Source organism: Tenebrio molitor, chromosome 1, assembly GCF_963966145.1.
Source record: "Tenebrio molitor chromosome 1, icTenMoli1.1, whole genome shotgun sequence".
Classification (NCBI taxonomy): Eukaryota; Metazoa; Arthropoda; class Insecta; order Coleoptera; family Tenebrionidae; genus Tenebrio; species Tenebrio molitor.
The window spans coordinates 412,380-867,611 of NC_091046.1; the positions used below are offsets into that span (position 1 = coordinate 412,380).

The window sequence follows — 455,232 nt, forward strand, 5'->3', positions numbered from 1 at the left end:
CATATTTTTTGTTCGACACTGTCAGAATTTTGAGAATTTTTTCCTCTGTGAACTTGTTAAAACGAAACGTCAAGCCAATTTTAAAAATTTTAAGGGATTTAGCCTTTAAGGGGCTCGTCGAATAAAAAAACCTTGTACTCAAGTCGTTCGTGTGTAAATTGGGATTTTTTTGGCATGAGTGGGTCAGTTTAAAACGCGAGTGAAACGAGAAGTTAAGTTATCGGGCCGTTCCAGAAACCGGGCATTAGTTAACTCTCGGATAAATACAAAAATCATGTAATGTGATTGGTTACTTTCTAGCGTTTCTATCACAACCAAGATCACAACGCTTGATTTAACCGGCCAGTTACTTATTGTGCCGTGTAGTAAGCAACCAACCTTACGCATTCAAAATTACTTTTGAAAATTCCAGTTACACACAACATGAAAAACGCGTTACTTTATTTCCCTAAAAATTCGAATTCTAGGAAGTAATTTATTTTTGACACGATTATAGTAACGAATATCCCCAAATCCTAGGGAGTAATGTATTTTTGACACGAATATAATAATTATACAGGATTATTCTAAATGATTGTAGTCGAAGTAGGCGTGAAAACTCAATGTAAAATTTATGGTTGCCGTTCCACATAAAAAAACATCAAAATGATGTGAATAAGTGAGTACACGCGGGAGTTAAATTGGGTGCAAAACAACTCAATATTTCTGGATTCAATCGTTAATTTAACAAAAATAAATAAAAACCTCATCACCGCACTTTTCAGCTAAAAAATGACAGTGACAGCGACAAAACTGACAGTTCACATGAAAGCGGCAAAAATGTAATAACATGGGCATGGCCTACTTCGACTACAATCATTTAGAATAACCCTGTATAAGTACAAATACAATTTTTCTAAGGTTAAAGAAATTCTTAATTATCCAAAATACGACTTTTGTGGTTTTTGAAACTCATATCTGTGTTAAAGTACAATACTTTTTTACTGTTTACTGATATTCAACGTTTTGTCTAGTCAATTGGAACAGCGGCTATCAAACTTTTGACGACCCACGATAACAAGAATTATTATATAATTCACAATGCCATTTAAAATAATTCAGTCGACGTGATAACTTAAAAACATAACACAATTAACGTTAGCCATGTAATTGTTGTGGAAAAATAAATAAATAGATAATAATAAAACGTAAATCGCTGTTTGTTTGACAATGACTGGAACAGAAAGTGATGCCTGAACGAATAAAAAGAAATAGACTCATCGCCTTGGAGTTTTTACGCAACCTTGTGTACTGCGCCTGGCGCCTGCGTGACAGTTCATTTAAATGTTAGATTTGTCCGTTACGCACCTTTTAAATTTTTGACCAGAGTTTTGACCAAGTTTAGTGAAATGGAAGGTAATAACGTGATGGACAGGAACATTTCCTATTTGAGAGCTCGCGATCCAAGTATATTAACGTTTAACCGACCTCATCTTTCGGAAGTTAGAACTAATTTAATTGAAGAGTTTTGCAATGACAACCACCAACAAGAACAAGTAAGAAAGTTACAATTCCTCAATTTACCTCCTCGTTTTAGATAAATACTCCAATTGTTCCTTGATTTTTTACACTGTAAGCGTTTGTGGTTGATTAAAATTGACATTTTAAACTAACGTAATTTGGTCTATAGTTGTCCCAGAACTGCAGCGATTTTATGGCAGAGTAATAGTTCTTATTACGTCTATTAAGAAGACCCCTGACAATCATCACTTTCGTTCTGTACCTGTCAGTTTACAGGCTAGTACCTACTTGAATGAATTTACGATTGGGGGTTGTAGCTGTGGTTTAAACCTATTGTCGGTGTCGTTAACGTTTATACAATGGTACCCTGCCATAACATCGCTGCAGCTTTGGGACAATTATATCAGTTGTCAAGAATAAAGCAAGCATCGCAAGAAGCATTTAACGATTCATTTCACATTTCTAATTGAATCCCTGGTTCTTCCATTGCTCTTGTTTGTCGTTCCGTTATTCTGTATTATGCAATCAATGGAAAATTATTAAAAAATTGGTTTTCGGGGGGAGTCTTTGTATCCTGTTTTGGATCCTAGACTTTGTGAAAATTCGGTCTATTTTAATTTCAAAATGTATGACAAGAAATCAGTCAAATATTATGAACTAAAGCAATTGTCGATCACATGTTTTTTTCGAATTTTTAGGACCACAACATTCGTGTCTTTCTTCGCATCAAAAACGGTTATGATTTTAATGATTTATACGAAGTTGAAGGCGACAAGCTTACTTCTAAAGTTCCTCCCGGTTCGAATTTCCTTCGTAACGTAAAAGAGGGCGATTCGATGCTTAAAACCTATACATTCACTAAAATATTTGGACCTGGAACCACACAAAAGGGCATTTTCGATGACGTAGTGAAACCAAAAATTTTGGACTTTATCAACGGACAGACCTCTACACTGTTAACGTACGGCGCTTCAGGATCTGGTAAGAATCAATAATTGCCGATCGTGATTTCTTAATAATTCAACAAAACTCAGGTAAAACATTCACGGTGATCGGTACCGACCAAGAACCCGGCGTGGTTCCAAGATCTCTCGAGTATCTTTTCCGCACACTCCCGCAAATCTCAAAAGATCCATTTGCCAAACCGCTGCCTACTGGAGAGGTGACGATACTGAGCGACTCGGACTGCAGGAAAGAGAAACTACTGTGCGAAAGTCTTCTCAATGCCTCTTCTTCCTCGGTGGATAAAATACAACACGTCAAAACATACTCGTAATATTAGTCAAAGATAATTTCTACGCCCCTGCTAAATGACTGTTTACAGAGCTATGCAACAAAGATTGAGTAACGAACCCGTGGCCCAACTGGAAGATCACTCGAATATTTCCATAGCAGTGTGGGTCTCGTTTGCAGAAATATACAATGAACAAATCTTCGATCTGCTACAATTCGATCCGCCTAGAGGCAAACAGCGGCCCAGATTGCGTTTAGGCATGTCAAATGGGCAAGCCTATATCAAGAATTTATGCAACGTAAGCGTATCGTCCGGACAAGAAGCCTACCAAATCCTTCAACATGGTATTCACAATCTGAACTACGCCCCTACTCGGCTCAACTCCCATTCCAGCCGTTCTCATTCTATCTTCACCATAAAACTGGTGCAAGTGTCGAACCTGGACGGTGGTAGTTTCGTTAGTACTTTTAATTTTTGCGATTTGGCGGGCTCTGAACGCTCCAAGAAGACGTTGAACGCAGGTGATCGACTCAAAGAATCCAACAGCATCAACAGTTCCCTCCTAGTGTTGGGTCGCTGCATTTCCGCCGTTCGCAACTTGCAAAAACAAGACGATAACAAAATGGTACCGTTCAGAGAGTCTAAATTAACGCAACTCTTTCAAAGAGCACTGGGTGGATATGAAGACATTGCGATGATAGTTAACATAAGCCCTTCAAGGGAAATGTTCGACGAGTCGCAGCACGTTTTGAACTTTTCAGCTGTCGCCAAAGAAATATCCATCGAACGTAAACTGGAACCGCGAAAAAAGAAAAACCGATTCTCTCAATTAGTGGAGAAAGGAAACGATGCACCATCAGAAGAAGATGATGGTAACGTCGAGCAGCTACGGAACGCCGTTTTGTTCCTGCAGAACGAATTAGAACAACAACGGAATGAGTTTGAAGTAACCGAAAAAATAAACAGAGATTATGTGATACAAGGGTATGAAAAGTTGATGGAAGAAGTGGAAGTGCACACGAAAAAGAGAATCGAAGACGCAAAGGACTATGTGCGGGTGCGATATGAGCAGAAATTGCGAAATATGAGCAGGAAGTATGAACAGTTGTTGAAGGAGTCGGAACAAAAGAGCAACGTAATAGAAATTTCGAGTTCAGATGAAGAGTCAGATGACAGTGCTTCTAATAAGAAAAAACTCCAAGTTTTGAACGACACATTGAACGAAGGGGTTCGAGACTTTAGAGAACTAAAAGAAAAGTATCAGTTATTGGAAAACGAATATATGCTTTTGAAGGAAAAGTGTTGTGAGCTGGAGACTGAACTGATGTCGTACAGGCAAGAGAGAACGGACTACGTAAATGAAAGTGATGACGCTTGTTAAAATATTTATATGTATTACCATTAAATTACAATTTTACTTTTATTTCGGATCAGACAATACACTCTCACAGTTCAACTCATCTTGATCTGAAATAAAAAAATTGTAATTTTATGGTACATAATGTTTCAATATTTCTCTATATTTTAAACTGTATTGTGTTGTTTTTTCAATATATTAGATTGTATTTTTATTTGAGATTGTACCTGACGTTAAGTAAAGAACATTTTGCAAGTTAATGTGGTTAATTATTGCTATTAATATAACGAGAATATTATGCGATTTGTAATATCGAGGACGTTGTGAGGTGACGAGGCGCTAACCGAGTCATCCTCATAGCAATGTCCGAGATGGTTTAAATCGCTAACATTCGAGTCATATTCAAAGCTTTATCGTATCATTGTATCTAACATATTACGAGCAACGAGCGCGTAACTAATGTAATGTATTATTATGAGTGACTAATGTATTATAAGTAACTAAGGAAGCTTGAGTTATTCGAATATTATGGTCTTCAAAATTATCAATAAATGTGCAACATAAAGTGATCATAATCGTTAATGATACGATAAAGTGAATAAGTTCACGCTAAATCTATACGAATTTTCACAATAACCGTTTATTGCCAATAACCTGTATAACTGGTTGCCTACATTACATTTCGTAATCTTTACGCTTTATAACATTCGTTTTGTTGATTAAAAAAAAATACAGATAAGAATAGATTTTTGAAGGGAAATAATTAGAGGTAATTGCTAATTGATTCTATTTCTTTTTGCGTTAACTGAACACATGAACGTATAATAGATATTTTATGTATATACTTTTTTTTTGAGTTAAAACTTGATTAAAATTTTTCAAAAAGTCTTGAAATAGGTATGTTGTTATTTAATATTTATTTATATTGTATCATGCCACACCTAAACATTTTTAATTGTAGCTAGAGTTCAGATACCCATTTTTATTCAAGCACAACCAGAAACGAACTCAATTAAAATTTAAAAACAAATAGACTGTTCTGCAAATATGTTTTTATTTCGTATATTTTTATGAGGGAGTACGATCGGTCCCTGCGACTCGTACTGATCTCTTCATCGGTACAACCCTCTCGCGACATGCTATTCTAGCATCGCAACATGCACCACTCATCATCCCTCATTACGCTTAGTTATGTCATTCATAAAATCCGACATCTAGACAGCCGGAGTTCGTCAAGCGGCTGAAAAAAAAATCGTATATCCTCTGTGAACGCATCACAACACGAGCAAAACACCCCACGAATGAAGCGAAGCTCCGACATGCGCACAGCACCGGCAAAGGCAGGCACCGGCACAAATATCGAATAGCAACTCGTCGAACAACCCCTAAAATGCAGCCCCGTTGAGGCTCGCCGCGATCCGGTTCACCTTGGCAGTAGAGCGCGCGAGTGACGATGGCATCAGGGTGAGAATGCAGTGTGAGCAGCCCCCTGGTCAGCCATGGAGCCCTCCAGCTCGACACCGAGCTCGCCGGGAAATGCAGATTCCACCTTCACCAGGTACGGCTTGATCGATTCGTGTGTTTGTGCTATGCGTGTGTGAGGGTGCAGTGTCTCCGACGATGCTTCGGGGGAGGGGCGGACTCGTACCCCCGTGACCCATTTTTCTACCTGGTGCAGTTATTAGACGCTCCTCAATTATTCATGGACACATTTTTTAACGGCAAGGCCTCCGACAATTTTCTCCCTATTGCTTATGAAATATGCAGGAAATTGGTTTATCCTTGCGCATTAACACTAAGCACAAGGACGGACCGTTTTGACTACAGTTTTTTTGATCTCACATGAGAAGTATAATGATATGTACTTTAATTTTTCAACAATAAATTTTTTCCAATCATTGTGTACCATATTGATTATAATCGAATATATATCTTTTTTGAAACTACAAAATTTCGATCTTATTGATTTGACAGGAAAAGCAAAGCAGAGCAAAATCCAAAACATTTTGCATAGAGAACATCCAAAGTGTTGCATTATAATAGATCTAATCGTAAATAATTTTAAATACTCTTCATGGTGTACCTGAATGGCTCTTTAGTTTATACGGACTTGTTCCAGTGAGCTTTTACACTATTTTACAGCGTGCTTAAAATGTTTAGTGCCGTAGATTTATTACCTTGTACAAGAAATACGTTTTCATTAGTCCCGTCTTAGTCCAACGCAACAAATGTTATGAAATAATATCTAATGACGTGATAATATCATATTTTCGATTAGACATTTGAATTTAAATTGACTTTACATTCCTCTATAGTTCATCAGAAGATACTTAAACCGTATAATTTTTACAAGTACATATTTGTTTTATTTAAAAAATTTCATGTGCCATAATAAAATATTTTCAATTTTCTTTAAGACTGTATTGTAAATTTAAGCGTAGCTGGTCTTGAGGGTTTGAAATTAGTTTTAAGATAATTTTTAAATCTTAAACTTCATGGGGACATCAAACTGATGTGCAAATGTATGGAACAGAAAACAAACCCATTAAAATTAAAAGTGTCTTATTTGTAATCGTGTGAACCTGACTAGCCACAATGTAGCTTTTCGCACATTAGCTGTGCTAATTAAGTCTTCACATGCAACGTTTTCTTTCTGAATAAACAATTAAAATAAATGCTGGAAAGAGTACTACTGGCATCGTTTTCAATTATAGAATTCCTGATTTCCTTTGAATTATTGATTGATAATTAAAACCAATCAAAAAGAGCGGCGCACTACCAAGCTTTTGGGCGCTTCAAAAATCCGTAATTTTATTACCACATATTCTCGCTGCATTAATATTTTTATGTTAATGTTAATGGATTATAAAAATTAATTTTGTTAATCAATAATGGTACCGCAGACAGCTGTACATCTAATTAACATTCATTGTGGTTAATTTTCTTATTTAAACTTGTCGAATAACAAGCGACGTAACTAACGAGTCGAGAATACATACGAGTACATCCATTCTGACGTAGGAGAAATAAGTTTCGGCGATGTAGTGCGGCCCTAATGAAAATCACTTCACGACAGTAAAAGGGAGTAGGTAATGTTTAGGATCTGGCCACATTCTTTACACTAAGCACAAACTGAAAAACGTTTTCGTCAGTTGTAAAATTAAATTATCGTGTCTAATTGAAGCCATGCTCCTTTTGATCACGTAGAACGACTCAAACGTTTATGAGGATGTCGCATTCATTCGTTGAGGTGTCAGAAACAACGATTTTAATTTTCCGAATTCTCAAAGAATAGTCGAAAGGATGATCACGAAAAAGAGAGATCCAATCGCTAACTTTTTTACTCCTCCAACGTTTTGCTCGACTTCATTCGCATCATACATTATTTTTCTCGCTGTGAAAAAAATATAAATAACACTCAGGTGCTCTAAATTTTGGAGAAGAAAAAAACGATATATCGAACGTTCCATTTTGATTTTCATGAAGTAGTTATTGGGTTGAAAATATGTATTTAATTGACAATATCAAATGTGTGCATTACAGTTGCGTTGTTTATTGCTCTGACGAGGTGAAACCGGTAGCTTTTTGTTCCTCTTAACCGGTATAAGAGGATTCCATTTAAAAACATACTATTAGCATATTGTTGAGAATTCCTCTTGCTTAGACACTCACACTTCAACAAATTCAATTTCAAAGACGCTAAAACAACCACCCTTTACGACGTCTATTATAAATTTCGAATCGCCATTCGCCCTGACACGTTTAGAGATGTTGGAATTTAGTAACGGTATAATTTGGATAATTACAGATGCCCAGGAGCGCTAATAAAAATAACTTGTCCGAGAGGAAATTAATTGTAATTTTTGCAGCAGCAATTTATCAAATTCGTGATGTTTTCTAAACAGATCATTTTCTCGTTTACAGTGTCAAACAAGAACCGACTTCGAATCCTGCCAGTCCCCTGGAGGCGTCCAGTCCGAGTTCTATAGCACTCAGGAACAGAGGTGGGTCTCCTCCATTGGTTTTTGTTTGTTTGATTCGCAACGACGCAAATAATTTTGGAAAACGTGAGATGTTAAACGATTAGCTTTCTTCGATTACCACTAATTAGAATGGTATGAATCGGTTTTAATTTTACGTAATTAACGGTCCAAGTGGACAGGAAATAGTCCGCATCAAAACTGTATAGTCCTGTCATTAGCGTGGAATTTGAAACATTCTTTCGAAGACATACAGGACGTTCGTAAATTAAGCTCTGCATCAAAAATTGAGATCTTGGAATTCCGCTCGATCCGTCTTGAAAAATGTTTAAAATTTTTCATTCACGAATTACTCAGATAATTCAGGAATTTACTGTCGTCAGTTGTAAATTTCCCGAACGACTTTACCTCTGACATATTTTATTTCCTTACATAGTCGTCTCTAGTAATTTCATCCATTATTAATTCAAGTGTTAATGTATCAAGCATACACGTTATTGCTCTATTCTATTGCATAACAAATTTCTACAATTTATATCTAAATTACAAATTACAGTTTTAAACCTTCAGTACAGTGTGGCGAGCGATAGTGTTTTGTTTAATTAAAACAACTTCTAATAAAACACTCTTTTTGAAGATTTTCTTCACAGTTAAGCGCTATTAAATCCTCGAATTCTTGCTGAAGCCGCTATAATTACATCCGCCTATAAATTAATAAATCTGAGAAGACAAGTTTTTTTGTATTGTCGCGCCCATGTTTGTTTAATTCGGGAACAAGTCTTCTTGCGAAAGGACATAATTTATTTAAAACAATTTAATACATTTTTATTGGAAGAGAGACATCATGAATACATAAGTCGACCGGTCCCATTCGACAAGAAATATTAAACGACGTAAAAAACAGATCCACCAAGACAAAAATTAAAAGTGGTGTTTAACTAAAAAGCTCCAATTATCGAATCAGTGAACAAAAAAAATAATTTCGGCAGTGCTACTGTTAACGGCAAGAACTATCGCGTTTAGAAACTACTGATCAAAATTAGATTTAAGAACGAGAAGCTATTCTTGCGTTTGGATTTTTTAACTAATTAAATCTGTACACATCAACTACCCTGAAATTTTACCATTATTCACTGTCACTAAGCAAAAAAAACCTGAAACGGAAAGCATAAAGCTTTTTTTTCAACGTACACACTCAACCTCTAATAAAATATTAAATTACAACGATAACATAACTGAAAACAAAGATAACAACCAGACATACGATAATATCATGGAACAATAATTATTTGTACAATTAATATTTGTCATGTAAGGCAACATTTCCACCAATAAATAATAAATTCGTTAGAACCATTTGCTCTCTTCGGTTTTTACTGGACAATCAGGCAATTGCAAAAATTAATTTCTCATTATACGTAAAACTTTCTATTAATTTAAATTCGAATTGTCCACACTTTTGTGCACAAGACTTCCTGTTGCTTTATTAGATTACGCATTGGCGACCCCAATAAAATAACAAACAAATAAATCAATAAGCGTAATTTCTTATTCTTGTATAAGACTTGACTTAACTCGTAACGTTTGCTTATTATTTATTAAAATCTGGTTGAAAGGAGGGATAGACTGAAATTTCTTTGCACCTAAACCAATTGAAATGTTAATAGCGACAATAATAAAATATCGAAATTTTGTTATGTTTAGTTAATTCATGTTGTTTGATTTTTTAATTGCATTGTTGAATTGAGCCAATCCCGAATCTGTTTCAAAGTCTAAGATTTATTGTAATTGATTTGTTTACAGTTACGTCAGACAACGAACATGAAAAATAACGTTTGCGGTTATGTTTTGTTGATGGATATTGTTTTTTGTGTTACTAACAATAACTAATTGTCTGCAACCACTATGATTAAGAGAATTCCAAGGGAATCTAATGATCTGAATACATCTAAGAAAAACAATAAATACTAAGGTCTTAAATCTTGCAAAAAATTTAATGAGCATAATAAGTAACAACAATCGATCGAACAGTTTCTTAAAATTTAGTAAATTTGAAGGAACACGGAGCCGCTGCTTGATTCATAAATTCTTTTTGAAGTGAAAACTTCTTTAGGCGCGCCACATACATTTTATTCCCAGGCAGTGAATTAGTTTCATGCGACACGGTAAAATCGTTCGCAGCACAAGCGAAAATCGTTCGCAGATCAGCGACACGGCAAGCTAAAATCAAGGGAGTCGAGTTTTTTAGCAGAGCGAGCGAAAATCAACTGTGTGTCACGTGTCAATTTTAAATTTTCATTGTACGTTGTGTTGTGACCTGACTGACCTCAGTGCAGAGCTGCAGGAGGAACTGTACTGGGTGGGGCATCGTATACGCGCACGCGAGAAATCGCGACTTCTAATTAAATAAAATTGCCGAAATTTTCCAGACTTACCTGGCTATTGGTAAGGTACATTTCATAATTTTTTGATAATTTTTCACTTACAAACAAAGCCAAAAAAATTAAAATGTAAATTTCAACCAAAAAGTCAAATTCTGATTTTTATACTAACCTATCCAGATTCACTTCCTATAATTATTTACGAAATCTACGGAAAAAATACCAATTAGATTTTGAATTAAACGCAGTTTTACATTTCAACTTTCAAAATCATTTTTATTTATGACCTGCTACTTGTGCTGTCGTAAATTTAGGTGACAATGGAAATTGTCAATTTTATGGCAAAAAGGTTTAAAACGGTCGGCTATACCTTTGTTGGGAAATTATACCATTGTGCCGTAAATCACCCGTCTGGCTTACGTTTAAATAAAAAAGCGAATTATTTAGCTAACCAAGTCAAAATTTGTAATTGTGCCACCAGGGTTTGATGGGCTAACAAATACAGATTCATTTAGTGTAAAAACTTTTTAGGTAAATTAACAGTTAATTTCAGAAAACTAATAAAACTGTTACGGCCTTATTTATTAAACAAACAATTTTTTAAAAATTCTCAAATATACCTTATCAATAATTAGTCAGGTATATAAAATTTCGCCAATATTATTTAATTAGAAGTCGAGATTTCTCGCGTGCGCGTATACGATGCCCCACCCGGTATATGCAGAATATTTGACGAGTGATAATGAGCCTAACGTAATTTAAAATGCAACCCACACTATATTTCCGAAAAAAACTGGCTACTGAAATTAAAATGTCCGGCTTTTTTTGAAAATGTATTGTGGGTTGAATTTATTATTCCGTCACGCTCATTATCACTCGTGAAACACCCTGTATAGTTTTATAAACGATAAAGACACGACAAATATTGTAAGTTTACAGATGAATGTAGGATTTAATACGTAATTCTCAACTACACTCACCGGCACAAAAAGCGACTCATTATGATTTCTTTAATAAATAATCTTGAAATTATATTTGTGCTTTTTTTTTTTTAATAATATTTAAATTGTGATAATTTTCAAAAATCGGGAGTGCTATGGTCACCATGGCAACTGAATTGTTTTGTTTAAATAAATTATTGAAAAGTTTGCGCTACTTCCATGTTGTTTTTGTCGGTTGTTTTACGTGTTAAAATTTTTAATTTGACAATACGAGATACTAATTCAAAATACTGTTCAAATTTTGACAATTTTTTATAACATAACATTTTTTTCTAAAAAAATAACTTTTATCATTTTTCATTAAAATCTTATTTCCTGTGTTTAATGTTTTGTTTGTCGGATATTCTTTGGCAAAGAATAACTTAAATAGCACCTACCAATACAACATCATACCAAAAAAAAATTCTAAGACAATGAATTACTTAAAATTCAAAGTGAGTCGCGAAGTGAGTCGTTTTTTGTGCCGGTCAGTGTATTTGGCTTCAACAATTCATCTATTGGAAAAATTTGTGCAGCAAAATGTGAAGAGGAAAATGGACAAATTATCGTAATACAGGGTATTGGTATTACTATGAAAACTTGTGTTGTGTTCAATATATCATCCTCAATAAAATAAAACTTAAACATCCAAACCTAACCTCACAAATTTTGCCAGAGTGTACCTCTAAAAGCGGACTCTAAAAGCAGTTTCTATTGAAAAATACAGATTTTTGATGTTTATTTAAAAACAGCATTGGATTTAAATAATATTAATTATTTATGCCTTGCTCCTTATTCCTCCAAGTCACCCATAATGATATATTTTTTATAGAATAGGTAGGTACATATAGGTAGGTATATATATATATATATACTTTAAATCAGTAAGGAGCATCATAGAAGTTTTCACTCACACACTTTTGGTAATGAGAGACGTTTACCAACGGACCGAGGTTTACCACAAAATTGACCAGAATTCGTCCGTTGGTGATAACGACTACGAATACCTAGTTCAAACAAATTCATATTTCTGAATATCGCCTGACTTCAATCAATATTTTGTGAGAATTGTTCACAGGTGGGTTCTTCGTTTGTGTCAACACAAGCGGAACTCCGTTGTGTAATTTCTCAACAACATTAATTTTTAAGTACACTGACCGACGAGTGTTTTCACACCGATACAAAAAAAAATTGTCATCATTTATTCGAATTTGAATATGATTGTATTTAGAGGTGTCAGTAGTTCTTATCGACTTGAAGCTCTTTTGATAGTAATTATTGTAAAAAAGGCGATGATGAAAAAAGTATCTATAGCTGAGATAAGACGTTGTTGAGGTTTTGTGTCTTTGGCAAAATGACACGATATTGTGCAGCATCCTATTTATAAGTGGCCAACGTCAAGGGAGAAGCCCCAACTCCGCCGCAAGAACAAAAAGGCGTGAATCGGTTTTTCTCACGATTTATAATTACTCTGTGCGCGCTAATAATGCGCTTCCTAGTGATGTTGCTGATTCGATAGCACATGAACGATTCTCTTTTTGTGAATGCTCTGGCACTCGTCGGAGGTGAACGTCCGCGGTTATTCCTCTTTCTTCGGAGCCTCTGGCAGCGCTGCCAGCTATTACCGGTCGAGGCACTAGGTGCCTTCCTTACCTACACACCAACCAGAATATCTCCGGTGCGTTTTCCACCGATGATCGAAATCTCGACCATGAATATTCAGCGTTACGTCACGGAGCCATTGGCCTTTTTCGCCGACGGTGATGGCGGCCATCAACCGACACCTGCCGTCGATGATTTTTTTGCAACATCCTAACGCTACCGACGAAGTTTGGTCGCTGGATGCTAAAATACGAATCGTAAGATAATTACCGTGTGTTGTGTTTACGAAGCTGAGGTGAGTTGGAGTCTGATCGCATCCGAGTGTGAATGAACTTTGACTAGAACCGGTTCGCAGGAGCTTTACACACGTGTACATGCTGCCTCATCTCTTCAATTGGTGGATTCGGCGAAGGTTCAGCTGAAAAAGTACGCATCCCTCGTTCGTGGGGTGTGCTCCACGCGGAAGGCCTCAATTTTAGACGAATCGGAATCTGTTCCGGACCAGCGGAGTAGACCTTTTTGTTCGGGTTTAATTGCTCCACGAACAAGTTGAAAAAGTTTGCAATTTATTTCGGAGAAAGTAAAGAGTTTTTCCCGGATTGAACTTTATCGAGACAATGAACGTTGCAAATTGTTACTTCTTTCAGTTCACTTGTTTCGAGTCTATTATTAAATATCCTTGTAACATATGCGAATGCTGCTGATTTCCTGATTCCAATTTAGAAGTCATCACCTTCTGTACCTCATGTTCTCTTCGTTGCACCGAATTCTCTTACAAATTTGTCAAACAAGATGTCGATGGTCGTTCTGTTTGTTCTTCGAGAAGTAACCCAACTTAGAAAGAAGATTTTGGGCCTGATACTCCTACACTTTTGAAATGATATTCTCCGTTTGTGATTCGTAAATTGCAACTTTTTTTTGTTCAGTCTTTTCGAGTCTTCTCATGAACTATCCTTGCGAAGACGGTTGCCGATTTCCTGATTCCAATTTGGAAGTGCTCATCATCTGCAGCTTTCGTGTTCTTTGTTGCCACAGAAGTTGTCGTCGAGTGCGATTCCGCGCGTCGCTCTGTTGCTGTTGTGTTGTTCGTCGAGTGCACCAGGTTGGACCGAGATCCGGACGTCCTGAGTACGCTCGTTTCGGACCTGGTGCTCGCTCCTCCTCTTGCGCTGCCGCCTCGTCTCTCGGCCGAAGATAACAAGATTTGCATTCTTATCGTGATTTGGGCTCACTCGCTCCCATCCCGCCTCCTCGTCCCGTGCGTGGGTCAATGAACCAGTGCCGGTAGCATGGCCACCGCTTCCCTCCTCTCTCTCCGTGGCACTTACCTGCCGAGGAACCCAGCAGCGAGCATTAGTAGTACGGGATTATACAACCTCGAGTGCGATGCCGACGATGCTGCTATGGACCTGGTGCTAGATCACGTGGCGATGCGTCGCGACGCGTGCGCGCCCCCAACCACCTGTCGGGGATGTGAGTGACGTAATGGATGTGTTTAAGATTGAACAGTCGATCGGGGGCGGCGTGCCCTCCCCGGACAAGATCACCCCGGAAGTGTCCTTCGATGCAGGATCGGAGTTCAATTTGAGTTTCTTCGACACCGACAGCAACACTCAGGGTTTCAGCGACCCGGGATCGGTGGGGTCGACGTCGGCGAGCTCTCCGCCGCCGCTCAAACTTACCCCCTTGCCGGGGACCAGCGCCCCCAGTCAGGGGTTGCTCTCGCCCCCCGCTGTCAAACAAGGTATTCACACACCCAGGTTTTCTAGGGGACCCAGCGATCACGCCAACTATTTAGGGTTAGGGGAGTGCAATGTGTGACGAAACTTTTCATTGACCACGAGTGACGACCAGCGTTCAATGTCAAGTAAAAAGAATCTTTCCGTTGAAAAAGCTTCGAACGTACGGTCACCGGGCTTTATCGCTTGTCCGAATCATCTATTCTTGTGAATTCACAACAGGACGATGTTTGCATAAGATGCATCAATATTAAATTTGGCAGTCATTGGACCCGAGTACCTGACCAGATTCGCTTCACATTTCTTTTGAAACGTCTCAGTTAGATCGCACAAGTGGAACCTGAGTTGATGATTTCTTGTGATTTTTCAGTTTTACGTCGAAAACATAAAAATATTTTCACACTTCTTTTTCTTCTGAATAACATTCTGCACAAAAACAACTGAACGAATGCAAAGCAATTTTCGTAGCGGTATTTACGTGATGTTTTATCAAAAAATCTAATTTCAAACTGACTGCTGCTTTGTTTTGTCGAAAAACAAGAAAGTCTTTTGTAAAATACTATGGGAACCGCTTTTTCTCGCCAATGTAAATCTAAACTGAACTTTAACATTTTATTTCTGCAAAAGTGAACTCTTTCTACATCATAGTCGCAATTTAGATGACAATGATTCTTTTAAATACATTCCGAGCCTCATTTTGCATCTCTTATCTTAAAATAATTACCTACCTATGTAATTTTAACAAAAATTGTAAAACTGTGCTTTGCTTGCACACTTACAGAAGTGAGGCAGGCTCGGAGATTGCAAGTACCATTTTTTTGTTGAAATCTAACTTAACGGACTGCACTTTATGTAACCATAAATTTAAAGTTATTGCTCATTAAATTACATCTGTTGCGTTCCATCAACTAAAATTTCAACCGTTTTTGTTATTGACAGTCCTACATTGCTCTATTATTATCCCCACTACATAACATAAAAAAAAATAACAATATGATTAAAGAATTAAAATAATTTTTGTTTCTTCTGGTGAAAGTCAGTATTTTTAAAACGAGTTCATCGTATTGTCCAGTCATGAAATGAAGTGGTCATGTGTAGGTTCAGGTTCGGCACTCTATTTGTTGATACAAGAGAAAACCAACTCACATTAAAATAGAACTTGTCTCGCTTCAGCCGTTCCAGCTTCAAGAAAGGCTATTTTAGATTCCTAGTTCTGTTTCAGACAGTGAAAACACAAGAGGTGTGACAGAACTGACACGTATAATTTTTAATTAATTAAGTACAATTTATGGCGCGCTCAATTGTGGAATACTTTGTAGCAAGTCGTATTTATCGTAAATGGGTTGTTTCTCTCTTGGTACCTGTTGTAACTGTATTCGGTGCCGTAATGTGTCTCAAAGAGTTTGGATATTACGAGCTAATTCACCACAGGAATTAATGGAACGCTTCGTACAAATCCATTCCGTCTGATTTTATGCCGGCTCATGGTTTAACTACATTTAATAACAGAATACCCGCAGTCTTTGCGATGATAGTTTCTGTGTAAAAGCAATTCCACATCGGAGAGACTTTAACGATACCTACACGAATTAACGAGAACTTACCGCGAATCGTGCATATTCATCTGCGCTTTTAACATTTACACCAATCTAAAGTTCACTCGGATCAATTATAATTAAACATCGTAAATGCCTTCGGAGGTAATTTATCGCGGCCGAGCTGTGTTGCACTTATCTTCTCGACAAGCCGATTTCTTCAAACTGAATTTTGGTGGCGTGGCTTTTCCAAAACGTTTACTGTTAGGACCAGAGAAATAAAGCTTTACAGCGTGGACGGTTAAAATTCTACAAAACAATAATTCGATCCATATCTCTGATAATGTTAAGAGTAATTAATCTGAATCGTGTGTTCGATTTAATCTGTATCATGTTTGTTGTGTCGGATTCAACAACGGTGTTTTACTGAGATATATGATTAGTCGCCGGTGTTAATGCTGCAATTGTCCCGATTTAGAAAGAACAAGTCGGTCTGATTTTATTGCACAATTATTATCTCGTTTGGATGATTACGTAAGAGGGATCAAAGCTGAGATAATTGCCTCTTCTATTGGACATGTTTCGGCGGATTCGTGTGTTTCGGTAAATTTTCTGTAATCATGGGCCAGTCCATTAAACGATTTCGTTTATCTGTTTCTTCTGAGAGAATGTTGGAGATTTCAACGTCAGATTTTAATGGCGTTTCCAGTTTTCGTGTCAGGTTCTTAAAACCTTGAACGTTTTCAAAATTTCAACAAATTTCAATTCTCTCATCCACAAGATAAAAGAAAACAAACAGAATAAGTGAAAGAAAAAATGATTTTTTTTGGGAAAATTCCTATTAGAATTATAGGAAGACCACACGTTCTCACAAGTATTTTTTATATCACGAAGAATACCCGGAATAAGCTGGAAAGATTGTTTGTCGTAATTTTACGAAAAATTCCAACAACGTCAACCTCCATGTCCCTGTCCTTGAAATAAACAAGAGATTGAGTAACAGAAATGCTAATATGCTCTCTCCCCTATCCGAAGCGTGTGAGAGCCGTGCGATTGCCTGCAGCTCTTGTTTTTGGGGAAGACGGTTCATTGGCCGGTTTGGAATCGATGCCGGCCTAAGGCCATGATGTAAAAACCTGTTTCTATAACTAAATAGCATCATCATAGGATAGAAGTACCGACGTCATGTCCGGCAAGTCCAAGATCAAGATGTCCTCAACCACCACGGAAAGACGGATCCTCGTCAACCGACGACGGTCCACTAGGGTCACACACGACAGATAGATTAGTTTTTCTAAACGCTCATAACGGAACCGTCCATGTTCCTGACAACACCAAAGATTAACTGGTTCGGTTCTGCAAAGAAGATAATTGCTCACTTGGTCGATACCGGTTGTCTTATAACCGACTCCGTCTATGTGTTGGTGTTACATAATACGAAATTGCCACTGAAAGTAGCAACCACCTTATTACTCCATTTTTGCTGCATTCGACGAGATCATAGCGAAATAAAGTAAAATCGTTATAGATGTAAATTGTCACAATGACGTTTGGTTGGTATCAGCTAAAATTACTAGGCGCGCTTCTCGGGATTTTTGAATTTAAGTTTTTGTTCTGGCGCCAATCGTCAAATGTGATTTATACTCGGATTTATACAAGTTATAAATTCGAACATTTTATTGAAAGAAAAATGAGTTCACAAAAGAAACGAACATTGCTTTCCGCAAGAGAAAAAGTGTGGGTGGTTAACTGCTACAATGAAATGCAATTTAATCTTTATTATAATCTTTTAACAATGTTTTCCATGTTCTGGAGTATAACCTCACTCTTAGCATTTGACATACGTACAGTCTCAGCAAAAACAGTAGGTAAATATTTTGTTACTTTTTTTAGCGCTACAGTCACTGAATTTTTAAAAACTTCACAAAAAATTCACATCTATAACGATTTTACTTTTTTTTTTAGTTAGGTACTACATGTAAACTCTCAACTCTTTTTTGTAGTTTTTCTCGAACATCTTTAATGTTGGCTTTTCCACTTTCGTTTTTAACTCTCGTTGCATTCATCGCACCTTATTCATCTTTTTCTCTTAATTTCACGTTGTCTCGTTCGGCTTCGAAGCAATCCCCAATTGCTCCGAGGGCATTAAACCAGAACCAATCGATTCGTTGCCGAATTCTGTTCCGTGCAATACGTTGCACTCGAAGTATTCCTCGGTTATCAATAAAAATGTCCTTGGAAGATCGACGGCCCCGCCGAAAGTGTCAATATTTGTAAGAAGACACGCTTTTTCTAATCTAATTAACACTCTGATCTTCGTGGCCATCTGGGTTTTCTTCTCTCGACCGAAGTGTCAATTGGACAACGCTCCTTCAGAATACCGATGGATAATTATGAAATTTCTAAAACCTTAAGACAAATGCTTCCTGTTTGGTAAAAGGTGCAAGCGTACACACGAGCTAATTTGATTTTACAACAAGTGCCAATGCGCAGAGAATGAAACGGTTTAAATGGAGAGTGGGGAAAGTGGGTTATGCAAGGAGTAATTGTGAATTTACCTCATGATACATAAATCCTTTTGTTGGCTGAAACACAAGTCGAAATTTTAGAATTACCGTGTAATTCTAAAATTAAAAGCGAAAGATGCTATTTTGGCCTTTCATAGTTATTTATTTATTTATTTTTTTTTGGCTAGCACAAAGAGTTTTTTTTGATACGATCATACAAAAAGTAAGAAGAAATTGGTCCATTCGGTATACTAAGAGGGAATAAACGCACTTAATTTGGGAGAAAGTATCCTCAAGAACCATTCTATTGTGAGTTTTACGCCAAACTATATCGTCGGCGTCATTATGTTCTTCTATCCAGAAACTTTCCATTCTCTTTTATTTACAAACAAACCATTCATCCTTTGTTCGAAATAAATAACTGTACAACCGAGATGAAATTTTTTGGTCATTGTTGTGAAAGATTAACTGCATCAAAAGATTTTCATTGCGAGGATTAATCGATTGTGTTAAATTGTCTATCACCAGTGCCGCACATTTCTCGACATCAAAATACATATTCACAACCGACACGAGACTAAATTAACAATAACGGACAGAAAAAGTTAATTCAACACAAGTTGTTCTTTATATTTATGTTTCTCGTTTGAATAAAAAAAATCGTCATTATTTTTATCGCGCGTTCAAACGTAATCCTGGGTTGGAAAGGCGTTGGAAACCGTCAATTGTTGCGCTTTTTTAAAGCGTAGATTATTAATTGGAGCATTTTGACAGCTAACCTAAAATTTAGAGCAAAAAATCTTTCCTATTTTTTTCTGTGCAATTAACAATAGGATAACTTAACGATTCCTTGTCTGGAAGCAAATATCTAAGGGCACCTTTTGCTGAAAACAAACATGTTCAATTGTGTCCAGATTAAACATAAACAAATGTCATTTCTCATTTGTGACAAACGGCGGGAAATTCAAACTTTACACTGTTCTAAACGGTTTACTTTTTCCAACGCCTACTCAGCCCAGGATTTCATTTGAACGCGCGATATTTACCAAACGTAAAACTTCGTTAACAAAATTAAGATAGTCGAGAAAAGCCAGGAAATTAGTCATTTTCTGGCTGGTTGATTTGTAACTGATTTTTCAGAACAGACCGATTAATGATCGTTTAATAAAAAGCAAAAATAAACTGAGAAACAAATTGCTGATGCAGTTTTTGCAAGAGGTGTCAGTGTGGATGAGATGGTGCTGCAGAAGGTGCGGTTTATGGCTTGGTCAAGCGTTTCGAAAGTAGTGGAAATGATATGGAAAACAATACGGCCAGTGGTCTACCACTAATGGCGACGCCGATGAAAAAGTTAATGATCTTCGTTAAGCGATGGTGTAAGAGAATACCCACGTCTTTGAAGTGTCGGTTATTAGCAGATTTTTTGTGTAGCCGTGATGTAAATAAAACGAGTGGCAATTTGATTTTAGCAATTTCTCCTTTACTAACAATTTTACTTTGAGTTATTGAAAAATATCTTGTACTGTATTTCCAGAAATGCATTTTTACTATCGATTTCCGAGCGAGTGGTCGACTAAATTCACACTTCCTGCTCCAGCGCGACATCGATCCGGTCGCATATTCCACCGTCGTGATGGCATTTCCATGCAAGATGCAGTTCTGTCGATAGTTATGTACTTAAATTGCACATATACATACATTCACCGTTCTCTCACGGGAAACTGCCGCTCATCAAGAGCAAGACGCATGTTTTATTATGTTTTAATAGTACTCCGGCGCTTTATTTACCATTGTTGGTGGAGCTTTTAGCGACGTGTGTGGACAGAGGTGAGATGTTAAAAACAGAACCGACTACGTCGACAGATTTACACTCCATCTTGGTCGAATGGAAACACCTATGCCGTCGCTTCCAAGAATTAATCCATAATATCACAAATTGCTTGTCTTGTGCCCCATTACTTGGAGTGTGATGGACCGATTAGTGTCTGTTGCGCGAAAGTGACGTGTAGAAGGGTCGTTACAGGTTATGAAAATTGATGACCGAATTGAAAATGAAACAACAATCTTTCGTGGCTTTTGTAATTTTACGAATTTCGGTAAATAACGAAAGATCAATCGTTTGCGATTACGAAAAACAAACTCTTTCCTTTTTTTTGTTTTTGTTTGGCTGAAATTTCTCTTCCTACCACGCCCCGACTGTTGGGCTTTCCCAATATCTCTCGCTTTATTCCTCCTGGAGGAGACGTATTTTTTATAGGAGTCGATAGAACTCCCATCTCCAGTGTACCAAGTCATTTTTATTTCTCCTGCAGCGTAATCGATAGTAAACGTCCCATTTTTTTCTTCCGGAGTATCGACAAAGCTGCACGATTATTCATCCGCACAACCGAATGTTGATACTATTCCATCTGTTCGTCCTGAAACTGATCTAGGATGTATCGAAACGTGTATCGTTGGAATGCTATAAAATCTTCAGGGTCCGATGTGAATTTTTCCTATCGTTGAGATTTAACCGACGAAAATCTTTCTTCTTTCTCCGGGAGCTTTCATTTTTGCGGTGCAACAAACTCATTGTTAATCTTTATCAGATGTTTATCTCTTGGATGCAGACAAGTCTCAGCCATACGCCACAGAGCATGGAATGTTCTCATAGTTGGAGGATGGATTTAGAAACGTTCTTTCCTTATTAATTTATATGTTTAAAACGAGTTTATTTATAACCATGTATGCAATTTTTTATTGGCTAGCCCACTCGAGATTCACGAAAAGACTTCCACGATCGAAGGTCATTGAGTCAACGACACTCGAAGCTTTTACATAACGCTTTTCGTGTCATTGGCAAAATTATGCTAATGGAAGTATATCCACGACATGATTTGAATGTCTACCAAACGCAAATTCGTACAAGAATTTGGTGCGGTCTCTTCAATTCTATCTTGCTCGTATTGACCAAAAAACAGTTACACTTCCATAAATTCTACAATATTTACATAGTATTAAACATTATTATTTACCTACTCTAATTAGGTAATAAGGAAAAGCAGAAATTGAAGCATAATTGTATAAAATTATCTTAGTTTGTTACACGTGGAGAATTTTAACTGCCACTATGAGTCGTTTGAAAAACAACTGAAATGCTTACGTTGTGGTGAAAATTTTTTTTGTTCGGGTAATTTAAAAGAGAAAATTGGGAAGGCGACACCTGAACGTAACAGTAACGTAACGATGCAAATTGAAACTGAACGTGCACCAAGTAACTTCTGGTTTCTTGTGAAAACTTACTTTTCTCAATCTCGTAGTAGGCAGTCAGTAAAATTTCATCGCGAAACGTACTTCTGACATATCTTCACCGTCTCGGGAACGGAAATCGACACATTTTGTAATCATCATTAATTTAAAAAAGAAATGGTAAAAAGCGGCATTTATAACGCAGCATCCTGGATTATAAAAGAAAAAGTGATAGAGCGGGCATCAATTTATCTACTTTAGATCTTTCATTTATTTAGTTCATTTTTCATTCTGGTTTCCAAATGAACCGACTGCATAAGAAACAACTATGCAAAACGCGAGCATGATGTAATGGAAATTATGCACTTCCTCTTAATCAGAAAAGCGTATAAACTGTTTAAACAACACGTTCAAGTTAATTCTGTTCATAAAATATTTACGGGGCATTGTCTGAACACAGAAGAATCTGCCAAGAGGGATTCGGAGGCATTAATTAAGTGTCCCACGAAGTAATTTCTGGGTTGTGCAACGGGAGTCTTTGGTTATTAAGCTGTTAAAATGTTCTTTCCGTTTCAACAGATGGCATTAACATAGGTAATTACTAATTATCCAGTAATTGCAGTGATAGACGGAGGTTTTGTGTTGATGTTGATGTTGCATCGCTCCGGTTCGATTTTTACCTCGATGATGACATAATCGACTCGTTATCGCTGCCGAAGATCAATTCTTGTTACGGTTCATTCTCGCGAAATTTCTCGGTTGAAGGATCGATCCGAAAATCCCTAATAATAATTGTCGACGGGATCGTCGCCGGTGGCCGTTTTCGGCAAAACGTACCGCCACCGTCACCGCTCCCCATACGTTTCCCTCGTATTGATTTTGTTAGCGGTTCGCACCGAATTAATTCACATTCCGCTATTATTTAATCGTAAAGTTGAATCATTCGCCTGAACTTGACCTTCTCGCCATTTTTATGCATGAAAGTGCCTACTTTCTCCGTGGAAGCTTCGCCTTGAAACAGAAAGTCGACACGTAAGGATGCTTTTTAGGTTAATTTCGCGTCGGTCGAGCGTTGTGAACTCGTTTCATTTGACTTTTTCAAGAAGCAGAAGAAGAGGGTGGTGCAAAACAACTGGCAGATCTTCAGCGTCCATCCGGAACGGTTACTGCGGACCATGAAAACTTCCAAGGATTTTTTCAAGGACGACGCTGCGATATTGATATTTCATCAGTGGACGGCGGATTATGGGGTTCAGCTGCTAAGCCGATGGCAGGCGAGTTTAATAATAAATCGCAGGCTGGCTAAAGAAAATTAATTTAATTCCGTCCTCTTCCGACAATCGATGTAATTTATTAACGGGATTATTACTCGTTAAAGGTGCTCGTACATCATTTCGTCGTTAGCCCTGTCACAAGGGGCACATTTTCTAGGTTAAATTACACTTATTCGCTAATCTCCGATTTATTTTCCTTCTGCTACCAATACAGTTCGCGACCTGTGGAGAGAGATAAATATGTCGGCTCACACATTTTGACATCGGCTTGTTCATAAATTTTCATACGCCTTACCTTGTAGTAGGACCACTTTTCTCAGCAAAACATACAAACATTTTTCGTTTATTTTGGTACTATTTTGATCAAAATCCGCTCACGAGTGAAATAATTTCCATATTTTTGTACGATACATACATTAACATATAAGATTACTGCGGATTTGCATCAAAAAATACAGGTGTCCCAGAACTCGCGGATCAAATTTAAAGTGTATATTCCTTGATGGTAATGAAGGTAATAAAACGTTTAGAAAAATATTCACGGTGCAACAGCTTTTTAGTTATGAATTATTCAAATTGACCAATAGAGCTCGATCTAATTTTCCCTTTACGAGAAAACTGAATACCTTCCCTCAATTGCGAAGCCACGTGTAGTACGTAAAGTCCATTCAAAAATCAAAAAACCACCACCTGTTGCTGTAGGTTGGTAAAATTTAAAAAACCCTAGGTAGATATTTTTTAATATGTACAGTTATGTAATTTCAAAATTATCGAGTACATGTCAAAAATCAAGAAGTCGACTTATTACAGTTTTTTCCACATGTGAAGATGCCTTTTTGAAATTTGGACGTCATATTTTTATATAGGTTACGTAAGTTTGACAACATAAATGTCGCTGATATTTTAGAGCACCATAATATTGTTTTTTTATCCTCTACACCGTGCTCTTCGCGATGTTATAATATTGGATTACCCTCCGGATCGACCACCCTTCTTCTAATTTGGAAAGAATGACCACTTTCGCGTATTCGGTTAGATTAGGTATTTTGTTTGTTAAAATTGACATTGATCTTTGACAAAAAATGTAAGTGCATTTTACACTGTAGAAAATTAGATGTACTCTATAATTTTGAAATTAACTGTACTATTGCGGGCAAAAAAAGTGGGACATCAAATTTCTGTCAGTTTTGAAAAATTCGATGTAGTTCAAGCTTTATTGTCATTTTTTTGACACTATTCCAGCTGATAGTTTAAAAATTTATTTTATACTCCTATTTTCCTTTTCCAAATGCCCTCTTCTTTTGATAAAGGTAGATTTTGATTGGAACTTTGCATTAAATAAATAGTCACTATGTGCTTACTTACAATCATTCCCTACAACCTACAGTACTTAATGACAACGTCAATCAATTCAAAGTAGGGTTAGAATCAGATAAGGGTTATTTCGCATTAAAAGTCAAGACAATGACGTTGATGTCCCACTTTTTTTGCCTGCAATAGTACTATGGTGGACAATAAATTTAGGCCGGCCTGTCATTGGCTTGACATCAAAATGTGAAGCTGGCATTATGTTCAACTAACCCCATTTTCGATTTTTGTAATTCTTGTCATCGTGGCAGCAATAATCAAAATTAAAATTGGGAAAAGAAGCGTGCACCAGAGAGAACTGCTACTACAAATCAGTTATGCTAGTGCGTCATGATCTGTAAGTTACGAAAAAGGCGAAGGAAACGCCAAACAGCTTGAAAAACTTCAGTTTGACAAACTGACACATCAGTCATAATGACAATAAATGGTCGCTAGCATAGATTTTTTTCAAATGTCAGAAATTTGGCGGCCTAAATTTATTGTCCGCCATAGTACAATTACGGCCACGGAATTTTGGCCGTCACTTGTCATTCCATTGACATGAGATGTAAAGCGGCCCTTACTTATTCGTAACCTCACTTTCTACTATTACAAAACTTGTCATTTTGATGCTGACTGACTTGCAAGAAAACGCGCTTCCTCATTTCGTGCAATTTTGGAACAGGGATACTATCCCCACTTTATTGAAATAGGGTATTGGTAGCATGTTCACAACTATGAATGAAGTATGACATTGACAAATTTTTGGATGTCAATTCCAAAAGTCAATCATAATGACAATAAAGCAAGGACTACATCCATTTTTTTTAATTGACATGAAAGTGACGGCCAAAATTCCGTGGCCGCAATTGTATCGTGTGTTCCAATAAAAACTCACTCGCAGTAAGCCATGACTATAGAGATAGATAGACTGGTCATGTCGATTTTAGGATCATTGGAAGTAGTTCATTTGTTACTTACAAATTTTCATCATATGTGAGTTGTGACAGATAACCTATAAATTTACTTTAGTAGTTCATTTCACATCTGGTACTAAGACATACTTCACTTTTGTCATGGCTTGCTGCGAGTGAGTTTTTTGTGGAACACACGATACTTACTATGTTGGACTATAAATTATGAAATTTATTTAATTCAAAATAAAATTCAATTGCTTTGAATTTCGTTCATATTGTTTTATTAGCAGCACGTTTCATTTATTTATTGATTCTAATTATTTCTACCGAAACATGCCCAGAAAAACAAGACACTTAATAAACATTTTATTTGTTACTAAATTGTAAACGTCATTTATTCGAACTGTCACTTGACGTTGAAAAGTCATTTTAACTGGCTAGTAGCGTTAAATTGACAGCAGACCAGTTATGAATTTAACAAGTTAGTAGAGAAATTTGAAATTTGGAAAGGATAGTAGCGTTTTTAACATTTGAACATTTTTATTTCTTTGTTTCATACAAATTAAAATTAAATGTACAATTAGAATTTCCGCTAATGTCGAACATTCCTGAAGCGGAAGTGAATTCGCTCGTCATTGGACAATTAATTGTAGAACCTCCCGAAGTGGAAGCCACATCTGTTGAGTTTCGTCCAGGAAACATTTTTTTCGCAATTTCAATTTTTTTATTGATAGAATCATCCACATAACCTTCCGCAATTCCACTACTTTTCCATCCTCCCACACGTTTTAGTGTCAAAATATCTCCACCTGCATCCACAACCATTGTTGCTGCTGATCGGCGAAATGAGTGACCTGTGTATAATTCAGGTTCTTGTAGCCCTAAGTATGTTGCAGTTTTTTTCGGTACACCGCCAATAGTGTGCTGGCCAACATTGAGGGAAATACATTTGCCATTACGGTAGGTTAAAAAGAAACGTAATTGGTCTGCTTGACGAGGACGAAGAGCTGCATATTTTCTGTACAAAACACAAGGTTGAAAACTGCAGCCCTCATCTGTGATCGTAAATCTCCTTGTTGTTAAATTCTTTGTATTCCGTAAAGTGACGATAATATATTTCTCAACATCTTCTACGTCCTTCACCGTCAACGAGAGAAGCTCGTCACACCGGCAAGCACCAAAAATTCCAAAAATTGTAATCACTTTATATAACAACCAATAGTCATCAGGAGCTTCAACAAGAAATTTTTCCACTTGCTCTTTTGTTAAAACCCTTGCCTTCTTCGGCACGTAACGCTCATTCTTTCTCTTGAGAAAAGCAATTACCTTATGAAATCTACAAATGTCAAGTTAAAATATCACTTTTTTGACAACGTCTGTAATAGGAAAACAAACCTACGAACTTCAGCATTTTCTTTAATTTCCAGGCAGCTTTTTAACATGGACCATTTCGACCACAAAGAATTGGGGCTAAATTTGTCTGATAGTTGGTGAAGATACACCAAAAGAACGTCTTCCGTTACACCAGTTACGTTATTGTTTTTCTGCCAATTTTTAAATTCTTCATATTCTCGTTCATATCTTGCTAAAGACTTCGCTGGCAGTAAACTGGAAGCCACGTTTATAGCTTCCTTTTTGATTTCTTCTGGCACGTTCATTTGAGAAAAAATCTTGACGGAAATAAACAATTTGAACAAACGGCGCGTTGTCATAGTAATTGTACTTCTAAGGTTTCTGAGTTTTGAGCAATAATTTGGAAGAAAACAGAATTTGATCATTTTTAATTTTATTTAGTTGTTTACAATTTAGTAACAAATAAAATATTATACAAGACACGCCAGGTAACTGGTTTTACTGGCTCAAGGAGGTAACTGACTCGTCTTCGACTCGTCAGTTATATCCTCCATTCGCCAGTAAAAACCATTTTACCTGGCTTGTAATGTAAAATACTATAACCTCAAAATTACAAGTCTCACCAAATTTTACACTAGACAACGTTGCCGATAGTAATTATCGAGGAAAATTCGACGTTGGTGGTTTTTTGATTTTTGAATGGACTTTATGAATCGTTGTCTGCGCTGATCTCATTAGAAGTAGAAAATCAGCGCAGACAACGTTATGAATAATAAAATTATTTTCAATTTTTATCTGGTCGACTTGTCGGATCAGCTACTTTTGAAATAACCAAAAATGGGATAATTTCGCCAAATCCAGGCGAAATATGTATTGAATCTTCACCAGGGAACGCAAGAAGTTTCTTCTTTCGGCAAAGAATGAAATATGGTTTGTTATATGACTGAAAAAGCAATTTTAACCTTGAGGGGTATGGGAAATTGATGGGAGGGAGAGGGATATGATGAATTGAATGCAGGGCCTGTGAAGTGAATCGGATTCACAAGAAATTTGTCTTGACTCCTGTGCATACTCTCTGCATCTATGTAACTATAACGTATTAGCGCAGCTAGGTACACGAGCGGGACGCGTCATCGTCGAAATGAAAGAAAAAATTTTTAGGAACATTCTTGACAAAGTTGGAGTTACACGTACGTTTTGAACAAAAGATGTGGCAGTTCTGAAAGACAGAAGACAAAACTGGATTGAACTAATCTATGTATTTATTTTAGCATCATTATCAGTAAAAATTAAAGATCCAATTTTATAACTTAAACGATGTAGAATGCAACAAATGCAATAAGAAACATGTAAAATAAAAAGAATCATTTATAGCAAGTGTTCAAAGTGGCTACCCTCCATCAGAAGGAATAGGCGAACTCGTTTTATTAAATTTTCCCTTGCCAGTCTAAGCATACATATTAGGAGTAACAGTAGCCAGTGCTTCGTGAATTCATTTCTTCTAAAGTATTGATAGGTTCGCGGTAAATATGGTTCTTCAAATATATTTCTTCTACCGTCGTCATCAAAGGACTGAAGAACAGCAACTTCAGCTTCTGGCGTCCTAGCTTCTCGCGGAGGACCACCAATTTCTTGTCTTGTAGGCACCAAAGACCCAGTGTCTCGAGCACGACTGACCAACCGAAGAAATAGGTTATAATAAACGTTGTAGAAAACGTATTGCATATTCTCTTGCATCTTCACGTGAATTGCGCCCGCACTCTCCATAAAGTATGAGCATTTCGGCGTACTCTGCGGCTGTATACATGATTTCAATACGAAGTTTGACAATTTCGAATCAAATTTTAACTTGACGTCAAAATCTTCACAGTTGCCCAAACATTTACTGGAAATTCCATACCATTCTTACTACAATTATGTTGCTATGCAATTCAAACTGTTGGTTAAATTTACCTGAAATTCAAATTAAGAGCGTCCTTCTGATTGGATTTTTAAACGCTATTGCTTTCAGTTATCACCGAGAAAAACGCACTATAAGTTTGATCCGCGAGTTCTGGGACACTCTGTATAAATGACTCGGGTATGATGGAAAGAATAAGACTAACCAACGTGTTGATTTGATAGAGTTGCGTAGAGTTTCACTTGGGTGGAAAAAACAAAAACGTGCAACGAAAATTTTAATAAACGAGCTTTTTCACATGTCTAGACTCAGATTTGTTGGTTAGAACACAACTTCAGTTGGTGTTTTAAAATGCCTAAACATGGCTTTTTCTAGACTTAAAGAATTGCTCGAGGAGTCAACTTCATTTCTATTTTCTGCTTCGGTGATTCAGATTTTACCAACTCTATAGTCCGTTTTTCATGTTACAAGACATCGGATTTTTGTACTTAATTTTCTTCCAGTCTTTAATGTCACTTCTTAAATATGTACTTATTACACTATCGACGGGAATTGGTTCCGGGAGTTCCAAGATAATGAACACGAATAAAAAAAGTGAACATGGAGCATTAGTAAAAATGAAAACATACAGGTACGACGCCGTTAACCCAGTTGGCTCAACTTTTCATTTCGACTTGTCCCCAAGAGGACGAAGTTTCAAGCTTTAAAAATCTTTTAAACAGTAGGTACGACAACCTACCGTTTGGCGCTGAAATTATACTAGGAATGGGATTTTTTAAATAAAGACATTCGTTTTCACCGTAATAAATTTTTTGACGACAAGAAGCTTGTTCCGAACTTGCAATTTATTCATTTAAACCAGGCAGAGCACCTTCGCACAAGTAAATCAGATGTAAACAATCTTAAATTATAGCATGTGTGTACATTATTGTGAAGATTTAAAGCAAACGATTCTTTGTTCAATAATTCTCGTGTTTACATCGCTCGACGAAAAGAAGAAAATGTTGGTGCAACAAATTAATAATAATTATTGTTGTCGACTGAAACAAATCGATTTTATGTTTTCAGATTGGTACAGCCGTTTGCACGTGAACATTGACGATCGACGTGTTTATTATGATGTTTATATCCCATTACGTCGTATTACGGCCGTGATTTATGAACATTGAATATTAACTTATTAATGAAAAAGGCAAAACCGCTCCGGCAAGACTCCCAAAGCGTGCAATTTTTCTCGTTCCTAAATATTTATTTATGTCGCCTATTTCAGGAATCTCTGATATTTCTCATACGGACGGCAGTGTTGTGTTATTTATGGTGTTGGTTTTTCTGTTGCCTAGTTGTAATTCTTTGCTACGTCTGCGTTACGGTTAGTTTTGTGTACGCACGACGGTTGCAAACGTGTGTAACGGGTCTCGTACGACTAATTGTGACAGGTTGACCGCACCTTTTTCTCATATGCGAATTGTTTGTTTGCAGAACAACATTATGTGGCGGCCGACTCCAACAGTTCATCAACGACCAAATCGTTTGTTCCCTGCAAAGTGTGCGGCGACAAAGCTTCCGGATACCACTACGGAGTTACGTCGTGCGAGGGCTGTAAGGTACACTTTTGCCTCTTCCTTAAAGTAACAGCAACACAACATAAACGCAACATATATTATGTTGATCTTAAAAAGTAACTTGGCACACTGAAAATTAAAACACCAAGTCTTGAGACAAACTGTGATAACAATAACAAGCAAACTAGCAAAACTGTAAAATGAAACAAAGATCTTGACGCACTTTATTTGAAAATTAATGACTTTTCGGATACAGAGATTAGGTACCTCCGCGCATTTTCTCGTTATACGCGAGGTCATAGGTATTATACATCGGTGCAATTTCTTCTACAGACACAAGCAAACACAAGTTAACACCGATAATTACCTTACGTGCATATTACTTGTGCTAATTACTCAAAAAAGCTCATTACGAATGCTGATCTTCAACAGTTACGCTACGTTATTTTGATTAAATCATTACTACTCCGCTTTTGTAATTTGGTTGATAAATACGTGGTAACACTGTTTAGGTGGGGCGGCAATTAATTACATGTTAAATTATACATAAAAAGCATTTCAAAAATACACACTAAAATAGACAATCGGCAATGAAGAATAGTTAGTCATGTCTCGTTAAATTTGCAGATTTTTTAAGAGAGGATTGTTCGAGAAAATTTTGATGGTGCAATATTTTGTAGAATAACTTATAAAGGAGAGGTAAAAATTTGTCTTATTGTCGTAGCTGAAATCTTTCTCTTCGTTGTTCTTCCTGAAATTTAACACCGAATTCGTAACCCACAAAGGTCTGAAAAACAATGAAGTGTAATGGTGTAAAAGCCACTGTGGTCTGTGGTCAAAAATATCACATCCCTGTTAGAAAAATCTCTTGATTCTATTTATCGCTAACTATAATATAAAAAATATATTTTTTGTTCGACCCTGCCAGAATTTAAGAATTTTCTCCTGTGTGAACGGATTTTAATAAATGTAACAACTTGTCAAAATGAAACGTCAAGCTAATGTTAAAGATTTTAAGCGATTTGGAGTCTTTAAGGGGCTCGTCGAACAAAAAAACGTTGTATTCAACTCGTTCGTGTGTAAATTGGGCTCTTTATGGTATGAGTCATGTCCTAAAACTGACCCACTCATGCCATAAAGAGCCCTATTTACACACGAACTCGTTAAATAAACTATTATTGCTTTAAAAAAATGACAAAAGGTTCACTTTACTTTTCACCTTGCTTATTTTTTCCCAATTAGACTGACATCTATTTGTTGAAGATCTATTTAATTTGAATTTGGAATTGAATTAATTATTCTCATATTCTTAACCTGCATATTTAGCTTCTTTGCAGATTTCGCTTTCAGTCTGTACAAAATGTATGTTTTTATTATACCGAGTGTTATGGAAGTACAGGTAATAAATTTAACCACCAATAGGATTCGTTAAGATAAAAAAAATAAAAACATTTATAATTTTTTCAGCAAATTCTTCCAGAGTTAAAATTAAATATAATTTGAATCCTAAAATTCATACCCGCTCATGTTACATATCCATTGATAACAAAGTACGAAAAAAGAATTACTGTAGTTTCAATTTGGTTGTAGGTCGTAAAATTTTATGGTACTTTATGTTAAAGATCTTGCGGGGCTTATAAATCCTAGTTTACCACTAGCAGGTAATATTTTAAGCAGGGTTGTATTGTACATTTGGTATACAGGGCAAGTCACGTAAGGTTTATTTCTGAATTTATTTTGTACGCAACCAAAAATACTAATTACGCTGACCACTTAATACCGTTTATAATGTGTTTTAATTTAGTAACCAACGTAGGTATGTAATTTGGCTAAAAATGTCAAAATGACAGTACTCGATTAAAATACTGGAATGAAAAGCTGTAAAAACAGCATTAGAACAGCGATTGTTCTTACCACACAAAAACAATTTCATTCACTCTTTTGATGATTATCCCATGAACGAAGTGTCAAATTAGGGGTTAGAAAAATTAAAAAAAAAATCCATCAAAAAAAGATCAATATGTAAAAACAATACTTTAAAGAGTTTTATTGGTGATTAATTCCCACGTACATCAAACGTGCATGTTCAGCCAATCAGAGCGCTTGCTTTCTTCCAATCAAAAATGTTTATCGCGGTAAAAACGTCCTGGTACTCAGTCATCTGTCAAAAGTGATTAAAATTTCAGATGTCAGATTCTCAAATTGTTTTTAATAATTAGGTTTTTAATAACTGTAGGCATTATAAATAAATAATTAACGTTAAAGTTTGTATTCTGGAATTAATCTTGCCAAAAATAACACGACCTAATTTTTTTATATCTGATAAATTTCCCAATTTTCACTTAAACATTTTTGTTTTAGACAATTTTATACGTTGATATTTGGGCATTTTTATTCAAAGGTTAAATCCTCGAGCTAATAAAGCTAAAGCTCTCGGGCCTAACCAGAATAAAAATGCTCAAATTCAACTCGTAAAATTGTCAAAGCAAAAAATTTTCGTGAAATTGAAAATTTTATCCTAGTAAAAAATTAGGTCTTGTTATTTTACCTTCGATTAAATTTATTACGTGGACTTCCATAACACCCTGTATAACGAAATTTACGTCCTTCTGGTATTGTGGGAACTAGCTAAGTCGAGTGAGAACATTTAATTATGATGATGATTCTAATAAATGTATGAACAACTGGGAGGCATTCGTTTTGATAATAATTGTGGGACCATAAAATGTTCTTGAGACAAACTTTGAAGGTTAAGTCTGATCTCTCGTATAAAACCTGTCGTTTCTATCCATATTGTGATGAAAAACTGAAATATTTTTCATCGTCCATAACAATTATTGATCGTTTTTCCTTCAAAATGTGTTTTTTCAATTTTCTACGTTTTTCAAAAATGTCTGCAGGTTGCTTACCCCTGTTTCACTTGCAAGGATAAAGATAAACAAGTAGCGATATATTTTTAAGACTTTTTATGAAAAATTAAATTACGAAAATAAGACAAATTACATTTTAGACACTCACCTATTAGGTACGTGTTTAATATACTACATGACAAAGAAAGGTAAACACCCAGTACTTATAGTTTTATTTCAGTAAGTTTTTGCGCGCCAATTTTTTTTTTTTGGGTCAGATAAAAAATGATTAAATTTGCAGCCCTATTTATGAAGTATTCTACCTTTTGTGCTGCTGGTTCGGTTATTGCAAGTAGAAGGAAATTTTGTTTACATTGAAAATTTTGACTTTTGAATTTTTGAAAATTTGTTGGAAAAGTGTTTTTGTAAGGCGAGAAATGCCGCGAGTGCGTACACTTTGTCGGATTCCTCAGCTTAGTGACTTTGAAAGAGGGCGGATTTTAGAAATTGCCAGAAGAATTGGCCTATCTGTAGACATCATTTTAAGATGTTGTCAGGCATGGACTCCAGAAGGCCGTGAACACAGGGCTAGGGGCACCGGACGTCGTAGGATGACAACAAGAGAATCAAGATCAATAAAAGGGTGTTTACCTTTCTTTGTAGTATACTTTCCAATTACTTATTATCCCAGACGCCTCAGACGTTACAACAAAATTCATAGTGATTGAGCTATTACATAGAGGATGTAATCGAAATACAAGGAATCATTTTAACCACGAGCTACTGGCTTCATGTAGAACTCGGAAAAAATATTTAAAAAATTCTATGTCAAAAAATAAATTGACATTTAATTTTTGAGGTACAATTTTTTATAGTTACTTTTAGTCTTCTACGTTGTCCCACAACCTCGTAGGTAAAATTTCGGCACATTTTTAAAATACACCCTTGTAGGTATAATATACAGGGTGTCCCGAAAATGGCGCACATCCGATGCTAAAAAAATTCTATTGGACTTATTTGCTGATTTGGCGGTCTTTGAAAGTGGCACTTAACAGGTCAATTATTTCGAAATAAATGTATTAAATTGTCATGAAAACTACCTCTAATCGTATATGTATATTATCACAAAGTACAAGATCACTCACTATCAATATCCGATTCTGCATAATAGAGAATTTAGAAGTTTAGGAAATCGTAAAAATTATCTTAAATTCACTAAGGCAACACTGCAAGGTAATGATGTACGAGTATATCTTTGGTTACATTGTATGTACTATTATTTTTGCAATAATTGATTTTTTTGTCTGAAAAATTTTTTCCATGTTTTTTTCATGTACATTAATTTAAACATCCTCGATCAGGTAGTAAGTAGTGAGAGCGCCATTTTCGGGACACCTCTATATAATATACATATTTATTAAAATTATTCCGTGTATTTCGATTACAGCCTGTATATAGAAATGTGTCTTGAGAATTTCTTTTTGGTTTTTTGGTAATGATAAATGGTTACGTATATGAAAATTTCACTGGACCACACTCATCTATCGGATGATCAAAAAGTCTTTGGATCGCGGTAGCCATTAAATGTAAAAACTATCTATAGAATTATTTACTTCTACTGTCCGTAGTTTTTATGTGCACTTCAAAGTAGTGCTAATCTCTCACGGAACTCGTTTAAATATAAACGAGGCGAATAAATCCAATCACCATTTTCACCACGATTTCCATTACTGTAGTATGATTTAATAATAAAAATTGTATGTTCTCTTTGAAACATTTTGAATTATAACCTGCTAACTTGAAAGTTGTCAAATAAATGTCAAAAATCATTGAAATAAATAATTTCCTAGATAGCTTTGTAATTCCCCGGCTACTCTGATCCAAAGACTTTTTGATGATACTATACTTATATTTTGTTCAATATCAGTTGATTTCCGCTTCTTTTGTGTTTAATTTTTACAGTGAAAAGCAGAAACTTGCCCTATAATTTGCTACAATTTTTTTACACGCATTTCTTCTATCTATTTTGCATTTTACTGCAGTTAGCGACGTTTTTGTTACCTTTAGTCTTCACTTAGTTTAGAATTTAAAAAATGTCGAAAAAGGAAAAGAATCTTTCAAAAGGATTACGTAATCTTATTATATTCAAACCTGTGAAGTCTCGGAAAAGATGTTTCAAGCAATTTGACATCACTGAAAGTTACGAAGTAAATATTTTTGAGAGCCTGAAATAATATGAGAACCTAACAGGTGAGTCTTGAAATGTAAAAAAAACACATAACTGAATGACGAGCTTTACTTTTTATTGTGTATTACAAAATAACTTTTTTATTTGGAATCAACATCGAGATGTACGAGTAAATATATAAATACTATCTCATATCGTGTTTATTACCAAGACCGTGTACTTTCTGTACCGCGTAATCCCAAATATTTTCAATTTTCAAATTTTTATCGTTGGCTCGACAGCTCAGTCGGCCGAACAAGTATAGTATTTTTACCCCGAATAGAAATATTGACTAAAATCATAAATCACACCAACAAAGAAACAGATCTTAAAGCATCCCATCCGATAATTTATGGTGGGGTGTTAAATAACCTCAGCCAAATATTTGGTGACACCCAACGGGCAAAAATGACCGGTTTCTTACCTGTAAGTGTAAGTACCTGTAAGTGGATTGTAAACTGTTTCTTTGTTGGTGTGATTTATGATTTTAGTCAATATTTCTATTAGGGGTAAAAATACTATAAGAAAAATCCAATTATCCATCACCACCATTGCACGTATCGACCCATTTCAGACGTCCGAATTAACACCGAACCACGTCGCTTCGCTCTGTCAATTACTCCCAATTAAGCAGCGGCGATTGGCGTTCCTGTACAAATTCATCCCAATTACCACCCCGTTGTGCGCAAAAATCCCCCAAACAATGCCAACAACTAGAACAAAGAGAAATCCATCGATGCCCCTACTACTACGCACGATCATTTCTCCAAACTAACGGTCCCTCGATTCTCTTCCGCTTCGTTTTAGCGAAACTTGTTTTTGCGCTCGTTCCTAGATCGGCCATTCATCAGTTAAAAGAGCTCACTTGCTTCGCGGAAGACATGCGAAGTAGAAACGACAAACGACACACGCACACACACACACCTCCAGTTTTGCGGAAAAATACCAACACAGATTGTAACTGACGCATTCTTCTAGGGTTTCTTCAGGAGGAGTATACAGAAGCAGATAGAATACAGATGTTTGCGTGACGGCAAATGCCTCGTTATACGTCTCAATAGGAATCGATGTCAGTACTGCAGGTTCAAAAAATGCCTCTCCGTCGGAATGTCCAGGGACTGTAAGTATAATGGAACGGATTTATTTGCGGTGCGCTGACAGCAGATGTTCTTTATGGCAACACGCAACCGATATAATGGAAGCGAGCGCGAAATTTCAGCTTCTCGAGATTTACATGATCGACTCGGCCGAGACGGTTAAGATCGGTTTTTCGAGTACAAGACTTGCAGAAAACATTTGCTGTGTTCATGAAGCCATTTTGAAACCTTCGAAATTCGCTATTGCCCTCCTAATTTGCCTAAAAGTTGTGTGCGAGGAACACAACCGCTGCATTGTCGTTGCAGTGGATAAAATTTTGTACCACATACCTAATAACAGTCAGAACGTTCCACTTAGAAAGGATCATGTATCATAATAAAACTGACATGACAGCAGCGACAGTTCATCCTACTCTGTTCAAGCAGTAGCAGCACAATGAATAATTCAACTAAATTATTCTTTGTTCTTGCGAATGAGAAAACGTTTGACAGTCGACACTGCTGGATTTTTTTTTGTCATACGTAATCGAACTATTATAATTTGTATTCCGTCGGTCTAACATGAATTACAACACGTTCAGAAACACGTCATTACAACAATCACCGCATTTACATTTTGCACGCAGTAATTGGGTTCCTTGTGGTAATTCTTCTCGGAACGTTTTTATAAAATGTAGAAATTCATTCGAACTCAAGATAAATTCGACAACACCAACGGTGAGAAAATAATACATACATTTATTTTCTAAAATGTAAGCGGAAAAAATTACGTCCATTGAACGTAATTTCCTTAGTTGGTGAATTAAGACAATTATTTTTGGCCAAAAGCCTGATGTTTAATCCAATTCTTGTTGATAAATGTTTTACGTTCTTGGACTGTATAAATTTCAATGCCTCAAAGATAAAATGTTTTTCGAACGATTTGTTAAAAGTTTCAATTTCAAATTCAGGTTTAAATTTTTTCTAGAACTAGGAGAGTTTCTTCGATAAAATGACACAGTATAGTTTAGGAATAGACAATAGGAAACTTTTCAACTTTGCAAGCACCAACAAGAGTCTATTTATTAATATGAAATTTATTTTTGGTAAAAAAAAATAAATAGGTAAACCCACCCGTCTTTGAACGTTACTATAGTAAAATCAAAATTTTGAATGAAATATTTGTTTCAACTGTAAAGTCCATTCAAAAAACATCTGGACTGGCAAAATCAAGATTGCAGTTGTTAGGTTGGTTAAATCATTAGTTATTTTCATATTGCCCAGTTGTCATCTATGATTTTTTAATTTTTCAAACTATTCATTTGTTTAAATTAAAGTATAATTTGTTTCAAAATCAAAAATCCACCAACACTGCATTCTACATCGAAAATACAACCGACAACGTCGCCAACTTTTGTTTTTAGTGTGTTTGCAAGTGTCGGAAAAAGTGGGGTTATGAAAGAAAACTGTTGACAGCCGTTTTGGTCGTAATTCATCGTGTTTTATTTATTCTCATTTTATTTTTCACTCGAAACGTGTGATATGGTAGCTACCACCTTTTTGTACATAATAATTATTTTGTGTTACGTAAATAAACTCAACAGTTCGATGTCAAATTTTGGCGGAACGTTGGGCCAACCCAAAAAAATGAAACTTATTCTAGGGATTTCTTTGTTTCTGCCAACATAATTCAACAGGTGGTGGATTTTTGATTTTGAAACAGATTATACTTACCTGTTTTCAGTTTGTCGTGTGTTTTTTATAAACTTTATTAAATTGCTCCAATTTATTTAGTTGCTGCATTTCACTTCAAGTCTTCGAAGCAATGAATGATTCAAAACATTTTTAGTTCAATAATTAAAAATGAAAACAACCTAAATATACATACAGTTAGAGACATGGAATTTCGGGTATCACTGTCAATATACTGTCAAAAAATGTAAAATAAGCTTTACTTTATTAACCTCAATGATTGAGATGCGTCTGACGTGAACAGAAAATAAATTTCAAAATTTGACTTTTGAATGTCACGTTGACAATAAAGAGTGATTTACATCGCAATTTTTTGAACTGATAGAAAAATTCCGTGTCTGTAACTGTACAACGTGATCAACAATGACTGAGTCTGTTGGCAATGAAACAATTGAAAAGTACTTGTGTTTTTTGTCTCATAATTGGCACTGATCGGATTTTTTAAGGATGAACTGGAGTAACAATCTCAGCAAAAAGTTGCGGAATTCTTATAATGCTATGAAACGTTTATTACAAGGAATCAATATTTGAAAAAAAGTTTTTAATTTTAGGAAACGAATTGTAATCAGTTGCAAGTGAATTTTGTGTTTATTTTCTTGATATTTAGATAATTACTTACATGTGATTTTACAATCTTTTGACTAAGACTGTACGTAAAAGTAAACAGAAGCACACTGAATTCAATTTTCATTGCATTTCTGTTAAAGTTCTTAACGTAACTGTAGTAAAACGTGCGATATTGCATACCGACGTCAATTATATGCATTTTGTTCACTTTCTATTGAAATTAAAATAGGTACATAACCTCAAAAGCCGTGTTTTTCAACATATAGGTAATTAGCGATTACATGGAAAATCCTCGACAACTTTTTTTGTAAATTCATTAGAAAATTCTACGATATCGATACTTTATGTGTGAAAAATTTAAGAAAAATTGGCCATTTTAAAATATGTGTGTAAAATATCCCGAAATTTTAAAAGGTAATAACTTTAAAATTCCTCGATCAATTTTTTTTAAATTTGGCACAGTACTTTAGCATGGATAGGAGGACTGTTGTACCAATTTTGAGCAATTTTCGCCATTTTTCAATGTTACTCCAGTTCATCCTTGAAAAATGAACCTTTGATGGTAAATTTAAAATCTGACAAATTTCATTGTTACCAACAGACTCAGTCATTCTTGTTCACACCGTATTTTGTAACTTGATTTTGATGTTGGTACACTCTAGCGAAATTTTTATTACAGTCAGTACAGTCAAAACAAGCATTTTATTTAAATTTTAATTTTGACAGTCCAGGAGTTTTTTGAATTTACTTATATTCGATTATAAAATTTTCTCTTCGTGCTGAAATCCAGAGACTAAAAAAGAGTAGAATAGAATACATGTATTATATGTATGTACATGTATTTGTGTTAAAAAAAGTATCAGCACAAATTTGTAATTTCTTCCAATTTTTATCACTTTTTTTGCTTCAGTTTGCTGCGGCCCTCTTCTCTCGCGCTAATAAAACCACGCCAGTTCGTTTTGAAAATGTTTAATTGATTTATGATTTAACAATATCAGATTTAAACAAACCGATCATTTGGCAGTTCCGTTCTCAAAATGGGTCCTTGATTGAATTATAAAAAATTTAAATTATTATTTACAACATTAAACAGAAAGTGGCACATGACGGACAGCTACAAGTCCGATCAATATCGTTCTCCTAAATTTGGCGGAGGCGCCGGGATAATCCGGTGCAAATTCCCGTTAACTCATCCAAGTAACATTTTTCGTTCGTTTTCGAGTGAATTTTCGACTTTGCAGCCGTTCGATACGGCCGAGTACCGAAACGGTCGCGGGAACGGAGCACGGAGGAGTCCTCGCGGGTCACCACCACAGACGCCGACCAGTCCGACTCGGAGACCAAACAACTGGCGGTTTACGACGTCATTCTCACCGTATCTCAGGCCCACCACGCGAACTGCGGCTACACCGAGGAACACACGCGCAACCTGGTGCGGAAGCCGGTGGTGTTGCCACCGGCGAGTCCCGCCGACAGCGAAGTGGCCTCTTCCACGGCCGAGTCGATGGAACAGGAACGATGCTGGTTGTGGCAGCAGTTCGCCGCCAACATCACACCGAGCGTCCAGAGGGTGGTGGAATTCGCGAAGAGGGTGCCGGGCTTTTGCGACTTGGGACAAGACGATCAATTAATACTCATTAAGATAGGATTTTTTGAAATTTGGCTAAGTCACGTGGCCAGATTGACGACGAATAGTCTGATGATGTTCGACGACGGGACGACGATGACGAGACAACAACTGGACATCATGTACGACGTAAGTGGAGGAGGTGGCGAAGACGGGTCGGAGTGTTGACAGTTTTTGTGTTTTCAGGCCGACTTCATTTCTTCGGTTCTGCATTTCGCCAGCACGTTCAACGCATTGTCCTTGAACGACACAGAAGTGGGGCTTTTCTCAGCAGTCGTGTTGCTGACCGCGGATCGAAACGGAATCACGGACGTCAAATCGATAGAGCATCATCAGGATAAGCTGATCGAAGCTTTGAAAGTTCAGGTGTGTTTATAACCCGAACCGACACAATTTATCTGGCGGTAAAACAGCGCACGAGATGAATACCGTGTATTTATATTTTGATCGTGCTCGATGGAATCTTCTTGTTCTTGTTTCAGGTCGGTCGAAACCACGCCAACGAACCGCAGCTGTTTTCGAGTCTGCTAATAAAACTGCCAGAACTGAGGAACTTGGGTGCTAAACATTCGGCACACCTAGATTGGTTTCGGATGAATTGGACAAAGTTGACGCTGCCGCCTCTCTTCGCCGAGATATTCGACATTCCTAAATCCGAAGACGATTTACAGTGATCTACGATAAGGAAAATGGACGAGAGACGAGTGTTTTAATACTAGTGTTCAGATTTTTTGGCTTATTGCAGTTTATTTCCTGATAAAATTGTGATCGCCATGAATCTTGCTGTAGTAATCAGTGTACAGGATCGGGACAGAAGTTATGACGTGATATCGCTCAACAAACAGAATAGGTATTTCGGTCGTTCGGTTTTGGACGTCGTACGTTCTGTCCTCCCCTATACATGCCTCTTCTTGCTCAAAACGCGCCAAGGCTGAATTTGCGTGGAAAACGAGATCAATCCGTGATCGACAGGGTCTTCAGCTTTTTATTAGTTGTTTTCGTTTCGAAAATACGTAGTCCACACAGTTTGACGTATCGTTACATATACATATCATTGTCAAGGTTATTTCTGTGTTTAGTATATCCTTTGTAAATATTGTTGCAAACTCTTTGGTTAATTTTGGTGTGGAGGTGGTTTTCGGCGCGTGCCGAAAATCCCGGGTTTAAAATAAAGTTAATGTTAGTCATGTATCTTTAATAAACTAATGTCGATAATAGTAGCCATCTACTATGCTTATAAAGTGAAGTAACAATCATATCGCGGTATATCACTAACCCTAGTTGTACCTATTAGGGTGTTGTTATTTATATCTATTAGAGTACAAAACGATTCTCATAGTGTGAACGTAAGTTTTGTTTTATAGAGGGAATCCGCCCTGCTCTGGAAATTTTAGATGTTGAATGAAATTCTTTGCATATCGATGGATAGAATGTACCTACCTACATATCCTTATTTCATAAACTTGTGACTGAAGTTTCGTACTTAAAAATACACTCACTTCGCGGTTAGTGACAGATGTAACATTATTATTATTTTTATGTATATAAAGTGAGGCTATAATTTTATGACTAATTATTAGATATTATACTTCTTAAAAAAATGACATGACAAAAGACAATTAAATGTACCTAATTTTAATACTTAATCTGTACATAGTACATTTTATATTGTTAGAGAGTATTCTATTATTTATCGGTGTTTTTATCAATTTTCCACTGCCTTATCCATTTTTATCATGCCATTTCAATTTATTTATTTGCAAATTATATTTAAGAATTTTTCAATGTGCATAATTCATACACACCACACGCGCGCGCATTTTATCGATGTGTTTTTAATATTTATAATTAATATGTGCTCATATTTGAAAAACTTTACCTATGAATGTTGAAATCGTTGTTATTACTCTTGTTTATTCTATTAAAGTTTATATGTAACAAGGCATCACTGGTATAAATATGTTCCCTTCAGTTCGACCGACACATTTCTTTCTTCTCACCATTTTTCAATTGCGACAACTTGTTCCGTTTACTACGTTTGTTTTTTTACACATAAAAATCCACTTGCATTTTTCTTTTACGTTAATTCAACTGAATAACTGTTGCCGAAAGTGATAACGAAAACAAGGAGTTGTCCTGGAGGCGACACGTTCATACTGCTGATGCTGTTTATGCACTAAATCTTTATTTTAATCTAAATGGTAGAAGTTTCATGTTATTATTATGCTATTTTGATATGTCAATATTTAGCATTTTGTTATGAAAAGATTGTTTAATTTGATTATAAAATGTATATTATTACAAATTAAATTCTTTGATTATTTTTTGATTTTTTTTATACGTGAGTCGTGTATCATGAAGTCCCTTTGATGTCGAATTAATTGCAGAATAGCGCAGAATTTCTGCACGCTCACAAGATAAATATCAGCATTCAGCAGATGTGTAAATTGCATGATGGTATTTTAATAGATTTCCGGCCGTTGAACCGTAATCAAAACACTGAATTGTGAATTGAATTATTATTGTTGTTGTTGAACAGAACTCAATGCCACATACAATGTTCTATTTATCTTTTGACAAACACAGTCAAAAAAACTCACCGTTAGCAGTTACCTTTTTTTTTTTATTAAAATATAATATCCTACAAATATTGTTACAGATGTTGAAAAATGGATTAATTAGACATAAGTTCCTTTTTTGTTTTGTTAAGACCGTGGTAGTTTTCACTTATGCGAAACGAGGGCAAATGTCCATTAGTCACACTTGTCGACAGATCTAAGACAGCCCTCTGCGTTTCCCATGGGTGTTAGAAACAGTTGACATATGTTTTATGGTTAGTGTGTAAATTTGCTGGGACTGATATGACCGTTGTGGTCTTTTGCGGGTGCATGTGGTTTGTGTATTTGGTGTGGGCGTTGGGTGAGTGAGGTGATAGATGGATGCCAGATGTAAGAAAGGGGATGTATAAATGCGATTTTAGTTAGTTTTTAGACACTCTTGTTTTGACCTAAGATCTGGTAACTTGTACTGATTTGCAAGAGTCCTTAATATAGTGAATTATTAAGAGGTCTGAGTTTGTTTTTTGAATCCTGACAAATTGAGTGTTGATTATAACAATTAATTTTATATTAACATTCTTTATTAATAAATACATTCATTAAAAAATTGTAGTGGTCACTTAATCTAATTAAAAAAAAAATTTAAAAACATGGTCATTAGAAGATCTGTTAATAGTACACAAATGTCAACGTATTAATGCAAGGCAATATCAAAGGCACACAATAATAAATAACCGTTTTTTAGTTGGTTTTAATATACATGAAAACCCTACAGCCCAATTACTTTCAACGTTTCATTTTATCCAGAATCGGGACAATCATATCGAACTTTGGCCTTTTCCCGGGATCTTCGTTCACGCAGATCTTGATCAACTTCGATAAATGTGACGAAATCCCTGGTTTGATGGTGATTCTCAAACCTTCTAGAGCGATTTTCATTCCCGCCTCCATCGGATTCAAGTCGGCAAATGGTACTTCTCTGGTGGCCAACTCCCACAAGAGAATCGCAAAACTCCACATATCTGAAGCTTCCCAATTTCTGTCCGTCACCTTTTTCGTCAACGCTTCCGGTGACATCCAGGCCGGATGATAGATTCTTCCCTTCTCTTGGAAAGAGAATTTGGCGTCGGCCATATTTATTCGAGCTGTCAGATCATCGTCGATGATAACGTGACGACTGTTCAAACGATATTCGGGAATGATGCGCTCGAGACTGTGCAAGAATGCCATTCCTCTCGCAACGTCGACGGCAAAACGTAAAGCTTGGGCGTTATCGACGACAACACCGCTGCTCTCGTGGAGCACACTGTAGAGAGATCCCAATGGCATGTACTGACTCAACACGACCAAATATGGTGTGCTGTTGCAGCACCCGATCACCGGGAGGATATTGGGATGAGAGAAGATTCGCAGTTTGGGAAACTCCTCGTTGAAATCTCGAGATATCCTGGAGGTTACTTCGCGAATGTTTAATATTTTCGCGACTACGTCGTTTTTCTGCCATGTACCCCTGTAGGTCATCCCACTGGGAGTCGACGCGAGTTGTTCATGTTGGAACAACTCCTTGATGTTGATACCCTTGTGTCGAGACAGAGTTGCATCGCGTGATCGCGTCTTCAGACCTAACCAACTCTGATCTTTGAAGCTGATCTTTTTCAGATCCTGACCAGCTTCTAGAGCGATGTCGTGCAGACTTTTGGCCAAGTTACCTACAATTGCAAATTTGTAAATTCACACTGTCAACTACTAAAATTCGTACAAAATTAATTACCCCTTGATTTGTCTAATGGAGTATCACCATACTTGTTGGCTATGGCGACCTTGGCGTCGTGATGAACTAAATCCTCAGCTATCTCTTTGTAGCCCCAGAAGCATGCATAATGCAGAGGAGTGTTGCCATGTTCGTTGGTGAAGTTGAGATCGGCTCTTTGGCGCAACAACTTCAAAAATTCGTAATTTTAAGTGAAAATAAAAAAAAAACATGCTCCAATTCTTAAAAACGACGCAATTTTCTTGTCAGTTTTAAATATTCAATAATTTGGTCCCGGTCGTGTCCTAAGTCGCTCCAAAAGTGGGCTTTTACGTTTGGCGTGCTGTCGAGGCTCAAAGCGGCATAAAGTTCGATAGTACCATCAATAACTGGGTACTTTTCGAGCAACGACATGTTCAAAGCAACCTTGAACACTTCCTGACCTTTATATTCGACGAAAGTAGTTAAATAGTGACAACCTTCGACATACTTATATATCCCTATAAGTTTCAAATTTTTGTTCGGCGGAAAATTATTTACATCGTACACAAGAACTTCCTTTATATCATGAAAGACGTACGGTTTCTTAACATCCGAGTCTTCACGAACATCATTCGAACGTCCCGTCGAAGGTGATCCATCGTTTGTTGCCAATTCCATTGTTTTATTTTACAAGAACTTTGCACAAACGTTCGATTTATTTTAAAAAATATTAACAATAGACATAACCTCACTTCTTTACACAAGACAAGAACTTTTAGTACTTTTACCAAATTTAGGGATTTTTGTTACTAAGTTGGTAAAGCAAACATTGGCGGAAAAGCGGTAAAATAATGCTGACAAAATAATTAATTAAATATGATCAACATATTCGCGTATACTTTATCAATTCTGAATGTGGAGCAAAAAAGTATCCAAATTTGTTAACGGCATTTTTAACGACCACTCACCATCAACACAATATCTCTGTGACCGTGTGCGGCTGCTAAATGCAAGGGGGTGTCGTCGCCTCTATTCGTCGCGTTAACGCGGGCCCCCCGAAGTAAAAGCATCTCCACAATTTTCCCATGGCCCCTCTTTGCAGCCCAATGTAAAGGACTGAATCCGTGATCATCTCTGCAGTCGCAAATTAAAATTGATTAGAACTTGTACGTTCATAAAAAAAATACTCGCATTCACCCACTCTCACATTAACCAACACAACGATCACAATTCCCTCTCCAGAAAACATTAATTGTTACACAATACAGAATCGCTTTTACAGGCACCAAATTAGGAAATGTCAAACAACTAACCTCAAAGTTAAGAAAACTTACCCTTGATTCATATCATGCTCGGTGTCGTCGAGCCATACTCTCACTTGTAGGGCATTACCGTCCCTACACCACTGGAAAATATCCTCCATTTCTCCGTTTATTTAATTTCTGTAAAAATGGGCGTTCACCGTGACACCATTTATAGAAACTGTTAAACCTTTCCGACTTTGTTGTTTACTTATTAATATTGGCGGAATACGATTACTGCTAAGGAAATGGTCACCGCAACTGCTGATAAGATAACGATTTCGGGAAAAATTATCACTGTTATTATGTGACAGATTCAATTATAACACCACCATTTTTTACTAAACACAAACACATGCACACTGCACAGTACACACACGATGGAACAACGTTTGATTGGCTCAGAAATATACATTGTAAACTCAGCGCCACCTGATTTACACCATCAGAATCAAGGCCTGCCAGGGTGACGTAACTCATCCACAAGCTGGTTTAATTTTTTCTTCAAATTTTTTTCTTTTATCAAGTTACTTACTCTTCTCTCACTCCGCGTAGAATATCATCTGCTAATAATTAATTAATGTATAACCGCCACTTCACTTTGCTACCAATGTGTTGACAAAAATGTATTGTACCCTTCTGTGATGACTTCTCGTACGTGAATGACTACCAACTTTCCGCTTCGTTCAGCAAAATTGGTTTTGGTCGACACTTGGACCTTTCAGCCGAAACGTCACATTTGCGTGGATTGTATGTTTTTCCATTGTAGAATTTTGTCAAGATAATATAAACTCATTTTCTAAATTAAATCTATATAGTTCATACATGAGTACACTTTTCCATTTAAAATTTTACGGTTCATCCAAAGTACAACTTCACATTTTCCAATTAACTCAAGAATTGTGATGTTTTTTCTCCACTGTCGTACATCAAATTCCCTAAAACACTGTTTCCAGTTCTGACTTTATACCCAACAGATTGATAACATTTATTGATCAATAATTCAAGACGGTTTGTATTTTTTGCTTTGTCAATTCTTTTTATTTTTCTTGAAAAACGCAATGCATTAAGCGTTCACTATTTACTCATATAGGTTTAATAAACTTTTTTAGTTATACATATTTTTGGAAGTAAATATATGTACAAGTCCTGTTAGCGAGACCAACAATAATACACATCGCAATAAATAACAAATTAAAGGATAAATTTAAAAACTATCATTTGCATTAGATTGCTGAAAAACGAAAAAAATCTGGTACTTCATGTAGAGAGCTACAACAGCGTAACATTAATACTTTTTGTTTTTCTATAAAATTTCAATTCTACCAGATACACATCCAGACCGTCTGACAGTCCCAACTGGTCGATATGTTAGCAGTAACTACACATACACTTCCACAAAAATCTATATAATAGTTAATAACATTTCGGGGTCGCTGTAAAATCTGCCAAATTCGCGTGTAGAAAAATAATTGTTCATCAAGTGCTTCTTATATTCCTATAATTTTCTTTGACAAAAAAAAAATTATTATACACAATTAATTCACTAACAAAACGATTAGGTGACTAATAGTAGAGAACTCCTTGCTTAAAACCCGCATACTAAAACTACAGTCGTTTGTCTTGTACATGAAAAAAAAACCGTATGATCTCACTGACAGAATAATGAGGGAGGGAGGGTGTAAAAGTGTAATTAATCTATGTCCTTCGCGAGCTATTATACAAAATAGTTCTTGATGATCAAGAATTACAATGTCTATAAATAAAAAAAACAAGTAAATAATAAAAGTATCACTTTGTAACAATAAACAAAAAAAATAACATATACACATAAATCTTCTGTTGTATTTAAAATGATACGTGAAACCGTTACATACAAAAATATTCCACGAAACGCACACCTTTTTTATTTCAAAAGCATAATCACATAAATAATTGGCAGTAGTTTCGTAACATTTTTTCCTTACCCCATTTTGTACTAACAATTCGTCATTTTATATATTTACAATAAACCTATTCGAACGTAAGTTCTCAAAGTTAACACTTGATGAGAATATATCAATGTAAATACAACAAAAGATGCATAGCTTCTCACAGCTCAAAAAGCAAACAGTGTGACAACTGCTTCAGACCTATAATACACAAAAATTTACTTATTTTTAGAAAACATCTCTACGGAATAGGTACAGGTAAAACGAGAAAAACACACGAGAGCACTTCTCGAAAGAAAGGCGAATATTTTTCACGACATTTTCATCTTTTCTTTTGTTGTTGTGTGGATCATTTCCTAAAAATAAGTGCTCGTTTATAGCGATTAACTGCCGCTGCATTGTAAGCTATCATCGACGAAACATTGTAGTGCTACATTATTTTTTTGTGGGAGTCCCTCGTTGCGTCAGACCTTCGAACCTCTTGAACGTGTAGTTGATGAACACCCAGTCTTTGTAGTTGATCTCGCCGTCTTGAGGCATGGGCGCAGCAGCTGAAAAAATGCGAACGTGGTGGTTTACTGAAGTATAATACATTTAAATGTTCGCTAATAATAAACAAAAACTATTTCAAAAAACAGTTTCGATCTATCCATTTGCTTTCATGATCATTTTATTTTCTTTGTATGTAATACATATTACGGAAGGTTTGCATTTCTTTGAAATCATTTATTAATATCACCAAGTTGGACGATAACAAAATTACCAGTTTTGGGACTGTTTGTAAAATCGCATAATTATAAAGTCTGCTCTTTTACGATATACATACTCGTGTTACGAAATACAGCGAAGTCGTTTTACAAGTAGCACAATAATAAATTACTTTCCAACAGCTTGAAATATGATTTTAAAAAAATGAATTTTAACATTTTCCAGTTACGCTTGAACTTTTGATACAGTATCATCCGAATACTTAAGTATATTTTTTTTTTGACTTTTCAAGAAGTCAACTGGAGATGTGTCGGGAGTCGACACAGACCTACGACGTCAAACATATATAAAAATACTTACGAATTTCAAGTTTCACATCTGGGAAATCATCGAAATTCGACGTATCATCTATCGACCTAACATCTACTGGTATCGCCGCCGGCCTCTCTCGTATGTGCTCCCAGTCGACTCCCCGAAAGAACGGAATAATTTTCAAATCCTCTAAACCCTTCTGTGAACCCAACCTTCTCTCAGCTTCACAGCAAAACCTGGAACGGGAAGAGGACGATTATGACTCGATATGGAAAGATCGCGACTCCTCAACTCACTTAATAATAGTATCTTTGGCCTCTTCAGAGATCGGAACTTCGGCGGGGAAGACCAGCGTCTCCCTCCAATTCATCACTTTGCGGTAAGTGTCTTGGGGATTTTCCGAACAAAACGGCGGATAGCCGATCAGCATCTCGTACATGATGACGCCGAGCGACCACCAATCGCATGCAGGACCGTATCCGGTTTGAAGAAACACCTCGGGAGCTATGTAGTCGGGTGTTCCTACGGTGCTGTAAGCAAGCGCTCTTCGGTTCTTCTTCCAGCTTTCGGCGCGACGCTTGCTATCCATCGGACTCGACGTGATTACTGAAAAGAACACTTAAACATGACGCATTGAGTATTTTCGAGAATGCTCACTAAAATCCGATGGTTTCGCCTGGCTCAGATCCCTATAAAAGTCCGTCCTGTGCGACTTTTTCAGCCCCGTGCACAGCCCGAAATCGGACAATTTCAGATGTCCCTTCGCATCCAAGAGAAGATTATCTGGTTTGATGTCCCTGTGGATGAAGCCGAGCTTGTGTATCGAATCTATAGCTAGTGCCGTTTCGGAAATGTAAAACTGCGTGAACTCCTCCGACAGCGTATCTTTCTTCATCAGCAACGTCATCATGTCGCCTCCCGGCAGGAACTCCATGATCAGATAGAGGTTGATCGGATCTTGAAAACTATAATACATCTTCACCACCCATTGGTGGTCGGCTTCGACGAGGATGTCGCGCTCTGCTCTCACGTGCGCCACCTGTTCCTTCTCCAGCATGTCGGCTTTGCGAAGAATTTTCATCGCGTACACGTGACCGGTGTCTTTCTTCTGGACTAGACGGACCTCGCCAAAGGCTCCCCGTCCGATCACCTTCAACGGTTCGAAATCCTCCACGCCGAGACGGGACCGCTTCAGCCGAAGGAATTCGGTCTCTTTCTGGGCGTGCTGCAGGCGCTTTTCATGTTTCTGCTCTTCCGAGAGGCTGTCGTCTTTCAGTGATTCTTCTAATTTCGCTAACCTATCAACAAAATGATCGTCACCAAATTCCAACCACTATAAAATTATTAAACCAACTGACCTCTGCTTTCGCTCGAAATGTTGAGCTATGAGATTAGTGTAGTAATTTTCTAAAGTGACTTTAGCTTTGGTAGCTTTGTCCAAGGTGTGGACACTGAAACGGATTGTGTTCTCCGTGGCAGTCATGTCCAGGACCCCTGCAACAAAACGATGAACTGATTAAGAAAATTCTTCCGCTTCGTGAAACTCCGAACGACAACAATCAGAGCTGCCGTAACTGAGAATTACAACCGGCGTACCGTGATGTAGAAGGCAAACAAACAGGTACGATTATTTCATTAAACAAACGAATTCATAGACACCGTTTACACAGAGTCCACTCCACTGTTTCCATGTTTGAAGTAGACTATTTGTTCTACACTCGCAGACAGAACGGGCAACACTGGACCCGAAGCGCGCCTCTTCCCACAACTTCAACAGAAGTGTCTTGAAAATCGAATGAAAATGATCACTTTCGCAACCCTGGAAAACAGTTTGTCCGACAAAGAAAGAACAATGGTTGGCGACAATAAAACACGGATAAATAATTCATGGTCGCTAATGGTCGGCGCTCGTTGAAAAACAATAGAACAATTTAAAATACCTCGATGAAGATGAAGGCGGTGCAAGAAACGTCTTTTATCACTTTTGAATTTTCCCCGTCGTCACTCGGACCATGATAAAGAACGACGAGTAGCGCGCGCCAGACAGACAATAGCTCTCCAGCATTCGACGACCACAACAGGTATTTTTACACTGCACGTTCGTCGTCCACCACGACGAAAACGACCCCCGCCGGCTGACTGTGTCGGTCGTTTTGCCGAAAACTTTCATGAAAATGTAGGGAATTCGACTGAAGGCGGCGAGCCAGTGTGAATTTGTAAAAGTCGCAGCCCAAGCGATGTTAGAACGACGTGTGCGTAAAATGTGATGATGACCGATTGTCCGTTCGATGCCCGCGAAAAACGCTATCGCAACAGAGAATGGGCGGTAATGAGCGGTCGGCCAAGAGAGAGTTCCTCCACCTATGTCGGGTGCGTTGCTCAGACAAACGTCGATAAGAAAACTTCTGAAGAAGCTGATCGTGTCCGTCAAAGACACAAATCGAACGCACCAACATCAACATTGGAAATTTGTACATATTTAGGAGCAAAAGGTCGGGCGGCTTCGCACAGGTAGACCAACAAAAGTCAATTCTTGGAACTCGAAATTGCTAATCTTCTCTGTCGATGGGGTTGTGCTCCTTTCAGGCGGCGAAAATTATAGCTTTCAAGGTTTCTCCCTCATTGATAGTTTTAGATCCGCACAGTTTGAATGAACGTCGGTAAAGCAAAATAGTTAAGATCTGACTAAGGGAAATTTCCTGCCGAAACGATTACATCTCTTGCACTCTCACAATTTATCCTAGGTGAAAATGATCCTTTCCTATGGGCGACTACAATCGACGTGCGCCACATCACGAAAATTACTCTCGACTTTCCCTTCAGTTTTTTGATAACCGAGTGCTACTTTCACTTTTTTTTATCATCATCATTCTACTCTTACAAGAAGATCCACAAATTCGAAAATACGAGTAATTCGACTTCGGGCGAGGGTAAATAGAAACCCCGGTAAATGACCCGGGCGTGTTTCAAGGTTACGGTAAAGAACTTACCTAACAGTTGTCATTGTTCAGATGTTTATTTCGATAATTAGATCGCGATTTCGCGCTTTCGAATTTACAGAAGCAATTACCAGGCACGGACGTCAGCCGTTGCACATCAGTTTTTCTTCTTCGTATTGCCACCGCAGTAAATAGACCGTGAATGTTTATAGATAATTGTTTTTTCACAATACGTACACACCTTTGCGGCATGAATCACGGTGATGACTGGACCGGCTTTTGATGAAAGTTCATAATCTTGAACTTTTCCACGAAACAAATAAAAATACAAGCAAATTCCGTCAGCGCTCATCTGCAAAAGCAAAACCTTATCGTCAAAAATCGAATAAAAAAAAAACACTACTGTTTACTTTGTTACCCAATTCCGTTACCTCTCTTAAGGTGCAAATCCACGATGAGATATTTTCATGCAATTTTGGTCTCATGATACAAAAATTTCACGAACAACTAAATTTCATTGTGGAAACACTCGTGAGAGACATGAAACACTGAAACATAGCACGAGATATTGTCTCCTGCAAGTTGTTCGTGAAATGTTTGTAAAGTTTGTCTAAACATAAGTGAATTTTACGGTTTTAACAACTAAAGTACTTTATGAGGGATGTTGTAAAAGTGGGAATAACCAAATCTGCAGCTTTTCATTTAACAAAGACAGCACGCGTTGCAAAATTTATGACAGGGTAGCTAAATATTCTGTTGTGATGGATTTGTCGTGAACAACCCTAAAATCCCTCATAAAGTACTTTAGATGTTAAAACCATAAAATTCACTTATGTTTAGACAAACTTTATCATGAGACCAAAATTGCATGAAAATATCTCATCGTGGATTTGCACCTTTAATAGTTTACGGACGTGCAACATGGGCTTTTGTACCTGTTAATGTTGATTACTGTTTCCTCATAAGAAAAAGTTTTTATTTTCGTTTTTCAATGAATGAAATAATCCAAAGTTCAGTTTAGATCCGATTTAAAAATAGAAAATTTAACAGTCATGCTAAAAACCGACAGTTTTTCTTGGCCAAAGACTCGCAACATAAAGAAAATGTTTTTTGTAAACGCCATGAATTTTATTACGAAATGCTAAAAATAATTACGCAAATAAACTGTGCAAAAAGAACCGAATCCCGACAAGAAACATATTCGTCTTACGATATCATCACGTCGACACGAATCCTTATGACCTGCAGTTACCACGACGCATTCTTGCGCCGACGAAAGCGCGAGTGAACGTCCGAAAATGATCCACGATTTCAATTATTCCATCTCAACGGATTATTATTATGTGAAACCCCTCATCATTTCATCAAGACGTAAACGCGGCGGTGCTTTTTTTCCTCTAAAATGTTTGTTCACCGAAATTCACCGGTTCTGACCTTTCACCCTCGTCTTGGATAATTTCGACAGCCACAGGAGCGTTTAATTAAGATGCGGATGTTGCGGAAGCAACGAAATATTGTCACGGTCGATGTGACGTTTCCGGTGCCATTACCGACATTCATTTGTGAAATCTTCTACAGCGTGTTCGTTAAACTTTTATCAACGGGTTCACATCTGCATGAATCATGTAATGAACGATACTAATGCGTCCATTCCGACTTAAAATTTCACACGATCAATATTTAAAACCGTCTGGACATAGGGGAGGTCCACCAAGAAACACCACACGCTGCCACCGTCGATCGATGGGGTGTTAACATTTGTTTCGTTGGTGCATAGCAACGTCATTAACTGACCTCCTCCTACCCGAGCTTCTTCGCAGTAGAATTTCAAAGACCGGACTTGAGTGCAATATTATTACGAAACTGAACGTCATATTTCGATGTTCTTTAAATAAAATCTCAAAATGAAAACAGCAACGTTTAAATGAAAAAAAAAGTAGTTTTGGGACCACTTTTTTCGATAGACGGAAGTCCCCGCAATACATTGTCTTAAAACCTGAGCCTATTTCTTGCCATCAAGGTGTACAAGACTAAGAAAAAACCTCACAACTCGCACAAAAGCGAGATGTTATCGTAGCAGAACTAATTTCTATGTTGGTGAGCGTGCTGTTAATTATCGCACCCGATGTGATTTGGGGAGGTCATTCGGTAATAATGGTATAAGATCGACCACCGTGACCGTATTGTGTGTGCTCACATCGAACTGGTCTTTCGCAACAAAAACACGACAAAACTGAAAAATAATCAGCGAAATCAAAGCAATAAATAACGAGCGACGAAACTCTGGTTATGTTTTTCTCTGATAATTAACGATAAAACCGAACGAATTGATTGATTTCGTAGTAATTCACTTTAATTGGGACTCCCTTCTGTGTTGTTTTTACTAAAAATGTGGAAACTTTTTCTTGTTTCCACGAACTTAATTGGGTCGTAAAATAAAAAAAAGGGTTGGTTTTCCCCTCGGTCACTCCATCAGCATTGTTTTAGGCGAAATTAACGGTTCTAATTTCTTTGAGCTGTGGCGACAGTACAAATTACTCACTTTAAAACTACTCCAATTAAAGTGTCACCTTTTAATAAATTGACCGAGTGCGTACGAAAACTTCTCCTTATCGGGTTGCCCCGAGTCGCAATGCGGGGTTTGAGCATTTGTTTAAATTTCTCAAGTCGCCAGGACGATACATCATTCGTATAGTTGAGGTTAGGGTTCGTGTTCCGGAGACCCGGAGAAAGTTCAAGGTTCCGGGTGTATAAAACTGGACTGAAATTAAACGCAACCATTGAGTGCGTCAAGGGAGAGGCCTCCGCTCACGGCACGGAAACGGAAGTGGATATTGTAGCGGCGTTCTGAATCAGCTTAAATGTTTATTAATCCGACAATAAAAACTATTTTAGATCGATCAAATGCGACGATAATTAAAAAAAAAACTAATGAAAATTATACGACAGCAGGAACAGATACAACATCAATACAGTTCTAAATTTGGAAGCGTTAAAAAAAAAGTTCGCATCTTGGAGCTTCTCCAGAGACATCTTCGAATATTTCCCCCATAGAAGTAGCAAAATGAACCAGATAAATCGATGAATTGTCGAGTCGTAAAAGTTTAATTGGACTGGGCACGTTTTATATTACACGTTGCTTTGATTTCTCCGAAATGAAGAGCTATCTGCAACTTTCGTTCCTTCATTTTCTTCGCCTATAAAGAAATATTGATACTTCCCACATCGGGACCAATACATATTGCTAAAAATATACTTCATTGAAATTTTGTAGACATTTATATTTTCTTACAGGTACTCGTATGTATGTATTTTGTTTGGTACGGAAAAATCGATTATCCCATTTGAAAAATGATTTACTTCAAAACTGAAAGCTCCCGGCAGTGGTTTTAAAGCTGAATTTAAACAAACTTGAACACAAGCAAGAGGCTATTACAAAACATGCTTCTGAATCTTCAACAGTAAAATTTGTCAAGTGATCAAAATTGTGCAGTCCAATATCAGTAGACCATTCGAGTCGATACAACGTCGAAAAAAATCCTTCACGCTTATCTTCCACCATTGTCATGGATTATTTTATCACGATCACGTCACGTCGTAAATGCGGTACGAAAATTATACAAAATTACATAGTATCCGCAAACGGCGAAGCACGGATTCGTCCCTCGGCTTTTCGTCGACGTTTGTTCTAAAATTAAATCGAAGACGACATTAGACCCTCTCTTTCGAAACATAAAATAATACGCGAATATGTCTGTCACGGGTCGTTACCAACACTACAGTGTTATACAGCGTCGTTTGTTCCATTTCACACAAAGATTGTTGAAACGTGTAAATGTCCCAGATGGCTCTGTCGGAGGAGCTTTCGGGGTTAACTGTCAGATCAAAAATTAGCCGTGATCTGCTTTCATCTTAGACCTATAGACTGAAATTGGGTAATATCACCTGCAATCTGTTACAATACCGGTTACATCCTTATTGCTCGATACACCTCAACAGCTGTTGACCGTGATGACGCAAGTCTATACGTGCGTCATGTGTTTGCTTTCTTTCTTTGCCGATTCCATTAATGTTGTTTGGACTGTAGTTTTTCAAAAGGCGCAAAGAAGCGGCTGAAATTTCGCAATCGAAACGCCTTTCACAGCTAGTCGCTCTTTGACGAGGTGATTCCTCAAGAAGGGCGAGCTCTCTTTGAGAAATTCATTTCTACCACGAATTCCGACAAAAGGAACCAATATTTTTTGAAAGAACCAGTTCACAAAACAAAACACACGTCACCCAGCGCAAATCGCTTAAGCCTGTAAATCTCGTCCTGCCGAGATATTTCGTCGAATTCAAAGAGTATTCCCAAGAAAACTGATGAGGTTTCAAAACAAACACAAAAAAAGTCTTAAGGCTGTATGACACGATGCTAAATTTTGTAGAAAATTTGTTAGAAAATGAGAGAGGACCAATGAACGATCAGGATCTGACAAAGACAGACTATGATCCTGATCGTTCATTGGTCCTGATCGAGGGTCTCTCTCATTTTCAAACAAATTTTCTACAAAATTTAGCATCGTGTCATACAGCCTTTAAATGCACCTGACAGATTCCCCCCACGTGCGAGTTAGATCACTTGTTACTATACAAAAATGAATTTCAATATTATTATGTATACAGGCTGTTTTTTTAAAGGCTAGTAGGTACAAAATTTAACCACGAACTACTGGCTTCATGTAGAACTTGGAAAAATTATTTAAAAAATTCTATGTCAAAAAATGAATTGACACTTATTTTTTGAGCTACTTTTTTTTTAATTGCTTTTATTCTTTTACGTTGTCCCACAACCTTGTAGGTAAAATTTCGACGCATTTTAAAAATACAGCCTGTTTATCATACATATTTTATAAAACGTACACCAATGCGGTTTCCTTGTTTTAAAGCATATTTCCTAGAGGCTACTTCGCATTGGCGCACATTTTATAACATACAGGTGTCCCAAAAATGGCGTACTAACGGTGCACTATGGTGTTAGAAGAGATTATCGTAAACGTCAGAAAAATGTTAAAAAAATTCTGTTGGACATATTTGCTGATTTGGCGGTCTTTGAAAATGGTACTTAACAGGGTAATTATTTCGAAATAAATGTATTACATTGTCATGACAGCTACCTCTAATCGTACATACATATTATCACCAAGTACAAGGTCACTCACTACCAATATCTAATCCTGCATAATAGAGAATTTAGAAGCTTTGGAAATCGAAAAAATTATTTTAAATCCACTATGGGGTAATAGGTTGTTAGTCCGCCAATTTTGGGACACCTAGGGTATAATATACAGGCTGTATTTTTTAAATGTGTCGAAACTTTACCTACGAGGTTGTGGAACAACGTAGAAGACTAAAAGCAATTTAAAAAATTGTAGCTCAAAAAATAATGTCATTTTATTTTTTCACATAGAATTTTTTAAACAGTTTTTCCGAGTTCTACATGAAACCAGTAGCTCGTGGTTAAAATTTGTACTACCATTTAAAAAAAAACCCTGTATATTTAAGTCTTTAAAAATTAAATTAACCAGTTCAAGAACGGGTCGGTCCGCTCAGGCAAGGGCAAGGAGTTATGTGTGTATCTGATACACCATGAGAACGCTATTTCCGGATACATTCATCACGTTGTATTAACAGAATCGTTTTTTTATTCACCCCTCGTTCAATTTCGTCACGATGAAATCAATTATTGGAATTTTTTACGTTTTCGAGCCGAGAAACGCTCGAATCCGATCAGGGGAAAAAATTCAGCAACAAGTGTGGGAAGTGTGGCATTCATCTAAGTCTTGACAAAAACATCTTTTGTATCTGGACTATGGCCAAGGGTGGGGGGCATGTTTAAACGAATTTATGTCATTTAAAGACCATACGCTCGACACATTTCCACGCATCCAAGTTAACAAAGAAAGATATTCCGCATGCTGTTGAGAACAGAATTTGACAGTTTTCGGCCAACAACGACGATGCGTCGGTAAACTACAACATTCTTATATCGTTTTATCGAAAAGTCATGCACTGAATCTGGTCATTAAAACAACATCGTGAACGTATTAAGATTAGATTCAAAATGTAAAAAGTGCAATAACCTCCGGAAGTAGCCTGTATTCCGTTTTTCTTCAGTTTTTCGTTCCAACTAAACCAACACATATTAAGACGCACCCAAAAAAATTACCCAATTTCATTCCGAACGTCAAATTAAATTAAATTTCAATCAACAACTTTCACACTTTCTTTCTAATAGTCGGTCAACATTACCCTCTTCTGATTCCGGTGTTTATGAAAAAAAATCCTTGAAGATCTAATTGTTTATTGTTTGAAAGTTCAAACAAAGTTCATTACATTTATTGAACTTTTACATTTGTAACGGCAGCCTTGCACGACTTTAACGAGCATGAAATTGCCGTCACGAGTTTAACGTTTTATTTTCTAGCAAGACAACGGACATGATAATACAACACTAATAGTGAAAGGATGTAGGGAGAAAGTGTCTCGTTTTTTAATTAGTGCGTTCGTTCTTACATTACAACTTTTGGTCCGAGACGTTTTGAAAATAAATCTAATGCATACAACTTCTTCGCTTACCGCAACAAAATGGTGGATGCACCGAGTTATTATTTTGTTCATTCGACTAATTTTGACAGATATCGGCTACATTATTAAATAATTGGGAGATTACAGTTGTGAACAAAGCGGCATTCTGTTATTTGATCATTTTGGAACGGATGTGATCACTGCCGACTAAATTATTGAGTCCCATGAGGTGTTGGAAATAAACAATCTTCGACGGAGGTAGAAATTGTCGCCGTGCAATTTCCAGAGAAAATGTAATAAAACCCGCGCAGAAGTAATAACAATGATCAACGGTTAAACATTGTTTTGTTGCTTCATTCGGAATGTTAAGTAAAATTCTATTTTTCCCCCATGTTTATGTTTACGTTTTTAACGAGTCACGAGCTGTCAAAATATTTGAATTGACGTTTTTTACATACATATTTTCTTTTATTATTTACGATAAATGGCACAGTTCCAGGAATATTTAAATATTTTTATATAAAATCGGTTTTTTTATTTGAATTTACATTCTTCTTTAAAGTAAGTATTCTAGCTTACTGCTGGTCTTCTAATACTCCGGCTACCATGACCATCATTCTTCAATATGACTGCTCCTTGTTTATTCATTTTCAAACGGCATAATGAAACTAAACATGTCACATGCTGTCCTACTTTTCCAAAAAATATTAAATTTAAATTAAATTTATATCAATGTGCAGGAAGTGTAGGGAGTATCTCTTTTTATGAGCATAATTATTATACGAATTATGAAAAAATACCGAAATTAGGGTGTGTACAAATTATTTAATCTCAAGATAGACAGAAATGTGACCAACATACCTACTACTCCTGTTAATTTTATCGATCATATTCCTGGAAATAGCTGTTTGATTTACATTATATTTGATAAACATCCTGCACACGTAACCTTTAAGCTTCGATTCGATCGTTATTTTTTGATAAAAATACCTTGTCTTTATTAAATGTATACTCGTTTCACAAAAATAGTCAGATGACTGACTAACTTTCAACCTGCTCTTTACGAACAAAGTGGAGCTTCTTTGTATGTTTCGTATAGGACAAAAAAAATTCAAAAACTATCGCGATCGATCAGAACAATTTAAATTTTATTCCAAGTGAACATGCTTCAATTGCGAATAATAGTAGTTTATTTAACGAGTTCGTGTGTAAATTGGGCTTTTTTTGGCATGAGTGGGCCAGTTTAAAACGCGAGTAAAAACGAGCGTTTAAAAGGTCCACGAGTGCCAAAAAAAAGCCCAATTTACACAAGAACGAGTTGAATACAACTTTTTTTTGTTCGACGAGCCCCTTGAAGGCTCCAAATCGCTTAAAATCTTTAAAATTAGCTTGACGTTTCGTTTTGACAAGTGTCAAATTTATCAAAATCCGTTCACACAGGAGAAAATTCTCAAATTCTGACAGTCTCGAACAAAAAAAAATTATTATCTGAATCGCCAAACAATTCCTTTCAAATTTTTTTACACTTACGCAACTGACAACGCCAACGCACAAGTCGTTATTGTAATTTGGAAAATCCACGAAAATAACCAGAAGAGTCCAAGAAATCTAAAAATACACGACGCTCAGAACATCCGGTAAGCAATGCTACCAAAAAAGAAAGTATACTCGGAAACTGTGAAAATTCAATAAGAGAATTACAAAGGTATGACTGAATTATAGCCGAGCTGTTGAAGGCGCCAACATTTATCGTTCACATTACGTCACTTTCTCTAGATTCACTGCTGATGCATAGCATTACTTCTATATTTATCCGAACTTTTCAAAACTAAAAGATCAAATATACTTTAAAATTGTTCGTTCCTAGCCGTGCCAAAATCGTTTAAATGTGTTCTATTTTAGAAAAGTTGTCATGTGTTGTACTGCTTTATTTAGAATATCAATCGCACAACTGTCAAATTTGTCCGAAAACTTAAAACTCGGGGAACCACCGATCCTTTCCTCCTCGACAACTCTATCTCCAAACGCTGCTAACACAACAGCTGTTCGACTTACGTTTTCAAAATGAACGACAACATGCACTCACATGTTCTCACCAACTGATTTTCAGACTGCGAACAGCTGATTTCTGACGTTGACGACGATTTTCGTTATTTCGTCGTCGTGAACGATCGCGGACCGACTGGGAAATGTTCCGGCGGCGCTGGTGGTAGCGGTGACGATGGTGGTGGTAATGGTGGCGGCGGCGACGGCGACGACGTTGGTGGTGGTGGTTTGGCACACGGCGTGTGTTTCGTGAATGGCGCAGGATGCGCGACGTTGCCACATAAATCAATGTTGTGTGTAATGCCGTGGGCCTGTTGACCCGGAATGTGGGTCAAGATTAAATCCCGGTGGTGCGATTCGAAGACGCAACGACGACTGTCTTCGCTCCAGTCAAAGTAGAAAGATGCAAAGATTGAGAAAGAATCAAGAAGTCGACAACGCTTTCAAAGAAAATTCAAGAAAACGGTAAATAATAATAATTAACCAAGTCGATGACTCCGAAGAATCCACGTTAAATCCGAGGAAATACTTGACAAGTAAACATATTAAGTCATTGAAAGACAAAAGAAGTTGTAGGAAAAATTAATTTTACAAAAAATGTGCGAGACAAAGGAGTGTAACAAATTAATTTAAGAACAATGTACTATAAAATGCTTTTAATCCTAAAATCAACATTAAATCGTGTCATTCTAAAACGAGTTGCGTTTTTATGATCACTTCTGTGTGCACAGAGTGCTGCAAAAATCCATGTCAGATGAAACTGGTGGGCTGCTTGCACGGCCAAATCATATGATTAATCGACGATCTAATGTCAATATTTCAGTTTCAGCCCCAGTCAAACGGTCGCCTTTAAAATGTTTGCGTAACGTTGGCCGAACCCCGTTTATAAAAACTTTTTTGCTCGGTGTTGCTAAAAGTTCAACCGGAATTTCTTAAACCTTGTCCCGATATGGGGACCAAATTATTAAACAATCAACATTCGTTCTCCGAGCAAAAGGAAGTCAACGTCCGAATGAAATCCAGACGAACTCCCAGCAATGATCCCGATCATTATCGACAACATCGAATGCGTCATCTGCAACATCAAACGCAACAATATGGTAGGTTTTCGTTGTTCGTAGGTGCGGTTCCGCCAAATTGAATCGTTTGTATTCCTCCGCCGAACCGCACCAGAAACGGAACAATTTACTATACCGTAATGAGACCTGAATTTCACGGTAATTAATCGGGGTTAAGTGAGTGATGGTTAGGTGCGACGATATTGTCTTGTCAAAACAAGAGAATACATCAATTACCGATCGCATGTCCGCACAATACTCCACCTACGAGCATTTTCCCGGTGGAAAGCGGTCACCGATAACGATTTCTTTCAGAGCATGACCGTCACCGTTGCGAAATCGATGCACTTAAATTAATCAAACCGAAAAAACCTCATTACTTATACATTCGTTGATCTGGTCAAGGTTACTCCCGATTAACAAAATCGTTGCTCTTCGAACGGCAAAAACTGGAAAACATAGAGGGGGCGCGGTCGATTCGAATGGCGAAATCCAGGACGGACAATGAATTCTTTCGATATTACATTTAAGTAACTTCCTATGTTTCGGTTTTTGTAAGCAGATAATTCAAGTTCAAAACAAAAGTGGAAACAATTGACTTAAGTATGTTTTTACAGTTGTGCTTATCAAAGTCAATGCTTTCAATCGAGTCAACACAGATTTTGTGTCATTAGGGAGAGTTTTCCTCTTTGTCCAGGCAGTCTTTGTTTTACAACGAGCTCTATTTAATATCGACACTTTCTAAAATGAATTTACGAGCAAACACAAATCTGAATGCACATGACTGATACAGTAAATAATAATCAAAATAATTTTCATTGACTTAAATTTCATGTTTTTAAGATCGTAAATTTGTTAAACTACGACAGGAAGTATTATCGCAGTATTAAAAGAGTGATATTAAAGATAGCAAGTTTTATATTTTTCAATTGATATCGTCACTTGACCTACGTAAAAATCAATTATTTTTACTATTTTCAGGCTTCAATTCCGATGAAAAACAATGAATTTCGATTCGAAACTTTCAACAATTATTAGGTACAGCGTGACCACACCACACATTGATTTTTTAACGCAACAATCTTATTTACTTTTTAGAAAAACGTGAGTTCGGACGCAATCGTTGCAAAACGTTTACACTGTGATTCACATCCTTGAAATGAGAAGTTAAAAAGAAAAATTCGAATTTAAGCCTACACACAAAAAAGTTCGACTGGAAAAGGTTCTCTAACCGCAACCAATAATAATTGATACTCTTCGGAAAAATCTGCATCAGAAATGATCTCCCACGCTACACCAGTCAAGGCCGTTATTACTACGATGCAAAAAAAATGAAGAGAAAGGACGATTAAAAATTACAATTGAGTGGTTGAACGGTCTGCTGACTCACAGCACTAGCTGCGACGGTACAGAAATTCGGACAGTACTTCGGGGTCATCGAGTACCGTTCAATTTCGCGTCCATCCTAATTTCACCTACACCTCAAAAGAAAAATCTGAAACTCCGTCCTCAAAAACCGTCCTCGGCGTAACAATCAATAACGAACCGTACTATCGTTACGTAACCGCACCCGCAAACTGTAAAAAAAGAAAAATCTCAATACGAGACCAGCACCGGTTGTTTAATCGAAAAGGAAAAGAAAACGGACTGATCACCTCGGTCTTTCTGGGACACATTCTGGAGAAGGACTCTGCACGGGTACCACATTTCCGGCAAGGTTACACATAAACACATCACACGAACACACCGAGTCCTCGGGTTTCTGTCCTTTCTTTCTTTTTTTTTCGTATCAGATTCGAAAGGGGAAAATCACGAACACAACACGCCGAACTGTAAGTTCGAACGGAAATCGATTGATAACCCGTTGTCGACTAAGTCATGTCCGTGCGACGTCCGTTTGTCAACTGAAATCAGTTATCGAGGATGTAATAATAGATTCCCTATTAAAAATAACTCGCTAAACTTCGTCACCTGTCAATAGCGCTATCGCAGATAAGCGATAATGTTGCAGGACCGTAATGGAACGAAACTGCAACATTTACATGCCGAGATTAACATTTATTCTTTCGTATTATAATTTTTTTTTTCGAATCATTTTGTCGCAATTCGTTATTAAACTTTATAATGGATTCTTGATCAAAATTGTTTCACAATTTGAACAAATCAAAGCAAATTAATTCTACACTCTCGTATTTCAAAAAAAAAGCAAAGTAATACTGTTCGTCATGTGTTGTCGTGCGTAACAAGCTAAAATTGCTTCACGAAAAGTGAGAGGGCGGAATCATTATTCCGAAGGCGCTGAATAAATTAATGGGAGAATGTATATAAATTAATTTAAAAACGGGTTCTACAACGCTCAAATTATTTTTGTGCTAATAATAATAGAAACGTTGGGTAAGAAGTTGCCGAGTTCCGATATAAAATAAAATTTCCGAGTAAAAGCAGAAACGCAAACCGTATAATTTTTCCCTCGCTGATCAAACTTAATTTGATTTAAACAAATTAAAATGAGGAAAGGGAAAATTAAATTGTTAAAAAATATTAATAACAATTTTATTGCTCCGTAATAAATAAGTACGCAAGAAATGTGGCATTTTTGTCAGTTTGCCATTGACAACTGGAGCTGTGTTGCCTGGTAAAAATTTTGACGTTCTCATCAAATTTCTGGGCAAGCTTTCTCTGAAAACAAAAAATCCTCGGTTAAAAAAAGCTAGCGTGTAATTGCAGCCAAGAAATAATAAACCAAAGTGGATACTGGAAAATTTCGCATATATTAAGACTAGATTTCGCCTACACCTTGTTAGTCAATTGATTCTAATTGTTTCAAATTTGACAGCTTCCCCACTAGAATGTAAAAAAATTGGCTGTTTTTTGCACCTCTTCCATCAAGGTCAGCTTCAATCTTACACAATCACCTCATACAAATACAACAAAATATAACTGACTACGTAATTTTAAAGATTTTTTTTAACCTTTACCATCTTCTACATGAACACAAAACCAGTCGCAGCAATTACAGATAAATTTAAATTTGTCTTTGACAAGAAGTGTATTCCAATAGTTTATTCGTGGTAACTCCGAAAAATTTTTGGTCATTGTTGACTCCCTACTTGTGGAATTTTCCCGTTTCCCACCACTCAAACGTTGTGCAAATGAATTTTCCTTGCCCTTTAGTTATACTAGACATTGATGCGACCTTGAAACACAACAAAAGAGAGAAAAAAGGCAATATTTGAGTGGTGGGAAACGATCTAGGAGGCTGGTGTCTGGTGTCTGGCCAGAAAAAATGCGAAAATTCCACAAGTTGGTAAAGTCAACAATTACCAAATTTTTTCTCGCTTGTAAATCTTCAATAATTATTTAGTAATGAAAATATATTTTTTTTCGACGCTTTTCCTCGAGTTCTTCATTCCCAACGTTCATTCTCGACATCGACATCATCAGAAATTACAAGCACGACAGCAGACCATCACGTATACCAAGTAGAGGGATTTTGCAAGATGGGAATACAGAATGAAAAAAGTCGAGTTTCGGTTCAAACTGCAGCTATTAAGGTACCGATCAGCAATGCACAAGTTTATTTTGTTTATGTCAAAACTAATTGGTACCGTGACACGAAATGACCGATTTATCGACGAAACATCCAAGTCTAGCCACTTTTCGGCCAAAGCACCGAACCCGATCCTTGTCAGAATCGGAATCTCCTAATCAAACATCTGTCCAACTCCTTTGTGCCAAATCGAATTTACGCGTACCGTTAATTTAAGATTTCATTAACAATTACATAAGCGAGTTAACGGCTCGTTAATTAACCCCGTTGCCTCTAATCTTTTTTTCTCCCCAAAGTGTTCCTACCATCTGCGCTCGAATTTCGGGGCATCTGGTGTTAAATTTGTGAATCGAAACCGGTCTTCGAAAACTAGGAAGTCGTATTTTCAACACGAATCGAGATCGCGACGGCGTCTCAGGTTAGAGACTGATAAGTAATCGGAGATGGTGTCCGTACGTAACGGTAAAATATCGCTCTTTTCCTTCGATTTCGTTCCAAATACGCGTTCTGCGATGCAGTCATTATCGACGGTGATGCGGTTTGTTCCTAGCGGTCCACGAACAATTTCCGCACCATATGTTGTTTGTTCATTAGGAAACCGACGGCGATGGTTGGCTGGTAACGACGAGTTATTGGTAATCAGCGCTGCTGTTAATGGACGAATTGAATAACGCCTCGATAATGACAAATTTTCTCGAAAAAAACTATCAATCTTGCTCAGTTTTAATCAAGCTAAACAATCACTTGTAGCTATCAACTTGTCAATTTTTTCGATCGATGGACTAATTTTTGGCCATTTTGATGGGGAAAACAAGAGTTTCTGTCCAGTATGACGAATACGGGCATCACAAAAACGAAGTCCTTTAGCCGCCAGCAAACGGGGAAGCACACTACGTTTTCGAACTTTTGTACCGGGTGTAATAACCGAGATTAGCATTACGCGACCGTTGGATTAATACACCCAATTACCTTGATAGTAATCGTCAACGCTCGGCAAATAAATAATATGATAATGAACTTTGTGGCAATTTATTGTCTCGAAGAAAGAACCACACACGGGAGTGTGTCTTGCGACACAAGATTACGTAAATCCCTACTGAAATGCTAACAACAATTTACACGAATCGGTTTAAGAATAATACACCCGACTAATTAAATTAGATAATGGCTTGGAGTATCAGTTACGCAAAAAATATGATGATCCTTTTGTTCGCTTTCATCATCGCCACAATCTTTCCGGGGTTCAAGCGCGATCCGGAAGCGACACTCCACAACCGGAACAAGTTGAGAAACATGCAGAACCGCCAACCTTTTGCTACGTTATACTTATTCTGTTTTGGGGACAATGCGGGCGGAAAACGAGGTTAACGACGACACTCGTGGACACGCATTTCTGTCAAAAGTACCTCTCGTCGGACAAGCGATGAAGATTATCTCAAACTTTGAGCCAACAACGGTGATGCCAAATATGTATAGACATGCAAAAAAATTTTTCGTGTTCGTTTCCTGAGACGTATAACCGGGAAAGTGGTATACAGGTGTCTCAAAATTCCCGAATAATGACGTAAAACAATTTTTTTGAAGAATAGCTTTACTTTGGAGTAAAAAAATCTAAAATTTTTGTAATTTTCTTAAAAATGGAACAGTAACGTAGCTAGAATAGTATTTTGTCACTGTGGATATAAAGGCTGCTGTGTATTGAACAAAATTAAAGTGCTTAGATCTTCTTCAGAAAGAACGAATTTTTTTTTTTAAAAGTATTTTTCGAGCTCCACTGGGTCCTTCCCTACCACGCTCTGAATTCGGAATTCGCAAATTTTGAGACACCCTGTACAACTAAATATATAAACTTTCCCGGTTATATACCTAACTTGACATCTGCCAAAAATAACCTCAAAATTTTCACGTTATTCAATATTCGTGAGCTGAAGTTTTCAGGTATTCGGCCTTTTTTGCATCACTTGGCTGACGCCTCGTGCTTCAAATTTCGACCTCATATCTGAAAAGTGATCTGACAGCGCTAGTCATATGAAAATAACTATTACGTTTAGTTCCGAAATCGTTCGAAAATTCTTTCCGTTATCGGCCAGTTTCTCTCATGACCGCCACATACAAATGGAACAAAATCGTGATCTCTCGTGGAGGAAAGGCGAAAGAAGAAACAACACCGCATCACGAGAAATTCGAATTGATGCCTCTTGTTTGCGGAAAAAATTACACATCTTATTGGTGAGCAAGCCACGAGCGTGTCCGTTCATCTCGCCATTTCCCAACAAATCATAACGAAATGTGAAAGCCGGGAGGGATATGCGCTCCATTTCGACCATCGAGTGAAAGTGGTCGCAAAAATTACGCAACTGACTAATACATTGTACCACAATGACTAAACAAATAAACAAATGGAACAGAATCAGAGTTATTTTTGCGGGAAAACCAAACACCTTGTAATAATCCATATATTTTGTCGGCGAAGGTGAAAAAAATCTCCATTTTTGCTTAATTTGCTGCACGGTTCAATAGTTGGCTTTGTTTTCCATTTTTTCCACAATTAAAAAACGACCATGAAACCGACATACAAAAAAAAAAACAAAACAGATAACGACGACGGTTTTTATCGGCGTGGAAATTAGGAATACATTTTCCACGCACCAAGGTAAAATGAAAAAAATTAAGCACACATTCTTACAAAGATATATGCATTATTACGTCATAAAATTCTTAATGACAGTTACGTAACAAAACTGCCTCCTTCGCAATACATTTACGCTCAAGTGTATTGATCATTGATCATGCAAGAGATCGAACTTCGATCTACATTACTGAACGACAAGAAATAATCTCGGACTTGACCAACAAGTACTTGAGAAATATCGCATATTTTACACTTTGCTGTTTCATTATGCAATTAAAACCATCATTGTGACACCGTTGACATTCTGAAACCCGATCGCAATTTCACAACTAATTTTATTACTTAGGATCTTTGGTGTGGAACTTGGTGGAACGTCTTTGGATCCGAACCTGTCCATGCATTTCAAAATACAACTCTAACCTTGCACTCGAGAATACTACAGATCCAATTTTGTCGACTCGGAAAGTTTCCGATCCACAAGTTTAAAAAAAAATTGTTTTCTTATGTCAGAACGGATCGAAGGTCACATTCTGTTTACTTCAATGCTGTAAAATTGATTCATTTTTTCCCTCGCCCTCCGAATGACGCTTGCCTTGATTCGTATTTCCTTATTTTCTGGCGAAACAACGTCGTCGTCTTATGGCGAAAGTTTAGGGCAGGAAACGGAAACGCTCCAAGTGTTAAGGATGTTGAACAATAAGGAACTGCGGTTAAAAATCCGGGCAGGATGAAATGTCACAATCTCCATTTTTTTGACAGATCGATATCTGTCGCGTGGCTGAAGCCCATTAAACAGTGCAAGTTTTGCCGAATGCGGTACCGAAGTTAAACTTCTTTGTAGGAAAAGGTAATTCCAAGTCGTGGCAATTCAAAAAAAAAAGCAAGGAACAAGTTTCGTTCGGCGAACACGTGGAAATCACAATGGCAGAGCCAACGCGTGCGTGCGTTTGTTTTGCCGAATTTTAAAATATGCTAATCGATTTGGGTGCCATTAAAAACCGGATTCGTCAGTTTATCCAACTTCGTATTCACTTTTAGAAGCGCCGTACGCGGATATTAACCCACTGACATGTATTTTGGACGTGGAGAGCCGAATCGAGAGTTTGTGGGAAGATGTACCGTTGCTGCATCGATCAAGTGGAGCCGATTCGAGTCTGCATCGACAAAACAGTTCGAAGATGGTGTCGCAAAAATTTTGATGTGGAGCCGACCACTCAAGATTCAGCAATTGCAAGAAGTATTGAAAAGATTATCAAGTGTTCGAGCCAAACCAAGGAAATTAGATTAGACGCTAAATGCAACCATGTCGCAAAACCACCGCTGTGACTCATCCAAATAACATACTTTCGATTCGACCGTTCCAGCATTAACATTAAAAACTGCACTTAAGTCACAGTTTTCATTTAATTGTAGCGCAATTGCACGCATGACGCAATGAATCAAACGCAACATAAATTGAAGACAATCGCAGTCCTTTCGCTCCCGATTTTAAAAACTAGGACGAATCGATCAAACAATTATAACAAACAACATCCAAAGAAATATCGACGTTGGTCACGCGTTTAAAGCGACGTTAAAACCAAACAACGGACAATTACACCTAATAAGTCACTCCGATTAAAACAACAATATGACCAATCTGAGTCACGTCTCTTCAAACAAAGTAAGTCTTCGCAGGACTCTCGTTCAGGACACACGTAAAAACGTAAACATAAACACAATTAAAATGTACGCTGTCTCAACGTCGACCTACGAAGGGACACACCTCTTGTATTTTGATCTAACGGAGACATTACCGATGCGTGGCCCTGAACTCTACACCCAATTTAACTTTTGAATAATGGTCCATTCTATGCAAACTTATTCGAAATTCTGGTGTATGACAAGAACGTAGTTCGTATCGTAAATCAAGCAGAATGGATTAATACGCTGTTATAATATCGACTTTAGAAAGTTTTAGTGGCATTTAAGGTGGTTCCCTTGACTTTTTCCATGACGAACTGACATAAAATTTCACGAATGAACGAAAAACGGCTATAAAAACTTAGAATTAGTACGATTAATTCCCACATACATCAAACGTTCGTATTAATCCAATCCTCCTAGTCTGTCTTCTGTCAAAAGCGGATAAAATTGCATGCTACTCCTGTCAAGATTTTCAAATTATTTTTAATAATTGTGTTTTTAATAAGTGTAAACATTATAAATAATTGACGTTAAAGTTTGTATTCTGGAATTAATCTTGCCAAAAATAACACGACCTAATTTTTTTATATCTGACCAATTTCCCAATTTTCATTGAAACGTTTTTGCTTTGACAATTTTACTCGTTGAATTTGGGCATTTTTATTCAAAGGTTAAACCCTCGAGCTAAAGCTCTCGGGTCTAACCAGAAACAAAATGCCCAAATTCAACTAGCTAAATTGAAGCAAACCAATCATATTAATACATATTAAAGAAATCACCTAGCAACGAACGAATATCAGCGAGTATCCTGCACATGAGCAACACTAAAAAATGAAAAATTCATAAATAATCCAAAATTTTTCTTGGTAATGTTCATGATTCAGTTTTAAATGACTGCTTATCTTAATGTGAAATTTTCTTAGGGAAATAGTCTTCCGTAGATCCCTGGTGCACGCCAAATACATTTGCTTTGAAATTTTTGCACACGTAAATATTCCTGCACCGCTCTACTTTTTTTTTTGAAGTGCCGAACTTTTATTTCCGTCAATAAATGTCATCAATCGAATTCACAATTGTTACAATTTACAAAATTGAATTAACAAACGTTGGTGGCCACTTCAACTTTGCATACATATCATCCCCTCGCAATAAATCACATTTGGATTTTGGATATATATTTTGAGGTTAGAGTGGAGATGGAGATATCAAAAGGAGTTATTAGAAAACGAGGTTCAACGTAAAAATCGCATTTTGATTTTTTTAAATATGTAATGTTGGCCAAAGGTCGCTCACAATCCAAATTTTAATTTTCAGTTTTGAATAATATGCCGTTTAAATGAAGGGAAAGGAAAAACAATAATAAACTGTTTGTTCTTTATTCAACAAAAATTGAAACAGATAATGAAACACAAATGACATTGCAACAAATTACAAATAAACTGAAAAAAAAAATCTAAATGCGAATTATGGCCTGAAACACGGTTCAAGGAGTCGAAATTGAATTTTGAACAACTTTTTGCGATACCTCCAACGCGAAGCCAGCCAAATATCGAAAATTAGACCCATTCACGTGGTCGCGGTTGCCCTGATTGAGAACTTACAATCGAGTACCTACATCAAAAGATGCAACTCATGAAGTTCTAACGACTCCGCAAAAATTCAAATTTCTACTCTTAAAAACAACGAAAATATCAGCGTCTTCATCTTGAGTGCTGCACACTGTGCAAGGGCTTTCACAACATTTTTAGTAAAATTTACTTTCCGCGAACACTCGAATATCTCCCATTTCTAAGACAAAAAAATTTACTATACAATAATTAATTGAATATGTAACATGTGACTGTCATAATGCAATTTGTCTCATCTCGGGTTTTAATAAAAAATTTGCCCATAAATGTTCGATGACATTTAAACACTCTGAATCAACGTCTGACACAATCTGGGCCCTTCCCTCTACTGAAAAACATGTAAATTAAGCTCGGAACATGTCAACATCGTGCTTTAATGTTCGCTTCATTTTTCTCCGAAATAATTTTAACGTATCGTATTTAGGACTGTTCTGAGCAACTAGCCTGATCCTGGAGGGATTAACGGAATCAAAACGAGCTGCAGTGCTTCAATGCCTTTTTCTACACCACGAAACTAAAAATCTGGAACGGAGTGCAAACGGTGGAGCTCTCAAATTGCTGTACACCTCTTTTTATCATTAGATACAAAACAAACATTTCCAACGGTGTACAATCAAACATTACGTAAGAACACGAAACGTTGAGTGTTTGCATTTTCTGATAATTTACCAAGCAAGCACGTGGTTAATACTAAGAAATATCAAAACGTTTAAAACGAAAAAGATGTAAATCCTTGCAAGACTGGAAACTTGAGTAGGCAAAGTACTCTGATAATGAAGAAAGAAATAGGCGCCTGCTAGTGCTTTCCTCCGAAACTGGGCCGGCACTTTAATTTCGTTTTAATTACACGATCAGAAGGCGCAGTGTTTTGCCGTGTTTATTTATTTCAATAAGATTTTGTGGAATCGTTAGTGTCAACACACTTGTGACGTAAACGTATTCTTAACGTGAGAACTGCTTGGGAGTTCTTGACCGCAATCTCAAAAAAATTATACCACCTATGGCTCCGTGTGTATTTTGACATCGACAGCATTTAGGAAATTTCATCGGGACTGACGAGATTCTCAAAATTCTAAAACAGTCTTATAATCAGAACGTAAAACTAAAGATGTATCGATGATATTAAAATATATTCCAAAACAAAACCGTGTTCTTCGATTTATATCTGTACCTTAGAGGTAAAGAATCGTATCTCCATTAAGTCTGGGACTTTCAAAATCCAATAATACCAGCCTTAAATTGGAGATACGATTCTTTGCCTCTAAGGTACAGATATACGTTTAAAAAAAATTTTCAGTGGATATGATCGAGTAAAAATCCATTCGGTTCATCGGCGTATACACATCCACAACGGTAAAATTATCAAGAAAATAAACAGAAAGTTGACAGCAATTAAAAACGAAATAATTAACCAGATACAAAATACTGTTTCAATGTTTAAGCTGTTTGCGTCAATGTTATCGAATTTGGCAAGCAAGCAGGTACGTATTACGTAGTCGTTTCATTCGTTCTGAAGAATATTTAAAAACTTTAAATAGTGATACATAATTAAACGCTATCTTCACATTCCACAAAACATTATTTGCAAAATAATCGATAAACTGAGAGTTTCATTTATTTAAGTAGATCCCGCAGAAAAAATCAAAAGCAGAATTGTCTTCCACAAAATTATAATGTTTTCAAAAAGGAAAGATTTATTCATCAACTATTATCTGCATTAAGTTACAGACAGGACAACATTAACATGGATTTTCAACCTTTCAACCGGTTCTGTTACAATTACTTTTCATGTTATAGGGCAATTACGTATGTACGTAGTCGAGTATGTACTGATACGTAGTTAATAACACCACCATTCTCGTAACGATATGGAGAATCAGAATTTATCTCTTTTTAAGGTTGATGTGAAACACAAATTTTGATACATTTCCCTTTTTTAAACACCATTAGATCACGAAAGGAAAAACTACCCTACCCCATATTCCTATTTACCGACAGATGTAAATGATATAATGAATCTTCACCGGAACCCAACATTTTTTCTTTTCTCAAGTTCGGTACCGGAGGAACGCACGGAAACCGGGCCACTATAACAAATTTCAATGAGATAACAAAGTCGAATGAACTCTGCAAGACCTGAATTTCTTCCATCCATTGTAACAGAAACTGCCGAGCGGATTAAAGCAGACGCGAAAAAAAAACAGTCGCAAATCCACAAATTTTCTCTTGCATAATTCAACAAATCCAATAAATACATTCGTCAGACAAACTTAACCTTTCCGAAAAATCTCAAGGTTCCGGCCTCACCTAGTGTCTGTTTGTTCACCGGCTGCGGACTCAACTTAGAGATCCACCTGAGGAAGCGACAGGCGCTCGGTGGTGTCGGACGACATCCTGGAGGAGTTTGCAGCACTGATATCCCGTCAGAACCCGGCAACGGCCGGTACCGACTGTATGGTGACATCAAAGTGGAAAACCTCACATCACAGAAAGCACAAAATTCCAAAAAAAAAAAACCTCGAACGGAAACACAACCACCAATGAGGAAAACGAGATTATCGCGCTTCTTGGACACTCTTTCTTCGGTCGCAACACATGTCTCACCTGTTGCACATCAACCGAATCAACCGCAATTCAACGCTGGCAAATCACCGACTGCAAGTGGTCGACGGTCCGATTAGCGGTACCGTGTTCCATTCTCTCACACCACGTCCACCACGCGACGTACAGGCGCGCGCAGCCGTCCTCTGCACCAGGTTAAAACATCAGGTAAAAGATGTAATGGGCAATGGCCAACGAGTAGACTGCGCTCGAGGATTTATTATTGTTGGACGTAACGTCGCGGAAGACCAACAAGAAGGATAATCGCGAGATGCAAGTGGTGCGGATCTTTATAACTCGCAAGGCATTTCTTGTGGACACAGCAGAAATTTTGTTGATGATGTGGTTATGACTCTGGGTGTCTGAACCAACCTACGTGCACTGTTTCAGCTGGGCCAGCAAACTTCAGACGTTCAAGCAAACAACTAAACTGAAACTTTCTGTCAACCTCGCATAATGTATTAGCAATCTGATCTCACCATTCAACATTCCGTCATAATACATTTTTTCTACATATTCGACTGCCAGATTGGAATTTTCAAACCCGAGCAAAAGATATAAAAAAACAAATATCAGTGGTTGGTAGTAGAATCAAATGCGTATCTTCTTTTTAAATATCAGAATCGCATGTGATTCGTGCATTTGGCAAAGTAACGTATAACTATAAATCAAAATCGGAAATGAACTTCGTAATGTATGACTACTAAACATGCAAAAGTATCTTAACGAAATGCGGCTACAAAAGTCATTAACGAATGTACAACGTACGAAAAGAAAGTACCACTTTCTATTTGTATTTTTCATTTAACCATTAAACCCACATGAAAGCGACTTTTTGATACCATTATTGCCCAAAGATAACAATACGTAATTCCACATTCTGTGATAGACACTGCATTGCTTTCTGACTTTTTGTCTATTGCTTGTCTTTTGCTCTATCATACTTTGCCGTTTGTATTTCTAAACCAAACGGATTCTGCTTGCAAAAGAAGCTAAAAAAAATACTATGTTCGTCGAATCGTACATCGTTTTCCAAACTACTACCCACCTTCAATTAACGATAAATGAAAATCGAAGAGAGTGTACAAGAAGTTCCAGCAGCTGATCGAACGTCTTAATTAGCCTTAAATCAGCTGCGCATCTTGTAACACCGTCCCGAAACAAAACTTAATTGAAAATAGATCCTAAACGGTCGCAAACAAGGAAGTTGACGCTCGCCCAAAACACGTGTCACGTAAAAACTAATTGATTTTACGCGAAAAACACATTCAAAATGAAAATCAACGGATTTAACAAACACTTATCGTTCCCCCCTCGGTCGCACTCGCAGGGGAAAGAAATAATTAAATGCAATTTTTTTGCAATTACATATGTATTTTCTCTAAATCCTTTCGTTTTCACATTGCATAACGCAGGATGCTCACCCAACCTCTATCATTTTGACACCGTTAATGGAAGAAAGTTGTTTGGAATTAATTCAGCAAGTTTGGCTCCCTACCTTCTTTCTAATCGAAGAAAACGACGATTCACATAAACATCAAATCCAAAAATTCTTTGAGTCCGGCGAATGCGATAAAAACAATAAACACACGCGCACACTCACACAAACAAAACAAAGGAAGTGTGCTTATCAGAATCGTCGAATTGCAGAAAAGAAACCGCAAAACGTTCACGGTTTGTAGATTTCAAATCCTTTAGTTTCACCATGGAACGGGATCCGAAAATCAACCGAATCTGACACATCCCATTCAATCAATGCCACATTTATATCGGAGAAACATGTGGGCGAGTTTATTGTGTTTGAAATCCATCCCGGTCGGCAATTGACCATTCTTACCTCGATTAAAAACTATTAAAACATTAATGGTAAAATTACGACTCGCCTTCGCAATCGCAACGTCGCAATACAGAATAAAATTGTAGTACCAGGTGAAAAATTTATAATGAGGTTCGAGGGGAAGAGTCCGAGAGCTAAATTTAAATTCGAACATTTGCACACGAACACAAAAAACGAGGCACGTGCTGAAAGGAGAACAAGAAAGCGTCGAAAATTCTGACATAATAAGACAACAAAATCATCACAAGTCTACGTTTTGATGAGAGAATGGCTACTTTCTGCTGGTTTGTTGTGTAATTTATAGCTGCAATAATCGGAGAAAATGAAATATTACAACTTGACGCAACAGTGGTAACGATAGTTTGGAATTATATTAAAAAAAATAAAGTAATGTCGGAATTGAATATTCATAGTTTGCTGTCACGGCCGGCAAAAAAAAACTGTTCAAGAAAACAATCCCACTACTAATATACTGCAACACTTGAAATTTATGCTACGTAAGTAAACATCATCTTTATAACCAGTCCAGTTTTGCAACTTTTTTGTACGTTAAGTAAACATCGACAATAATGCGTAACTGCAAAATGCAAACCAGTTTTTTTTTGTAACCTGCAAAGAAAATACGGACTTGGAGACTTGGGACTTTCTATGCGATTCCGCACGAGGTTGGTGTTAGTGCGTAATACAGTAGTAGACTGACAATTACTTTTTAAATTTAAAATAATAACCTAAACGTAAAATTACCACCTTACTGCAGTACTCCCGGACTTTGGTCTAACAAAAATTAATTATATACTGAGATGTAACGGGTGTTTTTTTAAATTTGGCGTTGAAGAGTCGATTGTGAATGCACTATACGGATAACAGATCACGGATCAACTGTTTAAATCTTATGCTTTTACACGAGTGGTGCGTTCTCAATCGATTCTCCAACACGAACTTCCGACGCCAAATTTAAAAAAACACCCTTTATGTATGTACATATACAGGGCACGTCACATAAGGCTTATTTCTGAATTTATTTTGTACGCAACCAAAAATACTAATGACACAGACTACTTGAAACTGTTTATAATGTGATTTAATTTAGTAATCAACGTAGGTATGTAATTTGGCTAAAAATGTCAAAACGACAGTTGATGAATTTATTTTTGATTTCATTAATCAGGACAGGATATTTTGAAATCACATTTTATTTGGACAAACAACATTTTTATTAGAGTTTGTTGTCTTATAAAAACCTTCTTAGATGTTATGTTTATGGACTGTCACAGATAGGTTTTGAGTTTGTATAAATCTAATATAGAATTCATTGAACTGAATTCTTATAAAAATTGGGCAGATAATTTTTATGTATGTATTTATTTATTGGGATAACGAAATACATAGTAGTTTATTTAACGAGTTGCTTAAAATCTTTAAAATTAGCTTGACGTTTCGTTTTGACAAGTTGTGACATTTATCAAAATCCGTTCACAATGGAGAAAATTCTCAAATTCTGACAGTGTCGAACAAAAAAATGCAAGCATTGCTCAGAGATGTGACTTACTTTTATTTTAACTGCTGACAGTTAAAGTCGTTCCAATCTTAAAACTTCTGGTTAGTTTAGTTATCAAAAGTAAAATGTATAAATATATACGTGAATTGTTTATCAATTGAAATCAAGCGAATCCTTCTTTATCGTTCCACCGATAAACTCGTAAAAATAATCGTAATAATTTAACGACGTATTCAATTAAACAGTTTATTTAAATGACATTACTCCACTATAAAAAGAATTAATGAAATGTGTTCAATGTACACTGCTGTGCAGAAAAATCGCTTTAAGTCGGTCTAGATCAGTTTTGACTTTTTATTTGTAAGTGTCAAACAACTGTTTCATTTTCCTAATACTGTTTCATTTTCCTAATAAGTAAAAACAGTGACACTGACAATTTATAACCTATTTACAAATATAATATCAAAATCCACATTTACGAAACACAAAATATGTACTAGAAAACTTGATTGCTTGGTTTTCCAAGTGTACGCCATTTCTCTGCACAGGAGTGTATATTTTAAAATCTAAAAGAATAACTTTTTCAAAACTGTGGTATATACAGCTGAATTCAAAAAAATCGGGAAACATAAAAAAAATGAAAAAAAATAGGTTCAAATTATTTGACGGTACGTCAGTTTATAAATAAATAATTCAATGACATTTTTAAAAATTATTTGATAGGTACTGTCCAGTAGACAATTATGTAATTGACAAATACATTACATTACATTAGGAAAAATTTCATTTCCCGTTTTTTCTGAATTCAGCTGTACATTCCAATCGAACATGTGACTAAAGTGTCCACGGTAAGGATTATTCAAAAATTTGTTTCGCCAGCAACGTGTTTTCCAATTGCGAACGTCCGTAAAACTTCCAACGCGAAATTAACAATTGTCCCGCGCCCTTCGCTCGTATCTCTCTCATACGATCACGCGTCCATAAAACTCGACGATTTTCATTGGAACTTATTTATTTCTGGCCAGGGTTCAACAATTGTGCTCCGGGTCTGGCGAGCCTACAGAAAAAAAATTCCTTCGAGCCGGATTTGAACCAGCGACCTATGGATTACCGCTTTCAATGCCGCCACTACAGTCCACCGCTCTACCAACTGAGCTATCGAAGGATATGAACACCTCACGACGAGCAAGTGAAGGTTTGCGAACATTGCGTCGTTATTTTTGAACACGAAATGAGGCCAACCTCCTTGCATTAATTTCTTGGTTGTTGCTAAACAATTACGAGTACATCGTCGCATATTCCAGGTGAAACACCTAAAGAATCGATGCGTCAAAACAAATAACCGAACAAAACAGCAAGCTTTGTCTTTTTCGGAACTTTCTGTTCATCCTAATTTTTGTTGCAAAGCAGGAAACTGAGAGCAGAAAGAAGGCGCCTCTGAAGGTGTCGGTCGCATTGCGCAAGAGTAATTAAGTCACTAAAGGGGGTCATCAGCGTCTTGAATAGCGACAGGCGGGTTTTTCATTAATTTTACAAGAACGCTTTAATTGGAATTTAATGAACTTTCTCCACCTCTGCTAGTGAAAAATAATAAAGATGAAAAATTGATGTCGTTTATTCGAATCACAATACGAACGCCAAAGGACAGGCAGGCTATCTAGCACCTATCCATAGAATGATAATATAATAATATACAGGGTTATTCTAAATGATCGTAGGCGTAAAAACTAAATGTAAAATTTTTCATTGCCGCTCCGTATAAAAAACATCCAAGTGATGTGAATAAGTGAATAAACACCGTTCACACACAGGAGTTAAAGTGGGTGCAAAACAACTGAATATTTTTAGAATTGGTGGCAAAACAACGCAACATTTTTGGATTCAATCGTTAATTTAAAAAAAATAAATAAAACCCTCACCACCGCAATTTTCACCTAAAAAATGGCAGGTCTGGTCAAATGGAAAATAATGACCATACCTGAAAAACAACGTGTTCAAAAACAGGCCTGGCACAATTCCTGAATTAATGCAGGTAATGCACTAATAACTGCATTTAATTGATGTCCCGACTTTGCAAAGGTCATTTCAAAACATGAAGCGAAGAGAGTAGCATTATGTTTGGAAGCTGAAGACAACAATTTCGAACAATTACTCTAGTTCGTAAATACGATTGGAGCTACTCATGATTCTTTTACAACCGACAGGTCACACATAATGTACACCTTTATGAAAATCAAGATTTCAACGTTCTAAAAATCACTAACCTAACTTTTAAGACTGACATCTGATAATTGACCTGAAATTTTAATGAATCGCCAACTGAAATTTTTGGTCACAACCAACTCTATTTTTTTTTCGATCTCACGATCCACTGAAAAAATTGAAAATACAAATTTCTTTTATGAATATTATTGTTCATTACATATTTGTTTTACGTCCTCTGTTATATTCATCCATAAAACAAAGTGTTTTTCCTGTTTCGAAATTATGTACTTCCACAAGAAACGATAATAAAGGATATTGTCGCATACATTTCAAATTTCAACATAAACGAAATTTAATTTAAAAACCTGTTGGGACAAATAAAGCGTTATTTATTGTTCAACAATCAAAAAAATCTTGGTGCAAAAATGCAATTCATCTTCATTATTTTCTCTTTTCTCATGAAAAAAATGTTTCGTAACACATCTTTCTACGACAATGTGTAAAAAAATTATAGTACGAGTATGTACTATGTCCACAAATGATTTCTCATTAATTCATCATTCTTGCCGACTTCGGAAATTTGCAATTCTCCGGTAATGAATTAAAGTCAGCACTGGGTAATAATAATAATAGGTATAGCATTCTAGAGACAGTTCGATCGGCGGCGGCGGCAACCCTGCTGCTCAGGTTACCCGGAAAATTTCTTGGACTTTTACTACGAATTTCTATTAAAAAATATTACGGGTGTCGTAACGGCAGCGTGTACAGAGTCAACCGTAATCGATAGAGTTCTTGACCGTTGACGATGATGATGGGAGACGACAGTTCTTGTACGACTGCAACATCTGTTGCCAAGATCAATTATCGCGATCATCGGTTTAATTGGAGTTGTTTTAACGGGAACTTTAACGTGTCGCCTTCTAACCCTGTAGTGGCAGGAAGAAGAAAAAAGAACTGCCATCGACATTTGAGAGAGGTCACTCGCTCTATACATAGACGACTCTAGGCTGCAAGTTTCAGCTTATTTCTCACATTTGCGACAACCAAAGAGTTAATTACATAGTTAACTACTAAAATCAAGTTCTAATTAATATAAAACATAATTAACAAAAATACATCGTCTTCGTCTCCTTTTTTCACCATAAAGTTAATAAAGAGTTGATTTATTCCGAATGTGGCGTTTAGAAAGGTAATCGATATTATAACCCAGTTATTTATTTTTTGCTATTATAAAGAGTGTCGTTCTCCTCTTTAATTTCCCTTTTATCTTCAACATTCCTTTTTGATTTGCTGAAAATCGTTGAGTTGAACAGATTTTAAATGTTAAATCGCATTATATTTGGAGTACATATTTTTGTTCAAGAATTTTTATTTTTCTGTAACGTAATTAAAGCGGTGATAAAATGTTTATTTGTCTGTCTAATTCAAGTCAAAATTCGTGTTTTATTTGTTGTTCTTGCTCGAATCCGGCCTTTTCGTCGAATCCATCAACTAAAACTCTTCCACTTGCGAAATTACTTTGAAGTTTACGTAACTTTGCACTTTTTATTCCCTCTAAAAACTGTTCGAATGCGGCAAACGGAAAGCTTACACCTCCTATTTATTTAACTTTCGGACAACCAACGTACATAAACTTAAGACTATTAATGTCCCTCCCGGCTACATTATTTCGACTTGCAGCACATCAAATTCGCGTTGAAGAACTTCGATGATTTGCAAAAAAAAAATCAACACAGTAGCACAATACCGAGAATTAGTTATAAACAACGACGCTTCCAATGACGCATTTTCTATTATTAATCGCATGAAAACTTTCGAAATAGAAGGAAAAAATTCGGGGCCAACATCAACAAAAATTAATGCGACACAATGCCAGATGACCCTCACACAGCATCGCAAAACAAGGCAAATTAAAGCGATAAATATCACGTATATTTTAATAGATCATTGTTCTTGTTGCTCTAACTCGGCACGTAACTGTTTTGTCTCCACTTACCCAACTCGTGACACACTTGGGAGGAATTTTTTTTCGATCGAACACCACGACAGAATTCTCTTAATCGTCGGCACAAACCGCAGTGTCGACTTTGACCCAAATCAGTATCGAACAAGGAAGCTCACACGTACCACCGCAGTTTATCTAACGCTATTGGTATCGAAAACGAGGAGACTTATTAGTCTTTTCCTTCAAAATAAAGAATCGGAGAGCTAAAACTCACCAAGAAGTGATACTCGTACAAAGCTTTGCCAATTCAGCCGATCAACTTTAAAAAGAGATTTCCCTTTCTTTTTTCCAAATCGAGTTATACTTCTGTCACCACTATTACATCTTTGTTCTACCACTCAATGATTACATTTAAGAACGCGAAGATCCGAAGAGCTAAACGGCACTTACACCGACCTTTGAGGACAAAAATTTCACCAAAAAAATTACCAGCAATTAAGAACGGACTTAATGAATTAACGATACGTATTTTAGTGGCTCAACATTGCTAATAACACCACAATTATCATGTTATCGCCGGGTTATATAAATAAGAAATGGAAATGTGGTAGCAACGACTTTAGATCAAGTTGTTACAATATCGCATTCCTCGACATGCTCCAGACGTGTTGTTTTAAACTGTACGGACTCAAGAATTTTTTTTTAAATCGTTTTGCATCAGCTGTTTCGAAACACCTTCACTTTTGGAAAAAAAATCGGAGATTGGTTCTGAACTTGCATCGTGGTACAATTCTATTAGACGACAATAATATGAGCGAACTAAATGTGGGCAAATTAATTCAATATCGTGCCAAAATCTCTAACCGAAACGTACCAACAATGAACCTAATGCATCTAATGAACGTAGGACCTTGTACTCTTAACGGTGACTTGTGGGTAACCGGAATGAAAAATTTCCTGAGAAAATTCATTGTGTCATTGACTCGATCCACTAATTCGATTAAAATATCGTCGAAATTATAAATATTAACACAGAATTATGATGTGGAAGTGTCCAGTTCCTTTTGTGACTCGGCGCTTTAGTTCCCGCAAAAATTACTGCTCTATAGCTAATTAGTAAAAAATTAGTAAAAACCATCCCATGTATTACAATGGACACTTCCTCGAATTAAGCTTACTTCTTGGATGACGTGAAAAACACTTCATAAATAAAAACGGACAAATATTGATATTTTTACAGTGATTTTATTTGGACAACATATTCGAAGTCCAAAAGTCACTTGTATTTTTTTTGGCAAAATTAATTAAGTAATGTGTACAAACAAGAATAATATAAAATGACACAATAAACATGAAAACCACCATTTATGGAAAACCAGCTGCTGCTGCTGCAGATTGAAAGGAAAGACGATAGTCACAAGAACAGTAAAAAAAGTTACGACTGTCTGGAAAAATCGTTTTTCCTTAACACTACTTTCCGGGATATAAAGATGGGCCACCTATCGATTGTGTAAAACCCATGTGACTGACAATGAAAACAATCCAGTAATTGTGATATCGATGTGAGCAGTATAATGTGAAAAATGAATTGAAAATTGTTACGACGGCCTATTCTTACGACATTTTTGTACACTTTGGGTTTTAAAGGAAAAAACTCCGAGATAGGAGAAAATCACACCTCAAACATTGCATCGTGGGCAATCTTTCAAGTATTTTTTGATTAAAAACTACGTATCTGATTTAACAAGTTATCAAAACTGATCATAAACACAATCTTAAAAATTACGTCTCAATAACACCTAACAGATGCATTTTAAATTTAAATGAATGTTTTCTCTTGGAACAAAATGAATTTTCAAATTTTAACGCTCGCACCTAATTTGGTGAACACTTCATACATCCCCTGTTCGGCATTTCTCTTTGTGGTGTGCAATAATTGGGCAAAACAGAGTGATTATTAACCCAATTTTACTTATGGGGGTGCGCGAATCAGGTCGTCTCCCCGAAAAATCTATCGAATTAAAGAGTTTTAACTGCATTCTCGTCTTGGCAAAAATTTGTTGTCAAGGCGGCACGCTTTAAACCGAAATTTCGTCGAAACTTGGTGGTAAATTGACCGCTAATTCTTTGCGGAAATAATTGGGATGTAAAAATCATGATGCGGAAATCTTCCAAGAAGAAAGAGGCGACTCACCTTCTTGGTTTAGCGGGGTAATGGTGGTGGTTGAAGTGGGAGCCAGTGCAAGAAAATTGGGGCACAGCAAGCCCCATCCAACGTTTTAAGGCCCCCCTGATGGCTGACGGCGAGCACCTGCAAAGCCATTCTTTCAAAATTGTGAATTTTACGTAGGATTATTTATGAATAATGGCACTGATCGGTTTCCAAGCGTCCACGAATCATAACGGGTTTTCCAACCAGCGCACTATGTAGGTGGAAATACGTAAAGCTTACGATTTAATTTCAGATTGTTTCTGGACTTATTGGCGCCGCTTAGATTCGCCATTAATCACACATCGGTGCAGAAACGGCGCCCCAGACTCGGTCAGGGGGCCGTTTCTAGCCCGTTTTGGTCGCAATGACAGTTGTCATTTCAGCAAACAAAAGCCACCAACTGTGATACTTACAATATGATGTTTCGAAGGAATTCGCTCGAATATCACACTAGCACATGGTGTAAATGGAAAAATGCCGTAAAAATACACAATAAACAACAGCAACGATCAATTACAAATTAACTAGTCCCGTACTAAACAATAAAAAAAAAATCGTTTTCTGTCGGATACGCGGCGAGCTTGACAGGACACTTTATCACAATTTTCTATCACTGCAACTGATTATTCAGACTCGAATTAATCCCATGTTTTTATTAACTCTGCTTTATTTTCAAGACAATAAACAAAATTATTGTCAAGTATGAACGTGATATATTGACTGGAATTTGACACTAGCGCCCTAACGGATCACCTAGCAACCAGTAGTTCTAGTCATTTTTAACGCCGCAAGGGGACGCGCTGGGCGCTGTACTTATTCCTTTGATAACATAATGTGAACATAACCTATCTCGTGTGTTCCTTTTTAATTTTTTTTTCAATTCGAGTAACCCAACGTCCTACAATCCGAGCAGCTATTCACTCGTTTTAATAATTATTAACCTGTGATAGTGTAAAATTTGATGGTGACGACTCGTTCAATTTTGACAGTGCGGGCATTTCAAAAAAATGGACATTTTCAATAAACCCTCCCACCCCCATAGTGCGGTCTCAAAATGCGATACCAATTATGATTCCATGGAGGAAGACGATTCCTCCAGAGACGTAGCGATGACCATAGAAGAAAATATAAAACAGGAACGAGAGAATGACAATATGACTTTTCAGCTCACGTCGGATATGAACATAAAGGACGAAAGTCCCTATCTTGAATCGGATATAATTATGCCAGAAGCTTCGCAAAATAGCAACGTTTCGCCCAAGAAAAAAGAAGTAAAAACAAAGAGGGAAATGGAAGAAGAAGAAAGAGAAAAGATGCAGTAAGTAAGATGAGAATTTTTGGGGGAGTGCGCGACACTTTTTTTCTTAAGAGTTCTAGTATCGAATTTCACCGAAGATCAATTAGATCGGTACGAAATGTACAGGAGATCCGCATTTCCCAAAGCTGCAATCAAGCGGTTGATGCAGACAATCACAGGATGTTCGGTCTCTCAAAATGTGGTGATCGCGATGGCGGGGATTGCTAAAGTTTTCGTAGGAGAAGTCGTCGAAGAAGGTAAAGAATATGATTTTTCGTAGCATATATCACAACAAAATATGAATATCTAAAACTATCGTGGCAGTTGGTTTGGTACATTTTTTTTTTTTTTTTTTTGGTTCAACACCCAGAATTTGCGAATTTTCTCCTGTGTGAACGGATTTTTATAAATTTCACCACTTGTCAAAACGAAACGTCAAGCTAATTTTAAAGATTTTAATCGATTTGGAGCCCCATTCAACTCGTTCATGTGTCAATTGGGCTTTTTTGTCACTCGTGGGCCTTTAAAACGCTAGTTTCACTCGCGTTTTAAACTGGCCCACTCGTGCCAAAAAACCCCGATTTACACAAGAACTCGTCAAATAAACTACTATTTTAGTTTATATCAATTTGTATATTTTGTAATAGTTATTTGTACAACTAGTTATGAAAGTCATACTTTTTTTCACGAATTTGCAGCAAATAAGTAAAAAAAAGAGACTTTCATAACGTGTTGTACACACTATTTTTTGCATATTGATGTACTATTACGATCATAAAATTTTGGACATCAAACTTCTGTCACATTAAAAAAATTACTCTAAATCATGCTTTATTGAAACTGTCAAATGAAAGATGAAATTGTTGTCAATTTGACACCGGTTTAAAATATATTTTTTTTAATATGTGAGTACATTTGGGTATTTGTTTTATATTTTTTATTAATTAAAACCTCGTTCTATTCCATTTGTCTATTTTTACAACTTTTTGAATATTTTCTCGGTAAATCTGACATTCACATTTTCAAAATTGACACAATCAAAATTGAGGTTATTAATACATAAGGGTCGTTTTAGAATGTATGACAACACGATGACATTAGTGTCCAAAATTTTTTGATCGCAATAGTAAGTTGAGAAATTTGGTCTAAAAGGATTTATGAAAAATTACAAAAAAAAAAAAATTGGTATGCTTTGAAAATCACTTCCAAGGAGATGGAATAAAATGATGCAAAAAAGTACTACTTTCACTACGATTTTTCGTGTAAAAAAAGTGCTACTTTCATTACGATATGCAAAAAAAACTGTTTTACATCTTCATTGACAATTTTACAGAAAGCAAATAAAATATAAAAAAGCAATATGTAGTTAAAAGTTAAAACACTACTTTGAGAAACAAGAAATTTTCGTCAAAACATCATTGCATTTAAATATTACACAATTAAGTACTACAGTCATCGAATCTGCTTGGTAATTTTTCAAAAGTTGGTCGAAACTACCCACATTAGAGGCTGTTTAGGGCATATCTGCTCAAATTGTTAATGAGACATTTTGAATGCCCCATTACTCCAGCCTGCGTACGCGAAACCGCAATCATTCAACGATGCTTCGGTATTTCAACATTTCGTATCTTGCAGCGTTAGACGTCATGGAAGAACAAGGAGACACCGGCCCGCTACAGCCGAAGCATCTGCGGGAAGCAGTGAGAAGAATGCGCCTACAGGGTGCAATACCGAGCGGAAGAGATTACAGATCGCATTTCCGACTTTAGATTTAACACTGTCAGGTTTTATTTATATTCTGTACACATAATAAAGTGGTTTTCTTGTCTATTTTACTGGCGCTTTGCTAAAGAACACAAATGTCATTATCAGCGTAATTGAAGAGTGGGAAGCAGAGGCCAACGACTTTCTTATCAAAAGAGGGAACGCATCTTAACAGTTGCTGTAAAGATTTACTGGTGCTCATATGGTTGACTCTGGTGTTTATTCATCTTGATGATTTTTCCATAGTGGCAGTACTAGAGGATCTAGTTTAAAATGCTCACAAAAATAATTGTCGTGTTTATTGTAGGTAAGTACGTACGGTTTCTGCACCGTAAAATAAAATCTTACGAATTGGCTGGAGTTGCTAAAGGTGCAAATACAATTCAACGAGCAACTGAAGAAATACATTTTTTAGTCGATCTGATTGGTCACCAAAAACTTTAGGACGATTCAAACTTTAGGGTAAACGACCCCACTCGAGACGTTACGTCTGAAAATCGTATCGCTTTGATGATTTCCGAAAAATATTTGTTGAACTCTCTCTTATCTGATTAATTTCAATGTCACGTTTGTTTTGGAAAAAATATCGTGTTTAATTTTTTGTGAATGTTTAAATTTTACTAGTTTAGTCACTTCGAGCGTTATCAAAGCTTAGTTTAAAGTCTAAACTTCGGCTCGTGTGTATCAACAGCGACGATCGTCTAAAATAAACAGAACATTACGCATTTATACGAGTGAACAACCCTAAAAAGCGGCGTTTTAGGTTTGGAATTATGCACGGCGTGCGACATGGATCAAACCAAGCAAGGCTGTCGCATCCAAAACAAAGCCTGCTCTTGTGGCTTTGGCTGCATTTCAGAATACCGATATGACACTATGGCAGAGTGCCAAAATGCCCTACGAGGTGAATAGCGGAAATTAATCAAACATCCGCCACGTCATCATATTTCTAATTGCTGGCACATTTCCAGGCAGAAGAAGGGACATCTGCAACCCCAACCCGTGTCAACACGGCGGGTCTTGCATACAAATATCGCAACGTCCGAAATACAAATGCAGATGTGAAGGAACGGGGTATTTTGGTCTCAAATGTAGCAGAGGTACATTATTTAGAGTGCTATTTATTATCGAACGATAACCTTTGACATAACGCAACAATCGCTACCATTCAAACCATTGATTACGCTTTTCATAATTTAAGAGGTTTGATAGCTTTTCAAGTTTACAAGGCTGGAATTAATTATAGCACAGAGCTTTAGTTTCACTCGGCCATCATTAAAAACGTCAGTTATTTTTCCTAGTTTGATAAAGATATTTTTACTCGATATTTATGTGCCTGTGAGCGGTTCTAATTATGTAAACACGATATTATCTTATAAATAGCGCGTCGAACGTCCGTCTTGGATGTTTCCGATCGGGTTTGGTGGACTTGCGTAATGAATTTGGTCAATTTTTAGCGTGTCCAACCCCCGGGGTGGACCTCAACGACGCCATCTTCCCTTACGAGTGCATAGTAATATGATGTTGCAACACAACCACTGGACCAGTGTTCTCGATTCATTTTTTTATATTCTGTCGACATTTATAAATAAAAGACGACTTTTTAATAGTATTACTTAGTATATTTCCTTTGAAATTAAAACAATAATTTACAAATAGAAAGATAATCCACATTTAATATTGTAGTTAATTTGAAAAACTGCATCACAGTACCCACATCAACATTTGTAAAAAAAAGTCACATTCAAGTGTTAAAAAACAAAATAAAAAGAACCAAATAAATAAACGACTGCCATGAGAGCAAAATTTAGGCACTATAATCAAGAGGAAACTACTTTGGTAACGACGAGACTTGTGAGTATCACAGAAGAAAAGCGAAGAATGAAGGCATACACATATTATATCCATTACAAATATGGGATGTTGCGGGTACTGCAGAGACTGCAAACTAACATTACACCTAAATGGAGTCTAAATAAAAGTTACAAAAGGTCTTATAATGTAGAGTTTACTTATCGATGCAGTCTTCTCTAGATCATAATCTAATACCTTAACTCTGTATCCTAATAATAAATTCATTGTATTCATATTTGTCAATGGATTATCAATTTTTTAAATTTTTTTTTTTGGTTTGTAAGCAGTGTTTTAAGCACAGTAAAACTGCGAACGACTTTGTTCAATTCAACATGTATGAACATAGCTACGACTAATATTGGTGTGTAATACAACCGAAAAGGTTTTCCTTGCCCTAGTTTAGATTTTAATTTTTTTTTTATCATAACAATTCTTGCAATTTGTCAATAATTTAATAAATATTGTTCAACCATACGTAATAGGACTTATATAAAATACAGTATAGCCAACTCCACTGCTAAGACAAGAGTAAGTTAGTTGCTACGGTAGTATGACATGAATGAGAATGACTTAACCAATGACTATTTCTCGTTATTCGACGACGACGATCCCCGGGAGATGTACGACCCGTGCTTCAGATGAAAATCCCTTAGATCCATCCGGACCTTTAGGTTGACGCAACAACGTCAACCTCGGTCCTGCATCGTCCAAAGACACTGTGCGCAATCTGCTGATCAAACGTTCCGGTCTCGCTTGGACATCGCTGAAACGAAGAGAACACAAACAATGCGACAAAAAGTCATATTTTGGCAGACGTTAACATCATTTCGCTTCACCGAATCTCCACCTTACTAACCTGACTTTGACCACACTGCAAGCAGACGACTTTCCGCTGCGGTGATTCGTTACCAAAACAAATTCGACCGTGTCTCCTACTTGCAAGTTCACGTTATCTTTGACTTCGGTCATGTGGAAGAACAACTTTTTCCCTTCTTCCACTTCGTACGCCAAAAATCCAAAATGACCTTTGATGGCGTCCACTGTCGCTCTCAATTTTTTCCTCACCGCAACGATATTAGCAGCTCTACCTGTCGAATCTACCTGGAGTTGCACGTGATCGCCCACTTGAAGCAATTCACGTTTGTTAACGAGACCCATTATGCCGAACTCGTAATCCATTGGTTTTTCATCGGGATCTTCCGTTTTTATTCGAATCAAACCAGAATATTCGGTCTGATCGGGATTTACCGAACGCAGAGGGCGCACCACTGTTCCGTCGAGGACGTCGCCGATTACTAGAGGCAGATTTATCGTCCCTTTTGGAATTATCTTCACGTTTTCGGCGGAAGAACATGTTCCCGAATTGCCACGAGTGCCCAAGTTGTACTCGACTTCCTGACCCAATTCGAGACTGTTCGGATCACCCTCAAAATTGCTGCAAGGAAACAGAATTAAACGATTCACAAAATTAAACACTACCGCATTTACCTGAAGTGGAAAAACACTTCTTTATCATGTTGAATGGTTTCTATAAATCCAAAGCCATCCTTTAACGCTGCTACGAAACCTTGATACATCTGTCCATTGTTGCTGTTCCTGTGCTTAATCCCGTTCGTCTGTGTAGCCGGTTGTACTACTTGTATGTCTACTGCGATTAGTTCTTTGTTTCTTTTAACTTGATTAATGTTAAATTCGATCTTATCTCCGAGTCTCGGGTAATGCTTCATATCACAATCTTTTGAGTAGAAAGCTGAGGTCTTTTTGACGCCATTCACTTGATATTGAATCAACCCGGATTCGGGAGTGTGTTCTCCGTTCTGATTCTTAGTGGGACTCCTGTTCAACCACGTTGTCGGCGGTATCTCCTTCATCACCGTTCCGGTCAAATTATTTTCCACCCTCGTCTCAAATTGTACAGTTCCGTGTGGCAACCACTTCATCCTAATGGCACTTTGTCGACTATTGGAAAACGTACTCGTCTGGTCCTGAACCACGGTAAACTCATATTCGTCATTGACAACCACTTCTCTGTCTACGTCCAAGATCTCGTTGAAATGGAAAAACAACCTGACAACGGCGACAAGTAATTATTGTTACATTGTGGAACACTTTTATCTACTGCACGCAGTGGACAAATAAACAATCAACCACGGTCAAAGTAAGTACATAATTCATTATTTAACTATTTTTTATAATAGGCCAATTACGAATTTCTTGTAAAAACGAACGTTTACTTTTCCGGTTTGGTTCGCAGTGTTTTTTCATGAACGAGTGGCAATGTTAACAATTACGTGATCAACACCATAAATTTGACTTTGTTGCAAATATTAACGATATCAGAATCTTATTCGGAAAAAGAAAAAAAAACAAAAGTTTTGACTTTTACTCGGAGCTTAGCTTAGTAGTGTCGCTCAATTGGTCACAGAACGTGCTGGTGTTGTACACGTTTTCGTTGTAAGTTTTTTTTTTTTCTTATTAAAGAAATTTTAATTTATCTAATTACACGTTATTAATTTTTCCACTGCGCATTACTTAATTGTTTTATCTTCTTCATTTTATAGTATTACGAACAACTAACCTGGCCTCACGTTCCACACACTTCAAAAATCCAAACCCTTCCTTTACAGAGGCGACTATTCCCTGTTCCCGTTTTTCGCCGGATACCAAGAAGCTCTCGTCGAGAAGCGAGATGTGAGTTGCACGGTTTAAGCCGTCCCGTCGGTCAGTGGCCACCTTGAACTGGACCCAATCGCCGTGACGTAGTGTGAAATCGCCACGTTGATCCTTATCTCCGAAGGAGATTTCCACTTCCGAGTGGTCCGGAGCGCGATAGCGGATACGTCCTGGTAGAGCGTCCGTCTGGTGACGGGCGTTGGGACCGCGATCCAGCGGTTTCAAAACTTGGCCTTTGAGAATGTCCGGCTTAAGATCTTCAAAGATTACGGTACCAGATGGTAGACGGGTTATGTTGCAAGCGACCTCTTTACCCTGCGAACGTCCATCACAAAAAAATATTATTATATTAAAAAATATTTAGTAGACATCACTTACATTGCGAGTCTGAATTGTAAATTCGACGTCGTCTCCTAATCGCAACTCCTCTTTGGTTTTGGCTTCGGAGAAGTGGAAGAATATCTCTTTCACTACGTCGGCTCTCTCGATGAACCCGAAACTCTCCTTCATCGAACAAACCACACCTTGATATTTGACCGGATGCGCTGGATTCTCAAGTCGGACATGACACGCCCCCAAGTTACCCCTGCAATTGTTCCGTGCTTAAACAGCATCTCGGTATCATACCGGCCACCTTACCGATTGTTGGTCGCTATTTGAAAACTGACTTTGTCTCCTGATCTTAACGTGACATTTCCTTCCACATCGTCTTTGGTGTAGGGCAGGAAGAAGCACTCGCCTCGATTTTCATAACTGATCCTCCCAGTCGTGTCTCCACCCGAGCCTTCGCCCCGTACTTCCGTCGTCACCGTCCCGGTCACTCTCTCTTCACTCATAACCTTCGACCATTACGTTACAGGAATCTCCAAAATAATAACTACGAGACTTACTACTTCCGGGGCGATTTTCGTCACGGCACTAGCTATGGGTTTGCCGGTCCGTCTGTCGTATGTCATTTCGAATTCTACTGGATCGCCTATTTTTAAGTGTTCAATGTTGCCGCTGAACTGGCTGAAGTGGAAAAAGAGACGAGCCTGTCTTTCACAGCACTGAATGAATCCGTAAGAGTGCTAAGACAGAAAGAGTAAACAACTAAAACTACACATTTGGATTAAAAGAAATGCTCGTCCGATTTATTAGTTGCTCAGGCGATTTCAGATATGTAATTTGATTAGAAATACAACCGATAACGTTTTCAATACTGAGACATACAACAAATTTCAATACGGATGTGGTAAATAACACTTGAGGGGGGTTTAGATCGCGACTATAAATGTGAAGTAGTTCCTGAATATACTCCGGGCAAATAAATCGTTGCTCCTCCAGTCGTCTTTTATGATAATTTAGTAGATCGTGTTTGGATACCCAGAACTGTGCGTAAAGCAAAACGGCGATAAGCTTACGGAATATCGCCGTATAAAAGTTCTCTTGTTCGTATTTCTTTTTTATCGTGCTATAATCCCCCGCATCGTCATTATTACGGCGAAGCTTAAAAAAAAATTACCAGCAGCTTTTCGATGATGCCTGTCTCTCTGGTGCCCAAATTCGACGAATTGGAATCGTTGTAGCTGCTGTTGTTACCGTTCGAAAATACGTTGTTGGTAAGTGTGCTGTCTCCGCTGCTGTTGAACATGTTGTTCGAATCAAGTGAGAACGTGCCAATGGGGAAACGAGAATTGGTATGTGTTGTACTCGATGATCCGTACAGACCGTTGCCGAATGACGACGACTTGTCCTGCAGTAAAGGAAAGTCTTGCCCGAACCGTGAATTTGATGTGGAGCGATTTGTAAAATTAAATGCTTGCGATGCTTTGCCTGAAAAATTATGCGATCATAATTTGGTGTTGACGACAAAAAAAAAATATTACCGTTGCTGGTCATAGGTTTGAAATCGATGATGGCAGAATCTTGATTCATGGTGTCGGGCGGCTGGAAGGATTTCCACTGAGGATTGGTGGACATAGTCTATCAGTACAATGATTTATCTTTTCACTTCTTATCGTTTCTTAAGTGTAGTGAATATCACAGAATGGTTAGTGGTATATGTAAATACCCCACAAAGTCAATTATGGCAGCCGAGACCGTACTAATAAAATTATCACTCCTACTTTGAAACCAAGTCACAAAGGTACAATATGATCAACAAACTTCACAATAATATATTGTTATACAATGTTACTAGAAAAAACAATCCAATATGTATAAAAATTACTATCCACAGTCACTCAAAATTTAATTATAACAGAAATATAAATAAAAAAATCCTCAGATGTCTTCAATGCGTGCTGGGTGCGTATTGTGCTGTTATGCTCATAATTTGTCAAGGCCAGTGGTTGCGCTGATACTGGTTTACTTTAAATTTTCTATACTAATTTTGAGGTTTTTCTTAGTTACACAAGCTGGAAAAGAAACATCAATCATTAACCTGTTGAAAATTAACACGTTTTTCAATTTACAAAGACAGTTTTTTTTTCGAATCACTATATTCTAAAAAAAATTAACTAATAGAAATTTTAATATAATTTTCGGATTCATTTGCGAATACTCGAAGGCCGAAGACTTCCAACCATATTGAAAGATAAAGATCATTGTTCACTTTAGCTACTTCTGGAATTTTCCCGTTTTTTCTGGCTAGACAGCCTCAGGGCGTCCTCCTAGATCGTTTTCCACCACTCAAACCTTGTGCAAATGAATTTTCCTTACCCTTTAGTTATACCAAGACATTGGCGTGACCTTGACGCGACCTTGAAACACAACAAGAAAAAAAAAGGCATTTGCACAAGGTTTGAATGGTGGGAAACGATCTAGGAGGACGCCCTGAGGCTGTCTAGCCAGAAAAAACGAAGTAGTTAAAGTGAACAATTACCAAGATAATATTCCATAACGGCATCACTTTTTGTACGTACATATGTAAGTCGAAAACAGATCTTTTACTGTATTTTTTGTTATCAATGAAATATTAAAAATAATATTTTCACAAAATATACTAGGCACCTGCTGTCCGTAGCCTGCACCTACTGCTCGATTGTCGTTTCGAGATGAATTTTATTAATTAAGTACAAAATAAAAAAAAATGTATCCAAGTATTTATGTTATTTATTTATGCGTTAACATAATTTAAAAACCCGACTTCCTTTGGTATTTTCTTGACAGGACGCGGCATGCTTGATTAGATTATGTAAGCATAATCATAAAAAAATAGAATCATAATCACTAAATAAATATATAGATTTGCAATTAGTAAACGTGATTATTTGTAATTATTTTTGCATTGCGGCAACTACACTAAATTATTGCAACGTCCAATTATAGTAGTTATTTAATGAGTTCGTGTGTAAATTGGGCCTTTTTTGGCCAGAGTGGGCCATTTTACACACGAACGAGTTGAATACGTTTTTTTGTTCGACGTTTCGTTTTGACAAGTTGTGACATTTATCAAAATCCGTTCACACAGGAGAAAATTCTCAAATTCTGAGTGTTGAACAAAAAAAAATTATCTCACGATATCCACATATTTTGTGTAGTGTAAATATAGACATACATACTTAATGTCATGTTTGACTTTAATTTTTCCTTTATTTTGATTGATTTACCACAAACGTCACAACTCGCTTCGATAAAAAAAGAGAAGTGTACTTTCAAATAGCCGTGCCACAAACAACATAAACAAACCAGATTAGTAGATTGAAAATGTGTTTTTTGAAATTGGCGAGAATCGTAAAAACTGCACGAAATTTCTCTATCAAAAAATCGGAAAAAAAAACAACACATTGCTTCAATCACGGCTGCATTACCCATGTTTGTTTTTCAGTTTAATAAATCAATATTGCTCTTACAGTAGTAAATATTAGCAGATGCGGTTTTTACGGTTTATTTTGGACAATGTGTAAACACATCTGCAAATTATTATCATCAAACATTTGGAACCGCAAAAACTGCAAGTATGCATAACGCGTGTAAAAATAAATCTAGTTTATTTCAATTACAAAGCGCGGCTTCGGTTAATTTAGCCAATTTTCACAATGATTGGTTTCTACAAGGTTCAGTTTCTAAAAGTGTTTGGAGTTCATTTGATGTCAGACAATGTAAATAATATAAGTTTGTTGTCATAACAAACACCAAGCTGACTTGCAAAGAATTAATTAAGAAATCTTAATTCCATACTGATTGAAAAATTGCTTTTCAAAGGGTGCCAACCGCATTAATTGGTATTTTCCGAAATGTCATGTTAAGAATTTTGTTCGTTCTTGTCGTATGAATAAACGCTTGAAACAATGCCAAAACGGTACAGCAATTCAGTGAATTTTATGAGCTTCAACAAATGGTTGTATTCCTTTTCTTTGACACTTTTGATGTTATATTTAACATTCAAACTAGCAGATAAAAAGTAAATTTCGTGATAAAACGTAAAAAAAAAATAATATCCAACACATTGTAACAGCGACTCTATTGTTAAAATTTTCAAATATAATAATAAAGCAAACTGTAAGAACTAAATTCTTTTTATTAAAAAGAAACGTCAAACCTGACTAAATAACAGAAGAGGAGCAAGAGGGATATGGTTTTGAACAGGGCATGACAAGCCTTAATTAAATGACATTTAAATGACTTTTATCCTGTATACTTGTAAACTGAACATCACGCACTCCACAACGTACAATTTGTTCTGCAATTTTGCAGGTAACTTTTATTTGTAAGTCCATTACAGAGGGCGGGTTGTCGCCCTGGCGCCAAAACACCTGCAGTGTAATACCTAATCCTTGGGTCAGGTAAAATTGTAATTCTCTGTACATTTGTGAAGCGGCACAGACGTGTCCAGTAAAATTAAATTACAGTTTTTATCTCTATTGCCTTGTTAATTGTACGGAAAGCAACCCCAAGTCCAAATTTAAAGTTAAGAAAAGGCAGTGCAGTTTTTTCATTAACACAATTCATTCCTGCCATCTGCCGATTTTACGCTATTTTTCCCTCCACAATATTAATGAACCACTACTGCCGTCTCCATTTGTTTTCGGCATTTTTTAAATTAATGCAAGGTGGTTCGCGAACGTGTCCAAATATGACAACCCCAAACTTAAACGTTTGTAAAAGTGGAAAACGTGGAAAACATGACTAGCTGTGTGCTGTCTCGTCGACATAAGTTTTTTTATAAGAACCTGAAAATTTGCATTCGCACATACACGCATCTTGTGATAACGCGTTTTACAAAATAATCAACACCCGTTATCTCTAGACAAATATTTTTTAAAGGTCTTGCCTACTATAAATTTTCACATAGTTAAAATAAAAACATCCATCTCCAAAACGGTATCCTTCGAACTCCACAATTAAATCTTCGGAAATGCCTTGAGGTCATCAATTTTAAATCAATTTTTCCCTCCGCATGAATTCTTGTAACTAGGTTAATTTAACGCTCGACGGAGCCTATGTCTGTTTAAAAACAAAATCAACTTGCAACAGAGCATACACATTTTGCGAATCTTGCAAGAGATAACCTCATTATCGTACAATAGTTTATGTCATATAGATATCGTAATAAGAAATTCGTTGCACCAACAACGTAAAACATCCCAAACTTAAAAATCACATATCAAATTCGAGCGTTTCATTTTTATTCGAGCAAATAACTTTTAAAGCGTTAATTTCCAATTTAAACGCCAATTTTGCATTGTCTCCGATAATTTCAGCGAAGAATAATGAAGATCTAGTTTTTTTTTTCAAAACATCAGACACGGTCCTTCAATTCCAAGCATCATAAGTTAGTATATAATTTAACAGCTTTTGAGCTCGGTCTGTTATTTATGTCAAATAATTTAATTTTAAATCATTCAATGATTCAACCCATTTTGACAGAGGACAAACTGTTAAAAAACGAATAAAAAAAGGGTCGATTCTATCGTCTATTCAGAACAAAATCTGCACACGTTAATCTACCATTTTTTCACGATTTTTAATGTTTTGTTTCTCATTTATTGAGTGACGTTTAAATTTCCAGCCCAAGCAGTCCAAGCACCTAACCATACCAACAATGTAAGAAGTCCCATGACAAACGTGAGAGTGGCGCTGATGCATGTGTAATTTCATTAAAAATAAAAATTTTGAGCTAATAAAAGTTTCGATTTGCAACAGAAATGAAAAGTGGATGTCAAATAAAGTAGTTTTGAATGTTCCGTTACCATAAATGTCCATTAGTTCATATTTTTGCCGTGGGACTTCTTACATTATTTAGAGTATAACATCTATTTGTATCATTCCCCTTCTCCTCATGTACTTTGAGAGAAATTTAAATTTTAAGACAGTAAAAATAAGTTATGTTTGGTAAACAATGTAGGCAACAGGATAATACTGGAAGGAAAATTTTCCACTCAACTATTCAAGTTTTTCTTGTAAAATGGAGAAAATTAAAGCTAATTGTTGGAAAATAATGATAGCAACCTACGTTCACATCTATTTCATTATTTAATCAGCTTGATGATTAGTGGCAGTTTGTCGCAAATTGTGGAATCTTGTTTTGTGATTAGAATAGAAACAGTGATAGGGGAGGCGGTTTAGATGAATTTAACTCAAGCCGAAAGGTCGTGAGATTTTTGCGTTGACGACAGCAAACAACGGCTGTAGATTATAAATGGACCTAATTAAATTTGTGCTAGCACCATGCGCTCCGCTGACTCTTTTCTGAGATTGTAAACAACAACAAACAACGCGACATAGGAAAAGAGCTGTTAATTGAGCCCAAGTATAATTTCGGCTTTGTTTGATGGAGTGTTGTCGGTTTTTTGCGTCGAAAGAACAAAGCCAGAGTGCAGAGTCGGCGATGAGTGTAAATGTAATAAAACATTTAAATATAGTCCCGCAGGGCGATAATATTTATTAGAGCGCCCATTAGTTAAACGGCCAAATAAAATTATTCCGAGTTTAGAAACATGTGCATTTGGGGCAAGGGGTAAAACAACGGTCAAATTATTGATTTGCTTACAATGGAACTGTATCATACTTCAATAACATAATCGGGACCGGCCCTGCACGCTTTCGGGGCTACTACCGGAGGCAGCCCAGCGTCTGATCGCCACAAATCCGACATTTACTGCGTAGATTCTGCGGCACAAAAGATAGAAGAAGTAAGGGTTAGAGGTGCTAAAAACTAGTCAGGTTTGACGTAAAAAACTGGGTTTTTCACGCAAAAAATCAACTGAAATTGAACGAATCGATGATAATGAAGAAATTTACGTACTTTTTGGAGTGGTTTTGCAGTTAATAATACGAAAATTTACAAAAATTTCAACTCACCACGACACAGCACAGCACTGACGACATGCCGCCATGTTGAATGTCAACATGATCGAGAAAAACAAAACCAACCAAAAATCCGGCGTTCTGATTGGACGGCGCCACTCACTTATTCATTTTTATTTAGTTGTCAAACTGTCAAAAATTACGTTTTCGGATATTTTGGAATTTTTTTAGAAAACTGATCAAATCCGATTGAATCGAAATCGTTCTCCTGTTCGAAAATTCAGCGAGAGTAACCTGTCGAGATGGTGCCGCCAGTTTCTGCCCAAACCATGTAAATAACTTGAAGTTGCGTCGTGCTATTTTTAAACGTTTTTTTTATGGATTATTCCTACTGTCCGTTCGAAAATCACCCGATTTAGTCATGGATTCAATCTTCCACGAAAAGGTAAGCCCTACTCGGTTTCTAACCTCAAACTCCACGGTGGATTTGTAGCAAGAAGGTTCCCTCTGTGCCCAACACTGCCTCAACTCCCTCCTCCAAGGCCCCTATTTTACCGCAGTCGATTTGAGTGTCTGGGCGGAAAAGCTCGACGAAGAAGAGCGCGTGAGAATGGCCGAATGTGGCGAAGAAAGTGAAGACTATCGAAACTTTTTGAAACAGCCCTCGGGTAACATGGATGACAGTGGTTTTTTCTCCATTCAAGTCATAAGCAAAGCTCTCCAAGTTTGGGGGCTGGAAATAGTGCCTTACAACAGCGCAGACGAACGTGTAAAAAACTGCGATCCTAGCAAAATGAAAGCGTTCATTTGCAACTACCAGAGCCACTGGTTCACGATACGCAGGATAGGAAACCAGTGGTTCAACCTCAACTCGCTCTTATCCAAGCCCGTTTTGATTTCAGACACGTATCTCTCTCTCTATTTGGCCCAATTGAAGAACGAGGGTTATTCAAATTTTGTCGTATTTGGTGAACTGCCAACCTGTACTGCCGATGAAATTATTAGATGTAATCCCGTCGTTGCACCCACTTTAAACAGCAGCCCGTCTTTTGAAGAGGACGCCGAGCTTCAGGCCGCTCTGAAGCTGAGTTTAAGTCAGGAATTTGAGAGTAACGCAGGAAATTCTGAAGAGGAGGAGTTACAGAAAGCGCTCATGTTGAGTTTGTCTTGTGAAAGTACAGACGATGACGAGCATTCTAACCTGAGGAAAGCTTTACTTTTGAGCATGAGCAATGTATGACCTTGAAATTGTAGTGTAGGTAGCTGAAGTGCGAAACTCATCTGTTTTTATTTGACGTGGTCGTCGACGTTTTTTTTGCGGACCGTGTTTTTAAATGTATCCCATTTTTACTAACACCCAAACGTAAGGATTCAATTTAGATGGAAACTTTTTTTCTAATAAAACTAATTGTAAAATTGTTATTGTTATTGAAGAGAGTTTATTAATAAAGTATAGTTCTAATTTAAACTCCCACTGTATATTTATTTGTAATATATGTCTAACGAACATGTAATATGCTTGTTTTAACAGAAATCGATACTCTAATATCGTTTGATTATTTGGTTATGTAATACATGTACCTGTCACGAAATTGTGGTGTTTTGTTTTAGATTATTTTTAATACATCATGTATAATAATTATTATTTATTCGAAAAAATTTAATAACGTATTAAATAGTTTTGTTATTGTGTTTTTTTATTACTCGTATTATCCAACTAATCATTGACAGATCCGTAAAAATTTTACCCACAATTTCTTTTTGGATTCATCTTTTCTATCAATTATGTATGACGATCAAATAAAAAAAAATCAGAGTAGGCGAAAATGGTGGTTTTAACCAATCAAAGCATCAGAATAGCACAATCCAGGTAACTCGATTTTTTTTAATTGATCGCACGTTATTTCTCGCTTGGAAATCGTTATTTTTAAATTTTCAGTCGAAGAATTGTATGCCTCTTCGTCAAGCGCATCACAATTTCTTAATGGATTTTTTATGCTCGTTATGTAGGTAGTCGTAATTTATAAAGTGACAGAAGAATATTTTCATTACTGGCAATCTTTGAACACCACCACATACCACATCTCCCTGAAAGGAGAACCAAATTGATAAGAAAATTCATATTGTTTGTCTCTATCTTGACATGTTTTTAAGATAAAATATTTGTATGAAACAAGTTTGTTTTTTGTTTAAAAATTTTGCCAAGTGCCTCAATAGCAACTAAAGCTTTTGTGAAAATCTCGTTCCCCATATCATACACAAACTGTATTTGAAGAGAAACAAAGTCATAAATTTACAAAATAAATCAAGACGATAATCGAAATAACATCCTTTTCAATGATACAGGGTATACCTATACTTGATAAAATTGATTCAGAGACGAAAAAAATATGTTACGCTTTGGTCTTGACATCTTCCTGAATAAACCCTATGCGTAAACAGTAGGTAAGCGGATGTGAGTTTTGGGGTTCAATACTACCTATTTAGACACACTACACACATTTACACAATCGAGTATGGGAACTTACATCATTCATTCTTTAAAATAACTCATGGCTACATCACTCGTTTTTTAAATTTGAATTCGTGCTTCAAGACTGGTCTTATGAAACTTGTTTTTTAATATACTATTTGCAGCGCGAAGTTTAATTTGAAACACGACGCGCAACGGAGTGTTTCATAAACTGAGCGTTGCAAAATGTTTCACACAGAACTCTCCAACTGCCTAACTTTGAGGATAAATTTAAATGAACACCCGATATAAAGCAGTGTATTTTAACACTTAATGTGTTTGGTTGGTTCTATGTTGTCTCATGATTCTATGTTGTCATTCTTATCACCAGTATGTCCAAATGTACAGTCGCGAGCAATAAACTTTGGTCGTCAATGTTAATCTTTAACGCAATGAAAAATGCTCCATTGTAGGTAAACGGTCGTAAATATCATAACCTATCATCATGTTGTATAACATTAATTGTAATTTTTTTCTAATTTTTTGACACTTATTTGTTGACATGGATATAATCAGGCAAGGATTTTTTTTTAATATGTGACAATCTAACCAAATTTTGAAATGACATTGACGACCAAAATTTATTGCTCGCGACTGTACATAGATCCTGAATATTAATCTACGACAATCAAAATTTAAAAAAAAATCAGATGTAGTAATTAATGAACTATAACACTAATATAAATTCTATTGTTATAAAATATTTGCGTGTCAAATATGTCTAATTTTATCAACAGGTTTCGAATTTCAGCTTAAATTAACCTGAAAATTAATAAAACAGTGCTTTATAAATCAGCATCGATTCAAAAGTACATCAATATTAATAAATTAAAAATTCCTGTGAATCTATCCGTATTTTTTAAAGATTTTTTAGTGAAGTAAGCAATGTGTGGTGCTTTATTAAATGTTACATGCACGTATGTACTATTGGGAGCAAAAAAAGTGGGACCTCAACATCACTGTCTTGACTTTTAATGTGAAATGACCAGTCTTAGGACAAAATAGTACCGACAAGTCGACCAGTACAACTTTGCGTAACCCTGCGCTCACACATAAACACGATTCAGCTGGTTCGCCTGTTATTTAAAGCGAACCAGCTGAATCGTGTTTATATGTGAGCGAGGTATTACGCGAAGTCTACGCGTAAAGTTGTAATGGTCGACTTGTCGGGTACTATTTTGTCCTAAGATTGGAAATGACCCTTATCTGTTTCTAACCCTACTTTGAATTGATTGACGTTGTCATTAAGTATTGTAGATTGTAGGGAATGTCAGTAAGCACGAAGTTAATATTTATTTAATGCAAAGTCCCAATCAAAATCTACCTTTATAGGAGTATAAAATAAATTTTTAAACTGTCAGCTAGAATAGTGTCAAATTTCTATGACAAAATAACAATAAAGCTTGAACTAGGTACAGTGGCGGTCATTAATTTGGAAACACCGGCCTTATCTAGTTTACTGGATATTTCTAATATTTGATAGTGTAAGCGTTTATCTCATGAACTCATGTCACCCATGTCATCGTTGAGCGCATTCAACAGACTGTCGCAGCCGATGTTGATATGTCAATAACATTGTCAAAGTGACAAGCAATTTACAATAGAAAAATGTTGGTGTTTTCTAATTAATGGCCGCCACTGTACATACAGTTCGAGACACGGAATTTCGGGCATCATTATCAATATACCTTCAAAAAATGTAAAATAGGCTTTACGGTATTAACTTCAATTTTACCGTTTGCGATCCCTCTACGGTTTGCGACGACTACGATTGACATGCGATTGACGTGAACAGAAAATAAATTTCAAAATTTGACTTTTGAATGTCACGTTGATATTAAAGAGTGATTTACATCGCAATTTTTTGAAGTGACAGAAAAATGATGCCCGAGATTCCGTGTCCCTAACTATACATCGAATTTTTTGACAGAAATTTGATGTCCCACTTTTTATGCTCCCATTCCTATAGTACCACAAGAGTGTACACCCTAACTTGTTTTTAGTTAAATGGTAATGGTTAAATGTTAAAAAATGTAAGAAGAATACGGACAGATAGATTATGTCGATCGGATCTCCCCTACTAAGTGACGATCAAGATCAGTATCGAGTGATGAACGCTCCTGAATTTTATCCTTAATTCTTTTATCTGATCTGCGATTAGATTAAATTTTATTACTCATAACTGGTCTTAATTTGTCGAAAGTAGGTAAGGATAAGTAATTGCGCGACCACAGAAACAGTTTATCATGTCAAATTTGCACGTAAACATATGTTGACGTTAACAAGTTGAAAAATTCACAATTAACGCTTTAATACCATTAAACAATTTTACAACATCGTTTGGTTGATTCGTCGGTCTTATCGCCCGAATTATAAATCGCACGGAAATTGTTTCACCAGTGCAGTAGTGAACCGAGTGCGTGACGTGTACCGAACCTAACCTCAAAAACACAACAATGCGAACTTGTGAAAATTTGTACCTCCTCGTTCTTCTCTTCGCCTTCGCGATACGCCACACCAACAATGCGTCTCTTTCAGTTTACGAGCAAAAAAAATACAAACAATTCCTCGACGGACAAGGTCTCTACTCTCCAGACGACGACGTGGTAATTCTCACCGTGCACAATTTCAACAAGGAAGTGATGCGCAGCCCCCAGGCGTGGCTGGTGGAATTTTACAATAGTTGGTGCGGGTTCTGTCAACGATTCGCCCCCTCGTGGAAGGCCCTAGCTACTGACGTGAAGGGTTGGAGCGACCTGGTCAGAGTTGCGGCCCTAGATTGTTCGGTGGACGAAAACGCAGGTCTCTGCAGAGAGCTCGAGATCATGGCGTACCCCACTTTGAGATACTTTCACGAGAACTACCAACCGGGACCCCAGACTTTGGGAGTCGTCGTACAAAAAGGGGACGATGTGGTGTCGCATAGGCATTTTTTGATTCAGAGGTTGGTGGCAGAGCAGACAGAAGGGCGAGGAACGATGTACCCCAATTTATTACCCTACATACATTCCGATATTTCGCATTTATTCGATTCGACTCCCGTCGGCACCCAATATGCATTTTTGATAATTGAAAAGCCAGACACGTATTTAGGGGCCGAAGTGGCCTTGGACTTGCACAAAACTCCCAGTATTGTGGTTAGACATACATTTAGTAATAACACAGGTTTATTGAATAACTACGCAATTGGTCGATTGCCGACGGTCATGAGTGTAGACCGGAGCAACAATTATCAGTTGCTTGCGAGTTCAGGATCTCGCCAAGAAATTAAAACTGTAATCGCTAATTTTTTGCAAAATAAACATTTGAGAGTAACCGACGAGAGTCCGAAACAAGAAATTTTCACCGGAAAATGGTTAGATGTTGAGGTCCCAGACATGTCTTCCTTAATCCAAGAAAGAGCGAGACAAGCTCTCAAGGAACGCATCAAATTGATGGGGGACGTCGTGTTTCAGATGGATCTCGAGACAGCTTTGAGATATTCCTTGAAACACGAAATAGCGACGGTCAAAATGATCACGGGTGAAAAATTGCAAGTGCTGAGAGATTATCTCAACATCCTCCGCAAGTATTTCCCGTTCGGACGTGGCGGGCAATTGTTCTTGACCGAACTAGCAATGAAAGCCTCCACCGAACAAGTGCAAGGTTCGGATTTGGCCGAGGTGATCAGGAGAGCCGAACAAGAAGACAGTCAAGTTTTCTCGTCACCACAACAGTGGCTCGCGTGTAGGGGTAGTTCTCCCTCGTACCGGGGCTACCCTTGCGGTTTGTGGAAACTGTTCCATTACTTGACTGTAAACTCGGCCGAGCGAAACATCAACAACAATCGAGCGAACCCTTTGGAGATTCTCGACGTGATGCACGGCTACGTCAAGAATTTCTTCGGTTGTCACGATTGCAGTCAACATTTCCAAGAAATGGCGGCGAAACGAGAGATGAGGAACGTGTCTTCGCTCGACTCTTCGGTTTTGTGGTTGTGGATGGCTCATAACGAGGTGAACAAGCGACTGTCCGGGGACCAGACCGAGGATCCCGAATACCCCAAGTACCAGTTCCCGTTGAAGGAGAGGTGTCCCCTTTGTCGAAACAATAATAACACGTGGAATCTCGTGGAAGTCCTGAGATATTTGAAACACGCGTACAGCAACATCAACGTGAGGTACATCGGTTCGGACACGACGATCCTGCACGTGGGTTTAGAAGGGAAGCCGGCGGCTAGCGGATCCACCAGCATTTTTAGAGCTATAGATATGAGTATGTGCTTTATTTTATACGTTTGTTCTTTTTTATTATTAGCCCTACTAATACGTATGTTTCTAAAGCGAGGCTATAGGAAAAAGCCATACGTGCACGACCTCTTGGGTAAAGTATGATGGTGGAGGGCCCTGGAACAATTATGACAACGATGTGATAATGTGATTTAGTTTAGTTTAGTTTAGTTTTTTCTTTCATTTACATCACAAGTGGTTATGTAATAACTAGAGAAAATCTCTTTTTCGTTGAAATCGTTGTTTACCAAAGACTAAGTTGGATGTAATCATTTTTATTGATAACTTTGACCTCTATATCTGATCAGTCCATTTCATGTAAATAAATATTATAAAAAAACCATTTTAGATTGTCCATTGGATTAGTTTTGTTAAATTATAGGTACAAGTTCAAGGAAACTTTTTTTAGAATTTTCGGCGAAAAACAAGATAAGACTATTAATTATCGACTGATAATTTTAATGGTTATGTAGAATAGTGCTCATGCTTTGCTCTTCTAATATTCATTTTTTTTCTTTATTAGAGCAATCCATTGGCAATTAATTACTACGTATTAAATGAATGAGATACCGAGAATCTGTCCAAACTTGTTTTTTTTTTATTATATTTATAATATGTATATTCTATTGTAAAGTGACTATTTTATACAAGTGTTTAACGTTTGTTTGCTTATCAAAACCAATTGAAACTATTGTACAAAATAAATCATAATCTGAATAAGAAAAAAACTAGTTTCTTATATAATCTTCCATCTGTTGTTTTCCATGATTTCACAGGGCAAATTTTCCACAATTTTAACTGTATAAATATTAACACTTGAGCAATCTTTTTATTAACTACGCTATCACATGACTAAGTTACATAAATCCCACAAATATTTCGATCATTAAGAAATTATTGTCGGATTAGTTACCGCATGTCTCCCCTGATTACATATTGTTTGTTTTTTCTTCACTGTTGATGACAATCATAATTTTTAATCATGATGTTGTAACTGTAACTGATAGAGTGAGTCCAGCTCTGCAAAATGAAACTGTTGCAACGTTTCAGTTATTTTTCGGAAAGAGATATTTTATTGATCGACATTTGTACAGTTCAGCGGTGTAAATTTTTAACGTATCGTGTTTAATCGTCCATTGCGTTAAATAATCTGATTTATGGTCTGCGATAAAAAAAAATGTTTCAGGGAATGTCCAGAACATTACGTAAAAGAAATTGATACAATACCTACTAATTAAAGCTAAGTTTTGAACAGATCGTTTTAAAGCCAGCATAATAAAAACAAACTGCCAACGTTATCAAAAGCAATTTTTTGGTTTTGAAATTATGACGAACTGCACTTTTTTAATATACCAAAATCAATTGTTTCTCTTAAAAACGTAATTTTAATTATGTATTTTAGCAACGTTTCGTTTTAAAATCCAACATTCGACAACGTAGTTTTAAAAAGTATGGTGCCCCACCCACGTGACTATCAAAAAAAAAAAAATTAAACTTAATAGAATGACACAAGTTGTGTTGAGTACAGCGAAATGGTCGTAAATTCGTACATGCAGGAATTGTTTTTGATCATGTTATAATTTGATATTAATTAAATGATGTTGTACAACATTAAACGGTCATTTGCTTCTTTGCCCACATCTCACCTACTCAGATTTTTGCTTGGTTTGTTAATAATTGTATTTTTCTTATTGAATGACGCCGTCTTGAGATATACCTGAAGTGAAAAGTAATAAAGATAAGATTTGCAACATTTTGTATTATTACTTGTTCATGGCTTATCGCGGTTCTTGGATCGATACGTACTTTGTTCGGTTGAAAAATAAATTGATAGAAATTTGTGGTGGATGCGCCGAACGAGTTGTAACTTTATTAATTTTTCTCGAATAACATTATGTACATACATGTCAAAAACTAGTCTAAACCACGAAAGAGGACATAGGTGTCAGTTCCGATATATCTAACATTAGCATTGGAGTACATTCTTTTTAAATATTTCAAGACTTCTTTTTTTTTCCACGAGCCGTCGTCGTCGACACATTCGGGGCAACGGATTCTATCAGGGAACTGTTTCTTTGGATATTCAGCATCTTCTGTTGGATCTCCTTTGAGACGCGCGTTTACCACGTTATGTGATTCCCATAACCATAAAATGGACGATTCTAGTGAGGGGACTTCGGTGATATTTCTTTCAGCGGCCATCTGCTGGAAATGTCGACTGCAATGGGCACAACCAAAAAAGTACTTGACGTAACCATGCATCGCATCAAGAACTTCTCTGTGGTTAGTCCATTTATTATTAATGTTGAGTAGAGCCGAGTTGACTGTGAGATAGTGGAACAGTCTCCATAAGCTACAAGGATAACGTCTGTACCTTATCGAACTGCCTTCGCACCCTAGAAATTTCAACTTCGAAGAGAATGTCCCGTTACTTTCGGCACGCTTTACAATCTCTTCAATTTGGAGACCTGTAATTGCACCAGAATTCGAGGTTAATGTCAAAAGTTCGTCGATAAAGGAAGAACTGTTGTAATAGAAACGAAAATATTTTTTTAGCACTTGCAAGTAAGCCGCTAGGGCTTCTAATTGGTTGCCTTTGATTGTTTCAACGGCTAACACTTCTTGTCGAAGGGAATATCTGACTGCGGCTTCCAAATCCACCTGAAAAATTACATCTCCCATTTTTTTAATGCGTTGTCTCAAAACTCCTTGAATGGCGTTTTCGATACCCCGTGGGGCCACTTGAGAAGTATTGTTTTTTGTTTCTTCAACTGTTTTCACTGTTTTGAATCCTTTTTCTTCCAAAAATTTTACGATCGTTCGTTTTAGAGCAGTCCTGTTGGCATCACAAGTCATAAACTGGACATTTCTGTTGGGGTCCAAAGCAACGATTGTGGGAAAATGTTTAATTTGCAGTTTAGAAATCAAAACCGAATTATTTTTGAGCGAATGTCTCACGATGATGCCGTTAGTTTTGTGTAAGTCGAGCGCAACTTCTGCTCCTAAATAAGCATCAGCAGCGTCTACCACTAGGAAAACATACTGGACATTTTTTGGAATCGATTCGATTAGTTGTTCGAGATCAGCGCCCTCGTATGGTAACAAATTCGGATAAATTGCTCCTCTTCCTTCGCTTATTTCCTCCATGAGTTTCTCGATAAGTGCCTTCTTAAGAAATTCAACAGTCGCATTGTTTTGATTTTGATGAGACATTAACGCTCCACTGCCGAAACGGTAATTCTCATGGAAATATTTTACTGTAGGGTATCTAGTAATTCTATATTCGCGACAAAGGGGCGTGTTTGTTTCATCAGAACACTCCATAATAGCTAGTTTCACCAAATCTTGCCATGACGCGATCTCCGAAGCAAATTTCTTCCACGCAGGGGCAAATCTTTGACCAACTTGCGTAAAACTCAACGAGCCAAGCTGTGGTCGAGTTTCCGACGTGACTTTTGAAGTTTTCAATATTCAGAAATTCTACGGCGTCATCGGGAAGGTAGAGATCTCCCACAGGAGCATTTTGGATGTGAACGACAAACAAGATACAATATATGACCGGTGATTTTTGTATTCTTTATAAATTCACGATTTCGTAACAACTCCACCAAAAATAACGTAGGTACCAACTTCTATAAGAAGAGAGGAGGTTTATTTGTTTTATAATGGTAGAAGAAGCTTGTCTCAGTTTAAAAACATCAATTCTGATTGCATCCATATACGATGTGATTGCAAAAAGGTTTGTGCGGGATTGACTTCAAATACCCAAACTTGTTTACAATTATCGTATTTCTTTTTTTAGGAAGGGTCACCCGTATTAGACATGGTGAAATTGAATACACTACGCACGTTCCGGATTTATATTTGACGACATTGTTGCTCTGTATTATTTAAATAAAATTGTGCGACGTTAAACGGCCATTTGATGGTTTACCCACATTTTCCCCACGCGTTTTTGCTTGGTTTGGTAACAATTATAAAGTTTCTTATTGAATGACTCCCGATTTACATGTATATGTCGCAAGTGAAAAGTGATAAAGATAATAAGGAATTATAATATTTTTGGTTTATTGCTTGACCATGACTTATCGCCACCTTTGCAAGCTACAGGACAAGGCGCGTTGATTAATGAATGCTTGATTTCAAATAAATAACTAGTGTGGATTTTTTTAGTCATTTTAATGACGAAAAGCAAGACAAGGTTAGTCTAAAGCTGGAAAGAGGACCCTAGTATCGGCTCCGATGTATCTAACGTTAAATCTCCCGTACATTCTTTTCAAATATTTCAAAACTTCATCAGTTTTCCACGAATTATCTTCTTGGACGCACTCCGGACAAAGGAATTTTGTCGGAAATTGATACTTGGGATATTCTGGATCTTCGGTGTCATCCCCTTTTATCCGCGCATTCACCACGTTGTGAGCTTCCCACAGCCATAAAATCGAAGAATCTAGCGAAGACACTTTAGTTAAATTTCTTTCAGCCGCCATCTCCTGGAAATGCTGACTGCAGCGGACACAACCGAAGAAATATTTAACATAAGCGTGCATTGCTTCCAGGACTTCTCTAGGATTATTCCTTTTGTTATAGACGTTGAGTTGAGCCGAGTTAACTGTGAGGTAGTGAAACAATCTCCATAAACTGCATGGATAACCTCGGTACCTCGTCGAACTCCCTTGACATCCTAGAAATCTCTGTTTGGAAGAGAATAGACCCTGATTTTCAGCACGGTTGACAATTTCTTCGATTCCGACACCTTTTATTTCAGTGGATTCGGAAGTTAGTTTCAAAAGTTCATCTATGAAGGAGGAGCTGTTGTGACCGAAAGGAAAGTATTTTTTTAACACGGTTAAATAGACATTCAAGGCTTGTAATTGATCGCCTTTGATTACTTCAATAGTCGAAACTTCTTGTCGAAGTGAGTACCTCAAGGCTGCTTCCAAATCCACTTGAAAGATTACGTCACCCATTTTTTTGATGTGCTGTCTGAGGACAACTTTAGAACGTTCTTTGTGTTCTAAATCTAGATCAGCCGAAGGAATTTTTTTTATCTCAGGAATATGTTCAATGATTTTGAGTCCTTTACTTTCTAGAAATGTACCGATTGTTGTTTTAACTGCTTTCGAATTTGTGTCACTAGTCAACAGTTGCGAGTTGTTGCGTCTGTCCAGTGCAACTATTGTGGGGAATTTTTCAATTTGTAGTTTAGCAATCAACTCTGAGTTATTGTTGAACGAGTACTTTACACTAATATTGGGAGTTTTGTGTATGTCGAGTGCAACTTCGGCGCCTAAATGAGCGTCAAGAGGATCTACCACAAGAAAAACATATTGAATATGTTCTGGCAGCCCTTCAAACAAACGTCCGAGATCTGAGGCCTCGTAAGGTAACAAATTAGGATACACTGTTCCTCTCCCTTCATGTATTTCATTGACCACAATTTCGATGACACTTTTTTTCACAGATTGCACATCCACTCTCTCACCGTGGTGCACAACCACACCTTTTCCCGATTGGTAATTTTCACCGAAATATCTCACTGTTGGAAAATGAACGATCTGATATTCCCGACAGATGGACGTGTTAATCTCATCGGAACACGCCAAAACCGCCACTCTGACCATATCTCGCCATGTCGCAACTTCTGTGGCGAATTTTTTCCATGTTGGGGCGAATCTTTGGCAATCACCGCACCAACTTGCGTAAAAGTCGACCAACCACGCGGTGGTGGAGTTTTGAATGTGATTTTTGAAGTTTTGAACGTTGAGAATTTCAACGTCGTCGCTTGGAAGAAACAAATCTCCGATTGCGGCGTTCCCGGAGTTTGCTATCAGCAGAGTAAGAAATATCGCGACGTATTTTTTCATTGCTATTTACAGATTCACGGTTCGTTGCACACTGACCGAAAACTAACGCTGTATTACAGACGATTAAATAATAATTGAGCAACGAAGCGAGATTGATAAAATCCTTGAAAAGTGGTTTAAGACGGTTAAGGATGATTAGATAATTTGGTATTTTAGAATTTCAACGAACGTCAGCTGTTGATAGTGGTTTCAATGCGGGGAGATCGTTGAAAATATTTCTATATGTGTTCTATCAAAACAAATTGTTCTTCGTATAGTACGAGTAGAGTAAGATAAAAAAATATGGGTTAGTGTCGCCAGTATGGAAACTAAAAACATATTCTTTTTGCATATCGTAAAGAAAGTGGCACTTTTTTACACGCAAAATCGTACTGAAAGTAGCACTTTTTTACACGCAAAATCCTAGTGAAAGTAGTACTTTTTTGCATCATTTTATTCCATCTCCTTGGAGAAGATTGTCAAAGCATACCTACGTATTTTTTTTTTTTTTTGTAATTTTTCATAAATCCTTTTAGACCAAATTTCTCAACTTTTTTCGATATGCAAAAAAATAGTGTGTACAACACGTTACGAAAGTCTCTCATTTTCACTTATTTGCTTGATTAACTCGGACTACGCCCTCGTTAATCAGTCTGCAAATTCGTGAAAAAAATATGACTTTCATAACTAGTTGTAGGTACAAATAACTATTTCATTATTTTTTGTAGTTATTACGAAAATATTAAAAGATCTGACGTTTGGGTTTCTACGTTTTTAATTTGAGCTGCAAGAAAAGAAAAACCTAAAACAAATTGTCCATTGTTTTTAGCGCTGTTTTTATTTTACAGTCGTTTCGATGATGAAAACATCTGTTCATATTTTTCTTTGTAAAATGTGTGCGTAGTCTGTTTATAATATTAACGATGAAAGATATATTTTTAAATGTTTGTGCAAACTAGAAAAATGATAATAAGGAGACAGTATTTAGCTTAGACCAGTGCGACGACATCTAAAGTAGGTACACTTCTATGTTATAGATTTCTAAGTAACAACAATTAAAAGATAGGTTTACAATATAACAATCTAGACGAAATTGTGCTCACTAGTTGTACGCCTTTTTTTTTAATAGAAGTACTATTCCGGACACGGAATTTTGGCCAACATTTTTTAGACATTTAAAAAAAAATGATGTAAACCAATTATTAGTGTCATTAATGAATGACAATTATTAAAAATCACTTTGAAGTTTTTCTGGTGACATCAAAAAAGCAGGGAAATGGCATTATCGAGTCAAAAGTTGGGTTATAGATATTCAATAAAGGCCAGTAGCCAGTTCAGACATATTTATCAGTTAAATGTCAGTTGTGGCCAACATTCCGTGTCCGTAATTGTACACTGGCGGCCACTGATTTGGAAACACCGGCCTAATCTACGGGGTGATCAAGAAGGACTGTTTAAGTTGGTAACACTGGATCGTATTTTAAATCGTATAACAGGAGTAACTTCCGGGTGTTGGTGGCTTGTCGTTGTTAATGCTATACCTATATCAGATATTTGTCAAATAAACCAACAAAAGATATCCAGTTGCAGTGTTATAAATAACCGAATTAAAAAATTTTCTTAATTGTACTGCCAATTTAAACAGTCCTTCTTGATCACCCGGTAGTTTACCTACTGGATATTTCTAATATTTGATAGTGTAAGCGTTATGTCATGAACTCATGTCACTCATGTGACTCATGTCCACTCATGTCATCGTTGAGCGCATTCAACAGACTGTCGCAGCCGAAATTGATATGTCAATAACATTGTCAAAGTGACAAACAATTTACAATAGAAAAATCTTGGTGTTTCGAAATTAATGACCGCCACTGTACATTCAAAAAACATCTGGACTGTAAAAAATCAAAATTGCAGTTGTTAGGTTGGTTAAATCACTAGTTCTTTGCCTATCTTTGCATATTGCCCGGTTGGTATCCATGATTTTTTGATTTTTAAAATTTTGTTTAAATTGACATTGTCAAATAATTTGCAAAATTATTTAAGTATATTTTGTAAAAAGGTTAAAATGAAAAGTGTAAAACGAACTAGGTGGTTCTATTGGTGCAAGATAGAAGAGGGACATAGCAAATTATTATGATAATAAAAAAAGTGATAATACCAGGAAGAAATTGTGTATTCTCAGTATTGTTAACTAATAATTGGTGTTCGTTCTTTTGATTCACAAATCAAAATTTTGCAGATAAGTGTGTTAATCAAGTGTTAAATATAATTACAAAATATGAACCAGGAGAACCCTTTGTCGATTCAAAGAAAGGAGGCAGAAAAAAAGTTAGTACTGATTGTAAGATTGTATACACTTCGTATTTAGTATAAACTTAAAACTTTATTAAATTGCTCCAGTTCTTTTAGTTGCTGCGTTTCGCTTCAAGCACAGAACACACACTTAAGTGTTCAAAGCAATGAATGATTCAAAACATTTTTAGTTCAATGATTAAGAATGAAAACATAACCTAAATAAACATATTTTGTAACTAGATTTTGAGTTTTGACGTGGTGGTACACTCTAGCGAAAATTTTTTATATCCAAGTACAGTCAAAACAGACATTTTATTTCAAATTTAATTTTGACAGTCCAGGAGTTTTTTGAATTTACTATATCTTTTATAAACGCAAAAAAGAAACACTTTTAGTTGTTTGTAGTAAAATATTCGTTTATTCGTAAAAGCTAGAACTTTACAATGACTTCGCATACATTTTTGGCATTGTGTTTAACTCAACAACAAATACCTCGACACGGACATTGAAACGTAACCACCTGCATAATAATGTTTAAAATCGGTATTTATTAAAGATGAAATTATATGTTCGATACCAACCTTGAATATTTCTAGATGTGCTGCAAACAAATGAACACGACGTGAACAGTATCATAAGAACATTTTTAAGTCATGTAAAATTTCTTTTAAATATAATTATTTAACAATATCATTCCTTACGTCTAATAAATAATCATATACAAAGAGATTCTAAATAGCGTCAGATGTTGAACTAAAACAGTTCAAATATGGCCGTTTACAAAAAGTGTCGCATCGCTTTCAGAATCGCTTTGCACACAAGAGATAGATATACACACTAAAATCACTTACAGGGCATACAAAAAATATACATTTACACATATGAAACATTTATAAGGCTTGACCTGAATTATATGTCGGAACAATTGAGGTTTTTGGAAAGCTATAGAACGCATTTGCAGAATTTCAATCAAATGCAAGATTGGTCCTCGCACCCCGAACATCGTTTTTCTATATAGCGTGGATGTTCTGAAAAATTGTCATTCGAGAGAGTTATATTACCGGGGTGAACTGAAACACTTACTTTTGCTATGTCAACACCGGTCAAGGTTTTAACGAGTTGGGGTACTTTGTTAACGATTTCTAGTACTTCTCCGGTCAACTTGGCAGCTCCGACTTCCCCAGAGCCGGTCGAGACCATCGTGATTTTCTTGGTTTGTGCCATAGGCGCTGCCACTTCAGCAGCCACCTACAAAAACAAATAAAAAAGAAATCACTCGTTGTCGGTTGATTATAGAAAATTCAAAGACGATCAACAAAAAAAATCTTCGTGTAAAATTAGTTCGACACGAATTTCTCTTTGTACCTTTGGAAGCACATCCAAAAACATGTCGATCATCGCCGCCTCCTTGTACTCCTTCCAGGCGTCAGCCTTCTTCGCCATCTGCTCGGCTTCGGCCTTCGCTTTGGCTTCGATGGCGAACGCTTCGGCTTCACCCCTCAGCCTCAACGCCTGCGCTTCGGCCTCCGCTTCCAAAATAACCCTGTTATGGTTAGCCTCGGCCAGCTTTTCCAATCGAAATTTCTCAGCTTCCGCGGGTCTGCGCACCGTAGCTTCTAATTCGCGTTCCCTCCTCTGCATCTCTTGGTCTTGCACGGCGATCTGCTGCGTCCTTTCCACCACCAAGATCTGCATCTGCTCCTCCTTGATCCTTTGTTTCGTTTTAGCTGCTTGCAGTTCGTACGCCATCTCCGCTTCGGCATTCTTCGTTTGAACCTCGACGTCGTAGGCCGCTTTTTTCAGTTCGAAATCGCGCTTCGCTTTGGCGATTTCCGTGTCGTTAAGGAAGACAGATGCCATGCGCTGTTCTTCGGCGATGGCCTCCTTGATCTGGGCGTCGGCGCGGGCTTCCGCCTCGCCGATTCGGGCGTCGCGCTTCACCTCGGCGGTGCGGGCCATGCCGAGGCTTTTCAAGTAACCCTGGATTAGGACAAGGATGTGTTAGAAACGAGCTATGATGTTGCGGTTGACGGAAATCAAATAATGAGGCGGGTTTCAGTGCCAATGTGGCGATCAGTATTTTTTTTTCAGCGTCATGCAGGTGATCGTATTGCTAATGACATATGAAGCTTCGGATTATATTCCAATTATGGCAAAACTTAATAGAATCGGGAGATTTTAAAATTTTCCTTGTGTCTTTTTAAGATCTAACGCGTAAAAAGACCAAGGAAAATTTGTCTGAAGCGCTTTTCGGGAAACGGGATGCAATTTACCGTTCGTATTTTTCTTGCAATTGTCTTCTGAACAACACGTTGTGGCGAGGCACTATTCTCCTCGTTCACAATTTGTTTTTTAGTAACGTAGATCCACTGAAAAAAGACACACGTTTAGAATCTATGCAAATCTGTCATGTGGACTTTGAGCGACCTAAATTCAAATTTCAGCGGTCTTTTAAATACATTTACCATTTAATATTACACTGCAGACTAACTAGAATCGCTCTATTAAAAATTTAAATTTTGTTGTAGATATATTTAAAAACCGCTTTACGGATTAGATAATGAAAATTTCTGAAAAAGCGTTTAGTGTGTTCTTCATAGAATTTTGCCATTAAGGAATACATATAATCCTCCGCCTCGACATAACCACTACCACAACTAAAAAATCCATAAACGTACCTTGGCACCCTTTTGTTGCAAATTAAAGAAAACAATAATAAATGGATAAATAAATAAGTAAATAAAAAAAACTAGCTAAAGTGCAAGAGAAAATTTAATTACCTCTTCGTCCCTGATGTCTTTTAAAGTGTACGAAACGACTGTGATTCCCATGTTGACCAGATCAGAGGAAGCGACTTCAAACACTTGCTTGCTAAATTTTTTACGATCTTTGTAGATTTCCTCAACGGTCATGGAGCCCATAATAGCCCTTTGATGACCTTCCAATGTGACCAGAGCGATGTGTTGGATTTCGGATTCTGATTTCCCCAGGAATTGTTCGCAAGCGGCTAATAACATTTCCTCGTTCTGGCCTTGGATTTTTACCTACAAACGAAACATCACCTTGATTCACAGAAATTCATTCGTGGTGTATTGTTGGTTGCCTGGATATATCGTACCTGTGCAATTCCTGTGACCGAAATGGGAACTCCTTGACTCGTGTACACCGTAGGACTGTCGACTATTAAGGTCATCGTGTTCAGACATATTCTACAAACGAAATTGAACCGATTAACCAGTGAAAATTCTCCTTCGTCTAATTAAATTTCGACAGAAAAAGACCAGATGCACCCCGATAAGTAAAATGAGTGAAATTTCCACTTAAACCACCACCTTCAGGCGTCGATAAATAACTTTTGCGGGCAGATTTTCAATTAATTGTCGACGATCGAGTACTATACAGGCATACCTTTGTATCCTCTGAATCGTTGGCCAGATAAAAGCTCTACCTCCGGGTACCAAAAGCGGTTTGCTGTAACAACATCCTGTAACAATCGAGTTCGAAAAAATTACTCATGTAAATTACAACATACGATCGATACTTATTCGATTACGTTTTATGCAATAATTACAATAATAAATCTGGCGGGCCCGGTTGATTTCGCAAAAAAAAAGAGTCAGAATCGCTTCGGCGAATCGACGAGGTTCTGACCAGAATTTAAATGGTTCCATTATTGATGAAGTTAAAAGGTTGCATTGTTAACGACGCTTATTTCAATTAAGCGGCTGTTTAGTACGCAGCGGCTACTCCAGTAATGTGATGACGGATTGAATAAAAAATTTCACTTCGAACTGGTGTCCGACATCCGAACGGCAACACGAAAATAAATCTTGCTTGTGTATTCGTACACTTTTCGTTTGTTTTATTTAGGTACCCCAGCCAAATTAGTTGTACAAAATATTTTTTCGGCCTCCGTCTAAAAACACTGATTTTCCATTCGTCTAAATCGTGTGGAAACTAGCATTTTCATGGCGCCGGCCGTTATGGACGGTTTTGCATGATTCAAAATTCTATAGAGAATGGGCTGGCAGCATTGATTCTTAAATGTCAACAAATTTGGACATAGAAGTTACTTTGAATTAATTAATAATAATTTTTTACTTTTTAAAAATGATTTAAATTTGTTGGCATCAAAAATTTTGTGGATTACACGTCCAGAAAATGTTTTGCGAGTGCTCGTGTTGCTCGCCGCGGCTAGGCGCCTTGGCTACGGAATACCACTCACACTCGCAAAATATCATTTTCTGGACTAGTGATCCAAATAACTGTTGCAAAAACATTTGTCACTAAAATGTTCAGTATTACTGGAAGAGGACAATGGCAGTGTACAATGAAGCAATCCGTGTGAGTGACACCGCGCCTGAATAAGTACATATTTTATTTTCCTTTTGTTACTTGCGCGTTCTATGTACAATAGATACTAAATTCCAGTGGCAATATCCGCTATTTGATTTGTGTCTTTGAACACGCCCTACACTAACTTAAAAAAAAACGCTTACAAAAAATTAAACTAGTTAACAAAAAATGGTGTTTTTATGCAATATAGGTATTTTGCCGCAAAAGTATACCTGCTTTCTCTCTCTTTGCAATAAAGTCAACAATTTCAACGTAATATTTACTTAGTCAGGGACTAAGTTCTTGCTCTTATGGTAAATCCCTGCTAAAAGAATTGATCAACAGTTACGCAAGTTAGGAAACCTGTTTCATAAGTGCATGCATTGGGTCTCTGATTCCTACAGCGCCTAATCATAGCAGACGGAAGATTTTAAGTGATTAAAGATTAAAAACGTGAAATTAGAAGCTGCAACAGGATTTTGATGAAGAGAAGCCGGAGAAATTCAACTAAACCATGTACCGTCGTTCAAAACCTTGTTGTAATAAATAAGACGTACAATCCGATTTGACACAAATGATTATCAGGTAGGTTTCTTATTTATCCTGGATCAAGCAATATGTGACAGGTCAATGTAAAGGTGTGGTACATGTACTACAGGCGTCTTGGAAGTGTTGATTTTCTAGGTTCCACTATTTTAATTTCAGCACAACCACTAGACCCACGACAATTAATTTATAAAAAAATGGTCGTATCTCCTAATTTTAATTGACATTTATTTGCGACTTTCAGTAATAAAATTTGCCTGGTCGAGCTGCCTGAAAAAAGCCGAACGAGAAACTAACGGTTTGTATCTTTACTCTTTAGTAAAGATCCTGGAGAGTTTTATTACGTAACAATACAACATTCCCATAATTGTCGCAACACCGCCCTTCCCGTTCACAGAAACTGACCTACTTCAACCCCTTGGATTAAAAATAGATGGAACATGCAAAATGTTCAAACATCCCGCTTCGGTTGTCGCACGCGCGCAGCACCTACTTTCGCTTTCCGCAAGATGCATTTCCTCGGACGCGTTAAATGCAACAATCGCCAAAACACACCTCTTCTTATACTAATTAAATTTACCTGAAATGACGAGCGCTTCGTTGGGACCGCATGTGACGAAACCCCACGTCATTGTTATTGTTTATATGTCGGCGACGCGTTTAACAATACGAACACGCACTTTTCAACAGAATTTCATCCGCGATGGGATCGGTTTTGGGACGCTCCGCATGCGCACGCCGCCTGAACCGCACATTGCTCGCTGCATTGATTGATAAAGACAGGCGCCGAGTTTTGGTGCGCTTTGGCGCCGCCGGGTGACGTCGACGAAGGACGTTTCGGGAGCGACGAAGACAGAATCAGGGTCGAATTATGGTAACCTGCTGCAGACTGTTGTTTACAACTCTCGAGGAAATGCAAACTAGCGCACACTTGCTAATATACATTTAGATGTGTTAATTACGTGCTAATTAAGAAGCCTAACAAAATTAACATCGGCAATATGTAACACGTAAGGGAACTTCTTGCATGTAGCTATATCAGGAAACGAGCGTCAAACGATTAATTATTAACGAGTGAATGAATGAATTACTTGATGCCGGCGGTGTTCGAATAAATGCAATAAAGTGGTGTGACTCAGTGATAATAAAATGTATTCGGTATGACGAAATTATTTAAAAAGAACTACCTATATTTCAAATATAATGTTTTATAATATAGGCAACCAATTATACAGCGGCACACAATAGGTGGTTTAGTTCAATTGAAAAGAACGACCTCGAACATCCTTGAAGGGAATTTCAAGCAGTGTGGCGCATAAATCACATTTTTCATCCCCGGCAAAAGAGTAAATTCTTAACCGTTAGGGAAAAATAACTTTTCCGGATGCAAAACTTTCTAATAAAATAAACCGTTCCAAAATGTTTAGATAATTTTCGTAAATGATGGTGACTTTTATGGGAAGATCTGTTTTGTCAGTTGTTGTGTAATAATAATTCAGCCAAATTCGATGAGTGAATTTCAGAGCGTGATCTCATCAGATCGTCTCCTCTGAATAAAGCCTCCGCTCCGTTCCGTAATTAATTCAATGATATCAAAGACGGTTGTAGCGCCATTTATCAGAATATAAATATTAAATTATTACCTATAGAACGAGATCACTCGGGTGATCTCACACTTCCATACAACGAGGTCTGTTGCAGATCACAAAACGTTGTTGATGAGGGTACGGTGGAGCTTTCTTAATTGATTATTTGCTCTCAAGTCACAATGAAGAAAACAACAGATAAAGCTAATAAAAACCGACTAATGACGGTGAAGATTCATAAAGTACCTACCTGATGGTCGAGCATTAATGCATTTTTTATCAGAAAATTCGTAATGGTCTATTAACGTCGTGAAACTGAACCGTGCAAACATAATCGTGGATGTTGTGTCGTTTTTTATTTGATAAATTTTAACAAGCCCCATTAACGAGATCGCTAGTCCAACAATGCAACTTTCTATAAATCGAATATTGCACGATTCTCGATGTTTAATTACCATGCAGTTTGGAAACTATTTGCATACTTGTTTATGAAGAAGAAAAGTGTGTAGAAATAACTTTCTTTAGAATAGTTTTTAACGAAATCATGTCAGATTATTCAGTTGCTTTATGAATCGAGGCCTGAAATTCAAATTTGAGAGAGTTCGAGATGTAAAAGGAATTTCAATGAAATTTACTTTTACTGTAGAATTTTCTTCGGTCCTTCTTCAATCTCTTCTTTCATTCAAAATGTTTTGTGCAGTAAAAAAAAATCGTGCGTAACGACCTTGAGAGTAAGTACTTCTGTGGTTAGACCGAATAATAATTAAAATATAGCAGTTCCTCGACATAGATTTATAATAACGTGTCAATACCAACTGTGTCTTAAAATAAGTAGGTGAATACCTAACAGTTTTTTTTAATTGAAATTATTTTCCACGAAACCTTTACCTACATGTGGTTACTGTCATTATTTATCGTCAGAAGGTCAAATTTTTTCATGATAAGGTTATCAAAAAACGATTATAAAATAGCATCTGCTTATTATTTCGCGAAATAATAATGTATTGTGACTGAGGCAACGCTGCTAGCGCTAAATATTTATAAACAATGAGAATCATTATCAGTGCCGGTGCGAAGCATAAGTTCATTTATTGCAATAACATTTTCATCATTCATCCATAGTCAATGACCAATAAAATGGGTAAAAAAAATATTAGTAGACTATACTATACTATACAAGTGGGCCACCGAAACCGAAACAGGCGTGTTATGCTTACTTCACCCTCAAAATTTTAAATTGGCAGGGGTATCAAAAGACGTACCATTTGAAAACCCGACGAATTTAATTTACGGTGGTGTTTTTATTTTTGTATTTCGAATAATAGTTCCCATGAAAATGCAATCCAAAAAATTAAAATAAACCAGAAAGTAAATAATATGTACAGTGCCGGTTTTAGAATTAATTCGCCCCTAGGCAATATTTTAGTGCGCCCCTCAGAACAAAACAAGAGAATCACTTTTTTTTGGCATACAATTATAAGTGTTTAAATTATATCATTTGAGATTTTTTTCACTTTTCTAACATTTATTTCGAAGATGCAAGGCTAACTTAATTTTTTTTAAATGGCACGGGGAGTCAGATTTAATATTTTTGAAGAGTATTTTTTGTGAATACAGTAATGCAACACATGTCCACATCGCCGCCATTTTGAAAATCTTTTTAGCATTAAAAATTATGTATTATCGCGTTTAAACTTTTTTTCTATTAAAATGTATTCTGTTTCAGTTAAATGTCTTATTTTTACACTTATTATTGACTTTTATTTATTTTTTGGTCAAAATATAGGCGGCAAAGAACTGACTATAGCTAAAGACCACATTTCCAAGACTAACTACATTTTACATTTTTTCAAATTTTTTAATTCGATTATTTTTTATAAGGTTTAGATTAAAATAAGATATCCATGTGTTACATCACTAAATCCACAAAAATATATACTAAGTATTTGTAAAGATATTAAATTTAACCCCCATCCCATTTAAAAAAATTAAATTAACCTTGTATCTTCAAAATAAACGATGTTAGAAAACTGAAAAAAATTTCAGATGATACAATTTATACATTTCTAACTTTGTGCCAAATTTCAACGAGTTCTGCTAAACCATTCTGAAAATATTTAGCTGTGTCCATACTTTTTATCGACCTGTATGTAGAGCCGAAAATATTCCTATTGCACTAAAAAAAAGATCCAAAACATTCCCTTTTCAAAGTTGTGCCGAAACCGTCGACGATGACCATTGTCGGTCATAAATCTACCCTAATTTATTTTATGATATCCAACCCATCTGGCACTTTTCTCTTGCTGACGCGTTGTTGTCGATTTCCGTAGCAAATTATTATTTATATAATTTATACCTAATTTGTTTTAAAAGCACGATCGGCCGGGCGCCCCTTTTCTCCTGGCGCCCCTAGGCAATTGCCTATGATGCCTAGTGGTAAAACCAGCACTGAATATGTAGTAATAAAAAGTGGATATGTTTCAGTAATTTTGTAGAATTAGGTACTATCGGTGGACATTAAAAGCTGGGACATCCAAAATTTGCTCATTGTGTGTCAGACTTTTGAATTGTCACTCAAAATAAAAATTGTCATTAAGAACTGAACCTTAACTTGATGTTTCTGACAATATGTCATTAGTATGTCATAATTTTTATAACCTTATTTATAAAAAGCCAAATTTACACGATGTATATTTGTGATTTTTTACTTTATACAAATTTGATGTTTGTCCCAGTTTATGTCCTCCGATAGTAAAGTCGGTACAGGTTGCAAAGAAGCAGGGGAAAAAATTATGTTGGTAACATTTCTGGTAACTTACAACATTTGTAGTTGGCGACGTAGGCGCTTCTTTCTTTCATGAGATTTGAAATCCCTGACAAATTGATATAACGTTTACAAGGAGAACGTTTAATACACATAACCTAAAAGTCAGCAATTTGACAGTACGTTTTACAGTTAAAAAAATGTAACTAGAATTCCGACGCACACCAAACAAGTAACTGTTGCAGTCGTTGCAAACATCGTTACATTAGGCAAATTTCTCAATGTCGGTTGCAAGATGCTTCTTTGCAACCTGTACCGACTTTACATAATAGTATTGTAGTTTCAATTTGGTTGTAGGTCGTAAAATTTTATGGTACTTTAAGTTAAAGATCTTGCGGGGCTTATAAATCCTAGTTTACCACTAGCAGGTAATATTTTAAGCAGGGTTGTATTGTACATTTGGTATATTTGCATTGTACGGCAAACGGCACGCGCCGCTTCCCAACCTTTTCAAACCCAACCATTGTGCCCGTTAATAGCTCATAATATTCAATAAAATTTTACGACCTACAACCAAATTGAAGCTATAGTAGTTTATTTAACTAGTTCGTGTGTAATTTGGACTTTTTTTGGCATGAGTGGGCCAGTTTAAAACTCGAGTGAAACGAGAGTTTTAAAGGTCCATGAATGCCAAAAAAAGCCCAATTTACACAAGAACGAGTTGAATACAACGTTTTTTTGTTCGACGAGCCCCTTAAAGGCTCCAAATCGCTGAAAATGTTTTAAATTAGCTTGACGTTTCGTTTTGACAACTTATCAAATTTATCAAAATCCGTTCACACAGGAGAAAATTCTCAAATTCTGACAGTGTCGAACAAAAAAGGTTACTAAAATAAAGATAAACGTGCCAACAGTATTGTCATTAGAGAGATATTGCAATGTCATATAGCGGTTAGCAGTATTTACAAAGACGTTATTTTGACATCTAAGTGTCAAGTTTTAGTACATAGACGGTAATAACGATTGTGCTTTACGTAAATTGCGAACGTACCTATACCCCAAGACGTTAACGTTATTTTTGACATTTCTCATATGTCAACAGTTTGACAATTCGAAAAAGTTTGAGTGCGATTTGACCGAAATAAGTTAGAAATAAAGTGATGAACTGCTTCTTCAATATTATCGTCATTTACACCACCTAAAATTACAGCTTTTAACATTTCGTCCATTTTTTACACTACTTGTCAACTTTGCAATGTCTTTTAATAACGTTAACTATGCCGTTAAGGCGTAGCGTTATTTCATAGCGCATGCATTTATTAACCTATTACTTAAATAAAGTTTGAATGCAATATCTCTCTATTTTTAATTTTTTTTGGAATAACAAGAGCGTCAACACGCTTTATGGCCATTTCCATCGATGTTGTTTGTTCATTTCGCACAACAGTTTTGGTATGTGGGGCGGAGAACATATGATATGATAACGCACCGACTAGTGATATAAATATACAGAACATAATTTATACAGTGTGGAATAATAGTTATTTACATCTACTCTCGTGTCAAAAATGGATTACTCCCTAGGATTTAGGGATATTCGTTACTAGGTTGCCATAAATTTGGTCCGGTTGGAGGCTATGTGGTTTCTGGTGACAAACAAAAGATATCCCAAAAATGTAAGACAGCAAATTAATTCTAACAGTTGCAAATGACTAATTTCTCGCTAAGTGATAGATGATTTTTCGTTTCACAATCAATTTTGGTTACTGGCGGCATATTTATTTGGATTTAATCTCTCAATTCAAAGTAACCAACCTTAGGCATTCAAAATAACTTTTGAAAATTCTAGTTACACACAACATGAAAAACGTTATTTCCCTAAAAGTTCGAATTCTAGGGAGTAATTTATTTTTGACACGAGAATAGTTACCTTTGCATTACCCTTGTAAAAATACGAAATGCCGCTCTACAAAAAAAAAAAAGAAAGCCTAACCTCAAAATATTCCAAAATTCCAAATGTGATTTATTGCGAAGGGATGATATGAATGCAAAGTAGAGATTGAAATTAAAAAGGAGCAAAAGCAAAAGCAAGTCACAGCTAGTGTTGAAAGTGGACACCAATGTTTGTTAATTCAATTTAGTAAATTGTAACAATTGTCAATTCGATTGATGACATTTATTGACAGAACTAATAGTTCGGCACTTCAAAAAAAAAGTAGAGCGGTACAGGAAAATTTACATGTGCAAAAATTCCAAAGGTAACTAGATGTAAATCATTTTATTCCACACTGTAGTAAATATGTATAAAAATTCAGAATAAAAATTCCATGATTCTCATCCAAAAATATTAAATTTAAAAATATGAATTTATCTTGATGAAATTTTCTTTGCCTTGGAGGCGTACACCGCACGAACTGAAGATCCAACAGAAACAGCAATTTTCCCTTGTTTGTTTGAAACGCTCTTCCACCCTTCGTACAAGAAATTTTCTCCTGTGTTGTAAAGAACCCGACGAGTTTATTCATGTTTAATAAATTTCCCTGAAAATTTTCCACGCATGACCCACATTCAGCCTACGCCAGTTTTCCTTCTAGTAGGTTAGGAGTCGACTTTCCATCGTGCGCAACGGCGCCGCCTATCGATCCCCGGCGAATACGGGTCGTAAACATTAACGCGTCGGTCCACGAGGATGCTGTAAGGACTGAAGGACGACCTGAAAAATGATTACGACGTGTTTCGCACCGCAAGGGTGGTTCTGCCGCCCCTGCGGCTGCTGATCGAAGGTGGAATCCGTTGCCTAGGTCAGTCCCTCCCGAATGTGGAGCGGTTTGGCGGCGACCTTCCGCATAATGCGGACGACCGTTTCAACCCGAATCGGGCTTCTGTTTGGACCAAATTCAGGTCAGACTATTGTTACATTTGAAATCGTCTATGAATAGAAAAAAAAAGAAAATATTGTTCAGAACAAGATCAGAATTCGATCGAGATTTTATAAAATTTTCAGACAAAACTGGTTTCGCTGAGACCAGGAAAACATTTTAATAATATGATATTCTGCACAATAGCAGCTAATAAATATGCATCTACATGAATAATCTGATTAGATGTAATTTTATTATGAAGGAATGATGCAGAGAGGCATGACCACAAACAACATCCTCACTGGCTGGAATTTACCTGAATAAATTTTAAATATTTTCTCACAATTATATCGAGATAAAACCCTGATTGTTGATGCCCGAGGCATATCCTGCTAATAAATATAAGACTATTTACTCACACATTTTATCTTCGTTTGATTAAGTGATTCTGTTCGGGGTAAACACAACAAACAAATGGTTGTCAGTGCCTGAAGAAACGAGTAAGAGTTTCTTAATATGATAATTATTTTTATCAGAAATAATTCAGTTTTATTGGTAAATATTTTGTTAAATTTCTGGAAACCAAAGAAGATTGAGAGATACGAAAAATAAAAAAAGGAAAAAATATAATTTGAGTTGTTCAAGTTGATGAGAAATTCCAAGCCCTGTGAAAAAGATAAAACAAAGTTAGGTCATTTCTGAACAAAATATGCAAAACATTAATTAACACCGTGTTTCTAAATCAAAATTCTCGACCTTGATCTTAAACAAACAATAAAATATGTGTTAAACTTGGCCTCTTGAACTGCAATTAAATGCTGCAAAGCAAAATCTTAAAGATTTAAAAATCCTCCAGGCTTTCTTCACTCAAACTGAAACAAAATTCGTGTTTAGTGTAAATTCGCCCACTACCATCGCATTACAGACAAACGTGACTGTATACCAAAAAAAAATCGCGCGAATTATCTTAATTATCTCGTTTGGAGAACCGTAACAGCATCATCGTGTCGATTCTACTTGAAAAAGATTTGCCAGTATCGATTCTCCTTGTTATTAGCTAAATCAGCGCCGTTTGATTATAAAATTCGCAAGGAAAAGGGAAGTATAAATTCAGGACATTCGAATATGGTGGTTGGAGTAAACATCTCGTCCCAATTAATGCAAAGGAGCGACCTTGATCTATTGGTTTTTGTCGCAAATCAACCACGAAACGCTTGATAAATCAATGCAATTTTTTCAGCGGTTTTTGTTCATTGACCTTAGATTAAACGCGCACACTTTTTGCGATATTTTTAATATTTTGACCGCTGCACCACACCAGGTCAATTGTTTGTGTAGATGTGTGAAAATGTCTTAATTGTTTATACGCGGATGTGCTTTTCTGGGATTTACACGACAAACAAAGCGTGAAGTTGAAAAAAAAAATACTTTTTGTCCATCAGAGTAGATTAAAACTGAAGATCGACTTTGTCTTTCCGTTGTATTAATTGTAGGTAGTTCCTTGGAATTTTTTATGAGGGAGTTTGTCATTCTTTGCGCGCAAAGTGGCGACTCGATGGAAAACGTAGCAAAGTAAAAAAATGCACAGGATTCGATAATATCAATATAAGTAAGGATTCCGTTTTTATTTCTCGGGAACGGAAGGTTTACTCCGAATTTAAATTTGTTCCATTAGCGAAGAGTTTTGTATTTTCTTCTTCGGAGAAATCAGAATCGAACATGTATTTTATAATCGCCTACGGTTGTTCAAAACGTAGAAAAAACTTATTTAGGTGTTGTATTTTTGTTCGATCGGAATTTTATTCATAAAACTCTGCAATAGGTACAACGATGCAAATTGAACAACGTAAAAACCCGAAAAAATACACAGCTTTCACTACTTTTTGAAACTGAATTAGATCGATACTTGGCAGTTTGTGGTTCAATAAGAAAAGAATTTTTCGCAGAAAGAACTAGACACGGACAAACTTTCCAAAAGAAAAACTGAAACGTGGTAAGTTTCTGTAATTTATAATAATTCCCGATTGATTTTGCTGAAAATTTTGAATTAATTGTTACAGAATAATTCACGTGCAAAGGTTGACATCCTTGTTTGTTTATGTTCATCGTATGCAAATGTGCAGGTCAGCCTTGGCTAACTTAACCACTACTGTCATGGTCGTTGACACTATTAAATTTTAGTCAGGTATTCCATACTCGTAACTATGATATTTTAGCTCAACTTTTATTGTTATTATATCATTAAATTATTTCATAGTTTTTATTGCAAACCTTTCAAATACGCACTCCACAGTGCATTAAGAAATCTGTTGAGAGGTGTTTTGCTGTCAGTATTGTTTTTATTTTTACCAATTTTAGATTAATATTACATCAGTTATGTCCGTTTGTTTATACGAAAAATGCTATTCACAAAGTTCCAGCAAATGTAGTCCAAATTACACAACTCGATAATGTGTTTCTTTTCCATTTGAAACCTTTTACTTTCCAATTAAACATTACATATTCGCAATGTGTTTTTGAATTGCATTTTGAACAATGTCAATAAAATTCCAATAACTTTAAGATAATACGCTGCAATTATTTTCGAGAAATGATAACCAATGGTCGATGTTAATGTTGTTATTCAAACACGAATTGTTGTTAATCATTTTTCTTATCTTTTATGTATACACAAAATTTCTATTTTTAGTTTAATTCAACCGAAGAACGTAAATTTATGATGCCATTAGTCAGATTTCTTCACGGCGAAAAGATCGTTAAATTATTATTTAATTAAAATGCTTGTTTAAATATCCACACCATTATTAAAACATTGTTTTAAGAAAAACACCTAAACTAAAACGACCTTGAAACGTTTCAGTACTCCTAATTGTTCAGAATTATTCTGGTAAGTTTTTGGACTCTTGGTCAGTGTTAATGACGTGTGAAGTTACAACATTGTCATAATACACAGACAAGTTTTGTTTTCCAATAATAACCACTTATGGCAATGAAATACCTCATGCTAATTGTTATTTAAAAGGAAAACAAATTACCGCCATTCAAAAGTTCCACTCATATTTTTGAAAAACGTTGTATCTTGCAAGCAGCGAAAACAAATAACTTGGTGATTTCATTTCTTTTTTCATTTAAATGACTTTTGAAAAACTTGTAGGATAACCTAATTTACTAAAGACAAAAAAAAACAACAAAACAATATGGAATATAAACATTTCGCAATAATAGGTATGTTAGTTTTTCTTCAAATCTTCAATAAATTTGTAGAAAACTTCAAAAGTAACGACGCTGTTGTGGAATGATGACATTATGTATTGCCAACCGCAAATAAATTGGAACTCTTATGATTTTCGTTGAAGCAAATTGTCGATTTTTTTCTTGACCTACGTTGCCCTGTCCTTGCAGTATCAAATCTGTTCATTACAAGTATCTTCACTTTATACCTATTACTTCTTTGTAGAGCCAAAAAACTTTAAACTTTAAAGCATTGGCAGCATCGACTGAAATTTGAATTTTCGTTGACACCTCCAGGAATGCTTAATAAAATAAAAACCGTATTTGTAATTCTAATTACATATACCTGACGCCAGAACATAACTGTGTCGATTCAATAAGCGCAATATTTAATTAAAGTGTTCAGGGTGCATATTATTATAATGTGAGAAATCTATCTGTCGTTCTGTAAGTGAGGTTATGTTCATCTAGTAGATAATTTAATTTGTTCTTTAATAGTTTCTCGCAGATTCGTTTTCACCTCACGAAACACGGTCTCCTTGCAAATTTTCTTAAAGATTGGAGTTTGGATCTCAATTTTCTCTTTATGAACACGAGCCAATCGGGAAAAGTGCCGCTTTCCCGTCTCACGAATCGGGGTCGCACCGAAGAGGTTCCCCGGCCGCGGCACGCAGTGCACCTGAATGCAGTTTCCCCGAAAAGTGCATTCGAAGGCGAAATTGATTGGAGGCAGTGACGGCGGCAGCACAAGCGTGTTTCAGGTGGCCCCAACTCAATCCACTTTGCGGCTTCTTGCGTCCGACACAGTTCTGCTTTGGCCGCGAAGCGCGCCGCTTCACCAACACGAAACACTCATCATCATCGATGTGTTGTAGACCGGCGTGTGCTGCACAAGTGTAAGTCCTGTCACACTTTCCTCCTTACGAAGGACAAGTGCCGAAATTAAGTCCGGTGGTGTGTGCTGTCGTAACAGGGTTGTTTCGGAATTTTCGGACGGAGGACTAACGAGTGCCATGGAGAGGAGAAAACTTCCCCAGTAAACCGTGAGTTGTACTCGATTTCCTGTTTTAAAATAGACAAAATTTGTAAATATTGACGCCAGTTCAAACGTCAACGTCTAAATTTACGTCGATCAAATCACCTTTTTTTCGATTGTCACGGTTATCACCTTCTTATGTATCAGTTTTTGAATAATTCGTATGTTCAATTTGATTTTATCGGGTTTTTCTGTCACAAGGGAAATGAATTTTTTGGTGGAACAGTGACAATTCAGATGGAATAAGGCGGAAAAGAGATCATTTCTTGTCGAACTTGATTAGATTGCACTCTTCATAAAGCACGACTCGTCAATTGACCAATAACGCATTTAATCCACTACCTTGCAAAAGAGCTATAATTATTGGGCAACTTTACCAGTCGTAAACTAAGCCGAGTCTTGGCATAAATTCGTGCTTTTCGACGTGCCTCACCGATATAAATTAAGATGTTGCTATTGCTATAATACTCATTTTTTATTCGTTGTTCTAAGAATCTCCGAGGCCTATTCTTTCTCACCCACTGGACTTTTCAGCGTGTTAAGTATAAATTAATTAAATTGACACCGGCATTAGCGATTTCTCTAATCTTGCAATTAGTACCTCCAGTCTTGACGGCGTCCGCTATTATAAAAATATAATATCACGATGATGACTAAACTTTTCTCGACATAAAAGATTTTAATTTCGGCGGAATTTTCAAAAAGCACGCTGACAATTTCACAGAAACAAATTTTAATCTGGACAAGAAAAAATCAGACAATAAACCGACACGATGGTTTTTTGCATTTCCAATACTTCTAGGCCCAAATAAATTTTACACGGATCGGTGGTGTATAGGTATATGAGTATTTTTATTGGCGTCGTTGTGACAGCTGCTTTATTCCATCGGACACGTTTCGACTCTTTTGAAACCTCCATCGGTGTTACATATTACGAAACATGTACTCGAATCTTTTTATAATAAATTCTAATATTAAGTGATTCTTGTTTGTTCAACGGTACTCCGCGGAGCACCACTACAAACTTAAACCTCCATTCCAGGTGATTCTACTTGCGCTGCAATTTTACTTAATAAAATATCAATTTCTTGCGGTTTAGCCTCGCTGATAACTTCACATGATAGAACGTCGTTCTTTTTGCGTTCAAGTTCCACAATTAGTTTTGTACGTGTCAGTGAAAAACCAGATTTTTTCCACAAGAAAATAACCCGTGAAAATTTTCACCGGTCGGCAGGAAAAATACCTGTGGCTCTATAATTAGCATTGGATGCCTTCAAAGTGAAACAAATCGGTGTTGGTGAAAAGGTCGATGGTCAAACCGATTAGGTAATTCAAGTGTAAATGTCAGCGTGGCTCGATAATTATCGAATTAAAATTTTGAAAAGGTGTAAATCGGTCGGTCTCGTCTGGAAACTTTCATTTCCTCGAGTGAAATTTCTCATGGTTCTTTGTTGCACTTCTCGTTCTTCCGACGAGTTGATATGAAAAGGTCTTTTGTGAGATTTTGCGTTTTGTCTGGTCGGCAAAGCTTGAATTCCTCACGTACGTCGACCGAAAGAATTTCACACCTGTCCCTTGAAGGGTCCGCATGAAAGAACGTTAAAAATTACCTGCGTCGAGGGGGATGAACAGGTTTTGAAAACGTTGATCGTTGGACCCGAACTAAATTCTACGCGTACCTAAACACGCCCAGTCATCCTGGTTCTATAACACCCAGTATTACTTATTATGTGTAATGTGTACACAGCGTTTCATATACACCAGTGGCAGAGGCATTAATATATTTTGTGTGTCAAGTTTAATTGCTCGAGTTATTTATGTCTCGTATTTTATCTCATTTTAATAATAATTAATTTCAGACGTTTTCCATGATGCATTGCTTCACATTTGCTCGCACCGTCGGCGATTTTTCCCATTTTTACAAATGTGACACTAACTGATCGATTTTGAGAATTACTTGCATTACAAAACTTGAGAAAACGTACTGACTGACCCGAAATCCTATTCATCACAACATTTCAGTGCATCATCAGCCAACAATTACATGATTCTCAGAAACGTTCCAATTATCGTTAATTTCATGTTTGTTTAAATAAAAACTTCGTTTATCTGTTTTTCTGGAACATTTTTGCTTTTAATTGCGAACCGTCTTAATGAAAATTCATTTGCTTCACTTAACATTTAACTGTTTCTTGTCCGATGACACTACTAATACGTACAGTGAAATTTTCCGCTAATTTCGACTAATTAAGAACTCACCAGATCTTTGATCACGGACCTGGTTCATTTTCCGGATCGTTTGTGCATGCGAGAGAAGAAAATCCCAATTGTTCACAATAAGATTGTGTGGTAATGTGCATGTTGTGCGTCATGCATCACGTAATTGGTCGTTTCCTTGTAATTTTTTTACCATATAAATCTGTCATTAGCGTAATTAATTGTTGTACGATGGGTTCGGTTCCGGGTTGAATTAACCGGATTAAATTTTCGGCGCTGCTACACAAAACAAGTGAACCACAATTGGATAAATACCGTGAGATCGAAAAAAAAAATGTAGAGTAGGCGCTGACCAAAAATTTCAGTTGGCAATTCGTTGAAATTTCAATTATCTGATGTCAGTCTTAAAAGTTAGGTTAGTGATTTTCATAAAGAATTTTGTGTGACCTGTCGGTTGTAAAAGAATTTCCTCAGCTAGTGCAATGAAACAATGAGATTTAAAACTCCCGCACTTTTATTTAACGTCAACGGTGAGCACGGAGCACGCGCATGCCGCTTGTTTATAAATCGATCCAAGATCCACCGATCATCAATCAATCAATATTATCCAGAGAGGTTGTTGGTTGTGGGGGCTCTTATTTCGTGCACAACAGACACACGATAGAGAAAAAAGTGCAAATCTTTTTTAAGGATAAGTTGAACTGTACCAAATGATAGGTTAGTTTCTTGGGGTTAATCTCTGCAATATGTAATTCTTTGTTCACCTTCTTCAATATTTTCAGCTGATCTTTTTGTCGGTCGTCTACTGCCTTTTTTGCGCACGACACTACCTGTTTCCAAAAACATGTTTACGCATTTGTAGACTTTCTGGGCAAGTTGTTGGTTAAGTGCCTTGAAAGTTCGGAAACTTTTGTTGAAATTCCTTAAAAACAAGAGGTGTCGAATAGGACCAAGCCTTTCTCCATTGCTGAGGAAACACTGGACAATGAAAATTTGTTGCTCTAACTAAAGTGAATCAATAATTGATAATGACAATTACCATTGTAATGACATTTGAATTAAATTTTTACGTGCTGCCAACTGAAGTGTATTAATCATGGCCATCTCGATTTTTTTTAATTTTCGATCGCAAGGTAGCAAGACAGGGTTAGCGCTTCGAAATATCGATCTAAAATCCTGAAATGTCTCTCGTCCATTCCTGAAATGCTCCGGAACATTTTCGACCTGACGAATTTTTTTCGCATTCTCGGCACCCGACTCCATTCCGTTCGCCTCGTTAATGAGCCGACATTTCTGAAAGTCCTAATTACGGTCCTGCAAACATGTGCATCATATATCCAGCCGATTATCTCGGACACTAAACAGCATGGGAGGCGCACAAGGAGACATAATCTTCAATGGAAGTATGCAATAAAGTTATTTAATGATGTTAACATTGTAAACAACTGAGATAATTAATTTCGAATCGAATAAAAGAGATACGGCCGGCACGGCGGTCTCTCGTCCTTTTTGCTCACGATAAATATCTCTTTTTCATTGTTGGTGCAGCAGTTATGACGAGTCGAAACTGTTAAAATTGATGGTTCGAAACATTATTATGACGTGTTTCAGAGAAAAGTAATTTAAATGCAACTGTAACGTGGATTTTTCAGTTATAATAATAACAACAATCAATCGAGAATGTGAGGATGAGTCCGTGTGGGATACGAGATCTTCTCCAATAAAATACGTGACCGGGAATACCGAAATGACAAGCAAATTGTTAAGGTCACGTCTTGAGCGCCAATCGTAATAATGAAATTAACAATGGTTTGTCGAATGCGATCGTCACTGATGAATTATAAACTAATTGATCTGGAAGTTGGCGACGAACGAAAGGACGAAGGAGAAAGGAAAAATTGACATTGTTTAACGCAGCGTAAAGGTGCCCTTAGCCATTTCGTAACGCTGAGAGGGTTGTAAAATAAACAATGTCAGAAATTACACGGTGGGATGCTTTCTCTCGCAGTAGGCAGATATAATATGTTAATACGTCTTGCAGTGTTGAGACGAAACAGGTCTCTTGTTAGGCAAGGTAATTGCGATGGGAATTTTTAGATGATCGGAGTACAATATGACGGAAACAATGGATTTTCTAATCGGAAGATCTGTGTTTGTTTTGGAATCAATTGCGAAGGGGGCGGATTTTTTCAATTACAATTTAATCAATGTTAGCAGCGTAGGTAAACTAGACCGAAACGAGGAAAGTTGTGTTTCGTGACTGTACACGACGTCTTACATAAATTAATATCGAACTGCTTCGATGGAGCAGCAGCCTTTATCACTACTAGGATGTCATTGAGAGATAATCAAGTGAAAAGAGTACTTATCATAAAAATTTAATTTCTGTTATTTTAATTCTTTTCTGATACATAACGTAAAAATTGCTTGATCAGGTTCTCCAACTTTGTTGTTTTATTTATTACTGTATAAATTTAAATTTCTCGTTCAATATTCAACACCCTAAGGTCATTAAATTACAGCATTTCAAAAGTTCCGCATTAATTCAACGAAGGTACAGTAGTGAACGAAAATATACATTACTGTAAATGAATTTACAGAACTCACTTGTCATACGAGTGGAAAATTTATTTTTGGCCTCCTCAACTCTACATTTTGAACAGCTACGGTATCTTAATTTTTACACACTAATCAAACTATCTGTCATTTTACCGCACGGAGTGTGTACAATACATACCACGAAAATTTTAAGCTTTCAGGGACCTCCAAAAAAACTGTTAGCTTATCATAAATAAAGTCATAATTTAATTGTTTTTTTCCGTAAAATTGAATTCTGATGGCGCCAGCTTGTGGTATAAATCGTAAGCATATCAGTTATCGGTATATCGATAACTTTCTGTTATTTTATTAATCAAACGTCAGTCTTTGACAGGTTTTGCAAAATGATTGGTTACAATAAATTTCAAATTTGAGAAAACGAGTTGTCGGCCAAAAAGATTAATACATTACTAATGCGGTAGGCATTTTACAAACAAACATAGTAGGCGCTGTTTAGCTGTGTGTTGCATACGTTTTACACTAAATATTTGTGTGGTGTGAACATGATGGAAAATGTCAGAATTGTCAAAACTTGACCATGATAGTAAAGCAATGATTTTTATGTATTTATCAATATTAATAACGGAAATCAATATTTGAAGTAGGAGAAACTAAAAACGCGTGTCTGATTCTGTGATCACGTCTGTTGAAAAGTGGAGTTATATCCAGGTACAGATTATTTAACATAAAAACTTCGAAATCACCTCATGCAATTCTCGATATTAATGAAGAACGAAGGAAATGGTAATTTGGCAGTAAGACAAACGCGAAAAATGCCTGGTATAAAGGTAATCAGAACTTTCAATTAGCATTGATTAATACAAATATTTTCAGATAAAAACTAATTAGACAGAAAGTTCAAAAAAATGATTTACAGGGGATGAAAAGGCAGAAGATATCAAACTACAACACTTACTAGCCAAAATGTACAACAAAAAAGCACAAATAGAGTTAACTTTATTGGTGATGTTCGTTTTTGTGAGTTGTTTTCCCGTTGGCTTCAATAAATGTCTCGAAACAAGTCAATATTAACCGTTTGGTCCCAACTTTGAGAAGACGACGTGGCATTTTCTTTTTGAATTGTAAAATTTTGTACCAAAACTCAATTTTATAGATATGCGCACAGTGTACGTTGAAAAACGTTTGCGCAAGTCGTTCTCCGTTCTGTCTTCTGTGAGCGTGACGTTTCTGTCAAAATGGCGCCTCCGAGAGTTGCCAACTGCGACTGGATTTAGTGTTATCTAAAATTCCCTATCAATAACCTAGCAACTGAAAAGTTACTACGGAGTGGTCACAATCAAAATGAATAGATTATATTTACTTAATTTTGTTCTAGCTTAAATATTTGTCGACGAAGATTTTTTTTCTTTTTAGCTTATCAGGCCAAAAAGTGTGTTTTAAATTAAATTACTTTTACTTTCCACATTTTTCCGTAAACCTCCACTCAGGCTCTACATATACACAAAACATTTGGAATAACATTACGGTATTTCTGGAAAATGTTCTTTGAGTTGAATATATTAATTCATCGTGATATCATTTAAAAGCTTTGCTTTTCCACCACTTTCTGGCGAAATTATTGCGTTTAAATTAAACATCGGCAGAAATCTTCAGAATTAAAATAAGGTATAGCATAACGGTTTACATACTCCTTTTTTCTTGTAAAAGAAACCAGATGCCGTGTCTAGTTTATTTCACTTTAAAGATATTTTTGCTGTACTCTCATTTACTTTCGATAAAATAAAAAATTGCACTAGTAGACTCCCACACGTGAAGACTTCACAAAATTTGCGTTTCCATTGATGTGCATGTCGGACGGGTCAAGGACGTGACCCAAATAAGAAAAAGTGAACGATATCGAAACTATGTGTACTTTTTTGAAAGTATTGACACATTCCTGAAATCGAGGCATCCAACTACATTGTATGTAAATAGTTTAAGAGAGCTTTTAGAGCTCTGAAATTGTTCATCGATTTCCAATTTTCCCAAGAGAACACGGCGAATATTCGCATGCACTTCCTTTTCCGTGCACCCGATCGTCTTACCATTAGACTGAAACAGTTCGATTTGTTGGAGATATTGTTATGAACTTGCCCTCGACGGAAACCGTCGTAAAAAGAACTTTATCACCTAGTTAAACACCGTCTATGAAATTTTACGGTGCTTTCCCGAACAGCGACAGACTTCAAGGTTTCTAACGATGTTAAATTTCGTTCGGTAATCTTTGCTTTTTGTAATGTATGTACCATTATAAAGCGAAAATCACAAGATGCTAACTGTCATCCTTTTCACGTAAGGAAAACGACAAACGTAAATTTCTTGCGTGCCGTCATCGGAGAAAAGCGAAACAAGACCTCAGTGAGAACGTCTCAGTTTGTTGTTTTACCATTAGTCGAGCTTTTTTCTCAAGTTTCGTATTTCACATCAAACGCGAGACCGTGAAACGCTGTAAATTAAGGGAAAATGTGACTGTACTGGAAAATGGAAATTAAAAGGGTAAACCGAAACTGCAAACATGCTTGGTTTGATCGGGGTCAGTTTTTGAGTAAATCTTCCGTAAGCCATTAATATCGTTGCTGTTGGGTTAGATTCCCAGATTCATTTATTTAATCTTCTAACGCGTCGAGGGTTCGAGGTTAATTTGATCTTTTGATTATTTTTTTGCGGAGGAAAAGTTAACCCGGACTTCCGAGAGTCTGGTGTTTCGTTTCGTTTCGGGTCAGTTTAATCAACCGTTTTTCCGATTCGCAAACTGCTCATCAAAGTTTCGACTAAATTGTGAAATTAAATATAAATTGAGTTTTATTGGTTCAAACGATTATGAGAATTTAGAATCATTTATACTTGGAGATCTTCAAACATCTGAAACGCTTCCGCTTTGAGAAATTTTCTCGTCGAGAGACGTTCAGAATCAAAGGTCGCTAATAGCACAGATTAAGCAATATCGACAGATCATTATCGTTAAGGGCGGATCCGTTTAAAAATAAACAACTCTCTGGATACACCTTACACAACCGATCTGATGGCAGTGAACTTTCTCTGGTTAAATACGACCATAATCTTAGATAAAACGATAATTACTGACAAATTAATAATATCGTACCGTACGGTTATTTTAATTTACGAAAATAGGGAAGCAATACGTTTAATTCTACGTTAGGACGGAGGTTCAACGATCTTTTAAACACAACTATATGAACTTGTATTAATCTGAGATAAAGACTAACGTGACGTCACGATCTAATCGGCACGCCCCTTCCCCTTGTCGTTTTCCATGAAAATCGAGCAAATTCCTGAAAACTATCTCGACAACTGACTCCACCGACCACCTACTTCTCTAAATCTCGTTACATGTTGTCGTTTCAAAAGAAGGTTTTCAGAAAAAGTCATCAAGTTATATTTTATTAAGTCGAGTGAATTTGAAATTTTCCAAAATTTTGGCGAATTTTATGCTGTTTGGTTGGTACCTTCTTCAATAGTTATTTACGAACCGAGTGCGAGAAAACATTTTACGCACATGAGCCTATTATTTGAGGACGAGCGACGAAGGAGCGAGTGTTAATTTGCGTGAACATCAGCATATTTAAATTATTTCCAATAGTTTCCAATTTAGTGGATAGATGGCGCTTGCCCAAGTGTCAATCGAATTAATAGCGATTTAATTTCATTCTTTCGAAATTTTCAACATCCAAATTGGAGAAATGACGTTTTGTAAAGCAGATTTTATTATTTTCAGAATGCTCAAAAAGGCCAATGCTTTTTGGATGATTTTGAAGCACTAGTGCGCGAAATCTACGTTCGCGGTTAACTGTTGCGTTTGCGAAATGTCATTTTGAAATTAGTGAGTTCAAAAAAATAAAATATGATTTTTTTAAAAATAGGAAGTAGCTACGTCAGTTAACATTTCTTGTATGGTGTAGTTTCGTTGGGTGAAATGTTCAAAAATGCCTCGTCGTTTATGTGCTCGGTTCTGTCGTTTTTGCGGAAAGAAAAAAAATCGGAACAAATGCCCATTTCAGTGCACGTCCAGGTACTCAACAAAGGCATTTCCCAACATACAATAGAACAATCTGGGTGCAGTGCACCTTTATCTTGGTAAAGTGTACGATTCGGAATCACGTTCTGAACACACGCCCAAAACATTTAACTGCTTTTCCAATTACCAACTTTATACCTGGAGCTCAGCAACGTCTTGTTGCGCACAGTTAAGTTTCCTAGTTTTAATTAAGTATGTAGGTACACCTTAATTAAAGCGGGTGTACCGGAGAAATTTCCATGAGAACACGGCGACCGAGAGTGAGAGGAGGCCTTATCCAAATCGCGAAAAATTTACATTCCATCAATACCGTTCCGATTACGTAACGGCGACTCTTTTGCCAAAAAATACCCCTCACACACCACGCTAACCTGCTTTTCGGCCGAGGACAACGTTTCATAAGACATTAGCGTCGTTCTTAATGGTGCATGTACCTACCACAAACCGTGAAGAATTTAAATTAAATCATAGACTTGCATCACTGTTGACTCTCTTTTGAAATTCAAAACGACCTTCGATGCGGTTACGTTGCTTTTTTTTACACTTTTATCGTACTGTTATCTGCACGTGTGTATTATTTTACCAATAACCAACGGTAATGACAGCAATAACACGCGCTGCAATAATACCATCGACGATAATTTAATAATGAATAATAAAAAAAATATGCTTTGCATGTCCGGTTCACTCGATGTTATAACAGCCTAGCGAGGTGGTGAAATGAAAGAAAAAAAGAGGAGGTTTCAGACAGATGTGGGCTATAAATAAAGTCAATAGGAAAAAGACAGTCAAAGGGACTAGCTTATGAGCTCCGGAAATTTTCCAAATTGAACGAAATAACGGAACGAACAATACGTCCACACGAACCGATAAAAGAGAAAATATTTTTACAGTTTCAAACAATGCAAATCGGCAGAATTTTTAGTTGCGGAAAATAGATCAGTTATTACAATTCACACGGTGCCAGATCTGGTTGTGGTGATGTATAAAGGAACAATTGTGTGTTTTGTAATAACTGCAGAAATACCAATTGGAATAGAAACATTCTGGGAATGTTAGCAGTAGCAGTTTGATTTGATGATATCGCGAGTAAAACCGTCTAAAACACTATGTTGTGATAAGAGAAAAGCAGGGCCGGTTCTTGAATCAATAGACAAAAAAAATGGGGTAACCAAGAGGTTCAATAATGTCAAAGGATTTTTGCTTGTATGTATCGGGTGTTCAGTTAAATTTCGCATGAAGTTAAAGAGTCGATTGTGAACACACCACTTGTCCCCAAAAGTAAAAACACAACAACGCAAAAAGTGAGGTTAGATTTAAACAGCTGATCCGTGATCCGTAATCCGTGGTGAGTTCACAATCGACTATTCAACGCCAACTTTGAGGAGAAATTTGAATGAACAACCGATAGAAGGAACAGACAAAAAATTGGGGTAACCAAGAGGTTCAATAATGGAATAATGTCAAAGGATTTTTGCTTGTATGTATCGGGTGTTCTTATAAATTTCTGGTGGAAGTTGGTGTTGAAGAGTCGATTGTGAACACACCACTCGTCAGTCTGCAGAGTAAAAACACAAACAACGGAAAAAGTGAGGTTAGGTTAGATTTAAATAGCTGATCCGTAATTCGTGGTGAGTTCACAATCGACTCTACAACGCTAACTTTGAAGAGAAATTTAAATGAACACCGATAGAAGGAACAGTGCCAGAATTGGAGAAGGGTGTTTAAATGTAAAAACAACGAGCAATGTTATGCACCGTTAAGCGTGTAGAATGCGATTAAAATAAAAATTTGGCAATTTGTATGAATATTTATTGTTACTTTCATGAGTGCAAAATAAAATATTTCTTGTGTGGAAGAGGAGAAAATCTGATGTCAAGACGCGGCAACAAATTGTTGCATTAATTTATGAGCCAGTCTTCTTCGGGATCTCAAGAGTGTAGAGTCGTTTGGAGCGATTCCAGTATGACGTCCAAGATCAAAACGACGATATGTTTGGGGACGGTGCAAAATGTTCTATGGAACCAAGTGGCGGAGACGTCGTCTGGATCGTCCTTTATGGTCCGGTCCAGCACTCATCGCATTCGCCATCATTAAACTGGGAATAAAATGCTCTTTCATCGGCTTTGAGCCGGTCGAGCAAACATGTCGACTGACGATGATGAAATGAAAAAGGGTTTGTTGTGCGAATGCGGCATGTGGTTAATGTGCACGGTGTAAAGGCGCCACTTTTATTGGTTCATTTCTGTTTCAATTACCATGGCCGGTGGATTTTTCTTTAGCACTTGGTCGTATCATTATTTCCAGAATAAATATAGTAGCTAATAATAGCTTTCGGTCATTGTATTCGCCGGGCAAAAAGACCAAGACGCAAAATAAACATACATCATGTCTGTCCCGCGTAATAATAATAATAATAATAATAATAAGACCGGGAAAAAATGTGTATGCAGACAATCTTTAGGGATTTTTACGCACCACTCAATACACCGAGTCATTATACTTATCAGCTCCAGTCACGTCAATTCAACAGGTGAAAACTTATTATCCTTTTTTGTGTGTGTGCAAGAACCTGTAATGTGTACCACGATTTTTTTCACAACATACTGGCTCGGATTATCTAACGTCGTGACTGTGCTATCTCCACCATTATTTGGCATTATCTTAGGACTGGTATGTGTATGTGTGCGTTTTTCTTTTCTTTTCTCCTCCTGTGACTTTGGCATACATGCAAACATCAACATTAATAACCTTTGAGTATGTGCGGAATAAATTATGCGGCTAATTACACTCTTGCTATCGCTCGTTGTGTTGTGGAAATTGAAAGTTGCAGAGGTGCGTGTGTGGGATTCGCAACCGACGACGGCCACGATTACAAACTGTTCACCATTAACGACGGTTAATTGTCAAAATAACGCCACGAATTGCCAAATGTAATCCAATTCCGACCGTTCAGCAGAGCGGAACGTTACTTCTGCTCTCTCGAAAGTGTCGGAATTAATAAGTTTGTTTGTTTCCGCGTTTTACGCAAAGGTCGTTCGGTTTGGTTTCGTCCTTTATTTTTTATTTTGATTTTTGAAAACTCGAGACGCATGTCGTCGTTATAAATTCACATCACACTCGTTCTTTACTCTTCGCATGTAATGCCCTCACTTGAGCAAGTTTTCGTTGCGAGTAGAATTCTCCGAATTTGGAAGTCAATTGCATTTTGTTATATCGACAGATTACTGATTTGTGCAGCAAATACGTTCTTCTTCTTAAAGCTTTTCACATCGTTTAACAAAGTCTAACACCGAAAACGTTTTTCTCTTGTTGCTTTTAGTTTTTCTATTTTTACGTACTCAATACATAATGAATAGGGACATTTGAAAAATTGCTTTTGCATCAGTAATAACACAGGCCTGCAAAACAAAACTTTTTAAGCGATGTTTTGATTTTGATAACTGATTTTGTATAACATTGGAGCCCTGATTACAAAAATACAATTCATTTTTTTGTATCACGTCAGGTTTTTTCACAATTAACAAAAAAAAATAACCAATTTATTTAGGAAATTAAGATGTTTATAATAATTCTTGGTTAATAATCTAACTAAATTTTTTATTCCTTATGAGAATGGCATCTTTAACGCTTTGTGAGGAAACTTCTTTTAATTGATTGCCTGCTGTATATTTTTTTTGGGTACATCGCGCTGTAACATCCAGCAAAAGTCTACCATCATTGATAGGCTCCATCTTCCTTGATATCACCTCTTCATTTGTTTTATTTCTTGGTAAAGACGTTCCCCTTGTTCCTCGCTGACAGCATCAAGATTTTTAGGAAAAAGATTTAAGTGCGAAAAGAGGAAATTCACTTTCAAACTCATATTACATCCCAAAATGTGAAAATTTTTAAACATGATTCTTACAATATTTTCGTAGTCTTCATCTTTGTGATTTCCAAGCAATTTTTCTACGACGTTCTTAAATGCCGTCCAGGCATTCCTTTCAACAACATTCATAGAATTTTGAAAATCATTACCTTTGTACAAAGATCTTATTTGAGGTCCTATGGTCCTAACCTCTTTTAATTTGGTATTGGAGAGATCTGGTAACTTTGTACATTAATACTTGAAACATTGTCCATTTTTATCAAGAGGCTTTACAAATTGCTTCATCAAACAGAGTTTGATATGCATTGGTGGTACCTAATACTACTTTTTTAGGATACAAATAAATTATTTTTTATTATTGCTTCCCGGTACAAGTCTAGTTCTTAAAGGCCACTTCTTTTGAGTCCAATGTTTGTCTCGTGCCCGGCAGTCCCACTCGCAAATAAAACAAGGAAATTTCGAATATCCATATTGTTGTCCGATATTACAATATCGAAACTTTGAAATAATTCATTCATTTTAGGTGAACATTTCAATTTTAAGAAAAAACGATTTGTGAAAAAACTAGACGTGATAGCGCAAAACCAAAATCATTTTCGTAATCAGGGGGTCGAAATTGTTCAAAAACTGTCAATTTTATGCAAACATCGAAATCAGTGCAGACCTGTGTAATCTATGAATTCCTAAAATTTCAGACAAATTGAATGTAAGATGGGCCAGAAAAAAGTGCAGAGCACGTGTTAGATCTAAAAACACCAATGGTGTAGGTAAACGAACTTGTTTATGAAACTTTGTCTTTTTCCAAAATATGTACTAATTTTAAGTAATCTTTAAGGAATAGAACTTTTTTTGAATTAAGCAAATTATCTAAAATATTCTTACTTTTTCTGACAATGAAAAAAGGAAAGGATACACATCTTTTATTCCCCCCGAAGGGGGAGCGGGCTGCTGAGGCTTTCCAGAGTCTTTTCAGCCACACTGACGGGAAGATTCGGGATGGCAGGAGGTAGGCAGGATTGACAAGTTTGCTTTATCTGTCATATGATATGAGACATACCATGATGTGATGGTGTGGGGAAACCTCTGAAAAAAACCCATACTCGGTCAGGCGGCGGCGCCGGGGTTAGAACCCGGGACCTCCCGAATGTAAAGTGGCGCGTTAGGCGCTTGGCCACAGTATTCGGTCTGATAATTAGCTACTAGCGCCTTGTCTTTTATACAATTTATGTAGAATTTTTTGACTTTCTTTTGTACAAATATTACTCGAGTTAAATTCGAAATATTCACGTTTCGTGTTATACATAGTAAGATAAATCGTGTTCTTCTGAAGACTTATTTAGAAATTGAAGGAAGTTTTTGACTTCGAATTCTCTTTTATGAATAATAGCTAGGTATGTTTTTTTTGATAGTTGGTAAGAATCTTGGTGTGCTAGAGCAACCTAATAGATATTTTAATTGGGGGCAAATATAATTTTTCTTTAATTTAATTTGAATTCAAGATCACAACCGGTAATGCTATAAATTCAAATTAAATCTTATCATGCAATCGGATAAATCGCCTCGTTAAAAATGCATTAGTTTATCACAACTCATTATTATGCCAGTTGTGTTTTCCTTAAGCAAACAGCATACGTCCGCTTGACATCTTCTGATACATCTTCAACCATAAAGAACGATTTCTTCGCATTCTTAAGATTTCATACAAGATGCCTAATAAAGTGTCGGTTATAAGGTAATCAACAAACGAAAGGAAATAATCGCGTTGTACGTTAAAATTTCTAATTACCGTTCCGTCTAATAACCTCGATAGATAAAAATCGCAATTTTTCGAGACCCATTCGGTTTAAGAAGTGAACTGGAGCACGCAGAAAATATTAATTGCCAATGACCCACAATGTCTGGTTCGAGGAGGAATAATTCTGTCAATGGGGATATTTTCTCGGTAATACGATTAAAGAGTCTGTAGCTCGAGGTGTATCTTGAACACTACAAGAACTTGATAACCTGCCGAGTCAAATTAGATCGTGCCACAATCGCATTACGAAGCCGCCTCTTTGGTTCTTCGAGCACTAATTTCATGTAAATTGATCCGGCTATCATTAATAATTCCTTGAAAAATTACGATTTCGTCGAGAAAGTGGGGTTTTCGCGTGTGGAACAGGTGTTTTGAAGAGAAATTGTCGGATAATTATTTTACAAGAAGATAGAAAATCTTGGGTTTAGTGATTTAGCAGCATCTCCGTTAGAGCGAACGTGGATAAATATCATAAAACCGGTAATTGTGAATGTTTTCAGCTGAAAATACATTCACTTTCAAGATAATTATTTGTGTACAAACAATATCCCCGAGACGATTTTTTCAGAAATTGCCACTTCTGAAATAATTATGTTTGTTTCATTGATTGAGCAATGTTCAAACGTTATCGCTCCATTGACGGGGACTAATTGCAGATGTATTAATTCACCTGTTATAGAGAGCGAGGCCTTCGAGGACTTTGCGTTATAAACAGCCATCGACCGCCATCAGTCCTAACAAATATCATTGAATAACTCCTTGCCGATGATGATTGTTATTCACGGTTTTAGCGCGCGTGCAATAGAAAAGTGTGACTAATAACAACGGCGATGTCATTTTTAATTTGCAGATGGACTCTCAGAAAAATGCTAAACACTTTAACGGTACAGACCATAAATTTTACGGCGAAAATTCCTCGGATTTATTTTTTTCTACAGATAAACAGATTAGTTGACAAGTAATTTTACGCCTTAACCGTCAAACTGTTTGCGTAATTTGCAAGAGAGGAAGATGTCTCCGCGGCTGGTTCGTAAAATGAATCGAATTATTCACAAGAATCTATTGGAGTTATCGGCTGTCAGGTAAGGGTACAGATGGGTGTGGAATTAATTGGCGATGATGCTCGGGAACTGCTCATTAAATATATTGAAGAACAGCAACAGTCGAACGTTGCACGGAATAACATCAGTATTTTTTAAAAATACGGTCACTCTTTACGTGTGGTAGTTATCGAGAAAAAACGCAGTAATATTTTATGTTGCTTTGTTTTACCGTTATCGACATTTTTATATGAATATGAATATGAAAATGTACATTTTGAGTCCTTGGAACGCACGATAAGTGTACGTAAACTCTGATTAGTTTGTACAAGAGGCAGTTCTCGGTTATCGTCTCTGTACATTTTTTTATTCAGGAAACTATTAAAAGTACAAAGCCACATAATTGTGAGTGGAACTGTTTTTCAGATTTTCTTTCATAAAAAAAAAGTTTTTTATTTTTGACTTCCCATTGTGCTACATGTCTCGCGCGTTCAAATGAAATCCTGGGCTGAGTAGGCGTTGGAAAAAGTAAACCGTTTAGAACAGTGTAAAGTTTGAATTTCCCGCCGTTTGTCACAAATGACATTTGTTTATGTTTAATCGGGACATAATGAAACGTGTTTTTTTTGAACAAAATGTGCCCCTAGATATGTATTTGCTTCGAGAATAGGAATCGTTAAGTAATTCTACATATTTTAATGTAAAATATTGCGAAGAAAGAAAAAAAAAGAAAGATTTTTGGCTCTAAATTTTAGGTTAGCTGTCAGTATGTTCAAATTAATCTACGCTTTAAAAAAGCACAACAATTGATGGTTTCCAAAGCCCAGGATTTCATTTGAACCCGCGATATAATTTACTGTCGACAATCTAAGAACAAAATGTAGTTCCTAAAATTGCTTGTTCTCAAAGTTGGACAGTTTTGAAATAATTGTAAAAGTCTTCAAACAAATATTCACATTTTCAATGTAACAATTTAAAAACAACTGAATTTTGCAAGATGGAATTTCTGTTGCACGATTGTCTCCACTATCTGATCGTTTTTGACATTTTAATCAAATAAAAAAATGGCCCATTTTATCATTTCCATCGGATCAAGTAATTAACTCAGATGATTAGCAAGCGTATGGTTCCTGATCGGGTTCGTTGACAACTTTTTTTTCTTTTTTCCTTAACTGTTCGATGAACTTCTTGTAAGATAAAGATTTATCTACAAAAAATGACATCCAATCTGAGATCATCACACAAGTACCTACTACTCTATTTTGGGTCACTCTAACTGTTATCAACAGTGTCAATTTGAGTGATACGGTACGAATAAAAACATTGTTGAATACTTAAAATGTGTTACAAGTTGCGGAATGGCAAATATGATTTTGATGACCTGGATATTTTTGTAAATTAAATGTTATAAAAATGCAAATTTTTCACTTTTAATTAATTAGCACAAGACCAGATCTGGTATTAAAGAATATTTAATGTGTAGAGCCGACGTTCATTTAACGTAATCGTAATTAATTAATAAACTAAATAAAAATTCAAATGAAAGTCATATTTTATAAAGTTACGGAGACGTTGACGTTTCATTATACATAATTTCACATTCAATGTAATGCATTCGTTGCGCAAGAAAAATTTTCCACAAGTAGGTACCGCTGTCTCATTATTGTTAGTAATAAAATGAAAATTTTCTGTAGTGTACCTGGTATTTGAGAGAAATTCCGACGATTAGTTGAAACGAGCAAAAAAAATTCAAAACATTTACTTTCTTCAACATTCTAAATTTTCTCTCAATTATTGTTGTATGTAGTTAAATTCTACAGTTATTATTAGTCTCCCCTAACATTTTCATTATTACCATTCTCTGATAAGAAAAAACAAATCATTATAAGGTGACGCACCGAATACTTCCTGAATGAAGTAAGCTTGTGGTCAGAAGAACAATGAAGGGAGTCCTGGAATTGTCGGTTAACCGTGACAAAAAACTGAAATATGTAAATATTTTGATTAACAGGTTGCAAAATGAGCAATTTCCCTTTTCGACATAATTTTTTGTCTCCCGGTCAAGAACGTCAGAGAGGGTTAATTCGATTTTGTGGAGGACCATTATCCTCGGCACGAACCCGCCAATTATTTTTAAATTTGGAAGGAAAAACCGTCGGAATTATCGAATTATGGTCGTGTTTGTTTTACGTTTTTAAATGAAACCATCACGATGAGAAGTAATTTGGCTCGCAAGACGAAACAGATGTGTCGTGTCGGCGTTATTAAGTAATTTCTCAGTTTGCTGTTGGTCGCAGAATGAACCTGTCAAAATTGAGCTTTCGATATTGGCGATTTTCGCGATAAGTGAAATTAAATCCGGTGTGGCGGTGATTAATAAAGAAATTGGCGGAGATGAAAGCGGAGAATTGCTTTCACAGGTAAAGTAAATATTGCGGCTGTTTGCTAGCAAATTAAATTAACTTTTTCAGACGTTCGGCGGCGGGGCGCCATTTTTATTGCGTCGATTCAAAAAAGATGAAGTAATTGATCGGAAATGTGTACAAGAGACGCGACATTCAACCTTTTGCCAAATTTAATTGGGGTTTTTCGGAGGGAAGGCTCGCCCATCTGTAAGCGCAATTCATATTCCTCGACTTTTATATATTATTCATGAACGGAACTGCTCAACCACCCCATCTCATTCGAGTTTTTTTTTTGTTCGGTTTTATGCGATTTTAATGTGAAATATTTTTGCAGTCGTGAGGACGACACAAATTGCATCAGCGACACAGAACTCGTTTTTTTATTAATAATGACTGTTACATAAGAATCTGTTTCTAGAAATTGAGAGAATTAAATTGACATTTTTTACCCCCACTCGACCAATCGCGATGCGCCTCGACGTGCATCTGTCTCTGACGTAATAATGGCGGCTGGAGGGGAGGTAATCACGTGACGAAAAAAATTAAATAGGTACGATGGGGCTGGTTGAGACGGTAATAATTGTCGTTGGATCGAGGTTATCACGTGACAATATTAACTCGGCCGCCTTTGATAATTCCCCGTTCCGAACAATTTTATTCGATTACGTTCCAATGTAACCTTATTACGGCAAGCGATTTGTAGAAAATTAGCGACTCGCTCGCCGTTTTCTTGGTAATAAATTCATCGGCCGGGAAAACTTGTAAATTTTAGAGGAACCATTATTATATATAATAAAATATTAACGATGATAAGACATGAATGGAATAATAATTGGTACCTATTAAAGCTGCAGGTATGAGGAATACGTCGTAAAGTTGTTTGGTCGTTTTGTCATTTCAACATTAACATCCTCTTTGGTCGAGAGATGATTCATTCGTTGGTACCCAGGAATTTAACTCATCTAAAATTCAATTCCAACGTACCCTTGTAGGTCACGTTTAATAATTCAATGGAGGTTAATTGATCGTTCTACACTAATTTGTGCGAACTCGGCCACTCTTACTTCTTCTTCTTCGTCTCGGGAGAAGATCCAGTTCCTTTTGAAAGAATAAAGTGGACATGAAAAGAGTTTCGTGTAAACAGGCCCGCCTCGTTATTTTTCTCTCTTCTTTCTTTTTTTGATGAGGATGATGAGATTCGTTTTTATGGTGTCGTGCAAGTTTTTCGTTTTTGATTAATTCACAATTTGTATCTACTGTGAATACCAATAAATTTGCTGGCGGCATTCGCGACGAAATTAACCGTTCTTCCTGTTCTTATTCATTGTTTTATACAATCAGTCCACCATGTCAAGTATTTATTACATGAAATTGTCGAAAACGAGCCGTGCTTGCGACTTCTCGGACGGGATAATAAAAATTCATCATCTGAATCTCTGGCTCTCTGACAGTTTATTAGACTGCGGTGGTGAGCATTTAAATAGTTCCCACTTGTATAGGCCTCTATTAGGTAATAAACTCAGTGTGCGTTAGATAGGTAGGTATATTTTAATACAGTCGTTGTTATTAAAGGGATAATTTATACTTCCATGGCATCCATAAAACGGCCGCGTAACACAAATTTGAAAAAAACTCCTATTTATTACCACTGCGGGAATCGACGAATTCATGATGTCCGCCCGAAAATTCGTTACAGATTCTGGTTTTATTTTGTCATTTGAAAGCGCAACACCAATAACGAGTAAGTTCGACTCGCTCACTTATCCATTATAAAAAACACTTGACCCCGGATCAAATTCGCCATCGAGTATCGCCGGCTACAAATCAATAGCTGCTGCGACTTTGTCACTGAGCTGCAAACTTGATGGGTGATTTCGTCTGGAAAAGAGGAAGACAATAAAACTTGATTCGTTTCATTACACCGGCTAAAACTCAGAAATTATTTACGGTATTTCCACATTTGCATTTAAATCGGATCTCGACGGCATATGGCTTCACAAAAATTTGGAGTTTTCCCATCGTCCATCTGCTGCACTCAAAAAACTAAAGTAAAAAATTGCCCTAAAAAGTTGATAGGTGACAGTCTAGTGTGCAAACGAGGTTTTTGCATAATGGGAACCCATCTGACGCCAGATGGGGTTTCGCGAGGGGTCAAGTTTTGGCCCGTGGCGTTGCAAAAAGAGCGCTATTAATCTCGGTTAATCTTCTCATTCTCTTTAACGTAATATTGTTTCAAATTTTTATACGAAATTTACTACACGAAAATGGGCCGTTAAGTAGTTGAAGAATATCAAATATTTAAAAGGTTGAATTGTGCTAATTTTTAATAGGTACAGTTGGTTGCAAAAAAAACGGGAACTATCAGAATAAAATTGACACATTGAACCCTTCTTACGAGAGATAGGTTAGAATTAACGTCAAAATTCATTGACATTTTTAAAAATTATTTGATAGGTATTGTCAAGTATACAATTAATTGACAAATGGACAAAACCAAATTTACATTAGGGAAATTTTCGTTTCCAGTTTTTTTTTGCAACCAACTGTACCTCGTCTCAAGGAAAAGCCAACTGATTTTCCTATTTGAATTAATTTGTTTTATCTAATCTTAACCTGATCACGTCGTCAATGTCTAGGAATGGACATAAAGACACCTACAAAAATATTTCGGAAGATTATTTACAGCACAACATAAAACCAAAGAAATTACTTTACTGAGATTACGAAGTGACTCATTTGTACTCTGTAACGATCAGTTCGACTACAGCATTCGCATGTTAAAATACAGTGTGGAACAAAATGATTTTCCTCTAGTTTGCACTACCCCTGTAAAAGTACGAAGTGCCGCTCTACGAAAAAAAGGAAGGTAGTACCTCAACCTCAAAATATAGGTACATCAAAATTCCAAATGTGTTTTATTGCATGACTAAAATCGTTATTTTAAGGCGCTAGCATACATTTTAATCGTTTCTTAATTCATTTCAATAAATTGTAATAATTGTCAGTTTGATTGATGCCATTTATTGACAGAACTGGATAGCTGCTTAAAAGAATAGAGCGGTGCAGGAAGATTTACATGTGAAAAAATTCCAAAGCTAGGTGAAAATCATATTGTTTCACACTGTAGATGGATTATAAGAAAACTGCAGCATATAATTTTTGTTTAGATATTAAGTTCAGCGACCATTTTTCCGTCAGTCTTAATTCCTACAAACATTTGATCTAAATTAGCGTAATTAAAACATCACTGTTATTCTACAAATTTTCTTTCCAACGAGTTTAAATCAAGATTTAAATGTTTTCTCTTCTAGATCCCATTGACAAGGGAAGGACAAGGATATTTACATTAATATAATTCCCTTGATAACACTATTTCTTATATCGTCATTTATTTTGCATTACGCCCACTTTTACACGTCTAGTATTATTATTATTATTACTATCGATTCCCAGCAGTGACCGGCAGTTCACCGGCATTAGGCTGAACTTCGTCATTGCGGGTATTGTTACCAAGTAATAACGAGCAAACTGATAATTGTATGAAGCATTGTCATCCCCAAACCCCAATCCAGCTTGATTACTGGCCATCCACCACGCTTCTGCTGTTATAGTTTTCCCATTTATAATTTGGTTTTATGGCAGTGCAATTGTAATTATTAGGGGCTGGGGTTGTGGTTTTGGCGATAGTGAAGATATTGTAACCTGCTCAGACAACAGACCTTCTTTTACAGTCCTAGGATTTATGGCGGTAGTTGCCTATTGTCGGGGTATTTAACACCCTTACAACAGGGCTGGTAGTAAAACCAAATTATAAATGGGAAAACTATACTCAAATAATATTTATTGTTACCGTCAAACTGTCCAAGAGACTTAACGACAATAAAACAGGTCCCTAACGGATGTTCGTTAGCTAAAGTTTGTTTTATGATATTTGAGGACTCGCTCCAGGACTCATAAGAAGGAGGTGGGTAATTGTCACAATCTAGTTCTTGTTTTATTTTTGTCTAAGAAAGTGTACGCAAAATATCCATTCATATAGGCTTTGGCACAAATCAATCGAAACCTCGTGTAATGATCTGATTTCTTGGGGTTGTGCTACCTGAAGGGGAGCCACCTACTCCATCCACTTCTAGGGTAACTCTAGAATACCTCGTATTCCAAATATCAAAATGTACATCGTTTATGCAAGACTAAACGATGACTATCGTTGTTTTTATTAATTTTTTTGTTCGACACTGTCAGAATTTGAGAATTTTCTCCTGTGTGAACGGATTTTGATAAATTTGACAACTTGTCAAAACGAAACATCAAGCTAATTTTAGAGATTTTCAGCGATTTGGAGCCTTTGGGGGGCTCGTCGAACAAAAAAACGTTGTATTCAACTCGTGGACCTTTAAAACTCTCGTTTCACTCGAGTTTTAAACTGGCCCACTCATGCCAAAAAAAGCCCAAATTACACACGAACTCGTTAAATAAACTACTATTTTCTAATTTGTGATATGTCATTTTAGTTGTCAAACGTGCTTCATTTAATAACTAGTGTTAAAAAGTGACATTATATTATCACTAGTGTTAAAAAGTGACATTAGTGGTATTATCTATCCCGGAAAATTATTATTAAAATAGCAGATTTAAACAGGATTTTAATCAGAATGTGTGCTTTTCGTAACTAAATTAGAAAAAATCTTGTATGAAACACGTAGCAAAATGGCTATTTTTTGCACACACCATCGTTGACGCTCGTGGTCCAATTGTCATATCTAATGCAAAAAAGACGCTCATTTTGCAATTAGTTGCATAAATAGCTACTTTAATAATGTTATCATAAGTATAATGATATTAAAATTAAATAAACCTGGTACATATTTTAAATCCACTGGTTTATTCAAATTGAAGAAAATAGAAAATCCGAAATTATGATTGTTATTTCTGTATCTGTATTTCTGTATTTATAAACGCTTCAACCTTTTTTTTTATTTATCCAAAAATTATTCCCCAAAACTTTTATTTTTTTGTAATAAAATATTTAATTTAATTTAATAAAAATCTCCATGCTTACTCCTTGATTTTTTTTCAAAAGCACTTGAACCTATACAGTTTTTTAACTCAAATAATCTGGAATTTAACGGGAGCATAAACCCGGAAAACATCCTCGTTGGATAACCGCCGAATAAGCTATTAATCGCTGATCGCACACGCACATTTTCTAATGCCGTTCGCATTTTTGCGAATGACCCGGATTATTCCGGCATAGATCTCCGGGCGAATCCGTGCAGCCGAACAGAAACGCCCTATTATTAGACTGGTTACCATGAATCGGTTATTGATTCAACAAGGATACAAACTCGTAAAATCCGTGACACTCTGATAAAAACTGTCCAGCACACGTATCTACATGTACGCACATGCGAACGGCTCCTACGAATTAATAAGAAGGAAATATGTCACGGTACACGATTCCACTAACACAAATTACGAACGTAACAGGTGTGGCTTATATATTCCTCGACTTCTAACGAAAGTGAAATGGAATTTGAGAAAATGAAGCATTAGCCGGAGTCGATGTTGTTATTACGTCTATGTAATCTAATAACATTGCGGTGCGCAGAAGAGAGGCGTTGGCACAATTTCTAACAGGTTGCCATCGAATCCGGTGCGGAATCTAATACACAACGAATTTTTTTCCAGCCAGTTCTGTTATTATTTTCTTGTTAATTTTGCAACGTTACTTCACGGATAATTTGAGGAGAAAATTGGGTTTTAATTGTAATAAATCACTTCCGTTTGCGCAAGACGTTCGAAGTTCATTGCTTTTGTTCACATCATAATCGCCGACGACAATTAAAAAACTTTTTTTTCTCTTCTAATTTATCACCCGGATTCGACTTATTAATCGTTAATCGGACGATTCTCCTTTTATGTGGGATTCAATCTCGGTTTTATCTCCTCTCTATCAGATTTTCGCTGCATTTTACCGTTTTTAGTTTCGAGGGTCGGTTTTAAAGAGCGTTTTACAACCCCGATCGGACGATTCGGCATTATCACCGTTTTGTTGGTAGTCCGAATGGGAATATTTGCTTCTAAACTGTTTTCTCTCAAGATAATACAAGGTAGAATTTTTTCATTACCCAGCAATTATCATGTCTTCTGTTGTCGTAATAAATAATTAAGTGTTTGCACAGAAATCGGAATGTAATGGCAGATGACATTGAATTTTAAAATAATTGGCCTGCGAATAAGTGGCTACCGAGGAGCAATTTTCATATAATAGGTGGCCCTCGAGAACTCGTTGAAACATGCGAAAAATAAAGAAAAAAAAAACATTCATCATGTCGACATCGTTCAGCAACAATGGAGAAGAATTTGATGGAGAAAAAAATGTGGAAGCGAAAACTGATGACTTGTAACATCCAATGTGTGTTAATTGCTGCTGGTGTGACAGTAACGAAGGTCATACAATTTTTCATGTGGCGACCTTGTCTACATTAATGATCGCTAACATTTACTAATTACGGTTAAACAAATGTTGCTAATAGAAAAATATTTTTACGTGGACGATGACGTTAAAAGAATTTACACCGTTCTGTGGGCGCGTCACATTTAACGCTTCATTTTGGATTTGAAATTCCGCTTGAAATTGTCGACTTCGTGTCATCCGTCAAGATAAATAATCACTAATTAAAGATTTAATTAAGGAAATTCCAAATTTGTCCGTTTCCGCTCGATAAAGTGATTCTTTCATCGATCGACCACGAGCTTTAGAACTCGTCATTTAAATACGACTGCCTGAAATAAATAAACAGGAAGGCGTTCAACATGCAGAATATATTTATTTCCGCGAAGCTAACTCCAATTATCATAATCCACATAGGTAGGAAAAGACAAATCAATATTATGGTCGATCATAATCAGACTATAACTGTAGACATATTTGCATGAAGCTCGCGGTATAAATCATGTTTTGTTTTTAATTCTTGAGAAAATAGATAATAAGAGGTGCGCTCTGTTGCGAGACATTTCACCGGTTTTAATTACGAGCGCTTCTAATCTCTTTTAGCGTTGCCATTTTAATGAAGTCAGTTTGAAGTTGCAAATGAATAATGAAAGGACTGGATAGAGAAAGACCGAAGGAGCGGATAATTCGACGGTTTTCTGTTTATTACGTCTGGCTTCGATCAAAAATTTCCTCGAGAGACGAGACCGCACCATCTCCACCCCCCGCAGAAAATCGCCATTAATCCTCTCTTCGGTCACGCTGTCTACTTCCAGAGAGTCTCGTGTCGTAGAGAGTGGTAATTATCCGCTCTCGGAATTATATTTTTCAATCGTTTAAAGACGTACAATAAAAAAGCAACACGAAAAATCTCGAGAGGTTGTCCTTTGGTGGACGTGGGAAAAACAGAAACTTAGGCGACTGTGATTCCTCACCGGCAATTTTTGCCTCGAGAGGAAATAATCAACTCTTTAATTTACCTACAAATTGCACGTTTTATCCGATTACGTAAACTCCCCCGACCTTGAACCTGGTGTTATCCCATCAGTCGTCGGGGTCGTGACATTGACGGATTTTCGACTGTACGAGTACACCTAAAGTAAACCTGTTATCGATTGTGGGTGGACGAAGTGAATGATTAGCCGCGTGGGATCTTCGTGCATCCGCTAATGGAAACCATTCAACACGCCGAACGAAGAATTTCCGCAAGTTTTATTTGTTCGCCAGGAAATCAATCAGACGCGATTTTCTTTTCGGACGAAGAGCAGGTGGCCGGACATCAAATAGTCGCAGTAACGAAGTAAGCTGAAGTAAAAAGTCCAAGTTTCGCAATTCTAAGAGACATCATTTTCGGACGTGGTTTTGTTGATGGAATAGACGCGACGAGCCTGAGAAGGCAGCGAATGCGGTTCTTGGATGAAGAAACAAAGTGGTCGGCAAATTTAATACCGTTCACTTTAAAAAATAATTATTGTCAGTTGGTCAGTTTTATCGTGCTCAAGAAAAATGTGTGTATGTGAGCATGAAAAACAATTTTTAAGCAAGTTGTTTCAAAGAAAAAGGTTCAAACCCGGGAAAGTTTTCGATACAAATAATATGTATAAAATGTAAATCCTTCGTAAACTTTCTACACAAGAAAAAATCTGAAGTGATTTAATTTTTTCCCGGGGATGTTTAAATTTAAAAATATGCTGTAAATGTTTCATATTTTAAATGTCCATAACTGAATAGCAAATTATTTAAAAATAAATATGAAATCGTTAACTAAATTTCTTTTTAATAACGAGATCTCAGAAAATTGAAAGTCTTCTTTTATAAAATAAATACCAATAAAATTTCTCGTGTATTGTATTGTAAGTATTGGACAAATAATTTGTTTTAACTACGTACACAATTTTATTATTTTTCTAAATATTTAAAAATCTGCTTTATTATTATTTTACATACAGGATTATTCACGAGAGGGTTACTTCTGATTTTTTTGCCGCAACCAACAATACCAATGGCACAAACTACTGAATCAAATGTATTATTTCTTAAACTAGAAATCAAAGTAAGTTGGATAGATTTGTTAGAAATGTCAGACTGACAGAAAACCTGTATTTAATCAAAACTCAACAAATAAATGAACAAATCAAATTAATGTAAAAGGTGTTCGAAGTATCTTTCCACACTCTCCATAAATGATGATCATGTCAGTCCTTTCATCGTTATTGTAAAATAGTTATTTTTCGAATTGACTTGATTTTTTGCATGCATGAGATATGATACAAAACTAAGAGCCATCCTGGATTTGGTTATAATTACATATTTTCAAAATTTGAGATCAAGAAGTTGTTGCAATATGTATAATGGGTTGCGGCAAAAAGAAATTCAGAAGTAACTCTCTCGTGAATAACCCTGTATAAAGAAATGACGATGAATTGTGAACTAATTCTGGACGTTAATAACCTTTTCCGTTGACCGCTTGTTAATTTCAATATTAATGAATTATTTTGTCTAAATTATAGTGTATTAATGGACCTCATTAATACACTATTTTTCATTAATCAACGATTTTTGCGATTTTGACGTTTTGATTAAATTTTGATGTATAAACAACCTCGAACATGCATTGTTTGTACTTACCAACACTGCAGCAGGTAGTGCAGCAGGTTTTTCTATAGTTTATAGCTCCATAACTGCACAATTACAAATTCACTTTTTCAAAAACCGACCTTTTTGGTTATAATTCGCATGTCATATTTTTCAAAGGTAACTAGGTGGTTTCCTTAGCAACCGTGATTTTTACGTGAAATTGAATGTGAATGGAGTTGACGTCTTCTTACACTCTTTGTGGAAAAGTAAATAGAAAGTGTTGAAAAATTTTTAAATGGCCTACCCTGAGGACAAAAAAAGAATGAAGGTATTTATAAGGTGTTATCTTTATGGAAAAAATTGGCTTTAATTTCAAAATTTGTCACCAAAAAAACAAGTTTGCGGTCAACGAAAAAATTTTGTAATCAACTCTTTTGTTAATGGGCGATTAATAATCTCAACTATTAAAGCCACTCACTCGCTACACTCGTTCGTGCTTTAAACAGTTTCGATTATTAATCGCCTTCATTAACAAACTAGTTTATTAAATAACTATTAACTTAATTATTATTAAGGAAGAAATCATTTTTTATACGTAAAATCAAGGCGGTCTCAAGTTACAGGCCAGGACACTGGCTGTGTTGCCACATTCCCTGGTAGGCCATTCCATGACCTACGATGTTCCAAAAATTTTGAAACGAATTCGACATTTAAAATAAATTTTGACAAGTCCTTGGACAAATTCGTCAAACTGAATTAAAAATGTCATTTAAGTGTTGCCTACCAAATTGCAACTCAAATTATGCGTCTTCTTCTTCAAATTAAGTAGGTAGCTAAATACTTTTATTTAAGTTTCCATCAAATGAGCAAACGAAGCCAATTTGGAAATAGATTTTAAAAATCGAAGAGTGAAGAATTCGCAAAAGTAGCTATGCTTGTGCTAAAGATTTTAGCGGAACAGTTATCAATGGGGACAAAATGAAGTGACTTGTGCTAAACGCGGTGCCAATAACTTCTAATTACGAAGAAATTACACTTTGGGAAGAAACAATCAAAATTAGTAATGACGACACAATCACTAGAGGAAATCTTTTGGTTTTAAAAACGAATATTGAAATGAGACTGGGAAGCAAGTTACAAGAAATGGGATGGGATTTAGGCAATGGGGAGAACAAAATTGTTATATTTAAGTTGGAAATGCCCACCTCACGTTAGTTTATAACCAAACAGTTTCAATAGTCCGGAACACAGCAGAGCATCTGAAATATTATCAGTAATGAGCACCGTTATTTTTCTGTCCCTAAGGTGGTTTTAAACTACATATATGTTACAATGCGATTACGCATTTTTGAACTGTCGTAAAATTAGATCACTCATATTTGACAAATGTAAATACAATGACAGGTTTAGTGGATTTCGATTTTTTTCACTAAATGTTGGTGAAGCAATGTTGTCAGACTGTGGTAGGCCATTCCATAGCACACTGCCTTTGGTCAGTGTCATGGCCTGGTAAATGTAGATCGCCTTGGTAAAATGCATTCACGTTGTTTTGGCAGAATGGGATTCCATGGAAACTTTGTATGTATTTAATTTGGTAGTAAAGCTGTCTGTTGAAATAGAAGAATACTCAGACATCGCGGGAAATTCAGCAACATGTTATGTTCATTTTGGTAGGTCCGCATGTCAGACACTTTAGTGACGGAAGGCAAACAGTGTGTTCAACGATAAAAAAAATAAATCATGGTCTCCCATTATAGCAAAACAACGTGAACGGTGTTTAGGTATCATATTTAATGAAAAGAACTTAAGAACATGATTGTGACATTTTTATTTACTTAATTAATTAATATCAAATCACAAATGAGTCTTATCCTTTGATAAGGACTAGTCGAAAGAGATTTAAATTAATAAGCTTTCAGGTTTCAAATCTTTTTAACCTTTTTACTGGTGAACATTTGAGACCTTCCTTGTAATCTTGTTGCTTTATTGTTGTGTCTTTTTGGATATCTACAATAATAAAATCATAAATTGCAAATTTTAAAACCCCTTATCTGAAATGTACAGTTCTCGGCTTGGTTGACTGATCTGTTTCGGAATCCTGGAGGTCCTAGATAAATGCCCGCCTTCCAGGTTAACTCTGCTCATGTCGAGTCCAGTTTGTGCGCCGTCTCCCTCATCCGGTTATAAAATCACTTTTAAAATCTCCATAAAAAGCGCGTTCAAACCTCCGGTTAATTTTCGTATCATAAACAATCACCAACCACTTCGGGCCCAAAGCTTTTTAAGCTCTATACTAAAGTTCATAATCGCAGCACGCGTGCACGTATAATACACGAGAGCCTTAAATTTATCTCCGATCTGCACGGTTAATTGAACGGTTAATATTCAGGCAGTAATTCTTGTCCGGGCCGAAATTTTGTCATAATATTTCTCTTTTAATGAACGTCTCTGCTGGATTTCGGTTCGGCCGTAGCACCGTGTAATTTAAAATGTTCTCCCGGTATGTTGGACACGGCGAATTTGTGTGTACGTCGGAAAAAAGAAAAAGCACAGCTCTCATAAAGCCTTCATGAAAAATGCAAAGTGACTTGTGGGGCAGCGTCGCTTTTTTCAGTTGGTTTTGAGCGGCCACGATCCGACCAGGATGGATATTTTCCCACTGTATTATGCAGTTTCTCCCCGTGGGAATGCCACTGATTATACAATTAGCGTAATACTCGAGGCATTGTTTTGGTCAATATTGCGCCAACAACTAACAAGAATCGAGTTTGTTGCGCAATTTGAGTGTACGTATGGGAAGAACAAATCGAAGGGGATTGCGTGATTTAACAAAACCGAAACGGAAGGTTTTGTTTTTTTTCAAGCGAGGAATTATTCAAATCCGAGTCGGTAAAAAGTAAAGTTCGCGGTGGAGCGCTCCCTTTCCGAAAAAAGTTGCTAACAACATCCTCTGGAATTCACCGACTCCACCTATTAGCGGTTGCCGCCGGCGAAACTTTTAACGTTACAAATTTAATGACGAAATTACAATTTCATAACTTTTTGTCCGGCGAAATAATGAAGCGCATTCATAAAACGAACTCACTTCGTCATCGCGACGTTTTATGGAGACTTTTGTCAAAGACAATGGAAAGTTTGATTAGTTTAGTTTTCAAGTTTCCACATCAAATTTTACATAGTCAGTGTCGAAATGTTGCCTCTTCGTACACATACACGTGGTCATATCAATTTTCTTTTGAAACAGACGCGCAACTATGACGTTTACTATTACTGCGATATTTACGTTTATTACCGATATAAAGCTGGATGTTGGTATTTAAATTCTACACGTAATAATGGTAATTAATATAAATAACAAACGTTATTGCGGTTGTTAAATGCTACCGTTAGGTCAAAAATGAGTCTGACTTTAGCACAATTTACTTTCCTTTAGTGCATGTGAACGCTAAGTGAGTGTTTATTGTGTGAAATGACTGTTGGGAACAAAAAACCTCCGACAACCATTCATAATTTTGGTGCAAGACCATTTGTGGTGGCCTCAATAGTGGGATTAGTAAAATTACTTAATCCTAGTTTTTTCATTGGATTTTTATTGTCATGCGGCTGAGAAGAACTGACTTTGTGCGTATATTTTATGGCAATGATTTCTTTCGTGTAGGAATCAAAAGCAAACTCCCTCAACTGTTCTCTTCATTTTGCCAACTTTGCATTTCTTTAATAATTGAGTTTTCAGTTTCTGCAATGCTTTTGGTGTTGAAGATCGCCAAACTTGACGTCTCTTATTATTTCCATGGCTTATATAAACTTTAAATTGTAATGCAAAAGTAGAAGTTCTCCTGGGAGAAAATTTTAGTGATGTGGAGCTTTTGATATTCTCTAAGCCAGAGTGAAATCCACGTAAACCGTACCATCCAGTCGTGAAAAACAAAAGTCGAGACTTAAATCGATTCATGCGGACTCTTTAAATTTAAAAAATTCGAATTTTAGTAATGAATTGATGAAAATTTAATAAATAAAGTGGCGAAACTGAAAACTTGCTTACAGTGCGAGTGTAAAGCTAGCAATAAAATTTCTTAAATTTATGTCCTTCCTATTTCTGACAAGACTCCACTTCTGAATGGTCATCGTTTGGTATAAATAAAATTTTCCATTTCACCCTCAAAACTAAAAAAACTTAAATGTTATATTTTTAAAGGTCTTTTTATTCTCTATCCACTAGTGCTAAATCGGTTGATCAAAATAAATCAGGATATCAGGATACATATTTCAATAAAATCGGGTGACTAAAGGACAAGAATTTGGCAAGAAATTGGCAAATTGTACTACAGGCTATTCGTGATGTTTTCAACAAATTTGAATTCTGTTTGGCATCTGTCAGAGAGGTAGGTACTGGAGCTGATATTTAGGATTTAGTCTTAAAAAACATTAATTTATTGTAAATTTTGAGGTTATCTTTGATTTACATAGTTAATCATATCGCGCGTTCAAATGAAGGCGTTGGAAACCCTCAATTGTTGTGCTTTTTTAAAGCATGTTGACAGCTAACCTAAAATTTAGAGCCAAAAAATCTTTCTTTTTTCCTTTATTTGCAATGTTTTACATTAAAAATAGAACAACTTAATGATTCCTATCCTCGAAGCAAATATCTAAAGGCACCCTTTGGTGAAAACAAACATGTTCAATTATGTCCCGATTAAAGATAAACAAATATCATTCGTGTCAAACGGCGGGAAATTCAAACTTTACACTGTTCTAAACGATTTAATTTTTCCAACGCTTACTCAGCCCAGAATTTCATTTGAACGCGCGATAGTTGCCACTGAAGATTTTTAAATTGTCCTCTGAACTCCCACTGGCTAGGGCAGAAAATGGTAACTTGCACTAAAATATCAGCATTTAGAAATACAATTTGACCTCTATTGACTAATAATAATAAAATAATGTAAATAAAAAAATTGCCGCTTCATAAAATCTTCTACCACTTCTCGCTGTAATATTTCATCCAATTTCATTTTTTGCGCCGTTCAATACCGCCATTCGTATCCATTAAAAGCAAAATATAAACACAAGAAAAAATAGCCTCGCAAAACTCCAGAGTTCTTATTACCGGAGAGAGCCTCCACAACAACAAATCTCGTTTATCAAAGCCCGAGTAACATTTTTCCAAAACGTGACCACAATCTAACGCAAGTCTCATCTTTATCTTGAACCCGCTCCGATCGACGATTTATAGAACGAGTCATGTGCTAAGGGTGGAATTTTTTCAACGATCCAACTTTCGTTTTTATTAAGATGAAAGTGCGTAAACGGGCACTTCGCCGGCGAGTTTCTAATTTTTTAAACGTGACCATCAAGATGAGAACCGAGTTTTTCGCACCAACCACGGCCGCATCGAAATCAGGTGCGTAACTGTGCACTTGTAATGATATATCATTTTAAATCCGTCGAGATTACGGATAATACAAGACAAGAAAAATGAAATTTATTCGCGTCAGTTTGGAGGTTATGGGAACCGAACATCATTCCAAAGCATCTAGCCGGCTTAACCGTATTCCTGACGTGGTTCGGTCGAAACGTCGAAAATTGCACTTGTGCAGTTGATGGAATCGGTTTCGAGCGGTCAGAGCTTGAGAAAGGAGACGAAGTGATTAGATAATGGGGTCACTCCTTGCGCTATGGTCTCTTTGACCTTAATCACCACCTGTCTGATAGATTCCGCCGCTAACTTATCCTTACATAATAATCGTCCGCTATTACTTTCACGTTGCGAGCGAATAAAATTTATTTTTATGTCATTCCTCACCTTGACAAAGAACTGTGCCATTACAAACACATTCCTCTCGTCGATTCACCGTTATAAATCCACCATAATAGAGCCATTAATTTCGTTTAAAAATCGCAATTAAGAAAAAAATTCTCGAGCCGCCCAAAACCCATCATTCGTTCTTACCACAACTCGTTTTTTTAATCGCCGATTTGTTCTTGTTGCAGGACGTAATGTGTCAAGGTTGTGGAAAACTATGGACGGCTCTGCAAGTGCTATGGAGTACGATTTACGTTATTTGTGGAGCTGCCCAGTTAATCTCGGGGATATTCTTCATGATATCCATCCCGGCGCTCCACCTTAGTTGCAACATATGGACCGGATCGTGGGTGAGTGATTTCGGTGACGAATTTTCAATCGTCCTTTGAGGTGCATCAAATTCCGCAATTTACCACGATATATGTAATCCCAGGCGTGGGCAGCTTTGAAACGAGCTTGTCGGCGTTTTTAATTGAAGTTGCGGTTTTGCTAAAGGTCAGTTTACTTTGAAATTGACTAATGTTACGTCGGTGCTGTAAAAACGCACGCGCTACTACACCCTCCGTAAAAGGAGGACGTGCGAAAGTAAACTTAATTTCGACGAGTTTTCCGTAAACACTTTATCCTTCTTATATCTTGGCCAAAGATAAAAGTGTTTTTTGTCGCTATAGAATAATAAAGAACATCTCCACAGAGAAATTCCGATAACAAGTCGGGAAAGAAAGCTGTCGTAAAAACTGGGAGCGATTGAAACCCGGAAAAAACAGCAATTTTTCTGCGGAGTTCATCTTCTGCTTAATTCTTGCCCGAGTTGGATTGTTGATGTCGTCCTCCGGAATATTCTACGGCAGTTTCACTTTTGAAAAATGGAGGAAACATTTTTTCAGTTTCAAGTAAACAACTTCATCCGTCGTAATTACATGTCCAGTTTATTCAGTACTTTATCGATATTATTAATTTGTCTAAATTCAAGTTCTGTACAGTTATTCCGAGCATAATCTGCGATAATTAACCGATGATTAACTTGTTGCCAACTTGGAGCAACTGTTACCGTTATTACTTTAAGGAACAACAATTAATCTAAATACACTTTTCCAACTCGCCACGAACTAGCCCAAGGTGATTTTTTTTCTCCAACTCGATAACTTCTTGAAGAACCGACTGGATGAACCCGGAATGACGTCAACTATCCGAATTTGACACGAGGACCACCAAAATCTTTTCCTCTTATTGTAGACACGATTTCCGTGAGGACCAGTTCGTAAAATGCAAATTTTTTTGCTGCCATTATGCTAAATTACAGTATTCTGTCAGGCGGCTTACCGTTTTATTTGTTTTTCATTTAGTTAATTAATTTCGAATCGCGATTTACCGGAAAGATTTTTGAATAATTTCATCTGTCAAATTGGAATATGTTTTCCCGAGGCCTGCATCGTTATCGAATTACGGATTGTTTTGTTTTTGTGCGTCGCAGACTGAAAAATATCACAATAACAAGACCATCTTGGCAAAGCTCTAATAAAAGAAAAGTTAAGGCCGGATCAGATTCGGTTTCAGTTTCCGGACGACTGGTTGGTCTCATTTTATTGTTCGCTTTGATTCCCAACGGGTCATAATAGATGTAGATCTGTTTCCACGGATGGTCTCGACACGAAACTTTATCTTCACGCACATTTCGTGCAGTGTTGTTGCGAAGCAATTAAACGACGAATCCTAAAAGTCGAAGGAAAAGGGATAGAATCAGTACAAGTTTGAATAAAGGAATTAGTCCTTTCATGTGGGGGTGATTTTGCGTCCCAGATTTTCTTATCAAAATGTGTTCATGCGTTCATGGCAATAAAATACTTGTACGAGCCAAAGGAAACAAAACAAATATAATTTCGGTAATTGCTCAGGTGCTGTGCCGCTTGAATGTTAATTCGGTGGCGAAGAGATTCTTCCGTCTGTAAAATCGCTGCGTTTGACATGAAACCTGAATTAACGGGGACCGGATCGGTGTAGGTGTTTGCAAACTACTGTTCAAGATCGACTCCTCGAGAGTTGCTCGGTTATTATTACTTTCTGGTTAGCCACTCGCTGGATGAAAGTTTTTCGTCCGGTGAAATTTTCTTGTCCAGGTTTTAACAACAACAGAGACAACAAAACGTGCCAAATAAGCAAACTGAAATGACGAAAAGTTGTGAAAAAGCTCGCACGAACGGATGTTTCTTTCTTCACGACACCGGAAAAGGTTTTTTTAGCGACAAATTGAAGGCAATTAGTTTTATAAAGCGCCGACTGTCCGCAAAAACCCGCCTGTTATCCCGTCGACAACGGCGCCCTCGATCTCCGTGCAAAAGTAAAAGTGCAAAAGACGTCTTCATGACGGGGTTTCGATATTTTTTGTGATCGCGGTCCGCGTCGCAATCGATATGTCCACTGTGCCGTAACATCTTAATTCACTTTTAACAACACGTCGTCACGGAAGAACCAAACCGTACAATAAAATTAAAACACCGAATAGCGCCAAGAACCGTTCCGTCGTTATCGAAGACCGTTTTCAAATATCGATACAGTTACGCACGGATTGCTTTTACGATTATTTTACGAAATTGTGTCGGGGTGACTTTTACGTCTTTGTACGTAGAGTGGGTCTGTCTAGTCCGCTTAAAAAAAAAAATTATTACCACGGGAAGCAATTGAAATGAAGTACACATATACCTACGACCACCTCGGGTCATTATTGGTCAGGAATTGAGATTGGTACTCTTTTACTCGTCGTCGTTCTTCCAGTCTAGTTCGGTCACGTGTTAATTTATCATACCAGATGTACTAGAAGATTTATTCCGCTAAAAATTCCAAAGTCTTCACGTAACGTAGGTACGCATACACGCACACACTCGGGAAGAAATTTATTTCGCTTGTTTTTCCCGGCCATAAATAATGTCATTTGCGAGGAGTTGGCAATTTTAATGGTGGATATTGTGGACGGCGACCGTCTCTTTGTCCTTTTATGCCTTTCATTAATACGAATTAAGGAACGAAACATTTTTCATTGCCATTCTTAATGTCTTCGAACGTTAAACGGGCGTCTATCTGACTGACCGTCATCCAAGTTAACTCGGCTTTGTCGCCGGAACCGACATAATCCATTTCTCCCTCGTTTATCAATTTCTGCCGGACTATTTGGAACGGTAAATCAATGCGATCGCAAAACACCAATTTTTAACTCTTTTGCTACGTATGCAACCAACTATACGGAACTGCAAATTGAGTTGCAGGAGTTTCAGTATTTGTTGATTTGAAAAAAATTCAGTCGACGCTGACGCGGTAAGTAATGGATTCGTATGTTGACTTCTTCCGTGGGTTGTTTGAAATTGAAGGTGTATTATGCTTGCCCGTCTGAAATGACATCTCGTTTCTATTCCGGCACCTCCGCCAAAACTTCCACTTGAACAATATTGTCTTATCCATCTTCTTGCTCGGACAAGTTTGTGTTTTGCGTGTTGAAATTCCGAACTGACTCTTCCTTTGAAATTTGAAATTAAATTGGTTATTCAGGAATGTAATAAATAAATTTACACGCCTCCAGCTCCGTTTGTTTCTCGAAATATCACGATATTTTTTGTAAAACTGTGATGTCTTAATTTTAAAGGAAATGCTAAAACTGACATGATGAACGGACTTGGTGCATATTATCATATTCATATTATGCTGATTTCATAGATCAGTGCTTGTTTATTATTTCTCGTTTGTCATTTCAACAGTGTTGCGACTAGCATATTTGATTTATTTATCAGGCAATTATGCAGGTAATTGTGTGTACCCCGATTGACATCCGCTTCCGCTCGACCGTTCCCGGCTCCAGATAAATCTTTCGGGAGGGAGATGTTTTGATTAAAACAGTTACAGTGACAAAATATGTATATGTATGCATGTGCAGACAACATTTCCATGTAAATTTAATTTGCACTTGCTCGCCACCGGTCAGAATGTTGGCAAACGTTCGTCTAATTTGCACGAGAACCAATTATATCTGGCGATTTATTATAAAATAGTCGAAATTCCGTTGAATTCCTGTGTCAAAATCGGTTCGTTTTATTGCCAAATCGACCATAAATCAAGTCGCGGATACGGTATTAACGTTAACTTCTTTTTCTAGCCGTTCGACCGATCTGTAATTAATTAATTTTTATTATCGACCGCTTTAATAATGATTGTTATTAACGAATGACTTTCGAAGCGTGTGCGTACACAAAAATCGAATTGCAGTCATTTACATACATTAGCTGTTTGAGTATGTACTTTGAGCGTAAGAGCCGGCACATGATTATGTCATTCGTTACGAGCAATTACCGAATAGGGAAAGTGTTTTTATTGGGTTGGATCGTACCGGTGGAAATTACAGGATTCGTAAGTGAAAAGCGATGTCACTAAGGTGTTATCTTGTTTTTGTTAAATATTTTTCAACATGGGAATACATACAACATCAATTTGTTTAAGTTTGTTAAAGCTCACGTCATTGAATATTTTCTTTTTTGTTTGTGAAATGATTAGACTACGTCCACTGATAGAATGCCGTTTTTTAAAGATAAGAAAATCCCCAAACCACAACATTAAAATGTTAACAAAGTATCATAGATTGTGTTGGTAATATCTTGAAACATTCGCGCCACTGATTCTCATTGGTTGTTATGAAACCCACGAAAAATAAATGATCTGACATTTCAAATTTGAAATTGTCAGTGCTGTCAAGTAGTTTAAGCATTTAGATTTGCGGTTTTTCATACAGTGCGCCCAGAAATGTGGTAGCAACTTTTACACAAAGTGTCACAAGATGGCACTTTCGAAAAGCCAAATTTGTTCAATCTTGCAACATTCAATTTTTGAATTTTTTCAAAAGAATATGTTAAGGAGGTTTTCCGAACAATTTTTACCCCCGATTTGTGCACTAAAGTTTGTCGAGATGTTGCTCGAAGAGTTCAGTTATGCATTGAGCATAATGGTGGTCAATTTGAACATTTTCAATAAAATTTAAATTTGAATGTTTTACGTTTGACAATTCTTGACATTTATTTATATCAATTTAGATAGCGGCGTTGCCATGCATAAAAAAGGTCTCTGTAAAAAAGCGTCATCTTGCGGGACCAATCGAAAAACTTGCTACCACATTTCTGGGCGCTCTGTATTTAGAGCTTTGTTTTGTATTTCTCTGGTTTTAAAAGTTATTAGTTTTAATCGTGTTGCTGTTTTGATCTGTTCCGTTGCGATTTTTGTTGATTTTTTTGAATTTGTGAAGTGAGTGCGTGCCTCAAGAATCTAGCATAATGAACACTTTAAGTGACATTACAAACATCGAAAATGATACAGAGGTAATTTTTGATCATGCATTAAATATTAAATAATAAATAATTTCTTGTTTGTGTTTTACCATTTCGAAAATGTATTGGGTTGCATTTTTAATTCCGTCGGGCACATTATCACTCGTGAAATACCCTGTATTAATAAAACCTAATATATTACTCCTACTGTACTGAAGTTTTCTTTCGTCTTTCCTAAGTGCAAAATGCAGAATAATAATAAAACATCACGTGTAAACCTACTCATTCCATTTTTTTTTAATTTCGCGCCGGATCTATTTGTTGTAGCGTAGAATGAACATTTTTAGTAACATTTATGTCAAGGAATCTATGAGTGGACAGAGTTTACGTAGAAAGTACAGCGGAAAAAATAATAATTTGATTAAATTATTTAAAACACAAAATCAAATACCTATTTGTCATTAGACCGCCAGAGTGCTGGTTGAACCCTTACTGTTACAAAAATAATTCAATAAGTAAACAAATTAGTCAGTCCATGGACTGAATATACAGGGTTATTCACGAGTAATAATGGGCCTTACAAACATTGAAATGCAACCAGTTCATCGCCTTCATGGATCATTCATGTTATTTAACATAGTGAGAGTATATGCTATGTTAGACAGAGACAAAACAATTTAACGACTTTCTTTAACTTTAATGAAAGGGAAATTATACGGCCCAGTTACTTTTAATTTTTTTTTAATTTGGCATGAAGTTGACATTTAAATTAATGTCAATTTTTTAGGTTATTTTTATTTAAATACAAATATATTTTAGATTTGATAGATGTCATGCAACGACAACTGGAAATTGTCTTAATAAAAGCAGTCTTGGATTCATTAAAAAGTAAAAAGATCAATTATTGGTATCTACTCGTTTGAGAAATATGTTTATTTGGTTGCGTCTGGACGTTGTTAGGTCCATTATTACTCGTGAATACCCCTGTATTTTAATTTTTTAGTTATCAAGATTTTTAAATTGCCATTAACATTTCAGTAAGATACTTGGGTCGTTAGTGTTTTTAAAAGATATATTTTTTCACAATCTGGTTTTGATGACTTAAGAAAGAAATATACTACTCGTACTAAAAACCCTTTCACTATCTTTTTCCACAAGAAATTTATTGGGAAATCTGTTTTTCTCTTTTTTCAGTATTATTTGCTTGTCATTTTGTGATCGTAAAAATATTTACCACCAAGCACTAACTACTAGGAATCTTTCCTGCCAGGGTCACTCTGTCATACTATTTGTGATTTCTTTTGTACAATATTTAATAATGCCTAGATACTTTAACATTAACATACTTTGTACCTAAAACGCTCCTATTCACAGGACTTCAATCACGCTTGACCTTGAAAGAACATTTTCATTTTGTTATGCTGACGCCTTAGCCGGATGAATTATCTTCTTTGTCAGACTCTGTTTATAGCAGCGAGATTTTCACATCGGTCAAGTATAATTTTGCAACGAAGGACAATTTCAAGCTTCGTTTTTGAACAACTTCCATATTGTAGCCACTCGTTTGCCGATCCCTAGCGGACTGTCGGAGTAAATCGCTTCGTTCCACTCAGACGCAACGTTTTTCGCGCATTAACAATAATTTCATACTCTAACGGCCTTATAAAACACGAGGACGTCAGTAATTATCTTTGGTTGCGTGTCGAATGAATGTCATCCGAAAGACGAGTCCGTCGTTTGCACGATCTGCACTTCCATATTTTTCTTGTTTAATTTTAAGGGGCCGATCGATCAAAAGCCCGCTCCACCCGTTCACAAATGGAGCAAACTTTTTGAACGATCACCGACCTATTTATTTTTTAATGGTCGTCACGTATTTCCGTCCAGAAATTAAATAATTCGCACAGGAGAAGACCAAAGCTGACGTTTAACTGGCGTTTCTTGTTCAATCCGCTAAATTTAATCCGACCGATCCGATATTCGGTTTCGCATTATTGTCATGTGGAAGGTATGTGGGTCAAAATTTCGTTCGTGATTTATGTCCTCACGACACAGATATGTTATGAAAGGACGTCAAATTAATTTCGTCCGAACGCAGACTCGAGTGAATCTCGTAAATCCCAGCCGATCCTGGAAGGATTTCGACCTTTATTATTGCGTCCCGGACGAGACTAGACGTGGGCTAAAAAGTGAACTTATCGAATGGAGTCCTGTACTTTTCACCGAATCAGTTTTTTTCTTTTATTCTTATCTTCGACGAAACAGTCTGCGAGTTTATTGCTTTTTGTCACGGACGGAGTTTTTCGCATAAATTTATCACCGAAGGGTGTGTCCCTGTTCGGAACCACCTGTATGTGTCTGTTTTCAATTAGTTCGGCACCTGTTCCATTATGTGAATGATCACATAACAAATTAATTTCCCATTACTGCATTACCTGCCGACGAGTTATAATGTAATCCTGTTCTACCCCGCGGGCACCTTTGGGATGACATAACACCCGGATTTCTCTACTCCGGGCTTGCGTCAGCGACAATCGCACCTGTTAATGACCACCATTATTTTTGCTTGCAGAATGTGATAATCGGGATCGTCGGGGGGATGTTGGCATCTCTGGGTACGTTGTCTCCTCGACGCCAGGAGTTGCTCCTCTACATGGCCGTCTCCATTCTGACCGTCAACAGCGTCAACGTCGTCCTCAGCGAGTGGGGATTGTATTTCTCCGACATGTCGGAACTGCTAAGGAACCATCCAAATCACATGCTCATTGACTACGGTAATGTCGCGGTTTGTGTCGGCAATGGTGTGAATGTGAACGTGCGGAGAAGACGGTGAATATGTCATTTTTATCGTCGCCTCTAAATTAGATTTTTCGCCATCGAAAATTTGAATTTGAGATTTAGAAATATATTTCGTGCAGAGGAAAAAATTCGCCTAACAAATACTGCGATTTTGGCGAAGGATGCGAGGTTGGCAAGCGTGTGAAGGGACGGAAGTGGGGTAGTTTCGGTTCTCGAAAAATTTTATCAACCGGCGCCGATGGTAAGTTTAGAAAGCGGTTCGTTCGATAAAAACTTGATCGGCCAAAGAATAAAATTCACTTTCACTAGGCCGTTAAAGTATCGTGTGTTGTTACGAAAAATCATTAATAATTGTTTACAGTTGCGGTGACAGAACGCTGCAGTAAAAATTCTTGTCGGATCATCTCGCTCTTGAGAAATTTTAAATAAAATAAGATCTAACGAGATTTAGTAAAATCCTGTCGTCCTATAATCCCATTTGACTGAACTTTCAGGTTTATCTAACAAAGATTCCATTTCAGCAACGTTTAAAATGCCTGAAGGAAGGTTGTTTACGACAGTCGAATATGTAGTACTAGAAAGCTTGACAAAACTAATCTTATTGTGGATACGACTAGATTTACCTACATTGTCACTGTTTGCATTGACTGTTGTTACCCGCAGAAACGTCAGAAAAAATAGTACAGCAGCCGCACTATTAAAAATTTCCCTGTGACGTAGTTATTTGTTCACTCTACTGTGTTGCTTTGTAAATTATTTTCGTTCATCGCCCAAATTAATCTTCGTCATCGCAGATTGTTTGACGCATCTGCAAAATGAAAACTGATTGATGTTAATTATAACAAACAACAGTCTGCAACGATTGTCAAGGTTATCCGCATTCACATTATTTACAACTTCATTCCTTTCAGCTTCTTTGGAGAAGATCCACTCGCCGTGTTTGTTTGGGTTCGGTTCGGTGAAAAATGTCGATTTTGATCGTGATACTGTGTCGTTTACCTCAAATCGAATTTCTTTCGTCGACTGTTTTAACGATGTAAAAAAAAAATCAGATCCATCGACCGCTTGGAAATTATCACTTAAATTGGTTGCTGACGTCTCGGCATCGGGACCGCAACGAGGCAATCGTCGCAAAATACATATTAATTAATGGGACCAGTTCGGTCGCAGTTCTCGTCGCAGGATTTGTGTGCAACGGTTTCATCTGACTTTTCTCTCCACCATCAATAATTCATTTTCTCATTTTAGCATGTTTCGCTACTCGGATCGCCACGGCAGCCGTCATCGTAGTCTCCTTCCTCGACAGTCAGTTCGCATTCTGTTCGATGCAGGTAGCACCGACCAAGAACGACAAAAAGAAACTGCACGGTTCCCACGAGCAAGTCTCCGACATAGAATACATCATTCCTAGGGTGAGTGGCGGCGCGGTGATCGGTCATCTGCTTCTGCCCACTGTAAAAAACGACATTTAATTCTGTGCGCCACGTTCACTGAGTGCCGAGACCTTCGGGACGAGGTTTCTTGTTGTTCTTGATTTAATCAGAGGCTGTGTTAAATGCGCGCGATAGTTTTTGGAATGAAAGACGCGTTGAAAGAGATGAATTTTTGTGTTTCAGCCGAAATCCGCCAAGCCGCACACAACTGTCTACAACGCCTACTCCCAGAGCTGGGTCTTCGATTCAGACAGTGCCAGTTGTTCGAACAACGCCGAATCTCCGTACTTGAAGATTTTAGAAAACGGCACTCCGAAAAACCGCTCCAAGAAGCTTCAAAATGGCGTGGTGAACGACACGACTCACCTCATCGACAATCCCGTGGTCCACATCGAGGAAGCTTCGGACGACAGCAACAGCAACAGCGACCGAAAATTGTGCCACATGCGAAGCTTCTCTCGTTCCGCTTCTCCGATCCAACTGTCGGCAAGCTCTTCACATATCAATCTGCACCAGAGCAGTAGCAACCCCCCTATTTACGACTGCCTGGAGACCATCTACCGCACCAGACTGAACACGGGCCCCCGGGAGGAGGCCCACTATCAAGCTCCTCAAACCATGGTGATGCGTCGCGTCGAATCCGTCAGCCCCCACGCCGAGAAAGTTCAGTACGCCTCTCTGATGAAAGAGTTGCAGAGGGCGATCGTGAACAAGAAAGAGCCGTCGGTGACGTCGCCCAGCGATAGCGCCACCGTCTCGGACAAGACCCAAACGGATTCGAAGAGCAGCAGCCGGCACGAGTCGTCCAGGTCGGATTGCAAGAGCAGCGACGCGGAGTTTTCCAAAGAGCTGGAGGCGGCTCTTCAGCTCATACAGGACTTGGAGAGTCCCAACACGATCGAGACTCCGTCGGAGCCCAAGTCCGACGGGAAGGAGAGCCGGCCGCTGGCCGTGTGGCGTAACAGTGAGAGTGAGAGTGAAAAGACGCTGAGTGCGGTGGGGTCGTTGGCGGAGATCGGCTCACCCCTCGCAGAGTGCCAACCGGAACTGTATACTTTCAAGCCGGCGGCGAACGGTAAGGGCGCCAGCGTCACAATCCACTACCCTGACTCCCAGAGCACCTCGGGGTACAGCTCGCCCACCCATCCGACTCCCAGCTGGTCCACCACTTCTTCCCTCAACGGCAGCAATAACGACATCGTCAAGCCCCTGGCCTACTCCATACGTAACGCTAATTCCGCCACAGTAATCTCCCTCTATTCCCAAGTTAACCCCCAGTCCAAAGGCAAATCAGTAACACTAGTCAACATAAGCGGCTCCACCCAGACTCATGATAGCACAGCAAACAGCCAGACTAAGAACAACGACAAATTTACGAACGGTTGGAACGTCAAGTCGCTGTTGAGGAAGAAAAAGCAATCGTCTCTGCCCAAACTTTGTCCGGAATTAGAGGGAGCTATCATTAAGTCGGAAAGCTTGGCCTACCTGTCCGAACTCGAGTTACTGGCGAGGCACCAGCGTAACAAAGAAATACAAAGGGTAAGGATGAAGGGCTGGTGCTGGATTATCGGGTGGTTTACTAACGTTATGGTGGAGGCTTACACTAACACACTTCATTGCTCTTTCCATGCTCATCACCACTTGGTTTCATTTCTTTTGAGTTTACACTCTCTGTCGATTCTTTTTGTTCTTATCGATCGAGGCGGAAGGGACGAGTGCGATATTTTATTCTTCTGTAATTTACAGGAAATAGAAGAAAGAGTAATCCAACAGCTGGGTACTCCAAGGACTGAGTCAAACTGCTAAACCTTCTCAATTATTATTATTATTACAAAATTTTAATGAAACCCCTCAACTCTATCTGAGCTGCAGGTCAGCGACGTCCATTTTTTCGACTTTCGATTTCAACAATAACATATTTTCGATATTTGTATGTAACATCATGTGTACATATTGTTGTTATAGTTATATAGTTTATATTATAATTCTATTGTACATATTATAATAAATCCCTTTTATAATGTACCTTTTTTTTGATATACTATTATTTATAAACATTAAAAACCATTTAAATTTCGAAGATCGCGTTTTCTTGCTTCTGCGACGAACATTCCCTCAAAATTATATTCCGATTTGAACAACCAACGCTTAATTACACCAAATATCCAGAGGATTAAATCATATTTTTCAAAACAAACAAAAATTCAAATTTTTGTATCATAATGTTAAAAAAATACTTCAACAGAATAATTATGTAGATCCCATTATGCTCATGGTGAATTTATGTAACTTTTCAATATCCATTTTATTGGAGGACGTTTTTTTTTCAAATTAAAAATCTTTTAAGCAAAAAATAATTGTTTTGTCGTATGTGTAGGTAGATATCGTTTTGTGCGGCATGGAACAAGTTGATCGAATTTGCTCGCACATCTCTCTAATCCGTCCTTCATGTCCTTTCCAACCCCGTCATTATGTTTTCGACAATACCGCTTTTGTTCGCATGTTCATATCGATTTTCAATCTTTTTGTAAATCGTTAATTGTTAGTGTTTCAGTGTTATAAGCACAAAACATACTTTGTAAAGTAAATGTTGCTGTATACCTGGTTGCATAACCTCGAAATTAAATCATAACTGCGATCATTAAATTTTAGACATCATTTTTCTGTCATATAAGAAAAATTACTCTAAATCATGCTTTATTGAAATTGTCACACATGAATGATGAAATTGTCAAATTTATCTACAATTTGTCAATATGAGCGATGGCAAAATATTAAGTTTATTTATTTACTTATTTTCTATTAGTTAAAACCTCGTTCTATTCCATTTGTCTGATTTTTAAAACTTCTTGAATGTTATGTCATGTCGGTAACTCTGACATTCACATTTTCAAAATTGACACAACAATCAAAATTAAGGTTATTAATACATAAAGGTCGTTTTAGAATATATGACAGCACGATGACACTAGCGTCCAAAATGTATTGATCGCAACAGTACTTTACCAATAATAAAAAATAAAGTACCTATGTACTTATTATTAATTTTTATTAATGAACATAGTGGAGTGCTAGATTTCATTTCTGGACCGAAAATTTTAAAATTGTTAAAATATCCATAAAAATCGTAGAAAACTCTCCAAATCTTTAGGATACGTACAGCAAAAATAAAGTGAAAATCTATCCCATATTAAACAAAAGAAAGTTTATTAAAAACTACGATCACCGAAAAACATATTCTTACATATTTTTCAAATTCATATCAGTATTACAGTATTAGGATTAGGAGATAAAAAAACTATGTAAAAATTGTGAAACTATTTTAGAAATAAACACCAAAAATGACGTCAAGATGATATAAAATTTTTCATATCAAACAAATTTGTTTTTAACCAACAGAGTAAAGTTAAACCCTGAACGACATTTCTATCCTGCGATCCATTAAATTTGTAATTAGAGTTGGCGCTGGAACTGTCAACGCATGTCTAATTTTGAACTATCGCGGCAAACGTCACATTTAATGACAATTGTAAAACAGAAAATGGCGAATTAAGGATTCGAGGGATTAAGAAAAAATTACAATGGTAATGTTTATTTTATTAAACAATGTTACAACAGATGCTGAAAGTGTTAACCATTTTGTTCTAAGCACAAACGGGCCCTTCGTTTGACTCCACTGATAGCATTTTGTAACATTAATTTATACACAAATGAGTGTATCGATTCAAAAAGACCTACGACTTCAGTTCCAGCGCCAACTTTAATAACAATTCAATGGATCGCTCGATACTTCTGAACCAGTGCAAATCGGTAGATATGTTTTTTAATTGGAATTTTGCAAAATCACCAAAAATGTTTGAAAACATTACAAACGGCTTACAAACCATGAAAAATCTGTTTAAGATTCTTTAAATAAACTGCTGTAAACTTACAAACCCCATATGATTAATAAAACAGAAAAGGATAATCACGTAAAGCAGAAACCGATGTTTGCTTTTAAGTTCAGTTCTTCAGGTCTTAGTGTTTATTCATACACATTTAATTATGGAATCCTCTAAATAAGGAAGTGAAAAGACAGTTTACAGACAAAGGTAAAAAAGAAAACCTCTTTAATGAAGTTTTGAAACAATCGTATCATGAAATATGTTATGGGTTGCCGAGCCATTCACATTATGGTATACTTCCTATAATTCCAAAGATTTTTCTCCTTTAATAAACGCCAAACAGAATTTTTGATTTCTTCATTTGGTAGGTATTCCTAGTAAAGCAACTTTTTGGATATTTCAGTGATCTTACAACGATTTTTAGATCTTCCAATTTTCCACTGTATCTGACTGACTACTCATGTTATGATTTTCTGGTGGATCACAGTGTAATTGTAAAAATGTGATCGGTTCGCGATTGTGACATTTTTTCCGCATTGTTCATTATTCATCTGGAGCAAGATTTGTGTCAGATGTGTCACGTCTCAACAATGCCACAATCACGCAATTCGAACCTTGTTCTGCCGCCATCATCCAATACCGAATCGAAAACACAAGGTCATTTACACACTCCACAGTTCTTTAACTCTATACAGTTACCTGCGGTTGTTGTATACCTGCTCCGGCCACGTCTCACCGCGAGAAGGAGAGTGACCAACCGAGTACCAATCTCGCTCGATCGCAACGACAGTCGAGTACTACCGAACCGCCGAACGAGCACGGTACCATCACAGTTGGTGAATTCGAAAACGAGAAAAAAAAGTGTAAACAGACCGCGATGTCGTCGCCTCTTCAGTCGTCAACCCTCGACGGCCTCCCCAAGCAGTTCGTCACAGCGATGCGGACACTCTTCGACATAATGGACGACAAAAGGTCAGGCTTGGTGAACTTCTCCGACATAGAAAACAGATGGCAAGACGACGGGTCCAAGGGTTTGCCCAAAGGCGTGCTCGAGAGCCTCCGGAAGGTGACACCCCCGAACGGCATGCTGACCTTCGAGCGCTTCTGCGCGGGGTTGAAGATCTGCCTGTTGCGGAACCAAGTGGAGCGACGTAACGACAACAACTTGAAGCGGGCTTCGGACGTGGGCGTCCAGCCCACCAACCGCCCACCTTCGGCCCCCCTCCTGGACATCGACGGCCCTCCGAAGCAAAACTGGAACAACACCGCCGCCATCCGGCCCAACAACGTGATGTCGGCTCAGCAGAGGACCATCAGCATGCCCCAGCTCCTCTCCAAAGACGGCCAAGACAAGCCGGTGCCCAACGTGAACAAGCCGTCGCTGTACGGACCTCCCAAGCCCCCGAGGACAGCCATCGGGATGGGAAACATGGACCGCGCCGAGATCAGGACGGCCTTGCAGAATTGGCAGATGGGCCTGATGATGAACGACCAGGAGAACAAAACCGAGAAGAGGCCGCAGCAGTACGCGGCCGGTCTGCTCAGGACGGGGAGAAGTCTGGGGGATGGAAAAGCGGCGCAGAGCGATATCCCCGGAGCGAACGGGATTTACCAGAAGAAGGCAAACGTGAGGCGGCGGGAGCCGAGGCGGCACACGCTACAAAACGGGATCGATTACAACATGTTGAAGAGGATGAAACAGATCGAACAGGAGAAAGACGTCTTGATGCAGGGTTTGAACGCCGTAGAAAAGGCTAGAGAGTGGTATCTGAAGCAAGTGGCGGCCGTGCAGGAGAAAATGAAATATTTGGGGCGCATGGGGCACGTGGTGAGTAGTCTTATCACTTTTCCCTTATTAAAAAATCAACATTTATCTATGTCATGTCGTCGTGGCGGATTAATGCCCATCTTTGGTCAAAGAAATCGACATCGATTATGTTTGTTCCGACTGACCCATATTCTCCGCGTTAAAGACAAGGCAATACGAGTGTCCGATGTGAACTTTATAACACTACTAACCCACTTCAATGCAAGATTCTCACCATTATTAAAATATGAGAATTTCCGCGTGCATCTCGATAATTGAATGGGATTCGTTTCGGGCGAGCGTTGCGTCACTTCTAATCCACCATCGGTAATTTGAATAACTAACCCGTGCAGGTTTCGAAATTATACATCGATCGGTGTGAACATAAAAGATTAATTTCATTATTTCGTAACAAGACAAGACGCTTTTAAAAATCATCCGTTGGCACACTTTATATCGATTATTGCCTAGTTAACGACGTTTCCATTAAAATTTAGCGATTTCATTAAACCGCAGAAAGTCGTCTGCCCGTGAATTTAATTGGCGGACGTGTGATGGCATTTACTCATTTAGAAAAATTGATGGACGGGAACAACTACGACAGACAGGATGGTGCTCACGTCGCGGACCAATTGGTATTTTGAGTTGTGACAACTCGACGAGAAAAATAATTAAAACTTGCACAAGTTAACGAGTAGTTTTACCATTGTTGCTATTTTAACGAGATGTAGCATGGAGAATGAAACGGGATCGCTTCTGTGAAGAGGCTGAGCGTTCAGCGAATGTTTGCAAAATATTGTAGGAAGGGAGCGAGCGCTATTTGAATGTTTGGCGTGCGAAAAGCTCCTCGGCGCTGGGCTTACTTTGCGGGACTTATCGTTTGTTGTTTTCTGTTTCGTCTTCTTCATTTATATCATCAAATATATTTTTGTTGTAAATACGGCTATGAATACATTAGTAGGTATTATGTATTATTATTATTTTCTATATGTATAGTAATCTTTATGTTGATAATAATTAATTTGCAACATGTTGTCATTTGTTTCATCTATGTTTATCTTGTCATGTCTATCATCTGATACACGTAGTTTCATAAACTCTTTTCACATCTAGGTATAACATATGTATTCCGTATTATCCATGTTTTGTTTTTGCCCAAATTACCCTCCAAGGAATTTAAACATATTTTGGCTACAGATTTTTTTCACATATTTCCATTTTTTTTTAAATTTTCTTCTGATTAAAAATCATCTTTCCAACTTGTCTCTAGTTTTACATATTTTCATATTTTTTTACATTTCCCGTAATTAAATTATTTGATCTTCTTTCAAAATGTCAAACTTCATTTTGAAGCCTTTTTATAATTCTTTGGAATTTATTATGACCACAATTATTCTGTTTTGTTTTGAAACATAATCTACATAACGTAAAAATGTATTTATCTTTATTTGATTTATCTAACACAAAATTATACAATTTCTTTTTTTTTATTAACCCTTGCCTACCACTCGTACCTACCCATACAAAATACATAAAGTCCATTCAAAAATCAAAAAACCACCACCTGTTTCTTTAGGTTGATAAAATTTAAAAGACCCTAGGTAGATATTTTTCATACTATGTTGGTAACTATAAATTATGACATTTATTTGATTCAAAATAAAATTCAATTGCTTTGAATTTCGTTCATATTGTTTTATTAGCAGCACGTTTCATTTATTTATTGATTCTTATTATTTTTACTTAAACATGCCCAGAAAAACAAGACACTTAATAAACATTTAACCTTAAAATTACAAGTTTCACCAAATTTTACACTAGACAGCGTTGTCGATAGTAATTATCGAGGAAAATGCGACGTTGGTGGTTTTTTGATTTTTGAATGGACTTTACTTACTTACTTTACTTAACTATCAATATTGGTATGTATTTTTATTTCTTTCCAGTTACCCTTAATGTTATTGCATTTGTTCTTCCACCAAAGAATGCATCTCCAGGATTTAATTCCTCTGGAAAAGTTTCAGCGATTCCTTTGCGTGTTTTTCTACTCTTGAGAGTTAATCCAAATACATTCCAACATTTTTATTAAATTTGCTTTTTTTTATTTGTTCGGTTCTTTCTATTGTTTTCTCGTAAAGATATTCAATTTCTTGATTTTTATTATTTTCGAATTCCAGAGCATAACACATCGTCTTCTTCTTTAATTAAATCTTTCAGCTTACTTTTATATGAAACGTAATTAAATCGACTTAACTATTTGTATTTGAGTCGTCATTTCGAATTAATTTTTCAGAGTACATATTTTCATACGATTCCTTATAGGTATTTTGAATAATTCTTTGTTTTCAAAATTTATCAACTGTTTTTAGTTTTTTAATAGTAAATGGAAATGGCAAAATTAATTACAAAATATTTTTCGTTTTTACCTCATTTTTTTTAATACATATGTATTACAAATTTATCAGAGACCATCTGGAGATGTTATGATGATTATTGTCGACAATAGAATTCACATTATAATCAACAACAGCCAATGCTTTTGTTGATACATTTCAATATTTAAAAGCCACCTTAAGTGGCGAACCAACACATTTACCTACAAGAGTAATTCAGGCAATTGTAATTTCAGACAAAAATTATGAAACAGCATGAAAAAAGTGGGTTTAACTGTATAAAGACAAGGAGGACATTATTCTTAAACACGTTAAGTCATTATTTGAATTGGCACTAGTTCAAAAGTAGTCTCCTTCATCTTTGAAACAACTGATTGAGTAGGTATACCTAAATTTATAAATTGCGTGATAGGCTGTTAATTTCTTTACTGCGTGGCAAATTAAATGACAGCACAAAATACTCGTTGTCTGAGGGGTGTACATTGACCATTCCCCGAAAATGTACAGGAGACTATGATGAGAGTTTGCTCGAAAAATATGCTTATCGAAGCTGTTCGGTACGCCCAATATTCCTAATATGAAATCCGTATACGATTAGGAAGTGGATTACTATGCGTTAAAAGATAATTCGAATTTACCACAGAGCGGACCGCAACTAACAATAAGAGGCGTACATATTTGAAAGTTAACGATGTTTCAATCTCCACATACCCACGTTCAATGCAAGAAACATGGATCGAAACACCTAAAATCGACACTGTTTTTTGCACTGCCAGCTGAGATTGTCAAGAACCGGATTTTAGCATAGCCGCAATTAAAAATCCTCAGTTGTCAGTTGTGCGAAAAAAGTTGTACTTGATAAATTTAGCTTTAAAAATATGAATATTTACATAATTTGTTATTATAATATGTGTTGATCTAATGATTGACTTTGCAAAGGAAGAGACAAATAGACGTTTAATTACTCGATTCGCGTTGCAGTAGGTTTGGGCCAATCTTTCTGGTTCTTTTTCTGATTCCTGTCTCTGTGCTAACTGATAAGTGATAACTCAATTTGTATCCACAATAAGCAAGTACATAATAGATATCCTCATGAGATAAAGCATCTATATACGTAATTATGTATTAATACGTGAAGGAAAAACTTTGTAGGTACCCCTTTTTGCGCGCACGGAGGGGTGTGTGATTTGGCATAGTTAAAGTTTATATGGAGAAGGAGTGCAGAAAGATAAAAATGTATGTATAATATAGATGCAGGATGTCCCCCCAAAAAAAGACGAGTCCATAGCTCCCTTATTCATGGGAGGATTTTAATTATCTATACACCAAATTAAATGGTTGTGAATAGGCTAAAAAATGGCCTACTAAATTCATGTAAAGCCCCAAGAGCTTCAACATTAAACTGCCAAAAAATAAAAAAAATTTTCAAATGCGTAACATACTTTTTTTAGTACTTAATTCTGATAAAAATTTTATTCTGAAAACAACAATGTGTGACATGTATAACCTCAAATAAAAAAAAAAATTAAAAAATAACACTACATTTTGAAACAAATGACGGGTACCAAGTGTTACAATAATGTATGTAATAACCAAATTAAGTTAGCTGGAAAAACAAATGACAAATATGTAATAACATAATGAGATTGCGCATTGGCCCCAAATTCACACTTATATCTTAAATAACTATTTCTGAAGGAAAAACTTCAAAAGATTGTCAGATGATAACTATAGATAAGTACTTACTACTTTTATGTTTGTTGATTTATAAAGTGGAACTGGTTGTGGAGTTTAGAATAAAGATAAATATTTTTTTTCCAACGTCAAGTCTGAAAATGACATTTCCATCACTCAATTTAGAGATGAAAGTAGGCGTTTGCATCACATGTGAGGAAAGTAAATCACTTCCCTCACTAGTGGGGAAAGTAAAACAAAAATTTGATCCCCATTTAGGTATGTACATACTTTCTTTAAAATAACGTTCAAATATACATTTGTAAGAATTCTTCATTAACAATTAGCACTTACAAGGATACTTAACTTTTTTATCAGTATTATAGAAATTAAATGGACAATTTTTTACACGAATTAAAACTCCAAATGTTCCTGTTTTTTTCTTCTAAATAACGTGTCGGTACAGAGCTTGACGTTGAAGCCAAACTAGCGCTTCTTACTACTTGTCTCCATCTCAGTAACGCATTGTATTCCTTTCCGTAGCGTGCTCGAGATTTGATAGGTAATAACTCCAAAGATACCTAGTTCGCTGCTTCTTTAATTTCTGTATTTGGTAAATTTACAACACTATCTTCTAAAGTTGACTCAAGTTGCAAAAAACCACTTTGCATTTGCAACAGCACTTTTATGGCATTAGTCATTTGAAATTACTTTAAAACTGTACTTATATGGAAAATATTCAACCCAAACTATGATTTTCTGGTCCCTTTGTGCCTTTATTTGGTTCAGAAATATGAAAAAAATGCTGTTGCAAATGACAAGTGGTTTTTTGCAACTTGAGTCAACTATACTTCCATCACTATTTGTTTAGTAAATTCTGATTGATTTTCAAGTTTTGGTAAAAACACGACTTGACATTCATTAATTAAATTTTATTGTTTACTGTAAGCATGGAAACGTGATTTTCAAATTTTACTTGTATGTTGATTTGTATAAAATAATAAATTGATAATACCTATGCAAGATAAACCGAAAGCTCTTGACGTTGGAAAAAATAGTATGTTATATACGTGAGGAAAGGTCCATTGCTAAACTTGAATGATTAGATCAACTCGCTATCGCTCGTGATCCAATTGTCATTCTCGTTTAGCAATGCATCCCTTTCCTCACTTATATAACAATATACTATTGCATACGAGAAATGAGTTCAATTTGATAATAAAAAATACCAAAAGCATTATTGTCAAATCCAAGATGTCAAGAATAATACAAGCAATGAGACAAATCCACATCCTATGGTCAGCTTTCTAAACATTGTAACAATAATATTTAGAATGTTGCAAAACGCGAACAGTTTACATATTTGACCTTCTTAGTCAATGACATGTCCAGAGTCAACTTGATACATTATTGTAGAAGACACGGTACGTACCTACCCAACTTATACCGGGTGTTCACTCTCAAACTCGAACATAGGCAATTAACATTGTGCATTCAGTTTATGTGGCATATCATATTTAAAATCACCAAGATTTAAATTAGTATTCTAAAATAAAAACCGCATCTTTAACCGTATTTTTAGCATCATTTTAAGCGCAATAATTTCATCTTTCTGCTGATACAATTACCTTAGCTGTAAGTTGAATTGGCGAGCAGGAATCAGCAAAAACGTTCAATACAATGTTACTTGCCTATGTTCGAGTTTGAGAATGCACAGGCTGTATACTTTTTTCAATAGTTTTAAAATTTTATTTGAATACCGATTATCCGATGGGCATCATTCACCGACAATAGCTTTACCAAACAAAATTTAATAAAATTAATGCATTTTTTACACATTTTAATGTTCACTTTAATAAAAAAACGTCCTAAAATTGTATTTTCTTGAACTGCTATTGATCAAAATAGTTACATTAATGATTTAATTCCTATCTTTTCATTGCTTCTTCCTGTTTGCAATGGAGGTTTCCTTTAATTGTACCTGCACCTGTATCAAGCTATCGCACAATAAGTTGCAGTCTGGCTGGTATTTTGGTCTGAATGCAGGTGTAACACACAAAAGACTGATTACAATGGGACATAAACTTTTGTGTTCATCACAAGGTACTCGTCACTCATATATGGGTTATACCGCAACAGGTCACATCTTCACCAATTAATTAATTTTATGACATAACCGTAAAAATAACGGCGTCGAAGGTCATCGAAACGTACGAATAAAAACACAAAGCGAAGTGATAGACTGAATCAAAAATTAAAACAAAAGGTAGCAAAACGAAGATAAGCAAAAAAAAAGTAAATAAAGAAGGTCGTCATATATCGAAATATTATTGTTTTTTTAAAGGAGCCTTGGTCCGAAGCCCAACAGGAGAGGCTGGAGCTGCAACGAGCTCGCGTCTTCGAGGTCAACCGTCACTTGGCCGCCCTCACCGACAGCTGGGAACGTGGAGGTCTTCCGCTTCACATAAACTTGGCCGTTCACCACTACCCGCAAACCCAAGACCTGACAGATCGTCTCAAACAGCAAAATCGTCTCCTCACCGAGGTAATAAATACCACGGCAAAAAGCAACGATTAATTAACTTTTTCTTGCAGGAAGTAAGTAAAAAAAGCGAACGGATATCGGCGTTGGAAAGAGAGAAGGCCAGCCTGATTCAGGTTCTTCAGATGCGGTCGGCACCGAACAGAAACAGTCAAGAGGAGGCCGTCTTCTAATGAAATAATAAAACACCACTTTAAGAAAACACATTTATTAACAGTCATTGAAACAATTGTGATTCTTATGTGAAAGTATAAAACGTAACGGTGTTACCTTCTCCTGTTATGCACAGATATATTTATATCTTACAATAATTTGTACCAGAGAGTGCCATTATATAACAGAGTTTTATTATTCCTTAAGTAATAAAGTAGAAATGGTACACATTATTTGTTGCCAAATTGACAGTGATTTGTGCAATTTTGTAAATTGGTGCTAACCACTCGCTTGTAGTTTGTAGGATTTGCTAATAAAATACATCGATTCTTGTACGTTTTTTGAAATTATTTGGCAACAACGATTGGTTTGCACAGTGCCAACTGTGCGAATATCACAATGCATTATTAGGACACAGTTGAATACTTATTAAGTAACAAAAAACAAATGTTCGATATTATTTGGCCTTGACTGATTGTTTCACGTCCCAAGTGATACCGTCGTGTGGCAATTTACTCTCAAGAAAAGGCGACACCCATACCAGGTACCACCTTGAACCCAACGCATCTACAACGTTTCGTTTCGGTCCGAGATCATACTGACCCAATCTTTGGTTGCGTTCATGTGTCACCAACCCTCTCACGATTAAATCGCCGTGATAGTATAACAAAACTCCAGTAAAAACGCCCCCAACCACAACAATCAGTACGAGGAACAGATACATTTGCTCTATCGAATAATCGACAAAAAGAGTCGCCAGCGGGAAAATAATTTTAATTATGGACTCCAACGTACCCAGAACGCCGAGTTCCCACACAAAGTGAATATTGTAATATGAAGCATACACGGTTGCGACAAAAATATAAAATACAAACATAACAAAATATCTCAAGTTGTGGTATCCCACGCAACAACTCGTAAACATGCAGTGATGATCCCTCTTGAGTATGCACACGTTACAGATGTTGCAGTGCCAGGATCTCGGGGGCGCGATGCATTCACACACGGCACAGAATCTTGAATTTGGTCCCAGCGTCGTGGGCAGGATTCTCCCTTTAATGCTCGTATCACAGAGGACGATGGCGACGTAATTGGAACACACGTTGAACAGAATGAAACTGCCACAGATGAAATGGAACAAGTAGCAGAGGCCCCATTGCGTGTAATAGTGAGGCAACACGATAAAAAGCTCGAAGTAGTAGACCAAGGGGATTATGCAGAAAGTGAATAAAGTAACGAAGGTGTCGGAGATGGTGCGAGGCAGGATATTTCGTCTCAGTAACATTTTCGATCGGGTTTTAGGTTATGTTTACTTAGAAACGTCAAGAATCACACCCTCACTTCCCCGAATTCGATAAAATGACAAACTGTATTATCGGTAGAGTACATTTAAATGGAATTTCACTTTTGTAAAGTAAAATCAATTCCATACTCTTAATTAACGTTAATATATTCTGTATTGACTTTTTGATGTGTGTAAGTGATTTTTATGAACGCACCATGACATTTACGCCTTATCCATTGTCATGTTCACCCTTGCATTCAACATTCAACCATAGTATGCAACTGTCAATTGGACGTGAAACCATTTTGGCAAAGCACAATTATTTTAATGATTTAATTTTTTTGGTGTGGTTTGGTGAATGTACAAGTCAATAAATAAATGAAACAATTCATAGACAAAAACAATCCGTACGATGGTTCCCTCTGTGTGTCATTCTTTGCTATATTACAGAAATCTTCTTTTATCAGCTGTTCTCAAGGTTGGTAGTGCTGCTTACGCAGCTGTCGTCCTTGTCTAACCTAATCCAACCTAGCATCCGAATTCTGTCTGTCACAGTCTGTCAGTGGCAGCGTAAATCCGTGGTGTAGTTTGGTGGTTGTTGTGAAGTGTCCGTGTGTGTGCATTCCTCCAATATGTGTGAAAACTTGACGAAAAAGCCGCCTAACTGTTGAAAATCGCGCGTTTTTTACCAGGGACCATGGATAACTAAGTACCCTAAACCGTCACCATGGGTTCCAGGATACGGTAACTATCTCAGTCCATACCGACAAAACCCCCCGGGAGAATATTTACCTCCACGTCCCCCTTTGTAGCGAAAACGTGAAACACTTCTTCGAGTGTTTCTGCGAAGTGGTACCCGCCACGGTCGACAAAGATGCCTGGATAATTCAACAATACCCCGACAAATACAAAGACGAAGAAGTGCTAAAGTCGGTACCAAAATTTGCATATCCGTACAAATTCGAAAAGTTAGTAGTAGTCGAGAAAAAAAAATAGACGAGTCCCGTTTCATTGCCGTTTTTCCAGTACCGTGATCCAACACTACTCCTTCGTCCTGACGGATCTGGAGTCGAAATGGACGTTCGGTTTTTGCAGACACGACCCTCGATCAGAAACCGCGATAGTCGTCCTCAGTTATCTTCCCTGGCACCAAGCATTTTACAAGTACGTACAGAACATTCAGGATGATCAGGAAGTTGACTACACTTTGTCCTTTCACATCAGGACAATGCGCTTCAATTTTTGTCGTTTCCGCATCGTTGATAAAATGTTTACACGCCGAGCAGCATCTGGCATTAATATGTGGATTATATCCGTTGTTTTTCTAGCCTGTACGTTTTAATTTTATTTGCAGAAATACGAGAAAACGATTCGTTCATGCGTTGCGTTGGATTACGTTTTGTTTTCCCGATCCTATAAATAAATCGGTTCAATTTTAATTGCGGATTGAGTGTAACACTGGAAGAGGTGTCACTGTTACATTGACGCATCTGCACCGTGTACCGCCCCCGATTGTAAACACACACACAAATTAGCTTAACGCGAATAATGGCGTCGTAATTGTGATAGATGGGGTGCGTAAAAATTTCACCCACCAGACCCCACGTCGACGAGGTTGAATGTATTATAAATGTTTCAGATTTAAAAATTCCGTCTCCTTAATGGTTACCATCGTTAGTCACCAAGCTTATCAATGAGACAGCTCCCGTATTTTTATCGTCCGACCTATATCAATGAGATAATGTTCTCCATGAGTTTCTCGGGCGTGTTGCATTGATGTAATCTCTTTTTTTGCATAAGCGACAAGTTCAGCGACTCGAGAGCTATCACGGCTTTTTGTCTTAACTCGGAAATGCCGGTGTAGTTTCTAATTCCGCAAGCATCAGGTTGTAACAGTTCTCTTTCGTTTGCTTTTTCCGTTGTTTTGTCACACAGATTGATTTGGATGAGATCGTTGAAAGTGTTAACCGGATTCGTTGATGCAAAATGTCCAAATATAAGTGCCAACTCGTAAACGACATGTACGTCCACGTTTTTTTGAATTTGTGGTATTTCTGGCAATTAAAGAGATTATTACTTTTTTTTTTCAGTTGTTGCTACTTTGAGTGGCACAACGTGGAAAATATCTTCCAGTAAAACTTGACCAGTTTTGCAAAATCCCTTGTTTGTGTGGATCATTCTTTATCGTAAATTATTAATAATTCGTCGGTTATAAGTGGGGCCGAACGCACGCTCCCAGATATTTGAACGTCGTTCCAGGCGGGGCCGTCGATCAAAACAGTTTCCAAGTTTATATAAAGGAACATCGAAGTATAAAGTTTTATCCCCATCACGTCCGCAGCTTGAAGTTTTACCACGTAAATAAATAAATACAGATAAAACCAGAGCTTTTACGATTAATTTGATTATTTAGCTCGTAGCGGCACGCAACGAGTGGACGTCATTAACGAGAACTTCCGGAGGAGAAAATGGCCTCCTCTTAGTCTGCAAAAATTATTATAATCGACACGATTAATCTTCAGCGTGACCAGCTGGCGACAGGTGCGCTCTCAAAGTTGTCCAGATTTAGTTCCTATCGACTTTTTCTTTGTTTCGAGTTTCACACGTGAAAGTTAATTAATGAGGATTAACGCGTCGCCTCTAAAAAATTTTCAATAACAGTGATTATTTCGTATCACAATAACGAGGTGTAATTGTGGGAAAATTTCGCTGGAAAAAAAAAACGTTGCTTATTGCGCGTTCGAGCTAGAAAAATAAAAACAAGCAGAGATGGCTCACAGATGGACCAGTTTTCCTATAACGATAGTGATATCTGGTGATATTCGTGGAGTTTATCGGGGCCAAACCTAGGCTTGTGTCGTATGATAAGAAGCCTGATAATTATTAAATAACACATAATTGAATTTATCCATTGCGTGAGCAATAACAATTCGGTTAATGGACGTCTTTGGGAAATTTAATGAATAAATAACAAGCCAGAGTCTATTAATTACGGTTGTTGTACATACAGTTCGTTATTTCCCCACAACGAACGCTTCAAATATTTAAACAATACCTGGTTTAATAATTGTAGGAGAAATTTTCCTCAAACAAAATATTCCATGTGGAACTGTTGGCAAATAGTACGGTAATTGATTTGAAGGTATTCAACTTCGCGTCAGAATTTGGAGGCTGAAAGTGTAACAGTGCCGGCCAAAAAGAGGGAAGAAAGTGAACACGATGTACTAAAAGGAATAGGCGAAATGCAGATACAGTGGGTGGAATTAAGGTCGCGAAAATTTGAAAGTCGAAAGAATTTTGTTGGAGCTGCTCAAGAAGTATCGGGCAGAGGAATTATTATAATGATCGACAAATACATCGCGTCTGAAGCGATGCCATTTCCTTTCATTTCCCCGTGTTCATATTTACACTGGTGGAAAAGCGTGTTAAACAGGCAACACTGTTACTGTATAATTATCGTTATTTACACATCCACACTCTCTGAATGAACACGTCTTTGTGCGATGCCAGCCAGCATAATGAATTGTTTTAAATAAGTTACTGAAAAGGGAACAAAGCCTCGGACAAAAACCGTCATATTTCCTGATTATCCGCGTGCGCGTCTCTCGCTCTCGGTTCCCCAACAAGAATAATAAAAAAGCGAATTATTTCCGGCAGATTTCTAGATAACATAGCAGTATTAATGACCAGTCCACGATCCGAAGACTTGATCGAATTCTTGTCGACAGTATACAACACTAAGCTAGCCGATCCGAGTAAATTTTTCACCGTACCCTTCAACCGGGGAGAGAGCGTAAGTCCACCGGACGACGAAAGCGTGTGTGGGTCCATAATTTTTCTTTATCTTTTCAGACTTTTTCGGTGGAGGTTCCCAAACCGTTCCAGTTGCCGAGCATACCGGAAAACGTAAGTAATGAATAATTCCGGCCGAAACGAGACGTGTTCTTCAAATGAGGGATTAGATTTTAAAGTTTGAAAAGTGCGATGGGACCACCGGAGCAAATCGTAAATACCAGACCGAAATACATATTCGAAAATGAAGATGTTATTGTTTTTTTAAATGTCGAGCAATGGCGCATTTTTGTGTCTCAGGTGTTCACACCTAACGCCCCGAATTAATAAATGATCACGTAAAAATGGCCGCGTTATCTCTCGCCATCGGCATCTTCGTGACGCTTCCACGATATTTCATTCCCGATCCGATCGGACCACTAAAACTGATTAAACTCCGGTGTTGTTTGCGTGTGTTAAAACAAACAGACGTCCGTATCGTCGGTTTTCTCCCTTCGGAATCTAATTTTTCCTTTTGTTCTTTCATTTCGTCGCGTGCAGAGGAACCTCACCGAATATTACAACGCCGTCGACACCCACAACATGATGATAATATTCGCGTCGATGCTCTACGAAAGGCGAATCATCTTCACGTCGAAGAAACTGAAACGACTCAGCGCCTGTGTGCAGTCCGCCAACGACGTCATTTACCCCATGATATGGCAGCACATCTTCATCCCGGTGCTGCCGATGGCCCTAATAGATTATCTCTTGGCGCCGATGCCCTTCCTCATTGGCGTACCTGACGAGGTGATGAAGGTGAGTGATTAGGTGGTTCTCGATTGCGACGGGATCGATAGGTGCCACACCGGTTGAATTGCGGCGTTAGGACAATGCGGTCCTAGACAGACGACGGTCTCGGTAGAATAACGTTGCAAGTTCGATTTGGTCTGTTCAATTCTAACCAACACTTACTATTTCGTACTTTGCATATCAGAAAACGATCTGACTATAGCAATTTGAAAATGTTTCCAGACTGTCAAATGAAATTTTGAATAAAATGTTTGTTTTGACTGTACTTAGTGTTTACGCCAAATATAGTAACAAAATAAATGTAGGTTATGTTTTGATTTTAGACAGTTGTAAAGCAACCAATAAATAAAACTGTTTGACCACAAGTCTGTAAATTCTTCCGGTTTTTATCACTTTTTTTTTTGTTCCACAATAATTTACAAGGGCTTTCTTCTCTCGCGTTAATAAAACCGTTTTGAAAATTTTTAACTTTCCAGTTTAACAAAACTAGTGGAACGGCCCCCGTGCCATTGTCCGTGCTTACGCACGGAGCAATAAAATATGTAAAAATTATTTTATTATTATTATCTGAGTACATATTTGACATCTCTTCTTTTCTTCTTTCCTGCGACAAACGGCTTCTTTCTGTATGTGTCTCCCTTTCGCTATCACTTTGCTGATGATTTAATCTTCTACTCTCATTTACGATATCTCCTTCTTCTTGGCTTCCTTGTTCCCGCCTACGTCTTTGTCGTTCTGTATTTGTTGCTCTTTGTCGCCCAAGTTCGTCTAAATTATCCATTATTGTAATATTTTTGTTATAAAATTAATGACAGGTTTTACTGTCAAAAGGGACATGTCGTAGCCACAGGTCATAGCAGCACTGCTTCGTGGGTACTTCCATATTGTGACACGAAACGGACATTTTTTGCATTATAGTATTAAAGATATTAAATTTGGGATTTTTATACTCCATTCTTTTATACAGTCCTTTTTTTTAACAATTGTCAAAGTGTTGTCATCTTGGTATGAGCACTCTAGTATGAGCCACTAGTTATTTGATAGTTATTTATTAGGTTGGCAACGTAAAATGTCAACTGTATGTCAGTCACAGTCACAGTCATTTTGATGTGAAGGCGCTTGCGCTACTGAAGCCGCAATTACATTTAAATTAAAACAAAAAGAGTTTCCGAAAGCAAGGATCTAACACAACGAGAAAAATTAGCTATGATTAGATTACGTGAAGAAATGCAGACAGAAAAACCGACCATGACCACGCTAATGTAAGAAATTGCAGTAAAGATGCACATTATATTCGAGATATTTTCTTTTAATATCTCTGTATATGGGCCAATAGTGTTCGTCACTGCGATGAACTGATTAGAGAGGACTCGAAAAAATTGATGGGAAATCTACCAATTGAGGACATTCCCCCAATAATAATTCAACTTTCCGCAGAATCATAAATTCGGAAGACGATTGGGGGTTAGATTCTGAAAATGAATAAACCACTTATATTACCCATTAAATAAATTCCCGTTTTCCTGTGTAGGTATGTTCAGTTGCACTTTGCTTACATCTGAAACTTTTCTGACATTTGAAAATTACTGACATAACCTCAAACCTGATCTAGGGAGATTTTACGATTGAGTGTTCCGAAACTAAAAGTTTTAGGGTGGTACAGCTTGGTCTTTGAGGGAATTTTGACATTGACAATTGTTTAAAAAAAAGGAAAAAATGTGACAATGTCAACATTAAACAAATAAATGAATTACATATTTGAAAATTCATGGGTACCTACTGAGTAATAGGAAATCACCCAAATTAAGAACAATTTATTTTTGACAGTCCAGATGTGTTTTGAATTCACTTTACCGCATGATCAAAAAAATTTGGTACATAGTTCAATTCGCCAAGAAAAACAAAAGTTAAGTTTCAGATCAGTTCCTACACATCTGTCAGTAATAATTTGTGTGATTTTAAAAGTTTTTCCAAAATTAATTTCAATTTGTAGTTTGATTTTGGACTGAACCGTATATCTCAGTAAAAATCAGAGATCAGACATTATTTTGGCTGCGCAGGGCTTTAGTTATTTAGATTCTTCAGCTCAGGTGTTTGGGTTTTCCCATCTGATTTGTTGAACGACCATGTGATTGCTTTATCATAATGAACTTGGAAGTATGACATAAAAGCAAGCAATGTTGTAAAGATTTATGACCGTATGAGTATAAAAATTGTAATGAAAACTGCAAAGGTCAGTCACTGTGAGGAAATGGCAATTCCGATGAGTAGTTCATGCAGTGTTACAATCTCATTGGCAAAGTTTTGATTCACGATTACATTTTACTTTTATCTATTTATTTAATCTGTTTATTTATACAAATTAAATTGTCCCGATGTTCCGTAATAAGATTTCATTACTAAATATGATCGCAGTATCGTCTCGCTATTTATACATTTTTACAACTCCTGCAACGATCTAATTCTAATTTTCGTGCATGATGTACGAATTTTCTGACATTGCTTTCGTGCAACATCATTTCCTGATCTGGTGATGTTTATACCTTTGTCTCAAGGTTTCCCTACATATCAACAAGATTCTAGAAAAAAGTACGAGTTTTTATCGTCTCGAAAATTAAAAAATAAAAGCTGCGGTCCCGGCAACATTTTAATTATGGACTCGTCCTCCTGGCGAACTTTTCGGTAATAAAAGTTTCACGAAACAGGATCGGCTTTATTAAATTTCCAGATTTTTTTTCATCAACGCGTGGCATCAGAGGAGTCGGTCCAGCAGAGCAAACACCACCACACCTGGAATTATGTTCGTGCAGCGAAATACGCGCATAAAAGCCGGTCCTATCTGAAAAAAATCTAACGAGAGAAAGTGAATTATGTAAATTTCGGTGATTCACGTCTGTGGATGTTGTCAGTGAATCACCTCGTAGGTACACCGACTTCTCGAAATAAATCTCCATAAAACAAAATAAAATACACCGGCCGTGCCGGATAATAATTTTCGCGATTGCGGCCGGAATAACGATTGTTGTGTATCAGGTGAGGTCACTTCCACTCCAATGAAAATTGCCGGGCGTCGTACCACGTAATTACTCTTTTTGCCCTTCTATTTTCCCCAGCGTCATAAGTGCCTACACTTTTGTTGTCGCCTGTTTTATGAATTATCATTATGTTAACAACTGGTTTGCGTTGGTACCGATTCCGGATAAATCGCACCAGTGATTCAGTATCATCGGAATTCCATCGGTTCCGGCCACTTCCGGTCCCTTTTTATTCTTGACAAGGGCACGCGGAACACAATCGCACCGCTAATTAAGTCTTTGTCTAATCGTGAAGCGTAAGATGTCGCTTTAATTAATTTATGGCTTGTCGCACACGAATTTTTCCCTTCCCATTCGTAATTTCCTGAAAAGGTAGCACGGGGGGAGGAGTGACGGGCTCAGGAATCTATTCCGTGCCTTCTAATGGCGTATGCAGGTGTGGTTGATGCTCTCGGAATCGTTATTTACGAACGAGACTCGGCCACAATGGAACGGTGGGTGGACACGAAGGTGGTGTTTTAAATGTCGGAAAAATTGTTGAATAATGAAGGGGACTTTGTTTGCCGATTAGAATGCAGGTCCGGAGTGGTTTGGCAACACGAAAGGCAGTCCAGGTGGACTGATATTGGTGCTCTTGGAGCGGTTTAAAATAGTAACCAAAATTCAGTACCGTCGTCGCTGTTTTGGGTAATACAGGTGCGGTTCCGAATTTTCTTCGAATCCATCGATTCTCGTTCGTCATTGAAACCTATCAAGGGAGAGGATTGCGGGTCAGCTTTGGAGGGCACCGCGTTCCAAAAAGTCATAATTAATACTCGCTAGTTTAGTCGGATTCTTGAAACAAGCCCGTCCGTTCCGATTCCTCGTGTTTCATTATGTAAATTCTCGGTTATATATGTGGCCAATTTTCATAATGCCGGAGTTGGAAGAGCGAGACTCCAGCGTACACGATGATCCTATCTCTGCGGCAATGAAACGCGCACCATTGTGATTTAATTCAATTTAAATACGCCGTCTTGGGACACAACAGCGGCACCAGCAGTTGCATCACAATCTTTGTCGTTGTTTGTTCTCATTTCCTATCGTAAAAGGTTTTTCATTAACTTCACAGAAAGTGCAGAGGCACGAAATCGGCGAAGTGGTCATCCTCGACGCAGACACCAACACCGTGAGTACGCCGTTCGACGATCTCAACAATCTGCCCCAAGAAGTGGTAAGAATTGAATTTTTTTTTGAGTCCGTAACTGATTAATTACCGTAAAATTCATCAGCAAAAATTTGTTATTCCTTCAAACCCACGTGTTCTTACTACTCGCTTTAAATCAGGACGCTGAAGGCTAACGCGTAACATTTATGAATTTTTCTCAAATTCATTTCTCAATGAACGTGGTATTAAAGTCCATATCCCGACAAGCATTTTGTTAAAAAGTTGTGGTTTTTTTATTCAACGATGACCAGTCAACGTACTGTTTTTTTTGAAGTGAAAACTTCTTTAGGTGCTCCACGTACATTTTATTTCCGGGCAGTGAATTAGTTTCATGCGACACGGTAAAATCGTTCGCAGCACAAGCTAAACTCGTTTGCAGCACGACACGGCAAGCTAAAATTAAGGAAGTCGAGTTTTTTTATCAATTGTGCGTCACTTGTTAGTTTTAAATTTTCATTTTACGTTGTGTCGTGACTTGACTGACCTCTGTGCAGAGCTGCAGGAGTAACTGTATATATATACAGCGTGATCAACAAAGACTGAGTCTGTTGGCAATGAAACAACTGAAAAATATTAGTGTTTTTCTGTTTCGTAATTGGCAGTGACCGGATGTTTTAACTTGACACGACATTAAAAAAAAAATAGGTTATGTCGGGTATGTTTATGCTAATACAAAAATGACCCTTTGATGGTAAACGTCAAATTTGCCTGTCAACTCTGTCAAAGCTGACAACCGGAAATGCGTTGAGATTACAGTGGTACCAAAATCATTCAAATTTTCATTGTTACCAACAGACTCAGTCATTCTTGATCACGTTGTATATACAGGATATTTCACGAGTGATAATGAGCCTGACGTAATTTAAAATGCAACCCACACTATATTTCCGAAAAAAGCTGGCTACTGAAATTAAAATGTCCGGCTTTTTTTGAAAATGTTTTGTGGGTTGAATTTATTATTCCGTCAGGCTCATTATCACTCGTGAAATAGCCTGTATAGTTTTATATAATATAATAAAGACACGACAAATATTGTAAGTTTACCGATGAATGTAGGATTTAATACGTAATTCTCAATTATAAGTAAATTCAAAAAACTCCTGGACTGTCAAAATTAAATTTTAAATAAAATGCTTGATTTGACTGTTCTTGGGTATAAAAAATTTTCACTAGAGTGTACCCACGTCAAAATCTAGTCACAAAATATATTTAGGTTATGTTTTCCTTTTTAATCATTGAACTAAAAATGTTTTGAACACTTGAATCGAAATGCAACAACTAAAAGAACTGGAGCAATTTAATCAAGTTTATAAAAAACACAAAGAAAAACAGGCAAACTGAAAACACGTGAAAACTAAACAATAACCAAAATTGGAAATCGCTTCCCATACCTATCTGAGTCAGATTCCGGTAAGGATATATTGGGTGGAACATCTCTAATACCCACATAGTTAACCAATCACCTTTAATTAGATTTTCTCACAATGCAAAATGCTGTTTCTCCACAGTTGGGTTAAAATCAGAAACGTTTTTTTGTTGAAGGTATGGCTTTATAATATAATAATTTGTTATAGCCCTCTTTTCTCGCGTCACCATTGTTCGTTTTGAATTTTCCATTTTGACCTTTTTACAAAATATACTTAAATAATTTTGCAATTTATTTGACAATGTCAATTTAAACAAATGATTAGTTTGAAAAATCAAAAAAATCATAGATACCGACCGGACAATATGAAAATAACTAGTGATTTAACCAACCTAACAACTCCAATTTTGATTTTGACAGTCCAGATGTTTTTTGAATAGACTTTTTTTTTTATATGGTTTCAATAATTCTCAATTCATCTATTGGAAAAATTAGTGTAGCAAGTGAAGAGGAAAATGGACAAATTATCGTAATACAGAGTATTGCTATGAAAACTAGTGTTGTGTTCAATATCTTCGTCAAGAAAATAAAACTTAAACATCCAAACCTAACCTCACTTTTGCCAAAGTGTACCTCTAAAAGCGGACGTATTTGCAGTTTCTATTGAAAAATACAGATTTTTGACATTAATTATTTATGCCTTGCTCCTTATTCCTCCAAGTATTATTATCTATAATGATATATTTTTTTTATAGAATAGGAATAGGTACTTACATATTACTTAAAATCAGTGACGAGCATCATAGAAGTTTTCACTTCTGTCGTGCGGTTTTAAGCACACACTCTTTTTTTTTTGGACGCATTCCTGATTGCGAAATTCTTGTAGTTTCCAGTTTTCCAAGAATTTCCCCGACGATAAGAACGTTTATTCTTTCGTCACCAAATAGTGCTTCCTTATTTTGCGGTTTTCATAGTTACTGGTCTTTGGCTCACATTTATAAAGGTGTACTAGGAAAATGTATTCCGGAACTTGAATGCTACAATAGGAAGATCCACTTAATAGGAAACATTTTTTGTAATAAGTGGCAATTTCAAAGACAAATTATAATATGCGGCGACGTTTTGTTGCTTTCAAGATCACCGTGTCATCACCAGGAAAGAAAAAAATTTTACTTTCACTCCGCCGATCCGGGTTGAGCTAATAAACAAACAAACCCACAAGAGTCGTTCCTCTTTCTTCTCTCTCTCCTGTGTCAGTTGATTGGCTTTAATACATTGTTATGATCTAGATCACGTCTCTGAAACGACAATTGAAAAATAAGTCGGCCCTATTGGGTGACGGCGTGTCGCGAGCTTTCCTGCGTGCTCTGGTTCAATTAATCGGCGGATATCGGGACGGACTCAGGATCCAAGAGGCCCAAAAGATCACCTTCGACCAGGAGAAGTTCATCGAGACGAGGCCAGTCTCGTTCCAGCCGTTCCTCAGGGAGATGCTGCATCTGCAGATCTTCCAGCAGGTAAAGTCGACGTTTCGCATCAAGTAAAAGACAGACGCCCGGACGCGCGATCTTTACAGTTCATCGAGGAAAGACTGGCGATGTTGAACAACGGTCTCGGCTTCTCGGACGAATTCGAAATGGAAACATTCCGGTACTCGGTGCAGTCCGGATCCAAACTGAAACAGCAGTACAAAGAGTGGACGTCGACAATGAAGAAGGAAGGTTCGGCCTTTTTCAAAAGTGTCAAAGAGAAGGTAAACACCCTTCCGGTTTTTGTGGTTTTGTGATTGATGTTTTGTTTCTTTTTTTTTGGCATTGTTGTTTTGCAGGCCAATCCGGCTGTTAAGTCTGCCGTCAAAACGGTGAGTTTCGCTTTGTTATTGCATGACTTCGAGGGGAACAAACTGAATACTGTTGAACTTTATTTATTCGACGCGTTAAAGGTTAATAGGGGGTGTAATGCGTTCGGCGTGCACAATAAAAACTTATGAATAAATGGAAGTAAAAATCTGGTTTAGCTACACAAATTTTCATGAAAATCTGCACGAAAGCATGTTCAGTGGGTAATATTATGATAGTAATGGACAACCAACAACTGTCGCTTAAAGAAAATTAACTGCCGTCCAATCGTATTTGGCAGTTTTTCAAGTCTTTACATATTATGAGTATGTAATTTTATTAATCGTAATTGTTGGATTACGAGCAAAAATTCAATCTTCACAGTATTACGTAAATTTTACTCACAATTGTGAAACTGGGATTGTTCCAAATGGAAGTTTCGGCCGATTAATAAGCAGAGTGCGTCTTGTCGGCAGCGTTATTAAAAGCATCCGTTTCGAATACCAACATTACCAACGGCGAAGATGTCACCCGGTGCTGGGATCAGCATTAATCGGATAGTGTTTCCCTTAGTTCTCCATTTGCATTTAATAACCTCCGGGGCGTCGGGATTTTTCTGTTCGAAATCTAGTAGGTAAACTGTTGACAGTGACAGCTGTCTACCTCGTGAAATGTCATCCACCGTCGAAAAGGTGGCCACTTCTTACTTGTTTCCGTGCGAGACGTTCTCGCCGCCCCACAAATAAAAATATAATAAATACGGAATGCTTTCGCAAATATTTGCTCGGATCAATATTTGAACAACGTCAAATGTGTCACGAACGGAAGTTACTTTGGACTCGTTTCGGTACCGATATTTTTTAATTTGTTGTCGGAAGACGTTGATAAAAGGGATATTAGGAGTCTTTTGGGAACGCCCCGTGAAATATGTCGCTCGTTTGTTTTCGGATTGTCATTTCCGGTCGTCTGGACTTTAAACAGGCGACTAGATCATTGTGAAGATCACGATTTATAATGGGATAGTGGGGAAAAGTGATGGCTTCTGCGACAACAAGAAATTTATCTCGTGAAAGTGTAGATTCGTCGTAAATATCCAGACAATAGTCTAGTTTAATATCCGAGTGCCGCTTTTATGAAGAAGAAATAAAATAACTAAGGCGGAGATACAAACTTAACCTTATCCACTTGCTGATACGTCAGTACGTGACAGTGTAACAGTAAAAGACTTATTTACTTTTAAAATAATCGTTTGAATACGAATTAATCGACAAAACAGAGATAAATATTTGTAAGTATGTACTGCCAATTGTAAAAAAAGTACCTACTGTCGCGAGCAAAAAAACTGGTCGTCAAAATCATGCTTTGACGGAACGAAAAATCCTCCATTGTAAAACGGTCATAAATATCATAACCTATCATTGTGTTGCATGAAATTAATTGTCATTTTTTGTCTAATTTTTTTGACACTTTGATGACAGACATATGTAATCAGACAGGGATTTTTTTTTCATTTGTGACAATCTAACCAAATTTTAAAATGACATTGACCAGAATTTTTTGTTCGCGACAGTACCTACCACTCGAGCATTTCCAAATCTTACATCTTTCTCTGAAATAGAATTTTTTGTTGACCTGACAAGACTTGACCTAACCAAATGTGCGACAATTTCACGTTCTTTGTGGAAATCGTAAAAACGTAGAGCTATAATTTTGAGACAGTTGGCAGCATTGGCGAAAATTGTAATGGTTCTGTTGACATTCACAAAAATTGTTTAAGGTGAATTAAAATTGCGTAATTTTGTTTATCTGACGCTAGATTGGTTAGATTATTAATTAGTTGCAAATATGTGTTAATTTGATAAAGAGAAACAGTTAGAAATGAGGTATTCTAAACATTAGAAAGTGAGAAGTTAGTTTGTTGGTGAGTAAGTCTTTGCGAATTTTCGTAAAGATTAAAGCTTCAACGTTAAACTAGATTTATACCAAAATATTTATGGGGGAATACCTACATAACTCGAATATTTTTATGGGATTGCGGAACGTACGACTACGCGTTTGCATGTAGATGTGCTTATCCTGTGTGTGACGTCACACTGCAAGTTGTCGATGTTGTTTCTAACGTGTGCGGCCCTGTTCGCTAGTTTTAATAAAAAATATATATATGTCAGGTGAAGGACGGCGGCAAGGGTATGAAAAGTGCCTACAGAGGTCTGCGCTCTCGTCTGAAAGAGAATCAGGGACCGCAGCAGTTGCAGAACGGCCTGGACAGCCCCAACGACAAGCCCCGTTCGGCCCCCAATTCGCCGACCGGTAAGCGGCGGACGTTCGTCGGGATCAGCGTGCCCACCGCCAACCACCGGAAAGAAACGACGCTGGCTTTCAAAAGTTCAGGTTTCGAAAGGTCAGTGCACCGAAATTAGAGAATAGGTGTCTTTTAAATCCCGATGTTGATGCGTCTGGGGTGATGCGGCGGAAAAGTTCAGACCAAGTCGTAAAGGGGTCGCCTTTTGTTTTGTTCTTTCTTTTTTCTTCGCACAGACGGATTTCCACGGTAAAAACGAGAGTTGCAGTTTTCGGGTTCGTGACCGACTGCAATTTACATTTGCAGTTAAATTGGATCGTAAAATTTTAATATGGCAGATTGCGATCTGCTCTTCGGAATAATTTAATCGCAGAGACGATTTTGTTTAAAACAGAGTCTGGCTTGCCATTTTTCATAAATCGATACAATTTTTCATAACATTTTTTTATGATACATAAATATGTAGCAAACATATTTAGCACGAAGTCAAAAATAAAACAAACTTTAAAAAACTCATTGATCAAATATAGTAAAAATCAAACATGATGGATGAATCATTATTCCAAGTTAAAAAATATATACATATTGATATAAATATGCCGTGTGAATTATGTCGGGTCATATTTGCTTGTAAGTACATATTTATTCAAGCGTGTTATCTTGTGGTTAGAATTAGTACTTAAGCATATTTTAGAACGACAAGAATGGGAAATTCTAAGATCTTAAATAATTTAGTATAACAAAAATTTATTCACAAAGTAATCTACAAACTGTAGCGTTCGTTGAATAATAAAAAACACTGTGATCTACTATTGAAAAGTCTTTAATTTTCTCCCATCACGACAAGATAATATTTCTTTTGCAGCAAGAGTGAATCAGTAAATGTTATACAGTGTGGAAACCACTTATGGAATAAATTCAGTAATTTCAAAACTAATGACATTTGCTTCACTTGTTCATGACGTCATCCATTTTTGAGCTATGACGTCATCACCATTTTTTTCAATGACAACACTCACTTTTTTCTTCTTTTTCTGATAGACCTTACTACTACCTAAACGATTAATGAAAAAAATTGGTACCTTAGATAACAATTTTTTTGAGAAAATGACATTTTTATTCGTTTCAAACACAAAGCAATTATCAGAACATGTGTGATATAATCATGAATGACATATCGAGACACCTTTTTATCAATCTTTAGTTGTGAGTGTGACGTCGACGATAATTCATACTGAGTGAATTAATCGAACGTGGAAGTTATTTGTTATTTTTTAACGATTTTCTGACGCAACTTGGGCGATTTCAGTAACGAGAACGACATTGAGTAAACAAGTATATTTTTTCCGCATTTAAAGGTCATACAGTCCCCTAAGTCCCACGTCGCAGCCCATATCGCCCGACGGTTTGGACGCCTCGCGGAGCGGCAGCCCCAATCTGGAGTTCCCCCGGATCGACTTGATGAATGAGATGAAGGATTTATTGCAGCTACGCCTAGACACCCCGACGGTGGACAGATCCGTGAGTGTTTTTCATGGGGTTCGGCTTCGTTTTGCAAACGTTACATCCGCATACACAATTCCAGAATTTCATTTATTATTACTCCCGACTTATCCGTCTTCCGTCCGCCCTTTTTTCCGCCCCCTCGCCCCGCAAACCGAATCGTTTCTCGGCGAAGCCGTCCCATTTGTTCCCTTTTTTAACAATTGTGTTTCTTCACGCATCACGTCTCGTCTGTTGCACAGTTTGGCTTTTGTGTTAACCCCCGATTGGGCTTCCAGCTGAAGCCGGTCCGGAGCTTGGAGAACTTCAAGCAGCACTCGTCGCCGCCGTCCAGCAGCCCGGACCGGTGGGTGTTCCCCTCTCGCACCGGAGCCCCGATGGCTTCGCCCCCTAAACGTTTCTTCCTCCCCAACCAGCCCGTCTCCCAAGACACCCAGAATCTCCTGCAGTCTCCCGACGACGTCTTTTCCTCTCCTCCGGTTCCGCCCCGCGCCCCTTCCAGGGAGGCCAAAGATCTGTTCGGGACGACGCCGTTCGTGGTCGGCGGGGGGCACAGCGAGAACGGCGACCCCCTTTTCCTTGTCGCTAATCAGCATTCTGTCGATATCGTTAAGCTATCGCCGCCCACTTGTTCGCCGAGGCGGAAGGTAATTGTTGTTTGTCGTTTTGGGGCTTGTGTCTTGACGCTTTACTCGTCCGACGTGGTGCTGCGGGCCTAACGTCCCCGGTGGCTCACCACGCCCGCGCACGAAAACTTTCACGTAACGGAAACGTGGTACCGCCGCACAGCGGGAGAATTAGCAATTGAACACGTACTCGGTTAATTCTTCCGCTGTGCACGGACGTTTCGGGTGGACTACGGATTTTAATCGAACCATTTCAGCCCGAAGACATGGAGGATCTGATCCGACTCGATTCGGCCTCGGACATCGACGATTTCGACCCGTTGAAGTCCCATTCGTACAGTTCCAGCGCTCCGGCCCCGTTGAGCCTCTCCAACCCCCTCTACACCTACGAGAACCACAACCCCAAGCAGAACGGTTCGGTGCCGTCGACGACGAACCGGAACGATCAAGACTTGCTCCACGAGTACGGGCTGGATTTTAACAGTTTTTCGAGTGTGCAAAACCCACAAATGTTCGATCCTTTCGCCAGCACCAGTGCGACGAGTAACAAAGTCAATTCTCAGAGTCAGTGGACTAGATTCGATTGAAAAGTGATATTAAGAGTATGTTTTATACGGTTTTTATGAATGTGCAACATGTTTTTATTTACAAATTTTATTTATACATTTGTTTTTTGTAAATTTCGGCGGAGTGTGATCATTGCGGTGTCTATTTCGAGTTACGTAATTTAAATTGTAATTTTTAGCGTGTACGATTTTCAAGATATTGTAATTGTTGATTAGGTACGAAACGGAAATATACCTAAAAATCAAGACTACCCAACTGAATTGTCTGAAGAGGAAATTATAGAATTAGCTGTGATAATCATAAATTTATTGTTTTCGTCGATATCATTTTTTTTAAATCGGTTTTTGTTCTGTTAGTTTGCACGGTAATTAAAGTAAAGAATAAAACACATCAATTATGACAATTTTGTCGTGATTTGCGACACCTCTCGACCAACACAAACACAAAAATCAACAAACGAGAACTTTATTGAGTCACATGGAACTTAAAAACGTAGGCTAAGCTATAATACTGTGATTGTAACGATTGTATATTCACCTGATTAAAATATAAATGCCTCCCGACAGTAATAAATTTACAATCACCGCCTATGCTAGTAATAAATAGTTGGAGCAAACGGAAAATAAATTACTAAATCGATAAATAAGAGGTAAATTTTAGTCCGAGATGCGATTCAAGCGAGAATTTGGTGTAAAGTTCGGCTAAAAATATTAGCCTACAATCAAATTGAAAATGTCCCAAGTTTAATTAAAGCACGTAAAAATGACACCCCCGTTCCAGTCCGCCGTATAAAATTGCAGAACTACGAAATATTATTCCATCGACTTCAAAGCTTCGATCGCCGCCTGCAGCCTCTCCAGTTCCACAGTGGTCTGAGTCAGCTTCTCGCTGTTTGCCTGCTGCACCTCTGGAGGTACTTTAGTGGTGTAGTCCGCTGCGGAGATCGCTTGGTTCAACTTGTTCTTCGTGCCTTGTAGAAACTCTAGTTTCTTCTCGATTTTGGCGACCTCCTTCGCCGGCTCTATCAGACCTTTGAGCAACAAGTTCACCTGACATTTGTCGGAAACGGTGATGATAGCGCACCCTTCCGGCGCGGTTTCATTCACGCCGATTTTCGAACAATACGACAGCGTCTGTAGCGCTGGGACATACCTAGTTACAATTTCCGCAGTGCAAGAATCGCTACATTGCAAATATGCTGTAAAAAAATAAAATTAATAACAACATCACGGGTTACGCTTCCGGCGCGACTTACCTTCAGTTTTCGTCTTGTTGGGTAAGTTGTAGTCGCTCCTGGCCGATCTGATCGCTTTAGCGACTTTCTGAATGAACTCTACCTCCTGTTCGACGGTTTCGTTCCTCCAAGAACACTCGCCGATTTCAGGATAAGGTGCTACACATATGCTGGAAATATTGTTGCGGACCTCCTCCGGCCTCGGCAAGCGTTGGTACAATTCTTCAGTTATGAAAGGCATAAAAGGCGAGAGAAGTCGCAAACCCACTTCTAGAGCTCTGTAAAGTGTCGCTTGTGCGGTTCGTTTAGTTGTTTCGTCTTCGCTTGTGAATACCGGCTTGAGATATTCCTTAAAAACAAAAAATAGTTCACCATGTTACTGTTTTTGCCGCGATACCAACCAGATAGACGTCACAAAGCTCGTACAACCACACGTTGTAGATGGCGGTGGTTGTGGTGGGAAAATCGTAACTTGCAAACCCATCGTTTGCATCTTCCACCGCGGAGGCCAAGCGACTCAACATCCACAAATCCATTACTTTCTCGTTGCCCACAAATTCTCCTCCGACTGGAGCTTTAAAATCTTCGCTGAAATAAGTCAACGCGAATCTCGTCGCGTTCCAAATTTTGTTGCAGAAGAATCTGTATCCTTGCACTCGCAATATGTCCAAGTTGATGTCGCGTCCGGAGCACATCGCACACAGACCGAATCTCAGAGCGTCCGTTCCGCATTCGGGGATTCCCTCTGGATAGTCGCGTTTCTGTCCCGCTTTGGCCTTCTCGATCTCGTTGGGGTCGAGGTTGCTCCCGAAGAGCTGCTCGTGGAGATTTTCCAAGGTAATCCCGTGGATGACGTCCATGGGATCGATCACATTGCCCAAAGATTTACTCATTTTGCGACCGTGCGCGTCTCTCACGATCGGATGGAGGTAGATCTCTTTGAAGGGAAGTTTCCCGATGAGTTTCTGGCCGAAGAATACCATCCGCGCCACCCAAAAGAAAAGGATGTCGTGTCCCGTCTCTAGAAGAGAGGTGGGATAAAAGACGCGCAAATCTTCGGTTTCTTCGGGCCAGCCGAAGATGGAAAATGGGAAAAGCGCGGAAGAAAACCAAGTGTCTAGGACGTCCTCGTCTTGTCTGAGGATCACGTCGTCCACGGTAGTTTTGTATATTTTCGCGGCCTTCTCTCGGGCTTCCTCCTCGGTGCGACCGGATATCCAGTGAGCGTTGGCTTCGGCCTGAAAAGGTACAAATATTTTACTTGTTTCTCGACGTCAACGAAGATTTTCGACATACTTCCTGAATAGGTTTTCCGGTGCACCGGCTCTTCAAACGAACAAAATACGCCGGAATCCTGTGACCCCACCACAACTGTCTCGAAATGCACCAATCTCTTATTCCGTTCATCCAATAGTGCCAAGTTTTGATGTGCATTTCGGGTATGATTTTTAGTTCTCCGGAATTGACAGCTTCCACGGCTTTGGCAGCCATCTCGTCGCATTTCACGTACCACTGGGGTTTCAGCATCGGCTCGATGATGTCTTTGCTGCGGCTGCACACCGGCACCACCATCGGATTGTTTTTGGTCTCCACGTACAATCCCAAATTCTTCAATTCCTCAAGGATTGCTTTCCTCGCTTCGAAACGTTTCATACCCTAACGTACAACAAATTTAGACGTAGATCCAGTCGGCTACGAAAAATTAAAGTCGATTCGTAATTTGACTCGTACTATTTTATTCGTACGAGTCAATCTACGAGTCGATTTTTGTATCTTACCGTGAATTTTCCATAATCCCCACGGATGTAACCTTTCTCGTCGAAAATCGTAAGGAACCGTAGCTTATTCCTCTTTCCCACTTCGTAATCGTTCGGATCGTGAGCCGGAGTAATCTTCACGGCTCCAGTACCGAACTCCCTGTCAACGAAATCGTCGAGGACGATCGGCAATTTTCGGTTGCAGAACGGATGCGTTACAAATTTACCGTGAAGGTGTTTGTATCGCTCGTCTTCTGGGTGCACCGCGACGGCCGTATCACCCAACATCGTCTCCACTCTGGTAGTCGCCACTACGATTTTCTCGTCGGAATCTTCCACTTTGTAGGCGAACGAAACCAGAACCCCGAATTCGACTTTCTCGTCGTATCCCGGAACGGACAAGAACGTCCGTCCCGGAATCTCGATCTTGTCAACTTCGATGTCTGAAATGGCCGATTTCAGGGTGCAGGACCAGTTGACGAGACGATTGGCGCGATAGATTAAGCCTTCTTCGTGCAGACGCACGAAAGCTTCCGTCACCGCGCGCGAAAGTCGCGGGTTCATGGTGAATTGCGCCCTGTCCCAGTCGAAAGACGATCCCAATTTTTTCAACTGATGGTAGATCCTGTCGCCTTTCCTGCAGACAAAAAATATATGAAAAACACAACGAGGAGACAGGAACGAGACGTACTCTTCTTTCCATTCCCAGACTTTGTTGACAAAACCTTCGCGACCAACGTCGTGACGAGTTTTCTTCTCTTCCCGCCACAGTTTCTTCTCCACCACCACTTGAGTCGCTATGCCGGCGTGATCACAGCCTGGATTCCACAAGGTGGTTTCGCCTCTCATCCGATGCCTAAATTCGACAAATCAATTTATGACGTCGCATTTTATGGATAAGATCATACCATCTCACGATAGAGTCTTGTATCGCGTTGGTCAATGCGTGACCCAAATGCAGCGATCCGGTGACGTTCGGAGGTGGAATTACGATTACAAATTTACCTTTGGGATTGGGATCCGCAACTGATTTTTTCTAAAACACCAGTCGGCAAATAATAATTTTGTTATTGCAACACTGATAACAGTAGTGGATACATTTTCTTTTAAATACACCTGACATTTAACCTTTGTGGAAACCACCAAAGATTACAATACAATTTTTTTCGTCACTGTCAGGTCAAACGCAACATGAAAATGTTGATGAGGCAAAGAAAAAAATCAAAAAACATGTTTCTGATTCCAGTTGTAAAATTTTTAAACAATAAAAAATTCGTTGATCAAAAGAAATGCAATTCTCACCCCATATTCTGGCTTAAAGAATCCCTGCTGCTCCCACCACGGATACCACGCGGCTTCCACGAAGCCCGGACTGTACGCGTCTGGAAGCGGATTTTTCACATCCTTCTTCTGACCTGCTGGCGTCGGTACATCGTAAACGGCCGCTTCTTTCACTTCTTTCTTTTTTTCTTTTTTCTAGGAGCACTGTCAGTATCGAACATATGTTGTAACATTGGGTCACTCTTACCTCATTCTCTTTCTTGGGGGCCGCGTTCTGCTGCTTTTCTAGCTTCTGCTTCAGTTTGTCCAACTTGGCTTGTTTTTTGGCTTCTTTTTCCAGTTGTTTGGCGGTCTTGGGCGGACCCACGTTGCCGTTCTCAATTATCGCCTTCGTTTCATCGGCCATCGTTCACCGTTTCCTTAACAGCGTGAACACGTTACTAACTTTTGACAGTAAGTCAAAGTGACAGTCCGGTGACAGGCACCCCCCACCTTAAAGGGGAGAACCCATAGATAGTAATAAAGTGACCGCTAGAGGGACAGAATCCGTGGCGCTAAGTTTGAATTTTACACTGGTTTTACACAATTTTGCCGTTAGCAGAAGAGTTTCACTGCAAATTCTGATTTATGTAACCTCGAAACACTCATACTTGTCAACAATTTAGGTTTTCTCTTCGGAAACAATCAAAACATTCGACATTTTAAAATTACAAACCTACTGTCACGGTGTGTGATGTGTGAACAGAGTTGTTCTATGGTGTGAACATTAGATCTACTCTCCCAACCCACAATGTTTTGTGCTTCTTTGTACATAAAAATATTGAATGAAACATTATAATTTAATCAAAATTATGTACAATTGCTTTTATAAAATAATATGTTTAGTTTTATTGGTTTTATTACTCATAAATAAATATTTTTAAGAAGAGGTAGTTCAAGAGGGTTATTTGAATCCCACGTGATCAGAAACAAATTGGCGCGTTGCACGGATTGCCCGTTGGCGGGAAACTGTCAGAAGTCTGGAAGTTATTTGTTCTGACGTTGACTCATTAAAAGTTCATTATCATCTATTTCTGTGATAAAAGTGTAGTCAAAACTTTCTCCAATCGTTAAAAAGAGTTTTTCTGTGAGTGCTGTGCAGTTTGCACGGATTTTGTTTTGTGCTTTGGCAAGAATAAGAGTCAAAAAATGACTTCAGAACCGCCGGTACGACGATCGACAAGATTATCGGCCAAAGTGAATTCCACCAGATCCAGAAGAATAGCGACCAATCCTCCACTGATTATATCTTCAGACAACGAGGACGACGAGGTAGTGGTGTCTTTAGGACACAAAGAAAAAAGCATGACCAGCACCAGACCCAGGAGACTAGTCACTAAACCTCCACCGATTATACCTTCAGAGAGTGAGGTCGAGGACGAAGATGACGAGAGGGTGTATTTAATACCGAAGCAAAAACTCCTGACCAGACCCAGGAGACTAGTCAATAAACGTCCATCGATCATATCTTCAGACAGTGACGTCGACAACGACGACGAGGTCGTGTTTTTGGAACCCGAGCCTCCCGTTTTGATAGATTTGACTGAGCCCCCCGCGCCCGTTTTATTAGATTTGACTGGACCCACAATCAAAAATATAGATCTCAATCCTGTCATAGTGCTGTCCAAGATGCCGATGAACCCGCAAGCACGTGAACGGTCGACGGACAGCGAAATCGAGAAAACACTGTCCAAAGAGCCTCTCCGTACGCCCCAGAAGACCAAGTCGCGAAGCACAGGAAGCGACAAATTCGTGACTCCCCCAAAACAGAGAAAAATCGACAGCGAAAACGACGAAAATGTCCCTCTGACCTCCCCCGTCACTCCCACCGTTCTGCTAGAGAAGCTCTCCTTGGTGGCTTCTGAGGAGAAAAACAACAGGAGAAAGCTGTTCGAAGAGAACGATTTGTATCTGAACGCGAGACGGGCGTTGCACAGCACGTGTCCCACCACCATGCCCGGGCGGCAGAAGGAGCTGGACGAGCTGAAAGGGTTCATATTGGGACACGTGGACAAAGGGACGTCGGGCACGTTGTATATCAGCGGCCCCCCTGGAACGGGAAAAACGGCCTCCCTGAACTTGATCCTGGAGGACTCGAAGATCTTGGCGGAAATCAGTCAGGTTTACGTGAACTGTACTTCGATAAAATCGTCAGGATCGATATTTTCACGAATCGCGAAAGACTTGGGAGTGAAGTCGGGTGGAAATAGCGAAAAGGAGTACATCAGTGCCGTCGAGAAGCATCTGCAAAGGCCCCACAAGACAATGTAAGTGAAAAAATGTCATATAGTTGAGGTTATGTAGTTCTTTGCGAATTTAAAGATGGCGGCCAGATGACGTCACACGCACAAAAGGTTATGGAGTTTTGTAGAGAAAATGGTTTTTCTTTTGGTTTTCCCCTTTTGTCAATTGTATTTCACTATTTCTCAAAACTGTTTCATATTTAGGTCACTTTGACATTTAATATAGGTAGGAAATAGTTCTGAGAAGTAGTGAAATACTATTGACAAAAGAGGAAAACCAAAAGAAAAACACTGTAAATTCCGAGTTGGATATGTTTTGTTTTCGTTTTTCTTTGGGATTCTCTAGTTTTTTTTTTTTTGTAATCAGTCTTCTCGTGTTGGACGAGATCGACCAGTTGGAAAGCAAACGGCAGTCAGTGCTGTACACCATCTTCGAGTGGCCCGCCATCCCCAACTCTAGACTGATGCTGGTGGGCATCGCCAACGCCCTGGACTTGACCGACCGCATCCTGCCGCGCCTCCAGGCCAGGTGCGAGCTGAAGCCGCAACTGATGCACTTCGCCCCCTACACCAAGCAACAACTAGTGGAGATATTCACCAGTCGACTGAGAGACGCCGGCGTCTTGGACATCTTCTCGCCGGTGGCGCTGCAAATGCTCGCCGGGAAAGTGGCGGCGGTGTCGGGAGACGTGCGCAGAGCGCTCGACATAGGGCGGCGCGTGGTGGAGCTGGTCGACAAGAGAAGGACCGGCGACGGCGTCCTCAAGGCCGTCGAGAATCTCGCCGAAGAACTGGAGAGCGAGAAGAAAATCGAGAGCGTGGACCTGAAGGAGGTGGTGAGCGTCCTGAACAGCGTGTACGGGACGACGCAGAGTTTCGACGACGAGGTGGACGACGCCTTCCCCTTGCAGCAGAAGATAGTGGTATGTTCGTTGTTGCTGATCTTGAACAAGGCGAAGAACAAGGACGTGACGGTGGGACGCTTGCACGACGTCTACAGGAGGGTGTGTTCCAAGAGGAACATTCAAGTGGTGGATCAGGGGGAGTTCGTGGGGTTGTGTGCGTTGATCGAGACCAGGGGGATCATCAGGATCATCAAGAAAAAGGATCCGAGGATGCACAAAGTGAGTCTGGTGTGGGACCAGGAAGAGGTCGTGGCGGCTCTGAGAGATAAGCAGCTGATGTCGACGATTATCGAAGATGGTAGTTGCTTAGGGAAAATGTGATTTATTTTTAGCTCAGACGAGTTTTTAGCGAAACGATTTTTTTAATTTGTAAGTTACGTTTTCACTTTTGATTTTTTTACAAAACTGTTGATTAGTAAGAGATGAAAATGAAAAAGTTACTAGAAAATTATAACTTTGAAGATTTATTCAATAAAAATGAAATTGTGTAATCTCTTTTTTTGCATTAACCGCTGGTCCTCGTGAAACCTTGAACACCGAACTTGACAATCCATTTTGAGATATAACTAAATACGCAGAGCAAAAAAAAAATATGTATATACATTTTTTCTTCAAACGTCCGTAAATTATGACATTCTGCTGCATTGATAATGCTAAAGTGTCACTTCATTGACATGGCATTTAACGAGCTGACGAGCGGCAGATAAAGTTATTATCTGCTGGTTTGTCTGCCTCACTGCGTTCGGCAGCCAATCTACCAGCCGCAGCACATAAAACTTCATGTTTGCTCCTCATAACATAATATACTATTAAAATCTGGCTAGTATGAGCGTTAAGGTAATAAAAAAATAATTTACTTTATCTATCCTTGCTGTTAAATTAGCATTTTATCTACCCTTACGGTTAAAATGCCACTTGACCTTTTGATTTGAATAGATAAAAGTACATTTTAACATTTGCTACAGAAAAACTTTATTACCCTGACAACGCTCATGCTAACGAGATTTTAAAACCTGAATGATTAGTAATTATTTAAAAAAAATAGTATATAACGGTATTAGGCCGATATGGGTTATATAACAGATGAGGTTGAGATATTGTAAAATCGAGGCGGAGCCGAGATTTTATAATCAACCGGGTCTGTTATATCCACATCGGCCGTATGTTGTTTTATAGTTTTCTTTATACCAATAATACTTAACATTTATCTGTAAGACTGACATTTCTCTTTACTTCAAAAATTAAATTTAGTTGTCATTTGTGCCGTAACCGTAGCAACGGCAGCAAAAATAACGGCCTCGGTCTGATAATTTTGAATAACGGCCTAGACTGTTATAGGTTCATATCAATCAAGCATTGAGTACTGATAAATCCTAATAACAGTATGGTATAAAGAAAATGTTTTAATAATAAAATACAAACGCTATAGAAAAAAAATGAATATTATACACGACGATAAAGTTTAATTTATCTTTGAAAGCGTTTTTTAGCGTGTCGACTAACGTCTCGACGCTAAAAAACGCTCTCAAAGATAAAATACAATTTTTTCGTCTTGTATAATAAATAACTATTTCTCCAACATTTTTTTTTATTGACGGAGTAGTAACCGTTATTCCCTACAATGTTATCAGTTATCACTTGTAAGAGTGAAGTGCTTTTACTCATATGAAAATGACTATTATTAATGTGACGAAGTGTTTTACGAGTACACTATCTGAAACTTTTCCCTATAACATTTTGCAAGATTCGCAAAAGTTTTCCAACATTTTTTGCCCTACAATTTTTACTAAACGTGTCGTTTTGTGTGATTAATTGATTATAAATATGTATAACTGGTCTCCTTTTTTTGTGACCACGAGAATTTTAATTTTTGTTACTTAGAACGAGACGCTTCTGAAAGCTCTAACAAATCGAAACATGAATAGCCACAAAACAGAGCGACAAAACCTTACTATGAATGAAATAAAAACACTTTAAATACAAAGAGCTGCAAAAACGTGTAAGATAATTAAGAGTGAAAACCAAGTGAAAGGAAAAGTCAAAACAAAAACCATAACTAAACAGTAGGTACCAAACGTACTTACAATTACTACATGCGTTTCCTTAGATGTACTCGTAATGCTTAACTCATTTTTATATTAAAAAAAACAACTCAGCACAAAAACCAACATAATATTAAACAATTAATTCAATGAATGAAAATCTTTTTTCGTGTTCGTTTCGTGGGATATACACTTCTGGACAAAATTAAAGAACCACCAATAAAAATTAAGTACTTGATTAAAGTCTCATTGATCTTAATAGAATTCACACGTGTCTTAGTTAAGTGTATATTGCATTATTTTTATAGATAGTATGCCATGAAGAAATGAACAAAGGTAATGCACTTGTTTTCAAAATAACAAATGTCAACAAAAAAAAAAAAATAGGTAGGTACTTGTTAGAGATACGGTTTTGAGTTGTTTTACTGTACTAAAGCGTTGATTTTATCTTTACGAAAGTACAAAATCTTTTTTTTTTTAATTTGAAATTGTCAAATTGAACGTCAGATTTTGGAAGTACTGTCGCAAGCAAAATCATGATTTGACACAATGGAAAATGCTCCATTGTAAAACGGTCGTCAAAATCATAACCTATTGTATGACATTAATTGACATTTGGTGCGATTCTGTTTTAAAATTTACAACATTTACAACAAGGTTGTAGTTGCTATGATATGAAGCTGTTGATTGGTTGGATCTTGGATCTACGCAAAATCAATGTTGTTCAATAATAATATTGCTAAATTTTGAAACAGAATCGCATTAATCAGTTAATTAATTTTTTTGACATTTTGTTGACATGGGCATAATCAGGCAGGGAAATTTTTTCATTTGTGACAGTCTAACCAAATTTTGAAATGACATTGACGACCAGAATTTTTTGCTCGCGACAGTATTTTCTTACCGTTCTGTGCCCAGTGTTCAATTATAACATTTATTGTTCGGTTTTTGATTGTCGTGTTTAGTTTCGTTGTGTTCATTTTTTTTTAATTGTTAGTTTCGTTTCGTGATTTCTGTAATCACTCTGTAACACTATTACAGTTTCCCATAACGCGCAAGGTCGTGACATCTATCGATATTTTGTCTTTTTTCCGGACGCAAGGTTTTGAGCACGACTTGTTATTACGATCAGCGCAGACGACGCTTTTTTCAAACATCGAACCTGTCTGGTTTTGGTTTATTTTTGCTGTATCTGATTGAAAAAAATATTTCATATGCTTCTACGTTGTACTTTTCAAAAAAATAAAGTGTCTAGAGTAACAACCCGACGTGTTTTTATTTTTCATTTCATAGGAAGTCAGCCTTGATCTACCGGAAGCCCAAAATCTTTTGTTGAGACAATGATTCTGCCACTTAACAGGGAACAACTTTGCATCAATGAGTTATGACGATTTCTTCTGCGACAAGAAATTAATTGTGGCTCCCGAACGAGATCGAAAATGTTGTACAGTCGGATGCAAAACGTTTTGGTCGTCAATGTCACTAAAAAATTATTCGTTTATGTCAGAATTTTGTAATTTACACTGTGTAATCAAGACTTACTGTCATCAAAGTGTCAAAAATAATTTAAACGTCAATTAAAGTAGCACCATGAGCCTGACGTCGCCGCCCAATGTCACAAATCACAATTAAACGTCAAATAAATAATGTAAAGGTTAAGATCGATTTACAATTGAGTATTTCAAAGTTTGTCAAAAAATGACATTGACAACCAAAACGTTTTGTATTTAACTGTACCGTAGACAGACGTACGTCTGTCTTTGTTGGTATCGCAGGTTCGCTAATCCCTTGCAAAAAACCGATAATTGATATTGAAATTTAAATAGCAATTTCTTCACGTTGACCTAACACGCTGCAACACAATGAAGGAGACCGCTCGAGGCGATAATTTTCGTTGGAATCGAAAATGATCCGATGCAATTCGGCCGATCCAAACCGATCAACATTTCACAAAATAATGCGTAAGTGGGCGTAACACGAAGTTACGAATAAAGCAGATATCGATTAGTATTCACCGGAAAAAATGATCGTCGTTCGGCACTTGCCCTCGACGATTCGTAAATTTTTCGAAAATCCTCACCGACCCGCGATTCGCGATTGTTTGACGAAAAACTATCCGATCCCCGCCAAAAATCATGTCTTGTATTATTGATGTCACGTGACTAGCAGACAGTCAGACACTAGTTTTGAGGCATGATGGCGCCAAACGTCGATGGAAATATTTGCATACGTTTTGTGTCGATTTAGGACTGTTTCGGATCGAGTTTGGCACTCGACGAGTTGTCTTTTTGAAAATTTTCGATTTAATTTTGACTCGACTTGGCGCTTCTCGATCTATCGCGGTCGCCTTGGAATGTGTAATGAGGACATATTGGTTATGGAAGAGAGAGACGGAGACAACCGGATTGTTACTTTCATTTGGCGAATGTTCGATCGGTGGGCGAAAAATCGAACCCCGATGACTGGATTTCGTCAACTGACGGTCGAGATTTCCCTCTGGAACGTTTTCTGGATCGGGTCGTGGGGTTTTTCCGGATATCGCCAATAAAAAAACGAGATGAAGATATTTTTGTTGGTCTGAGCTGGTATGTCGACTGGCGATGGTAGCGACCCCTATATTGTCAATGTTGTTAGGCTTACCAAATGGAGTCTAATGGAGTCGATTTAATAAAAATTCTCTGAAAATCAATCGAAATGATGAAAAACCTCAAAGAAATGGTAACAAATCGAACCGTTGTCGAACTGAGTTTATGTTAAAATAGTGCTGAATACAGTGTGTGCCAGTGATAGCTTCAAAGTGGAAATGTTTACAATGTAGACATGGGAGCCACCTCTGCTGTTTGTCAATCTTTTCCGCAACATTATCGTCTGTTTTGGACGAATCGAACGCTCTTCATCACGGAAATTACCACCGAGACGCTGATCAGATGAATTCCGTTTTTTGTTGGAGCCTCTAGAAGGCCCTAATCTCGCCACCAATACATAGCCAAAGGCTATGTGCAACATTTTTATTTCGTTTTTGCGCCAATAATCGAACCAGTACCCGTCGAAACTGACCACTAGAGCTGTCACTGGACATGCTGGACCACCAACAAACCCTCAATTAACTCACCTTTTGCGTTGCAGACATAAACCAATACCCTAGCTGAACCCGTTCCGGATAACTATGTAGTAAGTACAAACCTAACCCCCAATCCCCGACTCCTCACGATAAACGACCGTTTTTAGGTTAGGCAGAGTTGACACTGCCTGCACAATACAGTGCGATGTCACAGAGAGTCAAAAGGCCTAACCGTTCAGATGATGGATCAGTACCAGTTAAAAGGCGCAAAGTGAGTAGTTTTCCGTGGATTTTTAGACACGATTCTGACTTATCTCGCTTGTCCAGCGTACGGCGGCGGAGGAGGAGGAAGCGGCCTCCTTGGCCGCATGGCAGCCTCGGTCCAACGACCTAAAGAGCATCTACAACCGCACGACGACCGAGGCACCGGCCGAATTGTTCCGCAAAGATTTGATCAGTGCAATGAAACTGCCTGATTCGGAACCTCTGGCTTCCAATGAGTATTGGGTCATCATCGACCAGTGGAAGCAAGAATGGGAGAGGGGGGTTCAAGTGCCGGTCAACCCTGATTCCTTGCCGGAACCAAGCGTTACCGTCACCCATTGCACCCCCATGAAGCTCCAGCACGAGTTCAAACTGTAAGCATTTGGCCAACTCAGTTATTTTGCATGCGAAGGAGGAATTACGTTAAGAGTGACCGACCTCAGTGACGTCAGAGCAGACAAGAAGTGACAATTAATGCTTGCCAATCAGACTAGTTTTGAAGTTGTAACAACCAATGGTTTGAAAGTGTCAATTTTTTTGTTTTAACAAATGTAGGCGAGGTTTTTTTTTTGAACAAAAACAATCAGTTGTCCAAAATAAATAATACGTTGACTAAATTTGTACCGAATGTCAGCTGTCAATTTTAGAATATTCAGAGGCAGGAATCTGGGTGTCAAAAAAACAACCATTTTTTTCATATATTTTATCATTTATTGGTAGAATTGTACACGAAACAATAACAACAAAAATATTTCGTGTGTTAGTTATGACTCGTTTCAGTTGTTATTTATAAAGAATTTTAATTGAGAACGGTGTAATGATAATTGTCTGAAGTCGGTGCGTAAATTGCTTACTCATATTTCAACCGTTGTGATTTTAGTTGCAGATGTTCGCACATTTATTTGGTAACAAAATGTACAAAAAGGCTCTTTGGACGTGGAACCTGGACTATTGTATAAAAAAAAAATGAAAAGCGGAAATGATGGACGGCTCAAACAAAATTTAAAATGCAACTAAAAACCAATCAAGTTTTTCGACACGATTGTGATTTAATATTGTTTTGATTGGAAAATTCCATAAAAAAATATTTAATCGTCAAACGAACGGCGAGCACGTTGAAAATTAAGATGTTCAAAGAAAAGTTTTCCATGCACGCGGTCGTATTTTGTCTTGTCCGGTGCAATTGGACACGTTTTTATACGAATTTGGTTGTTTTCAGGCCGAAAAACAAGTACATCCGAATCACGAAGGACGAGAACTTCAAGATCGAAGAGCACGTCTTGTCGAACGCCCCGGCCCAGTCGGAGGCCGCCTGTTCCTACGACCTGGACGAGTGCGATGTCTCTTGGTTGCGCACCCTGAACGCCGAACGCGCCACGTCCGGCCAATCCCCCGTTTACGAAGACCAACTCGAGCGGGTGATCGAACAATTCGAGCTCTCCTGCTGGGACAAGATCCAGTCGATCTTGCGCAACGAGGAGGGCCTCGGCATCGAATACGACGAGAACGTCATCTGCGACGTGTGCCGGTCGCCCGACTCCGAAGAGGGCAACGAGATGGTGTTTTGTGATAGTTGTAACATTTGTGTTCACCAGGCGTGTTACGGCATCACTCGGATACCCGAGGGACAATGGTTGTGTTGTACTTGTAACCTGGGCAAGCGACCCAAGTGCGTTCTCTGTCCGAACAAAGGCGGGGCGATGAAGTGCACGCGGTCGGGACAAAAGTGGGCGCACGTCTCTTGCGCCCTCTGGATACCGGAAGTGAGCATCGGTTGCGTAGAAAAAATGGAACCCATCACGAAAATCTCGAGCATTCCGACCAGCCGGTGGGCGCTGATCTGCGTCCTATGTCGGGAGAGGGTGGGGGCGTGCATCCAGTGCTCGGTGAAGACGTGCAAGACCGCCTATCACGTGACGTGCGCCTTCAAACACGGACTCGAGATGCGAGCCATCATCGAAGACGAGAACGCCGACGACGGCGTCAAATTGCGATCGTACTGCGAGAAACACAGCAAGTCCAGCAAGAAGGAGAAGAGCGTCTGTTCCGGTTCCGAAGATGACGATTCCAAAAGGAAGAAACGGAAAGACATGACTTCCGAGGAGAAGAATCAGGCGAGGGCGGCTCGCCTCCAAGAGATAGAGGCCGAGTTTTACAAGCACGTTTCCATCAAGGACGTCAGCATACACCTGGACGTCGACAACGACGCCCTCCACTACATCTACAACTATTGGAAATTGAAACGGAAAGCGGGCAACAACAAGCCGCTCCTACCCCCCAAATCGGAAGACGTCGACATGCTCTCTCACAAACGCGAACAAGCCGACCTGGAGAAGATGAAGATGTTCGTACAGCTGAGACAAGACTTGGAGAGGGTCAGGAACCTGTGTTACATGGTGAGCAGGAGAGAGAAGCTCTCCAGGAGCTTCTTCAGGTTACGGGAGCAGACTTTCCACAAGCAGGCCGCCGTTCTGGAGGCAGCTCCCAACTTGCCCAACGTCGTGGTGCAAGCGGTCATCGAAGCCAACCACGGACCTTCCATCTACGACCGCATCTATTCGCACGAAGAAGCCGAAGATCACACCACAGATTTCGACAGAATCTTGGCAAGAATCGCCGGAATCAAATCGCCGACCGAGTCGAGCGACGAGAAGAAACCCGAATTGAACGGCTTGTTCAAAGACAAGAACCCATACAAGAAAGTCTACTTCAACGGAACTTCGAAACGAAGAAGCGGAAGCCTGTACGGAAGCAGCACGTCGAGCAGCGACGAAAAGGATAACCGTTTGAACGCAGCTAGCACATCCGAAGAAGACGACAAGACGAAGGTGAAAAAATCGACACCCCGGAAAGCAAACAACAACAACAACAAAGCCGCAGACAGGAGAAGAAAAAGACACAGCGCCTCGAGCAAGATCGAGAGCAGCAGCGAAGAGGATTCGAAACAGAAAATGAAAAAGAGCTGGGGACAGTATTCGCGTTCGCGTTTGATGCAGGTCGAACGGGAATTAGGGTATTCGGGAAGCGACAGTGACGAACTGATGCCGATACGTACGACGCAGAAAGCGGACGCGAAGACGATGTCGTCGATCTATTCGGACAGTGACAGTTCAGACGTGTCGATGAAGAACGACGATAAGTCGTCGAATGCGGCCAGCGATTCCCAACAGAACAGATTGAGGACCAAGGCGGCCGTCAAAGAGTTCTCCCATAAACCTTCGACGTCCAAGAGTCCGAACAAGGCGAGTCCCGAGAATAAAAAGAAGAACAAAATTGAAACCGTCAAGAAAGAGAGTCCTTCCAAGAAGAAGGACTACGTCCCGTCAGATTTGATAGTTCCGCAAAGACAAGCGGCCAAGAAGGCCACGGAGAATCTGAAATCGACAACTTCGAATCGTGTCGTCAAAGAGCAAGCTCAAGACGAGCCACCTCCAAAAGTCGAAGACAAACCGGCGAAAATTCAGAAACCTAAAGCGAGACCGACGAAAGAGGTCAAAGAGGTGGTTGTTAAAGAAACGAAAAAAGATGCGGTCAAAACAGGCGACATTTTCGATATAGACAAAGAAATGGACAAGTTGGACAATCTCGAGATTCTAGCCTACGTTCCTCAGAGGCAAGCCGCGAAAAAAGCGGCCGAACACATCAAGAGCGGCCTCGGCAAACCTGTGACCCAGACGGTCGCACCGTTCGACGACGACAAGACGACGAAGAAAGAAGCCGAAAGCAACAGCACAACAAAACAAGCGAAGAAAGAACCGGAAAAACCGGCTCGAGTGTCGGAGAGCAAAAGAAAGTCTTCCTCGAACAGCAGTTCGTCTTCCTCATCGAGTTCTTCCTCGGACACGACGACGTCGTCCAGTTCAGACAGCGACGACGAACCCCAAAAGGCCCAACAACCGCGATCGGAGAGTCTTTTCTCGAATCAACAGAGTCGGGAAACGGCTAAGCGGACGAACGCCAAGGACTGGCCCTTTCTTGACAAGGGTGCCAAGCCAACAGCGCCGTCCAGCTCATCCTCCGACTCGAGTGATTCTAGCCGTGCCCCCTCTCCTGCACCGAAACCAGTCGACAAAACAGCACCAGCACCACCACCACCAGCAGCACCAATCAGAAAGAGTCCCGATAAGAAACCAGCACCTCAAAGAGAGGAACAGACACGAATACGAGGCAAAGGACGACCGACAGCCAGAGGGAGGCCGAGGCCATCCAAGTCCGGTGATAGGGTCGGAGATGCTAATGTCAGGCCTAGAAATATGTCTGATAGCCAACGTGGCGATGTGGAAAGAGAACGAACTAAATCTAGGAAGGGAAAACAGGATGAAGTGGCCGATAGAGGTGAGAAAGAGACCGGCAAACCTAAATTACAGTCTCCGGTCCGGAAAACGGACAAGAAGCTGAACGACAACAACAAGCCGGAATCGGAAGTTTCGAATCTCGAAAGGGAGATACTCGAAAGAAAAGCGGGAAAGCAGGGTTCGAGCAAGACGAAGTCGACGCTGGACAGGTTGTTCGGATCACCGGAAAAGAAAACCGAGAGAGACGACAAAAAATCGCTCAACAAAACGACGAAACAACCAAGACCTGACAAGCTGAAGTCGACGGTCAAAGAGAACAAAGAACCGGAAAAAGTTTCGTCCACGGTGAAAAAATCACCAGTCAAAAATAAAAATATCGACGAGATTTTCACCGAGAAAACTGTGATGAACGAGAACAAGATCGAACCGAAAGAGAAGAGCACCCCGAAGAGAGAAGAAGCTTCACAGCAAGTCAAGGTCGTAGAAATCGAAGAAGAGTACAAGCCGAACGAGAAGATCACCATCATAGATTCCGATTCCGAAAAGAAGTCCTCCCCTCAAAAACCCTCCCAAGAATACCAGAACCGTTCGATTTTTTCACCTCCCCATCTCAAAGACAATTTACTCGATTTCGATAACTTGGACGACGGTTTCGGCATCTCCAAAGACGAAGAGATCATGAAAGGCCCCCTGACGTTCTCTTTCGGCAACACGAGTCTCTTCAAGGAAGATTCCAAGGAGGATAGCGCTCGCGAAACCCTCAATCTGGTCGAAAAGTTGCGAATGGAACTGTCGAAGAAGTCGACGAGTTGCGACGTGGACGACGGCGCCAGCGTCTCTTCCAGCACCAAAAACGAAAGCGACAGAACCGAGTTTGCCGAACAGGTGGTACCGAACAGCGTCGCCGAAGCCAAGAACGAAATCAAACCGGACGAGGTCGCGACTGTCAACTTGGAGATGAGAGTCGAAGTGACCGAGACGACGACGTCGAAAGATTTCGAACAGGAGAGGAATCAAGATTATAGGTATCTCAGTTGCGAGGCTGACGTACCACTGGAACAGAACAAGAACATTCCCATTCAGCAGCACCACGGCCTTCCAGATCACGGTATCAGCGCCCAGGGCGACGAGCGGTGGGTGCCACCCAGTGATGGTTATGCCAATGCACCAACAATAGGTAATTGCGACAGACAATTTCCCTATTTTCGTACTCGCGTAGATCGTTTTCTTTTGATTTTTATATAGTTGGCAGTGAAATTTGATAGTACTTTTGTTATCAGAGTTTTTTGTTTCTGTAAATAAAATGTTTACCTGTGGTAACTCTTTGGATTTAAAAGTCATCACATTATTCGTACACGTTGAATGAAAGAACACCCTCGAGTTTTCCCTGATCAATTAATAAATTCATGTGTGTGTGTGCACTTACACGTATAAATTGACGTTTATTTGTTGTAGATCCTGCGAGTTACGGCAGCGACAGCCAGTTGCCGCCACAGCCCCCTCAGACACCTCAACATTTCATGCAACAATACTCAAACCAACCCGCACATCACAAGAACCAGTCCGTTTTGAACACATTACCCCCTCAGGTCGAAATGAGGTTACACGATGACGTCGTCAAGAGCCAATCGCCGACGTTACACGACAGAAGAATCTCACAGACACCCCTCAACAACGATCCCGCTTCGATGGATTGCATGCCTAGTCCTTCGCCCTACGCCGACATGCACCCGCAAGCCAAATGGGCCGACAGCGAAATCATCAGTCGCAGATCGTCCTCGAGTTCGGCAGCTTCCACTTCGAGTTCGTGTTCGCGACGCAACGACGAAGACGACCTCAAGATGAGACCGGACGTGATGATGGTCAACCATCAGGCGCTGGAAAACATGGGCTACCTCCAGCAGGGCATACCCTTCCCGCCCGAACCGTTCCCCTCCTTCTCGGAAACGTCGCAGTTCGTCAGCCCGGTCAGCTTGTTCCCGCCGCCCAGCTTGAACACTTCTCTCGCGTTCCCCTCGACGGGTCCGGCTATGTTTCCTCCGGCTTTCGGTGCACCCTTTCCGGCTCCGCATTCGGTGATTCCCACGTTAGCCAAACCCGTGAACGAGACCGTGCAATACTCGTCGACGTGCACGGCGACCTTCACTTCGTCGCAGCACAATATGGCCTTGACGGCGGCCATGGTCAACCTGCCGCCGAGCATCCCCAAAGAACTGGACTCGCCACCCGAAGAGGAGGTTCCGACGCCCGTCGCTGCGGCGCCCGTTCCTTCGCAATCGCCCGCCGAAGAGACCACTCCACAGCAGCTGTCTTCGCCTAGTCCCTCCATAAAATCCAACAGTTCGGCGGGCAAGAAATCGCCCAGCAAACCGACAAGGACCTCGGCTCGGGTCACTTCGCAAGGAAAGAGTCCCAAACAGCAACAACAACAACAAGAAACGGGGAAATCGGGCGTCGGACGAGGAGGTCGCGGTGATAATCGGCGGAATTCGGTCAAAAGTAACGCCTCTCGGGGTGGTCAAGGACAGTTGCGGGGTAGAGGAAGAGGTCGGGGTCGAGGTCGGACGCATTCTTCGTTGAACAACGATTACGAACTTTTAGCTAACACGATACACAATAAGCTAGTGGGAACGGTGTACGATTTGAACTTCGACGACGACATCTCCAACGAAAATATGACCGACTTGAAGTCGATGAGAGAGAGGCGAAAATCGGTGGACGTGCACGAGAGGAAGGCGGAGACGAAAGACAGTTCAGAGTCGCCGTCGCAGAAAAGCACAAGATCATACAACGCAGATCTGAGAGATCTGAGGCCGCCCACGCCGGTCGAAGAGGCCCGACCCAAAACGGCGGAAGCCGCAGAGGTGGAACCGATTTTTCCGGACATGGTACAACCCGTGCTGCCGGGGCCCGTAGACATGAGAACGTACAGCGCCAATTTCGATCAGCAGAACTACAACGAGGCTAACTTGTTGAGAGCTTTCGCGACAGGAACGACGGAAACTCAAGTGAACGAAGAGATCGACGAAGAGTTCGAGAAGGAGCTGCAGACGGCCCTGACCGCTCCGAGCAAGAAACTGGAAGAAGCTCCGACGCCCGCCGAAGTGGGTAACATCAAAGTGTCCTTGTCGGACTCGCGCAATCAGTTGAAGGTCAAGATCAAAGGACCCATCGCCAATTACTCGTCGACGATAGCCCCGTTGCCACCTCCCACCGTCGATCCGGTGACGGTTTCGAACATGAACTACGTTTCGAACAACGCCGTCAGCAACAATTCGATCGGAGCATCATCGGGTACGTCGAATCTCAGAAGGATGAGGAAAAAAGAACTGTTACGACAGTACTGGACGCAAGACATGAACATGGACGATTCCTCTTGCGCGTCAGGTTTCAACGCTACTCCTATCGTACCTCCAGTTAATCGTACTATTATCACTATACCTAAGGCTGTGGCTTCTATGACCAGTATTCCTACAAAAGACGACTACAGAGATTACAGGACCGGTTCCGACGACGTGATCGAGACGAAACAGCATCGAAAAGAGACAAAGTCGAGACCTCTGTCGAGGGAGCTGCGACAGCTGGACTTGTCGTTGGACGATGACGGACTGTTGGAGAGGAGAAGGAGTATCGGTTCGGTCGGCAGCAACAACTCGACGACGACGTACGACTCGTCCTTGAACAAGAGACGAGGTCGACCTCCGCGTCCCCAGCAGTCAACGGGCACGCCCAGGTTGAAGATAAAGATCGCGGGCAACAGCATAGTGGGCAAGATCGACGACAAGCGAGACCGGATAAGGCCGCCCAAGAAACGTCTGGCGACCATCAACATGCCCAGCGTCGAAGATCTGAAGCGCGAAAGCATGAAGTTCAGAAAATTGGTGATGGCCGATTTCGGCGACAGCAAAGAGAAGCGGAAAAAGAAAGACAAGAGCGAGAAACGCAAAAGTAAAAAGTTCAAACCCGAGGTGCACATCATCTCGAACGAGGCTCAGAATTCGACCAAGCTGATAATCAGGATAGGTAAAAAAGTGGAGGATAGGACTAGCGGTGGGGAAAATTGTGAATCGGCAAGTGGCGGTGGCGGTGGTGGTGGTGGTGCTGGTGCTGACGAAAAGATGACTCCGATCAAGCTGAAACTGTCACGGTGTCAAGAAGGCAGCGGTTACGTGATGAAGAGGGCGACACCAACCCAACAACCTCCCAGCACCGAGACCAAAGCGGAAGAGGCGACTCAACCGGGCCAGCCTCCTCCTTCGCCGCCTCCGATCAGCCTCCCGGAAGGGGTGCCTCCCCCGCCTCTGCCCCTCAACAAAGACTGTGAAGTTAGATGATAATCGTGTACCATAAATCCTCTTGATCTGTAATATAATAATAATAAATACGGTAGGTGACCGGTGAGGCAGGTTGTACAGACGCTAGCTGCTACTTCACCTGTTTTAAATCCACGTTGTTAAGCTGTCTAGTGTATGTGTAGGCTAAGCGAGCACATGTATGTCATTAATTTCAGTGTACAAAGTCAATTACAGCCGCAAACGTGTAATCATATTTTTGTACATATTGTAAGTTATGGTATTTGTGAATATAAATAGTACTAATTTATATATATTAATATCATTTAAAATGATTAACTCGTGTTGACAATTTTGATAGCTAGACTCGTTATAGAATTTCATCAGATATTGTACAGAACAAATGGCTTGAGTGCAATCTTTTTTATCGGTTGTTTGTTGTGAGAGAGCCATTATTTTATTATTGTACAGTTTTTATTATTTTTTAACATTCGTCATTGCGACATGTACTATAAATTACTTAAAAAGATTTTATCTATTTATAGTTATATATAGTTAATTTTATTTTTTATATTCTGAATATGTTTTTATAAGTGTACGTGTTGTATCATAATAGTTTACTTCAAGTATTAAAGCACAAGCCATTTGTTGTTTCATGTTACATGATACAAAATAATATTATAATAAATAATATAAAATATGAACAAAGTCGAACGTTTTTCGGACAGTCCACACACGACCCCCGACCCTTAATACTGCAGTTTCATCTTTTTTTTTTATGATATATCGACACGACAAAAGCACACTACATTCTCTTGTTACATGTAAATTTTCTTTACCAGCCGGACTGTAAAATGTACGTGTATGATTTCACAGATGTACACATAGTTGATTCGTGAATTATATTCAGTTTTATATAAAATTACAATTGTGTTGTGATTTATTTGAGGACCCACTATCTCTATTTGAACAGCTGAATCTCTGCCACGATAGTCACGTGTCAAATCTGATTGGAGTAGAGCAAAATAGGATTCAATTTATCAAAATGAAGGCCAGCGCAAGAGGTTTTGAACAATACGTATTTTCTTTTGTTTCATCATTACCTCAATTGAGAAAATGTAAAAGATTTCCATCGATTTTTCGAAGATCCTGCAACGCATGTATTGTGGGTTGCCTACGACCACTCATTTCTATTTTTCATTATCTTTCGTGTCAAGTCGTCGGTTTAGATATTATATTGTTTTCAAAAACGAACAGTTGAATTTAAAAATGTCATCAATTGTCAAAATTGTGACAAGCAATGCTGTTCGGCATTATGGATATCTGATAAAAAAATTTGGAATTTCCTTCGACCTAAATCGATACCGTGGCGCTATAGATGGATCAATTTTGGCCAGTTTTGTGACCCTGGAACTGACCGGGTCAAATCAAATTTCCATCGAACCCGCGTAGAGGGCCAACTTTTCCACCGATAAATCACGCACGCCGGCCGGATTCGTGCCAAAATCGGGACAACCGGGTCGCGCCGCCCCCCATTTCCACGGAAAATTCGAATTTTTGAGGCGCCCTCCTCCGTCTAGGTAGGTTATCGATATTGTCTAATCTGTCAAACGTCATTCGCTTCGATGGTATCGGTTATCAATCATCCCATTAAAAACCGATGCTTGTCTCATTCCGATCCATGATCTCGACTCCGGTGAACGTCGGCAGAAGACGACGGCCGTGTGTGAACCGCGCCGCCGCCAGCTCTGTCGGTCAGTGGGTGCATAATCAATAGACGTCGAGTCGGAAGTGTCGGGAGCGGTGCTGTGTGTGGAGTGAATGAGACCCGTATTTATTTGGCGAGGACACGATGCAGCCGCCGCCGAGAAAGGTGGGCAAACAGACCAATCCCGCGCCCAAAATAAATTTCAAAATTCCAGGGAAATTACGCCAAATTCCTGAAAAACCTCCACGGGGAACAGATCAACAAACTCGCGCTGAAGAACCAGCACGAGTGCGAACTGCTGGAGGACATTAGGATGTTCACGGTCAGACGGTCTGCCCTAGAAAAGACCTATTGCGAAGTAATTTGTTTTTCTCGTGCGAGACGCCCGACACTTATCGATTCTGTACTCTTACAGGAGTTACTCAAACTCTCGTCCAGTTTTCTCAAAGATAAAAAAATTCCCAACATTCCGGACATCAAAATCGAAGGGGGCGAGGAAAAATGGTGAGTAGAGGCTCCCTAACACCGCCGATGACGATGACACGGGCTGATCTTTTAATAATTGAAAACCAAATCTAAATGCATGTGGGACTTACTGATAATGTGGACTGGTGGGACTTGGGATTCGTGACCACGTAGGTAGGAAAACAATGGCACTAAACGAATTTCACATTTTTCAATGCGTATTTCTAAAATTGCTTTTTATTTTTTGTACATAGTTGCCAAACATTTATCTTAAAATTTAAAAAAAACTTAAATTTGTACTTACGTACTTGAGCGATAACATTTTCCAGTCGTTAATTGGATCGTATTATGCAAAGATTACGTGATTTATTGTTCTCAAAAACAAAAATCGACGATCTCGTGGTATGTTTTTACTCGGGAGCGATGAACCAGTCAGGTTTCAGTCTGGAAACTACTTCGACACTCATAAATCTGAAAAAAGAAAAGTTATTATTGTGAGTTTTCAGATTTATTAAAAAAGTATAGATGAACTAACACGTTTGTCGTTTAGTCCCAAATGACCCTAGAAAAGCTTGGACTCTATAAAATGCAAAAAAAAATCAGCACACAAAATGTACATTTGTGTATTTAAATAATAATCAAAATTTCTTTCATGAAACTTATATTAAATTTAATTGTTGTTTAGAAAATTCCACCGACTTAAGCAAGTGAAGGCACGGTTACACACATGAAACTTAAATGTTCTCGATTTACGTTTTAGGAATAAACTAATTTATTGATTATTTTACATGAAAATGTTAATTAAATATGAGATAAAATCGAATGATTTATAAAAAAAAATGAATTTACTGTTCAGTTTACATTTGAAAACGTTAATCTATAATAAATATGAGATAAAATCGAATAAGCAACGAAAAATAACAAAACTATGGCTTTCCTGTAATTAATGATTACACTAGACATTCTTATCTTCTCAAATTTTTCTCACATGAATCTTTTTACATTCCTAATATTGACTTTATTCAACAATTGTTAATATAAAATAACATGAAAAAAGTAACCGATATGTGGGGAAAATAATATAAAGTTACATTTTTTTGACGAGAATTCAAAGTAAGAAAATTCTACAAAAATAGTTATTTATGTTAAAGCCCGAGGAACGAGGGCTTTTAAATTCCCGAAGGCCATAATCGACAATTATGCCCGTGGTAAATACAACGTTTTATTCTATTTTATAATTTCTAAAAGATCAAACAAATATTTAGTATTCCTTAAAGGAAATCAACTAAAAGTTGTGTCCATGCAAATTTAGTTAGCTATTTTGATGTTGTTAGGGTTACTGTGTATATAATCTATGATTTTCTTTAATTAAACCAACCGTTGCTTGGCAGATTTTTGACAAATCTGGGCCATAAAGGTCAATTTATGCCCTCATTTGGGGGCGTATAAAGACCATTATTGACCAAAATAGAATAAATACAATTATTTAAAAAACAATTGCTGGTACATATTACACTCGTCTGTTAGTAATCACCAAAAAAATGTCAAAGAATGTCTGAACTCCCGGTTACTCTTTTTCCGAATTTTGATCTAAACATATTCCCACTGTGGCCTATGTTGAATTGATTTTTACAAGAGAAAAATTCAGGTATTATTCGATTGTTCGATAGATTTTTGCTTTTTTTGTTCGACACTGTCAGAATTTGAGAATTTTCTCCTATGTGAACGGATTTTGATAAATGTCACCACTTGTCAAAACGAAACGTCAAGCTAATTTTAAAGGTTTTAAGCGATTTTGAGCTTTTAAGGGGCTCGTCGAACAAAAAAACGTTGTATTCAACTCGTTCATGTGTCAATTGGGCCAGTTTAAAACGCGAGTGAAACGAGCGTTTTAAAGGCCCACGAGTGCCAAAAAACCCCAATTTACACAAGAACTCGTCAAATAAACTACTATTATGTAATATATATTTTTTTTAATAATAATTGTTATCCTTCATATTCATTTCTTTGTTTTATAAAACATTACACTTAGTTAATATCGAATTACGTATCAATAAATGTTTTTCACAATTATGAAAATTTCAAGAAAATAAATACAAATTCATGTACAGGTTTTGGGGACAAATAAGAAAGGTTACTGCAGAAAAATGTCGAAATTTGTTGACTCGATAAAATGTAAAATTTTGAAAAACTATACGGTGCCCTTTTTTAACGCTGGCCATAGACAATTTAATTCATACACTAAAAATCCCATAAGCAGCGGTGTTTTTGCCATTATGACAGCGAAAAAAGTTTTTTATTCGACACTGTCAGAATTTGAGAACTTTCTCCTGTGTGAACGGGTTTTAATAAATCTCACAACTTGTCAAAACGAAACGTCAAGCTAATTTAAAAGATTTTCAGCAATTTGGAACTTTTGGGGGGCTCGTCGAACAAAAAAACGTTGTATTCAACTCATTCTTGTGTAATTTGGGCTTTTTTTGGCACTCGTGGACCTTTAAAACTCTCGTTTCACTCGAGTTTTAAACTGGTCCATTCATGCCAAAAAAAGCCCAAATTACACACGACCTCGTTAAATAAACTACTATTGCCCTAACTTTTCCAGCGACAAAACGGAACCTAACGTTTGAAAGCGTCTGATTCTAGTAGGTAGGTCTGCATCATAGTGATTTACGTATTCATTAAATTGTCTTACCGAATTCACTCAAGCTTTTTTTTTTGGGTCGAAGTAAACTTAACATTTATAATTCGAGTTTTGTTGTCTGGCAATACTGCCCGAAAAAATTACTCGTCCTACGGACTCGTAATTTTTTCAGAGGCAGTTTTTTTCGTTAAATTGCCAGCCAACAAAATTCTCATTGAAATGACAAGTTTACTTCGACAAAAAAAAAGCTCTCGTGTAATTATAAGTGTTAAAAACTTTGGATCGTGTTAGTAAGCTTTTTAGCAAGAATTTTTAAGTGAAATTTGGCACAATATTAGATTGGTATTTTATAAATCAGTTTCAGTTTATTTTATACTACAGAATAAAATAATTACGGAATTATGTAATTAAAAAAAAGTACATTGAATTTATTTTTAATAATTGAAAAAAAAAAAAACATAAGTACATAACATTTTAGTTTTACAGTACAAAAATTTCCGATAAAATTGCCCAATCTGGAAATGCTTGCAGCGTTTCCACGTTGAATGGCAAGGGAAATCCTCTCGAAAAGGAATTTCTTTGATTTTGAATCGCCTGATTCCGCAATAAGTCGGTTTCCGATGACATTATTGAAATCGATGGCTTCTTTGCACCAAGGGCCTAAGGTTTCAAAGGCTAAACCTTTAATTACAAATTTGACGAAATAATTGAACATTGAATTTATTACATTATTTCTTGCCCAGAAGGTTTTATAACCGTTAGACAGTTACAAAATGTTCGACGAAATTTTTATGATCGTCTTGATTAGTGTCTTGCAGCCTATGGAAGACAGTTTGAACAACAACTTATGAAACGAAAATTCAAAAATAATTCAAATACATAGTTTAATATTGTTGAAGTAGAATTTTATTGATTTTGATGTAATTATGATTTCCTATGTTTTATGTTTATGAAATAAAACTGTCTATCCCATTCAATAATTTTTTTATCTGAAAAGGTGTCCATTGAAAATAATACTAAGCCCAACTTACCCAGAAACGAGTTGCATACAAAATTTTATTGTTTGAATCGACGTCCCTGAAGCTTCCAAATCTTTTAAAAATGGTTTCGCATTTGTTTTTGACAGTTTTGACAAATTTTTCAAGAGCTGTCAGAAATATAACGTTGAATGTGTTGTCTAGCGCGACGGTTCGTTATCTGCTCATTTTGCTTTAAGGCAGTTAAGAGGCAGTTTACAAAGGAGAAAAATGAGAATTTATGACTTTTGAAAACAATAAATTTATTTTTGCTCTAATTCCGTGATTATTTTGTTTTGTACGATGGGCCAAACTGAAATTCATTTGTAAAATACTAATCTAATATCCTGCCAAATTTCACTTGAAAATTCCTGCTAAAAAGCTTATTAATAGACCCGAAACTTTTTAGCATGTAAATCCCTATGGTCAGCGTTAAAAAAAGGCACTGTATATTTACGTAAAAATACAATAAACAATTATGTTATAACAGCATACAACACCAGAAACATTCGTAAATATAGCAAATAATTACCAAATTTTAAAAATTATTATTATGTAATTAATGTTGATGTTAGTTCATTTTATTCTCGAATATTTATAACATTTTGGGTAATTAATTTAAGAAAAAATGTCATCGGTTACTTTAGTTGCTGATCGTTAATTTTTCTCGCTGGAAGCGTAAAAATTTCAGGACGATTACTCCGAAAGAAAATCCGTCGTAATCCTTCCCTTTAAACGGACGGTCTCGAAAAGTGCCGTCGATTTTTTAACGCGGAAGTGCGTTTAATTACAAGAACTAGACGGACGAGCTTTGCAAATTACCCGTTCATTTAACCGGAAACGCCTAATGGAAACGCTGAAAAATTCAGAGTTCTCCTGACTTATTCACCGAAAACGAAAGTTCACCGAGTAAATATAGGAAAAAAATTCCTCTACGTCTCCGTCTCTCTCCCACCTTATCCGCTGAATCGATGTCGTTCTTGCAGGAACATGTGGAACGTGTGGAGGACGGTGCTGGAGGAGAACGAGAAACTGGCGAGGGCGCGATTGGCAGCCGTCGAAGTTTTCCAACAACAAATAGTCGACGATGCGAAGATTTTACGCTCGCACAAAATCCAAGGGGCGAAAAAAGTGAGCCGGGATTTACGAGGGGCGTCCTCGTTCGCTAATTCGAATGTTTCCAGTGTCTGGATCAGTTGGCCGTCATACAGAAGGAACTCCAAACGTGCGTTCAGGACGTGGACAAAACGAAAAAGTTGTACTTCGACGAGGAACACAGCGCCCACGGTGTTAGGGACAAGGCCAGGGACTACGAAGAAAAGTGAGTTTGTTCCGAGGTTTTTTCTGGCGGCTAGTTGGACGAGTGTCTGGGATTGGATGCTCGAAATGAATCGATAACTTTCTTCATTGTGTGTTGTGTGGAGTTCCGATCGTGTCATTAAATTTTTTATCGTCGTCGCTTTTAAAAGCCATCACCAATTTTTCTCTCAAATTGACAGTCGTCTGTTGGTCTATTGGTATATATTATATTCAACATAACAAAATATAATTAATCCAAAAAAAAAAACACAAAAAGAAAACAAACAAGTATTTGCTTTGACGACCTACAACGGGTTAGCTCCGGACGACGTAAAAACGCGCATTTCCGCCGTGTTTAACGTCATAATGAAATTTTTATCCTTGATGAAATTTCCTTAATTCCCGGCATCGAAACTTCGTTATCCTCGACCTTCGCACATTACAAATTCTTGCACAACCTCAGTATTCCGGCCCCGTTCCGAACCTGATGGTCGAATTCCCTCCTTATGAAAATGGATGGAAAACTTCTCGTCCCATTTTTTTTTTGTTCTTTTTCGAGTGATGAATTTCCTCGGGAAAATCACGGTCTCTTTGTACGAACGGATCGATCCCGCTGTCAAAACAATCTTTTGAGCGAAGTTCGATTCGAATAATTGCTTCCGACGGTCAGTTTTTAAAATGTTTTCCTCGAAGGAAGTCCGCATTAAAAATAATTTCCCGTCTTAATCTCGCCCCGAGTACGAATCTACGAAGTCAGCCACGCTTTAATTAAACAATCGATAAATGGCTTAAGTCAGGTAGGGATGATAAATTTCTGACTCGGTTTAATTTTGCAAGTCACCGCCGGGCCGTTTCCCGACAGGATGAATTCCCGACGGCACTGAATTATCCTGGAGATGAAGGATAAAAACTTTCGCCGGATTTATTAGGCGACTTAGGATATTTAAATCCAAATTATTCTCCCGGAGAGTATACAGAGTGGCTGCGGGAATACGCTTCCACCAAGCCATCTGTTGCGATATCCTAACGCTCCACCCGATCGTTTCTCGATATTTATATCTTCATCTTAAGAAAACTGCTCCCGATGCGACCCGCAAAAGACGATCGATTCGAGATTTGGACGACTCGTCTGGGTTGTTTTTATGACCGGTGGTGGTGTGGACCGCCGCCACCGCACTTGCCGATGTTTAATTACGCAATGATTTTCATTAATTTCGCTCGCTGCCGCCCGCCATTCGGCTTCATCTCACGTCACGTGCATAATATTTATTGTATAGGTCTCCCCAGTTACAATTAGCTTTTGTGTCGGCATCCGACATTGTCAACCCGGAATAACAATAATTCCTGTTACCGCACGACAGAAATGCACTGACGCGGTTTAATCGACAACGGCTGAAAGACGGAATTTGAATTAATCAGATGTAGGGTCGGCTAAAAGATAACACCGTGCACCTGAATTCAAACACTATTCTTCCTTACTAATTTTACTTCACCCCAACGGAACTAAATTATTGATAATCACTTACAATTTCGTTCCAAACCACCCTCCCCAGTTACCTCCAATATCGTTAATTTTTGTGAATTATTTGCGCAGATTGAAAAAGAAGAAAGGCGGCTTCTTCACGTCGATCACTTCCTTGCAGAAGAACAGCGCCAAGTACAGCACGAAGCGGGAGCAGCTCGACGAGAAATCGACCGGCGCCCGCAACGACTACCTCCTGTGCCTGGCGGCGGCGAACGCCCACCAGAACCGCTACTTCGTCGTGGACCTGCAGCTTTGCATGACGACGATGGAGAGCGGCGTCTACGAGAAGATCGCCGAGTACATCTCGTTCATGGGTCGCACCGAACTGCTCACATGTTCGGCGATGCAGAACTCCTTCACCGTGATCAGAGACCAGGCCAAGCAGTTGAGCAGGGAGTACAACCTCCAGTGCTGCTATCTCTACTATCCGGTGTTGAAGCAGCACATCCAGTATCCGTTCGAGTCGTGCGACAACGACCCCGTCGACACCATCACCGCCGAGCACGATTCGGCGGCGGCGACGCTCAGCAAGGAGGCGAGACGGTGGGCCACGAGGATAGCCAGGGAGAACAACATCATCAGGGAGAGCGCTCGGAAGCTGCAGATTTACAGCGCGCTCAGAGAATCTGGACAAAGGGTGAGCAGCCGGAGTCTGAAACGCGTCGGAAGACAGGGTGAGATGGATGGGACGGCAATTTAGGCGGAAGGAGCGAGCTCTCTAGGGGAAACCGATACTGCAACACCTTTGGCTGTCGCTTAATTGCTCCCAATTATAATTATAGAGCTCAAATGTTTCGTTTCGACGGAGTGTCGCACTTGGTGCGTTCCTAAATTGTAATTTTCTTATCGGGACTTGTAGGAGGAGGAGGCGGAATGAACTTAACGTACCGTTACGTAAATAAAGTATTGTCGTAAAATTGGAAAAACAAAATCAAATCATCGATAAAATCGTAATGAGAATGACGCTTGCGAAAAATTAGAAGCCTATTCAAACACTTTCTAGCCACTATCAGACAAACAATAATATTTGTTTTGATCCAAATAAAAATGTACCTATTCATGTACTCACTCTCAGAGTAGATACGCTCTTATTTACTCGTTGTCGGATATCATGTAACGATTACGCCCACCGAGATAACGTGATAAAATGTGCTCTGTTCCTGATTTAATGTTTTGCAATTTAATTTCCTTAATTAAACACGATTATACTCAAAAAAAAAAATCGTAACTCGTAAAAAAATAATTAAAAAAGGTCATCTGACGATTATTACATATTTATGTTCAGCGGTGACATCAAAGAAATAAATACATTTTCGTTAGTTTGGCTTATAATAAAGCCAACGCGAGATCACGAGTGGGATAATTTATAAATAACGGAAATAACGTAGGACCAACACGACTCCCCTGTAAAACTCCCAACGGTTGTCGCACAGCTCTAATGCTCTAAGCTCTACGATGTAAAATTGCGAATCTAAAAAATCGAAATTACCCTGACTTCCAGTTTTATAGTTTGCGGACTACAACCCCTACAAAAGTTTTAAGACTTTCTGAAAACAACAACGAGAGAAATGAGAAACAAAATCTACCGGCAGATTTATACAAAAAAAAAGAGTGTGTGCTTAAGACCGCACGACAGAAGTGAAAACTTCTATAATGCTCGTTACTCATTTTAAGTAATATGTACCTACCTATTCTATAAAAAATCTATCATTAGGTATGGATGATAGTACTTGGAGGAATAAGGAGCAAGGCATAAATAATTAATATTATTTTCCGTTGACCGCTTGTTAGTTTCAATATTAATGAATTATTTTTTCTAAAATATAAGGCCAGTATACAGAAGCGAAATTAAATTTTTGTACTCATAGCCTTGAAAGCGACGCTTCCAACATCCAACGCTCACTCCGAAACGAGTGTTTTCCGATCGACTCGAATGTAAAAATTGCAAAAAACACTGGCCCTTTGAGGCATTCAAAAAAAAAATCGGTGTTGATAATAATAATATTTAGTTCATAAAATACTACTTCCCTGGATTTTCCTCTATTAAAAAATTAGGGAAATATTTATAATCGTTGAAAATTGTTCCTACAAAATTCAGAAATTATTGCAAACATTGAAATTTCAAGTGAAGCAATTGTTTCTAATAACCAAAGGTCACTGCCTACTTAGTTTTATGTTCATTTATGTTTAATGTATTAAAACAAAAAAATTTAATTTAATGTTCGTACAAAAAATATTGTACGAACCACTTGCGTGAAGACATCTTCCGCTCATTCGCGCATTAATTAAAGGCACTCGCTCCTTCGTCGCTCGCGCTTTAAAAAATGCGCTCATGCGGGAACATCGTCTTCCCGCACTTGGTTCGTAAATAACTATAATCATAATCAAATGCGAGATTAACTGAACAAGTGAACAAATTGAACCAATCGAAGTTTCGGATTCATGGGTTAATCGCGCATTAAAATTTAATTCGAATTAAATATTTAATTCTCTTTTTATAAACTGGCCCTTAGTGTATTAATGAACCTCATTAATACACTATTTTTCATTAATCAACGATTTTTGCGATTTTTGACGTTTTGATGATATTTTGATGTGTAAACAACCTCGAACATGCATTGTTTGCGCTTACCAACACTGCAGCAGGTAGTGCAGCAGGGTTTTCTATATTTTATAGCTCCATAACTGCACAATTATGAATTTACTTTTTCAAAAGCCGACCTTTTTGGTTATAATAATTCGCATGTCATATTTTTCAAAGGTAACTAGGTTTTCTTAGCAACCGTGATTTTTACGTGAAATTGAATGTGAATGGAGTTGACGTCTTCTGACACTCTTTGCGGAACAGTGAATAGAAAGTGTTGAAACATTTTAAAATGGCCTACCCTCAGGACAAAAAAAGGATGAAGCTATTTTATAAGGTCTCATCTTTATCGAAAAAAATGAAATTGGTTTTGATTTAGCTTTAATTTGAAATTTTGTTACAAAAAAAAAAGTTTGCGGTCAACGAAAAATTTTTGTAATCAACTCGTTTGTTAATGGGCGATTAATAATCTCAACTATTAAAGGCACTCACTGGCTACACTCGTTCGTGCTTTAAACAGTTTCGATTATTAATCGCCGTCATTAACAAACTAGTTTATTAAATAACTATTAAATCCAATGCTGTTTTTAAATAAACATCAAAAATCTGTATTTTTCAATAGAAACTGCAAATACGTCCGCGTTTAGAGGTACACTCTGGTAAAATTTGTGAGGTTAGGTTTGGATGTTTAAGTTTTATTTTCTTGACGATGATATTGAACACAACACAAGTTTTCATAGCAATATCCTGTATTATGATAATTTGTCCATTTTCCTCTTCACATTTTGCTACACAAATTTTTCCAATAGATGAATTGTTGAAGCCATATAATTGAGAATTACGTATTAAATCCTACATTCATCTGTAAACTTACAATATTTGTCGTGTCTTTATCGTTCATATTATATAAAACTATACAGGGTATTTCAAGAGTGATAATGAGCCTGACGGAATAATAAATTCAACCCCACAATACATTTTCAAAAAAAGCCGGACATTTTAATGACAGTAGCCAGCTTTTTTCGGAAATATAGTGTGGGTTGCATTTTAAATTACGTCAGGCTTGTTATCACTCGTGAAATATCCTGTATATTTATACAGTTACTCCTGCAGCTCTGCACTGAGGTCAGTCAGGTCACAACACAACGTACAATGAAAATTTAAAATTGACAAGTGACGCACAGTTGATTGTTTTTGGATCGCTCTGCTAAAAACTCGACTCCCTTGATTTTAGCTTGCCGTGTCGTGCTGCGAACGATTTTCGCTGAGCTTCGAACGATTTTCCGATTTTAGCTTGTGCTGCGAACGATTTTACCATGTCGCATGAAACTAATTCACTGCCCGGGAATAAAATACATATATGTGGCGCGCCTAAAAAAGTTTTCACCTCAAAAAGCAGGGAATTATTATTGGTCAGTTGAATAGGCCGCCGTCGCTGACCAACGTGTCCTACCCTGACGAGGGTAATTGGGAGTGAACCGTTGTTGTTTGCTTTGAAATGGTATCCAGAACAAATTCAATTTCAATTTTCATCCGACACCGACACGTTTCATCCGTCATAATAGAATGTAAATGAGAATTTACCGAGTCTTAAATCACCCACAAAACGGTGCTAATGGATCAGACGATACCAAATTGCGCATCCAAGTTTCTAATAAAAACAGAAGTTAACAAAGTAATATCGCCATTTGTTTCAATTTGCTCAGGTGGACCCCAACGACCAAAACGGCCCCGACCTCGAGACGAAAATCGAAGAGATGAGGTTGTGCATCCGGAAGGCGGAGACGGCGAAAACCAAGGCCGAGGCGCGGATAGAGGTCCTGCGCGAAGGCGGCGTGAACGTGGACGAGTGGCTGCAGGAGGCCGAGTCGCTGAACGTGCAGGACATCCAACGGTCGGCCAGTTCATTATCGGTGAGTACTCACTTACGTTTCAACGAAACTCGTACTTCGAAATGTACACCTTGCAGGACCACCCGAGTTCGGACTCGTTCTACGACAGCGACTTCGCCGACGGTGAGACAACGACGACGCCCCAAGTCGACAAACAACAGGACAAGGACAGCGAGGGCAGCCAACAGGATCAATTCGAAAATGCAGCAGAGGTCGACGGTGAGTGGGGTAGGCAACGAACTCGTTCTTACACACTGTGTCTGGCATGGTATCGTTGCACACAGTTACAGGCTAATGTCTGCAGCTGTAGATTTAGTAGATTTTTAGTTCGCCTTGCGATACATCAACACCGCGATGAATCTCGACAGAAGGACACAGTGTTAAGCTTGGAGTCATTATTTTTGGTACGCTCTTATTTTGGAATCATGTTGCTATGGGTAATTATTGTACGACCACAAATAATTTCAAATACGACGACTCGTTACCACATTCGTTCTGCCATAAACTGCTTTTTTCAATCTTTCCGAGTCGGTTTTCTCCTGAATCTCGACATTTTAGCCATGCTCGAGCAAGAAAGACAACGCATCGAACAGTTGACTGCCGGTTGGGACGATCCCACTCAAGTCGACTGGGGTACCGAAGAACTAGCAGAAACGACAGAGACGGCCATCCAACGACAAGAATCCACCCCTTCCATCCCCCTGCTCAAATGCACAGCGCTCTACTCGTACACGGTAAAACATCGGCGATTTCTGTATAAGAAAACGGACGAGAACAGATTCCTCCTTTCAGGCGCAAAATCCCGACGAGCTGACGATCGTCGAGAACGAACAGCTGGAGGTGGTGGGCGAAGGCGACGGCGACGGGTGGTTGAGGGCGCGGAACTACAAGGGAGAAGAGGGCTACGTACCGCACAATTATCTAGACGTGGAGCGCGAACAAACGGCGTCCACTCCGGGACTGGTCAACCAGATATCATTCTCGTCCGTGGACTACACCGTCGACAACGAAGAGGAGCCTCAGGTGCCGTCGGAAACGAATCAATCGCCGGAACAAGTTTCGGTGATATCAGTGGTAAGTATCGCCCGGCGCCTCCACCATTTTCACAATTGTCCGAACCGCAGCAGGACCCGGTTCCCGAAACGCCCACCGTTTCGTACTGCTGCGCCCTCTACGACTACGACGGCGAAGGCGGAGAAGAGCTCACTTTCGAAGAGGGTCAGATCATCAAAGTTCTGAGCAAGTGCGCCCACAGCGTCGACGACGGCTGGTGGAAGGGCGAGTTGGAAGGTCGCGTCGGTAATTTCCCCTCACTGGTGGTGGAGGAGTGCGACGAATACGGCGAACCTCTGACGAACCAGTGGGACGAGACTCCGCCCCAGTCGGCACCGCCAGTCTTCACCCCGCCTGACGTGCCCAACTTCTTGGTGGCGGCGGAAGTGAGTCTGTCAGATTGTCAGTTTCAGTAGAATTATATTTACCCCTAGGTGATCGTCACGCAGCCGACGCCATCCGTGGAACATCCGCAACAACCACCACCAGCGCATAAGCAGCCCGACTCACCGAGCGCATCAGAGGGAAACTTCTCCATGAAGCTGTCCCGGGACCAACACCAACAATACGGCAGTCAATTTCAGGGACAAGTTCCGAGTAAGTGCCGAACTCTTACGTAATTTTCGCATATTTTATTCCATTTTTCTCAACGTTTCATGCAGCGATCGACGTACCAACCGTCGAAGTCGTCGACGAGGTAGAAACCGTCGGCTTTTGTCGTCTTTGCGCAAAGTAAACGTCTTTTTTCTGTGCAGGATGACCAGAGGGGCCCAGCTTCCGCAACAAAATCGGACGATTTCGGCCTCGGCGTAGCTCAAATAGTGATCACGGCGGCGACTCCGATGATGGAAGAACCGGAACATCCGTTCCCGCCTCCCGAAGAGGCGCCCGTCAACCATCACGAGGAGATCGACACGACCACGGAGACCATCTTCGAGGAAGACGAGGAGGCGGCGGAACAGACGGAAGCGAGTGCGACAGCGACGGCGGCGGCGGAAGAGGCCGACGACAAGTCGACAACGGACGACGTCCCCGATTCGACGCCGTTCGTCGTCAGCAGCAGCACCGGCAGCGATGGCGAGACGACGGGACCGAGCACAGCCGAGAATTCGGTGAGTCACGTGGTGCAGCCGCCGCCCCCATTAGCTGACGCCGAGCCGAAGCAGGTGGTCGGCGGCAGGGCGAGCATCCCCGACGAACTGGAACCCCACCAGCTCGCCCGGCTGCAAGATCTCAAAGAGTCCAACGCCTAGACCATGTTAGTTGTTTGTACGCTTCAAATAGTATAATGAATACGCATCCGCGGACGACGCATCAGGACTATCATGTGTGTTGTTGAATCGCGCGTATATTTGTACCTAATTTGTTATTTGTTAGAACATATTAAAGATATTTTCACTTTAGACATGTAAGTAGGTTGTTAGTTTATCGGTTGAATTGGTTACAATTGTTGATTGAACGATTGATTTTTCTATTTGTACGGCACCCGACTGAATTCGCGAACGACAATTGGGAGCGCGTCCTCGGACAAGACCGAGACACGCTCGAACGTTCGCTCATTCACGTTTTCTTTTTTGGACCAAGAAAATTCAGTCGCCCCAAAAAATCGAATCAAATTTGTGGCCTCGTCCTAGGACACGCCGTCGCGCACTCGGTCGGGCAGCGTACACCCCACACGAAACGTCTAAAGTGTTTTCTGATCAATTCTCGAACGATATCTGACATCTGTGTTACGTTGCATCAACACTTCGAGACAATCCGTTCGATCTAATCAGCTTCATACTCCAATTTAAATCGAGAGGACGGTTTTTCCCCTGCCAAATCAAAACCGAGGCCTACACGCACACTAGTGCATGCCACGTAGACCGTGACGCGATCCGTCACCTTTGATAGATATGCTAGTGGGGCGAGAAAGCCGTTCCCGAAGAGGTGCCATTAAGATGACGCCAATACAATTGATTGCATGATATTTTGCTAACAAAGTTCCACTAAAGTCAATTCTGTTTTTGTATTTTGCAATAATGTCAAGATGTACTCGCATTATAATGTCGCACCAAGCGTAGTTTCATAGTTTCCTTGACTAGGGCGCTGGTAGGTTGGCTAGTTATCTAAGATTAAATGACTGATTTATATTTAAGTAAAATACTCTAATGACTTAAGTAAAATCACGCACTATTATTGTGGTGTGTGTGTTATGTGTATAGTGATTAAAGAAAAATCAAGCGTTGTTGCCTAATAAAAAATAAACATTTTAGATGTTTCTGTCGATGAGTTCTTAACCTGATAGGGAGGGATGAGTGGTTTTGTTTTCTAGTTTATGACAGATCGGCAGGATGCAATAACATAAACCGCAGGTACCGATACCATTACTGCATTAGTGTTATACCTAAAATTATAAAAAAACTCTTCTCTTATGATTCATACTCAGTTTACAACATTTTTTATGTATCATGCAATGTTCCATGATGTGTTAGCAATAAGACAGTGAATTTTAGTTTGTAAATAGTATTTATACGATAATAAATTCATCCAGATTTCGTGTGACAGTATTATTTTAGTTTTTTCATTTTCGAGGACGAGATTTTTATGACATTACATTTTTTGGGTCGTTTTAACGTTGTCTGTGAATCCTTAACAATAACACTATGATAACGATAGAAAATTTATTCCGCGGACAAGGTTAAAAAAAAGTTGGATTGTGTACAGTTAAGAGAATTTCAGGCTGTTTTACGCGATTGTATTGAATTCCCCGTCTTCTTTCAGCGGTGCCTTCTTATTATAAACTTCAATCTCTCACCTTGTAGATATTATGACTATAATTCTAACTATTTGTGAGACTTGGTTTCAGATATGATCGATTCATTAACCCGTTCTATGTAAACATGAAATATTATGAAATACAGAATTTATGTAGCTGAAACTGTGTTTTACTCGAACGAAAAAAATTAAACAGTATACAGGGTGTCTAAAAATTTGCGAAATCCGAATTCAGAGCGTGGTAGGGAAGGACCCAGTGGAGCTCGAAAAATACTTAGAAAAAAAATTCGCTCTTCCTGAAGAAGATATAAGCACTTTAATTACTATAACAACGGCTAACTGCTGCGCCCCTGTGACCTACAGTGTGAACATAAAGTTTGGAACAAAATTCATAATAGCGTAATGTGATGCTTTTTAGAAAATCGCTCGAACACGTCGATTTTATTTTGAAAAATGCTATCCTGTGACATGCAACTTGTTTAAATGACGTCATTGGTTTTTGCGGAATGACGACATTACCAATTTTTTTAAATGACAACCCCCACTTTTTTCTTCTCTTTCTGATAGGCCTTTCTGGCATTTGGCATTTTTCAAAATAAAATCGACCTGTCTGAGCGATTTTCCAAAAAGCATCACATAACGCTATTATGAATTTTGTTCCAAACTTTATGTTCACACTGTATAATGATAATGGTGGAAGAGAATCGTATGGTTGATATTAAATGAAAACTATTTTAATAATAAATATTTATATTATAATAGTATAAAGAACGGTAATGACAATGTACCGATCGAAGACAATTGTTTGGAGGAGGAGCGCAGCGACGACTCCAAATATTGTCTGACCCTAATGAATCGCCCAGCCATAAAATTAGTGTATTAATCCGTAAACATAGTCATGAAGTAATCAGAGTAATCAGTAATCAATAATCATTATTCAAAGTGACCGCCGTTATTGTCAATACAATAATGAAGGCGATGAAGAAATGATTCTTCCAGATTTCCAACATACCTCTGTTATTGCGAATTGTTGTGGCAGGATTTTCCACCCGTTCTCTTAAAACTTCAATTGTATCAATTGGGATCGAATATACCAAGTCCTTCATGTACTCCCACAAGAAGTTGCACGGAAATTCTCTGGGCTCGAGGAACACTCGCGCACGCTTCACCATACACTACACAAGTATCTATGTATTCACTATTCGAAAATAAAATCGCCATTTTCACAAAATTTTAGCTTAAATCACAGAATCAACACGTAAACACCTGCCTTGTGGAGTCGGACAAAACTAACTAAAAATTTAATTCACTCTACATCGGCCGCAAAGCGAAAAAACTTTATTCTAAAAACAAGTGTTGCGCTGATTTTACAAAAACGATTACATCACGGTCATTGTCATTGAGTGAAATAACAAGAAAATAGACACCTCGTTAATTTATGGGGGGAGGGGGAGCTAAAATACTAAAATGAAAATTAGATTTCGAAAAAATGGTACATAACAATTTTGCTGTTCTTAACGAGATCTGTCACCGGTTAATAGTATATTATGCAACAAGTTTTATAAATGACACTTTATAGACACGAGTTTTATGTTAGGCACGAGCGAAGCGAGCGTTTAATAAACGAGTATCTAGAGAAGTTTATAAAATGTTAAAATGTGTTGCATACTATACTTTTTCTACGACCAAATAAACAAATGAAACAAGCAACTATTTTATCAAACGTTAATTTAAACATACAAACTAAATTCATCGAAATATTATAAGCTCGCTCGTAGTGATACCGTGATTTCTCAGGCAACAAATTGTTGGTGGCTTCTGCTGCCGCTTGGGTTAGGTACTTCAGGAGGGGTACCAATGAAATTTTCCTCTTCATTATCAGTTTCTATCAGGTCAATATTTGAAAAATAGAATGAATTATTTCACTGCAACGACGTTTTCTTTTACGCCGGATGCGAAACTGATAAACGTCAAAATACCAACTTGATCTAGGGTTAAATATATCAAAAAAATTCAAACCATGTTTAAAGAAACGAGCGTGTTTAATATACCGAAAACGGCCGAATGAACATCAAGTTGTGACTAATGAATAATCGTATTTAAAGTGACGTTTTATACACTATTTGTCAGTGCAAAATGTGACACTTTAGAGAAGGGAGTAGAAAAAATTAATTAATTAATCGCCTATTCAACGCCAACTTCGACGCCAAATTTAAAAAAACACCCGTTATAAGTTATTATGTATATGGAGATATGGGGTGATTTTTAAAATTAAATAGAACGTAAAAAAATCACTCAGTATACTGACAAGAAAAAAACGAAAGTAAAAAAACATCGTAGGCACATGAGAGGGCTAATTTCTGCATCGATGGGGGCTAACGAATAAACAATTTGAAAATATCTGGAATCTGTTCGTTAATTTCCCGGATCTAAACCACCCGTCCACCTTACTCCTTTGCCAGGATAGCTCAAGATCCCTCTCTATTTCTGTCGCCGCCCCACCGTGCCGCTAATAGACCCACCCTCGACACCCCACGAGCGAAAACGTGTGCCACATTAACTTTCCTATTGATTTAACAATGATTAGATACCCACCGATTCGTAAAGATTTGCGTTGGCTAATCGTTGGCATGGATACTCAAGTCCTCTCGAGCGTGACCACACACACCTGCTCAGAGATCTTCCCCTTAGTATCAGTGAATCACCGCCGCCGAAAATATACGCGACATAAATGTTAAGGTCCGGACTATGTCGCTCGAAGGCAGCACCAAAGGCTCCAACTCGCATTCAGAATCGTCCAACAGTTCGCCGAGCCAAGCGCTAATGTTGAGAGACACCAACGACTTCACCGATCTCACCCTGTTCGGGTCCGCCGCTCCGGTCCTGAGCCGCACCGGAACAGTGCGACGGGCCTCCAAAAAAATCGACAAAGAAGTCAGTCTCAACGGCGACGATGTGGAAGTGGCACAGCAGACAAAATCGCCCCGGACGAGTCCGGATCTGCACCCGGTACCCGACAGGTACCGCAAATCGTTGGACAGTACCTACAGGTCTGTCCTTGCTAACCCAAAGTAGTACCGATCACCGTACCACGTTTCCCCATTTTCAGGCTCAGTCTCGAATCGATCTCGGAGTACAAGACCAAGAGCTCCTTCTCCACTGCGTCCCTCTACCCCAGTCGTGAGTGCAGCTCGATGGAGTCTTCCTCTTCGGACTGCACCGACTACGCCGTGAGGAGCACCACCGAAACCAACAAGGACGATAAGACTTTGATGAGTCCAGGTTCGAGCTACCTCAGTTGGATCGAGAGTGTGAACAGTGAGTACTTCGGCAGCGCGACCACCACGGCAGACGGAGCTGACGTTGATAATAAAGTGGGCGAGTGGAACAATTTTTGGTTGAACTATAACAGTGCGAGAAGTCGGTACTTGTCGAGTCCGTATCTTAGCACCTCCAACGAGGACCGGACCGGTGACGAACTCTCGGACGCCAAGAGTACTTCGAGCACGCAGCGCGAGTTCACCGAGAAGATGTCGCTGGAGCAGGTGGTGCTGTCGGTCGACGAGGTCAACGAGGCCATCAAGTGCGCCCAGAGGATCACGGAGATTCTCCAGAACGCCCTCAGGAGGACGGAGCAGGATTTCGACGATTCCAAGAATGACTCGTACTATTCGCAGCCTTATTCGCAACAAGTAAGCACAAGTACGCCCGATCTCGTACAATTTACTAGTTCTAGTACTAGTATTTGGGATCGCTTAAAGAAAGTTTAAAACGAAAAACAACAATGCTACCTGAACAATTTTTGGATTTCCCAAAATAAAGATAAATTTGAATATTTCAAGGCCGTCGAAATTTAGGCATGTCTCGTAGAAATTATGTGTAAACCAACAGGTGATGTAACAATGTAAGGGAGGACTTACCATTTTATGCAGACATTTCATCACAAACTAGTGCTGGTCTAGTATTTTTAAGCGCCTCGGGTGAGGTTTGAAATTATTTTTCACTAATTTGACGTAAATTAGAAAATACCAATCGTACCAATGTGACCAAATTAAAATGTTTAATTTCAGTAAAACCTTGCGTGAGTGTGGAAAATTTTAAGTAAACAAATCTAAATGTGTTTTAATGAATTTGTTGATTTGTCGTAGAATTCAGCCAAAGAAGAAGTTATTGTGCAGCGCGAGCGCTCCTACTCATACGCGATGGATCCTCAAGAGATCCAGAAGCAGAAGCAGCTGCTGAAACCCGCACCTCAGTCGTCGAGCAGCAGTTGCATAAACGCTCTGCTGAATACCGGCGTCGCCGACATCCTCAAAAGAGTAATAACAAAACGTCGCGACGTCTTCAATCCGGACGAATTCCCACGAGTTTCCCGAGGCAGCTTCTCAGACTGGTCGAGTACAAAGTGATAGCAACGCCAACAAACAGACTCCAAACATGCTGCTGTAATTCCGTATAGTTTTGATAAGAATAAAGCTCCACGTTCAAAAGATCCCGCTACGTAGTGTTTTTCAGCGGCGGTTGGCAGCCCTGTTTTCAGTTCGGTAGGTTGTCATCAGTCAATCACGCATCCCGGATGCCCGGATTGGTCCCGGAAATGAATAATTAGGGTAGCACTCGTGTTTTTAGTGCTGTTGTGATTAGAAAACTCGTCCCGTGTTATGTAATTCGGAATCGTGCCTTTTTTGCTTCTACCCGGAACAGTGATAATTCGTGTGTTTACATTGTGATAATTTCGAGACGAGGGTGAGTAAGCGACCTATTTTTCTCGGGTTATTTATACACGTTATGGCGTCTTAACCTATTATTGTTGCTTACAGCAAAATGGCCACGACTGAGCAGTTTTCGTTGCGCTGGAACAACTTCCATTCTAACCTCACTGCTGGATTCCACGAGCTGCTCGAGTCATCTGAAATGGTCGATGTCACGTTGGCTGTGGAAGGACACTTTTTTCAAGCACACAAAGTCGTCCTCTCGATATGTAGTCCCTATTTTAAACAAATGTTCAAAGTTAACCCTTGCAAGCACCCCATCGTCATCCTGAAAGACGTCGCTCATGACAACATGAAGGACATTCTCGAATTTATGTACATGGGGGAGGTGAATGTACTGAGGGAGAATCTGGCGACCTTCCTGCGAACGGCGGAGCTCCTCCAGGTCAAAGGATTGACAGGCGACGATTCGGTAAGTTTGTAATTTTCCATCAGATAAAACTGTTTATCCACCACAAAAAAAAATGATATTGAATGGTCAAAACAAATTTTTTGATTACTCATCGTTATCGTCTGATAATTCTGAGAATCGCTGAAGAATTCTCTTTAAACCTAGATCAAATGTCAACCTCTCAACTGATAAATCCCTAGGCCTTAGCAACACCTAGTCCAAATTCGCTCCGTCTCACTCGCTCACCAAACGAGCACATCGCGCTGTCTCATTTCAAACCACGTGACCGAAAGATTTTGTCCATAGAGCGAGACTTCGTCGCGGAAAGACGACAAATCGGACTCGATAGCCGACAACGACGAGGATCCCGATTTGGCTCAATTTAGTCATTTAATCGACTCAGACGTAGAGTTACCTGCACACTATTCAACCCCCAGAGTTCCTACTCCCACACCTCCCCAGAGCGTACCTCCCCCCAACGCGAAACGACAGAACAAGACCTACATCCCTAACTCAAATATCAAACGAGCCAAGTCGGACGTCCCGCCCAAAACCATCAAAACAGAAAACGAATCGAACAGTACAGCCGTCGAGGAACCCGAGTATGCCGAGTCACCCCTCAAGAGCGACAGGAGCGCCACCGAACTGGAGGAAGCCAAAGATAATCTGAAACAGATATTAGAAAATAATTTTACAAATACCGGACCGACCGACGCAAATTTGAGCGATCAAGGTGAGTGCGTTTGTTTACTTTTTTTAGCATGTAGTCGATTTGGTTGCTTCGTATTTATTTATTTTTTTTTAATTATCACGCATTTTACACTATTTATTTGCGCTTGAAATTTGTGCGATTTTGCTAAAACCGATTCGATGTGTTCGGCAAAAATGACGTCAGAAATTGCCGCCAGTCAAGGACAAATTAATAAATTATGAAAATCGTTCAAAATCGGCGGCTTTTCTGTTCGTCGTTGCAGACTTTTTGTTTTCTTTTTTTAAATTTTAAATTCAGTTTGTGATTATTTTTATTTTGTGTATTTTATTCTAATTTGCGTTTGTTGTTGTTGTTGTCGTTGTCTTTCACTGCATGGTAAGTAGGATGTTTGTGTAACAAATTACTAATTCACTCCCATAGATTTGATGAAAAATTTTTCCAGCCAGTTGCCACACTTGTGGAAAAGTGATGCGAAAAACCAGTATAAGAAGACACATGATCGATGTGCATTTTCCTACTCAACAGTTGCCTTGTGGTCTATGTCAAAAACTATTTAAAACAGCTAACAGCTTAAGCACACATCTTATCGCCATTCATAAACGATTGAAATCGGACCGACACAAAATCAAACATTAAAAACATACATATCTCGAATCAAAAAATATTGTGATAATTTTTCTACTTCTTTTCTTGTTGACTATTCCGGAGACAATAACGTAATATTGATTCTTGTCGAATTATTTTCATATTATATTTTTGTATTGTTATTGCAGTGTTTTTCAAATGTAAATTTGTTGTTTCACAAATACGGGGTGATTTCTGGATTTGTTGAAGACTGTAGGTGCTTTTTTTTATATGACCTGCCACGTCTTGCTGCTAGTTAACGTGAACAGGAGTTCACCCTGTATACGTTGTTGTAGATTTAACCGAAAGGTAAAAATTGCCACGTCTGTGATTTCGGAACGTACAAAAACAGGAGTAGTTGTGATCGTCTTCTGTAATGTAATTTCCAAATATAAAGTCCGAACACTAACACTTGTGTTTTTCTTTGCCTCTCTAACAACATTTTCCACTGCCGCAAAGTCAGATGTGTGTACGAAGTAAGAATATTCGCATGCCCTTCCACTCCACAGCCAAAACCAAATTAATTGTTGATTGAATTTAGGGAGGTCCGAAGCGAAATTCAACAGACACACGTATCAGTGCGAAAAGTGCTACAAAAAGTTCTCGAGAAGAGACCACCTAAGAACGCACGAGAAAAACATACACGGCGAGGACGCGGGCCCTTTCGTGTGCGTGATCTGTTCGCAATTGTATAAAAACACGGAGAGTTTGAGGAAACACATAGCCAAGTTTCATTTTCCGAAAATGAACGAAGTCAACCCGAAAGTCGAGGTCAAAGCCTGACTTTGTGTCGTACAGTTGGGTCAACCACAATAATCTTTTTTTTTTTTTTTAATTGATGGAAAACGTGTTAAGTTTTGTATGAACACTGTATTCGATTAGTTTAGTTTGTCAATTGTCACTGAAGTCGCCTCACTTGAAGTGTTAGGTTAGAATTTTTATTTCGTTTCTATTTAACCGACTTCGACATAAGATCATGACATAATTTCTCTATTTTAATTTGATTTTTGCTAGTCAGGACTTGTATGTAATTTTCAACAACCACAAAAGACTTATTTAACTTACTGTAGTAACCGAACGCTAGTTTTTTAAGTTTTTTTGTATTGTTATTATATAACTGTTATGGTGATTTACATTAAATTTCGTTGTATTTTATGCTTTAGGTGCCTTTTGTAATTATATGTCATATCAATAAAGATGATTATCCGAATCTTCTCTTTCATTTACTAATTTTGCTTAAACAATATAACATTACAGAAAGTTTCCTGCACGTCTACCGAACTCCACTGTAAAGCGCAATAAAAATGGATCGTGTTTTTTTGCGCTTAAAATTTATCGGTTTTATAAATTTAGTACCGTTTAGACAATGCAGAGTAAAAATTTTTACCACAATACAAATGAAACTTTAAAAAATAAATTCCAAACATTTTACATGTTCAATAATTTCATGTGTATTTAAATTTAATTTTTTCAAAATTTTCTGCGTTGGTTTTTCTTCTGCCTTTCCTTTTTATTGCTTGGTCAAGTAACGAAAAATATGTAAAAGAGATGTTTTTATTAACCTTCAACTAGTACAAACTTGTTATAAATAATTTCAAAACGGTACTAGTTGAGGGTTAAAGAAATTTTTGGGAGCAGAGGGTTTTGTTTTTGCCGTATTTGACATGTAACAAAATTGACGTCAAATCGGCACAAACATTTTTAATGTGACTCAAATAATGCATATACAGGGTGAATCAGCTAACAGATAAACTTAATTTTGAACGAGATGTTATTCCACCGCCCAACTTACAAATGTGCGTAATGACGAGAACGTTGCAACAACGTTTTTTCTTTTGGCAATATCGAAACAATTACTAGAAACGTTTGATAGGTTGGTGGTTTTGCCAGTTTAGCTGATTGATCTCGGCCGGGGACCGCTTATGCTTTGATATACGGGGTGCATTGAATTTTGTCCGCGAAGACCGACTCGGTAATGAGAGACCGTCTCACCGCGTTCTTTCAACACGGTGTGACAGTCTTTTGAGGTTGTTGGTGTGCTGGGTTTTTCCTTGTAAATACACTACGCTATAAGGTAATATAAAATTGTTTAATTTTTATTTTTTCATTCTATTTTGCCCTCTTCCAGATGAGAAATACTCGCCCGACCAGAAAGTGTACGTTTACTGTCCGTACTGCTGTAGGAAGTTCGTCAATCGCTATAACTTGAAGGTCCACATCAGGGACAAGCACGAGGACAACCCGATCGACCTAGACTGTAGGATATGCGGTAAGGTGATGCGGAACAGGAGTTGTCTGCGCGTCCACATGTATCACCATCGCAAGCAGCAACTGGAGGCGGCGTGCGCCGTACCGATCTTATAAGAAGTCGTTTTGTTTTGCTCATCCTAGTTATTTTTTTTCTGTGTGTTAGGTTAGGGAAGTTTTGTTGTTTTTTTTTCTCTTTTAATTTATTACGTTAGACTGTAATAGTCATTCCATTTTTGAAAGTCGGCGCAGGTTGGACGATATAAACTACCTCTCTACTGCAACTAGAATCCGGGCAAAAGTGGCGTTCGAGAAATCGGATGCCATTTTTAAATATGGCGGCTCAGTTGTTGATTTGTCCGGTTTAAAACCGAAAGAGGACCAGTCATTTATTTATTTATTGGGCAACCTGTACGCGTGCAGCGATTTCATTTCTTTATATATTATTAAATCTATATTTAGAAAAATAACATTCCAATTGTTATGCTTGTGTATTTAAAACCAAATATGTATGTTTTTTTTTTGTTTATTTATCTCAGTTATACCGATAATGCTGCTACATTAGTTTCTTCTTGTTTTCTTTATTATTATTATTAACTAGTGGTTTTGTTGTTATATTTTTTTGTAAATACTTTTTTGTGATAAATTAATTTTAATAGCACAATCACAGTGGGTTTAAGAATTCGTAGGTTTGTGTCTGTGACATTCCATGTATGTTGTTAAAACGGGATTATTTTGTAACATTTTAAACATTAAATAAACAGAATGCTAAAGACCGATTTTATCTTATCTGCCCAAGAGGAAGTGAGGGTTTTCCTGGGCGCTGCTGGGAGTGTCTGTTGACACACCAGTTGTCGCGATACAGCGCAGAAATGTGGTTCGATTTTGCACGAGACGAACGCTACCCTACGCAATATGCCCCCAACAAAACCCCCGTCACCGTCGACGTCCTGGAGGCGGGGTTCTTCGCCGCCTTCATAATTTTGATGGTTTCGTTTCTAGTCGCCCTACCGACTTCGAAAATTCAAACGGTAAGGTTTGCCGCTTTTCAAGGCCACTGGGTCAGGACAGATTCGAGATAAATGTGTTTGCCAACAATGCCGCTTGTTTTAGACCGTCTTCGGCTTCCTCCGAGTGACGATTCTCATGGTGATCGGCCTGTTGCTCTTGCGTAAGTTTCGAATAGTAATTGTGGATGAATCATGATCGGTCTTTAGTGGGTAATTTCGGCCAAGAATGGGAAGTGAGCCACATCCGTTCCCACATGCCGTACAAGGCCGGCTCCCCTGTCGAAATTGACGCCACCATCGGTATGAAAATCGGGCTGCGCAGCGTGAACGTCACTCTCAAAAGTGACCCGAGTCCGAAGGAGTTTCCCAAAGAAGTCATCAACTATAACGAGAGGTTCTCCTGGACCTGGGACCAAGGCCGATTCGGTTTCGGCCCCTTTGCGGGGCACCTGCAGCAAGAATTTCGCGCGGCGCAGTACAGGGGACTTCCCACACCTATCCTGTGGGTCGTCGAGTATTTCGTCATAGACGGGGAAGGTTTTCGACACGGAAGATTCTACAGGCTGGCGGGATGGTTCTGTCACGTGACTCTCTGGTCTGCTTTCGCGTGTTGGCTGTTGTCGCTCGTGCTTTTTAGATCCGTCATTTTGTACGGAGCTTATTGCTTGGGACTCTGCGGAATTTTACAGTTGACAGCAAATTTATTGTGGTTTGTATTGCGAAATCCCCTACCACTGTCGATTCCGTTCGAAGAAGCGACCATGAAGACCAAATTCGGGAGTAGCTTTTGGCTCACTTTTTGCTCAGGTACGACTCATTTAGACATGCCAACATAAAATACAAAAATCATGTTTTAGGTATCTTGTGTTTGATTGTTGCAAGTGCTATAATAATTATCGATGTAAAATTCCACACTTATCTGTACACATTCTTCGGGGTTGATCCGCTCAACAACTACGACGAAGTAGCTTACTTAAGTATGTTAACGTGACTTAACCTTATTTCCTCGCAAACTTATTTTGTTTGCAGCTAAAAGTGAAGAATTGCAACTAAGAAAAAAGAAAACTTCCGACGATTTACCTCTAATGGATATAAATAAACCGATGGACGGTGATGAAGATGACACCGAATACGTTCCTGTTTATATAAAACGCAAAACTAGGCCGTTTGGGCCTCCAATTGTCAGAAGTAACAAACCCAAACACCTCATGAATATGTAACTTTTTATAATTTGAATGAATAAAAAATTCTCGTCTCATTTTTACTTGTCTTTTATTTTCTCCACGAGCAACGAGATCCAAGGTGTCAAACAAAAAAATATTAGATAACGACAAGACTCATAAAAATTTATTCCATACATACTATTATTCAACTCAAACATTATATTTCCGTTAGTATATTATTACTGTATGTACAATAATACTTGTGACATGTGTCGCTCATCGCAGCGGCAACAAATGAGAGCCCTCTAGAGTAGGCATCGCTGTCACCCCATTTTGACTCTTCAAGTTGATTTCACTGTTCTTAATCTTCCAATTGTTATCCGTCAGCGGATCCCTGACTAGTCCAAACACTTGTTCAAAAACTCCCACGCACGTCCCCTCCACGTGGAGGGTTCCGCAAACAAAAACCAACACCAACCCGTGCAGGTCGACGCGTCCTTGAACCCCATCTGCCGACAAATTAGGGTTGAAAAATAAATTATACTGCATCCGCATCAGAAACAACCGTTCCACAATCTCTTGAGGATTGTTTTCGATTGTTTCAGATGTCAAGGTGCCATTGTCGAATTTGTTAATCGTCAGTCGCGCGTCGGAATAAAAGTGTTCGTTATTGAGGCACTCGTTTTTGTTCAACATGGAGTAAAACCATTGCGTAAATTGCTCAGCCAGCAAAGAAATAGAACCGCTGTCCGCAGTGTTGGCGCTGAGTTCATTCGAGACCTCCTGGGAGTAGTGGGCTTTCCAGAAGTTTGCTATTCTCTGGACGAGGTCGCTTTTGGTGGCGGGTAGGTCAGTAGAAATATTTTTCTGAAGAAGATACGACAATAGAATTTCTCTGGTTATGATTCTGCGGCGCAGAAAACTGACGGCGTCTGGAGAGTAATTTAAAATGGCATTCGTTGCCTCTGGAAAGAAGAAGTAATGGGTTGTTCGACAAAAAAATGTATTGTACCTTGACGGGTGTTTAGCCGATTTTTTAACAAACCCTGAGTGACAGTCGTGGCCAAAGCGAAGATGGTGTTATCGTCCAACGACGACAATATTTCCTCGATTCCCAACTTTGACGCTTCGTTTAACATATTTTGCAACCACGAAATATACCATAATTCAGATTAATCGTATCGAAATACGAAATGTTTTTGAGGTTATCTTATCAGCCTTCAGCTGTCAAAATACAAACTGACAGCTGTCAAAAAAATTCTAACTAAAAAAATTTAGACATATTTTGATAATTATTTATTGGAAAAAGGGTCTACTACATGGTAGTGGTAGTCTCATTATGAGCAGTTGATTCTTTATTTAAATTGTTTTTCAGAGAATAGTTACACCTGTTTAAACAATGGCGCTCCGTAGGCAGGTTTACTCCGTACTTCCCTGAAAAGCTAGGAAGCGGTTGTCTATTAATTTCATTTGCATATTCCACAGTTTCCTTGCGTGGAAATAAAAACGATTTCTCTCGTACAAATTTTATGCCAAATTCTATATCTTGTCGATTCAAATGATTTGAGTTGGCTGCAAAGTTTTGGGCTTCTTCGAATACAGAAATGACATAATTGTACACAAAGTCGCAAAGAGACACAACTACGGATGGTTCATAATCTGAAACGCCCGTCTCTTTCAATATTGTTAAAATAACGTCGGCAATAATTGTATCGTTCATTTTTTGAATGAACCTCCAACACTGCACCGAACGTCACAAATACCAATCCATCAAACTCGAAAAAGTTCATTTAAACGAATGAATAAATCATTTGAATTTGCGTGCGAAATAATTTCACTCGGGTTAATTTTAGATTCGAAGTGAACTTTCAAAGAGACCTAGAAATTGATAGGAAATGGTAGAGCCAGGTACCGTGGATCAGTTCAATATTTCATCGCCTCATCGGTGAAGTGTTGGTAGTACTGTTTGTCAAAATTATGATTTCAGTAGAATTTAATTCCTTGTTTTTGTTGATAAATAGATGAATTGCGATAAATTCAAATAATTAGAATCATTAGATCAATCGCCGAGATGAGTAGTGCGTAATATCCAAGTGTTGGTTCGTTTACTCAGTGAAAATGGGAGGTTATGTGCAACTAACCCGAATCGTCGGGACCTTATTTAAGATGATTTTAAAAGTGTGGGCGTATTCTGGATTGGTGCTGGTCTTTTGCTTCTTACTTTACTACATATACGGAGGCGTATTTGCCGTCGTCCTGTTGTTTTTCTCTTTGACAGGTAACCCTGCCACCCCAGGTGATCTACCACTAACCGAGTCGTTCCAGGTGTGTTGTACCATGTCCAAGACAATTTTTTATTCTATCCCGAGCTACCTAGTCATTCTCGTGTTTACATCCCCATTCCTTCGACCTTCGGTCTTCCGTACGAAAGCGTACAAACTAGAGGCAGTGACGGTGTCCTGATCCACATGTACTTCATCCACCAGCCCAAAGAACGCCAACGATTATCCCCCACGATAGTATTCTTCCACGGCAACGCCGGCAACATGGGCCACCGCTTGCAAAATTGTCGCGGCCTCTACCACAACTTGCACTGCAACATACTCCTAGTCGAATATCGCGGTTACGGTCTTTCAGAAGGACACCCCAGCGAAGAGGGGCTCTACATCGACGCCAAGGCTAGTCTAGATTACATTTTTAGCAGAACTGACGTAAATCATTCCGAAGTCATCGTTTTTGGCCGCTCTCTCGGTACCGACCCACGCAAAAATTACCACAAAATTAATGCGAGTTTTCAGGGGGAGCGGTGGCGGTAGATTTGGTGAGCAAAGAGGAATACGGTAGCAAGATTTGGTGTTTGGTGGTGGAAAACACGTTTTCCAGTATTCCCGACATGGCGAAGGTTCTCCTCGGATGGAGACTGCTCCAGTATTTCCCATTGTGTTTCTACAAGAACAAGGTTTGTCGGTTTCCGTGTCGTTTTTCGCCTGTAAATCGGCGATTTTCAGTTCGTGTCATATCAGAAAATGAAGCACTTGCGAGTGCCCACTCTGTTCATATCGGGCATGGCGGACACCCTCGTGCCACCGAGGATGATGTCTGAACTGTACAACAGCTGCAGAAGTATCAGGAAACAGCTGTTGCAGATTCCTGACGGGACGCACAACGAGACGTGGACGGCGCAAGGATATTATCATTCCGTGGCCGTATTTTTGCATAATTGCCGAATACACACTGAAGAAAAGGACGACTTTAGTAATAAAATTGATATTAGCAAATTTGAGAGTAGCGTCTCTTGGAACAATGTACAAAATATTTAATTTGTGACGATTGTTTGATTTTTAGTTGTTTTCAACTCGAATATTTGTTTTTACAGTGTCCTTAATTTAAACGTCCAAAGAGAGTGTACATATTTTATAAAATGCATTGAAGAGAACGCCTAATAGCATTGGGAGTTTAATGAAATGTAAATATTTTTGCATGCTTGGAAAGCCGCAATGCTGTATTATTATTTTTTGCAATAAACGAATTTTTTTTTGCAAATGATGCACGCATTTTATTTTAACACAAGTCTCAGAGTTTTTGGTTTGGCATCAGAAGGTACCAAAAGTTCACATGAACGTCAATATCATTTAAATGCGCGAAAGTTGCGCGCTTCGAAGCTATTACGTCACGTAAGTGGCGCGTATTTTAAACGGAACACTAAAATCGTTTTTTGCTTTTTCAGACATGAATAAGTCTTTCACGTAGTTCACTGCTCTGTAGTTATTTCATTCAAGTTATGGAATTTCGACGTCTCTGAATAACTTTTCTTTCCATACTTTTATGCATCTGTTACGGCATCAGTACAAGGCAGAAAAAGAGTCAATCGTTTTCTTAAAAATTACAATACCTACCCATAAAGGGGAGCTTCCTGTAGTAAGCATGCTTGATCAACGTACTCATTTAATGTAATTATCGGGGTTTTGAAATAAAAGTCTGGGGTCCTTTAATTAGTATTTATTACGTCCTCACACATAGGTAAAGAAATCAAGAGTAACTAATAAATTATTGTAGCATTCGCTTTAACCTTGTTCTAAATATGCTCTGTTTATACAACGTGTCTCAGAAATAAGTACATTAATTTTAATTGGTAATAGAACTCGTTAATAGCAAGAATATATTTTTTTCCTAAACCTTAGAGTTATCCAATTAAAATTATTGAAAGATTTGGCACAAATTTCGTTACTCGCCTATGGGGATTACTTGCTGCGCCGATACCGATAAGCGAAGAACAAAAAACAAATGCAAGAAAACTTTCACTTGTTTCTTGCGAACTTAAGTAGGTACAACGGCTAATTGCTACGCCTGTTGCTGTAACTTATAATAATAAGGGTGGAAGAGAAAAAAGAGAAGAATATGCTAGATATTAAATGAAAACAATTTTAACAATAAATATTTTAAACTGACCCAAATGAATCGCCCATACCCAAATATTGATAAAATGTCTCGAAATTTGTGTATTAATCCGTAAAAATTCTCATGAAGTAATTAGAGTAATCAGTAATCATTAACCATTACAATAATGAAGGCGCCGACGAAATGATTCTTCCACTCTTTCCAGCATTCCTCTGTCATTGCGAATTGGCAGCATTTTCCACCGGTTTTCTTAAAACTTCAATTGGGATCGAATACAATACCAAGTCCTTCATGTACCCCCACAAGAAGTAGCACTGAAATTCTCTAGACTCGAGGAGCACGCCCAACGCTTCACCATATACCAACACAATATCTATGTATTTACCACTCGAAAATAAACTCATTTTCACAAAATTTTAGCTTAAATCACAGAATCAACACGTAAATACCTGCCTTGTGGAGTCGGACAAAACTAACTAAAAACTACACCTCGGCCGCAGAGCGGAAAAACTGTATTCTAAAAACACGATGTTTTGCGTTGATTTTACAAAAAGTATTATTTCACGGTCACTGTCATTGGGTCAAATAAATAGAAAATGCAAGTAAATAGACAGCTCGTTAATTTATGGGGAGGAAAAATACCGAAATGAAAATTATATTTCGAAAAAGTGATACATAAAAATTTTGTTGTTCTTGACGAGAACGGTCACTGATTAAAATTAATGTACTTATTTCTGAGACACGTATAATTGAAGATGCTCATTTTGCTATCTTATTATTTACTTTCCATGTAGTCATATAAACATATACGCAGTCGATTTGTTTTTGTATGATTAATCACAATAGTAATTTACGAATTTCAGTTATTGCAGTAGGTAAACAAGAATTTGTGAAAAATCTGTCTTATTTGACATGACTGTATTGACGATATTGTTGTTCTTTATAGCTTTTTTTTACTTTTGCTTCATTTTTTTTATTTAACTGAGGTGTGTGATTTTCTGCATAATCATTGTAATGATGTTCAGAAATTTTCAGCGTTGTACCCTTATTATTTTTCCAGGCGTCTATCGCCATTTTTTCTTGATTTTTAGTTAATTCTATGTCCATTTCATTGACTTTTTTTGTTTAACACTGTCAGAATTTGAGAATTTTCTCCTGTGTGAACGGATTTTGATAAATGTCACCTCTTGTCAAAACGAAACGTCAAGCTAATTTTAAACGATTTTGAGCCTTTAAGGGGCTCGTCGAACAAAAAAACGTTGTATTCAACTCGTTCGGGTGTCAATTGGGCTTTTTTGTCACTCGCGAGCCTTTAAAACGCTCGTTTCATTCGCGTTTTAAACTGGTCCACTCGTGCCAAAAAAACCCAATTTACACAAGAACTCGTCAAATAAACTACAATTTTTTACCTCTATGACTGTTGAAGTATAAAATGTGTTGTGTCCTGAACAGGTTACCTTAAAAACGGCAGTTCTCATAATTTTTTAATGTTTTTTGCTATACCTTTAGAAACAGGGCTGTGAAATCGCTTCGCTCATGAGGACCGTTTTCATTTTTGTGCTGAAGTGGCCCAACAAAAAACGGTAGATTCCGAAGGCTTTTTTAATATGCTTTAAAAACAAGGTAGGATTCTTAAAAAAGGTATTGTGCTACGGGGGCCCAACTAGTATAAAAATATAATATAATATAATAATAATATAATATAAAAATATTTTCACAATTTTGTTTATACAGACAAATTTATAAATAGAGTATATTTACAAGTATGTAATGTACACGTTGTAAACAGTATTTACAAAAAAATACCATGATAAAAGGGGAGGCTATGCGACTGAAAAAAAACAAATGCTCTGATCCTGCGAGACCAATCGAAAACAACAACAAAAATTATAAATATTTCAATCATAACTCGTCGACTGCGTGATTAATTTTCGTCTTAATGTGTTCACTATCACTATTATTAATTTCACTAGAATCCCTCTCGGCATCCTTCGGTTTTACATCACTGATTACGAGATCATCAGTTGACTCGTGTAACTTTTTTCCTACAGCATCCATGTGTTCCTTCTTAAATTTGACGTCCTTAACCACACTTTCCAAAATGGAACTCAAAGCTTTTAACGTTTCTTTGTCTTCCAAGTCGGTCAGATCGTCGTTGTCTAAATGAATTCCTTCTTTCCCCGTCAACTGATTGATATCTGCCAGGATCGATAGAACTTTCACGTTATCCTCCACTTTAATCAACGAGTCCTGTTTGTTGTGATGCTCGATCGAGAGCTGATTCAACAGCCATTCGGCCTGTTTCGCCGTATCTTGCACCCTCTTGTCCTCCATCGGATCGTCACTCAACGTCTGATAGTAAATCCTCAAAATGTTGAGAGGCACGTACAGTTCCTTATTTTCCGAAGTCACGATCGACTTGAGCAAATCCTTCCTGACCTGGACCCACTGCGGCGTCGTCACGGTGTCCGCCGCCACCCTTTCCGATTTGTCCTCCTGGCCCTCTTCGTACGTTATCCTGATCTTGTCCGACCCGATACTCGCCTTGAAGTTCCCCACTTGCACCGACTTGCTGAATGCGATCCCCGTGTGCTTGTTCAGGAACTCCTGGACCGACACCTTCAACTTGTGGAACATGCTCTCCTCCTCGCTCTGTCCCCAGTTGTCGCCGTCGTTCTTGTACTCCCCGATCGTGACCTCGATGCTGGGATCCCGCGACAGCGCGAACAGCAACTTGGAGGCGTCCTGGGCGAACAGGAACACGGTGGGGACGTCCACGTCGTCGGTGCCGTCGCCCGACATCGAGAACATCGGCGACGTGGAGGCGCTGCTTCCCGGCGTGTTGTCGATGATGATGGCGCCGACGGCTCCGTACCTCTGCACCTTGCGCGCCTTCTCCACGAACATGCAATCTCCTCGCTCCATGATCGCGATCTTACCCTTGATGGCGTCGTGCTGCACCAGGTCGCCGCACGCGCGGAACGGGTGAATGATCATGGTGCGCGCGGTCACCTTCTGCTCGCCTAGGAGGTTTTTGCCGAACTGGGACGGGCCGGCCTGCACCGTCAGCACCTGGTCCGTGCCGGTGGCGTCCTTGATGGTGAACATCACCGACTGCGGAGACGCGTCCAGCTGCTGCGTCTGGAGCTTCGATAACTCCATCATCTCCTGCATGAACAGGAGGCCCTCTTCGGCGTCGGCGCTAGATCTAGCCTAAGTGTTTGGTCGCTGTTAGTAACGACACCCCTATTTTGTCCCATTGATTGATTAAATACAAACAAACAAGGCCGGCGGACAACAGATGGTGCCACAATGGCTCACCGTCCGTGACACGATGTGGTCACTGACCTCTGTAACATGGACCGAGGATGCTACGTTTCAAAACTGAAGCAGAAAAGTCGGCCATATTGCTAGTTTCAATTTTTAGTAACTTTCTTTTTGTCCAGTTAACTGAATTCTGTCCTGCTTTTCGCTGACGTTTGACGTCGACAGACGTGGTCGGGCTCGTTGATGGAGACGTTTTTGTGACCAAATTTACAGAAACCACGAATAAAATCACAAATAAGAAATCACGGAACTCAACAGAACGAGTGACAGAATGATGTCACTAAATCTGCTGCCAACAGTATTTTGGTGTAAAACTAAAAGTTTCCAATGTGGGAGTACAAAGATGGCAGACTTTGTAGCTTCACTTTTACTGTGGCAGGGCAGGGAGCACTGCACACGCAGTCCATGTTATAGAGGTCAGTGGATGTGGTATTCAATCAATGCTCAAGCAAAAGAAAAAAAAAACAACAACACGTGATATCGTCGAAGAGTAACAAATGAAAACTTACCGATGAGAAGGTGTGCAGGAGCTGGACCCGTCCGTCGCTCAGCGCTATGATGTTGATCCCCATGTCCTTGATCATCTTGAGGTGGTTGATGTTGGCGGCTGAAAACTCGGCCGCCGTCAGCCTCCTCTTCGTGTTCCTCTTGGGACACATCCCGTCCACCATGTTCTGCAACGGTTTCCTCACGGTCTCGGGGAACAACTGCAACGTGTTAGGACAGGTCCTCGCGAACTCCCCGTCCTCGAGATCCAAATCGCTCACGGTCTTGTTGCCGTTGTACCCCGCCAGACTCAGCGGTAACAGATGTCCCTCCGTGGTGAAGATGAACTCGTCCAGGTTCAAAATCAAATCTTCCTTGTCGGCGAACAACAAATAGAGATATTTTAACGTTTCCGAGAGGACGAACGAGTCCATCCGGTCCTCCTGTTTCCTGGTCCTGACGTCGTTGACGGCCGCGTAACCGCAAGGCACTCTCGCGTATCTCTGCAAACTGTTGAGCACGGTCCTGCCCACTTCCAGGTAGTAGGGGTCGTTTGTGGCACCGTAGAGGAAGTAAGTCGATTCTAAAAATTCGGGTCGCAGAGGGTGATTACCCCAATGGACCTGGAAGTCGGTGGTGAAGGCTTCGGGAATGAAGGTGTGCCTCTGCATCACTTGGTAGAGCATCTCGTGGGTTTCCACCGCCGGTTTCAGGTCGCCCTTCAGGACCTGCAAGCCCGGCCAGAATGCGAGCAGAGCGTCCATGTAGTTGCGGGAATTGGTGTGGGGGCGGTGCATGTGAACGTCGAGAAGCATCGGACCTGCACCGAACGTTCATTATGTCGATTTTGCATTTTTTACCGATTACCTTGCGATATATACTTCATCACAGCGTTGTAGTGCCTGTTGAAGCGATGCAAATATTTGTTGTCGCCGAGTAAAATGTAGGCTTTGAGGCAGTACTCGTAGTAGGAGTCGATTCCGGCACCCACTCCTGAATCTCTGCGGACCCAGTCGCCGGAGTGCACGTTGAGAACGGTGCCCATCAGGTCCGAACTCCTGTGACGCATTTTCCACAACTCGTCCATCGCTTTGTGAGCTTTCTCTTCGAAGATGGGTTCTCCGGTCAGGCGAGACAACGCCGCCATCTCCAGGATCATGGAGCCGGCGCAAGCGGTGCAAGTCTCTCTCGCCGATTCCAGACGATCGCTTTTCATGCCGTATTTCATGTTCACCTAAAAACGACAAACATAGTTACTGAAAAATCTGACGACGCCAGTTGCATGTCTGCATCTTGATAATCTGAACACAAAGCCTTTGTGAAAAAGATAATTGCCGGCACTATTGATTATGTATTCAATGAATTTTAAAGGAAGGTAAAATTATTGTTACGAGCTATTCCCGTGATGGTTCTTATTGTTTGCTCCCAGATATTCTCCATTTATAATGCAAAATATTTGATTTACCCTCGAATGCGGTATTCCTGTGGTGGTGTTGAAGGCCGGGAGCAGCCTGTAACCGACGTCCTTGGCCATGTTGAGGAGTTCGCCTTTATACCACGTCATTATTCCATCCCTTTGTTGCAAATAATCGGCCAGGATGTGAGCCGACAACAGTCCACTGGAAATAGCAAATGACATTAGAGAATGATCGGTGTCTCTTCCGATTTGTTGACTCACCCCAAAACACGAATGTTTGTCTCGAAAACCGACACGACCACGTCGTTGTCGAACGACACATCTTTTATAACTAGCTTAACGGCATGTTCGAATTCTTCTAAATCTCCTAACACCACTAAAGAGTCCAGAGTATCGATTAGTGTTAGCGAGAAACTTGAACAGAAGGGAGAAACAAAAATTAAAGCTGAAGCTCATGTTAAATACATTCTTTTTGGTGATCGATCCGGCCGAAATTCATATGAAAGATGGCTCGCTCGAGATTAATGTCGCGATGTCTTTGACCCATTTGTATCAGTCAAAGAATCGTCGTCCGTTGCCTTGATTTTTAATATGAGCTTCGTTCGACTCGTCTAAATAAAAAACATATATCCGTAAAAGCGCAATTCGTGCATTGCGACTCCAAGTTGGCTCCTGACACGCATCTTAAATAAAAAAGGGAAGTTTTGCCGTGCGACTCCCGTCTCGGCGATCGCAGTCGATATTAATATTTATGGCAACCTTCATCGCCGTTCATTTTATTTCCTTCTTCCTGATATCGCACGAATGCCAAGAATTACATTTATTACGACCGTCAAAGACCTTGCAGCTTTCGGATAACCGACTCTCAAAAATTTATTCCGTTGATGTTGTGTTCGGTCAAGCGTCGTCGTTCACCTCTGCAATTTTAACCGAATCCAAAATTAAAACAACACGTTTGCGGGTTACGCAACCGTTTTTTATAATAATTGCAAATCGGAGAAAACTCGAGAAAAAAGAATCGCGCTGCAGCAGTGGCGTAGACGGATAACTTTGCGTTAGGGGGCGGACCTGGCTTTACCGTCCCTCGAACTGTCAGAATAAAATTGACACATTTTTACAATTTTTTCCATAGTGTGAAACCTTCTTACGAGAGATAGGTTAGAATTATGGTCAAAATTCAAGGACATTTTTAGAAATTATTTGATAGGTATTGTCAAGTTGACAATGAATTGACAAATGGGCAAAACCAAATTTACATTAGGAACATTTTCAGTTCCCGTTTTTTTTTGCAACCAACTGTACATATTTATTGAAGCCTCCACTTTCGGCTCTTCAAGTCAAGTAACCAATGTACCCTTGACTCGTACAAGCTCTTGATTAATTTCCACTTCTCGCATATCAAACCTTCGCTTCTATTTATAAAAAAAATAGTAGTCTGTTTAACGAGTTTGTGTGTAAATTGAGCCCTGTATGGCATTAGTGGGCCAGTGGGCCACACGAGTGCCATAAAGAGCCCAATTTACATATACTCCAATTTTTTTTAAATCAATTGTCAAAGTGTTGTCATGTTGGTATAAACCACTGGTTATTTGATAGTTATTAGATTGGCAACGTAAAATGTCAACTACATGTGAGTAATTTTGATGTAAAGGCGCTTGCGCTTTTGAAGGTGCAATTACATTTAAATAAAAATACAAAGTTAAATGAGTTTCCGAAAACAAGGATCTAACACAACGAGAAAAATTGGCTATGATTAGATTACGTGAAGAAATGCAGACAGAAAAACCGACCATGCTAAATTGCAGTCAAGATGCACACATCATATTCGAGGTATTTTCTTTTAATTATATCGGTTGGTCACTGCGAGGAACTGATTAGAGATGACTGGAAAAAATTGATGGGAAATCTACCAATTGAGGACATTCCTCTTCCGCAGAATCATATTCGGAAGACGATTGGGGGTTAGATTCTGAAAATGAATAGGTAAACTGCTTATGTAGGTAACCCATTAAATAAATTCCCATTTTCCTGTATATGTTAAGTTGCACTTTTTAGTGTGATTATCGTCTTTATTTCTTGTCTTTTGGTATAAAATTTGGTTACACCTGAAACTTTTCTGACATTTGAAAATTACTGATATAACCTCAAACTTGATCTAGGGAGATTTTACGATAGAGGTGTCCCGAAACGAAAGGTTATAGGGTGGTACAGCCTGGTCTTTGAGGGAATTTTGACATTGACAATTGATTTAAAAAAAAATTGGACTATACAATGGCCGGCAAAACACTTTTGTGTTACGTCAAAATCCAAATGTGTAATTAATGCTTTTTTGACACTGACATTTAAATGATGGCTAATTTTTTTTGCCGGCCATTGTACGAACGAGTTGAATACAACATTTTTTTGTTCGACGACCCCCTTAACGGCCCCAAATTGCTTAAAATCTTTAAAATTAGCTTGACGTTTCGTTTTGACAAGTTGTGACATTTATCAAAATCCGTTCACACAGGAGAAAATTCTCAAATTCTGACAGTGTCGAACAAAAAAAGAAATATTCCCAATAGACGCACTTGCCCTGCCATTTTTGCCACTCATCACGTGAGAGTCAATAAAATGGAATAAATAAATTAACATCTTGTATGACGTGCGCAATTTTTACCTATTAATAGGCAGTTTAATAACAACTTCAAATACGAGTATGTATTTTTTAAATCGGAAATTCCCGAGTGGTTTTCTTCGTCGTTTTTCTTTCTCCCGATCATTTATCGGACACATTTCAGGCCGCGATCATCTTTATTCATTAGTTTGGTGCAAAAAAAAATGGGAATGACCGTCGCATGAAAATACAAAAGAAACTGGCGTTCTCGGGCGTCATTTAATATTTTTTCAGCGATCGTATATCACTCTTGTTTCATCAGCTCATCGTTGCGATAAAAAGAAAACGTCACGTGTGGTGAAGCGTGTAATGTGTTGCTTTTCATTAGTCCCGACAACTTGTGGAAACACGTGACGTTCTGCTTAAATTTTTCTCTTCCGCGAAATAAATGCACTCATTTTCAACTATTTTTTTCTTGTTTTCATTTTCGATCGAATTTTAACGACTGAAAAAATTTCGGATTCAATGTGAGCAAGTGTCCATTGGCTCCTTTGTTGCAACCGGTGCAAGGTTACGGCTTGTATTTCACGTTGACCATTTCACTCACAGTTTTTGGGCAAAAACCGCAACGAAACGTAGTAAAATGGGTTTTATTTACACATTATTAATAAAGCTTTACTGCACACGCATGATTTAAATTAAAAATTGAAATTGGAGGTGTCAGACGCGAAACCACGAACGTTTTTAATCGAGTTCGTGAAAATTACACCGTTAAAAAATTGATAAAGAGAACGAGATAAGAATAATAACGTAACGATAAAAGCTCGGTGAAAACTACAAAGTCTTGACAATGGAGTTGGTGGGTTGTGCAAAGGGGAAATTTAACGGAATATAAGCCGAATCAGGCGTTAATTGTTTTAATCGAAATTTACTGCCACAAATTGATTGTCGTATAACAATTGTTTATAGGATAATCAAATCCAGTTATGAACAAAAGAGGGACCACAATTTATGGTTTTGTAATCCCACATTGTTGTGGTTTGTTCCTATTCAAGAATTCTGTACCAACTGGAATTTAAAACATGCATATTTTTCAACCAAATAACACCAACAAGAATTTATTTTACGGAAAACGCTACAAAAATTTTGCCCAAATAGATAAGCAATGAGCGTTTTACAACAAGAAATAACAAAATCTGTTATGCAATTAAATTGTAAAACTGACAACTAGGTGAAGTAACAATATTATTGTTTATGTAAGTCTTGTTCTTGAAAAAACAGCCTATGTGGCGAATTTCTTACATAACAAGACAGTGGATGTGTCACGTTTTGATAACAAATAATGCTGCAATAGCACAACACGCTGTTTTTGCAAATTTCACGTTGACAACGCCAACACCAAATGATCTTCAATCTGACCCCAATCACCGGTGATGATGTTTTTTTTGCTTTACTTTTACTTTCCTACTTTTTAATTGCCATTCAACTATCTAGACTTCCTGCACAAAATGTTTGTTTCTGTGTGGTGACTACGTACTTGCCCAGGCAATCGTCGATGTCGCCCCTGTTTGGCGTGAGCCCCCTGTACCGTCCCTTGCAACTGAGAGGCATCAGTTCGTCGGCAGGATAAGCGTTCTCCATGTAGGCCCGATAGGCATGGTAGAACATGTCTCTGGTCTCCTCCCTAACATAGAATCCTGCTCATTCTCGGTAAAAAAAAACCTTCAAACCGACAAACCTGAGTCTGATTCTCTCCTCTCTCGTCATGGCTTTGCTCTCCTCCGAATAGCATTGCGTACAGAACACGATAAACACACAAACACCCAGAAGCCTAACAACCACCTCCGAAACACTCAACATTTTCGACGGTCTATCAGGAGTACGGTTTTATGCTTAATGACATATTGTTACGGCGAAGAAAATCTATCTGTCAAAATGCGACTGATAAGGATTTCTTATCAATAAAAACAAGTTGACGCGAAAGGTCCGGTGTCGAATACTCGTTGCATTGTTTTCGTGGGTTTTGTTCTTCTTGACACGATCAATTTTGGATGGTGATGGCCGATGGATTGCACGAAAACGGTGATTTTGACATGACCGATGCTGATTAGGTTTATTCAGTTTATTTCGAGTGAAATGTGTCAAATTTGTCGCTTTTTTGTGAAAGAACTGGGATGACTGTCCGATCCCAGCTGGCTCGCGAATGGGCGGAGCTATTTTGCTACGATACGAACTTTGATTGGTCGACAGCCGGGCCACAATCACAAAATGTCAAGTTTGTCTACATGACGCCCTCGCAACGACTTTCACTATGTTAACCTTCCGAGTTCATTGCGATTCTTTTTTTATCAATTATCAATTTATCCAAGTAAAAATTCTGATACATTTTTAAAAAACCAAAACGATTATACGATAATAAAGATATAAATTAAATAATAATAAAGGTTGGAATTAATCGCATTTTTCTTTCCCATCATCATCATCATCATCATCATCATCAATGGAAAATGCTCCATTGTAAAACGGTTGTAAATATCATAAAACTATCATCATGTTGTACGACATTAATTGACAATGATTAATTAATTTTTTGACACTTTGTTGACGTGGGCATAATCAGGGCAGGGAAATTTTTTGATTTGTGACCTAACCAAATTTTGAAATGACATTGACGACCAGAATTTTTTGCTCGCGACAGTAACTGTGCAATGTCAATGAAAGAAATTCAAATTTGTAAAAACATTTCGTTGTAAAGTTACTAAATAAGTAAATAAAATAAATAGATTCTAAAAAAAAAGACCTCCTATCCATTTTTTAAACTCCCGCACTGTCAAAGTGTTTGCAAGTTGCCCCACTGGCGTTCGGAGATTTTAAGATACATATATGGACTTTTTATAGTAATTTTTACTTTAACGTTGGCTCAAAAATTTTAAATTCCAAACTTGAAGTTAAATTTTTAACTTTTGCAATTTGATTCACTTTCTTGTATGAAATTTCATAAGCGTGCATTTGATTTTTTTATACTATTACACATTGATTTGACAATTTTCAAAATTGCACGACTCTGAACAGTCAAAGAAATGTCAACTCTATCCTACTCACACAGTTGCCACATAAATTTTCGTACACAGTTGCCATACTTATCCACAATCATTTTGAATCACCCAATATTGCTTATACAAAATGGCTGAACAAGAAGAAGATATGAAATGTAAAAGAATACTGTTAACGGCCAGACAGAAGCAAGGTATTGTTAATTAGGTATTGTTTGGAAAGAAGAGAATTAACACTCCAAAAAAAAAAAAATCAAAAATTTGACACTGACAGTGCGGGAGTTTTATAAACGGATAGTAGACATTTAGTAACTTTACTTCGAATATATGAAATATATAATAGTTATTTATGCAACAAGTGCAAAAAGTGAATGATTATTGCACGCGACGTGAAAATTGTCCCAAGAGCCGCAGGCGAGTGGGACAACACGTCAAGTGCAATAACACTTTTTGCACGTGTTTCATACAACATTTTTTCTATGATCGAACAAAAAAACGAGAAAAAAACAACGGTAAACAACAGTTCAGTCCTGTGCGTCGTGTGTGAAAAATGCAATATGCAATGAACACTCCGTAGAGGATCCCTCTACAGAACACTCACTTTTTGCACGATCGTAGACAGACTGTTGACAGATGCGTGCAATAAAGACTTTATTGCACTACTGCAATTAAGAGGCACTTTTTCCACTAAAAACAATGCACACTCACTTTTTGCACGATCGTAGAAAAAATATATTATAATAATATCGTGTGTTCCAATAAAAACTCACTCGCAGTAAGCCATGACTATAGAGATAGATAGACTGGTCATGTCGATTTTAGGATCATTGGAAGTAGTTCATTTGTTACTTACAAATTTTCATCATATTGTGAATGACAGATAACCTATAAATTTACTTTAGTAGTTCATTTCACATCTGGTACTAAGACATACTTCACTTTTGTCATGGCTTGCTGCGAGTGAGTTTTTTGTGGAACACACGATACGTATAGTTTGTCTCAATTCTAAATTTCCACCACCTGTTGAATTATGTTGTAAAAATAAAAATATTTCTAAATTGGGGATTCTTATAACCCAAGTTGGCAATATAATTATTTTATAAACATGATTCGAAAACATTAAAATTAGTTCATAAACTTATTTTGCTTTTACAATACGATTTTCTACCTACTAACTTGCTGCATTAAAAAAAAAAGGTTTTCGTTCTTTTCCTTATTCTAAAATTTTGAGTTGTAAAACTGGAAATTGACAGATAACCTAACAAATACAATCTGACACATTTTTCACCAAACAGTGTTGCCGGTTGTATTTCCAACGTAGAATGCAGTGTTGGTGGAAATTTAGAATTGAGACAGACTTTACCACAGACAATTAAACTATAGTTTAATTGTCTGTGGACTTTACCTGGTGATTTATTATATTTTAGTATTTTATGTTATCTATGGTTCTCTGATTTGAGTATCGCCATCTACCGTATGTTTATTTATTAAGTGTCACTGGCGGGAGTGTGAGCTGTTCAAATAGGACCAATGAAAAACTCGTACTTGTGTAATATTGGACCAGAGCAGAGGTCACCTTGAGGATCAAAATTGATTCCTATTTGAAATTCGCTTTGAAAATTACAAGTGAGGAGATCCCTGAAGTTAGAAAAGAGGCAAGTGCAAGATTAATTTACCCTTATTTCTGTCAAAATTTTTGACGACCCTTGCAATGTCATAACATTCAATTGTTTTGTTTTTATAAAATAATTTAAAAAAATAATTCCAGCCTCCACCTTCTGCCCTAGCTCCTGTAGAAACTCTAGCTCCAGAACCCGTCAAAATGGAAGGCCAGACGGGCCACAAGTTCATAGGTCGGGGGGCCCACAAGGGCAAGGGAATCGCCGTTTTCACGAGCGGCGGCGACTCACAGGTTAAGTCAACACTGATCTTAGCCAGTCGTGATAAGGCGATTTTTAGGGAATGAATGCCGCCGTGAGGGCCGTGGTGCGCATGGGAATATACTTGGGATGTAAAGTGTATTTCATTAAGGAGGGCTACCAGGGCATGGTTGACGGCGGCAAGTACATCGTCGAGGCCAACTGGTCCTCGGTCAGTTCCATCATCCACAAGGGGGGCACGGTGATCGGTTCCGCGCGTTGCATGGACTTCAAGGAGCGCGCGGGACGTCTCAAAGCCGCCAAGAACCTGGTGGACCGCGGCATCACCAATTTGGTGGTGATCGGCGGTGACGGTAGTCTCACCGGCGCCGATCTCTTCCGCCAAGAGTGGAGTTCGCTTCTTGAGGAACTCGTCGCCACCAAAAAGATCACCGTTGACCAACAGCAGAAATATCGCACGCTCCAGATTGCCGGGCTTGTGGGCTCCATCGACAATGATTTCTGTGGCACAGATATGACCATCGGGACGGACAGTGCTCTGCACAGGATCATAGAGGCCTGCGACGCAATCGTCAGTACGGCCTATTCGCATCAACGCACCTTCATCATGGAAGTTATGGGGCGGCATTGCGGGTAAATTTTTTTGCCAATGTTAGACATAAATATTGCAAATGTGATGTTAAATCGGTGTTGTCTACTGGATTTGACGTTTTTATAGGTACTTGGCCATCGTGGCCGCCCTCACCTCAGAGGCCGATTACGTGTTCGTTCCCGAATCACCGCCACCGGACGATTGGCAAAAACGGCTGTGCGATAAATTAGAACAGGTATATGCCTGTTGGAGGCCCAATGTACTAACGCCAGCTCATTTTACTAACCATGTTTACATTTTGAAATTATGACAAGTGTAGAAAGCGTAAGAATCGCTGAAGGTCATATAGGTCACAGGCTAATCTGTAGAGGGCGTGGCGATTTTGATCTGTCACATAAGGGAGCGCCTGACTTGAATGAATAAATTTGATTACATTTTGAAAACTTTATTTTTTAGTTTTCAAGGTCATTTACAATTATTGTTAACTTGGCAATGTGCCAGTAATCACCAAATATGAGATAACTTTGTTTGAAAGTAATTTAATTTAATGCTTCAAATTTAAAAATTTTACCCAATTATTATTTCTATTGTTTCCAACTATTTTTAAGATGTATTAGATTATCAAATCCAATTTGGTAGACATCACATGTGTTGCTTTGAACCGCTAGTTGTTTTCAAAATTTTGAAAAAGGTTGATCCATTTTGCAGCTACTTAGCTCTTGTGACCGCAATGGTGACCGAGGCTTCTTGGGCTTTTATACCGGAATCTCCGGCAGAACCGGACTGGCAAGAAAAACTCTGTAATAAATGTCATCAGGTAGAATGTGACGTTTCAACACGTTTCTCTTATCCATTTTCCTTTTGCTCAATTCCCCTTGTTCCCAGGAACGTCAAATGGGCCAACGTTTGAACATCATCATTGTAGCCGAGGGCGCCATCGATCGCAACGGCGAGGCCATCACGGCCGAAATGATCAAGAAAGTGGTAGTGGACAATCTGCAACAAGACACCAGAATCACCGTCCTGGGCCACGTACAGCGCGGCGGAAATCCTTCGGCTTTCGACAGGATTCTGGGATGCCGCATGGGGGCAGAGGCGGTGATGGCGTTGGTGGAAGCCGACGAGAACACCGAGCCCTGTATCATCTCGCTGGACGGGAACCAGGCTGTAAGGGTGCCTTTGATGGATTGCGTCAAGCGCACCAAAGCAGTAGCTCAAGTAAGCGATTTTCGATTTGGACATCGCAACAATACTAAATGGTGTTTAGGCGATGGCGGATAAGAAGTTCGAACTTGCCGTGGAGCTTCGCGGGAAGTCGTTCATGCGCAATTTGGAAACTTACAAGCTTTTGACACGACTGAAGCCACCCAAAGGCGCCTTCGATGAACAGGGACACGGCAAGGTGTGTTTCAGCGAATTATCTGTGGTCAGATAAGATTGAGAGTTCAGTTGACGCGTAAAAACAGTAAAAAATTACTTTTGACAGGTATGTCGCTAGAGTCAGTCTATAAATCGGCTTTTGTTTTTCGTGTCAATTTAACCTCCAAAAGTTTTTTATCGCATGGTACAAATCCAGTTAAGTGGTCGTGCCAATGTAGCTAGCCTAACAGTTTGGGTTGATTTGAACAATATTTAACAAGTTTTATTTTTGCCAATAGCCGCGTGAAAGTTTGTGGGAATCGGTGAGTATTTCAGGTACCTGTATTGCTTTAGCACTTCTTGAAAAGCTTTAACCACCGATTTAGAGTATTATTGTTAACAGCTTCAACTTCCATGACTGTACACAACTGTTGTATTTGTCAAATATGTATTTCTTATATCTTTTTTTTTTTTCATTAAAATGTTTTGTTCTGTGTAACTCTATTGCTGAAAAGTATTTTTTGTAGTAGGCTCGACTTTCTCTTTCAGGACGTATTAAATAAACATTTGTAACGACATGTGATTTTTTTAACATGTTTTAGGAGGGTTTCACGGTTGCTGTGATGCACATAGGAGCTCCAGCGTGTGGCATGAACGCCGTCGTTCGCTCCTTCGTCCGTAACAGCATCTATCGTGGAGACACCGTTTTGGGCATTCAGGAAGGTATCGAAGGTCTCATCGCTGGAAACATTAAAAAAATGGGTTCGTAACCGAACTCAATCTGACCGCATACATGATTGAAAGTAATTTTGTACAGAATGGGCGGAAGTTGCGGGATGGGTCAGCACCGGTGGAGCAAATTTGGGCACCAAGCGTACCCTACCCGGGACTCGCATGGGACTCGTGGCTTCAAGATTAGCCGAATTCAAGATCCAGGGATTGTTAATCATTGGCGGTTTCGAAGTAGGTTGTCATTTCGTCGACCGTTTGTCATTTAGTTGTTCGTTTCTAGGCTTTCGCGGCTGCTGTCCAGTTTTACGACAACCGAAAAGACTATCCTTCCCTGAATATTCCCATAGTGGTTATTCCAGGTACCATCAGTAATAATGTGCCAGGAACGGAGTTCTCGTTGGGGTGTGACACCGCTTTGAATGAGATAACTGAAATTTGTGACAGAATAAGACAGTCTGCTCAAGGTACAAAGCGGAGGGTGTTCATAATCGAAACTATGGGTGGTTATTGCGGCTACTTGGCAACCCTCGCCGGTGAGACAACTTCTCTTTTCAACTGTTGCACAAAGGAATGACGAAGTGTTGCAGGTTTGGCCGGCGGTGCGGACGCCGCGTACATATACGAAGAAAAATTCACAATTAAAGATTTGCAACAAGACGTGTATCACATGGCAACCAAAATGTCTGAAGGTGTCCAGAGAGGCTTGATTCTGCGCAACGAGAAAGCTTCAGATAATTACAACACCGACTTCATTTATCGATTGTACTGTGAAGAAGGAAAAGGTTTGTTCAGTGCCCGAATGAACGTTTTGGGTCACATGCAACAAGGGGGCTCTCCGTCGCCGTTCGATCGAAACATGGGTACGAAAATGGCGTCGAAAGCAGTGGAATGGATGGTCAACCAGTTGAAAAACAACATGGGACCTGACGGAACGACCGTCTGTTCTGGTCCCGAGAGCGTGTGTCTTTTAGGTATAGTGAAGAGGCAATATAAATTCACACCCATCGCAGAGTTGAGGGAACAAACCAACTTTGAGTAAGTTGACGAAAAGTTGGTTAGTGTGTTTGTTTAATTGTTGATTGACAGGTTGCGCGTGCCAAAAGAACAGTGGTGGTTGAAGTTGCGCCCCCTGTTGCGTATTTTGGCCAAACACGATTCGACGTACGAAGAAGAGGGGATGTACATGACGGTCGAGGATCGCAGTTTTGTTAATTGAAAATTTGGAAAGGAAGTCTTGTGCCGTGGCTTTGTTGTCGATAGTACGTATGCTTAGCAAAATTTACAATTCATTATGTAACTAGATAATTTTATTTATTATTATATATGTAAATATATGATGGAATATATTTCTTTTTTAAAGTGTCTATGATTTTTGAGAATATTTAGCAAATTTGTTGCCATTTTGTAAACGTTTACAAAGACTGTTGTTATTAAGTGTGTGTCAAGTTTTTGTAATGGAAAGTGTAAACGTGTTTGACAATAAAAAATAAAACATTCTGCCTTTATTATTTGCAAAACCACCATCGCACAATTCTGCAAAAAAGTGTAAATGTTTTAATAGGTTGGGCCAGCAAGTTAAAATGGCGTTTTTGCTGTCAAACCCGCGAAATGCAAATGTCATTAAAAAAATTTTTACTATTCTGAATTCTTCCTTCCGCTACCTTGCCAATTGACGGAGTATGTAATTTAAAACTATCTACATAGTTTCTTTGCGACTTTATTCGCTTGACTGTATTCTCTGGCTTGACGGTCGATCGAATCCGTAACCATTAAAAAAAATAAGCAATTCTAGTGAAATAGAAAGTGACCATATAAGAAAAGGTAAGAAAACAACAGGTAAAGAAATTATTTAATTAAAGCCAACTGTCTTTAGGTACAAATTTTAGCAATTTGCTATGTTTTTAATGTGAAAATTTGAAAAAGTCAGTTCGTGTTGAGTTATAACTTATAAGAGAGCAATGATTGATAAAGTCGTGATTTTTTTTATATAATAAAATAAACTGATCTTTTTTCAATCCTTAAGGTTTTGTGGAATAAACTTGAAGCGTTTTATTAGTACTAAAAAAAACTAAACTAACGAGAAACTTACAAAAACAAAACGATAATTACTAGTCCCGCTCACATAATCTAAACTAGTTAACACACTCCCTTCAAGAAAAGTGTTGACGAGACTCAACGCGTCTTGTTGTCTTGTTCTTCAGTTGTCACCAAAGAAATAACCATTTTAGAAGACTTCAAAGTCTTGAGGAAAAGAGAATTGAAAATGCGCACAATGCGATTGCGTTACGAGCAAAAAATGGACATTATGAAAATTAAGTATGAAAAGGTAGAAGAGGCAAGAACAAAATGACGTTATAGAAATTTTAAGTTCGGATTCGGAAGAGGGATCAATTGGCATTGTTGACAATGAGCAAAAGAGCTCTAGAGCACGAAATTCTTGAGTTTAATAAATTGAAAATAGGTTAAAAAATGAAAATATTCTTTTAAAGGAAAAAGTTTACTTTGTAAATTTTGGGAAATCTTAATTAAATGTCTTAATTAATTCAAAGCAATTGAATTTTAATTTGAATCAAATAAATGTCATAATTTACAGTCACCAACATAGTATAAAACAATATCTACCTAGGGTTTTTTTAATTTTAACAACCTAAAGCAACAGGTGGTGGTTTTTTTAATTTTTGAATGGATTTTACGCACTTCACAAAGTCTGTGGGAACCAGGCTGGCAATGCAAATTTAACTCTTCAAAACTCCCCAAGGAACCAGGATCGAGCCTACTTTCTCTTATATACCACTCTAGTCACTAAAGTCCATTCGGAAAATCAAAAAACCACCAACGGCGCATTTTCCTCGATAATTACTATCGGCAACGCTGTCCAGTGTAAAATTTGGTGAGACTTGTAATTTTGAAATTAAATGTTTATTAGTAAGTATATTAGTAAGTATCTTGTTTTTCCGGGCATGTTTAAGTAAAAATAATAACAATCAATAAATAAATGAAACGTGGTGCTGATAAAACAATATGAACGAAATTCAAAGCAATTGAAATTTATTTTGTTTTTGAATCAAATAAATGTCATAATTTATAGTTACCAACATAGTATGAAAAAATATCTACCTAAAGAGTTTTTTTTAGAGTTTTTTTAAATTTTACCAACCTAAAGCAGCGGGTGGTGGTTTTTTGATTTTTGAATGGACTTTAGTGGTCACCACAACTTTAGGTCACCACAGAACGTAGTCACACTGGTGTACTAGGGTGTAGTATTCTTGGTGTAGTAGCCTTGGTCAGTTGGTCACACTGGTCACAGACACAGACAAACGGTGTCAATGGTACAACGTGGGTACACGGATTTATTTTAACCTACTGTGTTTTAACCACTTTTACGTAGTTTGGCGTAGTTAGGAGCTATTAACGACTTTAATAGTTTTAATAAGAAAATAATGTCGGAACCTTCTTCATCAAAAGATTCTTCAGGTGCCACCAAAGCTCCTATGGTGTACATTTGCGGAGGTGAGTTTCAAATTAAGGTTATGTTTTTGCTATTTTGTTTATGTCTAATTCGTAACAGAATGCCATAATGAAAATGAAATCCGACCCAGAGACCCCATCAGATGCAGAGAATGCGGTTACCGAATCATGTATAAGAAAAGAACAAAGAGATGTATCCTTTTTTTCATTTTGTAGCAGCGTTGCCGCTAATTGTTTCGCTCTACGTTCGATATTTTAATTTATTTTAAGATACTCAGGAGTATTTAGCTCTCCCAAATTGTTTTTCACTTCTTTATGTCACACTCAAAAAATAACTTGAAATACCCTTAACATTAATAACAGTGGTTGTGTTTGATGCTCGATAGGGACTGAATGATGCTCCCAGACCCCAGGTGCTGCAGGAACGTCATGTATTATAATAATAATCTATCTGATAGGGTTCAAGTGTTTAATATTAATACATTATAATTAAATCTACTGGTGTTTTTTTTTTTTATTTTTAGCCGATTAAGTGTGGAAATCACAGAACAGGTGAAGAGAATCGCCGTCAACAGGTAAGTATCGTTGATTTGTTTAATGGAAAAGTTATTTTCTCATGTTATGGTTCGTTTTGAAAAAGCGCGTTTTACTTGTTTTGATTTAGGTTGCCATATTCTTTTTGTCGCGCAGGACGTCATCGTTCGTTTAATTACATCACATCGCGCCGAATTTACGAATTGCATCGATTTCCCCGGGCCCAGTTCTAGCGAAATTTTCAAGGTCTTCGCGCAAGGGCAGTGCAGGACCACTTTCTGCAACGCAACCTCCTCTTTAACCAAATTCAAGGTCGCTGATGTGCGATCAATAAAACTAAACAAACGCACTGTCCAACTTTGACGTTCGATTTTTGCCGGACGCTCCATTTCGCGCCTCCATCGACGGACCCGTCGCATCCCGTCCTCGGCGGCCGTCTCCGGCGTGGACGACCCCTTCGGGGCTCGTTCCCTTGTTTATTGCACCACGTGCTGAAACGGCGCCGCATCGGTTTACCGTTGCGCGCCGCTTTCCCGCCGGAAATTCGGAAAACCGACACCGGCGATTGGCGGCGCTGCTGAATTTTTTGGACGGGAAGAGGGCTGCTGCCGGCGCGTTTTCGCTGCGCGACCTTGGCTGTCGGCGCAGCAGGGACGCGTGCCACCGCCAACGGGGGCGGAGGGCGGCGTTATATCACCCTCGTGATTTTCGGCGGCTAGAGCGCGTTACGCAACCCAAAACCCCCGCGGGACGGGCGCAGGCGCGCCGCCGCGGTCAGCTAAAATCCAGACATCTAGGTATCCAAAACAAGTGCTCTCGCGACAAAAGAAACACAAATCAAAGTGGAAATAAACATTTCTATGATATGATCAGGGCGGAAATCGCGTCCGTGTGCAATATCGTTACGTTTCCGGCATGTTTCGGTGTATGTCAAACAAGGATTAGGATTATCAAAGGAGGTACGTAGAATGTTTGAGTGTGTGCGGTGTTGTCTTGTCCTACACCCGGCATGGCCTTGAGAGCGTATTTCGAAGATTCTGTTGGCCTAGGCCAGGGCCTACGTTTAATTTCATTCTAGATGTTGGCTATTTTGGGTACGGGACATGTTGGGGGTTCGCTTTTCATCGCGCCATTTCCCCATATTCCGACCTTCTCTTCCGCTCTTTCCTCCACTTTTATCGCGTAATCGCAGTTGCGGTGCATTGCCTCCTCGGCCGATAACGCGGATTTACGTCGTAACATTATTATATATAGGTGGCCCGATTCTGGGGCGCTCCACCACCAAGAGAAAGTTGACGGATGACCTGGAATTCCACGAACTTTGTCGGCGTGTTTTTCCCACGATTTTTATTCCAAAACACCTTGATCGCCTCGAAACACATATACAGGACGGACTAAAGATCAACAAAAACAAAAACCAAACAAAATTCTCATGCCGCCTCCTCGCACACTAGATAAAGAAGTCTGCTGATATTTATTCAGTGCTTTGCCAAGATCAAGATCAAGGATGTCGGATTTTCTTTTCATTTTCAGAAATTACCGACACTTCGAACATCGCTCCCGCTCCCGAATGTTCCGGTTTTTTTTGATCAGGCGGTCTTTATTATCCGTGCGGGCGAAGAAGCGCATCAGCCTGCCCCACGATTTCCCTTTCGTCCGCTCAGTGCGTTCGTTTCGCCCTCTCCTTCTGTCGCACTGCCTGAATCGCGTCGACCTTGTCCGACGTTGGGATAATGAAGAGCTTGGGGAATAAATGATACCTTACCAGCACCACCCCTACAAATGAAATCGAATCGCGTGAAGGATACCGCGACGTGCAAGTCGACGAATTCAATTATTCTGGTTGGCCGCGAAAGTAGCTTTTCGAATGAGAAATTTCGATTTTGTTAGTTGGTCGGTGTTAACGGCGAAGAAAGCTTATGTAATCCGATATCGAACGGAGAATGTTCGTTCGTGCAACAAGTAAATGGGTTCATTATCACTATCTTATCACTAGATAGTGACGTCATTTATTTTGTTGGATTGGAAGTGTTCGATAAAAACAAAAATTACGGGGAAAACAAGTGCCGTTTGGCTAGAATGAGAGTAGAAAGTGTGACGGTATGGAGACAAAAGAAGTGTGATACAGTGTGGGGAAGATAATAGGAGTTGAAAGCAGTGCCAGCGGTGTATTTTTTTCGACGAAACAGGTAACAGGGCTGGTACAGAGTGTACGCGGAAAAAATGTTGCGTCGTAATTCCAATTCGTTTTCGGAACTGGCACACCGGTAGATGTGGTAATACCAGTTCTAATAATATAAATAAATATAAGATTTTAGCTTAATTTTAACAGATTTTATTTAATTTTCGACCTCTTTTAAAACATCGAAGAAGTCGTAAATTTTTGCTTTATTTTAGTTAATTTTACATCTTGAGTTTTTAAAATATCGTAAATAGTAAACAAATTCAAGATTTTACCTTTATCTAGCAAGTCAAAAAACTCACATTTAACTTTTTTAGGGTTTTAAGAAAAGGTTCCCGCGTAGGACAATTAAAATCGAAGGTGTCTCTTATTATTCCTCTTATATTTAATTGATTTTATTTGTTTATTTCAGGGTGTAGCTCTGTTTCATAAATTAATAAAATTAATAAAATTCCAATCGGGGAAAATTTCCACCTGAAAATCTTAATAAATTAGTACGAATTGGCTGGTTTATTGAAGTTATCAAAATTTGATTGATTTTATCAAAATTTCACCTACTCCTATAACAAATAAAACATCTTATCTAATTTTTATTAAAGTGAAACTTGTTAATGTTAATCTGAACAGAAAAAGGCTATAATAAGAAAAGTACATATTTCCAATAATACAAATTTTTGTTTTATTTTATTTTATTTTCTCATGGTGGCAAGAGTGCGCTTTAAATGTCAAATGTAATTTGTTGTGTGGTGTTGAACGACATCCGACATACGTCTTGGAATAAAATCCTGGTGACTGTCGTTAAGGGGTGTAAGAATGTAATGAATCAAATCCAAGAATATACAGATGGAATGTTTTACACTTTCCAATAATGAGATAAATATTCTTTCATATCAAAATAGAAAAAAACATACGTATTAATATTTTCGAGAAATGTTTAATTAAACATTAAAATAGTTCCGAGTTAGTTATAGTTATACGAGTTGCACAAGACGAACAAGAGGGTTTAGAGCACGACGAACGCAGCGAGGAGTGCTCTACAGGAACGAGTTCGACAACATGTCTTGTGAAACGAGTGTAACATGCTATTTTTTCTACTTCGGCTTCATTCATTTATTTTTTTTTAATATAAAATTATAATTATCTAGTGACTTATTTTAATGGAATTGGGTTTGTACTGACGAAGCAATGTCATTTCATTGAAAATTAAATTTCAAATTGTCTCCCAAATGTTGTTACAATAATAATCCCTTAATAGTTTATTTTGATCCAAAACATGAATTCAGGTAAAAATGACATCACATTTAACACTGAAATTTACTATTAGTACCAACCCCACATTCAATAATCACTAGAAACGATGCTATAAAATTGATCTTTGTGAAACTGTTTTCGGTGTTACAAAATATAACAAGTGACGCGTGTTTTTTCAATATCCGCCCTTTATTTCTTTTTTTGTTGATCGTATTGTATAATTATATCTAAAAAAGAAGTTAGTGCGCCGGGTAAGTAAATGTTTTTCAATTCTCCAACATAATGATTTGAATCCGTTGCTTTATTTTGCAATCCAATTTCCACCAATAATCTATTTACGCTTTACGCTAAGGACTAACAGTGATGAAGGTCATCAGGACTCCGAATATCAGAAATGTAGCCAAGCGTGAGCAAGGTACTTTACCAATGTGGATGGGCGGTGAAATATGAACATCGCGAAGAGACTCAGGTGCATACGCATAAGCAAATTATTGTCCAATTGGAACGGAGAGTACCGCAGGGTATCAAGATAATACGAAAACGTAATAATCAAGATAAATGTTTTTTGACTTTGTCCATTCGTTTCCAAATTCTTTGTTTCTTTTGGTACGTGTTCAATCTTGAACATTTCTTTTTTAATTTTCATTTAACTGTAGGAAAAATATACGTAGATCAAGTGTAATAGGTTTCATTTCATTGTTGGTATTGGTCAATTGCATTAATTTGTGATTATGTAATTGAGCAATCCGGGAAATAATGTTGACCTACTAGGCCAGCCTAATAATATTGCAATACAGCCAGTGTCAGGGAATTTCAAACAGAATTAACTTATTTGAAAACTGTTCCTTAACGGCCCATCGAACTTCAAACATTTTTGTAGTCGCTGTTTTAGTTTTGTTGTAATTATGATTTTGTATTAAAGAATGAGTTTGCTTTTTGGTATCTGTCAAAAGTTACGAGTAAAACCTTTCCCTTCAAGTGCAGTGAAATTTACAGGAGATAGCGGGTATTCATTTTATAAAAATTCATTAATTGATTATTTAATGATTAATTTTTTCTAAATTTGGTATGTTTTAATGTTTTAAAGTTCCGAAACGTCACTCTTCGCAACTGGTGATGAAACATTTGTTTGACGACAAAAAAGTCATACATAATCTTGATATACCGAAAACACTGATGACATTGTATTTTCTGCAATCTCTTCGACATTAATTGAGTGTATCAAAACTCATTTTTCATAACATAAACGAAACTTCAAACTGCCAAGCGAAATTAACATAACTACTTGGTTATCAGTACAATCATGAAATTAATTAGAAGGAATATGAAACACGGTAGGAAACGCCATTTTGTGTAACTCGTTGGACAAAATGAGACATTTCCCAATTGGTTACATAAAGAGCTATTCTTTTGTACCTTCAAAGTGTTTTATATAACAGTTAACTGCGCGTAGTAGTAACGAAGCGGAATAACGCTGAAATAATGAAATCCATAGCTCATAGTTTTTGTTACTGCAAAAGACAAAAATCGTCCAATAAGCCAAAAAAATGTATCAACCGATAAGATACGGTGACTGTTAAAGCGGACGTCGAACATTAATTTGATCGATATGATCCGAGATTCATTTTATTTAAACTTGAGCTGACGTTTTTGGCATTGGCGTGCGCATGGGAAAGTGTGATGATGATTTATGTTACTTGTTGCAACATACAGGGTACATGAAGCCAGTAACTCGTGGTTAATATCGGGCCTTCAAATAAATATATATTTAGAATAGGCGTAGACGACATTCTAATTCTGTTAACAGTGTAAAGTAATTTTTGTAGGGAACCAATTTCCTATTGTCCGGAGTTACACAAGTTACATAGTAAGCTTTTTCCCAATTTCATATTGTCATATTCCGTGGAGGGGGAATAGGGAGAATGCACTACAAAAATTAAAAATATTTTGTAACCTAATTTTATTTCGTTAAAATGTCAGACGTTTCTTGTGTCATTTTCTACGCTGGAAAAATGTTGCAAATAATTGAATTTCCATAGGTTGCTCTAAATATAAATTTATTTGAAGGCCCGTTATATCTGTACAACTTTCAATAACACCCTGTATAATGACATGCCTAAAATAACGAATGTCTGTCTGAGGTTAAGATGTTTTTGAACTTTGAAAATGGCCTCTGAAGATAACAACTAGTGTGGCAGGAGTGCATTTAAAGACAATTTTATTTTTTCAAATTCAAGTTTTCTCGTGATTATACTAATTAATGAAGATTTTCAGGCGGTATGGCGGTATGGAGTATAATAATATGTTATTTTTTGAGTTCCCCCTGTATGGGGATTTTTTTCTTAAAACCCAAAAAAACAAGGTAAAAATGTGAGTTTGAAAAACCGTAATTTTTAACAAAAATTTCATGTACGATATTTTAAAAGAGATCGAAACTGAAGTTGCTGAAGTATTAGTTACAACAAATCGAAAATTTATGAATTTTTTTCATTGTTTTAAAAGGAGTCGAAAGTCAGATAAAGTTCAAATCACCATTTTTTTTTAATTTCCTGCAATCTACAAGTATACAGGCTGATTCTGAAATAAGTTTGAAAAAAAAACCCGGTAATTGGTGATGATGAGAAGAAGTCGTAGACAAGAAAAATTCTTATAGAAGTTTTTTCGTTTTCGAGATACAAATGATTGAAAATTTGGTCAAAATTGCTAGTACGCTGCTGACTTATAGGTGTTTAATTGATTATCCTGATAGTTTAGCAACAATAATTATCAAAGGTTAAAGTTGCCCGGCAGCCACAAACGTAACCTTACTTCTTTCGATCATTTCCCTAGAAACAAAGCAGTGTGCTTGCACCTACGACTTTATTGTGGAGTTGATGTAATAATGGTTGCTAATGAAGTGAACAAATTCGGACAAATTTTCCCTATTCATAGGCGTCGAAAATACGACGATATGGGATAATTTCCATCATTTTGATTTCCCCCCAACGTCATTTACGCAGAAATATTTTGTGTCAGGGATACCCCACATCTTTTTTCCAAACTTATTTCAGAATCACCTGAGCGAGAACTGGTAATATCATATCTACTCACACCAAATATCAATCGACAAAGTTACAAAATAAATACAATTCTAATCTCGTGTACTGTTGACAGACACTCCATCTGGTTACGAAACAAGAATTATTTCTAGGTAGTTCAATAATTTTATTTAACAAGTACATATTTTTCGAAGTTTAGCTCGGTGTACGCGCAAAAACTAATCGCTTCAAAGGGTTTATAGTTTTTGCCAAAGAATCAGATTTTAAAAACTGTTACGTTTAGTGTTGGTGCGAATGTCTGAATTTTTACGATTACGTCGTCGTAAAGTCGAAACGCGAAATAGGCGGTCGTAATAACAAACCGGGTGAAACAAGCGAACACAGGTGTGGTGGTTGCGGAGTAATGAAAAGCATGTCCCAAAGTACACGCAAGAATGGCTATTCGATTTTTCTTTTTTCTTCCAGAGTAAAAATGTCTGCTGGTACGGAGTTGAAGAATATGCAGCCAGGTATACCCCAGCTGCTACCTGATCTCACCACATTAAGTCTCATCGGACACAGATCTCAAGTGAACCTATCGCACCACGCGACCATGCAGCAACAACAGCAACAACCCAATGGTGATTATTACAATTACAGTTGTCGACGATGATTGCTATAATCGTGGTTTTGATGATATAACCGTTCGGTTTTTGCAATATCGTAATAGTTTCCAGCGAGAATTGAAAGATAGGTATGTTTTGTTCAAATGAGGAATAGTCTGCGACTCTCTCTGATTGAACGAGAGAAGGGTATTGAAATGATCCGAAACGTTTTAGTCATGTTCTTTGTTTTATGGAGATCGTAGAGCGCTAATGTTACGGATAAAACAGTATCATAATAATTGTCACTATAGAAAGTCTTCTCGGAAGAAAAGAGATGGATGATAAAAATTATACTTCAAGGAGAACATTAAATAAAAGTGTGTTGAAATGTGTTGTACCATATCACAAAAAAAATCCCATCAAAGTTACCCATGAAAAACAAAACCCAGCGTCTTAGCCTAATTCGTGCAGTTCTTATGCAAATACCTGTTATTAGAGGAAGTAGGATGTCAGCATAAATTTTGTATTGTCCAAAGTAAAAATGTAAAATAATGACGTTGAAAATGAGAACGTAGCTAAGACAGTGATTTTTAAATTTCATAGGTAACTTGGATAGCATTTTTATTTGATCACATAGTATACCTATTACGTCAAGCTAGTGGAGTGCAATTGATATTTTGCGCTTTACTGATTGTAGAGTAGGCAACTCAAGATACCACATTTATTTTTCAAAAAGGTAATTAAAAATAGTTATTTATACAACTAGTTATGAAAGTCGTACTTTTTTCATGAATTTACAGTTTTAATTCACGATGGCGTAGCCCGAGTTAATCAAGCAAACAAGTGAAAAAAAGAGACTATTGTACACACTTATTTTTTTGTCCTAAAAGAATGTATGGAAATTAAAAAAAAAAGTAGGTAGGTATGCTTTGACAATCATCTCTAAGGAGACGGAATAAAATGATGCAAAAAAGTACTACTTTCATTACGATTTTTCGTTTAAAAACGTGCCACTTTTGTTACGATTTTACGTTTAAAAAAGTGCTACTTTCAATACGATATGCACAAAAATAAATATAACGTTTAACTGTCTCTTTAAACGCTTTGTTATTCAAGTTCAGTAGGAAGATCAATAACTACAGCTGGATGTCACTATTGCTTTCACATCTGCTCTCGGAAAGTTTGAACTACTTGGAATTTATATGTCGGAAATGTTTCCAACTTTTATTTTCATTCCAAGTCGTCTTGAGTGAACGTAATTGAAAGAATAAGACAATCTTGAGCTGCTAATTAATTTTTGTTTAGACGTTTCATAAGACAAAGATCCAAAGATTTAAAAAAGAATGAATACAGACTTGTAGGTATTTTAATACTCCAATTACGATTACACGTGGCACGCAGATATGTGGAGAATTTATTTTATGGACGGGGGGTCAGTATTGTTATTTTTTACTATCGCTGTTACTTAACTCCATTGTATTGGCTACATCATTGCATACAGAGGTGTAAAGCAGTTAATGTCGCTTAGTGGAAGTTATTGGTTGCAGTTTTTAGTTAATAAGATTTAGCAAAAAAAAGGGTGTAAGGTGAGTTCAATTTATGCAAGAAGTACCTACAGTTTTTTTTTTAATATTTAAATCTACGAAACTAGTTTTCTCTTATTATTTTGGAAATACATAGAAGATAGCAACAATTTTAAAAGTATACTTAATGTTAATAAATTTAAATATTCATGGAATTTTTTTCCGTTAAGCATTTCACAGAAAGTAAATCTAATCGTTTAATTCAGCCAACAAGTTTTTAAATATTGCACATATTTAACCTTTGATCTCTAGTAAAATGAAAAAACGAACTTCATCAATAATTTTAGTGACTTTAGTGCCATTGTGAGCACCGCACGATCGGGTTTTCTCGGTAGCCCGTCGGAATATTCCTGTGTTTAATGAGCCGTCACGTACTTGGGTAAATTAATTTAAATAAATTAAAATTCGTCCTTGACGTTACCGATTGCAGTCAGTAGTTTGAATCATCTTTTGATTGGCGATAATTATTACTCCAAAATGTTGATGCTTTCAATACAATATTTTTTGTGTACGCAGCGCCCCCTAATGTCAATTTATTGAATTTGGTAAAATTTGAATATGTAGGAAGTTATCACGATACCAACACGCCCCAAACACAAAGGCGCCAATAATTCAATTGATGGAAGGATGTAAAGTGCACTTCGACGAATGGAAATCGGACATTTCCATTCGATCGGTAGTGACGCGCTCCCATTACCGTGACTTTTCGTGATTAATGCGCGTGATTCATTCTTCCATCCCAGGAAATGAATTTAATTTCCTCGAGCGATGATCGCAAATTGTCCGTCGTTACCGCCTCGTCGGCCGCCCGTTTTTAGCCGCGACGGACGCCCCTGGCCTACATCGCGACCACTTTCGAAAGGTGTGCGTTTTCAAATTTGGCGCCCGTCGCGTCCGTCACCTTAGCAACGCATCACAACACGAGTGCGAGTGAGACGGGTGGATCGGCGATCGACGAATAGCGTGCGTTTGCGCCTTCCTCGATTTTGTGCAGCTTTCGTGTGGTGACGTCACGTTCAACAATTGCAAATGTCCGCCTATCTTTGTAACTAGATAGACACTTTTTCGAATAGTGGTGTGTTAGTGGTGTGCTTGTGTGTTTATATTAAATTTAAAGCATGTATCCTGGACCTGGAGGCCGTAAGTTTCGTTTTGTGTAAAATTTCGGATCGATCGGGCCGCCTGTGCCACCGTCTTTCGTGTCCGTTGTTTTTGTTTGGTTGGAAAAACGAGGAGCTCCCCGTGTTGTTTTCCGCGTTTTACGCCCAGGAAACGGACCTTTCGGCAGGAATCGACCGACGGTGGGGCGAAACGGGACCGGAGCCTCGTCGGGGGAGACCTTCGGGAAACGGCGACACACCAAATTACCTTTAATTCTGTTTAAATGACTTAACCTAAGAATACATTAGGACTCCGGAATAAGGTCATCTCGTTTTTCGCCAAACGGAACGCCGTGGGGCCCCAATTTTTACGCGTAGTTACGCTTTTGGTCCGGAATCGACGCGAGTGTCTTGTTTTTTCGCCGTTTCGTGGAATTTGGGGCTTCCGTGATCGTCATTGTGCGATTTTTATTCATTCGACCATTAATGTAACGCAATTCGTTTCTTTGTTTATCGGTTTGTCAGGTTGACTTTTGCGACGTGGTGTGCTGGTAAAAATAATTTTTCTTGTGTATTCCGAGTATTTCGTAATAATCGATGCATTTGCTGTCGACGTCAAGTGCATTTTCGTACGTTGACCCCGAGTCTGGGCCTCGACTCGACTGGCCTTATTGATTTAGTCCGGTCCTGTACTAGTTACAACCGACGCCAGGGTTGGTTCAGCTCTATTGTTAGCCCAAGGCAATCGTTATCATTCTTATCTAGATTATATACACACACACACACGTTAAATGTTATCGAAGAAGACGTTTAAATTATTTGGGAGTGTACCCATTATTAAATGTCCCAATTTTTCGTCGAGTTGAACTATCTGATTTACTAATCGGTTAGACTTTTTTTTTCCTTTATTCCAAATTAAATCCAGTTTATTTTTAAATCACAGCAGCTTATGATAATTTATAAAGAAAGAAGATTCATTCAAAATATAAACAACTACACAAGTCAACTTTCTTATCGGTTAAAACTCAGTATTGATAGTAGACCATTTTTTTAAACGGCCATGAGTCGACTTTTCTGACTGCTGAAGTAACCAGTATTGGATAGCTTTTGGAAATCTACAAATATTTAATTGAATTTACATGATTTGAAATGGGGTCGAAACGTTTGTGATCACTGTAAAATATTAATAAAACAACGTACAAATTTGTTTCGAAGTTTTTTTATTCAGTCAAATTTGATTTGCCATCGAAGATACCAAAAAAAAGATTTTTTTTTGCCCAAGCATTGCTCTGTAGCTTTAAATCCTGCACGTCGAAAGCTTCCGTAATCTGATAGCATTGGTAATGATTTGTTCTCACAGTTTTGGTCAAATTCCTTCCGAAGTTTTTGTTTGACGAGTCCAGAGACTGTAGCGGCAATTCGATCAATTCAAGATTTAGGTTTTAAACATTTTTTTTAGCAATTATTTTTTCTTTAGCATAATATGTATGCATAATGTCGAAATACGTTTTTTTAACAGCTTCTGTTAAATGTGAGATTCAGTTGCTACCTAGATACAGCCACAAACACATACGTTGCTGAATATTTCTGCAGGACGAGCGTAATGTTGAGCTCATATTGATCTTTCAAAGCAAATTTGTTGTACAGGTGTTTTTTCCCCGATCTTTATCGGTAGTCAAATTAAATTTTCAGTGCGATTTCAATTTATATGATTATTAATTGCTCGTTACGTTTAAGTGCCGATCAACTAATACATAATTCCTTTTGAAAGTTATGCGGAGGTCACCTGATCTTGCTCTGTTGAAGAAAGGGGTTCTCAACAGGTGTGACGTCGGCATGTTTCTACGGTATTTCGATATTCTAATTAATGTGTGGGGATACGTTAGTCTTGTAAAAGGCTGAACAGATCTCTGGTTATAGTTTCATTGTAATACATACTTTTAAAATAAAAATTCTGAGGTGCGAAAGAACCGCTCTATTGCCATGAAGCGATTTTTGCCTTCATTAAAAAAAATCACAAGTTGATCGTGCTGTATGAAAATTCATGTTGTGCAGGTTTTTCTTTCCACTTGCCAAAATACAGTAAAATGTATTGAGAAGCTGAAAGTAACGTTTTGGTCCAAAATATTAAAATATTTTTGTTTATCTTTGTAATTCGTATTTACGTATCAAAACAAAATTAGGATAATACTTGTCTGTGCGCGTGCTGTTTTCTCCCAAACGATTACAAATTTTTCTCAAATTTTGTTTTGTTAACGAACTTGAAAATTTGTCAGTTTTTACATTGTTTGTAACTTGTTATGATAACCATAAATAATCGCTGTTTACTGTGATAAACAGCGACGGAACTAATAGGCCAGTTGATCATGGAAAAGCGCATAAAGATCACGTTTCGTGTTTTACTAACTCGAAAATATTCATGTAATTTAGTTCTCGGTGTGGAATGAATTTTTCGTCTGAAACAATCTCACAGAACGTGGGTATTTATGATCTGAAATTGGAAAATATGTGAGATAAGGTGATTATTTAGTTAATCTGTTTCGAAATGATTAAGTAGATTTTATCATTGATGTGAAAACTGGCCGACATTGAATTGGGGACGATTTGTTTGTTTAAAAAACAATTGTTTACACACTTATCCCGTCTTAAGTCTCAAAATGTGTAACTGCTTTTTTTTTGGAAATTAACATTTTTTAATTCAAACCAATACTTTGGACGTGGGATTGATGGTATCGAAAGGAGCAACATATGGTCTCTACCACCTGCGTTCCGTCGTTATTCCCATTTCTTCAGGGTTGTCCCTTTTTCAGTTCAGTTGCAGCTCGTGCTTGTATACTAGACAGAAACATTTTTTTACCAAATGTCTTTGTCGAAAGATGGTTTTATAATTTTTTAAATTTTTGTTGATTTCTTTTTTTTTCCAATTATTTTGTTACGTTCTCGTACGAAACATTTAATTTAGTTTCTCGTTTACTTTTGTAGCCTTACATTTAGTATTGTTTATTTCGCAATTTTCGTAAGCAAAAGCTTTTTTCCAGAATCGTGGCAGACGAGCCCGCCTCGACAGAGTCCACCGCCACAAACTACATTTGCAGATCCAGGTAAAATTACAATTTTTTTTTCATTTCCACATTATCATTGGCATTACCTATCGTTCGGGTTATTTTCGGATTTTTTTTGCGTTTTTATTTTGTTATTCCATCAAACATCTGTTGTTGAGAAGAAGGTGAATGGTATGAAGTCCCTCAAACGTCTACGACGACTAGGATCTTCAATGGATTTCATGATTCAGTTTTAAATATGTTTCAAAAGTACTTTCTTATCCTTTTTCAGGCGCTGGTTCGTGGCGTTATCAAGAAAAACCATTTTATTTGTTTGTAAATCTTATCTTTGAGAGAATAGCACTACAACAATTCGATAATTTGTCCTTTTATCAGATATAAATCGATAATCTATTTTTATCTTCGTTAGTAAAAGTTCAAATGTAGAGTAGGTGAATTGTTATCTTCTTGCGACCTTGACTATTATTATTACATTGTCTTTACTTAATTGGTAGATGCACAACCTTGAAGTTGGTAGGTTCATTCATTTTATAATTTAACAAATTTATTTTATGTAAAGCACAGTTTTTTAATAATAAAAGAATTTAGCAAAGAATCTTACGTTTCTATCACGTACGTGTGTACTCACAGTTTGTAGACAGTATGTCGTTGAATGTGTTCTATTTTTTTTTGTTGATTTAAAAAAAACTGATTGTCGTATTCAAGATTTTATAAAAAAATCACCTTTCAGACCAACAAAAATGAATTGATTAGTTTTATCTTCAGTGTTGTTTTTGTTCAATTTAAATCTTTTTGTGGGAAAATTGCTTTTATAAGGTCTTCGCTCAACTTTTATTTAATTTATTTATGTTTGTGACCGTCTGCGTGTTCGTGTCATAATATTGTTGTACTTTTTCTTTTGTTAATTTTTTGACGGAAATCAATCATGATTCCGGATATAATCAGGAACGCCGAAACTAGTCTCGATGATATCGATGACAAATTCGAAGGTTAATTTAGAGAATCTGTCGAGTATAAGATACACCAATCGTTTTTATCGTTTCAGCAACCACACCTGGGAGTGCGAGCACAGCCGTGGCCGTCGTGGGGGCGACGAGCACGGCTCTCGCGACCGTGCCTCCCACGACAGATCCCCCGGTCTTCCAATGTCCCCGTCGACCGAACCTGGGACGAGAAGGTCGCCCCATAGGCTTGAAGGCTAACCATTTCCAAGTGACGATGCCCCGAGGGTTCGTCCACCATTACGACGTCAGCATCCAGCCAGACAAGTGTCCCAGGAAGGTGAATCGGGAGATCATCGAAACAATGGTGCACGCTTACGGGAAGATTTTCGGCAACTTGAAACCCGTCTTCGACGGCAGGAACAACTTGTACACGAGGGATCCCCTTCCGATCGGGAATTCCCGCGAAGAGTTGGAGGTGACGTTGCCCGGGGAAGGCAAAGATAGGTTGTTCAGGGTGACAATCAAATGGGTGGCGCAAGTGTCGCTCTACGGGCTCGAAGAGGCTTTAGAAGGGAGGACGAGGCAGATTCCTTACGAAGCTATTTTAGCGCTCGACGTCGTCATGAGGCATCTGCCCTCGATGAGCTACACGCCGGTGGGAAGGAGCTTCTTCAGCAGCCCGGAAGGATATTATCACCCCCTGGGAGGCGGCAGGGAGGTGTGGTTCGGTTTCCACCAGTCGGTGAGACCGAGCCAGTGGAAAATGATGCTGAACATTGACGGTGAGCGATTTTTCTACCGTTCCCTTTGTAAACTTACAATAAAAATTAAGCACACTAAAAATCGTGAAGGAATATATTCTCTCTAATTTAGTCTGGAGAAATCTTTATGATTGACTCTTCCAGTATCTGCGACGGCCTTCTATAAGGCTCAACCGGTCATCGAATTTATGTGCGAAGTGTTGGACATCCGAGATATCAACGAACAAAGAAAACCTCTGACGGACAGTCAGCGAGTCAAGTTCACGAAAGAGATAAAAGGATTAAAAATCGAAATAACGCATTGCGGAACCATGAGGCGGAAGTACAGGGTGTGCAATGTGACAAGAAGACCGGCCCAGATGCAATCGTGAGTAGTCACGATTTTGGGTCTCTCATCGGCTCACACCCCTATCTCGTGTTTCAGTTTCCCCCTTCAGCTGGACAACGGACAAACCGTAGAATGTACCGTAGCCAAATATTTCCTCGACAAGTACAAAATGAAATTGAGATATCCTCATCTGCCGTGCCTCCAGGTTGGCCAGGAACACAAACACACCTACTTACCGTTAGAAGTCTGCAACATTGTAGCCGGCCAACGATGTATCAAGAAACTAACGGACATGCAAACATCCACCATGATTAAAGCAACAGCAAGGTGATAACGAGCGATAATCTAGTTTTCACGTCGTCACACTGTTCCATTGTTTCGTATTCAGATCGGCTCCGGACAGAGAACGTGAAATTAACAATCTGGTCAGAAGAGCGGACTTCAACAACGACCCCTACGTGCAGGAGTTCGGTCTGACCATCAGCAACAACATGATGGAGGTCCGCGGGAGAGTTCTGCCGCCTCCCAAACTCCAGTACGGTGGTCGGGTGGCTTCCCTCAGCGGACAGGTGGGCTGGCACGTTAGTTTCAAGTTGTATTACTATTATTATTTTAGACAGTAGACTGATTATTTCCGGTATATCGGACAGTCTAGTCGGCTGAACGTGTTTTGTCGTAGCTAGTTTGGAATTTTGACGTTATTTTGTTTTGTTCACGTTGACTTGTGCTTTTTACGTTTTGAGGCATGTGAACGTTATTATGATCACGTGATTGTGTCAAATTTATATCACGAGAGAAGTAAAGAATGGAGAAAAGATGTCCAAAAAAAAAATTGGCTTTGCGTGGGTCTCACTCGATAAACAAACGTTTATGATGTAACTTGATGTACTTTATGGGTGGTAGCTCGTAGATGCGTCGATGTTTCAATTGGAAGTCGGTAATAATTTGCTCACGTGGTTTATTATTATTTCGAATTTTGAGAAATACAACATAACTTTTGCACCGAGTAGAGCTCTAGTTTTCAAACAGACAAAAGTTTTTTCACTCTTTCCTAGTTAAAAGCAGATTTTTAAAAAGTTGTTTTTAGAAAGTCGCAGAAATACAGTTACGTTTTCTTGCAGAGCAAGCAGCAAGCGATGCCTAACCAGGGCGTTTGGGACATGCGTGGGAAGCAGTTCTTCACGGGTGTCGAAATCCGAGTGTGGGCTATCGCGTGCTTTGCCCCTCAGCGCACCGTTAGAGAAGACGCTCTAAGGTGCGAATTGATGCTTGTTAAAAATTTGCACATTTTGCGCGCCTCTCGGAACTGGTCTGTGTAATAATGCGTGTTGTGTGTCTGCTTCAGAAATTTCACGCAGCAGCTACAGAAAATCTCGAACGATGCAGGCATGCCAATAATCGGACAACCATGTTTTTGTAAATACGCGACAGGACCGGATCAAGTCGAGCCTATGTTCCGGTACCTGAAATCGACTTTCCAGTCGTTGCAACTCGTAGTCGTTGTGCTGCCTGGAAAGACACCTGTCTATGGTGAGTCTCTCGACGATCGTGTTTTGATTTTATTCTAAATATCTTTCGTTTTCTCGCCGACAGCTGAAGTTAAAAGGGTAGGCGACACAGTATTAGGGATGGCCACCCAATGTGTTCAAGCAAAAAATGTTAACAAAACATCACCGCAGACACTGTCAAATCTATGCCTCAAAATAAACGTTAAGTTAGGGGGTATCAACAGCATCCTTGTGCCATCGATCAGACCAAAGATATTTAACGAACCCGTCATATTCCTGGGGGCCGACGTGACGCACCCGCCCGCCGGTGACAACAAGAAACCGTCGATCGCCGCCGTCGTCGGTTCGATGGACGCCCATCCGTCGCGTTACGCCGCCACCGTGCGAGTCCAACAGCATCGGCAAGAGATCATACAAGAACTGAGCTCGATGGTCAGGGAGCTCCTGATAATGTTTTACAAATCGACCGGCGGCTACAAACCCCATCGCATCATCCTCTATCGTGACGGCGTCTCCGAAGGTCAGTTCCTGCAGCTGTTGCAGCACGAGTTGACGGCGATCCGCGAGGCTTGCATCAAACTGGAGGGCGACTACAAGCCGGGTATCACCTTCATAGTGGTGCAAAAGAGACATCACACGAGGCTCTTCTGCGCCGACAAGAAAGAGCAGAGCGGGAAAAGCGGAAACATACCGGCGGGAACGACCGTCGACGTGGGAATCACACATCCGACAGAGTTCGACTTCTATTTGTGCAGCCATCAGGGCATACAGGTAACACTTTGCGTGTTTTATTTCGAGCAAAATATGTAATGTAATGATGTCGGTGGCTCAGGGTACATCAAGACCATCACATTATCACGTCCTCTGGGACGATTCCCATTTGGATTCGGATGAGCTTCAGTGTTTGACCTATCAGTTGTGTCACACTTACGTCCGCTGCACTCGTTCTGTCTCTATACCGGCACCGGCGTATTACGCCCACTTGGTAGCTTTCCGTGCGAGATATCATTTAGTAGAGAAGGAGCATGACAGGTAAGTCTGATTTTTATTTTTTTTTTCTCAGTTTTGTAACGCGGCTGTTACTTTTCTTCATTGTGGACTCGTTATCGATTCTGTCAATTGGACCAAACGAATTTTCATCTCTCCCATTTGTTCGAACCAGAATATTGCGTAATTCACGTACGATCGTTGATCTGGATCAGTGTCGGATTGTTTGTTTGCATGATTCAAAAATTCAAAAACAAAACGTAAAACTCCCAAAGAAATTATTTTTCACCGTGTCACAATAAATGTTTTATCTATAATTGAACATACGTACTTTGTACAGTCAAGATTTCACTGGCATCAAAGTGGAGTACGTGTCGCTTCAAGTTTCGTCAGAACTAACAGCAATTTTTAGTTTTCAAATGGAATATCTCGATTGTTGCCACGGAGATAATGAAACATTCGTGAGTTTGTCGATTCGTGTAAAATATTTTTTACAACACAGACAGTAGGTTCGAGAAAAACAAGATTACGAATTAGTTTTTGAGTTTAAACGTGATGGAGAATCTTAATCGGGGTCGCAATGAGATTGCGAATACCTAACGAACGGTACCACCAGGACGGTGGTGTTATTGAACCTGTCGGCATTAAATGTAGAAATAAAGGCGACGCAGACCGCAGACTGAACACATTGGCGAATGATCGATGTGGTTGTTGTTACCCGACCTATAACCATCCCGCTACTCCCTTCCCCGAGAATGTCGTTTGAAGAAAACTGCAGTCGATTGCTAGCCGGATTCGATTAAAGAGAATGAATAATTTTGCAGCGGTGAAGGATCGCACCAGTCGGGTTCGTCAGAGGACCGAACTCCCGGAGCCATGGCGAGGGCCATAACGGTGCACGCCGACACCAAAAAGGTGATGTATTTCGCTTAGTGCGTCCCCTGGAAAGTCACAGGGTGGAGGAAGTGTTGTGTGTACGGAAGTTGTTTCTTTTAAGTCAAGAAAAAAAAAACAAAAACACTTATTTATTTATAATTTACACAAAAAGTCATAATTTAGCAATGGAACAGCTGTTGTTGTTTTGGTCGTAGTTCCGTATGACATCGCCTTCCTCGATGCACAAATCAAAAGACGCTTCAAGGTATATATTATATGAATCCGTTGAGTTTTGTAAGGATTTCTAGTACACATCCATATTTGAAGGATCTCATTATTAAATTATGACTTGCTGTTTCATTCAAATATATTTTTAAGTAATGAATAAGTTGATTGTAACAGGACAGCGTATATTTTTATTAAAAACGACGAGTCAAAAATTTAATCGCAGATAATAAAAAAAAAGAATTATTAAAAAAAGTTGATTGATTGTTTGTTATCCTTTATAAATGAGGATGGTTATATTTATTTGATGCCAATAAAGAAAGATGCCACGATTTTTCGATAAACTTGTCAAGAATTATTGTATACTTAACACAATAATTATTATATCCATTATACTTTTGTGATATTCCACACATAATAAGGTAACATCGCTTTTGTTATTGTTTTATTCTTTTTAAAATTATCGTATTGTAATTTGCTTCATTTTTCATAAGAATAATGTAAGTATGTTTATGTAAACAGCAACGGCTAGGTTTTAAATTTAATAATAATTCAACACAGCGCATATCAATTTTTATTTTAATGATAACTAGAAAGCGAATTCTTATTATTAAGTGTATTATTAAAAATTATCGTGTAGCTGTTCCCCTTGTTTCGAATTGGTAGTTCTTTTTATTATCTTCCACTGAGGTGGAAATATTGGAGAAACATTTTAACAGAGCTGTATAATTTATAAGTAGGGTTTTGTTTTGCAATTGAATTAATTCTGTCTTTGTATTTTATTCAAATAAATTATTTATAAATACGTTTTGTATTTTTCTAATTTTATTTAATTTTTTTTCGAATTCTATTCGAAATGATGTAGGCGTTTCCTTGCAAATCGTCCATTTTCTTCTTTTTTCGAATTAGACGTTGATATTGTAAGCACAAAAACATGTACCTTAGAATATCTATTACATTTACAAAGTAAAATGTAGTTTGTTTATTATCGTGTAGTGGATTTGTTTAAGGAAAAATCGAATTTCTAAGTACCACATGTCAAGGAAGAATGCCGATTATTAAATAAATCTGCTATGCTTTTCGGTTTATTTTTTGATCGTTTCAATAAGAAAGTCGATGTTTTCTATTACCTTTTTGATGCAGCCACAGCAGACATTACCTTAAGCTTTAAGAAGTTAACTGTGAAATACAGGTGGTCCAAAATTGCTTTCGACTTTGTCAATTTTATTTGAGGTAATTGTGTTCCGTTCCGAATCGAGGAGTCACACCATTTTATTGTTTTAACGCAGGCAGCGGGGGTTTTCGTGTTATCTTTTTTGGACCATGCTGTACATTATGAAAATTGAATGTTGGTTACTGTGTTATTCTTATTTTATGTACTGACCTGAATCATCTTAAAGAAAACAATAAAGTTTAAAGCAAGTTTCCTCGGTGTTTCACTTCCCCACATCCCTCTCTCAACAAATAAATCAATGAACACGTTTGGCGAATTAAAATGAACTTAAAAACGCACGAGGTTTTTAACGCAAGAAATTTCCAAAGTTCAGGAATGCAGTTTTAAATCTTGACGCGAGGTAAACATTCCAGGCACACGTAATAAGAATAAGTCCTCAATGTAAAGGTGACTAGGGTAGACCTACTTAAAAAACGCCTCCTGAAGGTTCACAAAGCGCGGACCTATTGGTTAAAAATTTCAAAATCTGGCTCTCCCATTGGTTGAAAGTCGACCGTCAAATCCTAACCTTAGATCGAGCAGTTCATTTGTCCGCTTGCTTCGTCGATTGGTCTTCACGTTTGTCGCGGTCTCGTCTGGTTCTTCGGCGCCCCCTCTTTCTTTCCGTCCAATCAAAATATTCTCGAGCTCTCGACGGCGGTTCTTGTTTGCACTTGGTGTTTGTGGGAATGTGACCCAATTGAAATATGTCGCGGTATGACAAGACAACTCACTAACTCAGAACTCAGTAGTCTGTGAACTCAGTCTCTGGCTCGAACGCTAGCGGGACGGATGGGTCAAACGCACCTCGAATCGCTCTCTTCCGTATTTCCGCTTTGGATGATGTTATAAATGTGTCTCGTTGGTCGTGAAGGGACGTGTGTGCAAACCGCGAAGCCTCCAATTGTCTCTAGTTCGTAGCGCGATTCTGCATTCGTTGCTTTTCTTTGTCGCATCCTTCTCTTTTTCGTTTCGACAATTTTCTATCTCGGGTAAGTCTTGTTGCTTTTCGTTTTATCGCGACGATAATTTCTCTTTATTAACCTGCACCCAGGTCGTTAACATTCATATTTTGCGTCCACCAGTAGACAAGTTATACTTTTTTTTTTATTTCCAACGAGTCGAGCGCGCAAATAAACAATTTACTGCATCGGATCAATTCGAATTTAAACAATATTTATTCTGAACAGCGGCGCACAATAACTGTTTTCAGATACAGTTTAACCCAAATTGACTGGTCCCAGTTCCACGTTCACACTCATGCGGCTATATGTGCAATCGTTTTAGCCAGAACACAATAAATAGCCACGAAAAATCAAAGATTTAACGAACAATCCCTAGTTTAATGTTTACCGGACGCTGAAATATGAAAGACAATTATTCAATTCTAATGTTAAACACAAATTAGAAAGATAATATATATAGGGTGAGTCACTGAGAAATGTAAATGGTTTGCTGTAAATAACTGAAAATACCCAATTAGCCTGTACAGCCCATTAAGTATAACAACAATATGAGGTTACCAGGTTTGCGTGGAACGCAAAATTATAACTCGTCTGGGACCTACCTGTCATCTGCCTTAATTATTTTGAATTACATATGTATATTTGTGAAAGTTTTCAATTGTACAAGACGAGCTCGTCGTAAGTACTAGATAAATTAGATGCTCGTCATTCTGCACAGTATAAAACTGTAATTTAATTGTTTACTTTAATAACACTAGTGAAAACAGTAAAACACATAATGTGCCCACGGTAATTTGATTGTTGATGTTATCATATTTGTTAATTAAGTATACGGGTGTTTGGGTGTTTGCGTTAGCGTACAGGTAAAAAATGAAATTTGTTAAAAAAAACTACATAAATGAATTTTTGTTAACTCGAACGACTTTCAATTGGACTGAGCTCTAGCCGTGGCCGTGAAGCTGTCAGGTTTGTCCGTTGGAAGTTGGAATCGCTGGGTCTACAGAATCGAGGGTTATTGACCATCTCGTGAAGGTGGATCTCCATCAGTTGATCAATTGCGTGTTTGAAATGACAACAATGATTTTCGGAGAAAAGATTCTTACTTTTAATTTACTTATTTATCACTTTTATAAAGTTCTTGTAATCAACTACATAATTTGCAAATGTTTCGATTTTTTGCTTAGATCATATCTTCATATGCTGCACTAATGTGAATGTGCGATCAAATATCTTCGATGAGACGAAACAAGCTCTAATAATTATTTTATTAATTATATTATCGACCCGTAGGTATTTATAGATTCTCAGGTGGGTAGGTAGATTCGTAGATTTTTTCTGCAATTACGTAAGCTTTTAATACCCGTAGAAAAGTAAATGATTGCCATAATTATTTTTCAAGGCAAACAATAAAAAACTAGATTTGAAACTTGATTCTTCATTTTCTTCCTTTTTATTTATTGATTTGTTGTGCCTACTTCCGCCGGAAGAGACGACATCGTAGTATTTTTTTTAGATAGCTACTTTATTAGAAAGTCTCTACTTTACAGCATATTGTTATTTTATTTCATCTTCAGTATGCAGCAGTTTGAGATGTATACAGGCTGTTTGATGAAAAACGCCTCAACCCATAACTTTTTTATTTATTACCCGATTTCAATGAACGAAAAAATCAAAGATATGGTTTTGCAAGCGCTACAAAACAGCCACAAAATATATTTTTTTTGGCGTTATCTTCAATAGCTAACGATAGTCAACTTTTTTTTTTTAAATGGACACATGTAGTTTTTTAGGCTTGGTCTCGTAAGGTATTTTTTTCTGAATCTAATGATGTATTGAAAGTTATCATTTGGTTCATAGCTAACTGAAAAAAAAATTTAAAAAAAATTGTGGTTCAGCTTATTATAAAATTTTTAAGAGTACCGTGAAAAACAATCGGAATACAAAGTACGATAAATGTCATCTAAACGTCAACTTAGAACTTTTCATCTGCTTTTTTAAACTTTTTTTTATTTAACTATAACAACAACATTGTCAGTCATGCAGAATAGCAGTCATTTGACTATTATTTTATGTTCGAGTGTAATAAAAATCGTAATTAGTCAAAAACAAAAATTTAATAGAAAAAATAATAATATTTATTATTATTATTCATGTTTTCCAAGAAAATAATAATAAAACTTTTCAAGATTGCACCTGAAATTTTTCAAACTCACACTTGACATTTGTTGCTATTTGTATTCCAATTGTTTTTCACGGCACACTCGAAAATTTCATAATAAGCTGAACCACAATTAAAAATTGTTTAATTTTTTTTTCAGTCAGCTATGGACCAAACGATAACTTTTAATACATCATTAGATTCAGAAAAAAATACTTTACCAGACTATGCCTAAAAAACTACATGTGTCTATTAAAAAAAAAAAAGTTGACTATCGTTAGCTACTGAAAATAACGCCAAAAAAAATATATTTTATGGCTACTTCGTAGCGCATGAAAAATCATATCCTTGGTTTTTTTGTTCATTGAAATCGGATAATAAATAAAAAAGTTATGGGTTGAGGCGTTTTTTATCAAACAGCCTGTATGTGAAATAATTATCAGATATAATTGCCCTACTGATTTAACAGCAGACACGAGTGGGTCACAAACAAAATTATCCGGAATTTTCAATCAGGAGAGCAATTTGATATGAGTAATTACCGAATAAATAAATGCTATAAAATCTCTGATTTAGCTGACAGGTAAAAAATTATCAAAAAGTTATCGATAATTTTTTTCAGTGAAACAAATGAATAATAATACATATGTAATTCCAATTTGATTGGTCCAATTTTAAAAAATAGAGCATTTTCATTGGCCAAATTTTTATGAGGTTTTTATGTAGGTACAGGTGAGCGAAACTCGATGTCTCAGCTCTATTCATCGAATTTTTTTTTCCCAGAAACATACCTTTATTTTGGCATTTTTAAAAAGAGCTAATTTTTCTGAATGAATTTTCTAAAGAATAAAAAAATTAAAAGCAAATTGTAAAAAAAAAGTATCAAAAATTCGCAATCGTCACGATTTAAACAAGATAGCAAATGTTTTTCTTTACATTTGTTCAGAAAAATTAGCTCTTTAAATATGCCAAAATATAGGTCCTACTATTCCGGACACGGAATCTTGGCCAATATTTTTTTGACATTTCTAAAAAAAATTATGTAAACCAATCATTAGCGTCATTAATAAATGACAATTATTAAAAATCACTTTGAAGTTTTTATTCTGACATCAAAAAAGCAAGAAAATGGCATTATCGAGTAAAAATTTGGGTTATATTCAATAAAGGCCAGTTCACACATATTTGTCAGTCAAATGTCAGTTATGGCCAAGATTCCGTGTCCGGAATAGTATAATTGATTTCATATAAATGTTCATCAAATGAGCTGTGCATTTGTAAAAGCACCTTTAATTTAGTTACATTACAAAAGTCACATTTATGAAGGTCATGTTCAATAAATCTTTACTTAGTAAAAATACAAAGACAAAAACAAATAAGAATTACTTTAATTTAATCAGTAAAAAGACATAACATTGCTTTTGAAATCAGAAATGTTAAAATGGACAAAAACTGAAAAATTAGTCAAATCGGGTTCGCGCAGAGCAAGCAACTTTGAAAGTCAAAGTCACTAGCTTTAGCTTTACTACCAACAGAAAATCAGATTTTCATGGCTTGCTTAGATGCACATTTATATGAAATTGAGTATACTGTCGCGAGCAAAAAATTCTGGTCGTCAATGTCATTTCAAAATTTGGTTAGAATGTCACAAATTAAAAAATTTCCCTGCCTGATTATGCCCACGTCAACAAAGTGTCAAAAAATTAATTAATCATTGTCAATTAATGTCATACAACATGATGATAGGTTATGATATTTAAGACCGTTTTACAATAGAGCATTTTCCATTGCGTCAAAGCATGATTTTGACGACCAGTTTTTTTTTGCTCGCGACAGCACCTATGTTTCTGGGAAAAAAAAAATCGATGACGGCACTACTTCAGTTTCCAAATATGGAAAAATATGCAAATTTGGTTTAAAATGGACCTTACTCAATCCCATTTAAGAACCTCTTTTCAGATCTTTTCTATCGTCTTTCCTTTTCTTTTAATAGAGCTGAGACACCTGTGTATCCTACCATGTTACGAGTATATTTCTCAATACTTTTAGAATAAATTACAATAAATTAAAATTGCATTGTCGTACTGCGAAACGGAAAATCATTTTGTTTACTCAATCAAATAGCTTTTCCAACCACGTTCACCGATCAGTCGATTTCTACAAGAGTTACTCAACTCGGCCTATTGCACACTAAAGTGGCAAAAGAGAGTACATATTTGCTAAAAACATGTAAGGCCGCCCAGTCATTCGCAACACAACCTTCCCACTTATCCCTCTAATCTCAACTCAAACAGCGCAACTTTTCCCTTTGCGAAAGTAATTTTCTACTCCACGATTCAATTATCGCCCTATTATTCTCTATAATCAGAGAACGCAACAGGCAATTCTTCCGACTTCACCTCCTTAATTATTAATATCATGGCTACTTTCTTCGTGGTGAGTGAACAACAAACCGACAATAAATTCCGAGTGTGGTTTCTCGTTTCAATTATTATTTTACTTCTGACACATCACCAAATCTTCACTTTCCGAGCGGTTTTCTGATCGGTATTTCGAGGCTAACCCACCAGGATCTGACCCAAAACTAGCCCAAACGTTAAATCCGGTTGGATCATAAAGACGATGGCCCCGGTAAAGAAATAAAGCGTTTGCTGCCGATGACCACATCAAATATAATGTAGGTACTCGTGTGTGACTTTCACCAGACGACGTGGCAACAATTAATGAGAGGCGAGGGTTGCTCAAGATAGAGCGTGCTGGGCATCAACTTTTCCACAAATTGTTAAAATGCGCTAGACGAGCGGATGACAGTGATAAACAAACGACACGTGCGGATGAGTTGGTGCTTTTGTTTCTCGTGCCGAGTTTGCGATGTCCTCAACGTCCTCATCATTGGACTGACCCTGAATGCCAATTAAAAACTCTTTGTGTTAAGTTCGTGGAAGAGTGACGTACGCAATTGATTGTTTGGGGTCAGTGCAGCCGAATCTTTTTTTTTCCCTGCGGAGTCTATGGGAGATTGCTGCAGCTATGAATTACGTAATCGAGGAATACCGACACGGTCGGATGATGCCATGTTTTATCACTTTTATGCCTCCAGAAATATCTACAATTTGTGGCATTTCCCATCAGGGAAGCGATAAGTGGTAATCCACGATTAGCCCCCTCCCTGTTTAAAATTCTTTTTCACATTTTTCAAATTTATACCAGACATGAGGTGGACTCGCATGTTCTAAAATGCATGCAACATTTCAAATAGATAGATTAATAAAATAAATTTAAAAAGTTTGACTTCACATTAACATTTTAGTGCAGTAAATCTAATTTGTTTTTAAATAAAGTTGACGAAAATAGCGATAACATTTTCCGTGAATTTGGAGACATCACTTGATAATTTTTTTTAATCAGCTCTGCCGCTCCGGTAATAACAAATGATAAACGCTATTCATCTTTTTTTTTCTGGTCCTTGATAATAAATTGGAATATCCCACGTAATCTGCTAAGATTACAAAGTTCAAAACCTTGATGTCAAACCCGAGTTCCGCAGAGCTCCAATTTAGAACCCCTTTTGTCTTCTTCTTATACATATTCATCAATGAAATTGCAGCCGTAATATACCTGTTAGCTTTTAATCTTAAAAGCTTAAATAATAATGCGTCCGCACTGATCGAGGCGCGTAGTCAATCTGCAGGGGTGCGGTCCGCACTTAAGAATGTGTAAGACTAGCACTACTATACAGAATCACCACTTGGACACGTAATGCGGTACGTCTTGGCGCTAACAATACCTAATGTAGGTAATAATTTATGTCTTCATTTTTACGTTCGCCGATTTAAAACTTTGTTTTGAAGAAACTATCATAAAAGATACAGGAAATCTATTAATTCAGCTTTTAACGCCCCTATCAGGCATATGTGATATATTTAGAAATTTCCTACTACATACTTACTTATCTATACTGTGATTGTATAATAGTATATTAAAGAACGAGTTTTATAAGGGTTGATTTGGCGCACGAGTCCCAAGTGTAGAAAACGACCCCTAGGGGAGTTTTGTATGGGACGAGTGCGCCAAGGCCCTTATAAAACGAGTTTTTTATGTTATTTTTTAGAATTTGCACCCATGTTTTAATTTTTAAATAAAAAAATTAAATTTTCAAATTCTAGGGAATTTTGTATTAATTGGTAATTCAAGGTAACTACATTTCCAACATATGTTAAAAAGGAAAGTTTGAACATTGATATTTTAAGTTTTTTCGTGTAAATGACAATAATACGTTGAAATATTGATAAACATTTTCTTAGAGATCTATTAAACTACGAGTGCTTTAAGAGATAGCCATAAACGACTCCAAATTGAATACAATAATAGACCTATTAGAGAACCAGATTCTAAAAAGTACATTCTAGACTCTGTATACCGCTTGGAAATACATAAATCCCTTTTACTAGACACTTAAATAAGTAGATTTTTATTTGCTACCAGAAACTTAAATATATTTTGCACTTCCAAATAGAGACAGTCATAATTTAGTCAGATAAGTGAACCGTCAAATTGAGACGGACTGATACACAGATTTAATTGCCATTTTATTTTAAGTCTTCCAGATAAGATAAATTGACCAGAGAATGACGCTGCATGTTCAAATATTTAATTTCTGAACGTAATTATTGTTTTAGTTTACAAATTTTCTTGTTGTTAATACTTAATATGTTTGCCTAAAGCGAACAAAGTAAACAAAACTTTTTTGCTATCGTTATCCATTAGTTGCAATAATTTTATCTTCAGTTGTTTTTTTATCATAGGCCGTGCCGTTAATGAAGAATAATATTTGTTGTTCACTCGCACAATATTAAAAAACGTGATAAAGTTAACAAAAAAAAGGTCAAATAAATGTATCACTTATATTTTTTGTGTTCGCTGTGGATAACATACGTACAGTGGAAATTACATCTGGTGTTCAAATGTTGAAAAAATCGGTAACGTTCACATCTTATTTCGATTTGGTTCACATCTTATTTTGATTTAGTAACTTGTGAACCACTGACGTACTTAAGTATTTATGATTCTTCAATTTACGCAATTTCCTTGTCTGAATCTGTTTGTCAGACCTCATTAGATTGACGATTTTTTCATGTTCCAGATTACTATGTTAAGTGAACGTTGTCCGGTGGCACTATGTATCGCAAGTTTTCTTTTTCTGCGCGTCCAAGGTAAAACATTCCCCTTTCGAAAATCACAATTTACATTTTTGTCAAATTCCGTAGCGATGCCGACCGTCATAAATGCATACCCCTCTTCGGAATCGGAAGAATTCTTCCAGGATAACTGGGACTACAAGGTGGGGCAAAGTAAGACTCCACTTTTGCAGAAGCTTCAACAGAAGAACCACACTCTCCCACCGACAGCCAATGAGACTGTAGGTAGCTCAATAAAACCGAAATTTACTTTAAAAAAAGTTTCTCATTGTGAACTTGTACAACAAAAAAAAAGAAATAAGGGGCGGCTTTGGAAAACAAAACTTCTGACAACGTGCGGCGTAGAAAGGACGTTATGTCGAAACTCCAACAAACAAGATTGTGGTGTGGTAAACCATTTTCTTTTCAAAAATATGTGTTTGTCATAAATACATATTTTGTTCAAGAATTGAAATCATTATTTCAAGAAATTTCATGTAAATGTCATAATTGACAGGTGACAGTTTATTAAGCTACGCCGCACGTTTGCAGACATTTTGTTTTCCAAACTGTCCCTTATCTCTTTCTCTGTTGATGGTATTGTGTGTAATGTTGCATTGTCAGAAGGGAACAATGTAGCTGTAATCCTTTTTTTTTTTTGAAGGCCCGGCTTTTGTGGGAACTCGACCAAGAGAAAACGACGCATTTACCACAATTTGTTGACCAGGCCTTGAAAATGTTGAGCCTCAAACGAGTGGCCTTCGAAATTGAGAATTCGATGATGTCGAAGGTCTCGTGCACTGCATGCAAAGCAGGTGAGGAAATACCAAACGACGCAAACGAGAAGAAAATCAACTTTTTGGCCTCCTTAACTCTAAATGACATGTTTACACATTTTGAACAGCTACGGTATCTTGATTTTTACACACTAATAAAGTTTCTAAATCTGATCTCTCTAGAGAAGCGAGAAATAATTTTCGAAGATTATACAGAGAAAAAATTAAGCTCAAAAAAATTAACTACAATAAGAAAAGCATAGAGGCAGCCAAAAATAAAACAAAAGGAATGTGGAATATTGTAAAGCAAAATCGAAATACGTATTCAAACACTTGTGATGAAAACTGTGACATAACATGTAATTCTTTTAATACTTTTTTTACAAGCATTGCGTCTCAGACTGCCTCCAGCTATTCTAATGCTAACACTAAAAATCCTATGAGCTTTATTTACTGATCAACTGAATCTACCAAATTCGACTAATTTTCAGTTTAGAGAGGTGTCATGTGTGATTATTATACCTAAGAGATTTAATTGACGGTCTAAAAAATAGTCATTGCAATCTTAATGTTAATCTAATTAAAACCATCAAAAATGTAATCATCTCCCCACTAACTAGGCTAGTTAATGCTAGTTAATCTATGCATTCGTGATAATACTTTTCCAGAGTGTCTAAAAATAGCCAAAGTGATACCTATCTATAAAAAAGGGGATAAAAACAACCCGTCAAATTTTCGACTTAGGTTATTGCACTCTTACCAATATTTCCGAAACTTCTAGAAAAAATACTATCTATGCCGCTCTCGGAGTACTTAGAATCAAACAATTTAATATCAGAATGTCAATTTGGTTTTTGATAAAAAAAGTCAACTGTGGATGCTATGATAAATCTTTATAACATTGTAACATCATGCTTTGAGAGTGGAGATATGGCTCTTGTTTCTTTCCTTAACCTCTCCAAGGCTTTCGACTGTGTTTTTCACAGTATTTTAGCAAAGAAACTCCCATCTTATAATTTACACCCTAATAGCTGTAAACAGCTGAAGTCATATTTAGCAGGTAGATACCAGGTCGTAACGTTTAAAAACAAAACATCTGATTGCTTGCCAGTTAATCAAGGGGTTCCCCGAGGATCAACACTGGGTCCACTTTCCAATACTTTTCGTAATATTTATAAACGTCTTACCACTATCACTGAAATCGGCCAGTGGGTTATACGCAGACGATACAACTGTAAAAAATTAAGTAACGACCTACGAGTCGATAAATACCAATAATTCATGAGTCAGCCTTAAATGAAGCCTTGGAGTGGTTTCAGGCTAATAAACTATGCCTTAACGTTTACAACAAAATATGTGATTCTCTCTACGAAAAACTGTGACGCCAGAAAATTGTTAAACCTCAGCAAATTTCCTCGGGTTTCATCTTGACCCAAAGCTCTGTTGGAATATACATGGGGATTTAGTTGCAGAAAAAGTAAGTAATAGTATATTACATAGGTACCGAGCAGGAAAGTGTTCCATTCCTGTCGAGAGAACAATAATTTATCGAGAGGCTTGCCCTCGAGGTGAACTAGTTCTCGAAACACGGGAATGGACTTTCGCCGAGGTTTGTATGCTATTTTATTCATAATCAATCATTTAATAAAACAAGCAACATTATAATAATAAAAAATAAATAAAAACCAACCTCCGTAATATTATCGTTTATTTCGGCAAAATATTAAAACTTAGTAGGCGCGCACGATTGAGATTGTATTAAATTTTAGTTCACAAAAGTCAAACCAAATTGACATTTGCTCACATTTTTTAACAAACAAAATGTGCGATATTGAAATAGAGTGTACCCTCTCCAGAATTGTGGGAATCCGCACACAAATTAACACTCAATCTCTTACCTGAGAAAAGCAAATTACGATACCAGAAAAACGTAGGTACAGAAATTTTCGCGATTGGAGCGATAGTAGCGCCACCGCAGGTCAGTTATGGGCTTCATTACTAACCGCTTACGACTCATTACTGACTCCTCTTTTCATCATTACTGATCGGTTGATGTGTAAACGAGTAATCGCTCACTTTATAATCTTTAAGAGGTTAGAAAAGCTGTACGTTACTAACCGATTGTGAATAAAAATATCTTTCTCTTAAGAAATCTCAAAAATCAATTTTCTCCAGAATATCTGGGAAATATCTATTTTGGAATTTGCGAATCACACCTAGTATATGGCCTCTTAGTATGAAACCCGAAATAAATCAAATTTATGTGTAAAAGAACTTCGACTAAATAAGTCACAAACTGGAGTTTTGTTCTATGGTAATAAATTTTACAACAAATTGCCAGAGGTGATCATAAATGATAGTATAGACAATTTTAAAAAGACCATAAAAAATTTCTCCTAAAGAAAGCATACTACAATTTCCTGTTAAACTAAAGAGCTGTAATTGTGTTGGTTTGATCTGTTTTTATTGTATATGTATACTGTAGATGCACGACATATTTTATTCCTCTATTTTTATCATACATATTTTATTATATTTCATTTATATGACATGTACGAAACCACTTGTGTAATGTACGAATAAAAATTATTATTATTATTATTACTAATCAAACTATCTGTCATTTTACCGCACGGAGTGTGTAACATACCACGAAAATTTTAAGCTTTGAGGGACCTCCAAAAAACTGTTAGCTAGTCATAAATAAAATATACTAAGACAAGATACCGCTAGAATACTATTGATCCGTTCAGTTTTCGAAAATGAACCTAATTTAAATGTTTTCTTCTAAAAAATTGTGAATTCTGATGGCGCCATCTTGTGGTATAAATCTTAAGTCCCTAAAGTCCATTCACGCTGGATTTTCCTCTCAAGGTCAAATAATGTAATTTTTTTGCTCTAATTATGTTTTGTAAATAGTGACATGCAGCTAACCAACATAATGCGATTTAGCAATGCTCAATTCAACCTGTACTGTGTTTACCTGCATGTCACTATTTACAAAACATAATTACAGAGCAAAAAAATTAAATTATTTGACCTTGAGAGGAAAATCCAACGTGAATGGACTTTATATCAGTTATCGGTATAATAGATAACTTCTAGTATTTTATTAATCAAATGCACGACCTGCTGTATTAACTGCATTTTATTGTAGTGGAAAGTAATACTCAGTACAGTAAAACGCAATAAAACACTTTTCATAATGATCATTGAAGATGTTCGGGAGGTTACCGTTCCATGACCGTTCCGGTAATTGCGAGAATGCATTTAGCACATAGCCTAAGCACGCTCCGCCCCTAACTGTTTAAGCGCGAATTTTAAATATTGAAAATAAAAACGCCGACTTTATCTGACCTGACCTGAAAAATGATGTGACAGCGTCCTTATATTGAAAAGAACTATTATTTTGCACGTTTGAACCTGACATCTGGGGCAGCCGCAATTTCTGATCACGCAGCGGCGCGCGCTGTGCCAGTGCTTTGGCTATGTGTTAAATGCATTCTCGCCCGGTAATTATACAGGTTAGGTCGACAAATCTGACACATGCGCAGATGATTGAATGTTGAATGTCACGCGGATTTTGCTAGCGCGTAGCAAAAGTAGCAGAGTTGCAATATTTTGGTACAAAAAAACACCTATACTTGCGAGCGTAGCATCAGTACCAGTACAATAAAATGCACCTATTATAACCGGCCCGTTTAAAAGTGTAATTTGAGTGATCCCCGCAGAGCGCTAGTGTACGGGCGCTTTTTGGGGATATTATTCATCTTAAGTTTTTGTCACCGAGAGTTTTTCTCGTTCAAATGACATTCGAATTTGAATTTGATCAAAAATACAAAAATACGATTGTATTCAGCGATATTCAGTATTGTTTTAGAAAGAAACTATGAACTTAGTGTACTTAATCTTAACTCTAAAATCACGTCTAAACATATTTTTCGGCATTTTTATTCTTTAGAAGCGCATCGGCGAAAATTGGCTCTTTCTCGGAAACATTTTCGCAATGCTTTTTTAATTAAATGAACAGGCCGGTTATTATACAGCAGGTCGTGATCAAATATTGGTTACAACAAATTTCAAATTTGAGAAAACGAGTTGTCGGCCAAAAAGATTAATACATTACTAATGCGTGTAGGCATTTTACATCGATCTAAAACCTCGCGCTGTAAAATGTAGCATACCGCATTTGTCATGTATTAGCCATTCACGATCTTTTTGGGACCGAGTTGGCTATGATTTTTTCTTTTCATGTTGGACTAACTGATTTAGTGATGTAACGGATGCAATTTTTTTTCTGTCAGTGTCTGTTCGACATTTTCTTGCCACCGCATTGCCAGATTTATTATTTTAATATTCGTAAGAAACTAAATGATTTATTAAGTGTGTAAAAATAATTTAAATTTCCGTCAAAGGAGCAGTCAAAATTACCAAAATAATTTTTTTCTATAATTGATTCAAAAAATTGAAATTCACGCATAGTTATCTGTGCCTGAAGTGGGTCATTTTCTGACGTGTATTTTTTTTTGCATTGTTAGTAAGATCGAAACCATAGAAACCATACAAAACAGTGTGTGAAATGCAATTTCACGCATACGACTATTTCTGTTTTTCATTTCACGCACTGTTTTTTATTAGTTACCTAGCAACATGGTCACTGCATTGAAACTTCAGAGTTCCTTCAAAAATTTGAATTTTTAATTTCAATTTTTTGAATCAATTATAGAAAAAATATTGTTTATATTTCGTGCGCGAAGATGTTTTTGTGCATTCAAAGGCTTATACTGCCTCGACCTTCGTCTCGGCGTAAAAGACCTTTTCATGCACAAAAAACACTCTCTTCGCGCACTTAATATAAAAATAACTATATTACGATAAAAAATTTCTATTAAACGATTTAATTTAATTTAAAAAAGACAGACCAGATTTAAGAGATCCGGCAACAATGTACATATTCAGAAAATATAACCCTAAACTGAAAACAACCTAACCTAACACAAAAAGTATCAATTTCCTTTAGGGAATTTAGTTATCACCGAGGTACTGCCAACAAAATCACTAGATGGTCATAGCCAACTCTGTCCCAAAAAGATTGTGAATGCCTTATAAATAACTATTCCCATTTCAGGTGCTGGTTTGCTACAACATTACATCAAAAGCGGAAAATCCGAAAAGGAAATCAAGAAGACGATCTACCAGTTTTGCGTCAGTCTGAAAATTCAAACGACGAGAGTGTGCGAGGGAATCACCCAACTCTTCGCCGGGGAGGTTGTATACGTATTGGGAAAAGTCAGCATAGGTGAGAAAGATTGTTAATTATTGTTGAAATGACAAAAATGTGTTGTAGGTCCTGATGAAGTGTGCAGTTTCGTGATCGGGGACGCTTGTGGCGACGTTTATAATCCCTTGCACGAGTGGGAGGTCATGTTCCCTCCTGTACCTAAACCTGCAGCCGTCGAACAAAAAATTCCGGAAGTAAGACAAGAGTTAGAAGATGATTGGTCAAATTGAAATTGTTGTTTTCAGATGACCGCTCCCACTTTCAAGGTTTTACACCTTTCGGACACTCACTACGACCCGTATTACCACGAAGGCAGCAACGCCGCTTGCAGTGAACCTTTGTGTTGTCGACTGACAAACGGCATGGCCAGCACCAAGGATCAAGCGGCCGGCAAGTGAGTACTAAGCTCTTCAGTGCAACTGTGTGTATTGTTGGTTGCATAACTCCCCGTTTTATTGAAATGATCTGTCAGGTGGGGCGACTACCGCAAATGCGACACCCCCAAGATCACCGTGGACAACATGCTTCAGCACATCCAAGAGACCCATCCCGTAAGTACCATGCCCGACATTCACCAAACGTCAACGACAACCAGTCCGGATTCCCTTCCAGGACGTCGACTACATCATGTGGACGGGAGACTTGCCCCCGCACGACATCTGGAACCAGACTCGGGAGGAGAACCTGAAGATCCTCAAGGAGACGGTCAAACAGATGTCGGACATGTTCCCCGGAGCGCCGATTTTTCCGGCCCTGGGCAACCACGAGTCGGCTCCGGTTAACAGCTTTCCGCCGCCGTACGTCGACAATCCGGACAATTCCATCGCTTGGCTGTACGACGAATTGGACCTTCAATGGCGGAAGTGGTTGCCGAGTTCAGTCAGCACGACGGTGAGAAGAGGGGCTTTCTATTCGGTTTTGGTCAGGCCCGGATTCAGGTTGATTTCCCTCAACACGAATTATTGCAACAACAAGAACTGGTATCGCAGCAAAGAGTCGCGTCGTTCTTTCTTCTAAAAGACAGTTTTCAGGTGGCTTCTGCTTAACAGTACTGATCCTGCCATCGAGTTGCAGTGGTTCATATACGAACTCCAGTCAGCTGAATTCAATAACGAAAAAGTACACGTGATAGGTATTTGACACTTTTTTTAAAAACTTTTCGTTCTTCAGTTTGGCTTTTCTAAGGTCACATTCCGCCCGGTCATTCCGACTGCTTGAAAGTGTGGTCCCGGAATTACTACGCGATTGTCAACAGATACGAAGCCACCATTACTGCTCAGTTCTTCGGACACACTCATTTCGACGAGTTCGAAGTCTTCTACGATCACAAAGACCTAAGTAAGCTGGGTTTTCCTATAGCAACATCTTATTTTAACACATTTTCTACCGCAGCAAGACCCAACAATGTGGCTTACGTTGGCCCTTCAGTGTCGCCGTATTACGATCTAAATCCTGGTTACAGAATTTATTACGTAGATGGCGACCACGACAAATCCACCAGAGTGAGTCTCGATTACTTCACCCATCCCAAATGACTATTTGAAAATTTTCAGGCCGTAATCGATCACGAATCTTGGACCATGAACCTGAGAGAAGCCAACCTGTACGGTTATCCGATTTGGTTTAAGCTTTACTCTGTGAGACAAGCTTTCGGTATGGACGCGCTTCGACCCGCCGATTGGGACTTGCTGATCGATCGCATGACGAACGATTCGAAATTGTTCGAATTGTTTTATAAGTAAATTTGACTTGACGGTCTTGTTCGAGAAAAAATACCGTTTTTATTTCGTAGATATTACTACAAGGCCAGTTCGGCGAGGCCTGCGTGCGACATGACGTGTAAGAAAAAGATCCTGTGCGATTTGCGTTCGGGACGGTCACATGACAGGAAGAATCTGTGCCAATCGATCGAATCAAGGATAGATTCGTCAAACAATACCACGTGGAAAGAATGGTTTTACAATACAATATCCGTATCGTAAGTGCCAAAAAAATTAAAGCGAAACTGCAACTAACATTATTTTAGTATAGCGATGGCTGAAACAGTTAAACAAAAACTGATCTAGTTGATTCAACTATTTTATGTAAATAGCTTTAGATTTTTCTTTACACATCTTACTCTTTTCTTGTAGCGTGGTGTAGGGATCACACATCTCCAGACACACTCGATGCCTTTATGGTAAGGTCTTTTCAATTTTCTTTGATGTTTTTGAAGTGAAACTTTTTATGGGAGGGTTTTGAAATTCTGATCGGCAACCTTTTTGTGTGACGAAAAGTGGTGGGGGTAAACACTGTCGGGTCGAGTGGGAGGAGTGTCTCGCACAACGGTTGCGCCAATATTTCCATTTGTTGTGAATATGCTATTTAAAAGTGATTGATAAATAATTACAATGTTTCCCTGTAATACAAAAGTTTCACTTCTATCGTGCGTCTTTACGACACACTCTGTTTTTTTTTTTAACACTAGAGTAACAACAATCTACTTATCTGAAATCGAATCAGTAACATATTTACAACTGATTACTATCTAATCTACTTCGAAATTATGGAAATAATTGATAATTTTGTGTGTTTTAGGATGTCCGTTCTTTGGTCCATCCCGAGATTAACGATTCAGCTTCCTAAGTATGTCCTGGGACTCGGCTAACAACACATTTTTGTTTTATACATTTAATAACTCAAGTCATTAGCGGAATAATTAGTTGTATCTCATTTTTTATTGTCTCTGATATTTCAACATTTATTTATTTATTTTTTTACAATTATTTCTTCTAACGAAGGCTGTGTATTTTTGATCACATCAAAATACCGACAATCTTATCGTAATGTTTAGTTCTTTCATCTTTAATTATCATGAAATATCGTACACGAAGAAGGCTCATTTTTTATGCAATTACGGTAGCAGATACTCAGATAGGTTTTAAACAAAGTTGTATTTTAATAGCGATGTACAAATGGAAACTTTTTAAATTGTTATTTTTCAATAAAATAAAATTCAACGGGCTGAAGCATTTCATTATCCATTATGTAGAAGATCCCTAATAGATTCTAATCATTTTTCTGATTGAATTCGTAAAGATGAAGAAAGCGACACAAGAACAAATACCAAGTGATTAAAAAAATGCAATCAGAGTTATATACGTATGAAAAACAAAAGTTAGCGTCTCCGCTAAATTAATTTTTGAGATGTCATTACCTTCATTCGATATTTTGTTTAGAATTAAACCGTTACGGTTGGCTTCAAAAAAAACGGGAACTGTCAGAAAAAGTTCTGTCAGATTTTATTAAATTTTTATAGTTTGAAACGGCCTTTTAGAGTTTAGGTTAAAAAACTGCACTTATATGACAGAAATATTACTGTCAAACGGACACAAATTGACAAATTAAATTTCCAATTCACACAGGTCAGATTTCAATTCCCGTTTTTTTTGAAGCCAACTGTACATCATGTGTTTTATAATTTCCACGAGATAGGTTTTACTTTGGATCATAAAAAATTATGTTTGAATCCTTACTTTGAGACGGAGAAATGACAGTTTTCTAATAACAAGTAGGTAAAGTCCATTCAAAAATCAAAAAACCACCAACGTCGCATTTTCCTCGATAATTACTATCGGCAACGCTGTTTACTGTAAAATTCGCTGAGAATTGTAATTTTGAAGTTGTGTTTATTAAGTGTCTTGTTTTTCTGGGCATGTTTAAGTAAAAATAATAAGATTCAATAAATAAATGAAACGTGCTGCTAATAAAACAATATGAACTGAATTCAAAGCAATTGTTTTTTATCTTGAATCAAATAAATGTCATAATTTTTTATAGTTACCAACATAGTATGAAAAAATATCTACCTAGGGATTTTTAAATTTTACCAACCTAAAGCAACAGGTGGTGGTTTTTTGATTTTTGAATGGACTTGATTTACAATTTATAATTTGTTTCAAAATCAAAAATCCACCATCTGTTGAATTATGTTGGCGGAAAAAAGAAATCCCTAGAATTAGTTTCATTTTTTTGGGTTGGCCCAACCTCTGGCCAAAATTTTACTGAGAACTGATGAGTTTACTTACGTAATACAATAGTAGTTTATTTAACGAGTTCGTGTGTAATTTGGGCTTTTTTTGGCATGAGTGGGCCAGTTTAAAACTCGAGTGAAACGAGAGTTTTAAAGGTCCACGAGTGCCAAAAAAAGCCCAAATTACATAAGAACGAGTTGAATACATTTTTTTGTTCGACAAGCCCCCCCAAAGGCTCCAAATTGCTGAAAATATATAAAATTAGCTTGACGTTTTGTTTTGACAAGTTGTAAAATTTATCAAAATCCGTTCACACAGGAGAAAATTCTCAAATTCTGAGTGTCGAACAAAAAAATTATTATTATGTACAATGGCCGGCAATAAAAACTAGCCATCACTTTTCTGTCACGTCAAAATCTAAATGTGTAATTAATGCTTTAATGACACTGACATTTAAATGATGGCTAACTTTTTTTGCCGGCCACTGTACAAAAGGTGGTAGCTACGATATCACACCTTTTGAGTGAAATAATAAAATGAGAACAAAAAAACACGATGAACTACGACCAAAACGACTGTCACCAGTTTTCTGTCATAAACCCACTTTTTTCTGACATTTGCAGACACACTAAAAACAAAAGTTGACGACGTTGTCGGTTGTATTTTCGAGGTAGAATGCAGTGTTGGTGGATTTTTGATTTTGAAACAGATTATACATAAAAATTGGACGAATTAAGTAAAAACGCTGAGTTTTGTTTTTCACAGGTAGTTTTGATTGCATTTTTTTATCGTGGTATAATGTAATAGAGAAAGGAGCTTATCGGAAAGAAAAATAAACAAATAGCTTTGTACAATCCCGATTACATGATGCAGAAAAATTGTATCTTTAAATTTTTTGTTTGACTTGTGTATCTTATAATAAAGTAAACAAAAATGTAATTTTAATTGAAGATTGTGGTTAAAGTGCTATGACAACATTACGAATTATGGAAAGTTCAAAGTTCACCAAAGATCGAATCGTTGAAAAGTTCAAAGTGAGATTCGAATTAATTTTTTGGTACTTTTGGAAGATACAAATGTGGGGGAGTAGGTAAATTAAAATCAGTCTGGTTTTTTGTAATTTCTACTTTTGCTAATTGTTGTGCACGTTCACAAGCAAAGTATTTATGTCAGAAAATTATGCAATTCAGTTGTAAACAGCGCAAAGAGAAATTCCAGCTTGACATAAATTATGTCGTTAAAATACAGAACATGTTAAAAGCTATTTTAGAGACTTCCTATTTTCGTTAATTAAATATCAATAAACCCGGTAATAATACGTGTCGTGATACGCAAACACTATCTATCAAATTGTTATGCATTTAGAAAGTTGTATATTGAATTAATAAAAATGAAACGACAACGAAAAAATATCATCATCGATTAAATAATCAATTTGATTACCCAATTATTCTAAAGCTGCGACGCCACTGTTCATTTGCATATTTGATAAGACCTGGGTCAATACCAGACAGCTCGTGCACAAAGTACGATCCCCGAAAGTCAACAGTACCTACTTCCAGGATGGTAAGATAAGGAAGGCAAATTTTTAGGGCCGAGACGTGTGGCTGTCATTTCTTATGCAAATGTCACGCCGTAGGACAGTTAAAATAACACAGGAACAGTTAGTTGCGGCGTCCTCGACACCCACAAATCGGAAAACAAAGCCCTACGCACCGTGAAAAATCCAAGAAAGCAACGTCCTTAGCAGAAGAAAAAGGACCAATTCGGCGTTGCGAGTCGGGAGTTCCGGCCAATGAAAAGATCGCATTTTTACGCTTAGTCGGCACATAACTCGTTTCTACCGTTGACTCTTTCTATAGTCGGTTTAGTTTACCTTGAACGGTGCCGGTAGTTGGTTTCATGTGTGTTTGTGGAGTATACCTGTACCTGTCGTGCATCTCGCTTTGTTTATACCTAAGGTGAACCAGTGTTGTGCCCTTTTACCGAATGGATTATCGAATCGAACAAAAAAAATCCCGCACCACATGACTTAAGTAAGTGTCTTGCGACTTAGCAAAAAATCTCGCCACCACAGAATTTTCAAAATCGACCGAATACCCACATAAGCGACTTTATTGATCAATCAAGCCCACGCGAGATTTCTTTTTTCGTAATGACTTAATGGGACTTTTATGGATAATTAAATTGACGTTAACATTTCGGAAAAAATCCGATAATCCGCAACCGTTTTTGGATGGATTCGTATTTTTTGCGCCAGATTATTTATACGGTTTGCGGCCCGTTTTTTATTCCATTTTCCTCACGAAACCTGTTTTACGGCGCTCAAGTAAGTTTACTTTTGAAATGTACACGAAAATGTCGCGCCGAGGCGGCTCAATTAAGTGCATCAACTTAAGACGACTTTGGGGAAATCGCCGGAAACTTTGCACAACTCCGACAGGAATTTCACGACAAAGGCGAGGATTAAGAGATTAAATTGTCAATGAGAAACAAGATCGACGTGACGCTCATTTCTTTGTCTGTCATGGTTCTATTATCATCGGTGTATTTTTAATCGATCGTTTTCGCTTCCTGGGCCCCGGATGGCACTTGTCGAGATGCGAAGATGCGCCTCGTTTCATCGAGCAACGGTCGAGATCTAGTTTCGGTTTATGATTAGCACCTGCTGCGATACCTGGCACCCTCATTCTCTTATTCATTACCAGTTCTCGAAGAGTGACAGCTGTTAGGGGTCGACCGCTCCACGACTAGACTCCCAACAGACCGACTAACCCCACGTTTTGCCAGGTCCCCGTCGTTAATAAACATGATTTTTGCCGTGGAGAAGTTTCACGAAAATAGCAAGTTACAAGTTTTTCGGTCGATCCGAACAAAGAGCAGACGCGATTATTGTTTCTGTGGGGAGTTTAATAAACGAAAACGACTCCGCAGCAGAACTCCGAATATTAAAGCCATAACAGTAAACCTTCCGTTTGTTGGAGTTATGGTAATGCGACCACTTCTCCAAAAAACTTCTAATAAAAAATTCCCCATCGCAGCTAACCTCCGTTTCGACCCCCTCGATTTCCCCTTTTTGCACCGAACAAAATTCTTCGATTTTACCCTTTTCGAAATGACTCACATCCAGATCTGATCGATACCGATACCGTGTTATTTTTGATTCACCTATGCATAATCTAGATTAAATTCCTTTTTTATCTAGTGGTAAATAAACAAATAACTGACTCATAAAACACACTCAGACTTTCGGCAGATTACCTTTGTCAAAAAAAATGTGTCAGTTATGTAGGTGAGTAATTGTACAATTGGTCTAGTGCAAAAACACAAATGTCCGTTACGGTAAGAGCGGTTTGACAATTTGTGTGCCACTTACTGTACCATTTTGCGGTGCGTTGATAATGGTGGTACTGGTTGCGTGGGGAAAGTCCCCAAAAAACTGTTCGACAACGTGGCGAATAGCCAACCGTCTTAAGGGTATTGCCCTGGTAGTGGCGTCATTGAAAAAAATTACTTTGACGTCATTTCCGCCGAAATAAAACTAAATTAATTTTATTGTCGTATGAAACATATTGTGTGGAGACATACTTTGGTACTTGATCTGTCTCGGTCGCTGAAAAATTGACATCCGGGGTGTCGCAAGGATTCCGTTCGGTCCATCTTGATTAGGTTTTAACAAAACGAAAAATGCGGTTCTCGTGTTGCTCGGCACGACCTTCCGGCTCCCCTTTCCATTTCGTTGCAAGTTGAGAATTTTTCCAGTCGGATTCTCAAAATTCCGACTCGTCATTAGCATTTCACGAAAACTGCATGTTTTTCGCGTCGCAACTTTCACCGGTTCGTAACGTAACGATTTTCATGGGTATTTAAACACAATGAACCTGAAGGTGCCTTAAAACGGCGAAGAACTCGAAATTTCTGACAATTGTCGTAATTTTATTGTTTATCGCATTGCGAAACCGTTTCGTAATTTCGATCGGTTCCATTGTCTCGAAATTCGGTATTATTTTGACATCGAACGCCAGATTCGAACACCTCTTCGTAAGTCCCGAGACCGCCTCCTCGCATTTACCGGGAGCACCGAGCAGAACGCCCCATTTCACTCATGCCAGACTGCACCGGTACAGAGTTTCTTGCTAACCGACTTCTTCTCGAAAAAACGACAAGCGAATTTTCAAGGACTCGTTTGGCGGTTTTCCGGTGATTTCGCGAAGTTTCCCAACGCCGAGTGTCAAGAGGCTTGGCAATTGTGATGATGGTGCTGATAATGTGCTGTGTTTTGTGTCATCGCCGCAGGATTGAGAAACCAGCGACCCCGAGCGCGATAAGAAGAGTTTTGTTCGGAAAGAAAGGCGAAATGTTGAGATTTCGTGTCCCCTCCACGTCTAGTAATGATGGTGATCCACCTGTCTGCACAGGAAGCGTGCGAGGACGGGCCGATGGTTATCCCATGAACCTTTCATGGTTCGTGGTCGCCTTAAAAGAAAAGCTCCGCCGTCGAATTCCCGGTTTCCCGATGCGGAGGCGTATGCCTCATGGAAGCAATTATAATAATATCATTGTCGTCTAATGGAGTCAATGAACTAGCGCCGGCGACGAAGCCGTAGGTATAATGAGCACCTGGTGAATGTTGTGGGTCTTCTCCGCAGCCACTACGCATCACCCAACGGTTTTTTGCTTTCCATAATTGCTCTTTCCATAATTAAAAACGAGATTAATTAGCACCAACCAAAATGTCGTGTTTGGCTGATGGATGACGACCAAGATTGGAATTAGTCGAAGGAATTCGCCCCAACAATGAAGAGTTGCTGCTTGTGCGACTGTTTATATAACTGTTGTGTTGATTGTTAATAATGTAAAAAAGAAAACTTAGACTTTCCTGTATGTATTTAATTAAATTAACATTAATTTAATTAGCATTCAAGGTCAACGGTACCCGCCCCACATGATGACTATCGAACAATAATTTATTGTCGATTGTTGTTTTTTCGATCGATTTCGAATTCTGCGTGTGTCGTTCGATTTTATTTTTATCGGGAGCAGTGCTGTTCATTTTTGAAAAGGTTACACTAACCCACACTCTTTGCGAATTTGCAGACGGGGCGCCCACGCCCGATGGAAATTCAAGATTTATCAATTCAAATGTCTCTTTGACGATATTTTAAACGGTAGAAACTCGCCGGTCAGATGTTCCTAAATCTGCGGTGAAAATTCCACCGGGACTTAGTCACCACCCGAAAAATGTTAATCGTGTGATGTGAGCAGTCGGGAACACAAAGAAAAGATAAAGCAAACTCGGTCAAGGTGGAAGGGCGCCGGTGATAAAGCCACGTGAAGGTGGGAAAAGGCAGCCGGGACTTGATAAAGGTGATAACTCGGAGGGGGCATAAATCAGAACGCTGATAACAAATTTATTGCATCTCGAAGAGTAAATAGTCGTCGTGTGTAGTGCAAATGCGTGAGTGGCGTAAAATCTTGTCATTTTTGGAAACGAGAGGAGTTGTTTCCGTTTGAGCAAATCTGGGGAATTCGTATCGAAGCGCAGTACCGGAACAAATTTGGGACTGGGTCAAAATGTAAGTGTTATGAGAATAAAGAAAGAGTCAAAGTTGAGAACTGAAGAAAATTTTGGTCCAAACGTGAGACAACTGGACAAGCTAAAAGAACACGACCAGTTTCACAAGTCTCGATCAAGTTTCGGAAAAAATGTGTCTCTTTTCCCGGTATGGGAGTATCTAATGGAGGTGTTAATTCCATTAGACCCCAAAAACATTCCGACGCCCAAAAATCGTGACTTCGTAGAACCAGAATTCATCAAGCCGATTAACTTGATCAAAGAGAGAGTGACTAACGCTCCACCCACACCCTCTGCTGCACAATTTCCACGACCACTTGTTTTCAATGCACCGCGAGTGTCGCTTCGTGGTTAAATGTCTTCGTCATCCGCGGCTTCCATATCGGTTTTGGCTCCTGTTCCGGTGATCGAAACCATCCGAATACCACGCGCCGGTAAAGGAAATCGTTGTTTGCGCCACACTCGTTACCATATCGTTTTGGTGGTCGTGAAAATTTTCGACTGGGAAAATTCGCCTCGGACCCCGGGGCTTTTCACCGAGCGGAATGCGGCGATAACGGAATCGACTCGTTTTTGATGTTCGGATGCAAGAGTCCATGCAATCACCAACAAGTCGGTCAAACCGCGCGTGATCACCTGTGCTATGGCCGTATGGACGGATGAATGGAGACGGTGCCATGGCCCTGACCCCCATCGCTCCCAATTGGAAATTTCTGTTGGGCCGAAAGAGTTCAAGGGCGCTAATTGCGCACCAGATAACGAATCATCCGTTATGGCGATGGGTGTGTCTTGGGACACTCGGCGAAACACAATGACAGCAAAAAGAGAAAATCCTATGGGACCGAGATAAAGTGCGGCATTGTTGTCGAAAAATTACAAGCGGATTTGCATATTATCTGCGGGCTTTCGCAAGAGAACGAGCGAATTTCGTGGGCCCTGCGACAACGAAAAAGCGAGCTTGGGCCTTCGGGCCGTTTTGATAACGGCCCACACCGTTAAACATTCGAGTTCTCTTGACGAACAAGTGGTTCGGGTCGAATTCGATTGACCGAAACGCTACTCGCCGTTTGTTATTGACCGAATTGGTTTGATTTCCGGTGTCTACCTCCCGATAAAGGGATCGATCGGGTTCACGTGAGATTGCGATTTGCAATTTCCTTGAAATTTCGAGCGACGTGCCACAAGGTTGCAGCGTTCTGCACCGCATCGTGTTAAATCGACGAAAAAATCGAAGCGATAGTTTCGGTACGTTTTATGCCTTTCAATCTAACGAAGTTTTTCGGTTTCGGTTGCCGGGAACAACTGAATATTGTTACGTTATCAACTTTGCAGATTAAAGTGTGCACCGGATAAACACCAAAAAATCAATAACTCTCAGGGTCGTCTTTAGATTGGGTGTTTAAAAAGTGGTCTTTGTTATGCAGCAGATAGGTACAATAATCTTGGCAACTAAATCTCTATGTGTCGGGTCTTTTTCACTATTTTGTCAAACATGCTTACACATTTAAGATTAGCAATCAGTTTATCTCTTTAGTGCATTTAACTGTAAGAACTTAAGAAGTAGTCTAATTAGTTAAAACTGGTTTTTTGAACTTTAGGTGCTTCTACGTCAACAAGCTGCTCTAAATATGCATTGAAAAAATATTTTTGCGGTGAAAACGTAATAGTAGTTTAAGATTCTCTATTACTAGAGAACCAACAACGTTATAAAATATTTTAAGTACTGAAGACACGTGACTGAGTCTACTTTGAAAAAAAATGCAAGTTAATGGTCAAATAAAAAAAATCTCGTTTATTTTTCTTTGTATTTATCTTATTTATACATTACATACTTTCTACAGGTGAGTTATTAACTTATTTTTGTATAATTGGTGCAACTCTCAATTTCAAGATTTTCTCGGTAATATCTAATTATCATAATCATTTACAGGATGTTGTATAAAAACAGAATATGCCTCGGGGTCTCCATAGATCGTTTCAAAAGATATTGACGACTAAGTTAACTAATTAGATGCAGATAGATGTTCAGGCAATAGTGATTCTTAGAAACTTTGTGATATTGTTTACCATAACACCATAACAAAACTCAAGAATGACGTAATAATAATAATGCTTTTAGTTTTAGTATGAGTTTTAAAAATGTAATTATAATACTGCAGTATTATTAATAGTATATTATTTGACGAGCGAATAATGCCTATCAAAATCCACGAGGGTGAAAGTTAAAAAACGAGCCGCAGGCGAGTTTTTTAATCACCAGACGTACGACTTTTTTTCATAAAACACTTAACTTACAAATTTTTTAAGATCTGTGACTTATGATAAATCGCAAGTGACTTATAATAAGTCACGGGTGTAATTTATGACTAGCATAATGTATCTATATGTAGTTACGTAAATAATAAACGTATTATTTAATGGTCGTAGATAAATATCTTTTTTTTTTCTAAGATGCAAAGACAGCTAATAATTTTTCTTTGGGACGGCAAGGATTAAACATGTCGTTTTTTTTAAGGGAATTCTTGGATATTCTGATATGCGAAAATTATATTATAAAATACATTCGTTGAAGTAATGCGTTTTTTATTCTGATTCTCTGTAATTGTTTTAATTTTTTTCCTTTGCAGTTGTCTATTGATCATTACACATTTTAAATTGACAGTTACTGATATGTTTTGCATAACCAGTGTTATTTCCTTTTGCCAAGTAGTTGCTAATTAGGATTATTATCTGCAGAAGTTGCACAAAAAGCAGAATATGCCGTAGGGTCATCATTGATCACTACAAAATAAAATTATGTTGGCACCAAAGTTGACAGATCAGATGCACTTAAAATATGTAAATTTTTGTAAATAACAATCCACTCATACATTTTTAAAACAAAATATTAAAAACAAAAACAAATGCATGAATTCAGCCAAGAAGTTACGTTTTGTTTTTCGTAAATAACTTTTGATTGTATGTATCTCGATCATCTGGTAGAGATATTTTCATATTTGATGGCGGAAACAAAAGACTGAGAAATGTCACAAATTTGTGTTGTCAGTGTCAAATTTCTCAAAGACGTTCGTGATTTCGACAAAATTTGTAATCCGTTTGATTATAGGAGAATAACTTTTCCTTTTGAACCACTGACAAAAATTGGTTTCCTTTGAATTTATTTTTTCAATCAATTTAGCGAAAGTTTAAATTTACCTAGACATTCCTTTTTACGGCGTTTATGACAAATTTGACACTGACAATACATTTTTGTCACATTCTTCAGTCTTTTGTTTCCGCCACCAAATATGAAAATAACTACCTCTACCTACATGAGAAAGAGAGAAATTTAATGAACTGAAAAGTCATTTATAGTCAAGTAATAATTTTTCCGTTGACCGCTTGTTAATTTCAATATTAATTAATTATTTCGTCTAAAATATAGTGTATTAATGGACCTAATGAATACACTATTTTTGACGTTTTGATGATATTTTGATGCATAAACAACCCTCGAACATGCATTGTTTGCACTTACCAACACTGCAGCAGGTAGTGCAGCAGGGTTTTCTATATTTTATAGCTCCATAACTGCACAATTACGAATTCACTTTTTCAAAAGCCGACCTTTTTGGTTAGGTATAATTCGCATGTCATATTTTTCAAAGGTAACTAGGTTTTCTTAGCAACCGTGATTTTTACGTGAAATTGACTATGAATGGAGTTGACGTCTTCCGACACTCTTTATGGAAAAATGAATAGAAAGTGTTGAAAAATTTAAAAATGGCCTACCCTGAGAACAAAAAAAGGATGAAGGTATTTTATAAGGTTTCATCTTTATCGAAATTGGTTTTGATTTGGCTAATTTGAGATTTTGTCACAAAAAAAAGTTTGCGGTCAACGAACATTTTTTGTAATCAACTCGTTTGTTAATGGCCGATTAATAATCTCAACTATTAAAGGCACTCACTCGCTACACTCGTTCGTGCTTTAAACAGTTTCGATTATTAATCGCCTTCATTAACAAACTAGTTTATTAAATATCTATTAAATACATAATTTGCTTTGACTGGAGTTTTAACAACCTACGTCTTTAAGTTACATATTTTGCAATTTAATGTAATTTAATTGCAACATTAACAATGTGTTACCTGTTGCTTGATGTTGAGGAGTAGAGATCTGAATTTTTGCACAATCGTGGAGCTTCAAGAGATGCACTTTTCAGGTACTAAAAGTTGTAAACCCAGTCAACTACGACCTCGCGAAGAGATATCGAAAAAAGTTGTTAGGAAAAGATATCCAGAATGCAATTTTAACCTTATCTGCCAAGTTTCAACGCAAAATTCGCATTTTTTTAATATGTGCTATATAATTTTGATTTTCATTTTTGAATAGTGACGTGGAACGAAAGAAATTGTCAAAGATAAATAAAAAGCAAAGAAATGATTTATTCTTTATTCGATTATTTCCTTCATATGTTTAGTAACCAATTGCGTGACAAATATTGACCAATCAAAACGAGAAAACAAAAAATAACCCGATAAAATTTCTCTAAAATGCACACTGTGCAATAATCGGATAAAAAATGTCGGTACCTGATTTTTTTTATTTTAATAAATTATTTTGAATTAAAAGGATTGGAAATAATGCGTTTGTTTTCATTCTATCCAGGAAATAATCAGCCGTATACTCCTCGTGCAAAATTTTAATATCGGCAAATTTTTTGCTAATGAACTCAAAGATCCATAAATTATTCGGTCAGAAGACCAATTATTATCAAATAAAAGCCCTCGACTTCGTCTCGTGCTCTTATTTGATAATAATTGGTCTTCTGACCTCATTTATGGATGTTTTCGTTCATTAGCAAAAAATTTTCCGATAAAAAATTTTGCACTTGGGATATAATATGTGAGAAAAAATTGGAACAATTACGAACAAGCAAAAACGGTATTGAAACAATAACTACTGAAAATTACTGAAAAATCAGAGTACGAATTTGAGTTGAAAGAAAATTAGATTCTGGACAACTTTTTATAGTGACTCCTTTCGATGTTTTTAACGTGAGAAAAGATATCAAGATTAGTTTTGAGGGTCGCAGTAGGCCAACTTGACAACAATACAGTATACGTGAAAAGATACACCTCGCGAAGTTATCATAAGTCATCTGTCTTCATTTTAAATGCGACACACTGTATAAAACAAGTTCTCACGTGCGAGAGGATCAAATAATTTTTATTTTGTAGGAGATACCAAGAGTTGAGTGATATGTATTACTTATTAATGTAATATACGTAGAACAAGAATATTCGAGAAAAAATTGTTATAAAATGTGAAAAATGAATATTTACTCGTAATTAATGTTTATTAAGCAGTTCACATTTTAAATTGTCATTGATCTGTTTTGCATAAGTAGTGTTGTCATTTTCTTAGTGTTTTCTAATTATCATAATTATTTGCAGGATCTTGCACAAAAAGCAGAACATGCAGCAGGGTCATTATTGATCATTTCAAAAACTATTTATGGAGAATGAAACATTCACAATTCAGTTTTTTTTTACTTTGGTAATTTCCTTCGTGATTTTTTTTTAAGTTTAATTTTTTACAAAAACTGATTATTATTATTTGTTCTGCTCTTGTGGTATTAATTTTTTATCACAGTGAGTATTACACAATCGCTTTTAAATTAAAATTCATAAGTATTTAATGATTATGAATTAATTTTGGTATACATAGTATAATATGTATCTATAATCAGGTACAGTTAGGGACACGGAATTTCGAGCATCATTTTTCTGTCATTTCAAAAAATTGCGATATAAATCACTCTTTATTGTCAACGTGACATTTAAAAGTCGAATTTTGAAATTTATTTTCTGTTCACGTCAATCGCATGTCAATCATTGAGGTTAATAATGTAAAACCTATTTTACATTTTTTTGACAGTATATTGACAGTGATGCCCGAAATTCCGTGTCTCAAACTGTACATTTTTGAAAACATGCCAGTTCTATCAAATCTATCCGATTTTTCAATCTGGTGGTCCTCGCATGTCTCTAATTATACTTATAGCAATTTCTTTTTTTTTTTTTTTATTTGAAATTGTTACCCATGTGTGAAAAATTAGATCTCTCCCCACAACATGACTTCTTAAATCGTAGACTTAGTCAGAGTCACTAATCCACTTCATTCATCTTTCTTCCAGATCACAATGTAGATAGCTTAAGAAAGAGATGTGTAATGATTGTATGTCATTACACATCTCTTTTTTAAATCCTGGAAGCTTTGGAGTCTATTTTCATTAATGATTTGTCTTATTTGTTAATTGTTAAATTTTCATCAGACACATTCATCGTGATGCTGCTCAATTTCAGTCTGATCTCGAAAAATTCCAATCTTCGCATGTCAGTAATAAACTTAAACCTATTATCTCCAAGTATAAAATAATATCTTTGTGTAGTAAAAGAGATTAATCCATTTAAAACATTGTTAATAACGTTTAGCATTGTAAAAGTTCTGGAGGTTTATTATGTCAAAAAATTTCATTCACTGCCCACCCAATATTGTGGCGTTTGAAGTCTTCTTGTTAGTTAATTCCTTGAAATTATGTAAGTCCTTTGTTTTATTGGAGTTGAAGTGTGCATCAATTAGAAAGTCTCTTTAAACAATTTTCAAAATTCAAAAACTTCAATAAATTGTGGGTCGATTCGCTAAAATCTTCTTAAACTTGTTTATCTCTCACGGATGACTTTCAAATTTTTGCGTTAATTTTATTACATAGCATTCGGTATTAGGGTAATATCAATAACGAAAAATGTCCTCGAGTTTCCTTTACGTTGAGGCCGAAGTAGTTCAAAGACGTCAAGATTTCAATCATTTCGCAATTTTCATTTGATCGGATTTTGCAAGTGCAACTGCTCTTTAACTCGTTTGTGCGTTTCAACGATCATTTTAAGATTCATTTTCGTTTATTGTCTCGTTTCTCCCGCGACTTAGAAATCGCGACCTTCCCATCGTCGCCCATCGTAAATCCTCAACTTTCTGATCGTTCATTGTTTTCAGGTGATTCGTCCCCCGCAATCGAAATGGGATCTGAATCGAACACCATCACCCCCATCCGATGCCAGATGACGTCGTCGGCCGCCGTCCGTCGTGAAGAATGCGCGCCAGCGAAAAAAAACCCGTGGGATTGATGTTTGGCGTCGTTTTTTCGTCTTGGTGACGGTACGACTGACGTCACCCGTTCGACAAGAAAAAAAATCGTTCGAGTGTATTTGTTCGTTCGAAAAAGAAATATATGCGCGAAGTGGACGCTGTCAAGTTGAGGTGCGCAGGCTACGAGCCGCCTCGCAATGGTACGGTGGCGCCATCGTGCGGTGTCATGACGGAGTGGGACCAGATGTTCGTGAGTTCGCTGGCCAGACCACCGGCATGCAGATCCCTGCAAGACCTCCAAGTCATCTATTACGGCCTCAGCGGATTGGAGGCGCTGCAGACGCTGAGGGACTCGGCGCTGCGGGCCCTATGCAAGGTCGTGCGCTACGAGAAGCACCAAGCTAACGACGTTTTGTACTAGTAAGTGCATCTTCAGTACCAAAAAAAAAAATTGTCACGACAGCACTGACCTTTGGACTCCTCAAATGATGCGACCTCTTCTCAAATTGTAGCGAATAATTTTGTTGTAGCACGGGGGAGCTTTCGACATGCTGGTACATCCTCCTGTCCGGCTCCGTCTTCATCGACGGTTCCATGTTCTTGCCCCGGTCCAGGTGAGTCAGCAGATAACGCAAAAGTGCACTTTTTCACTTATTTGCCCCGCCTGCGAGTCGTTTCTGTTTCGATAATTAATGCCAGAGTGACCCACGCACTCGTGTCCATCCGAAAAGGGTAACAGAAAAGTGCTGTGTGTTCTATAAAATCCTTGATATTTGTGACGAAAAGTAGGACGAAAACAAAGGAAACTATGTTAGGCAATGGTTAGTTCGGTGTGCAATTTGCGAAGCGGAGGAATTCGCGTTTTGGTCGGACAGGTGGTCTAATGAAAGTTGAAACTTTACGTTTTATTTATACAGGTACCTACACGATAATAAATAATTATCTGTGTGAACTTTTTTATATTGTCACGTTGCATTGCAAAGTAGCGCCCAACCTTTTCTCTCTTATCGATGTAACGTGCGACAAATAGATCGTAAAATTCAGTTTGTTGAAAACATGCAATTAACACATTTAATTTTGGTAATGTCATAATTGTATTTGTCCACTGTTATCGCGTAACGTTTGCTCAATTAGAATTCAAATAGAAAATGTAACGACGCGCACAATGAGCACTAAATTTTATGTTTGCTGTGTTAACCAACTTATTACTACAGAATAAAAAATACAGGGTGTTTCTGAAATACGTGTGTTAATTTTAACCAGTAGAAGAACGCGCCAAATCATGGAACTTTTCTCTATAACATTTTTACGAAAAAGCAATACAAATTGATTTAAAATTTGGAATAAATTAACCATCAAAGTGTATACCCGCCTATGTGTAAGGGTGAAAATTTTCTGTTGTGATAGAAACAGAGCTTTGTTAAAAAGTTCCATTGTTATAGAAAAAAATAAATAATCAAAATTTAGATTCTCATGGTTACAAAAAATAGAAACTACCTAGTTAATCACACAAAACGACTCGTTTGGTAAAAATTGTGGGGCAAAAAATCTTGGAATACTTTTACGAATTTTACAAAATGTTATAGAGAAAAGTTTCATAAATTGGCGAGATCTTTCATTGGTTAAAATTAACACACGTATTTCAGAAACACCCTGTATATATTCACAAATAGTTACTAAACGTCTTTCGATTTTTTGAATACTTTTTTAATCATGCGCCAATACATAGGTATAGTTTTCCCATTTATAATTTGGTTTTACTACCAGTCCTGTTGTAAGGGTGTTAAATACCCCGACAATAGGCAACTACCGCCATAAATCTTAGGACTGTAAAAGAAGGTCTGTTGTCTGACCAGGTTACAATATCTTCACTATCGCCAAAACCACAACCCCAGCCCCTAATAATTACAATTGCACTGCCATAAAACCAAATTATAAATGGGAAAACTATACATTCAGAATTTTGCAAGTTTGTCGCATGTTTTGTCCTCGCTGTAAAATAAAAACTGACATTGAATTCCTGAAAAAAAGATTGCATTGCAAAACTTTGCATTCCAACATTGACCGATCTCAGTTTATTTTTACCTCAATTCAACCATACCTTTTCTCCGACACTGTTGATTCTTGAACCTGAAACAAGATTGACCGTAACAGAACTTCTCATTTTACATGTGTAATTTTCATTGAACTCCATGGCTTCCCTACAGTGTCAGTGTTTTTTTAAAGTTACGTCAGAGATTGTTCGAAGCGATCGATAAAATCAAATATTTAATTACTTTTTTCTCAAGACTCTGGAAGAGCATCTGAACAGACTGGTATCGATTCGGATGAAAACGTTCCACCGGAACATTGTTACCCAAGGTTACTGTTCAGGCTTGAGACAGAAGGGGAAGTGTGCAGGAGGGTAGTTTGGTCGAACTGGGCTTTATTTAAGGTTTATTAATAGTACTCTATTATTATCAGTTTCTGGAGTTCGGTTATAATGTGAAACAACAATGTAATCTAATCGATCGACTTAAGAACAAGACCGAGCATCTAGTAATGAAATATTCGAAAGGGAACAAATTTGAACTGCACAGTTTTAAAATATGTATTTTGTGTGGCGGTAGTGTCGATCAGTTTTGAACAAAAATGATGGTTGCGCCGATGAAACCCGTTTCGAGACCCCAATCTCCGATCTAAAAGTGTCCGACACGTTTCAAAATAATCGTTTCGACCCCCAACTTGGGGCGATGCGCCCTAGTCAACAAACAAAACCAGCTGTCTTCAAAACAGTGTGTCCACCTTCGAAGCGACACGAATCCACTTTCCTCAACACTATTTTGGGACTTGGTTGCTTAACATCTTGTAGGATGAACCGAATTTAATTGCGGCTCTCGTAATCACCTCGTAACAGGACGGAATTTGAGACGAGTTATTTATTTGACACACGACAATTAATCGGGCGAGATAGGAAAGTGCTATTTGGAACGAACATTCTACTTTTTTCCACGGACATTTGCAAATTTTAAACATTTCAACGATTCGAACGCTGTAAAAAATCATCTCCTTCCAACGTGTCAAGAACGACTGGATGTTCTTGCGCAACGACTCGTTCGGATCGAGCACAAAAAATACGCGTTTTCCACAAAAATAATGCGTTCCATGACAATGCACGTTTCAATCGATGAAGTTTTGCCGGAAGGCTCATCTGTCACGTTTCGTTTATTTTTAGATTTATTGCAGTGTTTGCCGTGATAAGTGTCCGGGATTGATTCCGTAGTGCGACATCACTTCGAGAGTTTAATTAGCCATCCACTCTGGAAAATTTTGGAGTGTGCGGACACATTACGCCGAGTCACGTCTGAGCTCGATTCGCACAACCCTGAGAGCAAACGTCAAAAATGACATTCGGATTCGGTACGCTTTGATCGCACAATTCACGCTGAAATACGTGCAATTTCAGCAACTTTTACGGTAATGACACCACACGAAAGCTGTGTCGATGGAACGGGGGCGAATGACGCACGTTATCATTAGAAGTGATACGATTTCAACCCACTTCCTCTGTTTTTATTCGTCGAAATGTGTTTCTTCACCCACTTTTCCGGCTATCAGGATTACACCCCGGGCTCGTGGCCCGTCTCCTGGGAAGTGTTCAAGGTCTCGTTGCGATAGTCGGCCTCCGGCTGTCACCTAGTGGCACCGGTGCATGTGCATGCCGATAAAAAGAGTGATATTCCACCGCACTCGTAACAAATTGGCGCTCACCTGCTTTACGACCACGACTCTTAATCAATCTCGGCAAGAATCTTGTAAACGACGCACCTATGATTAAAAAAAAACAAAGGAAATAAATTAGAGTGACAGGTGGAGGAAAACAAGCCTACTCGATGCCATAAACTAAAATTTTTAAAGGTGGCAGTGCTGCATGCAGCCTTAGACGAGGTTGTCTAAGCGTGCAGCGGAGTCTAGTGGGTGGCTGCAATATTTAATTTATTAAAATGCGTTCCTGGTTGGGACGAAAAAATCTAAGAGCCGTGCACGTTTTGGGTTCACTGCACATCCAATTTGACAAACGAAATTGTTTTACGACTTCTGGGAGTGACGGTTCATTCGGACACGGACGAACCAGACCCGTTCGGCCACGTTCGGCCCAGTAAAAATGCACACATTTCACACGTTAATCGCTCAAATTTATTTTCCAAGCTTGTCGTGCACCGTAGACCTAATTTGTCGACGAACTCCTCCAATTTTGTTGTAAATTTGTCGTTTGTCGTCATTTCCGACTCGTCCGACCATTTCCGATTTTGTGTTCTCGTGTTTGTCGCATTCCCCGCGGTGGCGCTGCCGTCGCCGATCTGACCGCCTGAGAATTTCGTTCCCGTCAGAGTTGTTTGTTGCACGTTTGTTTGGAGTAGGTTTGGTCCGGAGCCGCCTCCGGATGTGTGTTTTTGGTTAGAATTTTCACCGAGTATAGTTTCGATGTGGTATTGTTCGCAACGTCCGTGTTTCGTGTGTGACTCTGCGTTGTGAATGTGAACACAGTTGGCGACGATATTTCGTGGGAAACAGTTGAAATTTTTCTACCTACACCTCTCGTTTTGTTCAGTGTTTTCGGCCAGTGCACGTTGTTTATGGATTATTTTGGATAGTAGCGGCTCAGGAGTTTCCACAATGGGTAAAGAAACTTGTTTTCGTTATGAACGCGGTTCTTGTGGAATTCCAAATTTGACAGCTCAAAGTCGAAACAATAGAAATAGGTGACTGCGATGCCATCGCCGTGCTGGAGGTGTGCTCTGGCAGATCAACGCTAATTTTATGTAAATGACGAGACTAAGAAATAATCACGTGCGATCATCTCTCGGTCGCGTATTTGCTCGTTAATTAACACTTTGTCATCAGCCTCGCCCGGTTTTTGTTTTTTTCTGCTCCACGATTAACAATAATTATGGTCGATTTGGAAATTGAGGAGAGCGAAACGGCGACCTTCACAATCGACTGCTATTATTCTTCGTGCCGTTCACGATAAACAATAATTATTATTAATGTCAACAGAAGTTTGCGTCAGATCCCAGTGGTCCACGGTTTCGTGTCGAAACGTCAAAATCGACACTGTGTCAATTGTCACATTTGACACACGTCAACAACAAGATGGTGACCTCAAAATTTCCGTGTTACGCGTGGTGTACTGAAAGGGTCACGTTTTTTCGAACGCTCCGCTACGATTCGGTTTGGAAATTTTATCGTTTCGCAAAGATAGGGGAAGTCCTTATCCGAACGTTGTCTTCAATGAAACTGGAGAAGAGGAAGCGCGAGATCGAGATAACGGCCTAGTCGAGAGATAAGAAGTGTCCATAACGATGGAGAGCACATTGTTATCACTTCTGCTGGCCTTATTTTCACTGGAAGGGATCACGATTAGATCTTTTATTGGCGGAGGGATCTTCGCATTGCCATCATACAGGTGTCTTCGATCGAAACCATCACCACAGTGCACTGTCGATACTTTTATTCTCGGGTTCCAGGACACAACGCTGCAGACATTTTCTCCGTAATAATGTGAAATTCGACGATTATCTCGGCCTCACTTGTCTATCGCTCTAGACAACACAATACCTGCTTGTCACAGTCTACAATCGTCTTTCCAAGGGTGCCGTTTTTCAATTTCCGGCGATCACGGAGCCCGAAGGGGGCCCCAGCTCGGCCGAATGAGTCACCGCTTCATCCCTCACTTCCTTATGTTGCGTTACGGGCCCCCGTCACCTGTCGCTCTCCCTCGTTGTTGCGTTCACTTGGCGTAAATACCGCCGACAGTTCACGTGGGATCTTACGAAATTAGTCGTCGAGCGGCGGTGGTAATTAATTTTATTAGTTTTAATTGCATGGTGCATACGTCGCAATGCTCGATAGTCGAGGTGTCTTGACCCCCGAGTGCACGCAGACACACAAACAATTCCAAAGATGTATTGGAAAGTAGGCGCTTCCTCTTCGACGACACACTTTTGTCGTCCGTCAGCCGCTTCTTCGTCACAACGTATCCATCAGCGGTGACGTCACGTTTGGGTATCTGTCACACAGATTTTGTCGCTTAATGATGGCATCGACGGCCGCTTCCTTCCGCCGGCACTCGAGTAAACAAGACGGAATAAAAATGCGTGTCGGTGTTGTTGTTACAAAACGCAATGACTCTCGTCATGCTGAGACTGTTGGTATTCTGGCAGCGTTCGCTTGTTCTGTGAACTTTGCGCGCTTTCGCAGCATAACAATTGCAAAAACAATCCGGTTCGAAGGACCACATTTTCGAGAGGAATTTCTCGCTGTTCTGGTTCGGTCAGTCAGCTCTGTCGATTCGACAATAAAGAGAAACGCGAAAGTTTTATGTAAATATTAGTCGATAAATGTCAGAAGGAAAAGATGGACCGGATTTATTGATCGATTCAAAGGAAAGTTTTTCGTGTGATATATTAAACATCATCGCGCTGCCAATCGACGGAAGCTTCCAACGTAAAAACGAAGGCCGTTCTTTGATCGTAAACATTGGTCTTTGTTTATGGTGGAGTGACGTCGGTTTGCCATCTGGAGCGGAAGTGTCATCCGCAGGATGGATTCTGGATGCAGAATTTTAGCGAAATCGTACGAGAAGAGCGAACGTTTCGACAATCGATGCACACATAACAGTTTGTCGCGGAATAGATCGTGATCCAACAGTACTTCCACGACACGCTCCGATTAGTTCTAACGTTCGATGGGTGCAAAAAAGATAAGGAAAGCAAGAGTCGAAGAGGGGAAGGAAACGGAAACTGTGCAATCCGAGAATCGGACGCTTTTTAGTATTATTGCATCGTATTTGGTTTTTTCTGGAATCCGTTGCCATTACCTTTTCGGCTTCGATCCAGCTCGTCCGTCACCGCCTTTCCAGTAACCATAAATCGCCTCCGTAATTGGCTTTCTCCGGTGCAGCGGTAGTGTTCACTTGTCTTGATCGCCTAATTAGAAAAGCGGACATTTCGCATTGTCACAGTTTCCAGTTTCTCCCATAAAGCTGGCGAATTAGTCATTTCCGGTCGGATTTTCCCGAATCCCGAAGTTTCCCCTCGAAAATAAAGAGTGATGGATGAGGCGAGGGTGAGACCCCTCGGCTTGTTGATATCTACACCTACGGTTTCCGTTGACGTCGCGCCATCCCCCGCATACATATCGACGAAAAATGTATCTGCGACGTCGACGTCTTTGTGACTTGATTCGATTACTGTGGCGCATTATCCGGCTCCGATGGTGAATTATTAATAGTCAATAACGCTTGATTGGAGGCGATGTGGTTCTTCCACGCCCTTGCGTTTTTAGGGGACAGTCGAACGGTGGTTTTACGCGATGCGCATAAACTCGATGAAAATGATATACGTAATGCCACACCCGGTTCACATACAAAAGAGGTGTTTGCTTAAGGAAAAAAATGCGGACGGGATGAAAGTGGGTTCGATAAAATCTCGGATAAGCCGAATTGAGCCCTTTCGAAGCAAGTGGGCGCAGTTGACATACAATAATGTGCGGGATAGGCTGGTGCTGTAGCTCGATGTTGACCTTAACAACCCTTCGGGTAGGAAGTCTGCGACAATATTAGTTCAACGATGAAATTTTATTGCCTGACTACCACCTCGAGGACCGAACTACGAAACTAATGTCGTCAGAATTCTGCAATTGCACCTCTACGTCATTACATAACTCGTATATAGGAGTTTGTTCAATAGACACGAACAAATTGGAGAAGTTAAATTGCGAGTGGTGTAGACACGAAGCGTCCGACGTGAATAGGAATTGGTCGTAATTATTCAACTTCTAACTCGCGTGGAGTTGCAAAATTGTCCTGGAAGCACACGCAGAATGCGGAGGAGCTCGTCGGGACTAGATTTTTTGAGACAATGATCGATGGAGTTGCTCGTACGGTGAATTTTTTCTCTAATTACGTTCCCATCAGAGTGGTAATGACCGTGCAGACCTCGTGCTGTAGAGCTGTCAGGCCGTACGTCTCAACTGATGCTTTTAATTACCGCATTCCGTTTTGTTACCGAAAGATCGTCAAAAACGGTGTTCACGAGAAGATTCAAAGACTCTCCGTGGAATCGAAGAACTTCCGTCATTTCCGGTCGAACACCGCACAGCGCACGAACTCCAGATGGGAGGCGAGCCTCACCGTGCTTCCAAATTTAAATCCTCTCGACATTTCTGGTTTCGAGTCGGAATTCGCAGAGGTTCGCCACGTCTGCGCCCATATCCCCAGGTGGATTTTTTGCCGACTCTAATTTGAATACCGAACGCAAATTACATATTAGGTGTTCAATTTATAGCGATTACAGAGATTATACAACTTTTTTTCAAACACATTCACTCGAACTGACACGGTATCAAAACAACCTTCAAAAGCAGACGTTTATCCAAGAGGAGCGGATAAAAAGTCTTATATAATGGATACGTTTCCGGAAATACTTGGGGTGTGGAAGACAGGTTCGTTACAAATTTTCAACTGACGGCGAATCATGAAGAAAAAACAGTTTGGCGAGAAAGCGCTTCCTGCGTGTTCGTTAAAAAGCTTAATTGTTATGTAAGTAATCTCCATCTAATTACATGAGAAAATGCAGCTTTCACTCCGAGATAACTGATTTATGATTCGCCGAGAGGTGACCTAAAACGGCTCGGTCTTGTGCGAAGTTCAATCCGAAGAGGCGACCAACGGTGATGAATGACTGGATAACAATACGGCCGCTTTCTTTCTCATGTCATTCAGCGTACAGCAATTAGCGAGACTGTTGACTGGTGGACCGAAAATGGTGAAAACCGATCACCGCCGCAAGGCCAACGGAAGGTTGCTCACTGATTGTAGGTGGTAGAGAGATTCGATTCAGAGAGACCCATCCCCATTACGATCTTTTTAATCTGATAAACCTGTACGGGCACGACCCACTCTCGCGGCACGATCAATTCCAAGCGAGACGAAGAAGAGGTGCGAGCGGGAGGAGGACGGAGACGATAGGAACCGAGAGACGAAACTGTTTTGGTAATTACAAGTAAACGAAGAGAGTCGACCTCTTCCGTGTCGTTCCCACCGTCAGCGATTAGGAATCGGGAGGCGAGGGTGCCAACGACAAGTGACCCCTTGGATGGATGCGGCCCAGGACACGCCACCGGTTCGTGTCATGAACAGATCCAAGGCTGAGTTGTAGAGATGTTCCTTTTTCTGGGAAGGTGAAATTGTCGAGAGAAAACGAGCCAAAGAAGGTGCGGTTCCCTCTCTGGCACCGCTGTTCTAATTCGGTGGTGAAAAATGCCAAACAAAGAGGATCGCGAGGCGAGTTCGATCGGAATGAGTTGGGCCGGGGCCGATTTATGGGGCTATTATTATAGTTCGATGGCCCGCATTCAACTGTCGATTCGCAGATAGCGTAAATAAACAAATACACTCACGTTTCTCTAAACTTTTTCAGATGGTTCGCCAGACTCCCGGAGCACACGTTACGTCTATTGTTTATGGCGGTTTCGAGAAACGTAGCGTGATCGCTGTGAAACGATTTTGACGACAACAAAGAAGACAAGAGCGAACCGGAGAAATTTGTTTGGACATGTACAGGCGACACCTGTCAATATAGGACCAGGCTGCACCTAGTCAAGTGATATCAAGAAAATTGCGAAAAAGGGCAAATAAAGTTTAAAGCAAACAGATATCCGATCAAATTTAGCAGTACATATTTTGCACGTATAAGCAGAAATAATAAATATTGACGTAATGACGTGGTAGCTGTGGAATTACGGCGCCATTTTTATTCGGAGAAACCGCGAATTAACAAAAACCATCAAAGTATGAAATCACTGACAAGACTCGAGATAATAAAATAATAAAAATCCGGGTGTCGCATCTGTTTCATATCTAAGTACCGTACAAGTGCAGTGACCTGAATGCCGTGTGCTGGTACCATCCCGGCTGATTGAGCCGTAAGTCGAGACGATTCATTAAAGAACAGACAAATTCGAATGGTGTAACAACAGTGCGAGTCCGACGTTTCGTAGGTGTTGCAGGAAATGATTCACGCTCTGTGGACAAGGCTAGGAATAATCCTCGACCGTTCCGGTTTTCTGAAAAGAGTCTCCCTTTTGCATCACAATTCGGAACGATTCTCACGAAAATTAGATCACGGCCGGATAACGCCCATCCTCCCTGCATTAATAACGAAGCTTCCGCGCGCTAAATTATCTATGATGGGACCGAATTAATTTTCACGGTCGACGGAGAAGGCCGCGTGGAATATTTCTGCCAAAAAAGTCGACCCCCGCGATCCGAATCGAAAAGCTGACACGACGGAACATCCACATTCCTTTCTGTTTCGACACAAGAAGTGCATTCGAAAATGACCGGGTGCACGCTGCCTTTCTAGGTCACCGTTTTGAAAATTGCCGCTTTCTAAAAATGACCGAGTCGGACGCATTTCCACTTCGCCTAATTGGAGAGATGTTTGTTCAGGTGAAATGTCGAAACGAAGGTGTTGCCGAAGGAAAGTCACGAACAATGTCGTTTTTTCATATTGTTGGTGGTCATTTGAGTGAAAACTCGGCTTGGCCAAGAGCTTGTTGCGTCGCGTGCGCAAGGATATACCGTGCGAGCCAGTTAAAATGGGTGAAATGACGGTTTCACGCGGGCCCCCAACCGTGGAAATTTCATGTCAGGAAGACAAAGCGACTGTCGTGTCCGAACGGGTGGGAATGCGTCGGTGGAGTTGGCCCGAATGGTCGGTCAAGACAGGAAAACAAACGCATTCTTCGGCGTTTAAAGGTCCAGCCGCAAGGGCGGATTCAAATTGCGGTCACGGTCTCTTACCGCAAGCATTCATTGTACATTTTCTGTATAAATTTGCTTAAATTTGGATCTCATTGCCGGAGTCGGACGCTGCGTTTTGTGCGCCCAACCAGCACTTGCAATTTTCTTGAAAGTAATCCCATCAGTTGATATTTACAATAGATGTTTGTAGAAATCGATAAAGACACTCCGTTCAAATGGAAGTAGTCTCGAGTTTACCCCGTGTGTATTTTTCTTATCAGGACAAAAAAAGTTGTCGGAGTAACCGTCAAACAAAGCTGATTGGCTGCGGTTATAATTCGCAACGAGACTTTACCAACGACCACTTTTATCCAGGTCATACTGTATATTATAAGCGTAGCCTAAATAGAAAAAATCTAAACCGATTCTATTGATGCAACGAAATTAGGACGTCCCACTTACAAAATCCACCGATCGACGAATAAAAATTGCTTCCCGCTAATTTAAACAAGAAACGCACAAATACCATTCGTGAAGTGTCAAAGTGATCTTCGGGGACGGGCCCATCTTATTAATATCTCGCAGTAAGGGAGAATTCTATTATTATTGACACAATTCCGGCGTGCCATCGCGTTCGCCTCGAATTAAAATCTCGACCTGATCAATACTCGGACACTGAATTGAACAATTTTGAAAATTTTCCCGCCTTAGTTACTCATCGTCTTTAATCATCGTGAATCACTGGGAGATGTCTCCATGTTATCGTACCGGAAAAGGTTTTTTTTTTGACGTCACAGTGTCGTGTCATACGTGCCGTCACAAAGCGGATGTAAGTCCATCCGAATGTGGAGATAAAGGAAGCGTAGTTTTTATCAGTTTTGTACCAAAATAAGGAAAAGAACAACAAGAGGTTGGACGTCGAGCAAGTGAATGAGTTCAACACCTGAGGTGGTGTCGGTGAAGGAAATGGACAAGAAGCGCAAAGAGAATATTAAAGAAGGAAGCGATGAAAGAGGGCATTGGCGCTGGTGCGAGTGCACAACAAGAGTGGAGAAAGAGAAAACAAAATTCAAACCACGCAAAAGAACAAAAGAGATTAATGTACAGCTGAAGGAGTGGAAGATAAAATCTGGCAATTAAGAGTGATTGCAACAGATTTTTCGATTGTTTTTAGTTTCGTGCGGTCGGAGCAAGTGTTTTCTTTCTGCGGTGTATATTTTAGGGGTGCGTCCTCGATTTTTTCCTATTTTATCGATCGCGGATGCCCCGCTCGGTTCGGACACGAGTTTTAGGGTTGCACCGACGACGTCGATTTATTCGCCAACAATCTCGGCTCCAAAGCCGTTTTATGTGAGGGTTACGTGGCCGCACCACTTGACTCTAATTGGATAACTAAAACGGGGAGGTTGAAAACTCCAGAGACAAGGGGTGGCCGATCGGAACGTCGACTAATTAAACGGCTTTCATTGCCTCTTTACCAAATTGGGACTGTGAAATAACGTTACGGCACAGATTGCTAATTAAACGAGAGATCTGGATGGGGGTGGGTCAAAAATGACCCGTGCCGCTCGGGGCAGATTGTTGAGCGTATTTTTATAACGGAGGTTTATCTCGAGCGAGCAATTTAAAAAATCTATCAAGAAGCTAATAATTACCGCCAGGTATAATCGCCACAAATAATAAAAAATCATTATTGCCGATCGCCGGGTAATTATTGTTTACGTAAAAACTAGTTTGGCGGTTGCGTAATCTTTCGGAAAGCACCTGTGGAACAACTTTTGCTTTTCGAATGTGCGGCCAGATAGAGATTTAGCGTTTGTTATCGGCGAGGCGAGTGGCCCAGGATTAAAAATAAACTATCGGGGATCCACCCACCTGAAGGTTCTGTACGTGTGGGCCAAAGAGTTGAATTATTTTTGCGAATTAGTCTCGTTCTTGGATGATTCCAGAATCGTTCGATAAGGGTCGCACCTTTTCTCTGGACTCGTCCATCTTCTCCACCGTCTCGGTGTCATCCCCTCAACTAAATCATCAATTATTCTTTCAGTTTCGGCAAGAGAACAGGGGGCAGCGCTCGCCGACAGAACGTCTGTTTCGTCCTCGAACCGTCAGAGATGATCGTGGTAAGTACAACCCTCGGTGCTCGTTAAATAACGAAAATAATTGAGCACACTTTCCTGCACTCCCTAATTGCGACCGTTTGTTTTGGTGGCGTCGGCGTGAAGCAGAGCGTTCCCCGTTTTCTAAAATTATTATATCATTTCCTTCCTCGATTGGCTAATTAGCGGAATAATTCGCAACGTCGGTACCGCGAACGCTGTTTCTCTTCATAATAACATCATCGTTGAGTAATTGACATTTTGTAGGGACTATTGTTTGGAGATGTTGTCTTATCGTCTTTCGCCGAGAAGAATGTGGCCGTGGCGCCGACCGTTTCCATGATAACACTCGAGTGACTAAGCGGACGCATTATTTTCAGATCGAGTATGCAAATCTCGAAGAAGATCAAATTCGCGTTTTGGACCGGGGGCGGAGCCCTATTGGATTGATTGATAAAAAAATCGTTTCGATTAATTGGTCGAGTCCAAAGAGAAGAGTCACCGCTTTTGTAAAAATTGCAAACGAGTAGAACAAATAACTTCTTGTTTCTGGACTGGAGCCAGTGGCGAATTCCGGCTCATATCTTGGGGGAGATCTCCCCCGGATTTACTATTTTAAGCCGGCAATTTGAAATTGTCTGCAGTGATTAAGTGTCCACTCGTGTGCATAATTGGGCGTCGGTCCGGCTGTCTCTTTCTTCGCTGTTTTTGCCCGTTATGGCTGATGAGACGCGCGTCTTTGGCGTTTTAATCGCCTGTTTGCTTCGTAAATTCGTGGTAAATAACAGAGTCCTCCGCAAGACCTCACCTTATTCGCACCTTCAGATTAACTCGGTTCCGTGTAAAAAGTCAACAGGAATGCAGAAGCTTGGGGTTTCTTGTTCTGGCCGGCAGCCAACGGCTTTTGTGAATCCTTACAGTTTCTTTTTCTCGAACGGCTTGGATTTAAAGCTGAAATATCGCATTTAATTTGTCTTGATTTGTTTTCTTTGAGAGAACCGGAGTTGTTTGTGCGTGTTGTTTAAAAGCGTGTTCTGGTCTGCGTTTTTTAATAACGCGACGTTATCACGGGCCGATCTAATGGACCCATAAAACTTAATTGTGGTTGTTTCGTGTACTCGCTCACCATGCAACACTGTTTACGACTTGGATAACTACTAAATTCCTCGTTGTTCTAAATTATTCGAAAATTGGGTTAAAATAAAGTTTTGTTTACGACGGACGCTCGGATCGTAACATAATTTCACGCAGTCGGAAAATTTAGATATCGAACGCCCATTCCGCTTCTGAGGGAACTCATTTTACCATCTCCTCTAATCAGTAGTGGCAAACGATTAATGTTTGTAACGCAATTCCGATGACGCCAGTCGACGACACGAGTGGGCAGCAATTATCGACACGATCTAAAAGCGTCTCCTTCCATTATTTTAATTTTTTCTTGTGGAAGGACACGGTCGACGGTATTCTTTTCCCATTAGGAACAAAATCCATACCTGTCCGAGTGCTTTTGTTCGACACATCGGCCAATTACCGTGCAATCCGCACCACCGACACAGTTGTTTGTCAAGGGGGCGGCGTCGCTTAGCAACCCATGATGAACTGCCTGTAACCTTCGACCTTTTGCTCCATATAACACGGTCACGACCTGTTTGAATCAGACGTTATCCAAGTACTACACGATTTTACAATAGAGAAAAGGGGTGTGACCTCCAAAAACACCGTGATAATCCCTTAGATCACAACAGTTTGTACTTTTGAAGATGTAAACGCCATCTTCCGGTTGGGTTTTCGTGTTTTCCTCGGGTACAGGTTGTTGTTGTCCGTTATTTATAGCATTTCTTCCTGGAACGACGTTAAAAAAAAATCATGAGTACTACTGCAGGAAGAGACATTTCCGCCACGCGCTTTCGGCGGTTTGGTTTAATTAAAATAAATCGTGATCCAATTCAGTGTGGCGTTTTAATCGAACCGAGTCGGAAAATCGGGGTGAGAACGAGCGAAAGTTAATCCGCGTTCTCGAACAGATTCGCAGATTCCTGGAATAAAATCTATCTGACTAGACGCGTTGAATCGTGGAAAATTCGTTGTTTATCGGAGGTTCACGTGGGACGCTTTTATCTCGACCGGAAGGAAACGACGAACGAAGAAAAAAGGTCGCGACGGCCAGAAGCTGGGATGTTTCGGCGAGTGTCGGATTGAAAGGGTGAAAATGTTGAAACACGCGGTGCGAGTTGGGGAAACGTTTCGGGAAAGGCGGGTCTCGACGGTGACTCTGCGGAGGTCGACCCATCACACGTTAGAAAACGCGAAAATAAAGCGGAGAACGAGGTGGAAGACGCTGTCGTGGCCGAATTCGAGCAGCAGCTTCGAGGTAGTCGCGCGGAGGGAGTGCGTCGGGGGTGAGGATCGAGACTCAAGCAGTTTTCTTGTTCCAGATCGATTATCCGGACATCGAGCAAAGTAGAAGAGTACAAAATTCGCCACTAATGGATCATCCGCAGCATCGCGGCATCAACATCATGCTAGATCAGGCGGTGAGTACTTTTCGAATTTTGTCGATTGCGATTCTGATCGGATTTGTTCAGTATGCCCAAAACATGATGAGGCCGAGTCTTTATCACAAGTGCAGTCGAGGTTCTCACTCTTCGGACACGAGTTCGGCCTACAGCGGCTCAGACACGATGGCCTCAAACCACTCGGAACTCGACGGAGACGACATCGATTTCACCGGGTTAGTGGAGAGCATAGTCGACAGCGACGAAGAAGACGACCTGGGGGAGAGCATGGACGTGAGTCGCAAAATCAAAACGTCGACCCCTTGTTTTATTAAATTTTCACGCAGAGTCTGACAGTCCGGGATCGGGTCCGCGACTGTCTCGAAAGAACTGAAAACCGCACCGAAGATGAAATCGAGATGTTGCTGGAGTTCATCCAGCACCTGAAGGCCTTCACCAACATGACGCTGGCTGTGAGAAGGAAACTGTGTTCTGCCATGAGGATCGTGACCATCGACAAAGCCGGGACGGAAGTGTTGAGCGACGGAGAAGAACTCGACTCTTGGGCGGTGGTGGTGAACGGCTGCATGGAAGTCTTGGTACCCGGGGAAGAGAGTCAGACCCTCACCGTAGGCGACGGCTACGGAGTTTCGCCCGTTTTGGAGAAACAGTACCACAAAGGAGTTCTCATCACCAAGTGTGACGACTGTCAGTTTGTTTTCATCCTGCAGGAAGACTACCACAGGTGGGTCTCGACGACCTCCCGCAAGGTGTTCTTTCTACTTGGGTCGTCGTTTTCAGGATCATGCTGGAAGGCGAGAACAACATTCACCGTCAAGAGGAAAACGGCAAAATCGTGATGGTGACGGAGTCGCGGGGTTCCAGCAGCGTGGTCATCAGAGCGAAACCCGAACGGTTGATGCTCCAGTTGATCGAAGAAAACTCTCTCACCGACCCCACCTACGTCGAGGACTTCCTCTTGACCCACCGCACCTTCATCTCCAGCCCCCTCCACGTGGCGAACCAGCTGCTGGAGTGGTTCAAAAATCCGGCGGTCCGCGACAGGGTCACCCGAGTGGTGCTCCTCTGGGTCAACAATCATTTCACCGACTTCGAGACCGACCCGGACATGATCGATTTCCTCGAAATTTTCGAGCAAGGCCTGGAAAACGAGAAAATGAGCGGACAATTGAGGCTGCTGAACATCGCGTGTGCGGCGAAAGCGCGCCTCAGGAACGTCGTCTTGGCCAGGTCGAGTCGAGACGAGCCGCTCAACTTCCAGATTTTAGGGGGGTACGAGAGGAATTTCGGCATCTTCATTTCGAAAGTGGACAAAAAGACGAAGGCCGAGGATGTCGGATTGAAGCGAGGCGATCAAATTATAGAGGTTCGTATGACGAGGTCCGGGTGGAAATTGGTGGTGACGAAAAAGTTGTTACAGGTGAACGGTCAGAGTTTCGAACACGTGAGTCACGCACGGGCGTTGGAGATTCTGAGGGGGACGACGCACCTGAGCATCACGGTCAAATCGAATCTGTTGCATTTTAAAGAGATGTTGAACACTCCGGACAACTCGCCGAGACCGAGAAGTCGCAAAGTCTCGGAAATTTCCAAGCTGCAGCCGGACCCGAGGGCGAGGCTGTCCAGCGTGGACGGCAATCTGATCCTCAGTAACGAATCTCCATGTTCGCAACCTGTGACCATCGGAAGCCCCCAAAAAGAAAACAAGAAGTCCAGCTTTATGACGCTGGGGCCGAAAAGGCGGTTGCAGAAAGCCCTAATGAAGATGAACATTTTGCCCAAGAACATCATCAAGTATAGTTGAGTTTTGTTGTGTTAAATCAGGGTTAATCGTGATCATTTGTAGCGTCGGAACCGATCAGGTGGACAACTTCAACGCTCCCACTAATTTGGGGACGAACCTGTACCAGTCGCAGAGCAATCCAGATCTGATGTCGATTTGTTACGACGATCTTCGAGGAACAGATTATCCTGAACACGTTCTGAAGGTAGGCGGAAGGTTTGAGAGTAAAAATTGAACGGAAAGAATGGTTTCGTAGGTTTACAAGCCCGATCAGAGCTACAAGTATCTCTTGGTTCACAAAGAGACGACCGCACATGAAGTGGTAATGCTGGCGCTGCAGGAGTTCGGGATAACCGACCCCAGCAGCAATTACAGCTTGTGCGAGGTGAGCGTCACCGACACTCAGACCATCAAGCAGCGCCGCCTGCCGGATCAACTCCAGAACCTGGCCGAACGGATCGGTCTCAACAGTCGCTACTACCTGAAAACCAACGGAATAACCGAAACTCTAGTACCTGACGAACTCGCCCCGGAACTAGTCCGGGAAAGCGCCGTTCATTTCTTGCAGTTAAACGCGATCGAAGTGGCCATCCAGTTGACGTTGCAGGACTTTAGCATTTTCAGACAGATCGAACCGACCGAATACGTAGACGACTTGTTCGAACTGAAGTCGAAATACGGCACGCCGATGTTGGAGCAGTTCGCCGCTCTGGTCAACAAGGAGATGTTCTGGGTGGTGACGGAAGTGTGCAGCGAACACAACCCCGTCAGGAGGATGAAGATCATCAAGCAGTTCATCAAAGTAGCACGTGAGTGGATCGGTGGCGGGAGAGGGAGACGAGTTCTATCGAGATTTTGCGGCAGGGCAATGCAAGGAGTGCAAGAATTTCAATTCCATGTTTGCCATCATAAGCGGATTGGGACACGGGGCCGTGTCGCGATTGAGGCAGAGTTGGGACAAGCTTCCGGTCAAGTACCAGAAGGTGTTCTCGGATCTGCAACAGTTGATGGATCCGTCGAGGAACATGACCAAGTACAGACAGCTCGTCAGCGCCGAACAGAGTCAACCGCCAATAGTAAGTTAGAAAGAAATATGTACTCACGTCGCTGTAATTCTGCAAGGCGAAATTATATTTTTGAAAAGGATCGAAATAAATTTCGTCCTGTTGGAAGTACACATTTTACACCTCATTGTGAACATGCCGTTGACAAATTGCGCTTTTGTTTTTAGACATATCTGGTACTTACTCATACTGTAAGTTTTGTGTACCCGATTTTTACATTTTTTCTTTCAAACTTTCGTGGCATCGACAGTTTTTGACAATTTCAGTCGAAATGCGAAAATTTGCTAATGCACCTCTGCATCCTGTTCCGATGCCCATTTGGCAAAGTTCGGCGTCAGCCCGAATTTGGAATCCTTGTTTGATCAGTGTCTTCCGCTACAAATTCCCTCGTCGTGTTACTATTGAAAGTGTCTCACAGCTAACTAGAATCTGTTTGAAAATCAAAAATCCACCACCTGTTGAATTATGTTGGCAGAAAAAAGAAATCCCTAGAATAAGTTTACTTTGTTTGGGTTGGCTCAACCTCCCGCCAAAATTTGACATTGAACTGTTGAGTTTATTTACGTAACACAAAATAATTAGTATGTACAAAAAGGTGGTAGCTACCGTATTATACTTTTTGAGTGAAATAATAAAATGAGAATAAAAAACACGATGAACTACGACCAAAACGACTGTACAACAGTTTTCTTTCATAACCCCACTTTTTTTTTGACACATGCAACACTCTAAAAACAAAAGTTGGCCACGTTGTCGGTTGTATTTTCGAGGTAGAATGCACTGTTGGTGGATTTTTGATTTTGAAACAGATTATATCTTCCTTTTTTCGAACCGTATCTTCACAGCATGTTCGCTTGATCGCACCCACCTCTGCCTTCTCTGACCGCCAGCTTTTGCTCCAGATTCCCTTCTATCCCGTGGTCAAGAAAGACCTGACCTTCATCCATCTGGGCAACGATTCGCAAGTTGAAGGCCTAATCAACTTCGAAAAACTCCGGATGATCGCCAAGGAGGTTCGATCCCTGAGCAACATGTGCAGCAGCCCGTACGATCTTTTGACGATGTTGGAGTTGGGCGGTCAACCCGCCAGCAACGCCATGGTGGCGTTGAACCAGCTGACGACGGCCACGTCGCAGCACTATCCTCAAGGCCAGACCACCGTGAACCGACGGAAGAAGTCGACGGCGGCGCCCAACCCGAAGAAGATGTTCGAAGAGTCGCAGATGGTGAGGAGGGTGAAAGCGTACCTGAACAACTTGCACGTGGTCAACGACGAAGCGAAACTGCACGAGATGTCGTTGGAGTGCGAGCCCGCCTCCGGCAGCGGATCGTCGGGACCCGGGAGCCAGCGGGGGAAGAGGCACGCGTCGCCGGCGCCGTCCACCACCAGTAGCACCAGCAGCACGAGCGACGAGCGCAAACCCACTGCCAAGTTCGGTGAGTGGAGTCGTCGAAGAGTGAGCGTCGGTTCTTCAGGGTGCGTTGCAGGGTCGGCGTCGCCGCAAGCCGTCAGGAAACTGCTGGCGCTCTCCGAGCCGAACAAGACGCGGCCCCACCAGCCCAGGCAGTTGCCCTCGCACGGGATGAACGCCTCGCAGGCCAGTCCGGCGGTGAGAAGAGCCCCCAGCGCCACCGGTAATATTTGTTTAGTCCATGTCACCGATCGGCTTCGTTCATTTTGTTTTTCATTTAATTGTTTGTTTCTATCTTCATATATAATGCGCTTTGTTCGGATTGCAGGTAGTTATTCGAGTTACGGATCACACAGTTCTAGTAGTTCGGGTGCGGGCGGCCGCGCCATGCATGAAAGATCGCATTCGGACACCCCCACACCTTTGCCTTCCGTTGCTCTATCGGCTGAAAGCAGTAGTGTCACGTCGCTCAGTAACTTGCCCTTAAGAAAAACTGTTACTTCCGGTGCGTATCATCAGACCGATCATTCGGATTCAGGCAGATTTGACAGTTTGCTTGTCGCGGATTCATGTGCCACCCTCATTTCGATGGTTCTTCTTGCATGAACGAACGGTGTAAAGCTCTGTCAAAAATGTCGTTTCGATATCGTTCCACCGAAAAAACGACCAATCACTTTCTTCATTACGAATATTGGACGTTTTTTTTAATGGAATGACTGCTAGATAGTTGTGGTTTTTATGAATAAAACAGACGAACATAACCTATTTACGAAACGTGTCTTGGTCGTAACTGAAATTTTGAACGCAAAATTTTAGTTCAATTTAAAAACATTTCCTGTTTTATTCATGTTTGTGTAAATACACGTAGTGTTTGGCATGATGCTGCCATTATTATTATTACTACCACCCCGTTTGTAATAATTTCGAGTAATTTAAGACAAAATTTTGTACATAATGGTAGAGTATTGAATGCACGCACACGAACGCACCCGATTATGCACTGGACTGCACTCGAGTCTGTTAGTAATAGCGTTTCATGAAATAATTTTCACTGTTTCCACATCACGCCTATTCACGACGTACGCATCGTGTACCTCTATCTTGAGCACGTTTATGAATGTAGGCATGTTTACACAGGTTCTGTAACTTCCTCAGACTCCGGTCATAGCACCATGAGTCACTGTACGACAAGTTCTGGTGAGGGCACGCTAGGACTTTCACACCCTTACCAACCTCGCTGCCCGAGTCCACCAAGGCACCCTCCACCTCTGCCAGGTATGTACTACACTGCTGTGGTTTCGCCACCTCTCGCCACATTTTTTCTCCTTGTGTGATGTGCGTTGTTGTAATGTGATGATGACAAGTCAGGTTCCGTATCGAATCTTTCTCGTGCATGTTGTGAGTGATTGTTTGGATTTTTTTGTCTAATGTATGTTCATCTTGTGTCATTGGTGATAGGCTGGTATCCCTATACTGGTGCTATGCCTCCTTGCCCCCATGCTGTGGCCGTTTTGCCCCCTTTACCCCATGCTTTGCGCAATGGTAAGTTTGTAGTTTTTTTGGACTGTAGTAGCGTGTAAATAGCTTTGCATTGTGTCACCTGTCGCACACCGCTTTCGTTTTTGGCACTCATCTCTCTAGTATTGCGGGAAACGTGGAAGTCGTTGTCGAGGTCGGGGTTTGGCGTTTATTGAAAATACTGCTTTAATCTGGGGCGATATGAAACATTCGCGCCGTGGGGAATGTGGTCAAGGTTTTTGGTTCAGAATTACGTGAAAAAAATTGAGAGAAGGTACATTTTTCGTCAAGAGTTGTACTTTCGAGTGTTTTGTAAATAAACGAAATAACCAAGCCGGAATCGTTAACGTCTTGAATACTCACTCTAGTTTCTAGTAGATACAAATCTGTACAGTATAGTATTACAATGTACTAACAAGAGCACTAGTAGTCGCACACGAAATTATTTCGTCGTGTTGAGATTTATTTTGGATTTGTGATTGATTTGTGGGGTGTGTCGCTTAGGTGCTGGCCGAAGGCAGCCCCCCGCGTACAGCGTAGCAGCTCAAATGGCCCGATTGCACCGGTTAGGCCGCGCCCATTCGCACGAAGGAGTCACTCAGGGTTACCTTTACCATAACGATCCTGACACAGATCAGGGTATGTATAGAAAGATCTTTCCTTAACCGTTGTCATTTACCATTGACGTTATTATAGACTTGACTGACTTACTGACCGGTGACTCAGACACACTGATCATAATGGTTTGACTTGACTTGACTATTTCGATACCTCGTGCATTATCATGTTCATACAACATACAGAAGAGTTGGTCCGTTTCGACGCCATAACGGGTCTCAGCAGCACATTTCATTGATAATAATCTCGTTTATCCAGAACTGAAACGATACAATCGAAAATTGACACTTTTTCGTAACAAACATCAATCACAGGTGGCGACTCTGAAATGTCAATGTGACAGAGCACGCAACATCTTGACCTTCTTAAAAAATTACAAATATTCTCAGATTATCTATCTGTATCTCTTTCTTAATTTCGACACAATCATTTTGAAATGAAAAATAAATTGTCTGCGTTAAATTACAGTCGCGAGGAACGAAAATTTTGCGTTTCATCCATCATTTTCAGCCGTTCATTCGTTCAAACGATTTTGTTTATTATTTTTGCTTGTCTGCTTAGCTGAAATGTGTATCGTCTCCTACCATCGCTTCTCGCATGTGCAGTTGCAACATTGCAGACGTACAAGGTTGATAAAAAATTAAAAAAAAAACGGAATTATAAAAACATGGTGTGTCAACTAATTGACGCACTTTTTCTTTTGGACTATTTTGGTCGTTTTGCCATTCTGAATGGGCGATTTATCAATTGTCTGAGCCCCGTTATCGCGCCTTCATGTCTAATTGTGTGCTGATTCGTTGTTTTTGGATGCAGATGATGAAGAAACTCAAGTGTCGGCGGTTTGAAAGAGTTCGATTCTTTATTCCAGTGATTTTCAAAAAAGTATACATAGGTGTCGCATATCACCCTCAATGTCCTAATACTCATATCTAATAAGTGTCGTTCTGTATGTATGTACGTACACGATCTGTGCAAAAATGGAGGTACTGAGACAAAAGCTAAGCGATTTTATTTATTTATTATTGTATTTTAGTGCGTTTGCGTTGTTGAGCTTTTGTCTCTGTGAGAAGTACCTGATTATTTTTAATTGTTTCGACATGCTACAGTTATAGCTTATGTATATTTTGGATAACTATGGTGTTTTTCTCTCTCTTTTTTAATTTTGTAATTTAGTTTAAAGCAGATTTTTTTTATACCGTGTACATAACATACCTTAGTGTTTAATCTTTTTTTAAATTTTTTATAAATATTTACTGAAAGGTTCATGAATCATTCCAAGTTCTAGTACTGTTGGTACTATTCCATTTTTCGAGTACATGACGGAATTAGCTAGAATTTATATTTCCTCTAATGACTGAAATTAAGAAGAACGTAAAACTCTCCTGTGCAGTTGCAATTTTTAATTTAGGTTTTGTGATTCAACTAGTCCCTCAGTTTTGTTTGTTTGTTTTTTTTTTTTAATTAATTTTGTGTGTGTGTGAAGAAGCAATATTCGGGACATTTCTGTGCAAATTATTTTTGTATTTATATGTGTGTAAGAGTGTGTGACAAACGGAAATAGTTGGAGGTGTGTCCGGAACATTGCTTCCTCATTGCACTGAGATGATATTACAAAATGTTATTAGTAATATGAATGTAATATATTTTTAAGCTGAATGTATATCTGTATATTAGTGTACAAATTAATTTCATTCACAATAAATGTATGTAGATATGATTTTTTCGAATTTTATTGTGGTTGTAATAATTTCATTTCGATTCTATGAATAAAGATTTAAGCTAATTTCGTTTTTTTTTCTTTTATAAATAACTCGGAAACCTCGTAACAACGTAAACACAGTTATTTAAAGAATGCCAACACCGAGTTTGTTATTATTACCCAATTTCATTCACCGACAACAGCTGCACAACAATTTTTCCCCCCTCGAGCTTCACCGATTCGTTTTACCTAACATTTCTATTGGATAAATAAGTCATTTAACCTTGTCGCTGTGTCCAAAATTAGCGATTATGACGTGAATAACTTGGTCCTGTGGGGGGTCACCACACTCCCTATTTTTAACTCGCGCTCGTCCGATCGAATAATTCGACAGCCCCAAAAGGACTCCCCTGAATGTTGCCTTATTTGGTCGACGGCGCTCGTCTTCTGCGTCGCTGTTCGAACCGCTCCATACATGGATTTTATTTTTGGTCAACTATAAAAACGTCTTAAGACCCTGAAGCACCCACAACTCTCCGCAGACGCTCCTACAAGTCTTCGTGGTGCAAGCGCGACGTCCCGTCCTGGTGAATCGGTTCGATGTTTCACAATCAATCAAAACTCAGGAGACGATCGGAAATCGATGTTTACTACTATACAGGGTGAGTCGGGAAGTACGGCCGAAAGTTGAGTGTATTGTTTTCAAGTTATAGCGTACCCAATTAAAATTTTTATCTAGCGTTCTACTTGTATCCAAATTTTCACTTGTTTTCACATTGAAAACATTTTGTAATTAGAGTAAATATGCCATGTTTGAGGCAAAAAAAACCATTTGGTTGGTTGTAAAATAAAGTGTAGGTACCAAGTACAAGAGTGAACACTCAAGAAGCACTAATTCGATGTATTAGAAATACTGCAGCCAAGAAAGGCATGAAGTAATTAGGAGAGCAACAAGCGCACTTCATAGACGAAGCAGAAAATGTTTAGAGGTCAGGACGGTATTTTTGACATTTAATGAAAGAATGCGCTCATTAAGACAATGGTAACGTTTGCAATTTTGTTTATTTATAGATACGCTATAACTTGAAAACAAATGAAAATCGGATAAGAACATTAGTTTTTTTAACATTATTTTCACGTGTAAATACACTCGTGTAGTCTCGGCCGTTCCTCCCGACTCACCCTGTATAGGCCTGTTCGTAACAATAGTTAAATTTTTTGGATTCTGCTCCGTTTTAAAGGTAAGTACAGTTGGTTGCAAAAAAAAAACGGGAACTGTCAGAATAAAATTGACACATTTTTACAATTTTTCCATAGTGTGAAACCTTCTTACGAAAGATAGGTTAGAATTAACGTCAAAATTCAATGACATTTAAAAAAATTATTTGGTAGGTATTGTCAAACAGACAATTATTGACAAAAGGACAAAACCAAATTTACATTAGGAAAATTTTCGTTTAACCGGATTCTTAAACCATAAACCGGACCTAATTTGACCGGAAAGTGTGTGGCCGGTCTAGAACATTTTGAAATTCCCAAGTAAGTTATTAAAATTTTAGAGAACGATGCGATGTGAAGATGAGTAAGATGACACGTCTGAGGTTATGTCTCGGTGCATGTGAATCATGAGCAATTTAACTTGGCAGAATATAGCCTAAGGGAGTCCGTTTCGGCTCAGGGACGCGAGGGTCGCGGGTTCGATTCCGACCCAGGGCGAAATTTAAAAATAATAAAAAAAAAGGCTATATTCTGTCTCGTGATTCGGAAGTCACGTTAAGCCATTGGTCCCGGTCTATTGAGTTGGTCACCATGCCCCTCATAGATTTGTAAACCAGTCCTAGACTGTGTAACAAATTTTTTTTTATTTTTAATAGAAAGACTGCGGCGTCTCTATAAGTACATTATTGTAATAGGTATTTGAATATTTTTTAACAACTACCAACGCACTTTTCCATGGGAACTTTCAAAAATCCCTAAATTCAACTTGACGGCTGAAAATTTCCCTAAGACCACCCACTAAGATAAAAAATAGAGTATATCTACTTCTACGGTGACTCCTGAAATGCTTGAGCGCGTTCACGGCAACATCGTTAAAAGAGTCAACGCATGTTTAGACGCAAATGGGCAAAATTTTGAACATTTTTTTTAATAAAATAATTTTCGTTGAAGTGTTTGATTGTTGTGTTACCTCTCAAACTCATCAAAATGGTTGCCTAGGTATTCAATAATACAATGCTGTTACGTATTTCTAGGTAGAGGTAATTCTCAGGTTACAGCGTTGCCTTTTTTATATTTTAAAATTGCGTATATTTCCTAACTGGAGGGTCAGGATTTAAAAAAAATATTTTTCCAGCACTCTACCACATCCCTAAATGACGTACCTTCAAGGAAAGGCGGTACTTTTGGGACATCTGTATGTTTCGATTTTAAAATGATTGCTTGGTAACGATTCGAAATTTACTACTGTCAAAGTTTATACTTTGACTTGATCTACCATCTTAATCTATCTTTTATCCATCCATTTAAACTCTAAATCGATAAGGAATGAACCCTATTTATCAGCGGGTGATGGAATAACTTTGTTATTTTTTAATGCAAACAGGTCGCAATGTCTTGAAATGAAATTCACCACAGCTTCATGAGCCTAAGGTGAATTTTAGTTTTTTGTTCGACACTGTCAGAATTTGAGAATTTTCTCCTGTGTGAACGGATTTTGATAAATGTCACAACTTGTCAAAACGAAACGTCAAGCTAATTTTAAAGATTTTAAGCGATTTGGAGCCTTTAAGGGGCTTGTCGAACAAAAAAAAAACGTTGTATTCAACTCGTCCTTGTGTAAATTGGGCTTTTTTTGGCACTCGGGGGCCTTTAAAATGCTCGTTTCACTCGCCCACTCATGCCAAAAAATCCCAATTTACATACTATTTTTTAAATACACTTTAAAAATACGGGGTGATCAAGAAGGACTGTTTAAGTTGGTAATGCTGAATTTTATTTTTAAATGGTACAACTGGAGTAACTTCCGGTTGTTGACGGCTTCACACTGACAGCCGCATCAGTGACAAGTCAGATTTGACATTTCAAATTAAATTAAAGATGCTGGTGAATCGTTCGAGAGAAGAGTTAATTTACGTTTAGAGCAAAATGGAGAGCACTTCGAGAATTTCCTTTAGTTAATTTTTAGATTATTATTCTGAATTCCAACTTTCATTTCTTTTTGCCGTTAATTTTTACTCTCATAATCTACCATTTTGTCGCTACGTCAGATATCTGTCAAATAAACCCACAAAACATATCCGGTTGCAGTGTTGTAAATAGCCGAATAAAAAAAGTGTTTTTAATTGTATTGCCAACTTAAACAGTCCTTCTTGATCACCTGGTAGGCCGAAATGCCTTGACATTTTAACTTTTTTAATACATATACCTTAAAAACGGGACAGAATCCTAAAAAATTAGCTGTTTTTTCGAAGGTGAATTTTTTAGCCGAAACCGAATTTTATATTTTTTAAAAACAGGACAGAATCTTTAAAATTTAGACTTCTTTAAAAAAGGTACCTACCTTAAAAACAGGACAGAATCCTTAAAATTTTAACTATTGTTACGAACAGGCCTATATAGGTGTGTCAGAATTCCACCGACAAACTTTCAGGGCTGATTCTATTTATGATCAAAAATACGCATAAAACTCTTAATACGTATGGGGTCAAAAACGCTTAGTTTGCGAGATAATCGACTAGAAAGTTTTATCAGCAACAAAAGCAGTCGGGTGGAATTTATTGATGAAACAAACATAAAAATGAGCTATGTGCTATTGCGAGCACGGAATTTCGGGCAGACTTGAAATTTGACGAATACAAAGATGTGAAATAAGTGTTAAGTTTCAAGTTTTTTAAACTTAAGACGTATTAATAAATAGCCTCATTTTCATACCTATCTTCTATTGTCACGTCATTTTGACAAATTGCATTCATTAAAATACGAAACTGGAAACTGGAGGCATTATTGGGACAGTTCAGTCAACAATTCAACATTAATTATTATCACATTTATGACAATAAAGCTTAGACTACAGTGTTTTTTTTTTAAATGACATATAAATTGCTGCCCGAAATTCCGTGCTCCCCACTGTATAATTTAAAAAATGGTGAAAATTTCGTCCCTCCCCTGATTCCACGTACAGAAAAATAAAAAAATCCAAGGGATTCAGATCGTATTTTTTTTTTACGTTTTTTGTTGATTAGCTCCCAAACTAAGCATTTTTTACTCCATACGTATTCAGAGTTTTATGCCTATTTTTGATCATAGAATCGGCCCTGAAGGTTTGTCGGTGGAATTCAGACACACCCTGTATAGTAATATGTTTTAAACGGATTAGCTCCACTTGTGTTAATTTAATAAGAGCAGGTTAATACCGCATTCTACTCTTGTTTTGTAGTAAGCGAACAACATGTGTGACGACGATGTGGCCGCCCTCGTCGTGGACAACGGCTCCGGCATGTGCAAGGCGGGTTTCGCCGGCGATGACGCCCCCCGAGCTGTGTTTCCGTCGATCGTGGGCCGCCCCCGCCACCAAGGTGTGATGGTAGGTATGGGCCAGAAGGATTCATACGTGGGAGATGAGGCGCAGAGCAAGCGCGGTATCTTGACTCTCAAGTACCCCATCGAACACGGGATTATCACTAACTGGGACGACATGGAGAAAATCTGGCACCACACCTTCTACAATGAGTTGAGGGTGGCACCGGAAGAGCACCCCATCCTCTTGACCGAAGCACCTCTCAACCCCAAAGCCAACCGAGAAAAAATAACCCAAATCATGTTCGAGACTTTCAACGCTCCGGCGATGTACGTCGCCATCCAGGCAGTGTTGTCTTTGTACGCTTCTGGACGTACTACCGGTATTGTCTTGGACTCGGGGGATGGAGTATCCCATACGGTACCGATTTATGAAGGATATGCTTTACCTCACGCGATCTTGCGTTTGGATTTAGCTGGCCGGGACTTGACTGACTACCTGATGAAGATCCTCACCGAGAGAGGTTACTCATTTACTACGACGGCAGAAAGAGAAATTGTTCGAGACATTAAAGAGAAACTGTGTTACGTAGCTTTAGATTTCGAGCAAGAAATGGCGACAGCTGCCGCGTCTACCTCTCTGGAGAAGAGTTACGAGCTTCCGGATGGACAAGTCATCACCATAGGGAACGAGAGATTTAGGTGTTCTGAAGCTCTCTTCCAACCGTCCTTCTTGGGGATGGAGTCGTGCGGGATCCACGAGACTGTTTACAATGCGATCATGAAGTGCGACGTCGATATCAGGAAGGACTTGTACGCCAATACTGTACTTTCAGGTGGAACTACCATGTATCCAGGTGAGCTGATACTACGATTCTCTTAATTTCATTAACCGTTGGTTCTTAGGTATTGCTGACAGGATGCAAAAAGAGATAACCGAACTGGCTCCTTCGACTATTAAAATTAAGATCATTGCTCCACCTGAGAGGAAATATTCGGTTTGGATCGGCGGTTCGATTTTAGCTTCGCTGTCCACGTTCCAACAGATGTGGATTTCAAAACAGGAATACGACGAGTCCGGGCCCGGAATCGTACATCGCAAGTGTTTCTAAACGGAGTTGGGGAGTTGCAGTTGTGGTCAATACTGCCGTATTAAGACTCGTGCATTTACGCTTTTCCAAAATTGTATTTGTTTTATTGTAATGCGTATGTAGTGAATTATATTCGTAGTTTTAAGTATTTAATGGTCGAATAATTTATATCTACATACTTGTAATAATTTAACGTAATAAAAATATCGAAAGCGAACTTTTTTTTAATTACCAAAACTTTAAAGAGAAAAGAACGATAAGGTGAGATTTGAGATGAGCAAAACTATCATCATAACTTCTTAGGAAGTTGTTTTTCGTTAGATCATTTGAAAATTTCAAATTTCGCGGTTTCCCGTCGTCCCCATCCGCCATCAGCAACGTTCTGCGTCACACCACTTCCGCCCTCCCCATTCCAGTGAACGCCACCGATGTGTGCAGTGTTGTGAGCTGTGTATCGATGACTTTATTCAAATATTCGATTAAAAATGGGTAGCATCGACGACATTTCGGAATTGTGCCGTTTGTGTTTAGTCAAGGACCAAGTTAACATACCAATTTTCGACGAAACTAGTGATATTAGACAGACTTTTTTGAAAATCAATTCTTGTCTGCCGGTTAAGGTAAGTTGGCGTCGTTCCGCCATCTTTCTGTTTGTTGGCTTCTTGATATTCGACAGTCCATTTTTGACATCCTATTATTGTTTACGCGCGCTTTCCTCACTTCCAAACCCGCAATAACGACACGTTGGACACATTTCCAGCAAGTTTGACTTTTTTAAACGATTGTAGAAGCGATGAACCGTAAATGCGTATAAACTACGTCCCCACTACCGGGTTGTTATGTCAATAAGGTTTTCTCGTGTTTTTTATCATTTAATTCAGAAAAGAAATGCTCAGAAGTGGGGTTTAGCGCATTTTTTTTTTCGATAATTACGATTTTCTCGCGTCGACAAGTTTCCGTGAAAAATCAATATACAGAGTGTTGCCGTTACGCGGTCGGCTTCGGGTGGGGAACTAGGTTGACCTTCAGTTGTTTTTGTTCACAGCCAACCGGATAGATTATGGGCGACCCTTTTCTAACCCTATTACACTAAAATTAGGAATTTACATAAAAAATTCTTGATTCAATTGTCGATTTATGTGAAATTGTAAATTTACATTGCTTCTCGTACTCCCAATCAGGCGTGATGAACTGCAAATTGTGTTGGTTTGTTAATAACATCCGCCTACTTAATTTTTTATTTTATTAGTCTTGTGAAATACACGGTGAAACATTCTTCATCGCTTAGATTTTTTTCAATTTTGGCGTTCCTGTTGAGCATCGCATTCTTTAATAGCCCGGTATGCGCAGGTGCCTCCGGGTGATGTAATATTTGTGATTGCGCGGGAATTTTTGTTTGTAACATTAATTTTAAATTTGTATTCACTTAATGATCAGTTGGATTGTGCTTTGTTTGTTTGAAAATAAAAAGAAATGCTGCTTGCACCTCATGTTGAGCTTTTTTATTGCCAAAATTTATTTATTTAACTTTTCCACAACGCCGAACTGGTAAATAATATTTCTGTTCAGAATGAACGTTTTTCGTGTAACAACACTGATCAAACTAATTGACAAATAAATTTAAGCACAGGGGAGTTATTATAATTAGCGATTATTTCTTTTTGGTTTTATTGTTGCGTCAGTGAAATTTTGGTTGATTGCAGGTGTCTCGAGACGACAACTTACCAAAAAAGATCTGTGATGGATGTTCCTATAAGTTAGACATGCTCTATATCTTCCGGAACACGAGCGTGGACTCCGAAAAGCAACTGATATCATGGATCAATCAGGCCGGGTTGAGTTCTTGTGCGCTGTCCCAGTCCGCGGCCAAGGACCCTTTGGCAAACGCGAAACCAGAGATAATGGTTAAACAAGAAACTTTCGAAACGACCGAGAGTCGAGTCGAAGGTGATAGTCCCGAAATGGGCGTGGACGCACACAGTTATATAATCCAACAGCAAAAATTGCCTTATCCTCAAGAATTCGCGTTCGCAGAGGTAATGTAGGTCGTTTTGTTACTCAGTTCGTGTTGACATGTGGAATTTTGACAGGCGTCGGGGTCGACTGCCGGTTTAATGAACGAGGAACCCGCACCGAAAAGAGCGAAACGAGCAGCCGCCATGAAAAAACCGCCTTTAGAGACTGAAGAAGACGATTTGGATGTCGCCATGCAAATCACGAAGGTTTGTAAGAGCGACCGTGTGTAGGTGTTGGTTTGATTGTCTTGTTCACAGGCGGAAGATGAAGATAGTGACGATGCTGATCAACCCGATTATGTTGAAGCGCCCTCGACTAGTGCCGATGATCAACCTGGCCCTTCGGGTGTGGGCAAGGGCACAATTGAAGCACCGTGAGTACTTTTTTTGACTATTTTGTAATGTGGTCGATGCATCTGGATGTACAGAAATTTGACTGGTTTGACATTACATTTATACGTTTAGAACATGCGATGAATTTTCCGTCAATCGAAGATTTAAAATAAGCATTATTTACATGATATGTGTATAAAGCTGGTGTTTGTGCACATGTTATAAATGAGTTTTCTAAATTACTTTTAAATTGGTAATATGTATTGTAAATAATTCTTTACTACATATGTGATTATAGACAGAGAGCTTTGAATTTTTTTCTGCTGAAAAGGCAAATCCTGAAAGAAAATTTAGAGGATTGAAAAGACAACGTATATTGCTAAAAACGAATTACTGTTCTAGCAAAGAAAGAGTGTAAAAAATGTGCAGCGTACGAAAAGCTGGCATAGCTACGTCAGAACATCACAAAATTTGTTACATAGGGCAACCGGGTATTTGCGCGAAGTGTTTTTTCCATTTTCATTGCGACTAAAATAAAACGGAAGAAAAAACAGATCCATGGCGTAATTCTTTTCTGTTCGGTCTGTATTTTATTTCCCACGTAGATGAAAAAAAAAAACTAAACTAGAGAACAAGTTGAGTTTCTCCCAATACAAGGTGATTTACGAGGAATAATGAGCCCGACGGAATAGAAAATGCAACCCGCAATTCATCAGGAGAAAAACCCGGACATTTACCGCTTCGATGTCCGGCTTTTTGTTGCAATGTATTGTGGGTTGCATTTTCTATTCCGTCGGGCTCATTATTCCTCGTAAATCACCTTGTATTTATTACTTCATTTTAAAGTACAATATCTGCCGTAAAAAGCAATAAACCGATGGACCTGAACTTGTTGCTAATCAGTCTGTCAAGGGTCTAGTAGGAGGCAGTTTTTCTGCTGCAAAGGCTAATAGATATTTTAAAAAATACCAAATTAAACGATAATCGCAGTGTATCCTGGGGAAAGTAGACAATAAATATGCGATATTGCGGGTAATCATTTTTTTTATCAGCAGATTTTTTTTTGCCTCATTTTGTGTCAAATTTTCTTAGAAGTTGTAGAAAAAAAAACCGTACGTGGTATATTTACGTGCGCTACCACATTTGTACCAGCGGCGCTACGTTAAGGTAAGTGGACAAAATTTTAAGTCAAACCAGTCGATCGTTTCGTTGTTTTAAGATGTCGTAAGATGCATCCAGATGCCCTCGTATAGGAATAACAAATGTTACGAATATTAATTTTGTAATGTGATGAAAATTGGTTCAAGAAATGTTTCACCAATGTAACTACATTCGTAAGGTTTGTTGTCCATATTGTGATAGTTATAAGTGGTTTTGTTTTATTACATTGTCAACATGTTTTACCATTTTGGTGCGGTAAAAGGCAAAACGTTCAAGATTTGCGAGTTATTTTTCTTGTAACTTTTTTGCTGATTTATATGTTACATATTGTATATTTGTTTGTTTTAAAATTTTGTCTTCATTGTTGTGCCATTATTTTGTCGTTTTAAATGAATGAAACTGTTGTTTCTCCACGACTATTAAAGAATGTATTCTTGTTGGATATTAAATTTAAGAATAATGTCAATTTCACACCCCGTGGATTCCAAACTGGAACCCACGGGGTGTCGGCCAATCAATGCGTCGTATTTTCGGATTCCACGGACAGATCGCCAATCGGATGCCTTTGTAAATAAGTCGCGCGTCGCATAGTAACCCGCTCAGCAAGGCACAATTTGAATAGTCCAATATGAAATGGTGATATTTCGTGTTAAAAGTTTGCATGTTTCTTTTTTTAAATGAATTTCGATAGCAGTGAAAGTGATTATGATGAAGTCTATACGCCACCGGAAATTCTGAGAGCTGCGAAAACAACATCTATCAACTTATTATCCGAGAGTTCACGAAAATGCTACAGTCGAACATACGAGGCTTTCATGGAGTGGAGTAATATTCATATGGTAAATTCTTTTTCTGAGAACGTTCTCTTGGCCTATTTTAAACAACTTTCCGAAAAGTATAAATCCCCCACTTTATGGAAGATATACTCAATGTTAAGGAGCACACTGAACATAAATAATGAAATAAATATAGAAAAATATTCAAAACTGCGCCATTTCCTTAAACGAAGAGGGTATGGCTATCAACCGAAAAAATGTAAAACATTTACACCGCAGGAAATAAATAGATTCATCACGGAAGCTCCAGACAAAATATATCTTGCAACAAAGGTAAGAAATGTTGTGTAAACATTATGAAATTTTGCGCTACATTAATGGATTATTTTGTTAAGGTAGCATTGATCATGGGAATAATGGGTGCTTGTCGTAGTAAGGAAATGCACGCAATGAAATTGGAAGATATTCAAGACCTTGAAAAAGCCTTTTTAATAACTATACCCAACACTAAAACAAACAGTGTTAGACAATTTACTGTGACAGGCAGTTTTCACAAAATATGCAAGAAGTATGCTGACCTTCGTCCAGCTAATGTGACAACATCATCATTTTTCTTAAATTATCAACACGGCAGGTGCACCCCACAAAAAATTGGTATTAATAAATTTGGATTAATGGGAAAACAAATTGCCACCTACTTAAATTTACCGAATGCAAATCTATACACCGGACATTGTTTCCGCAGGTCTTCTGCCACCATGCCGGCTGATATCGGTGGATATGACGGCTCTCAAACGACAACAAACAATTTTATTTAATCGTTGAGCTTAGACAATTAAAATGAGTGTAACTCGAACAAAAAATAAAAACATTTGGAATCCGTTCAATTATTTTTTCAAATAGTTTTTTTTTGTACAGTCGTGGAGAAAGTATAGTCTTCTACTCGCTTATAATGGCTATTATTCACTCAGATGATTCCAACACTCGCCTAAGGCTCGTGTTGCAATTTTCATATGGGCTTTTGTGATAGTGTTCCAAAATTGCAGTCAATAATTATTTTATTAATTGATTGTAATGACGAGAAAATTGTAGTTTTTCTTCAGTGGATACAAATTGGTAAGTGAATTAATTTGTTCGCGCTACATTTTAAGGTTGACAACGAAGGAAGTATTTTTTTTTCGTTTCTTTAAAGTTGGTTTTCGATTGAAATCAACTTTGTTTATTTCCACTCTTTTGACTTTTGATATGGTGTTTTGTGTCAACCTACACCTTGGTATTATTGTTTTTTTTTCATTTGTTGGAAGAACTGCGATACGGTTGCAGAAGTTGTGAAGGTGTTTATGCTACTTTTCTTAAATAGGATAAATTGGTAAGTAGATCAGGTTTTTTGAATTCATTTTTTTGGGCATCGCAATTTTTGAAACCTGAATTTCTCGTGTTTTTAATGGTTGCGTTGCGATGATTGCAAATTTAATAGTTGAAACACTTAAACTTTAAATGTTTCACATACTGCGCTTATATTTCTAATTTGTGGATTGTCAATTTTGCGCCATTTTCATTTATTTTTAATGAACTGGACATCCTTGTTTGCATTATTTTATACTTTTATAAAATAATGTGTTTGGGACTGTTCCATTGAACAAAATATCGGGTATACATTTATTACGTTTACACGAACGCAAATGTTGAGTTACTGTTGAGTTTGTAATTGTTCAGAAGGTAGGTCTACCAGCAATAAAAAGGTAAGTAAGTATATTTACGTTAACATTTTCATGTGTTTTTTTTCCTTATTTTCAATAGTTCTTAAACCGTAATAACTTAATTCTTTTCAACGGCTTTTAATTCCAAAATTTCGTGTAAGTGAAGCTGTGTTCGAAGACGACGATTTTAGAGTCGTAGCAGAGAAAACATAAAATTTAGTAAGTATGTTTTGTACGTTTGGTTTGAGACAAAAAAGAACAACATTACGTAAACAAGCATACGGTTTTGATGTATAAATGAATTATTTATTTCGTTGAATTTCTATCACAAAATCTAAGTCATGTGCGTGTATCAATTTTTTTTTTAAATAAATTTACTAACTCAAACGAGAAGATTAAAAAAAAATAAGGAAACGAATGAAAGAAACAGAATTTTAAGATAGAGCAGTACTCAAAAAAGTAAACCGCAAGTGAAAGGTAAGTGATTTTTTTTATTTATCCCTCATCTCGTTTGTTGAACCGTGGATATTTAGTATAGAGTACAGCAAAACAGATTAGCGATGACGAGCAGTCGGATTTGTTGCTTCACGTAGATAATACCGCATACCACACAGAATCTGTTTTATAAAATTAGGCAACGAAAAAAAAACATTACGAATGCGGACAAAAAAAAATCGGGTAAACACGACTGTCATGGTTTAGTTGGCAGCGGCCGTTTAAAATTGCTGTATTTATTCGATTAATTCGATTGCATCATTGTCATGTGTGTAACTTGAATATATCTCGTTTAGTATGCTCATCTTTTTTTTTAATTTGAGAAAATATTTGAACTATAATTATCTAGCTGTGGATTTACCGGTATCGGGGTTGACTTTCTTAAAATTATTTAAAACAAATGTGCTACCACATTTGACACGCAAATGCACGCCAATGAGGCATTTACTTGCGTTTCTGGCAAACTCGAGAGGAGTGGTACAAGTATGTCGTAGTCCCCGCCTGTCACTTATCTGTCTTGCTGTTCGTTCTTTATGTGTACGGGGTATCTATAAATGATTGTCTGGTCCAGCTTGCTATGGAAACTAGTCAAATTTTGAATGTGCCGCTTTATATGTAGACTGACACCGAATGTCACATTTTCAGGTTAGGTGGTTGGCTTTTAACCAGAGACAAGTCTTAACCGTGTTTTGCTACCGCTAACATTAATATGTATACGTATTTAATATCAACACCATCATACACTGTACCTATATTCAGAAATTGATCTGAAGCGCGAACAAAACGTCAATGTCAGACGCGACTGTTATATAAAATTGGGCATCTGAAAAAGGTGGCGCAATTATATTTTTTTCCAAAACTGGCTCGACGCGACAATTATTTATAGATAACCTGTATAAAGGTGGGAAAAAACGCGAAAGAGCAAGTAATAGTATACTATTGAGAGCATAAAAAGTGGGACATCAAATTTCTGTCAATTTTGAAAAATTCGATGTAGTTCAAGCTTTATTGTCATTTTGCCTTTGATTATCGTCATAGAAGTTTGACACTGTTGTAGATGACGGTTTAAAAATTTATTTTATACTCGCCTATTTTCTTTTTCCAAATACTCTCTTTTGATAAAGGTAGATTTTGATTGGGACTTTACATTAAATAAATATTCACTACGTGCTTACTCACACTCATTCCGTACAACCTACAATATTGAATGACAACGTCAACCAATTCAAAGTAGGGTTAGAAACAGATAAGGGTCATTTCACATTAAAAGTCACGACAGTGATGTTGATGTCCCACTTTTTTGCTCCCAATAGTGCATAGGATTTTTCAAAGTTCAATCCATACGTACATATATTTGATCATTATGTAATTATATTTTTTGTTGAGTACCTACATATTGTAACATTTCACATTATGTGAAACCAGGAAAAAACAGTTCACGGGAACATGATTAACGCAACATAAGTACACTTCTGTGCAATAAAATTAAGCACAGTAAATATTTTATAGTTGAAACGAGACAACGAAATTCCTAGTAACAAATTTGTTATGGAAGTCAGAATTTTTGTTAGGAATGTCAAATGTTTCATTTAGATAACAAGACAAAAATGTTTTCAAATGTTAAATGTATTATATAACTAAAATATGTATTGTGAAAATTTGTCATAAGTCTTGTGCTTCATTTTATTGCACTTGAATATTATTGAACTTTAATAATATGTACAATTACTTATTATTAGTTGCGTAAGTAGAATAATCCGTTAAACTCTCAATTTTATATTTAGTCTTAAAAGTAGCTGATGTTATTTTTTCAAACAAAACATTTTGACGGCTTCTCAAAGAGTAAACTTATAAAGTAAAGCTGTTCATTGGACATTGTGTTTATCTCAGAAAAAGCTCCCGACAATGGAGAAGACAGTCTCAAATAAATTTTATCCAATTAAATTTCCTACAAGGATCAAAAGATAACACAGGTCTGCACTGATTTCGATGTTTGCATAAAATTGACAGTTTTTGAACAATTTCGACCCCCTGATTACGAAAATGATTTTGGTTTTGCGCTATCACGTCTAGTTTTTTTTTACAAATCGTTTTTTCTTAAAATTGAAATGTTCACCTAAAATGAATGAATTATTTCAAAATTTCGATATTGTAATATCGGACAACAATATGGATATTCGAAATTTCCTTGTTTTATTTGCGAGTGGGACTGCCGGGCACGAGACAAGCATTGGACTCAAAAGAAGTGGCCTTTAAGAACTAGACTTGTACCGGGAAGCAATAATAAAAAATAATTTATTTGTATCCTAAAAAAGTAGTATTAGGTACCACCAATGCATATCAAACTCTGTTTGATGAAGCAATTTGTAAAGCCTCTTGATAAAAATGGACAATATTTCAAGTATTAATGTACAAAGTTACCAGATCTCTCCAATGCCAAATTAAAAGAGGTTAGGACCTCAAATAAGGTCTTTGTACAAAGGTAATGATTTTCAAAATTCTATGAATGTTGTTGAAAGGAATGCCTGGACGGCATTTAAGAACGTCGTAGAAAAATTGCTTGGAAATCACAAAGATGAAGACTACGAAAATATTGTAAGAATCATGTTTAAAAATTTTCACATTTTGGGATGTAATATGAGTTTGAAAGTGAATTTCCTCTTTTCGTACTTAAATCTTTTTCCTAAAAATCTTGATGCTGTCAGCGAGGAACAAAGGGAACGTCTTGACCAAGATATAAAACAAATGGAGAGGTGATATCAAGGAAGATGGAGCGTATCAATGATGGTAGACTTTTGCTGGATGTTACAGCGCGATGTACCCAAAAAAAACATACAGCAGACAATCAATTAAAAGAAGTTTCCTCCCAAAGAGTCAAAGATGCCATTCTCATAAGGAATAAAAAATTTAGTTAGATTATTAACGAAGAATTATTATAAACATCTTAATTTCCTAAATAAATTGCTTAATTTTTTTTTGTTAATTGTGAAAAAACCTGACGTGATACAAAAAAAATGAATTGTATTTCTGTAATCAGGGCTCCAATGTTATACAAAATCAGTTATCAAAATCAAAATATCGCTTAAAAAGTTTTGTTTTGCAGGCCTGTGTAATCAATTAATCACATATTCACCATCTCGGAGTTCACAAATTACTCGCAATAGTTAAGGGTTGTTATAAATGTTTTTCTATTTTGCGTGTAAAATATAGTCGTATTCTAGGACTCAAATGACGTCATTTGAGTACTTTAATAGGCCGTTGGCGTGTTAGAATAGACTGGTAAAATTTACTGCATTGATGTTGGTAGCGTGAAGTGTCAACTGACAGACGTCAAAAAGTAAATCTCGCAGAGACCAAAGCAAATTAATAAATAACAATGAACAAAACGTTTAATTTTCATTCTGGGCAGTAAATTTTCTAACGTCTTTTTTGTGCAATTTGCCTAATTTGCGGCGGCGTTAGTGATAAACTTTCTTCAACATTCATTTTCAAACATCAAATGCGAAAATAAAAAAAATCTGGCGTTTTAAATTATTTTTTTTTCACAGCTGGCGAAAATTATGCCACAAAAAATGTCACCAACCACCGCAAAATTCCCTACATTTAAATTTTTTATTTTTTTATTTATAAAATGGTATAAAGCGGCAAAATAGAAAAATTGTATAAAAGATTCATTGCAGAAGGTCTTTCAAGCACTCATTTGATTTTCAAATTCGTGCTTGAATAGATGCCTTCTGCAACTTATATTTTAATATACTATTCTTACATCTTCTTCTGGATTGGTAAATTTGACATTTGACAGCTTCCATTTGTTTGCAGCATGAATTGTTTATTAATAATTCATTAAGGTGTTGCACTTTCTGAGTTTGGCAACAAGATACAGGTTTGAATTTTATTTATTTCTGAGGATTTTTTACTTTAAATTATGTTATCGTAAAAACCATTATTAGTACGCAACCGAATAATGACCTCAATTTACTTTTATATTTTTTCATAGTACAGTTACACAATGTATTGTAGGTGCATTGTAACGAACGGAAGGGTAGTAACCAGAGATCGGATTCAAATAGGCGTTAGGAAGCGGAGAATCAGTTCCTAATATAATTGCATGCAAAAACGCTAACCAAGTAGCCCAAGTACTAATCGCTCACAATTATTGATGTGGTTTCATATTATAAATACAATCAGCGCACGGAATAATGCTAGTTAATCCGACTTGCGATGGTGTTTATTGCTGAACAGGTCGACTGTATGGTTTTTGCCGAGTTTTTGTTCCGTTTTTTTTTTTTACCTCAGCGTGAGACGGAAGCAATGTCCGGTGGCATCCCAAGTGTTGAGCGAATTTATTTGAATAAAATTCGATAAGGTTGTAAAGTAAAAAATTAATTATCCAATAATGATGGAAACAATATTCAAATCATAAGACGCCAGGTAATCTGTCGAGTCTTGTACTGCTTCAAGAAACAGACAAACTATTATTAAATCGTGAAATTACATTGGGCCCGACGCCCTGCAAATACTGTGCCGGTGTGCCGGTGTCCGAACACTGGTAGTAATCCTAAGTTTACTATTCTAAAAGAATATTTCAAATGCTTTACAAAAGTTGTCTAACAAATATTGTAACTTTTAGGGTATATAAATTTCAGAATTTGAGATTTAAAATTGCATTTTACAAGTCTCAAGTGGTACCTGACAGTTATTTGGATGGCCACGGAAAAGTCAGACGAAAAATTGGATTCAGATATTTACCAAAAAAAAATTCGCGGCGCACTTACACAGCGACCCAATTGTTTTTTTTTTTTTCAAACAGTTATAGATCGATTTTTTTGTTCGGCACTGTCGAAATTTGAGAAGTTTCTCCTATGTGAACGGATTTTAATAAATGTCACAACTTGTCAAAACGAAACGCCGAACTAATTTTAAAGATTTGAAGCGCTTAGGGGTCTTTGAAGGGGTTGGTCGAACAAAAAAAAAAAAAAGAATTCTCGTTTGTGTGTAAATTGGGCTCTTTATGGTACTCGTGGGCCTCGTATCACTCGCGTTTTAAACTGGCCCACCCATGCCATTAAGGGCCCAATTTACACGAACTCTGTAAATAATATACTATTTTTATGCAGTGCCAAGTGTAGTAAACATCTCGTTACGAGTATGACGGAAACAGTTTATGACAAATGTATGCATTACCTATAAAAGAGACCCATAATGTAGGTACATATATGGTTTCTGTTGTGTTTTTATGGTTGAATTTTGTTAAAGAATAGGGTTTCGAAAATGCGTTTTTTTCGTAACTTAAATGACTGATAATATCTTACTCGCAAGATGTACTAACTCCTTGAAATAAAGTTTGGTGTTTGCCTATAGTGCACATGTCATCGCCAGTACCAGCATTCGGTCGAAATTTAAGTTTTATCGCAACTACACGTTTATGAACGATAGTTTGATGGATACTTCTGATATATTATTATTATTTAGGATTAATAAATGAAAGTACACCATAAAATCCAATTATTAGAGAAAATAACTTTGGCTTCTTTGAAAATAGTAACTGGTATATTATTACATATTAAACAGAAGTTACGCTCAGTAAATTGTTGAGGAATTCTATTCGAATCTTGCCCCGATTTTTGAAATATGTATTTCTATCGGATGGTAATTTTTTAAATGTTTGAAAAATTGATTAATAACAATGTATTTTCGGTGATAATGTAACACGTGTTATATTTGGTGAGTGAATAAAATGACCGTTTACAGAAAATAAAATTTTGAAAAGTAAAAAATTTTAATCGATCTGTCAGTTGGACAGTAAATAATTACAGTTACAGGATACTCAATGCAGCAATTATTTATTTATTACAATACATATTTTGAACCTTTAAATGTATACGGTGTGAACATAAAGTGTGGAACAAAATTCATGTGATGTTTTTAAGAAAATCGCTTGGACACGTCGATTTTATTTAAAAAAAAAAAGCCATCCTATGACTCGTAATTTATTTAAATGACGTCATTGGTTTTTGCGCTGCAAGCATTCGGGGCATGTTTCCAGATTCCGCATTATTATGGGAATTTTTTTATTGTAGAACAAAAATGTTATTAAATAAATAAAATTTAATGCAAATGTTGAAATTGTCCCCCGCCAACCATTTGGCACTCATTGCCACCTTGTACACTGGGGTTAATAATGTCAGGGCTTATTTGTTTTATTTCAGCGCAAGTTCTCTGTCGTAAATCTTCTAAATTATTTCGTTGATTAAAATAAATCTTCGGTTTTAAATAAACCCACATAAAAAAATTACACCAAAAATTTGTCATTTTCTCAAAAAAATTCTTATTTAAGGTACCAATTTTTTTACATCCGTCGTTTAGGTAGTAGGTAGTAGGAAGGTCAGAAAAAGAAGAAAAAAGGGGGTTGTCATTAAAAAAAAAAAGAGATGGCGTCACTGCTCAAAAACCAATGACGTCATTTAAACAAGTTGTACGTCACATGATGGCATTTTTTTTTAAATAAAATCGACCTGTCCGAGAGCGATTTTCCGAAAAACGTAACATAATGCTATTATGAATTTTGTTCCAAACTTGATGTTCACACTGTACAACGGCACACATTTTCTGGTTATTAGCACTATTTTCTGACTTCACGCGTAAATTGAAACTTTCTTTGACAGTAAACAATTTTATTCATTAAAAACAGGTGACAGTTAACATGCGGTGATAAAATTATCATTTGGTAGCCTATTGTGCGACTTTGTTTTTGTATTTTAACCAAAGAAATTAATAAAAAGTGTACCATGTGACATCTCCTATTAATAAGTTTATTTTTCTGTTTATTTGTTTTTACAGGAAGTAGTCTGTTGAAATTATCCCTCCTACATGTTAACAACATAACATGCATTCGGGATCTTACCCGCGAAAAATGATCTGTGTATCAGGGCAAAAAAAAAACCTGGAAACATGTAACTGCTAAGAAAGTGATTTGCCTTCAAATTTGAACAGCAGTATTATTAATTGATTGTAGGCAGTAATAAAGCAAACTTAATTTTCACTTTGCAAAAATGTAATCTGTAACGTTTTGATTACAGTAAAAGTTCCAAAAATATTTTGTTTTTCTGAGCCAAAATAGAATCGAACGAATATACAGGGTGTAGAATGGATTCTGGTACAGAGGCACTTTACGTGTAATAATAAAAAAACTCTTCGGATATTGGCTCCCCTAATAATTTTCTAAAACATTACATACAAAAGTTGTGGAGTAAAAAAAAATGTATCTACATCCTTTTCTAATTATTTTCTAACACCTTCTGGTTCTGTTAGACAAGAAAAATTAAATATTAAAAATCTATCGATAAAATAGTAATTGCCATGACTCCCGACAGCAATAAAATTCATTTTTTGACAAAACGCGACGAGTAGGGTTGTCACCTCGGTTACACTTCACTGCTATCGCTATTTTGACAAATTCTTCAATTCTTTTTTCCATTATTGTGTACTTCCGGAAGATCTTAGAAAGCAAAAAAAAGTAAGAATTGGAAACCATTTTTAAAACTCTACAACTTTTGTATTTAAGGCTTTGTTCGAAAATGATTAGGGGAACCAATATCTGAGGATTTTTACTTTTACACCTAAAGTGCCTAAGTACCAAAATCCATTCTACACCCGGTATGTATGTATGAGATCAGTGGGGTGTCTCATTGTTTTGTATACTACCTAATGTAATTTTACAATTGGTTTTTTTTTATAGGGTCATGAAAAATGATCGTAGTCAGCTAAAACAGGTCAGTCGTACAAAACAGAAAGTAAGGAATAATTTGAAAAATTTTTGTGATAAATTTAATGTGTGTACGATTGTGTTATAATAACGTTCTTATAGTACGAGATCCCACTGCATGATTTCTACGTTCATCTGTTTTTTAATCAAAATACAATTTTTGTAGATAATTATGAGTAGAGAAATATGTTTCTGCCGGGTTGCCTATCAAAATATGGCCGCAAGTATTTTTTAATTAAAATCAAATTAATTATTTTTTTCCAAACAGTTTCTTTCACTTGTTTTTAAGATAAATTATAATTCATTTCAAATAGAGATATGTAAAGAACTTGAAAAGTTTTGGTTGCCATTTCTCAGTTGCCAACTTCACGTCATTTTTACTCAATTAGATAGCGTCATTTTTATTTTAACCACGGACAATGCTTCCTTATCTGATGCAGGGTGTGGTGCGCTAACTCTCTTTCGCTCTTATCTATCTTTAACAGTTACCCCTATTGGCGGCCACTTTTCCATAAGCAACCGTATTCCATCGTGTAGAGAAAAAAATTAGCTTTAATTTGATATATAATTTATGAGGATACGTTATAAAGTTATAAATTAAACAGAGAGGTACATGTTTACACCCGGTTGCCAAGGGGTTGCGGCCAACTGAGAAATGGCAACCCAAACTTTTCAAGTTCTTTACACATCTCTCTTTGAAATGAATTATAATTTATGTAAAAAACAAGTGAACGAAACTGTTTGGAAAAAATTAATTAATTTAATTTTAATTAAAAAATTCTTGCGCCCATATTTTGATAGGCAACCCTGCAGAAACATATTTCTCTATTCATAATTATCTATAATAATGGTATTTTGATTAAAAAACAGATGAACGTAAATATCATGCAGTGGGATCTTAGACTATTAAAAAGTGTAAGAAATACAGCCTAAATTTTCAAAACTGGCGTTTATTCCGACCACGTACAAATCGTTCGACAACTCTGAATCGACTCCTACCCGCCACCTGATTTGTGATTACGTCTCACATTTTTTGCCAAGCGTGCAAAACATCGATACTAAAAACTATAAAATGTTCATATTCTCCGGTCCAGGGTCATTTATGTGTTATCAAGTTATTATCCACTTTTTCTCACAGAGGTATTAATTAAAACAAGATGCCAAACATTTTTTTTTGTGTAATTTGTAACTGTTCAGATGAAAAAGGATTTTCTTATAATTGGCGATTCCAGCTATCAGTGAGACATATCTGGTGTGGATTGTATGCAAAATTTTAAGACACTCAAGCTGGTGGCTATTCAAATGATTTGTGTTTTTTTAAAACAAAACGATGGTTTCATTAAAATTTATTAGTTAAAAATGACTAAAAAAATAAGGACCGATAAAACAAATTGTTGCGTTTTTGGCTGTAACACGTGTCGAAAAACCGAACCAGAAGCATGTTTCTATTTATTTCCGCGTTGTGGCCTTAAGGCAAAATATGTTTTCATCGAAAATGTTTTCGGTTCTAAAGACCGGGTAGAAAACACTTTCAAAAAGAAGACTACATTTGGAAGATAAATATATAGTATTTTAAGGTTATATTTTGAAATAATTTATATTAGGTGACACTCAAGGCACTTGTTTGTAGACATAATCCAAAAATTTCGTACCTACCTTGTTTCCACCACTTTGGTAACACCACATAAAATTAACTTCGCACACAACACTTTTACGCCTTCCACAACACTTCCGCTGTAGCCTCTAATAAACTAAAGTTTTGTAGTTTTGTGTAACCTTAAAAAAAGCCATCACAAAAACTGAAAATTACGTAAAACCAACAACTTATTTTAAAAAACAATGCACAGACATAAGCCGGTTCGAGCGGCAACAGTGGCTCAGTGGCGCTCAATCGCAAGATATTATAAAATAGTTTACCCTGTAAAGAACCTTTCAAAGAACTTCATCTCCAGTAACCAATTCTCAACATCTGATCGGGATTACTTTTATTGGGGTTTGCGGTAGGGTTGTTATAAAGTCCTCAAGAAGTCAAAGCCGTATTCGTACTATATTTTTGTTCGTACTTTAGGTACCAGTTTATAAATCTGTAAAAATTATTAAATGTGAGATCAAATACGGTACTGAAATATTCAGAACAAAAATACCTAGTATATTATGATACAAGTTTATAAGGAAGCCTTTAAAGCACGGTAGACGACTTTAAGAGCAGACGCGTCTTGATATGTCGGCGCATTTAACATGCACTTTTGGGTTGATCAGGTCAAAATCAGATTGTTTAACAATTCCGTTTAAATTTACCCCTTGACGCCAAGAAAATTCTCAATGTGTTAAGTTGGTGGTGATTCGTCCGTTAAATGTATCATTTTAAATCTGTAAATGACAATGATTAATAAATACGAACTCTCGAGTTATTTTTTAATTCGTTTTCCCAAAGACCGCTTCATCTGTTTGCTGTCAAAGGTTGACATTGTTCGTGTCTTTACAGGTTTCTGGACAACCCTGTCAAAGTCGAAGTGACCGAACCTGTAGCAAACAGTAGATCCACGAACGATTGGTTACGAAGAGACGGACACATGTGTTTAAAATGTTGCATTTGTTTTTCTACCGATAAATTATTACGGAAGCATCGACGCGACGTTCACTGGGAAAAAATTCATGCGTGTTCCGTGTGCGACAGGCGATTTAAAACCCGAGGTGCCCTCACAACCCATAGCGACCTCCACGCATCTGAAAAACGCTACTTTTGCGAACATTGCAATATGCACCTCCAGTTTTACCGGGAACTGATCCGTCACAGGAAAATCCACGCGAATCCGAATCTGATGTGCTGCGGCCGGAACTTCTGCAGCCAGAAAGATCTAGACAGACACAACGAAAAACGTCACCAGCAGCTCACATGTGACAAGTGCAATAAGGTGTTTAAGAATTGGGGTGGTTTGCGCAGACATGACAGTCTGATGCACAGAGAGAACTACAAACCGCCGAACTTGCACTGTGGTCTGTGCGATAAAAATTTTACGAAGAAAAACGGCTACGTGCGACACATGGAAGTGTTCCACCAAGGCAAGCGGTTCTTGTGTGAGACCTGCGGAAAAGAGGTGTCGTCCAGTGGGAGCCTGAGGAACCACTTAAAGACGCATACCGGGGAAAAACCGTTCGCGTGTACCAACTGCGATAAAAAATTTACAACTAAAAGCCAACTTAAGTTGCATCTGCTAGTACACACGAAGGAGAAGCCTTGGATGTGCAAGTTTTGCGACAAGAAATACTCACAACAGAGTTCCTTGATTGTGCACGTCAGGGCGGCACACAGTGGAGAAAGACCGTACCCTTGTCAGATCTGCCCGCGGGCGTTCGTTACAAAAACTCTCCTCAACACACACTTGAAACACCACTCTGTCAAAAACGTGTAATTCTTTTAATAAAATTTGCTCTCGGATTCAAGGTTTTTTTCATCTTGATCTGTTCGCAGGTTTGAAAACCAGGCTCAAGTAGAAGACAAGTCTAACGTAGTGTCAGTAGTGCTGCAGGTGTATACTTGTCCAAAATGTCGGAAATCGTTTAATTCCAAAGCACAGTTGCGAAAACATAGCGGTACGCACATGAAAAAAAATCGTGGGTGTCCAAATTGCGATAAAAAATTTACAAGTAAATCTGAATTAAAGAAACACATCGAAGTTCGTCATTCACATAAACGAGGAAGTGTAACTCAGTATGAGAAGTCGGGATTCTTTTGTTGTAATCGAAGGTTTCGGAAGAAGGAGGATTTTGATAAACACACCAACGACTGTCACAGGAAAGTTACCTGCGGAAAGTGCAATAACGAGTTCGAGAACAAACGTGTGGTGTGTCAGCATCAGTGTCGCAGTGAGAAAACTGAGTCTTCGAGACCTTACTGTAAAATTTGCGATATGAAATTTTCGAGCGTGAAAGATTTGGTTTGTCACGAAGAGATCGTTCATCAGAGAAACTAACATCTGCCAGATCTGCAGAACAGATCTGTTGTCTGCTTAGTTCATTTGTACTTATTGCGAAGAATTTTGCAGCCAAGAAGTATTAAAGTAAAGCTTTAAATTTCCGATATAAAGAAATACATATCACAGATTTAGTTACGTCCGTGTTAAATATTTAAAAACCTTGTATTGTTGATCTCGATTGGGGAAACAGGAGATCTGCTACAACTGGAGTGAAATTTGATTGATTAAATAACGTTGTTGAGCATTGTGATTTAAGTTTAAGACTGACGTTTTTTTTATAGTCATTTAGAATACAAGTTAAGTTTGCTGTTTTATACAAATCTTATTTTGGAATAAATTATTTATTTCGGGTAATTTCTTATTTTAAAACAATAAAAAAAAAAACGATTTATTTAAAACGTGACAGGATCCATCTCCATAAATTTCTTGGTCTTATTTTTTTTTTCTTGTTTGGAAAGGATACGTTAGTTTTCAAAACATTTTAAAAGTAGAAAAAAAAAACTCCAAAATGAAGAAATACATTTTTATTTCGGCTAAGCACGGACATTGTGGCCTTTAAATAAAGAAGTCTTTATCTTCAAGCTGTCGAAAATTGCGCTTTTGTGTATCTCTATAGAAACGGTTGAAGTGGCTTTTTTTTTAAACTGGACTTGAAATCCTAGGAGTCGAAATGTCTACAGGCGGCTAGACCGAGTTAAATGTAAGGTCATTTGAAACATTTCTGACGGTTTATTTATTAATAATTACACAAAACATTTGATAATTAAATTATTCCTATTTAAAAAAAAGCCTCTAAAAAAGCAACATTACGAAGTTATTTTCGATGTGTCGACAATAATAGTAGATTATATCATTAAGAGTAGAAGTAAGTCTTTTTGTGTGCGATTGTGATTTGTGATTTTCGTGAGATTGATTCCAACTGTGCGAAGCACAAAAAGACCTACTCTGAATGATGTATACTATTTTTCGCACAATCGTGTTGTTACTAGCTACTTACCATTGTTGTTGACGCAATCTGTAAGTTGAACTTACCGCCCTAATGCGGTAAGTAAATAATGGCACCCATACATAATGCAGTAAGTAGGTAATTAATGACATTAATGCCTCCAAAATACTCCTGTCGAAAAAATTACTTGACTAGTCAATTCTTTTCGTATAAGAGTGTGCGAAAAACGTTACGGACTATACGGTTATTTTAAGTGCCATAACAGAATCGAGGAAGAGTTTCGAAAATCGAGACGAAGCCGAGCACTTACGTACTAACCTTATATCCCACTATACAATCTTCAAGCTGATCACAAAAAAAAAAATGGCCATGAACTCATTTTTTTTGTTGCAGTTACAGTAAAGTGACAATTTTCAACAATTGAGGAGCAACTAATCAAATCGCATTATGTCCAGTCTAGGCCAAAATTCAGTTTGAAGTGGATTTGCAATCCTCTATAACTACTTTACAACCCTACCTAAAGAAACTGCTGAAAATAAAATAATATCTCTATTTAATTTCAGTTTGAAATCTGATGCTTGCATCAAAACGTATAATGTCCATCGAGGTAGACGGATCAAAACGCATTATGTTGTTTCATTGGCATTTGGCATGTATCTAACCTCACATTAGCGGTTTCAATCGTGTCTTTTAGTTTATAAATTATAAGTTTCAATTAAAAATCTTGTCTAGTATTAGTTTGGCTTTTCAATTAAGTGTTTACCTCGGTTTTTACAATGTTATAGCAAATTTCACGATTAGAAATAAGCATTATGTCCAAACATACCACAACAAAACGCATTACATTCACTAGAATGAATCAAATTGCATTATGTCCGATCTTTTTTTAATATTTTCGAAATATCTAGGGTCTTTTTGATCTAAATGAGATCATTAATGTGATTCATCTAACAGAACTTCTCAAATGGCCGTTTAGTTTTAACGTAAAGTGAATCGAATTAGAAAATATACGTTTTTTGCTTCTACCCAAAGAACTGTTTTATGTGCCATAATGCGCTTTGAAGAGTTGCTCCTCAATTTGAAACCACCCAATAGGTACAGTGTAAGGCGCATTTTTTTTTTAAATGTGGTTTCCCCAATAGGCCTGATCCACAATCAGGACAGTTTCATTAAAAAGAATTCAAAAGGGTAATACATAAATAGATTTTTCTAATTTTGACATATAAAGTGACACTTTTCAAAATTAATTGACGTTGGGAAACGTCACACTTTTCGTAACTGGTTACGAAAAGTAAAATCTTTCCTAACTGGTTAGGAAAAATTTATTGTATCATCAATTTGACACTGTCATTTTTTTTGTTTTTAAGCAAAATAAGCGTGCCTACTTACCTACTTGATATTTTAACACAATAATAATTTATTATTAATGAAATTCATTACTTCGTTTAACGTTTGAAGAAACTTTTTTTTGTCAAAATTAGAAAAAATCTTGTATGTAACACTTTAGGAAATGCAATTTTGTGTAACTCGTGTGATTTTGCGGGATCTCGCTGCGCTCGTCCCGCAAATATTTCACTCGTTACACAAAATAACGCATTTCCTAACTGGTTACATAAATAGCTATTATGTATTTTTTTATATTTTATTATCGTCCAAATAACGCTGTCGTTTTGCTGGTTGAATAGCGGCATCATCATTGTCGTTTTGATAATAATTATAATCTACTTTGCTGTTTATTTTCTGGATGCCATTTTATATATTTTTGCACTTTAATGCTATCTAACTGTCGCAGTCTTGTTAAAAAAAATGAAGCTAAAAATGAAAATCAGGATCTTTAATTTATCAAACCAGTCGATTGACGTACAGTTTTTTTTTGTCATCCTCGTTTTCGATTATGTAATTCAAACACTCTGTTAACTCCTTTATAATAAAAAAAAGACGATAGTAACCACTCTAGAACTAAAATTCCAACGAACATTTGACCCACGCGGAAGATTTTTTCCTACAACGGAATCAAGATTTTGGGTATCTACCTACATTTAGACGAACGAGAAATAAGCTTGAAAATCTCACCTATTGAAACACCATTGTATTTAATAGTAAAAGATGAAGAACTAATAATAAATATTCACGGAAAGAACAAGGAAAAAAAAGAATATATTCCAGAATATAAAGAATAAATGAACAATGTCTGCAAAAAACACTTGACTGATTATTTTGATGTGCAGCTCTTTCTAAAATTAAGTTCAATTGAGGAGCATAACAGTGAGTAAATATGTTCTAATTCTTTCAAAATTACATATTCTGCACTGTGTCCTGAAGGTCTTATAAAACCCATAAAACGTTCGTTAATTCGTGCATTCTTGACATAGCGCATTATAGATACTAATTGAGAAATGTTTGTATTATCTATTTGTTGTTTCGTAATTCTGTATTGTGATATAATCACTTTCATCAATTTCTTTTTTAATTAAAGTCTGCGTTACTGCCAATATTGAGTATTAAAGTTTAATTTTGAATTGTTTTTGATAATCCTGAAAAAACGGTATTTTTAGATTTGTCAATATGAGATTTTAAAACTGCATCTATTTCAGACATTAAATTGATCAAACCCTTAAAAATTTGGATCACTTGTATAATCTACAGGGTGTTATTGAAAGTTGTACAGATATTTTAACCACGAGCTATTGGCTTCATGTAGAACTCGGAAAAAATATCTAAAAAATTCTATGTTTTTTAAATGGCTTTTAGTTTTCTACGTTGTCCTACAACCTCGTAGGTAAAATTTGGGCACATTTTAAAAATGCACCCTGTATATCATGTTTTATAAAATGTACGCCAAATGACGACCAAAATTTATTGCTCGCTAATAGGTATTTAAATCGCTTGTTAAGCTGCATACGTTGACATATGTCAAAATTAGGGCAGTTAACTTTTTTTTTTGTTTAACAGTACCTCATACATTTCTTAGTCTATTCTTGCAAAGCTTTTTTTCTACATTCGAGTGTGTAAAAAAAGTTGACACTTGCATGAGGAAAAAATGGAGAGAAATAATAAAATATTTAATTTAATTGACCGTTTTATTTTGTAAATAGATCTGGCTACCCATGGAAACAAATGAATTTTGACATTAATAACGTCAATTATTAAAATAATTAGATTAAATAAATAACGATGTTATAGCATCTGGTTTCGAAATATAACTTCTTCCTGATTATAACGATTTGAATGCATACACGTCGGAGAATTTATTCTTCTTCATTCACATTCTTTGCTATTTTTTCCTTTTTTTACTTAATGAACAGAGTTAGTGGAAATGGCTGAATTTTGATAGTGCATGAATGACATGATTAGTCCAAAAGATTTAAAAGAAACAATAGAGCAACAACACAAAAAGAAAATTAACAATAACCCAATCTTTAACTTTTAATCCTTTAAATGTTCAAAGTGACTCCCGACAGCTTCTGTTTATGATTATGATGCCTTCAATACATACTCGCAGTATACATATAGGGTGAATTCGAAATACGTCACAATTTTAAAACCTCAGGATCTTCAGGAAGTGAATAAACCGAAAATGTGGTTAAACATTTTAAATTCATAAAGTTCAATTTAACTTAATTCCATCCCGAACGAGACGCTTCTGAAAGTTCTAATAAATCCAAACATTAATATCCGCAAAAACGATTTAAAAACCGAGAGTGACAAAACCTTGTTTTGAATGAAATAGCCGAAAAACACCTTAAACACACAGCCGCAAAAACGTTAAGAGTGAAAACCAAGTGAAAGGAAAAGACAAAGCAAAAACTACAACTACCGTGCTTACAATTATTAGAGACAATGTTCAAAATGTCGGTCGTGATTTCTAATACACGCCTGTGCCCTTGGATGTAGATTGTCCCGAACCCTTGCAAAACTTGCTGCATCGTCCGGGATTTGCGCTGATGACTGTGGGTGTTAAAAACTCCGTTAACAACACTATTCGCATAAAGTCAGGTTGATCGACGCACATTTAAATCACTCACAAAACTCTTGCTGACGAATGCAATCGAAAAGTACCATTTTCCCGTAGACAATAGCCAGAAATGTTTGCGAATGCGGAACACGACGCGCCGGAAACTTTTCGCGATACAAAGCTTGTGCCCTTAAGTCAACACCATCTGCACTTCCGTAACAAAGTACCATATCGATCATTTCACTATTGGTATAATTTTCCATGATAATGACACACTGAGACACAAAATTCCAACCAAACAATAGCCGAAGGTCGCACTGAAAACAACTAATCTGCACGCGGTACTAGCACCCGCGTAACAAAACTTTTTGTACCTTCTTTGCGTTGCACTCGATAACTTTTTAAATCTTACTATTCGTCCTAACATGATATCAGTGGCGTACTCAACTTTTGTGCGTGAACTGTACATGGCTTTTCTGTCCTTATGCGGATCCTTAGCGCAAAACCGAGTCCACGTGATTTTCACAATTGATCTGAAGATCCTGGGGTTTTGAAATTGTGACGTACCTATTTCAAATTCACGCTGTATAGTACTCCAGGATTCCCATTCGAACTTCGACATTCAGTTCTAATTCTGGTTTTAAGGTCTGCAACGTTATTTAACGGGTTAAGATAAACCCTTTCCTTTAAATAAGGTCAAAGAAAAGAGATATTCTGGTTGGTTTCCCTCAACCAATGGGGATTAATGACAATTATGTCGTTTGACTATACTATTTTTGTGTAATCGAGATTCATCTGATCATAGGATATGATGTACGAGTAAGATAGCCCTTTCCTGAGCAACTACGAGTACTAACCACGCCACAAAATTCAGCCGTCTCAAGAAGCAAACTCTGATGTAAATGTATTTTGTATGAATGCATTTTATTTTCTTTAAGAATTATTTGAATAGAAGAAAATTAAAAATCAGTTTCCATTTCTAGGTGCCGACTAGAAATATGTGCATCCAAACTAACACGGGCTAGACCTGCCACTGTATGCTCTTCGTCTCGTGCTGTTCTAGATTTAAAAACAGTTCTTTTTTTCAAAAAATCCACTTTCGTCTAAATCTATTTTTTTTAATTCTCATTTTCTCAAAAAAATTGTTATGTAAGGTATCAATATTTTTCATTTATCGTTTAGGTATTATGAAGGTCTATCAGAAAGAGGAAAAAGTGGAGGTTGTCATTTAAATTAATTGGTGATGATGACGTCATTGCGCAAAAACCCATGACGTTATTTAAATAAATTGCACGTCACAAGATGGCATTTTTCGAAACAAAATCGACCTGTGCGAGTCGTTTTCTTAAAAACAACATTAAATATGGCGCTGTTACGAATTTTGTTTCAAACTCTATGTTCACACTGTATATACGGTTTGCTATATTTTTCTCTTACAATAAATACGCTAGAGGGGCGCGAATACAAATCGGTATACCAAGTGGAAAGACTTTCCTATTAAGTCGTAGTTTTTTGTCCTTCATTGAGTACCTACCAGAAAGTAAATTATTTTTTCGTGAAACAAAACTAAAAAATTCAGATTGGTTATAACTTATAATGCTTTTGTTTTTGTTCTAATTTTATAAAATATATTACGTTGATATTTTGAAATTTTTGCGGTACAACATGCTTGTAGGTTCCGACAGGTTAATCATACTTACATACTTCGTTTTCTTAAAATCACTTATTTTGTTTCCTTAAATACTCAAAGAACATTTGAACTATCGAGCGATTTCAAAGTTTGATACGTGGATATATTTGCAGATCCAACAAATTTGTCAAAGTCGAACAGATACAGTCGCCTGTCGAGGAGCAAGACTCAAGACGGCACACCTGCAGAACGTGCAAGCAGCAATTCGGCAGTTACTTACTCTTGCGCCGCCACCGATACCACTTCCACATTCCCAAAACAAAGACCCACCTTTGTCCGGTATGCGGTAAGCTCTTTCAAAGCAAGCACCAGCTTCAGCTCCACCTGGAAGTGCACGACGACCGCCTGAAACACTACTGCGAAGTGTGCGACAAACACTTGAAATCGACGCACATGGTGAGAAGCCACAGACTCTTCCATTCCGTAGCAGGGCAGAAATGTCCCGATTGTGGTATAGTGTACAATTTCGCGTCGGCAAGGGCCTTCTACGCGCACCGACGTCTTCACAGATCCTCCGAAGAGTTCGTGTGCGACGAGTGTGGCAAATCGTTCCGAAACAGAGACGGTTTGAGGCAGCACAAGAAGACCCACGACGATTCGGAGTTTCCGTGCGAATCGTGCGACAAAAAGTTCAGGTGTAAGAGTGGTTTGACGAAGCACATGGGGATAGTGCACGACGGGAAAAGGTATATTTGTGACGTGTGCGGCAAAGGGTTGACGACAGCGCAGAATTTGAGGGAACACATGATGGTGCACTCGGGAAATAAACCTTACAGTTGTACCGAATGTGACAAGACGTTCGTGACGAAGCAGCATTTGAGGATTCACAAAAGAAATCACACGAATGAGAAGCCTTATCAGTGCAGTTTTTGCGACAAAGCTTTTACAAATTTGAGTGGATATCATCTTCACGTGAGGAGAGTGCACGAAAATAAGAGACCGTTCGTGTGCGATGTTTGTTTGAAGGGGTTTGCAACAAGGGGGGCACTAAGAGTGCATTCCGTGGTGCACGTGCGGCCCATAATAAAGCAGAAGAAGAAATAATAGAAGTAGTGACAAAATAATGACGACGATAGTACAATAAAACTTGAGGATACAGATTTTGTGTTTTATTTGCTTATTCAACTAGTGAAAGAATGTAATGAGAGCCCAGTGTAAAATATTTCTTCGCTGGTGTAATACTTTTGCTAACGATTTCTAGGTTGCGAAGAAATTTTCATCGGTAGAACATTTTTTAGAGAAACTTGTTGTTCTTGTTGTCAAAGTAAAGTAAAATTTGCAACATTTTTAATTAAGTTTTTGACATTTGTTCCAACATCGATCAAAACTAACCAATCACATCACATCAGTTAAAGTATCAAGCACATTTGTGAAACTTGTGATACGATCATCTCTTCTGAAAAGTAATATATGACGGCCATACGTTTGGCAGTTTGTACAAGGAATTCTTCTTTGCGAGTTAAGAAGATACATGCAGATTCACCTTTGCAGAATTTGTTCCGAAGATTTTGGGCATTATATCTTCCGTTGAAATATATAGGTAACTAGAACAAGACTATTTTGTTAGGACAGTATTGTAAATATTATCTGATTAAACGCAGATTCCTCTTTATTATTTCTTTTTTCACTCGTTGGAATAAAGAGTTGCGGTTCAGATGCCTCATCTTTAAGCGTTTTGATTTCTCCAACCTCACCTAGTTCACATCCTTCTTTAACAGTTCTGAAACTAACTCACTGATCTGCTTTCAGGTGCAGTGATGATGATATAAAAGTTGAGGATCAAGAAGAAGCGGTGTCGGACGATAAAAAGCGGGGAAAAGGCCAAAACTTGTGTAAAATTTGTAACCTGAAATTTCCCGCGTACAAAACGTTGCGCAAACACCGCAAAGACGTTCACACTCCAAAAACTCTGAGTTGTCCGGTTTGCGGCAAACTGTTCAAGGACCAGTGGAACTTGAACAAACACTCGGAGATACATTCCGACAAGAAAAACTACTACTGCGACGCGTGCGAAGAACACCTGAAGACGTACCAACAGCTGCAGGAGCACAGACGGAGACACAAGAACCCCGAAGGGATGGTGTGTCCGGAGTGTAAAAAAATGTTCGCGTCGCGGTCGTCGTTCAGGAAACATTCTTTGATCCACAAAGGGGTGCGGCACACGTGCGAGGTGTGCAAGAAAACGTTCAGCGATCCGAGCAGTCTGAAGACTCACCAGAAGAAACACGAGGAAAATTTCGTCCAGCCGAGTTACAGTTGCGACATTTGCGACAAGGTGTACGCCGTCGAGTACAACTTGAAGACTCACATATCGACGTGCCACGAAGGGGAGCGCAAGTGGCACATATGCGAGACTTGCGGGAGGAAAATGTCTTCGAAGAAGAGTCTGAGGGATCATCAGATGATTCACAACGACGAGAGGCCGTTCGCGTGTGATCAGTGCGACAAGAGTTTCAGGAAGAAGGAGCACCTCACGGATCACCAAAGGACCCACACCAAAGAGAAACCGCACGTTTGCGAGTTCTGTGATAAGGCGTTTACCACGAGGAAGAACTTGAAGGTGCACATCACCATCTATCACGAGGGCAAGCGACATCTGTGCGAGACTTGCGGTAAAGAGATGGCGTCGGTTACCAGTCTGAAGAATCACAAGAAGACGCACACGGGAGAAAAACCGTTCGCTTGTAGTTTCTGCGGGAAGAGATTCACGAAGAAGTACCACTTGTCGGTGCACATCAACGTCCACACGAAAGAAAAACCGTACGCTTGTAAGTTTTGTGATAAGAGGTATACGCAAGGGACTTCTTTGTCTTTGCATGTCCGAGCAGTGCACAGCGGAGAAAGACCTTACGTGTGTGATATTTGCAACAGGGGTTTCATAACGAAGACGTTGTTGACGATGCACAGGAAGTCTCATTGGACGCGGCCAGCTATCTAAGCTCGTTTGTTGTACTTTAAGAACAGTTTTTTAACGCTTGTTGTTGTAAATGGTTGTTTTCTATTGAAATAAATATGTTTTGTTGTAATTTTTTTTTGTTTCTGTTGCCCGGGAGTTTCCAATTCTTTAATGATTTGTGACAACAGGTGCAAAAGAATTTTCAGGCTTCAGCAAAATTAGCGTTAAAAGAACCCACATTTTAAAGTTTCAATCTCGTGAAGCATTTCAGAGGAGTCCACCAGACTAATAAGTTCAGTTGAAACTTCACAACACTGCCCACACGGAAGAACGACCTTTCGATTCGGGTTTTAAAAATCAAGTCGATCTTGCTGAACATCGAAAAGTGCACAAAAGTAGTGAGAAAAGATGCATTTGCGTTACATGACGAGCCTAGGGTAGGTTGCGAGGTGTCTGGTAAAGTGACAGTGGGACGAGTGGCTTTTAATAGACACTGACGAAGCAATATGAAGAAGACTTCTAAGTTGTTGAAAAAAGCGAGAAAAAAGCGAATCAGATGAATGAAGCTTTTTTTATATCTCTAAATACTATTACATTCACATCCAGAATTTGTTAACTCTGGGTTCTGATCGGAATTTGTTCGCTCGTGAGATATTTTTGCAATAAAATTCTGTCTTTTATTTGTCGTTTTTTCTTTCGATAAAAAATGTGTCGACCGCACACCAGATGTGGCACGAGGCTCATCTGTCTGGTCGTGGGCCATTAGAACACCGAAGAAGTCTGGAAATGTTGGCTATTTCTATTTTAAGTTGGTAGTTTTTTGGCCTTTGTTTGGACGACCATTTTTTAAAATAACGTTCAATTTCCAGATCTGTGACGTATACAGAAGAGGGGCAACTTACCACCCAAACAAAGTGCAGCGTTTGCCGCACTTGCGGCGTGAAATTCGAAACTGCGAATCTCCTCAGGAAACATCGCAGAAATGTTCACATACCTAAAGATTATTCGTGCATTGTCTGCGGAAAATGCTTCAAAGACAGACAGGGGTTGAGACACCACAGTGTTTCTCATACCAAGGAGCGACCTTTCGAGTGTCATCAGTGCGGTTCACGGTTCAAGAGCGAACACCATTTCAAAAGTCACTTAAAACTGCACCAAAACACCGACGTCACGTACACTTGTCAGATCTGTGGAAAGGTCTACAATCACATGGGAAAGAAAGCGTATATGTCGCACGTTCAGCGGCAACATAACGATCCTAGGATTACTTGCGACGTGTGCGGGAAAATCATAGCGGGACAATCTAATTTCAACAGGCACAGGTTGGAACACGAAATCAAGTATTCGTGTCATCTGTGCGACGAAGTGTTCAACGACAAGAAGGAACACAAGCGCCACATAGACCGGCACAACAGCGAAAGGCCGGAAACTCATTTGTGTAATATTTGTGGGAAAAGTTTGTCTTCGCCCAGTAGTTTTGCTGATCACATGAGGATCCACACCGGAGAGAAACCTTTCGAGTGTACACACTGTGATAAGAAATTCTCGTCGAAGAAGTATCTAACGGTGCACCTGCGGGTGCACACGAAGGAGAAACCGATCGAGTGCAAATTGTGTGATAAACGTTTTGCTCAGCACGGAGCGTTAACAGTACACGTGAGATCAGCACACACAGAGAAACCCTACTCGTGTAACATTTGTTCGAAGAAATTTGTGTTCAAGTGTGGTTTGACCAAACATTTAATTACACATTCTGATTAGAATTGTGAAAAAATTGTGCAATAAATTCTGATTTTTATCTGTCGTTTTTTCTTTCAGTAGAAAGTTTGTTGACCACGCACACGCGCATCTGTCAAGTAGTGAGTGTATTTTAAAACTTGGAAGAAATCTGGAAATTTTTACTGTCTGATAATTTAAGTTGGTATTTTTTGTTGTGACCTTTGGGTGGAAGAACCTTTTTTAAAATAACGTTCAATTTGCAGATTTAGGAAGTGTAAAGAAGAATCGGAACTCACCACCCCCAAGTGCAGCGTTTGCCGCAATTGCGGCGTGAAATTCGAAAGCGTGAATCTCCTGAGGAAACATCGAAGAGATGTTCACCAGACCAAAGACCATTTTTGCTTTGTTTGCGGAAAATGCTTCAAAGACAAACAGGCGTTGAGTTTTCACAGAGATACGCACACCAACGTTCAGCGTTTCGAGTGCCCCCATTGCGGTGCACGCACCAAAAGCGAACAGCATTTCAAAGCGCATTTACAGCTCCACGAAAACACCGACGTCACCTACACTTGTGAGATTTGCGGAAAAGTTTACAACCACATGGGGAAGCCAGCGTACAATTCGCATGTTCGCAACCACCGAGAACCTCGACTTACGTGCGACGTATGCGGTAAAATCGTAGTGGGGCAGTTAAATTTCAAGAGGCACAAGTCCGAACATGAAGTCGATTATAAGTGTCATGTGTGCGACGAAGTGTTCAACATCAAGAGGGAGTACAAGCGACACGTCAGCGGGCATAAGAATAAGAAAAAAAAAGTGCAAAAAAAATTGTGTAATATTTGTGGGAAAATTGTGGCGAATGCTAGTAGCTACGCCGACCATATGAGGATCCACACAGGAGAGAAGCCCTTCGGGTGTACATACTGTGATAAGAAATTCTCGTCTAGCAAGTATCTAACGGTGCACCTGAGGGTGCACACGAAGGAGAAACCGATCGAGTGCAAATTTTGTAACAAGAGTTTTACACAACACGGGTCCTTAACGATACACATAAGATCCGTACACACAGGAGATAAACCCTACGAATGTAATGTTTGCCAGAAAAAATTTGTTACGAATACTCTGTTGAAGGCCCATTTGAAAACGCATTCTAATAAAATGTAGTTGCAATGTTTCGTATCCGATTTGACAAGATTTTGCAATAAAACCGATTTTTTAAAGTGTTTGTTTTTCGATTTAGAAATCCACACTCAACAATCTTTTACCTGAGGGAGTCAGAGCTGCATTTTCGTGGCGACTCATTCAGATTTCTATCATTTTCAGCTCTATAAAAATTGTTTGACACTTTTAACAACATCGCTGGCGGTGTTGTCGCGTTCGGTTTTAGCGATGTTAGGAGTTTTGTTGTTTGTAAATATAAATAAAGTGGTAGTTCTCGCTTTGATCTTCACCATTATTTTCTTTTTAAAATATGTTTCAATTTCATAATTTAGGAAGTGCATCAAGGAGGGTGTAATTTTGCCGTCTTTGCAGCATGAGATTCGACCCTGTTAATCTCAGGAAACATCGCACTGATGTGCGCAGGACTGAAGACTATGATTGCGGGAGATCCTTCAAAAAGAAACGGGCATTGAGAGATCCCATAGAACCTGTGACAGTGAAGACCGACCTTTTGAGTGCGATTTGTGCTGCTCTCTCTCTCAACGCGCTTCGAAAAATTTACGAAAATACAGACGTCACCTACACTTGTCTGATTGTGGAAAACTTTACAACCATATGGGAAAACGAGTATTTATTTCACACGTCAGCCAACATAGCGAACCTAAATTGCGTGCGACGTGCGTGGTAAAAGTGGAAAATCACCGTGATCTGTGCTGCCAAGTGTTCAAAATACCAAGAGTGGATATAAGCGGCATGTCCACAAACATAAACGCATATGTGTAATATTTGTGGGAAAAGTGTGACTTCGCTTGGTAATTACATGAATCATATGAGGATGCACAGTGGAGAGAAGCCTTTCGAGTTTTGATAATTTTTGTTTTGCATATCGTAATGAAAGTGGCACTTTTTTACACGCAAAATCGTAGTGAAAGTACATACTTTTTTGCATCATTTTATTCCATCATGATTGTCAAAGAATACCTATTTTTTTTTTGTAATTTTTCATAAATCCTTTTGGATCAAATTTCTCAACTTACATCGATGTGCAAGAAATAGTGTGTACAACACGTTATGAAAGTATCTTTTTTTTTACTTATTTGCTTGATTAATCAATCTGCAAGTTCGTGAAAAAAAGTATGACTTTCATAACTAGTTGTACAATAGTAGTTTATTTGGCGAGTTTGTGTGTAAATTGGGCTTTTTTTGGCACGCGTGGGCCATTTTAAAACGCGAGTGAAACGAGAAGAAATTTGGTCAAAAAAAACATAGGTATGCTTTGACAATCATCTCCAAGGAGATGGAATAAAATGAAGCAAAAAAGTACTACTTTCAGTCCGGTTTTTCGTGTAAAAAAGTGCTACTTTCACTAAGATATTGTGTGTAAAAAAGTGCCACTTTCATTACGATATGCAAAAAATAAAACGAATTTCTTTGTATCTTTTTTCCCTTCGAATTAGTAAAAATCCAGATCAAGTGGGATCCGGAGTCACAGATACATTTTCCTGACGTCTCTTTCAGATTTTTATTGTACTGCAGCTCTCCTAAAATTGTTTCACATTTTTAACAACTATCACGGTCGTGCTGTCGCGTTCTGTTCTAGTTGTGTTAAGAATCCCAAAGGTGAAACTTTTATTTCTAATTCTGAACAAACTGTTAGTTTTGTTTTGATTCTCATCGCATTTTTTGTAAAAGTGTTTCAATTTCCAGATTTATGACATCCACACAAGAGTGGCAACCTACCAGTCAAAAAAAGCACAAAGTTTGCCGCGTTTGCGGCGTAAAATTCGAGAAAGAGAATCAATTAAGGAAACATCGCAGAGATGTTCACATGACTGAAGACTATTCTTGCATTATCTGCGGAAAATGTTTCAAGGAGAAACGAGCGCTGAGACGCCACAGCATTAGTCACACCGACGAGCGACCTTTCGAGTGCCATCATTGCGGCTCACGCTTCAAAAGTGACAACAAATTCAGATCGCACTTGAAGCTCCACGAAGACATGGATGTCACGTACACGTGTCAGATCTGTGGGAAAGTTTACAACCACATGGGAAAGCCCGCGTATCTCATGCACGTTCAGCGGCACCATAACAATCCTAGGATTACGTGCAACGTGTGCGGCAAGATCGTAGCGGGACAATGTAAATTCAGTAAGCACATGTTGGGACACGAAATCAAGTATCCGTGTCATGTGTGCGACAAAGTGTTCCACATCAAGAAGAAGTACAAGCGCCATCTTAAGAGGCACAACAGCAAAAGCCCAGAAACTTATTTGTGTAATGTTTGTGGGAAAAGTCTGTCTTCGTCTGGTAGCTTCTCTGACCACAGGAGGATCCATACCGGAGAGAAACCTTTCGAGTGTACGCACTGTGATAAGAAATTCTCGTCTAAGAAGTACTTGACGGTGCATATGAGGGTGCACACGAAGGAGAAACCGATCGAGTGCAAATTGTGTGATAAACGTTTTGCTCAGTACGGGGGGTTGATAGTACACGTGAGATCAGCACACACAGAGAAACCATATGCGTGTAACATTTGTTCCAAGAAGTTTGTGTTTAAGTGTGGTTTGATCAAACACTTAAGTACACATTCTGATTAGAATTGTCAGAGAATTATGCAATAAATTTTGATTTTTATCTGTCGTTTTTTCTTTTATTAGAAAGTTTGTTGACCACACACCAAGTGTCACACGAGGCGCATCTGCCAAGTAGTGAGTGTTTTTAAAAATCTTCGAAGAAATCTGGAAAATTGCACAACAACTATAATGGTAGCGTTCTCGCGTTTTGTTTTAGTTGTGTTAAGAACGTGGAAGTTTTATTTCTAATTTTAAACAAACTGCTAGTTTTTGTTTTCGTTTTTATCGCATTTTTTTAAACGTGCTTCAATTTACAGATTTAGAAAATCCACGCAAGAGTGGCAACTTACCAATCAAAAAAAGCGCAAGGTTTGCCGGGTTTGCGGCGTGAAATTCGAGAGTGAAAATGAATTGAGGAAACATCGCAGAGATGTTCACACGACTAAGGACTATTCTTGCATTATCTGCGGAAAATGCTTCAAAGGGAAAGGAGAGTTGCGATCCCACAGCATTACTCACACCGACGAGCCACCTTTCGAGTGCCACTGCGGTTCACGCATCAAAAGTGACAAGAATTTCAAAGCGCACTTGAAGCTCCACGAAAACACGGACGTCACGTACACGTGTCAGATCTGTGGGAAAGTTTACAACCACATGGGAAAGAAAGCGTATCTTATGCACGTTCAGGGGCACCATAAAAACGAAAGCCAAGAAACTTATTTGTGTAATGTTTGTGGGAAAAGGCTCACTTCCTATGGTAGCTTCTCTGATCATACGAGGATCCACACCGGAGAGAAACCTTTCGAGTGTACACATTGTGATAAGAAATTTTCAGCTAAGAAGTACTTGAGGGTGCATTTGAGGGTGCATACGAAGGAAAAACCTTTCGAGTGCAAATTTTGTAACAAGAGTTTTAGCCAAAATGGCTCGGTAACGATACACATGAGGTCCGTCCACACTGGAGAAAAACCATACGAGTGTAGTATTTGTCAGAAAAAATTTGTTACCAAGACTCTGTTGAAAACTCACATGAGAATACATTCTGATAAAATGTAGTTAGAACGTTTCCTATTAATATTTTGCAATAAAACTGGATTTCTTATGATTTTTTTTTCAATTCTTAGATACGTTCTACTGAAGATTCTTTCAGGTTTTAAATACGGTAGTATTATCTTGTTTTGTTGAAGATGGAAGTACTGTTTTCTTCACTTATATTCGTAGTTTTTGTTTTGATCTTCACGTCGGATCCCGATTTTAAAATATGCTTCAATTTTCAGATTTAGGAAGTGCGCAGAAGAATGGTCACTTACCAGCCAAAGAGAGTGCGCGATTTGCGGCACTTGCGGCGTGAAATTCGAGAGTGAGAATCATCTGAGGAAACATCGCAGAGATGTTCACACGACTAAAGACTATTCTTGCATTATCTGCGGAAAATGCTTTAAAGAGAAACAGGGGTTGCGACGCCACAGCATTAGTCACACCGGCGAACATTTCGAGTGCCATCACTGCGGCTCACACTTCAAATGTGACAAGAATTTCAAATCGCACTTGAAGCTCCACGAAGACAAGGACGTCACGTACACCTGCCAGATCTGTGGGAAAGTTTACAACCACATGGGAAAGCGATCGTATCTTCGGCACGTTCAGCGGCACAGTAACAATCCCAAGATTACGTGCGAGGTGTGCGGGAAAATCGTATCGGGACAATATAAATTCAATAAGCACATGTTGGAACACGAAAGCAAGTATTCCTGTCATCTGTGCGACAAAGTGTTCCACATCAAGAGGAAGTACAAGCGCCATCTCAAGAGGCACAACGAAAGCCGAGAAACTTATTTGTGTAATGTTTGTGGGAAAAGTTTGTCTTCATCTGGTAGCTTCTCTGATCACATGAGGATGCACAGTGGAGAGAAGCCTTTCGAGTGTACACATTGTGATAAGAAATTTTCGGCCAAGAAGTACTTGACGATGCATTTGAGGGTGCATACGAAGGAGAAACCTTTCGAGTGCAAATTTTGTAACAAGAGTTTTACCCAATATGGCTCGTTAACGATACACATGAAGTCCGTCCACACCGGAGAAAAACCATACGAGTGTAGTATTTGTCAGAAAAGATTTGTTACCAAGACTCTGTTGAAAACTCACATGAAATCACATTCTGATAAAATGTAGTTAGAACGTTTCCTATTAATGTTTTGCAATAAAGCTGGATTTCTTTTGGATGTTTTTTTTCAATTCATAGATACGTTCTACTGAAGTTTTTTTCAGGTTTTAAAGATCTTGTTTTGTTGGAGATGGAAGTACTGTTTTCTTCACTTACATTGGTAGTTTTTGTTTTGATCTTCACGTCGGATCCCGATTTTAAAATATGCTTCAATTTTCAGATTTAGAGAGTGCGCAGAAGAATGGCAACTTACCAGCCAAAGAAAGTGCGCGATTTGTGGCGTGAAATTCGAGAGCCTCTATCTCCTCAAGAAACATCGCAGGGATCTTCACACCACTAAAGACTATTCTTGCATTATCTGCGGAAAATGCTTCAAGGAGAAGGCGCAGTTGGAACGGCACAGCATTTCTCATACCGACGAACGACCTTTCGAATGCCACCAGTGCGGTTCACGCTTCAAACACAAAGCCGTTTTCAAAGCGCACTTGAAGCTTCACAAAGACAAGGATGTCACGTACACCTGCCAGATCTGTGGAAAAGTTTACGACAATTTGGGAAAGTCCGCGTATGCCAAGCACATTCGCCGACATAACCAACCTAGAATTACGTGCAACGTGTGTGGAAAAATCTTAGTGGGACAATTAAGTTTTAACCGGCACATTGATGCACATAACGGCGAAAGGTCAGGGGTTTATTTGTGTAATGTTTGCGGAAAAAGTTTGTGTTCGCTTCGTAGTTACGAGGAGCATATGAGGATACACAGTGGAGAGAAGCCTTTCGAGTGTACACATTGTGATAAGAAATTTTCGACTAAGAGGAACTTGACTTTGCATTTGAGGGTGCATACGAAGGAAAAACCTTTCCAGTGCAAAATTTGTAACAAGAGTTTTAGCCAATCTGGCTCGTTAACGGTGCACATGAGGTTCATCCACACCGGAGATAAACCCTACGAGTGTAATATTTGTCATAAAAAATTTGTTACCAAGACTCTGTTGAAGATTCACATGAAAGTACATTCGAAGTTATTGTAATTAGATTGTTCCATACTAATTTTTTGGTTGTGTCAAAGTTTTGCAATAAAACTGGATTTTCCTGTCGCCTTGTTCTTTAAAATTTATAAGAAAACAGATCAAGGATGACTTTATACCTGAAAGTGTTTCAGTTTCTTATATTTTTCAGCTCTTTTGAAGTTAACCCAGCATTCAGTCAAAACACTGATTCTTGGTGTACTTTTACAGTGAACGAAAGTTTTAATATTTTTTTACAAGTTTTAGGTAGTTTTAGTTGTGTTAAGAGATCTGAAGCTGGAGGTTTCGCTCTTTCTAACTTTAAACTGGTAGTTTATGTTTGAATCTTCCCCTCTATTTTGTTTTTAAAATCTGCTTCAATTTCCAGATTTAGCGAGAATGCAGAAGATCAGCAGACACAAACGAAAAAACCTAGCGATCGAATCAGTTGCCGCAGCTGCAACCTGAAATTCGAAACAATGAATCTCTTACGGAAGCACCGCCTGGACGTGCATCAGAGCGAAGATTACGCTTGTATCGTGTGCGGCAAGCGCTTCAGAGAAAATTGGAAGTTGAGACTTCACAGTATTTGCCACAGCGAAGAGCGACCGTTCGAGTGTAGTCACTGCGGTTCGCGTTTCAAAAACGAGAACAACTTCAAAACTCACATGAAGTTTCACCAAAACACAGAAGTCAAGTACACTTGTCAGTATTGCGGTAAAGTTTACAACCATCTGGGGAAGCACGCGTTTCTCAGTCACGTGCGCAAACACAACGAACCTAGGATTAGTTGTGACGTGTGCGGAAAAGTCTCAGTGGGGCGGGCGGCCTTCAACAGGCACAAGTTGCAACACGACCAACCGGCGGAGTTTCCGTGTTACATGTGCGATAAGGTGTACAAGACGAAGAAGGATTACAAGCGTCACGTGGACTTGCACAACGGTGAAACTCCGGAAACTCACTTGTGCAATTTTTGTGGAAAAACTTTGACGTCGGCCACGAGTTTGACGGACCATTTGAGGATTCACACCGGAGAGAAACCGTTCGAATGTACTCACTGTGATAAGAAGTTTTCGGCCAGAAAGTATTTGACGGTGCATTTGAGGGTTCACACGAAAGAGAAACCCATCGAGTGTAAATTTTGTAACAAGAGCTTTAGTCGACATGGATCGTTGACGATACATGTCAGGTCGGTTCACACCAAAGATAAGCCCTACGGGTGTGAAATTTGCCCCAAGAGATACATTACTAAAACTCTCCTAAAGACACATTTAAAATCCCACACTAGGAGTTAAAATAAAGGTGTATTTTTTGTGTCTCAGATGTTTTTAATAAAATGTTTTTTGTAGTTGTTTTTATGTATTTGGTCACCATTAACGTTTCACTTTCAGGTTTTGCCCAAGAAAATTCATTCAGAGCGAGCCGTATGTGATAATGTAACCACTTTTTTTTCTTTTTCTTTAGGTATGTTAAAAAAAATCGATCTAATTATTTTCCCTACCAAACGCAAATCAGTGCATGCTGTTTATTCCAACCACCATATTGAGGTCTGTGTTAAAATATTTTTAATTTGCAGATTTATTAAGGTTCGGAAAATTATTCCCCAAAGAAACAACAATCGAAATATTTTTAGGATTTGTAACGTGTTGCATCGTTTCAGGGAAGTGCTTCAAGAACACTTGAGAAGTGGAAGTTCACAGTAACTCTTACTTGAATCGCATTGTAGTAGAGTTTGATTTTTTTTTTGACAAATTGTTGCAATAAAATCGAATATTGTGTATCGTTGTTTTCTTTCGTAAACATCGAAACATTTTACCTTTTACCTAAGCCTGTTTCAGCTTCGTAAAATCATTTCACGTTTGAACAACTTCGATGGTAGCCTCGCCGCGGTGTGTTCTAGTCGTGTTAGGAGTCCTGAAGCTGGAATTTGCCGTTTCTAAATTTAAACTGGTAGTTTTTGTTTCGATCTTTACCTTTGCCCTGTTTTTAAACTACGCTTCACTTTCCAGATTCGGCGAGAATCCAGAAGACCAAATTGCGCAAACGAAAAACTCCAGCGATCGAATTTCTTGCCGCATCTGCAACGTGAAATTCGAAACTTCGAAACTTTTACGGAAGCATCGCCTTGACGTGCACCAGAGCGAAGATTACCCTTGCATCGTGTGCGGCAAGCGCTTCAAAGAAAACTGGAAGTTGAGACTGCACAGCATTTCGCACACGGAAGGGCGACCTTTCGAGTGCGATCTGTGCGACTCGCGTTTCAAAAATCAGTACAGTCTCAACACGCACCGGAAAATTCACGAGAACACCGAAATCACGTACAGTTGTCACATTTGCGGAAAAACTTATAACCATCTTGGGAAACAAGCGTTTGCGATGCACGTGCGCAAGCACAACGACCCTAGAATCACGTGTGACGTTTGCGGTAAGGTGGTAGTGGGACAGTCGACTTTCAACAGACATAAACTGCAACACGAAGAGAATTATCAGCCGCCGGAGTTCCAGTGTTACATGTGTGACAAAGTCTACAACAACAAGAGAGAGTACAACCGTCATATTGACAGGCACAATGGGAAAACGCACTTGTGCAACTTTTGCGGCAAGTCTTTAACTTCTGCAAGTAGTTTGAGAAATCATTTGAGGATTCATACTGGTGAGAAGCCGTTCGAGTGTACTCACTGCGAGAAGAAGTTTTCGTCCAGAAATTCTCTGACGGTGCACTTGAGGGTCCACACCAAGGAAAAACCTATTTTGTGCAAGTTTTGTGACAAAGGGTTTACCCAGTATGGGTCTTTGACAATACACATTAGAGCTGTGCACACAGGAGACAAGCGGTACGGTTGCGAGATTTGTTCCAAAAGATTTGTCACCAAAACACTTCTAAAAACACATTTAAAAGTACATTGTGACAAAAACTAAGATTGTGACGTTGCAATCCTGTCGGTTTTAATATATTGATTTTTTCATCTTGGGCCTTTTTTTTTCCACACCACCATAATTTGGAAATACAAGACAAGTTAAGCTCTTGGATGTGATGTTTGTCTTGTGTTTGCCTCGAGTTTTTCAACCACAATTTTTGTGTGTTGTATCTCACGAATCACTTTATTTAATTTTGTGTATTGGATATGAAGAACATGATTGTGGATGACGAAAATTTTATTTTGAAAAATTTAAAGATTTTGCTGTGGTCTCAGGTAACCCCACCCAACTAGTATACTAGCAACTGTTTGTATTAGACCTTCTATTTTTATCAGCCTTGTCAAACCCTCCCTGACTTTGAACTTTTGCAGGTCTTTTGAAGACTGTGTTAAAATTGAAGAAACCGAATTATTCTCGTCGTCTGAAAGTGTTGCCAAGGTGTACAGATCGGGCATGAACATGTGCAAGAAGTGCTTTCTGGTCTTCCCAACTTACAACTTGTTACGGCAGCATCGTCGTCGAGCGCACAGATCGAGAGATTTCACTTGTGACACTTGCGGCAAACGTTTCAGAGAGAAATACGAACTGAAGAATCACGTACAGTCGCACACTGTGGGTCGGACTTATCCGTGCGACATCTGCGGCAAATTTTTCAAAACAGCGGACTGCGTCAGAAGCCATAAGCGCATTCACGAAGGATTCAAAAGGCCCAAAAAGGCGAAAGACGAAACCGCGTCGATCCTACCGTGCAAGATGTGTCAGAGCGTCTTCACGTCGAGGGTCGGTTTGAAGACTCACGTGACGGTGGTTCACGAAGGTAAACGCCACCTGTGCGACATCTGCGGTACCTCGTTGACGTCCGCTTTCACCCTGGCCAGTCACATGAGAATACACACGGGCGAGAGGCCCTTCGCTTGCAGCTTCTGCGAGAAGAAATTCGTCATGAAGCAGAGCTTGAAAGTCCATCTGCGAGTCCACACGAAGGAGAAGCCGTACAGTTGTGCCATCTGCAAAAAAGAATACAGGACGAATAGCGCCCTCTGTGGGCACAGAAGAGCGGTGCACAAAGGGGAGAGACCGTACGCTTGCAGTGTTTGCTCGAAGCGGTTTTTCCGAAATTCGCACCTCCACGAACACCTCAAGACTCACTAAAGCAACTTTGTATACGATGAAACCGAGCAATAAAATATTTTTCAAAAGATGGCGTCTTTTAGTTGTTTATTTCAGATCGACACTTGATGGACAGTAGTTTAGTTTTTAGCCTTCCACTTCGCTGTGTTTAACATGATGGTGTGTTCCAGGTGCGATCTGGACCTTGTTAAAATAGAAGAAACGACGAAGAAACTGAGCGACTTTGCTGCGATGCAGAAATACAAGCACAAGTGCAGCAAGTGTCAGATGACTTTTACGACTGAAAGCATGTTGCGTCAACACAGACGAAAAGTGCATCGAGCAAATCGCTTTCGGTGCGATCTGTGCGGCAAACTCTTCGCCGAGAGATACCAACTGTCGTACCACAGAGAGATCCACGGCAAAGAAAACCTGTACAAGTGCGACCTTTGCGAAAGGAGCTACAATTCGCACGCGAGTCTTTCCCACCACAAGTGGAGGATTCACAAAGTCGGGCCCGGCAATGATCTGGTGTGCCCCGATTGCGGCAAAGTTTACAAATCTTCGTCCAGGACGAGGTACAAGGCTCACCTGAAGCAACATTCCTACGCGGGGTTTATTTGTGAAGTTTGCAACAAGAGTTTCATAGAGGAGAGATTGTTGAACGACCACAAGAAAGTACACATCGAGGTCAGAGAACCCTACTCGTGCGCGTCGTGCGACAAGAAGTTTGTAACATCTGGAGGATTGAAACAACACAGAATAACCATTCACGAAGGGAAGCGCTACTTGTGCGACGTCTGCAAGCGCGAGTTTAACTCGGTGGTGGGCATGAGGTACCACAAGAAAATCAAACATCGGGAGAGTTTGCAAGTGACCGAAGAACAATGCAAATCTCGATATTTGTGCGAGACTTGCGGTAAAGAATTGAGCTCGATTACGAGTCTGAGAGACCACATCAAGACTCACACCGGAGAAAAACCGTTCTCTTGCAGTTACTGCAAGAAGAGGTTCTCCAAAAGGGAGGGTTTGAAAATACACTTTCGAGTTCACACCAAAGAAAAACCGCACACATGCGAGATTTGCGGCAAGAAGTACACGCAGAGGAGTCCTCTGATGCTCCACATGAAAACCGCACACGGTGGAGAAAAATCTCACTCTTGCAGCATCTGCGCGAAGAGTTTCTTCACCAGGAGTCTACTGAATGTGCACTTCAAAGCGCATTCCCACAAGTCGGTGTAAACAAGTCTGTAGTGGTTGTCGACAAAAGTAATAAACGATTTCCAGTTGTTTCTTGTCTTTTATTTAAATGTATTTTTGTTTTGAGATGTATGCACTTACGTCCAAATCAATTTTCACCTAACAATGTGCATTTTTCCAGATTCGCGGTCGAGACTCAACGTCTTCATCAGTGCAGAAAATGCAAACAAGCTTTTGTTTCGAAAGAACTGTTAAATCGCCACCGTCACACAACTCACAGGCAGAAAGATCGTTTCCCTTGTCAGTTTTGTCCGAAGACTTACGCCGATAACTTCAGCCTGAAAGTCCACGTCACGGTTCACTCCGAAGAGAAGTCGTACAAGTGTCAATCTTGCGACAATAGTTTCAAGTCCTACCGGAGTTTCTTGCGTCACAAGAAAACTCACTCTCCGTACATAATTCCCAGCTTGTTGATCTGTCCCGATTGCGGCAAGTCGTACAAAGAGATCTCGAGAACAGCCTACTATGCCCACCGCAAGCAACACACATCGGCAAAGGCGACTTGCGACGTCTGCCACAAAGCTGTCGCTCACTCGTTTCTAGACGCACACAAGAGAACGCAACACGGCAACCGCAGACCTACATACCCTTGCGATTCTTGCGACAAAGTTTTTATAATACGGAAAAGCTTGGCGACGCACGTCGAGTCGGTGCATCAAGGCCAGCACCATGTGTGCGACGTCTGTGGCTACTCTTTCAACTCTATGGCAAACTTGAGGGTCCACAAAAAGACCAAACATGACGCCGATTATGAAAAACCGAAGGTCTCGTGCGAATTGTGTGACAAAGTGTTTTCCTCATGGTCTGGTCGTAAGTATCACGTGGAGAACGTGCACAACGGTAAGCGCTTCGTGTGTGAGACGTGCGGGAAGGTCTTCACGTCTGCGTGTGGTCTGAAGAATCACATAAAGGTTCACACTGGAGAGAAACCGTTTGCTTGTGATTATTGCGACAAGAAATTCGCGAACAGTCAAGTGCGGAAGGAGCACTTGAAGGTGCACACGAAGGAGCAACCGCACGCGTGTAAACTTTGCGACAAGAAGTATTCGCAAAGGACGCCGCTGGTGCATCACATGAGGACGGCACACGGCGGGGACAAGCCTTAATTTTGTGCGGTCTGCACTGCTTAATGCTCGTTTGAAATGTCACAACGACTCGTCTGCAGTTGATAAAATGCTTTTAAGATAATTAAGATAATTGACGCGTTAAGTAAGAAGCTTCTCGTAGTATTTTAGTAACCAGATTTGTGTGAAAGGTTTTGTTAACAAATCGCATGCCAGATAACTTGAATAAATTTTTTAAGAAGTAATGTATTGCTTCCGCTCGCTACCCGCCCTTTCTCCCTTGCAAATTCGAGAAATGTACAACTGCTTCACCTGTTTTTAATCGTGAACGTATTTGCAGGATTGCTTTCAAAATAGAAGAAGGCGACGTTAAATTTCAAGGTAGCGAGCCGAATGTGCACCAATGCAGAAAGTGCTCCGAAGAATTCCCCACAATGACTCTCCTTCGAATGCACCGCCGACTCCACCTCCAGAAACGCTTCGCTTGCGACGTTTGTGGCAAAGTTTACAGATACCGATACGAGCTGAAAAACCACGCGGACATCCACTCCGAAGTAAAGAAGTTCGCGTGTGTAGTGTGCAACGAAAGGTTTAAGACTTCCAGCCTCCTCAGCGCCCACAAGAGGAGCCACGTCGCCAAAAAACGCATCTGCCCGACGTGCGGCAAGACCTACAGTTACAAAGCCTTACAGGCGTACCTCCACCACTGTCAGCAACACTTCGGTAAGAAGTTTGCTTGCGAAGTGTGCAATAAACTGTTGTCGAACGCGAAGAGCCTCGAAACTCACAAGATAACGCAACACGACAGTACTTACAAACCGCAACAGTTCGCTTGCGAGATGTGCGACAGCGTGTTGAGCTCGCACAAGACTTTGAGAGGTCACGTGGAGAAGGTGCACCAGGGGAAGAGACATCTGTGCGAGATATGCGGAAAAGCTGTCACCACCTTGGAGAGTTTGAGGAATCACATGAAGACTCACACCGGGGAGAAGCCGTTCGGGTGTAGTCACTGCGGAAGGAGATTCATCAAGAAACAGATCTTGGATGTGCATTTGAGGGTGCACACCAAGGAGAAGCCGCACGCGTGCCAGGTTTGCGGCAAGAAGTACTCGCAGAGGAGCGCGCTGGTGGTGCACGTGAAAAGTGCTCACGGCACCGAGAGGTCGTACGCTTGTCCGGTGTGTCCGAAGCGTTTTGTGGCGAATTCGTTGCTCAATTCGCATCTAAAATCTCACATCAAGGCAGCTTGAATAAATGTTTTTATCGAAAAGTGTTTTTCTTTTATCGTTGCGTGCTAGGAGGAAAGTTTGTTTTTTATAGAAATTAAATGAGACGATAACAGACTCGACTCTTCAAGACTTTTCAAATTTTCTCTTTTGAAGACCGCCCTGATAAAATTGCGTTGTTATTTTTGTACTCTTTATGTAATAAAAATATGTTCTTGTCAACTCCCTTATTTTATCGCCTTTCAAACGAATTTGGCAATTTTTTAATACATTTAATTGACATTGTCGGTATAGTTTCAGGTGGATTCAACAAGCGGTCGATGGAGGAACTTCAGAAAAAAATACAGACACTCTAAATTTGTCGTTAATAATGACACTAGACGACAAAAATTCCCTCTCAGACGACGACATTTCCACTTTTCGGACCTGCGTAATAGAGCGTCGAAGATGCAAAGTTTTAGTCAACTATAAAAACGGCTACATCGAGGAAAGCCTCGTTTGTCGTTATTGTGAGGAACTGTTCGATATCACTTCGGAAAAAGCCTACCTCAGCCACGTACGCAAGCACGAAAAAAGACACCAGTTGTTCATCTGCACCCACTGCCAAAAAACCTTCCGACAAGCGAAAAACTTGAAAGAGCACATCCAGAAACACCACGACGACAACGCCCACGCCCCCATGTTTCCGTGCCAACTGTGCGACAAGAAGTTCGCTTCGAAGAGCGGCCTCTACGGCCACAACGAAAACGTCCACAAGGGCACCCTCTCCTTGTGCGAATTTTGCGGCAAGAGCTTCGCCTGCCCGTCGAACTTGTTGGGGCACATCAGGACGCAACACCTCGACAAATCCATAAATCTGTCCTGCGAGCTGTGCGAGAAGGTTTTCTCGTCGAAGGGCGGTCTGAGGACGCACGTGAGGGTGTTCCACGAAGGAAAGCGTCACTTGTGCGACACTTGCGGCAAAGATCTCGCATCGTCGTCGAGTCTGCGGGTCCACTTGAGGACGCACACCGGAGAAAGACCCTTCGTTTGTAAATACTGCAAGAAGAGGTGCATCAGCAAGATGGCGTTGAGGATGCACGAGAGGGTCCACACCAAGGAGAAACCGCACGTTTGCGAGTTCTGCGGCAACAGATATTCGCAAAGAAGTCCCTTGAAGATGCACCTGGTGGCGGTGCACAGTGGAGGAGAGAGGCCCTTCGGTTGTTCCGTTTGTTCCAAGCGCTTCGTCAGCAAGTCTCTGCTCAACACCCACATGAAAACTCACGAGAAAACTGTATGATTGTGTTTTAATAAATGAATGATTCCGAGTGTCGTGTTTTATTGGTGTTCGGTGTGGGAAGGTTTGGTTGACAGTAGTAACAGTGTTGTTTGCAGGTCGGTCCCACCGGTAGAAGAAACATCTGAATGTGTGGTCAGATCAAGTGAAGACACTTCGAGTTGCACCAAGACTTTACTCGAAGCTCTTCTGTTGAGACCACGCGAAGAAAAAACTGTCGAACAGAAGATCTTACACTGCGCGTTTTGCAATAAGAGCTACCAAAGCAAGCGAGCTTTGCGGAGACACATCCAAACCATTCACGAAGAAAGATATTACTTGTGCGAAGCGTGCGGTAAGCGGTTTAGCGAAGAGTCGACGCACAAAAGTTGTAAATACTCGGACAATTCGCGGTGCAAGATTTGCAACAAACTCATGGCCAATCCGACTTCTTTGAGAGTACACATGAGGACCCAGCACCAAGCTCGGCGGTTTTTGTGCGAAACGTGCGGTAAACTATTTCCGGAACTGAGACGAATGCGTCATCACATGAGGATTCACACCGGAGAGAAACCGTACTCTTGCGAGGAGTGCGGCAAGAAGTTCAGGTTTCGAACAGCCGTGACGTCGCACATGACGGTACACACGAAGCAAAGACGGTTCGTGTGCGAGCTTTGCGACAAGAATTACGCGCAGAGGATGGGCTTGATGATGCACGTACTGGCGGTGCACAGCGAAGAGCGACCTTTCGCTTGCAACATCTGTCCGTGGCGGTTCATATCGAAGGGGCGGTTGAAAGACCATCTCAAGGTTCACGCCAGAAAGGCTGTCTAGTTTCGTTCTTTATGTACTCGTTTTGGCAATAAACACTTGTCCCAACTTTGTTTTGTTTTATTTCTTGGAGTGATCCAAATCTGGTTTACCAACGGTGCCGACCAACATTTGCTTGGTCTGTCGCAGTTTGGTAAACCGATCCAGGTGAGTTCAAGTAATATTGTCACTCTCCTGCGACGCCCTTTTCACCCGTACTAAGTATTTTCTTTTCAGGTGCAGAAACACTCTGAAAGGGGTCCGTTTGAAGAAGCAGCGCGCTCCGCCTGAAACTTGCAACATTTGCGACAAACCGTTTAAAAACAGTGACGCTTTGAAACGCCACCTCCAAACCTCGCATTCCATCAACCCCCGGATTTTTTCGTGCGAGACTTGCGGCAAGCAGTTTCGCAAGAAGCAGTTACTGGGGTACCACGAAGCCCGCCACATAAAGAACTTCAAAGTGAAGTGCGATCAGTGCGACAAGGGTTTCTACACGATGGTCGAGTTCAAGAATCATTACGCGGCGCGCCACAAGGGAGTCAGATACGTTTGCAATCACTGCGACAAGTCGTTTTTGGACAAGCATTGCTTCAGACGCCACCTTCTCACGCACGAGAGCGGTTACGTGAAGCAGGAGTACAAGTGTGCGGAGTGCGACAGGGTGTACATGACGAAAGGGGGGTTGAACGTGCACAAGAAGATGCACCAGAATATAACGTACATGTGCGACATCTGCGGCAAGTCAGTGACGTCGAAGACGAGTCTGAATCATCACATGATGCTTCACAGCGGTGAGAAACCGTTCGTGTGCGAGACCTGCGGCAAGTGCTTCAACAAGAAGATGTTGCTACGGATACACGAGAGGATACACACGAAGGTGAAACCGTACAGTTGTGTACACTGCGACAAGAAGTTTTCACAGAGGAGTACTTTGACCGTTCACATCCGCTCCCACACAGGAGAGAGACCGTACGCGTGCTGGATCTGTCAGAAGGATTTTGTCACCAAGACTTTGCTAAAAGCGCACGCGAAAACTCATGGGACAGCTCTGATGAACATCTGAACGAGATCAAAGAAAGCAATAAATTTTTTTTACAACTGCACTCGTTTGATTTTCTTGTAGTCGTAACGTCTTTTTGTGTTCAGTCGAACACCAACGAAGTGTTTGGATTCAATCGTCTATCTAGGTTTTGTCGACAAATCGTCAAAGTAGTTTTGTCTGAAAGAATGAAACTTGCGAGGACAAGCGGCCCCATAAATGCGATATTGTTCTATGGGTTTTGTAGCGAGTAGTTAGCGGAAATACCACAAATAAAATCATGTTTCGAATATGCGCATTTCTTTCTGTATTTTTTTTGTTCGACAGTTTAATCTCTTACATGATTTTCTTTTGTAGGAATGTTCAATTGTGGATTTGTGATCTTCGTGGATGGGGAATACCGATCAAATTGCGTCTCGGGGAGAACCAACAAGTCCCCAAGGAAAAACCGTCGGTGTCTGATAAGCCTGATGAAAAACTTAAGACGAACTTGCCCACGAAAGTAGCCGCAGCCGCTGGTGAATCACCGAAACCTTACTCTTGTAAGATTTGCAAGAAGGGCTTCAAGTTGAAATCGAACTTGGAGAAACACGGCTCGATGCACAAAGAGCGCAGATTCAAGTGTTCAATGTGCTCGATGACTTCCCCTTACAAATCGACGATCGAGAAACACGTGGCCGCCGTTCACGACGGAATTCGCTTCTTTTGCAAGCATTGCAACAAACTGTTCAAGCAGCATTACTACTTCAGGGATCACATGAAGACGCACGAACCCGGCTACGTCGACACCTCTTACAAATGCGACTTTTGCCCAAAATCGTTCAAGACAAAGCACATTTTGAAGAGACATGTGAAAATGCACAACGCCGAGAGAGACTTTTTCGTTTGTGACGTCTGCGGAAAGAAGTTTACGGAACGCGGATATTTCAAAACGCACATGAGAGTGCACACCGGGGAGAAGCCGTACGTGTGCGATTTCTGCGGCAAGGGATTCACCCTGACGAAGTACCTCAAGACTCACGTGCGGGTGCATACTAAAGAAAAACCGTACAGTTGTGACGTTTGCAAGAAGAGTTTCACCCAAAAAGGGAGTTTGACCATTCACAAGAGGTACCACACAGGGGAGCGGCCCTACACGTGTCGTGTTTGTGCCAAAGGATTTGTGTCCAAGACGTTTTTGAACCAGCACAACTGCAAAGGTCCAAAATAATTTGTTCTTTCCAAAATAAATGTTTCTTACGAGATTCGAGTGTTTTTTTTATTTTCGACAAGTTACAACAGGACTGTTCGTTCGTATTTGCCTGTCAGTGGTTCACACACTCACGGATCTCGTCTGTTTCAGGTTAGATCCTTTGCAAATTGACGATCCTCAGCTGGGCGTCCGGATCTGCTGTCCTGCATGTCCCAAGACCTTCACCACCAAACAAAAATACTGGAGCCACAGAAAAACTCATAAAGGCAACACCGTTCAGTGCACTTTGTGTCCAAAGTCGTTCCATTCGAAATCTTATCTGAAAATTCATTTGGGAACGGTCCACGAAAAACTGCGCAACTTCTCTTGCACGTTGTGCACTTACGCCGCTGGCACGAAGTCGTGTCTCCAGTCTCACATGATCAGGAGCCACACCAAAGACTACCCCTACAGATGTGACCTTTGCAATATGGGGTATCTCTTTAAGGACAAACTCGATCAGCATCGCCGAGCCAAGCACGAGGGCAAGCGTTTTATTTGCGAGATCTGCAAGAAAATATATAGAGACGAGGTGTACTTCAACCAACACATGCAAAGACACGATCCCAATCACATCCGGAAGGTGTACACTTGCAAGGTGTGTCTCAAGGTGATGCACTGGCACACGCAGTTCAAGAATCACATGAAGACACACGACAGAGCGGCCGATCGACACATTTGCGACATCTGCGGGAAAGCTTTGGCTAGTCAGGATGGGCTCAGGAAGCACATGATCAGACATGCCAACAAGAGGAATTCCATTTGTGACACTTGCGGCAAGGCTTTCATCGACAATGTGACCCTGGTGCAGCACATTCGCGTTCACACCAAAGAAAAACCTTACAAGTGTAGTTTCTGCGAGAAGTGTTTCACTCAGAGAAGCAGTCTGAACATACACGTGCGCCTCCACACCGGAGAAAAACCGTACAAGTGTAAAATTTGCTCCAGGGAGTTTATTTCGAAGACTTTATTGAACAGCCACAAGTGTATCGCTACCTCTTGAACGTTTTGGATATTTTTTGTAATCTCTTTTTTAAACAAACGAATAAAATCCAACAAAAAATGTGTTTTCAAAAATGTTTTGTTTCACAGATGATGTTACTAATAATTGGAAATTACTAAAAGATTTTTTTTTCAGAGTGAGTGTGTAGTACTGAAAAATGGATACCTCGAGTTTCAGTGTGCGGTAACTGTTCCGCGACTTTCAAGGATTCGCAACAGTTGGAGCTTCACCAAAAAAGTATTCACCCTATGGAGTCCGGTTCGACGGATCTAATGTGAGTCTGGTAGTTGTGTTGCACAAAGAGCGCAGATTCAAGTGTTTAATGTGCTCGTTGACTTCCCCTTACAAATCGACAATCGAGAAACACGTGGCGGCTGTTCACGACGGAATTCGCTTCTTTTGCAAGCATTGCATCAAACTGTTCAAGCAGCATTACTACTTCAGGGATCACATGAAGACGCACGAACTCGGCTATGTCGACACCTCTTACAAATGCGACTTTTGCTCAAAATCGTTCAAGACAAAGCACATTTTGAAGAGGCATGTGAAAATGCACAACGCCGAGAGAGACTTTTTCGTTTGCGACGTGTGCGGAAAGAAGTTTACGGAACGCGGATATTTCAAAACACACATGAGAACACCGGGGAGAAGCCGTACGTGTGTGATTTCTGCGACAAGGGATTCACGCTGACGAAGTACCTCAAGACTCACGTGCGTGTGCATACTAAAGAAAAACCGTACAGTTGTGACGTTTGCAAGAAGAGTTTCACCCAAGAAGGGAGTTTGACCATACACAAGAGGGACTACACAGGGGAGCGGCCCTACACGTGTCGTGTTTGTGCCAAAGGATTTGTGTCCAAGACGTTTTTGAACCAGCACAACTGCAAAGGTCCAAAATAATTTGTTCTTTTCAAAATAAATGTTTCTTACGAGATTCGAGTGTTTTTTTATTTTCGACAAGTTACAACAGGACTGTCAGTGGTTCACACTCTCACGGATCTCGTCTGTTTCAGGTTAGATCCTTTGCAAATTGACGATCCTCAGCTGGGCGACCGGATCTGCAGTCCTGCATGTCCCAAGACCTTCACCACGAAACAGAAATACTGGAGCCACAGAAAAATTCACAAAGGCAACACCGTTCAGTGCACTTTGTGTCCAAAGTCGTTCTATTCGAAATCTCATCTGAAAATTCATTTGGGGACGGTCCACGAAAAACTGCGCAACTTCTCTTGCACGTTGTGCACTTACGCCGCTGGCACGAAGTCGTGTCTTCAGTCTCACGTGATCAGGAGGCACACTAAAGACTACCGCTACAGATGTGACTTTTGCAATATGGGGTATCAATTCAAGGCCAATCTCGATCAACATCACCGAGCCAAGCACGAGGGCAAGTGCTTTATTTGCGAGATCTGCAAGAAAATATATAGAGACGAGGTGTACTTCAACCAACACATGCAAAGACACGATCCCAATCATATCCGGAAGGTGTACACGTGCAAGGTGTGTCTCAAGGTGATGCACTGGCACACGCAGTTCAAGGATCACATGAAGACACACGACAGAGCGGCCGATCGACACATTTGCGACATCTGCGGGAAAGCTTTGGTTAGTAAGGCTGGGCTTAGGAAGCACATGAACAGACACGCCAACAAGAGGAATTCCGTTTGTGACACTTGCGGCAAGGCTTTCATCGACAATGTGACCCTGAGGCAGCACATTCGCGTTCACACCAAAGAAAAACCTTACAAGTGCAGTTTCTGTGAGAAGTGTTTCACTCAGAGAAGCAGTCTGAACATACACGTGCGCCTCCACACCGGAGAAAAACCGTACAAGTGTAAAATTTGCTCCAGGGAGTTTATTTCGAAGAATTTGTTGAACAGCCACAAGTGTATCGCTACCTCTTGAACATTTTGGATATTTTTTGTAATCTCTTTTTTAAACAAACGAATAAAATCCAACAAGAAATGTTTTTTTTTTAATGTTTTATTTCACAGATGATGTTACTAATAACTGGAAATTACTAAAAGATTTTTTTTCAGTGACGTGTGTAGTACTGAATAATGGATACCTCGAGTTCCAGTGCGGTAACTGTTCCGCGACTTTCAAGGATTCGCAACAGTTGAGCTTCACCAAAAAAGTATTCACCCTGTGGAGTCCGGTTCGACGGATCTAATGTGAGTCTGGTGGTTGTGTTGCATGGTGCAGTGTTCAATGTGCTCGTTGACTTCCCCTTATAAATCGACGATCGAGAAACACGTGGCGGCCGTTCACGACGGAATTCGCTTCTTTTGCAAGCATTGCAACAAACTGTTCAAGCAGCATTACTACTTCAGGGATTACATGAAGACGCACGAACTCGGCTATGTCGACACCTCTTACAAATGCGACTTTTGCCCAAAATCGTTCAAGACAAGGCACATTTTGAAGAAGCATGTGAAAATGCACAACGCCGAGAGAGACTTTTTCGTTTGCGACGTGCGCGGAAAGAAGTTTACGGAACGCGGATATTTCAAAACGCACATGAGAGTGCACACCGGGGAGAAGCCGTACGTGTGTGATTTCTGCGACAAGGGATTCACGCTGACGAAGTACCTACCTCACGACTCACGTGCGGGTGCATACTAAAGAAAAACCGTACAATTGTGACGTTTGCAAGAAGAGTTTCACCCAAAAAGGGGGTTTGACCATACACAAGAGGTACCACACAGGGGAGCGGCCCTACACGTGTCGCGTTTGTGCCGAAGGATTTGTGTCCAAGACGTTTTTGAACCAGCACAACTGCAAAGGTCAAAAATAATTTGTTCTTTCCAAAATAAATGTTTCTTACGAGATTCGGGTGTTTTTTTAATTTTCGACAAGTTACAACAGGACTGTTCGTTCGTATTTGCCTGTCAGTGGTTCACACACTCACGGATCTCGTCTGTTTCAGGTTAGATCCTTTGCAAATTGACGATCCTCAGCTGGGCTACCGGATCTGCAGTCCTGCATGTCCCAAGACCTTCACCACGAAACAGAAATACTGGGACCACGGAAAAATTCACAAAGGCAACACCGTTCAGTGCACTTTGTGTCCAAAGTCGTTCCATTCGAAATCTCATCTGAAAATTCATTTGGGGACGGTCCACGAAAAACTGCGCAACTTCTCTTGCACGTTGTGCACTTACGCCGCTGGCACGAAGTCGTGTCTCCAGTCTCATGTGATCAGGAGGCACACTAAAGACTACCGCTACAGATGTGACCTTTGCAATATGGGGTATCAATTCAAGGCCAATCTCGATCAACATCGCCGAGCCAAGCACGAGGGCAAGTGCTTTATTTGCGAGATCTGCAAGAAAATATACAGAGACGAGGTGTACTTCAACCAACACATGCAAAGACACGATCCCAGTCACATCCGGAAGGTGTACACGTGCAAGGTGTGTTTCAAGGTGATGCACTGGCACACGCCGTTCAAGAATCACATGAAGACACACGACAGAGCGGCCGATCGACACATTTGCGACATCTGCGGGAAAGCTTTGGTTAGTAAGGCTGGGCTTAGGAAGCACATGAACAGACACGCCAACCAGAGGAATTCCGTTTGTGACACTTGCGGCAAGGCTTTCATCGACAATGTGACCCTGAGGCAGCACATTCGCGTTCACACCAAAGAAAAACCTTACAAGTGCAGTTTCTGCGAGAAATGTTTCACTCAGAAAAGCAGTCTGAACATACACGTGCGCCTCCACACCGGAGAAAAACCGTACAAGTGTAAAATTTGCTCCAGGGAGTTTATTTCGAAGAATTTGTTGAACAGCCACAAGTGTATCGCTACCTCTTGAACATTTTGGATATTTTTTGTAATCTCTTTTTTAAACAAACGAATAAAATCCAACAAAAAATGTTTTTTTAAAAATGTTTTGTTTCACAGATGATGTTACTAATAATTGGAAATTACTAAAAGATTTTTTTTTAGAGTGACGTGTGTAGTACTGAAAAATGGATACCTACCTCGAGTTCCAGTGCGGTAACTGTTCCGCGATTTTCAAGGATTCGCAACAGTTGAACTTCACCAAAAAAGTATTGACCCTGTGGAGTCCGGTTCGACGGATCTAATGTGAGTCTGGTGGTTGTGTTGCACAAAGAGCGCAGATTCAAGTGTTCAATGTGCTCGTTGACTTTCTCTTACAAATCGACGATCGAGAAACACGGGGCCGCCGTTCACGACGGAATTAGCTTCTTTTGCAAGCCTTGCAACAAACTGTTCAAGCAGCATTACTACTTCAGGGATCACATGAAGACGCACGAACCCGGCTATGTCGACACCTCTTACAAATGCGACTTTTGCCTAAAATCGTTCAAGACAAAGCACTTTTTGAAGAGGCATGTGAAAATGCACAACGCCGAGAGAGACTTTTTCGTTTGCGACGTGCGCGGAAAGAAGTTTACGGAACGCGGATATTTCAAAACGCACATGAGAGTGCACACCGGGGAGAAGCCGTACGTGTGTGATTTCTGCGACAAGGGATTCACGCTGACGAAGTACCTACCTTAAGACTCACGTGCGGATGCATACTAAAGAAAAACCCTACAGTTGTGACGTTTGCAAGAACAGTTTCACCCAAGAAGGGAGTTTGACCATTCACAAGAGGTACCACACAGGGGAGCGGCCGTACACGTGTCGTGCTTGTGCTAAAGGATTTGTGTCCAAGACGTTTTTGAACCAGCACAACTGCAAAGGTCCAAAATAATTTGTTCTTTTCAAAATAAATGTTTCTTACGAGATTCGAATGTTTTTTTATTTTCGACAAGTTACAACAGGACTGTCAGTGGTTCACACTCTCACGGATCTCGTCTGTTTCAGGTTAGATCCTTTGCAAATTGACGATCCTCAGCTGGGCGTCCGGATCTGCTGTCCTACATGTCCCAAGACCTTCACCACGAAACAGAAATACTGGAGCCATAGAAAAACTCACAACACCGCTCAGTGCACTTTGTGTCCAAAGTCGTTCCATTCGAAATATTATCTGAAAATTCATTTGGGGACGGTCCACGAAAAACTGCGCAACTTCTCTTGCACGTTGTGCACTTACGCCGCTGGCACGAAGTCGTGTCTTCAGTCTCACGTGATCAGGAGCCACACCAAAGACTACCGCTACAGATGTGACCTTTGCAATATGGGGTATCAATTAAAGGACAAACTCGATCAACATCGCCGAGCCAAGCACGAGGGCAAGTGCTTTATTTGCGAGATCTGCAAGAAAATATACAGAGACGAGATGTACTTCAACCAACACATGCAAAGGCACGATCCCAATTACATTCGGAAGGTTTACACGTGCAAGGTGTGTCGCAAGGTGATGCACTGGCACACGCCGTTCAGGGATCACATGAAGACACACGACAGAGCGGCCGATCGACACATTTGCGACATCTGCGGGAAAGTTTTGGCCAGTAAGGGTGGGCTTAGGAAGCACATGATCAGACACGCCAACAAAAGGAATTCCGTTTGTGACACTTGCGGCAAGGCTTTCATCGACAATATGACCCTGGTGCAGCACATTCGCGTTCACACCAAAGAAAAACCTTACAAGTGCAGTTTCTGCGAGAAGTGTTTCACTCAGAGAAGCAGTCTCAACATACACGTGCGTCTCCACACCGGAGAAAAACCGTACAAGTGTCAAATTTGCTCCAGGGAGTTTATTTCGAAGAATTTGTTGAACAGCCACAAGTGTTTCGCTACCTCTTGAACATTTTGGATATTTTTTGTAATCTTTTTTTTTAAACAAACGAATAAAATCCAACAAAAAATGTTTTTTTTTTAAATGTTTTGTTTCACAGATGATGTTACTAATAATTGGAAATTACCAAAAGATTTTTTTTTTTTAGAGTGACGTGTGTAGTACTGAAAAATGGATATCTCGAGTTCCAGTGCGGTAACTGTTCCGCGACTTTCAAGGATTCGAGACAGTTGGAGCTTCACCAAAAAAGTATTCACCCTGTGGAGTCCGGTTCGACGGATCTAATGTGAGTCTGGTGCTTGTGTTGCACAAAGAGCGCAGATTCAAGTGTTCAATGTGTTCGTTGACTTTCCCTTACAAATCGACGATTGAGAAACACGTGGCGGCCGTTCACGACGGAATTCGCTTCTTTTGCAAGCATTGCAACAAACTGTTCAAGCAGCATTACTACTTCAGGGATTACATGAAGACGCACGAACCCGGCTATGTCGACACCTCTTACAAATGCGACTTTTGCCCAAAATCGTTCAAGACAAGGCACATTTTGAAGAAGCATTTGAAAATGCACAACGCCGAGAGAGACTGTTTTCGTTTGCGACGTGTGCGGAAAGAAGTTTACGGAATGCGGATATTTCAAAAGGCACATGAGAGTGCACACCGGGGAGAAGCCGTACGTGTGCGATTTCTGCGGCAAGGGATTCACGCTGACGAAGTACCTCAAGATTCACGTGCGGGTGCATACTAAAGAAAAATCGTACAGTTGTGACGTTTGCAAGAAGAGTTTCACCCAAGAAGGGAGTTCGACCATTCACAAGAGGTTCCACACAGGGGAGCGGCCCTACACGTGTCGTGTTTGTGCCAAAGGATTTGTGTCCAAGACGTTTTTGAACCAGCACAACTGCAAAGGTCCAAAATATTTTGTTCTTTCCAAAATAAATGTTTCTTACGAGATTCGAGTGTTTTTTTATTTTCGACAAGTTACAACAGGACTGTTCGTTCGTATTTGCCTGTCAGTGGTTCACACTCTCACGGATCTCGTCTGTTTCAGGTTAGATCCTTTGCAAATTGACGATCCTCAGCTGGGCGTCCGGATCTGCTGTCCTGCATGTCCCAAGACCTTCACCACGAAACAGAAATACTGGAGCCACAGAAAAACTCACAACACCGCTCAGTGCACTTTGTGTCCAAAGTCGTTCCATTCGAAATATTATCTGAAAATTCATTTGGGGACGGTCCACGAAAAACTGCGCAACTTCTCTTGTACGTTGTGCACTTACGCCGCTGGCACGAAGTCGTGTCTCCAGTCTCACATGATCAGGAGCCACACCAAAGACTACCGCTACAGATGTGACCTTTGCAATATGGGGTATCAATTAAAGGACAAACTCGATCAACATCGCCGAGCCAAGCACGAGGGCAAGTGCTTTATTTGCGAGATCTGCAAGAAAATATACAGAGATGAGATGTACTTCAACCAACACATGCAAAGACACGATCCCAATTACATTCGGAAGGTTTACACGTGCAAGGTGTGTCGCAAGGTGATGCACTGGCACACGCAGTTCAAGGATCACATGAAGACACACGACAGAGCGGCCGATCGACACATTTGCGACGTCTGTGGGAAAGATTTGGCCACTAAGGGTGGGCTTAGGAAGCACATGATCAGACACGCCAACAAGAGGAATTCCGTTTGTGACACTTGCGGCAAGGCTTTCATCGACAATGTGACCCTGAGGCAGCACATTCGCGTTCACACCAAAGAAAAACCTTACAAGTGCAGTTTCTGTGAGAAGTGTTTCACTCAGAGCAGCAGTCTGAACATACACGTGCGCCTCCACACCGGAGAAAAACCGTACAAGTGTAAAATTTGCTCCAGGGAGTTTATTTCGAAGAATTTGTTGAACAGCCACAAGTGTTTCGCTACCTCTTGAAAATTTTGGATATTTTTTGTAATCTCTTTTTTAAGCAAACCGAATAAAATCCAACAAAAAATGTTTTTTTTTTTAATGTTTTTGCTTCACAGATGATGTTACTAATAATTGGAAATTACTAAAAGATTTTTTTTTCAGAGTGACCTGTGTAATACTGAAAGATGGATACCTCGAGTTCCAGTGCGGTAACTGTTCCGCGATTTTCAAGGATTCGCAACAGTTGGAGCTTCACCAAAAAAGTATTCACCCTGTGGAGTCCAGTTCGACGGATCTAATGTGAGTCTGGTGGTTGTGTTGGAAGTGAATAAGGTGGATGGTTTTAGGCCAGAGGAAATCAAATACAAGACTTTCACTTGTGACCTGTGTTCGCAAAAATGCGACTCCCAAAACAAACTGATCAAACATCGCCGCCTCCACTCGGAGCCCAGATTCGCATGTATGTATTGCGACGACCGCTTTCGCACTAGAACCGAGTTAAACAAACACGTGTGGAGAAGTCACGATTCGTCAGATTTCGATTGTCCTTTTTGCGGCTACGTTACCGAGAGCAAGTTGAGGTTTCGCCTGCACGTTATCTCCAAACACACCAAGGACTACCCGTACAGGTGTGACACCTGCGGGATGGGATACCTCACTCAGACTCTACTGCGAGTCCACAACAAAGCCCAACACGAGGGTGTGCGGTTTGTGTGCGAAGATTGCAAGAAAGTTTTCAGATACGCAGACGGTTTGAGGCAACACCGAAAAACCCACGATCCCCATCGAGTCGAGAAGAGCTTCATGTGCGAGATTTGTTCGAAGGTTCTCAGGAAAAAGTTCAGTTTAGAGAGACATCTGGAGGCGCACAGGGGTGTGCGACAGAGTTTCGTGTGTGAGGAGTGTGGAAAGATTTTGTCGTCGACGACGTCTCTGAAACAACACAAAACCGTTCATTCGGCGAAGAAGTACATTTGCGATGTGTGCGGCAAGAGGTTCGGCAGAAAAGGAAATCTTCAGATCCACATGTTGCGAGTACATATCAAGGAGAAGCCGTTCAAATGTACCGTGTGCGATAAGAATTTTGCGTCGAAGATGGGCCTGGACATACACGTGAGGTCCCACACGGGGAACAAACCATACAAGTGTGAAACCTGCCAGAAAGAATATTCTGCGAAACACCTGTTGACGAAACACAAATGTACGAAGACTGTTTCGTGAAGATGTCGTTTGGTATCACAAGAGACAGGGTGCTCAGATTGTAGAAATAAGTTTCGGAAAATTTTCAATAAAAATCTTTTACAAGAAACTGCTGTTCTTTATTTCCATGTAACTGAGTTGTTTTCAGGTGTGAGTATTGACACTAACCCACTTTTTTTTCAGGATGTCATCTCAACTAGTACAAAATGGCGACCGTCCACAGTACAAGTGCGATGCGTGTCCTTACACTTCCCCGGACTTACACAAACTCGTGTCCCACAGAACCGTTCACACCCAATGTCGGTTCATTTGCAGTTTTTGTGCGAAAACCTTCAAGTCTCGCAGCGGCCTCTCCAAACATGTCCGCTACATCCACGAGAACCAGCGGAAGCACAAATGCTCGTGGTGCAGCTTCGCCTCCAGGACCAAGGTCGGGATCGAGTCGCACGTCGTGGCGCACCACACCCGAGACTACCCCCACAGATGCGACATCTGCGGCATGGGCTACATGAGCCGGGCGCGAGTGGAATACCACAAAAGAGCCCAACACGAAGGCCGTCGCTTCACTTGCGACCGCTGCGAGAAGACCTTCAAACAGGTCGAGTCGTTGCGGAACCACGTCAAGTTTCAGCACAGCGCGGACGGCGCCCAGACCTGCAAGATCAAGAAACACCTGGAGGGGCACATGGGAGCGGCGAAGGGGTTTGTGTGTGATGTGTGTGGAGTGAGACTGCGCAGCAAGCAGGGGTTGGACTGGCACAAGAAGGGACATTCGGGGCAGAAGGATTTTGTGTGCGAGGTGTGCGGCAAAGGGTTCGTGAAAAAATCGATTTTGACCGACCACATCCGAGTTCACACCAAGGAGAAACCGTACACGTGCGAACATTGCAGCAAGAGTTTCGCGCAGAAGTCGACACTCAATGTTCACATGTACTCGCACACGAAGAAGCCGTACAAATGTGACAGTTGTGACAAGGGCTTTACCAGGAAACATCTCTGGAAGCAGCACCACTGCAAATACAACACAAAAAATATTGTAATCTACGAAGAAAATATTTTTGAATAACAGTATATTTTATTGCGCGGGAGTTTGCTTTGCTGACCTAGTTTACCACTTCTCCGCGACTTGTCAAATATTTCGAACAATTTGCCATCAGCCAGAGCGTGGTTGTTTTCTTTGTGGGGAAACTGTGCTGTTCATTTTTACGAAAGCACATTGCCAAAGGAAAGTATGATTCGTACTGGCCCTTTTACCCTATCTGTTTGGTAAAATTATTTTTGTCTTTGAAGAATAACTTGTATTTTTTCAGGGTGTCTGCTCTCCTTGTCATGTTGCAAATCCCTTGCAACCTCTGCTCTCAGATGTTCAGCAGCGAGAGTCAATATCACATGCACAAGAAAAATCACCTTTTGGAAAGACATCGATGTACAGAATGCCATCAAACTTTCCAGTACAAAAGAAGCTTGGACGTTCACATACGGAAGGCACATAAGGTGGCGGAGGGAATCAAGATTGGTTGTCAGTACTGTTGTAAAAGTTATACCACTCAGAGGGTGTTAGGAAATCACATGAGGATACATCACGCGGACAAAATGTTTAAGTGTGAGGTGTGTTCGAAGGTCATGTCCACACGGAAGAATTTTCAGAGACATCAGTGCCCAAAAATGAGAAATCTCAGACCAAAAATTGTACTTTAAATGTTTTCGAAGTTGAGATTGTCGCATTTGAGAGTACTGTTTTCCCAATTTGGTTGTAGGTCGTAAAATTTTATGGTACTTTAAGTTAAAGATCTTGCGGGGCTTATAAATCCCAACCCAACCATTGTGCCCGTTAGTCGCTCATAATATGCAATAAAATTTTACGACCTACAACGAAATTGAGAAAACAGTACTTTTCGTTTCAGACTGTCTTTTCTTGTTCGTCCAGGTGGACCGAGAAAATGTTTGAAAAATTGTGTTGATTTTATTATAATGTTTAATAAAAAGATTGTTTTGAAGTAGTTCTTTTGACCATCCAAGACCCGCTGTAGAGACCAAGACGAAAGTAGCGCCTTGGTCGCGATTTACCTTCAAGTCTCAACGTACTCGTTGTTTTTCAGGTTACCTATTCCAGTCCACTTCCAAACTGACATCGCTGCAAATCAAGTGATCTGCACCGTTTGTTGTAAAACCTTCGCGAGCAAAGTCCAGCTCTCAAAGCACAAAGTGAGACACAAAGGCAGAAGATATCAGTGCCCCACCTGCCCCCGCAGGTTTGTCACGTCGTCAGAACTGAATGCTCACATTCGCTACTACCACGAGAAACAGCGCGACTTCTTTTGCGACGTCTGCAACTACGCCACCCAGAGCAACTTCAATCTCCAGAAGCACATCATATCTCGCCACACGAAGAACTTTCCTTTCAAGTGCGAACTGTGCCCGTTAGGTTACCTCAGCAAGGGGGAGTTGAAGAGACATCACGAAAGCAAACACGAAGGGAGACTGTTCGTGTGCCAGCACTGCTCCAAAACTCTGACCGACGAGCGACAGTTCCGCGTCCATCTCAGACGCCACGAAGAGGGACACGTCTCGAAAGTCTACACTTGCGAAGTTTGTCGCAAAGTGATACACACTCATAGCAATTTCAAGAGACACGTGCAGAAACACAACGGAGAGTTTGACAGTTACGTTTGTGACATGTGCGGCAAGAGTTTGACGACGCTGCAGTCGCTCAAGTACCACAGGAGGATACACACCGGAGAGAAGAATTTTGTTTGTGAGATTTGCGGTAAAAAGTTTGTGACGAAGACTCTTCTGGTCACGCACACGAGGGTTCACACCAAAGAAAAACCCTACCAGTGTAATCTTTGCGAGAAGCGCTTCACGCAGAAACCGTCGCTGAATATCCACATGAGGTACCACACCGGCGAGAGACCGTTCAAGTGTGACAACTGTGCGAAAGACTTTGTTACTAACTCGCTCCTCAAGAACCACAAGTGTAAAGGATTGAAAATTTGACAACCTAAAGATCAAGTGTTAAATTAAAGACTGAGTTTTGTAAATTTGTTGGTTTTTATTTGACCGGAAATGTTTCAGTTGTAGAACTATTTTATGGTGATAGGGTTGCCTCTAGAACCAATTTTATTCAGGTAAGTCGACGCTTTATCACGATAAATTGTGGATTTTATCAAAACCAGAACAACAAAAAGACCGGGTGAAAACACAGTGTTTTCAAGTGAAAGAAAATTGTCTGCTCTGAAAACAAAAAACTTTAAAAATAGATTAGATGGATTTTTTTTTTAATTTTCATCACCGGAAACCTCAGTTCTTATAACAATAACAGTTGTAAATGTATTTTGAAGGTATGCGAATTCGAATCTTATTCTGGATCCTTTAACTTTCTGTTTTTTTCAGGTTCTATGTTTGTTCCAAAATGTTTTCGTTGAGAATTGTACTGTCGAGACATAATTTGTTACATCATGAAGCAACAGTGCAGCATCTGTCGATTGTGCTACGTTGTCCCCTCAGTTTTTATAAGACATTTTATTCTTTATTCGAAAGTAATATCCGTAGCGATAAATTAATCCTGCCTGAATGCGTCACCGGAAGTACGGTGGGTCAGAACATAATAAATAGGTAAACAAACACACGATTGACGTGGTTTTGTTTTCAGGTTGGTGCTAACTTACGGTTGTGAGTTGTTAAATATTTGCAAGATCTGATGGGCCATGGAATTTACAAGATTAATATGATGTTAGAAATTTAGCGTCAAGACTACATGTATTAAATCTACACAAAAAGAAAACACTTCACAAGCGTGGAGAACTTTCCAGAAAACTTACGTAATATTTAAGATGTAAAATCTAGCAAAACATGTGCAATCAGGTCTTCAATCCTGAATCAGTTTTTATTTTGCTACTCTACTTTTTAGGGCGAAGGAAAAAATGTTAAACAAACAAGCGAACACCACGAATGAAGAAGTCTTTTGCGTCTGTCACATCTAAATAATTGTTCTTAGCATAGAATAGTAAAAGTTACGTCAGTTTTGTTGTGTGAAAATTAGAACAAAATATTTTAGAATAAAAAGACAGCAGATGTTCGTGGTCTTTATAGAATTAGTTGGTAGAACCCGATTACCATTTCGTATTTGTTGAATAAACTTCTACCAAACTGGCCTCCCTTTATTCACACCCCTCGTCCACTTTCTTGTGTAGTTTTAGTGCTAAAAATGCCACTCCACCCAATACATGAATTTTTTTTGCAGATCAGGGAAAGAGGCCCAAGTGAATTACACTTGTAACATATGTTTGGCGGAGTTCCCGAACAAGAACGAGTTTCTCAAGCACCACCTGCACCAGTACGGTCAAACCTTCAACTGTTGCAAATGCGGCAGCAAATACAAGACGACATCGGAGCTTTACTGCCATTTGGAGCAGCACAAATCCGAGACCGTCTTCGTGGAGGAGGAGGAGGAGGAGGACGAGGAGGTGGTGGAGGAGATCGTGCTGAACTACGAACATGACGGCGCGATCGCGGACAACAACGAACTCCTGTACATCCTCGACGACTCCCAGTGCGTCAACGAGGTGGTCATCGAGGAGGATATCTCGACGCAGCAAGACGACAAAGACAAGTCGAACGACAACTTGACGATAGTCCAGTTGGAACACGGCTACGTCATCCCGAATGTGGTGGAAGAGGGCGAGGAGGAAGAGGAGGAGGACGTGGCTCTGAACGGCAAGCAGAAGAACCTCCCCGCCAAACTGCAACCCTCCACCAGTAAGATAGTTTATACTCAGCCCAGAGCCAGGGCGTCCCAGCCGAAGCGTCGCCACGTCGTCCCCGACTTCTCCTCGACGAACTATCTCTTCATCAGCGCCAACGAAGAGGTGGACATTCCGCACTACAAGTGCCTGCGCTGCGAACAGTTGTTCATCAACAAGTTCGTCTTCTTCCGCCACATCGAGAAGGGCAAGTGCTACATCAACAACTGCGATGTGTGCAGTGCCACCTTCAGCAAGAACAGTGACTTCTACTATCACTACGTGGTGGAACACACGGACAGAGCGATCTGTAATTTCTGCTTCAGAACTTTCATGTACGAGAAGAACGTGAAGGAGCACATGTTGAGGCATCTCGATCAGTTCAGACACAGGTGCGACGAATGCAACAAGGGATTTTATACGGTTCGGGAGTACAGGAATCACTACAAAAATAGACACATGGGGATCAGGCACACGTGTAGCGTTTGCAGCAGGAGCTTCGCAGACGAGTATTATTTCAGGCGACATTTGGCGACGCACGAACAAGCCAACATAATCATAGAATAGGGCCACCGTACAGTCGTTCTGTAGATTAAGATGTTGTGTTTAATTTCTTCTCTGCCATTTTTAAAATGGAGTTATTTGCTTTGATCAACAACTATCATTGTAAATATTTGTACATTTTTATACTTAAGAATGTCAAAATGGTACACTTTGAGTTCATCCTTGGTACAAAGTAGCAGTTTTTTAGGTTTCTTATGTGTACGTTAGGCAAATCAATAATTATTAGTATCAGTTGTAGAAGTATATAGAGATAGTTAAGTACTAAAATAATGTTTCGGTTTGTAACCGGTTTAATTATGTATTTAATAAACATTTTAGTATGAGAATCTAGGAATTTTTTGGTAGTGTTTCAACAGTTAAACTTTCGGATTTTGCGTAAGTACATTTTATATTGTTTGTCGCTGAACTAATTATTTCTCATTTTAGATTCTTCAAAGGATTCATGTAAAACAAATTCAGATACGTGAGTGACGGTTTACAAATATTTATGTGTCTACATGTACAACAATTATTTTTTAAACAATATTAATTCTTGGTGACGAGAATTAACCTTGTGTTTGAGATTTGCCAAGAAAACTACTAAAAATTAATTATTCCATTTATAAAACAATTAGGTAATTCGTAATTTGCCAATGTTTGCAAAAGATTTGCGTTAAGAATGTGCTAAATAAAAGTTTTATTGTATTTTAATTTATAAACAAACAGACCCCGATTAGACTGTTAACATGCACTTGTGTTCTCTCGTTTAATTCTCTTATTCGAGTCTTCCAGAAGTTGAAATTCTAAATGTAAGTAAAATATTATTCAGCATACCTATTAAATTCGTAACTTGCCTCCATATCAATTTTTGCCAAAACCAATTTATTCCCAACCAAATTCTAAATTGTCGATACGACAGCGCAAATGTATAAATTTTCGTGATTTTCTTCAATTTTTTAAGTGATCTCCGTTTGTTGATTACCGAGGTGAGATTTACAAATCTGAACGTACATATCTAACAATAAGAAATTTCGATGATCACCCTCTGTTTATCATAAAATCTGGCATCGTGTTATCAAATTACAATCAACAAATTTGTAGTGCATATTTAACCTAACATGAACTTTTATCGCAATAAAGCTAGAATTTGAGATTTTATGCTAAATTGTAATATATGAAATATAGGTATTTTTTTTGTGAAAATATCATCTACTATATAGCGTGTTATTGAAATGCATTAGGAAAATTTAAACGGTGATAGAACTCATCAAAACACATTACTTTTCTATTTACCATTTTTTTGAAAACTCAAATTTATGCTCGAATTTATTTTCACCGTATTCCGTGTCATCGAGTCGTTTATGAATGGGACGGTGAAAGAACAACGGCTTCGCACGAAAAACGTTAACGCAAAAAAAGTAAATACGGCAAAAACCCAGGCGGATAGGTCTTGCAAAAACTTACTGACATAATTTAGTCACGTCCTTCACCTTCATGCGGCCGTGTTTGCAATTTATTAGAAAGTGAAATTCCCGTAATTATCGTTAAAAATGGTGAAGTAGGTACACTAATCCGGAGTTAACAGACATGGTGCTCATCTATGGGGAAGCTTTATCAAATGCAACCAGGCGTTTGTATGTAGGTACATGAAGAGATTTCCCGGTCGCCAAGTTCCCTGTCACAAAGGTACGTGAATGCTGTCCAGCATTTAAGGGATTATGGTATTTTTAGTCCTGTCCTGTTGACGAAGAACCGAATGTTAGTTGCCGACGACTTGCATTACGAATTGACGTTTCGAGTTTTACAATTTGGAGAACGCTGCACGAACAGGGATTACATCCGTATAATTTTCAACGCGTCCAACACTTAAAATCAGAAGATCCACCACGTCGAATTGCATTTTGTCAACGGCTTCTTCAATAGGTCGTAATTGACCAGTTTTGTCGCCAGCTCGTTCACCGGACTTAAACCCTTGTGACTTTTTTTTATGGGGCCATTTAAAACAGATTGTGTATGAGACTCCAGTTGACACCGAGGTAATTCGATAAAATTCTGACATGTTGATGAGAACTCAAGCTTCTGTGGCTCGAAGGGCACACAAGAGCGTGCATCGATTACGGAGGGCGTCATTTCGAACATTTAATTTAAAGGTTAGTGCCCTTGATCAAGTGTGGTGCGTAACTTCAATGTCACTCTCACTTACTACGAATAAAAAATTGGTTTTTGCTTGAGTATCTAAGTTTTTATCTTCTTTCGCTTTTAATGTACGCACGGAGACATTGGCGGGTACTAGAATTTACGACGATCAAACTAATTAAAATTTTATCTGGGTTTAGAAAGATTTTTCGAAAAAATGGTAAATAGAAAAGTAATTTGTTTTGATGAGTTCTATCACCGTTTAAATTTTCTTAACGCATTTCAATAACATACTGTAGTTAAAATAATGTAATAAATCGTAGGGTTATTGTTTTCCGGGTGAAAACCTGCATTCGATTAATGTAATAAGTCCCATTTCAAATTTAACAGTGGCGCTAGTATACTCAAAACAAAAAGTTTCATTTTATTGTCAATTGCGTGGCTGTTTTTTTGCACATTAAATAATGTCTATGTTGAACATAGAATTTTTAAAGTTTTTTACCTTTTCGGCAACCTGCAAAAATAAAAATTTAAAGTTTGTATTGGTTTGAATTGTTCAAATGAATGACAACGTCTTAAACGTAGATTTATTGTTTTGAATGTAGTTTCAAAATTTTTGCTCATTACCATAGAAACATTCATTAGTTCCCACTTTGGCCGCGGGACTTCTTATATTATTTTTGCTAATGTATTAAAAACTAAAAGGAGTAGGTTCTGGAAGTTAGACAGTTTGTGTAAAACGTCACAAAAAGACCGATGTTAGCTGTGTTTAAAATCTGTGAAAATTGTTTTTTTAACAAGCCTTTCGGTATGTAATCCTTGAAAACTATTATAATTTGTTGAAAAATAATATCGTAAATGTTTCGCGACTCTTTTGAAACTGTTTTTTTCATTCGATGCGAAACGCCGAGGTAAAAGTAGTTGTTCTGCTTTTGTAAAATTAGTGATCTCCAATAAGAGGAATGAAATATTTTTTTCCACTATTACAAAATGCAGTTTTGCTATCTTTGCAGAGAGGAGAAAGCGTGTATTTCTATGTACTAGCTAGCCTAAAAAATAATTTAGTGACATTTATCGGTAGGTGGCGCTACAATAATTTTTCGAACATTCGATTTGTCATGAAAAAAATTACCTTAAAATTTTGTTTTCCGCTTGTAAATAACAGCTATTCTGCTTTTACAAAAACATCTATTAATTTCAGCAAATTATAGATATTTTTTAGTATTACCAATTAAATTGAGAGGTAATAATCAGAAAGATTTTTGCAAGAATTATATCTACTTATCTACGTATAGTAGGCCCTGCAGTTTTGACAATTCTCTTATTTTTGACAATTCTTTTGTCAACTAATAAAGTTTGTTCGTTCCATAATGGTTGTGGAGGATAAAAAAAATGTGTAGACCATAGCGATACAGTGGTTTTCCGGGTCTCAAGAAATGGCCAGCATTTTCTTTCGACTCGGAAAAAAATTTCCTTACCGCTTAGGTATACAATATACTATTTCCAAAGATAACGAATCATGTAATTTTCAAAAAAAAAATCAAAACTAAAAAGCGTTATTTAACATTACCTTTAGACTGTCGAGTATTTTTAAAATTTGAAACATAAATTACATTAAAACTGTATATTGTTTTAACTTCTCATTAGCGATTTCAGTAAAAACGAGAAATAATTACGCTCGAGGTAAGTTATACGGGGTGTCCCCCAAAAAAAAAGACGAGTCCATAAGTCTCTTATTTATTGGAGGATTTTAAATATTTATACACCAAATTAAATGGTTATGAATAGGCTACAAAAAGGCCTAATAAATTCCCGTATAGCCCTAAGGGCTTCAAGGATAAACTGTAATAGTTATTTTTATATTAAGTGCGCGAAGAGAGTGTTTTTTGTGTATGAAAAGGTCTTTTACGCCGAGACGAAGGTCGAGGCAGTATAAGCCTTTGAATGCACAAAAACAATATTTTTTCTATAATTGATTCAAAAAATTGAAATTAAAAATTCAAATTTTTGAAGGAACTCTGAAGTTTCAATGCAGTGACCATGTTGCTAGGTAACTAATAAAAAACAGTGCGTGAAATGAAAAACAGAAATAGTCGTATGCGTGAAATTGCATTTCACACACTGTTTTGTATGGTTTCTATGGTTTCGATCTTACTAACAATGCAAAAAAAATACACGTCAGAAAATGACCCACTTCAGGCACAGATAACTATGCGTGAATTTCAATTTTTTGAATCAATTATATAAAAAAAAAATATTTTTTTTAAATGGGAACACAATTTTTTTTAGTAATTCTAATAGAGATTTTTATTTTGAAAACAACAATGTATCACAAGTATACACTTACATACCAAAAATACAAATATATATACAGGGTGTCCCCAAAAAAGAAGACGAGTCCATAATTCAGTTATTTATCGGAAGATTTTAATTATCTATACAGCAAATTAAATGGTTGTTAATAGGCTACAAAATAGCCTAATAAATTCAAGTATAGCCCTATGGGCTTCCAGGGTAAACTGTCAAAATATTTTTTTTTAAATGGGAATACATATTTTTTTGTACTAATTCTGATAGAGGTTTATATTCTGAAAACAAGAATGTATCACAAATATACACTTAAATACCAAAAATTCACAAAAAAAAATGTAAAAAACGCTACTATCGTCTATGTTCCATTTTGCGCTAAACATTGGCGGCATATCTGCGCAATCCCACATGTTATTATTTGTCATTTGTTTTTCCAGCTACCTTAATTTGGTTATTACACTGTAACGCAGTGCATTTTGATAGCTTTTCGCTTGATGCTCGTCATTTGTTTCAAAAGTTAGTGTTATTTTTTTTAATGTGAAGTTATACTTGTGATACATTGTTGTTTTCAGAATTAAAATCTCTATCAGAATTACAAATAAAAGGTATGTAATCCTATTTGAAAAATTTTTTTTTGACAGTTTACCCTTGAAGCCCATAGGGCTATACTTGAATTTATTAGGCTATTTTATAGCCTATTAGCAACCATTTAATTTGGTGTATAGATAATTAAAATCCTCCGATAAATAAGGGAGCTATGGACTCGTCTTTTTTTTTTGGGACACTCTGTATATATAAAAAAACCGCTACTATCGTCTATACTCTATTTTGCGCTAATCATTGGCCACATATCTGCGCAATCCCATATGTTATTATTTGTCATTTGTTTTTCCAGCTAACTTAATTTGGTTATTTTATTACATTGTAATGCAATGCATTTTGATAGCTTCTCGCTTGGTGTTCGTCATTTGTTTCAAAAGTTAGTGTTATTTTTTTTATGTGAAGTTATACTTGTTTTCAGAATAAAAATCTATCAGAATTACTACAAAAAAATATGTATTCCCATTTGAAAAAAAAATATTTTGACAGTTTAGCCTTGAAGCCCTTGGAGCTATATGTGAATTTAGTAGGCCGTTTTGTAGCCTATTCACAATTATTTAATTTGGTGTATAGATAATTAAAATCCTCCGATAAATAAGGGAGCTATCGACTCGTCTTTTTTTTTGGGACACCTGTATTTTGTTGAGTTGGATAATGGAAGTGGAGTACACCCAGCACTATCAGACTGTCACTTAAGCGTATTAGAACATATTCATCTGTATTAAGATATTTTCTGTTTATTATTTTACGTTTATTCTTCAAATTTTTTTAATAATATACCTATTCTATGATAGGTGAATTTAATTTTTCATTACACTTTTGATCATGGGGCAATTGGTAAGTTCAAATTTTTTTGTCGACTCTTGTCACTAACAGTTATCATTTCAGCTACAATTTGGACCGAAATAAAAACCACAGTGACGAGTTATTTTATTTACATGTTATTTACATCGAGCTTGCACGTAAGCCGCTGCGGCTCAAATATTAGTTAGTAATTTATATGTATTAAATGTAATCACCGTATTAATCACGAAAAAATCCAAACTGTCTCACTAACACCGATCATTTTTCAGTTCGCTGTATCAAGACCACTTATATTCGACGAATTACTCGGAAATTTCGCCGCTTCAGAGCAACAATCTCAAATATCTGATGTCCATAGTGGACCCGAAACAGATGCCCGAAGACAACATCCTCGAGAACTCGGTGGTCGACCACTTGAACGAATCAGACGCCGATCTCTTAAATTTACTAACGACGGAAGACGACTGCTCCGACATCTTGAACAACATCGCCACCAACGAACAGTTCGAACGGTTGATGAGCAGCGACTCGAATTTCGTGGACGAGTTCATCGACGAAATGAAAGCGGAGACGCACAAAATCGAAAACACTTACAAGTGTTTTCAGTGCGGAAAAGTCTTCAAGTCGAAGAAACTCCTCAAGAAGCACCTGTTCATCCACACCGGAATCCGCAAGTTCTCGTGCGACATCTGCGGCAAAGCTTTCAAGTATCGATACGAGGTAGACGTCCACAAGAAGAGCCACAACAATCCAACTTTCCAGTGCGACATCTGCTCCAAAATGTTCATACACAAGTCGCACTTGACGACGCATCGACGCAAGCACCTGAACGAGTTCGTGGCGTTCTGCAAAGAGTGCAACATGGGGTTCGTCACCAAGTTTTCGCACAAGACCCACGTCAATCTCGTTCACAAAAATCTGCAGCTGGTGTGCGACACCTGCGGCTCACGGTTGAGTTCGCTTTCGGCGCTCAAAGAACACAAATTGACCCACGATCCCAACTACGGGAAGGAGAGATCTCACGTTTGCGAGATTTGCGGCAAGTCGTATCTCAACTCTCGGAATCTTAAGGGTCACATGAAGGTGCACAAGCAGATGAGGTCTCACGTGTGTAATATCTGCGGGAAGTCGGTCAGCAGCAAGAAGATTCTCGAGACTCATATCAAGATGCACACGGGACTTAAAGATTTCATCTGCAAAGTGTGCAGCAAAGGGTTCGCCTCGAAGGAGTATCTGGACGTGCACATGAGGATACACACTGGCAATAAACCCTTCAGTTGTCAGACTTGCGGGAAGAGGTTCACGCAGAAGACGTCGTTGACGGTGCACATGCGTCACCACACGGGACAGAGACCGTACAAGTGCGAATGTGGGAAAGAGTTCACCACGAAGAGTCATCTGATGACTCATTACAAGGCTCACGATGTGGGCGGGGTCGACATTGACTACATTTCAAGGCCCGTACAGCAGTAGGATTAAATATTTGGTGATTATTTTAATTTTGTACTGTCAGCAAAAGTTTCTATTCTGGAAACTTTTTCTAAAATGAGTTTTCCTCGATTCGCTGTCAGAAAATTAAATCTAGCCTGTCATGAGTTTATGCTTTAAAGGCGATCGTTTTCCTATCTTTCAGTGAAAGGGTTAAGAAATACATAAGTAGAAAATCGTGGCAAATGTAATTTTTATTTTTTCACGTGATGTAGTTGTTACACCAATCAGTATTCTGCTCGTTATTGTTAAAAAAGTAGCTTCGATGAACGAGCGATAGGTAAAAATATTTACAGATTTTTTTATGTGATGTATTAATTAGTGAAAAGAAAAAGCCTATTAAGAAACCCGTGTGGTTCTTTCTCTTGTACAACTTTCATCATTCCCATTAAACTGTGCAGACTAATTATAAGTTTTTCTTTTATGTACACGAACACCGGATATGCCCTCTTTCCTTTTGGATAAGTATGTGGTAATAACGTTGACAATTTTTAGGTCTCGGAAGTTACGCGATAGAAGGACCCGGAAAAATAATGTCAACTCTCGCACCGAAGCGGAGCCGAAACGTTGTCCCAGTTGCTCGAAAACCTTTCCCAACAATCGCAAACTGAAACGCCACTTGATCACGCACAGCGAAGTACGTCCTTACAGCTGCGACGTCTGCTCGAAGAGATTTAAACGTAAATACGACATCACCATCCACAAACGGGTCCACGGAGGCCGTCTCTCGTTCCAGTGCGACTTTTGCGAGAAAGTGCTAAAGTCGAAGGGGTCATTCATGACTCACAGGCGCCGCCACTTGAAGGATTACATCCAAGTGTGCAACATCTGCGGTGCCGGGTTCGTCACCAACCAGGAGTACAATAACCACATGGGGGCCAAGCACGGCACCAGCGCCCACATTTGCGACATTTGCGGCAGAGGGTGTTACGATAAGGCGGCCTTACAAAGTCACATGGCTAAGCACGTGAAAGGCTACGAGAACAACAAGTACCAGTGTCAGCTGTGCAACAAGACTTTCCTGCAGGAGAAGTACTTGAAGCACCACTTTTTCAGGATACACAAAGACGGAGGGCAGAAATTTATCTGCGACCTGTGCGGGAAAAAGTTAAATTCGAAGACCAGTCTTCGCGACCACTTGATAATGCACTCGGGGCTCAAACCCATAGAGTGCAAAGAGTGCGGGAAGGGATTCGCTCTGAAGACCACGTTGAAAGCGCACTTGAGGACGCACACGGGAGACAGACCTTACGTTTGCAACGAGTGTGGCAAAGCCTTCACGCAGAAGACTGCGCTCACCATACATTTGAGATACCACAGCGGGGAAAGACCTTACGTTTGTGATATTTGTCAAGTGGGATTTGTGAGTCGGGGATTGTTGAATCTTCACCTGAAGAATAAACATCACAAAGTCGCCGACGCGACTGCTTAGACTGTAGCGTTTTAAGTTTCAAATAAATAATATGTGTGTTTAGATTGTTTTTTATTTGGACCGTTGCTCTGCATTTTTGAGAGACTCGTGACTAACGTGTGTGATTTTCAGATTTCCTTTGTGCCTCCCAAGGGGAATTACGGTAAAGAAAATCGATTGGAATTATCGGTTACCGGTTGGTAATCAAAGAGACAAGACTTTGTCACAGGAGAAGTTTGACGTTTTGAAAAAACCAGTCTTGCTCGGGAAAAACACTCGATATTGCTGTTCCAAATGCAAGTGCATTTTTCACACCTTCAACGAATTGATAATACACGATTCCGAATGTATCGGTCCCAAAGTGTCCCACGTTTGCAAGTACTGTGACAGAAGTTTAAGTTCCGCTCATGCCCTGAAGATGCATATAATTCGGCACGAGAAAGAGCCAAAATTCTTTTGTTCCAAGTGCGGAAAGACCTTTACAAATGCCGAATCACAACAAGTCCACGCGAGCGAGATGCACACTGAGCATTTTGATGCGATGCTGAACGGTTTTCGGTGCAGATTGTGCGAAACGAGAACCGCGACTAAGACAGCAATAATGAGACATGTCAAGCAGACCCACGTCGTGGTATGTATGCGGCAATTGTTTTGACAAGCCGAGGAAGTTGACACTTCACAGTGTGGTACACCAGAGTGACATACTCGTATCTTAACGAGTGTAATTTTTGTCCGGAGTACCCACGTGTGCGGACACAAGTTCGTGAACAAGTCCAATTTGGACTGGGACTGGAAGAAGCACTTTTCGTTTAATCAGTCTTGTTTCTTTGTTGAATAAATCGTCAAAAGTAGAACTGTTTTTTTTATTGAGCGCTTGCTTCGGGGCTTGTCTGTTTGTTGTCAGTGAATTTTCGCTCATTTCGTGTTACTGATTTTTGTTTTTGTTTTAGGGTTACCTCACTCTTAGAGAAATTAATTTATGGTCCATCGATATCGATAACTCCGGTCGGGGGGCGCGTCAAAACCACGAAAAAGCGGAAACGTTGCAGGACGAAAAAACCCGCTCGTAAAGACGAGCTGATCGTGAAAGTGATCGACCCCAACAAAGAGGGGATGTCGCAGGAAGAGCAGGATTCGTCGAACGAGACGAAACCGAACGATACGACCGAAGCGGTCCATTGCGAGGTCTGCGACGAGACCTACGCCAACAATGTGGCTTTCGCCCTTCACTCGATCGACCATAACAACGACAATAAGTATTCTTGTCACTTCTGCGAGTACCGCAACTCCTCCAAGTACCACATAGAGATGCACATCAAGGCCCACGAGGGTACCACCAAGTACAAATGCGAGATTTGCCAGAAGGCGTTCACCGTGAGCACTCACGCCATCGAGCACAAGTACTTCCACACCGGAGAGAAGCCCTTCCAGTGCGAGATCTGCGGCAAGCACTTTATGTTCTCGTGGTTCCTCACGTCGCACAGACGGACCCAACACTGGGAGATAATGACGGGGACTCCGTTGGTGAAGTACGACTGCACCATCTGCAACAAACATTACACTTCGTCGACCGGCTTGAGGAGGCACAACTTGAGCAAGCACAACGTGGCCGGGGTGGACTCCTCGGTGCTCTGTGATATCTGCGGAAAGAGGCTCTCCAGCAAGGAGAAGTTGAAGTTTCACAGGAGGATTCACACGGGTTACAAACCGTACGCCTGCGAAATCTGCACCAAGAGCTTTTCGAGGAAGGAGCAGCTGAAAGAGCACGAGAGGGTGCACACCGGTGAGAAACCGTTCATTTGCAACTTCTGCGGAAAGGGGTTCACCCAGAGGTCGCCGTTGAGGATCCACGAGAGGACCCACACGGGTGAACGTCCCTACATCTGCAGGATCTGCGGGAAGGGATACATTTCGAAGGGCGTCATGGACACTCACATGAAGAGTTGTACCGCAATACCAATATATTAGTTCTGTGGTGTGTTTGGTAGTTAATTTTTCCATAATTTATTGTAAAGTCGAGTTGAGTAAATATACTATTTTTATTTAGATTATCGTTTTTTGACCCCGCTTGCTTTCAGAAAACGCCGCAGCCGACGGTAAGTCTTCCGATCAACCCCCGCACGGTACTCATCCTCCCTCTGTTGCAGGTTCCGGTGTGCCAACGTACCACTCTGCGCGGCTCGGTCAACAAATTAAACATGTATTACTGGTTACGGTTACGAAATAAAACTGTACGAATTGGTTTCAATAAAGTTACTGTTTTCCCCGCCCGACTTCCTCCCCCACTTGAATGTCTTTCCGCCGCATTAATCCAATCAGCTTTAACTCTGCTTTTTTTAGGTACATTCCGGATTTTTTGTCGCCCATCGTAACCATAAACGAGGTGGATCCGAAACCGGCAAACAAAACGAAACGAAGAAAACGGAAACCGGCCCTGGTGGACCCTTGCGACATCTGCGGCAAAACCTTCAAGCAAAAAGCCGGTCTGAAAGACCACCTCGTGATGCACAGCAAGTACTTCCATTGCGAGATGTGCGGCACCAGCCACAAGCAAATGCTTGATTACGTGACGCATATGCGCATCCACTCGGACAATATGACCTTCCAGTGCATTTTTTGCGACTTCAACACCGAAAACATCGTCCAAATAACCGAACATTTGAAGTCGCAGCACAAGGAGGAGAAGCCCTACACTTGCGACATCTGCAAGAGACACTTTCCCATCCTGAAATGGTACAAAGAACACGAAAACGATCACAAGAATCTCAAACCGTACCACTGCGACCTTTGCGGAAAGAACTTCGCCTACTCGAGGTACCTGTCGGTGCACAGGGCGCTGGTGCACAAAACTAATCCGGATTTGCACGAATGCGTCGTCTGCAAGAAGCAGTACCAGCACAAGAACAGTCTGAAATTGCACATGAACAGTCACACGGGAAACGTGTCGGTGTGTGACGTTTGCGGCAAGATCTTGTCGAGCAAAGAGAAACTGAAGTTTCATCTGAGAACTCACACGGGGTACAAACCGTTCTGTTGTTCATATTGCGGCAAGTGCTTCACCAAAAAGCCGATTCTAGTCGAACACATTCGGATTCACACGGGGGAAAAACCGTACGTTTGTCAGTACTGCATGAAGGCGTTTTCGCAGAGGTCCAGTTTGGTCATCCACATCAGGAGCCACACGGGCGAAAGGCCGTACGTCTGCACGGCGTGCGGCAAAGGGTTTGTCGCCAAGGCTATGCTCAATATACACCTGAGGGCGTGCAAAGGGCCCTATTTGTTCTTGCAAAATTTGTCGTAACGCCAGTGTGACCGTTTCGATGCAATTGTTTGTTTGAGGTCCGGAACGCGTGATATATCTTGTCCAAAGACTGTTGATTTGTTGATTTTGTAATCAGAAATGGAGTTTGTTAAATTTTGTAAATGAGTCGTTTGAAGCACAACTTCAAACCTGTACCATATATTTGTAAATCAGCATTATACGGAGTTTCTAAGAGTTGTACATTGACGTCACTTTGGAATTGTGTCGCAAATAAATAGATCATGCATCACGGAAATGTATAGGTTAGGATGTTACTTTGACAGTTGACAAATGTGACGTCAAGAGCGAGATTTTTGAACTGGTACTCTTTGTATTGCATCCTAGGTACAGTTCTCTGACACGCCAAGCGGTAGGACTTGTTGCGTTTCGCCCCGAATTAAAATTTTCGAATTTTTATTACGTCAAAACCTTCACTGCCCTTTCCTCCGTGTCTGTGAACACGGATCAAGCCGTATGATTAGAGATTTTTTGGGATTGTAGGGTATAATTTTGAAGCGATTAAAATTTAGAACAATTCTCTTTAGTTTTTTACAACGAAACTGTATTTATTTTTGTAACTGTATTTTCTTTTTGTGTATAAGAACGATAATAAAACAATTTTCGCACACCCCTAGGTCATGTCTGTCTAATTTTAAGCTGTCACTTGTACGACCTGTGTCTTGAATAAAACTTTGTAAAAAGCGTCAGCGGTTCCTTGTATCGCAAACCTCCGCAACAATAATAAACGATGACATTAACTGTCTCTAATTTTAGGACCTCCAAGTCTAACACTGACCTTTCGGACAACGAAGAAACTATTGTAATTACCTTGCTGGACGATTCGGACATTGAGCAAATCGTTCCGGAGAGCACATCCCCAGAGACCCAACTTCCGGAAAACGAACTCCCAGAGACTGAAGTCTCGGAGAACGAACTCCCAGAGGTCAAGGTTCCGGAGACGGAACCCCCGGAGATCAGAGTCCCGAAGACGAGAAAAAGACGGAACCGTATCCTGTGTCACGAGTGCGGAAACCTAGTGACCTTGAACAAATTCGCCACCCACATGCAGGAGATGCACTATTACAAGTCGCAAGTCGCCTGCTCCAACATGCTCTGTTCCGAATGCGGAGTGCTCTGCAAGGATAAGCATGCCTACGGTGCGCACATGCGCCTTCACACCTTTCCGTGCAACTACTGCCCCGCCATTTTCAAGACGAAAAAAGCTCTCGAGTACCACGCCCACATGCACGTGAAAAAACAGTACCGTTGTGAAAAATGCGAGGCAAGTTTCCAGGCCTCCTTCGACTACATCGTCCACAAAGAGAGCCACGAAGGTACCGGGAAGTACCGCTGCATCAAGTGCAGTTACGTCGCTTCCAAAGTGCATATGTTGAAGCGCCACGTGCAGCAACACGAAGGCCGGCAGGTTTACACTTGCGAAATCTGCGAGAAGAAGTTTTTCGTGAAGAGTCAGTACGATTTGCACATGGAGTGGCACGCGGGGATCAAGAAGTACTCGTGCGACCTCTGCAACAAGAAGTTTTTGACGGTGAACTATCTCAAGGTGCACCGTGATTTGAACCATCACAAGGAGATCTACGGGTTCGAGATGTTGTACGTGTGTCCGGAGTGCGGAAGGAAGTTCACGTTCGAGAGGAGTTTGAGGAGGCACTTGAGTACGATACACAAGATAGGAGAAGACAGGACGGTGGCGTGTCCCGTTTGCTTCAAGAAGATCGCCAATAATTATAATTTGAAAGTGCACATGAGGATGCACACTGGAGAAAAGACCAACATGTGTGACACTTGCGGCAAGGCCTATCACACCTACAAATCGTACAAGAAGCACGTTTTGACGCACCACCCGGACCAGGTGCCGGTGCCCAAGACGGAGCCGAAGAGTTTTAACCAGAAGAAGATTGCACATTGATTTTAACTGTGAAATAAAAGTTTTGTATAAAACAGATTTCGAGCTTTTTTTTATTGGTTGGTAGGAATTTTTTGAAAGTTTGTACGAGTCAGTCGTGGAACTCGGTCCTTGCAGGTATAAAATGGATCAAGGCTTTTAGAAAAAAAAAATTGAAAACAGATGTGGGTTGTTGAAGAGATAAAAAATTATTTTAATTTTTCAGGCTGTGAAAAAAATATTTTCTCATTTTTTCAGATCGAAGTGGATAAATCCAAAAAAGAGTGGCGCTTAATGGTGAGTTAGAGTTAAGTAAGAGTTCTTGTTCTTGTTAAAATGTTTATTAGAACTAATTTCTTACGTCGGGTGTCGGTGCGACAAGTTAGTGTTTTATTTATTTCGAATCTGAGTCTCGCGATTGCAGGTTTCACTTTTTTCTCATCGAAAGTACCTTTTTCACTTCCCATCCTGTATTTTAACGGCAATAAACTTGTACGGAAATAATCGTTGTCTCATTTCCGCCACGATTAGCTTTTCCCACGTCAGTAAACACCTCTTGCTTATTGTATTTAGCACCGATCAGGCTGAACACCTTCATTAATACTTCTTTTTTTTAGGTCGGAGCTCGCCTGCCCCAAATCCACTCGAGCGTCCCGCAAACGCAAAACCCCAAAAGCTGACAGCGACGAGGACTACAAACCCCCGCATTCGCAAATGGACAGCGACGAAGATTACAAACCCGCAACGACAAATCGGCGCTCGCGCACGTGGACCTGCAAGAAGTGCATGTCGGATTTCTCCACCAGGAGGGCTCTCACGGAACACAAAAAGACCCACAAAAGCGACGGCCAAGAGCAGCACAGTTACAAGTTCGACTCCCGCTTGGAAGTGTACGTCTGCAACACTTGCTCGGCCGAATTCCAGAACGAAGAAGAGGCCGAGAGTCACATCACCAAGACTCACATTGAACCGTACTCTTGCGATTCGTGCGCGATGAGGTTCAGCAAACCGTACAATTTCTCGTGTCACATGCAGCAACACAACGAAGACCAACAGTACAGTTGTCCTTTGTGTTCTTACGCTACTCCCAGAAGAACCTGCATCTTGACCCACATAAACCGGGTGCACTACCACAAGTTTTACTACTATTGCAAGACTTGCGGCAAGGGTTTTAACGACTCGGTCCGCTTCAAAGAGCACGAGAACGAACACTTGGGGGTGAAACCCTTCCAGTGCGTGGTTTGCACCAAGTCGTTCGTCTACTCCAGGTACCTGTTCCTGCACCAGTTGCGCTACCACACCGTGGGAATCAAAGGACAACTCCTCAAGAACCAGTGTTCGATCTGCTTGAAAGTCTTTTCCAAGAAGAACACTCTGGAGAATCACTTGGCGTCGAGACACGGCAATTCTTTAGGGCCCAAAGAAAAAAGGCACTTGTGCGACATTTGCGGCAAGGGGTTTGCTACCAAAGACAAGATGAGGATACACTACAGGGTGCACACGGGGGTGAAACCCTACACTTGTCAGTATTGCAGTAAGAGTTTCACTAAGAGGGAATACTTGATCATGCACGAGAGAGTGCACACGGGGGAAAAACCCTACTCGTGTCAGCACTGCGGCAAGTGTTTCAGTCAAGGAGCGCCGTTGAGGATCCACGTGAGGGTGCACACGGGGGAGAGGCCCTACATTTGTCAGTTTTGCAACACTGGGTTCATCTCGAGGGGGTCGTTGAATATGCACCAAAAGGTGTGCGTAGGAGGTTAATCAGTTAATTAGAGTCCTGTACGAACTGTTAAATAAATATTAATCAGAGATGAGAGTAGTTCTTTTTTATTTGAAAAAATGAAATATAGGGCGCTTTCGAAGACCTTTGTATTGTATTTGTCGTTTTTTGGTGTATTCGTAACATCAGAGGTGAGTTCTTTTGAAGATTTTTTTAAATGTCTCTGAAACTTGTTTTTTAGCGTCGCTGACAACGTACGAACAAGAGAAGTAATAGTCATGGGCTTGATTAAAATAGAGAGGAGAAGAAAATGTTGCTGGAAGTGTTGCATAATTGTGTCGAAAATCGTAATGAATAAACTGTGAACTTGAAAAGAATTTAATTTTTATTTTGTTTTGCACGTTGTTCGTCTCCACTGCTTTTTCGACTTTTGCTTTCCCTCCCCCGACCAGACTACCATCTAATCTTTTTATTTTTCAGACCAAATTTGGAACAGATGCTGAAACGCAAATTACCAGAGGTGGACATAATCCCGGTGAAACATCAGCTTCGCCTAAAATCCCTCACCCAGATGAAGCCTCGAACGAAACAGCCCACGTACAAGAACCCCTTCGTTTACACCAACTCGAAACCGACCACTCGCAGGAGCAAGAAGCGCCCCGTCCAAGAGAACAAAAGCATCAAGTGGGCCTGCATGATCTGCTCGGACGTCAAAGAGGACAAACAGTCCCTGATCGAGCACTACGAGTTCCACAAGAACGAGACCGAGAGTTTGGGTCTGGGGGACCACTCCAGCGGCGACTACTTCCTCTGTCCGGTGTGCCTGACCGACTTCACCTCGCTGAAGAGCTACGAAAGACACGTGGAGAACCAGCACGGAGAGAAGCACTTCGCCTGCGATGACTGCAACAAGTTCTTCAAGAACTCGTACCAGCTGTGCATCCACAACTACAACATCCACTCCACGGACAAGATGTACAGGTGTGTACTGTGCACTTTCAGCACTAGACATCTGAAGTCGCTGCGCCCCCACTTGAAGCACAAACACGAGGACGAGTTCAAGTACAGGTGCGAGGTGTGCAATCGGGGCTTCGCCTCGGCGACTTGGTACGAGGAGCACAAGAATTTCCACACGGGGGCGATGCCCTTCGAGTGCGAGGTCTGCTTCAAGAGCTTCCCCTACACCAGGTACCTCATCGCCCACAAGAAGAACATGCATCCGGATGTGCAGTCGGTCTCGCCGGCCACCCACGAGTGCGACATTTGTCACAAGAGGTTCGCCCACAAGAAGAGTCTGGTGTTGCACGTCAGGGGGCACACCGGGGAGAACACGGTGCTGTGCGAGATGTGCGGCAAGAGCTTGTCCAGTGCGGAGCATCTCAAGCAACACATACGAATTCACACCGGGTACAAGCCCCACACGTGTTCCGTTTGCGGCAAAAGTTTTGCCAAAAAGTGCAATCTCACCCTCCACGAGAGGGTGCACAGCGGAGAGAAGCCCTACGTGTGCAATACTTGCGGGAAATGTTTTTCGCAGAGGTCGACGCTCGTCATCCACCAAAGATACCACTCGGGGGAGAGGCCCTACGTTTGCCACCTGTGCAACAGGGGGTTCGTTGCCAAAGGATTGTTAGGGGTGCACTTGAAGACGTGCTCCGGGATACCGATAGATTAAGGGGGCGGTTTATTTCTGTTTTTTTATTACGCATAGAGGTATAAATAAAAGTTGGACCAAATTGTCGAGTTTTATTTTATTAAAAGTAAACACTCGCCTTGCCTTGCCCCTCGTTTTGACTCCGCAGAAACTTAGAAACGGACATTTTTCAGGGAGCTCCAGACTGAAATCAAAATAGAAGCTGACAGTGATTTGTCACGTGGTGATGACGATTTGGGCGAAGGACTGAGCCTAGAAAGGAGCGAAGACGAGATCGAAGAACCACCCGACAGTGATTTCATACCTAGCGGCGCGGATTCGAGCGACGATGACAGAATCGGACCACTACCTAAAAAGAAATACACAACGGACAAAGTTCTGTGCGAGATCTGCGGTAAGGGTCTCACCAGTAATGACCACCTTTCACGTCACCTCAGAATTCACGCGGGATACAAACCCTACACTTGTTACGTGTGCGGGAAGAGTTTCACCAACAAAAGTATTCTGGTTCAACACGAGAGGATCCACACTGGCGATAAACGCTACGTGTGCGACGTCTGCGGCAAGAGGTTCACGCAGAGGTCGCCTCTGGTCATCCATCAGAGGATACACTCCGGTGAAAAACCCTACTCCTGTCACATCTGTCACAAGAAATTTGTCTCCAAGGGACACGTGGGGATGCATCTGAGGAACTGTCCGGGAGAACCAGAGAAATGAACGACTACTTACTTTTTTTATAATTTTGTAATTAAATGTTGGAAATTGATGATTAGTTTTATTGTGCTGAAGATGATCGAAGTATGTCACTCAGTTCACTCTTTAGGAACTTGTTTTGTTTTTGTGTCCTTAAAATTTGTCTTAAGCTAGTATCTTACGCGCAGGGGTTAGTATTTACTTCTTCCTCTTGTTTACACTGTCGACTAACGGTGAAACATTTGTGGGGCAAAGGGTTCGCTCAACAGAACAAATTGAGGATACATTACTGGGTGAAGCCCTACACTTGCAGCTGCTGCGCCAAAAGCTTCACCAAGAAGCTCGTGCTGGTGCACAGCGGCGAAAAACCCTAATCGTGCGAGTATTCCGCCAGGGGGCGCCACTGAGGATTCATCTGCGGATGAATCAACAGAGTCAACAGAGGGTTCGTTGCCAAAGGATTGTTGGGTGTGCACTTGAAGACGTGCTCCGGAATACCGACAGATTAAGGAGGCGGTCTTTTTCTTTTTTTTTTTATTACGTATAGAGTTATCAATAAAATTTGGACTAATTTGTCGAGTTTTATTAAAAGTAAACACTCGCCTTGCCCCTCGCTTTGACTCCGCAGAAACTTAGAAAGGGACATTTTTCAGGGGGCCCAAGACTGAAATCAAAAAAGAAGTTGACAGTGATTTGTCACGTGGTGATGATGATTCGAACGAAGAACAGAGAGGAGTGACCGACAGTGATTTCATACCTAGCAACGGGAATTCGACCGACGAAGGCAGAGTTAGACGGAAACGTAAAAAGAAACCCCGAACGGACAAAGTTCTGTGCGACATCTGCGGCAAGGGTTTCACCAGCAGTGACAACTTTTTACGTCACCTCAGAATTCACGCGGGATACAAACCCTACACTTGTTACGTGTGCGGGAAGAGTTTCACCGTCAAGGGTATGTTGAGTCAACACGAGAGGATCCACACTGGCGATAAACGCTACGTGTGTGACGTCTGCGGCAAGAAATTCACGCAGAGGTCGCCGCTTGTCATCCATAAGAGGAGTCACTCCGGTGAAAAACCCTATTCGTGTCACATCTGTCACAAGAAATTCGTTTCCAAGGGACACGTATGGATGCATCTGAAGAACTGTCCGGGAGAACCAGAGAATTGAACGACTACCTACTTTTTTTTATAAATTTGTAATTAAACTTTAGAAAATGATGATTCGTTTTATTGTCTTGAAGATGACCGAAGTATGTCAGTTCAGTTTTTAGAAAGCTATTTTGTTGTATTTTAGAGATATTTGTTTTTTTGTCTTACGCGCAAAGGTTAGTATTTACTCCTTTTTCTTGTTTAGGCTATCGATTAACGGTGTATTTTTTTTTACAGGCGACTGCGCCCCAAACGCAAAAACAGCGACGTAGACTATTCCCCCAATTGTCATAATTTGTCGAGCGGAGACGAAACTCCCAAAACTCGTCGTCTGAAGCGCAACTACAACGCCAACAAAACTTGGCCTTGTAAGAAGTGCGACCAAACTTTCGAGACCCTCCGGTTGCTGCGCCAACACCGCAAGACTCACACCGTGGAGGACATCACCGAACAGCACACTTACAAATTCGACGAAGTCCAGGAAATATATATTTGTAACACTTGTTCGGCGGAGTACCAAGAGCGCGAAGAGATCGAGAAGCACATCAAGACTCACGAAGAGATGTTCGAGTGTTCCGTTTGTCAAGAAAAATTCCAAAAGGCGTACAACTACGGGACCCACATGGCGATACACAGCGACGACAAGTTGTTCAGGTGCCCCCAGTGCTCTTACAAGACCCCGAAGCGCACCGGCCTCCTCATCCACATCAACTACGTCCACTTGAGGAAGTTTTATTACGTCTGCACCACGTGCGGGAAGGGATTCAACGATGTCGTTTTGTTCAAAGAGCACGATAACGAGCACCAAGGGGTGCGTCCGTTCGTTTGTGTGGTTTGCAACAAAGATTTCGCCTACTCCAGGTACCTGTTGACCCACCAGGTGCGCTACCACAGGGTGGGAATCGAAGGCAAATTGTTGCCGAATCAGTGCAACGTGTGCAACAAGGTATTCAGCAAGGTGGCGACGTTGGAGAGGCACTTCAAGGAGAAGCACAGCGTGGCCAAGCTGCCCCACGAGAAGAAGCATTTGTGCGACTTGTGCGGCAAAGGGTTCGCTCAGAAGAACAAATTGAGGATACATTACAGGGTTCACACGGGGGTGAAGCCGTACACTTGCAGCTACTGCGCCAAAAGCTTCACCAAGAAGGATTACTTGGTGATGCACGAGAGGGTGCACAGCGGCGAAAAACCCTACTCGTGCGAGTATTGCGGCAAGTGTTTCAGCCAGGGGGCGCCGCTGAGGATTCATCTGAGGACGCACACGGGGGAGAGGCCCTACGTGTGCCAGTTTTGCGGGGCGGGGTTCACCTCGAGGGGGGCGTTAAATATTCATTGTAAGAGTTGTACAGGGCGGGCTTGAAATAAAGGTTTTTCCTAACGTTTTTTATTTCCTTTCCCAACGAAAAATTGTCTGTTAAATGTAATAAATATAATGATTTTTACTTTGACATATGAAATGACGTAAGTGACCTTGTTAAAATTTTGTCCTGTTCCGAAAAAGAGTACTATTCCGGACACGGAATCTTGGCCAACATTTTTTAGACAGTTCTAAAAAAATTATGTAAACCAACCATTAGTGTCATTAATAAATGTCAATTATTAAAAATCACTTTGAAGTTTTTCTTGTGACATCAAAAAAGCAGGGAAATTGCATTATCGAGTCAAAAGTTGGGTTATGTTCAATTAAGGCCAGTTCACACATATTTGTCAGTTCAATGTCAGTTATGGCCAAGATTCCGTGTCCGGAATAGTACAAGAAAGAAATAGCACAACTTGGTCAATATCGCTTTAATTTAAAATGAGCAAGGAACAAATTGCGTTGTGGCTACGCTTCATCAACGTAAACTGGACCCTTTTGTGCTTCATATCCTCAATTTCTTCGTTGAGAATCTTGTTGAAGACGAGATGTTTCTCCGGGAACCCGTTAGGCAACATGTAGTAGTACATGATGTTGGAGAAATAAGTCTTCAGTACTTGCGGATTCTCCAAATATCCGTTGAACACGAAACTTTTTAATTTGGAGCACCTCCTCAACATCATCATGAGGATGTCGTCCAAAATCTCGTTTTCGTTCTTGACGTGCAGATCGACGATCTCTAGAAAAACGGATTAGGACGAATCGAGAAGTGAAAAATGAGTACCTACCAAGAGTCCTGTGGTAGTTGGTCACGAGCAAATTTAGAGTCTTTCGAAAGTTACACCTGCCCCCTCTGTCCAAAACCCTGGGTAGCACGATCGAAAGCGACACTATCGGCATGGATTGTTTGAGGTAGAGTCGCAATTCGCCGTAGTGATAGACATTTCCTGAAAAAGAAAACGTACTGAAGCGGTACCGATTCGGTCGGGACTTACTTATGACCAGGGTGACCTTGAGATTGGGACACGCGCTGCTCAAGAGGCACCACTGTTCGTCGTCGATGACGTGGTCGTGCCAAGAAGTCTCTTTCAGGATGATATCGAGGTTTTCGAGACATCTGTTCTTGCTGGTCAGGATGGAATCGATCAGTTTACAAGACAAGATGAAATAGTCGAGTTTGAAGGTTTTTAAATAGGTGAGTTGCTCGATGCAACTCCTGAAATAAATCGAGTCAAAGGAAGATTGGCAGTAGTAGCAACTACGTATGTCTAGACTGGTGATGGTGGCTCTGGAACCCAAACACGACGTCAACAGTTTCATGTAGTTGGCACTGTGCATGTTGATGTTGTCGAAAATAACATTCTTCAGGCTCACTTGGTTTCTGCAATTGCCTCGGCTGGTACCGCGAGCGTTTCGGTTCGATACTTACTTGAGGAATCGAGCCAAGTGGTAAGTGACCTTCTGGAACGACACAAAGTCGAACCAGTTGAAAATCCTCAAACAACTGATCTGGATGAAGCTGTCGTACAAGATCAGAAAGAATCTGACAGCCTTCTTGGTCAACTCTTTATATTTGACCGGTCCCCATTTATTGTTCCTGTGAGGCACCGCCCATCCGAACTCCAGATTCTTGATGTACTTGCAGTAGTCCCTCAACAAGAGGATGGTACTGGGTTCTGGAACAGAACGCCGTGAAACGACGCACTTCCGACAACACACTTTGTTACCCATCAGATCTGTGTCTATGTGAACGATCATGGTTTTCCACAGTATCACGTGGTCCAGACCGTGCCTCCAGTGCTCGCAGACCAGCGAACAGGAGAGGCGGTCTCTCCTCGACAGGTAGGAATATAAATGGACCAGCAACTCCAAGGGCAGATTTTCCCAATCTCCCATTTCGTCCGGACCATCGAATAGGGTCTGGCATCGTCCGCTATATCTATTTTTGGGCTGTGGGGGCTCCCTTAATCTTACGTTAATTTTATTTGTCAAATGCCAAAGCGCTTAAGTCTACTCTAATTGACGTGAGTTGGCAAGGAGACAAAAAAATTCAAATATCTAATCTGGGCCTGTTCATGGTTTTTACCCTGTTTTAAAAAAGCAAATATTTCAAGGATTTTAAAAAAGTAACATTTTTAACAACGATTTTACCCTGTTTTTAAGACACCTTTTTTATAAAGTCCAAATTTTAAGGAGTCTGCCCTGATTTAAGAAATAAAATTTGACTCCAGCTAAAAAAATTCACATTAAAAGTTAAAATTTACCCTGTTTTTAAAGTATATACAGGGTCTATCAGAACTGGCGGACCAAAATAATACGGTGAAATCATCATCTTCTGGGAATAATAGGAAAAATATTTTAAAAAACCATCCTCATTGGATTTTAAAATAAGAACGTTGTTCATTGACCAATCGCGTGTAGATATAAAATTACCTTAAAAAATTATATCAGTAACTATCGAAACAAATTTGATTGTTGCAAAGATATATAGTCTATTTTTTAATCAAAGAACCACGACCTGTTGATTTAGGTTTGTAAATATAAAATTTTACGAAATGTAGGGAATTTAATGATATCTATTGGCTATACCAGCCAACGTCTGTCATTTTTAATGTCCTTGAAAGTACTGCAACTAAAATTAGTTCTGATTAGATTACGTGAAGAAATGCAGACAGAAAAATCGACCTGCTAATGAGAGAAAATAATTGACATAATCTCAGATATGATCGTGGGAGATTTTGCGATATAGGTTTCCGATTCACTGAAAGGAATCGAACTTTCCACCTCTAAATTCTATAACACACAAAAATCCCTAGATTACAATAAAATCTGACAAAAACCCCTTTCTCCCTCGGTGTTTCAAAAATCCCTAGACCTGGCAACATTGGGACTAAGGACGGCGTGAGATATGACATTTGGTGGGGGAAATCTGCGCGGACAAAATATTCCAGTGGCGTGGCACAACCAGTGGCGCCACGGCTGTATGTCAGTTGGGCCACAAACACAAAATTAATCCGCTGGTGAGTGAGGATAGGGATTAAGCGGTACGAGGCCCACGGAGCGGTGGGATTGGGTGGTCTGCCGGAACGCTTTATGGGTAAACAATTGTGGTGTGGTCTGCCATTTACCCGGTGTTATGGAGTACTGAAAAATAGTTTGAAAAATTCAATATCCACTTCTGTGGTGACTCCTGAAATGCTTGAGCGCGTTCACGGCAACATCGTTAAAAGAGCCAACGCATGTAATTTATTAATGCATTCATTTTTGTAATGACGAACTAACTGGAACTTTTTTTTTGTTACATTTTTTTACAAAATAAATGAAAATTCGACAGTTGGCAATGATTTAAATTGTCATATTATTGTCTTATTGTCACTGCCAAAATGAATGAATTTCCAAAACAGAGTAAAGCATCAATAAGCAAGCAGACGAAGCAGCACATTTTACAAATAAAAAAATCCAAATCTAAAATAAAAATCTTCCTAAGTGCTGTACAGGCTTCAGTCCCAGAAGTAAGTATGTACAAAATTTTAAATGAAGAACAAGAACAAGGCTTATGGGAAACTTTAGCATCCATGACTTATCCCCAATTATTGTTAATTTGGTTGAAGATTCCGATTCGGACTTAGAAAACAGCGACGATGACGAGGATGAGTAGCAAAATGCAAAATTATTTCATTGTTACGTTCAACTGCCTTTTCGTATTTGTTTAGTGCAACTTGGCTTTTTTTTTCAAAATAATTAAACAAATTTAATTTCACTATACTTTGATTGGGACCAGTTTTGACAGAACAAACGTGACCCATAGCTTTCTATCATGCCCATAACCTAACTTTTTAAAAGCCCAAATTCGCGGTAAAAAGATGTGTTCACAAGACAAAAGTTACTAAATTTAGTAACTCTAGTTCGTCATTACAAAAGTGAATTGATTATACAGGGTGAGCAACAATAACTGTTTCAGTTGGCAAAAAAAAAATTACATAAAATTTTCAAGACTGTGAATGTACCTATTTCGGTTTGTTTTTTTGACATTATTGACAGCTGGTATACATTTCAAATTTAAACGTCTTGGTTTTTGTAATATTTTATTAGTAAAATGATTTTCTCGTTGGAACATGACATAAAAGTCACTAAAAATCACCAGAATTTATTGCCAACTCAATCAGTACTTGTTGCTCACACGGTATATAATCTGTTTCAAAATCAAAAATCCACCAACACTGCAATCTACCTCGAAAATACAACCGACAACGTCGCGAATTTTTGTTTTTAGTGTGTCTGCAAGTGTCAGAAAAAAATGGGGTTATGAAAGAATTTTGTTGACAATTGTTTCGGTCGTAGTTCATAGTGTTTTTTTATTCTCATTTTATTATTTCACTCAAAAGGTATGATATGGTAGCTACCACCCTTTTGTACATAATAATTATTTTGTGTTAGAGATATTTTCATATTTGATGGCGGAAACAAAAGACTGAGAAATGTCACAAATTTAAATTGTCAGTGTCAAATTTCTCAAAGACGTTCGTGATTTCGACAGAAATGCAGCAAATTGGCAATAAGAAAGTTATTCATCGTCGAACTAGAGACATAATTTGTAATACGTTTGATTATATGAGAATAACTTTTCCTTTGGAACCACTGACAAAAATTGGTTTCCTGAGAATTTATTTTTTCAATCTATTTAGCGAAAATTTAAATTTACCTAGACATTCCTTTTTACGGCGTTTATGAGAAATTTGACACTGACATACAATTTTGACATACAATTGACATACACTAAAGTGAAAAATAAAACTATTTAGTTTGGATCTTGTTGTTTTGTAGTATGCGACTGAAAATCACTTTAGAGAAGATTCGACGGAAACGGTTGCGCTGACTACATAGATTGGCAATTTATTGAGAGACTTTAAGACCACAGGATTTTTCAATGTCATCAAAGGAATCATCTTTATTAACCACTCAAATTAACGTGAGCCCACAAATGTAAAAAATCAATATCTCATTAGAGAATGAGATCAGTAACAGTATTGGTCTATTCGATTCGAGTTAATTTCCTTTATTGATATTCTGGTGTCTGTTTACTAAACGCTACAACAAAAATGTTATCGGATTAAGAACCAGAACGCCACTAGAAAACGGGGCAAGATGAGCTCTAACTTATCAATGAAAGACATCAACTTTATCCGTGGTTTGTTCAGTTTTCTGAATATTTTTCTGATCGCGCCGTGGTACAACTTCGACAAGAATACCATTTACAAACCTATCTTGTGCAAGTGTTACGGGTGCTTGTTACTGCTGCTGAATATATTTTTAACTGTCTATTTTTCACTAACGGATGAAAGCGTGGTGCGTCTTTATTGGGGGTTACTGTTTACGCAAAGATTTCTCTTCTTCCTTGCTGCCGGAACTACAACGGCATTGTGTTTGTTGACAATTGTGAAATCGTCGCTTTGGGATGTCGACAACTGGAAAATATTGATGACAAATTTCCACTATGTCGACTTAAAGCTACAAAACAAAGCGAAAGTGGAAGTGAGACTGGTGAAGAATTTTTACTTTGGTTTTTTTGTGAAACATTTCTTCTTTATGATTTTCGCAATTTATTCAATATGTGTGTGGTCAAGCTTGTTTGGTTTCACTATTTGGAAAACTGTTCTCGTGACTGGTTGGAAGGAAATATATTATGAATTTTTAACAGTGAATTTGTTAAACTGTTTCATCCAAAGTTTCAAGAGTAGATATGAAGATTTAAATGAAAGACTTTTGAATATCGGTAAAGAAAGGAAAGTGGTTCCAGAACTGACCAAACTTGCACATTGCTATCGAATTCTTGGAGAGACGATAGAGATTTTTAACAAGATGTTTGGTGTTCAACTGATAATGATCATTTTTCACTGTGGAACAGAATTTGTCAGTTGCTTAAATTTGAGTTTTGTCAGTTTCTTAACGGACGACAACAGTTTGTATCTTCACATCATTATTTCTAATGTTGTGTTGTTGATTTCCATATCAGTAAGTATTGAAGTGTTATGGAGTTGTTAAGAACTGTTTGTTTATTTTACTATTCCAGTATAACGTTTTGACGATCGTAATTCCAATAGATTCGACCTTGAAGGAAGCTAAAAAGTTCGTCGACTTGTGTTACAAACTTCAAGAACAATTCATCCAAGAATCAAAAGAAATTGAAGTTTTAAGCAGATTAGTAGATCATTCGAAAAATTTTAAGCGCGAGTTTAGTGCAGCTGGATTTTTTGACATCAATAAAAGTATCATTTTCAGCTTGGTCGGTAATGTAGCGACTTATTTGATCATAACGATTCAACTGAACCAAAGTCAGCGTCAACAAATAGTTGTGAAGAACTAACTAGTTTCTTTAAAGAAAATTCAACTTTTGTCACCTTTTTATATTTTTTTGAATGATCTGTTTTTGTTATTAGATACTCGTATGTATCTACTGTCGCGAGTAAAAAAAAACTGGTGGTGAAAATCGCCATTGCGTCAAAACATGATTTTCACCACCAGTTTTTTTCCAGCATTTTCCATTGAAAATGCTCCATTGTAAAACGGTGGTAAATGACCTTACCTGACCTGTCATCATGTTGTATGACATTAATTGACATTTTTTTCTCTTTTTCTTGACACTTTATTGACATGAACATAATCAGGCAGAGAAAATATTTTAATTTGTGACAATCTAACCACATCTTGAAATGATATTGACGACCAGAAAATGCATTAAATCTTGATCGTCAAGGTCATTTTGTCACAAATGAAAAATTTTGCCTGCTTAATTAAGGCCAATGTCAATTAAACGTCAATCAAAAAAAAAAAATTGTCAAAGTTTTATAATAAACATTCAAAATTATGGCCCCAATTATTTTAACAGAGTAAAAATTATTTCGCTGATAGAGACGGATGTGTCAGAAGCTACGGTGGCAACCCAGTTGGGATTTACAAAAAGTTGACAAGATCTTGACAAGACAAGACAAATAGAATTTATTAGAGGTTATGCCCGTTTCACATTACAGCACTTTCCATTGTGTCAAAGAATGACCCTGACGACCAAAATTTATTGCTTGCGACAGTACCTGCTTCTTATTTTTTAAATTTAATCTCAATTTTCTGTACCTAATTGTATATTCTGAAAATAAATCTCTAATAAGTCTCTACTGGTTATGCGGAAAAATGTAAAATTTTGGTGCAATTTAGTTTTTAGTTTAGATCTTGTTGGTTCGTACTATGAGACTGAAGATGATTTTAAAGAAGAGTCGACGGAAGCTGTTGCGCTGACTAGATTGGCAATTTATTGAGAACATTTCGTTGAGAGTTTAACGCGAGAGAATTTTTCAGTATCCACATAACAATCATCTTTATTAACGACTCAAATGAACATGAACCCAGAAATGTAAAAATCAATATCTTACTCTCTTATTGGTCTATTCGATTCGTATTAATTTCCCTTATTGATGTTCTGGTCCCTGTTTGCTACACGTTACAACAAAACGTTATCGGATTAAGAACCAAAACGCCACTGGAAAACAGGGCAAGATGAGCTTTAACTTATCAACTTTATTCGTGGCTTGTTTCTGAATATTTTTCCGATCACGCCATGGTACAACTTCGACAAGAATATCATCTTCAAACCTATCTTGTGCAAGTGCTACGGGTGCTTGTTACTGCAAAAAAATTTCGAAAAAAACTATGAACCCCTTCTATGGAATTTTCACTTCGGAAAATCATTTAAACGCCTATAGCTCCCTTCCTAGGCAACATATGGCAATGAATTTTGCACCGTTGGATTGCCCTTGTTAAGGCGCTTCTTCTGAGTCGAAAAAAATTTACCTGGATTTTTCCCTTTTTGGAGAAATTTGCAAAAAAACAAAAAATACATATTTTTGCATCCCACAGCAAAAAATGGGCTCAATGACCGGAACTTTCCCTATGTCTGAATTCAACTCATCCTATAGAATAACTCACCGCAATTTCGTTCGAATCGGCGACAAAAAATTTTTCCGAAAAAACCACGTACCCCTACCTTCTATCGATTTTGCACCCCGAAAAAACATTTAAACGGCCATAGCTCCTTTATTAAACATAATATGTCAATGAATTCTACACCGCTGGATTCCTCTTTTCAATGCGCTTCTTTCGAGCTGAAAAAATTTTACCTCGATTTTTTCGTTTAAGAGAAATTCACAGAAAACCGAAAAAAGTCAAAATTTTCCCTATTTTTGGCTCCCACACCAACAAATGGGGTCTATGACCGGAACTTTCCCTATGCCTGAATTCAACTCATCCTATAGAATAACTCACCGCAATTTCGTTCGAATCGGCGACAAAAAATTTTTCCGAAAAAACCACGTACCCCTACCTTCTATCGATTTTGCACCCCGAAAAAACATTTAAACGGCCATAGCTCCTTTATTAAACATAATATGTCAATGAATTCTACAACGCTGGATTCCTCTTTTCAATGCGCTTCTTTCGAGCAGAAAAAATTTTACCTCGATTTTTTCGTTTAAGAGAAATTTACAAAAAACCGAAAAAACTCAAATTTTTCCCTATTTTTGGCTCCCACGCCAACAATTGGGGTCTATGACCGGAACTTTCCCAATGCCTAAATTCAACTCATCCTATAGAATAACTCACCGCAATTTCGTTCGAATCGGCGACAAAAAAATTTTCCGAAAAAACCACGTACCTTCTATCGATTTTGCACCCCGAAAAAACATTTAAACGGCCATAGCTCCTTTATTAAACATAATATGTCAATGAATTCTACACCGCTGGATTCCTCTTTTCAATGCGCTTCTTTCGAGCAGAAAAAATTTTACCTCGATTTTTTCGTTTAAGAGAAATTCACAAAAAACCGAAAAAACTCAAATTTTTCCCTATTTTTGGCTCCCACACCAACAAATGGGGTCTATGACCGGAACTTTCCCTATGCCTGAATTCAACTCATCCTATAGAATAACTCACCGCAATTTCGTTCGAATCGGCGACAAAAAATTTTTCCGAAAAAACCACGTACCTTCTATCGATTTTGCACCCCGAAAAAACATTTAAACGGCCATAGCTCCTTTATTAAACATAATATGTCAATGAATTCTACACCGCTGGATTCCTCTTTTCAATGCGCTTCTTTCGAGCTGAAAAAATTTTACCTCGATTTTTTCGTTTAAGAGAAATTCACAAAAAACCGAAAAAACTCAAATTTTTCCCTATTTTTGGCTCCCACACCAACAAATGGGGTCTATGACCGGAACTTTCCCTATGCCTGAATTCAACTCATCCTATAGAATAACTCACCGCAATTTCGTTCGAATCGGCGACAAAAAATTTTTCCGAAAAAACCACGTACCCCTACCTTCTATCGATTTTGCACCCCGAAAAAACATTTAAACGGCCATAGCTCCTTTATTAAACATAATATGTCAATGAATTCTACACCGCTGGATTCCTCTTTTCAATGCGCTTCTTTCGAGCAGAAAAAATTTTACCTCGATTTTTTCGTTTAAGAGAAATTCACAAAAAACCGAAAAAACTCAAATTTTTCCCTATTTTTGGCTCCCACGCCAACAATTGGGGTCTATGACCGGAACTTTCCCTATGCCTGAATTCAACTCATCCTATAGAATAACTCACCGCAATTTCGTTCGAATCGGCGACAAAAAATTTTTCCGAAAAAACCACGTACCCTACCTTCTATCGATTTTGCACCCCGAAAAAACATTTAAACGGCCATAGCTCCTTTATTAAACATAATATGTCAATGAATTCTACACCGCTGGATTCCTCTTTTCAATGCGCTTCTTTCGAGCTGAAAAAATTTTATTTCGATTTTTTCGTTTAAGAGAAATTCACAAAAAACCGAAAAAACTCAAATTTTTCCCTATTTTTGGCTCCCACGCCAACAATTGGGGTCTATGACCGGAACTTTCCCAATGCCTAAATTCAACTCATCCTATAGAATAACTCACCGCAATTTCGTTCGAATCGGCGACAAAAAAATTTTCCGAAAAAACCACGTACCCCTACCTTCTATCGATTTTGCACCCCGAAAAAACATTTAAACGGCCATAGCTCCTTTATTAAACATAATATGTCAATGAATTCTACACCGCTGGATTCCTCTTTTCAATGCGCTTCTTTCGAGCAGAAAAAATTTTACCTCGATTTTTTCGTTTAAGAGAAATTCACAAAAAACCGAAAAAACTCAAATTTTTCCCTATTTTTGGCTCCCACACCAACAAATGGGGTCTATGACCGGAACTTTCCCTATGCCTGAATTCAACTCATCCTATAGAATAACTCACCGCAATTTCGTTCGAATCGGCGACAAAAAATTTTTCCGAAAAAACAACGTACCCCTACCTTCTATCGATTTTGCACCCCGAAAAAACATTTAAACGGCCATAGCTCCTTTATTAAACATAATATGTCAATGAATTCTACACCGCTGGATTCCTCTTTTCAATGCGCTTCTTTCGAGCAGAAAAAATTTTACCTCGATTTTTTCGTTTAAGAGAAATTCACAAAAAACCGAAAAAACTCAAATTTTTCCCTATTTTTGGCTCCCACACCAACAAATGGGGTCTATGACCGGAACTTTCCCTATGCCTGAATTCAACTCATCCTATAGAATAACTCACCGCAATTTCGTTCGAATCGGCGACAAAAAAATTTTCCGAAAAAACCACGTACCTTCTATCGATTTTGCACCCCGAAAAAACATTTAAACGGCCATAGCTCCTTTATTAAACATAATATGTCAATGAATTCTACACCGCTGGATTCCTCTTTTCAATGCGCTTCTTTCGAGCTGAAAAAATTTTACCTCGATTTTTTCGTTTAAGAGAAATTCACAGAAAACCGAAAAAACTCAAATTTTTCCCTATTTTTGGCTCCCACACCAACAAATGGGGTCTATGACCGGAACTTTCCCTATGCCTGAATTCAACTCATCCTATAGAATAACTCACCGCAATTTCGTTCGAATCGGCGACAAAAAATTTTTCCGAAAAAACCACGTACCCTACCTTCTATCGATTTTGCACCCCGAAAAAACATTTAAACGGCCATAGCTCCTTTATTAAACATAATATGTCAATGAATTCTACACCGCTGGATTCCTCTTTTCAATGCGCTTCTTTCGAGCTGAAAAAATTTTACCTCGATTTTTTCGTTTAAGAGAAATTCACAGAAAACCGAAAAAAGTCAAAATTTTCCCTATTTTTGGCTCCCACACCAACAAATGGGGTCTATGACCGGAACTTTCCCTATGCCTGAATTCAACTCATCCTATAGAATAACTCACCGCAATTTCGTTCGAATCGGCGACAAAAAAATTTTCCGAAAAAACCACGTACCTTCTATCGATTTTGCACCCCGAAAAAACATTTAAACGGCCATAGCTCCTTTATTAAACATAATATGTCAATGAATTCTACACCGCTGGATTCCTCTTTTCAATGCGCTTCTTTCGAGCTGAAAAAATTTTACCTCGATTTTTTCGTTTAAGAGAAATTCACAAAAAACCGAAAAAACTCAAATTTTTCCCTATTTTTGGCTCCCACGCCAACAATTGGGGTCTATGACCGGAACTTTCCCTATGCCTGAATTCAACTCATCCTATAGAATAACTCACCGCAATTTCGTTCGAATCGGCGACAAAAAATTTTTCCGAAAAAACCACGTACCTTCTATCGATTTTGCACCCCGAAAAAACATTTAAACGGCCATAGCTCCTTTATTAAACATAATATGTCAATGAATTCTACACCGCTGGATTCCTCTTTTCAATGCGCTTCTTTCGAGCTGAAAAAATTTTACCTCGATTTTTTCGTTTAAGAGAAATTCACAGAAAACCGAAAAAACTCAAATTTTTCCCTATTTTTGGCTCCCACACCAACAAATGGGGTCTATGACCGGAACTTTCCCTATGCCTGAATTCAACTCATCCTATAGAATAACTCACCGCAATTTCGTTCGAATCGGCGACAAAAAATTTTTCCGAAAAAACAACGCACCCCTACCTTCTATCGATTTTGCACCCCGAAAAAACATTTAAACGGCCATAGCTCCTTTATTAAACATAATATGTCAATGAATTCTACACCGCTGGATTCCTCTTTTCAATGCGCTTCTTTCGAGCAGAAAAAATTTTACCTCGATTTTTTCGTTTAAGAGAAATTCACAAAAAACCGAAAAAACTCAAATTTTTCCCTATTTTTGGCTCCCACACCAACAAATGGGGTCTATGACCGGAACTTTCCCTATGCCTGAATTCAACTCATCCTATAGAATAACTCACCGCAATTTCGTTCGAATCGGCGACAAAAAAATTTTCCGAAAAAACCACGTACCTTCTATCGATTTTGCACCCCGAAAAAACATTTAAACGGCCATAGCTCCTTTATTAAACATAATATGTCAATGAATTCTACACCGCTGGATTCCTCTTTTCAATGCGCTTCTTTCGAGCTGAAAAAATTTTACCTCGATTTTTTCGTTTAAGAGAAATTCACAAAAAACCGAAAAAACTCAAATTTTTCCCTATTTTTGGCTCCCACACCAACAAATGGGGTCTATGACCGGAACTTTCCCTATGCCTGAATTCAACTCATCCTATAGAATAACTCACCGCAATTTCGTTCGAATCGGCGACAAAAAAATTTTCCGAAAAAACCACGTACCCCTACCTTCTATCGATTTTGCACCCCGAAAAAACATTTAAACGGCCATAGCTCCTTTATTAAACATAATATGTCAATGAATTCTACACCGCTGGATTCCTCTTTTCAATGCGCTTCTTTCGAGCTGAAAAAATTTTACCTCGATTTTTTCGTTTAAGAGAAATTCACAGAAAACCGAAAAAACTCAAATTTTTCCCTATTTTTGGCTCCCACACCAACAAATGGGGTCTATGACCGGAACTTTCCCTATGCCTGAATTCAACTCATCCTATAGAATAACTCACCGCAATTTCGTTCGAATCGGCGACAAAAAATTTTTCCGAAAAAACAACGTACCCCTACCTTCTATCGATTTTGCACCCCGAAAAAACATTTAAACGGCCATAGCTCCTTTATTAAACATAATATGTCAATGAATTCTACACCGCTGGATTCCTCTTTTCAATGCGCTTCTTTCGAGCAGAAAAAATTTTACCTCGATTTTTTCGTTTAAGAGAAATTCACAAAAAACCGAAAAAACTCAAATTTTTCCCTATTTTTGGCTCCCACACCAACAAATGGGGTCTATGACCGGAACTTTCCCTATGCCTGAATTCAACTCATCCTATAGAATAACTCACCGCAATTTCGTTCGAATCGGCGACAAAAAATGTTTCCGAAAAAACCACGTACCCCTACCTTCTATCGATTTTGCACCCCGAAAAAACATTTAAACGGCCATAGCTCCTTTATTAAACATAATATGTCAATGAATTCTACACCGCTGGATTCCTCTTTTCAATGCGCTTCTTTTGAGCCGAAAAAATTTTATTTCGATTTTTTCGTTTAAGAGAAATTCACAAAAAACCGAAAAAACTCAAATTTTTCCCTATTTTTGGCTCCCACGCCAACAAATGGGGTCTATGACCGGAACTTTCCCTATGCCTGAATTCAACTCATCCTATAGAATAACTCACCGCAATTTCGTTCGAATCGGCGACAAAAAATTTTTCCGAAAAAACCACGTACCTTCTATCGATTTTGCACCCCGAAAAAACATTTAAACGGCCATAGCTCCTTTATTAAACATAATATGTCAATGAATTCTACACCGCTGGATTCCTCTTTTCAATGCGCTTCTTTCGAGCAGAAAAAATTTTACCTCGATTTTTTCGTTTAAGAGAAATTCACAAAAAACCGAAAAAACTCAAATTTTTCCCTATTTTTGGCTCCCACACCAACAAATGGGGTCTATGACCGGAACTTTCCCTATGCCTGAATTCAACTCATCCTATAGAATAACTCACCGCAATTTCGTTCGAACCGGCGACAAAAAAATTTTCCGAAAAAACCACGTACCCCTACCTTCTATCGATTTTGCACCCCGAAAAAACATTTAAACGGCCATAGCTCCTTTATTAAACATAATATGTCAATGAATTCTACACCGCTGGATTCCTCTTTTCAATGCGCTTCTTTCGAGCTGAAAAAATTTTACCTCGATTTTTTCGTTTAAGAGAAATTCACAAAAAACCGAAAAAACTCAAATTTTTCCCTATTTTTGGCTCCCACACCAACAAATGGGGTCTATGACCGGAACTTTCCCTATGCCTGAATTCAACTCATCCTATAGAATAACTCACCGCAATTTCGTTCGAATCGGCGACAAAAAAATTTTCCGAAAAAACCACGTAAGACCTTCTATCGATTTTGCACCCCGAAAAAACATTTAAACGGCCATAGCTCCTTTATTAAACATAATATGTCAATGAATTCTACACCGCTGGATTCCTCTTTTCAATGCGCTTCTTTCGAGCTGAAAAAATTTTACCTCGATTTTTTCGTTTAAGAGAAATTCACAAAAAACCGAAAAAACTCAAATTTTTCCCTATTTTTGGCTCCCACGCCAACAATTGGGGTCTATGACCGGAACTTTCCCTATGCCTGAATTCAACTCATCCTATAGAATAACTCACCGCAATTTCGTTCGAATCGGCGACAAAAAATTTTTCCGAAAAAACCACGTACCTTCTATCGATTTTGCACCCCGAAAAAACATTTAAACGGCCATAGCTCCTTTATTAAACATAATATGTCAATGAATTCTACACCGCTGGATTCCTCTTTTCAATGCGCTTCTTTCGAGCTGAAAAAATTTTACCTCGATTTTTTCGTTTAAGAGAAATTCACAGAAAACCGAAAAAACTCAAATTTTTCCCTATTTTTGGCTCCCACACCAACAAATGGGGTCTATGACCGGAACTTTCCCTATGCCTGAATTCAACTCATCCTATAGAATAACTCACCGCAATTTCGTTCGAATCGGCGCCAAAAAATTTTTCCGAAAAAACCACGTACCCCTACCTTCTATCGATTTTGCACCCCGAAAAAACATTTAAACGGCCATAGCTCCTTTATTAAACATAATATGTCAATGAATTCTACACCGCTGGATTCCTTCTTTTGAACGCTTTTTTCGTTAGGCAACACCATCTGCACTAGTGTATCAAAGTACCATATCGCTCATTTCACTATTGGTATAATTTTCCATAATAATGAGTAATGACACACTAAGACGCAAAATTTCAAGCAAACAATAGCCGAAGGTAGCACTGAAAGCAAGTAATCTGGCACCCGCGATAACAAAACTTTTTTCACCTTTTTTGCCTTGCGCCTCGATAACTTTTTAAATCTTACTATTCGTCCTAACGCGATATCAGTGGTGTGCTCAACTTTTGTGGTTGAATTTTACATAGCATTTCCACCCTTATGCGGATCTATAGCGCAAAACTGAATGCACGTGATTTTTACAATTGGTATGAAGATCCTGGGGTTTTAAGATTGTGACGTATTTTGAATTCACGCTGTATATACAGGGTGCCAAAAAAATGACGAAACAACGTTATACCAGACGATTCAGGGACACCCTCAGAGTACTAGAAACATATTTTTTAAAAATTATTAACAGGCATTAAACAATAAGTCAAAGTAAATTCATAGGTAGGAAGCTAAATGCACTTACTTAATTAATAGCTTGTTTG

The 455,232-nt window shown here is 38.8% G+C and overlaps 40 protein-coding genes, 2 long non-coding RNA genes and 1 other non-coding gene across 89 annotated transcripts; 30 read left to right on the top strand and 13 right to left on the bottom strand.

Annotated features, from left to right (window-relative positions):
• The first annotated feature begins 1,259 nt into the window (after positions 1-1,259).
• LOC138133412 (kinesin-like protein subito) lies at positions 1,260-4,351 on the top strand. 2 transcript variants are annotated; one of them, XM_069051323.1, is made up of 4 exons: positions 1,260-1,395; positions 2,199-2,481; positions 2,535-2,772; positions 2,825-4,351. In XM_069051323.1, exons 2-4 carry the CDS (start codon positions 2,337-2,339, stop codon positions 4,113-4,115), a joined length of 1,674 nt encoding a protein of 557 aa, XP_068907424.1. In that variant the 5' UTR covers positions 1,260-1,395; positions 2,199-2,336; the 3' UTR covers positions 4,116-4,351. The 2 variants fall into 2 exon arrangements, with proteins under 2 accessions (XP_068907424.1, XP_068907432.1); XM_069051331.1 differs by having other exon boundaries at positions 1,277-1,535.
• A 1,068-nt stretch (positions 4,352-5,419) lies between these two features.
• Positions 5,420-42,817, top strand: Eip78C (Ecdysone-induced protein 78C). 3 transcript variants are annotated; one of them, XM_069056321.1, is made up of 7 exons: positions 5,420-5,649; positions 8,016-8,095; positions 30,314-30,438; positions 36,451-36,592; positions 40,109-40,623; positions 40,681-40,860; positions 40,977-42,817. In XM_069056321.1, exons 1-7 carry the CDS (start codon positions 5,591-5,593, stop codon positions 41,166-41,168), a joined length of 1,293 nt encoding a protein of 430 aa, XP_068912422.1. In that variant the 5' UTR covers positions 5,420-5,590; the 3' UTR covers positions 41,169-42,817. The 3 variants fall into 3 exon arrangements, with proteins under 3 accessions (XP_068912422.1, XP_068912428.1, XP_068912417.1); XM_069056327.1 differs by having other exon boundaries at positions 5,593-5,649; positions 30,314-30,433; XM_069056316.1 differs by lacking the exons at positions 5,420-5,649; positions 8,016-8,095 and adding an exon at positions 14,119-14,778.
• On the bottom strand, positions 26,102-27,887 carry LOC138137071 (uncharacterized). The gene is made up of 2 exons (XR_011161542.1): positions 26,977-27,887; positions 26,102-26,917 (listed from the first exon to the last, which is right to left on the bottom strand). It is a non-coding gene; the product is annotated as an uncharacterized lncRNA (long non-coding RNA).
• Positions 42,818-43,619: 802 nt separating the features above from the next.
• Positions 43,620-46,473, bottom strand: Ilk (integrin linked kinase). The gene is made up of 4 exons (XM_069056332.1): positions 46,119-46,473; positions 45,753-45,918; positions 44,824-44,992; positions 43,620-44,761 (listed from the first exon to the last, which is right to left on the bottom strand). The coding sequence occupies exons 1-4, from the start codon at positions 46,205-46,207 to the stop codon at positions 43,839-43,841; spliced, it is 1,347 nt and encodes a 448-aa protein (XP_068912433.1). The 5' UTR covers positions 46,208-46,473; the 3' UTR covers positions 43,620-43,838.
• A 692-nt stretch (positions 46,474-47,165) lies between these two features.
• On the bottom strand, positions 47,166-73,807 carry trc (Serine/threonine-protein kinase tricornered). The gene is made up of 6 exons (XM_069056307.1): positions 73,447-73,807; positions 50,395-50,530; positions 49,694-50,334; positions 49,333-49,642; positions 49,085-49,272; positions 47,166-48,567 (listed from the first exon to the last, which is right to left on the bottom strand). Exons 1-6 carry the CDS (start codon positions 73,601-73,603, stop codon positions 48,452-48,454), a joined length of 1,548 nt encoding a protein of 515 aa, XP_068912408.1. The 5' UTR covers positions 73,604-73,807; the 3' UTR covers positions 47,166-48,451.
• Positions 73,808-78,147: 4,340 nt separating this feature from the next.
• Positions 78,148-78,240, bottom strand: TRNAY-GUA (transfer RNA tyrosine (anticodon GUA)). Its single transcript has 2 exons — positions 78,204-78,240; positions 78,148-78,183 (listed from the first exon to the last, which is right to left on the bottom strand). It is a non-coding gene; the product is annotated as a tRNA-Tyr (tRNA).
• A 5,970-nt stretch (positions 78,241-84,210) lies between these two features.
• Taf11 (TATA-box binding protein associated factor 11) lies at positions 84,211-86,564 on the top strand. Its single transcript, XM_069056349.1, has 3 exons — positions 84,211-84,755; positions 84,807-84,991; positions 86,370-86,564. The coding sequence occupies exons 1-3, from the start codon at positions 84,445-84,447 to the stop codon at positions 86,501-86,503; spliced, it is 630 nt and encodes a 209-aa protein (XP_068912450.1). The 5' UTR covers positions 84,211-84,444; the 3' UTR covers positions 86,504-86,564.
• An 83-nt stretch (positions 86,565-86,647) lies between these two features.
• On the top strand, positions 86,648-88,110 carry LOC138137061 (neurogenic locus notch homolog protein 4-like). The gene is made up of 4 exons (XM_069056356.1): positions 86,648-86,805; positions 87,262-87,402; positions 87,470-87,598; positions 87,956-88,110. Exons 1-4 carry the CDS (start codon positions 86,772-86,774, stop codon positions 88,018-88,020), a joined length of 369 nt encoding a protein of 122 aa, XP_068912457.1. The 5' UTR covers positions 86,648-86,771; the 3' UTR covers positions 88,021-88,110.
• Unr (cold shock domain-containing Unr) lies at positions 88,099-98,449 on the bottom strand. Its single transcript, XM_069056300.1, has 10 exons — positions 98,313-98,449; positions 92,894-93,424; positions 92,530-92,840; positions 91,916-92,095; positions 91,665-91,864; positions 91,404-91,611; positions 90,931-91,340; positions 89,841-90,419; positions 89,209-89,787; positions 88,099-89,115 (listed from the first exon to the last, which is right to left on the bottom strand). Exons 2-10 carry the CDS (start codon positions 92,985-92,987, stop codon positions 88,944-88,946), a joined length of 2,733 nt encoding a protein of 910 aa, XP_068912401.1. The 5' UTR covers positions 92,988-93,424; positions 98,313-98,449; the 3' UTR covers positions 88,099-88,943.
• LOC138137038 (ataxin-3-like) lies at positions 98,445-99,946 on the top strand. Of its 2 annotated transcripts, XM_069056340.1 has the most exons (3): positions 98,451-98,589; positions 98,678-98,703; positions 98,752-99,946. In XM_069056340.1, the coding sequence occupies exons 2-3, from the start codon at positions 98,680-98,682 to the stop codon at positions 99,496-99,498; spliced, it is 771 nt and encodes a 256-aa protein (XP_068912441.1). In that variant the 5' UTR covers positions 98,451-98,589; positions 98,678-98,679; the 3' UTR covers positions 99,499-99,946. The 2 variants fall into 2 exon arrangements, with proteins under 2 accessions (XP_068912439.1, XP_068912441.1); XM_069056338.1 differs by having other exon boundaries at positions 98,445-98,703.
• Positions 99,947-102,861: 2,915 nt separating this feature from the next.
• Positions 102,862-105,766, top strand: LOC138141138 (sulfhydryl oxidase 2-like). The gene is made up of 2 exons (XM_069061811.1): positions 102,862-105,024; positions 105,093-105,766. Exons 1-2 carry the CDS (start codon positions 103,227-103,229, stop codon positions 105,101-105,103), a joined length of 1,809 nt encoding a protein of 602 aa, XP_068917912.1. The 5' UTR covers positions 102,862-103,226; the 3' UTR covers positions 105,104-105,766.
• A 983-nt stretch (positions 105,767-106,749) lies between these two features.
• Positions 106,750-109,064, bottom strand: LOC138141162 (sulfhydryl oxidase 1-like). Its single transcript, XM_069061831.1, has one exon. The coding sequence runs from the start codon at positions 108,360-108,362 to the stop codon at positions 106,953-106,955; it is 1,410 nt and encodes a 469-aa protein (XP_068917932.1). The 5' UTR covers positions 108,363-109,064; the 3' UTR covers positions 106,750-106,952.
• Positions 109,065-109,200: 136 nt separating this feature from the next.
• On the bottom strand, positions 109,201-110,972 carry LOC138141152 (sulfhydryl oxidase 2-like). The gene has a single exon (XM_069061819.1). The coding sequence runs from the start codon at positions 110,903-110,905 to the stop codon at positions 109,241-109,243; it is 1,665 nt and encodes a 554-aa protein (XP_068917920.1). The 5' UTR covers positions 110,906-110,972; the 3' UTR covers positions 109,201-109,240.
• A 2,599-nt stretch (positions 110,973-113,571) lies between these two features.
• Positions 113,572-118,837, bottom strand: Flo1 (flotillin-1). 2 transcript variants are annotated; one of them, XM_069061840.1, is made up of 8 exons: positions 118,644-118,837; positions 116,591-116,666; positions 116,301-116,391; positions 115,963-116,226; positions 115,456-115,551; positions 114,548-115,162; positions 114,266-114,430; positions 113,572-114,210 (listed from the first exon to the last, which is right to left on the bottom strand). In XM_069061840.1, exons 1-8 carry the CDS (start codon positions 118,693-118,695, stop codon positions 114,193-114,195), a joined length of 1,377 nt encoding a protein of 458 aa, XP_068917941.1. In that variant the 5' UTR covers positions 118,696-118,837; the 3' UTR covers positions 113,572-114,192. The 2 variants fall into 2 exon arrangements, with proteins under 2 accessions (XP_068917941.1, XP_068917950.1); XM_069061849.1 differs by lacking the exon at positions 115,456-115,551 and having other exon boundaries at positions 118,644-118,835.
• A 10,409-nt stretch (positions 118,838-129,246) lies between these two features.
• Positions 129,247-173,933, top strand: LOC138141373 (uncharacterized). The gene is made up of 6 exons (XM_069062096.1): positions 129,247-129,548; positions 162,565-162,726; positions 170,249-170,450; positions 171,724-171,887; positions 172,092-173,447; positions 173,655-173,933. The coding sequence occupies exons 2-6, from the start codon at positions 162,571-162,573 to the stop codon at positions 173,712-173,714; spliced, it is 1,938 nt and encodes a 645-aa protein (XP_068918197.1). The 5' UTR covers positions 129,247-129,548; positions 162,565-162,570; the 3' UTR covers positions 173,715-173,933.
• On the top strand, positions 134,414-135,321 carry LOC138141564 (uncharacterized). Its single transcript, XR_011163186.1, has 2 exons — positions 134,414-134,900; positions 134,959-135,321. It is a non-coding gene; the product is annotated as an uncharacterized lncRNA (long non-coding RNA).
• A 2,030-nt stretch (positions 173,934-175,963) lies between the features above and the next one.
• On the top strand, positions 175,964-184,696 carry LOC138141374 (suppressor APC domain-containing protein 2). The gene is made up of 3 exons (XM_069062097.1): positions 175,964-177,620; positions 184,011-184,211; positions 184,262-184,696. The coding sequence occupies exons 1-3, from the start codon at positions 176,670-176,672 to the stop codon at positions 184,379-184,381; spliced, it is 1,272 nt and encodes a 423-aa protein (XP_068918198.1). The 5' UTR covers positions 175,964-176,669; the 3' UTR covers positions 184,382-184,696.
• LOC138141376 (probable palmitoyltransferase ZDHHC24) lies at positions 184,401-185,835 on the bottom strand. The gene has a single exon (XM_069062098.1). The coding sequence runs from the start codon at positions 185,644-185,646 to the stop codon at positions 184,819-184,821; it is 828 nt and encodes a 275-aa protein (XP_068918199.1). The 5' UTR covers positions 185,647-185,835; the 3' UTR covers positions 184,401-184,818.
• Positions 185,836-186,175: 340 nt separating this feature from the next.
• On the top strand, positions 186,176-203,077 carry LOC138141370 (DENN domain-containing protein 1A-like). Of its 4 annotated transcripts, none has more exons than XM_069062091.1 (14): positions 186,176-186,390; positions 186,459-186,614; positions 186,673-186,810; positions 189,304-189,439; positions 189,499-189,552; positions 189,979-190,236; positions 194,377-194,478; positions 197,128-197,355; positions 197,415-197,591; positions 197,667-197,699; positions 199,845-200,077; positions 201,337-201,499; positions 201,724-202,128; positions 202,365-203,077. In XM_069062091.1, the coding sequence occupies exons 1-14, from the start codon at positions 186,374-186,376 to the stop codon at positions 202,692-202,694; spliced, it is 2,430 nt and encodes an 809-aa protein (XP_068918192.1). In that variant the 5' UTR covers positions 186,176-186,373; the 3' UTR covers positions 202,695-203,077. The 4 variants fall into 4 exon arrangements, with proteins under 4 accessions (XP_068918192.1, XP_068918193.1, XP_068918194.1 ...); XM_069062093.1 differs by having other exon boundaries at positions 186,177-186,390; positions 201,760-202,128; XM_069062092.1 differs by lacking the exon at positions 197,667-197,699.
• Positions 203,078-203,123: 46 nt separating this feature from the next.
• On the bottom strand, positions 203,124-207,422 carry ValRS (Valyl-tRNA synthetase). Its single transcript, XM_069062090.1, has 9 exons — positions 207,194-207,422; positions 206,968-207,141; positions 206,574-206,701; positions 206,357-206,521; positions 205,687-206,302; positions 205,205-205,564; positions 204,310-205,146; positions 203,930-204,257; positions 203,124-203,872 (listed from the first exon to the last, which is right to left on the bottom strand). Exons 1-9 carry the CDS (start codon positions 207,350-207,352, stop codon positions 203,487-203,489), a joined length of 3,153 nt encoding a protein of 1,050 aa, XP_068918191.1. The 5' UTR covers positions 207,353-207,422; the 3' UTR covers positions 203,124-203,486.
• A 311-nt stretch (positions 207,423-207,733) lies between these two features.
• On the top strand, positions 207,734-210,625 carry Cdc6 (Cell division cycle 6). Its single transcript, XM_069062095.1, has 2 exons — positions 207,734-209,252; positions 209,596-210,625. The coding sequence occupies exons 1-2, from the start codon at positions 208,135-208,137 to the stop codon at positions 210,452-210,454; spliced, it is 1,977 nt and encodes a 658-aa protein (XP_068918196.1). The 5' UTR covers positions 207,734-208,134; the 3' UTR covers positions 210,455-210,625.
• Positions 210,626-214,740: 4,115 nt separating this feature from the next.
• rno (rhinoceros) lies at positions 214,741-224,399 on the top strand. Of its 2 annotated transcripts, XM_069048361.1 has the most exons (6): positions 214,741-214,893; positions 215,302-215,346; positions 215,404-215,507; positions 215,564-215,874; positions 216,720-220,972; positions 221,251-224,399. In XM_069048361.1, the coding sequence occupies exons 3-6, from the start codon at positions 215,442-215,444 to the stop codon at positions 224,127-224,129; spliced, it is 7,509 nt and encodes a 2,502-aa protein (XP_068904462.1). In that variant the 5' UTR covers positions 214,741-214,893; positions 215,302-215,346; positions 215,404-215,441; the 3' UTR covers positions 224,130-224,399. The 2 variants fall into 2 exon arrangements, with proteins under 2 accessions (XP_068904462.1, XP_068904452.1); XM_069048351.1 differs by having other exon boundaries at positions 214,782-215,346.
• A 998-nt stretch (positions 224,400-225,397) lies between these two features.
• On the top strand, positions 225,398-240,810 carry nwk (nervous wreck). Of its 6 annotated transcripts, none has more exons than XM_069048523.1 (14): positions 225,398-225,960; positions 226,010-226,153; positions 226,211-226,299; positions 230,907-231,051; positions 231,105-231,241; positions 232,814-233,381; positions 237,035-237,241; positions 237,298-237,448; positions 237,779-237,954; positions 238,013-238,294; positions 238,348-238,659; positions 238,708-238,870; positions 238,936-238,970; positions 239,029-240,810. In XM_069048523.1, exons 1-14 carry the CDS (start codon positions 225,940-225,942, stop codon positions 239,524-239,526), a joined length of 2,928 nt encoding a protein of 975 aa, XP_068904624.1. In that variant the 5' UTR covers positions 225,398-225,939; the 3' UTR covers positions 239,527-240,810. The 6 variants fall into 6 exon arrangements, with proteins under 6 accessions (XP_068904624.1, XP_068904643.1, XP_068904617.1 ...); XM_069048542.1 differs by having other exon boundaries at positions 225,399-225,960; positions 238,345-238,659; positions 238,723-238,870; XM_069048516.1 differs by having other exon boundaries at positions 225,400-225,960; positions 238,345-238,659.
• Positions 240,811-243,611: 2,801 nt separating this feature from the next.
• LOC138131598 (serine-rich adhesin for platelets-like) lies at positions 243,612-245,522 on the top strand. The gene is made up of 3 exons (XM_069048703.1): positions 243,612-244,080; positions 244,140-244,722; positions 245,179-245,522. Exons 1-3 carry the CDS (start codon positions 243,779-243,781, stop codon positions 245,437-245,439), a joined length of 1,146 nt encoding a protein of 381 aa, XP_068904804.1. The 5' UTR covers positions 243,612-243,778; the 3' UTR covers positions 245,440-245,522.
• A 63-nt stretch (positions 245,523-245,585) lies between these two features.
• LOC138131668 (broad-complex core protein isoforms 1/2/3/4/5-like) lies at positions 245,586-250,551 on the top strand. 3 transcript variants are annotated; one of them, XM_069048846.1, is made up of 4 exons: positions 245,586-245,776; positions 245,851-246,214; positions 246,500-246,926; positions 247,348-247,938. In XM_069048846.1, the coding sequence occupies exons 2-4, from the start codon at positions 245,855-245,857 to the stop codon at positions 247,539-247,541; spliced, it is 981 nt and encodes a 326-aa protein (XP_068904947.1). In that variant the 5' UTR covers positions 245,586-245,776; positions 245,851-245,854; the 3' UTR covers positions 247,542-247,938. The 3 variants fall into 3 exon arrangements, with proteins under 3 accessions (XP_068904947.1, XP_068904929.1, XP_068904938.1); XM_069048828.1 differs by lacking the exon at positions 247,348-247,938 and adding an exon at positions 248,071-248,739 and having other exon boundaries at positions 245,589-245,776; XM_069048837.1 differs by lacking the exon at positions 247,348-247,938 and adding an exon at positions 249,658-250,551 and having other exon boundaries at positions 245,590-245,776.
• A 64-nt stretch (positions 250,552-250,615) lies between these two features.
• On the top strand, positions 250,616-252,048 carry LOC138131625 (dual oxidase maturation factor 1-like). Its single transcript, XM_069048754.1, has 5 exons — positions 250,616-250,807; positions 250,890-250,947; positions 250,994-251,593; positions 251,644-251,763; positions 251,816-252,048. Exons 1-5 carry the CDS (start codon positions 250,649-250,651, stop codon positions 252,004-252,006), a joined length of 1,128 nt encoding a protein of 375 aa, XP_068904855.1. The 5' UTR covers positions 250,616-250,648; the 3' UTR covers positions 252,007-252,048.
• Positions 252,049-252,111: 63 nt separating this feature from the next.
• LOC138131693 (uncharacterized protein C3orf38 homolog) lies at positions 252,112-253,184 on the bottom strand. Its single transcript, XM_069048870.1, has 2 exons — positions 252,962-253,184; positions 252,112-252,914 (listed from the first exon to the last, which is right to left on the bottom strand). The coding sequence occupies exons 1-2, from the start codon at positions 253,086-253,088 to the stop codon at positions 252,226-252,228; spliced, it is 816 nt and encodes a 271-aa protein (XP_068904971.1). The 5' UTR covers positions 253,089-253,184; the 3' UTR covers positions 252,112-252,225.
• A 154-nt stretch (positions 253,185-253,338) lies between these two features.
• On the top strand, positions 253,339-255,495 carry Bem46 (abhydrolase domain containing 13-like protein Bem46). Its single transcript, XM_069048801.1, has 4 exons — positions 253,339-254,227; positions 254,275-254,700; positions 254,748-254,908; positions 254,958-255,495. The coding sequence occupies exons 1-4, from the start codon at positions 254,068-254,070 to the stop codon at positions 255,267-255,269; spliced, it is 1,059 nt and encodes a 352-aa protein (XP_068904902.1). The 5' UTR covers positions 253,339-254,067; the 3' UTR covers positions 255,270-255,495.
• A 2,534-nt stretch (positions 255,496-258,029) lies between these two features.
• Edem2 (ER degradation enhancer, mannosidase alpha-like 2) lies at positions 258,030-266,595 on the bottom strand. Its single transcript, XM_069048500.1, has 7 exons — positions 265,912-266,595; positions 265,711-265,857; positions 261,839-261,991; positions 261,626-261,779; positions 261,028-261,394; positions 260,184-260,980; positions 258,030-259,560 (listed from the first exon to the last, which is right to left on the bottom strand). The coding sequence occupies exons 1-7, from the start codon at positions 266,031-266,033 to the stop codon at positions 258,250-258,252; spliced, it is 3,051 nt and encodes a 1,016-aa protein (XP_068904601.1). The 5' UTR covers positions 266,034-266,595; the 3' UTR covers positions 258,030-258,249.
• Positions 266,596-268,709: 2,114 nt separating this feature from the next.
• Pfk (ATP-dependent 6-phosphofructokinase) lies at positions 268,710-273,285 on the top strand. 4 transcript variants are annotated; one of them, XM_069048599.1, is made up of 12 exons: positions 268,710-268,881; positions 268,995-269,138; positions 269,186-269,739; positions 270,407-270,515; positions 270,584-270,916; positions 270,966-271,100; positions 271,357-271,380; positions 271,660-271,819; positions 271,875-272,020; positions 272,070-272,322; positions 272,377-272,824; positions 272,876-273,285. In XM_069048599.1, exons 2-12 carry the CDS (start codon positions 269,049-269,051, stop codon positions 273,003-273,005), a joined length of 2,382 nt encoding a protein of 793 aa, XP_068904700.1. In that variant the 5' UTR covers positions 268,710-268,881; positions 268,995-269,048; the 3' UTR covers positions 273,006-273,285. The 4 variants fall into 4 exon arrangements, with proteins under 4 accessions (XP_068904700.1, XP_068904695.1, XP_068904708.1 ...); XM_069048594.1 differs by lacking the exon at positions 270,407-270,515 and adding an exon at positions 269,825-269,933 and having other exon boundaries at positions 268,711-268,881; XM_069048607.1 differs by lacking the exons at positions 270,407-270,515; positions 271,357-271,380 and adding an exon at positions 269,825-269,933 and having other exon boundaries at positions 268,711-268,881.
• Positions 273,286-274,968: 1,683 nt separating this feature from the next.
• Positions 274,969-275,755, top strand: Polr2K (DNA-directed RNA polymerases I, II, and III subunit Rpb12). Its single transcript, XM_069048891.1, has 3 exons — positions 274,969-275,299; positions 275,358-275,450; positions 275,621-275,755. Exons 1-3 carry the CDS (start codon positions 275,230-275,232, stop codon positions 275,641-275,643), a joined length of 186 nt encoding a protein of 61 aa, XP_068904992.1. The 5' UTR covers positions 274,969-275,229; the 3' UTR covers positions 275,644-275,755.
• An 808-nt stretch (positions 275,756-276,563) lies between these two features.
• AGO1 (protein argonaute-2) lies at positions 276,564-295,646 on the top strand. Of its 3 annotated transcripts, none has more exons than XM_069048565.1 (12): positions 276,564-276,750; positions 282,728-282,882; positions 288,568-288,630; positions 289,637-290,317; positions 290,441-290,663; positions 290,721-290,951; positions 291,013-291,205; positions 291,746-291,879; positions 291,970-292,154; positions 292,218-292,903; positions 292,965-293,164; positions 293,944-295,646. In XM_069048565.1, exons 2-12 carry the CDS (start codon positions 282,735-282,737, stop codon positions 294,050-294,052), a joined length of 2,853 nt encoding a protein of 950 aa, XP_068904666.1. In that variant the 5' UTR covers positions 276,564-276,750; positions 282,728-282,734; the 3' UTR covers positions 294,053-295,646. The 3 variants fall into 3 exon arrangements, with proteins under 3 accessions (XP_068904666.1, XP_068904675.1, XP_068904683.1); XM_069048574.1 differs by having other exon boundaries at positions 291,013-291,193; XM_069048582.1 differs by lacking the exons at positions 276,564-276,750; positions 282,728-282,882 and adding an exon at positions 285,412-285,569.
• A 449-nt stretch (positions 295,647-296,095) lies between these two features.
• LOC138131556 (sphingomyelin phosphodiesterase-like) lies at positions 296,096-312,793 on the top strand. Of its 4 annotated transcripts, XR_011159847.1 has the most exons (17): positions 303,456-303,535; positions 303,700-303,769; positions 303,824-303,975; positions 304,398-304,548; positions 309,638-309,808; positions 309,857-309,984; positions 310,036-310,184; positions 310,263-310,341; positions 310,403-310,770; positions 310,822-310,922; positions 310,976-311,128; positions 311,183-311,292; positions 311,344-311,528; positions 311,583-311,768; positions 311,817-311,874; positions 311,923-311,969; positions 312,368-312,793. XR_011159847.1 is itself a non-coding variant. In XM_069048638.1 (16 exons), the coding sequence occupies exons 1-15, from the start codon at positions 303,521-303,523 to the stop codon at positions 311,930-311,932; spliced, it is 2,028 nt and encodes a 675-aa protein (XP_068904739.1). In that variant the 5' UTR covers positions 303,460-303,520; the 3' UTR covers positions 311,933-311,969; positions 312,368-312,793. The 4 variants fall into 4 exon arrangements, 3 of the variants coding, with proteins under 3 accessions (XP_068904725.1, XP_068904739.1, XP_068904747.1); XM_069048638.1 differs by lacking the exon at positions 311,817-311,874 and having other exon boundaries at positions 303,460-303,535; XM_069048624.1 differs by lacking the exons at positions 303,456-303,535; positions 311,817-311,874; positions 311,923-311,969 and adding an exon at positions 296,096-296,425.
• Positions 312,794-315,668: 2,875 nt separating this feature from the next.
• On the top strand, positions 315,669-350,088 carry PDZ-GEF (PDZ domain-containing guanine nucleotide exchange factor). 16 transcript variants are annotated; one of them, XM_069048390.1, is made up of 19 exons: positions 315,669-315,839; positions 326,417-326,929; positions 327,040-327,123; positions 339,343-339,418; positions 341,830-341,928; positions 341,980-342,183; positions 342,237-342,634; positions 342,691-343,276; positions 343,331-343,704; positions 343,757-343,898; positions 343,950-344,502; positions 344,558-344,769; positions 345,660-346,194; positions 346,246-346,392; positions 346,498-346,674; positions 347,325-347,444; positions 347,628-347,711; positions 348,192-348,326; positions 348,384-350,088. In XM_069048390.1, exons 2-19 carry the CDS (start codon positions 326,652-326,654, stop codon positions 348,434-348,436), a joined length of 4,257 nt encoding a protein of 1,418 aa, XP_068904491.1. In that variant the 5' UTR covers positions 315,669-315,839; positions 326,417-326,651; the 3' UTR covers positions 348,437-350,088. The 16 variants fall into 16 exon arrangements, with proteins under 16 accessions (XP_068904491.1, XP_068904514.1, XP_068904524.1 ...); XM_069048373.1 differs by having other exon boundaries at positions 315,670-315,839; positions 347,307-347,444; XM_069048395.1 differs by having other exon boundaries at positions 315,670-315,839; positions 347,307-347,444; positions 349,119-350,088.
• Positions 350,089-350,514: 426 nt separating this feature from the next.
• LOC138131605 (actin, muscle-like) lies at positions 350,515-355,827 on the top strand. Of its 4 annotated transcripts, XM_069048716.1 has the most exons (4): positions 350,610-350,666; positions 351,163-351,245; positions 354,440-355,376; positions 355,426-355,827. In XM_069048716.1, exons 3-4 carry the CDS (start codon positions 354,452-354,454, stop codon positions 355,629-355,631), a joined length of 1,131 nt encoding a protein of 376 aa, XP_068904817.1. In that variant the 5' UTR covers positions 350,610-350,666; positions 351,163-351,245; positions 354,440-354,451; the 3' UTR covers positions 355,632-355,827. The 4 variants fall into 4 exon arrangements, with proteins under 4 accessions (XP_068904826.1, XP_068904817.1, XP_068904834.1 ...); XM_069048725.1 differs by lacking the exons at positions 350,610-350,666; positions 351,163-351,245 and adding an exon at positions 350,515-350,599; XM_069048733.1 differs by lacking the exon at positions 350,610-350,666 and having other exon boundaries at positions 350,688-351,245.
• A 4,407-nt stretch (positions 355,828-360,234) lies between these two features.
• On the top strand, positions 360,235-379,080 carry LOC138131579 (oocyte zinc finger protein XlCOF7.1-like). Its single transcript, XM_069048655.1, has 3 exons — positions 360,235-369,746; positions 372,341-373,264; positions 373,328-379,080. Exons 2-3 carry the CDS (start codon positions 372,429-372,431, stop codon positions 373,827-373,829), a joined length of 1,338 nt encoding a protein of 445 aa, XP_068904756.1. The 5' UTR covers positions 360,235-369,746; positions 372,341-372,428; the 3' UTR covers positions 373,830-379,080.
• A 12,903-nt stretch (positions 379,081-391,983) lies between these two features.
• LOC138131701 (zinc finger protein OZF-like) lies at positions 391,984-394,094 on the top strand. The gene is made up of 3 exons (XM_069048880.1): positions 391,984-392,274; positions 392,334-393,895; positions 393,955-394,094. Exon 2 carries the CDS (start codon positions 392,425-392,427, stop codon positions 393,238-393,240), a length of 816 nt encoding a protein of 271 aa, XP_068904981.1. The 5' UTR covers positions 391,984-392,274; positions 392,334-392,424; the 3' UTR covers positions 393,241-393,895; positions 393,955-394,094.
• Positions 394,095-405,229: 11,135 nt separating this feature from the next.
• On the top strand, positions 405,230-409,705 carry LOC138125717 (zinc finger protein 91-like). The gene is made up of 6 exons (XM_069041172.1): positions 405,230-405,766; positions 405,830-406,756; positions 406,908-407,026; positions 407,074-407,414; positions 407,458-407,628; positions 407,690-409,705. The coding sequence occupies exons 1-6, from the start codon at positions 405,361-405,363 to the stop codon at positions 408,687-408,689; spliced, it is 2,964 nt and encodes a 987-aa protein (XP_068897273.1). The 5' UTR covers positions 405,230-405,360; the 3' UTR covers positions 408,690-409,705.
• Positions 409,706-411,093: 1,388 nt separating this feature from the next.
• Positions 411,094-412,611, top strand: LOC138131585 (zinc finger protein 227-like). Its single transcript, XM_069048668.1, has one exon. It carries the CDS (start codon positions 411,233-411,235, stop codon positions 412,520-412,522), a length of 1,290 nt encoding a protein of 429 aa, XP_068904769.1. The 5' UTR covers positions 411,094-411,232; the 3' UTR covers positions 412,523-412,611.
• Positions 412,612-413,702: 1,091 nt separating this feature from the next.
• Positions 413,703-414,779, top strand: LOC138131686 (zinc finger protein 723-like). The gene is made up of 2 exons (XM_069048858.1): positions 413,703-413,827; positions 413,882-414,779. Coding segments are annotated over exons 1-2 (885 nt in total). The 5' UTR covers positions 413,703-413,825; the 3' UTR covers positions 414,765-414,779.
• Positions 414,780-419,002: 4,223 nt separating this feature from the next.
• LOC138131635 (zinc finger protein OZF-like) lies at positions 419,003-427,795 on the top strand. 4 transcript variants are annotated; one of them, XM_069048771.1, is made up of 3 exons: positions 424,197-424,866; positions 424,918-425,016; positions 425,103-426,727. In XM_069048771.1, exon 3 carries the CDS (start codon positions 425,182-425,184, stop codon positions 426,304-426,306), a length of 1,125 nt encoding a protein of 374 aa, XP_068904872.1. In that variant the 5' UTR covers positions 424,197-424,866; positions 424,918-425,016; positions 425,103-425,181; the 3' UTR covers positions 426,307-426,727. The 4 variants fall into 4 exon arrangements, with proteins under 4 accessions (XP_068904888.1, XP_068904880.1, XP_068904872.1 ...); XM_069048787.1 differs by lacking the exons at positions 424,197-424,866; positions 424,918-425,016; positions 425,103-426,727 and adding exons at positions 419,003-419,792; positions 426,817-427,795; XM_069048779.1 differs by lacking the exons at positions 424,197-424,866; positions 424,918-425,016 and adding an exon at positions 419,003-419,792.
• A 403-nt stretch (positions 427,796-428,198) lies between these two features.
• On the top strand, positions 428,199-429,778 carry LOC138131665 (zinc finger protein 879-like). The gene is made up of 2 exons (XM_069048814.1): positions 428,199-428,363; positions 428,683-429,778. Exons 1-2 carry the CDS (start codon positions 428,341-428,343, stop codon positions 429,698-429,700), a joined length of 1,041 nt encoding a protein of 346 aa, XP_068904915.1. The 5' UTR covers positions 428,199-428,340; the 3' UTR covers positions 429,701-429,778.
• A 10,152-nt stretch (positions 429,779-439,930) lies between these two features.
• Positions 439,931-441,560, bottom strand: LOC138131592 (F-box only protein 39-like). Of its 2 annotated transcripts, none has more exons than XM_069048692.1 (5): positions 441,245-441,560; positions 440,947-441,193; positions 440,513-440,733; positions 440,306-440,464; positions 439,931-440,256 (listed from the first exon to the last, which is right to left on the bottom strand). In XM_069048692.1, exons 1-5 carry the CDS (start codon positions 441,411-441,413, stop codon positions 439,949-439,951), a joined length of 1,104 nt encoding a protein of 367 aa, XP_068904793.1. In that variant the 5' UTR covers positions 441,414-441,560; the 3' UTR covers positions 439,931-439,948. The 2 variants fall into 2 exon arrangements, with proteins under 2 accessions (XP_068904793.1, XP_068904783.1); XM_069048682.1 differs by having other exon boundaries at positions 440,513-440,898; positions 441,245-441,559.
• Between the last annotated feature and the right edge of the window lie 13,672 nt (positions 441,561-455,232).

Bases quoted from the DNA above. Each gene is read 5' to 3' on its own strand.
- LOC138131598 (XM_069048703.1), top strand. From the start codon at position 243,779: ATGTCGCTCGAAGGCAGCACCAAAGGCTCCAACTCGCATTCAGAATCG. The intron at 244,081-244,139 runs GTCTGTCCTTGC...CCCCATTTTCAG, and splicing joins TCGTTGGACAGTACCTACAG to GCTCAGTCTCGAATCGATCT. The intron at 244,723-245,178 runs GTAAGCACAAGT...GATTTGTCGTAG, and splicing joins CGCAGCCTTATTCGCAACAA to AATTCAGCCAAAGAAGAAGT.
- LOC138141370 (XM_069062091.1), top strand. The intron at 186,811-189,303 runs GTACGTACAGAA...TATTTCCGGCAG, and splicing joins TGGCACCAAGCATTTTACAA to ATTTCTAGATAACATAGCAG. The intron at 197,592-197,666 runs GTAAACACCCTT...GTTGTTTTGCAG, and splicing joins TCAAAAGTGTCAAAGAGAAG to GCCAATCCGGCTGTTAAGTC.
- LOC138133412 (XM_069051331.1), top strand. From the start codon at position 1,389: ATGGAAGGTAATAACGTGATGGACAGGAACATTTCCTATTTGAGAGCT. The intron at 2,482-2,534 runs GTAAGAATCAAT...AACAAAACTCAG, and splicing joins GTACGGCGCTTCAGGATCTG to GTAAAACATTCACGGTGATC. The intron at 2,773-2,824 runs GTAATATTAGTC...GACTGTTTACAG, and splicing joins CAACACGTCAAAACATACTC to AGCTATGCAACAAAGATTGA.
- LOC138141138 (XM_069061811.1), top strand. From the start codon at position 103,227: ATGCGAACTTGTGAAAATTTGTACCTCCTCGTTCTTCTCTTCGCCTTC.
- Edem2 (XM_069048500.1), bottom strand. From the start codon at position 266,033: ATGTTGAGTGTTTCGGAGGTGGTTGTTAGGCTTCTGGGTGTTTGTGTG. The intron at 265,858-265,911 runs GTTTGTCGGTTT...ATTCTATGTTAG, and splicing joins GAGGAGAGAATCAGACTCAG to GGAGGAGACCAGAGACATGT. The intron at 259,561-260,183 runs GTAAGTTTTCAT...CCAAACACTTAG, and splicing joins TCCTGCACACCTTCTCATCG to GCTAGATCTAGCGCCGACGC.
- LOC138137038 (XM_069056338.1), top strand. From the start codon at position 98,680: ATGGATTCAATCTTCCACGAAAAG. The intron at 98,704-98,751 runs GTAAGCCCTACT...GTGGATTTGTAG, and splicing joins ATTCAATCTTCCACGAAAAG to CAAGAAGGTTCCCTCTGTGC.
- Taf11 (XM_069056349.1), top strand. From the start codon at position 84,445: ATGGACATTTTCAATAAACCCTCCCACCCCCATAGTGCGGTCTCAAAA. The intron at 84,756-84,806 runs GTAAGTAAGATG...TTTTTTCTTAAG, and splicing joins GAAGAAAGAGAAAAGATGCA to AGTTCTAGTATCGAATTTCA. The intron at 84,992-86,369 runs GTAAAGAATATG...CGTATCTTGCAG, and splicing joins AGGAGAAGTCGTCGAAGAAG to CGTTAGACGTCATGGAAGAA.
- LOC138131668 (XM_069048828.1), top strand. From the start codon at position 245,855: ATGGCCACGACTGAGCAGTTTTCGTTGCGCTGGAACAACTTCCATTCT. The intron at 246,215-246,499 runs GTAAGTTTGTAA...TTTTGTCCATAG, and splicing joins GATTGACAGGCGACGATTCG to AGCGAGACTTCGTCGCGGAA. The intron at 246,927-248,070 runs GTGAGTGCGTTT...GATTGAATTTAG, and splicing joins CGCAAATTTGAGCGATCAAG to GGAGGTCCGAAGCGAAATTC.
- Cdc6 (XM_069062095.1), top strand. From the start codon at position 208,135: ATGACTTCAGAACCGCCGGTACGACGATCGACAAGATTATCGGCCAAA. The intron at 209,253-209,595 runs GTAAGTGAAAAA...TTTTGTAATCAG, and splicing joins CAAAGGCCCCACAAGACAAT to TCTTCTCGTGTTGGACGAGA.
- LOC138131635 (XM_069048779.1), top strand. From the start codon at position 425,182: ATGTCCATAGTGGACCCGAAACAGATGCCCGAAGACAACATCCTCGAG.
- LOC138131585 (XM_069048668.1), top strand. From the start codon at position 411,233: ATGAGAGTGCACACCGGGGAGAAGCCGTACGTGTGCGATTTCTGCGGC.
- LOC138141373 (XM_069062096.1), top strand. From the start codon at position 162,571: ATGTGTCAAGGTTGTGGAAAACTATGGACGGCTCTGCAAGTGCTATGG. The intron at 170,451-171,723 runs GTAATGTCGCGG...TTCTCATTTTAG, and splicing joins TCACATGCTCATTGACTACG to CATGTTTCGCTACTCGGATC. The intron at 171,888-172,091 runs GTGAGTGGCGGC...TTTGTGTTTCAG, and splicing joins TAGAATACATCATTCCTAGG to CCGAAATCCGCCAAGCCGCA.
- trc (XM_069056307.1), bottom strand. From the start codon at position 73,603: ATGTCACCATACAGTCGGTACCGGCCGTTGCCGGGTTCTGACGGGATA. The intron at 50,531-73,446 runs GTGAGGCCGGAA...GTTTTGTTGCAG, and splicing joins GGTGAACAAACAGACACTAG to GGGTCCTGGACATGACTGCC. The intron at 50,335-50,394 runs GTCAGTTGGTTT...TTTTGTTGATAG, and splicing joins CATTTCGAGCGAAAGCAGAG to GTTAGCGAAATTAGAAGAAT.
- LOC138131605 (XM_069048725.1), top strand. From the start codon at position 354,452: ATGTGTGACGACGATGTGGCCGCCCTCGTCGTGGACAACGGCTCCGGC. The intron at 355,377-355,425 runs GTGAGCTGATAC...GTTGGTTCTTAG, and splicing joins TGGAACTACCATGTATCCAG to GTATTGCTGACAGGATGCAA.
- nwk (XM_069048516.1), top strand. From the start codon at position 225,940: ATGCAGCCGCCGCCGAGAAAG. The intron at 237,449-237,778 runs GTAGGCAACGAA...TCGACATTTTAG, and splicing joins AGAGGTCGACGGTGAGTGGG to CCATGCTCGAGCAAGAAAGA. The intron at 237,955-238,012 runs GTAAAACATCGG...TCCTCCTTTCAG, and splicing joins CAGCGCTCTACTCGTACACG to GCGCAAAATCCCGACGAGCT.
- Polr2K (XM_069048891.1), top strand. From the start codon at position 275,230: ATGTCGGAACCTTCTTCATCAAAAGATTCTTCAGGTGCCACCAAAGCT. The intron at 275,300-275,357 runs GTGAGTTTCAAA...AATTCGTAACAG, and splicing joins TATGGTGTACATTTGCGGAG to AATGCCATAATGAAAATGAA. The intron at 275,451-275,620 runs GTATCCTTTTTT...CATTAATAACAG, and splicing joins TAAGAAAAGAACAAAGAGAT to TGGTTGTGTTTGATGCTCGA.
- Eip78C (XM_069056316.1), top strand. From the start codon at position 14,520: ATGGATGTGTTTAAGATTGAACAGTCGATCGGGGGCGGCGTGCCCTCC. The intron at 14,779-30,313 runs GTATTCACACAC...GTTTGTTTGCAG, and splicing joins GCCCCCCGCTGTCAAACAAG to AACAACATTATGTGGCGGCC. The intron at 40,861-40,976 runs GTGTGTTTATAA...TTCTTGTTTCAG, and splicing joins TCGAAGCTTTGAAAGTTCAG to GTCGGTCGAAACCACGCCAA.
- LOC138125717 (XM_069041172.1), top strand. From the start codon at position 405,361: ATGCGACTTTTGCTCAAAATCGTTCAAGACAAAGCACATTTTGAAGAG. The intron at 406,757-406,907 runs GTATCGCTACCT...ATTTTTTTTCAG, and splicing joins TTTGTTGAACAGCCACAAGT to TGACGTGTGTAGTACTGAAT. The intron at 407,027-407,073 runs GTTCGACGGATC...TGCATGGTGCAG, and splicing joins TATTCACCCTGTGGAGTCCG to TGTTCAATGTGCTCGTTGAC.
- Bem46 (XM_069048801.1), top strand. From the start codon at position 254,068: ATGGGAGGTTATGTGCAACTAACCCGAATCGTCGGGACCTTATTTAAG. The intron at 254,701-254,747 runs GTACCGACCCAC...GCGAGTTTTCAG, and splicing joins CGTTTTTGGCCGCTCTCTCG to GGGGAGCGGTGGCGGTAGAT. The intron at 254,909-254,957 runs GTTTGTCGGTTT...GGCGATTTTCAG, and splicing joins TGTGTTTCTACAAGAACAAG to TTCGTGTCATATCAGAAAAT.
- LOC138141162 (XM_069061831.1), bottom strand. From the start codon at position 108,362: ATGGAGTGTTCTGATGAAACAAACACGCCCCTTTGTCGCGAATATAGA.
- Unr (XM_069056300.1), bottom strand. From the start codon at position 92,987: ATGTCCACCAATCCTCAGTGGAAATCCTTCCAGCCGCCCGACACCATG. The intron at 92,841-92,893 runs GTAATATTTTTT...ATAATTTTTCAG, and splicing joins CAAACCTATGACCAGCAACG to GCAAAGCATCGCAAGCATTT. The intron at 89,116-89,208 runs GTTAGTAAGGTG...TCTTCGTTTCAG, and splicing joins TGCAGTGTGGTCAAAGTCAG to CGATGTCCAAGCGAGACCGG.
- PDZ-GEF (XM_069048373.1), top strand. From the start codon at position 326,652: ATGCGCGAAGTGGACGCTGTCAAGTTGAGGTGCGCAGGCTACGAGCCG. The intron at 339,419-341,829 runs GTAAGTACAACC...TTCTTGTTCCAG, and splicing joins AACCGTCAGAGATGATCGTG to ATCGATTATCCGGACATCGA. The intron at 342,635-342,690 runs GTGGGTCTCGAC...CGTCGTTTTCAG, and splicing joins CTGCAGGAAGACTACCACAG to GATCATGCTGGAAGGCGAGA.
- LOC138131592 (XM_069048682.1), bottom strand. From the start codon at position 441,413: ATGGGAGATTGGGAAAATCTGCCCTTGGAGTTGCTGGTCCATTTATAT. The intron at 441,194-441,244 runs GTAACAAAGTGT...GTTCTGTTCCAG, and splicing joins CATAGACACAGATCTGATGG to AACCCAGTACCATCCTCTTG. The intron at 440,465-440,512 runs GTAAGTCCCGAC...TTTCTTTTTCAG, and splicing joins CAAGGTCACCCTGGTCATAA to GAAATGTCTATCACTACGGC.
- LOC138131556 (XM_069048646.1), top strand. The intron at 309,985-310,035 runs GTAAGACAAGAG...TGTTGTTTTCAG, and splicing joins TCGAACAAAAAATTCCGGAA to ATGACCGCTCCCACTTTCAA. The intron at 311,129-311,182 runs GTAAGCTGGGTT...TTTCTACCGCAG, and splicing joins CTACGATCACAAAGACCTAA to CAAGACCCAACAATGTGGCT.
- LOC138141376 (XM_069062098.1), bottom strand. From the start codon at position 185,646: ATGTTACTGAGACGAAATATCCTGCCTCGCACCATCTCCGACACCTTC.
- Ilk (XM_069056332.1), bottom strand. From the start codon at position 46,207: ATGGAGGATATTTTCCAGTGGTGTAGGGACGGTAATGCCCTACAAGTG. The intron at 44,993-45,752 runs GTGAGTGGTCGT...GAATTTTTGAAG, and splicing joins ACAGAGATATTGTGTTGATG to TTGTTGCGCCAAAGAGCCGA. The intron at 44,762-44,823 runs GTAATTAATTTT...TTGCAATTGTAG, and splicing joins TCCATTAGACAAATCAAGGG to GTAACTTGGCCAAAAGTCTG.
- Pfk (XM_069048599.1), top strand. From the start codon at position 269,049: ATGGAAGGCCAGACGGGCCACAAGTTCATAGGTCGGGGGGCCCACAAG. The intron at 271,820-271,874 runs GTTCGTAACCGA...AATTTTGTACAG, and splicing joins TGGAAACATTAAAAAAATGG to AATGGGCGGAAGTTGCGGGA. The intron at 272,021-272,069 runs GTAGGTTGTCAT...GTTCGTTTCTAG, and splicing joins TAATCATTGGCGGTTTCGAA to GCTTTCGCGGCTGCTGTCCA.
- LOC138141374 (XM_069062097.1), top strand. From the start codon at position 176,670: ATGTCGTCGCCTCTTCAGTCGTCAACCCTCGACGGCCTCCCCAAGCAG. The intron at 177,621-184,010 runs GTGAGTAGTCTT...GTTTTTTTAAAG, and splicing joins TGGGGCGCATGGGGCACGTG to GAGCCTTGGTCCGAAGCCCA. The intron at 184,212-184,261 runs GTAATAAATACC...TTTTTCTTGCAG, and splicing joins AAAATCGTCTCCTCACCGAG to GAAGTAAGTAAAAAAAGCGA.
- LOC138131665 (XM_069048814.1), top strand. From the start codon at position 428,341: ATGTCAAGCAGACCCACGTCGTG. The intron at 428,364-428,682 runs GTATGTATGCGG...TTTTTGTTTTAG, and splicing joins TCAAGCAGACCCACGTCGTG to GGTTACCTCACTCTTAGAGA.
- LOC138137061 (XM_069056356.1), top strand. From the start codon at position 86,772: ATGCTCACAAAAATAATTGTCGTGTTTATTGTAG. The intron at 86,806-87,261 runs GTAAGTACGTAC...GCGGCGTTTTAG, and splicing joins AATTGTCGTGTTTATTGTAG to GTTTGGAATTATGCACGGCG. The intron at 87,403-87,469 runs GTGAATAGCGGA...GCACATTTCCAG, and splicing joins GTGCCAAAATGCCCTACGAG to GCAGAAGAAGGGACATCTGC.
- LOC138131579 (XM_069048655.1), top strand. From the start codon at position 372,429: ATGTGTTTAAAATGTTGCATTTGTTTTTCTACCGATAAATTATTACGG. The intron at 373,265-373,327 runs GTAATTCTTTTA...ATCTGTTCGCAG, and splicing joins CACCACTCTGTCAAAAACGT to GTTTGAAAACCAGGCTCAAG.
- AGO1 (XM_069048565.1), top strand. From the start codon at position 282,735: ATGTCTGCTGGTACGGAGTTGAAGAATATGCAGCCAGGTATACCCCAG. The intron at 282,883-288,567 runs GTGATTATTACA...GCTTTTTTCCAG, and splicing joins ACAACAGCAACAACCCAATG to AATCGTGGCAGACGAGCCCG. The intron at 291,880-291,969 runs GTGCGAATTGAT...TGTCTGCTTCAG, and splicing joins GTTAGAGAAGACGCTCTAAG to AAATTTCACGCAGCAGCTAC.
- LOC138131701 (XM_069048880.1), top strand. From the start codon at position 392,425: ATGAATCTCTTACGGAAGCACCGCCTGGACGTGCATCAGAGCGAAGAT.
- LOC138141152 (XM_069061819.1), bottom strand. From the start codon at position 110,905: ATGAAAAAATACGTCGCGATATTTCTTACTCTGCTGATAGCAAACTCC.
- Flo1 (XM_069061840.1), bottom strand. From the start codon at position 118,695: ATGACGTGGGGTTTCGTCACATGCGGTCCCAACGAAGCGCTCGTCATT. The intron at 116,667-118,643 runs GTAAATTTAATT...CGATTGTTACAG, and splicing joins CGAAGCGCTCGTCATTTCAG to GATGTTGTTACAGCAAACCG. The intron at 114,431-114,547 runs GTACAAAGAGAA...TTGTTTTTGTAG, and splicing joins TTTTGGATGTGCTTCCAAAG to GTGGCTGCTGAAGTGGCAGC.
- rno (XM_069048361.1), top strand. From the start codon at position 215,442: ATGTCACAGAGAGTCAAAAGGCCTAACCGTTCAGATGATGGATCAGTA. The intron at 215,508-215,563 runs GTGAGTAGTTTT...TCGCTTGTCCAG, and splicing joins TACCAGTTAAAAGGCGCAAA to CGTACGGCGGCGGAGGAGGA. The intron at 220,973-221,250 runs GTAATTGCGACA...TATTTGTTGTAG, and splicing joins TGCCAATGCACCAACAATAG to ATCCTGCGAGTTACGGCAGC.
- ValRS (XM_069062090.1), bottom strand. From the start codon at position 207,352: ATGGCCGATGAAACGAAGGCGATAATTGAGAACGGCAACGTGGGTCCG. The intron at 206,522-206,573 runs GTATGATCTTAT...TGTCGAATTTAG, and splicing joins CAAGACTCTATCGTGAGATG to GCATCGGATGAGAGGCGAAA. The intron at 205,147-205,204 runs GTATGTCGAAAA...GTACCTTTTCAG, and splicing joins CCGGAAAACCTATTCAGGAA to GCCGAAGCCAACGCTCACTG.
- LOC138131693 (XM_069048870.1), bottom strand. From the start codon at position 253,088: ATGTTAAACGAAGCGTCAAAGTTGGGAATCGAGGAAATATTGTCGTCG. The intron at 252,915-252,961 runs GTACAATACATT...TCTTCTTTCCAG, and splicing joins TCGGCTAAACACCCGTCAAG to AGGCAACGAATGCCATTTTA.
- LOC138131625 (XM_069048754.1), top strand. From the start codon at position 250,649: ATGTGGTTCGATTTTGCACGAGACGAACGCTACCCTACGCAATATGCC. The intron at 251,594-251,643 runs GTACGACTCATT...ATCATGTTTTAG, and splicing joins TTGGCTCACTTTTTGCTCAG to GTATCTTGTGTTTGATTGTT. The intron at 251,764-251,815 runs GTATGTTAACGT...TTTTGTTTGCAG, and splicing joins CGACGAAGTAGCTTACTTAA to CTAAAAGTGAAGAATTGCAA.